This window comes from Apteryx mantelli, chromosome 22 (genome assembly GCF_036417845.1).
Source record: "Apteryx mantelli isolate bAptMan1 chromosome 22, bAptMan1.hap1, whole genome shotgun sequence".
Lineage (NCBI taxonomy): Eukaryota > Metazoa > Chordata > Aves > Apterygiformes > Apterygidae > Apteryx > Apteryx mantelli.
In genome coordinates this window covers 9064249-9607518 of record NC_089999.1, presented here as the reverse complement: position 1 = coordinate 9607518, position 543270 = coordinate 9064249, and the positions used below count along the sequence as shown (strand labels likewise).

The following is a 543270-nucleotide window of genomic DNA, read 5'->3' as shown; positions in this document are numbered from 1 at the left end:
TATATGTAGGATGCCATGGTTGTTTAGCAGATAGTTCAAACGTAACAAACGTGCCAATAATATAAGCATTTAAGAAGAAACCTGTTCTAACTCTTCTAGCCATCTCTCAAGACTTGCTGTGGTATTAATTGTTTCACTGTAAATTGTGTAACATTAAGGTAACAGTTAAAACAAATAACCCCAGGCATCTGACAGTGCCTGGATCTCTGTCACACTGAGCATGCAGTGGAATGGGGCAGGCGTGTTTCCAGGAGTTCAGACATGTTTGTCCGTAGCTTCAGAAGGCTAAAATCCACTACAAACAAATCTGTGGTTTCTTGTCCTTGGGGTGTTGGGAGCAGGGAATGGGCCGGATAAATCCATACTGACGGTAATTACAGATCTAAGAACTTTATTTCTAGCAGGAGTAAAGCCTGAGCTATTGCAGGATCTGTCTTAGGGTTGAAAATGGATATATAGTGCAGCAAGCACTCTAGGATCATTTGTTGCTCTTCTCCCTCACCCCCCAGATCTATTAGCAAAAGATTAGATTGGCATAGGGGGGAGTTATTGCTTAAGCCAAACATTGGAGACTTCATGTAAACTGTCAGTAGTTGAGGCTTTGGTAATGTCATCTGGAGCCCAATCTCTTGTTCATCCAAGACCTCCAGGAAATGAGAAACATAAGGTGCAGGTATGTTTTTGAGCATAGGCAGAGCAGTGTGTTTCTGAGTGCCTGGAAGACTGAGGCCTCTGAAATCCTGCACTCTTTCTCAAAATGGCTGCCAGATGTGTTGGCTCTACTGAATTCCCCGGAGCCTGACACCAGCAATGCTGAGGTTATTATCATTTTGGTTCTTGCTGTGCTCTTCCCTCAGTCTTCCAGGCAAGGTGTTCTAAGATTGAATATGACCCTCGATAGCTGCAGTACCTGTGGAGGCTTTCTGTCGGACGCCTGCAGGCGCAGGGTAAGGCTCACCAGGACTCTGCTTAAACAAAGGAAGTGTGTTTGTTTTTATAGGTCAAGCTTGGAAGCCTGGGCTGGGACCCTGTGCAATTTCCCTGTGCTTAGGAGTAGGATTCTCTAGGAAGAAAGCCTCTCCTTTTGCTGCAGAGCACACATCGCTGGCCAATAAATACAAATCTTAGCATCTCTAGTTTGACAGTTTTGGAGACTTCTTATAGCTTAACCTGGATTTAGTTTGATGTTAGTCTGTAGATGCAACAACTGTATAGAGACTTCTGAAGTGAACAACTTCATTAGCTGCTGAAGTTTTAAATACCTTGTTTCAATTTTGTGTGTCTGACATATGCTGACATTTAAAGATTAATACCATTCACGTTTTGTAGTACTTCCCCCCCCCCCCCCAACCCCCATTCACATGGCTTCTCAGCAGGTTTAGTAAGCTACTTGCTGGTGTGGCCATGCTACCATTTGGTCATCTTGTAACCTAGTCAGTCCCACTGTAGCCAAGGCAGGGCTGGTGAGCTAGAAAATTGAACTTCCAGGTCCTGCGGTAGTGTATCAGTTGAGTTTTCAGCACAAGAGAGAAGACTTAGCTGCATGAAAAGTCCACTACATATCTCTACCATCTGTAAGCAGAACTCTTTAAAGTATACCTTAACACTGCTATATGGTGACTAGCTGTTTCTCTGACAGCATGTATGCTTTTCCTGCAACAGTCAGCAGTTTGCTAAAATGGCAAATCTTAAAGAAGTGTTGGAAAGTACATGAGCTAGTAGGATTTGTAAGGAAAGTGTATCATCTAACATATGCTGCTCTGCCTTTAACCGAGGAAAATCATTTCTCAAAATAGCCTTCCTTACTCCTTCATCTAATTTGCTTTGGTTTATTTCTAGCATCTAAATGAGAATGTCATTTCGATGTGGTACAGCTCTTATAGTAAGTGCAGATCCATGTGAGTAGGATGTATCTTGCGCTTCATAGCCAAGACAAGCTGTAGATATGAAGGCATTTTTAAGAATATTTTGGTTGTCTTAAGATAGAAAGTGGTTTCCACCATTAAGTTAGTGTGCTCAAGGATGGAGTACATTAGAAGCAGTGTGTAGACTTCATGGCAGCTGGTTCAGTTGGACTCGCAATGCAAGTCCTAGTGACAGAAATGCCTAGGTATATGACTGTGCTTGCTGCACAGGAATGTATAGTGTTACATTGAATAGTCAAGTTATTTAAGGAAGGGTTGGTATTGGGGGAAGGTATGTGTGTGGTGCACAAATGAATCGTACATTTATCTTTGCTATTCAATTCTAAGATTGTCCTTCACTTCTCTGAAACCAGGGAGTGTCATGTAGATGAGATGGGTTTCGTGGAAGACTGTGACTTCACTGGTGACAAGGTGTCTTGCTAAGTGGGGCACGGGGAAGCAAAACTGGGCATTATCACCGTATGGAAAGGAAGAAGTGCCTGGGACTGGAACCTGCAAAGCTACCTGGCTTAGACTACTTGAAAACGAGAAAAGGCCTTTCAGAAATAACAGTAAAACATTGCTTTGCTTTTCTCTTGTAGCAACCCTCCGCTCAGTGAGGAGATGCTGCCTCCAGGGGAGTGGATGTGTCACCGCTGCACTGTACGCAGGAAGGTAAAGCCTCTTGTAATAAACTTGCTGTCTGTCCTTCTGACTGTCCATCTAGAATGTGAACCCTTTATTTTATAACTTCCTCTCCCCTTAATGTGTACATATATACCACCAGAGTTGCTCCTTGTGCTCACAGTTGATAAGGGCTTTGCTAGGAACAGGCTTAAAGAAAACTAAGGTCTCTTGATGGTACCCTCTTGGTGGTGGTAACTTTGCTACCAGGAACCACAATACTGAAGTGTCTGATATGTCTGTGTCAAGCTGCGCCTCTTAAACTGAGTTTTTCTTTCCCCCTTCTGGAAAGGAGGGAAAAGGCACAGAGGACGTGGCTCCTATGCTCAAGGAGGTGAGCTGTGTGCAGGTGAAATAGGAATCCTGGTAACGCAGCTTTGGCATCAGGGTTGTAATTCTGGTTAATGTGTGCTTTTTTAAAGTGTGACTTCACAGCAGTTGCACTTCAGCAGAGGGTGAAATCACAGTGAGTTATGACTTCCTGGGCTGCTGAACAGGATGGGGAGGAGGTGATTGGGCAAGATTGTGGCCTGCCTCTCTCTCTCTTTTTTTGTTTTTCTTTTCTTTCTCCTTGATGCTCTTTCTCCAGGAAGCTGTCTTGCACAATGTAAACATCTTCTTACTGTGGCTATGTAAGACTGCGTAGCAGAGGGTTTAGAAGCTGCACCAAACTATCTAGCAACTGTTCAGTTGAAGCAACACCAAAACAGATTGGAAGAAAACAAGAAAACTGTGTACTCAGCCTTTTGTTGCTGAACCTACTGCCCTGTTATGTTTCCAGGGTTCTGTTCAGGCATCTGCCAACAGCGAAAATGAAGGTCACAAATTACAAAAACAAAACAATTTTTCTGTATGAAAAATTGCCTGATAACACTTTTCCTCCTTTACAGACCTTTTCTGTATTTTGGTTCATCCATATTGGTGACTCTGTCGGGCAATGGAGCAGTACACAGTTGTCCTTACTAGGCAATGCAGTGTCCCCTCCTGTTGCAAAATGGGTCTCTTGGTGATTGTCAGGGTATTGTTTTTCTCTGCTGCGGTTCCCGCTGCTGCCTTGCTCAAGAGAGTCCTGTCATCAGAGATAGCCGAGTGTTGTTTGCATATTGCGCTTGTATATTCTCAAGCTGACCTTTTTGTTCCGTAATGGATTTGGATGCACTGCAAGGGTTAATAAACTACATTGACACTGAATGATCTAGCGTGGAGTTTCTCAGTGTTGGTTAGCAAAGTAAACTGAGTTGTCCAATTTATCAAGTATTTAGGGTTAGTTGCTGTGAAACATTGTTCTGATCTGAGCTCATATACAGATGTCCTGAAAGGGGAGAGACATGTTAATTTTATTCCCTGTGCTTGGTTCCCTTCAGCTGTTTTGTAGTCTGTACCTTAGCTACAACCAAATTTGTTTTTACTGGGTCAAATCTTTAATGATTTCATGGGGGAAGTTGTAGTAAGTGGCTCTAGCTTTTTCAGATGCTGTTTGTCTTCGACTGCATATTTGTCAAGGTTGATGTGCTTTGTTTGTGGCCTCCATGATAAGCCTGCCTATTCATGTCGTGCAGAAGCGAGAACAGAAGAAAGAGCTGGGGCAGGTAAATGGATTGGTGGACAAATCTGGGAAAAGGACCACCTCCCCCACCAGTGACGCAGACCTGTTGGACAGGTCTAGCAGCAGCATCAGGGCTAATGCGCATGCCAGGATCTTGGAAAGGAGAGCAAGCCGGCCTGGCACTCCCACATCCAATGCCAGCACCGAGACCCCCAACTCAGAGCAGAATGATGTCGATGAGGACATAATTGACGTGGATGATGACTCTGCCATTGCAGAAATGGACTGTGGGCAGCCCCAGCTGAAGCGACCCTTTGAGCTTCTTATTGCTGCTGCCATGGAAAGGAACCCAACGCAGTTCCAGTTGCCGAATGAACTGACCTGCACCACAGCACTTCCAGGTAAGCAAAGGGTTACTTAGTGTTGGTAAAGGTCTCCACAGGTGCATCCTGCTGCCCTTTTGGCTTTTTCCCCTCTTGACCCTTTGGTAGTTCTGGTTCCAGTGACACTTACCGGTGAAAGCAGAGGGTGCAGGAGTACCCTTGGTCTTCATCCAGCCGTCCAACAGTAGGCAGCCTCTCACTTTCCCCAGGATGTGAGCTGTGGGAGCTCTGCTATGGCCAGTGACTCCACCGCCATCAGGACTTGTAACAGACCAGCACATGTGCTTTCTGTTGTCAGCTTAGCCTAGATCATCAATCTGAAGAAAATTCTTCCAATTGTCCGAATACCTGATTTTGACTTAGGGTATGATAATCTAGTCAAGTAATGGCTTAACGCGTAGGATGTCACTTGAATGATTAAGTATAAAGTATGCTGGCCTTTAAAGCCATTAGTCTGTCACTTAAGGTCAGATTTAGTGGTTGATAAGGGTTCCCTAAGGAGCTCTTTTTGCCTCTTCTGTTTGCCTCTGCCTCAGATGATTATGTGTATCTATCAGGAAGCAAACCTCTGCTATGTGGGTAACCCAGAGCCCTTTTAAATTTAATTTTAGGTACTAGTAAGAGGAGGAGAAAGGAAGAAACCACAGGAAAGAATGTCAAGAAAGCACAACACGAATTAGACCACAATGGTTTGGTTCCTTTGCCGGTGAAAGTCTGCTTCACATGCAACAGGTACTTGACTCTTCCAGGGAAGTTATTTGGTGTGGCTGCACCCTTCACAAGAACAAAGTTCTCGCTGAATAAAGTACATAACCTGTTTCCTTTCCCATTCCCCTTCAGTACTTGCTTACAATCCTCTAAACAAATGGGGGAATAATCATCTTTGCTAAATAACAGATGTTTAACCATGGTAAGTGTAGGTGTGCCTTTTGTGGTCCTGTGCTGCTGTAAAAGGTTTTGAAATGTAACATGAAGAGACTAAGCCATTTTGTCTTCAGTATTTGTCTAGTAAGAAAAATCCTAAAGTGATGGTGGTTTAGAAAACGGAGACGTTTGTTTATGGTTCATAAAGGAAGTATGCAAGGAGGTGACCTTTAGGAAACAGAAATCTACTGAGAGATATATAAGCCCAAGGCAAATAGAAGTATTGTGCTGAAAGAGTAAATCAAAAAACAGTGTAAAGTGTTGTTGTTGTAAGCGCAGAAAAAATATGCGGATAAATCCCAACCCAAAATTTTAGTGAAAACGAAAAATTTTATTTCAGGAACCCAGTCAGTTTGAGTGAAGTGAGCTGGAGATTCAGGTGGGCTTTTGTGGGGAGCAACTGGTGACTTTGTCATAGAGCGAGGACTTCTTTAAAGCCTGGGGAATTGGATATAGTAGCTTTTTGGAGTTTGAGACTTGTTATGAGAACATATCAATCTTGTTGAAGTAAACTTCCCAACTTCATACAAGATGCTTCTGAGGAAAATTGTAATAACCTAAATCTGAGATTTCCTTTTGATCTCTGAATTTTGCTCTAAATGAAGTCACTCAGAACAAATGCACAAGGTCAGCTTGAAAAGTTGCTCGTGTGAATCTGACAGGTGCTTGCAGCTTTCCAGCAAAGGGATCTCTTCCTGCCAAAGGACCTCTTTTGGACTGAGAAGGCCTCATGTGCATGGGCAAGTCCTTCTGCCTCAAGTGGGCCTTGCAGAAGGCCCATTTAGATCAAATTACAAATCTGAAGCCTAATTTTAGATGCAAGTAACATAGTTCAGGGGAATTGATGGGGAAGGATAAGCTAAAGTGGTTAGCCACGCTTGCCTGTGTGTTCAGTAAATACTTGCATACTGAATATTGCGTATGGGAAATAAGATACGGCTCTCTCTTTGCAGGAGTTGCAGAGTGGCACCTCTAATCCAGTGCGATTACTGCCCACTCCTGTTCCACATGGACTGTCTGGAGCCACCTCTTACTGCCATGCCTCTGGGTAGATGGATGTGCCCAAATCACATTGAACATGTGGTGGTAAGCAGGACTATGATTGCAGTATGGTAACTGGATGCTGGATTGGAACCTGGCAGGTCCATTAAAGGGCAAAGTACAACAAATGTAAAACAGCTCCTGAGCTCTTACTGCTCCTGTAACGCTTGTAAAGCTCCTGCTGCAAGCAACGCACTCTCCAGAGGAATGTGATGCTGCTATCTGCAATAAAATATAAAGATGAGGGAACTCCTTCCTGTAACTGAAGCTAACAGCTTAAATTGTGGCTCACTGACAGCTTGTCTAGTTTTCGGACAGAACTCCTTAAAACCTAGATAAGCATCCAGAACTGTAACACAAAGCAGCACAGAGCTACAAATAGGGGAAATAATTCTTTGCATGGTTAACTCAAAAAAAACTTTCATTCCAAGAGGGTGTTTACATTTATGGAAGAGCAGTGTACCTGAGACTAAATACTTGGGAAACGGGGCTGAAACAAGGGGCTTGTGTCCAGAGAAACTGCTTCTAAGAGCATTGATGCCTCATATTAGGCCTCTAAATGCTTTCTTATTCACCTCCAGCAATATACCTTTTACCAGAAATGGTTAGTGCTGCAGGAAACAAAATAGTTTAAAGCTGAGTTGATGCTGTAGTGCCAGTGCTACAAGGCCTTATGAAAGTCATAGGATGCATTAGGATGATCCACAGATCCTTAACTACTGTGGCATTATCTGATCACCCAGCTGAACCAGAAGAACTTGACCCTGAGTAATCGGTGCCGAGTATTTGACCGGTTCCAGGATACTATATCTCAGCATGTTGTCAAAGTGGATTTCTTAAACCGAATCCATAAGAAACATCCTCCGAATCGCAGAGTTCTTCAATCAGTGAAGAGAAAAGGTTTGAAGGTGAGTGTAAATAAGTAGATGTTGGTGATATTATCCATGTATGAATTCTGGTTTGGAAGAGAAACCAACAGGCCCCATAGGGATAGCTTGGGACAGGAGGAAGAAGGTGGCATCTGAACAAATGAATTGGCAAGAGTTCTGAAAGTCAGCAGTCCAGAGCGGTTACTCTTCACTGCGTGTAGGAATTAAGAAGCTCTTTACTCTGCCGAGTATAAGGCTCAGCTATTAAGTTTTGACTTTGTTTTTTGCATGACTTCTTTTGTGCTGTAGCCACCACACTGTACTGAAGTCATGCCTGACCTAAGCAAATGAAACCTATTAATTTCAGCACAGTTGCATCAATTAAAGTATAGTCCCTGAAACTTTTAATGTATTTTCTGCGGTGTTCTTTTGGGTCAGAAAGCCGCAAACCCTAAGTGTAGGGCTGGTTAGGCACTTTGTTAACTAGTTATTCTTGAGTAATTGTTCTCATGTGTGATCTTCTTTCTCTACAATGTAGGTTCCTGATGCTATAAAATCCCAATATCGGCTTCCACCCCCGTTACTTGCGCCTGCAGCTATTAGAGATGGTGAGCTGATCTGTAACGGGATCCCTGAGGAACCCTTGCAGAAGCACCTTTTGAACACTGAGCACTTAGCCAGCCAGTCAGAACAACAGGAGGTAAATGAAGTCAAATGCTCGGACTCTGTCTGTAGTTGCTTTAGTACAAAGATCCTTTTCCATTTCGGTCATGATCAGAGCAGTTGTCTAGGAAACCAATCTCAAAATCATATGCCTGGAGGTGCTAACTTGTCTTGTCTCTGACACCCTTGCCCATTAAAACTTCATTTTGCCTTTCTAGGTAAAATGTAAAACTCCTCATTTGACACTTTAGGAAAGTGGTGAAATAGTCTTTTGGTTGAGTGTGGAGCTGAGGGCTCTCTGTCTAGTTGCCTTTTTTTTTTTTTCCCTGGCTAAGGGGAAATTCTTTCCACTTTGATTATGAAAGACTGCTCCTGACATGTTTACTTGTATGTTAACATCACATTTCTGGGCTGCTTTTTATTGCTGGTACACTCAGGCTTTTAAACAAAGGTCAAATGAGTGTTTAAATCTCCTACAAAATTTCCTGCTGGATTCCATGGTGCAAAGTCATGTTGCTCTGCAATCAGTGGTGTAGTCTGAGAGTCCTTCTGTTAACCTCAGACAGGGTTCTTCTATGTGGTATGTGCACATTCACATATGCAAACTTCTTGGGAAGAACCGAAAACCTTGTGTCTGTGGGGAGTTACTTTTTAAGGAAGTAGAAGGTATAATGATTCATCTTTGCTTGGATTTATTCAAGAAGCACCACAGAGTTTAAAACTTTGAACAAATACGTTGGTCTTCCTCTACTTTTTGTAAAAGAAAGGTGCTTTCCACCCCTGCTTTGGCAGGTGTCTCCCTATGATATGAGGTAGTTCTTCTCTAGCATGCTACAGAGTAAGCTAGTGGATTATGTTTGGAGAGAAGCCCGTGTTAGTGGAAGATGTGTATGTGGCTGACTGAAGAGTTGTAACACTTACTGTGGGAAGAGAGGGGAAAGTTTGGGGGTAAGGAAGTGCATCTGTCGCCTTTTCCCCCTTGTAATCTTGGCTCCTATGTGCACTGTTCCCAGCACAGAGATAAACTGTACTTAATTTTGGTTGCGCTCATGTTACAACATTCAGACAACGTTTTCTCCCAAGTCTAGATTAGCATCAGAACAGATAGTGTACTTCCACGCTGTATCTGAGTGATTACCATCGTAGTAAGGCAGCTGAATTTCTTCAGGCTGGGGGAAGGATGGAGGAACTTTTGAGGCTTGGAGCACTGTCTGCCTGTGACGCTAACAATGCACTTTTTTCCCTCCTCCCAGTGGCTCTGTAGTGTTGTTGCGCTCCAGTGCAGCATATTGAAACATTTATCTGCTAAGCAGATGACTTCGCTTTGGGACTCTGAACAAACAGAGAAGGCTGATATTAAGCCTGTTATTGTGGCAGATGGCTCACTCGTCAACCCTTACCAGGCAGCTGACAAGGCACCCACACCTTCCCTCTATTCCATGTCATCCTGCACCTCAGGGATTACCACCCAGAATTCCTTGAGTTCCTCGCAATCCCAGCAGACTTTGTCACAGGAAGATGTCAACTGCAGCTCTTGTATAGATAAATCCAAGAAGGTATCTTCTTGCGGGACTTCTAATGGGCCGACAGCCTCTGACGTTAAAGTAAATGGTCCTCATTTCTATGGCGTTTCCTCTGAACCTTCAGCACAGTTGACTGACTCCCAGAGGCTAATTGGATCTGGTAATACAATACCTGTTTTGTCTCATCGGCAAACGTGGCCTAGGCCCCTCACGCCCCCTGCAACTTGTGGACTTCTGAATCACACGATTGGAACCATTGTCAAAACAGAGAACGTAGCAGGACCTGTTTCTTGTGCACAACGGGGTTCTGTGCCAGTCACAAGTATGCCTACTTCCATATCGAGCTCCTGTGCCAGCCTGGAGACCACCAGCACTTTGCAAAGAAAGAATGTCCAGACACAGATAGGACCGCCGCTGACAGCAGACCTGCGATCTATGGGCTCCCCTCTGACTGCCACTAGGGCTCTCACCCCTCCGCAAGCCACAGGAGATGGGATCTCTGCTGTTGGATCCACAAACAGATTCTGTTCACCAGCACCACCTTCAGGTAAGTGTTGAACAGCTGATCTTGGCCCCAGGGCTGAGAAAGTGTTCAAGCTAGGTGTTACTTCTGAACCTCTAGACTCTTGCATTATGCCCTGATTTAACTGGGGAATTAGACTTACTGTGGAGAGCAGCAAGAAGTTTGTCAAGTCTCTTCTGTCTTCAGCCCTTTCGTGGGAACCGTGGGATGTATTTTGCTGAGTGCACGTAGCTGATAGGGGAACTCTGCCTTGAGAAGCAGGATAGCAGATCAGTTTAGTCTGGAAATTAACAGTAGTTTTAAATCTGGCTGCTGTCTTGCTGTTTTGACAACTGGCCACTCCAGTGCTGCCTTAAAACTGCTGATTTGTTTTAAAGTATTAGCTTGGTTGCAAGATGGTCCTTTTCACGAGAGCAGCTGTTTTGTATCTCTGATCCTATGATCTCTTTACAAGGTGACTGTCCTGGTGATGGTTCTGTTCCCTTGTACAGATGATTTAAGTCTTGAGCTGCACAGCCTTGATGTTTGAGAAACAATTTCCCCCCAAACCGTAGCCTGTTTAGTATCTGCTAGTCTATTAATATAGGGTAGGTATGGACTGGATATGCCATCTCTGCCTTGAGTTGTACCCAGAAACCTTGCTGTTAAAGTGCACATGCCCGTTCTTCAATATAAAAACATCAAGTCAAAGATTTTGGTGAATGAATGTGAGAGTGACTCCCCATGACTCCTAAATTTTGCTTGAATAAGCTTTCACTTAAAGCATTCTCCTTCTCCCATCCTCCAAATCAGCTTAAAACTTACTGTTAAATCCTTTGTGGAGGTTCACTGGAAAGCATGCAACAGAGCTGTCTGTTACTTCTCTTCTTGCCGTTCCTAATTGCTTCGTGTCAGGCTTGTGTGAAGTGGTGTGGATCTGGTGATTGCAAGTAACAGAGGCAACATCTTTATATTGTTCTTTTAGAAATTCCTTTTTGGAGCATCTTCTGAGCTTTACCTCTTGTTTGAAGTCTGTTCCCAGGGTGGCTGGGTTCCTTGCTCATTGCTGAGCCAGCTTGAGTTACTCTAAGGCTGCTAGCTTGACTGTGCCCTTCTTAGAAATGCAAGGCTGGGAGAACTTCTGGTGGAGGAAAATGGGACCATATTGCAAAAAACTTCTTGGTTGTGGTTTGAAGAGCACTGCAAGCCCTGCATAGTTCTGCAGCTATTTAAGATGTTAAATCATTGCTTTAAGTGCGAAGTTTGGGTTCTACACAATGCATATTAAAACACTGTGCTATGGTTACAACGCTTGTGAAAGACTTAAATGTTTAGGCAGACTTTCTATCTAACATGATGCATGTGTATGTATATATATTCATAGCAAATCTTAAACAATGGTCTGAGAAGAGGGTGCGCATTTTGTTGCTGGGTATGAAAAATGAATCATTCGCCGCCTTTTGTTATAAGTTTCAGACTTACAGTAGTTCTAAGCGGACCAACTCAAGATAAGAACTGGATATTTTATAGGCATTAAAGGGATTTTGTTTCCTGGCATTTGCCATAGTCTTTCAGCTGTATAATCACAGCCAAAGCAATAGCATCTTATTTTGTAAGTAATCAACTCTGCCTGTGACTGTCACGGTCTTAGCAGCCAGTGCAGTGCACCCAAGACTTGGTAATTACACAGAAAACAAAATGCAGCAAATGTACTTTTTATACATGTTCAGATTTAGGCAAGCTACCTAGAAAACTTCTCTAGGTTTAGCAAGCTCTTAAGCTCCTGGGGACTTGGTGCTCATGTCATCAATCTCTGTAGCATGGCATTGCTTGCGATCTCTCATGGCTTCTTCAAACAGGGAACAGGAGCTTGAATGTATAGGTCCAGAATTCCTCTGACAACTGAAGTTGATAGAAAAGTATTTGAGGCAGACTCATCCTTCTGTGAAGGGAAGAAAGCTAATGGTCTCTAATTCAGGCCTTTTTCAAAACATGGCTACAAGCAAATTTAGTCATTCTGAGCAGCTTGTAAACTAAGTGTACTCTGAGGGCTGGCGCATGTCTCACGAACGTCACAGTGACATATCTTCTCTGCACCATCTTTCTCTGTAGATGGTAAGGTCAGTCCCAGCACCTTATCCATAGGAAGCGCTTTAACTCTACCCTCATCACTCACTTCAAACTCTGCAGCTATGTTGGACCTCACCAATTCCCTGAAAGCATTTATGGATGGCGGTGAGTATTTAGTTCATTGTCGGTCTCTGCTAGCCCTATGCATTCTGTGTGTTTGCTTGCCTAGAGCATTCGGTCTGTGCTTAAGGAAAAGTCTGGGTGATAAAGAGAGGTTGCAGTCAGGTGAGGGAGGGGCTGGGTGTACATTACCTTAAATATGTCACATGCTTCCCTACTTGTGGTGTTGTCAAGGCAGCAAAGCCAATGAAGTGTTTCTGCCTGAAGCTTTTCTGGGGAATGATCAAAATGCTATTGCACGGGCTGCTTGCCAGGTGGAATTCACATGCAGAAACCTGCAGCCCTCCCATGTTATGGTGCTAGCTGCAATCCAGACGTGTTCCTGATGTGTATAAAGTCCAATGATTCTAGATCTTGTCAAACAGTCACCTGAGTGGTGATACTTTAATGGATCAGTTAATTTTCTGAATTATTTCTGCTTCTGTCAGTCTTCTCCTAGACTGGCACATTTATATTTTCCTTTTGTTGCACTTGGCAAGAAATGCCAAATCTTAGTGGAGTGACTTCAGGAGGAGAAGACTGCTAAACAGCAATCATCGGTAGCGTAGCGAGGCTGCTGCCAGTGACTGCTTCTACATCTGAAGAACAGTCTTTCTTGCATTGCCAGTTTGACCCTCTTTTCTTGGGTGAACCCCAACTGCTCAGCTTAGCCCAGACTACCTCTCTGCTATCAGGAAGGGCCGTTATATCTCTGCTTCCTCTGCTTGCTGTTTTAACTGTCATTCATGTGGAGACAGCTCTTGAAAAAGAGGTTAGTCAACCTGCTTGCTACCAGAAAGCAGATCTCCATAGGGCTTTACAAATAGAAATACTTAAGCTATCAGCAACAGATCTGCTTTAAAGCTCGTTAATAATATTGTCTTAATTACCCTGTTTTGTTTAACTGACTCTGCTATGAAACCATGCGACTCAAGAATGAGCCTGAGCTGCTCCAAAGGCGGTTGGTTGCTCCTTTCCTCTGTAATGTAAAATTAGACTTTTTGACTAGATAACGAAGCTTCACAAGAAGTACCCAACCTGCTGCCCAAAGGGGCAATGTCCGTCTCTACAGACCTGTAGATTCTGAACTGTAACTGCAGGTTTTCAACTTACCAGTCCCTGTTCCCTGAACTTCACTTGCTGGCTGAACTGTAGCTTTCCAGCCATAGCTCACGTTCTCCCCACACACTGCTAAAATGAAATTATATCAAGTAATAGATCGCCTAGGTGTAAATTCTTTGGTATTGCAAAATTTGTCAGTCTGTGCTGTTGAAGCAAATGACAAGTTTGAAAGTGGGACAGTTAAATCCAGTGCAGCTCAGATGGCACCCTTTCCATGAATAACTTACTAATTGCTTTTTGTTTATTGACAGAGATTGAGATAAATATGTTGGATGAGCAGCTGATCAAGTTTCTGGCCTTGCAGAGAATACATCAGCTCTTTCCTTCCAAAGCTCAGTCTATAGCGAGCAGTGTCACTTCCCATCAGCAATCTCCTATGGGGAACCACATTGAAGGTAAGAGCAGCCCTAGAATAGTTGATTTATGTTGAGCCATAGCTTTTTGGCACTACCTTGCCTCCTCACTCAAGGAGATCTTCCCTCTTCTTTTGGTATCTGGCAGATGCCACCTTTCATGTTTCTTTCCTCTCATTCCTCTCCTGGATATCCATTGGCCTGAAATTCCTTCAGGTCCCTCTACTTAATTTAGTACAAACTATGGCAATGAAAACACCTTCAATAAAGTTTCAGTGGACCTTCTGACTTTTCTGCTGGAAATCTTTAGTGAAGTTGTATATTATTCATCTTAGAATTAGCAAGAAAGGGGAAGGTTCAGCTGCCTTTTTTACACCTTTGAGATGGGCAAGAAATGTATAAAATCCTGCTCTCTTTCTGGAGAAGCTGCTTATGGGACAAATACGTGAACAGGAGAAACACGGGCACGGAATATACGCTTCAGTATGAAGTTGTCTTTGCCCACTCAGAATAATGTCACTGTGAAGCTGAAACACTAAATGCAACTAAAATAATGGAAAACAACTTGCACTTCTGTTGGAAATCTCCAGGGGCCTCAGTTCAGCATGGGTTTTGTTTGTTATGGTCACTGGTATTGGCATCACTAACACCTTAAGCTGCGCTGGGAATGTGGCTTCTTGTTCCTCCTAAATACAGTAAGTTTAATCTGCTTTCAGGTGCTAACTGGAAAGCCTTGTTGTGGGAGCAGTAGTTTGTTCCCCATCTGCTAGGCCTGGGGGTAAATATTCAAGATAACATCTTTGGAAGTCTGCTAGTGTCAGTAACCTTCTTCTGAAACTCTGTGCTTGTCTGTTCGCCTGCTCGCTTGCTGCTGTAGTATTGCAGCATTCCCTGAATACTTTGTCAGTCTTCTGGTAAGCACTGCTGTAGGTCACAGCAGCAGGCTGTGATATGAGCTGCTTTCCTGTGCTGCTCCCAGCCAGCCGACTTCTGGAAATTCTTCAGCCGTCTGCTTCCCAAAAGGCAGGTTGATGCTCTCTTAACCCATCACCCCGTTTGGATGGGAATGGATGCATCCAGCTGACTGTTTAGCATTGCTGACAAAATCCTACATCTAAAACTTCTAGGAAGCCCCATTGAGTCAACAAAAACACAGCTGAAAGGACTTGTGCAGGGCAGCTATGTTGAAATGGGAACCTGCACTTTTCAGCTGTATTGAGTGCCGCATGTCTAGTAATGCTACTTAATCTGGCCAATGTTCTTGACATCAGTGGTTCTGCAAACAAACTCTTATAATCCTTGTGTTCTGTTCTTTGATTTCACACTCTTGGCATAAAACTGTCATGCGGATGTGGCATCAGGAGAGGCCTAAACTGTGTGGATGAAAGGAGCTTATCTCCAAAAGACAGCTGCTCAAATCGTGACCAGGCCTATATGGTCCAGAATTTGATGATCTGTTCCATGCAAGCTGATTTTCTGCCCAGTTAACACAGGCGTGTGAGAATGTGTGACTTGAACTCAGCTGGCAGAGAGCTGCTTTAGAGACTCGGTCCTGGACCAGCCACTGTTGAATGTGCTGCAAAGACTAACCTGAGAGAAAAGTCCGCTCAGTAAATCATCCTCTCCTGGGAATTAGGTTAATCCCTGCAAAAGGCATGTTCAGCCTGTGCATTTTTCCTGCAGTTTACCTAGAAGTTAAATTACAGCTGTGAAATTTGTGACATTGACCAGCACCAAACTTTTTTTAAGTGGCACTTTGACAGCAAGATTCAACTCTCTGATTCCCAAAAGTGGAAGAGATTAAAAAGAAGCTTGCAGTAGGAAGCTTATGTTCTCCTCAGTTTGGCTCTGTTGTTCACGCTCAGTGTTGAGGTTCCCCCAGTTGCCTGGTTTGTGTGGGTTACTGGTAAGAACACTTTTCCCTGATGCCTGGTTAAAAATAATAATAATAATAAAAAATCCACAAACATTCCTAGAGGGCTGCGAACTGGAGTTAAGGCCAAAGCTGACTGCATCCTCCTTAGGAGCTGTGCTTTCTGGAGAGTCTAGTGCTGGAACGTTTGAGTCAAGCAGCTTCGTAGCTGATAACATTGTTCAAGTGCTTTCTCTTTATCTTGCAGTGCAAAGAAAGGAAGTGCAAGCCCGGGCAGTGTTCTATCCTCTGATGGGCTTAGGGGGTGCAGTTAATATGTGCTATCGAACCCTCTACATTGGGACAGGTGAGTAGCTTTTTCCAGCCCTGATCTTTCAGAATCGGGGTGGTTCTCACTGCCCCTCCCTATGTATTTGTCGAGTGAGTGTTGAAGAAAACAGACCCATTCTGGCTGCTTGTACTGGGATTGTTCACTACCAAGAAATGTGGAAATTCCCTGTCTGCTGTGATGTTCCTCAAGCCTTTGATGTAGGGCTGCGCCTTTGTAACCTGGCTGGTATCAAAGGTAGCAACACAGCTTTCCTTGAGGTTGTCTGACTGACTGGTGGAGAGAAGAGTTAAGGTTTGCTTGCGGCTTTCATTTCTTTCTGCTCAGATTCCTCTAACACTCTAGAAAGCCCAGTAATTCTGAAATACTCTTCAGCCTTCCTGCTTAATGTAGCAGCTACCTTCCCTTCCCCCACTGCAACTTTGTTCAGTGGCTTATCGCAGCATTATTCATGCAGTCCTGGGAGTACGGACAAAGGCGGTTGCTCCCCTGTTGTTCTGCTAATTGAAGTTTAATTCTGTCTGTTGCTTTCTGCTGCCTGACAGTTTTTTTGTGTGATTTATTTATTTTTATTTTTTTTTAACACACTGAGCCTGTTTTGTATTTTCCACTGACAGGAGCTGATATGGATGTGTGCCTTACAAGCTATGGTCACTGTAACTATGTGTCCGGCAAACATGCCTGCATATTCTATGATGAGGTGAGTGCCTGAGTCTTTATTTGGCATGCATGGCAGTGGGAGCTAGAGATGCAGGCAGCAGGTTGTCTTTGTGTGGTGCTCCTTTGTGGGCTACAAAGTAAGAGCCAGGATTGTGAATGGTTTCACTCAAATGAAGGCTGTGTCAGCATTTTCTGTCAAACCCTTTTCTGAAGCACAGAGCTCTGCCAGCATGATTTCTCTGAGCTAACTGCTAGTGGACAAAGGCTGACCACAAGTAAGCACTGTCACTGCTGGCATCTGGGGAAAGAAGAAGGCATAGAAATGGTTCGATACTTTTTGATCCAGCTGCATTGTTAATAGAAGGTGAACTTTTACATGCCTGTGTAGAATCTCAGCTGGAACAAAATAAGGAGTTGCTCCAAGTCTCTTGCTTTCAGGTGTGATAGTGGTGCAAATTGTTTCTGCCCATCTGCAAGGCTCTGTATAAATTACATAACTAAAAATTTGTTAAGTTCTAGGCATAGGCAGAGGCCTACAATTGCCTCCTAATTACAGTCCACAAATAGATTTGTTCTTGAAGTAAGACAAGCAGGTCTACCAAAAAAAGTGCCCTTAGAGAGCTGTCTCTTAGCAGTCTTGAAGCAAGATACAGCTTTTGGTATCGCTGTTTGTCAGCTACTGAGCAGGGTTCAGATTAAGCCACAGACCCTCATGCTTTAGCCATTGCTGCTCTGCCCTCAGTAATGCTCTCGTGGGATCCAGATCTTGCATCTGAGCTGAAGCATCTCCTTGACCTGGTCGATCCTAAGGCAGGCTCTAGACATTGAACTTCTTCCATACGCAGGAAAGTTTCCTATGGCTGTGCCTGCCCTCAAGAGAGGGAGAATTCCCTCTATGTAGCGCTCTCCGTGGTCTCTACTTTTGCCCGTTGGCTCTTGTTTGGCCTTGGTCTCTGCAATCAAGTAGGCTGCTTAAGAAAAATTTACTCCCCTGTGCATGGCTACTTTCTGTAACTAGATTACACTTGTGTAGTCTCTTGAGGACAAGTTCTTCAGCCCTCAGATGATTCCTGTGAGCTAACCCAAAATCTCCTCCATTCAGGCAACGTCCTCTGCAAAGATCAGTTGAGCATTACACTGCTTGTGTAATGCTGTACGTCATGGTAATGTCTCCTGGCATTCCAGGGCCCGCAGAAGGCCCATGAATCCAAGACTGTCTCTCTCCTGTGGTTGCTGCAGCATACTGGCATCCCTCTTGCCATCTTGTGTCTGCTTTCCAAAGCACACCTTTTTCCTTTTAGGCACAGTACTAAGGCTAAGTGTGTATCTAGTTTGGTCTGTTAACATGGCGTACTTGCTTTGTGAAAATCGACTTGAACCCCTGTTTCCAAAAGATCTGTTGGTCCAAGTGCAGTAGGTAAAGTCCACTTCTCTCAAAAGCTGCTTTGGCCCTTCCTCCATGCCTGGAAGCGTTCTGGAGAGCAGCTCTTGCTGGAAAGCCAGTCATTTTGTGAGCATGAGCCACGTATGAGGTTCGGTTGCTGGTCTCTGGAGCTGGAGGGATATTTTAACTGCCCTCATTTAAACATAAGTGTTTAGTAAGTGAGCAGCAGTGGTAGTGGGGGAGAGGGGTTCTGTTCCAGTGCTCCGAAGGGGAATATGGGCAGATGCCTTTCTGACCTGATGCCTTGATTCTCTCCCCTTCCCTTTTTTCAGAATACAAAACATTATGAGCTGTTAAACTACAGTGAGCATGGGACGACTGTGGACAACGTTCTGTATTCGTGTGACTTCTCGGAGAAGATGACGCCCACTCCTCCCAGCAGTATTGTTGCCAAAGTGCAGAGCGTGATAAGTGAGTGTTGAGACGGTGCCAGCCCCACATAACACCAGAGGAAGCTCTTAGAGGGGGACAGGAGCGGGTGTAAATTGACTCCTAGTTGGCGCTGCGTGTTTCGCAATGGTTGGTGTACCTCTTGCAGAAGGGGGAGAGTCTCTCCCCAGGCCTCAGCCAGACCGCGGGTTACACAAGACCTTCCTCTGCTGGCCTGGCAAGTGCCTCCGCCTGCAGAGTGTCCAGCTGTTAACCCCGCTCTTGCCCTGGTGCTCAAGTTAGCCACGTTCCGGGTCCCTTCCTGACATCAGCTCCGGCAAGCAGCAGGGCTTTGAATTGGACTGCAGGGTTTTCTGTGGCTTGCTGCGTGCGTGGCACGTCCTCCCGGACGTCGAGTAAGTGATCTGGGCTGTGCTACGAGCACCCCGTGACCCACATGACTTACTCCAGTCCTCCACCTGATCATCTTCCTCTTTTCTGGCTGCCAAAATAGGTGTGTAAATGTTTCTTCTCTACCTCTGCAGCTGTGGGGTGGCTCCTGTTTCTCTTGTATCAGCTGCTAGCTGCAGATGACTGAAGTGCCTCATGGCTAGAGGATGTTATTCTTGGGCCACCTCAACAGTAGCCCCTGTCGATTAAAACAAGCTGCCACCCTCTGGTCTGACTCTGGCCCGCCTGATTCTGACGTGGTTTTTTCTTTTCTAGAACGACACAAAAGCAGAAAACAGGAAGAGGAGCCGCATGAAGAAGCAGCTGTGATGAATTCCCAGGCACAAGGGCAGCATCGGAAACCCTGCAACTGCAAAGCCAGCAGCTCTAGCTTGATAGGGGGCAGTGGGGCTGGCTGGGAGGGGACAGCCCTGCTCCACCACGGCAGTTATATCAAATTGGGCTGCCTGCAGTTTGTTTTCAGCATTACTGAATTTGCGACCAAACAGCCCAAGGGGGACACTGCCTTAGTACAAGACATGGACTTGGAGGAGAAGCTTTCTCTGAAACCCCACCAGGTGCCCGTGCTGCGGTCCAACTCTGTTCCCTAGGAATTTTAGGAAGAGAGCTTTGGAGTAAGGAAACGCCCTCAGACTCTTGCAATGCAAAAATGTACAAACCAAGGTGGGATTTTCTATGTCGGCCCAGAGACTGTTCACACGCCGTTTGCATGAAATGAAGAACGTTTAACTTTTTTTAATTTTCTTTTTTGCTCAAGTTTTAGGGGCATTTGCACATATATTTGTACTATACATTTCATTTTAAAAGGAAAACTGCAGTGAGAGCAGGACGCGTCAGAGCGAGGGGTGACCGCTGTCTGACTCAAGGACTCTCTCTGACAGATAGTTCCCATGCAGTTGTAAAATAATCAGAAACTTGTTCTATTTTGTGCCAGTGACAATAGTTTTATATTAAAAGAGAAATACAGTTTTCATACAGCAAATCTATACAATATCATTGTTTTATTTAATGTAAAGAAGCGCTCTTCTTCCCACAGTTATTTTTTCCCATCCCTCCCTGCTATGGTTGCACTACAAGTAGCTACTGTGTATTATGGGCAGTGAGAAATGAGTTCTTTTCCTGGTGTCCATCCTATTTTTATTTCAAATAAGGAAAAGTGTTGGATTCTGTGTAAATACATCAGTGATGGCATTTTCAATGTTTTAAAGCTGTGTACAGTGCTACATGTGGTATGACGTTCCTCAAATTGTCTATTGTAGCAGATCGTTTGTCGTAACCTGTCTGTCTCTTTTGTTTATATGCCACCTCCCCGCAGCAGAACAGCTAGTTCCACTGTACATAGTAATTGTAACGTTTTAGACTTTACAGAAACTTTCCTGTATTCTGTATATAAAAAAAAAAATACTTCACATTCTGTTTTCTGATTGTCTGTCTTAACTCTGTGACCACAACCACGGATCTGCTAGAGAGCATCTGACCCCGAAGGAGGATCCCGGCAGCTGTGGAAAGGGGCTTTTCGCCTGTGCCTGGAGGCAGCTCTGGGCTGGGGCTCCGGCCGCCGGAGGATGCAGCACGGTGGGAGGGAGAAAGGAGCTTTTTGGCATGCAAGGGGGCGAAGGCAGGGCTCGCCCTTCGGGGTGAGGGCGTGGGGCTGTGCACGGGCTGCCTGCACCCCTTGCCCTGCGCGTGGGGGGACTGGCGCAAGGCCCGCAGCTGGTGCGAGGCAGGAGGCTGCGCCTCTCCCTCCGCGCCCGGCTCGCCCTGCCCTCGGGCCGGAGCTCTGCTGTGCTTTACCGCTTCCTCCTCCGCGCACGGAGGCGGAGGCTTTGCTCGCTCTCCCGGCGCCTTCACGCCTGCGCTCACGGACGCTCCCGCTGCTCTCGCGGCCGCGGCGGGGCGGGCTCGACGGGGCGGCTCCGCGTCGGGGCGGACCTTGCCCCGCGGCGGCGGCGGCGGTGCAGCGGGTCGGATCGGGCCGGGCCGGGCCGGGCCGGGCCGGGGAGGGCGGCGGGATGTGCTCGGCGCTGCTGGGCGCCGCGCTGCTGCTGGCGCTCTACACGCTGCTCTACCACGCGCTGCGCCGCCCCGCGCCGCCCCGCGCCCGCCCGTCGCTGCGCGGCCGCACCGCCATCGTCACCGGTGAGCGCGGGGCCCGGTTCGGCCCGGCTCGGTTCGGCTCGGCCCGGCTCGGCTCGGCCCGGCCTCACCCGCTCTGGGCTCCGCTCCGCAGGGGGAAGCGGCGGCATCGGCGCGGCCACGGCGCGGGAGCTGGCCCGGCGCGGCGCCCGTGTCGTCCTGGCGGCCCGCAGCGCCGCGCGGGGGGAGGCCGCCGCCAGCCGCATCCGCACGGTGAGCGCCGCCCCCCCGGCAGCCCCGCACCCCGCTTCCCGGGGGAGGCAGCCCCGCGCGGCCGCCCCTGCACGGGGCACCCCTAGCATGGCAAACCCCAGCATATTGCACCCCCGGCACGGCGCACCCCCAGCATGGCTCACCCCTCGTGGTGCACCCCTAGCATGGTGCACCCCCAGCACAGTGCAGCGCCAGCACGGTGCACCCCCAGCATGGCACACCCCAGCACGGTGCACCCCCTGCATGGCGCATTCCTAGCATGGGGCACCTAACTCTAACCCCCAGCACAGTGCACCCCTTAGCATGGTGCACCCCCAGCACAGTGCAGCCCCAGCACCCCCAGCATGGCACATGCCTAGCATGGGGCACCTAACCCTAACCCCCACCGTGGTGCACCCCCAGCACGGTGCACCCCTTAGCATGGTGCACCCCCATATGCACCCCTGCCCCAGGTGGATCAGTCCCCCCCAGCTCAGGCACGGTGCATCCCCCCACCCCGGGCTGGATGAGCCCCCCAGCCCTGCCCCAGGCGCCGTGCTGTATCTGCAGGAGACAGGGAATGCGGAGGTGCGGTTCATGCACCTGGACCTGGCCAGCCTGCGCTCGGTGCGGGCCTTCGCCAGCGCCTTCCTGCGTGAGGAGCCTCATCTCCACCTGCTCATCAACAACGCGGGTGAGCACCCCACGGCACCGCGGGGGCAGCTCGCAGCCTGGCTGCGCCCGCCTGAGCATGCGCGGCCTGGCTGGGCCCATCCTGCAGGCCCCGGGGCTGCAGAGCCCCCGGGCGAGGTGCTGCTTTGTGCCCGCAGGGGTGAGCGCCGGGGGCCAGACGGAGGACGGCTACGGCCTGACCTTCCAGGTGAACCACCTGGGCCACTTCCTCCTGACGCAGCTGCTGCTGGAGCGGCTGCAGCGCAGCGCGCCCAGCCGCGTGGTCATCGTGGCGTCCAGCGCCCACTGCTCGGGGCGCCTCGACCCCGCCGCCCTGGGCAGGCCGGTGCGCGGGGCGCTGCAGACCTTCCAGGCCTATTGCGACAGCAAGCTGGCCAACGTGCTGCACGCCCGGGAGCTGGCCACGCGCCTGCAGGGCACTGAGGTGACGTGCTACGCCGTGCACCCAGGTATGGCCCCGCACTGCCCGTCCCAGCTCCAGCCCCCAGCCCAGAGCTGGGCACGTCGGGAGGGGACGGGTGGGCCGGGCATCCCTTTGCATGGAGTGTCCCTTTGTGCAGTGCATCCCTTTGCATGGAGCATCCCTTTGCACGGTGCATCCCTTTGCATGGAGCATCCCTTTGCACAGTGCATCCCTTTGCATGGAGCATCCCTTTGCACAGTGCATCTCTTTGCATGGGGTGTCCCTTTGAACAGCACACCCTTTGCACACTGCATCCCTTTGCGCAGTGCAGCATGCACAGCAAAGCCGAGTGGTGCCAGCACTGCTGCAAGGCCAGCGCAGGCGCCCAGCCCCAGGCGGTGCTGGAAGACACTAGCAATGCTGGATGTGCAAAGGCTGGGCGCGCACCGTGTCCCCACAGCAATGTCCCATGCCGCCCTTCTGCCACGATGCAGCGCAGGGACATGGCACACGGCCCCGGCCATGCTCCAGCCGCCCCGCGGAAGCGGCTTTCGTTTCGGAGCGAGCGTCTCCGGCGCGGGCCCTTGGCCGCGGGGAGCGGGCTGCGACCGGCGCTGCCCCCGCCCCAGGCTTCGTCAACACGGAAATCTTCCGCCACGCGCCGCTCTGGCTGAAGCCGCTGCTGGTGCCGCTCGCCTGGCTCTTCTTCCGCGACGCCGCCGAGGGCGCCGAGACGCCGCTGTACTGCGCCACGCAGGAGGGCCTGGAGCGCTTCAGCGGGCGCTACTTCGCCGACTGCCGCCCGCAGGAGCCGTGGCCGCGGGGCCGCGACGACGGCCTGGCGCGGGCGCTCTGGGAGGGCAGCGAGCGGCTGGTGGGGCTGGGCCCGCGCCGCCCGCCCGCCCCCGCCGCCCGCGGGCAATAAACGCCGCTCGCCTGAGAGACGGAGGGAGGCTCGTTTGGGAAGCCGGGCGGGAAGGGGCCGGGCCAGGTCGTGCTTGCGGCTGCAGTGCCCGCAGCGGGGTGAAGGGCACCCAGGTCCCTGCTGGCCTGGAGCCAGTAGTGGTGCTGCCTCCTGCGGCCCCCACCGCTGGCGGGAGCCGTGCGTCACCGTGGTGGGACTGAGCAGGGACACAGAGCGGGGAAATGTGACAGGAAGCCCCTGTGCAGCCCTGCCTCAGCCCTTGGGGACCACATGCCGCAGTGCAGCACACCCTGCGGTGCGCGTGCAGGCTCTTGCCACAATGCAGTGCTGTGGCACTGCACACTCATGCATGCACTGCAGTGCAATGCTCTGAGCGTTGCACATGCACACACAACCTGCAGTGCAGGGCATCATGTGCTGCACGCAGATGTGTATGTGCTGCATTGCAGGACATCATGCCTTGCACACATATGCACACCCTGCAGCCCCCATGCCTTGCACAGGCGTGCATGTGCCATGATGCAGCTTGCTGTGCCTTGCATGTGCATGCACACAGGGCAGTGCAGCATGCCATGCATGCACGTGCTGCAATACAGCTGGCTGTGCCTTGCAGCTGCATGCACATGGGGCAATGCAGTGCGCCATGCCATGCACACATATGCACATGGGGCAGTGCAGCATGCTGTGCCTTGCACACACATGCGCACACTGCAGTGCAGCAGGCCACAACATGTACACACATGCACGTGGGGCAGTGCAGCACGCTGTGCCTTGCATGTGCATGCACACGCTGCAATGCAGCAGACCATACCATGCACACATATGCACGCAGGGCAGTGCAGCACACTGTGCCTTGCATGCGCATGCATGCACTGCAGCAGGCTGCACCATACACACATATGCACGTGGGGCAGAGTAGCATGCTGTCCCTTGCACGTGCATGTACGCACTGCGGTGCAGCAGGCCACACCATGCACACATATGCACACGGGGCAGTGCAGCACGCTGTGCCATGCACACGCTGCAGTGCAGCAGGCCGCACCATGCACACATATGCACGTGGGGCAGTGCAGCATGCTGTGCCTTGCACGCGCATGTATGCGCTGCGGTGCAGCGGCCGCGCCGTGCACGCGCGCGCACCATGTTCTCGTGCGCGCGCGCGCGCGCTCGGAGGCACGCGACACTCAACATGGCGGCGGTGCGGAGGTCCCCTGGGCTCCGCCCCCGGGGCGTGGCGCGGCGAGGCGCTGACCTTCCCAACATGGCTGCGCCCGCGTGACGCGCCCGTCGACGCGCCGTGGCGGGTGGCGGGTGGCGGGGGGCGGGGGGCGGGGGGGGGGGGGCGCGGCGCAGGGCGGGAGGCGCCCCCCGCCCCGTGGGCAACTGCCGCGCGGTGGGGCCCGGCGAGGGGCTGGTGCGGCAGGTACGGCCGGGGGGGTGCTGCCACGGGGGGCCCTGAGGGAGCTGGGGGGGGGGTCCCTGTCATGGGGGGGGCTGCCTTGAGGGTACTGGGGGTTTCCTGCCATGGCAGGGGGGACCCTGGGAGCTGGGGGGGGGGTAGAGCTGTCCCTTCCGTGGGGGGGCCCTGGGGCGCTGGGGGGGTCCCTGCGGAGGGGGGACCCCGGGGGACCCGAGGGGGGGTCTCCGTCATGGGGGGACCTTGGGACGTTGCCGTTGGGGGGGATCCGGCTGTGGCGGACCGCGGGGTGCTGGCCGGTGTCCTCGCCGAGGGACCGTGGGGGGCGCTGGGGCGGCGGAGGGGTCCCTGCCGCGCGGCCCCTGGGCACTGCGGTGGCTCCCTGCGCCCGGAGCCTTCCCGGCAGCTCGCGGGGAGGGGGGGCCTCGTGTGAGCGCCCTGCCGGGGGCGGAGAGCAGCGCGCGGCGGGTGCGCGGCCGGGCTGCGCCGCACCGCTCTGCTCTCCAGCGAGGCCGCGGAGGAGGCGGTATTCTAGTTGCCTGGGCAGGGGGGCCGTGGTCTTCCCCCATGGTGCCTTGAAATCCCTCTCTTTGCCCTTTTACGTGCAGCTGTTGTTACTCCTCAGCCGCGACTCCTGGTCCACTCGTGTCCTACTGCTGCTCCTTTACTAGGACGTCACCTGCTCTTTCAGTGGTGCTGATACTGGAAGCAGTTAACGCTCACGAGACGCGTGCGTTTTTATCAGATCAGCTGGCTGCTTAGGTTAGAGTTAGCCAGCAGTGAAATCCCATGCCTGTAGCAGCTCCGATATTCTGCCAAAGCTCAAGACTGTGCTTCGGGATAGACCAGGCTGAGCACAGGCTTGCCTTAATTGCCATTACGTGATGTTGCAGCTTGCAGCGGGGGCTGGGTACTCCACTGTTATGTGACAGACTGGGACCATGTGCAAAATGATAACCAGGCTACATGCAGGTGCCCTCAGTCATGTTACATCCTTTCTGTCAACGCTGCTTTTGTGGCAGGGGCTGTGATGCTCGAACCTAAACTTGCCTGGGAAAAAATGTGTGTGAATGTCAAAGATGTGTTACGGTTACAGCTCTACTGTGCACATGAAACTATGTTGTCCCATTTTGGAAGCAATTAGACCGCCCTGGGCTTGAAATCTTCAGCAGGCAGGGGCACTTGCTTCTAGCTGGTCTTTTATTGGTTCGTCTCTCTTGGATGACAGATCTGTTATGGGAATTACTGAGGAGATGTCAGAAGCAGGCTGCAGTTTTGGAAACAAATACGCCTGTTGTGGTGGCTGCTTCTGAGGAGTTACAAACCACACGCACCAGCTGTCTGGAGCAGCAATATTTCTTGCAGCTTTTCTGGTCTTCTCTGAGCAGCTGTTGCACATCACTGGTTCCCAGCTGTGAAGGCAGCGTGTGCAGCCTGGCCAGCCAGCAGATCTAGGGCTGGTACTACACTTCCATATGAGAAACCCCCCTTCATAATCAGTGGACCTTCATAAAAATGCCACGTACAGCAGGAGGAATTGAGAAGCCTGGCTCCAGGTGTCCCAGGGTGGCCATTCATTTTTTAAAGTTTGGTTTAACCTCTGTTCAGTTCTGAAGTTTATAAGACATGGCTTGCAGGTGAGCCAACTGCAATTTGTGGCATCTGTCTGTAGTTCCAACATTACATTTTCTCGCAACTGGGAAGCAGCGAGCCTGGGACACTCCCTAACATGCAGCTGGGTGCTGGGAAGGGAGCGCAAATCGCGCCAGGCTCTGCAAGTTGGAATTGCGTTCAGTGCTGCCACCAGGCATGGCCTTCCTCTGCTGCTACCAACATGGTCTGCAAACACTTGCAGAGAGCCCCAGCTCTGGCTTTGGGGCAGCTAGAGAGGTCCTGGGAGCTCCGCTGCCCTCCAGCAACCCTGTAACTCCTCGGTGTTCACATGCTGAGTGAACGCCAGGGCATTAGTAAGATGGGTGTAACCCCAAGCAATTGTAGCTGTAGGAACTTGAGCAGTCAGGGAAAAGCAGAGATGATCTTGAGGGCCAGCATTTATGTGCAAGGTATTGAGTCAGTTGTGTGTGCATTGGGGGGGTGGGAGGGGAGAATAAACCAACATCATATAATATTAAAAGCACATGTTTGACCACCACGTTGAATTGTCATACAATTGTTACTTGAAAGACTTCACTTTGCAGGAAGGTACCTCCAAATCATTAAACTAACTGAAAAGGTTTTTTTTATTAAAAATTTAGCCTTTGGCTATTGAAGGAAGTTTAGTCATGCATCTCCCTTGGCATGTGGTTTCCTCTGAAGAGTGGTGTTCTTTCTTTTCATTTTCTTGTGAGACATTTTGGTTCCTCTAGTACTCGAGGAGCAGTTGACTTGCACCTTGGGAACTTCTGTATATGCAGAAGCTGGGCAGATGTGTGATGTTGATATTGGGTTACACTCTGGTTGAATGCAGCTTCCGCGGCTCAGGGTCAGCCTGCCAGTTTTGAAATACAATGCTGTAATGTTTCTGCATAGTCTAATGACAAAGAGATCCCATTTGTAATGGCCATTTCCATCTTGCCGTTCTCATAAACAGTGTTGCCTGACGCTCCGTAGTTAGGAGACTTGCAGATGAGGGCTGTGTGGTGGCACTACGCAGCAAAGACCCAGCTGCCAGATGAACCTCGAGGTGATTCAGAACTGAGGACTGAAACATTTGGAGGTCAGTTCATGGTATGAAAGAAGAAAAAAGAACTAAGAGCTAGTAGTAACTCCTAGTTTTTTGCGTAAACATTTCTTGCTGTGCCCCAGCAGTTAAAGGTAGTTAGCTCTTCCAGAGCTACTATAAGCACTCTCATCCTGTTTTTGCATCCATCTCTTACTCCTGCAAGAGGAACAGATCATGACTTTGAGCCTGAGCATGACTTTGTTCTGTTTTATGGTACTTTTTTTCTTACAAGTTTTGAAAACCTGACATAAAAGCTTCTTGAAGCTCTGCTAACCATTTGAGTTGCACAGGAGGCCTACAGTCCACAGCGTGAGGAGGACCTGGTTTCTCAGGTACCATAAAATGGGTACGAAACTGACTGGAAAACCATTGCCAGGGAACTTAACAGTGGTTCCCTGTTCACCTGAAAGGATTTATCAAGTAAGTTCTTTGTTTTGGCTTGGATAATGGAACCAAGAACGTGCTTATTAAATTTGCAGACGATACTGAGCTGGGAATGGATTCGAGAGCTTTGAAGAGCAGGATTAGAACCAAAATGAACTTGAAAAATTGACCAAATGGTTTGAAAAAAATACGATGCAGTTCAATAAGGAGAGACAACTACACTTAGGTAAGATCAACCGATTGCATGAAACCAGAGTGGGAGGAGATGGTTTGAGCCATATCCTGCAGAAAGGGGGTTAGGTAGCAGCTGACACACTGGCCTAGAGTTGGCAATGGTACGCTGTTGTGGTAACAGCAGACATCAGGCTGAGCTGTGCTCACAGGAAAGTGGTGAGTTGGGTTTGTGCTCTGCAGAGCTGGGCTAAGGCTTTCCGTAGAGCCCTGGCTCCCTGAGGAGGGTCTGCTGAGCAGCAAGAGTCATCAGAGACCTAACACTCAAGACCATGGTGGAAGGCCGATGGCATCTGGGTCATCTAGTTCAGCAGTTCACTTCCAGCTACAGGTTTGCGCAACACTGCCTAGCTGCAATGCAGTTCTTTGGCTTTGTAAGCAATACGAGTTTGGGGGAAGGTGGAGCCGGCAGCTTCAGCTGGGTTTCATGTGAGGTTTTGTCCTCGTCTGCATTCGTGCCTTTGGAGCCAGAATTCAGTACTGGTCTCCAGTACTGAGATTGAGGTATTCCACCCCTCGCACGGGGCAAACCAGGCAGAAGAGTTCTGACGTCAGCGATTGATCGTTGTCTGCCAGGTTTAACTGAATGCTCTGGGAGAGTAAGACTCTTTACTTGTGGCTAGCCAAAAATCTTTAACTGCGATTGATGTTATACTGCTTATAGCTGTGTTGCTTAGTGATTGCTGTCCAGAGTGCAGCATCACAACTTGGCTCTAGACAGTAGCATGAGATAGCCTGTTCTAAATAGAGCTATTCGCCTATTACACAAAAGGCAACTCGCAGCTCTTCTATCAAGCCTCCTTCTCAGGAGGCAATTCTTCAGCTTTTTGCACCTGATGGAACTCAAGGTTTTCCTTGTCAGATGCTTGTTAAATCTCCAAGAATTATGAGTTACTCATCAGAGAGCAGAGCAGGAGAAAGAGGTGGACAGAATAGCCTGGGGGTTTTCCTTTAAGTTTCCAGGAGGAATTTCAAGGTAGCATCTCCATGATTTTGTCATGCAACTTTCCTGTGATTTCAGTCTCCTCTGGGTTTCTTTTTACAAGATAAGTTAAACTAAATGTGTGTTTTTAAACTCACTCTGACACATTGATACACGCAGTGTAAAATGAGTCATCTTTGGTTTAGCTCATCCAAAATGAGCTAACCAGCATAACCTCCTTTCACCTGCCGTAGAGTCTGCGCGAGGATTTTACAGATTCAGCTCAGAATCCTGCATCTGTTTAATTTTTGTCAACCTGATCTCATTTCTGCTTGTGGACAGAGTCTAATTTATATTCATATTGGTGCCTAAGAACCAGACACAGATTTTAGTCTAGACCCTGGCTTTATTAGGTGAGTTTCTTTATGTATTCCTTTGCCTTTTTTCTCTCCTTCCTGTTATGTCTCTTTCACTAATTGCTTTCAGTTATCAATTTGTTCCTTGTCTTTCTGCGCTCGATTGTTAGCATTACATGACATTTCCCAGCACAGGGCCATTTCTGTAACAAACCCAGTCTGTTTATTTTCAGCTTCAGCGGTGAGTGCTCCTGGAGGAGGAGATTCCAGCACCAGCTTGCCCTGAACTGAGATGTGAAGATGGGAGCTCTGTCTGTGCAAGTGAAGGGAGCGGTGTCTGCTCTGTTCTTGCGTTCAGCCTGCAACAGTCTCTGGGATATTGTAGCAGCCTGTTTATTGATGACCTGCTTTTCTGAATGGTCGGCCACTGTTTTCGGGCAGAATACAAGGTCACTGCCTCAAGTTACCTTGGTAGAGCAAACAACATGCAGTTTGTTCACAAGCTTAAATTGTCCTGCAGGTCTGGTCTTTGATGCTTTGAGCGCTGTGTCCCCACAAGACTGTTGGGGCTTGCGTTTTTCCATATATGCTGTCCACAAGGGCAGCAGTTTCCTGAATCTGCTGGAAAACTCCCTTTATCTAGAAACTCTCAAATGGTTAATCTAATTTCATGAGAAACAGACAAAGTGTTTTCTCCTGGTTCTGGGAATTCTTGCTTTAACATGGGACCCCTTCATTTGGGAGGATGCCAAGGTGGATGGCAGCTTCCTGGCTATGAATCCTCCATTTGTAGTGTGTCTGGCTGTATTACACTGCACCGGAAGAGGCGCGGTGAATGTTTGTGGAAGTGATAGCCAAGTAGCTGTGAGACCCAGACTTTTAGAACAGTGGGCGTATTATAGCTTAAAAAGGCAATTTCTCTGCCAGATCTCATTGTGCAAGAGGGTTTATTCTTTAGCCTTGCAAAGATTTCACTTTGTTGGTTCCTTTTTCACTGGATCTCTAAGACTTGGGAAGGAGACTGCAAAACTGCAATGGAAAATTAGTGTTTAGCTCATCCGACTTGCGTTACCACGACAGAGCTCTGCTGTGCTCAGGCGTCCAGCTTGCGTGAAAACAACCAGCTGGCATTCCCTTCCTGTTTAATGCTTCCAGGCTGACCTGTGGAAGACATGTATTAGAGCTTTCCCTGTTTGTTTGTTTGCTTGTTTTTTAATGTTTTGAGCACTTTACTAAGCTACATGATATGTCGCAAGCCGCACAGTGTAGAAATGCGATGCAGTGCTGGGGAGCAAGCGCAGGCTCACTTTGGGTGTGATACTAAGTAAGGTATTTCCTTGCATTGCCTGCAGAAGAAAAAAATTGTGTGAAGAGGCACATTCTTTTCTTGTAACAGAGGTGGTTTTAGGGCACCGAGTCTTCTCAGAACATTATTATGAAACGATCACCAGGGTACAGCTGAGAAGTTAAAGACTGCATATATCCTGTGAAACATAATACCTTTCCGTTTGAAGCTGCTTTTTCCTGCCTGCCAGGGAACAACCCCCTTCCTGTTCTTGGAAAACAAGGGCCTGGCTAAAAGGCTGAGCTGATTGGACTCATGTCCACTAAGAAATGTTAAGTGACATTACAGATAATACATTGCCAGATATTGTATCAGTGGCTTCTGTAACTCTTTGCCTGTCTAACTGCAATAGTCTTCCAGCTGCAGGAAGAAGTTAGCAAGAAGCTGTCTTGGAGATGACGGGAGAATACTCCTCTATGCTGTGGAGCACGAGAGATCTGAAAAGCGTGTAACTCAGTTTCCCATTTGTGTTTGCTTCCTGCTGAAATAGGAGGATTAATAATTGTAGATGGAGCTGATCTCCCAGTGTAAGAACGGCATTGCTTGGAAGCCAGCAAAGCGGACAGGAACTTTAGCTGAAGACGGCCAAATGCGTGAGTATGGTGGGGAGGTGGGGAAGGACAGATTCCCCTCCAGTGCCCAGCCTGGATCTGTGCTGCCTTCGCTTCTTCATTTTGACCTGTTGCAGGTGACTTAATAAATGTTGTCTCTCTCGTAAGGGCTGTCTTGTGTGGCTGCTCTCTGCTAATGTTATAGTTCTGCCTTCTCCGCACCCACTGGCTGCCCTCTCTGCCATCCCGCAACTGTGAAGCTCCCACACCATTGCTGTCACGTTGTTTTACTTGCACGTGTGTTCTTCCTCTACTCTGGCTCCATCTTGCCTCCTTAGATTAGAAGTCCCGCGGGGCCAAAGCTGACTGTCTGCTCTGTTGGTGTGGCGCTTGGCTTGCTGAGGCCCTCGGGCACTGTGGTAATAAATGTGATGGTGCATAGCAGGGTGGGGAGGGCCTGCTGCCGTAATCTGGCTGAGACACTGGAGCTCAGAGCCCTGGTCAGAGCTGGGGAGCTGCAGAGCTCCCTCCCTGCCAGGAGTGGAAACCTAGGACTGGTCGCTGGTAGGGTGCCCTCTTGAGACCGCCTAAAGGTAGCAGCTGTGTTCGTTCACTGAATCAAAAACGTGGAAAATCCAGACAGTGTCTTTCAGTTTTGCTGGGGTCAGATCTTAGTCTTAAATGTGTCAGAGGATTTCTGGAGACTACCTAAGCTCTACATGCAGTCAAATCCAATGGACCATTAAAGCCTCAGGTATAGTATTTATGGGGCAGAAATAGGTATTTTCACAGGAGCTCAAATGTTCTCTCCTCCAGCACTGATTTGCTGGCTTTTTGGTGGGCTTAAGGGTGGTTGGTTTACAATATGGCCCCTCCAGTGAGTGACTGGTGAGGCAAAGGAGATGGATTTCCTATATGGCTTCCCAGGGCAGAGCTGGTGTATCACGGCCTAAGATGCTGAAGCATGTACTTAGAACAAATCTGGTTGCTAAAAAGTGCTTAAACTGCTTAAAAAAACTAAAATAAAACCCTGATTTGAAAGACAGTAGCATTCTGTGTGTTGTCATTTGCCATATTGGATTATAACAAAGTTTCCTGACTTTATAAGGTACTTGGGAAGAAAAAGTAGCCTTTGGAAAATTGCCATGTGAAGAGAGGCCTATGGAAGCGAGGAGGGCGTTGAGGGATGCGTGTAAGAGCAGCGCTGGGGCTGACTTCCCTGGCGACTGGCTTGGCGCTCTGTCTGCTGGAAGGGAGTCCCAGGGCTACGGCCAGAAGTGCTCCGGGGCCGCCTAGCCTGGGCCGCGGCGAGACGATCCCATCTCTCGGGTGTGGATCTTGAAAAGAGTTTTCAGTGTTTGTTATTTATGCGGTGCTGCAGCTTTTGTAGCGCAGCTTTTCCGGTGTGCTAGTGCCACTCGTGAAGATGCGGTGCTGGGGTTAGCGCTGACTGTGGAGAGCAGCGGGGGGCTGCCGGCAGTATCGTTGGGGACACGGGACCGACCAGTACCTACAAAACCACGGATGAGCATCAGCCCAGTGCGGTGCCTTTGGCTGTGTCCAGCTCCTGGTCCTTCAAAGGGAGGCACCGCAAGTAGCGGGAAGGAGCAATGTAAGCCCCGTGTCGTGCCCTGAAGTGTGGTGGGTGCTGGATCACTCACGACTGCACAGCTGCTGGCTCTTCTCTGCTGCGAGTGGCAGCACAGAGGATGTCCAGGACGCTGCAGGAGATACTCCTGCCATTTCAGACTTGCCAGACAGTAAATGTGATGGTCAAAATAAGACCCAGAGGACTTTCAGGTCCTGGGGTAGACGCAGACTGTGGTGGTGATCTGTGCTGTCTAGTTGCACGGGGGACCCCTGGATAACGGGGCATAATTTAAAAGACAAAAAAGAAAAGAGAAAAGAAATCCTGTGCTTTCAGCTGAAGCACTTTTCAAATGGCCTTTTTGTCCACACCTCATCAAACCCAAGGCAGTCAGATTGGTTTTGATTTTAGTTTGCTTTTGAGTTGCCTTAAAATCAACCAAGCTGAAAGAGGCAAAGTCTGGCTTGTCGGCATGTTTCTTCCTGCGCTGACGCAGTGGGTGCTGGGGAACGTGCAAGTCTTGCTGTCTGAAACAGCAGCTTAGGGACTCTCGGAGAGGTGCTGTGTGGCAGGACCCACGGGGCTTGTTCATCCACGAGTTCAGAGGAGGAGCTGTGTTCTGCCCGGTATTGCCCAAACCCTCCCCCAAATAGCAGCAAGGAAGGAAAGGCCCAGCTTTCTCTCCCCGTGCAGGAGAACCTGCATTTGAACTAGACAAGCTTCATTCTCGGGTTTTTGTGAGGCATCTCGCAGAGCGTTGGGAGACGCACTGAGCTGGAACAGATGGTCTCTGCTCCTCCTCCTCCTCTTGGTGCATGCAGGACCTTGTCCTGCCATTTGCAGAAGATGCAGATGTATTCAGGAAGCCGACTTATTAAGTTAAGCAAAGGGTGAGTCTGGGGCAAAGCACTGCCTGCCAGGAATGAGCTGTCCTGGGATGGATGGCTGTGCATTGTCCAGCAAATGGGGCCTTGACGGAGCTGCTAGCGCCCAAACAAATCTTTAACATCTGTCCCCCTGCGGTTCATGCCATGGGATATGAGGCTTAATTCCCCTTTTGAGAATGGAGGTTTCCCAAATACCATAAGCAGTGCAACAAATGGTGCCTCTGAATTAACATGAAGAGTGAGACAGACTTCCTCCTCCGAAATTAGGACTTCTCTTCTGGAACCGCCGGGGCTCAAAGCAAGAGAGACGGCAGCAATTGCGTCGCTGTCAGCGGCATCCCGCCAGGTAGCACTAACCTGGGGACAAAAGGGACAGTCAGAGCTGGCAGGGTGCTGGGCTCTTATCCCACCGCGACCTTGAGGATTGGGGGGGGAAAAAATCCTGTCCCTATTCAAGGGACAGAAATAAAAGCAATGAGAGGCGCAGCGCATCGGGACGTGCCTCTGGGGGAGCCCAATGGCATTAGGCAGCTTCTCGGGACAGCGCTCGGAAGCACCGTCCCTCCGCGGTGCCGTAGCCCGTGGGTGTGTAGCCAGGCCTCTGGTGTTCTGATTTTTTTGGCCATACTTAAAGGTTGTCACAGAAGCATCTAAATTATTACAGAAAGGATTTTCCCGTGTGAAAACTATTCCATCAGAAAATTCCAGCTGACGTCGGGATGGCAGTCCAGGTGGAATACGTGGTTCGCAGGTTTGTGGGCGGTGATTTACGGGGTTCGGCGTGGAGAGGAGACCCTAGCCTCTTCGGCCTTATTAAAAGCAGCAGCGAGATGCCGTAAACCCCCCGCGGTGACGAGGGAGGCTGGCGTGGCCCCGCTCTGGGGAGTCCCGGGAGCGGGCAGGGGCAGACGTGCAGCCTGAGCAGGGAAACACCGAAACCTGGAAGTCCTGCCTGTCCTTTGGGGCGAGCGTCTTACCGCCCGCTAACTGCTCTGGGTATCTGCTGTCCTCACCTTGCTCCTCCCTGCTCAGAGCGTCTCTGGAGGTTGTGACCATCCCTTGTCACTGCGAGGATGTTGAGACATCGGGGGGGGGGTCTGGCTGTACGCAACAGGTAATAACCCACCAGTTTTCTAACCCTGTCTCACCCTCTCTCCCTTCTGTTTCCAGCAGCAGCAGGATAACATAAAAACTAACGGTTTCCTAATGGGACAGCTAAAATCTCAACGCGCTGCTCTCCTCGGCCTCCTCCGGCGCTCGCCCCGGGGCGCGCTCAGCAGCTTAGAGGTAATGCACTGATGCACGCTCGTCCGATTCGGCATCGTCATGCGGCTCCTTCCGAGAGCGCTGCCCATGTTTGCTCCGGCCGTAACCCTTTCCTCCACGGCGCTGTTGCATTGCACGCCGGGCAGAGAGCAGGAGGGACGTGGTCACGTGTGGAGCCAGAAACAGGCCAGGCTGGTTCTGTGTGGGCTTTGGGGAAGGTGGAAAGGCAGGTTTTGGGCCATTTCAAAAGGAAATCTGTACATGTGTAGGGAAACTGCGGCTGTACCTGGCTCTCCAGTTCTGGATGCGGGTTTCCCCCGAGCCCTTCTTCCGCATGGAGGCAATGCCCTCGTTGGGTGTTTTCACGTTTGGAAGTACAGCACAGAGATCTTGGATGAATTGCAACACATTGGACCAGTGTTTGCCCGGCACTGTGGGTCTGTTTTATCTTCTCTCTTTTTTTTGTTGTCCAGGCAGGATTGCAATAAAATGTGGTGCTGTCATCTGGATCAATAATTCATTTTAAAGACTTTAGAAGGTTTAGAACTGTGAGATTTGAGGAATTGCCGTGTTGAAAGCAGACTTGGGGCGGTTGGGTTGGGGACTTGCATGGCAGAGTTTTCCTAATTTTGCAGAATCCCAGAGGAGGTGCTTGTGAGGCAAATGTTTGTGCAGAAACGCAAACAACCTTTTATTAGGGAAACACGTTTTTAAAAGTTTGCTGTAGTATAAATGCTTCATATGCACAAAGATGCTCTTTTTTCAAAGGAAGATTTAACGAGCGCTCTCCCGTACCCTCCTCCTTGTGCCGGCCGGATGCCTGGGTGTGCCGGGGTGCTGCCTCGGGCCGCGCGGGGCTTTGTGTCCTTCCGCACCGTTTTTCTAAGCCTCAGAGCTGGCTGGGTTGTGCCTCCGCTCACCCCTTGCTGTGCGTGCAGCTGGGTGCAGCAGTGTCGATCCTCCAAACGGGACTGTTTTGTTAGATTTCGTGCCAGTTAAACTCTCCCGCGCTCTGATTTGAGTGACGTTTGAAGAAGCGCCAACCGTTGCAGTGCCCCATCTCAAATACGGGGAATAAACCGAGCACGGATTGCTCAGCTGCGTGCTGCTCCATGCAACCTTTGCTTTGCACGGCGACGTCCGGATTGAACCGGTGGCCAGGCTGATCCGGGCTGAGCGGGGCGCAGGCCGTCTGCCGGCTGCGTTTGGGCACAGAGGCCGAGCTGTTCCTCGCTCCTGTGAAGCGCCGCAGGGGCTCTCTTAACCCACGTCCCGCTCTGTGCCCTGACTGTCCTCTGCGGAGCTCGGGGGGGGGGGGGATTGTTTGGAGAGGGGGAATTACTGGCAGATGCACACCATAATTGTTGCTGCTGAGTCTATTTGATTTTGGTATTTGGAGGAAAAAAGAAAAAACCTCCTGCGTGCGCAGCAGGCGAAGCTGGCGGAGGGATCAGCCCTGCGCGCGCCCCGGCGCAAGAGCGTTAGCGGCTCTTCCAACTCCCCCTTGTGTAGAAGGCGCAAACTGCTGCCCGGGGGCGCAGGGTGCCCGTGAGGGGCCCGGGGGTCTGGGGGCACAGCAGGAGGGAACCGCCGCGCTTGCGTGAGGCTCGGCTTGGTACTTTGCCTGGGGGACCTGGCCTGAGGAGCAAAGGTGGGGAAAGGTTGGGTTTTCTTCCCGTTGGCAGGGGTAGCGTCGTGGCAGCTGAGTCCTGGTCAGCTCGCTGCATCTAACGCAGTCGCCCACGCACCCCTGCCGATCGGCTCTGGTCCCTTCGGGGGGGCTGATTGCTCTCGTCTCGCTGTGGCGGTGCCGAGGGCCGGGCTGGCTGCCCTGCTCCGGAGGCCAGGCAGCGGGATCGTTCCGGAGTCGCCGGCTCTCAGGCTTCGTCGAGGGCCGGCTGCGGTGCCGGGGCAGCTGCCGCAGCCCGAGCCTCGGCCCTGGCGGTGGCCAGATGAGGTCTGCGGGCGACGGACCCGTGAAGAGTGCGCTGGGGCCCTCGGCGGGTCCGCTGCAGGGCTCCAAACTTCGGCGGCCCCCAGCCAGCATCGTGCCGGGATGCGGGGGGCGCCGGGCTGAGCTCGGCCAGCGAGCGGCCCCTCGGCTTGGTCCCCATCCCGCCTCCCCGCCTGCCTCCGCGGGCCCCTCCGAAGCGGCTGCTCCCCTCTCCCAAGCGGACCGGGTCGAGATGCCCAGCTGGGTGCGTGCCGCCACCGGCACGGAGCTCGACAGCTGAGCCGGGCCGCCGCGGGCAGCACCTCCCCTGGCTCGCAGCAATTCCCCGGCGGCGTCCAGCCCTGCCGGAGGCGCAGGGGAGGCCGGGGCAGCTGCCACCAGCGCCATCGTAGCGTCAGGAGCTCGTGCTTGGGCGCAGGGGCGCCCTGCAGAGCCGAGCACCTCGTGCCCCGTGGGGAGCGAGAGGGAGCCGGCAGGGGAGAGGTGCCCGGGAAACCCGCCCGCCCTGGCAGCTTCCCTCTCCCCCCCCACGGATCCCCCTCCGCCAGAAAGCCACCGGGGCCAGGCGTGAGCCCGGCCGACCCAAAGCCGGTGCAGATCGCTGCATTAGGCTGCTGACAGCAGCCGCCTTCAACGCTCGGCAGCTCCTTCCGCGCTAAAGGCAGCGGCAGTTTAATTTCCAAGCCCTGCTGCCCTGTTTTGTGGGGCCGGGGAGCTGCACCTTCGGCGCGTTGCTGGTCCTATTGCAAGGGGGGGGGGGGGGAAGGGGGGTGTTTTGCAACCAGCTGCACGTTGCACCGGTCCCGGTTTGCATCCCACCCTCGCTGCGCCCGGCAGCTCGTCCGGTTCTGCAGTCCTGCTGCCTTGCCCTTCTCCGTCCTCCGGTGTCCGCACGGAGCCGGGTGCCGGGGCTCGGAGGGGGGGCCGGGCCGGCGGGGCGCGGAGCACCGGCCTTATCGGCCCCCGGCCGGGGCGCAGATGTGGGGCGGGGGGGCCGGGCGCGGTGCCGTATCTGCGTGCGCGTGGGGGGCTGGTGGCGCCTCGGCCCCCGCGATAACGCCACCTCGTCCCCCCCCCCCCCACCCCGCGCCCTGGCCCCCGTCTCCCGCCTCTGCCCACCGGCCGCCCCGGGGCAGCACCGGGGGCTTTGCCCCCCCTCCCCCCGGCCCACCTGCCCCCGGGCAGCGGCGGCCAGCGAGGGGGCTCACGCCGGGGGCTTTGCTGCGCCCGCCGCGGCTCCCTGCGGCCCCTCCGCGTCCCCAGGGCCGGGGCCACACGGGGGGGGGGGGGGGCGCGGGCAGGGCGAAGGGCCCCCGGCCCCGCGGGCGCGTGGCTCTGCCGATAGCCCGGGTGGGGGCGGCTCGGCGGCCCCGCGAGCCCTTATCTGCGGCCAGGCACGCTGCCCCGGAGCGGCACGGCCCCGCGGGAGGGCTGTGGCACCCGCGGTCCCCGCGCCAGCACTGCCGTCCCCTCCCGGGGGTCGCTCGGGCCCCGTGAGTGCCGTCCAGCCCAGCTGGAGCGGGGATGGTCCCGTGGGGCTCGCCCTGGGGCGGCACTGATGACCCCATGGGGCTTGCCCCGGGGTGGCACCAATGGCCTCAGGGTGGCACCAATGGTCCCATGGAACTCCCCCCAGGGTGGCATCAGTGGCCCCGGGGTGGCATTGATGGCCCCATGGGGTCACCCCAGGGTGGCACTGATTGCCCCGGGGTGGCACTGATGACCCCCTGGGGCTTGCCCCGGGGTGGCACCGATGGCCCCATGGGGTCGCCCCAGGGTGGCACTGGTGGCTCTGGGGTAGCACCAATGGCCCCATGGGGTTGCCCCAGGGTGGCACTGATGGCCCCAGGGTGGCACCAATGGCCCCATGGGGTCGCCCCAGGGTGGCACCAATGGCCCTAGGGTGGCAGGACTTGGGGACGCTTTGCCTGTCTCCCTGCTCTGGGTGTTGGGCTGACGGTGCCACAGCTCGGGGAGGGCCACCGTCCCCCCAGGGCACTTTGGGGACACGGCAAGGGGCTAAAGACCAGCAGGGCTGGTGCCTTGCAGACCCAAAGTCCCGGTGTCCCCATGGCCAGGGACAGGCTGGCACCAGGGCACCCTGCGCTGCCTCCTGCCAGGGCCTGGCCAGGCTGGGGGCAGCGGGGGCGACGCTGTCCCTGTCACCCAGGGGTGACAGCAGGTCCGGGGGTGCCCCGTGTGCCGGGCTGGGGACCCGATAGCCAGGCGCTGCTGCTTATCAGGGCCCCGCAGGGACGGTGCTGCCGGGGACTTATCGTGTCCCCACAGACGGCTTCCAGGAACATGAGCACGTCCCTGCCCGGCCGGCGCAAACAGCCCGGCGCCAGGACACCGCGCTCGGAGCGGGGCATGGCCCATGGGGACACGCGGGGCTGGGGGTGCGCAGGGCCAGGGACACACAAGGCCGGGGGACACATATGGCCAGGGTCGTGCACAGCCAGGTGACATGGCCCTCTGGGGACATGCATGGCCTAGGGACACATATGGCCTGGGTCATGCACAGCCAGGTGACATGGCCCTTTGGGGACACGTATGGCCAGGGGACACATATGGCCAGGGTCATGCAGAGCCAGGTGACATGGCCCTTTGGGGACATGTGTGGCCAAGGGACACATATGGCCAGGGTCATGCAGAGCCAGGTGACATGGCCCTTTGGGGACATGTGTGGCCAAGGGACACATATGGCCAGGGTCATGCACAGCCAGGTGACATGGCCCTTTGGGGACACGTGTGGCCAAGGGACACATATGGCCAGGGTCATGCAGAGCCAGGTGACATGGCCCTTTGGGGACATGCATGGCCAAGGGACACATATGGCCAGGGTCATGCACAGCCAGGTGACATGGCCCTTTGGGGACATGTGTGGCCAAGGGAACATGTCCTTTGGGGACACAGAGCTGGGGGATGTGTCCCTCCAGGGAGTGCATCTCTCCGGGGTGGCACATGCAGGCAGGGGACACTTGCTCCCAGGGGACACATCCCTCCCAGCTCACGCATGGCCAGGAGACACGACCCCCCCAGGGGGCACCCCACCAGGGGACACGTCCCTCGGGGGCCAGGGGACCTGGCACTTTGGGGGACACGCACTCGGGGAGGCACTGCCAGGGGACGAGCTCTCCACGCGCGCATGTGCCTCGTCTCGGGTCGCCCACATAGGGGGACGCAGCCCCCCGGTGCACCCTGCTGGGCCCCCCTGCACCCGTGTGTCCCCACCGCTGCCCCTCACCCCGTCCCCGTGGGGCTGCCACCGTGCCGTGTCCAGGGTCTGGCTTGTGCCCTGCAAATGGGCACCAGTTTGCAACGGGTGGCTCCCAGTTTGGGGACCCCCAGCCCAGTGGAGGTGGCCGCGGGGGCCGGGGCAGAGCTGCACGTCCTGCCCCGGTGGGGTGGCAGCCAGCAACATCCCCCACACCGGTGACAGGGCCGGTGCCACGTCCCGCAGGCAGGGACACCGGAGAGGGGGCACAGGCCTGGCTGGGACCCTGGGGCACCCGCTGGGCCCCCCCCACGACACCGTCCCCGGGGCCGGAGGGCTCTGCCAGGCCGGTGGGGTCCAGCCCCGTCCCCGTCCCCATCCCGGGCAGGGCAGCGGGGACCCGCGGGGGTTGCAGCCCCCAGGGCGCGTGGGGCAGGCGCTCGCCCTCGGGGCGCAGCCACCCCCCCCCCCCGGGCACGAAGGGGTTACGGGGCCGCTCCAGCTGTGCCGTGCAGATGTGCGATATGCAGATGAGGCAGGGCAGGTTTTATAAGGCTGGCGCGGGGTCCGCCGAGGTAGCCGGCGGGCTTGGCCCCGCGCCGCCCTGCCAGGTAGGTGCCCCCGCCTGCCCCGGGGCGCCGGGACCCCGCTGCCCCCCCGGGGCCGGGGCTGGGCACCATGCCTGGCACCGGCCCCGCTCCCTAAGGGTGCTCTGCTCTCTGCGCAGGCGCTGCTCCCCGTGCCGCGGGCCCCGGGCGGGATATCATCATATACTGTAAGTTCACTATGAGATACTACAGTATAGATGATGTACTCCCCTGGGCTGCGCCCCCCCGGCCGGCGCCGAGACCTGCCTGCGGCCGGGCCGCAGCGGCGAGGGACACCGCGGCGCTGCGATACGGGGCGCGGAGGGGCTGGGACGTGGGGCACTGCGAGGTTGGGATGTGGGGCACCAAGGGCTGGGACATGGGGCACCGAGCGACTGGGACGCGGGACACAAAGGGGCTGGGATGTGGGGCAAAAAGGGCCTGGGACGTGGGGCACCGAGGAGGTGGGACATGGGGCACCGAGGAGCTGGGATTTGGGGCACCGAGGAGCTGGGATTTGGGGCACCAGGGGCTGGGACGTGGGACACAAAGGGCCTGGGACGTGGGGCACCAAGGAGGTGGGACATGGGACACCGAGGAGCTGGGATTTGGGGTGCCAGGGGTTGGGACGTGGGCCCCAAGGGGCTAGGATGTGGGGCAGCAAGGGTTGGGACATCGGGTACTGAAGGGCTGGGATGTGGGGCAGAGGGATTGGGCTGAGGAGCCCCAAAGGGCTGGGCTGTGGGGCAGGGATGGAGAGGCCGGTGGGACACAGGTCGGGGGGCCGGGAGGGACGTGGGCTCCGTGGGGCGGCCCTGGCCAGGGCACCCTGGGGCCGGGCGCGGAGCAGCTCTGGGCGCAGACGGGACCGCGGCCAGCGGGGAAACCGTTACCATTACTGAGTTTAGTAATGGTGACGGTTCTGCCGCCGGCCGGCGCGCGGCGAGGGACCCCGCGGCGAGGGACCACAGCAGCGGCACGGCTAGGCGCTGGCACCCTTGGGTGTGGAGCACCAGCACCAGCACCAGCGATAACCAGCAATAAAGGCGGTTACGGCATGGCGGCTCTGGCTCTCCTTCTGCGACGGGGGCACCCGGGTGCGCCGGAGGTGCAGGGTGGGACGGGGAAGCCTGGCATACTTCCGGGCACGGTGGGGCACCCCGGGGCGCACAGGGTGCCGGGGCCCTGGGGAGCATCGGGTGCATTGCTGGGGGGCAGCCAGGGTGTACTGCGGGGGGACACTGGGGTGCATTGGGGTGTGAAGCAGGGGGACACTGGGGTGCCCCACAGGGGACACTGGCTTGCACTGGGCTGTATTGCAGGGGGCACTGGGGGCGCTGGGCACACCAGGGTGAATTGCACGCGTGCACTGGTGTCACTGGTGTGTATTGCAGGGAGCACTGGCGTGTTTTACAGGGGGGCTCTGGGGTCACTGGAGTGGTTTGCAGAGCAGGCTGAGCATACTGGGCACACTGCAGTGTATTGCAGGGGCCACTGGGCTGTATAGCGGGGGCCACTGGGCTGTATAGCGGGGCTCTGGTTGCATGGCACTGTATAGCGGGGCACTCGTTGCACAGCGCTGTTTAGTGGGCCCTGGGTGCACGAGGCAGTATAACGGGGGTGCACGGGGTGGTACAGGAGGGGGTGCATGAGGCAGTACAGTAGGGGCACAGAGCAGTATAGCAGGGTGCACAGGGCGGTACAGCGGGGTGGACAGGGCAGTATAGCGGGGTGCACAGGGCGGTATAGCGAGGTGCACACGGCGGTATAGCGGGGGCCGCCTGCGGCGCGCGGCGGGGCCGGCAGGGGGCGCTCGCTCCCCCCTCCCGCCCCGCCCTGGCGGCAAGGGGCCGCCCGGCTTCCGCTTCCTCCCCACAGCCCCGTGCAGCAAGGAGCGGCGCGCTGCCCCGCCCACCACCTCTCTATGCTTCCCCCCGTTTGCACCAATCAGGGCGGTTGTGGCTTGCGCTCCCGCCGTGCCCCGCGGCGGGGCAACATGGCGGCGCCCGTCGTCATGGCGGCGGCGGCGCGGGCCTTGCGCGGGGCCGTGAGGGCGGCGGCGGCGGGGCCCCTTCCGATGGGCGCAGGTGGGGCCGCCGGGAACCGCGGCCGGGGGCGAGGCCTTGCTGCGGGGGGGGCCGGGCCCGGTGGCGGGGCCGCCCCGGGGAGGGCGCTGGAGGCCGGAGCAGGCTGGCCCGGGGGAGCGGGAAGCGCTGCCCGCGGCGCTGGGGGAGGGAAGGCGGGAGCGGCCCGTTTTGGGGGCGGTTTCGGTGCAAACAGCGGGATTTGCGGTTGTGGTCGCTGCTGTTTTCCAGCCCGGCGGCCCCGGCTCCTGGGCAGCGGCTCCCCGAGCGCCGCCGCGCTCCCCGCCCGCCGGAGCAGCTCCGCGCTCGGCCGCATCCTGGGCATCTCCGCGCAGAAGCCGGCCGGTGCCCTGGGCCAGCACCCGCCGCCCGTGGCTACCAGCAAAGGTGAGCAGTGCCCGGTGCCACCTGGACACCACCGCCGCGATAGGCGGCAGGAACCTGGGACGGGTTTGTCTCTCACGTGTCTGACAGCTGCCCCAGTGGTCATGTGCAGCTGGAAGTGCCAAGCTGCTGCAGATAACTGCAGTTTCTGTATGCACCCGTACGATGTCGGGCAGTGTGATGATATGGAGAACTTCTTAGCCCACTGAGTCATGTTTGGAGTGATGCTGTCTGTAGGAACTTATCCATGTTTAAACCTCTGCTTTGCCCTGGCAGAGGAGCAAGACCACCTGTTACAGCACCAACCTGACCAGCCCGAGAACCCCAAGGTTTTAAAAGTTGCCATCATTGGCGCACCGAATGCTGGGAAGTCCACGCTCTCTAATCAGCTCCTAGGCAGAAAGGTAAAGCTGTGGTATAGCAAGAAATTCAGGCTGCTAATTGATTTTCTTGGCATATTCTGAGTTGAAAACGTTTAATTTTTTCTAGGTTTTCCCAGTCTCTAAGAAAGTGCACACAACCCGATGCAAAGCCCGGGGTGTTGTCACACATGAAGACACGCAGCTGGTGAGCTTCCAGATGGGCCAATGTGAGACTGCACTCAGGGCAGCAGGGAGCGTTAGCCAGATAGTGCTGGGTTTTGTCATTTGTATCCCGTGGTCATTTTTAGTTCCACATACATAAATTTTAGCTTTGCCACCAACCACAGACAAACTTATAAGATCTGTCTTTCCTCTTTCTAGATCATTCTGGACACACCTGGTCTCACTAGTCCCTTGAAAGCCAAAAGGTATTACTATTGTGGGGGCAATGAGGGTCCTATCAGTGAAGGTTTTATAAGACCAGAATGATTTCTACTGCAGGAGTTTTTAAAATAGGAGTAACAGGAATGTATATTTTTAGTGTCACTATTGCATATACATTTTTTTTATCATTGCTATTTCAGTAGCACATAGAGTCCCTTGGGCGCTGTTCTGTTTCATACTGCATATGTGCATGTAATCAGGGATGTCGTAGGCTGCAGGCAGCTTTGCATGAGCTGGGATGATAGAAAATATGTTTTCCCTCCTTTGAAGGGGAAGGAAGACAGCTGTGATCCAGCATGGGTCTAGCTTACTAATTTGCAATTCTCTTTCAGACATAAGCTAAATGAATCCATGCTGAAAGACCCATGGGAGAGCATGAAACATGCAGATATAGGTGGGCGCTTAACTTTCCTAGTATTAAGCGAAATATTAATCTGCTCTAGAAACTTACAGTCCTGTACATGTGGCATCCGGATGCCTACTGGGCACTAAGGGCAGACCTGGGAGTGTGAACCAGGACAGAGGAGGGAAGGGCATAGAAAAGATTTCCAAATGTTTAGCTGGGGAAGAGAACAAGAATTGTCTGATGCTAAGGAGAGGCAGATTGGGCTAATAGCTTGGGCTAGGATGGTGCGTATTAGCACGTGTGATGTCTTTAAGACAATAAGAAGTATAAACTGCATTTTATTGTCTTGCCAATTAAAACACTCCCTTTCCATTCATATGCTTCTGCTGTAGAAGAGAGAAAGGTAAAATCAGAAGGGAGGAATTTGGCTGTAGATTTTGAGGAAACTGAAAGCTAAGATTTTGAAAAATGAAGGTTCATTATATTTTCCTCGCTATTTTCTGGCAGTTCTGGTTTTGGTGGACGTATCGGATCACTGGACACGAAACTGTCTGAGCCAAGAGGTGCTGAAGTGTCTTTTTCAGTTTCCCCAGATTCCTAGTGTCCTGGTTCTGAACAAGGTAAATAAGGTTGCTGTATCCAGGTTCAGCAGTGATGAATTTTCAGGTCACTGAGAGCAGGTGTGTTAAACAAAGCTGATTGTTCCCCCTCTGCTCCAGTATACTGAAGTGTTTGTGTGTGTGTGTACATGCATGCAAACCCCTGAAGCTGCACGTTGCAAACTAGAGTTTAAATCAACCTGGAAACAGTAGCTGCACCACAGTGGAGCTGGTCAGTCAGAAGCTCAGCAGTCAGTGTTTGGACAAACCATTCTTGAACCGCTGACGCACTGTCATTTGGTAGGAAAACTGCCTCGTTCCACCGCAGAAACCTTGCCCTGCAGCAGCCAGCTCAGGTGGATTCTTCTAGCTCCTTAAAATTCAGAGCCCAGCTGCTAACTTCTTTTAGGACAAATTCCTGACACCGCTCTTTCTCACATTAGGTGGATCTGGTAAAGAAGAAGTTCATCCTGCTGGAACTAATAACTGAGTTAACAGAGGGAGTCGTAAATGGAAAGAAACTGAAAGTAGGATCTGATATGAAACATGATTCCTGTTCTTCAGCAAAAACTCCTCCTCAGATTGCTCAAGCTTCTCCACCAGAGAATAGGGCCCATGAGACTCACCGTTTGCAGGAAACAGATAAAGTCCAGGAAGGCTGTAGCTTGGATAGCAGCAGTGATATGGAGTCCAGTCTTGTCACAGAAGAAGTGCAAGGCCCAAAGCCCCGTGAATATAGAGATCTCAAAAATATGAAAGGCTGGCCGTGCTTCCAGGAGATCTTCATGCTGGCAGCTCTCAGTGGAGAGGAGGTGGATACACTAAAGGTAACTGCAGTTTTGAACTGTTTCTGCTTTGAAGCTGGTGTTCTTTTACCCTCGTGGTACCCCACATACTTCATACTGAGCTTCATGTCCTGTGAGGAAATAGCAGAGCTGCTGTTTTTGTCCTGGGGTGGGCCCACACCAAGGGTGAGGTGTTCTCTGGCAAGGAGAGCTACTCTGGCTGCAGAGTTTCCTATACAGAACACTCTTATTTGGGGCTCTCCAAACAGCAGCTTGTTCTTAATGATGAAGCCACCCAACGCATTATCTTTCAGCTGCCAGTAATGCTGTGGGTTTTTTTTTGTCGCTTGTATAAACTACTTTAGGGAGGTGTGATCCTGTGGCAAGTTTGAGTTTCAGAAGCTTCCCTTTCTCCATTCCCCACCAAAGTTATTAAACTACTGCCCTGATGTCTAACTAGCAGCAGTGCCCTCATAGTGACTCACTGCAAGATGAGCATAGAGGTTTGTGGTACCGTACAAGAATGGTACGTGACAGCTAATGGGTGTGATGTGCATTTTGTGCTGACAGCGGTACCTTCTGATGCAAGCCAAGCCAGGCCCTTGGGAGTTTCACAGTGGAGTCTTGACCAGCCAGTCACCTCAAGAGATCTGTGACAACATCATCAGGGAGAAGATACTGGAGTACCTGCCATTGGAAGTGCCCTATAGCGTGCATCAGGTGGGAAGCATCTGCAAGCAGACTTTCCTTCAAACTGTTGTATTGGAAACATCAGACTACAATCTGAATCCTTTTCTTTGAGTTTGTGAAATCTGCTGGCCTCTTTACAAGGCGTGTGGGGTGGCTTCAGACCTACGTGCCAGGTGGCATGAGACTCTTTGTGTGTTTTGAGGAAGACTGCACCCATGGCCTCGATTCAGGGAGCTGACTTGAGTCCTTGTCTGTGAGGAGTGGCATTTGCTATTCCTGAGGTGCTTTGCTGAATTGCTGAGTCTGTGCTTGCTGTTGCAGGTGACAGAGGTGTGGGAGGAAGGGCCAAGCGGAGAGCTCCTCATTATGCAGAACCTCGTGGTCCCAAGGAAGTCTCATATGGTGAGTAACATCAGAAGAGAGAGGGGGTGCTGGGGAGCGTGACAGGAGGTTCCTGGATCCAGTGCACGTGCATCCTTGCTGTGTTAGACACGCTGTCCCTCAGCTGTGGAGTCTTGGTGTTGGGAAGAGCCAGGTGCCCAACACAGTCACAGGCTCAGCAGTCCCAGGACTGTACGCTGTGAGGTTCAGGAGACGCTGGGGTGTGTTGTAGCCTTAGATGCAGAAGATGAAGCCAGACATCCTCATATGTACTGCATAATAGAAAACCAACAGGCTGCTCTGTGCCGCTTCACTATATGAGCGTGAGGACACCCATAAGGTGAGCAGCCATTTCTCCTAGCCCTGATAGAAGTCATTCCCAATGCCTAGCTGTCCATGCCTGAGACAGACACATGGTCTCCACACACTGTGCATCTGACTTGAGTTTCTCTACAAACAATCAAGAGTTTCAGTAAAACTCTTGCACCTTTCTGAAGTGATCAGTTGCCTGTGGTTTGGTCTCAGGACATCTCTGATTGCTATATTCCCTTTAATTGCTTCTGTAGCTACTTTTTTTTTTTCTCAGGTGATTCCTCCCCACAGTTAAGTGGTGTAAGGATAAGTATGATGATGTTCTCTCTGGGTTTTAATACAGATGATGTTGATTGGAAGAAGAGGTACGGTTATCAGCAGGATTGCTCAGGAGGCTGGCCAGGACCTGATGAACGTTTTCCTGTGTGATATCCGCTTGAAGCTCAGGGTGGAGGTGAAGAGTTGAGCTCTTTGCATAGGTTTCAACAGTCCCTGAGCTCTCTGGTCATGTGGAGAAACCAGTGCTGTTTTCCCTGTGGGTATTTTAGCACCTTTGTTCAATTCAGAAACAGAGGATGATGGAATCAACGTAATGGGCTGAAGTAGACTATATTGTTCTTTTGAGAGAATGGCACAAACTGAAATAAAATTTTCAGACCTTCTACAGCACCTTATCTTATGGAAGCTGGGGACAGACATCAGAGACCCAGCTTTACGTATGATTCTAGTGCTGCATTTATAGAGCTGTCATCCACTTCTTTTGGGCTATATCCTACATCCTTAGTGTCAAGTGTTTGTGGCTGGATGTTCAGAAGAACCTGACCAACTGTGGAATGAAGATAGGAGGGAGGCAAGAGTAGGGGAAACCTGACTAAGGCCTGGGTCTCCTCCAGAAGTGCAGACTTGGAGTGCTGTTGGGATGTGCGGTTCTGTGCCCCATGCATCATACACCACTGCCAAATGTTTCCAGTGCTATTAATGTCTGTTATGGAATTGCAGCTGTGCGTTGTCTTTTAGGCAAGAGCTTTAAATGCTGCTGTTAGAAAGAATGACAGAGTCAGGTCTGAGCAGACAGAGTAGTCTCTGTGCAGTAAATGCTGTGCAGTGCTTTGAGGTCCTCTGTCCCAAAAAGGGATGGGTGAATATTACGATCCTTTAAACTGGGGGGGAAAGGAGAGAGGGAAGGTTGGCATCTCCTGACTTTAGCAAAGGGTTACAGTGAGGGCACATTTATTATCTCTTCTGAAGGCTGAGGAACTTCACCAGTGGGAATGGAAACGGAAGAGGCTACCCCAGCCCACGTGATGTTCTCTCTTCTGCTTTGCTCTCTGCCCTGCAGTCTGTTGAGTTCAAGGGTGTGAGAGTATGACAGTGCAGGAAGTCAGTATTGCCCAGGTTTGCTTGAGTGGAGGATTTTGCTGGCTAGCAGAATCTCTCTGTAATAGCTGGGTGTGACAGAGGGAGCTCTTAAATTCTCAGTATGCGATGCTAAGCCAGTGGTTTCCACTTCTTGTGTTGGAGCCCTTCCCGTGGGTATGCACGCACCATCCTCTTAAATGACTGCCAGCTATTTCTTTCATTTTGACCTCTTCTGTGTTGTAGTTTGTAAGAATTTTTGTTCCCTCTTTTTCCCCGTCATCCTTTCCTCCAATTTCCCAAGCAGCTCACAGCCTCTGGCACGTAGCACTCACCCCAGAGCAATGGGTTTGGTGACATACTCTTTTGACCGAGTGGAGTATTGAAGAAGCAGAGAAATGGAGCTTGGAACCATGATCTGTTCTTGGTGTTTGTATGAGCTGCTTTCCTGGCCACCTGTGAGAGCAGCCAGGAGGTCAGAGAATGGCTTGCTGGACTTACAAGCATTAACTGGAGTATATTCGTCAGAAAGGGAAAGGGAGCAGGGAATAAGTGTCTTTCTGTCCCATACACCTTGTTTTCAATGCCCACTGGGGGTCCTGCCTGTACACAAGTCTGAATGAATATTCAGGGTTTGGTCTGAAGATGCCTGCAGCAGTGTCTCCAGATGCTCACTTCTTCGAAGGGCTTGTTGGTCTTGCAAAAATTGGTCGGAACCTTTTTTTTTTTTTAGTGACCATCTTGCATTTGAATAGTTTATTGCACCACTGTCACTGCAAAGTCATTACTGTTTGTACCAGGGTTGCAGATACAAACGGAGAAGCTGTCACACCTAAAGAGCCTGAAGGTGGAATAGCAGTGGGTGCTGCAGCTCGAGGTCATTAGGGTGTTGGGGATGGATAGGGAATGGCAGAGGTCAGGGCTTGAATTGAGGCCAGGAGGCTGAAAATGCCGGGCTGCAAGGAGGTCTGTGGCGCTGTGTGCTGTGATGCAGGAGCTGTTGGCATGGGGTGCTGTGGCGCTGAGCGACGGAGGAGAGGCAGGTGTGCTTCCCGCCACACGTGCCCACCTGGCCCCTGCCCCTCTGTGCCGGGCCGTACGTGGTCCTGGCGTTTGGGGGCTTGAGTTCGGTGTCCGCACACTGCTGTGCTTAGGCTCGCTTGTGCACTGGGCAGCTGTGTAGCCTCCTGCCAGAAATGCAGGTGAATCCCCACGTGCTGTTATAAATAAGCATCCCTGAGTGCGGAGGCCTTGGGCTGCTGCCCAGACAGTTAAATAAGACATCTGGTAGGGTCTTCTGGGAACTCTTTGCTCCTGCCTGGAACCCAAACTTTTTTAGGAAATACTGTGCCCATACTGTGCCTCTCCAGTGCGAAGACAAGGAGATGCTCTGCCAGCACTGGCAAAAGCCTGCTTTGAGCCATTAAAAAGATACTACCACCAAGAATATAAGATCATCTGAAAGCTACGCTAAGAAGCCTTCAGAGAGGTCCATGATAGCCTGGCTTGTTTTCTCCAAGCAGGGGACATGGTGGTTCCTTGAATGTTTCTATCTGACTCTTGTATTTTGCTTGCAATAAAATGAGGTCCCAGCATAAGCAATTGTTTTCATCTCCTTTCTTCCTCTCCGTCAATCAGACCTCACAGCTGCCACCTTCTATCTGTTTTATTCTGACTAAAACCAGGACGCTTTTATGTGTTTTCTCCTTTCTTCCCAGTTGAGCTTAGATCACATTTCCCTAGCAGTGGCTTGTTCACAGGTGCTTCTGAAGGTTACACCTTGCAGGGAAGAAAGACAGGTAAGCGTGCTTTGAGGATTCAAAGATGTTTCATCTGGTGTGGATACAATGGGGAAACCATTTCCTTTGTGGAGCTTTGACACGCAGAGGTCAGCATCAAGCCGCCGCAAAGCATTTTCCAGGGATTTTGCCAGGCAGAAGAACAAACGGAGACAAGTGCCCGGAGCAGCAGCTGGTCCTGAGGAGTGAGGGTGACGGGTTTGCTTGAAATGGAAATGCTCTACGTGTGGGGATGTGTAAAGTCTCTCAACTTCCCAGCTGACTTGGTGAGGCAACGCGCTTACAACCTGCTCAGTCCTAAATGTGGGGAAGCAGCTCATTAATGAGGCTTGATAATTAGGTTAATTAGCACATCACAAGCCAATCACATTTAATATGAAAGGCGCCACTGGCGTTCGTCTGAACTCAGACTGTGGAAACTACTGTTTTCCAGGAGCATAGATGTGCTTTAATTAACTTCAGGGAGACAATGGGAGCAGGTAGGACGTTAGCTAAGACTTTCCCGTTGCGTTGCAGCGAGCAGAGCCGGCCCCGCGAAGGGATGGTGTGGCGAGGAGGAGAGGGAGGCTAGGTGCCAGGGAGGGACGCTCGGCGGGAAGTGCTGCTGGCGGTGGGAGGAGGCATGGTGCCAGTGCCTGCGGGCCTGGCTTTGGGGGGGAAAAAGGGGTTCCTGTTTCACTGTGACCTGGACACGTCTTGCACGTGTGAGTTGGGTGTCTTTGCTGCAGCACTGAGGCGGCTCTGTGCGCCGGAGGGGAGAGATGTTTCCCATGGGGATTAAAACGCCTGGGTTAAGTGCCACGGGGCGCAGCCTGCGGAGGAGGGCGGCTGTGCCACCCCCCGGCCGTGGGGCGGCCGCGCCAGCTTTCCTCGTGTGCCAGGGTGCCGCCACCGGGGAGCGCTGCGCCGTGGGCGCTGTGTTTGCCGTGCAGCTGCGCCTGCCGGTTCCTGTCGCGGACTCCGTGGGTGAGCTCACCCGGCGGTGCTCGGCGCTGCACAAGCGCGCCCGGCGCGGCGCCGCCCGCGGCCGCCAGGGGGCGCCGTGACCCCCCCCGCCCCGCTCCGCCCCGCCCCTCCCCGCCCGGCGGCGCGCCGCGCCCCCGCCCCTCCCCCTCCCGCCGCCGCCGCGGGCTGCGCGTGCGCGCGGGGCGGCGCGGCGCGGCGGCCGGCGGGGCCGTTGGCGGGCAGCGCGCGTGCGCGGGAGCGGCTGGCGCAGCCACCACGGCGAGAGCGGGCGGCGGCGGCGGCGAGCGGCGGGGCCGGCACGGGCACAGCGGCGGCGGCGCCATGAGGCCCGGGCAAGGGCACCGAGAGTAAGTGCGGGCGGGCGGCGGCGCGGGGCGGCGGCGGCGGCGCGGCCCGGCGCCCCCCATTGTCCTTCCCGGCCCGCCGGGGTCCCCTCCCCCCACCCCCAACGGCCGCGGCGCGAGGCCGCCCGCCAGCCGCTGTCGCGACAGCGCGCCGGCCTGTCGCGAGAGCGGCGGCTGCTGTCGCGACCCTCCCCCTGTCGCGACAGCGCCGAGGCGCCTGACGGACTCCGCGGGTGGCCGGCGCTCCGGAGCGCCTCCCCGGCGGCCGCCTCGCCTCGCCTCGCCTCGCCTCGCCGCGGGCGGGCGGGCGCCCCCGGGGGCTCCCGAGGGACAAAAGGTGGCGGCGCCGCCGCGCCCGGCCCGGCTCGGCCTCGGCTGCCGTGGCCCCGCCACGAGCGAGCGGGGCGCCGGGCTGCGCAGCCGTCGCCGTCCCCGGGGGCGCCGGTAGCCGCGGGAGGTAGCGCCCGGGGAGCAGCGGGACCCCGGTGCTCGTCTCTGGGGTACCGGTGCCCGGCGCGTTCATCCTGCGGTGCCGGGACCCGGGGGCTCGTCCCGGGGTGCCGGTGCCCGGGTGCTTATCCCCGGGGCGCCGAGCCCCCCGCGTTCAGACCCAGGCGCGGCTTGCGGCGCTCCGTTTCAGGGTTGGGGCGCGCCCGGCCGCTCCCCCGTTTTGCAGCATCCCGCCGCGGCCTGACCCCGCCGGGAGCACCTGCCTTCTGGGCTCTGACAGCGGCGGTCGGCGTGGGTTGCGGCGTGGGTCCCGCTGGGGCGCAGGTGTCTCTCCGTGAAAGACTCTCGGCGGCGAAATCTGCCGGTTGTAGAGATTTGAAGGAAAGATATTTCGTCCCCTTAGAGTTGGATGCCGAACATTTATTCTGGCTTTACGTGATTCGAGTTTTCCCAGCGTAATCTCCTGGATGGGATCTGTCAGAAGGGGGAACAGAACATCTTCTATCCTCCTCTTCGAGGAATAGTATTTCTGAGTTATTTGGTGATGCTTTTGGAGTGTGTTTATCAGGACTCTCAAGTTAATTCCAGCTTTAATTCAGTGTCCTGCCTATTATTTGTGGAAGGGGCCATCTCAGCATGTCCTTTTAAAGCGACAGCTGAAGAAAGGCCAAGGAAGCTGTTAACAGAGAGCAAATATCTTGACTAGGCCCAAGTTACGTACATCATTTGTGAACTGAAGACTGAGCTAGTAACTACTGCAGGTCATTTTACTGTAGAAACGGCAGTTGTTGAATTTGATGTCTGAGAATATTTTTATTAGGGTATACCTTTGGGAAATTAATTCCAGATCTTTTCAGGAAGAGAGACGTTAGCTATTTTTAGAAAGGTCAAGAAATAGCATAAGCAGCATGGACACTTTTGTGAGGTTTGTTCATGCACACACAATAGCTAATTCCTTTTGCGTACCTATATATAAGCACGGCAAAAAATCCCTCTGGAATCCTAACACTTTCAATGCTTACTTTTGTGAGAATGTTTAGAATACCTTTCTTTATTCTCAGAAATGTCTGATGAGGATGTTGGAATTGCTGTAATATGTCAGCACTGTGATGGTAAATTCCTTCTCTCGAATGTGGAACAGGAAAGGGAATTATTAACTAACATTACTCTGCAGCAATCTTAACATAGTTTATGCCTGGATAGAAACGTGCAAATCCTTCATGTAATCTTTTCCAAGGGTTGCTTAAAGAAAAGTGTCTTTTTCTTATCACAAATGTGATTTGCAAGAGCTTTTGTTAATCAGTTTCTTGTAATTCTTGTTTCCTGCCAACAAAATTTGAAGCATCTTAGCAGGAAAAACATGAACATTAAATACAAAAGTGTGAAGAAAAACATTCCTATTGCAGAGATTTATTTGTCTGTTTTCAGTCCATTCAGCAAGCTAACTACTTTACATACTTTTGGTTATGCAGCATATGATCTTCCAGAGCAGCACCTGTGTGGGCTTATAATGTATGTTTTATCCTCCTATTGATATTGCCTCTAACTACTAGGTACAAGTTTTAAGATGAATTGCAGATACAGGCTTGTTTACAGTTATTGCATCAACAAGTTCAGTAATAATTTATTGCACTCACTTTTTGTGATGGTACTAATTTTTTTTTTTTTATCACAACTGAAGTCTCAAGAAAACATAAGTTTATTTGGAAAACTTTCTACAACAATACTTTTGCCTCTTTATTATAAAACCAAGTTCTCTGTTTTCTTAATAGCTACAAGAGAGCACACTCTTTCAGTAAATGAAGTTGGGTTCCTGAGTGGTGTCATTTCTGCTACAGCAACTGTGATGATTGAATAAATCTTACTAGACCTACTGGGCTTCATGATTTTTGTATATGGTCTATAGAAATTCTGTCTGATTTGGTTACTGATTGACAAAACTCTGTGGTCTGTGCTACGTAGGCAATTGGGGAATATGGTCATAATAGTTCCTTCTTCCTTTCAGTGCATATGGTTTTGATCAGGCCTTTTCTCCCTGAAGAATTTGCACTTGCTAGAGTCCAGCGCTTGTCATTTCAGGTGTGCAGGAAGCAGCAGAAGAGTGCTTCATAAATCTTATGAAAAATAAATTTATGGAGAAGCCTCTGGAAAAAAACCATCATGGACTAAATTCAGTGAAGGTTAATTCTTTTCTGTCTTGAAAAACAAGTGAAAATCATACTTGAGAGTCCAGATTACGGGATCATGCTGTCACAGTGGACTGATCCTCACGTGATGCTCCTTGAATTGATGAAAGTAGGAAGGGCTCGTACTGAATGAGGTATAAAAATGTGAAGAGAAGTGGAGCTGCCTCCTTGACTAGAAAGTGAATACATTAAGTAAATATATAAAACAGTGGGGAAGACATTGTTGAAACATACTACACATATTAAAGATGAAGAGAACGAGCTCTCACAGCCAACAATCTGGAGAGCAAAGGCTGCAGGAATAGCATACAGTTGGGTCTGGTGCTGTGTAAAGCAAGCCTAGAGAGTCTGAAAACTGGGGGGAAAAAAAAAGGCAGCCACAACAGAAAGCAGGCAGTGGAGAATTAACTGTTCTCCTGTAATTTTGAGTAGGTGAAGGTTTGGATCAAAAGCAATGAAGAGTCAAGACAGAGAGTAAGGCTTGCAATAAATACAGGATCTACAGTTTTCAGGGGAAAAAAGTCTCCATAAAAGAAAGGCTATTTACATTTTAACTGTTACACTGTGCAGTTCTATGTAGTTTCTGAGGTAAAGAAATCAGAGAATTAACCCTTTGGGGGGGATTAGTAGGTGGAGAGACCTAGAGTTAGAATATCAGTTGATGAATAGGTTTCTAATATATGAGCATTACTTCAAATATTTTCAATATTCTCAACTATTTTAAGAAGCCTTACTGAGCTCAAGTCCAACCAGCCTGAGAGTCTAGAGAGAAAGGATGTGTATTATTGGAATGAGAATTAAGCAAAAATAGATAAATCCGACATAGTTGATGACATGGGAAAGATGATTGCTGAAAGATGCTGGCTTGTTCTCTGTGCCTTCATGTTTGGCATATATTTTATTTGTTATGTTACTTGGCTTTTGAAGTATAAAAAAAAAATCTCATTTTCTGCTGAGATAAAAGAAAAGGCAGGTGCATAAATTCTCATAAGAATCTGTTCTGCTTTATTATTGACATTAAATAGTGACCTTACTTATGATACAACCTCCATCATTTTGTGAATTTCTTGATTGAATAAATAATGTACTTACCACAAAATAAATACCATTTAATAAGATGGTATTTTTGATTCCCCTTTCACTTTGTATTGCAAACAGATTCACAGTTTTTCTGCTTTAGCCCAGCCTGGGTTGCTGGTTTTATTAACAACATTTAAAAATGCTGGAGACTGTCCACCTAGTATTGCTTTTCTCCACCTGTAAAATTAAGGAACCTTTACATTTTCTGTAATTTGGATTCTTGCCTTAATTTAAGTTTTATTTTTGTTTTAATTTGTCCTCTGACAGATACACCTTTTTTTTTTTTAACCTACATTTGCTTCTGAGAACTGTCACCAGAGATCAAGTTCAAGAAGTGAAGTAAGGATTTTGTCAAGGGCTGAAGCATCTGTATTTCCCAGAAATGCAGACTACTGTGAAATGTGTGTAAGCCTTAGCTTGTGTTCTCAACTGCCCATACTGAAATGCCTGGACGTGTGATAGAAACTCTTCTATTTGTTTCCTGCCGAGTGCTACGCTTTTCTCTTTCACCTTATTTTTTCCATTCTTATTTATGCTTCTCCATTTTTGACCTTCACTCGTTACCGGCCAGCACGTGGAGGTGGGGAGAGGAAGAGGTGCAGATTGTTGCGCCGGCTGCCTCCCTCCCAAAGCCACCTGTTAGTCCACAGCTGGGACATTTTGCGTCCTGTGGAGCTTGCTTTCGCATCTTTAGAAACCTAACTTTAACAGTGAAGATGGGAGATGAAACAATGTCCGTTTTGTATTTTCTCTAAAACTAGGTAATTTTGAGGTTTCTGGGACTTACAGAATTGCCATAAACACTACCGAGAACTTAGCCAAAGTCTGATCTTGCTTCATTTACTTAACAGAGAAACGGTACTTGAAAATAATTGTGTTCAGAGCATATTTCTCTAACAAGGCAGTAGTTCACTTCAATACTGCACCCAACAGTTTAGTAACGGATTTCCAGTCACTGAATAGCGTTGGAAACTGTAACCGAGACCTGTTGACTCCTCTGAGATCGTTTGTGGGGTAAGGGAGCACTGAAGATGAGCAAAGGTTTCACAGTTTTGTGCATCAATAATGGACTGCATCACTCCACTGTTTTCGGTTTTCATCATTTTAAATTTTCTTCAAAGTGGAAAGTTAAGTGAGTAATTTAAATTTGTATTCCTAGTGTGGTGTACCATATACCTATTCTCCTATTGTGTTTTGAAACTTTTCTATGTTAAAGTCTTAGTCATAACATCCTTTATGTGAGCAGTTTCTTTTTTTTTTTTTTATGGCAGGCCATTAGCTTGAATATGAATGCTAAAATGAGTTTGTCATACTATTCATTTTTTTCATTCAAAAAAATTTGTTTTCCAAATGCTGATTTAGCTACTGAGGAGTAGAGTTACTAAAACCGCGTTCTGCTGATTGGGATCAAGGAAAGTTGCTTTTAACTTTGTCCAAAGATATTTTTCCAGCGGACATATTATTCTTCAAATACTAAACTTATTATCTGAAATAGGTATAGCTTGGCCTCATTTTTGCCTTCACCTAATTGAGTTTGGATTTGACAGAGACTGGTGTATTCTTCAACCACCTCTTTTCATGTTTTTAGTCATTTCATTTAAATGAACACTTAAAAAAATTGACTGTGGCCCATGGTTGATTGAGTTTTATAGGCTCTATAGACCGATTTCTGTAGCTCAGTACATTGTATCTGTTTGTTTCTTCATGCCTCAATTCTCATTTTGTATTTGTTATATTGTTGCTAAAATTATTCTCCTGTTGTTGTGCTCAGGAATTATGAATAGTTTACGTATTCCCAATACTTAGCTTGTTTATACTGTGTTTGAAAATTAGTCCAAGTTTCCAGGGTTTGTGAAGAAAATGGTGATATTTTGTTATTGGAGTAATTTTTCAATAACATAATTTGATCAGATAAAATCTGATTTTGGTACAGAATAAAACTAATGTGGATTACTTGATTTGAGGTGTATTGGGATGAAAATTGGGAAAGCTTTTTATTATAATTTTTCAAATCGCATACAGCAGTTCACCCAAGTTAAGACATAAACTTTTCAAAATGTGAAAGACAATGTGGTGCTTTGGAATATATAGAACAGTTGATTTGAATTTCTGATTTTGAATTTATTTGTTTATTTATAGATAACTAAACTGCTCCAAGCTCTTAAACAGATGCATAGATCTGTTAGAAAACTTTTTCTGTAAATGTAACACATCTGAGACAAACCTTAAAGCAAAATTTTATTGAATAGAATTAATCACAGATCCTGCCTTCCTCCAGTGAGAGAAGTCTAAGTCTTTAGGCACGTTCAGTTTGCATTCTACGTGAAATGAGTGAAAATGTTTTTAAATTTATTATGATGTCTCTAGTAACATGATGAAGAAAAGGTGAACCATGAAAGTGAAGCTATTTTTAGGGTTTTTTTTAAAAAGTAAGTCAAATAAATGATCTACCAAGTGATGTGCTGCTGACGTATGTGGTACAGACAGCCCAATTAAGATGCTGTATATTGTTTCCAGTAGGATTCTGATTGTTTCTAATTTGGGAACCATGTGAGAGCAAGTGGAAATAGGTGAAGTGACGTACTTTGCTATTCATAGTGGATCTCGTATTGAGTTGTTTTCTGTAATTTTGCTTCTCACGTATCTCAGTGTTTTATCCTGAGACAGGTAAAACACTTCGGCATTCTCTCTTTCCTTTGCTTCACAGCTGGGATGGTAACCTAGTTCAGCCTTGTCCAGGTAATTCCTTATGTGGTGGATGTGGGGTTCCTGGCAGAGAAAAATGATTTACCACTATAGATAGGGTACAGGGCAGTGAATAAATTAAAAAAAAAAAAAAAAAAAAAAAGGTATTTTTACTTACTCTCGTTTGTACGCGTATTACATAATTCAGTATTCAGTACTGTGGATTGTTTTTCATTTCCTACTCCTAGGATATTAAAGCATCCTTTGCTGTGGCTTGTTATCCATGTTCTTGCTTTCATTCTGTTAAATTTTGAGCATGAATTTTAAATGACTTACATATCACAGCCCTGCCCTTTCCTGTGGCTGTTGTGTATTGCCACTTTTTTGTTCCTCTCTGTAACCAGTTTCTGCATACCAAATGCTTTGAAAAGTGTTGTACAGTTACTGTCTCAAGCTGATACCATAAACATATTTTGAAATTCTGTTGGATGGAAAGCATCTTATCAGCCATTTTCAAAAACCGACACAGATGCTTCCACTCTCCAAAATAAACTTCCTCCTCTGCTAATCTTTTTAAAATATGGAATAGAAAAAAACATACGTATTTGACATCTGGAAAGGAGAGTCCTTCATGCTTAGTTTGTTATTCCTCTATCCAGCAAAGTCATTGGTCTTAATCCATCCTTTCATCTGTCACTGGTTTTCTTAGTTTCTGGTCTTCTAAGATAGAACAATCTTTGGTCTTCCAAGTTAGAACAATCCTGAAGAGCCTTTCTTTTTTTCTGCCTGTAATTACTGAAGGTACATTGAACACATTCTCCACTTCCTGATTACAAATGAAGCCTAAAACTGGGACTCTGATAGAGCTGACTTGTATCAGTTGTAATTAGCCTGCTCCTTTTTGTGTTTGCTTTTTATTTCTTGAGTTTCAAGAAGTAAATGAGGAGTATGAAGGCAAAGCCTGGTGCTTTTGTGAGAACGGAGACAGTTAGGGCTAAGCATAGAACACTTTGGCTGCATTGTGGACAGGGACCCTTGGTTATTTGCTTACTTACCAGTATCTTCCAGTTCACCAGTCTATTGTGATTTGTTTGTTTGTTTGTTTTAATTTCAAGAGCTTCTGGAAAGCCTTCGCCTTTTACCTATATTGTAGAATGGGTAACATGTTCCTAGAGCTTCTAATTCATGCATCCTTTGACTTTAAATTGTTCACAGCTATGCTGAGCATTTGTGAATGAATATAGAGGAAAATCAATACGTGAAAAAGCCACAGCAGGCAAGGGAAAACGGCTCTTCCCAATTCCTTTTTTTCCTGGTCACACCATTACTTGATTTTAGTTTTTCTCTCTGTGAACTCTTCAGTGTTTAAATTTAGAAATGGCTCGTTTTGGAACAAGTCAATTTTAAGATACTTTCCAGAAGATTTGTGTGTAATTTAATCCCATTCAGTTTTGATGGTCTGCTGCTCTGATCTGTGTTTAGATCGTTTTGCAAGACTTCAGGTTGTTGTTTCACCATATATTTCTCCCAATATTTTCTAGATTTTTTTTTTCCAGTCAAAACTGCAGCAGCATTTGTGGAGCCTTTTATACCTTTTCTAATCCCTGTTTCTATTCATTGGCAAGGTAGTTGTTCTAGAATTGTTATTTTGTTAAGATAACCTAACTGTTTCTAAAATGTAACTTGAATTTCTGTGATAGAGCTCAGTAGTGCTTGTTAAATGCTCTTGAAATGGAATACATTTAGTTGAAAAATTAGTATGAACAATATATTTACATTTTTGGTGTATTTTCTCTCATATTTGGTATTCATTTTCACCACAATTTTATAGTTCAGGGCATCTTTTCACATACAGATTATCAATGAGTAAAGTTGCAGATGAAAGACAGAAAAAAGGTTTCTCAAAATGTGATGTGTGATATATATTTCAGCCACTTAAATTTAAAACAGGACAGGAAAGAATTAAGATTTTACATACTTCCATCTAGTGTGCATGAGAGAAATTGCATCTACTGTTAAAATCCCAGCCATTCTTCCAGCAGTTCCAGTTTATCATCTGTTAGGCTTTGTTAATCAGTTATTTTTGAGGACTTGTGTAGCATCTGGGGGCTGATAGGTCTTAACTCTAAGTATTTATGTCTTGGTAGCTATAAAATGGTGATGCACTAGGATTAAGAAAAATCACCTTTCATTGTGTAGGGTTTATATTCTACTTGAGTATGTTCTACTCTATTTTCTTGTCATTCTGTGCTAGAATTTGAGCCAGTTGATTTATGAATTATTGCTGTTGAAGTAAAATTAAAGTGACTGTTCAGTTATTTAAGAACCAATTAAATTTGATTTTATTCTGATGGAACATTTTCAGTGAAAGTGCATAAAGCCCAGTCTGTGGATGAAAGTTAGATCTAACAATGTTTTGTGTTTAATTTTTTCATAATCCATGCTTTACACTGCTTGACTTGCCAAATAAAAATCCATTACAGCCTCACAGCAGTGAGGTTAGATGTTAAAATTTACAGTGACTGAAAATAAAACATTATAATGTTTTCAGTGATCTTATATGAACCCTTAGACAAGACGGCTTGTTGGAGAATGTATTAGACTTGGATAAAGGAATTTCTCTCATTTGCAGCTCTTTTTGAGCATGTAATTTATTTACTAACCTTGTTAACTTTCAAAGATAGAAACAGCAATTCTTCTGGGAATAATGTTTTCCAAATTGTGGGCCGTCTTGTCTTAAAGGATCAACATTTTTAGTAGTTGAGTTTCCAGTTGCAGAATGTGCTAATTACTGTGAGGTCCCCCACTTACCAGGGACTTTCAGGCTGAGATACTTTGAGAAATGCTGCCCTAGAACCTTGAGCAGTTCGCACAAGAAAACGATCTGGTATATTTACTGTATAGCGTTAGAGAGCCAAGTTCATCTTAATGATCTGATGGGGCATGGACACACTGAAATACTAACGATATCGGAAAATTACGCTCTGGAGCCCTACGATCCTCTATTGTGTTAGTGCTAAATACACCAAATGAAGACTGAATAGGTACTTTTCATCATGTGTGACAATTAAAATGCATCTCTTGGCTGTGACATTTCTTATTAAGGGAAATTACAATGCCAATCTCAGTTTTATTTTGACAATTTAACAGTACATATATTGTCTTCTGGGGGTTGGGGGGCTTTGGTGGTTGAGACTATTTCAATATTAAAGGTCTGTTTTACCTTATTTTTTTATTAAAAATAAATCAGGTATTGATGCAGATATATTTTTATTTCTGCTAACTAGACAAGCTCTCCCTAGTCAGCTCTCACATTTGCAGTGTCTGTTTCTGTCAAGATCACATAATGTGGAGAAAATGACTTATTTTAGTTTCAAAGGCTTAGATAAAAGTCTAACTGCTTTTTGTGTAGATGGTATAGAAAAGATAATATATAGAGCAGATATTTGTATAAAGCACCATATATTTGTATCAGAGTCCAAATCTTCAATATAGCAGTAATACTGAGATTTATGCTACTATTATACAAGCCTGTTTTTTCAACAGATAGAATTAATTGCAAAGTGTAGAGCAAACTTGTCCTTCAACCATCCAAATGTGTCAAAATGAACATTAATCAGGTGAAGCTTCCTATTGTTTCTCATTTATGATGCCATGATGAATACCCAGGACTGGCATTTGATGGTCAGAGTTCTTTTACTGTCTCGGTTGCTGACTAAACATGTTAGACAAGTGACTTTGGGTGTGATGAAGGCCCCTGTTCTTCTCAGCAAGAGAGAATCACAGGAGGAAATGGAACCTGATTTCCATTCTTCCAAGCCTGTGCTTTGAGGTGTGCGAGATCAGGTGTACTCTGCTCTGCACGTGACTCTTCCATGCATCTTTTTGTGGCGTTCTGCAGCCGTCCGGTGTGGTAGCTCAGAGATCTATTATCTGATTAATATTGGAGAATGCTTTGAGATTTTGGATGAAAAATGTTACAGAGTGGTGCAGCGCACGAGTGTGAGAATCCTCGGCTTTTTGAAGGGGATTAGAGATGGTACAAGCATTTGCGGCTACTTACTCCTTTATCGAATGTTTTTATAAAATGCTTTAATGGTGTGTGTTAGAGGAAATTCTGATAGTTGCATTAATTCTAAACAAATATTTACTAAACATTAATAGATTTAAAATGTTTTTAAAAATACTTATTAGTCCTTCAGAGTCGTTTGGTGAAGGGAGTCTGTCTCAATGGGGGGCTGCCATTTTAATGCTTCCCAGCAGGAGGCCTATTTTGATAATGCAAATTAGGTTGGAAAAAGTAGGCTAAGCCATTAAAAAGTATGAGAGAGCATGAAATTTTAAAATTTTAAGGTGACTGTTTTTCTAATTATTAACATTTTTGTTATCATAGTTTAAGTATGTCACTTTATTTTCCTTAATTCTGACAGCCTCAATGTCATTTGCCCTTGCATCCACTGCTCAAGATGGAAGCCTGTAGTCCATTTGTTATTTTATCACTGGTAAGGTGCTTGGAAGTATTTCAATGTGTTGTTGTGTAATTAGAAATGCAGATCCAGACTTTTTTATTACACTGTGGTTAATTTTTTCTATTCTGTTAGCTTTAATAGTGACTGAAGGTCAAACTTCTCTTATGTAAACTCAGAGTATTTGCAGGATGCTTATTGGCAAGGTGATTAATTCTGGCAGTCAGAAAGGGACGTACATTCAAATGAACGAAGATCAGGGCCAGTACTCTGAAGACTGGATCTCGAGTGGGAAGATGCTGGGATTTTCACCAGGATGCGCCGTTTGCGGACTCCACCTTTTCTATCAGTTTCTGTCTAGTAGCAGCACTTCCCAAAGCTGCTGGCGAGGGGATTCTGCTGTTTTGGATTTTCTCCCAGAATCTTTTGAAACGCGGCAGGAGGAGGCTTCTCCACCCATCACTGAGCGTGGGAGGGAAAGCCTTCTCCTGCCCTGTCCTCTCGCAGCCTTTGGCTTTCAGAGCAAGGACAAGGAGCGGGAACAGCTCTCCGGGACTGGAGCCTTCCTGGAGTACGCTTTCATTCAGATCTAGTTATAGTCTCAGGAGCTTTCTACCTGCGCGCTCGACGGTCAGAGCCCGGCGGCGCCGTGCTTGCCTCCAGTTGCCATGGTGTCTGTGGAAGGGCTCGGCATGCCGCTGTGGCACGCACCAGCGCTGGCCGCCCCGCTTCGTGGGTGGGGGTGGCAGCTTGCCACCGGAGCTGGGGTGAGGCTGGGCTTACACCCGAGGGATGCTTCTCTCTCCAGCAGTGACTAGCGCGTGCAAAGCCGAGGGGAGCCAATAAATTCACCGCGCTGCTAAAAAAAACCCCAGCAGCTCGGGAGCGCGGTGGCCATCCCCCTGTCGCCTTGCAATAACGAGGCCTTTCTCTATCCGTCGGGGATCCCGAAGCCTGTTGCAGGGCGGGCAGGTGCCGGGCAGCGCTAACGCAAAGAGCTGGGGGCAGGCCTGCGGGACACGGCCGCCCCCCGGCGCTCGAGGACGAGCCGCTTGCCGGCGGGGTGACCCAGCACTGCCGGAGCCCTGTCCGCAGCGAGGATATGGAGCGCTGGGCCCCGCCGGGGCTGCGTGCACCGCGGGGCCCTGCCTGCACCCGGTAAGGGCCCCGTGCTGCTCTCCCCAGCCGGCGCGCGCCCCCCGCCACCGCGGCTCGGCTGCTGGCAGAAATACTGCAGCCTGTCATTTTCTCTCTCGCATCCTGCTCCTCCGGGCAACGAGAACGTCGGCAATATAACTGTCTCGGTGCCTGCCAGCTCGCGAATTTCATTTAATCCTATTAATTTTTAATGGAAAATTAACATTAAACTAGCGTACTTCTAACATGACTTTTCCTATGTGTAGAAAGACTCCTGATTTGTGTTTGCTTTGGAGGAAAAGGGTAGACATTGTGTCCTACAGGACCTAGCCGCTCTTGTCTGAACCTGGGTTGACAGCTGAAAGAGAGCGGGATTTGGAGCTAGGGAGAAGTGTCTTTTTAACTGTAGGACTGTCACCTTCAGCAAATACAGTAGTAATGCCCGATCTGCTTTAATGATGGCAAATTCTGGTTGGATTTGAAATGTATATCTCTAAAAGTAGTGCTTCGCAATCGGTTGTTGTGTGTGCGCCACGCTGGTTGTATAAGCTTATGGGAACTGGATTTCCAGCTAAATACAGGAAACGAGTATATTGTATGTTGATTAGCACAGAGCTGACCTGACTCATGTCTAGTGGAAAATGTCAAGAGGCGAACATCAGTTTTATAAGGACTTTAGTAAATATTAAAGTGATTCAGAGTTTATATTAGTGAAAAAGCATATTTTAAATTATCGTTTTAATTAGAAGCTGATATTGCAGGGTTGTGCTAAAGATCGGGAGTTTACTGCAGGCTCAGCTTTGGTGCAGTTTATGTTCTGTAGCCTCTAAAATGGTGAACTTGAAACAGGAAGATCTGTTCTGGGAGCTGATGATATCTTTCTCTTTAAGATAGGTTCTGGGAAAGAAGCTGCATTCCTTAGCTCTTGCAAACATTTTTAATTGTTTTTTCTCACAGCCTTAGTCTGATATTATCTTGTAAGTAATCGTTGCGTCATATTTGCTTTATTCTCTCTACTGGGAAGTCAGCTAATTGCTTTTACTTTTTAATGGGTAGTGTTTGGGAAGCCTGCTAACTCTGAAATGTAGATGAGCAGCGCAGCAACTATTCCTCACTGTTGTATTTGTTTAAGTTTTTCTGAAGTTTTGGGAGGCAGTAAGTAGGAGAAGGGAGGCACAGATGGTTGGCACTTACTCTTGGATTGGGTAGTAGCCATAAAGTTACTCAGTATTTTAGACTTTCTCATAACAGAAAAGCTACCCATTCTGGTGTGCCTTGTATAAAGGTATATCTATGGGAATATTCAGCCAGACTTTCCTTATGAAGTAGTATTATATGATATTAATTATTCATGGTCAGTTTAATTCTTCTTTCTTGCATATTTAATTGTAATAGCATGCTGTTTGTCACAGTGATTTCCCAGAAGAACCGTGCACCAAAGGAAGATCACTCAGGTATATAGTCTTAAATGTGTCCATGCTAATCTTTGTTGTTTAACTTGGGAGCAGAATAAGATATTATCATATGTGTCCTGTGGGGAAACAATTATGCAAAATCATGATTTCACCTAATCTTTTCGGCTAAATTCTTCGAGCTGAAATAGCTAGTCTGATTTTAGCTGATGACGTTTACATTCTACCTTGATTATTTTATGAGCAAAAATGCTTAATAGGAGGGAGGACGTGACATTTGTTTTCTTCTCTGAGCAGCAAAACCTTTATCAAAGACTTCAGAAGTACAAATCAATTTCTTTCGGAAGTTGAAAGAAGGGAATAAGATTTTTATTGATTTTTTTTTTTTCCAGTGATCAGAATAGCAATGCTAAATGTTTGTGTAATTAAGGTTTTTTTTTTCTTTTTTTGAAGACGAGGATAGGCTGCTAGTGCTCCATGTGAGAAAATATTGGAGGCACAGGAACTGCAAATGCATTCACAATTTGATTTGTATTATCATAGTTCTAGAGCTGTTTCAAGCTTGTAAGGCACTTGATGAAACCGAATCCCTCGTGTTTAGAGAGCAGGATTGTTCTCTGAGATTTACTGTAGGAGTCTAAACTTCTGAAAAATCTGTTTACAATGTGTCTGAAACAGAGGATAGAGGACACAGTAGAGACTGTTATCTGTTTACTGCGCAGATAAGGAGGAGGAATAGATTGCTGGCCTGTTTCTGAACTCTGCTTAATGAATGGTTGCTAGGCAAATTGCATCTCAATCAGTTTAATCCTCAAGATGTCATTTACAGGTCTGCTCTTTGTGAGGGCCAGAACTATGCGCTTTCAAACTGTACAGGCCAGAAATTGCTAGCAAAGCAGCTTAGAATAGCTGTTCAAAAATTCAGTGTACATGTGTTGCTGAGTGGCCCCGTTTAAAGCTCCTGTTGCCATAGGGCCATCATTTCACGGGCATGTACTGGATTAGATATTCAATGATAGATAGGAGACAGCAGCATCATTAGCACCTTTTCTGGATCAGCATGGCATATATCATAACTTTTTGGCATTGGATTAACATGAAAGAAAACATTTCTAAATGGGGACTGCACTGCTGTCTTGTTGAAAGGTATTTATTTTTGACTGAGCTGGCTCAGAGTCCAGTGTGATTTTTTGGGGGTGTATGTGTGGGGGTGTATGTATGATTAACTTCGACAAATAGTTGAAGCTGAGAAATGGTATTACTTGATGCAGGACAGAAAACTAGGACTGACCTCAGTGACATATCCCTAAGCTAAAAAACAAATGGTTGGGAGAGAGCAAAGGATTGTTATATAAAGTCTTCAGTCTGCTTCTAAACTTCAGTCTAGTAGACTTTCTCCTTCAGAACCAACAGAGAACCAATTAATTGCACATGTGGGTATGTGTTACCTAAATATATTGGGCTCATGATTTAGTGCAAAGGAAGAAGTTTCCTAACATGGTTAAGTTTTAATGGTCTTTGTAAAGAAAGATAACAACATACTTGTTTTTATTGGTTTCTCGTGGCAGGGATTAATCTTACTGCAATAAGAACATAGTTCTTTGCATGACTACACCTTCCTTTAGTTTGAAATGCACCATCTTTAAGCCGTCTGTAGCATGACACTAAACACCGTAAATGCAGACTGGAAAAGGCTGGACTTGTTGAATTTCTAAAGACATTTTAGAGCTGTTTATGGTTACCATGTATGGATATGAAATGTGATTTGTGTGGCGCAGTTATTAACAGTGCATAGGAAAGTGTAGTATGTGAACTTTTCAGAGCTTGCGTAATTTGGATGTGTGCTGCTTTTGTATTATTCAAAAATACCATTACAATTTTAGTAAAAGATTGTATTAAAATGTGGCCTCTTTTAATAAAGCATATGCAGAATATTCCACCTTAGTCACCAGCAAAATGACAGTGGTGCTTACATCTTTACACTGCAGATAGGAAGAGGACTGTTGAACAGAAGAAGACTTTGTGATCAGAGAGTGCTTTTCATGCAAATTAAGATTTTATTACATGCTGCTGAATCAGGGGCTTGTGTAGAGAGTACAGCACAGAAGTGATACGATCACTTTGTCATAGCTTGAAATTTTGCCCAGAATGTCTTTCAGATCACTGAAACAGGCAAGAAACATTTTTGTTAAGGGCATTGCAGTAACTGATATAATATTTTGGGGCAGGGTTTTTTCCTTTGTGATACTGTCTGTCTTCAGGATCTGCCGCATGTCAACAGCCTTTATTTCAAAGCAATGAGGAACTCATTGTAAGCGACCTTGTGGGGCAACAAAGTCCTTAAAAGCCCCTGTTCCTGATGGGATCCTGGTTCTGCTCCTGCCTGAATGGATACAGAATCTCATCTTTCTTGCAAGCTGGGAGCCATTAGCAGTGGTTGTCTGTCCTTTCGGCTGGGATGGTCTGTGTGGCCTGTTACTGAGTCATCCAGGGGCTCTGTACACTCTCTTCCTGTCACATGGCTGTGTTTTCCTGCAGAGAGAACCCATCCAGGATTGGCTCCATCAGTTTTCCTTTTGTCTTTATTAGTTAATATTGTCTTCCCTACTTCCTTCTTTCATGCTGAGAAGCAGTTTGGTTTAATGAGGACTGTTGCCAGCAAGTGAACGTACACATTTGTTATACAGGTACCTAAGTCTTCCCCTACAGATGGGTAGTATTCAGCATCCTGATGTGACCTTGGTAAAAGTTCTCTGTTATATTACTTTACCTCCTTACTTATCTCACTTGCAATATAGCAGCTTTCCTTACAGAGAAGAATCTTAGCTATAGGAAATCTGTCCTCTCTTCTCTTCCTCTTTCCAGAGGCATTGTCAGTGTAAGTCCCAAGATACTTAGATTGAGGTCTGAATATTCTGCTTTTGCACAATCAAGAGGCATTCAATAAAAAAGCAAGATGAAAAGAAGTTTAAGATTTAGGACTGAGATTTTTAGACACTTCTTCAGTGCACGGTTTTGAGTAATCTTAGTGAGGAAGGTCCAAGGCTTCCTTCATATGTGATGACCCAGTACGTGTGTGTTGGGCATCCATCAAAGTGGATAGTGCAGGAGCAAGAAATATACTTAGCACCCATCAAGTTTCACAGTGGGGCTGTTTATATTTAGAATTGTGATCTGGAGATTCTAGAAGCAAAAGCTGGTTTTCAGTTTTATGGTCATAGGTTCTCATCCTTGCACCTCTCATCAGGATATCTTTTTTAATCATGCACATTCCTGAAGAGTTTCAGAATGGTAGGATGGAACCTTTTTACTATTTTTCTCATGAAAAGTATCATAAGGATTATTAAGTGTTAAAATCTGGTTTATGCTGGTTTCTGAATTTCATTTAAAATAAACATCTGGAGAGCTTTTTGATCTCCTGTGTAAGACTGTTGTCAGCCCCGCTTGTTAAAATGACTGCTGCCTAATTTTTTTCATAAGAAAACATTTTAAAAATCTTTGGGATGCTGTGTGATATATTAGTGAAAGGCAAAGAGCTAGATTATTTTAGCCCAGAGGTGATCTAAATGGTTCACTCCCTACAGTTAGAAGTTTCCACAAGCATACAGCCTGGCAGATATTAAAAATCCTTTATATTATGAAGCATGGTGACTACGGGTATCTATTTCCTCTATGCTGCTATTCGAGATCTACCAGGCTGCTACCTGTAGTTGGATTTGTACTTTTGCAAAGCCTCGTTCTGCCGGTACAGAGCACGTATCAGAGCGGATGCTCCATTCTGGGGAATTGCGTTCTTGTCGTTTTTCAACTAACAGTACAGAGCCCTCCTCCAGAAGACTGTCAGTTTGCTGAGATCTCGCAGTTGGATCTGGGGAGCAGTATCACAGGGGGTTATTTATTCAAATAGCCATTACATTTTGAATATGCTTTCTCTCATTTGGCAGGAGCTTACTCCTCTGCTCTTCACTGGAGACTTAAAATATGTGCCCTTGGCTAGAATGCTGGGTACGTGCTTCCTGTGTCTTTCTTCCTTCGAAATGGGTTCCTGTTGCTCTTTGGCAGACCCTGAAGCAGCGATCTGTGGAGACAGTGTATTCAGAGCTAAAGTGACTTCACCTCTCTATTTTCTCTCCTTATTTATGTTTGTATGGGATCAGCTGGTCCCACATTATATGTGAAGTAGTTAGACTTTAGACTGCAACTGCAGGATGCAATTTCTTTTTTTTTTTTCCTTCCCTAATTGCTTTGATCAGATCAAATAAAAAAAAATGCTTTTCAATTTCTAGTTTTGTAATTTCAAAGACAATCTCTTGACATGCTCTAGCAGTCTGGACCTGAGTACTTTCTTCTTAGTCCACAAAAGCAGCGTATTTTGCACCTTTCTCTGTATCAGCAGTTACAATCTGCATTGGCTTTTATCTTCATCAAAAGACAAACGGAAGAGAGCGAGACACTGCAGAAATGGGAAACAGACTTACATGTGCAATGGAAATCTGTAATCCTTAAATTCAAGCTAACACATGGAATACAGAACAGTTGCTGTATTGGATATTTGTAGCCCATAATTCCAGGAATGTGACTTTAGATTTTAGGCTTTGAATTATCCACTAAAGGTTGGCTAATCCCCCAGCAGTTAATGCCACCATAAAATTTTCTGTGGTGTCAAGCCTTTCCTCCCAAATGCTATTTTTTTGCATATGTCAACTACCAAAGCAACACTCAATTTGAAAAATTAGCATTCATACGCTCCATAAGCACTTTATTTTTGTCTGCTTGGACACATGTCCAGACTGAAATACACTGAGATGCTGCTTCCCGGTGTGCTCGTGAGTGCTGCTGGGTAGCAAGCAGAGGTGCGAAGGTTCCCAGCAGTGCAGGCTTTGTAGAGTTTAGAACTTGTCCAGTGTCCTAAAAATGCAGTCCTGACTTCAGTTCGGTAAAAGCACGTCTGCAGATCTGCTGGACTGCATCACAGGGTAGAGAATCCCAGCTAAGCCATAGACCAGATGCTGTTTCTCAGCTAGATGAGAGTTCTGGTTGGTGTCATCCGTATCAAAATCAGAATCGTGTCTGATGGCATTTTGAATTTTATGGTATGCTTTACCTTTTCAGAGTAGTGCTTTAAGCGAAGTGTGTGTTTCTCTCTGCATTAAGAAGTCAGATTCAGCTATTCAGAGCAAGTTGATAAATTACTTTTCATTAAATGTCTGAGTGCCAAGGGGTTCAGTATGTGTTCCAAGAAAAAACACATTAATTACAGCTTCTGTAGAGCATTTATCAATCAAATAGTTAAAAACAGTACTAACGCAGTTAATTGAAGGTAGAAAAATGTACTTTTTTAATATATTGACTTTAGCTGCTAGCTTGGTTACTTCATGGTTGGAAAGATAAATTGTCTGAAATTAAAATCAAGCAATAGTTTGGGGGTTGCCTAAGTGACTTTCTTCTTTTTGAGTGTGCGCTTGACCAGAGACTTGCATAGTATTTAGAGGTTTGTGCTGCCTTTTACTCTAAAATATATAGCGGATGTCAGAACTGCTCGTGGCTGTTACAGTCCAGGTTATTGGGAGCTCAGAATTAGTGCGAGTTTGTTTGTGCTGTACTTGCAGTTGAGGTACCGTTGTATACGCTGCCGTAGCAGCATTTGTTCTTTTTTTTTCGCCCACACAGCCAAGTTGTGTTTACCATACAAAGGGATGTCTCATTGACTGTAGTACAGTTACAACTGCATCTGTGTTCTGTCCATACAATTTATTTATTGCCATGTTTAAAAAAGGAAGGCAAGGAGGGAGGGGGAAGGACACACAAAGGCAAACAACAAACTCCTGCTCACCTCTAGTCAATAAATTTTATTGTGAAATAGGAAAGCTTTTGTGAATGTAAACTTTTGCGAACATGTTTTGTGGCTGCTAAAAGAGTTAGGTGAGATTGCTCGGAAATTTGTTTTACTAGGCCTGCAGACAGAAATCTCTGGCTCTTGTGGTGTGCAGAGCTTTTGAAAATGTCTTGCATGCTCATGTTGGTTTCCCTGTGGCTATTTTGAACTGTCAGCAGTGAAATGGGCTTGTTTTTAGGCTTCTTGGAAAAGCACCGAGAATAGCAGAGACTTTTTACAGTAGCTCACAAATAATGTATTTCTTGTCCTTTTTTTTGCTGTTGAGAGGTTATGAAATGGCCTTTGAGTTTCTTGGAAGATTGATATGGAAGGCAGGTTCGTGTCAGTACAAGTCAACAGGACACCAGCACCTCGTTCTAAAGGTTGATGGGAAGATGCTATCCCTGAGCATAGCAGGTTCTGGTCCATCTCTTTTGTGTTCACCTGATGTTTTGCATTTTTTGCTAGTGAGTGTTTTGTACTTGTGTTGCAGCTCCTAGTTGAGGTTCTTAGAGTGCTTTTCCTCTTTACAGTAGGCCTCACAGTGTCTCCAACTAAAGAATCTGGGGCTTTTAAATAATGATATATGGATCTAAGAGTTGATGTGTTCAGGGTCTGGCAGGAAGCTGTGGCACTGCGAGGAATTGGACATAGATCTCTAATTTTGTGTCTTAAATAAAAATCTGCTTTGTAAACAGGTTGTTAAATTTCACCCGAGGTGGGACCTTAATTCAGTATCGAAATAGCTAAATACTAAAACAGTCCACTAGCAGCGTAATTATACAGGTCAGAATGGTACACATACATAACCAACAAAAACTGAAATTCATACCCTGAGTATGGTTGGCTTTCTGTATTCAAAAAGCACAGTAACACCTGTTCTGATAAGACTGAGTCACTTTTTCTCTTAATACATGAATTCAGTGTTTTGTTTTGTATGAACTATAATGCATTCTGCCTAATCTTAATTTGCAAATATTTCTCATTTTCTGTTGAATCTATTTTTAAAACAGGACTTGAAGCATATTTTTCAGTGTCTAACAAATGCCTGGTTTGTTGTTTGTGTCTCGCATATAGATAAAATTTGTTCCAAGTTAGCTCTGAAAAAATACTTTTTTTGAAAAAATCAGCTTGCAAGAAACAAAGGAAGATAGCTTCTTTCCTCCTTGGGGAACGATCATATTCTATAACTTCTAATGAGATTTTAAAGGCAAAACCTGTCATTCTTCTGTCAGATTCAGCCACAAGGATTTCTGTAAGTCATGATCCAAACTTCAGTTCTGGTCTTTTACAGAAAGTGTGGAATGAATGATGATGATAATGGTGATCTGCGTGAAGCAGCCACTAGAGAGGGAAGTATTGTGCGTTTCCTTTGCCAATCACAGTCGCCTGTTTGCTACACGACATGAAGAGCTTCATTTTCAGATCTGGGAAGGCGTGTGTGGTCCAGTGCTGGTGCAGGAGAAATTGAGAAGGGAGTTCTGGATTCTGGCTGAGAGCGGCGTAAGGAAGCACACAGCTCATGCGTGTCCTCTGCGGTAATACGAAGTCCTGATTTACAACCTCATGCTTCTCCCATACAGCTAACATGCAGGAGAGTTGCACTTAACACTGACATAGTGCACATGCTTGCTAATGTTCTTGTGGTTATATTTGAGTCCTCTCTGCTGTGGGGAGAGGGTCAATGTGTATTTTGTTTGCTTATCACTTAAAGGCAGAAGGAAGTACTGTGTGAGGATGGAGAATGTCTTTGTTGGTGGAAATGTGTGGTTCCTCCATTATGGTCTGTGTTAGCAGCATCCTGTAATTTGATAATCGCTTGGCTGTTGCGGGTTTGCTTTGGATGGAAGTCATCTTTGCCAACCTTAATACCTTCATGTTCACATAAAAACACACACACTCTTATTTGTAAATAACCATTTCTTATTTTATCATAGCTGCTGTGACATTATAGATGCTGCTCAAGTATGTAGGAAGAAAGTGATTTTAGTTTATGCTGAAAATAAAGGATATTTTTGAGGAAGGAATGTTTGTTTGCTCTTTTCAATATCTTGTTGAAGAAAGTGTTATCTTTGTGAATATTACAGTAACTGTTAGAGTCCGTGTTGCATTTTGAGAATCTGAATATCCTGGACAAGTTATGACTTTGATGACTATGCTATATTTACCTGTCCTGTGATCTTAACTGCTGCAGGTTGTTAACTATAGCATCCTTTGCTTCCTCTCCTAAATGACTGTGCAGATTTATGCGCTGTGAAACATAACTAAGATAATATCCCAGACTGTCTCTTCATCTCCGTTACCCATCAATATAGTATTAAAAACCTTGGAATTAGAAGGTACTATATGAAAGGAGAAAGAAAATTAATGAAAGGTCAGAGTGCTTTCGTATAGTGAAAATTCAGAGGAGGCAGGTAAAAAGTTATTCAGGTCACTTTTGAATACACACAGGCTGATTTTTCCTATTTCTTCCTGAAGTGCCCATGGTCAAAGCAGTATCTCATCTCTCTCATAACTGACCACTAGCACATGGGTTTCAAGCACAGCCAGAAATACTCCTTTGAAGCTTTGGCCAGCCCTGCCACTCATCCAGATTTGTCTTTTCTACATCTTGCCTTAGCCTTAGAAGAGGTCTAGAACACCTGGCAAGACCTACTTAGGTCTGTGTTGTCTATCAGCTCCTGCCACATTTCAAAATACAGAGTTAAATCTAAAAATAGGCTTAATAAGAGGTGATGGCTTTGAATAAAGTAAAATAAGCCACTGATTTGGGTCATGACAGGGAATTTATATCACTAGTTCTCTCTTCCAGCTTTCTTAAACTAAGGAATTCTGCTCTGTTATGAAAAAAAAAGAAAATTAAAAGAAATGGTGATAAATAAATGGAATTTATTTGATATAAATTGTGGTCTGTTTCCAGTGCTCCCCTTAGCTGCTTCCAGGATTTTGACCTTGTGTGTGTTATGCGATCAGTCAAGGTGGTATTGAATGCTCTGCAGTTTTTAATTTATCTTCACAGTATTCTTCAACGGTAGAAACCTGTCATCCAGTATTATCCTTTAAAGAAGGAGCAACTGTGGCCTCGAGTGATTAAATGTTTTACCCAAGATTATGTCAGGAATTTGTGGTGAGCCAGATATTTCACTTGATCTCCTCTATCATAGGCTAGCTCCTTAATCATGAGACCAGTTTTCTATTGTAAATTTGGTCAGAAAAAGCTAAACTTCTGTAAAATGAGCGGTGTGCAATTTTTGTCTGGTGTCGGAGTGGTTATGTGGCTTCAGTAATGTTTGTAAAGTGCTTTGATATGCTTTGGTGAAGGGCAGAGTGTTAATAATTAAAATTGGAAGGAAGTTCTAAAGTCGTATGGGGGATGACGACCATTTTCTGGTCTGTTAGTTAACAAAAATGCAAAACATAAATGGACGAATCAGCAGGAATTTAGTTTAACGCTCCCTTCCCCCAACCACCTGCATGAGCCGAGTACAAAAAGCAGCTAATTGTCTGCTTTGCAGTCGAGATGAAAGAAGCTAGTCCTAGAACAGGAAAGGCTATTGAACTTTATGAAGGTGGTAAATTATCAACATTGAAAACCTTTTGAGTTAGTATCTCTGCATACTCAAAAAGTACATTATTTGTTCTGATATTCACGGTGTTTGGGGGTTCATGAAATAGCATTCTGTGACATGAATATTATGTTTCCGCCTGTGTAATTATGAGGTCAGTAAAACTGAAACTTGTTTTTGAAACTCTACACCTTCATGGTGTTTGGTTATTGTTAAAGGGTATATTTAGTGAGGACAGGCACTGTTAATGGCTTTATCTTGGCCCAGCTAACTAGCTGTTTGCAGAATTGCACAGTGATTTGCAGTGGGCCGACTGTAAGAGCAGCTTCATGTTTGTCCATTTTACTGCTAACAGTTTCATTTGCAAAGTGCAAGCAGGAGCAGGCTGCTTGCCAGCAACAGCTTCATTCAGATTAGGGCTTTAGTTCAATTATGTCCAATTAACTTTTATTGCAGATAGCAGTGATAATTACTTGCAAGTCAATTTTTTGGCTGTGGTTATCCCAAGGCTAAAGGCTGCGCTTGATGGATTTTAATAACTGAAGTGACGTATAGCTTTTCTTCTTTTTTTTTTTTCCCCCCCTTCTTTAGGCCTCAATTAGATGAAAGGTCAGAAGCTATGTAAAAATCCATCTTACAATTAAAGCCAACTGTTCTGCTCTTCAGCAGATGTGTAGTATTATGTTTTAAAAGAATCTATTGGGACCAACCTAAAAAAGACTTTTTAAACTCTAAGATCATAACCTTGAGCTTGCTGCTCCTTTATCCAGAGAGTGGGTTTGATGGACCTGATGTCGTATGTGGTAGTACCTGCCTGCTTTGAGCTGAGCGCTGCTTTTTTTTTTTCTTTTCTTTCTTTCTTTTTTTTTTTTACTGCATTGCATTCTGTTCAAAATTGCTAACTGAGGGCCTTTAGTGGTAGCCTTTGGGCATAAGGAGTGTGATATGAACAATATTCTATTTAAGTACTGTTACCCCAAAGCTTCTTCATTTTCGTCCATGTTGAGCATTGCCGTCCTGGCTTGGGGAGAAGAACAGAGCTGTACTTCAGCAGGTGCTCTCCCTCTCTGAAAGCAGACCGTAAATTTAAATTTTCTTTGCCTTCCAGTCCAAACTGTTTAATTTTGTCTCCTGAGTAACATTATAAATGGAGGTCAGACTAAAAGGTGAAATGGTTTACAAGCAAAATCATAGTTAATTAAACTGCAAGAAACAAAAATTGATTTTGATTGAAACTGTTGCAGGGGTCTGCAAAGGGTCCATCTGAATTCACAATGCCAAAAGGTTCTGTGTTGCTAGATGCTGACAGTGCACTTCACTTGATACAAAAGGCGAATTTCTATTGTTCAGGGCTCCTATTTATTTACCCCCAAATACACTTGACGCTATTGTGATTTATTGCCATTTCAGAAGACTACCTCTCTGCACGTTATTTTGCGGTTTTCCATTTATAAAGCATTAAAAGGGTATGATACCAGCTGGTGATGAACACAGGGCTGGTTTGGTAATTTTTTATAGGAAACAGTAAGGTTTCTCTCTGGCTTTGCAGCAGTCCTGCGCAAGTGGACATTCGGGTAAACGCCCAAGAGCAGAGGGTGTTAAAAGGCTAGAGAAAGGCAGGAAGCCTGCAAGATCAGTCAGCGCTGCCAGCCCAGACACTATCAAGGGAGGCATGGCTGACTGAAGAAATTATATTGAACACTAAGGTTGGCAGGGGGTTCAGCATGTGCGGCTGACATGAACAAATTCAAAAAAACCCCTAGATTTTAGGTTACTTTGGGAGAGGGAAAAGGAATGAGTCTCATTTGGTCTTGAGCAGCCTACCGGGGGGTAAATGAGAGACTGAGTTTCCCTTGGAGCATGAAAATTGGCCCGGATTCAATTATGTTTCCTGGCAAGCTCCTATAAACATTTGTACCAAAGAAACTTTACAACCCTCGTTAGTTTTTGTTTTTGTTTGGAGCATTTATATATGCTGAACTTGGAATGTGCAGTGTGTGTTTGGGGTTTGCTATAAATACTGTCAGTGCTTATGGAATTTCACGTGGCTACCTCGTGAATAATAAGGAGAAGTGAAGCATATCAGTCAGCCATAAGTACTTAACAACCCTCGCACGGCTTACGGGACCCCAGGGTGCTGGAAACTTGGAATAGTTTGGAGCTTTTCTTTTGTGTGGGTAGATGCTCCCGCTTCCTCTAGTCCCCAAGCTTTGTGAACAAGTCTGCAGTTAATCTTGGAATTTGAAACATGCATGTTTACTTCCATGAATCTAACTTTAGACTTCACCAGCTTGCTTTCGTCTAAACCAGCTCAGTTTCCCATATTTCACTGGCCAGGGATGGTTTGTGGGGAGTGTTTCCTCGTGTGTGCTTACCCCATAAGGCCTCCTGAGAGTTTCAGACACTGCTGTATTTAAGAACTTGGCAATAACTCTGAATATATGGTCTGTTTATATAATGATAAAACTTGTGTTAGAGTATTAAAAGTTTCCTAGCTGTACTGAGTTGCTTTACATCTAGGATTTACTCTGGGTTGCAGAAGTCTCCCCTGGTCTGGGGAGCATTTGGTCTGGCAGAGACAATATTAAATCTTGAGTATCAGCCAGAAAATAATATACATTTTTTTAGAAATTTATTCAATACAGACAGAGTCATGATCAGTTTTGCTGAAACTGATTCTTAGCTGTGTAGGGAGGATTTCTGTATGCCATGGGAAAAGCTGAGTTTTTCAGTCTTCCCCCTTGACCTGATAACTTCAGTAATGAGAGATCTCCCCCTGAAAATCAGTGCAGGATGCACAGTGCTGCCAAGACCAAAGAAATACACGGAGATGAAGGTAAGGCAGAACGTAACAAATGTAGGGATGTTGTAATTATCCCCAAACCAAGCACTGTAAATCCCTGTTATGTCTAACATGTTTTGATTTAATATTAATAAATCTTAGGAGAAAAAATCTGTTTCGGTGCCTAAACAAACTAACTATTTTGTAGCAAGTCCTGCAGTACCTGTGCTGTTAGATTATATCCTACAGCTAGATAAGATTAAAATTGCTTCAAAGGGGGGCATTTATTTATTTATTCTAATGATTGCTTTTCTCTAGAAATGTACTTTTTTATATATTTTTTCAAACTTCTTGTACTCCAGACAGAGCTCATTACACTGCGTTTGGTGGCATGCAGAACCATTTAAAAAAACAATAAAACTTAATTTGCCAGTCTAGTAGAACAGCAAATTAACCAAGCTTTTACAGCTGCCCTCCATCGCTGGGTGCCCAAGCTTACTGGTCAACTTAGTCTCTGGTTTGCAGCTAATGGGTTTAGATGATGGTGTTGGTGGGTCTGGCAGGGTTCTTGCCTCGCCGTGCCAGTTCCCATTCCCCAGGAGCGCTCCTTCCGTAGCCCGAGGGGCCGGGGCCGCGGCCCTGCGGGGAGCTGTGCAGGTGCTGGTGCCCACACAAGTTGCAGCCACGGAGCCAAGTCTCTTAGTGAGAATTCTTGACATGCCGTGTTCAGTTTGTCTCCTGCTCTGGACTAATTAGGAGCAATAAAACTGAGCGCAAGCGAGGATGATGGGCCGCGCTGCCTTTGTGCCAGGACCCTGAGCTGCTGACCCGAGACAGGGTGTAGAACAACAATCTGAGACAGCCATTAATGCTTACCTTAATCCCAAATACAGTTTATGCAGAGGGTTTCAGTTCATTTTAACTGTATGGCTTGTCTGAATTGGCTGCACTAGTTCATGCTGAAGATCATTCAGGACAGAAAAAAGAAGAAATCAGGTGCTGAATATCTTAAAGGGAATAATTGCTAATTAATTTCTAACCAGAACTAATGGACTTACTTGTAAAGATATTTAAAATGCATTTGTTTTCAAAGACTGAGATGTAGGTTTGGAAAAGCTATACTAATTTCATAGAGAACAAAAATTGGAAAGGATTTTAATTATAATAAGGAATTCAGTGATAGCATTATGGTCATCATTTCTATGTAAGTCTGAATTTCTTTTTTTAATGCTCAGCAGTGACCTAGATGACATCAATTTGATTATTGCAAATCAGGCTAAGAGAATGATTTTATGCTTCCACTTAAAATGATTTTTGTAAGTCACATCCTTCCTTTAAAATTATTATTGTCACCCCAATCTTTTATGAACCTTTGGCATTGCCTAAAATGATTATCCGCCTGCGGGAACAACTCACCTTTATGGCGCGCTCTAAAATATTACCCTCCATATTGGAGATAAAGCAAAATTCTGACTTCTGTGAATATATGTTTCGACCTTCAAGGAAATACTGCTATCTTATCGCAGAAGCCTGGCTATTCTGAGTCGAATGCTTTGACCACTCTTAATCACTTGTTCCCTCTCTTAATGTGCCATTATCCTGTTTATTGCTGTGTGTGTGGCACTGAGTCTCTCTGTGGCACTTCAGCAAGAGGCTTACTCATAAGAGTCGCAATGTTCAGACTATAATGAATGCTAATGAGTGAGCAGGTGAGCAAACCCTCTGCATATCTTGCTGTAGGAAATGCTACTTGTTCAGTCAGAGTGCTTTTATTGCTGTGCTGTACTGCAGAGCTGCTTTTCTCTCTTTCAGGGCTGTGCACGAAACAGTCATCAGTTAAGTAATATTTTAGACACACTCAGCTCTTTTTGGCCATGAAGTGATGTAAAGTAATGCTGGACTGGCATCAGGCATCAGTGGAGTAAAGGTTGGATGCTCAAGTGAATATGATAATGATGTGATCTGATGATTTTTTGACTACAGTGGAGGCTCTTAATTTTGTTTGTCTGCTTTTCACTGAGAAGTAGGTCTTGGTTTTGCCAGTCTTCTGAAGTTGATGAAATGAGGAAAAAAGGAAAATGCATTTTTTTTCCTGCTGACTCTGGGCGTTTCTGTTGCTTACTCAGGTAAAGCTCTGGCAACTTAAAGTGTTTATTGTCTTCTCCTGATGAAAAGGAGTTGGATTCTTGTTTTGTCTTTTGGGTCTTGCTGGGCATCATTGGGGGTAAGAAACTGCTGCCCGCAGGATGTTTGCAAAGTTTTCACTGAATACTGCATCCTTTAAGCTGTGAATGCGTCAGGACATCAGTGTTCGTTTCTTAAGAGGCTTTGAGAACTCCACCTCTTACAGGCTGTGAAAAGAAAACCCACGTTTAGACTTGGAGAGTTTACAGCTATGAATCTGGAACTTCTGGCAATGCAAATGGTTACTATCTCTTAGTGATTAAATGAAGAATGAATGTAAAGTAATCCTGTTGGTGGTGTGCCTTGTCCGAACTCTGCACTGCTTGGTGAGTTCAGCCGCTTTGATTCTCACTGAACTCTCTGACGAGCTGTTAATTGCAACGGATAGCGTGAATGAGGCTGGGCTTCCGTAATGAGCAAGAGCAGGGAGTTATCAAGCTAGCTTTCAGTGTCCAGAATTATTTTTAATTGTTAGTCACACTGGCACCCAACTTGCTTGGTCAACGGTGCTTGGTCAACTTTTGAGAGCATTTATTCCATGAAGATGCAGACATTTTCATAAATTAATATTTGCACAAGATTTCTTGGTAGTTGGTTTTGATCAGCCTTTGTGTATGGACCGAGGAGATGCATGTAAACATGGAAGCTAATGAATTGTATATGAGGAGTAATTGCTGCTATACGGGTAAGCTTTAAGTCCATGCTATTTGCTGTATTTGGTGTACTTATTCCTTGAACATTCTGACTTGTGACAATGATCTGAGGTTAGGCTTCAAGTTAAAGGCTTTAAAACTTCTCTGCAGAGAAATCAGCTTTTGGAGCATTCTGGAATTTGCTGCAGAAATACGATGGCAGTTGTGCTTTCCAGAACAGAGTCTTAACTTCCCTACCCTGTGTGTAATTGGCTCTTAAATGTGAAGGGCTTCACATCATTTTATGCAATGCTAACCAGTCTGGTTCTTTTGAAAGTTGCCTCTGCAGGGTTTCTTCAACTCTGGCTTCTTGTGTCGGTCTCAAGCTTTCTGCTTCACCTGTTATGATCTTTGAAAGCCTCTCCAGTTGTTTTAATTAGGGTTTGCGAAACAATGACTAAAATTAAACCAATCTGTAGTTTTTGAAGTCTTCAATCCTTTCTCAGTTTCAGGGACCATATAAAATCCCGAGCTGTTTCTAGCTGTTCCTTAGGCATCTTGGCAAAAGCACTCTTTGTATAATTGGCATCGATGCTTGCGGAGATCTGGGCAAGGAGGAGAAGTCTACTGATTTCTCCAGCTTGGTTAAGCCACCTTGTTTTCCAGAGCTTTCTAAAGTACTCATGGTTGGCTGTGTCTTGTGCGTGTCCCAGGAGCTACAGTAAAGGGGATTTGAGTAGGGGGTTGGACCACATGACCTCTAGAGGTCTTGTTCCAACTAAAATTTCTCTGTGATTGTAATCCCAGTAATGTTGGGAGACTCTGAGCCAGAGGTAGCTTTTGTTGCTGGAAACATATTCCCCCCTTGTATTCATAAGCCGATGATGGGATTTGAGGGTAGCTGTGCAGTGTTTATGTATAAAGATGCTTTAGTGCTTCATGCATTCATTCTGAGGTTTAATTTCATAAATTCTGAAACTCTGGAATGCAGGATGGTAGATGCTCTGAAATTTCTTTGTGTAGAAGCCCTGTCTTACAGTTTATCTGAGGGCTGCACAGATAACTAAAGGCTTGTATAAAATAAGGGAAGTTGTAGCCATTCATCTTTCACACTAATGGACCACAGAAATTACAAGCTGGAGCGTGCAGCTTAATCTTGCCACAAGGCAAAGTGCTGCATGCTTTGCCTTCAATTTATGCATGCTATGCCTTTTTATTAAATGTAAAAGAGCAGTTGACAGGATTTTTCCAGTGAACCTGCTTTGGCTATACCTGGTAGATAGCCAGTACATTTCAATATATAGTAAAATGAATGTTAGTGGTTTCTTTACCATTCATAATAACTATCTTTGAAATTTGAGGAGAGTTATGGATTATCCTCTGCGTCTCAAACAGCAGAGGAGTGAGAAAGGCGTTAGTTACGTTTTAGTTTTTAAGTGTGTTAATCGCACAGCCGACCCGCTTTGCGAAGTATTTCCATTGTTGTTAGGAGACTGAGTGAGGACAGTATGTAAAGGGCCCGAGCAGTGGTTGTGCATCTTCGCTTGGTCAGGCCTTAACGCCCCGATGGCTCTTTGCCTCTTTCTTTTCTGTGTTCCTCCTTGTATTATAACTTTGAATTGTCTCTCTGTTGTTGCAGTGTGCAGAGGAGTGAATGCCCCATGTTGTGTTAGTGCCTGTCTGCCATGCTGGCCTGTCTGCCAGGACCAGGTGACCTCTCCTTTCAGCTTCTTTCTTACACGCAGATGAACACTGGACTTCAGAAATGTGAGTGACGTTTTGTCTGCAGGATGTGGTTAACTGTTAAATCTGGCACTGGTACAGCTGTGAAATAACCATTTAGGATACAGTGGAAAAACTATTTAATGTTAGAGTCTTTGTTTTGTTACGCCTTCAAGGCATCCATCCTTAATGGCTATGAGAAATAGCTATGAAGGTTCAAGTGTGTGCTGCAAGCTCTCTCCCTCCCCCCAGTCCCCCCCGGCTTTGTAAAGGTCAATTTTAACCATAGCAAGACAAAATGCAAGCAAAGTTTCTGTGAGATTCTTGCCTCCTTGCTAAAAACATTTTGTACCAATAGTGTGCCAGTTGACTTGCTTCTTAATACAACTTTTTCCTGCCTCTTTCATTTCCGTGAAATGGAAACCAATAAAAGTCAGCTCAGGCTAATGCAAACCTGTTGAGGTCAGTTCTGTTGTTCTACCTAGCTGGGGCATATACTGCAAATATTAGTGATCTAGCCCAAATTACTAATGTGCAAAGTTTCTGTCTTCTTTCTGCTGTCTCTTTGGTGCCTCTGAAAATGTCTGCAGAGTACTATAATAATTCATTTTTGATAACTTCAGTAATTTTTTTTGACGGTTGTACTGGTATTTTAAGAAGAACTTGTGCTTGGGAACACGTGCCTATTTGCTAGAGATTTTTTTTAAATGTTACTCTGTCTTTGCTCTTTTATCACTGAAGTTGCACCTTGATTGTTTAGCTGAAATTTCAGATATTCCAAGGTTTGTGCATAAGATCTGTGTACTTGGTTCTTAGGGCTGTAACTTGTCTCTTGCCTTTGTAGTGGGCATTTGGGAAATTTCTGTACCTTCAGTGTGTTGATGGAATCATTGATGCTCTTTAAAATCAAGTAATTTACACTCCAGTTACAGCTAAATTGTTAATATGTTGAGATTTGTGTCACACTACTGAAAATAACTAAGATAATATTGCAGTTAAGGGTAACGTTCTCAAAGTCCTGGACCTACCAGAAGTGACTGATGTTCTTCAGGTACAAATGTGTGCTCCCCCACAGTACTTGAGCAGAATTTAGGACAACTCCATGGGCTTGTAATTGTAATGACACTTGTAGTATTTGTAAAAGTCTTTGCTCACAAAAAGACTTCATTAGATGGCATGAAGGTAGGCATTCGCCCCTTTTCCTTTTCCATTTCCAATATGAGTTTTGCTGACCAGAACATGCTTAAATATTCAGAAGATGGGCTGTTGTTGTGAGAACATGCCTAGGTTCTTGCATTACATGGTTTCTTCAGTGGATTGGAAAGGATTCTGACAGTGAAAACTGATACGATCCTTTAGGTTTGTAGGAGGGTCATTGTGCATAATTCAGGTATTTGTTAGTCATGCATCTTACAAGGCAATGGGCTAGTACCTGGGCAGTTTTTTAACCTGATGGTCCCTGACGTTCTTTCCAAGAACTGCTCATCTCCATGCTGAAAGCATTGCTGTATCTTGCTTAGTGAAGAGTTTAAGGTGCTGCATTTAAAAGAATTTAGGACATAAAGTAGCTGGCAGGCACTTGCTGGTGGTGGTAATGCTTAGCTGTTCCAGTTTGTTCTGATTTATATGGGAAATGAAACTGCTCTTACAGACCTTGCCCACCCCTACTGCAGATGTGTGTAAGATTAATTGGTGCATTTCTCTACATACTGTATATGCACAAGTAGTCTAGCCCCTGGCCAAAGGAAAGCTGCGTTAATGAGAATTTTTAATGAACAGTGACTTGTGACTTTTGATTGAGGGCTGGAAGAGGACCTTAACAGTGCCGTTCCTGTTACAGAAGCCACAGAATGCCACCTGATAGTGTTTATTCAGTCTCTTGGTGTTTGTTTTAATAATTTTTAAGTGTAGTTTTCAGGATCAGACTTTTTTCTCGTGCTTAAAAATCCACATTACTTCAATTACTTTTTTTTTTTTTTTTTTTTCTTATCCACTTTCAAATAAGAGGCTTTTTTTCTTAAAGACAGCCTATGGAGTAGGAGTTCTGTAGACAAATATACGAATATTTTTCCTTCTGAAACTGACCGCTAAGGGACTGACTCCGTATTGATATTCTTTCCTGTCTTCCAGTGACCCAAATGTAAATCTGTGAAGTCAATCAAAATGCTTGAGGCAAGACCGTACGCGCAATTTTCACAGCTATGGTTGGATATAGTGGTGGTACCTCAGGGCCTTGGAAGAAAAAGGTTGTTTTATTTGGATAGTGGTACAAAGTCAAGGCGAAAGGTTTTTCTTGGGGAGCTTTTGTAGTGGGGGAAGTAAAGAGAGAAGAGCAGGTTGAGACTGAAGATGGATTCATCGACTAAAATTAACTCCTTTCTAAGGGTTGAGGGCTCTTTCAGTAAAGCTTGTAGAGAAACTGCCGCAGTTGAGATTTTTATGCAGGAGATGGGCACAGCTGTTCTTTGCTCGTCCCAATGCAGATGCTCTGTTTAGGGTAAGAATCCTGAAGGCCTGTTTGTATTTTATTTAATTTAATGAAAATTTAACCATAAGCAATTTTAAAAGCTGTGGGTTTTAAAGCCTTAATGTAAAATGCACTTAAGAGAAGATGTTACATCAGTGCTGAGGTGAGGCAGAAAAATACATCTCATCTGACAACAAAAATAGCTCCGGTGTGGTGCAACACATACAAGAATGTGAACAGATGAATTGATAGCCACAGTATTAGCTGGAGTGTGAACTTGGAGCTCACCGGTTTATTGGGGTAATTGCTCATGTGCGTAGCTTTACCCTATGGTCAACATGAAATAATTTGAGGCAGACTGCTTTTCAGCAAAAGTATTCTGCCTCGCATGTACCTAAAGATAGCTTTATGGAGCTCATCCCATAGCTTTTTTAATGTAATTTGTTCCTCTGCCATCCTCCTAATCATTTTATGGCCTGATGCAGAATTCTTGGCCATAAATGATGTCCGTATACGCAATTTTATTTGAATCTATTGTAGCTATTTTTCCATTCACTTAGTTACCTGACCTAATTGTTATTTATTGGTTTGTAGGATATTCTTGATCACCCCTTAATGCCTTTCTGCCTTCTGATGATTTTTTTGTTAACTATTTCAGTCATTGAGCCTTGCATATGGAAATACTAGTGAAGCACAAAATTTTAAACAGTGCTGGGAGAAATACAACATCTCGATCAGGCCTAAGTAGAATGGCTGAGTTAGTTCATAAGAGAAGCATAATCTTAGATGTACACTAAAAGAGGTCAGTTTGAAATGGTGGCTGGTTTCAGAAAATCGTGTCCAAGGGATTTTAAAAATGGTTTGGCATTTGATAGGATACTGAATTTGATGTTGGTGTATTTTTCAAGTTGGATTGAGGAGTTATTTTCACTCTTCAAAGGAAGGAATTATTTCAGATTCAGGATTACAGATGTGCTTTAATTGATAGATGCAGTCTGTTCAATCATTAATATTTCAGCTTTTTTCTAAAAGGTTCCACTACAGTTCCTGTATAGTAGAAAAATAAATGCTTGAGTAAAAGAATATTTAGTATCTCTTCACTGTTAATGTTTACCACCTAATTTGTTGCTGTGCCTATAGAAGCCTAAAACAGGCTAGGAAATTTTGATGGGAAACGTGTTTTAAAATATCTACCTTATTTTTCATCTGAAAATAGAAGCTTTTTGTGAAAATGGTCACCTCTCACATAAACCGTAATATAGAAGGATATGGGTTCCTTTGTCTGGCGTTGGTGGCTCTTCTCCAATAGTGTGTTGCACGCGGTCATCTATTGGGGAAGAAACAGAACATAATGAGTCTGGGACAGTGCTAAAAATAAAGCTGGGGGGGGCCGTGATGGCCTTGGTTGTTACGGCAAGGCAGTACTGATCGACTTAATTCAGAGAGTCCTCTCTGTTAGGAACAAAGCAGGTCTCTCAAAAAGAAATAGAAACTACCAGCCTGCGATGGAAGATACGGGAGATTGGAGCAGAAGGGATGTTTAGGTTAATATCAAATGAGTGTTTCCTCTGACTAAGAGAGAGGTTGGTATATGCCAGTGTTTAGACAGCACAGAGAGAGTACGAGTATAAATGGCACCGTGGTATGTGCTTTGCTAGAGATGCAAGACAGCCTGCTTGCAAAGCTTCCCATTTCACAAAAGAGATTTTTAATATTTCTATAATTATCCTTTCTTTTTATATCTATCCTGTTTTGTACTTTCTGGTCCTTACTTTCCGAAAGTGAGCTCTCTTAGAGAAGTGGTGATCTCCCTCGCTTGTGAAGATAAGAAGCTACCAGATGCAAAGACAGTGATTGAAAGATGGCTGGTACTTAGGCTTTAGCTGTAGGCTAAAGGAGCTCCAAAAGGAGCCTTTTGGAGGCAGTTTGCTTTAAAAGAATCAGAAGTGCATTTTCAAAAGGACCGTTTGCCTAGCAGCATCAAGCTCTCTACTGGAGCACTTAGATTTTTGCAGGTCGAAGCGCCACGTGCAAGGCAAGGGTGCTCTCGGGCTCTAGAGGAGTTGGCCGCAGCGTCCCTGTTCTTTCAGCCCAGCAGTAGATGGCATGGGAGGCTGAATATTTTAGCAAAGGTGATAGGCGCTTCTTTCAGTGAACTGTTTGCAAAGTGAAAAAAATCAAGCAAAAGCAAAACCACGTTGTCAAAGCTGCAAGCCTATATTTGAAGATTATAAAATTGCTGCTAAAGTAGTAGTCTTATAGGAGTTAAGCAGCATAGCTGTGGTGAGGAAACGGCCCAACTCTCTGCTTGGAATAAGATTATAGCTAGAGAGACACAAGCATTTCCCTTGATTTCTGAAGTTCTTCCCAAAAATATACGTGACCCACTGCTGTTCAAGCTTGTAGGCCAGGTGGATATCTGCTAAATGTGAATAAGTGAAACCACACCTCTGTCTCCAGAAAGGCTTTTGACTGTGTCTGGGGAGTAGTACGTTTTTAATCCTGTGAGATAATTGCATAATTTTGCCGTTTGATACTAGGATACTGTCCCTAACAAGGTGCCACACTGAAAATTCAGCTGAAGAAATAATTGCAAGCCATAAAATAATGCATATGTAGCCTCCTTCCATTTGCTAAACTTGGACTAACAAGGACTTCCTAATGGACAAAAAGACACTTGGTGCTTTCAGATGTCAGCAGCTAGAATAGGACTGAAATTTAAATGGAGGCTTTAGTTGAAGAGCTTTGTATGGTTCCCACCTCAGCATTACATGAGTTTAATGTTTAATTCATAACTTTCTGGTTCCTGAATTAGATGCTAAAGGTTTTGAGAACGGCTTGAAGAGTTATGGGGAGGCAGCCTTAAATTAAGAGAATATAAAGCAGCCCACCACCGCAAGCGATAATAAGTATTGCAAGCCGGAGACGATTCGATGTTTATAGCATGTTACCTGTTTTTGTCCAACTGTAAACATACTCTGATCAAAACCTTGGTTTCATTTTGCCCCCTTAGGCAGGTCTCTCCTTAAGCTGAATTGAGGGTTGGATTGGTAGCCAGGTAATAAAAGGAATGAGGAACCTGGTGTATGATCTGCTGGTCTGGGAAGATGAAGTTCTTGCTTCTTGATTCCCCGGAGGTTTTCTACCCATGTTGTGTAACTTTCTCATCCTGAGGTTGATCCCTTTTTTACCAGAGTCAGTATTGATGAATTTCCTTTCTCCGCAGGGGACACTACACAGAAAATGAGATCTGCACAGTATCCTACCCCAGCAGAATTGGATGCTTATGCTAAGAAGGTCGCCAACAATCCACTGACTATAAAAATTTTTCCAAACAGTGTCAAGGTTCCCCAGAGGAAACACATACGCCGTACTGTGAACGGACTTGATACTTCGGGTCAGAGGTACAGTCCTTACCCGTCTCAGGCCACCACGAAGACAGGCCTCCTGGCGATAGTCAAATCTCCAGCAAAAGGAATTATCAAAGACTTTGACGGAACACGCACACGTCTGTTGCCGGAAGCGATGATGAATCCCCCTTCCACACCATACGTTGCACCTAGCACTTTAACCCACCCCCAGGCGCTTGCTCGCCAGCAGGCTCTCCAGCATGCACAGACTTTGCCGCACCCCCAGAGTATACCACAGCCACAGACTTTGCAGCACCCTCAGGGGATACCACAGCCACAAAGCTTACCGCACCCTCAGGGGATACCGCAGCCGCAGGCGCTGCCGCACCCTCAGAATATGCAGCAGCCGCAGGGCTTGCAGCATCCTCAGACCATGGCACACCAGACTCTGCAGCACCCCCCGAATCCTTTGCTGCAGCCAGGTTTACATGGAAGCAGAAAGATGCCGGATGCAGATGCGCCGCCGAATGTGACCGTGTCTACCTCAACCATTCCCCTCTCTATGGCTGCCACCCTGCAGCAGAACCAGCCACCGGACCTGAGCAGCATTGTGCACCAGATTAACCAGTTCTGCCAGGCCAGAGCTGGCATTAGCACTACCTCAGTATGTGAGGGACAGATTGCAAACCCCAGTCCTATAAGTCGCAACCTGCTTATCAATGCAAGTACCAGGGTATCTACTCACAATGTCCCTACACCCATGCCTTCCTGTGTAGTAAACCCTGTAGATCATGCTGCTGCTGCTATTCCTTCTGCCTCTGTTAATGTGCCCATGGTGAATATTAACAGGGTGCCGTCTGCATACCAGAATGAAATCAAATCGGTTGCATGGAACCAGCATCAGCTTGCACATCTGCAGCAAATGTGTGGGGATGCTGCTGGGCCTGCTGGACTTGCAGGGAAGCACCCTCAGAGAGAGATTGCAGGGCAGAGTTTTCCTGGCAAAACAAACTACCCTCAAGAACTGTGCATGGGCCAGTCGTTCAACTTGAAGCCCCCCATTGAGAAGCCTACACCTTCTCCACCTGTGAATGGATTGCAGGGACCCTTGCCATATACTAACGGGCACTATTTCCAGCCCATATGGAATAACATTCTGCCCACACCGAACAGTGACAGCTCTGGGTCCCAGGACCTTGCCATGCCTTTCCACGGCGGACAGCCAACAGGAGCGCCACTAGATTGTGCAGGAGGAACTCATTACAGAGCTGGAGCTGGTCCATCCAGCCAGAATAATGTGATGCAGACCATGGATTACCTAAGTGGGGACTTCCAGCAGTCTTGCTTCAGAGATCAGAGCATGGCCGTGCTGGGAAAAGTCCATCGGCCTCCCATGAACCGAGCACCTGAACCAACTGATAGTCGAAATCTTCATATTCAACACCCAGGGTATAGATAGGCTGCAGTCACTTTCACAGACAAAATTATAGGTTTAGTCTTAATTTTAATTAATAAGCAAGGCATTTTTAACTTGCAAACTTGTGTGATCATTATAGTAACCATTGGAAGAAGACATACTGTATATTTAAGAGCTTTGCTTACATGTTATCTATCTCCTTTATGCATCAAATATTTAACATGCCTTTTGTTTCAAAGAATTTCATTACACTACTTCACGCCACAGCTGTTTCCTCACCGCAGAATCCCCTTTGTGCAGCTTCTGCCTTCTGCTTAGTAACTACTTGCTGGACTGATGTTAAGTTGCTGCAGGGTTTCACAGTTGCATCTGTTCGCCAGCTCCTTAAAGAGCTGGTAGGTAGCATAGCTGCTTAAATTTCCATCTCAATTTCCTCTGAAGATTAAGAGCAACAGAATTTGTCAGGAAGCAGGGCTTATTTTCAACTCAAAAGCCCATTTCATTAATGCATTAAACATTGACCATTTGCACTGTCTAGAGGCCTATTTAATTGAAGAAAAAAGCCTACATTTGAAAAGAGCTAAGTAGGGGTATATATTTAGGCATTAATATAGGAAGAAGCTTTTCTGCTATTTCTTGCAGAGACGTCTGCATTTATCGTTTAGACTTTGTCCAAAGTCAAAAGTCTCTGGCAGATTTTTCTGACACTTTTTTGCGGACAGGGTATAGGCGGGAGGGGGGAATGGCAGTTTTAGGATGTAGGCAGCATAGCTGCCGTAGGTAGCTGCCTCCTTCTGCATCGTACTTCCCTTCCCCACTCCCCTTGCGCCGGTGTAAAAGCTAACGTTGTCTGAACCCCTTGCTGCTAGGAGTCTGGCCTTCCTGGTGTGAAGTGCTGTTCTGCGGTTTTACTGTGGGAATCCAGACCCACTGACAACTCCAAAAAGGGTTCAGCTGCTTCTCCAGTAGCTAGAATTAATTTCAGGGTGAGGAGACATAACTAGAAGCTTGTCTCCGGTGCAATGAAAGGACACGCGGAGTGACGTGGCATTATCACATTCCAGTAGCAGCTCTGATGGAATGGGCGGTGTTTGATCTGAAGTGAAGCTCCAGCCGTGAGACACTGTGGGACTTACAGTCCCATATTCTTCTACATTAAAACGCCACAGTAGATTTAATGGAACAATTCTCTTCTCTGGGAATTAGTGAAGCTATTTATAACATACCTTTTCCCAGAGTCTTGGTGCCTAACTACTTCTGTTCCTTTCCCACGTCATTTCCAGCAGCTCGTTGAGTCGGTGACCACTAGGACACTAACTGTTGGATAACCTCAGCGTCTTGTTTTCTTCAGCGTATTGAAACATACCTTTCCTTTTCAATAGCCGAATTTGTTGTAAGTAGAAAATTTCTCATCTCTGTTAATGAGACTAATACTTGAACATAATGATCACAATCAAGTTTGGAAATTAAAAAAATAAATGCATTGATTCTTTATATGTACACTGGCTAAAAATATTGCTCTACACTGTAACTTTTAAGTGTAATATTTCTGTATGAATGTCGCCTGGTAGTGTGGGTTTGAGTAGCATTGTGTATGGGTGAACCCACTGGCCTCTGCCATTCACTGGCCTCCCTCACAGCCCTTTGAAAAACAAAGCCTTAAGTATTTGCTCCTTGAACTTTCCTTAATGAGCATGGTTTAAAATCTTAAGACATCATACAAAATTAAAAAAAAAGAACTTATACAAGTTTTGAAGTGACGTCATAGTTGGCTAGAGATTCTTAAAGTTTTTCGTAAATGGAAAAATTAGAAAACATTTATTTGTATTTTTTTAATTTAGACGTGTAGTTCTGGGCTGTAACAAATATTTAGGTTTCAAAGCTTAGCAGAGTACGTTTTCTGACTCCTTGCGTAAGTTAGTACACTTAATCATGTCATTATTTAAATTCTTTTAAGTGTACTATAAACCGTTCTTTAGTGATAACTCTTTAGCAAAGTTAAGCAATTTGACTAAAGACGGATTAAATTATGTGTTGGCTTGTGTTGCCTTATATTTAAAAAGGAAAAAATGCCTGATTGTGTTATGCCAAATGATAGCAACATGAAGTCCTAATTTATTGTTTATAATCGTATTCCTGCAGTCTTTGTGAAAACTGGTAAATATACATCTATGAAAGAACTAAAATCCTGAGGCTTTTCATGCAATATTTTTCTGAATACATTATATTGGAAGCCAAGGTTCGAGTCTGAAGCTGCTTCCCGTACAGTCTCCCTATTGTCTTCCCTACCCTACTCCCCAAATTGATCTAGGGCTGTGCTATGACTTTAACATTTCCTGCTAAGTTAGTTACTGTAAGGTGTTCTGCTACCTGAATACATACCTTTTTACTAAATAAAATATTGGCATCTCCTCTGTTCGTTAGCCTGCTACAAATATGAACCCAGACTGTTATTTAAAACTAATTCTCCTGCTCTTCTCCTAAGAGGGAGACTGAATAAAACCCCGTGTTGTGGTTATTTGACAAAGTGATTTCAATGCCTAAGTTATAGTAATGTTACTGTTAGCGATGGAAGTACGCTGTGAATTGTTATGAATTGTTCTGCACTGGCAATTGCAGATAGAATCACGACCTCTGAGATTTTGCCCTGGTACAGCAGGACTGGGAAGCAAAAATATTCCTAAGACTCATCCAGGTAGGACTTTGCCATTAGCCTGCTTGAAAAATAGGAATCATTCTACTATTAAAATATACTAAAATATATCCTTTTTTGTTCTAGGAGTGAGATTTTTCTTTAAACGCAACCCTTTTCATTTCTTCTGTGGCCTATTGCTAATAGCTTCTCCTTCCTTCTCCTACCCGATTAGATCTTCTACAAAGAGAAATATTAATACTTACCTGCCTGATTTCTAGATACAACTTTTGAATGCAAACAGTCAATCCGCTACTCGCAGTAGAAGCCCAGCGTGAGGCTCTTCTGCGGATCCGCAGCCAAACCTGCACCATTGCTTGGCATGGTGTCAAAGGGAAGAGCGCATGAGGCTTAAGCCAGAGGCCAGTAGTACCTTTCCATCTGATGTTGCTGTAGGATGGTGCACGTGTGTGTTAGGAGGTGTGCTCTTCTAGAAATGTTTGTCCATGTTCCTTCAGTTTATTTCACGCTCTGGTCCGTGCTGGAGTATTCCTTGTAGAAAGACAAAGTAACTTGTTCTAAGGCAAATAATACACTCGGCCCATGCAATACCGAAGGCGGCGACAGCTTCCCTGGTCAGCAGAGCATGGACTAGCGCGCGTTCGCTGGTGGGCCAGTTTGTGAACTTCCTGGGCTTTCCCCCAGGACACTGATGCAGATGGTCGCCTTCCTCTGGAGCTTACACCACTGTTCCCATTGCAGCTGTCAGCTTTCCTTTTTTTGTTGTTTTTTTTTGTTTGGTTGTGAGGGTTTTTTTAACTCCACTGAAGGGTCAGTTGTTTCACGACTTCCTATTCGAGCGCAGTGTTTCTGTTTCCCTGATTGTATGTGGATCCTGGATATTTGCAGGTGACAATTCTGCTCTTGGAGGAAAGAGTAAGGTATTTTCAGATGTTTTTCTCAACCAGTTCTGAACTATTTATGCTGTGTCATCAGCACTGTAATCTGTTCCTTTTATAGTACCATGCTGGTACAACAGAATATCATTATTTCTGATGGTTTCGAGCAACTCCATTGCCAGCTGGAGGTTGACGTTAAGTAGATCCTAAAGGGATAAACGTGAAAGTGGTGTAAACCTTTCCAAAGGAAGCTTCCATCTCTAACATGTCTTTTCTTTTAAGCAGAGGCTTTGAAGCTGTTAAATCACAAGCCCAGTTTGTTACAGCCCAAAGTTAACATTTTATAAAGACACTTGTGAATTTTCTTTCTTTAAGCTTATGATGTGAAAGATGTCTCCGTGGGACTCGGCCACTCCCGTAGAAACCAAACAGAAATGTTTGCTGGGGCTCACTGTGGAGAGAACTGGGAATTGCTGCTGTATTTCATTAAACCACATACTGATTATATACGCTGCTTCTTATGTGCTACGGGTATGAACTAGAATTTTTTTTTTGTCCGCAGGAAAAATAAAAAGTAAAGCAAAAAAAAAAAGAGAGAGAGAAGACTTGGTCCCTCTGCCCCTTCTGCTGTTTTTATGCAGTGTGGATGAATGAGGCTTGCTTGGCCTGTAGTAATCGATACCTGAAGCCAAAGGCTGTAGAGAATGGGTGTTGCTGGCTGGAAGTTGGGCACTTGCCATAAAGGGAATTTGGGGAAGGGTCTCTAAGGGTTTCTGGGGTGCAAAATGTGTAGGGCACAGCCAGGATGCCCTTGTCCTGTAAGAGCACCAAGAAGCTCTGGAAAAACATAGTATCATACAAAAACTTGGAGCCAAAAAAAGTGCTGAAATAATTATTCAAGAAGTCAGTAGGAAGAGGATTCAAGGAGATGATTTGAAGTCCTGTCAAGGTGAACTTTGAGACGTCTTGACAAGATAGAAATAAACCTCTCTGAGGAGACAAAGTTTGCGATGGTTGGGTCTGTGCCGTTGCCTCCCGTTGCGTGGTACGGGGTGGGGGCAGGAGAAAGAGCAGCCGGGTCCCTCCGCCTGGCCCCCTCTCACAGTCTGCTTTTCGTGTTCGGGAGAAAACCGTCTCTGGGACATGTAGGGCTGCTCTGAAAGGTATATCTGGAAGGTTCCTGATGCTGTCATTTAAAATGTTGGCATTAATAACTTGTGTGTAGCAAACTGAATGTTTTGGTTATTAGTATAATATTAAATAAAAAATTTTAAAAGGGACTCATGTAACATTTGTAGAAACCTTCCAGAAGATAAGAGCCAAGAGGTTTTTCTTCGCTTCATTGTGATCGGGTGTCTTATTTACGTGATTGGTGGCATGTTTTCATCTCTGTGAGAAAAAAGAATGACAGAACAACTGCTGATGGTTTCAAAATCCATCTCCTCTGGATGTGCTGGAAACACGTGAGTGTCTAAATCCCTCTGATGACAAACTAATATCTTTCATGTGGTTTCCAGCGTTCCCCTGACACTAAGACACATACTTGGTTCCCACATGCTTTTCCAGGAACTTGGGCTAAAATGGGCAACTTCGAGTGGGGAGAGTTCATTTCCACCATAGATACTGCCGCATCCCTCTTCCCAAATACAGAAATACTGACTGTATGGGAAGCAACTGCTCTGTCTGCTTTGGGAAGACGCAGTTTTAGGACCTTCATCCCCTTTGAATTTGTACTGTTGGAACTATTTCAGTATCTGCTTTCCTAATATGTCCCAAATAGGAGGATCCTTTCCACCAATCCTTTTCAAGAAACTTTTACATCATCTTTGTAGCTAGTTAGACCTGTTTATCAGGGTAAGATCTGGTGTGATAATTAGCCAGCGGGGACTTCACTGTGAATGGTTGCTATCACCACCGAGAAGTTAACTACAAATAACTAACTAAACTAAAGCCTTCTACTGGCCTGGCACATGGCAGAATAAGATTCAGCCTTTTCAAATTTCTCCTTTAGCTCCAAAAATGCTTTTCTTGCAATGATTTAATTGCTAGATTTGGTATTTCCTTTTTACTCTACACTTTGTTCACCTTACCCTGGTAGATGGTGGGAGGATGTTAACATTGATTTTGATCCAAGATAGGCAATGCATTAATTAAGATGTTCTGAATAGAAAAATAGTGACATATTGTCTCTTGATTGAGGCAGTTTATAAAGGAACAGCTGCTAAAGGAGTAGCTCTCGCGGTCTCCTAGGATCATGGGCTACGACGGGCTTTGCATCGTGCGCTCTGCATCATTAAAGCAGCACTTTGTTATGGGTCAGCTGAAAGCGCCCTCTGCCAAGGCAGGGTTTCTCAGCTGGGTGTGTAACCTCTGGGGGCTCAAAGGATGTTATGAAACCCAGAAAAGCTTAAGGAATACTTAGGCTTAAAAAATTCTGCTTGATGCGTGGGTCCTAAAGGGCCACGCGGAGGCAGATGAAGCAAAAGGAAGTTGCATTTTCAAAGGTTACATTCTCGCATTGAAATCTTAGCTCTGAGATCTCTTGACAAACCTCCTGGACCAGGAAGCACAGCGTCACCAGGCTGGAAACAGGGCAGCAGCATTGCTCCAGAGCTACTAGAATTCATGTATCGCCCACCACTCTTAAACTCGGCGATTGCCTGCGTTTCTGTGAAGGGCTTCCCTTAAGTGCCTGATGCCGTGAGCCGCGTTGCAAACTCTTCCCCGGGCTGAAGGGAGGGGAGAGCTCTGGGAGCAGCGCAGAGGCAGGAGGTGGCAGTGGGACAAGGTCGGTCTTACTTATTGCTCTCTGCCACGGCCACTGATGTGGCACCCGGAGGCTCCCCTGCGTGCTGGAGCCCGGCCTGGGAGTCATGCGAGAGCAGCTGGGCCCCGTGCGCCCCTTGCTCGCTCCCACACCGCCGGACGCGGCGGGACCCGGCTGCGCCCAGCAACCCAGCCTGGGGCGGGAGGCTCCGGCGGCGCTCGAGGAGCTCGCGACAGAGAGCCTCCAGCCACGGCCGTATTTCAGATGCTCTTCCAATGCTAGACAAGGCCGAATTGTAATAAAATTACTGGAGTATTTTATCTAATTAGTTTAAGTTAATTTCAAGGCAATTGGGTACAAACCGTTAATTCAGCTGGGATGCCTGCTGTCCTAAGAGAAGCACTAAAATTGAAGTGGTGAAATCACACCAAGATTTAATCGGTCCCACCGTAAAATCCTCTCCTTCACTGCCCTCTTACTCGAATCCCACATTCCTTGAAAGGAAAAAGCACTGGGGGGAGAGAGGGCACCCTTCCAGGTTTTTAATAAAGCAGTGTTGTCTTGCATTTTTATCCTTTATAAAATATTGATGTCCGTTTTAGACATCTTGACTGAGAGGCACCGATAATCAGTGCAAATACTGGCGGTGGGAACTCCAGCTCTGTGACAGTACCGGGGACAGGAATTCAAACTAACCCTCCCAGGGCTGCCCGCCTTTTAATCATAGTCTTTGCCTTCAACAGTTTGGAAGCTGAGAGCCTTTTTCCAAAATTTTCCCTGTCTAGATCCCGAAGGTTTTGTAGGATTTGAAGAGGGCTAGCTATTTATTTGCGATAAGCACATCTCCAACGCGATGACAGTCTTAAACAAGCCAACTAGCACTTGCCAGGGCCGAGCCCAGCCTCTTGCAGCGGGGCTAGGGACTTGCTCACTTTATAGGTTACTAAATAAGAGTGCTTTACTCTGCAGCTAGAGCATCTTGTGAAATACCTGGCCGGTGTCAAAGCCATGGGGGGAGGGGGGGGGGTCGGTGGGGCTGAGAGAAAGCTGGTCCAACATGATACGGCACATTCCAGGCCTTTTATAATAAATCTTCGCACCAACAAGTTTCCAGGAAGTTTATTTTTAAACTTGATATTTGAGTCTAAATTTAGTATCAAATCGATTTTTTTTTCTCCCTCTCCCCCATGAATATTAAGAGCATCTCCACCTCCTGCCTCTCCACACACTTTTCCTTGCAGGGACTTTGCTACCCGATTTTTGAAACAATTTATGCAAACACGGTAAGGTTAAGAGGTGCTTGAAGATCCGTTTGACATTTAAAGCAGCGCGTTGCAGCCGAAGCGCGCACAGTTTCTCCGATTGCAAAGTACCGAGGTAAATTGAGACGTCTCGCGGCGCTAATCGGTGCCGATTTTGTGGCTGGGTGGTGCTGAAGTGCTCGCGCTGGGCGCTGCTTGCGAGCGGCGCCTCATGGCAAATCGCGCATTTAAGCTCGGCGAGAGGAAAAGTGCAACGTGGCCGCGTGCGCAGAGCTGTGCAAACAGGGCCTTTGGCAGGGGCCGGAGCGGTTCAGGTTCGCAGCCGAGGCCATGCCTTGCACTGGGAGGGTGGTTTTTTTGTTTTTTTGTTTTTTTTTCCCCCCTCACTGCTGCTCCCTGGCAGCATGGCTTCCCAGCTTTGATTTTTTTTTAAATGCCCGACGTGACCTCATGCTCTTTTACTAGCATCCCTTTACCGCAATAGCCAAAGCTTTTAGTGCACTCCATAAATAAGCTATGGCTTTTTTTTTTTTTTTTTTAATTAATGTAACCAGAGCGCAAGAGCAGCTTTCGCTGCGCCGCTGTAATTCCTTGCTCACCAGCATCCCTGTGCATAGTGCAGGCGTCGCTAATGCAGTCACCTTTAACGAGCTCAGGCCACGTCAGTCTTAACCATGCAAAACGCAGGCGGAGTTGCGGGGGGGGGGGGGGGGTGGAAATCACCTACACAAAAGGTGCTTGGCAATAGCTGTGCAGGCAAAGGGCCGCGGCGCTCGGGTGAGGCTGGGCTGCCTGGGAAACTCGCCTCGCACAGCTATTGCTCCCTGCAGACGGGGCCGTGCTGCTCCGAGGCCGTCCAGCTGCTGGGCAGGCCAGAAGCCCACCTGCGCGTGAGTGCTCACGAGCAACAGACTCCCAAAAATTGGGGAGGGGAAGAAAAAGAAAATAGGAAAAAAAAAAAAAAAAAAAAAAAAAGGCTTTGCAAACAACCTCGTGTGCAATTCTGGCCTTGCTCCCCCTGTCAGCAGTGTCAGCCCAGCCCTGGCCCCGTGCTGAGGAGGGTTTCAAGCCCTAGGAAATATTCCTCTGCCGGTGTAGCTATCCGTGCGGCGCTCGGCTCAGCGCTGAGCTTTACCCACATGCTGGAGCTTGCAGGCATGTCACCCCCGCAATTTGTGTATAAATTTGTTTGGGTAAAGCTCACTTTCGTAGAACGTTATTTATTTGTAGGCATATTGCTGCGAATAAATAGGAGCAGCCAAATTGCCTCTTGTAGGAGCTGGGGGGGTCTTTCGGAGCACAGGGCCCTTCTCCGCCTCCCGGCCCTCGTGCCCACGGTGGGGACCTGGCCCCTGAGATCCTGGGGCCCCCCGAAGCCCCTGGAGCCCCCCAGGAGCCCCCCGAGCCCCCGGGCCGCGGCGCCCTGCAGTCCCGCCCGCGGCCGCGCGGCGGCGCCCTGGTTCCACGGCGGGGCGGGCGCGGCAGCACCGCGGGGGGGGGGGGGGGCGCCGGGCACCAGTGCGGGGCTGCCGCTGGCACCAGTATGGGGATGGCACGGGACGAGTATGGAGATGGCACGGGCACCAGTACAAGGCTGGCACGGGCATCAGTACGGGGATGGCATGGGCACCAGTATGGGGGATGGCATGGGCACCAGTATAGGACTGGCACGGGCACCAGTATGGGGATGGCACAGGCATCAATATAGGCCTGGCATGGGCACCAGTACAGGGGATGGCACAGGCACCAGTATGGGACTGGCATGGGCACCACTATGGGGTTGGCATGGGCCCCAGTACAGGTCTGACATGGGCACCAGTACGGGGCTGGCACGGGCACCAGTACAGGGCTGAACTGGGCACCAGCATGGAGCTGACATAGGCACCGACACAGGACTGGTACGGGCACCAGCATGGGGCTGGCATGGACCCCAGTACAGGGCTGGCACTGGCACCAATATTAGACTGACATGGGCACCAGCATGGCACTGGCTCTGGCACCAGTATGGGGGCTGGCACTGGGAAGTGGCACCAGCACGCAGGTGGCACCAGGCACCAGTAGGGACCTGACACCAGCCGCCCGCGCAGGGCTGCCTGGAGGCGCCAGTTTGGAGCTGGTACTGGCTGCAGCGAAGGGGGGGGCACTAATGCAATTGGGGGGGGGGGGGAGGAGTGCAGGAAGTCCAGGCGGCGGTAATAAATACAAGAAGAGTTTATTGAAAAAGAGGCAGGAAAGGGGGGGGCCGCAGCGGCCCCCGCGCCCGGGACAATAAATAACAAACGTGCTCCCGGGAGGCACCAGGTTACAAAATATGGCTCTGGGCGGCGGGTCCCGGCGGGGTCCGGCCGGGGCCGCCAGGCACCGCGGCGAGGGGCTCGGGGGGGGCCCAGCCCCACCGGCGCCCCCGGCACCTGAGAAGGGGCTGCCTCCGCGGGGTCTCGCCCGGCAGGGCGGGGGGCAGCGGGGGGGCCCAGCCCCCGGGGAGGGGACGGGGGGGGCTGGGTGCACCCCCGCCTACCTGAGAGCCGCCGGCCGCGGCGGCATCCCCGGCCCCCGGGAGCCCACGGGCACCGCTCCGGGCAGGGACTCAGCACCATGTGGCTTCTCCCCAGCGCCCAGGCGGGAGCCCCGCTCACGTCCTCTCCGGCGCCGGCTCAGGCGAGGATCTTCTGGGGGATCTCCACGGAGGCTTTGATGAAGATGGCGTTGTCCCGCACGTAGTTGCGCTTCTTGATGTCCTCGTGGGAGATGAACTTGGGGTAGCCGAAGCCCAGGGTGCTCTCGTCCAGGGAGCTGCGCGAGGCTCCCGGCTTCTGGAAGTTTTTCCAGTTGGGGTCGGGGTGGAAGGTCTCGGTGATGTGCTGGGGCTTGGAGAGCGACGGGTCGCTCTGGTCCAGCAGCGAGAAGGTGACGCGGTAGGAGAAGGGCCACTCCAGCAGGTTGTCGTACTCGCCCGGCAGCACGCGGATGTAGACGGAGAGGTGGCTGCTCTCGCCGCTGCCGTTGCCGTTGAGGAAGGCCGAGACCTGGAGCTTGTAGCCGTACTTGTGGGTGTAGAAAGGGGGGCTGAAGAACTCGTAGTTGCTGCGGGCTTTGGCCTCCTGCAGCTTGCGGGCGTAGTCGGCGATCTTCCAGATGAGCGTCCCGTCGCTGCTCACCGACAGCTCCTCCACGTCACGCCGCAGCTCCAGGATCTCCTGCCGCTGCCGGCTCACCAGGGCGCACACCATGCCCAGGTGCGCCTTGGTGCTCTCCTCCAGGTGCCGGCCCATGGCCAGCTTGGGGCACTGCGGGAGGCAGCGGCAGCGTGAGCCCGCGGGCCACGGCGACACCGGCGTGGGACGGCAGGGGGATGCCGTGGGGACGGCGAGGCAGGATGGCATGGGGACACCAGGGTGGGACAGGACAGGATGGGGATGTCATGGGCACAGCAGGGTGGGATGACGTGGGGATACCGTGGGGACACCAGGGTGGGATGACATGGGGATGTCATGGGGACCCTATGGGGGTTTGGGGGAGCCAAGGTGGGATGGCATGGGAACACTGTAGGGACACCGGGGTGGGACAGGACAGGAAGGGAACACTATGGGGACCCTATGGAAGCACACGGATGCCATGGGGACATGGGGATTTGAATAAGGACACAGGGGGGGTGGCAGGGGGACGCTGTGGGGATGCAGGGATGCAGGAGCGGGGTGGGAGAGGATGGGGACACCACGGGGCCATGGGCACACGGTGGTGGCATGGCACAGGGACACCTGGTTGGGATGGCCGGGGGATGCCAGGGCAGCAAAGTGACGCAGGGGTGAGACAGGACAGGACGAGGACCCCATGGACCACGGGGTTGGGACACAACAGCACAGCAGCGCCCTGGGGTTGGGCCAGGAGAGGCACGGGGACGCCTGGGCACGCCACGGGGGGGGGGGTGGCACAAGGATGCCGGGGAGGGGGCCGCGGCGGGGGCCGGCGCAGCGCTGGGGACGCTCACCCGGTGCTTGCAGCCGGCTTCCTTGAAGGGGCACAGCAGCATGGCAGTGTTGCAGCTCTCCTTGAGGTGGGTGGGCACGTCCTCGCGGGCGATGCTGGGCGTCCCGCACTGGTTGGGGCAGGGCACCGGGTACCGGGGACACTGGTACTGGTGGTTCTGGGGGCAGAGGGCGGCCGTCAGCGGGGCGGCGGCGGCGGCGGGGGGCCACGAGCCCCCGCGGCGGCCCCGGGCCGCGTCTCACCTGGATGGTGTCGAAGACGAACTCCTTGGCGCAGTAGGTGCAGGGCTGGGTGCGCTTGGGGCACTCGGCCAGGCCGTGCTGGGGCAGCAGGCGCCGCATCATGCGCGCCCCGCACTTGTTCTCGCAGTACACGCTCTCCTGGGGGCACGTGCCCTGGTGGCCCTGGGGACCCCGGCAGCGGCGTCACCCTCCGGCCAGCCGCCCGCCCCCGGGGGCAGCGCCTGCTGGGGACAGGGCCCCGCGGTGCCCCCCATGGCCATGCTGTGTTCCCCGCGGTGACCCCCTGCCAGGCTGGGTCCCCAATGGACAGCCTGTGCCCCTGGTGTCCCCCAGCCAGGCTGTGTCCCCCATGGCCATGCTGTGCCACCATGGTGTCCTCAGTCTGGCTGTGTCCCCCGTGGTGTCCCCTGCCAGGCTGTGTCCCCTATGGCCACGCTGTGTCCCCCATGGTGTCCTCAGTCTGGCTGTGTCCCCCATGGCCATGCTGTGTCCCCCATGGTGTCCTCAGTCTGGCTGTGTCTCCCATGGCCATGCTGTGTCCCCCATGGTGTGTCCCCCATGGTGTCCCCAGCCAGGCTGTGTCCCCCATGGTCATGCTGTGCCACCATGGTGTCCCCACCAGGCTGTGCCCCCATGGCCACGCTGTGTCCCCCATGGTGTCCCCAGCCAGGCTGTGCCCCCATGGCCACGCTGTGTCCCCCAAGGTGTCCCCACCAGGCTGTGCCCCCCACAGCCATGCTGTGTCGCCCATGGTGCCCCCAGGCAGGCAGTGCCCCGTGGCGGTGTCCCCCCACGGCGACGTCCCCCCGCGGCGCCCACCTCGAAGGCCTCGCCGGTGAAGTCGCTGGCGCAGAACTCGCACTTGACCCTGCGCTTGGGGCAGCCGTGCTGCAGGTGCTCGGGCAGGTCGCGGCGGCTCAGCTTGGCGCTGCAGCGGTTGGGGCAGGGGACGACGTTGAAGCCGCAGGTGCCGAGGTGGGCCTGGGGGCGCGGGGCCGGGTGAGCGGGGCCAGGGCGCCCCGGCGCGCGCCCTGGGCCCCCCCGGCCCCCGGCAGTACCTGCAGGTGCTTGATGAGGCCGCTCCAGCGGCAGCCCTCCTCGCTGTGGATGCAGCGGATGGCCAGGCTCAGCACCTGCGCCTCCAGCTCCGGGTCCGGGTAGATCTGCGGGGGCAGGAGTGGGGCGTCAGCGGCTCCCCCCCACCGAGGGGCGCGGGGACCCCAGCCGGGAGCCGCGGGCACGGTGCCGGCGCCGGATCCTCCCCCCCGCTCCGCGGGCAGGCGAACAAGCGCCCTTTGTGGGCAGAGGGTTTCCGCTTCCCAGCGCCGCGGCACAAAGGGCTCTCGCTTCGGCGCGGGCGCCCGTGCCAGCCCGCGGGGCCGTGCCAGGCCCGGGCAGCGGGGCAGCCCCCCTCGGCGGGCACTGGCGGGGTCCCGGGACGCCGGGCTCTGCTCACCTTGGCGTAGTCCAGGGGCAGCTGGTCCTCGGGGCACTTGAAGACGCCTTCGCTGCAAGAGAGCAGAGCGGGGATCAAAGCAGGACCGGCGCGGAGCCGCCCCGCAGCCATGTCCAGCGGGGAGAAGCATCCCTAATCCCGGCCGTGGCCTCTCCATCTGTCTGAGCTGGGAAATGCCCCCGCCAGACGACCCCCCCCCCCCCGCCCCCGCGCCACGGTCCCCAGGGACTCGCCGCTCCCCAGGGACTCGCCGGCCGCCGCCAGCGCGGCACCATCTGGAGCCCAGCAGCCCCCCGGCGTGCCCCAGCCCCCCCCGGATTAACGCGGCGCGCCAGCGGGCAGCCGGGCACGGGCCGGGCAAGCTGCCGGCGGGGGCGGCCGGCGCTCGGCAGCCAGGTGCCGAGGGGGGACCGGGAGAGCGGCGAAAGCAGCAGAGGCTGCGAGCCACCGGATGCCGCAGCTGCGAGCCAGATGTGCGGCCCGGATGCGCGGCCCGGGGGTTCCCGCTCTCCGGAAAACGGCCCCAGCAGACCTCGCGGTGAGCCCGCGGGGAGCAGGGGCAGCCCTGTGCCCACTGTGGCACCGTGCCAGGGTACACGGAGAGCCCGGGCTCCAGCGTCCCCAGGGACGGCTCCGGCTGGGGATGCAAGGTCGCCCTGCCCGTGCTCAGCGCAGCCTGCATGGAGCCCCCCCCCCCCCGCGCCTAATCGCTCCTCGCGCCCTTGGCCGACGCCGGCACGGCCTCGCTCGGCCCTGAGCGGGGCTGCGAGGCGGCAGCGCGGAGCCAGCCGTGCCCCGTGCTGGCCCCGGCCGTCCGGCAATGGCTGGTGACGTCCCCCGTGGCCACCGCATCCCTGCCCGAGTGCCGGGCGGCCCAAGGAAGCCCCCGGGGCGAGCAGGGCCGGGAAACCCAGCGCAGGAGACCCCGCTGCCCCTGCCCCTGCTGCCGGGCACGGCCGGACCCAGCCCTGCCACCTTGCCGCATCCGTCCCCCGACACCACCGTGCACCCCAGCCTCCCCTGCGGTGCCGCGTGTTTGCACGCGGGGGTTTCTGCAGGGACTGTCCCCAGGCACCCGGGCAGATAAGCGGCTCCCGGCCGGGGACTCAGCCCTTTCCGGGGGGACGCCCGCCGCGAAGCCACAGGGGCTGCAGCCGGCGATGCCACGGCGGCACGGGGCGAGGGGGGACCCGCCAGCCCCACGGAGGCCGCGTTCAGAGGCCTTGCCCGCGCCATACCGCGCAGCCAGACGCAGAGGAGTGAGGGGTCTGGCGCCCGCCGGGGAGCGGGCTGCCGATTCGGAGCAGGGCGGGGGTCCGGCGCCTAATCCCCGACAAAGCCTGCCCCATTCCTCACGCTCGGCCGGGCAGGGAATGTGCTGAGGCAGCGCTCGGAGGGGTCCCGCGGATCGTCCTTGCCGCTGACCTTCGCGGCGCGCCGGGGCGCAGCCAGGTTACGGGGCAGGGGGGCTCCGGCCGCCCCCCCCAGACGGAGCGGCACCGCGGGGCTGGGCAGCTCTGCCCGCGGGACCCCCAAACGGGGTTTTGCACAAACCCAGCCATACCGCAAGAGCAGGGGGGACCCAGGCATCCGGCCGCCCCAGGGCAGCGCCGAGCTGCCCGGAGAGCAGATGCGGGAGCAGGCGGCAGCGGCGCTACCTGGCACCGGCCCCGGGAACGCCCGGTTTCGCAGAAACCAGGCTCCGGCGGCGGTGCCCAAGGTCCCCCCAGCCCGTGCAAAGGTCGCTGCGCCGGGCGAGGCCGAGCCCCGCGCCAGCAGCGGAAACCGGAGCCCGGGGCGCCGCTTTGCACCGCCGCGTGCCCAGCCCGTGGGGCAGCGAGGCCCCCGGCCGAGATGAGCCTTGCGCGGCCCACGGCCACGGACCACACGGGGACCCGCCGTGGGGAAAGGCCACCCCGGTTGCCGCCACGGGGCAGGACGGCCGAAAAGACCAGGTCGTGCTGGCGTGAGCACGTGCCCCACGCCAGGCCACGGCCAGCGCGTCCCCAGCCCTGCGAGGGGACACCGGGACGAGGGCAGAGCGAAGCCCAGGGCCGCGCCGGCTGCCAGGACTCCCGGGCTCTCCTGCCGCGCCGGCTGCCGGGCGCCGGGGCCCCGCGGGGACGGGCAAGGGGCCCCTTTCCCTGGCTCCGAGCAGCCCGGCGGAGCTCGGCCGCGGCGGAGAGGCCCCGCTCGGGCGCAGCATCCCGGCGCAGCCCCGGCCGCTTCCGTCCCGCCGGGCTTGGACGGGGAGGGGTTAAGCTCAAATCTTTGCAAGTGCCTGAAACTCAGCGACCTGCGCTTCATCTGTCCCCTCCTCTTCCTCCTCCTCCTCGCCGCGGCCAGGGGCCACGGGCCGCTGCACCCCGCGGAGCGGCTGTCGCGGCTCCGCCGGCCCCGGCTCGGCGGAGGGGGGATTCGGGGGGGGGGGGGGCGGCAGGGCTGCGCCGCCGGCAGCGCCGCGGGGATGCGCGGGGGCGGCGAGCACCACCGCGGCCGCTGGCGAGGCCTCGCTCCCCCCCCCCCAAAAACAAACAAAAAAAAAGAATTCCTCCCCTCCGCGGCGCCTCGGGGTGCGGGAGGTGGGGGGCGCCGCGTGACGTCACGGCGGGCCGCGGTGACGCCAGCGCTCACCTGAGGAACTCCTGGAGGCAGGTGTCGCAGAAGCGGTGGCCGCAGGTGGAGACGCGCACGGGCTCCCGCATGGGCTTCCCGCACAGCGGGCACAGCACCCGCCGCCGCGGCCGCTCCAGCAGCTTGTAGTCGTAGCCCGGCATGGTGCGGCCGCCCGGCCCCGCTCCGCTCCGCGCCCGGCTCCTCCGCGCCCGGCTCCTCCGGCTCCTCCGGCTCCGCGCCCGCTCCGCGCCCGGCTCCGCCCGGGGGCTGGACGGGGCGGGCGGCACCGGCGGGGCGGTGGCACCGTCCTGGCGCCGCCCCGCTCCGGGGACCGCGCTCCGCCTCCGGGCCCGCCGCATCGGGCACGGCCACCGCGGGGGTCCGGGCACGGCTGCATGGGGCACGGCCACCCCCGGGGTGCTGGCACCCAGCCCGGCCGCGACCCGCGGGCCCCCTCCGCCTCGCAGCACCCTGCTCCCGGCAGCCCGGGGGCTTGCGGGGAGGCCGAGCAGCTCCCAGACTCAGCCCTTGCTCGGGGGCAAGGGCATGCGCTGCCCTCGCTGCGTCCCCTTCACGGGGGGCACCCGTGCCCCCCCACGCAGCCCCGAGCCCTGGCTGTGCCCCCGAGCGAGCAGCCACGGGTGCCGTTTGGGGGGAACGGTTTACGCAGCGGGGCCAGGACACCCCAGGGCTTGGCCCAGGCCCCACGGCGCTGCATGCCCCATCCTCACTGGGGCTGCACCCCCCTGCACCCATACACACTCCTGCCGCAGAGCGCGACCCGTGTCCTGGGCACAGCCCATGGCAGGGCCTGGGCTGGGCGACGGATGAGCGGCTTCGTCTTGCTGTACGATCTCCTCTGCGCGACAAACAGCAGCCCTCTGGCCCGTGGTTTCTCACCCCCAAGCAAAGGCTTGGAGGGAGAATAAAAGAAAACCTGTCTGGCTCCAGCCCCCACTTTAGTCTTTCAAAAATCAGAGCAGCATATGGGAGTATTTGCCCCTTTCCCTGGAGATGGAGAGGACCAGATGACAGGCTGCAAGCATGTGTTAGTGCCACCAACGCATGCTCCAGCCAGCTTCCCATTAAGGGAGGCAGTTGCCACAGACCCAAATGTTAGCAGTTTTCAATTAGCAAATGGCAGAGGAGAGAGATTCCTGGGGGACACACTGAGCAGGTCAGGCTCTATCACTTGTCACTCAAGGAGCTCACGTTACTCTTCTCCCCGAGAGGCTCTGCTTAAAATAAAATCCTCCAGCAGCCTGCTGGGGGAAGGAAGGCAGCTTGCCCGTTCTCGCCACGATAGCAGCCAGGAAACGGATGGGGTGACTGATTTTGGGGGTTACCCTGCGGGCTGGCGCTGGGCACACCATCGAACCTGCCCCATCCACGGCCAGGTCCTATGAGCTGCAACAGAGCTTTAACTCCTGCACACCCAAGTAGTGGCAAACCTTGCAGCAGCATGTCAAGCGTGAACAGGCGCTGCGGCTCGCGCTGACACGACAGCCACCAAGGGGGCTTTTCCAAGGGATGGGACTAGCTGGCAGCCTGCTCTGGCGGCAGAGAGCCACGAGTTAAACTTTAACTAGCTCCCAGAGAGCCTGGAAATGCAACAAGCCAAAAATGACAGTGGGTGACTGCACAGCACGCAGCAGGGAATGGCTCGGCACACCGGGCATTTCCCGGCTCGGCAACGGGGGGGGGGGGGGGTTGCAGCCTGGGGGTGCAGTTCTCCTGGGCCCCATTTGCACATAGCCATCAAACCCCCAGGATGGGATCCAAAGGAAGCCCTAGGGTCTGTCTGGTTCTGCCACTAAGTCACAGCAGGCTCTGGAGCCAGGCATATGTGGTGTGAGCAAGCGAACGGAAGAAACGCAGCCAGCCACTATCCCGGACACTCGTCCAAACACGCTAGGACCTGGCCCAGTCTAAAAACCAGCCCTGGACACAGCTACAGGACTGGGCGAAGGCCGACGGGACAGGCCCTTGGCCCCTCTGTCAGCATCCCACAGGGCGATGGGACTTGCCGTCCCGCCCCGCAAAAGGCACGGCACACCGCTCCTGCAAGCTTTTTAGCCTCTGGGTCTCTGACGACAGGCATTAAACAGAGCAGAGTTTTATCACTATTTACTGCACCTCTTTGATGTTTACGATTTCTCCGTTTCTAACCCCACTGAAGAGCACCTCTGCTAATTAGCTAGGAGCTGACAAAGCCATCAGAAGGTGCTGGCTGCCCCGGCAGGACGGCTCCGAGGTGTCAGACCCTTCCACAGAGCCTGCAAACAAAGATCCCCTCATTTTCCCATCTCCCTAATGAATGCCCTCCCCACACTCAGCTTTACAGCAAGGCGTTTGTCTCGCACAAAGGCAACACTCAACCCCCAGGCAGGGCAATTGCCTCTGCAAAGGCGATACGTCCTCTGCCCGCGGTGACAGGTCGGGCCTTGAATCCATCTGGGCTCTGGGAGGCTTTCTGCCCTATTCCCCTTGTCTGCAGCTTCCTTGCATCGCTGCTTCATCCCTCCGCCTTGCATTTTACCTTAAACTGGAGGGACAGAAAACTGACACTGGCGTCTGGAGATGTTAACCCAGACAGAGCATTTCGCCCCAGGGAAAGGAGTGGGGAGAGTCCTCTCCCGATTCCTGGCGACCTGTCCCCGCAGAAAGGCAGGGTGTGAAGGGGAGCGGGGTGGGTGGACAGATGGACGGTAGCTGCACCTTCTGCGAAGCCTCGTGGGAACAGGGATATGACCGAGAAAGAAGTGTCAGAATCAGGTCAAATCAGCTCAGGGCTCGGCAGGCATTTTGGGCTATTTCCTGCTGACAGCAAGGGCCTGAGGTCAGCGGGATGCGTAATCTCATCAACCACGGGAACAAGCATGCGTTAGACCCTGCCTGAACACGGCTCCTTTTGTAAGTCCATCTCTCCGTGGGCTCCTCCGGGCCCCGATGCCAGGAGACAGGCTTTCCCTACGTGAAAATTAACAAGCCTCATTACCCCCAAATGAGATCTGCACCTCATATTGCCTGTGGGGAAGAACAGCACAGGCACAGGCAGCCTCATCCCTTGCCACGTCACCTCCCCTACCCGCCTTGTTCTGGCCGTGCCTTGGTTAGCAGGAAGGGCTGGGGGACACGGACAGTCCCCGGAAGGCTGAGCCCATCTCTTCCAGCCCTTTCCACCACCAGCTCTGCGGCGCACAGGACTCAGGAAGAAAACAAGGATAAAGGGAGAAACCCGGAGACCTGCGGTTTGCACCGGGAGCTTCAGTGGGGAAACAAAGCGGCAGACACGAGGAATGCAAGCGGCCTATTTGCCCAGGCTGCGCTCTGCCTCCGGCAGCACGGACATGCCTCGGCTTGTCATTTCAAGAGCTATTGTTGCTCGGGGCTGGGGGCCTCTTTGTTTCCTTTACCCTTTCGCCAGGCTTGGTCACAGCCCGGTATTAAATTATTCAAATGATCTCACTGGGCTTCACAGCTGAACTCCTGCACCGAGTACGCACAGGCCGCGAATCCCCGAGGGCTGCAGCCCTTGCCGGCGAACCCGGGACCGGCATAAAACACACAAGGAGGAGAGAAGAGTCAGCGCAGGTCCCCCTCCTCGGAAACCCAGGGCCTGGAGCAAAGGCTCCCGATAAAAAGCCAATATTAAAGCCGGCAACACCTCAGTGCTTCTGTGCAAAGGCCTCATTAAGCCATAAAACAAGCTACCTAAAGCCAGCACATCAGCGGGAGCCAGGGGCTGCGGGGAGGCTGCGGCTGGAGCGGGGAGCTGGCTGGCTCTCGGGACTGCCCGCTTCCCCGGAGCGGCGGCATTTCAGCAGCACCACTGCCAAGGCGAAGCTGTAGCAGAAACGCACCCCCTTTCTTCCGGGGTGTGTTTGCACATAGCGTGGGGTGAGGGGAGCCCCAAGAGTGGGGCCATGTGGGTGCAGGCTGGGCACACACAGCCAAGAGAAGTCTGCTCCCGCAGGAGCCGGTGCTGCCCTACAGCCAAGCGAGAGACAACGGCCCAGGGGGGCTTCGAGGTAATTTAACCCAGCCCTGCAATTACGCTGGTGCCCAGGTTGGTCTGGGAGCAGAGAACACCTTTCCCTCCACCACCAAAGGCTGCTGGCGCCGTCCTTGTAACCTGCAGCACAAGGCAAACGCCAAGGGACCAGCAGTGCCTTTGAATACAAGGCAGTTTCCCGGGGTAGCAGGGTGTAACCGCCTGAAAAGGCAGCTCCACAAGAAATAAAACGGTAGGGAAAAACCCATTTACCCACCCTGCCAGGAGCCAAACAGGGAGGCCGCGTCTGCAGTCAGGGCTGCACACGCCTCTCCCGGCTGGACGGGACCTGCTCCCTTCCCCAGCTGGAGCCCGGGAGGAAAGAGGAGGAAACCTGCAGAAATTCATTACCTTTCACATGACAGAGGGATCAGTCGGCTCCTACCAGAGCCCAGCAAGATTTCCCTCATTGAAAACAGAAAAGAATCACAAAAATAATTAGAGAGATTCCATCTCAGCCAGCTTATGAAAGTACTGACTTTATACACAACAGATTGGCAACAGCACAAAGATGGATGTGAAAGGGAAAAGCATTTGCAATGTCAGACAGATCAGAGACAGAAGCTCATAAAAAAATGGCCCAGGGCAGATGTAAGTTAAAAAAAAAGAAAGAAAAAAAAAAAGAAAAAGAAAAAGGAAACGACCCTTCTGGAGATAAAAACATAACTCCTGTCTGTGACATTGTGATATGCCCCCTCCTGCCTGCAGAAAGGATCCCTGAAAACTCATCATCTCCCTGGAGAGATCTGGGTTAAAAAACTTCAATTACTGACAATCACTTTCTGTGTTTTGCTGCCTTCCACTAGCTCGGCTGGGAGCCAGAGAGTTGGTCAGCAGTAGGATTTAGGGGCCTGAGGACAAACATCAGCTAGAAGATCCTCAGCTGGGCTCCTGGGGCTATGGGAGGCTGTAATTGGAGAGCTGCAGGCAGCACTTTGGGAGAGTGGGTCGGGCTGCGCCGCACAAACAAGACACGGCTCGTGCCGGGTTTGGCCAGCCGTGCAGGCCAGGACCCTCAAAAGCACGATGAACAGCTCAACAAATGGATGAAACGTTTTAAAGGGGGGGATGGGAACGGACAGACTTCTCTAATTAGAAAAGAGGTTTGCACTTAGTCACCCAGTGCAGTGCCTGGGGCCCTAACTCCAGACACTGCTGTGAGAAGGCTGACAGCTCGCTCAGACACTGAGCTGTCAGCCTGGGCTTTGTAACCAGAGACAGTTTCCACGGGGAAAACAACCTCTGTGCTCGTCACCGGCAGCGGAGGAGAGCCCCTCTACACTCATACACAGGCACTTCCAACAGGAAGGGATGGAGCCCCAGTGTGACCCGCTGAACACAGCGGCGGAGCTGCAGGGACGCCTGCCCCGCAGCGTGTCCAGGGCAGCACCTCTCCGGCACTTCAGGTTCGCCTGGGCAACGATCCTCAGTGATTCGATAAGCGAGATCAACTCTGGTTCTGTGGGAACCGTCGTTACAAACTCCCTGTTGTTGCCAGGTCGCTGCCTTCTGAGCGCAGCTGAGAAGCTCCCAGTCCTGGGGTGCGGGTCTGAGGCAGGCCTTGGTGAGCAGCAGTGAGAGGACAGGCAGGCCGGGAGGTCAGGGGAACCCCCGCATCCATACTGCAAGGCTGGACGCAGCCCCTCTCAAATCAAACTCACTGGGAAGGGGACTCTTCCATGGCAGCTGAAACACAAAAAGCAAGGACTGAGAATGAGCCCAAAGCCACCATCTCGACAAAACTAAGGTTAGCAGTGCCCTGACCCATGCAGGCCGGTTATCCAACGGATGGGCTCTGCAGTCCCTGTCCTGCTACCCCAGGAAGGCACCACAAGGCCCTCAGCAGGACCAAAGCAGCAATGTGGCTGTCTTCTCCCAGTTATTCCAGAGCGGGGTTTGCAGAGGCGTTGAAAGAAGGGCGCAGCAGTGGCCTCTCAGTAAAATGGGCAGAAGCCCAGGCCAGTCAAAAACAGCAGTGGCCACACGGGAGGAAACCGCAGAGCAGTGCAAAACTGCCGCACGAAGGGTGGAGCACTGCTCACCAGCACCAACACACCAGCACCCTCTCCAGCTCCCGGGCCGGGTCAAGGTCAGAGCTGAAAGCTGCAGTGACATCAAACGTTTTGCCAGCTCTTGTGTTCATTCCAGAGAGGTTTCCAGGCAGATTAAGCTGAGTAAAAGCCCAGTCAAAATGTAGCCTTTTACAGAGCTCTGAATGTTTGTTTTACACTCTGGTTATTGAGGGACACTGGGGGCGAGCGAGGCTGCTGCTGCCGCGTTTGCCGCGCAGCGTTTCCCACGCTGGGACAGGGGGGTCGAGGTTATGGACGGGGCAGTGCAGAGGGACGGCAGTGGGGCTACTGCAGGGGCTCTGCACCGGGTCCCTGCTCTCACAGCGCTGCAGGAGGCAGCCCACAACCCAGCTGCCACAGAGCACAGGGCGACTCCCAGCAGCGGAAGGGGAGAGCAGCCTGCCGTCTTCCTGCGGGAACAAAACCCTTTTACTCCCTGACAAACACCCTGCTTGTTCCTGAGCCTTGAGACTCAGCCATTCCCTGTTCCCTTCACATGGCGCTGTACATCACATGAGAGAGGTCAGCACTTGCAGGGGAGAAGAAACGGGAGCCACGGCTGATTTTGCCGTGCTTGGGGCGGCCGGTCAGGCCTCCTCCCCTCTAGGGTGCAATTAGCCTGCTTGAAGTGGGCTGGAACTGGAATCCCTCAGCCCAGCAGAGGCGGAAGAAAGGTCCTTCCAGCAGTCTGGGCCAGGCTCCCACCACACATCCAGGCAACGGAAGGGCAGGTCACGCCATGGGCACATTTTAACCACGCAACGATGCTGCCTTTGGCCCGAGCAGAGAGGAACCACAAAACCATCGCTATCTTTTCCAAACCACAATGGAGATCCGGCAGCCAAAATGATGCCTCAAATCTCAGCTTCTATTTCGGCAGCACCAATTAGAGAACTGCTCTTTTTGGAAACTCTGTGGACCGCCAGCACACCAGCTTCCCACCAGCTGCAGCCTGGCCAGCCCACCTGTCTGGGAGTGTGCAAGAACTCCTTCGCTTTCTCTCTGCTCCCCTCTCCGGTGGAAATGGCACTGTCAGAGTGCTGTGTAGCAAAAGGGGAACCTTTATATGCCTCAAGTCATTTCTACTCATCTACATCTCTAGATAGACTAGAATAATACAGAGCTAAATAAGTGCAGGGGGACTCAGTACAGCTCCTGTCACAAGGTATCTTGTCCAGCTAGGTCCTAATGGCAGGAATCACAGTAAAGAAGCCTCTACTCACGCTTTACTGCCAGCAGTGTATTCCCATGGCAGCAGGCTACAGAGGTCACCACGTATGGATGTGTCTCCTCCAGTTGCACAGGCCGCGGGGTGCCGGTTTCTTCATCCTTCCTGCCCAAGCGTCCCCTGGCTCCTTTCCCCCATGTGCACACCTCGCCATCTGCAGAGGGATAAACCTGGCTAGACACAGAGCTCCTCACTGCGTTCACCAGGAAACGGGCCTCCCATTTCTACTTGCTAAGCAGCAAGGGCTGTCCGAGCAGTACCAGCCCTGCACCCCACAGGACTAGGACAAGCCATCCACCTCAGTAGCGCCCTGAGCTATCTCCAAGGTCCATCTTGGCCAGCAGCATGGACTCCAGGCAGAAGAAAGCCAGAGCCTGCTGCAGCCCAGGACACAGGCTTCAGTCTCACCTGCTCCAATGGCTACGGTGAAGGCATCCCCACAAGCCACCACAGTGACCTTCATAGCCTGGAGCCCCACAACCAGATGGGGCACGCGGCTGTTCCGGCAGGAGTTGGTGCCCAGCTGCCCGTGCTGGTTGCTCCCGAAGGTGTAACACTGGCCAGAAGCTGACAACAGAGGTGAGAGAAACATGAAGTTCCCATCTGGGTGTCACCTGAGGATGCCGCAAAGCCCCTGAACCCCTTTGTGCTTGGTCATGGTGAGCACCCTGCTCCACAGAGCTCCACCATTGGGAGCAGGGTGCCTCTTGAGCCTCTCTTAGGCCTCTAGGCATGGGGAACAGAGGCAGGAGGAAGACAGAGAAAATGCAGACCTGTGCCCCCCCTCAAGGATTTGGGCACGGCACCCCTCACCTGTGACTGCAGCTGAGTGCGCTGTACCGATGTCAGCACATACGATCGGCTGTTGGTTCAAGGGAGCTGACTGGGCGCACAGGAACACGGTGGCTTCTTCCACCTGGTTCTCTGGGGAAGGCTCCTCTGCTGAGCTGATCCGATCCAGGCCCAGCTTGTTACATCTGCAGGGGGAAGAGCACAGTCCAGGGCTGGCTGAACGTGGCCTGGCACAGACACCCCTGCATTCAAATCCTGCCCTAGCATAACTGCTCCATCAGCAGCGAGATGCTGGGGAGCAGGGTCACACAGCGATGACTCCGAGACCCTTCTCACGGTTTCTTGTTCTCTTCCCTGGCCAGACACAGACTGAATGGACCCCAGAGAGCCCTGCTGTGGCAGGCTCTGGAGCACAGACGCTCACTTCTCCTACCTGTTGCTCCCACAAGCAAGAATCTGGTTCTTCACTGTGAGGATCATGGAGGAATCGATGCCACAGACGACCCTCTGAGCTTCGTGCTCTGGGGGGACTGCTACCTGCTGGGGGGAGTTATGGCACTCAAGGGTACCCAGCCCCAGCCGACCTGGCAGGAAGAACAGAGCAGGGCATGGCTGATGTAGACACACAAACCAAATGCACTGCCGTGAGTGACAGCATCTACAGAGCTGCCTGCAAGAGCTCTGCCTGGGACCCACCACCATGAAGGGGAGCAAAGCCGAAAGCAAAGGGGCCCTGGTAGGTGGTGAAGCAGCTGTAACTTTTCCACACCCACCCAGACTGGCACATCTGGAGAGGACTGCAGGAAAGCAGGGCCAGTGAGGGGAGTGGGAAGGGGGGATGGAAAGCACAAGCCCTGTTTTGTTAAGCAGACATGTCTTACCATTATCCCCCCTGCCCCAGGCAAACACTTCCCGTTCGTTGGAAACTGCCAGGACGTGAGATGCGCCACAGGCCACCTGCACCATCTCGTAGCCCAGCAGGGCCTCCACGATCTTGGGCTGGCAGGGGAAGAGCAGCAGCCGTCAGCCGAGACCTCCCAGCCTGCCCGGCTGCTCCCATCCCTCCCACCCAACCCCCCAGCCTCAGCAGAGTGCTGGCAGCATCCCAGTTTTCATCCAACACAAACACCAGAGCATTTTTTGTTCTAAATAGTCTTCAAAGAATTTTAGAGACTACATGCACACGGCACAGAAGATAATGCAAACATCTCTGGGGCGGAAGAAAGCAGCCAGCACAACGGTTTGGAGAGGGAATAGGTTCAGCCCAAGGGTTGGGATTCGCCCCCCTGCCCATGTGGGGAGTGCCAGCGGCTGTTAACACATGCTCTGAGCAGGCAGGGGCTTGGTGCAGGATGCGTTGGCTGAAACGGCTCTTGTGCAGAGGAGCTGAGAGCCATCAGCTACGTATTCGTTAGGGTGTGGAGAGACCAAGATCTCCGCACTTCTCCCAGCCCCTGCTGCGACCTGCTGCTAGATCTGACACCTCACCATAGCAAGTCTCATTCTCATTATCTTCTTCATGTGAAAAGCACCATTTGCTGGGATCTGGCTGCTGCTACCAATTGGTCTCTCCCCAGCAATAAACACCGAGCAGCTTGGCTCAAGACAACATCCCCGGATGGAGCAGGAACAAATGAGCCAGCTGACCACAGAGACAAACGGCACCAGTCCCTGGGCTCGGCTGGAAGCCATCGGCTGCTGCCGCATCTGAGAGAGGGCAAGGAAGAAGAGGCTGGAAGGGAACGAAGGGCCCTCAGCCCTAACGCTCTGGGCCAATCGGAAACACATAGCTCTTCTTTAAATACTGGCTCTTTTGAAAAATAACTTTTCTCAGTGAACCCTGGCAGCTGCAGGCCAAGAGTGAAGCAGGCAGGTGTGTGATTGGAGGCAGCCTCCAAGCTGGGTGCCTGCCAACAGCAACCACAAGGCAGCTCTTGACTTCCCCCACACTCAAAGGGATCATTGTGTAGGGCGGGGGGAGAGAAAGAGGCAGGTTGGGCCTTTTAAAACCCCGCAGTGACAGGGAGAGGAGGGGGAGGGGGTTGGATGCCAGAGCATGCCTGGGATGCACGTCCCTAGAGCTCGGGTGAGCTGTCTCACGGGGCGCAAACGGCGTGATCCATCCTCTGCCCTGGGGGAGCAGCACACCCAGCACCCACACGACAAACCTGGCTTACGTCCGTGAAGTTTCCGTGCCCCAAACAGCCATTGCTGCCGCTGCCAAAAGTCATGATTATCCCCCTGTCTGCAAAGGCAGAAAGAAGTTGTGTTACTGGCACACGACACCCCACAAGGCACACGGGGCCCATGGGGCTGACTGGAGCTCCGAGGACAGCAGCTCTGCTTGGACCTACTCTGACTCATAAGTTGCTGGGGGCAGGGGGGCCCAGAGGCCTTCAATGAGCTTCTAGAGAGCAGCAGCCTCTATGCACTGTGACAACTCACCAAAGACAAACAGCAGATGATAGGGGAGCACTGAGATAACATTATTGCAGCTGTGTACGCAGGAGCTGCTAACTCCACAGTCTGTCAAGGTGTTAAATACACAGAGCCACTCACTGAGCAGCCAGGCCAGCCCCCAGCAGAGGGGCAGCAGGAAACGCCATGGAGAGGTAGGACAAACACAGGCCTATGAAGTTTGCTACTTGCATATCTGTTATTTATTGCCCTGATCCCCAGCAGAAGTGCAAACAGGGCTCCCAAAGGACCATCAGGAGGGTTTTGCTCTACAAACATGGCCTTGGGCTGGTGTGCACACTCCCCTCCCCGGCAGAATGTCTCCTGACCCGCTCTAAGAGGGCTTCAGAGGCTGCCTTTCCATGGCCGAGGACAACTGGCTGGAGCTGCAGGAACTCACAGGCACCCTTCACGTTGACTTCTCATTGCAACATGTCACCATCAGTAAGCGCTTGTGCCTGGGGAGGTGGCCCCCTGCTACCTGCACTCACAGAGTATGTGACACAGCGAGGCCAGCTGCGCTGAGCTTCCTGGCCACTCCTCACACTGCAGTCCCCACTGTACAGACCAATTCTGGCACCAAGTGACACCAGTGCACCCAGGACAACAAACAGAGGAGATCCGAGGCCCTCCCCGCACCAGACCGATGTTTGGGACCAAGCTGACCAGTGGGGCATCATGGGAGGACCATGCACTCCTGCCATTCTTGATCCCTACCTGCTGTTACATGACAGGCCACAGTTGCACTTCGTTGCATTCCAGCCCAGTGCACCTCTCAGGTTCCTCTCTGAGCAGGCACCCCCCAAGCAGTCACGCTGCATTTGTAAGCCAGCCACCAAACCAGGCGCTTTTGGGACCCAGACGGCTGAAGACACGAGGCAGCAGCTTACCTGTGAGGCAGGCTGTGAATAGGTCACCACAGGACACATGTTTGATGGTCACGCCAGACTGGCCCTCCAGAAAACGGGACACAAACTGAGGCTGAAGCTGTTCGGTGGCTCCTGGGAGAGAAGGGCCTCCTGCAGCACCCATCGGGGGAGCCTGGTAGAGAGAAGCCATCTGGGCTACTGCACCTCCGTGTAGCAAGATCAGAGTGGGAGAGCTAAGGAGCCCCTTCCCACAGGCTCAGCAGCATCAGCTGCACCCTGGCCCGGACTGCGGTCCTGGGGAATGTGGCATCATGGCCTGTGCAGTGAGCGGAAGCGTCCCCTTCTCAGAAATCACACCCACAAGCCTTCCTCTCCCACCGCCCTGCTCAAGTTCCCATCGCTCACCTCCCACATGATGAGCCGCCCCGATTTGGTGACCCCAGCCTTTTGCGTCCTGCCAGCAGACACCTGCACCACTTCGGTGTTAAGCATGGGCAGGCGGAGGGGGGTGGTGATCCCGCTCCCCCAGGTGTAGATGGAAGACAGAGGAGGAGGAATTCCAGTCCTGGCCGAGCCGCCACGAACACCTGCTGGTCAAACAGAAATCATGACCCCAGATTCCTGACTCTCCTCCCACAGGAAGAGAAACAACACCCGCCATCCAGTCTGGGCACCAGCACAGCTGTCTGCCAGCAAGCAGGGCCAGACCAGCTCAGAGCCCCAGTCCAAGGCTGGCAAGGGGCTGCTGGGGAGTTCCCAGGCGGAGCTGAGAGAAACACACGGGAACAGGTCTTTGTATTTTATCTCAGAATTGGGGGAAGGAGTACCGTGACAGTCCAAGCTAACTGCTACCTGTGCCAGCTGCATAGCCCTGCACTGGGACACCCCCCAGCACCCCTCTGGCCTGTTCCCAGCCTGTACAGATGGAGCAGAAGGAATTTCATTTAAATAGTTTAAACTTAGAAGGGGCAGGTGGGAAAAGACTGCTGCTTGGTCCCCAGAGCTGAGGTGCCTGTGAGCTCCTCCAGGGCTCAGGGAAGGTGACATTTCCGTAACTTCCTCCTCCAGGAGCTTGAGTGCCTCCAAGACCCCCTGACATCCAAGGGAAAGGGCTCTTCCAAGCAGAGCTGTGCTGAATGTGCTGCGCCACGACTCACCCCTTGGCCTGGCACTGCTCACTCGTCCCCCTGTGCGGCTGTGGGTCACTGTCGGCACTGGAGCCAAGGGCTTCTCAGGCCTGCCAAACCAAAACGCAGCCCTTACCGTCAGCTCAGCCCCAGAGGTCGTGCGGAGCCCCGGATCACAGAGGGTGTGGGCAGAGCTACAGCACGAGCCACAGCTGAATATCCCACAGAACTGCTTTGGTGAGCACTTTAAGCCACCTGAGAGAGGGCAGTCAGCGCCAGTTCACTTCCCCCTGAGCTCACAACTCCCTGTTCGCTCTTACAGCGATGGCAAACCCACACCTGCCGCAGCCCTGAGCCGCAGGGCCAGGCTCAGCCTGCAGCAGCTGCGTGTTGGGGGAACACGGGAGAGCTGGGTGGGGACAACTCTCTCTTCGGAACTCAAAACAGAGACGGTGAACTGGTCAGACACGTTGTGAGCTGCGGCAGCCCCTCCCAAAGCACACAAACATGGCAGCACCACTTGCCTTCTCATTTTGACACTGCCCACGTCAGTGTAGAGGTTCAGAAGGGGACGAATACAGATGGCCTGGGCCATGATCTCATTCAGCGGCGGTCGCTTGGAAGGATCCAGGTTCAGCATGCTAAGGATGAGCTGGCGCAGGTCAGGGCTGTATCTATCTGATATTGGGGCAAATGTTCCACTCATGATCTTCAATACTAAGGCAGGAAGATTCTGGAGAGAAAACAAGACAGACATACAGTGAGTAGCCAGAGGCGAGACCACAGAGCAAAACGTTCTCAGCACTGCCCTCTGCCTTCACACCTTTGGGCTCAGTGAGCAGCATGATCCAAGCACACGTTTTCACATCTGCAAGAGACCACAGTCCCCTGTGTCACAGGGAAACCATATCCCTCTTACCGCGGCTTCAAAAGCCCTCTTGAGGCTGGCAAGTTCATACAGCACACAGCCTAAAGCCCAGATATCACTCTTCTGGTTGTATGGCTTCCCTTCACAGAGCTCTGGGGAGATGTAGCATGGAGTTCCCACAACCTAGAAGAGACAGAGAAAGATCTGCCACAACTGCGTAACTGGAACAGGGAGGTGGAAAGAGAAGGACTCAGTCTAGAGCCCAGTGCACAGGCTGGCTAGAGCACCACTAACCAGAGCTTAGGTGAGCTGGGAATGCGTTCCCTGGTATCAATGCCTGGCTCACAATCTCATCTCAGTAAAAATCCCATGGATTTGTCTTTTTGGACACATCCCTCTCACCTACAGTGATTATATCTGATCTTGCTCCTATCCACTTGAGAGAATCAGCACCCGCAGCGATGAACATGGTATAAATTACGTCTAGCCAGATTAGTCTTGATGGTGAATGATACTGAAGTCTCAGGCAAAGAGAAGAGATTAAGGCAAGGCAGGACGGCAGGACACTAGCAGGAATTCGGCCATCAAGTATGTGTCAGACCAGTCTGCAAACACCACTCCTCCCACTGGGACGCTGGAGAAATCCTGTCGGTCCTCTCCAGTGGGCTCAGACACCCCACCCTCTCCCGGGCTTGGGCTGGCAGGTCTTTTTCACCTTCTTGCAGCCTCCAGTGCTGCAGCAAATTTCAGCATGAAGACATCAGCCTACATAAACGCCAAGGAGCAAAACGGCACCGCATCACACTGATGTGGCCTACTGCATGTATGCTACGTCCAACCTTGCTGCATACAGCAGCTTCCCAGAGACTACAGGGAGCCAAGCCCAGAGTTTCAAGCCTTGCTGCCATGGTGGGAAGTAGCTCCCCTCCCCCAAAGCCAGGACACCTACCGTGTAGGCTTTGCTCTTGCTGCTCAAGATTTTGGAGATGCCGAAGTCTCCAATCTTGACAATCATGCGATGCTTGTCCAAGAGGATGTTCTGAGTCTTCAGGTCGCGGTGCAGAATCTGCTTGGTGTGCACGTGGTGAAGAGCCAGGAGGATCTGCACGAAGAAGTGCAGGATGGTATCCTCATCCAGCAAGGAGTTACAGCGTTTATGAATAAACTCCGCTAACGTGCCCCCTGCAAAAACAGCAGAGGGCTATTGGCAAGAGTGGCTGCACAGGGCACCATGAACCCAACCTAAAAGCAGAGGATTTAGTCAGAGCCTCTTAAGAAGTCAAGCACATGGGAAGTAGCACATCCTGGTGGGACAACCAACATGTTCTCCAGTGCTCCCAAGACTGTGAGGAGAACAATGGCAACACAGTTGGTGGGATGAAGAAACAGCGAGAAAGAAGTTGCTGTTGACATATTGTCAAAGACAGCAGGAAAAATAAATGCTAAAATTACAGCTTCTGGAGCCCTGTCAGGACACAAACCTCGATGGCAGAACAAGATAAGCCTGTTCTGCAGAAGAACATTCTTGCAGTCCAAAAGGCCACGTGGCACTAAGAGGCCCCATTCAGGAGGGGAGGTCCAGACTCAGGTCTCATGTAAAACTTTCAGCAATCTCTCATGCAAATGCTGTTTTTGTATTAAACTCCACAGCAAACGTTGTTAGAAATCATACCTTCCCACATGGAGCTGTAAGATCAACACTATGGCCAAGAGCTGACACAAGGAAACCTAAGTGAAACCTAAACCAAGGGCAGATGGTAACACACACATCAGTGACAGAGATGTTAGAAATCTTTGTTTCTGATATGATCAGCAGATGTAGGGCATACAATGGCCATATCTGTGCAACAGAGCCACGTCTGGACTTCTTGGCGGCCTCAGCAGCCTTTTGCACAGGAGCTTTACAAGGAGCATGACTGGGGGACAGCCCTGGCAGGGATAAGCAGCAAGTTGGGACGTCAGCCGAACCCTTGTGGCCACAGCAGCCCAACCCCAAAAAAGCTGACTGCCCCGCCTCTCCGGGGTGCCCTGGACCCCCTGGGGAACCCCCCAGCGAGAGGGGTGGGCAGGGCCCACCTGGGGCGTACTCCATGGCGATCATGAGCGCCTTGTCCTCCAGGAAGTTCTCGTAGTACTCAATGATGTTGGGGTGGCTGAGCAGCTTGAGGACCTGGCACTCGTTCTGCGCCGCCAGCCGCTCGTCCTTGCTCATCTGCTCCACGGGGATCTGCTTGAGGATGACGAGCTTCTGGTCAGCCTTGCGCAGGCACAGGTGCACGATCCTGCAAGGACAGGGCGTCAGCAGGGCCAGGCAGCGCTCCCCACCCACTCACCCCCCTTACACGTTGCCGTGGTAACAGGGCCTGGGACCCCCACACACACACCGTGGGGTGCCACAGGCCTAGTGGTCCCCCCCCACATGTTGCCATGGTAACAGGGCCTGGGCCCCCCACCACCCCGGGGTGTCACACCCCTGGTGACCGCCACGTTGCCATGGTAACAAGGCCTGGAAAAGGGGGGGGCATCCCGGGGTGCCCCCCGCCACGGAGGCGCTGCCCGGGGGTGCCCTCACCCGAAAGCCCCTCTTCCCACCACCCGGATCCGCTCGTATTTCTCCATCGCGCCCCGAGCCGGGCCGAGGCTCCTCCCGTCTCCATGGAGACACTTCCGGGGCCCGCTACGGCGGCCGCGGGCCGACAAACTAGCTCGTCCCGCGAACGCCGCCCTCCCCCCCCACCCCCTCCCCACCGCCCCCGCGCCATGTTTGGGGGCTGAAGGGGGAACCGGAGGCGCCCCCAGGCCACGGGGCCCCCCCGCCTGGCTCCCGCGGGATCCCCAGCCCCGATTCCTTTGTCCCCACTTCAAAGGGAAGGGGAGTTAATGTGTAACCGGCCGGGCCCTGGGGCCTTGGCAAGCAGCGAGGAGCGCGGAGGCTGCCGGGGCCTGCCCGGCTCCCGCTCCGCCGCCTCGCCCCGGCCTCGCCAGAGCGCTGCCCCGGCTCCCGGCGTCCTCCGCGGGCCACCTCCCGCCCCGCCGAGAGGGCCCGTGCCGCCCCAGAACCACCCGCGGGCCCCCCGCTGCCCGCCGGGGACACCGGAGGGGACCCCGCCGTGCGCCGGGCCGGGCCCCAGCCACGGCCGCGTGCCCGCCTCGTCCCCGGGCCAGGCCGCGGCCTCCCCGGCGCCTCCGGGCCTTCGCCCAGGGCCGGCCGCCCCTGCCCCCTCGCCCCTGGGGACGGGGACGGCGGTGGCACTGCCACCCCCACGCCACGTGGCCGTGCTGCCATCTAGCGACACCCGGCCCGGCCGGCCGCGGGGGCCGCGCGGCGCCAGGCCATCCCCGCCACCCCGCCACTCTGCTGCGCCCACCGGGCGGGGGCTGCGCAGATGTGCACTGGGCGCAGCACACCCGCCGTGCGCCGGGCAGCTGTGCAGGGCCTGGGACAGATGTGTGGCACATCTGGGAGGGGTCTGTCCAAGGCAGATGCATGGGGCGCAGGGTGGGTGTGCAATGCACAGCACACACGAGCAGCACCCAGCAGGAACGAGCGCAACACCCAGCACACGTGTGCAGTGTCCAGCATGGACATGCAGCGCCCAGCACACCCCCATGCGCAATGTCCAGCACAAACACGCGCGTGCCTGGCACATACGTACTTTTGCAATGCCCAGCACGCACACATGATGTGCCTGACACACACACACACACACGATGTCCAGCACGCACACATGCTCTCTGTACACACCCTGTGCACACACACACGTAACACCGCTGTACACACACACAATGCCCAGCACACAACGTGCAATGTTCTGTGCAAACACCTGCGATGCCCAGCACACAACATTAAATGCTCTGTACACACTCTTGCAATGCCCAGCACATAATGCGCAATGCTCTATTCGCACATGTGCAATGCTCTGTACACACACCTGCAATGCTCTGTATGTGCACATGCTTGTGCAATGCTTTGTGCACACCCATGCAATGCTGTGCATATGCATAGTGCAACGCTGCACACACACTCACTTATGCAATGCTCTGTTCACACACGTGCAATGCTCTGTGCACAGACTAGTGCAATGCTCTATGCACACGCATGCTTGTGCAATGCTTTATGCATACACATGCAATGCTGTATGTACACACTAGCACAACGCTCCGCACACACTCGCGCAATGCTCTATGCACACACACTTGTGCAATGCTTTATGCATACACATGCAATGCTGTATGTACACACTAGCACAACGCTCCGCACACACTCACGCAATGCTCTATACACACACGCTTGTGCAATGCTTCATGCACACACGTGCAATGCTGAGCATATGCACACTAGTGCAATGCTCTGTTCACAAACGTGCAGTGCTCTATGCACACACAGACTAGTGCAATGCTCTGTTCACAAACGTGCAATGCTCTGTATGCGTACACACTCGTGCAATGCTCTATGCAAACACAGACTAGTGCAATGCTCCGTGCACACACGTGCAGCGCCGTACACACACACACACACACACACGCGCAGCCACTCTCGTGCAACGCCCGGCACAGACGCAGAGCGGCGGGGCGGTGCGCAGCGGCCGCCCCCGCCCGCCCGCCCGCCCGCTCCGCGCCGCGGAAGCGCCGCCGCGCCGCGCCCCGCCCCGTGGGGCCGGCGGGAGCCGCGCGGGCCGCGCCGCGCCGCCCCGCTCCGTTGCGCGCCGCGCCGCTCCGCACCGCGCTGCGGGATGGGCCCGGGCTGGCGGGCGCCGTCGGCGGCGCTGGTGGGCGGCAGCGTGGCGCTGTTCGGGGCGCTGCGGCGGGCGGCGCGGGGGCTGCCCCGACCCGCCGCCGTGCGGAGCCGCCCCGGGCGCGCCTGGCGCTGGGGCAACCTGCTCGTCTCCTTCGCGCACTCCGTGCTCGCCGGCCTCTGGGCCCTGCTCAGGTACCGCGGGGGGGGCCCGACGGGGTGCGGGGGGGTGGGGGGTGCGGGCTGCCCGGGCCCCCCGCGCTGACCCCTTCTCTGCCCCCAGCCTCTGGCAGTCCTCGGAGCTGCTCGCCGACATCCAGGACGGCTACTGCGTCTCGGGGCACCTGCTCGTCTGCTTCTCCTCAGGTAAGGGGGCCCGGGGCGCCCGCTCGCTCCGGAGCATCGCCTGCCCGCACTCTGGCTGCCCCTCGCCTTGGTCACCACCACGCCAAGCTGGGTACGGGCTGTCTCGCCACGCTCGGCCGGGGCGGAGCGGCCTTTCCGGAGCACGGTCACGCCACCCGCCCCGGCACCTGTCCCCAGCACCCCGTGCCGCGGCACCCGAGCCGGCCCCCTCACGCTCTCCCTCACCCTGCAGGCTACTTCATCCACGACAGCCTGGACATCATCTTAAGCCACCAGTCGCGCTCGTCCTGGGAGTACCTGGTGCACCATGCCATGGCAAGTACAGCCCCCGCCTCACCGTGCGCCACCGCGGCCCCGGGGGGGCAGCCAGCGTGGGGGCCCTGCCCCTGCGGGCGCGCGCGGGGCCAGCCGGAGCCCTTCCCTCCTTCCCTGCGGCTGCCAGGCAGGCTGCGCATCGACGAGGCAAGGGCGCCCGCCGGGGCAGGACGCCTGCCAGCGCCGGCTCCGAGCGCCGGGAGCCAGACAGGCGCGGGGAGCCAGGCTGCCGCGCCGGGCAGACGCGAGCGGTCCCACTGAGGCTGGCTGTCGAGACGCTGGTTTTCCCTCAGTCCCAGTGCCCGGAGAGCCGCAAGGATCTCTGGGTGGGGGGAGATGGCAGCCAAAGGGGACCAGCACTGCATGCTCCCCCTTAGGGTCTGCTCAGCCCCCGGGGAGGTGCTGGTGAACGAGACCTGGAGGGCTCACACCCCCCCGGGGCTGCGCTCGGGCCAGGGAGCAGGGCGAGGGGGGCTGACCTTGCCGTGCTGCCCGCCAGGCCATCTCTGCCTTCATCTCACTCATCATCACGGGCCGCTTCCTGGTGGCGGCGATGCTGCTGCTGCTGGTGGAGGTGAGCAACATCTTCCTCACCACGCGCATGCTGCTGAAGATGAGCAACGTGCCTTCCCCGGTGCTCTACGAGGTGAACAAGTACGTCAACCTGGTGATGTACTTCGCCTTCCGCCTGGCGCCCCAAGCCTACCTCACCTGGTACTTCCTACGCTACGTGGAGGTGCAGGGCCAGGGTGCCTTCCTCATGGCCAACCTCTTGCTGCTCGACGCCATGATCCTCATGTACTTCTCCCGCCTCCTGCGCTCCGACTTCTTCCCCTCCTTGCACAAGGCCTCTGCGGGGAGAGACGTGGACGGGGAGAAGTTTCTAATAGACTGAGAGACGTGTGTGCCGGGGCGGGAGCCGGTCTCCGGCTCCTGGAGGCCTCGGGTCTTCCTTACCTGCTCTGATGTGCCTTAGGGCTCGCTCCCTGGCCACGGGCCCTGCCTTCACCCGCTCTGCCGCCTAGAAGCACTACCCTGCTGCACCAGCCCCGCAGCCTCGCAAAGCCGCGGGGATGCCGCCGAAGCCAGGGGCCGAACCGATGGGAAAGGAGCCAACGCCGGCTTCCACGCAGGGCGCTTGAGGGCCAGGGGTGGCTGCCTTTCGCAGCCGATGGCCCGAGAGAGTTGCGAGGGAAGGGACGAGTCCCTCCTGTGTTGTTGTTGGCTGTTACATGCATTAAATCGGTCTGTTCACTGCTGCCGCAGCATGCCTGGGCTGGCCTTTCCGTGGGGCAGCGCGCGCAGCCGCCTTCCCCGTGCGGAGCGGAGGCAGCGTTGAGGGAGGATGGGGAGGGTGGAAGGTTACTGGGCCATGGGAAAGGATGTGCCCCCATTCCCAGAGGAGGGCTGACAGCCCGCAGGGAAGGAGACGGCACGTTTCTGCTCCTCGCATCATTCAAGAGACCCATCAGGGAAGTACCCAGCCCATCTGCTCCCGCTCGCCCTGTCCCGCTGTGCTGAGCCTTGGAGAGTCCGGAGCAAGACTCCAGCCCTCCTGCGGGATGGGTCCCTCCATTCTTCCTCGCTCTTCCAGAGATCCCTGTGTGCCCTGAGCTCCCTTGGACCTGGGGCTGAGCAGGGAGCAGGGGAAGGGAGCCAGGCGAGGTACCAAGCCCTGCTGCAGTCCCCTGACCTGCCTGCCCGCCCCGGCTGGGCTGCGTGACTCACCCAGCAGCCACGTGAAGTGGAGCTGGCATGGGAAGGCCGTGTGAGGCCGCAGGCTCTTCCTGGAAGACGGCTGCATGCTCACATCCCCCCAGAGCCGCCTTCCCTGGCACGGCACAGCTCCAGCCCCACGGGAGCGCGCTGGGCCCTCTCCCGCAGGGGCAGGAGCCGGCTGCCTCCAGCAGCCCCTCAAGGGCAGCGGGGGGAGAGGAGGGACTCAGCTCCCCCGCAGCAGTGGGGCCGAGCCCGCCCAGCTGGTCCCATGGAGCACCAGAGCGCTGGGAAGATGAATCCTGCTGACGTGACAGCTCTGGGATCCCACCGGACTAGCATAAGCAGCCAGGCTTAGAGGGACTCCTGCCCGGCCCGTGCTGCGGGGCAGGATCAGCCTCGCTGACACCACTGCCAACACCGCTCAGGCGGAGACTGAGCTGCTCGTTTGAAGTGAACTGGTGATTGTGGCGTGTCTGAGGGTGGAGGCGGAGGGGGTGCGCTCTCCCATCCGCAGAGAACCGGGAAACACCGCCGGGGCCGGCGATCCTGCCCAGCGCTCCCCAGAGTGTGCTGGGGCTCCTAGGCTGATGCAGGGACTGGGGACAGCACTGGGGACAGCCTGGCAGCTGGAGTGGGGACATGATACTCGGGACACTGCGTGGGCAGGAATCTACTAAAGCTTCAAACCATCCACCTCACCCCTCCGAGCTCAGTGCCAAAACACAGTTAAGCAAACCCACTGCTGGCATCTCCAGGCAGCCCCGGAGCTGAGCTGCAGGGATCCCCTCCTGCCCTGGCAGGTTGCAGCCTTACCGTTAGAAGCATGTCCCAACAGCCACCCCGCGTCTTCGCAGCTGCAGTTTAAGCCTCCTTACACCAACTCCATCTGCAAATACCCCACAGTCAAGCCCAGTTCCTAGTTTTCCCTCGCCCCAGTCTCTGCTCCCTTCCCCTTCTCTTTCTTAGCATGCAGCGGACACGGAGCTGCCCTGAAAGCCTGGCGCTGCTGGGGGGACCAGCCGAGGAGCCCGCCCGCGCTTCCAGCACCCTTCCAGCACCGCAGCACGGGGAAGAAGGGTCAGGCATGACAAAGCTTCCCAGAGCAGGGAGCCCGGCTCCCCTCCTGGCTTCCAGCCAGAGCATCTCCCAGCACAGTGCAGTGCTGGCCAGGCTGGGGCAGCTATGGGTCGGGCTGGCTGCCAGCCCCAGAGGCAAGCGCTGGGAAGCTGCGAGCTAGCTGCCAGACGGCAGCAGCCACTGGGCTAAGTTGAGGCAGGGTCAGGGCAGACTGCAAGTCATGCTGATGTGAAAACCCTTCCCGGCCCAGCCTCCACGCTGCCCAGGGAGGGCTGCAGCGCACACCTGCTCCTCACAGCGTGGGGTAGAGCCCCCCCAGCATCAGCTCCCCTCCCCAAGCAATACAGGTGAGGGGCACTTCTCTCTCCACATCTTCCCGGGGGCAACCACAGCTCTGCTGAGCAGAAGACATGGGGCAGACCCAGGAAGACCTCGCAGAGCCTCTGCTGCTGCTTCTCCCCTTCCTGGGTGCTCAGTTCACCCAGGCAGCCGAGGCCTGGGTAGGTGCCCTCACCCCAGCTGCAAGGCAGGGAGCTCAGGCCAGCATGAACACCAGACACAACCCGGGGAGAGAGCAGGGTCTGTCCCAGGGCCACACACCGCTGCGCTCCCAGCAGTAGAGCCGTATCACAGGCAGGGAAGGCTACAGCTCTTATCTCCCTTTTCAGCCTTATCTGCCTCTGAACAGCTTGTCAGCAGCCTCTGCTCTCAAGGAGCTTCAAGCCTCTGGCCCAGGCTTGAGGAGGTTGAGGGCTCAGAACCTTCTCATGGGTTTTTGGCCTGCACCCAGGGTGAGAGAACAGCTCTGCACAGCACCCACGGATCAGAGAAGGACTGGCTGCCTGGGACACAGCTCTCTTCCCTCCAGGTGGTTTCTCTCCCATACCTGTTGCTCTTAGTACAAACAGGGAGCGTTTCCTGCTTTGCTTCTTGCACAGCCCAGCCCAGCACCCCGGGGGGGCCAGGGAGCACTGGGGCCCCCCTCCATCTCCCTGCACCCAGTGAGAGCTTCAGGCTGGCTTCAAGCAGCAGCCCGAGGGCAGCCAAGATCTGCCTGCACAACGGTGAGCGCAAAGGCTGTTACATGCCCAGGGCTGCCCTCCAGACGGGGACAGGGCGCGATGCCAGCGGACCTCTGCCGCAGCACTGGCAGACCCCATGTACGATGGCTCCACAGAACATCCCCACACCTCTGCGGCTACCGCAGAAATCGCCCTTCGATCGAAGGTGGTTTGCAGCTTACCTTGCAGATCTCAGTACCTGGAGCTGTTCCACAGCAGAGGACCCTGGTGAGATCCAAGGCCTAGCACAACTTGAAGAGCACTCGCACATGACCCAGAACAAATCTTTACCCCAAGGTCCTGAAAGCAGTGCCAATTCCGGTAACTCCCCTTTTTCACTTCACTGCCACCCTTCTCATGTGCAAACCACTATTCCATGGTGCCCATGCTCAGGACTCCACCACCCTCTGCAAGAAGCTAGGACAGGAACACAATATCCCACTAGCTAAGAGCTCAATTACCCTGATCAATATTTGGTCACAGCTTTCACCATCTTAGTAGAGCATAACTACATACTTAAGACTAAGTAACCCTAAATGCTTATCTGTACTTTATTTCTACTTCCTGCTTCTCAAGTGCTCCACATTCTTATGACTCTCAACACTCTGAAAAGCTGGTTTCATCTAAAAATCTGAGGATGCAAAAGACTGCAAAGGCAGCAACAGTAGCTATAGCTTGGAAACAGCTCTGATTAGGACCATGAACCCAGCGAGGTCACGGGCAACAGGAACCATGTCAAGGAAATCAGGCTGCAATTCACATGCTGCAGTAAGGGGAGTAGGAAGCATGCCAGAAAAGAAAAAAACAGAAGCACCTGCTATTAAACAGCCACCAGTTTGAAGGCTTTGTGAAGTGAAGTCTACAGTCTATGCAAAGTTGATAAAACCAGGAAAATGGTGCAATACCCAGCTGGTGCCAGATCTGAGCCATAAGCACATTTTTGTTATGGTTAATACCTACCTCTTGGACACCTGAACACTTGCAGAATGTTCCAGAGTGATACAATAAGGAAGCTATGTAGGACACTTAGAACAATGATTGCAAGAATACGCCAATTACACAGCGCAACAAGACGCATTAGGATACCACACGTCTCTGGCAAACAGTATATTTGAGATTCAGGGGAGTGTCACCTCATTTAAGTTTATCTACGGCACAAAAAACAGGTCAGTGATCCAAGAGCCCCCTAGTGATGAGAAACCAGACATGGGACAGCACCACACCTTGTGTATGAACCTTTCACCGAGCACAGTTAACGCCATATTCCTGCCAGCCTAGTGCCAGGCTGCAGCACAAGCGAAGGAGGAGCTCAGTTTACTGCAACGCAGCCCCGAGTCTCCTGGGTGTTCTCTTTGGCATGGGCTGTGCAGTCACAAAACACAAGAGCCCCTCAGTAGTTTTACAGGGTTTATTATCCCATCTGTACAGTCCTTGGTAGATGCAGTTTAGATGATTCCAATCTGGAAAGAAGCAAAACATGTTAAAACAGCTGCTACAGCAGCAGAAAGGCAGAGCCCTGCACCCCACACACCGCTGCCGCCGCTGCATCTCCCAGGAGTCCTGTCCTCTGAGGACAGCCTTGCTCCTCCCAGACCTGCCCAAGCGTCTTACTTCCAACACAGCTGCATTCTACACTTACTCCACTGTGACCCCTTGTGTTGATCCACACAACTGTGCTCCCCTACTCCAATATCTAGCACACTGCCTCTTGCCTACCCTCAACCATATGAAAGACTGAACTGTTCACCACTTCCAGCAATACAGCCAGCCGCACAACAGAAAATCCTCCTCCACCCAGGCCAGCAGGGCAGAAGCACAAGGGCCTCAGAGATCATTTCCCCTTCTTGTAATAGCCACCAACATTGCTTAGATGGACTGCACTGGCCAAGAACACTTTTAGGACAAACACCGTTTTGACTGAGAAGCTGCAGCTAAAATCTTGCATCATTCCTCCCGCAATACTTTAGAGCTCTTAAGTCTCACGGAGTACAGCCCTCCTGGGAGGAGTTACAGAACAACAGTCATGCTTTGTCAGTAACTTTAAAACTTTACAGTATGGCCTTGCTTATGAATACTGCTAGATCCAGCTGAACAGCAAGGACACTCCATAGCAGTGCTTGCTTTAAGCACAGCACAAATATCTCGCATGAACACCAGCAAGAACAGCCTGGTGCTGAAAATATAAGACAGCAAACGGGAGCCGACAGTTTCAAAGATTTCTCACCTTGTTGGCTACATCCAGTGCATCGTAATCTGGAGCCAGTCGGACATAAGCCTTCTTCTCCCCATCAGGCCTGGTGTGGAACAAGAGGCATCAGCACAGAGGCACGCAGCTCCCCCTACCCACTCCACATGTCTGCTATAGCAGCGTGCATCAGTGGTTCCTTTGGAAACATCAGTTTACTCAGTGGAAAAAAAAGTTCACATCATGTGCACAGCTCCCTTGGTGTTAGAGGTCCCTGAGGACGCCAACCTTCTGGGCTACCACCATTTTACACTCCCACTAAGATGCACTCAGACATGAGCTGCATTTATCAAAACTGTAACACTACAGCGCTTAATCCCACCTTTCCCCAGAGTACCCACAACATTGCTAGAACTCACAGGTGTTCAAGTTTTCTGCTAAAAGCCACTCTGGACACTTAAAGCATCCATACCCACACATCACCTATTTTTCCCCTCTTACCTAATCAATGTGTTGACCTTGGCCACATCGATATCATACAACTTCTTGACAGCCTGTTTGATCTGATGCTTGTTGGCCTTGACATCAACGATGAAAACTAGAGTGTTGTTGTCCTCTATCTTCTTCATTGCTGATTCTGTGGTCAAAGGGAACTTGATAATGGCATAATGGTCAAGCCTGCCAAAAAGAGACCCTTTGGTTACAAAAGGCTAGCAGAAGCTGCTGACGCACTTTGAGAGCTTGCAAATGCTACAGATATCATCTAAAGAAAGCTGGGGGTGCATCAGTTGCCAAAAAAGTTCTAATCACAAGCTCTCAGGCTTTGGTCGCATGTAATCATCACCTGCACCCCCAACAACTGAGTCCAGCGCTCTGCCACCAAGACGCAGCTCGTCCCCCAGGGCAGCATGCTGGCAAGGTCTCATCCTGGGATCTCCCGAGGATCACAAACCCCCATACTGTCTTGTGCATGGGGCTGCCCTTATTCCACAAACCCTGCAGCAGGGCGCAACGCCCCACACATACTTATTCCTCCGTGGGGCGCTCTTCCGGGGGTACTTGGGCTGTCGTCGCAGGCGCAAGGTCTTGGGTCTCCGGAAGGTGGGTGACGTGCGGATCTTCTTCTTCTTGTGGCTGTGGACCCCCTTCAGGACGGCTTTCTTGGCCTTGAGCGCCTTGGCCTTCGCCTCTGTCTTCAGGGGCACAGCTACAGCAGGAGCTCAGTCAGCACAAGCAGGAGATGCAGGACCGGGACACCCCCCCAACTGACCACTGCCTCCCCCCGCCATGCACCACCGCAGACGGGGCCTCTCCTAGGGGACTGGGACACCCCTTCCCTTCCCTACCCCCTCCCCCAACCGACTAGGGCCTCCACCCCAAAGCCTCCACGCACCTGGGTCTCTCCTCTGCCCCACACAGCGCTCCCCGGCTCCCCCATCCCCCGAGTCCAGACAGACCGGGACCTCCAGGGCCCCCAGGCCTAGACCGGGCCCGGCCCCGCCGGTGTAGGCCTCACCCCCCCACCACCACGTGCCCGCGCTCCAGCACCAGCCCCCAGCCCTCCCCCGCGCCGTCCGCCCCTCAGCCCGGCCCGCCACGGAGTCCCCGCACCCCCGGGAGCCGCAGCACCCCCCTCCCGGGCCCGCCGCCCCTGCGGGCCGCCCGCTCTCACCCTCCTTCTTCGCCTTGGGCGCCATCTTGGCCAGGCGGAAGCCGAAAGGGGCCGCCGGCGCCGCGCCGCACGGGCTTATAGCGCCAAGTCGCGCGAGATGCCCCCAAGTCTCGCGGCGCCGCGGCGCCTGCCGGGAAGCGTAGTTCCGCCGCGCGGCCCGCCCCCGCCAGCCTGCCTCGCGCAGGCGCTGTGGCGCTCTCCCCGCCGCGGGGCATCATGGGGGTTGTAGTCCAGCACCGCCCCGCGGCGGCCCGGGGGGGCGGGGGCGGGAGCCGGGAGGGCCGGTCCGGGGGTACCGGGGTCCCCTCCCGTGGGCAGCACCGCCAGGGCCCAGCGCCGGAGGAACCGGCGGGCTGACCCCTCCCCTGCCGCCCTCCGGGGGCGGGACCTGCACGCCCGTTCCTCCGGGGCTGGGTGTGCAGCGCCGAGCACCGCTGCCGGAGCCGGGAGGCGCCCGGTAACGGCCCCCCCGCCAGGGAGGGGCCCGCGGGCAGCGCCGCCGTCGCGGGGGGGATCGGGGCGGGGGGACGGGGGCGGCCGCGACCCGCGGGGCGGAGGGAGCCGTGCCGGGGCGCGGGGACGGCGGGGACGGGGCGCGGGGACCCGGGGACAGACGGATCCGGGGCGCGGGGACGCGGGGACGTGGCAGCAGCTGTACCCGGGGCGCGGGGACAGCCACGCTTGGGGACGTGGGGACGGGTGGGACACGGGACAGCCGTGCGCGGGGACGTGGGGACGGGTGGGACACGGGGACAGCCATACCCCGGGTGCAGGGGACAGCCACATGCAGGGATGGTTGGGACACGGGGACAGACATACCCTGGGACATGGGGACAGCCACGCGTGGGGATGTGGGGACAGGTGGGACGTGGGGACAACCACACGTGGGGATGTGGGAATGGGTGGGACATGGGGACAGCCATGCACAGGGATGTGTGAACGGGTGGGACATGGGGACAGCCACACATGGGGATGGGTGGGATGTGGGGACAGCCGTGTGCGGGGATGTGGGGACGAGTAGGTTGCAGGGACAGCCATACCCCAGGTGCAGGGGACAGCCACACTCGGGGACGTGGGGATGAGCGGGACACAGGGACGGCCACGCTGGGGGACACGGGGACGGGTGCGACACGGGGCCCGCCGTGCGCAGGGACGTGGGGCCAAGGCTTGCTCCCGCTCCGGCCCCCCAGGACCCGCCACGGCCCCCGGCCCGGCCCCGCTCCCCCCGGCCCCGCGGCGGCCCCGCGCGCAGCATGAACGTGCTGGCTCCCGTGCGCAGGGACAGGGTCGTCGCCGACCTGCCCCAGGTGAGCGTGGGGACGCCAGCGTGGGGGGGGGACGCTGCCGGCCCCACGCCCCCCCCCCCCACCTCACCGCTGCTCCCCTTCCAGTGCTTTCGGAAGGAGGCCGCCCTGCACGCCCGCCCCGCTTTCCACCCCAAAGTGGCCAGCGCCTGCCAGGAGCAGCGGACGGGCACCGTGGGGTGAGTGCTGGCGCCGCCGGCCGCGCTGGCAGCCCCCCGCTGCCCCCCGCCTCCCCGGCCCGGGGGGGGGGTCCCGGCGGCCGTGGGGCTCGTGGCCCTGCGTGGCTCCCGGCGCCGCCGGAGCTGAGTCACGGCGCAGGAATGCGGCGGGGAGGGGAGAAGACGGAGGGTCCGGATGGGGTTGCGGCGCCCGGCTCGGCGGGAAAGCACGGCCTCCGTGTCGGGTTGCCTGGGCCCGTTCCCGGGGAAAAACATGGGATGGAGACGGCCCGCGGCATGTGCCGAGCGCGCGCCGCCGCCGGGATCTGCGTTGCTGCTGCACAGCTCGCTCCGGAGCGGTGCCCTACGGGTGCTCCCCGGTGGTGGGTCCCCGGGACGCAACTGGGACCCAGAGGTGCCCCTGGCCCCCCCTATCCCCCGCTCCGGGAGCCTCCCAAATCCGCCACCCGCTGCAGCGAGGAAGGGGGGACCCCCGCGGGTGCCGGCGGTGTCGCTGAGCGGCCGCGCTCCCCTCTGCCCTGCAGGTTCAAGATCTCCAAGATCATCGTGGTGGGAGACCTCTCGGTGGGGAAGACCTGCCTGATCAACCGGTAACGGGGGGGGGCGCGGGGGGAAGAGCCCCCCCTGCCCGGCCCCGGCCGCGGGGGTCCAGTCGGACGCCGGTTGCCCCCTTTGCGGCGCGGCCGAGCCTCCCCCGGGCCGGGGGGGCACCCAATGCCCCGGCGGGGGGGTTGACACCTGCCCCCCCCCCCCCGCAGCTTTTGCAAGGACACCTTCGACAAGAACTACAAGGCCACCATCGGGGTGGATTTCGAGATGGAGCGGTTCGAGGTGCTGGGCGTCCCCTTCAGCCTGCAGCTGTGAGTAGCCCCCCGCGGCCCCCCCCCCCCGCTGTGTCCCCCCCCCCCCCGCCGCGGCCCCCCGCTGACCGCCCGCCCTCCACCCCCAGGTGGGACACGGCCGGCCAGGAGCGCTTCAAGTGCATCGCCTCCACCTACTACCGGGGCGCGCAAGGTGAGGCGCCCGCCGCGGCCCCGCCGCCTCCCCGCCGGCCGCCCCCCCCCGGCCCCGTCTCACCTCTCCTCCTCCCCCAGCCATCGTCATCGTGTTCGACGTCAACGACGTGGCCTCCCTGGACCACACGCGGTAGGTGCCGCGGGGCGGCGGGGACGGGCAGGGCGTGCGGTGGGGCTGGCGACCGGGTTTGAGCGAGGCGGTAGCGCGGGGCCGCCAGCCGCCCGCCGTGACGGTGGCTCCCGCAGGCAGTGGCTCGCTGACGCCCTCAAGGAAAACGACCCGTCCAACGTCATCCTCTTCTTGGTGGGCTCCAAGAAGGACCTGAGCGTGAGTGTGTCCTCCCCGCCGGGCGCCGTGGGGCCGTGCCGGTGCCCTCCCTGCGGCCCCGGGCGGCCTCACACCCCACACCCCTGCCCCTGCGCAGACGCCGGCGCAGTACAGCCTCATGGAGAAGGACGCCCTCAAGGTGGCCCAGGAGATGCAGGCGGAGTATTGGGCCGTCTCCTCCCTCACCGGTGGGTCCCCGGGGCCGAGCGGGGCGGGGGTGGGTGGGGGGGGGAAACCGGGATGGGGCTGGCGGCGGGGGGGACGTTCACGCGTCTCGTCCCGCGGGGCAGGGGAGAACGTGCGGGACTTCTTCTTCCGGGTGGCGGCGCTGACCTTCGAGAGCAGCGTGCTGGCCGAGCTGGAGCGCAGTGGCGCCCGCAAGATCGGCGACACCGTGCGTGAGTACCGCCGCGACCCCCCCCCCGCCCCGGCGGCACCCCGCTGGCCCGGCCGCCCCCGCCGACCCGGCCCTGCCTCTGCCAGGCATCAGCGGCCCCGAGAGCGACCTGTACCTGACGGCGCCGCGCAAGAAGCCCAAGTGCTGCCAGTGAGGAGCCGCCCCGCGGCCCCGCGGCCCCCGAATCTCTCTAACCAAAGAGCCGCGGCGCCTCCTGCCCCGCAGAGACGTCCCGCCCGCGCTCCTGCCTCCGCTGCCCCGGCAAAGCGGCTCTCTCCCGGCTCCGGGCAAGCCGGGAGGGCGCTGGCGGATGCCTCCCGAGATGCCTCCTCGCCCCGGCGTGGCCCTCCCCGGCCGTGCCGCTGGGTCGCTCCGTGGCCGGCTGGTGCCCGGGGCTGGCGCGGATGCTGCTCCGGCGGGGGCCCGGGACCGGCCAGGCCCCGCAGCGAGGGCAGGGGCGCCCGGCGGTGCCGCGCGGCTTCCTTAGCTATGCAACTCCGCGTGTCGTTAGCAGGGGCTCCGATTTTTCATAATAAAACGGTTTTTACACTTTTTAAAAAAAACCACCAAAGACGAGGGGCGCTGGGGCTCCCCGCTGCTTCGCGGGCTGCCTCTGCCGGCGCCGGCGGGGGGGGGGGAGAGGCACCGCCGCCCCCGAGGGGTTGCTACGGCCTCGCTCTGCTCCGCGTCGCAGCAGACGCCCCGAGCGGCCCCCCGGCACCGGCGGCACCCGGCGGCGCAGCGGGCTCAGGGCCAGGCGAGCTGGTGGCGGTCGAAGCGGGGCTGCAGGTGCGGGGGGACGCAGTGCGCGCACTTGTAGCGCTGCCGGATCCACCGCCCGCCCTCGCTGTCCTCGATGCAGACGGCGGCGACGCCTGCGGGACGGGACGCGCGGCGAAGGGGGCTCAGCACCGGCGTGGGCGGGGGGGGGCCGCGGCCGCTCGCCCGGCACCCGCCGTCCTACCTGCCACGACTCCCCCCAGCCGCTCCACCAGCTCGATGGCAGCTCGCATGGTGCCGCCGGTTTCCACCCACTGGTCCACGAGGAGCACGCGGAGGCCTGGCGCGGGGTTCGTGAGCGCGGCCGAGGCGCTGGCGCCCCGCCGGCCCCCGCGCCGGCCCCCGCGCCGCGGCCTCACCTGGGGCCACCGCGTCCGTGCGGATCTCCATCAGCTTCTGGCGCCCGGAGTAGTCGGTGTAGGGCTGCGCCAGCGTCTCCACGCAGAGGTGCCCGGCTTTGCGGATGGCCAGGAAGCCCTTCTGCAGCACGGCCGCCGCCGCGGCGCCTGCCCCCGGGGACAGCACCATCAGGGACGTCCCTGGGGTGGGGGGGACCCCGGGGCGCGGGAGCAAAGCCCCGCCGAGACGTGGGCTAGCGGAGCTCCCCCCCGCGCCGCCGCTCACCGAGGATGAAGCCCATGGCGTCGATGCCGGCCACCAGGTCGATGGGGTCCCCGCGGAAGGGCTGCAGCAGGTCGGCCACGCAGTCCTGCAAGCCCTGGGGGGAGAGCGGAGGTGCTGGGGGCCCCGGGCCGGCGCGGGCACGGCCGGGCGCCCCGCGGCGCCGCAGCCCCCCCCGCCCCCACGACCCTCCCGCCTGCCCCGGGCGCTGGGTACTTGCGGGTGGCAGTAGAGCCGGGACGGGTCGAGCCAGGCGTAGTGGGGCCCCTTGACGTTGGGCGCCATCAGCGCCAGGTACCAGCCCTTCTCCCGGGCGTCGGGGAGGCGGCGCAGGTCCATGCGCGGGGAGCAGAGGCGCTGCGAGCGCGGCGGTGAGCACGTGCGAACCCCCGGGCTGCCGCCGCGCCGTGCTGCGCCGCGCCGTGCCCGCCGCCCTCTCCCAGCCCGGGCCCCCCGCGCGGGCGCCCCCAGGCCCCGGCCGGCTCCGTACCTGGGTGCCGGCGGCGAGGCAGAGCCGTGCGGGGCCGTCGCAGGGAGCGTCACGGACAGCGACAGCTGAGCGGGGGCAGCCGCCGCGGCGCTGGGCCCCCGCCAGCCCCCTGGGCAGGCGCCCAGCGGCACGGGGCCGGCGGGCAGGAGCGGTGGGCTGCGCCGGGGCCGTGCTCTCTGCTGCAGCGCCGGGGCTGGGGCGTTTGCACCCCGGTGCACTGGGTTAGGGGGCTGGTGTGGGGGGCACGGCGCCCGCGGGGCTGGGGAGCCCCCAGCCACGCTGCCGTGGGGCCCGCGTGGCTGGAGCTCGGGCAGCGTGGGGACGCTTCGAGGCTGCCTCCGGCCCCGCCGGGGCGTTTGGTGGCTGGGCGTCGTGGCGCCATCGCCGCCTCCCGCCGTGCCGGGCGCTGCTCCGAATTGCAAATGGGTAAATGGGAGCGCACGGAGCCAGCAAACAGGGACGCGAGCCCTGGGAAGCCGGGGGAGCTGCCAGCCCGGGCCAATGTGTGAAAGGGACCGTGTCACCCCGGGGGGGACATCGGCCGCCAGTTCCCACGCTGGCCTCTGCCGCCCCTGGGGCCGTGGGAGCACCCATGGGGGAGGGATGCAGCACCAGACCCCCGGTCACTGAACGCAGCCCCGGAGGCCTCGTGGCCAGGGCAGTGTGCCAAGGGGCCGGGGGCTGGCGCGGCAGCAGGGCTGGCACGCTACAGGCCCCCACGCGTCACCCCACCGCCGGTGCCACAGCAACGGGGCTCTGTCCCCGGCCGCCCACCAAGGAGGGGGCCGGGTAACTGGCGGTCGCGCGGGGCTGGGAGGGAGGCGAACCCTTTCCCTGCCGCGTGGCCAGCCCAGCCGGGGCTGTGCCAGGGGCTGCACCCGTGTCACGGGCCTGCGATAGCACCCGTGGGGCCATCCCGTGTCCCCACCATTGTCCCATGTCCCTGCCAGTGTCCTGTGACCCTGCTACCATACCATGCCCCTGCTGCTGTCCCATGTCCCCACCACTGACCTGTGTCCCAGTCACCACCCCGTGTCCCTGATGTTGCCTCATGTCCCTGCCACCATCCTGTGCCCCTGCCATTGCCCCATTTCCCTGCCACCGCCCCATGTCCCTGCCACCTGGCTATGCCGAACTGGGCCTGTTAAGGGCAGGCTGGGCCACGCTGCGGCAGCCCAGTCGCAGATGCGCCGTGCCGTGCCGTGCCGTGCCACACCACGCTGTCCGAGCCGGGCCATGCCATGCCGTGCCACACCACGCTGTCCGAGCCGGGCCATGCCATGCCATGCCACACCACGCTGTCCGAGCCGGGCCATGCCATGCCGTGCCACACCACGCTGTCCGAGCCGGGCCATGCCATGCCGTGCCACACCACGCTGTCCGAGCCGGGCCATGCCATGCCATGCCACACCACGCTGTCCGAGCCGGGCCGTGCCGTGGGCGGTCAGCGCCGTGCCGAGCCGGTCAGCGCCGTGCCGGGCCGTGCCGGGCCGGGCCGCCCCGTCGTGGGCGGGCCGGCGGGCGGCGATAAAGCGGCGGCGGCGCGGGGCCGGCGCGGTGCCATGTGCCCCCCGCGGCTGCTCTGGCTGCTGCTGGCGGCGGCCGCGGCCCCCGGGGCGGCGCCGGGCCCCGCAGCGGCCCCGCCGGGGCGGCCCCGCGCCCGCCGCGGCCTCACCTACCCCGGGACGCTGTGGTGCGGCGCGGGCAGCAACGCGGACGCCTACGAGCAGCTCGGTAAGAGCGGCGGGACCCGCGCCCGGCCCCGGCCCCCGCCCTGCCCCCGGCCCGGCCCCGGCCTCGGCCCCAGCACGGTGCCGCTCCGCTCCCTGGCCGCCCCCATCCGCTCCCCGGCGCGCTGCTGCTCCAGTCCCGGTCCCCATCCTGCTCCCAGCCTCATCCCCGGCACGGTGCCGGTCCAGTCCCCCTTCACCCTGCTCCTGTCCCTAGCACGGTGCCGGTCCGCTCCCTGTGCATCCCCATCCGGTCCCTAGCACGGTGCTGCTCCGGTCTCAGTTCCCATCCTGGTCCCAGCCTCATCCCCATCACGGTGCTGGTCTGTTCCCCATCGTGGTGCTGGTCCAGTCCTGGTCCCCATCCTGCTCCCAGCCTCGTCCCCATCATGGTGCTGTTCCAGTCCTGGTCCCCATCCTGCTCCCAGCCTCATCCCCATCACAGTGCTGGTCTGTTCCCCATTGTGGTGCTGGTCCAGCCCAGGTCCTCATCCCAGTCCCAGCCTCATCCCCAAAACAGTGCCAGTCTGCTCCCTGTCCACCCCGCTCCAGTCCCCATTGTGCTGTTGGTCCAGTCCCAGTCCCCATCCTGCTCCCAGCCTCATCCCCAACACAGTGCCTGTCCAGTCCCTGTCCTCCCTGGTCCTTTCCCCATCATGGTGCTGGTCTGGTCCCCATCCTGCTCCCAGCCTCACCCCCATCGCGGTGCTGCTCCAGTCCCAGCCTGTCTCAGTCCAATCCCCAGCCAAACACGAGCCCACTCGCAGCCCCCACCTGTCTCCGTCCGATCCCAGTCCTGTCTCAGCCTGGTCTAATTCTGACCCCAGTCCAGTCCCAGTCTGGCCCTGATCCCACCCCCATCTAGTCCCAGGGCAGCGCAGCCCAGCTGGGTGCAGGGTCCCCCTTGGTGCTGCCCGCAGCCCCGGCTGCACCCGGTGCCTTTGCTGCAGGGGAGCACCGGGACACGGACCGGTGCTGCCGGGACCATGACCACTGCCAGCACGTCATCCACCCCTTCACGGCCCGCTACGGCTACCGCAACCTGCGCTGGCACACCATCAGCCACTGCGACTGCGACCGCAGGTGAGCCGCCTCGCGCCCCGGCCGCGTCCTGGCTCCCTCCCGCCGCCGCGGGCGCCCCAGCCCGCCAGGCGCCCCGTGCCTCTCCCTCACCCCGGCTCCGCTCGGCCGCCCAGGTTGAGGGACTGCCTGCGGCGGGTCAACGACACGGCCTCGCGGGTGGTGGGCCAGGCCTTCTTCAACGTGCTCCGCGTGCCCTGCTTCGAGTTCGCCTACAAGGAGGAGTGCGTGGAGCCCTACCTCTACGTCTGGTAAGCGCGACCCGGCCACGGGGCCGGCGCTCGGCTCGGCTCCGCTCGGCCGAGGCAGGGCCGGGCTCACCCGGCGCCCCTCCGCTCTCTCTCGAGGTGCAAGGCGTACAACACGGTGGCCGTCGCGGTGCCGAGGGAGCCGGTGCTCTACGAGTTCGGCGGGGAGCTCATCGACAGGGCGGCAGGGCCCGGGGATGCTGGGGGGGGCCCTCGGAGCAGCACGGGCGCTGGACCGGCGCCTGCCGAGCATCACACGACCGCCCGCGCTGTCACCGCGACCACGGTGGACGATCGCCTGCTGCCCACCCCCCAGGTGACCCTGAACGAGAGGAAGGGGAAAGAGAAGAAGAAAAAGAAGGGGAAAGGCCTGAAAAAGAAAGGCCCTTCCGAAAATGGGAGGCTGAGCCATCCCGCCCCGGTTGCCCGCGCTCATCCCCCCGAGCGGCCGGGCGCAGCGGAGCTGGGGGAGGCGGCGAGGCAGGACCTGCGGGCCGAGCTGCTGGCGCGGAGCCTGGACTTGGGGGGCGAGGAGGAAGCGTCCAACGCCGTGCTGAGCGATGCCCCAGCAGGAGAGGGCTTGGGGAAGGAGCCGGCATCGGCCTTGCCTTCCACAGCCCCGGCAGCTGGAAGGAAGAGAAGGAGGAAGGAGAGAAACAGAAAGAAGAGACTGAAAAACAAAGCAGAGCCAGAGCCCGCCTGAGATTTGCTGCTGCGGACGCGACTCTCCCCTTACCCCCGTGCAAGTCTAGCTGTGTAATAAACTAGGTCGCTCGAGCAGATGGTGTGATGCCCTGTCTCCGCAAGCCCTGCGCAAACTTCGGCACACGCCAAAGGCTGCTCTGGGGCGGCCTCGGGAGGAACAGCGATACGTGGGAGCAGCGCGAGAGCCGGGCTGGGGCTAACGGCCCTCGCGGGGCAGCGGGAGGGAGCGAGCCGGGTGCCCGTGCACCCAGCCATGCCACCCCACCCTCACGTGCTCCCGCTTGCCTGGTCCTGGTGCACAGCTCCACAGAGCTGCAAAGCCAAACCGCGCAGGGGAGGCAGGGGGGGAAACCTGAGGGTTTAATGGGGTTGAGCTGTGCAAAAAAGCAAAAGGCATTGAACTGCTCTGAGCTGCCCCTCACCCCTAACACGGGCTCTTTTCATGTTCCTGGGCAATGAAGACAGCAAGTCACCTCCCGGGCCAGGGATGCCACCTCCCATCCGCGCTCCAGGCTGCAGCAGAGCCCCGATTTTATGGGGCTGTGATTTAGCCGACACCGATTGCGCAGCGCCAGCTCCCAGGGCTGTACTTCCCTGGAGGGCTGGTGAATGAATTGCATCATTCCAGCTCTCCTCTTTACAACCCTCGGCCTTTTTGCAGGCTGGGAGAAGTGAGATGCTCACACACCAGCTCAAACTCCCTTTCCAGCCCCCAAGAGCAAGCAGCAGGGCGCCCTGCACCGTCGCCAGCTCCTTGGCTGCTACCAGGAGCCTGGTCAGATGGGCCCCCACCTCATCCGTTATGCTGGTCACATACATTTGAGTCAAAGGCAGCTGCACGTGTCTGGCCCCAGCAAGCAGAGCGTCCTCCCGCTCCCCCCCTGCCCGGGGACGTGACACGGGCATCACGACCACACGGGCTCAGCGCAGGCGATGCATTTTCAGCACGGCTACGCCAGACGGGCAAAGCAGCGCCCAGGGCGCAGCAGGGCTCTGCGCTGAGCTGTGCTGAAGGAGCAGGAGCGGCAGCGGCAGCTCAGTTCTCATTTCCGAGCCAGGGCGGGCTGAGCGGCGGGGGGCAGCTTTGCCCGGGGCTTTGTCCCTCCCCGGAGGCTCTTCCAACGCTGCCAGAGCTCTTTGAGCGGGACAATAGAGGCTTTCCCAGGCCCCGGGACAAAGGCAGAGGCACAGCAAGCCGACCGAGCTGGTGAGGCCACTACAATCAATCTTCCTACACGAGCAGCAAATCTGAGAGCGGGGAGAGCCAGGAGGGCAGGAGCTGAGCGCTGGCTCCTGTTTGCCCCCGCCAAGGCCAAGTAGGGCAGAGCTGCCCCGCTGCGGTCCCACCGCTTCCGGAGAGATGCCCGAGGAGGGCACCGCGCCATCTGAACTCCCTGACGTGAGCTGATCCAAGAGCCCAGAGCGGAAGCACATACACTAAGATAGCACATGTTGTACTGAGGCATTGGACCCTCTTGAGCAACACCACAAGTGAGCACCAAGTCCCACTGCCGAGAACAGACTGGCAGAAACAACATGGGCAGTGGAGGCAGGCTGGGAAACACCTGGCTGCAACCAAAGCATCAGTGCAGGAAGCAGAGACACGCGGCCTACGGGCAGCTTCCCAAAAGTAGAATTTTTATTGACGGTAAGGGAAAACTAAAAACAAAAGACAGCCGAAGGAGCCGACAATGCACAACTAGCTCCTCTGTAAGGGTCCAACACATCCCTGTAAGGAGCTGCTCCCAGTCAGATTCCCGTCATACAGAATTTAATAAAATAAAAAAATAGCATAAGGTTAGTATGCTTGTAACCTACGGCAGCCGTGTGCCCCGGAGCTCGGTCCTCCATCCCGGCCCGCGTGGTAGCAGGAGAGGAACACGGCTGTGTCAGCCCCTGGTATTGCAGAGGAGATGGCGCAGAAGCCAGGACCTGCATTTCTCTGTGGAAACAGCTTTGCTTTGTCTCCCAAGTCTCTGCCATTCCTCAGGAGCATTTGCATGCAAAAAAGACCTTTGTTTCTCTTGATCTGCTGTTCCTGCTCATTTCCTAGCGGAGCCTGGGCTAACCAGGAGCAGTTGGAGGAACAAAGACCCTGCTTCCATAGAAAATCCCCACTAACAAAGCAGGAGGGAGGAAAGTGTGTGCAGCAGAAACCTTCCAGTTCAGAAATGGCTCTCAGCGCCAACAGTTGCTCTGTAACACTGCAGTGGGCTGTTTCTGACCTACAACAAAAGTTATCTGCATTACCTTCCCCCTCCTAGTCCCCCCAGTACTTCTCCCAGCCAGTGAGAGATATGGGCCTCCGGAAGGTGCCCACCATGGCGGTGTGACGTCTCTACACATTGCATTCAAAACAAAACATAATTCTGTATCAGCTCAACAGAAATCAGCTTCTCTGTGAAAGTTTCAGCACACAGAAGGCAACTCCAAGCAACAAAGGAAGAAGGAGCATTGACTTTCAGCACTGAACTCTGCTTCTATGGCCAATCCATTGCTAGGAGGAGAAGGCAGGCAGGCAGCACAGGATGCAGAGAGAAAGCCTCCCAACTAGTGTTCAGTAGAAACACTATTTATTCCCCCCTCTCAGTTACAAGTGGGCAGGGTTAAGCAGACATGGAAGAGGATGCCATGCACTCTTGGCTGCTTTGCGTTCTCTTCACCATAGGAGTGGCTGCTCTTGCAGCGTTTTAGCCCATGTGTCTGTCTCGTGCTCGGGAACGCTGCCATTGCCTGGGGCTTTGCTATGCAGTCTGATTAAAAAAAAAAATTACCCAACACCTAAATAAATATTGTTCCAAAAGAAGCCAGAGGAGAGATCAGGCCTTTGGTACAACAGCTGCATTTCTCTCTGGCAAGACCCCAGAGCTGCTGTGCTAGACCCCTACAAACATGGCTGGGGGTTAGCACAGAATTTGCAGAGCCTGTTACAGGTGAAACCACAGAGCAAACAAGAACAGAAACTTTTAGAGAACTCCAGTTTGCTTGTCAGAACCCAGGTGACTTTGCTTTGCGCTCTCAGAGCAAGGAGAGGTGACAGTCAGGGTTTGGGATGATCCAAATAAAACAGGCTCACTCTAGGCCGATGGTCTGCACTTTCAGTTGTTTGCTTCCTAGTCTTTGCTTTGAAAGCAGACTGCTGTGCATGTAAAAGGACAGACTTGTTTGACCTTGTAACTACTCTGACGAGCTTCCAAAGTGGTGAACCAGGGACTGGAACGCAGAGGCCGCTGCAGTGTCCCTTCCTATGATATATTTTTATATATATATATATATATATATGTCTATATATTTAAACCAGCCCTGCCAAGTCTATTCGTTTGCTCAGGTGTGCATCACCAAGAGTCATCTCCCACCATCTCATGATGTATAAAACAGGAGTTATGTGGCTAAGGGAAGGGAACTTGTTTTCAACTGTTCTCTCTCCCCTCCCCTTCCTAGAGAAGGGAACGGAGGTTATGGGTCAGGTCCAGCAAGGCCTATCGATCCATCTCGTCCAGCAGTGGTGTGGCATCCCCAGCGATGGACATGGGCGTGCTCTCGATCATGGGGCTGGGAGATGGGCGAGGAGTCAACCGCTGCTTCTGTTTCCTCCGTTCAGCCTCCTTCTCCTGGAGCCACTGCTCGGCCATCTTCCCCCAGTCGATTGCAGCATGACTGTTGGTCCTACAACACCACATGCAGGAGGTGAGACACACCAGCTGGGGAGCCCAGGGCAGCTTCCCTGCCCTCCCTCCCCACGGGTCCCAACAGGAAGGTGCAAGGCAGCCCACCGCGCTGGCTCTACAAAAATCCAGCAAAGAAACGAACATGACAGACAGGTACGTGCACCCGGCACTGGAGCTACTCACTTTGGCTGCTGCCTCTGTCTGGAGCTGGATGACGGCTGTGACTGTGTCTGGGACTGGGAGGACTGGGGCGTGGTGTTGGCCTGGAGCTGGTACTGGGGCGTTGTAATCGGCTGGCTGGGGGTAGTGTAGGAGTAACTGGGGGTCATCAGAGGGGTGGCCACTGGCTGCTGTGCTGGAGTCGTGAAGACCTGCAGAGAACAGGTACCGTTAGGCACAGAGGGCAAGTCTGGCTGGTCTGCTGGGGCAGACATCTGGCACGCTCCATGTGTCCAGCTCGCAAGGAGGCTTGCGCAAGCCCTTGTTGCACCCTCCCAGGCCTGCTGGAGCGCCTTGGCTGAGCGAGGAGAGGTTTGCCGAGCGTGGCATAGCTCAGGGTCCCACTTGTTCCCCCTGAGAGCAACTGACACCCACTCAACCTGGGCCAGCAGGGCCATCGCAGCCTACCTTCCTTGCTCATCCACACAGGGTACAAGGGGAGACGCTAAACCAGGCAAAGGTAAGGAGCACAAGAGACGGATACAAGAGACACTTGGGGAAACCTAGCAGAAACCACATCCTGCAATGGGCATGAAGAACAGATGAATTCACCCCAATTTCCTGCCCCAATAGGCTGCAGAGAAGGCCCAGCAGCTCCTGAGACAGCTTCCTCCCAGATCCCACACTGCCTGGCTCACTGTTCGCCCAGGGGAACGCTTAGTCTTTTTGCCTTCCAGTGTTCACCTCCCTTTTCCCTCAAACTGTCTCTGTGATTAATACCATTAGCTTATCCCCAGTCCCTGCCTATCCTCAGCTCAGTGTTTACTGTGCCAAACTCCATGAAAGCCTCCCAACGTGGTCTAATAAAGGATCATTCTTCTCTACAAGCCTTGTCTTGTAGCAGCTCTTTAGCAGATCTCTTTAAGGGCAGGGTGAGTTTCTTGCACCCAGGCACTTCATTCCTTCTGCAGCTGGATTTAGCCTTGGGGTCAGCTGGGGAACTGGCAGCACGTGCTGGGAGGAGGTAGGCACCAGCACATATGAGGAAAGGCTCCGGCATGAGCTGAACCTGTCCAATTCCATCTTACTCTCTGCAAAGCCTCTGGGTGTTCAGTCAGGCTGAGGTGTTCGCCTGCCGGTGCAGCTTGGAGATTAACACGCTGAGCTGAAAAGCCCTGCAAACTCAGCGCATATTTTCACAGCTAATCTCTTCCACTGGCAGCTCACGTTGCCGATTCAGGGGCACAATCAGAAGGCTGTGTCCCCTCACTGCTGGATTCCTCCTCTCTGCCCTGCCACATTCCTTGGGGGCCAGACCAATTTGCTACTTGTTTCAACTCTCCTCAGAGCAGGACTATATTACAATGCCTCATTTCCTCAGCCACAGGAGGCAAGAAACCTGGTCCAAGCATCCAGCCAGGCTCCTGTGTGCAGCCGTGCGGGTATGGCTAGGGATGGCTGATCCCTGGCAATGAGCAACCCCTTACACTACCAGTGGAGCCCATGGGGCGGTTTCTAGCAGTGGGAAGAGGCCACTCAACACCTCCATCCACAGGCTTGTGACACCTACGTGATACGCGCTGCTGCCACCTCCGCTGCCTCCATAGCCATACTGACTGGATGCCCACTGTGCAGGGGTGGCATTTGGGTTCTGTCCCTGGCCTGTCACAGCAGCGATGGCACTGAACATCTGGGAGGTCATGTTCTGTGGTAGAGCGTTCACTGCACGAGTCAGGTCTGCAAGAAAGACCACTGTGTTAGGCAGAGCAGAGCCTGAGAAAGGAACTCGCATCCCGATTCCAACCGAGAAAGGTCTGCACTGACCTGCCAGGTTAATGTTAGCTGGAGTAGCATTAATGGAGGCTGGAGTCCTGGTCCGACTGCTACTGCTGGGGGTAATACCTGTATAAAACGTAAGCCAAGAGGGATAGGTTGGTTCTTCCAGCAGAGCAGCTATTACCCTGAAACTCAGCATTTGAAAAAAAAATCCAGAAAACATTTGTCCTGGTAAAATAGCATCTTGCCAGTAAATGGTGCACATGGGACTGAATGATGGGGGAAGCCAAGGGAGAGAAAAGGGACAAGCTCAGCCTTTGCTGCATGGGCTTCTTGGCTGAAAGATTAGTTCTTGGGAGAGCTCTCAATGGGTTCATGGAAGCCAAACACTCGAGTGTCACTCTGAAACTTCCCAAATATAGAAAATCCTAGAGGACACATTTCAGGGACAAAGAACACGGAATTGTCCTTTACTAACTGCCCTACTGCATGACACTGATGAAACAAACAGCCAAGGCACTCAGGTTTTGGGGTCCTCACCTGGAACAGGGTCCTGATAATGATCCTTAAACCATCGGAAGAGTCCGTTCACAGTAGGGAAGATCTGGCCCCGGTAGCGGAATCCTTCTGGCGTCACCGTCACATATTCTATCCTGTGAGGAGAGCACAAGAGATCACATGCTGCTTTGCAGCTGTACCTGCTGCCATACAGTGCCCTCACACTAACAGGTCTCAGTCAGAACAGACATGACAGGCAAGACCTGACAAACTCAGGTGATGGCTGTACTGCAATTGAATAGATAGAGCTACCCAAGACAGTTTCATTTTGTTTTCAAACAAGTGCCCTAAAATACCATGCCTTTTCCTGGAAAGTCTATCAATCACTGCCTGTACTCCAGTGACACCACTTGCACAGGGTGTTACGGCTTGTGGCGGCCAGCTGGTTAGAAACACAGGAGTCTCCTTGGAGGGATTTACTACTAGACATGGATCCTCTACTGTCAGCAGGCCAAGCCCTGGATAAGGAGAGGCCCGACTTACTGGGATACAGACAGAGCTGGAAGAGAAACTGGCAGCAATAAGCTGAGGTGTGGTACTGGCAGCAGCCAGCTTCAGCGGCTAGGCTTGCATCTCACTTACCTTGGTTTGCCTCGAGGCTGATATCCCAAGAGGAATTTGCCAGGTAGATCTTTACAGGCACTGATAAAGTAGGGAATAAAAGTTGGCTTCTCTTTCTTCGTCTTTATCAGCAGCTCTTCCAGCTTCTAATCAGAGAGAAAGAGGAGAAATGCTCAGGGAAAGCCTACATTTTTTGCAACACACAAGGCCTACAGATACCTCCCTCTGGTGCTGTGCTTAGCCCTCTTTCCCCCCACCCTGTTGTTAGCAACCAGACAAGGGCAGCCTCTAGATAATATTCCAACACCATCTGCACTGCTACAGCAGAGGGTTCTGTGAGTACACAGGCCACAGCACGCACGCCTGGAAGGTACAGCCCAGACAATACATGCTACTGGTTCAGATCACAAAGCTGCAGCAAGAAGTCTCCAAGCAACCATAGTGAGAAGAATTCTTCTGCCACAGCTCTGACGCCATCAGCAGGTTCCTCTCTGAGAGGGTTGTAATGGAAAACTTGGAGACAGACAGAGCTCATCTCCTTCTGTCTTTTTGGGAAGATACACAAATGTCACCAGGTCAGAGAAAGCCAATACCTCTCCTTTCACTGGTATTTGCTGTCAGGGCAACCCTTTGCTGCTCTGGCACACCACCATAGCTCTCCTGCACTCCCACTCCAGGAACCTGTCCTGGCTACACTGCTCCCAGACAGAATCTCCTTGAGACCTACAGCAGTAAGTCAACCCCCAACTGACAAGAGGTTGATCAGAGAGTGCAGTCCAGCAGCAGCTCATGACAGACTCCAAGATCTGTCTTGAGACAGAGAAACTTATAGTACGCTCCCATATCTCCCACACAAGCTTCCACAGCCTGGGATGGGCTCACCTTCTTGTCTCCACCATTGCAGTCCTGATAGTATTTGTGATTCAACAGGTCTCTGGCAAAAGAAGCCATTGGCTGGACATAGCGAGCAACAATTTCATCCAGGTCTTCAAATTCCTTTGAATGAACATATTTAAAGAGGTATTTAGGGTGTGTAATGAGGAACTTTCTCATTCTAGTATAGAGCTATCAGTCATATATTCTGCATAGCAAGGTTGCATGCTTTGAGGAAAAAACAGCTAAGTATTGTCTAAGCCAGAGAACTGCAATAGAAGTTATTCTCCAACAGCCTGAGAGCAGTTGCAAGGAGGGAAAGGCTTTGCATAATTTCACATCTCCTCTCAGAGGCTGCATATAGAAATCTACCAAACTGATATATTTCTGCACCAGCTGAGAGAACAAGAGAAAACACCTCTTCCAAAAAACATGCAATAGAAGTGTGTGCTACTGAACAGACAGAGCATCACAGCTGTGCCCAACACTCAGGAACTGCACCACAGGCCATTAATCAGAATTCAAATATTGTAACGGATCCTGCAAGGCGACTGTGCCAGCCTGTCCCTGCCAAATAGGTGGTTCTCCTTCCCCACAAACTCCTTCCCAGACAAGCTCTGCGGGGCTCTTACCTCCGTGTTAATCCAAAGTGTGGAGCCCAGACTGAAGGCATTCTCCTTGCCCTCTTCTCGGACATCCACGTGCTGGTAAATCCCATCGTTCACCTTCCAGGTGACAGTCAGGTGGTTCTCCCCTTTGCTGCTTGGCCGAATGATCACATCCCCTTGGTCCATAGTCTCCATCATCTTCTCAGCTTGCTTGAAGCTGATGTTGTGGAATGACGGGTGAGCAATTACTCTCTTGATGTACGCTAGAGGACAAAGAGGGGTGATTACGTTTCAAGTTACTGACTGTTTTATTGCAAGCATATGTCCTGTTGTGTTTACTTTCCTGAAGCACCCTGGGAAGGCTGGTGTTCCTGGGGAGAGAAGAACAAGAGACTCACTTGTCCGCTGCTGCTTTCTTTTCAGGTCTTCTTCCTGCTTGTGATCTGCTGCCTCAGCATCAAAATCATAGTATGTGTCTTTAGGCAACTTCCACTCATTGTTCTTATCCATCAGGTCTGACGTCCTGCAGGTTAGGTCAGCGCTGAACTTCTCAATGTCAATCTTCATAATCCTGCAGTGAACAGTCATTCCCACCTACAGGAGAGGGGCAGGTGAGGTTTATCAGCAGGTTTGGCTGGTATACCAGGCACCCTGCACTACAGAGCTCTCTGCGCAGGGTCATGCTGCCAGCGAGGAGGTAAAAGTTACCTCACATACTTCAGATTGATACAACCTTTAAAAGTGATTCTTCCATTTGAACCGAAAATCAACTGATCCCCAAGATGACTAGAATCAAAAGAGATTAAAAGAAAAATGGGCATTTCTCCAGTATGTCTACTATGTATGTCCCACAGCACACAGAAACTGTGTGTGTATGTAGGCTGTGGACAACTAACTTTGCTGTTTTTGTTGTCCAAGAATGGGAACTGCAAAACTGGACTTGATGACGAGCAGGAAAGCAGTTAAGTCTGTGCAGAAACAACAGAGTGGAAGACATCCAAAGGACTTCTCTACTTAAACAGGAAACAGAAAATCCCACTACAAAAACTGCAATGTCTTAGTCCAGTTAACCGTGCTGAAGTTGACAATAGCTTTTTAAGGAACTGCTAGGAGACCTCTGAGCTTACAGGATTATCCATCACCTGCATGGACTGTCAGGAGTTTCCCAAAAGACTGCAAAGATGCTAAACCTCTATTTTATCATGCGACAAAAATATGTGACGCTGTTTCTCCTAGAACCCAAATCCCTGTTCTGAGAGAGACCAGCAACTCTGATGACCTCTGCAGATGAATTCAGACAGAATAAAAAGCTACAAGAAAGGGAAAGGGACTCTCCACATATCTAACAGCAGTTCTGCAAGCTCTTTAAAAAGCTGGAAACAAAGGGCAGCTCTGCATTAGAATGCCTTCTGGCCTCCCAAGCCCGGACTTTAGCCAGACTATAATAAATCCTCCTGCAGTGTAACATGCTAACTGATTAACATGGTTTGAACCAGCTGCCAAGAGAGATTTGCAGTGTGAGAGAAGGACACTAACCAGGACCTGAACTTCTTGCTGATTTAAAGTCCTTAAGTGAAAATAAGGTTTGAAAAATCATTTAGGGAACAGCAGAATTAACCAGTTAACCTCTGAGTCTTTGGTATTGGCTTCATGCTCTTCCAGCTCTTGCTGGATATGTGAAAATCCATTGCTTTCGTACCTTCACCCTTTCTTCTGGCCGCTTGACCACCTTATCACTAAGGAATTTTGTTGGGATGAAGCCAGCGACTCCATTGTCCAGCCGTGTCTTCACTCCAATGGCCTGACCTGGGCAGGAACCGCTGTCAAAGTGATTCCAAACCTTCAAGGCAAAAGTAAAAGTCATTCAGCATGGAAACAAAATAACCCAGATAGCTCACACTCAAACAAGAGTCTAAAAGCTCTGTCAGCAAACTGGTGCAAGAGGCACAGACATACAAAATGGCAAAGGACAGAGGAGTTCAATGAATGCTGCCCAGTAATGCAGTCATCCTACTTCAGTTCTGTTCAGCTTATAGAGATTTGCAACCAGGAAGACCAGAATATTTTAGATTCTGGACACAAGTATGCAGCTAGGGTTGGTTTCTAATGAACACTTCAGGGCTTTAAAATCACTAATTACCGAGGTTGGAATTTGACAGTGTTTAGAAGAGACCTGAAGTACAGCTGCATTTAGTAACAGGGAGCCCAGATTAGTTTTTAAAATTGAGAAGGTGGCAGAAAGAACTTTGATTCTCAGCGTCACAGGTGACTTCTCTGCATAAGACAGAATCCGAGACCACAAACAAGCCTGCTTTATACATTTACAGAGAAGAACTGGTCAGCTTGGCCTCAAGTCCATTTCACTCCTAGTCTGCTTCACCAAAGTCCTTAATGCAGCCATAAAGGACCTGTCAAACCTACACAGAAGCAATTAGTCACAACTGGAAGAGATTATGTTTGCAGCCAAAGGCCACATTCAGGTTGGGGTCCTGCAGCACTGCAGACACAATCTTTGCTCTGATGCCTTATGCTTCCCAAGAGCCCTTGGCTACTGCATCCCTCAAAAGCGTTCAAGTCTGCTGATATCAGACTTCAGGCAAAGACAGGCCCAGCATGAGAAGCAGCCCCACCTCGCTGAGCTCTGGAAAGTTATCCTGCTGACAGAAAGGACACTGCCAAAGGCCGGTTTCGTCGTTCCGTATTGCCTGGTCATAGCTTTCTCCTTGAGGCCGCCTGTGGGCTATCCCAGTCACATTACAGATGATCATTTTACCTGTGGTGTGGGGGGAGAGGAGAAGGGGAGAATGAAGAACTGCAGGGCTGGGCAGGTCCCTCAACCTAAGGCAGAATTGCATGAAGGCATTAGGAGACTACGCAGCTACTTGAAGGGGCTTCACCTACACGCTGCCTTAGATAAAACCCATCAGCACACCACCAGCCAGTGCTGCCCAAATCGCCTAGGTATGCAGCACGAGATCCTCATGTCAGTGTACAGAGGGAGCTGCAGACCTGGCACTGTCCGAATGTCACCCTCACCAAGATCCCTTTGCCTACCTCTACACATCCTAATTCAACCTGTGATGACAGCAACCGTCAGAGCCCTCTTAGTGAACAGCGATGTACCTATATAAAAAGTCTCTGGAGTTTCTTTGGTCAGCATATTGAAGACCTCTTCTGTGTTTGGAGAGCGGTACGGGGTTCTCAGGTCCTTGTACCTGCAGCTTAACTCAGCTCGGATGTCATATAAAGTGATATGCTTGTCACCATAGCCCTGTGTGGTGTCAAAAGTTATAAAGCCATGAGAGGTAGGGCGGAGCTAAATAGGAGAATTCAGTATAACACAATAACCCAAGGAAGTTATCATACAGCATATTTAAAACAAAGGAACGCACAATGTGTCATTAAACTGTGGAACACTGCCACAGGATGCTGTGGAAGTGCAAAAGTATCAATGTGTTCCCCCCCAAAATTAGATAAATTCAGGAAGGACAGATTAAACAGTCTAACTGCTGACTCCTGCCTCCTTCCCCCCCCTCCCAGTATACTTTCTGTAAGCATTTACTACACTTCATTGTCAGACACTAAATACTTGTCATGGGTGTTTATACGTTTTACAATGGCAACAGCTAAATACTTGGCTCCCAGAAAGCATAAAGGTCACCAGCTTCAAAAGCTAAGGAACTGCGCTGGACAGCACAGCTTCACCTCTTTTTCTCAGCACCAGGGATACCCAACACACCTGTCTTTCCAGTTCCTCTGCAAAGGCATCAAGATCCAGGTCTTTCAGACGCTCAGGGTTTTCTAAGATCTCCTCTAGGGCTCCTGCGGGATTAGCATCCTCTGCCGATTCATCGTATTCTAAGGCATCTACGGCCATTTTTCTTGCCCATTCATAGGTTTCAGGATGGACCCTGGATCCATCTAGGACTTCGATGTAGGAATCAGTACTGAAATAGAAGCAAAACACTGTTTAGATAAGGACCCTGCAGGGCTCCCGAGGCATCTCCTTCAGGTCAACAACAAATCATTCTGTTGACCATCACTGTTGGCTGTGGGGCTGCTTTGCCACCTCTGCCCCCCCCCCAACAAGCTACTCAAAAGGACATACAAATTCTTCATAGCTAAATCAACAGCGCTCAAGGCAAGAAAAGGCAAATTTCAGTCTGCAGCTCCTGCACTGCAAGGATGTAGCCAGGTATTTTTTGATGCTATGTAGATGAGCACTATGGCTGCACTCTGAGCACACAACTCTTTACAGTTTCTTTCCTCCTATGAATTAAGTGATGCCAACTGGCAGTGCAGACCTCTGTATCCAGCTGTTTGAAGGAGTCTAAACTTTTCTCTTGCATCTCTAGGACTTGCATCCTGCAAGAGCCAAGCACCTAGTGGGGTTGGAACACTAAGCAAAAGGATTCAGCCAGGTGTCCTTTCTCAGACCACTTTTCAAAGGCAAAAAGGAAATTGTGATAGCCTTAGAAAAAGCACATTCCCAACAAGCGACCTTTCTGAGCAAAGCATTCAGCCAGATATTTAAAAAGTGGGTTATCACTGCCCTCCAACCGCATCTCTGCTTTTCAGTTACAGACAACCTAATGCTCTAAACTTCCCAGTATTGCTACCGGTTTAAGAGGAAGCTTAATTGCTGTTATATGCCTCAAGTTTGAAACTTAAAACAAAACACGGTTGGTAGGACTCAGCAACAACTAAGCAGAAGTGCTTATGAGTTACTGACAGACAGGCACGACAACTATGGAAAGCGAGAACAACTGCTTTTAGTTTAGTTTCTCTTCACCACAAAGGGTCTTTCAAACCATTGAGTGCTATATAATTAATGTTCTGCAGCTCACACTGCTGTGAAGGTTCAGCTGCCCTTAAGAATCAGATTAATAACCAGCAACACCTGAACTTGGCCAGAGATCAGAGGGGCTGCACAGAAATTCCTGGGAAGATGAACTCCACAGAACAAGATTGCTTTAGTCACTCATTCCAACTCCACACCCTGCATGGCATTTAACACAACCCAATACCAACCTATCGCCCAGCGACGCTGTGTCAATTTTGATGAAGCCAGCACAGTTGATGAACACCTTGGGTCCCATGTGACACATCGTAACCAGCTGGGTCCGATTCTCCAGACGTGTGTTGTTTTGTTTTAAGATCTGGAGAAAGAGGTTACAGCATAATCCTTGCTGCTCAAACACAAGGGTTCCCCAGGAAAAGCAGAGAACTCACATTGGGCACTGCAGTGTTCAAAGCATCTGACATAACCAAACCCATCACAACTAGTTAATCATTTCTCACTGTCTCGTGTCTCAACACTGTATGAAAAAAGATGACTCTGCATGGAACAGCTCCAGCTCTCCAAGAAGGAAGTGTTGGCTTTTTGCCTTGTGTTTTCTACAGTATGGAGGCGTCCTGATACTGTAACAGTGAATCCATTCCTGTGAGTCCAGAAACTAGCTACGATTGACAGATCTGCTGAGTAGCTTGGGTCTAACAAGGACATTAGTCCACGCACAGCTTTGGGGTTATATGCAGAGATAACGCATACTGAAGCACATGGTGACAGAGCTGTCAGCTGCATCTGACACACAGGGCCCTGACTCAGCTCTTGACAGGACTGCCATCAGGCCAACTTGCACGCTGTTGATGATGCACTGTTTTTGTAGGCAGTGACAGTGACAGAAACAGAAGCTTCCTTACCTTTAGGAGATGAGTGCCTTTGCGTGGTCCCAGGCCACACACGTACTGCAGCAAAGCCTGGCTGTGTGGGTGAGCAATCGCCCGATTGACATCCACACCCACCTCATTCACGCGGTTTATGAATTCGCAGTAGAGGGCATTCAGCAGTTCCTCCTTCACCACGTGTTCCTGACAGAAGGGAGAAGTGTTAGTCTCACAAAGGAGACGTGTGCGACACTCCGCCACGGCAAGCTGAGCCAGACATGGCAGACTTTATTCTCAAGGGTAACCCTGAGGTGCACTACAGCACCTGAGAACAGTCTAAAGGAAGAAAGCAGATGAGCTAAAGAAGGCAGAAAAAAGGTGGCCTGAATATGTCACAGAACAAGAAGAACTCGCAGTTCAACTTGGAATACTCTTCCTTGACAGTGAACAGTCCCAGGTCATTCTTTCTTGCATAAGTTTCTCACCCCCCATGAGGATCCCAGAATGAAAAGTTACCTGCAGAGGGTGGAGTTTCAAACAGAGGATATCATCATCAGAGCTGCAGACCTGGGCAAACTCTATAAGAGGATCTTGAATGCGGCGAGCAAGGGAGACGGCTTGACGCAGCAAAGGTGGGTAATCCCGGAACTCATTCTACAAGAGGCCAGAGAATCAGGGAAAATCTTGACAGTGTTTTCACACTCTGTAGCACTACTAGCAAAGAGACACCAGAACATGGAACATACTGGAACAAGGAAAGTGTTTGGTGCTTAGGGCAAAGAGAATCGAGATCAAAGCCTGCCAGGAACTCTGCTGTGATTGGGAACAAAAAACTCCAGGACAGAGAAGAGAAGGACTGTTGTTAGTTCCCTGACTGCCCCATTCTTCTTCTGTATAGGGAAAGGTGCAGCAACACAACTTCAATCCACTCAGCTGAGCAAGACTCATTCCAGACTGCATCAATATCTACTTTGTACATCTGCTGACACAGATTTCTTCAGGGAAGCCTGAACAAGATGTTTTGCCATAACACAAAGATCAGCATGTCACTGTCAAAATGGATCACATGAGGCAGCAGATAACGCAAGGCAGGGCCAGCACAACAAATAGCGAGGCTGAGGTAGTCTGAACTAGCCACAGACTAAGGGATGGCTGGTATAGTAGGTTTACCTCAGACTTTTTGCTGTTCATGTAGAGGATGGCCAGTTCGTTGTCTACCAGCTCCACTCCAATAGACGACAGCTGCTGCCCCTGATCCAGCTCATGAACAATTCTCTTTACATCTTCCATCAACATCTGAGCATCCCTAAGGAGAGACAAACAAGAAGACTGAGGGGAGAGTGCAAAGCTGGGTCCTCAGATCACTTAGGGAGATAACAGGCATTCACCAATGTAAGTCAGCTACCCCAACAGGTTAACCCAGATCAGTGACAGAAAGAGGCTTCTTTAAGCAAAAGTACAAAAACCAGAGGTCAGCTAGAAACGGAACAGCAGAGAGCAGCTCTCGCAGCACGTTAAAGATCAGTTTGGAGGAACCATTAGCCCTTCCCTCCTCCCAGTGACCCCACCAGCAGTGAAATATCGAGGGGCATGAGAGAAGGACAGCAAATAGGCCTGCAAGTGGAAGGAGCACAAAGACTTGCTCTGACCTGTTCTCGCCTGCAATTGTCACCACGTGGGGCTTCTTGTTCAGGAGGAATTTTTTCAAGGTTTCAATATCCTGGGCCTGGGAAAAAAGCAAAGGAAATGAGACAGGGCACAGTAAAATAGCTAAAGGGCTTCTGTACTGAGCTAACTATGGGTCTTTGGTTCCTATTTCAGAGGGGAAATCCTCTGCCCACTGCTTGTGCGGCACTGCCACCCTGCTCTGCCACCATGCCACCTAGAGCTGGCTAAATGCCTTCACCATAGGCCTCAACTCCTGACCACTGACAGGCAGTGTCAACTTCCTGTTTGACAGACTAAGAGGAAGGCTGTGTAGAGAGAAGACTGACAGCACCTTGCTCCTGTGCTACAGGAAATCAGGCAATGGAAGTCTAAAGTCTGTCCCAAGTGCTGCTAGGTCACACAGCCTCTTGCTACTATGGTGCAATCAGGGAAGGGGGAGAAAATTGCTGTAACTGTGGCCATAGCAGCTTACAAAACTCCAACAAACAGTATTTAGGAATGCTAAGGCTCTGCCATCCTCTAAGAGGAGGAAAGATGAATCAGAATCTAACTGGAAGCAGCTTTTCTCTCAGAATAATTAGAGGGTGGAAAAATGGGCAACCACAGTAGCTCTGTCACAGCCCACCTTCTTTTCCCTCTCTTCCTCACGCCAGGCATTCCTTCTCTTTGTGAAGTGTGGCAATCGGAGGAAGTCTGTAACCTCGCCCTCCCCATTAACAAGGGCACAAAACACGGGATGGTCCCTGCAAAACAAATGGATATCACTTGAGCATGGAGGAACACTAATGTTGAACATGGACCCAGGGCCGATTTCTCTCCTCCTACCTAGCTGAGGAAAATGCAATGCCTAGCACCCGAATCCCCTTCCCTTGGTTTTCATCCATGAAATCATCGTCTTCCTCCACTTGCTGATCAGGACGATACGAAGCTACTTTTAGCCAGTTGTACAGCTTCCGGCTGCAAGCCTGACAGAATAGAGAAGAAAGACAGCGGAATGAGAAAATTCACTGCAGGCCCTTTGGTATAGCTCTTCTCTGGGGGGAGGATACACATGATTCTGCCTCAACTGCTCAAGGCAGCAACACAGTACAATTTTGCTAGAATTGGGATCAGTTCTCCAGAACCAAGGAGTCCATCTTCCCTCCCACTGAAGTATCCTCTTTCCTCTCCCTCCTTGGAAAAGAACCTGACTCGGACTCCTGCCAATCCCCTCATCCTTCCTAAGTGCTTGTGTACCAGCCTGTCAGCAGCTCTCTCCAACACACTGTGGGACTGCTGGCATTTGTAACCCCAGCTCTGACCCAGATCCACCTGTCCCCCATCTCACCTTGAGGACATAATCCTTGGCCTCCACCAACAGCTTGTTTTTTAACTCTTTAGCCATCTGCACATAGAGGAACTGGTTGAGGGACCGCTCGATGGCCATTGTACGCTGCCGGTTCCACTCCTGCACCTGGTGGCTGAACTCGTCCCGATAATAGAACTGCTTGATTTCCTCAAAGTACGTCTGGTCACTACCATAACTAAAAGAAATGAGAGAGGGAGATACAGAAGGGCTCCAAACTCCTGCACTGATACCACCACTGGTAGATTCCTGCACAGGAATGTGATAGCAGCTCCTCAGATTTGGGGAGAGGCCTGGAAAATTCAGAGAAGAGGCAGTTCTCACATCAAACACCCCGTTAGCTGCAACAGCTAGGCTGCTAGACATAGCTGATTGCTGTGCTGGCAGCATGGAAAGCCCCGATCAGTGCAACACGGGGCAGCCCAGAGCTGCTTCAGCACACCCATATTGCACAGTGTGGCTACTCAGACGTGCAGGGAAGGAACCAAGGAGCCACACAGTGAGGGTGGCTGGGCAACAAGCATTTTCTTTCACAGAAACTCTTAAGGGTTCAGAATTTGCCTTCAAATGAATAAACCAGATGTTTTCCAAAGTTCTCACTATGATGAGGAGAAAAGCAAGGCCCTGAGAGGCTCCTTGGCTTTAAGGTGCAGGTGACTGCCAGACCAAGGCCTCCAGGAGCAGTCTGGGTTATGGAAGAGCTCTAACAGCATGGCAGCACTGGATGAAAGAGCTCTGCCAAGGCTCGTCATGGACAGTGAGGACTCACCCCTCCACTCCTTTCATGTCAATACTGATGTCTATGGTCAGCAGTGCCTCATCCTCCGCTAGGCTCATTTTCAGGAACTGGTCATCTCGCAGCTCCTTCACAGGCTTGTTCTTCAAGTATTTAAAGGAATAGGCATAATGGGCTTCATCGATATCCTGTGAGAGAGAAGACACAGTCAGCATGCATCCAGGGCGTTCATGAAGCAAGACCCTTCTGAATATTGTAAGAGACAATGTGTTTTATTCAATAGCCCCCTCACCCGTATGCCTCCCAGTCTGCATTTCCTTCCCTAGCAGGGCACAGAACAATTAATTCCCAAACCCATAGAAAGGGAAAGCATTCCAGTAAGCGAAGGCAACATCTCAACAGCAAGAATCAGTTCTGATGAAATGCTGAGACTAAAAATGCAGCATGTTGCTGTGCTGGCCTCTTCAGCAGCCCAACTTATGTACTGCTAAAAGATTTATTCAGAATTCTCACTGATATGGGAGATGTCTTCAGATGCAAAATGAACATTTGTGTGTTATTTAGATCCTTCCCTGCATTGACCAACACAGTCAGAGCTCCCTTCCTCACCTTCTTGCCCTTTTTGGTTGGTGAAATGTTGATCTTAGCTCTTTCTTGGAAGGTCTGTCTCAGGACCTGCCTGACCAATGGTTCTCTGGCTATTTGCAAAGCCACCATGTACCGGGCTCCTTCCAGCACAGCTTCCGGGCTTGGGAATTGACTAAAAGCAGAAAAGCAACATGAAAACTTAGAACTTGAGAAAGCCCCCAGATCCCCTGTCCTGCCACAGTCACAGGATCTCCACAAAGATCCCCAACACACTAACCTACACACATAGTCCTTGGCCAGCTCCAGGGGCTCTGCAGGGAACTGCTCTGTCTCGTGACGCTGGTAACTGTCCCGGAGATTCTCTCCAAACTGCTCAGGTGTCAGACCAAACTTCTTAGCCAGGCCATCTGGGAAAATGAATACAAAAATGAGGAGGAGAGGGGCATTGTAGCTCACACTGAGCAAAACCACCAGTCCTCTTTCCACAGGCAAGACACACAGCCCAGAGGAGCTTGCAGGCTAGGCCACAACACGCTGCAAGTTCAGCATGACAGAGCACAGCCCTTACCCAGCCCAGCAGTTTGACAGATAGTGTACATATCCCGACGGGATGCCTGCTTCAGCTCAGGCCCTTTCTGCTCATCATCTTCTGCATCCTCCCCTTCACCTAATGGGAAGAATATGTTTAATAGGGCATATTTACAGAGGCATCCAGACAGCTGCAGAATGTCAGTGGCACAGTGAAGGGGACAAACACAATCTACACTATAGAACAGAGTCCTTGGATTCCACAAACACATCTGAAAGATCACAGTAGCCTTAAAATTATTCAGGGTTAGAAAAATTCCCTGAAAACCCTATCTTTTCATCAGTTTCACTCTTTCACAATTTTAATAGCAGTATCTCTGTGATGTACATTCAAATACAGATCACGGGAGCTGATACTTGCTTTGGTCCCTGCGATGAGGGGTGGTATTTAGTCCCTTGAAAAGTAACCTCCTGTGTGGAAAAACTTTAAGCATTTTTAGAGATGTCTGGAAGACCTGGGATTAGCTTCAAATGGAAAGAAGCAGCAGAGAGGGTCTGTGCACACACATACTTTTCAAGGAACTTTCTTACAACTCTTTGGAACCAGGAGTTCCAACCAGCCTAGGATTAGAAGACTTATCAAGTTCAGGGACAAACCTTCCTCCTCTTCACCATCCTCTCGGATACGCTTTTGCTTCTTTCGAGCAGCCTTGGCAGCATTCTGCATCTTGGGGATGTCTCGCCCATAGTACAGCAGGAAGTGATTATACACGTCTTTCAGCTCATCCATGGACTGCACATCCTTCAGCCTAGAACATGTAAAGCCAACATGTTAATTCCCACCCAGAGCTGAGCTGGGATCAGAGCACTCAAGGAGCCTGCTCTGCTATGGGTCAGGCACAGGGAGTGCTCAGGCTCATCTTCCAAGAGAGTTTTAAACACTTCTCATCACTGGCTTTGTGGGGAGACTAAAGTCAAGATACTGCAGTGGCCAGAGAGCCTGTGCTACGTGGGCAGGTTAACGTACATTTTAAGTCACTGTGGAATGAACACAAGAAAGTCACGGTACCATACCTCTCCATGTCAGTGGTATCAAGGGCCCTTATTCCATCAGCCAAAGGTTTGTCTGGGTCAGCAGAGATTTGCTCATACTGATAGGCCTGCATCTTCTCAAAAAGACGTGTCAGGTTCTGCTTGCGGATCTTCAGCTGGGTCCACTAACACAAAAACAGAGATTTCCAGTGAAACGCACTGTAGCTGTGCATCATATCTGTCTCCTCCCTTCCCAAAGAGGGGCTCCTACAGAGAGCTCCCAGGCTCTTAGGATATTTGTCATATAAAAATATTCATCTTCATCCATAACCAAGCCAAGTCCCATCTCGGAGAGTGATCAGATTAACAGAAAAAATAATAATCAAGGTTTAGGTCTACCTGACAATGTGAAAGGAACTTGTGCCTTTGCAGGAAATATCACTACACAAAAGGAACTTGGTGAAGAGAAAGGACTGTCTTGTATCCTCTTTTGTGAGATAACCCTTTACAATCACATGATGGCAGAGATGTAAAATGAGTAAAAAAGCACAAAAGGTCTGCAGTGCCAAAAAAAAAAAATCTTTTGTAAAGTACCAAGCTAGGTGGAAAGACATGGTAAATGTTGATAGGATAACAAGCAATGAAAATACTTCTCACCTTCTCATCCCACTGCCAGACCCTCCACAGGTCGTTGATGTGCAGCTCTGGCTCTACATATTCCTTTCTGTAGAAGGCGATGAATGGGACCTGGGTCAGAAACAAGACTCATCATCACCATGCAAAAGGAGACTGGGCTGCTCCCAGCAGCCAAGAGTTCAGAGAATGCTCTTGTCCCATGTGAGAGAACAAGCTGATGAGGCAGCAGTGGGGAGATGCACCGAGCTGCGCCTTGGCTCTTAGAAACGTTCCACAGAAACAATTCCCCTAGCCCTCCCTGCTGCACACAGGGCTCTGGGACCCCAGGAGTCTGGCAGCACGGATGCCTCCTCCCAACCTGTTCACCTAAACATATACAAAAGGGCTTCTGCGACATCCTCTGAGGTGTTGCCTGATAAGTTGAATGGACCAGTTAAGGTTCAAGAAACTCAGGTATTCTTCTACCTTATTTAGCATCAATTTGTCCAGAAACAGGGAAATATGGCAATAGCAGCACCATCAAACAGTCATTAAAACCCGTGCTGTCCCAGCTGCTGCAAGATGAGCTGTGCATTCCAGTGAGGCACAGGAGAGGGAAGCAGGAACCCCATGGTATCTCTGCCCCTCCTGGTTTGCTACTCCCAGTACCTCTGCTACTCCTCCCAGGATAAGGAGGAAGCAACTCTGACCTAATCATCTTGGCCATGAAGTTAAATTGTCAGGTACCTCAAAATGTTGATTTCTCATGAAATTCAGAGCTTCTTTAATCTTCTGGATGGTGCTAGGTCCCTTACGGCTGAAGCTGCTGCTGGCTTGCCCACGGTCAAGATAGTCAGAACTTTCCTATAAGGAGAAACACATTGTGGTGATCATGTCCCTGAGCTATCTTCCCTAGATGACCAGCCCAGGCTAAAACCAGAAAATGATGATCCTTCTGTTAACTGGAAATGCAGGCTTGGCTACATGCTCTGCTTTTAGACCATAGAAAAGCATCCTAGTCCTGACTGGCTTAAAGAAAAACTGAGAAGCAGCATCTGTCCAAGGTAATTCATGGTTAAGAGAAGATCACAGCTAATATTAGTCCACCCTTAAGTGCACAGCAACTCTGAGATCTTTCAAAGTAATTATCCTTGCAATCTCTCTATGCTGCATTCTGCTCTTTTATACATGGGAAAATGAAGACAGGTGCATGTTAAACAAGCTGCTCGAAACCAGAAAGACATCAATATATTTGTCACCACATTCCTCTGAAGAGGATCCTGGATCTCCAGGCTGGAAATCTGCAGCACATTCAAGTTACCAGACCCCTCAGGACAGAAGTCTCAGTCGCAGCTGTTACCTGCAGGGAGATGGTGGGTGTTGCAAATGCGTTCCTGTAAATCCAGTCGGCTTCTTCTTCCAGCTCATCATCTTCAGCACTCTTCACTGGGATGGAGCGCAACTGTGAGAAGATGACAGGATGAACAGAGTCATTTGCAGCACTGGTGCTTGAGCTACCTTGTTTTCAAGAAGTCTAGAATTGTTTGTTCTGAGCTGCAGGGTGCATACGGGGTCTTGGTGCCTCCTACACCCAAAGGGCTCTGCTGAGGATAGCACTTCAATGTATACATCTTCTGAGCACACAGGAAACCTGCATCAGTTCTACACTAGGTAACAGCAGCTAACAAATCTTTTGAAGGCTTGTGGGAAGGCCTGCAATGATGTATAAACTTCCATGACGATCAAGTCAGGGTCTCCCTGCTTCCTACAGGGCTCCCAAACCCATGCTTTCCCTTCGCAGTTACATCCTCTTACTCTATTCTGATCTACCCATGCCTTGTCATCACTTTCTTGCTGCAGTCATAAAATAACAGAACATAAAACAACTCTAAACCTTCCCCGCGTGTTTAATCCTGCCCACTTCTCTTTTGTGGGCCTGCTTGACTCATCACTGACATCTGTGCAGAAGACAAAATGTCTGAACAGGCCAGGAGACACAGCATTCCCCCGTGCTGCACACACTGGCATGGAAGAAAGGTCATTTTGAAAAGCTGGCAGCTTCAGACATCCCATTTCACAAAGGTGAGTACAAGCCTCTGCACAGAATTACATTTACATAGGCCAGAGGGAGAATGAAGAATGTGAACTGCTCAGGGAAAACCTGAATACAGGGTGAAATTAAGAGGAAAATATGGGATATCAGAATGATTCCCAGCAGCACAAAAGAGACTCCACGCTGAGAGCCATAAGTCCCAATTGCTTGGGTTAGTTACAAGTGGGTTAGAGAAACACCTTGCACAGAACAGTTACATGTTGGCTGGTGTAGGACTAGGCTGGAAAACCCTTGCAAGCATTCTCTCGCACTGCAAGCTTCTCTCTTGCTATACAGAAGTACAACTCATAGTATTACTAATAGCATCAATCATGAAGGACAGCTCAGCAGAACACAAGCCCTGCACCACTCCCACAAACGCAACACTGGCATCCAGTGGCCAAAGAGAAAGTTACCACGAGCACTCTAAAACCTCTGGGTTATGCAGCTAGAACAGTTCACAGTTTTACAGTTGTGTTTGAAAGCTGAGTTTCAGCTTATACACTTGAGAGGTGGGGTCTGCAAAGAGGCAAAAGAGATGCCCAAATCCAGCCAGCAGCTAGGCAAGAAAGTTAGCCTACAGGTCTCAAGCCTGCTGCTCTTGGTGGGAACTAAAATGCCCTCTGCCTGCACACTGGCACTCTCTTCCCTCACCTGGAACCTCTCAGGCATGTCCGTCACGCGGATCTCGTTGTCCTGGTCTGTTAGGTGACTGCTTTCCAGCTCGCTGGGCTCATACATCTCAAAGATGCTACGCCGACTGACACGCTTCTTGGTGGTCTTTTTGGGTCGGACACGGGTCTCCCCTTCAGCTTCTTCATCCTCATACTCATATTCTTCCTCCAGCTCCTCATCATACTCATTGTACTTCTCAAACTCATCATAGTCAAAGTCCACACCAAAGATTTCCTGGGCTTCTTGCAAAGCACTGGAAGAGAAAAACAGTCATTCAGCCCCACAGTGCAGTTCACAGAACATCCTGGACACATACAGGTTTCACAGCATCCAAGTCTAAGCTTTAGTCTTGCACCTTGGCTAGAAACTGGTGGATAGGTACACAACTCGCTGAGCTTTCCATGACACGGGCTGCTTTGTCCAGAAGGAAAAAGTACTTTGTCTCTTTTCAGTTAATTTGACCCCCAGATAAGCAGAAGTAGTTGCTATTGTTAGAGCAAGGATTCTGCAGGTCCATAGCGCTTAACATCCCATTGCAGAAATCTGTTTACCTGCAAAGTTCCTTGCCTGTATTTGTCCCGTAAACAGAGAAGGTACAGTGAGCAGAACTGGAACTTATTTATACTACAGAGGTAGCTATGTGCACCTGGCTAATATTTACTCTAGATTAGCTAAAAGATCAGCAGTTCAGCAACACTGTTGGTGTAACATTAGCAGTCAGGTCCCAAACCTTAGTTACATGCTCACACAGAAGCCAAATTCAAGAAAAGATGCAAATATTTCTCTTAAGGGACTGGTTTTGGTGTCCCTCCAAAAAAATCTAGGGGAGAAAGGGAGGGAGTCAGATGTTCAAGAAATCACAAACTAAAGCCCCAGGTTTAAATTTACCAGGGTTTCTTTGAGAAAAGATATGAGTGTTATCCAACCACAAGCTGAACCGCACCACAGCTGCAACAGTCAAGGAGCCTGAGCAATGTTTTTGAGGCTGCAGGCCAATTTCCAATTGGTACTTACGCATCTGTGTATCCAGGGAGCTTCTTCCGCCATTTTGGCTTCTTCAGAGGTTGTCCATCATCATCCACAATGAAGTCATCAATGTCTGGACACAGAGAAGCAGTTCAGTGGTCAGGACACTCACGTATTCAACTGGTACCTCTGACAAAGCTCAGCTCAGCCAGTGAAACTATGAGTCTCCATTACAGACTTTGGCTGTTGCTGGCTGTCAGTCTGCCCAGCTACCCACAGCACCTCATACAGCAACCTCGGAAATTCCAGAAGTCTGAACCACAATAACAAGCTAGAACTAACTTCCAAACACAGGCAAAGACATCTGGCAACTATCTGCAGCTTAGTGCACAGAAAATATAGTTAGAAAAAGCTTTGCTTCTTTGGACAGTAGAGAAAGAACTCTTGCAACTCTTTCAGTATGGTACTAGTAGTGATGATCGGTTGATGCCCAAGAGGAGAATTAGGGCAGACATGCGCTGTGCTACTAAGTGCTAAAGAATGCCTAAAATTTCTTGACTTCCTTCTTTTGAAAGATCTCCATTTTGGGGGCAGCTTATAGGACACAATTCAGAACCTCAGTGTATGCAACATGCTTCTGGACAAAGAGGTTTAGATGCAAATTAAACCTGCTACTCGGGAACATTTAATTCTAAAGACTGAACTAACCAGACCAGTAATAGCTTGCCCAGAACAGGGCTGCATTTTTGGTTAATTATAGCCCAAAGAAAGCTTTAACTTGGTTCCTCTGCCAAACTTTGGATGCTTACCAGATTCATCTTCCTCTTCCTCCTCTTCCTCTTCTGGTGGAGCAACAGGAGCTTCAACAGCTTCACCCCCCTCCTCGCCTTCACCATCCTGAAAGATTTCTTCAGCAATGGCTTCCTTCTCATGTTCTTCCTTCCCATAATCTTCTTCTTCGTCATCCTCATCATCAGACATTTTTCGCACACGTCTGAATTTTTGCTGCAAGCAAGAAGTCTTATTAGTGTACAGAATCCCTGGCACAGACACTCAAGTTCAAGTACGGTCTCTGCCAGGCCAGTGCTGCACTTCCTCTGCCCCCCAGGTGCCACCTGGAGCAAGAACAGGAGCCCAGCTCAGCACAGGCATACAGGGGCAGAAAACCATTCCCTGGCTCCGAGTGAGTTGCAAGCACTTATATGGCACAGCATGAAACACAGCACAACCGCCTGTTGAGGACTATGCTGGGTCCAGGCCTGTGTCACTTGTATGCTGTCACTACAAGGGTCAGCCTGGCTTAATACATCTCTGGGGGTTGCATGGAAGGAGCTTTAGAGCCTGTAATATGCTGCACCGTCTTTGGGGTTAGTACTATGCAGGAGGAAGTTGTTGGAAGCTGGACTCCTCTGTGCCTGCGCTGCAGACATGGGAAGGGGGGAGTAGAGCCAACATTAGGGACATGCAGGAAGTAGCCTGCAAACTCTAGGAGCCAGCGCCCAGCTGTCTGGCCAGGGAGAGACCTGCCTCCTCCAAGCACTCAGCTCTCCACCCTTTTACAAGGGGGCAGGAGCAAACTGGAGGCACAACTCATTCACTTCAAGCAGGAGCCCACTCTCTCCTCTGTGCTAAGAGGCACCACACATTAATAACTACACGGGAACATAACTCACTCTTTTGACTTTAACACCCAAGTTCTCTTCAATGAGGTCAAAATCATCATCCTCCAGGCGGTCATCAAAAGCTGACAGGAGAAAGCAGAGATGAGTTACTCTCCCTTTACTACTCTGGGAATGCACAAATCACTGAGAAGGGCAGAGCTTACCTAGCCCACGCAGACAGGCAGGGCAGAGGGAGAGCTATGCTCTCCAGAAGGGCAGTGTGGAAGTGTTATGCAGTCACAAAACTTACTGCGCTTTCTCTTTTTGTGGCCAACATCGTCCTCAGAGTCTCCGGAGTCACTGGCTTCTTCCTCCTCTTCCTCTTCTTCATCGTCATCATCATTAATGAATCCTTTCAGGTTTCCCTGCTCATCTTGATCATCAAGATTCTCCTCCTCCTCTTCCTCATCTGGGATGAAGAGCAATGAGTGTTAACCTGCCAAGACTCCTTCTCAGCTCTGTGCAAACAGCATCTTCCTTCACACTATCCACACAGAGAGTCTTAACTGAACGCTTTTACTGACACAGAACCCAGATAGCTGCTCACGTCAGAACCCCAACGATTCTTGTCTTGTCGTCTCATGTTCTCTCTACACAGGGAACAGGCGGAATGGTCACACTGGGAGCATTCCTTTGCTTTTACTGGTTACTATCAAATTACATGACTGCAACTCCCACTGGGGTGAAGCAGTGTATCTTCTATTGCCAAATATAAAAATCACCTAAGTACTTTAAGGAAAGGAAGCACTTAAACAGCTGAGAACATTGACTGCAGACAGTCACGCTATTATTGCACAGTTATTTCTTCATCTGCAGAGACATGGCATGTAGAATACAGCAGTGAGGCACACAGACAATTCAGCAAATTCAGAACAGAAAAGCACACTCACCATCCTCATCTTCCTCCACAAATTTCTTGTTTACTCTGGGAACAACCTCCCCATCCTGGTTGTACTCCTCCTCCGACTCCTCAGCTTCACTTTCTACAAAGTCAGACATGGCTGCAGCGTCTCACACTGCTTCACAGAAACTGGTGGAAGAAGACACATCCATTCTATCAGCAGAGGGAGTAAAACACAAGCATCTCCCCCTACTGGGTTTTGGAGAGAGGACAGCTAAAGCAAAAGGGTTTCAAATAACCTTCAAGGCCCTGAATTACCCATAGTCCACCTTGCCTGAACATACCTGTCACCAGAGATTAGGCAAGTGGAGCCAGTAGCCAAGTGCTGCTAGCTCCTGTCAACCTGCATCTCGGAGAGCAGCACACGGCACGAGAACACTCATCACGCAGCTGAGCTCCCGGACGCGGCTGAACCACCACACACAGCCAAAGCCTTTCACCCCGTCCATACCCTCACACTCAGCCGGGAAAGCAACCCCATGCTGTCACCGATGCTGCACTGCGTTAGGCACAAAGTCCAACCAGTTAAGATCTTAATACGATTAATCCTCACTCAGTTAATGAAGCCAGGGTGATTCTGAAAGAGGACGTGACTGAGTCACGCTGGCAGCCTGTTCTCCAAGCTCTCGCCGGAGATCCGGGGAGTCTCGCAGAGCAAACAGGAGAGGCGTGGAGGGAGCTGCGGGAGACAGGGCAGGGCCTGCGGGTACCCGGCTCCAGCGCCCTGCGGCCGGGGTCGCCAGAGCCAGAATGTTCCAGGCCCGGGGCCTCCGAGCAGCAGTTATGAAGTAACAAGGCACCGCAGAAACGGGACGTTTCCACGACCAGACCCTTTTGTTTGATGTTTTTCCCCAAAAGGGTTTCTGGAAGTGGTGTAACTCAGGGCTGGCACACCGGAAAGTCAATGTTCGCAATGGTGCCGCTCGAGTTCTGTCTTTGACTTCCTGTGGTTATAAAATTTGCTGTAGTTTTCAAAGGAAAAAAATTTTTTTCCTTTGTTTGTTTGTTTTTAAATACACCAGAACAACAGAAAATTTCAAAGGTCAGATGTGAGACAAAACAAATCAATTCCTCAAATGACTGTGAAGATGCAAAAGTCAACCCAGGAAGAAGTACCAGCCTCTGGGAAGGTATGAAAAGCAGCTCAGAGGAGGTGTCAGATCTAAAGCAAAAAATCTGCATGTTAAATAACATCTGATGCAAGACACACATTAAAAAAAAAAAAAGAGAGAGAGAGAAAAGAATTCCATAATACAGGGAACAATACCTACACACACACACTTCAAAATGTGCCCATAATCATCTTCCCACTGCAAACAAATAGCTGAAGGATATCAGCCACACACAAGACAACCTGACTGAGCTCCATGGGGCTTTGCCACCACACAAAGGCTGGCTTCTTGTTCAGCCCAGAGATCCCCCCATCTGGTGCACAAACACAACTACTTATAGAAAATCAGGGACTTTTTCCTCTAAAAAAGAAAAAAAAAACCTAAAAAGCTAGGCTGATCTTGGAGAATCTTTTAAGCCTTAAAATATTAATAGTTCCAAAGGAAAGTGTTGGGCATATCTCATTAGAGAAAACCCACAACAAAGAGAAAGGAAAGACCTCTGCAAGATTTCAGACGTGAGCAGATAGTAGCTCGTATTCCTTGGCTGAGGATTACGTGGCTCTGGCCAACATCTATTTACAATGTTCTAGACAGGGACAAATAGCGGCAGATCAAGGCTACTGCTCTGCACCCAGCCAGGACATCACTGTTCTTGGCTCGCTGTGGGTACAGGGTGATCCCCATCCTCAAAAGGGCACTGTAAAAGTTGCGTGTATTTGCTGGAGCATCCCTCAGAAATAACACTTCCGAGGGCTGCACAGATGCTACAGTTAAATATGCGTTCCTGCATTTTGCAGCAAATGCCACTGATGAATTGTATAACTAGATGCAGTAGAGAAACAGGGAATTGCCAAGTTCACCAGTCTCTGTACAAACAGTACAACAGCTTAACACTTTCTCACTAATTCTTCTATACGCATCTCCATAAGGACCTACTAACGTACTTGTAACTGCACGCTAGAGTGGTTTTTTTCTAGAGCGTTTCCATTTCTAAACCTAATAACGTCACTTCTTCTCCTGTCCATGATCAACACACAAAACATCCAGTAAGAAAGAGAACCCCTCGTCATAGCGCTACACTAGCATTTTACTATTTTCTGCCAGTAAAGCGTTTCATTCGCAATTCAAACTTTCTTCCTCCTCACTTGTTCTACCATTTCCTGGCAATTTCAGTTCATGTCAAATCAAATTTGTCTAGACACAAGAATCAGCTATGGTTTAGGAAACCCATCTCATTTAATGATGCAGCCTAGCAGGTTCCGGACAAGCCAACCACAGAGCAATACTGGGTGTTTTCAGCTCCAGTGAAATCCACCCAAGGACAGCGGAGATGCCACTTAACACGGCAAATAGAACCACCGGTAGCTATTACCATGGAGATGCTGAATCAAATACGTACTAATAGCGCCTCTTCCACCCTTCACTTGAGATAGGCATTCATTTGAAATAAAACAGGGAAGGAAGACAGCCAGAGACTTCTGCTAGCATGGGGGGAGGTGAACCTCAGATCAGCACTGCTGCACGGGCAGGAGCCCCAGCGTTATGCTGTTGCACAGGGAAAACCCTGCTCAAAGGGTACGGCTTGTTTGGCTCTTGAGAGGGTTTAACGGTAACCTCGGGTGTTGTGCCAGCCTAGCTGTATCGCGCCATGGGCATTTTCTCAGTATAGCGCATCAGCATCCCTGCTGTACCATACTCCCAGGATAGGGTCAAAGATTGCTGGAGCGTGGGAGCAAGGACTAAAATGCTTCAGCACTAGAGCGACAAAAAGGCAGGGAAGAAGTGCCAACCCCTGCACGCTTATCTGTCTGTGTGCAGGCCCGCTCCTACGGGTGATTAGCGCTACAGCAAAGACAGCGCACAGCCACCAGAGACTGACCGAGATGGACCAAAGACAACAGCAATACAGCAAGTAGCGCTGCGATGGCACAGCGACAGCAGGTGAGGAAAACGCGGGTACCTCCGCGCTGGGCCAGGCACCTCCAGCACTGCCTCTCCCATCCAGCAGTGATGCCAGAGAAACCCAGGGCTAAGCAATTCCACCAGCTCTGCTTCAGACCAGGAGTGTCTGCACTTTGCTCAGCTCAAGGGCACAGTGGCAATTTTCCAGAGTCCACAAGCTCCTGTTGAACAGGGCAACACAGAGCAGATAGCTGCCTTCACTGCCAGTACAGAGACCACAGATCTCTGATCAGATCAGCAGGACCGGGCTGGACATTGATTGCGCCGGGTGGCTGCAGGCACTGCGGGCTACCTCCTGCATAGGTGAGGGAATGAGGAAATGCCTTTGGAACAAGTGCTTCTTTGTGATGGACCTGAATATGCTGGAAACCAGATGTTCAGATATCAGTAAGGGCTTGGCTGCACATCCAGGTATCTGCTGCTTGCTCAGTACTACAAAACATTGCAGTGCTGGAGGCAGATGCAGCTTTGTATATTATACACAAACAGAAGTTCACTTGCTAGGTTTGGAAATGAAATACAATGAGTGCCTGCAAAATATCGCAATTTGTTACAGGAAAACTTGTGCATAGTGCCGGTTGTGGTGGCACACTGCCGAAGCAGGGAAACGACTCTGCGCAGGACCAGTCCTGGGAATAGCAGTGCCCCACAGAAGCGTCACGGCCCAGCAGCACCCATGGCTGGATGGAGAAAGGATGCAGGATGAGGGAAACCAGCAGCGTCTTGTGCTCTCCAGGCACAGGGATGACAGCTAAGGCGTGGGACGGCAGTGGTGCACGCAGGGGCACAGAATAAACAAGAAGCATCCTTACAGCGAGACATGATTATTATTCAGCAATCAGTCCAGTGGGATCCTGTTCCCTACGAGCAGCCCAAGGATTCGAGTATCCCCATTACCAAAAAAACAAATCACCAAACCCATTAACTGGGCAGTTTTGTCCAGTTCTCAGGTCCACACTTCAAAGAGAAAACAATCCAATTGCAGAGGGTTCAGAAAGCACAATGAGAATAAGAAGGCTGGAAGACTTGACTCAGCTAAAGTGTAGAGCCTACAGAAGCCCACTCTATTCATTTTTATCAATGAGATGCTCATGAAATGAATTTCATCACAGCTTGAGTACACTCACAACGGTAAAAGACTTGTGACAATAAACAGCTTATTGGGAAAACCCATACCAATTGCAAAGGTTCCACCGCTGTTCCACCACCTGAAGTTCTTGCAACAAAATCAGTTTCATTTTTCTCTAAAAACTCCTTGATGAAAGTATGCAAAGAACATGAGCAAAACAATGAATTATGCCCTGATGTTCAGTTCCACTGAAAATTAGAGACAAACATCACTGTGATAGAGAGAGGTCAGCAAAGACAGCTGCTGCAGCGTAGGAAGTCCAAAAGCTGGTGGACATACCTGCTTTGTTAGTTTTAATGCTCCCCGATGGTCCCACCTGCCCCAATACTATCAGAGCGCAGAACATCCTGGGGCAATGAGTGCCACAGTTTAATTACACACTGTGAGAAAAACACTTCCGCTTATTTCAGACCTGCTGCATGATAATTTCCTGTAAAAATAGAAAACTGATGTTCCCTGTTCACTTTCTCTGACCTGTTCTTGACTTCACGCACCTGTGTCATACCTCCCTTCAGTAAGCTGTTCCCTAAACATAGGCTTCACCTGCCAAGAAACCTGGTCATCCTTGCCACTCCTCCTAGTACCTTTTCCAGCGTTCCCCTTTTGGGGGACTAACCAAAAGTACAAACAATATCCAAGACACAAGCTGCCAACAATTTACTCATTGGTATAATTATGTTTTCTGCTTTGTTCTCTGCTCCTTTTAAGTAATTCCAAAATTTCCTTTTTTGACTACAGCTGGGTGTTGAACTCCTGTTTTAAGTGGAACAATCACTGAGACACCAACAGCTCTTTCCTGAATAGTAAAAGCTAACATAGAGTCAAATGCAGGAAGGTCTGCTACCTTCATTACATCTACAGCCATCGTGTCTCACGTACCATATTAGCACTTAGTCACTCAGTAGCACCTGGTCTCTATGCAACTTCTCACAGTTAGTTTTGGCTATCCTAAATAATTTAGTATCGAAATTCATTACTTCCCTTTCTTTCTCCATATCATTATACCCAGAAAAGAAAACAAACACAGAAGTCACTGTGAAACTCCACTATACCCGCTGTGAACACCAACCATTTATTCCTACTCTATTTGTCATTTTTAATATGTTATTAGTTCCAAAGAGGTCCTCCCCAGAGTGCAGCCCTTGAGAGCTACCTTGCTGAAAGTTTACAAATTGAAATGCCAACTCTGCAGGAATTACGCCTATGAACAAGGGTGATGAAGAACTGTAGCATATGCGGGAAACAAAGATTAGATTTTTTTCCCCCCTCTTAAAAAGCACATAAATGCTCTCTATTTCCATTATATCAGATACACCAACGCATCCACCATCTATTTTTACTACAATTTTAGCTACTTTCCCCCATAGTAGTCCCCAGGTCCTTGCAGCTCTCCAAAGCCTGCAACGAGGCAGCCATGTCGCTCCGGCGGGGCGGGTGAACCATGGCATATTCCAGGTCCCAGGAGAGCAGCCCCAAGGAGTGTGTCCCGCACCACATCCGCCTGCTGCTCGCACGGGGCGAGCTCTCCTTCTCCCTCCCGCAAGTCACGGGGTGCCGCTGCGGGGTCTGCTCCGATGGTCGCGCCAGGCTTGGTCACCCCGCTGCGGCACAGCCTCAAGCCGGGGCCCCTGCCCCACAGGGTGCAGCCTACCGCGGCGCATGGCGTTGGGGTGCCCACAGGGCCGCCCGGCACCGGGTCCCGCAGCCGGGACCCCACAGCTAGGAAGTGGGGAGAGGCCACTGCCGCCTTCACCCACAGCTGGGCACCGGCAGGGGAGCCACCATCGCCCCCCCCGAGTGGGAACCGCAGCGTGTGGGTGGGAGAGACTCCACAAACGAGGACAAGGGTGGGGGTTCACCATCCCCCATCCACAACCAAGGAGGCTCCAGCTGCCTTCACTCCTCAAATGGGGATTTGGGGGGGGGGGGAGGAAATCCACTGCTTCCACCCCACAACTAGAAGGGGGTGTCCCCGCCGCCTTCACCCCACAAGCAGGCTGGGGGGAGGCCCCCTCCCCGCCCCACAAGCAGGGACGAAGGGGGGGGGTCCCAGGGCCCAAGCACCGGAGAATCCCTACTGTCTTCGCCCCGCAACCGGGGACGGGGATTGGGATCCAGCGGCCCCACCCTACAGCCGGGCACCAAAGGGCTACCGGTTGCCTTCTCCCCGCACCGGGGACCGGAGGGAGGGGGGGGGGAAGGGGGTCTCGGTTGTCTTCGCCCCGCAACCGGGGACCGAGGAAGCTCCCCGCCGCCCCCGCCCCCGTAGCGGCCGGCGGAGGCCTCGGAGCTGGATGCGGCCCCGGCGGGGCCGCGCCGTCCCCCGGCAACCGGCCCGTACCGGAGCGGCGGGGACGGCACAGGCCGGCCAGGCCTCCCCCACCGCCGCCGGCCGCCCCCGCCCCCGCCCGGGTCCCCGCCGCCTTACCCGCCGCCGCCGCCGCCCGCGCTGGCGCCGAGGGAAAATGGAGGCCTCCGCTGCGGCCGAGAGGCAGCCAGAGGGGGGCGGAGCAGACGAGCGCGACCTCCGGCCGGCCGGAGCGGCGTCACGTCCGCTTCCGGCGGCGGCGGCGGCGGGGCGGCGAGGATGCGGGCGGCGCGGCGGCTGCTGGCGCTGGGGCTGCTGCTGGCGCTGGGCGCGGCGGCGGCGGCGGAGCGCGGTGGCCCCGCGCCCGTCACCTGCGGCTCCGTGGTGAAGCTGCTCAACGTGCGCCACAACGTCCGCCTCCACTCGCACGACGTGCGCTACGGATCCGGTAACGGCACCCCCCCCTCTGCCGCCGGGAGGGCCCGGCCCTTCCCGGCAGCCCCCGCGGCGGGGCCCGGTTCCGGTTCCGGTCGGCGCTGACCCGCCGTTCCCCCTCTGCAGGCAGCGGGCAGCAGTCGGTGACCGGCGTGTCGGCGGCGGACGACGGCAACAGCTACTGGCGGGTGCGGGGCCGCACGGCGGCGGTGTGCGAGCGCGGCGCGCCGGTGCGCTGCGGCCAGGCCATCCGCCTCACGCACGTCGGCACCGGCCGCAACCTCCACAGCCACCACTTCACCTCACCGCTCTCCGGCAACCAGGTGCGGCGCGGCCGCGGCCCGGCCCGGCCCCCTTCCCCACCGGGGGGCAGGTCCCTACCGTGACACCGGGCGGCCCCGGGAGCCCTGGGGCCGGGCCCCTGCCCCAACCGGCCCTCTCACCTCCGGGCCCGGGCGACCCCCTTCCCCGCTGCGGGGAGATCCCTGCGGTGACACCGGGCGGCCCTGGGGCGGCCCGGCTCTGTGGTCGCAGAGGGACATGGCAGCAGAAGCGACAGCAGCCCGGGTGTCCCTAACAGCCGTCCCTGCCGTGACCACACTGCGGGTCCCTGCGCTGGCCTGGGGGTCCCCCAAAACGTGGGGACGGGGGCCACGGTGAGACTCCGAGTCCCCAGTGCCACCACACTCCACTGTGAGCTGCGTGAGCTGCGGCAGGGAGGCGCAAGCCTCCACTCTGCACCTCTCCAGAGATCCCCGCTGAGGTCCCCGCTCGGCACTACACGGGGTGCTGCTTATTTTTAGGCAAACGCACAATCAGTGCCGCTAGCGGGGGTTTTTCCACCACCCCCGTGGGGGTGGCGCGGGCCGGGGCCGCCCGCCTGACGGCCGCCCTCATTGCAGGAGGTGAGCGCCTTCGGGGAGGACGGCGAGGGCGACTACCTGGACGACTGGACGGTGGTGTGCAGCGGGACCTACTGGGCGCGGGACAGCGAGGTGCGCTTCAAGCACGCCTCCACCGACGTCTTCCTCTCCGTGACAGGGGAGCAGTACGGGCGGCCCATCCACGGCCAGAAGGAGGTGCACGGCATGGCCTCCCCCAGCCAGAACAACTACTGGAAGGTCATGGAGGGCATCTTCATGCAACCCAGCGAGCTGCTGAAGGCAGAGCAGTATCACGCTGAGCTGTGATGGACTGGGGTGGAGCCTCCGAGCTCTGCCGTGCTGTGTCGGGGTTGCGGAGGGACTGCGGAACCCCCGGATGTCCTTGGGGACAGGCCTTGTCCCCAACCTGGCCGAGCACAGGCCAAAGAGCAGCGCTCGGGGTCTCTCGGTTATTTGGTCCGTGTAACGCGGGACCGTCCGTGTTGCCGGGTTCTGCCCCTTGCCGCGGGGCTCGGCAGTGGCTGGTCCCCGGGCGGAGGTGCCGAGACGAAGAGGAACACGAGAGAAGAGGAGCTGCCGAACGCTGTGTGTTCCCGCAGCCTGGCGCGAGCCCGTTGTCACCGCGCCACCCCTCTGTACCTCCCCGCTCTCGGTGTCGGGGGCTCTGTGCAGGTTTGGGACTATAAAGGAATTGAACTCTCCAGCGGCGTGTGGTCGGTTGTGTGCGTGCCCTGGCTGTGCCGGGGGCCGGGGAGCGGCCGCGGGGACTCCCCCCCCCCCCCCGCCCCGGGGCTCCCCCGCCCGCCCCGGGCTGCCGGCGGCGGTGCGCAGCGCCGAGCACCGCGTGGGGCGCTGCCGCTCACTCCGCGAAAGCGCCGCTCGGCCGCGCCGCCTGGCCCCGCCCCCGCGCGGCCCCGCCCCTCCCAGCGGCCACTCCGGGTGCGCGGGCGGTCGGCCCCGCCAGGCGGCTCGGCGCCCGGTTACCGGACGGCGGGGAGCGGCGGGGCCGGGCCGGGCCGGGGGCCGCCATGCCGCCGCTGCCCGCCGCGCTGCTCGGCCTCGCCGTCGTGGCGCTGCTCGCCGGGCTGCTGGCGCGGTCAGGGCCGCGGGGGCCGCGGGGCTGGGCCGGGGCCCGGGGCTGAGGGGGGGTGTCAGTGCGGGGGGGGGGCCTAGGGCTGGGTATGGGGGTGTCAGGATGCGGGGGGGCTCACGGGGTCTTGGGGGGGCTCTAGGGCTGGGTATGGGTGTGCCAGGATGTGGGGGGGCTCACAGGGGTTTGGGGCGGTCCTAGGGCTGGGTATGGGTGTGTCAGGATGTGGGGGGGCTCACGGGGTCTTGGGGGGACCCTAGGGCTGGGTATGGGTGTGTCAGGATGTGTGGGGGCGCTCACAGGATCTTGGGGGGACCCTAGGGCTGGGTATGGGTGTGTCAGGATGTGTGGGGGGCTCACGGGGTCTTGGGGGGGCCCTAGGGCTGGGTATGGGTGTGTCAGGATGTGGGGGGGCTCACGGGGTCTTGGGGGGCTCTAGGGCTGGGTATGGGTGTGTCAAGGTGTGGGGGGGACTCAATGGGGCTTGGGGGGGCCCTAGGGCTGGGTATGGGGGTGTCAGGGTGTGTGGGGGCACTCACGGGGCCTTGGGGGGCTCTAGGGCTGGGTATGGATGTGTCAAGGTGTGTGTGGGACTCAAGGGGGTTTGGGGGGGCTAGGGCTGGGTAGGGGGTCTTAGAAGTCTTGTGGGGAGTGGCAGGGTTGGGGAGGCCCTGAGGGCTCAATTAGGGGGTGTCAGGCATTTGCGGGGGGCCCCACAGGATTGGGTTGGGGGGGTGGGAGTGTGGGGGAGCCCTGCTAGGGCTGGATGTGGCCTATTGGGCATTTGGGGTGACCCCAGGGATGGGGTGGGGACCCGTAGGAGCTTGGGAGGGTGTCACAGGACTGGGTGGGGGGTGTCAGGGCGTGGAAGGGTTCATGGCAGTTTGAGGGGGGCCCTAGGGCTGAGTAAGGAGTATCAGTGGTTTGGGGGAGCCCAGGGGGGTCAAGGAGGGCCCTCAGGCCTGCATGTGGGGGTGCACACGGGGATTTGGGGGGCCACCATGGCTCAGTGTGAGGTATCCAGCATATGGGGGGATGCACAGGGGTCAAGGAGAGTCCCCAGGGCTGGGTGTGAGGTGTCAGGGGTGTGGGGGTGCCCCTAGAGGTGGGTGGGGGGGTATCAGGAGTGTGGGGGGGTCAACGAGAAGCTCAGGGCTGGACGGGGGGTATCAGGGGCTTGGAGAACCCACGGGAGTCAAGGTGGGGGGCTGTAGGGCATGGTGGGAGGCCTCAGGGGTAAGGGATATCGGGGGCCCCTGAGCTGGTGTTCAGAGGGCAAACGAGGCCCGTCGCACCCGGCCCCAAGCAGGGCTCCACGCAGGGAGCTGGACCGCAGCCCTCCCGGTGTCCCCGCAGGTGGCTGGCATGTCGCCTGGCTGTCACCTGGTGCCGCCAGAAGCTGCAGGCGGAGCTGAAGATCGGCTCCTTCGGCTTCTTCTGGGCCCAGAACATCAGCCTCAAGTTCCAGCAGGAGCAGCAGACCGTGGTGGGTACCGGGGCGACGGCGATCAGCTCGCCCCAGTGCGAGTTGCGGGAGGACAGGACAGAGGCAGGCAGGGTGGCTGCTGCCACTTCCAGACCCGCGAGCGAATCCCTCCAGCCCAGCTCCTGTCGCGGAGCCCCGTAGCTGGTGCCAGGCCCTTCCTCCCCCAGCTGAGCTCTGGGGTCTTTGGCTGCTCCTCAGCGCATCCCGAGCAATGCCGGGTGTTGGGGGCAAAGCAGGAGCGTCGGAGCGAGCGTTGCAGCACAGAGCCGGGCTGTCGCTCCCCTGACCTGCCTTTGTGTCCTTGCAGGAGATCGACAGCATCTGGATTTCCAGTAAATTGAGTCGGGAGCTGCCGTATGTACCCCAGCCCCCACCCTGCTCTCTTGGCTTTGCTTGGGGGTCTGCCTCATCCCTGGCCCTGCTGACTGCGGTCAGGCCTTAGTGCCTTCCTGCAAAGCCCCTTTCCTTGGGGTCTGCGCCGTGCAGGAGCCATTCGCTGTCTTCTGGCATGGCAGCGTCGTGTGGACACTCTTGTGCTGGTCCTACGCGTCCTGGGGCAGGGGGCACCCAGGCGATGGGGCCCGGAGTGCAGCATGCAAGCTCTTGTGACGGTTCTTGCTATTCTTCGGCAGGCGCTATTTTGAACTGTGTTTTGGTGAGGTGCGAATCCGCACAGATCTCCAGAAGGGCCCTGCCTTCCAGCCTTCCTTCCCGGAGGCTCCCAAAGAGGCTGATGGAGAGGAAAGCAGGGGGGACCTGACTCTTAAGCCCTCCCTGCTGAGAGTCCTTAGCCAGGTGAGGCCCTGGCTCCCTGAGAGGGTGTTGGAGGCTGCTCTGCTCTCTGACAGCCCTCACAGTACCACCTTTCTCCCAGCTCTTCTCCATCCACGTGGACTCCATCAACATCATGGTTCTGCATGTGGCCACCTCTGAGTCTCTCTGGCACATTCGGGCCAGCAAGACGCGTCTCCTCCTGGACGGTGATGGGAAGAGGTAACGCTGTGCTCGCGCCCTGCTCTGCTCCCCCAGCACAGCCCTGTTTCCCTGCCGGGCTGGGAGGCAGGGTTCCCTCTGACCCCAACCAGCCAGGCTCCACTCTTCTCCTTGCTGCGTCCTACTCAGCAGCTTCCCACAGCCACCCATGGCATGACAGACCAGCCTCTTCCTCAGAGGCTGGCGTGGTCCTTCTTCCCTTCATGATGCTAGGCCAAGCTAGAGTCATTTGTCCTCCAAATTATGAGTTGTTCTGCTGTGGATGGAGTTAGGGTCTACTCTGCTTTTGGGAGGACTTGGAGCAGGGACATGGGATCTCTGTGCCCCACGAAATGGGAAGGGAAGGTGCTTGGTTTGGAGGCAGCAGAGCCTCAACCTTAATGTGTTTTGTGGTCTCCCCAGCCTGAACTGTGAGGTGAGCTTGACAAAGGTGAACAGCAAAGTGCTACGGAGCAGCCAGCTGGTGAGTACTGTGGAGGGGAGAAATGCAATACTTCGGGCCCAAGCACAGGCTCACTGGGACACCAGGAGGACCTGTTCCAGTGCAGCCCGTCCCTGAGGCCAGGCAACACTAAACGTGAGCTTCCCGGTGCCCTGCAGAGCCTCTGGTTGCGAAGCACTTGGCTTCATGCTGTGCCCAGGGCTTCGCCTGCAGCATCCACCAGCAGGGAGGATGGGAGACTCCCCATGCACTCCTTGCCCTTGTCCCCATACAGGATGACACGTGCCTGGTGGAGGTGGCCCTGGCGCTCTCCCTCTCGCTGGAGATCAGCGTCAAGCGGCGGCTGGTGGGTGTCAGGCTGTGCGTCCAGACCCTGCAGACAGAGCTGCACGAAGGGCTCTTCTACAGCCAGCTGCTGCAGCGGGTGACTGCCGGGACCTGGCATGGCAGTGTGGGGGACCAGCCCAGCACAGGTCAGGGACAGGGACAGGCTCTGGGCAGGGCGAGGGCTGGCAGTCCCCACGCTTCTCATGCAGTCAGAGGGATCTGGCTGTGCTATCACTGCCTCCCGCTGCAGGGAGTGGGGTCTGGACAAGAGCCTTGCTGTGACCCTGCATGTCCCCCCCCCAGGCCTGGGGCAGACCCCGAAGCTCCTGTCTGTGCTGAGCAGGGAGACGTTGCAGCTCATCCCCAGGAAGGTGGAGGTGAAGCTGGAGAACACCAGCGTGGTGCTGTCTGTGAACAGCCAGAAGAGGTGAGGGGGCAGGTGAGGGGGGAGGCTGTCCTAGCTCTGATCAGTGCTGGGGACATGGACTTGGGGACAGCCATGCCATTCCCTGCTTGTGCCCTGCCCCGCCAGACTGCCAAGAGTGAGTCCTCAGTGGGAAGGACTGAGTGAGGCCTGGTATCAGGCTGTTTGGGAAGAGGGAAGGCAGTGAGCTAGCTCTCCAGTGGGACAGTCTGATGGGATCATCTCCTGATGGCATGGGAGTGCTGGGCTGGGCTGCAGCTGGGCACTGGCCACTGTCGTTGTCTGTGCCAGACAGCCAGGGACAGGGAGACACAGGACGTCACAGTTCCCTACTGGCAGTGACTCCCTCCTTCTCACACAGGTACCTCACCTGGAGCCTGAAGTTGCTGCAGTTTCTATATCAGCGTGAAGAGGAACAGATTCCGCTGCGCAACTTTACACCCACCTCAGACCTGGACCAAATGAGTGTAGACCTCCAGCTGGAGGGCAAGTAGCCAGGAGGGCACCTGCAGAGCAGGGCTGCGGTCGCTGCCCTCCACCACCCCTCACCTCTGCTCCTCTCTCCCCAGATGGCCTTCTTCTGTCCCAGAGCCGCCAGCGCATCGTGTGCCTCAACTCCCTGAAGACCAGCGTGCAAGTGAGTGAGCACTGGGCACGCTCCTGTCCGCCGGAGGGGGTGGCTCGGCTCCTGGTATGAGTTTGCTGCCACCCTGCCCTCTCCTTTCTCTAGGTCACAGCCATTGATCTCTCGGCTGCTGTGCTGCTCAACACCTGCATCATCCACTACCGCCACCAAGAGTTTTCGCACTGGCTGGGCCTGTTGGCACAGGAATACGGGAGCTGGGGAGTGCCTGTCCCCAGCCAAGGTCACAAGGGCAGGTAAACTCAGCCTCAGCGCAGCTGCCGGGGTTGCAGCTTGTTTCCTCTGGCCTGCTGCTCTCTGGCAGGGTGCCCGGACGCACAGCGCTTTCTCTGCCTTGTGCGCGGCCCGCGGGAGGGGGAGGCTGCGTGGAGGCCAGCAGGTGGTCAGAGAGCCGCCAAAAAGGTGTTCCTGTGGGCCTGCGCCCTGGCAGGCTCTCCGGGACGCAGTGCTCCAGTAACGACCAATGTTCGTCCTGCGTAGGAGCTGTCCCCAAATCATAGCACCCATCATCCTGTGTGCCTCGCTGTCCAACGTCAACGTGTCGGTGCAGCTGGGGGACACGCCTCCCTTCGCCTTGGGCTTCAACTCCATCTCTGCAGGTACAGGCTGGCGGCCGGCCCTGGGTGCCTGCCGGGCCCTCCTCGGGGAGGGGCTTCGCAGAGGCAGCGGGACTGTCCATGTCCTGGGCTTGTGGCACGGGAATGGGGAAGTCTCTGTGCTTGCTCGTGTGTCCATGCCTGGCTGAGGGCTGCTGGACCACTGCCTGGTTGTGTCCGAGTTGCTCCTTTCCTGGGCTGGTCCCGCTGGCGCGTTCGTCGGGCAACCATGAGCCTGCCTGCACTGGCCTCCTGCTCTGTGCCCGCAGACTACCAGCACCTGCGGCCCCAGAGCGTGCACCAGCGGGCAGTGCTGGCCGTGGACCACCTCTGCTGGCGCGTGGGCAACGACTCGCACATCCAGCGTGCCCCGCACCCCCCCAACATGCACGTGTGGGGAGAGGCCCTCATCCTCGACTCGTTCAACCTGCAGGTGAGTGGCAAGCCGAGGGGTGGCTCTGGGGGGGCTGCCTGTCTGCAACCCTGGGCTAGTGGCATGAGAACATGTGGTGGCAGGGGGATATCCCAGAGCCCAAGAGTGACTGGCCTGTTTGTCCTGCAGGGCAGCTACAACCAGCCCCTGGGCATGTCCAGCACTCAGTCGGACACGCTGTTCCTGGACTGCACCATCCGCGGGCTGCAAGTGGAGTCGTCGGACACCTGCACCGAGTGCCTGGCCCGAGTCCTGCCCCTGTTCTGCCCGCGGCCCAGCGGAGCTGAGCTTGCAGAGGAGCCACCCTCTTCCCCAGGGGAGCCCTGGGGGCTGCTGTGGAAGGTGGATCTGAAAGTGGAGGACGTGAACCTTTTTACACTCTCTGCCCTGGTTGGTAAGTGCAGCTGTAGCATCCAGACTGTCTCCAGATGGCTGTCCCAAAACAACGCGGTGGTCAAAGGAATGTGGCCTGTTCCTCCTCCGGGCCTGCAGTGCTGATGTGCCATCTGTCCAGGTGCCCTGGAGCTGCGGCTGGACACGCTGACTGTCCTGGGGAGTGCCGAGAGCTGCACGGTCAGTGTCCAGGGCATGGTGCTGGCCTTGGTGAAGAGCATCACAGAGAAGATGCAGCTGTGCTGCAAAGCCCCTGCCATCCCCAACCCAGTGGCCAGCCTCTCCATGCTCTCTGTCACCTACCACAGCAGCATCCGCTCCCTGGAGGTTGGTGTAGGCCCTGGGTCTCTGCTCTATCCCACACCAGAGGGGCCGGGATGGACGGGGCGGGGGGAGGATGGGCTGGCATCAAAAGGGGATGGAGAAGGGAAGGGGGCTGTGCTGGGCCTGGATCTGGCAGTAATTTGGTGCTGCTCGCTCCCGCCACTATAGGTGCAGTGCGGCGAGGGGCTGGTGGTGCTGTGGAGCCCGCCTGACCACATGCACTTGTACCATCACACCCTGGCCACCCTGCAGTGCCACGAAGCCCTGCGGAGCGCCGTCGGCCACAGGACACCTCCTTCCCTGCCCGTGGAGGGCCCAGTGTCGGAGGCAGCCGCCCCTACTGAGACGCTAGGGCCCCTCCAAGCAGACGGGACTCCCCCCAAAAGACTCCTGTCCCTATTGCTAGAGCTGAGCTCTGCCAAGGTCACAGCCTTTGTCTCTGAGGTCAACTACATCAGCCTGGCTGCTGAACGGGCATCCGTGAATTGGCACGGTGGTGCCCTGCATGGTTACTGCCCCGAGCTGGCTGCCGGCTTTGACGGACACAGTATCTTCAGCTTCAAGGAGGTGGAGGTGAGGCTGCTGCCAGAGCTGGAGGAGGTCATCTTGCACCGTTGCGCCTTCCCCACCCTCCACACCCTCCGCAACCGTGGCTGGGCCTTCTCCTTTGCTAGTGTGACCATTGAGTTCCCCTACCAGTATGACTTTTCCCACACACTGGACGCTGCTGTGGGTGTGCAGAAGTGGCTGAAAGGCCTGCACCGGCGCGGGCGCCCTGCCAGCACGGCCTTGCCCCCTGACCTCCTGCTCAAGGTGGAGCACTTTTCCTGGGTCTTCCTGGACGACGTCTTCGAGGTCAAGCTGCGAGACAACTATGAGTTGATGAAAGATGAGAGCAAGGAGAGTGCCAAGCGATTGCAGCTGCTGGATGCCAAGGTGGCCGCGCTGCGCAAGCAGCATGGCGAACTGCTGCCCGCCCGCAAGATAGAGGAGCTCTATGCCTCACTGGAGAAGAAGAACATCGAGATCTACATCCAGCGCTCGCGGCGCTTGTATGCCAACACACCCATGCGGAGGGCCCTGCTCACCTGGACCCTGACCCACCTTCAGCTGGTGGCCCTGGCCGACGAGTCTTTCCATGGCACGGAGCATGTGTTGGAGCAGATGAGGGACCTGGACAGTGTCAGCCCGTTCCCCTCCGAAGGGCTGGAGATGGTCACCCAGTGGTGCCGCATGATGAAGGGCAGCGTTGGCAGCTTCTTTGGTGAGTGGCCCCACACAGGGTGCCCTCCGAGTACGGCATGGTGGCTGCATGGTCTGGGCTCCCAGGACGGAGGCCTACTGGTACCATGCGATTTGTGGCCAAGCTGGAGAAATGGTTTTCAGAGGTTTAAGGGAGTGGGAAGGGATCAGAGACAGGAGAGTGATGGGGCTCTGGCTCCTGCTGTGGCCCAGAATAGGGGACCAGAGCAGCGTCCCTTTGCTGCCCTGTCCTCTAGCCTTACTTCTGACCCGCAGTGCGGATCCGCGATTATCCTCGCTACCTCTTTGAGATTCGGAACTGGCAGCTCTCGGGCCGGCTGATCGGAGCGGAGCAGTGCGGCCAGACCTGTTCCCGGCGCCGCCAGGTCCTGAAGTTGGGGTTGCCCTGGGGGGACGTGACGGTGGAGAGGAACATGCCACCCTTGAAGTTCTACCATGACTTCCATTGTAAGAGCTGGAGAGACAGGGGGGACGGGGCTCTGTGTGAGGGCAGAGATGGGGTTGTGTGGGGCACACTGAGAGCTGAGCCGACCCCTGTGTCCCCAGCGGAGATCTCCCAGTTCACCATCGTTTGGGGGCCCTGCTGGGACCCAGCCTGGACCCTGATTGGCCAGTGCGTGGATCTCCTCACCAAGCCCTCGGAGGACCCCAGTGCCCCGTTGCCCTGGTGGGACAAGAGCCGCCTTCTCTTCCATGGGGACTGGCATATGGATATCGAACAAGCCAACCTGCACCAGCTGGCCACCGAGGTGAGTGCCACTGGGATGGGGAGCAGAGCATGGCATGGGGCTGGCTTACACCTGCCTCACCCCATTCTTGTCCTTGCAGGATCCCTACAACACCACGGAGAACATGCACTGGGAGTGGAGCCACCTCTCCTTCCAGTGGAAACCTGGGCAGTTTGTCTTCAAGGGCAACCTAGACATCAACGTCCGAACAGCCTCCAAGTGAGTGTGTGCCGAGGAGCACGAGGGCTGCTGCACAGTGCTGGGGGAGTAACCGGAGGCCTCCCTCCCCATGCAGATACGACGACTGCTGCTTCCTGCACCTGCCTGACCTGTGCATGACGCTGGACCTGCAGTGGCTGTGCCATGGGAACCCCCACGACCACCATGGCGTGGTGCTGCGCTCCCCCGACTTCCTGCCTGAGGTGCCAGTGGGGCAGCAGTACGACTCGTACCGTGCCTTCCGCTCTGAGAACCTCAACCTCTCCATCCGGATGGACCTGACACGGCCCAGTGAGGGTGGGTGATGGCACCCTAGGGACCCCCTCGCCAGGCGAGGGAGCTGGGGCGGGGCATGCTGGTTTTAGCAATCTTTGTCCGTTCTGCGCTGTGACTGCTCTGCAGTCCAGGGTTGGGGTGCAGCCGTGTCCCTGCCCTGCAGTGCTGATGACGGGTGTATTCTCAGAGCACTCCCAGCCCCGGATCCTGCTCTACAGCAGCACCCTCCGCTGGATGCAGAACTTCTGGGCCACATGGACCAGCGTGACGCGCCCCATCTGCCGTGGGAAGCTCTTCAACAACATGAAACCCAGTAAGAAGAAGCTGGGGCAGCATTACAAGCAGCTATCTTACACTGCGCTCTTCCCCCGGCTGCAGGCAAGTCCTGGGGATGGGACCCCACGTTATCTCCCTGCTCGGCCTGGGCTGGGCTCTCAGCCCTTGCTCTCTGCCCCCTTGCAGGTGCATTACTGGGCCTCCTTTGCCCAGCAGCGGGGGATCCAGGTGGAGTGTTGTCAGGGGCACATCTTCACTCGCGGCACCCAGCGGCTCATCCCGCAAGGTGAGGCCAGGCCCTGCTGGCAGTGACTCTGGGCAGGGCAGGGCACGGCTGATGCCTCTCCCTGTCCCCAGCTGGTACGGTGATGCGACGCCTCATTTCGGAGTGGAGCATCACGCAGATGGTGAGTGACCTGAGCCAGGTCACCGTGCACCTCATGGCCTCTACCTGTGACGAGAACGCCGACCACCGGCTTGACACCCTGGTCAAGAAAACCCACCTGCTGAGCCTGTCCTCCCTCACCTACCAACGGCACAGCAACCGCATGGCTGAGGAGGTACCACTGCAGGGCAGGGCATGACAGGCATAACCCAGCCTGCACTGGCTTGATGGCATCCCCCTAGGACAGGGAATCTTGATCTTTGGATGCAATGGGGAAGGGATGTGGCTGGAGAAGGGACAGACCTGCAGGTCTGAGCGCTTGACCAAAGGGGTGCCACGTGCCCTGTTCCAGCCACTACACCCCTGGTATGGGGCCCTGCTGTAGGGCTTGGGGATGGTCCCCCAGGCTGATCCCTATGCTCTGCCTGCTGGGGGCTGGCAGGTCTCCCAGCCTCCATGTACAAGGCCCATACATGTCCAGGTACGTGGGCTGGCAGTGGCCTTGCTGTGATGGGGCTCTGACCCTCTGTCCTCAGGAGCTGCCCCTGCGGGATGGGGACGACGGGTTCCACACGCACCAGCTGCACCTGGTGGACCTGCGTGCGTCCTGGACCACCACGAACCGGGACATCGCCTTTGGCCTCTACGATGGCTACAAGAAAGCGGCTGTGCTCAAGCGCAACCTATCCACCGAGGCCCTGAAAGGACTGAAGATTGACACGCAGCTGCAAGCCAAGAAGCTGAAGAGGGGCCCACTCTCTGCTCACTCCGTCCCTGCCAGAGTGACTGTGCCCATCACCAGTGGCCGTCCTGAGAGAGCCTCCTCGGGGGGTGAGCATGGCAGGGAGGGGAGCAGGCAGGCCCTGAGCTCAGGGCTTTCAGCCCCCCTTAGGGAATCCTGCTTTCCGCACCCTGTTCCTGGCTCCCAGCCCTGCATGGCAGACCGTGCTTGTCTCCCTCCCAGACCTGCAGAGATGGAGGGCACTGGGAGCGGGTGGAAAGTCCCACACAGCAATGGCCTTGCTGCATGTAGCATCCTAGCCCAGGGCTATGCCTGCCTTCACCCCGTCCCCCCAGGCCAGTCCATCTCCGTCCTGTACTGACCCTTTCACCTTCCCCAGGGGCCTACATGCTGCAGAAGCTCATTGAGGAGACGGACAAGTTTGTGGTCTTCACGGAGGAGGAGTCAGGGGCAAGTGAGCAACTGTGTGGCATTGCTGCCTGCCAAACCGATGACATCTTCAACCGCAACTGCCTCATTGAGCTAGTCAACTGCCAGGTACCTGCCTTCGGCCAGCCTGCCTGCACCCACATTCTCTGCTGCCTGTGGCCTCGCTGTGAAGGTGGGCCATGTCCGGCCTTGGAGGGCTCCTCTCATCCCCAGGGTCTCTCCCCCCACAGATGGTGCTGCGCGGTGCGGAGACGGAGGGCTGTGTCATTGTGTCTGCTGCCAAGGCCCAGCTGCTGCAGTGCCAGCACCACCCCGCCTGGTATGGGGACACACTGAAGCAGAAGACATCTTGGACCTGTTTGCTTGATGGCATGCAGTACTTCGCCACGACGGAGAGCGGCCCCACCGAGAGGGAACACGGGCAGCTCTGGCTGGAGGTAAGCGCCTGGGGCAGCCGGGATGGGCTCAGTAGTGAGTGAGCTGCGTGGAGGGCAGGTAGTGCTGCCAGTGCCCTGGCCAGGGCAGGGAGAGCGGGGACAGCCACCAGTGCCTCCTGCGTCCCCAGGTGAAGAATATCGAAGAGCATCGGCAGCGGAGCCTGGACTCGGTGCAGGAGCTGATGGAGAGCGGGCAGGCGGTGGGCGGCATGGTCAGCACCACCACAGGTACTGCCTGTGGGGCATGTGACCACAAAGTTGAGAGCACACAGCCTGTTCCCAGGCTGGCTCCGGGAGCTGGCTGGCTGCTCTGAGCCCCGTGCTCGGGGTCTCCAGCCCACAGGGGCACAGTGCTCTGACCACGGTCCCCCTGCCCATCCCTAGACTGGAACCAACCCTCAGAAGCACAGCAGACCCAGCAGGTGCAGAGGATTATCTCTCGCTGCAGCTGCCGCATGTACTATATCAGCTACAGCCATGACATTGACCCTGAGCTGGCCACACAGATAAAGCCCCCCGAGACTCCTGCCAACCAGGAGAAGGAGGATCTGCTGAAGAAGCAGGAAGGTGAGTACATCTAGGCAGTGTGTCTCAGTGGGTAGAGCTCTGGGCTGACCCACAGGTGCCTGCTGAGTCCAGGGATGGTCTGTCTTGTCCCTGCTGTGATCAGAGGGGTGCCTACAAGAGTGATCCCTAGCCACATGGCCATGCACCAGATGATGCTGGACATGCTGTGCCTGCTGGAGCCAGTGTAGCCACCTCAGCTTGTTCACTGTCCTTCTCCATCACTGGCTGGTCCATTAATGCTGGTCCCAAGGTGCATCCTGAGAGATGCTATCTCTGGCCGTGCTCAGGCCCCACATGTCCTTTGTGTGTCCCTGCAGGAGCTGTGGACACATTCACGCTGATCCACCATGACCTGGAGATCTCCACCAATCCTGCACAGTATGCCATGATCCTTGACATAGTCAACAACCTGCTGCTGCATGTGGAGCCCAAACGCAAGGTACCTGTGAGGCCCTGGTCGCTACGTGACTTGCGTGCACCCAGGGCACTCCTCACCTTCCCCTGTCCCTGTGTATAGGAGCACAGTGAGAAGAAACAGCGGGTGCGCTTTCAGCTGGAAATCTCTAGCAACCCCGAGGAGCAGCGCAGCAGTATCCTACACCTGCAGGAGGCCGTGAGGCAGCATGTTGCCCAGATCCGCCAGCTGGAGAAGCAGATGTACTCCAACGTGAAGGTGAGCCCACATCCCTGGCAGGGCTGGCTTCCCTGGGTCCCTGCTCTGGAGCGGAGGATGCTGAGGGCTGCCTGTCCTTTAGTCCCTGCAGGACGACAGCAAAAACGAGAGCCTGCTCGACCTCAACCACAGGCTGCAGCAGCAACTGAGTCAGGAGAAAGCTGACCTGCAGCTGGAAAGCGAGGAGTTGAACATACTGATCAGGTAGGAGTCATCTTTGGCTTCCCCAGAGTTGTACCCTCCTTCCTCCAGAGCTCCTGTGTCCCAGCACTACCTCTTCTGCTGCAGGTGCTTCAAGGACTTCCAGCTGCAGCGAGCCAACAAGATGGAGCTGCGAAAGCAGCCGGAGGACGTGAGTGTGGCACGGCGGACCGAGTTCTACTTTGCCCAGGCACGCTGGCGCCTCACCGAGGAGGACGGACAGCTGGGCATAGCTGAGCTGGAGCTCCAGCGCTTCCTCTACAGCAAGGTATGGAGCCGGCTGGCGGCACGGGCAGCCCCTGGGCCAGGGCCCAGGGTGCGTGGGGCTGACAGAAGTGTGTGTGCAGGTGAACAAGTCTGATGACACTGCAGAGCATCTGCTGGAACTGGGCTGGGTCACGATGAACAACCTCCTGCCCAACGCTGTGTACAAGGCAAGTGGCAGCCTGAGGGAGCAGCCCTGCACCCTGGCGTCCCTGGCCAGGAAGGGAGAGGAGGACTTGCTGCAGCTGGGGGCGGGCCAGGCATGGTTGAGTCTGTCCTCACCCCTCTGCTCTCTGTCCTTTGTTGGGTGGTCCCTGGGTGCCCTGGCATGGCCAGCTGCCCTATCCTCACCTCAGGCCACCCGCCCTGTACCTGGGGTTCCTTGAGTGCTGTGGGACCCCTTGGTTGCGCTGGCCAGGGAGGGAGGGTGGGCACAGCTGGTTGACCATCCGCCCTGTGTCCTGGGGACCCATGGGTCCCTTGGATGCCCTGGGACTGGGCCTGGCAGGCTGGCATGTCCTCACCCCAGCCACCCACCCTCTTCCCTGCAGGTGGTGCTGCGTCCCCAGAGCTCCTGCCAGTCTGGCCGTCAGCTGGCACTGAGGATCTTCAGTAAGGTCCGGCCGCCTGTGGGAGGCATCTCCATCAAGGAGCACTTCGAGGTGCTGAGACTGGGCTTGGGAGGTGACATGGCCCCGTGGGACATGGGTGGCGTCTGCCTAGCTCTGACGCACTGCTCTCCCTCCAGGTGAACGTGGTACCCCTCACCATCCAGCTCACCCACCAGTTCTTCCACAGGATGATGGGTTTCTTCTTCCCTGGCCGCAACGTGGAGGAGGAGGAGGTGGGGGATGAGGAAGACAAGTCCAAGCTGGTGACAACAGGTGAGGGGAGTGGGAGGCACATGGCACAGCTTGGTCCTCCTCCTCCCTGACACCAGTGATGTCCCTGAGCTGCTTTAGTTGTGTCTAGCATTTGTTTGTGGCCAGCTGCTGGTGGGCCACACATCAAGGAACAAGGACTTCTGGGCTCCCCTGCAGGCAGGGACTCGTTAGGGAGAGCAGCAAAGCCGTGAGGGATCTGGGTTGTGGCTGATCCCAGATGGACACCAGCCATCATGTCCTGCCCGCCCATGTCCTGGGGATTTGGATGCATAGGGACAGGCCAGGCCTAGCCTGGTGTAGGAACAGTGTGGCCTGCTCTGGGGTCTCCAGTTGAGGCAGTGCAGGCAAACTGGGAAGGGGCTGGAGACCTCCCTGTGGGGAGAGCCAAGGGAAGCGTGGATGAGCAAACGAAGGCAGAGCAAGCAGATGGGAAAGCCAGAAGAGCGTGGACAGGTTGCTGCGGGCTCTGTGCAGCAGCTGCGTGAGGCGCCCTTGGGGCTGGGGTTCCCCGCGACCTGGAGCCCCTCGCAGCTCTGTGTTTGTCCCAGGGATACCCGTGGTGAAGCCGCGGCAGCTGATCGTGGCCGACGACTCACTGGGCCCAGGGAAGGGGGTCGCTCAGGGACTGAATCGGACGTCAGGGGTCAGAAGATCTTTCCGAAAAGCACCCGAGGTAATTGCTGCTTGTGGGGGGAGTTTGGGAGATCCGTGCTGTGGAGCCCCCATGTTCCTGCCCCCACACCAGGGCAGCTTCCACAGCTCCCTGGTGAAACAGTGCCATGGCCTGGTGCCTGGCTGTGTCCCCTCTCCTCATGGCTCTCGGCTCTGTCCCCAGCATCCCGTGGATGACATCGACAAGATGAAAGAGCGTGCGGCCATGAACAACTCTTTCATCTACATCAAGATCCCACAGGTGCCACTCTGCGTCAGCTACAAGGTGAGGGACCTGCTGACCGTGGGAGGGGGGTGCTGGGGGGCCATGGCTCCTCTGGCCAGGGATGGCCTGGGGGACTGGCCCACCCTGGGTGACACCCCTGTCCTCTGCCCAGGGCGAGAAGAACAGTGTGGACTGGGGAGACCTAAACCTAGTGCTGCCGTGTCTGGAGTACCACAACAACACGTGGACATGGCTGGACTTCGCCATGGCGGTGAAGAGGGACAGCCGCAAGGCCTTGGTGGCACAGGTACGGGGGGACAGTGCTGCCTTGGCCTTCTCCCCTTGGGCGGCACCAGGGGCCCTGAGCTCGCAGCCTCCTTCCCGCTTGTAGGGAGGGTGCGGGAGCCGCTCTGCGCAGGACAGAGGCAGCAACCCCATCCTGGGCGGCTCGATCTCCGGAGTGGGAAGCGGCCAGGCTGGCTCGGCAACGTGGGCCCTCACCCACACGAAGGGGCCTGGGCTGGGTGCGGCCGCTTGGCGCTGAGGCCACCTCTCCCGGCACAGGTGATCAAAGAGAAGCTACGCCTGAAGCCGGCAGCTGGCGCGGAGGCCCGGGGCAAGCTGGAGAACAAATCGGACGGGACCATCCAGCAGCAGGAAGAGGACGAGAAGGCGCGCCTGCTTATCGGGCTGAGCGTGGGCGAGAAGAACCCCAGCAAGAAGTCGATTTTCGGCAGGCGCAAATGAGGGCAGCACCCGGCAGGCCGGGAAGGGACTGGGGCAGCCCGTGCTCCCCCCGCCGGGGGGACCGCCCCGTGGCAGGGAGGGCCGCGTGCCGCTCAGCGTGGCGAGGCCCAAGGTGGGGGTTAGCCCTGCGCAAGCCCTCGGTGGCCCGATGGCCGCGGTGCGGGGCAGGGGTGCGGCAGCACGGGGCCGAGGGGTGCAGCACTGCTCCGGGGCCGCTCCGGGGGGCGCAGCCCCCAGTGCCAAGGGCTCCCGCGAGCTTCCCGCCTCCCTGCTGTGCGGATGCTGGGCCAGGCCCCTGGGCCCAGTGAAGCAGCAGGATCGCCCAGGCTGGTTACCGCCTGGGAGAAAGGGGAACGGGAGAGAGTTTAAATAAAGAGTTTTTAATTTGGAATCGCCTCTGTCCTCTGGGTTGGCACTCACCTCACTGCTTGTGCCGCAGCGTGGGGGACAGCGCTGGTCCTGCTCTTGGCTCCCGCAGTGGGCAGCACCCACGTTTGCACGGCTTTACCGCTGCCTTTTCCCCGTCGGCTGCTCGGGGCGGCTCCCGGCAGCACCAAGCTCAGGGGCTCGTGGCTCCCTCGCAGCAGCTGCCATCGCCCTGGGCTCAGCGTTTGCCAGGCCTTGCGCAGCTCCAGCCCTGCGTCTGCACCCAGAGCCGCACTGGGGCTTGGGGGGGTGGAGGGGGCTGCCCTCACCGGTCCCCGAGGTGGAGCAGGGCTGGTCGGGGGAGGCACCAGCTGCCCCAGGGCCGGGGGGGCTGCAGCAAGCAGGGCGCAAGGTGGGGAGCAGCGGTATGGGTGGTCGAACAGGGAATGCTGGAGGGTGCCTGGTCGGGGGGGGGGGTCCAGCCGCGGGAAGGGGGCCTGGGACCCACAGGGTGCTGCATTGCTGGGGGGGGAGGTCCGAGGGGGGAGGTCCAGGGGTGCAAGCCCAGTGCAAAGTGGGGTCCCAGGGCACGTTCCCAGTGCGGGTGGGAGTCCCGGGATGTGTGCCGGGGCAAGGTAGGGGAATTGCCCGTGCGGGGGGGGGGGGTCCCGGGACACGTGCCGGGTGCGGGGGGGGGCCGGTGCGCGGGGGCCGGGGGAGGGCTCGGGCGCGCCCCCGGGGCGGGGCGGCGCGGGGTTATGTAAGGCGGCGGATTAACGGGGCCCGGCCCGGTGCCGGCCGGCCGGCGGCGCGATGGGAGCAGCGAGCAGCGGCCCCGGCGCGGCCCCGGCGCGGCCCCCCCAGGTGCGTGCGGCGGCGGCGGCGGCCCCGGGGATCCCCACCGGCCACGGGGGTCCCGGCCGCCCCCGGGGTCCCTCCCGGCCCGGGGGTCCCCGGGGCCCCCGCGCTGACGCTGCCCCGTCCCGTCCCGTCCCGCAGGGCCGCGCCGTGGCGCCGTGGGTGCGGGCGCTGCTGGGCCGCCCGGGGCCGGTGGCGGGGCCGGGGCGCGCCGTGGCCGCGCGGGGCCCCGCCGAGGAGCCGCCGGTGCCCGGGGGGCCGCAGCTCGTCTCGCTCTTCCTGCCGGAGTTCCCCGTGCGCCCCTCCGCCCGCCAGCAGCAGCTCAAGGTGCCGCCCCGGGGCCCCGGGCATCTCCCCGGGCGTCCCGTGCCGGCGTCCTACCCGCGCTCCCCGACCGTCCTACCGGGTCCTTGTGCAGCCTACCGGGACCACTCGCCGTCCCACCGGGTCCCCTTGCATCCCGCGGCGGGTCCCTCTGCATCCTACCGGGATCCCCCTGCACCTTGTGTCGGGTCGCCGACCATCCTACCGGGTCCCCGTGCCTCGTACCGGGATCCCCGACCTTCTTACCGGGTCCCTTTGCAACCCGCGTCGGGTCCTTGTGCCACCTACCAGGGTCCCCGAGTGTCCTGTTGGGGTCCCGTGCGTCCTGCGCCGGGGTCCCCGTGCACCCTGCCGGGTCCCCGTGCCTCCCCCCAGGCCCCCTGCGCCCCGCGCCGAGGCTCCCCATGTGCCTGGGGAGCACCATGCCCCCACCTCACCCCGTGCCCCCACCTCACCCCGTGCCGGGCACCCTGTGCACCGCTCCTCGCCCCCTGGCAGGGTGCCCCAGCCATGCACGGGTGCCCCTGCTGCAGAGCACCCGCACCCCTGCACAGCCCTGCACTGGGGGGCCCCCGCGCTGGGGGGACGCCGGGGGCTCTGTGGGGCGCTCAGGCCCTGCTGCCCGCCTAGATCCTGGGCTTCGTGGCCAAAGGCTCCTTTGGGACCATCCTCAAAGTGCTGGACTGCAGGCGGGAGAAGATCTGCGCTGTGAAGGTGGGTGCTGCTGGCGGGACCGAGGGCGGCCCCCCATGCCGGGCACCCCCTTGACGGCCCCTCGCCCCCAGGTGGTGCCCAAGGTGGAGGTGCTGCGCCGCGACACCCTCAAGCAGTGCAAGGAGGAAGTGAGCATCCAGGTAGTGGGGGGACAGGGGGACAGCTGGGGACAGGGGACAGGGCCAGAGGGCTCGGGGGCACCGAGGGAGGGTGGCAGGAGCAGGGCCCCCTACCCTGGGGGCCGCTTACCCCCTCTGTTTTGTGTCCCCAGAGACAGGTCAGGCACCCGTTTATTCACTGCCTCGGGGACAGCTGGCAGGGCCAGCGCCACCTCTTCATTAGTGAGTGACCATCTGCCCCGCGGGCTCGCCGGAGCGGCCCCCCCGCGCCCCCCGCCCGGCCCTGCGTGTGTGCGCACATGTCCGGAGCTGCCCGCACACGTGTCGCCCTGCACACGCGCACGCTTCCCCCACCGCCTGCCTGCCAGGCAGGGGACGCTCGGCTGCCTCTCCCCCCGCTGTCCCCCTCCAGCAGGCACCGTGGCCACAGCTCCGGCGAGGGGGGGGGGGGGACATGGACAGGCAAGGGCTGGTGGCAGGGCTGAGCGAACTGCTCCAGCCCCAGTGCCCACCTGGCCCTGATGCTCATGTGTCCCCGGTGCTTGAGCAACCTCAGTCCCCGTGTGGCCCCGGTGCCTGCATGGCCCTGGTGCTTGCGCCACCTTGATGCTTCCATGACCCCAGTGCTTGCATGTTCCCGGTGCCCGTGTGGCCCTGGTGCCCACGTCACCTTGGTGCCTGGCCCAGGTGGCCCTGGTGTTTTTGCCACCGTAGTGCGTGGCCCTAGTGCCCACATGACCTTGGTGCATGGCCCCGGTGCCCAGGTGGCCCTGGTGCTTTTGCCACCTTGGTGTCCACGTGGTCCAGGTTCTTGCACGTTCCCGGTACCTGTGTGGCCTGACGCCACAGGGCATCCCGGCAGTAAGGCCTGTCCGCCCCGTCCCCGCAGTGTGCACCTACTGCAGCACCGGAGACCTGCACGCGCGGTGGCTGGCCGCCGGGTGCTTTGCCGAGGCCACCGTCCGCCTCTTCGCCGCCGAGCTGGTGCTGGTGCTGGGTGAGTGGCTCGTGGCCGGGGGCCTCCCGCCTCCCGGGTGAGCCGTGTCCAGAGAGTGTGTGCAGGGTGGCCCCACGCCGGTGGTGGGGACGGTGCAGGGAGGGGACCTGCTGCTCTGACAGCTCCGTCTTCTCCCCCAGTTTATCTCCACGACCTGGGCATCGTGCACAGAGACGTGAAGGTGGGTGAGCGCTGCCAGCGGCACTGGGGCTGCTCCAGGGGGGTGTGGGGTGGCGGGGGTTCACCCCGGCCTCCGTCTCCTTACAGATGGAGAACATCCTCCTGGACGAGCGAGGTGGGAGCCCGGTGGTGCCAGGTATGGGGACCGCCCCCACCGCGGGGGCCCCCACCGCAACGCTGCCCCTGTCGCCCCGCAGGGCACCTCAAGCTCGCCGACTTCGGGCTCTCGCGGCACCTGGCGCGGGGCGAGCGGGCGCGCACCATCTGCGGCACCCTGCACTACATGGGTAAGGGGGCGGCGGGGGGCGGCGGGGGGCACGGCCGCCCCCGGCGCTGACCTGCTGCCCTCGGCCCCGCAGCCCCCGAGGTGCTGAGCGGGGGTCCCTACGGCCACGCCGCTGACTGGTGGTCCCTGGGAGTCCTGCTCTTCGCCCTGGCCAGCGGGAAGGTGAGCGCCGCGGGGGGGTGGTGGTGGATTGGGCCCCCCCCTCCTGCAGGGAGCCCCTCAAACCGCCTCGTGCCCCCCCAGTTCCCGGTGGCACCGGCACCGGACCATGTGGCCATGCTGGAGTGCGTCAACCGCAGCAGCTATGAGAGTCCAGGCGCCCTCAGCCCGGAGCTGGCCCGGCTGCTCGCAGAGGTACCCCTGCCCGCCCGGACGCCGGGGCCCCCGCTGGCCCCCCGGCCTGGACGCCAGGGCCCCCACGGCTCAGTGTCCTCCGTCCCCAGCTGCTGTGCCGAAACCCGCTGCGGCGCCTGCACTATCTCCACCACTTCCAGGGCCACCCCTTCTTCCGGGGGGTGGCCTTCGACGCCGAGCTGCTGCAGAAGGACCCTGTGGACGTGGACGTGGCCCCGCGGCTGGCGGAGGAGCCCCTGCCTGAGGCCGCTGTCACCTTCGACGACTTCGACTGTGACCTCGCCGTCCCCCTGGACCGGCCCTGGCCCGGCTGAGCCTGTGCCCGGGCCCGGCCAGCTGGAGGCCGTGCACAGTGCCCGGGCCCCCTTCGACATCACTCAGGGAGAACCCCCCTCCGGCACCAGGTCGGAGCCCGCCGTGCCGGTGCCCCCTTCCCCACCAACGCTGTACCTCTCCGCGCGCTCGGCGGGAGCAATAAACCAGAGACCCCCGGGCATCACTGCTGCCCCTGCGCCGGCGGGGAGGCAAGAGCAGGATGCTCCAGAGCAGGATGCTCCAGAGCTGGTGTCTCCCTCCGGCCACGGGCACGGGAGGGCGAAGGCGCGTCCCGCTGTTGGGCATGGGCGGGGGGCCGTGCCCGGGCCGAGCTGCTCCGCCCGCGGGGCCCGGCCGCGCCGTTGGGCGCCCGGTGCTCGGCGCTGTACAGCGCCTCCGCTCGGCTTCCCCAAGCCGCGGGGCGGGGCTTATCCCTAGGCCACGCCCACTGTCCCATCCCCCTGGCCACGCCCCCGTCGCGGTGACGCGCTGGCGGCGCAGCCAATAGGAGCCGCGCGTGGTTTTCAAACGGGGACCGGCGGCGGCGCGCGGGGAAGCGGCGGCGGCGGGACCGGACCGGACCGGAGTGGGCTGGGCCGGGACCATGCGAGCTGCGCAGCCGCCCTCCGTGAGTGCCCCGGCGTCCCGGGGCGGGGTGGGCCCCGGCTCTGGCTCCGGCTCCGGGGGTGCCCGCGGGCGGGGGATCCCGGTGTGGCGGTGGGGGGAAAGCCGCAGCGTCGGTAGAGCCGCTCTGGGGGTTGTGGGGGGTCCCGGCATGGAGGTGCCGGTGCTCGGGGGTGGCGAGTCCCGGTGCGGCGGCGGCGGGGGAGGGTGCCGGTGCCCGAGGTGGGGGGTCCCGGTATGGAGGTGCCGGTGAAGCCTAGGGGTGGAGAGACCCGGTGGAGCCGGTCCCGGTGCGGCGGCGGGATAAGGCGTCGGTGGCGGGGGATGCCCGGGGGTGGAGGGGTCCCGTTCCCGGGGAGCCCGGGATTGGAGGGGTCCCGGTGGTGGTGGTGGGGGGTGTCCGGGGGTCCCGGTGGGGGGGGCGCGGGGGTCCCAGGGGTGGTGGGACGGGAAGAGGGTTCCGGGGGTGCCGGGATGCCCGGGCCCGGCGGGGGCCGGGCCGGGTCGCGGTGCCCCCGGTGACGGCGGTGCCGCAGGCGCGGAGGCCCGGGCGCACCCCGCTGCGGGAGCTGCGGCTGCAGCCGGGCACCGAGCGGACCTGCCTGACGCCGCTGCTGCGCCGCCTGCGGCTCAAGGTGGGCGGCGCCGGGGGGCGAGCGGGGCCGGGGGGGGGGGGAACTGGGGGGGGTGTCTGCTGGGGGGGGGACTGGGGATACTGGCGGGGAGATGAGGGTGGCGGCTGGGGCGGCGGGGGGGGGCAGCGGGGGATACTAGAGGGGTTTGAGGGTAACAGCTGGGGGCAGCAGGGTGTACTGGGGGAACTGGGGCGGGGGACAGTGGGGGTAGTGGGGGGTCAGCTGGAGGTACCGGGGTGGGGAGCTGGGGAGGGCGGGGGAGCAGCTGGAGGGGGCAACTGTGGGGGGGGGGGGGTTGGGGCAGTCCTGACGTCCTCCCCCACCGTGTCCTGCAGGACCATGATGGCACCAGCCCAGGGCCGTGCACCCCGGGGCCCCCCGGCAGCACCACCCCGGGGCCCCCCAGCAGTTTCACCCCAGGGCCGTGCACCCCGGGGCCCCCCGGCAGCACCACCTGGGGGCCGTGCACCCCAGAGCCCCCTGGCAGTACCAGGGCCCTAGAGCCCCCCCCTGGCAGTGCCACCCCAGGGCCCTGCAGCCCAGAGCCCCCCAGCAGTGCCACCCTGGAGCCTGCTGGCAGCACCACCCCAGAGCACCCTGGCAGTGCCACCCCAGGGCCCTGCACCCCGGAGCCCCTAGGCAGCACCAGGGTCCTGGAGGCCCCTGAGAGCACCCCCCTGGGGCCCTGCACCCCAGACCCCCCTGGCAGTGCCACCCTGGAGCCCCCCGGCAGCACCAACCCAGGTCCCTGCAGCCTGGAGCCCCCTGAGAGCTCCCCCCTGGGGCCCTGCACCCCGGATCCCCCTGGCAGTGCCACCTTGGAGCCCCCTGGCAGCACCCCCCTGGGGCCCTGCAACCTGGAGCCCCCTGGCAGCACCCCCTTGGGGCCCTGCACCCCGGATCCCCCTGGCAGTGCCACCCTGGAGCCCCCTGGCAGCACCCCCCTGGGGCCCTGCAACCTGGAGCCCCCTGGCAGCACCCCCTTGGGGCCCTGCACCCCGGATCCCCCTGGCAGTGCCACCCTGGAGCCCCCTGGCAGCACCCCCCTGGGGCCCTGCAACCTGGAGCCCCCTGGCAGCACCCCCTCGGGGCCCTGCACCCCGGATCCCCCTGGCAGTGCCACCCTGGAGCCCCCTGGCAGCACCCCCCTGGGGCCCTGCAACCTGAAGCCCCCCGGCAGCACCCCCTTGGGGCCCTGCACCCTAAGGCCCCGCAGCAGCACCCCGCTGGGCTCCTCTGGCAGCGCCACCCCAGCGTCCTGCACCCCGGGGCCCCCCGGCACCAGCTCCACCCCGCAGGAAGCCCCCTTCCACGGGTGGCGAGCGGCACCTGCCGACCTCTCCTGCAGCCCCACGGCACCCACCAACCTCTCCTGCAGCCCGGTGGCACCCGAGCCCCCAGGCAGTGACGGGGATGCTGGTCCCCCACCCTGTGAAGGCACCCCCGGGGGAGCAACATCCCTGACCCCCTCCCCACCAGGACAGGACCCCCCTGGGCCCTCTCCCACCAAGGCAGGCAGGTTGGAGCCTCCAGGGCCAGAGTCAGCGGCCACCCCTGTCCCCTCGCCCAAGCTGGCACCGGGTGCCGTGTCCTGGGTGATGCCACTGGTGTGGCTGGAGAAGAGCCTCAATGCCTCATCCCTGCTGGAGTCCCTGCGGCACAGCCTGCCCCTGCCCGTGCTGCAGCAGGACGCTGGCACCAGCGTCACCCCCGTGCCCACCATGGCCACTGGGACCTTCATGACCCCGCGGGACCTGCTGGAGAGGAGCACGAACACATCTGCAGAAGCGCCTGCTCGCGCCAAGGACAGCGCTGCCGAAACGGACTCTCTGCTCTGGCAGTAAGTCCCCGTGCAGCGATGGGTCCAGGGATGTGCCGTCCCGGAGTCACCCTCATGGTGGGCCACCCGCCCGTGGGGTGCCCCTGCTTGGGGCCCTCAGGAGTCTCTCCTTCCCTAGCTGTCCCCGGGAGCAGCTGAAGTCCCTGCCGCGAGCGGAGCTGGAGGGGCGGCTGGAGAGCACCCTCATCATCATCGAGGCGCTCTTGCTGCAGCTGCGCGACTGGCAGGAGAACCAGCGGCTGCTGCCCGGCGTGGGGCCGGCGGAGCAGAGGGACGCGCTCACGCAGACGGCCGTCACCCACCCCAAAGGGGTAAGGGGCTGCGCCGCGGTGACGCCCCGAGCGGGGAGCGAGCCTCGGCGCCGTGACGGCACCCGCGCGGCTGCAGCCGAGCGCGGCGGGCGGTCGTGCTGGGCGCAAGTGGAGCGGAAGTAAAGCGGGGCGAGCGAGGACGTGCGTGCCGGGCTGCTGCGGCATCATGCGCCCGGCTGGGAGGGCCGCGGTGGCCGGTGCCGCTCCAGCCGCCTCTCCTAGTTATCGCGCCTGGCTGCGCGCAGGCTGCGCTGCTCGACCCGATGAGTTTGCTGAACACGAACCCGTTTTGGGGGAGAAACGCGGCAGCAGGCACGCGGGCGGGAGGGCAGAAACTAGTTACCCCGTCGGAGCGGGCAGCGTTGACGCAGCCCCGGCGCATGCGGGGGAAGGATGGGAGGTGTTGCGGCTGGGTAGCGCTCGCCGAAGCTCAGGGCAGAGCGGGGCTGGTGCGAAGCCTGCTCTGCTCTGCCCCGCTGCCGGGCGCCCGGCAGGAGGAGGAGATCTACCACGACCTCTACGTGGAGCTGCGGAGGAAAACCGAGGCGCTGCAGCGGCAGCAGGCAGTCGAGCAGGACCTGAAGCGGGAGCTGGAGCGGGCCGCCGAGGGCATGGTGTGTCTCAGCGGCCGGCGCGCGGGGCCTCGGCTGGGCGGGCGCGCGCACGACGCTGCCCGTGCCGGCGCCGGGAGCGCGATCTGAGCGCCGGCGCCCTCGTCTCCTCCCCAGAGCGCCTGGGCTGAGCAGTGCCTCCTGTTTCGGGGCCTCGTGGATGCTGCTTTCGGGAGCCTGCAGGACGATCGGGGAGCCCTGGCGCGGGAGGTGAGCCCCGTCGGCAGCCTGGCCCGCGCGGCAGCCTGCCTTCGCCCCGGCCTTTCGCTCCCCTCGGCGTCAGCGAGGACGCAGGCTGGCCGAGTCGCTGCTAGGAGCTACCCGGCAGGCGTGAGCCGAAACCACCCGCGCAGGCTTTGCGCAGGGCTTTTGGAGCCGGGGCTGTTGGCAGCGCCTGGAGGCTGCTGAAGCGGCCCGTTCCCTGCGCCCAGGCTCGCGCCACGGAAGTGGCCTGGCTTGGTGGCCTGGGGGCAGGGGCAAGGGAGGCCCTGGCTCTGCTGGCACATGCGGCCGCAGGCTGCCATGTGCGTCTTGGAGCTGTGCTCGGCTCTTCTTAGGGCTCTCTCTCCTCCCTCAGCGTGAGCAGCTGAGGTCCCTGGTGTCCCGGTGCGGGGCCGTGCTGCAGAGCGTGCCCGGCAAGCTGCAGAGCTGCCTGGAGGAGCGGGACGCCATGAGGCAGCGAGCGGACGAAGCCCGGCGAGCCAAGGAGGAGGTAGCGGCGTGGCATTCGCGTGTGGGCTCTGCTGTGCCGGGGCCCCATCCCTCGGACGGGGCGTCCTGCATCTGCCAACCCTGGGGAGGGAAAGTCCCTTCAGGTGCCGCTGGTGCCCAAGGTGGCCCTAGCAGGCTGGATGGGCTCATGGCTTTTCGGCTCAGGGCTTGACTGTGCCACGGCAGGAGCGAGAGCCACGGGATGGCTCCCGGCAGCTCGGCCAAGGGTGCTGGGAGCTGCCCTTCGCGTGAAGCCGGGTTGCGGGTCCGTGTTCAGCACTGCATCTATCTATCCATCCCTCTGCAGGGAGATCGCTTTCTGGAAGCCTTCCGCTCCCACGCCAGCACCCAGATCAGCATGCGGGAGCAGAGCCTGGCCTCCCAGAGAGAGCTGGGCGCGCTGCTGGCAGAGACCATCGACCAGCAGGTACCGAACGGGCAGCGCGTCCAGCTGCCTCCCCCTTGGTCCTGGGGGTGGCTGGAGGGCCCTCGGCCTGGGCCGGGTCCCGGCTCTGCGGGTAGATCTGCCGCGTGCTGGACTCGCGCACTGGTTGCTGCTATAAGCGATGGCCTGCGACAGGCTTGGGTCTGTCGGAGAGGTTTCTCGGTGCTGCTGCTGCAGCAGATCTGACCTCAGGGCCGGCGTTTGCCTCCCGCTGCAGTTACTTGACGCAAGGTGGCTGATCCATCCTGGCAGCACTGACCCTTCTCTCCTGCCCCACAGGCGTCTCTGGCTGCCGAGTCTCAGCCGTTCCGGGAATTCATAGACATTACCTTTGAAAACCTGCGAGAGGAAAGGAGGGCCCTGGACGAGGAGGTGAGACGTGTCCCGGTGGTGGGGTCCGAGTGCAGCCCCTTGCTTCTCCGGCAGCGAGCAGTTCAGGCTGGCACCGCTTTGGTCCATCTCGGAGCACGTTGTACTCTGGGTGCTGAGATCAGTCTGGCTGGCCGGACCCATCCCCGAGCTGTGACCCATCCCTGGTCACGCAGTGGGGCAACGTGGCCTCCGGCAGGCCTGCATGGCTGTGACATCCAGGCTCCGAGGCTGTCAGAGCTGCGCTCATCCTCAGGGCACCCTCTTCTCTCGCAGCGAGACCAAGTGAGGTCCCTGGTGTCCCGGTGCAAGGCCATGCTGCAGAGCGTGCCCGGCAAGCTGCAGAGCTGCTTGGAGGAGCGGGACACCATGAGGCAGCGAGCAGACGAAGCCCTTCAAGCCAAGGAGGAGGTAGTGGGGTTATCTACCGCCAAGCAGTGTCTGCAGGTGTCTAGGACGCTGCTCTGCAGCCTAGCTGTCCCCATAGGGGATGGAGGGACGTGGGACATCCTCGGGGTGGGAAGGCCCTACAGGGTGGAGAGCATTTGAACTGCTCATAGCACAGCCGGAGGGTTGAAGCAGGCTTTGGCGCAGCCAGTGTGCGGGCAGTGGAGATGTGCACGGTGTCTCTGCAGGCCTCCCGCCAGCTGGAGGAGACGTTGGTGGCACTGCAGGACTCGGTGGCTCAGGTGGAGCAGCTGATGGTGGCCAACTCGCGCCTCAGTGCAGGTACGGGCACCTGGAGCTGGCGTGGGAAGCTGGAGCTGCCCCTGGGCTCCCCTGCCTGCCCTTGTCCCTGCGGACACAGCTCTGCCGGGCTGAACTGAGCAGCACAGTCGTCTTTGCGCAGCTCCAGCAGCTGCAGAAAACGGCCTTCTCCTGGGTCCCATATCTGGGTCCCTCTCGGATGCATCCTGGGGCTGGAGGAACGGGAATTCCTCCTTCTCCCCTTGCTTCGCTCTCAGCGCTCGTGCTATGCCTCGTTGCAGACCTGAGCAGCCGGATGAAGGAGCTGGCCGGCCTGCAGCAGGAGCGGGACGCGCTCCAGCAGGAGAACGAGGACTACAGGGAGGAGACGGCCTGGTGAGTCTGAGCGCGAACCCGGCATCCGGGGCAGAGCGGGGGACCAGCCCCGGGGACAGTCCCTGTCCCGGCACCGCTCTGCCCCAAGCTGTCGTACCTGCTTCGGGCCTCGTTGTCACTGTGTCCTTTTGCTGCCAGGCTGGCAAGGGAGAGGGACACCCTGCAGCAGGAGCGCAACGGGCTGTGCCAGGAGCTGCGGGAGATGACAGAGTGCCGGGAGGTAGGAGTGCCGGAGGCTGACTGCGGCTATCACATGCTCCTCGCTGAGTAATGCTATCGTGGCCTCGCGGAAGCCGTGGCAGCCGGCCAGGAGCCGGATTAGCCCTCCCGCGGGGCGAGTGCGGTTGACATCCTGCACGTAGAGCTGCTCTTCCTCGTGCCCGGCAATGGCTCCCAGGGGGATGGCGCTCCGCTGTCCAGGCAAACTGCTGCCCCCTTGGTCTCGGACCGGGTGCTCAGGGCCGTGCCCCCCCCCCCTTTGCAGTTCATCGACCAGGAGAACCGCATGTCCCACACGCAGCTGATGGAGGCGGAGGCCAAGCTGAAGTCCGCGCTGGCCGTCCTGCGGGAGCGCAGCCTGCAGCACGAGGAGCTGAAGGACTCGCACCAGTGCCTGCAGTATGGCCCGCACTTACCACCTCTGCTTAAACACCTCAATTTTGGGAAATCAAGCCCCTTCTGGGGGAAGGGAGGGAGGGCATGGCGGGGTGGTCACTGCTGCTGCAGCTGAGCACAGTTACCTAGTGGGGAAGAGGCCATGGGCAAGTCCAGCTGCCTTTATCTCCTTCCACTGACTTGGGAAGCGTGAGGGACCTGTTGCCATCTGCAGCTGCGGGGTTTGAGTCTCCCCCCCGGGTTGCAATGGGAGGCAGGCCTGGAAAATGTCCCCATCCCATCCCAAGCAGGGGAAACACTGCTCCCGCTGACCTTGCTGCCCTCCCGCAGGGAAGAGCAGGCTGCCCTCTGCAAGGAGCTGGAGAGCACCAAGGCCGAGCTCCTGGACCTGCAGCTCAAGAGGGCCAAAGTCTCCCAGTGCTCTGCGGACATCGCCGAGAGCAAGATGAGGCTGCAGGACCTCGCCGACTGTCTCAGAGCTGCCCTGCAAGAGGAGGTAGGAGCCCTGCCCTGGGGAGGACGAGGGGGGCAATCCGCACACCTGCGGCTCTGTCACGTGGCTTCCCTGAGGCCCCTGCTCACTGGGGCAGCACGGAGCTGTCACGAGCTGCGCTCCAGGGCCGTGCTCTGCCTCCCCTCCAAAGGATGACTGTGCCCCGTCGAGAAGCAGAGCCTGGACCCCGGCTCCGCGGACGCCGGGCTGGCGGACGCCGGGCTGGCAGACGCCCCGCGGCCCCTGGACCCCCGCCTGCCGCACACCAGCCTGCCGCACGCCATACCGCGCCGGGGACTCCTTCGTGGGCAGCGTCTTAAAAGCAGTGTCGGGGAAAGGTGAGCTGGCACCTGCTGTTCGGGTGCCAGGAGGGGTCCCTGTGTGGGGACGGGTGTTGCTCTGGGGCCCGGTGGCAGCTTCTGCCCTGTGCTGGGGACGTGTCTTGCCCTGGCGCTGGGCGAGGAGGGGATCCTGGTGCTCCCCCTACGTCCTTCGCTGCTGTGGGTCTCGCAGTTCTTCCCTCGGGGCAGCCGGTCTCGGCCCGCTTTGGGTCGCGGCTGTGTCTGGAGGGTGAAATCTGGTGCTTGCCCTGGGCTCGCAGCTCTCACAAAGTCGGCCACAAACTGCAGGGGTTGAAACCGCTCCCGGGGCGAGGGTCCCAGGGTGCTGTTGCTGCCCGGGCTGGAAGGGTCCCCTGAGCAACCCAGGTCCTTGGGAGCTGGTCTCGGCGCCGGCTGCGCGTGAGCAAGGTCTGGCTGTGCTCCGTGCAGCGCGCGGGGCTGCGCACAGCGCCTCTGCCCTCTCCTCTCGCAGATGCTGATGAAGCCACCGGAGGCAGGAGCGCGTTTACCAGGGTCGAACCTGCCTCTACGCCAAAGCGAATAGGTACCGGTGCCCATCGCCCTCCCCTGTCCCCGCGGGCATCCGCTCCTCGGCCACAGGCCTGCCCCGCGCTGGCTTGTCCCTGCACTGGGGGACAGCGCAGCGTGCTCCCCGCTGGCCTCCGTGTCCCCCTCGAGCCGACTGTCCCCTCCGTGCCGCTCACGAGCCTCTGCTGTGCCCACAGAGCCCGAGGACGGCCTGCTGGAGAGCGTGAGGGAGCTGAGGGCCGCCGTCTCCGACCTTGCCGCACTGAGCTCCCGCGTCCAGGAGCTGGAGCAGAGCGAGTTCGAGGCGCTGCAGACGGAGATGTGAGTTTAGCGGGGGGCTCGCGTCGAGGGCCGGCAGCCGCCTGGGCACCGCTGCCCCACGCACAGCCTGCCCTTGGGGCAGCGCCGTGTGGCATCTGCCCTGGCTTCGGAGGAGAACCCATCGTCCGAGGCTCTCTCCAGCCTTTAGCTGGCTGGGATGGCGGGTTATCCTCTCCCAGGCCCTGCGTGGGGCTGGCGAGGTATTCAGGAACGCCAGGCGCCCGGTGCTTGGCTGGGGTCCTCGTCCGCTCAGCCTCGCTGTCCTCTCACAGCTCCAACCTGCAGCTGAGGCTGGAGATGGTGACTGCCGAGAGCCAGGAGAAGACGGACGCCCAGGCTGCCACCATCGCCAAGCTGAACAAGGCCTTGAGGGGCAAGCTACAGGTGAGCCGGTGCCAGAAGTGGGCCAGCACTCACTCCAGGGCAGAGCCAAACTGGGACGGGCTCTGATCTAGGACACGGAGAATCTGGGTAACTGGCTCTTTCCGTGCCCCGCGGGTACTCGGGGCTGATCTAACCTTCTCGAACGCAGGAAACCCGCTCCCGTGCGCTCCGGGGGCGGCCGTGCTGCCGAGCCAGGCCCCACAGCGGGATGGCCGTGCCCCCACTGCAGGGGCTGTGCGTGGCCCACGGTCCGCGTGGGGCTCGCCTGCCACAGGCTGGGCATTGCCAGCCGGGGGGAGCCCCGGCCTGACGCCGCCGCCTCTCTCTGCAGAACGAGAAGGAGCTGCAGGATGTCGTGAAACAGCAGGAAGAGAAGATGCTGCAACTCATCGACAAGAGCGGGGAGGTCACGGTGCGTGTGGGGCCCCCGGAGGGCAGGGGGCCGGGTCGAGCCCCCCACGCGGGTAGTTGCCGGCCGTGGGGCCAGTCTCAGTGTCTCCTCTCCCCCCCCAGAGGCTGAAGGGAGAGGTCTCCCAGCTGAAGCGCTCGCTCCAGCGTGCCGAGACGGAGGCCAAGGTGCTGTGGGAGGAACTGCGAGGGCAGGAGCCCAAGGTGGACGCCGCCTGCGTCCAGGAGCGAGTGCTGCTGCGGCAGGAGGTGAGGCCGGGGGGCTGCCGGCGCGAGGGCTCCCTGCCTCGCCGATGCTCTGAGCGAGCGTGGGATGGGGCCTGCCCTGCGCCGCGCTCCTCGAGCGGGTGCAAGGACGGGGCAGGATGGGCGAGCAGCTCCTGGGCCGGCACAGCGGGAAGCCTCCCCGCAGGGCTCGTTCTCAGCTGCGCTTGCTTTGTTGGTAGGTGGACAAATTGCGGCTGCTGCTTCTGGAGAAAGAGGATGAAAGCTCGCTGCTCTCGAACAAGTACCTGGAGCAGGTACGGGGGGGCCGGGGTGCTGCTAGTCTCCCACCTGGGCTGGTCCCTGCCCTCCCCGGGCAGCATCCCAACGGGCATCTCCCACCACAGATTCGCGCCCTGGAGCTGAGGCTCCGCCACGCGCAGAAGGGGCTGAGGAGCCACGAGGAGATGCAGGAGAAGATGAGGGAGGTGAGGTGGCAGCCGGCAGGGACGGAGGTCTCGGCTTGCGGGGGCAGCCGGGCCCCTCTCTGCGCTAGCTGTGCCTGCAGCCAGCACCAGCCTGTCTCCAAGCCCGTCCGTCCCTAACACCGCTGTCCTCCCCAGGTCCTGTCGTCCCTTCCCGACACGGCAGCAGGCTGCCAGGAGCTCCACAGCCTGCTCCGGTACCTGGGCCTGAAGCCGGCCAGCGGCAGCGGGGACTCCGTGGACCCGCTATAGCCCGTAGCGTGAAACGCTCCCGTTCTTAATGATGTAATTATTTATTGAGTAAAGTTTGTTAGTCTTTGCCCTGCCTGGTTGCTGGACGCATGGAGGAAGTGCTGGGCGCCCCGTGGGTGGGGACAGCCGTGGGACGGGCACAGCGGGCGGGCCGGCGGCAACTCGTTCTCAGCCGCCCGCACCGGCCCGTCCTGCTCCGCACCCGTCACGGGGTTGTGGGCACGGCTCCAAGGCGCCGCTGACTCAGCCCTGGTGCACTGGCCGGCTCCCTTCCGCCCCCGCGGCCTTTTCCCCGCGGCTGGGGCTGCAACCCCCCCCCCCCCCCCCCCCGAAGGCCCGTGCCGCCTTCGCCTGACCCAGGCCTGCTCTCGATCAGGCACCGCGTTCCCAGGGCTCCTGCCGGCAGCCCCGCGCGCCCAGGCTGACCCAGCTTCCCTGCCCCGGGGCCCCGCTCCTCCTCCTGTCCTAGATTCCCTCTGCGTCCCCCTCCCGCCCTGCTTTGGTGCAGGGGCACGTGCGGAGGGGAGCAGAGGCCTCATCCTGCGGCCAAGGGGAGGGCTGGGGCCTCGTGCGTGTTGCGGGGGGCCACTTCGCCTCGGTGCCTGTGCACGGCTCCGGCGTCGTGCAGAGTCCCCCGGGTCACGGCAAGCGCTGCCTGCCAGGAGCCGGGAGCTCTGCCAGCGCCTGCTCCCTGCCTCCCCTGGGCACCGGCGCCCGCCTGGGGCTCCCCACGGGGCTCCTGGTGCGGCTCCCCCAGCCTCGCCTCCCTCCTGCCTCCTCGTCCCCCGGGGCCCCTCCCGCGGGATCCCTCTCCCGCCCTTCCCAGCCCCAAGGATGCTCCCTGGGGCCGTGCTCCCGTCTGGCGCGGGGGCTGCGCGGCACCTCCCTCTGCTGCCGCCGCCGCTGCCGCGACTGCCCAAAATAGCTGCCTTCCAACAAGTGCTCTGGTTTTTAATGGCCTGTTTCTCCTGCGGGCTGTGCAGGGCAGAGGGATCACCTTCCCCTGCCCTCCGCCGCACCCCTGGCGCTGGCGCGTGCCCCGGCTCGCACCCCCGCGCCTGGCAAACAACCGGCACCTCTGTTCAGCCGGGCACCTCTGTTTGCCTGCTGCGCCGGGTGCCCGGGAGGGATGCGGCTCTGCTCCCTGGCATCGGGTTCGGTACAGACCCTCACTGTCCCCCCCCACCCCGAGGTGTGGGGCTGGTTGCGGGCACCCCCATGCTGCACCCTGGCTCCGGGATTAGGCGGGGGGGACGCGCTGCCGGGCCTTGGATTAGGGCCATGCGCCGCGGGGCCGTGCTGAGCCCTCCTTTTACGGCACGGGGACTCAGCGGGACAACGGGCGGCTCAGAGGAGCTCAGCCTTGGCAGCCGCCTGTGCCAGCCCCGTGGGGCGAGCAGGGACACCGCTATTGTCCCCGCGCCGGCTCCGGGCGGCTCTCGCGGCGGGGCAGGTTTCCCTCGGGTGCTCCTGCGCTGCCCCGCTCCCGGGGCTGGGGCTCTTTGCAGCTGGGCTCAGCCCCTGGCCCTCAGCAGCAGAGGGGATGTGGTGGATGTCCCTGGTGTAGCAGCTAGGGGGTGGCAAGGGGGGTCCTCAGCCCGGGAGTGTCACAGCTGGGGTCCCCAGCAGCAGGGGCTGGTGGTGGGGTGGCACAGGGGACCCCTACTCATGGCGTTGGGGTCCCTGCTGGGGTCCCTAGCAGCAGCCGGGGGGCTGGCAAGGGGGTGCTACAGCCAGGACCCCAACAGCAGTGGGAGATGGCAATGGGGTGGTGCAGTGGGGTGCCCAGCTAAGGGGTGTCACAGTAGGATCCCCAGCAGCGGGTGGCAATGGGGTCCCTGCCCGGGGTTGGGGTGTCAGGGGGGGTCCCTGCCCGGACCTGGGGTGCCAGTGGGGTGTGAGGGGGGTCCCTGATGGGGGCTGGGGGTGTCGGGGGGGTGCGGTGGGGCTCCCTGCCCGGGGCGGGGGGTGCCGGGAGAGTCCCTGCCCGGGGCTGGGGGCGCCGGGGGGGTGCCAGGGGCTCCTTACCCGGGGCCGGGGGGGCCGAGGCGGGCGGGGGGGCCGAGCAGCGCGGGTACCGCCCCGCGGCCCGCCCCGTCCCGCCCCGCCGGTCACGTAGCTCTGCGGCACCGCAGCGCATTTACCGCGGGGCCGGAGCGCGCAGCCCGCAGTCCGCGCCCGCCGCCGCCGCCGCCGCCGCTGCCCTGCACGGTAAGGGGGAGGCGCGCGGCGGCGGGGGCGGCCGGGGGGAGCGGGGCGCGCGGGCGGCGGCAGCCGGCGGCCCCGACGGGGGGGCTCCCTGCGCCGCCGGGGCGGCCGCGCTGGGGGGCGGCGGGGCAGGCGCAGCCCCGGGGACCGGGAGGGAGCTGGGGACGCGCTGCTGCGCCCCGTGCCCGGGCAGGGTCCCGTCCGCGCCCCCCGCCACCGGCGGCATCGCCACCCCCGGGGGCATCGCCACTCCCGGGGCACGGCTGTCTGCAGGGCATCCCGTCCCCGGGGCATCCCGTCTGCGGAGCGTCCCGTTCCTGGGGCACCACCTCCAGGGGGTCACCTTCCCCGGGGCATCGCCGTTCCCGGGGCGTCACCATCCCCCACGTATCTCCGTCCCCCCATGTATCACCGTCCCCGGGGTGTCACCTCGCCCAGGGCATCCCCATCCTCCGCCTATCCCCATCCCCGGGTATCGCCATCCGCCGGGTATCGCGTCCCCCCCGTCCCACTCTCCGCGGGGCATCGCCGTCCCCGGGGCGGCCCGTTTCCCTCCGGAGCGGGGCCGTCTCAAGATGGCTGGGCTGGGGGCGGGCGAGCAGGCAGCAAAATGGCTGGGAGCTCCCCGGCCTCCTCCACGAGGCCCTGCCCGTGCCCGAGCGGCGGTGGCGGTGGCGGTGGCGGTGGCGGTGGCGGCGGGGCGCACGGACGGGCGCCGCTTACATAACGCAGCCCTGCCCGGGGCCGGCCAGGCCGCACGCCGGAGCCTGGGCCGCGGCGAGGGTGCCCGGTCCCCACGGCCTGCCGGGACGCGGGCGCGTGGCGGGGAGCGGGGCTCGCTCGCCGCCACCACCGCCGCCACCAACCGCGCGTGACTCAACACCGTCTCGGCGCAGGCCCCACCATGACGCACCAGTACCCCGCGCTGACGGCCGAGCAGAAGAAGGAGCTGTCGGACATCGCCCTGCGCATCGTGGCCCCGGGCAAGGGCATCCTGGCCGCCGATGAGTCCGTAGGTCAGTTTGCGGTGCTCCAGCCGGTGCTATTCCCCCCACCCCCCTTCTTTTCCCTCCAATCGCCCCCCACGTGCCTGCCCGGCCGGGGGGCTCACGGGGGTGCCGCTGCCGCAGGGAGCATGGCCAAGCGCCTCAACCAGATCGGGGTGGAGAACACGGAGGAGAACCGCCGGCTGTACCGCCAGGTCCTCTTCAGCGCTGACAGCCGGGTGAAGAAGTGCATCGGCGGCGTCATCTTCTTCCACGAGACCATGTACCAGAAGGCCGACGACGGGACCCCCTTCGTCCAGATGATCAAGGACAAGGGCATCGTCGTGGGCATTAAGGTGGGTGGAGGGACCGCGGTGTGCTGGCTGTTTGTGGCTGGCTGCGGGGTGGTGGGGACGCTGCGGCGGGGGGCTCGGTGGGGGCTCAGCACCACCTTCCCCTTCCCTTTGCAGGTGGACAAGGGTGTCGTGCCCCTGGCCGGGACAGACGGTGAAACCACGACTCAGGGTATGCAGCACAGGAGGGTTGGGGTGCCAGGTCTGGGGGTGCCGAGTTTGGAGGTGCCGGGTCTGGGGGTGCTGGGTCTGGGGGTGCCGAGTTTGGAGATGCCGGGTCTGGGGGTGCTGGGTCTGGTGGTGCTGGGTTTGGAGGTGCTGGGTTTGGGGGTGCCAGGTTTGGGGGTGGCAGGTCTGGGAGTGCCGAGTTTGGAGGTGCCAGGTCTGGAGGTGCAGGGTCAGGGGGTGCTGGGTTTCTGGGTTTGGGGGTGCCGGGTTTGGGGTTCCCCACTGACGGGCCACCTCACAGGTCTGGACGGGCTGTCCGAGCGCTGTGCCCAGTACAAGAAGGATGGCGCTGACTTTGCCAAGTGGCGCTGCGTGCTGAAAATCAGCGACAACACCCCCTCCGCCCTCGCCATCATGGAGAACGCCAACGTGCTGGCCCGCTATGCCAGCATCTGCCAGCAGGTACGCGCCCAGGCTGGTGTCCGTCTGTCCAGGGGGCCGGGCCGGGACCCACAAGGATGGGTATCGCCGCATGGGGATAGGCATCACCTCGTGAAGATGGGCTTCACCCCATGAGGACAGGCATTGCCCTGCGAGGCTGGGTATCTACCCATGGGATTGGGCATCACCCGTGGGGTTGGGCATTGCCCCATGGGACTGGGCATTGCCCCCCGGGGCTGGGCATCACCCCGCTGGGCCCTGCGACCAGGGCGATGCCCAGGACCCTCCCCATGATGGTGTTGCCTGGTGCCTTGCAGAATGGCATCGTGCCCATCGTGGAGCCGGAGATCCTGCCGGACGGTGACCACGACCTCAAGCGGTGCCAGTATGTGACGGAGAAGGTGAGCGGAGCGGCGCGGCGTGGCAGGCTCCGGGGTGGGCGCCGGACCGTGCCGCACCACGCCAGGGGCCTCCCCGCCGCCCGTGTCCCCCCAGGTGCTGGCGGCCGTGTACAAGGCGCTGAGTGACCACCACGTCTACCTGGAGGGGACCCTGCTGAAGCCCAACATGGTGACCCCCGGGCACTCCTGCCCCACCAAGTACTGCCCCGAGGAGATTGCCATGGCCACTGTCACCGCCCTGCGCCGCACTGTCCCCCCTGCTGTCCCAGGTACCGGGATGTGGCAGGGACGGGGGGCGATGGACTGCAGCCCTGTTTTGGGAGGCTCCAGCACGGCCCCCCACTGCTGAAACCCCGCTCTCCGCAGGCGTCACCTTCCTCTCCGGAGGCCAGAGCGAGGAGGAGGCCTCCATCAACCTCAACGCCATCAACACGTGCCCGCTGCCCCGGCCCTGGGCCCTCACCTTCTCCTACGGGCGGGCGCTGCAGGCCTCGGCGCTCAGCGCCTGGCGCGGGCAGCGGGACAACGCCAGCGCCGCCACCGAGGAGTTCGTCAAGCGCGCGGAGGTAACGGGGTGGCCCTGCAGCCGCCGGCTCGGGGACGGGTCCCCGTGAGAGGGGGGACGCTCAGGGCTGTGTCCCCATGGGGTGATGGGGAACACCGAGGTCCACGTCCTGTGGGGTGATGGGGGGCACCAAAGGCTGTGTCCCCATGGGGTGATGGGGGACACTGAGGGCCATGTCCTGTGGGGTGATGGAGGACAGAAAGGGTTGTGTCCCCATGGGATGGAGGACCCTGATGGCCATGTCCCACAGGGTGATGGGGACACTGAGGGCTGTGTCCCCATGGGATGGAGGACACTGAGGGCCACGTCCCATGGGGTGCTGGGGGACACCGAAGGCCATGTCCAGCGGGGTGATGGGGGACACTGAGGGCTGTGCCCCATGGGATGGGGGACACCAAGGCCTGGGTCCCTGCAGAACAGGGTATTCCGAGGGCCGTGTCCCCATGGGCTGGGGGATGCTGAGGCCGTGTCCCCCAGAGCGATGGGGGACAGCGGGGGGGCTGCGTCCCCATGGGATGGGGACCCCAAGGGCCGTGCCCTGCAGCGGACCGGGGGCCACTGACGGGTTTCTCTCCCGCAGGTGAACGGGCTGGCGGCGCTGGGCAAGTACGAGGGCAGCGGGGACGAGTCGGGCGCCGCCGGACAGTCCCTCTATGTGGCCAACCACGCGTACTGAGCGTCGGCTCGGGGCCCCCGGCCCGCCCCAGCCCCCGCCCTGGCCCCCCGTCCTCGCCACCGCTCACACCCCGCTTCCACCCCTAGCCGCTACCGGGAGCCGCCACGCGGGGAGGGGAAGGGGAGCGCGCCCCGCGGGCCGGCCCCACGCCGCCGTGTCCGCGGATGACAGAGGGTGCCGCCCGGACGCCCCTTTGGTGGGGGGCTCCAGCGAGGCGGGGGGGCGGGAGGCCCGGCCGCGTGGGGGGCAGGAGGGGAGGCCTGGGGGTGCCCCTGCCCTGCCGTAGCTTCGCAGTCCCGGTGGATGCCGCTCCCCCCTCCGGGGTCGCCGCGGCCCGGGGAGCCCCCACCGCCTGTGTCGTGTTCTGCGTGTGCACCCCGTGTACCAAATAGCCTAACAACGAATAAACGGTAGAGACAGCGCTGCGTGTCCGCTTCCTCCGTCGCCGTGGGGGACCCCAGGAATGCGCGCTCCCCTCCCCGGGCTGCTCCAGTCCTCAGGGGACCACCATGCTGCCTGCAGCTCAGCCCCACCACGTGTCATGCTCACCCGTGCAATGAGTTGTGCCTGGCCTCAGCCCACCCACACCCATTACAGGGGTCTAGGGCTGGCCGAGTTCCTCCTAAAGGCCATGGGGTGGGCAAGGAGCCTCCCAGGCCAGTCCCTGTCCCTCCTCTCGTTCCCTCTCCCCCTCGCACCGCGGTGCTCGGTGCTCGGTGCTCGGCGCTGCACAGGCGCCCCCTGCGCCCCCTGCCGCCCGCGCGGGCGCGCCTCCGTCATGCCTGTCCCTCCGAGGCACCCGTAGGGGCGGCGCGGCCAAAGCCCGCCCCCTCGAGACAGGTAGAGAGCGCTGACTGGCGCTACTGGCCGCCCATCTACGCAGCCGCGCACCAGCCTCTGCGCCCATTGGCTGCTCTGGAGACAGGGCGCTCTGAAAGGCTGAGCTATGTGTAAGCCCCGCCCCTCACGAGCCCGGCCAGGAAGTGAGAATGGCGGCGGCGGCGGGAGCAGCGGCTGCGGATGAAGCAGGTACCGAGGGGGGCCCGGGCGTCCGGCCGCTGTCCGGCTGCGGCCGTTCCCCCTTCCCCCCGGGAACCGTCCGTCCGCGGCCGTTGCCGTTGCCCGGTGCTGAAGCGTGTCCCCGCAGAGAAGGCGCGGGGCCGGCGGGCCGCCCTGTCCTTCGCGGCCATCGCCGTGGTGCTGGGGCTGCCGCTGTGGTGGAGGACGACGGAGACGTACCGCGCCGCGCTGCCCTACGCCGACATCGCCGCGCTGGGCGAGCTGTCGGTGAGCGCCGGGGGCCTAGGGGGAGGGGGGAGCGGGGCGCCGCGGGCGGCGGCCGGTCCCGTTAACGCGCTGTGCTCAGTTCCAGCTGGCTGCGCCCGTCGCCGTGGTCTTCGCCCCCGGGTCGCTGCCCGGAGACCTGCCGAGGCCGCTGCCCTTCAGGGAGACGCAGGAGGAGGAGACGCTCTTGAACCGTAAGAGCTTCCTCTGCCCGCCCCCGCTCTGCTGGCTCCCTCCTGGGCGGCCTCGTCCCCCCCGCGGTGCCCCGCGGCTCCTGCTCTTCCCCCGGGAGGCCGGAGCCTGCTTGTCCAGCCCAGGGCTCCCTGGACCTGTCCTGCCTGCCAGCCCGGACCAGCACCTTGCTGGTTGCAGCCGTCTGAGGCTTAGAGCTGGCGCCTAAGGAGCCTTGCGGCACGTGTCCCTCAGAGGCTGTGCCTCGTCCCTTCTAGCACCCCGCTTTCGCGAATGGCCTGGTGGCTGGGAGCCAGGCGCTGGGACTAGCAGCGTCACTCAGGCTTTCTCCCCTGGCAGCGAGAACCAGCATCATGTCCCGCTATGAGATGGTCTATCGGAGCACCACGGCTCAGGAGGAGGCAGCCCTGGATGCAGTTACTGTGCAAGGTATCAGGACGAGGTGTCTGCTGCTCCCGTTGCCTAAACCCAGCTGGGTGGGTGCAGGCTCTTCTTTCTGAGCCTGGCTGAGCAGGGGACTTGCCTTTGCTGCCCCTTGAGGTGGGGTGAGGGTTGGAGCAAGATTCCCAGCCCTGCTAATGCCTCCATCTTCCCCAGAGGCTGATGCTACTCTGCACCCGCTGCAGGATGCCTCACTGGGCTCTCTGACCGTATATGTGATCCCTGAAACCTCCTCGCTCCTCCCTCAGGTAAAGCATTGGCCATAGGGTGACAGGGCACCTTTCAGTGCCAGCCTCTGTGCTCTAGCTGCCCCCGTGAGATACGGTGGTTCATGCTGCAGCTCTGGAGCAAGTGGATGAATCCCAGATGGGTTGGCATGGATGGCTGCCCAGGAGAAAGTCCCAGGTCCTTCATGGTTGGTGTGATACTGGGGTGTGGCCTGGGGCTCTGAGATGTAGAAGGTTTTGCTAGAAACCCTCAGAGGTTGCAAGGAGAAAGAGGGACTGTTGGGTCTGCGTCCCGTGGTTGGGGAGGGATGTGGCACTTCATCTCTTGCAGGCACCCTGGCCTGGCTGGCTGAGGGGAGAGATCTGTCCCTGGCTTGTTGCAGGTGGCCCCGGGCTGTTCTCCGGTGTGCTGGCAGGGCAAGGAGCCAGGCCTCCTCCCGGCCCTCACCGCTGCCCTTTCCCCAGGGCATCAGCGTGTACGTGGGGAAGCACCGCAGCGCCCTGGTGAGGGCCGGGGAGGGCCTGGCTGCCCTCCGCGCCCGCCTCCAGCAGGTCACGCAGGTCATGTCCTTCACAACCAGCTCCATCACCGCTGCCCTCTCGGACCGCGTGCCCGCCAGCCAGCTCGGCCCTGACGCCCGTCGGCACTTCAAGTCTAGCCTTGGTACGGGCGCGCAGCACGTGCACCCAAGCCCCATTCCCTGTCCCGGGGTAAGGCCAGCTGGCTTGGGGAGGGGGACACCATCCCTGCCCTGCTGGTAGCATCTGAGCGTCTTCTGCGCTAGCAGACCTGTGGGGTCCTCCCTTTGCCCTTGCCTGTGGCTCTGGGCCAGGATCTGTGCTGTGATCAGGGCATGTTGGGGCACCAGAGTGTGGCCCTGTGTCAGGGAGGGCCAAGGAGAAGGGGGCTGAGCCCTGTCGGCTCTCAGGAGCTCTGCGGTGGTGGCGTGCCTGGCCTTAGAGTCACCAGGTGGGTCTCTGTGTCAGTGTCTCACAGGCTCTCGGTGCTTGGCAGGGTACGAGATCACCTTCAGCCTGCTGAACCCTGACCCCAAGTCCCACGCTGTGCACTGGGACATCGAGGGTGCCGTGAGCCACTATGTGCAGCCCTTCCTGGACAAACTGAGCTTCATGGCCAACTTCTCTGTTGACTCTCAGGTGAGGGCTGGGAGATGCAACGGGGAGGGCCCAGCCTTGGTCGCGTCGGATGTCCTGAGCTGCACCACCAGTAACATCTCTGTTGCATCCCTGCAGATCCTGTACTACGCTGTCCTCGGGGTGACGCCACGCTTTGACAAGGAGTCCTCCAGCTTCCTCCTGAGCGCACACAGCCTCCCGCACGTCATCAACCCTGTGGAGGCCAGGCTGGGTGAGCGCTGCACTCCCGACCTGGCTCTCACGGGGTCAGGGTCTGCTGAGGAAGGGACAGCTTTGCTTACGGCCTGTGCCCTTCCCTCCCAGCAGCCCCCTGCCCCGTCAGCCCCAGACAGGAGCAAAGGTGTCTGAGACTGCCGGGCTGGGAGCTCCGCTTGGGGCTTGCTGTTTAAGGTGCTGCTGTGAGGAGCAGCACTGGGCTCTGCCCTGGTACTGAGCATGGGTGGTCTGCTCTCCCCCTCCCCACGGGCCAGGGGAAGGCTTTGACTGTGACTCTCACTGCAGGCTCCAGCGCTGCTTCCCTCTACCCCGTGCTGAACTTCCTGCTGTACGTGCCAGAGCGCTCCCACTCCCCCCTCTACATCCAGGACAAGGATGGAGCCCTGGTGGGCACCAACGCCTTCCACAGCCCCCGCTGGGGCGGCATCATGGTACGGTGTAGTGGGGTGCTGGCAGCCCTCTGACGAGGTGGCTGCTGCCCCTCCGTGCCTGTGGCAAGTGCTGGTAGCGCTGCCAGCCCCGTGGCTCTGGTTGTGCCTGGCTGATGCGCTCTCTTGCAGGTGTACAACGTGGAAGGCCCTGCTCCTCCCCAGGCCTCGCTCCCGCTGCGCGTGGATGTGGACATGGTGCGAGTGATGGAGGTTTTCCTGGCCCAGCTCCGGTGAGGACATGCTGTTGCCTCCCCAGGCCTATCTGTGCTCTCCTCCCAGAGCATGTGTGAATCGGTGCAGATTGGAGCAGGCTGTGCCTGTGCTGGAGCCCAGCAGCTCACTTGGCCCTCTGGGGGCTGAGGGTGGCTTTTCCTGGCTTCTGAGGTGCTGACCATCAGCCAGCACCACTCCTTGGGCAGGGATGCCAGCACATCTGCTGTCTCCTGGTGTGGGAAGCTCATCTTGTCCTGCCCCATGTGTAGGAGGCCATCAGTTCTAGGCTGAGTCCTGCCAGGACTGAGTGCACTGGAGAAGGGGAAGAGTGGGGGAGCATGTGCAGGACCGTGGGCCTGTGACACAGGCTGGGACCTTCCCCTCTGCTCCCAGGTTACTGTTTGGGGTATCTCGGGAGGTGCTGCCCCCAGAGTTTCTGCTGGAGAGCCCAGGGAATGAGGGACTGGCTGACTGGGAGCTGGACCGCCTGCTCTGGGCTCGCACTGTAGAGAATGTTGCCACAGTGTCCACCACCTTGACCTCGCTGGCCCAGCTGCTGGACAAAATTGGGAACATTGTCATCAAAGATGATGTTGCCTCTGAGGTAAGTTTTTGGGCAGCCTGAGCCAGGGCATGGATGGGGGGCAGGAGTTGCTGTCCTCATGCTGAGCACCAGCTGCTGTTGCTGGGATGCTGCCCAGGCCTGTCCGCAAGCGAGGACCTCCAGGCTTGTTTCTCTGGGGCCTAGCGGCTCCCCGGTGGCCCTGACCTGGGAGGACCAGCTGTGCTGTTCCCATACAGGTGTACCGAGCGGTGGCCGCAGTGCAAAGCGCCATGGCAGAGCTGGCCACGGGCCGCCTCCACTCAGCCTTCCAGGCCAGCAAGGAAGCTGTCACCTCCTCAGAGCGGGCTTTCTTCGACCCGTCCCTCCTCCATCTCCTCTACTTCCCCGATGATCAGAAATTTGCCATCTACATCCCACTCTTCCTGCCTATGGCTGTACCCATCCTCCTGTCCCTGGCCAAGATCTTCCGGGAGGCCAAGCAGCGCAAGAAGGAGCCCACCAAGACAGACTGAGCCCCATCCCCACAGTGCCCTACTTTGGGGCTGGGACTGCCCCAGCCATGTGGAGCATGTTGTCATGGGCCCATGGTGCAGCCGTGTGTGGCAGAACTGTGTCAGAGTCAGGTGCTGGCCTGGCAGCTCAGCTCAGCTGTGCTGTGGCTGAGACACAGGAGGAGAGGCTGCTTTGAGGGGTGGGAGATGCTTTTGGGGTCCTGCACCCTCCAACAGGGCCTGCTGCTTGCAGCCCAGGCTGAGATGGAAGGGGAGGGGAAGGGGCTCCCTGCATGCGCCCCCAGCCCTGTGCTGCCTTTGCAGCAAGCTGCTGCCCAATAAAGAGGAACCGGGGCTGGGCTGGGCCTGGTGTGGGGCTGTACAAACCTCCTCTCCTGCCTCCAGGCAGCTCAGTGCCCTTGTGTGACCATTGCACTGATGTTCTTCCCCCCCCCCCCCCCCCCGACTCTGGGGGGAGAGGTCCTTAGTTATGGGTATTTAGCCCAAGACATGGGGTGATGGTTATGGGGTTTGGCTCCTGCATTATGGGTATTTAGCCCAAAGCTCTTGGGGGATGGTTCTTGCTGGGTGGGCTCTGGCTCCTGTGTTGTGGGTATTTGGCCTCAGCCTTGGGGGGAGTGGGGGGGTTAGTTATGGGGTCTGCCTCCTGTGTTTGGAGTATTTGGCCCAAAGCACCTGGGGGGGGTGGTTATGGGGTTCCTTCCCCTGCCCCTATACTCTCGGGGGCTCCGTGTGCTCAGCTTGAGCCTCTTGGGGGCTGTTAGGGGATCCGGTTATGGGAGTTTGGCCAGAAGCTCCCGGGCGCAGCGATCCCTCTACGGGGCCGGGTGCTGTGCTGGGGCCGTTTTGCCCGGCGGGGGGGGGGGGGAGGGGTTGTGGGGGCAGTTTCGGGGCCGGACCTCCCCGGTCGGGGTGTTTCCCTGGAGCCTCCCGGGGGCGCTTAGGGGGGGGCCCGGGCCGCGTTGCGGGTGGGGGTCCGCGGCGGCCCCCCGCGCCGGGCGCTGCTGCCGGAGCCGGGCGGCGGGGGCGGGCCGGGGCGGGGCGGCGCGGCGAGGCCCCTCCCGGTGCGGCGGGCGCCGGGCGCCGGCGGCGATGCGCAGCCGGGCCGCGCCGCTCACACCGGCGGCGGCGGCGGCGGCGGGGCCATGAAGGTGAAGAAGAGCGGCGGGGCGGCGGCGGCCCGCGCCGAGGAGGAGCTGGGCCGCAAGACGCTCATCGGGCCCGACGACGTGCTGGCGCTGCAGCGGGTCACCAGCGGTGCGTGCCCGGGCCGGGCCTGCTCCCGGGGGGGGAAGGGGGGGCGGGATGCCCGGGCCGGGGCCGCGTCTCCGCCGCCCCGAGGAGATCCCGGTCCCCCCCCCCGGGGGCGCAGGGGCTGGGGACCGTCCCCCCGGGGATGCACGAGCCGGGGATGTGGCACCCCGGCGGCTTGGGGCGCTCTCCCCGAGATGCAGCGCTAGGGACCCCCCGCGGGTGCATGAGCCGCGGTGTCGGGACTGCAGGCGCAGCCCCCCCCCCGGGATGCTCGGGCTGCGGGCCAGGCCCCCCCCCCCGGGGTCCCGGGTCGGACGGGAGATGCTCCCCGGTGCCCTTCTCGGCGCCCCGTCCTGCACCGCTTTGTGCTGGGCCGAGCCGACCCCCGGCCTGTGCCCGCCGCGGGGGCCTGGCTGGCTCCGTGGCCCCAGCACAGGGGGCTTCGCCGCAGACCCCTCCCGGAGCCCCCCCAAATCCCCCGCAGTGCCACGGGCCGCGGGAGCACCCTGGGGCCGGCGGGGGCTCGCGGGGCCGGGGGGTCTGTTGTGCTTGACCGCCAGCTCGGCCGGGACCAGGCGGGCGCTGGCACGGCCGTGTCCGCGCTCCGGGCGTCGAAACTGCAGCGTGCCGGGCTGCGGGCGCCGTCCGGCTCGGGAGAAGGTGCGTGCGCGGGGCCGGCCCGGCCCGGCCGCAGCGGTGCCCAGAAGCGGCCTGCTCCCCGCCGGGCAGCCGCTGCCCCCCGAAAGGCCCTTCCGCACGTCCCGGGGCCTCCGTGCCGCCAGCGGGTCGGGCGGGAGGGGAAGGGGCTGTCCGGCCGGAGCGCCGTGCAGCGTGGCGGCGGAGCAGGTTTCGGCTCGCCGGCCCGGCCGCGCTCGGGGAGGAAGGATGCGGGAAGCCGCGCTGGCTGCAAGCAGCCGCCCGCGTTGGCGAGCGGCGCGGAGGGACGGGGGGCAGGAAAGCCCCGCGGGGCCTCGGTGCTGCCCCTTGGGAGCCGGTTGTGGAGGCTCCTCCGGAGAGGGGCGGCCAATGCCGACTGGGCCGGGCAGGGTCCTTGGGCCCCTGTTCCCGGCTGCAGCGCTGCTGGGCCGCGGGGGGTGACTCGCTGCCCAGGACCGTGAATCCTGCTCTTCCCTGCCTGGAGCGGGAACAGCTGGGCAGCAGACGCCGGAGCGCACTGCCCGCATCCTTGGAGGCGCTAGATGCTGAATCCAAGCGATGGCCACGTGAAACGCTTCACGTGCTCGCTTCCCGGTGGCCTGCGTGTCCCTGCCTTTGGCAGCGCTGCCTGGCGAGGCTGCGGGTGCACGTCCCCCCCTTGCGCTCGGGCTAGCACGGGTGGTGCGAGGCAGCCGCCGGCCCCGCTGTTGCTCGTGCGGTGCGCGGCGTTCGCAGGGCGCGGGGAAGGCTGCGCTGCTCACCCCGGCTCTGGGACCAAGCTGGCGGTTACCTGCCCCACCTCACCGCGGGGCAGCACGGGACGAAGCACAGGGAAGGTAGAAAGGGAACATTTTCAGATGTTTTGCCCCCTTCCTCCGCGAGACTCGCTGGTGCGAGCGTAACGCAGGGGGTACTGCTGGGTGCTGCCGGGCGAGGACCAGCCACCGCGAAGTGAGCCCTGGCTAAACTCTTCCCAGGGAAAGAGCTTGTCGCTCCTGCAGGGCACGTGGGAGCCATCGGAAGCTCTCCATGCCTGAAATCCTCCGTGTGCCTTCGGACCAGTCTGTGGATGAGCCAACCCGCTCACACTGGGCCTAGTGTCTTTCATTGCCCAGCGATGCTTTGCAGCACCCCTTCTCAAGCCCGGTTTCCCACTTGGTGGCTTAAACGCAGAGAGCAAGGCACAAGAATGTTTTTCTGTTCCTTACCACATAACGTTTATTCGGGGCATTCTGCGGCCTTTAATTATTTGCACGGGCTGCAGCAAGCTTGTAAAAATAGATTGCCAAAAATATCGATGTGAAATCATCACAGTCTTCTGCTCCGGACGGAGGGAGCTGTGGGGAGGGGAAGGATCTCAGGCTGTGGGAGAGAAGCTTGTGGCTACCCCAGCCCTGTCTTCTCCCTGGGACATGCTGGGGGGGGAGGGGGGGCAGCAGACACGTCACTTTGGTGCCATCTCATAGTCCAAAAGCGCGAGCATGAGCAGGAGAGTGGCCAAGTTTGTACTCTTTCCTCTAGCCTGTTGTTAAGGGTCTCTTGAAATCCTCCTGCCTGCTCCTTTAGCTCTTTATCCCTGTCTGGCTCTGCTGGGCAAACTCTCCCTGTTTTATCTAGGGATAGTGGCTACCCAAAAACATGTGGGACCGGTCTGGGGGAGCTGCCTGCCCTCTCCAGGCATCCAGCCTGGTGCAACTCCAAGGGAGAGGAGGGATCGTGCAGCAGGCAGTGGTGAGACTCTTTGCCTTCGAGGAGAGCCTCATCCCAGCCCTTCGCGCTCCCCTCCCTCTCGTCCGCTTTAGCTTTTGGCTTAAGCCTGATGTAACCCCAGCTTTTATCCCCTTCCCGTCCCTGGTGTGGTGGCTCAGACTTGGTGCCAGCAACTGGGATGATATCCAGGGTGTGGGTCGTACCTGGCTGGGCCTGGGAAGGAGGCTATGGGCTAGGGGATGTGGGAAGTTCTTCCCAGGCCGGGGGAGAGCTCAGCACATGGTCTCTCCAGTCTGTCTTTCAACATCAAGAGAATAAGCAAAGGTAGCAAGGAGTGTGCGGCATCCTGGCCTTGGTTATTTATGGCTTTTAAAGGGTGTTAACAGTGGTGACTAGTTTTGAGACGTGTTAAGAAGACCGTAAGAGGATGGAGAGGTGAAGGGTTAGGATTTCTCTTTCTCTCTTTTTTTTTCTCTCCCTTCTTAAAACTAGTTGTATTCCGTTTCTTAGTAAACCTCAGTGCCTGTGCCACCAAATCATTCAGACTGATGGCCTTGGTCACTCAAATTTTGTTCACCCTGGTTTCAATGCCCAACAGATGACCCAAAGGTGTGGTGCTGCAGCCGGTTCGAAGTCGGAGCGGGAGTTGGCCGTGGAGCGAGAGCCACGGTGGAAATGTCCCAGCGCCCTGGACACCCCTCCCAGCTCCAGACAGGGCCTAATCCATGGTTATCCATGCTGGGCTGGCACAGTGAGGACTACAGGATGCGTCTCCAGGAAGTGTTTTGCTGAGCATGAGTTAGTGGGTGCATTTCGGGAAGGGCACGTGCAGCCCCTAGGAGGGTCGAGGTGCTTCTCGAGGGTGAAATTTGCTCTGTGCCCTCGGAGATCACAGGTAGGAGCCACCGGTGCACGCTTGGCTCTGCCGTCGTACCCCTCGGCCCCGGTTCGCCATTTGGGGCGCCAGGCACCCTGCTGGTGCTCCCATGCCGACCCCGTGCAGGGTGAGGGTGCCGGTAGCGCTCTGCAGTTTGGTCTCGCATCACTTCTCCGAGACGGTGAAGATTTCCCGAGTGCCTGGAGCAGCCAGGTCAGGTAACCCCAAATCGCAAGCAATGGCAGATGGCACAGGCGCCCTCCTTTGAGGCTCTAACACTGCTTTTTGAGATAAATCCCTTGAAGCAGGTAGGTCCCAGCTTGGATGTGGCCGCAGGGTGCTGCGCTGGCACCCGGGAAGCCCCTTCCAGACCTGCACGTGCTTGGCGCCGGTCTCGCTGCCGGGGGCCTGCGCCTGCCCTGCCTCGCGCGGGGCTCCCCAGCGCTGGGGCGTCTGCCCGCCCGCGGCCCCCGAAGGCTGCGTCTCCGGGCACCGCGCTGCTGCTGTCGCGATGCCGCCTGCGGCTGGGAGAGCGCAGACGGACTTGGTCAGCCGTTCCCTGGCATTCGGATCTCGGGAGAGCCCTTGCTGGAAACGCAGCTGGGGGATCACGCTATGCTCACCGTGCTGGGGATCCTGCCGCATGACCAAGTGTTAAATATCTCGGGCTGGCCAGCTGGAAAAGCGGGAGGTGCTTGGTGGCCACAGCCCTCACTGCTAGCCCGGAGAAACCGCTTCTGTAACCTGAGCGTGCAGGAAGCCAGAAAAACCAGCTGGGCTCTGCTCTTAATGTGTTCCTAATAAGCTTAAAGGGGGAGTTGTGCAAACTGTCCTGCATATGGTGTGTCCTTTCAATGTTAAATTCTCCCCCAGCTCCGTGGCTGCTACCGTTTCCAGGGTGCAGCCGGGTGGATCTGGGTGCTGCCCCGGAATAGCTGGGCCCTTCGGCTGGGCTGGCTCCGGTGCTACTGCAGCGGGATTAGGCGCAAGGCAAATGCAACGTTTTCTTTGCAATTAGCAGGATTTGTTACTTGCTCACACAACCGTGGTTACCAAAAGAGAAAAACCTTACAACGTGATTAACTTGGGATTAGCAAAGGAGCAGGGCAGAACTCAGTTCAAATTGCAATTAATTACTGAGGCAGCCAGAGCATCAGGGAGCCCATCTGCAATTACTGGGACCTTGGTGGCTGCGGATGCCCTGTCCTGCCTCGTGGAGCTAGCCAAGGAGCCGCACTGTCCCCCGTGTCTTTTGCCACGCTTAATCTTGCAGCTTTGCTGGGTGACGCTGTGCTAATAGGTGCCCCATTGGCTGCAGGACAAGGTTAATTCAAAGAGAGCTTTTATTTCTTCCCCCCATCTTTGGGGTTAGGGCTGCTGGTGGTCAGTAGGAAGACGGTATTGCAGCCCCTGGGGGGACTGTCCCCATTTACCGGTGCGGGATGGCACCAGCCTTCGAGCAGCTACGTAACAGGAGACAAGCTTCAGCCTCAGCGATTGCCCTGCTTAGCACAGCTCCAGGCCCCTGCACCGCTGGTCTGTAATACTGCTTTCCTTAGAGTAGAGCTTATTTTATTTTAGGAAACCAAAGGGTTAAATAATTGATTGCATACATGACAACAATTACCAAATGCAACCTGAAGATAAGAGATGCGCACTTAATCATTTCTGAAGCTAACCTCTTGCCCGAGCTGTCGTTTCGGATTTCTCAGACTTCTCGGCAGCGTTAGCTAAGGGCTAACCTGGCCAGGTCTGCCGCAGCGGGCTGCTCGGGGCAGACCCTTCGTGGGTGACTTTCTACCAATTTTGCTGCAGTGCTAACAGGAAGCTCATGTGTGCAAATCAATCTTCAAAGCCGCTTGTGGACCTTGGCTTTTCCTTCTTTCCCCAATTAACTTGGTGAAATGTATTGTATTAGGAGCCCTGATTAGCTGTGGGTGTTTGTGAGACGGTTAATGAGTCACTGTTCTGAGCTGGCTGGGGCTGTGATGTGTGAAATATATTGAAGTGCTGATTTCTAATAGCAGAGCGGCATCCGAGAGCTGCGTCGAGCTGCTAGCACCGGCCCTCCTTTCCTAGGCAACACAACATATGTTACGAACCTTTTCAAGGCTCTGGGATAACTCGCAACGTAAGTGTTGTGTAGATGGAGGCTTTTTTAGTAGTGTCGCGCTTAAATAGGGACTGTTAGTTTTCCAAGGAGAGCACACACGGCATATGTGCAATACGGGGTACGGAGCTGGCAGCCGAGCGGGTTTCTCCTCCTGCTGGTTTTAAAGGTTTGGGCCGTCCCGGGTGGAAATGGGAAAGGTAATGGGAAAGCCGGGGCGTGAGCTGGAGGCGTCGGGGGGCTTTGGGCAGGGATGCTTGCTTTGCGTTAGCCCCGTGCACGAGGCTGAAGCCAGCTGATTTCGTTAATATTCCCCTGTGGTTTCAGACTTGGGGGGCCGCGTGGCCGGGCAGCGCGGGGGCCCCCAGCCACGTGCTCCCCAAGGATCCTGCCCTGCTCCTCTGCCATCCCGGGGCTTGAGCTGCCCAGGCAGAGGGCAGGGCAGACGGTCCGGCTTTTTCTTTAATTGGGCACCGGTTGCATCGGCGCCGCTTGGCGCTGGCCCTGCCGTGCCCGCGAGGTCCTGTGCTCTGCCCTGCGTCACCGCGCTGCCTCTCCGCGGCGTTGGTGCTATTTTTGCTCGCTTCCTCCTGAGACTCTTCAATCTGATAATCTCCTAATCTCCGGCTTCTAGGAATTCATCTTCAGTTGGCTTTGCTTTATACCTGGCTTACGTCTTGGGAGCAGCTTTCAAAATAGCTGCTGACCTTGTTGGCTAATGCATGTTAAGAGATAGGCCTGCGTGGCAAGAGGAGCCTTCTCTTTCCCTAAATTTCTGTTGCTGCCAGTGCTGGGGAGGGACGTTCCTATCACAAGTAGCTGCTGTTGCATCTGCTTCTTGCGCAGCATCCTCCTGGTTTAGAGCCATTTTCACCATCGGATTCTGAGTTCTTCCTCATCCAGGCTCTGCTTTCTTCTCTGGGCCATTAAAGGCTTAAAATAGGAGCTGCCCAATCCGAGCTTGGAAGCTTTAATGAGCACCCCAGAAATAGCTGATGTTGTGAGAGAGAGGGCACGTGCTTTCCCCGGGTTGCAGAGAAGGAGAGGAAATCTTGGCAGGAGCACGACGAGGAGGGCTAACCTCCGTCCCCCAGGAACGCCTCCTCTTATCAAACGTGCCCGGTGGCGTTGATGCAAAGGGAATCTGCAAATGCAGTATTGACATTTAGCTTTCCTTGACTGGGCTCAGACACCTAATCTCATCCGTTGGATAACCGAAGTAATGGGGAGAGGGCAGGAGGAGAAAGTGCCTTCGTTAGCTTTCCGCTGCGGGGATGCGCGTCGGCTGATCCCTCGCCTTTTGTGCCCCTTTGCAACGCCAGCTTGCTGGAGCGTGTGGCTCGAAACACGTGCTACAGTTTAGTGTTTGCTTGTTTGCTTGTTTTTTTAAGCACTTTTTCATACAAAGGGAGAATTCATGACAAAATCTGTTATTTCTGACTCAGGAAGTCCATCGCCTCTGCTGCTTCTCGAGACCACTGCAGCAGCTAGTGGTGCTTCCAGGCTCTTCACAAGCATGGTGGCTCTTAAGAGAGGAAAATCTTAGTCTCGTAGTGGGGACTTGCTAGCGATGACGTGCCCATCCCTTGGCAGATGGGTTGTCTCCGTCAGCCGTGAATCAGGTGAGTACTGAGGGCTCGCCCAGGGACATACGAGGATTGTTCGGTTCCTGAGTGGGAAATAACACAACCTGCTTTGGGGAGGTGGAAGAAATCAGAAGATGTTCTGTCCTGGGAGACCAAACCTGCCTTCGCTGTGATGATCCACTTCACTCGGTGGGGGCTGGCGCAGTCTCACGGAAGGAGAGCTGGATGCTGCCTCCACTCCCCAAATTGCGGCGATGCTGAATTAGTATAATGAAAGCGGATGATGCAGTTAAGTGCGTCACGGAAGTGTGGGCAACAGCGGCCTGCAGTAATTTAAAAATAAGTATGTGTGAGATGAAACTAGCCAATCTGAGAGCGCTCAGCTCGGCAGAAGCCTGTGCCGATTCCAAGCGGGATGATGCTCCCCGGCAGCGACGGTCGCCCTGGGACCGGTGTGCCATTGCCGAAAAGACCTTCCGGTGTAGCCACAGGCTCCTCTTGTGTGCAGGAAACAACCGCACGTGGTTACTTTAGTTGATTTTTTTGTTCTTTTGAACAGGAATTGCAGCAGGCAAATTTTTAATACCGACTGAGAGGGGTACGCGCCTCTCATTTTCCTGCTGGGAGACCGGGCACTGCCGCAGAAGGACAAACTTGATTGCAGTATTTTCCCTCTGGCTGTGAACTTTCCCCGAAGCCATCCAGTAGGATACTGTCATGGCGATAAAAATATAGGTTTCGAATACTGTCAGTGCAGAAAAAGCTGGAAAAAATAACATGAGGGGCCCCAATGTTGGTGAGCGGGAGCCTGGTGGGGATTCTGCCTCGGGTTCGCTCCTCTTCCGGCGGCTCGGCTTCGCTCTCCTCTCCTCCGGATGAGTCACGGACACCGTTACTGCAGCAACGCTGCTGCCAAGGAGGGGATAAAACTGTTGCCATGGAGCCGGAGGGGAAGGAATTCTGCAGGAGGAAAACACTTAATAATTAACTGGCGGACAAACGCGGCTGGCAGGCTCGCCCGCGTGCTCCGGGGAAGGCGCCCCAGCTCCGAGCGACCGGGCGCCCGCCGCGCTCCGGCCCGGTGCCCTCGCGGAGCAGCGGCGCCGCCGGCCGCCCGGGGCGATGCGCGCCGATACCCGTGCTGTGCCGTGCGCGGCGGCTCGGCGCGGGGCAGCGCGTGGGCTGGCGGACGTGTCGGTGCCTAACGCTCCCGCGACGTCGCCTGCTGCCGGCTCGGAAACACCGGGGCCCGGGGCGAAGCGACGATTTAGATATCCATCCTGTCTCCTTGGGTAGCGTGCTTTAAAACCGAAAAAGAGGGGTTCGCGTTCGGCAGCAGCCGGGAGACAGCGCGCGCGGTGCTGACGGCAGCTTCCCTCCCCGCGCTCCGGCGCCGGGGCCGCTTTCCGTCGTTGCAGATCCCAGCGAGGGCGGCCGCCCGTCTCACGGAGGCCCCGCGCGGCACAGGGGACGCGCTCTCACTGCCTCGGCGTCATCTTTTATTGAGGGTGATAACAACTTCTCTGCCGTTGTGCTAGCCAGTGCCCGCGAAGCATAATCCCAAACCGTAACGCCGGCACCCGGGTTGTTATACTAGTGCTAAAGTACGGCTTGTAATGGGTAGGGATGATCTCCAGCTACGCCCTAACTTATTTTCGTATATTCAATAAATAAGCCTTAGGTGGATGGATACACCTGAATTTTCGAAATAGGAGAGCAGACTGCAATAAATGAATAACTCGGGCTAACAGCAGGAATTAGAAGCCAAGAAAGGCTTAGAATCACAGTTTTGACGTTTTACTTCTACCTTTCTTAAAACTGCTAACCCAAGTCTCTTAAAAAATGCAGCTGCATAGTCATTCAAAAGCTAACCTAGCTTTTATGCATACACATTTAGTTGGATTTGTCCGGATAAAGAAAGTTTTCGGAGCTCTTTCGATCCGCGCCCGTCTGTGGGGCGGAGGGTACGCCGCCGCAGGCACCCCGCTCCCTCCTTCCCGCGGGGGAGTCCCGTATCGCGGCCAGGAAGCTGGCTCACGGGGCAGGGAAGGGCTCCGTTCCCAGGCAGTTTCCTAGCACAGGGAAAGGTTTCAACACCATTTTTGGCGCTGAGGAGCAAGTCCTTGCCCGGGACAAGCGTCGCTGGAGAGCGGAGGCCGTGGAGGAGGGGAGGTGGCGTGGGCAGGAGGACGCTCCTGGCCGAGTGACGCGCGGGCGGCTTAGTGCCCGCAAAGCTGCTTAGCGCTTGCGTTCTGCCCGAGGGCAGTTTTCAACATGGGCAAAGCCTCTTACCCTGCAAAGGTTAGGGTCTGGTGGAGGTCCTGCCTATTCTCAATACCTGGAGGGAAAATGGGTCCGGACGATGCTGGCCTGGGGTTGGGAAAAGGCGATGAGCTCAGGGTGCCCGGGCAGGGAGCGTTTTCCCCTTTCACCTGCCCTTGCAGAGCAGTGTGCAGCACTCAGCAGTGCGACTGTCTTCGTAGACATTCGCTTTGGGTTAAAAACAGGGTACTGGGGGCAATGGGCTCTTCCTGCATCTGGTTGTGACCACCGGAGAGTGGCCAGAAATACCTGGTGTTTCTGAGCAGCCTGCATTTGAATTTGCTTTCCTCTGCAGATTATTTGTGCACTCCAGAGGAAAACGTTTACAAGATAGACTTCACCAGGTTCAAAATCCGGGACATGGAGTCTGGCACGGTGCTGTTTGAAATCACCAAGCCACCGGCTTCAGGTGAGTGCACACACAAAGTACTGCTGTCCTTAACAAATGAATGCTAGTGTGTGCTTCCTTTTTGCCTTTTTCCACTCCTTTTCCTCAACATGTCTCCCCAAAATAGGAGATGCTATCAACTGCAAGAGGGCTAGAGCCCCGGCTGCAGCAGAAATACTGTTCACGTATCCCGTTGTACCAACGCAAGCAGTTAACATTGCTGCTGTGTTCCTACGACTGCCATCTGCGATTGGAAAGGACAGATGGATATTGTAAATAGAAGAAGAAAGGGAGGAGGAAATCGGAGTGTGTTGGTTTCTTGGCTGTTCATCAGCGAGAGTCCCCCCGTACATAGTTTAGCTGTCAAGCTAACATCTTTCTCTCAGGAGTCATGAAAACACGCGTCTCCGAAAGACAGAAACCGTATGTCAGTTGTGCAACGGGGACCAAAGGAGACAAACTAAAAACATGCTTGTTTTTTCGTAATTTGTTGGGCGTTACTTGTAACCATCAAGGTGCTACCTGTTACCAGTGGGTAATAAAAACTCAGTGCAACTGTTCTTTTCTTGATCAAACGCTCTTCCAAATCTTCCCCATCTCCTGGCCTGTGAAAGGAAGTTTTCCGTAGCTTCGAGATAGCAAACAAGAGGTGCTAAGGTGCAACAGCTTGGTCAGAGGCATCCCGCAATCCTGCAGTAGAGGCGGGAACAGTAAGTCACTCTTGAGCACAGGAAGCGGCTCAAAGCAAAGGGCCATCCTGCAAATGCTCAGTCTTTGAGTGACCGGCAGTGGACGCCTGAGCGAGCCCTCATCCTTGCTCAGAATAGTTTCCTGGCCTTCAGTATTTTATAGTTCCAGGAGCTCCTTTGCTGCATGCGATGTCTTCGTGTTTAATAGCCCACAATGGATTTTTATTTCTTGAACCAACGTACCTTTTTAGCACCACAATGGCCTATAGCGAGGAATTTCCCAGCTTACCTGCATGTTGTGGTTGACCCTGCCTGCTTTCGCTTTGGCTCTATCGCCTGCTAGTTTCATTAAGTGTTCCCTAGTTCTCGCGCTAGAAGAGACAGTAAGGAATAAAGGTAAAGCTCCCAATTCTTACTCTCTCTTTCAAAAACCAGATTTCTATCCTCTCTTTTAAAGTCTGGGAGCAAAACCTGAAGGGAACTTTGTAAGGCAGATAACAGGTTGGTTGGTTTGCTCCCTTTTCTTTAAAGGAAGCATGTTTTGAGTAAATTGTCTTGCTGGGAATTTTAAAAGTTTGTTCTCTACCAAGTATTTTTTGCCTTTTTTCCCCTTATACCCTAGTGACTGCGAAATGCTTGTGTGAATCACATTGCGACCAAATGCTATTTTTGTGAATTCAGTTAATAAAGCCATGAAAGAACTGAGCGTAATGAGATCACTGTGCATGGTCCTCCTTAACAGTGAGGAAAATCAGAAATAGAATCTCTAATGGAGAATTCGTAGTATTTTGTGTCTATCTATCTCCTTCATTTTGGTGAGAAACCCTCAAACTTTGATCTCTGAATTTTTTTGCTTATAACATACCTTTTCCTAGTTAAAAATACACAACCGTTTGCTGCTCGCCCAGTTTCTTTACAGAGAGCTCTTTGTTTATTCCGCCGTCTGCCAGAAAGGAGGCCTAGTGCTTTTTTTCCTGGGGAGGCGATTTCCAGCATTGCCAAATCAATAGAAATGTGAGGGTCGGAGTACTTAAAAAGACAGCAAAACTTTGCTGCTGAAGCTGAGCTCAACACTTACTTCTGAGGGACAAACCACTTATTTTCGCAGCTGGATTATTAGAAAATGTTTTCTCCTGCTGCAGTCTGTTTGCAGGGATTTAAGGATGAATTAGCTAACCTTGCCAGTGAGCCGAGGAAGGTGGGAAAGGCCCTTCTGGTGCCGAACGTGCTACGGGTTGTTCACTGTGCCTCGTCCTCGAGCCTCCGAGCGCCGGCTCCACGCAGGGCACGAGGCTGAGGAGGAGACTACCGTTACTCTAGTATTTTCACTGGCTTTCTGTTTCTCAGACGACAGTGACGGAGCTTTCCTTTGCGCTTTTCCAGAACGCGAACACAACGACAAGAAGGACATTGACCCCAATGCCGGACGGTTTGTACGCTACCAGTTTACCCCAGCTTTTCTTAGACTTCGGCAAGTGGGAGCCACGTAAGTAATCGCTCCCATGCTACTTCTTCTCGTACGGAAAACTCCTGAAGTCTTATAAAGCGAAAGTGGCTCTTACTGTTCCTATCAGTTTTGCATCTTTAGTTGGTCTGATAGAGATCTCTTTTTATTATGAGGAGCTCCAAATGTTTTGGCTGGTTGCCTCACGTTCCCCATTCCTTTAGCTTCTTTCTTTACCCTAAGAACAGGCATGGGGTCGAAGAGATTAATGCTAAAAGGAGCAGTATAAGGTGGACAGACTACCCAGATACTCCAGCTCTTTTCTGCAAACGATGGTTTGTTTGACAGAGGCTCTGCCCGTTTTGGAAGATGTTTCTGCAGCCTTCCACATCGCTGTCCCTAAAAGACACTAAGCCAAAGATGAAAGTGAAATAGTGAAGTTGTGTTTGACATTTTATGTATCAGAATGATCTTTGAGGTAGTACCTCATGCAGCCATCAATAAACCACACCAAAATGTGGCACCTGAAGTATTTTTCTGTAAAGCTTTGGACCAAAGACCTTGCTACTGTAATATAAGTGACAGGGTATATTTTTTCTTTAGTATAAGTTAGTAGTCATTTTTTTTCCACAGTTAAATAGTGTGCATGGAAAGATGCAAGTTTTAGCTGGTGTTTTCTCTTCTGCCCTCTTGAAGAGTTGGCTGGTGGGCCCTTCTGCCTTTACTGAAGATTTTAGAAGGATATTGGATCACAGTATGGCAGAGCCTTTGTTATCTTTGTTTTTCTTTGACATTCACTTAAGTTTAAATTAGTAGATCTAATTAAGAGCTTTATGTCCATTGCTATTAGGGCATTAAGACCATAATACTCTAACTGAGCATTGGTTACTGTTCCAGTGCAATTTTTTTTTTCCCCCAGGTATACAGAAATCATTAGTTTGGATTCATGTTAGTCTGCATTTTGATAGCTCCCTTCAGCAGCAAATATTTAGAGCAAAGTTGCACATTACGGCTTCCTGCTAATCTTAAAACAGAATTGCACCATTTAGACTTCATTTTGGAAGAAAGATTAAAGTCATGTATCAGCACCACTTTGGCCACTATTTTATTGAAATGGTAAATACCCAACTTTTGTTTTGTGCCAGACATGGAACAGTCTGGCTTCCTCATAGTGCAGAGCATCATGTGTAGCTAATACCTCTCTCTCTCCAAGAGGTCGTGCCTCTTGGTAAGAGAAACTTGAGTACATCTTGGTTGAACTTGCCCTCTTTTACCATCTACAAAGCAGGAAGAGAAGAGAGGGAGTTTTTCTGTAGATCTGTCTTTTTAATACCAGTCGGAAGAATTAAAATAACTTGAATAACAATGCAGCACAGTTCTAGTGAATGATCTAGTGAAGTGCTTCTCCAGTAAAGTTGGAGGGATTGTTTTTCTTCGCTGAAGATGATTTTAAGCTTGTACAATTGTCTTGCATATCATTTTTATGGAGGAAAAGGTATAAAAAAATAGTATAATGATATGATATGGTATGATATATGATTTATAATGCTATGTTGTGTCCCTGCAGCATACTTTTTAAAAAAGAGAATTTGATTAGTACCATTGATTTAAATATTTTGCCTTTTTTTTTTTAAGAAGAGTTCTTTTCTACCTGACAGCAGTGTCTGAAAATCTTGCTTAATGAGGAAAGCTCATTTCAATCTCATCCTTCCTCTTCAGGGTGGAATTCACAGTAGGGGACAAACCCATTAATAACTTCCGCATGATTGAGAGGCATTACTTCAGGGATCAATTGCTGAAGAGTTTTGATTTTGAATTCGGGTTCTGCATCCCCAGCAGTAAAAATACGTGTGAGCACATCTACGAATTCCCACAGCTCTCGGAGGATCTCAGTAAGCTCTTTTCAGTTATTGGGTTACCAAATAGTGTTGTTAGTCTAAGTTGTTTGGGAGAAGCCCTTTCCAATGAGCTGTCTATAGAAAATGGGTATGGAAAAATACATCCAAGTAGTTTTGCATCTGTGTTTAGTACAGCTTTTGTTTTCTGGTACCATGTATCCTGTCACCACCAGATGGTTGCTTTTTTTATTCATCAAAGAGAAGCTTCAGTGTCATGTAAAAAAAAAAAAAGTGTTATAAAATAACTAAAAAAGCAGGACTGGAAAGATGTTCAATCAAATGGGTAACTTATTATGTTCTGCTTTCATGTTTGATGTGCTACATGGATAGCTTGAGAGGTTTCAGTTTTAGTATGAACATAACTTTTATTTTCTCTCCCCTCTTCCAAGACGTAATGGCATCAGTGCTGCACCTGTGTGCCCTAATATTCTGTATAGCCCTTAATCATGTATGTCAGTACTAATATTACCGTCTGTGTAAAATACAGTGATGCGCTTTGCTTACTTGTTTTGAGCTGGCTATCTTATTACCTTAAAACTAATGCAATATTGCTTTGAGGATAGCTAGAACACTTACAGTTTGTGTGATGCCTTAACATATTTGGATTCTGTTTGAGTTCTTTAAGTGCTACTGAAAAACAAATGGTTTGGGTAGGCTTCTGTTTTGTTTTTGTTTGGTTGTTTTTTTTCACTTTGAGTTTGTTGCTATCTGAGCAATGCTATTAAACATAGCTGAGACCCGGTCTCCAAGAACAGTCAGCACTGAGTGCTGCTAAAATAGGGCTAGTGCTTAACATGACTAATTCGTTTTTTTTTGTCTGCAGTTCGAGAGATGATCCTTCATCCGTATGAGACACAGTCGGACAGTTTCTACTTTGTAGACAACAAGCTGGTGATGCACAACAAGGCAGATTATTCCTACAGTGGAGGACCTTGAGCACAGGATGAACAGCCAGCCTGCGCTGGCCTTCCCTTTCCTATAGAAGTTGTCAGGGATAACAACACCTTCAGTTCAGTTGCCTGCAATGTCAACTGAACAAGGATCCACAAACCAAGGACTCTTTGCCACAGTAGGAGTTTCATGACTAAATTGGCCAGTCTCATCTTTGCTGAGCTTTGAAGCAGACCCAGTTCTTCAGAACTTTAAACAGTTCTACAATGCTAAACGACCTTTGGATAGCATTGCCCTAAGTTCTTTAAGTGTCTGCTTTGGAAATGGCCCTGTGGGACCTGGGGAATTTTGCCCTAACTCTGTGGATTTGTGTTCTTGCCCTCAAGCATCTTTTAGGACATGATGGCTTTCTCAAAGAATGTAATCTGAGAAATCGTGTGAGTGGATGGATGCAGATGCAGAGTTGTGTCTATTTGTTTCTATCTGTGGATGCTTCAAGGGCACGGTCAGTTTAACTTTTACATTCAGTTAAAAATGTTCAGTGTAACACCTTACAAAAGCATAAGTTTCATCCTTAGATTATTTCTCTAAATAGGTATCTCATACTTTTCTCTTTTTTTTTTAATTCCTTCTACATAACATTCTGTTTAATCTTGGAAACAACAGAACTTGCAGTGAAGATGAGTAGTTCAATGACAGACCTGTTTATAGTCGGGTGCTGTCCTTCTGCATTTCAGATGGAGGCAAAATAGCATTGAGGGTCTACAAACCGTCATAAGCATTCTCAATTTGTTCAGGTTTTTGCAAATAGAATGCAGAATAATCAGGAAAAAATGAAGGGTTTTGGGTTAGGCTGACATTATTACATAGTTAACATTCAGCCTATCCATGGTATGGTTTTTTCATGTCTATCTGTTTTTTTTTTTCTCTGCTCAATGTAGGATAAGGGCTTCAGCATTACTTGTTAGAGCAACACTCTCATTTGTGTAAGGCAATCAGTGTGTGGAATTTCCAGTTTCGTGTTTGTATCTAAATTTGAAGAACGTTTTGACAGTGTTTTCCCCTTTGTTAAAAAATATTTTGCATTAGATATTAATACTCCTGAAACAGTGAGTATGATAATGTAAGGCTTGGTTTAAGGCGCAACACAGCTTTATCAAAAGCTCTCTTGTCTCTGTAAGAAGTTTAAGAACCACTTTGCACAAGTTTCTCAGAGTGTGCTTCTTCTTAGAAAGACAGAAGTGCAAAGAAGTAGCAACATCAAAAGAATAAATTAGTGTAGGCAAAACAAAATAAAACAAAAAACTGAGAAGGTTGTGTGCAGTAAAAACTTTCATCTTTTATTTTGCCTAAGTAGCCTGTTGTCATGAAACCCTTACTCTAGAGATCAGTTCGCTGATACTCTGATAATTGGCAGTTGCAGTTTGTAGATATTTCTATAAATACTTGATGTCTCCATGTCTAATTCTGTGAGTTTCAGTGGAACATTATGTGTTAGCCTCAGATAGGTGTGACTGTAGTAATTTTTATAAAATACCATTTCCAGTTGTGATTAACATCTTCCAGTAACAGCCAAAGTCCAACAGGAAAACTACAAATGGTTCCACATGTAGCCTGTCTAAGAATCTATCCAAGAGAGGGAGGTTTTGTGCTATTATTGGGGTTGTGATTACTATTCAATGTGTTACCATTTGTATTTGGCTTGACTTGCTTTACTTCTGAAAGTTGATTCAGTTTTCTAAAGAAAATCCAGTGAGTTTAGGTTACAGCACAGAATTTTTTATTAAGAGTGATAGCTAAGACAGTATGTGGAGTTCACTGATTTTACACAACTGGTATCTCGCAGTAATTATTACCATGATGAGACTTATATTTATCACTGTTTTTTGTCTGTAGTGTATTAAACCTTAAATTTAGCCAATGGTTGACTTACCTGTTTGAGGGTTACAAAGAATTTCCTCGTTATTTTTATAATGCTTTGAGCTACTGATCACAAAGTTTTGTAGCACAATAATTCCTAAAGGTGAAAATAGTCTACAAAAAGTTTACCGCCCCCCCCCCCCATTTTTTACATCAGGGTTATTAAACTATCTTTATATTTTAAGAAATTTTGCAAACTCAAGTATTTGTGAATTTTGTCCAACTCTTGAAGGAGAAAATGTATTGATTGGAAGACAGAAGAGGGTGTGTATATTTATAACTAGCACCCTATACACTTTTCCGTTAGTATCTTTCAAATCTTATCTGTTGTTCATATTAATCACGTCTGTGCATAAGAGTTTTAAGGGACTTCCAGCAATGGTGCTTGCCCAGAATTGCCAGTCATACATTTCAAACAGCTGTATCATCTCAGTATATTTCTGGGAGAGTGGTAATTGAACTTCTATGCAGACTCTTGTCAGTCTTGGGTTATCATATTGAGTATCCTCTCTGTATGTGAATATTGTTTGCTGAACTGAGATAATCATGGTCTGCTCCTTTTTTTATGCTACCTCCTTTTAAGACTTTAGATTTAAAAAAAAAAAAAAAAAAAAGGGTAATGCCATAAGAAATATTACTGTAATCAACCAAAACTTGAAAGGGAGATGTGCCCCTACAAAAACTTAGGAAGAAGAACCTGGAGAAAGTTATCCTGTTCCCAGAAGTGTGATATGTTGCTGAATGGACTTTCTAACACTCTGCATTTTATGGTAGGTTTGAGGTTAAGCATAAAAGAGGATAAACTATCAACTACTGATCTCCATCATGAATTCTGCTAACTGTTCTGATCATTCAGATTCTATGGGTTACAATTTCAGGCTAATAGAAAATTTAGTAAAATATATGAGATATTTTACTGAGTGAATTTGTCTTCTATAATTAGGATTACTTTAAAACAAGAAAATAAAGCTGGGCATTTTTAATAAAATAAACTTCAACATATTTTAGGTTTTCTGGGTGAGGAATTTTGCTTTTTTAAAGACCATACATTGTAAGGCACTGAACAACTTCAACTTTCATTCATCTGCAAGGGAGCAGAAAGCTCTCAGGTCAGTTGTAAAATTAGACCCACAGTTTCTCCTTAAATTGGCAGTTGATTCTTATTATAAACTAGTTGAAAGTCAAATCTAAAGCAAACATCTAGTCTTCCTGGCTAGTTATTATTTCTTGTTTTTAATATTAATCTCTATTGGGCTTACTTTGCAAGTTTACCTACAAAATCACAAAATTTTGTCTCTAAAAATGTATTTTTTATATTTTTCTTTGCTCTCTTTTAGAAATTATTTTAATTATCACTATACCAATAAATCTGTTTTAATGAGTCCATCTGAAATTTGGGATCTGGCTTTCTAAAAGCAAAAGAAAACATCAAAAAGCTAAGCAAGATTATCTGCTAATAATGACTAGTTGTTTCCCATCATAAGACATAATTATATGTGTACTTTACATACTGAATTAATTTTGGAAAAGGAAGCCAAGTCTCCGCACATACTGATATTGCCATAATTGTAACTCAACATAACAAATTATTTTACTTTCTCAGTCTTAAGTTCCTTTAAACTTCAGGTTTTGTTAAAAAAGATAACAGGAAAATATTTGGGGTTAACTACCATGCTGTGTGGTCTAATAATTCACAAAATTTAGGAGCAGAAATAGAATTTATTTTCAAGATTAACACACCTAATATAAGTATGGTTTAAATTTAGGAAACTTTGATCTCAGATCAGTGACCAAAACCAAAAATGTTTCTGTGAATGTGTCCGTTATGTGGTGACACGTAATTACGGAATAATCCACTCGCCCTGACTCAGGAGGATTTCTCTCTCTTTTTTTTTTTTTTTTTTTTTTTAATGTAGAAAGCATTTTGAAAACCAGGTGCTGGGGTTTAGTTCTTGCTCACGATCTCTCTCTACATCTTGTTTTATGAGCAGGTCAGTAAGCTCTGTTTGCCACCTCTGTCCTTCATGTGAGTCACATCTCAAATACTTGTGTGGGAGTGTCAGAAGTGCAGCTAGTGGCTGTGTATGAAACAGGTTGCAGGCTGCCGAGTCCCTTCCTCTTGATGCAAACAGACTATTAAAGCGTATTGAGAAATGGTGATGCATGTTCACCCATAAAACCTAGAATTCAATCTTTGTGACAAAAATTAAAGGGAACGCTTATTCAAGGAAAGATTATTTGGGGACTATTTAAGGTAATAAAATGCTAAAATCCAAATTTCATACTTAATATGTATTATAAAACTGATCTGGTAAATATTCATAACCTCTGGAAAAAAATACCGTTGACAGCTCAATTTTAATTAGATCTGATTAGGAACCAAATTGTAGAGATTACTTCTATCCCTTACAAAAAAGAAAAGCAGCTAGAACTACACCCGTATTGCACAAATGATAATGAGACAAGCTTATGTGCACAAAGATATATTTGCGGGGTCCAAAGCTGATGGTCTACATTGACTCTAGGGGTAGAAGTTACCTTTGGGAAAAAGCAAAGGAGAAGGAGAGAGAGAGACAGTGAGAGTTAATTTCAGCTAGCTGGAACCAGGAGTTTTAATGCCACGATTAAATGTTTTTTCTGCTGAGTTTTGAAATAGCCTGTAGCTTCTGTGAGCAGTTCTTTTCTATATCCCCAGCACAAGCACTAGCTAAGTTTACACAAATGTTTAATATTAATCAGATATTAAATCTTATTGACAGTTCGTATCATTTTCTAAACATGGAAATATATTTCAAGAGTGTGATATTCCAGGCCTCAAGTGCAGCTCGGTTATTTTCTACATCAGAGGATAGTCTGATTAAGTGGCTGAAAGTGTCTGTATATCTGTTCACAAGACATTGTAAACCGCCTCCCAAGAATCGCTGTGTTGATGCCTACTGTGATGTCTGCTTTTATCTTAATGCTACACTGAGAATACCTGTTTGAATGTGACATTGACTTTTTTGCATAGAATCAGAATTGTCTGTATTAAAATGTATTTATAAAAATATATATTTTTTGTGGAAGGAAAGTAGGATTCTAGTTAGTATACCATTGAGAAAATGTTAGAAACATTTTTACCAAATTCATTTATAATTATTTGTATCTTGTTAGTTACCTGACTTGTTTCCTGTAAGAACATCCACTGTGGCCAGTTTAGTGGCAATGCAATGCACTGTCATGCAGAGAATCTAGCTTTGGGAAAGCTAGGAGGTCATTTTGTTTCCTTTTGGGCCAGTAGGAAACCCAGTAGGTTGCCAGGAGAAAACAGAACCTTGGCACTGATTCCACTTGTGTGGCTTTGGCTTCAGTAACTAGTCTGTTTGACTTGTTTCCAGATAGATAAGTAGGGAGATCCAAGATTGAGAATTTAGAATAAAGAAAATTAGATATTAGTCTTCCTGTAGGAGAAGGAGAGTACTAAAACTAATTTACACAAGGAATAAATAGGGAGAACACTTGCTTAAAATGATTTAATATTGGCAGTTCAATCCTAAATTTGCAGAGTAGGGAATATGCTGAGGTATTTTCATTACTTTGGGAAACGGTTAAAAAATGTGTCACTTTCATTAGCAAGTGTTTCTTCTCTTGTAACAGATTGCAAAATGTAAAAAAATAAAAAAAATAAATTATTGATACTAGAAATGGAGGTGATTGTCTATTTTATTTAGCACTAAATGTTTATATTAGCATATGGAAAACATTTAAATAATTTTTCATTTCAGATGTCTTCCATCAATATTTGAGCTCCAATTTTGTGCAAATTTGTATAATGAGCTTCACTTTCTGGTGGTTATGAGCTAAACAACGCATGTGTAGAAACTCTTCAGTGGTGGTTGCATAGTAACATGAGTAAAACAATTTTCTTAAAAATGTTAGAAATGGGATTCAGACTTCTGACTGGTGAGAATATCTTGGGGCACAATTAGAATAAATTATTCTCAAAGTACATTAATAGAACCTAGGAGTTCTACAGATCACAGTTCTATATCAGGTAATGCTTTTGTTAAAATCAGCAGCTGTACTATGGAGAATCAGTTTTTGAAACTCATGACACCTGCAATTGTGGTCTATGCTATATTGACTAAAACTGAAACATCTGCTCAAACTGAAATGAGTAGCACAGGGGTAATTCCCTCTTGATTTTTGACATTTCAGTCATGTTATTCTCTGCATTCCTGGGAATATCTGTATTCCTCTGTGAAGCAGAAAGGCTTAGCTACTCTCAGAGGAAAAAAAAAGGATAATTTGTTTTTCTTTGAAAATCTGCTGTAATTCATTTTGATTTATCAGAGTAACTGAAGATGCCTTAACACCACAGTATACAACAGAATAAACATTGTGTACTGGAACTCACAGAAGAAATTAATTAATACAAGGCTTTAATTTTTAGACCATCAGTTGGAGCTGCATGAAATGCCTGCATGGAATTGTGCAGTAAGGTGATGATGACCTGAGCACAGGTTTGTAATATGACTATCACCCAGCTATCACTCATCTCAAATCTGCAATGAAGATATATGCAAAGTTTGGCATCAGTTCTCTTACTGACTCTTCTAAATCATAGGGTAGTTTCTGGTTTTGCCTGTACAGGTCTTCTGTGTTTAGATACTCTCTCCTGATTAAGCTTAATCTGGGAATTACCCAAACAACTGGGAGCATGTGGCCTTTTCTTGAAATGAGCAGAGACTGATTTCACTGAATAGCTAAACAGCAGAGCTAGCAAAATCAGTAATAAGAACTCCAATGAGACAAGTTAAACAGTCCCTCTAATTTTGATGCTCAAATCTTGCTGCCTAGACTGGTTGAAAAACTTCTGAGGTTGAAAAGAAGCTGGGAGAAAATAGCACTTCCAATTTCATTCAAGAATAAATTTCCCAGTGTTAAATGTCTGCAGAAAAAGGATAAATGACTTAGGGTTCCTTATACAGCACTACCAATGTGTCTTGATCTTTTTTCTTAGCTAGTATGTCAGTGTTCTCTTTATTAATAAATATACCTAATCATCCTGGAGATGTTCTGTACCTCTCCTCAGATTCGTATTCTTACGTTATTTGTCAGCTGCTTACATATTATGGCACATCTTATGTGTTCACACCATGCTTCTAATTCTTTTGCTATTATTCAAGGGTATCCATCTTTCTGTGACATGCATTCACTTAAAATTTCTTAACTGTAATAAGAATACCCCAATTGATATACTATTCCAAACTTCCCAAGGCATACCTTTAAGAAAATGTGTTTTATTTTTGAAGAAAATTTTAGAGATTATGCAAGTCTATCATTTCATGTTAAGATAAAATAAAGGTATTTATTCTACCTATTTATTCTAAGTCCACAAAAAAGGAGTAGTTGTGCTACAGATACCTTTCTTTTCTTAACCAGTGCTATACAATAACTTAAAATAGGAGGTCAAATCATGTCTGGATAATGTATTTTAATTAAAACTACAAAGACAATTTAGGTAGGTAGAGTGTAATTGTAGTTGGATGTTTCCCAGCCATTATTTTGAAAACTGACATGGGATCTTAAATAACAAAGGCCTGTTTTATTTAATAATAACTTAATTATTCTAGTAGAGGGAGTAAACAATGTTAAAGAAGCTTGCATGTGAAAGTAATTTGTAGCAAAACATAAAAACGGGCAGGGAAGTTACAAACAGCAACAGACAAAATGCAGAATTAAATTTACTTTATGAAAGGCAAGTTAACACATACGGAAGAAAATAGTTCTAAATGCTTGCTTTCAGTTTGTCCCCTCCTACTGAATGACAGAACGATTCAGAAGAGGGGAACAGCAAAATGGATATTTTATAATCCTGATAGTTTAGCTATAAAGAACCAAATATGTTTCCAGGTCAAAAATTATTGGAAAATGCCAATTTTACTGTAATCACTGGAACAGTTACATATGCAGTTGTATTGCTTGTACTTGTTTGGCTATAGGAAGTGTATCTAATTTCTGTTTTTTCAAAAAGCGGGATAGAAACTAGGGTAGGAAAGCCTGGGGAAAAGGAAATCTTGGACAATTGTATGAAAGCTTATAATAAATTGTCAAAACTCTTACACTGATGTATCAGTTCACTTGCTAGTCCTCTGCTTTTAAAGTGTATTTCCTCAAGCAAAGAGATGTGTGTACAAAGCATCCTTTGAGCAGGTATGCTCAGACCCTGTTTCAACTACAAAAGATGCACTTCAATGTTACATGTATCAGACATGAAAGCTAGAAGCATCTAGAGATTATTTTAATACAAAAAAACCCCCTTAATTTTTGTCATGAGTGATGTTGTGCAAGGTACAGCATGCCACACTCGTATGAATGTTACTCTGTGCACTGGCATTCAACTAGTTTTGAAAATTGTGTTTTTATTTCCCAAATGCATACTTTACCACCCTTATATATAATTAACTGTCTAATTAAACCTACTGGCTGCTTTGATGTCTGTAAAAAAAATTTCATAAGCCAGGAGAGCAGAGGATACAGTATGTCCCCTAAAATTAAAGTGTGCACAGAGGCCCGATTATAAGCATGCCATTCAGAGGAAATATGAAAGCTCTCTGTCCCAGACTGGCTAATGCCAAGTCTCTTTGGCACTGAGATGTCATGTACCTTGTAAAGACAGTCTCTCACTGGAGTTTATCAACTAGCATCTGTCATAAACCAAATTTGCAGTAACAGGAAGTGTTTTTTGCAGCTAACATATGCATGTACTTCCCGTGTCTATGTGGCAATAGATACTGCAGGAAATGCGAGCACAAGTGTCACCACTTTGATAACTTTTAAGACTATTATTTCAGCTAACAATTGCTTTTCTTCAAGATAAGTTAAAATAAGAAAGGTTATTTCTACCTGAAGCAAAGCCTTGCACTAAAGCATTTGTTTGTCTCCTTAGATCAACTAGCTATTCAATATGAAATATTTTTCCATAGTATTTTTTTTTAATGTTCTAAAGTAATGGAGTTAAAGGTGAACTATAAGAAATTCCTTAAGTAATCATTTAAGCCCAGTGCCTCAGACAGGCACAAACAAGCTGGGCCTATTCATGTGGTTGAAATTAAACTCTTTAGTAGCTGGTTGATGAGCGAGACCTTAAATTCTTTGTTCATCCAAATAGTGCAAAATCCCTTCTCTAATGTTGTTTGGTTTTAAATTGCTTCTTCGCAAGAGCCTGCACGTTACATTCTCTTTCATTCTGCAAGGCCCTTTCGAGCCCCCGTGCCCATCTTTGCCTCTCTCGTGTGTGGCCCATTGCAGCCGCTTATGCTAATAACACACGGCTCCTGGGCAACCACCTCCGCCGTGGTTTCTGGAGAGGAAAACAGAGTCTGTAGGAAACGCTAGGAGAGCCACACCTGCCTCCTTTTTAGCTTATTACTCATCTCTGCCCGCTCACAGGACTTTCACGTTTACTTTAAGGGTAAGAAATGCATCCTTCCTCGCCTTGCTAGGGGCAGGACGCAGCCCTCCCTGCCCGGGGCTGTGGCAGCGGTGCGAGGCGACAGCGGCAGCCCCGCGGGCGGCCAACGGCCCTTCCCGCGCTTCCCTTCAAATCCCAACGGCCGCGGCGGGCGGCGCGGCCAATTAGCGGGCGCCGCGCGGCGTCCCCCGCCAACGGTCACCGCTGGCGAGGTGAGGCACGGGCCGGCGGCCTCGCCCTGTGGTGGAGAGCCGCTCGCGGGCGTCTGGTCGCCGGGCCGGCCGCCGCCGCCGCCGGAAGGTAGGCGGGCACCCGGGAGATGGTCCGGAGAGAGGGGCGGCCGCGCAGCGCGGCTCCGCGGACCCAGCGCCCGGCGGGGCGGCAGCTGGGGCGCTCCCTGCCGGGCACCGGCGCAGCGACGGGCGGATGCCGCTGAGGTGGAGCCTGGCGGCTGCGGGGTGTCGCTAAGTCACCTCAGCTCAAGTTTGAGAGACTGTCATCCATGCCGCTTGTGCGTGCTGGTCTTTCCTTGGCGTAACTTATTGTCCGGTGACCATAGTGTTAATACGACTTTTGGGTAGCGCTGCAAATTACGGTCTTCGTTTTGCAGCTGGGCCTAATTACTTTTGTTGGGAATAAAAGTTTAATGGTTTTACTCTCTTCTGTGCGCAGGTCAAAGATCGATTAGGCTCAAAATAGGAAGTCTTAAATTCATCTGAGTTGCAGTAACTTTCAACACTTTAATTCTTGTTCAAATGGCTGAACTGCTGAGGTTTAAAGGCTAGCATCTGTAACAGATCTGCTTATCAGTATATTGACCTTGAGACGTGTGGCACACTTTCTGCATCTAAAAATGTTTTGCCACAAAGTTAATGTGAACTTGCACGTTCTTGGAAATTAATCCCAGCAGTTGTTGACACCTCCTGGCCCTTGTTGATTCAGAGAGATTAACCCTAGAAAAGACTGCTAGGTTGTCCAGCTTCTTAATCATCCCTGTGCCCTTCACTGTACTGAGCTCAAACTTACTTAGATGTGCTCAACTAAAGGAAACTCCAGGAAGGTATCCAGTCTTAACATGGAGATAACAAAAGACAAAAAGTTATTATTACAATAAAATGCTGAATAGCACTGAGCTGCCTGCCACCGGGGAAGGCTCTTACTTGGTGATGATTTCACGCAGACAGCTACTCACTGAGATCTGTCGGTTGGTAATTATTCAACATTTGTTATATTGATATCATATAGTATCACCCTATTTTTTTTCATCAGTGTTCTAGCTGGCTGAGAAAGAGCTAGAGGAAATAAATCCAGTCTGCATTAACAATGTACTTACTGCTGTTAATTTTCAGTAATGTGCAAACAAGTATTGTTTGAGTGTGTTTGTTTCTTTGGACAAAAAATATGACTTCTATGCTGCTGGGAAGGATTGGATTTAAATTTTATTTTATGAACTAACTTGATTATTCGTTAGTTCAGTGAAGAGCAAATCAGTTGTTCTCAAGTACATGGAAATTGCTAGTCTCAAGCTTCCAATTACGTTCCTGTAGTGAGGATTGCAGGGAAAGAGACAAACTGTGTAGTTCTTCAGCTAGTGAATGTTTTCCTGTCTTAGACCAGAAATGGATTAAGAAGTCAGCAAAAGCTGATTTATGTGAAAGCTTTTACCATTTTTGATATTTGGTCATCTACGCACAGTATTTACACAGAGACATCAGCATTGAGTAACCAAGTCCTGGAATCCAAGTGTTTGTTTCAGTCAGTAGTTTAATGTTATTTGAAAGTGCCAACGAATCAGTTGCACTTTTGTTGACAAACTCTATGTACAAAGGAAATGTTAAAAAAGACATAAAATAACATTGACATGCTATTTAATACTTTATCTGTTCCATAATACTTATTAATTAGTGTCGTTTTAAAGTAGCTCAGTGCTGTACCAGGTTTTTGAAAGATTGTGATCATATCTGAAAAGAACAGTAACAACATACACAAATGAATCTTCAGAGAAGATGATGGGTTTACAGAAGAACAGGAAAATATATGGGAGACAGCCTACTTTAGCCAGAAGTCTTGTAACGGTAAATTTGAGCTCATGTCCAGAAAAAGAACTTGAAAAACCTAGTTCTGATATAAATTGCTATTATTAGAATTTTCTGAAGTTTAAATGAAACATACAATGAAAAAAAATACTAATAAATTCTGAACTTTTGAATGCGAAGTTTTCCTAATTGTATGTTGGAGAGGGCAACAGTGAGCACTTTCTTCTGTCTGGTAATGACATATTTGTATGGTAATGTACTTAAGAAATTATTTTCTTCTTTTTTTTCTTGACAGAAATAGCTGTTTGCATAATGTAATTGGTTTAGACTGACTAAGTAAGCATCATTAGCCTTGGACTGGGAAAACTTCATTTTATTCTTTTTTTCCCCTGCTTTAGAGTAGTACTTGAAACAGTCTTTAATGCAAATTTATTTTAAATGGATTTGCAATGTGTGTCATGTTAGGTACAATATAGGCTGTCACTAGCTGCAGAAGTCTTGAAGGAAATGTATGCTGAAATATCTTAGGGACTGTGTCAAAAATAATTTAAAAAGTAGTTACACAAGATGAGGATTATTATTCTGAACAGTAATACACTTAAATAAAAGGAGTTAAATAAAAATATTTTTTCACTTTTTAAAAATAATTGTTCCGGAATAGTAATTAGCAGTATGGTTTCTCATAAGCTGGATAATCAAACGTCTTGTTCACATTTTTATTAATTTAATTTAGGCAAGTATTGCTCTTTTACCCCCTCGTCTCCCTTTGTAGAAGGCTTTTTAAGAGTGATGTTGGCGCATTTCAAGGAATAGTAGTAGCATGAGGTAAGACTAATATGTCAAAAGGATTTTTCTTGCGTACCAGCCTCACTAATGCTAAACTGAGGAAAAACAGTAAAATTTTAGATGTAAGAGCCTAAAGGAAGGGGAACCCAGACAATTTATATTGTTTAATAACTTGCAATCTTTTTTTAAACATTATTCTTTTATAATATAAGAAAAATCATGAAATCACTTTTAACTTCTTTTAAATGTCCAACTTTTTAAAATATGGAATACATTAGATAAAATATTTAAGGTGCTCAGAATAAATAACTTCACAGTGAGGATAAGCCTCTTTTGTGTAGATACAGTATGTCAAAAAAGTCAAGCAAAAACACCAGAAAAACATGTTGGAGTGTTCTTTTCCTTTTGTTTTTGTCTGGTCATTTTTCAAATGCTATTACCAAGAAAAATATAGAATACAGTATGAGTCTTAGATCTCTCTCTGTGTCTCTCCCTCTCTCGTGGTCATGCGTATGATCCCATGCATACCATATATCATATATTGGTCTCAAGGATTTGCTTTTATCACAAATATTTTATTACAATTTTGCTGTGTTTTTAGACAGCAATGGACCTTCCTGGTACCCTTTTTTAGTGACTCTCATATGTTTTATTGAAATCATCTTCCTCTGCCAAATATAAAATATTGGGATGATTGTTATTTATGTAGCATAATGTCTTGTGAAGTCCTGTATCATTCTTTGTATTGGCCATAATACAGTTTACTGTATGCTACCTGTATGCATCATTATAAGGATTTTAAAATGGTTAACAAGAATTTGATGCAATTGGTCTTTGAAAATCATTGTGAACCGAATGTATCACTCCTGTAGGCCTCTCTGGAAAATTTTGAACTGTGTAACAACTCATCGGTGTTTGCAGTGAAGGACCTATAAATGGATAGAGTCCTATCCTGAAAAGTTTTTAAGAATATAGGTAGCTGTTTTCAGAAGTCCCAGTGAGGTCAGTGTGACTATTCACTGAAGTTAAAGAAGTGTGGTTGAGTGGTTTGACGAGGCCAGGAGAGACGGTCCTATTCCGGGGGGGGGGTGTGCTGGCACCGATGTGTTGTGTTCTGTTGAAGTCAGAGAGATGGCATACAAGCGTAGGCATTTGTTGGAACCAGTCCTTTAGTATAAGACAGGTCTGTGGTAAACAATTCAATACTTAAAGGTAACATTATTTACCAAATAAAGTTCTTTTTTTAATCCTGCAAACCCTTTCCTTTTACTGAATTATGGTCTTTGTTTTCAGAATGTGTTTGTACCTCTCTCTGCTATGTCCATTTATGTAATAGGTGTATTTAATGTTTTGTTAATTAGTGCTATGCTAAGTTTCCAGTCCTAAGTTGCCAGAAGGAAAGACCCATGGAGTTGAACGGACATTTAAAAACTGCATTCAAGATTTCATTGAAGCTTACAAACTTTGATAGGATTTGTCACATTTTCCATGGTTTCTCGTAAGCTGGATGATCAAACGTCTTTGTTCACATTTTTATTAATTTAATTTAGGCAAGTACTGCTCTTTTACCCCCTCGTCTCCCTTTGTAGAAGGCTTTTTAAGAGTGATGTTGGTGCATTTCAAGGAATAGTAGTAGCCAGATGTTGCAGAGCCAGCAGGGGGAGTACGAAGCATGCCAGCTGCGTGGAGTGCAGGGGGGTGGCGTTGTTTTGGTTTTCCTCAGTGCATGGGTATATTAGGAAGCATGTTTTCTTCAAAAAGATGTCTAGGATAATATTATTGCTCTTAAAGTTTATACTTGGTAGGTATTTATTCACATCCTGGCAACTTTTAAATTATACTGAACAGAAGGTTCAGCAAGCTTTATACTCAATATATGCTTTAATGCTTATCATTTTGCATGCACGTTTCTAGTGATATGATTAATTCTCTCCCCCTTTTTTTTAATCTAAATATTTGGATGGTCAAGAATTGATTTTCCTAACCCTAGCATATTTGCATAACTCTTCCTGCTGTTTTTTTTTTTTTTTTTTTTAAACCTAGGACAGCTTGACAAGCTTGACTGCATTTCTTGCTCTGCATATTCTGTTTGCTGGAATACCAAGCCCTTTGCTCAAGTTGTCTGTGCACTTCTTGATAACTGCATAAAGGATTACAAAATTATGTCACATGAATTCTTGCTAATTCTTCTATCTGTGTGCCCCTAATCTGATCTTGAAGGTTTTTTAAGTCTGGGCTAGTAGGAGTGGTTGAGAGTGTAGGTTTGAGCTCAGGTTTGGCTTTAGTCCTGACTGGCAGTACTCCCACCTTACTGTGAGAAAGCAGGCTAATCAAACCTGTATGTATCTGTTCTAACAATACAATCTCATAATTCTACCTGGTCTGTACTTTTTTTTTTTTTTTACATCTCCTTCCTGCCTTTTTGCAGTGTAAGTCATCCGGTCTGACTCAGTTTTTAACCTACTTAAATTCTTCTGAGTTTTCATAGTATATGAATAGAGATGTCATCTAAGGAAGTTTATTTTCATCATTTTTTGGTTTGTAGACTATATTCCTTAGTGTTGTTAAAGGCTCCTGCTTCAAATTGCTTTGTATTTAAATAGCTTCACTTGGAATAAAACACTGATCTTCTGTCATGTCACAAACAGCAGCTTTATGGTAAGTCAGAGACAGAGATGGGAGTGTTCCTGAGAAAGTGTTTACTGAAATGCCTCAGTTTAGTTTGCGTTAGGAACCATATAGCATCCTAGTGCAAGGGCTAGTTCTACATCATTATAAATACTTTTGGTTTCATCAAATATCATCTGGACATTAAAATAGAGATGATCTCTGGATTTGGCTATCTGCAAAAATGACTGCTCACTCTCCCTCTCTTTTTTTTTTTCAATGACTGTTTTTCAAAATCTTGATTTAATGCTTGGATAATTCATCTTCCTGCTCAGCTCATCTGGATAAAAATAGAGGAATTAATAATTTTCAGCCAAGTAAGAATTATACTAATTTTTTTATTAAAAAAGCAGAGTTTTAAATTTCTTTTTAAACACAGTAAAACTTTCCACTAAAGTATATTTGTTGCTTTGCTTTAGTCTGCCAAGCAGCTAGTCCTCTATCTTCTAATACTTGCACAATTTTCAGTGTATGTTCTTGTTCCTCAAAACCCAGAACTTGGTTCAAGGGGACTATAAATGTTTTTGATATGTGGATATTTTGTAGTGGTCTGTAGCAGATGTTGTTGACATCATTGGCATCAGGAAATAAGTTAGAGAGATTTTTGTTTGCCTTGACATCTATGTTTGTTTGCAAGCAGCTTTCATAAAAAATATCTGTCAATCATTTGTTTTCTTCTTTTAGTCTTTTGTTTCAGGAAGATGCAGAAGATGGATGGCTTGATTAAAATGGTGTTGACCAATATAGCCATTAACAAATTTTATCCTTAAGTAGTGTTTCCAAATTTTTTAGTATCTGTTAGTAGAAAGTTATTATGGTAAAGCTACATATCCTGCAGACGAGTTCTGGAAAAAGATCATTCTTATTCAGATGCACACAGTTTCAGCATTTGTAGCTGATGTAGATCAGAATAGGTAAATGTGTGTGATTGTTAAGGCTGTATTTGGACAAAATAACTACAATTAAGTTGGTATGTGGTTCACATTAGTGCTATAGGTTTGGATCCAGAATTACTTAAGTAGGCAGGAGACACTGTATCCAGTTCCATAAAGGCAGAGTAAAGAGTAGTGAGCTGTACATCGGGTAAGTTGCTGTGTGGAGTTCCATTTTGGATGCTGACATTATTGCTACTGTTATTATCCATCTGGCAATGAGAAGGGAAACACTGAGAAGACGTTGGGGATGATGAAATGAGAACTAAGGGATCCACAGCTAGGCTGTCATCTTTCAGCTCCTCCCAAAGATTTCCTATAACAAAACAAAATGGATTGATTAAACTTTCTTTCTATAAGCTTTTTGAAATGTTGTTTTATAGGAGAAATCAATAATTATACAGTTGTAAGTGCTGTCTATGTAGGTACTACTAATCATTTATGAATAAGAAAGAAGAAAGATTGTTTTACATAATTATTATTTGTCTGTCTCCATGACGAATTTAAGTTTAGGGAGAAAGCGTTAATTTAAGAAAATTGTTTCACTTGTTAATTGCGAAGGTTTTTTTGCAAATGTAACCTAATGTAGCATAACTTCTAGTTGAAAGAAGCACTAATTTTGAAAGGGAGAATTGCCTCTTTTCTTTTTAAGATATTAAAGAGCTAATGGCAATTTGTGGGACAAATCTGCAAATAATATTACTGCACAACTGGGTTTCTGTTATTCCTACGGTGTAACTTTATCTGAATTGCAAATTAAATTGCTAGACGTGATTAACCCAGCAAAAGATCTGAAATGTGAATTTTTCTAAAGTGTTCTAAAAGTTTTCCATATTTTCATTGAATATGCATATCACAGTGGAAGCGCTAAATAGATGTTACTACAGGAGGGCTGTATTTTTTGTATACATCAATGAAGATTTTCTTGTAGGTGTGGTGGTGGGGAGACTGTTACTCCAAAATTATACATGTTATCTATCTATCTATCTATAGACTGTCAAATGGGATAAAGGTTAGCACTTTTGCTTGAGTAAGTTTGATTTATTTTTTGTGCAGTCATTTTGCTCCAGCTACGTAAAGTATATTTTGACAGTGTAAGAGGCCTTTTCTTAAGTTCTAGAAACTCAAATTTGAGATTAGATAATTTTAGAAAGAAAGTAAGTAAAAAACCTAGCTAAAAGAAAATAATTTAAGATAAAAGGCAAGGACGGAGGCAAGATGGAATCATACCATATTGGTCAAGCACACAGAATACTTGCAATACAAATGAGCATGCTTAAGAGCAATTATTTAAAATGGGAAGAGGTTAAGAGATAGGAATGGAATATCTGATCCTGCTGCTGGAAAGATGAAGTCTAAGTTTCAAAAAATACATTGTTAATTTAAGTAAAGCAGCCTGGGCATGGCAGTCACCTGAACATAGTCTCACAATGTTCTACATTGCCTTAGATTGTGTAATATTTGTGACAATATAATGTCAAGGCAATTGCATTTGCTCAGTCCCTGTAGATCATTAAGGCTGCGTTTTTGCTCTGTCTCCTAGATGCTTTGTATACCACTTGTTTTCTGTGCAGGAAGGCAAATCTTATGTGTTATTTGATGCAGCAAGAGCTTTATCATTCCCCCTCCCTTTTTTTTTTTTAATATAAACTTGCTGTGTTTTGATTATTTTTGCAGTGCAAAGCTATGTTCTTAGTGTTCAAATCCTATTAATTCAAGAATATTTAATTAATATCAAACTTCAGTGTCAGCACTACATGGCTAAGTGTTTAAGAACAGCTCTTAAAATATTACTGTTTAGTGCATGGATCATATGAATTCCTGTGAAACTTGTGAAGGAGTAAATAGCATTCTCTTGAGCAAAGATAAGAAAGGGATTTGAATAAATATGTTAAATTCAATCGAAAGTATTTCTCTTTCTGCTCCTCACACAATAATTCTTTTGATATGCATCAAATAATTGTGCCTGCGTAGTTTCCAATGGAAAATACATCTGAATAAATAAATAAAAACATTTGAAATACTGCACAGCAGTATTTAATACTAGTATTTTTAGTAGAGAGTAAGGTTATTTATTTATTTATTAAACACACACACACACATACACACCCCCCCCCCTGGATCTTAATCTATATCTTTCTAGGGAAACTTTTTGAAGATATAATGTCAAATTTCATGTTGTGCAAAATAATGTAACCTAGTATGCTGGCCTCTATAGCAGTGACAAGGACAAATAGTTCAAAAAAGGACATGAATCATATGTTCATTCTGCTAGTGTTTATTAATGCAGGATACCTTGGAAAGGGGGGGAGGAATGGCGGAATTGGGATGTGATGTAATAAGGCTGAATCTACCAAATAGAAATACCTTGGATACCTACCTTGGAGATCAAAATCAGTCAGGGATGGATTAAGAGCATCAATATCATTGCTGAGATCGCCTTCTTGCATGAGTGTGTCCTGCATTGTCCTGGCTGTAGAGTGCTCTGTCAGCATCTTCACACCACAGATGGGGGGAGTCTGAGCAGGCAGTGGAGAATCCTGGGTGATGCTGGGTTGAGTTCTGAGTTCATTTTGAGTTTCCCCAGAAGGGAACAGGGTCTGAGGGTCAGGTGACTGTTGCATTAATGTACTTGAGATTTGAGGAAAACCCTGTGGCGATGTATAGCATGCAGTTTGCTGCCCTCCGAGCAAATTTGGTAAGGGGTTCTTGACGTGTAGAGCTCCTGATGTATGGATAGTGTGTAATGGCTGTGGTATACCAGAGGAAAGAGAGGGCTCGCATAAAGAATGGGACTGGACTGCCATCTGCCTGGAAAGGGATGCACTTGCAACACCAGTTGGACTGCAGGACATGATTGAAGATCTCAGCTTTTCACTTTTATCGCCTATCAGTGTGTCAAGTTCTTCTACAAAAGAAGAAAGAATCCATAACTTTACTTATTCCTAACAGAGCCTTTATATTCATAGGTTGCAGCTAGAATTTTAGTGTTCTTCAGAAAATACATTTTTATTTCCCATTGCACTCATTCTAACCCCTAGGATAAGTACTCCAAAAGCCTGAAGTGTTTTTTGATTATTAGTGCCAAGTGAGTATTTAATAAATCACATGGTCCTGTTTAAAGATTGGGTAGTTATCTCATTAGTTAATTTCAAATTTTATTCCCTAGTACTTATTTCAGTGTTGTTTTTTGTTTTAGTGAGATATCAAGCGAAAATGTTTTCTTGATGAAGTGATAAAGTAGTGCCTCTTTAAGCTTCAGAACGTACTATAGCATTGTGGCTATTTGAAAGCACTCCAGCAAAACCAGGTCTTATTTAATTCTGCTTTTTCATTTTGCCAATCATGTCATACCCAGGAAAATTTCTCAATCATTACCCTAAAGGATTTATAAATTCTCTTATACTGCTTCGTGCATACTGCAAAGAAATGTTCTCGGGACTGCTGTTTGAGAACTAATACACTAATGTGTTACTGACCTGGCTTTGCCATACTCTTCCTTACAGCAACTGGGTCTTTCCTCTTCCATTTCTGAAGCTCCTCCTGCATCTTATCAATTTTGGCTGGATTCAGAGCCCACAGACAGCCTTTCCGAGAAGAATTGCCTGACTTGTTTTCAACTTTCTCAAAGCATTTGTTCAAAGATAAGTTGTGGCGTACAGAATTCTTCCAGCCATCTGGAGCTGTCTGGAAAAACAAATCCAATCTAAGAATGGAACTTGAAGGAAAGAAATGTCCAAATATATATCTCCGTTTTGACTGGTGAGACTATAAGAAGTGTTGTTTAGGTAAAACTTTCTACAATATGAAACTTGTATGTTATAATGAGGCTGCAAAAATGTTGCAGTCATGTTGTGTAGGAAGGGAGGAATCAGATAAAATAGTAACTGATCTAAGTAAGAAGGTTGGCCTTGTCAGAGAAGGGCTACTGGATTTTTAAAAGTGAATTTGCAATCACAAGAATTAGGTGTATAAAGAACTATATTCAGGGACTGTGAACTAAAAGGAAATCTATCTTCTTAAACTGCTTTGGAACATGTAGAAAAATTTCAAACACATAATTGAAGGACTGCATGCTCCTTGGGCTCAAGTTAAGTGTCCAGGTAGACTTCAAAAGAATTTTAGCTTGATACTGTAGGTGTAACTTTGAATGTGAGCCAATTATATAACCAAATAGTTTAATCACAAGTCCCTCAGATGAGATACTGATTTCTAGATCTGATCACCGCATCTTTTTGTTTTGCATTTATTTTTAACTCAGTAGTAGAAGCTGGATGATTCTTTAGACTGAGCAAGACATATAACCTTCATTAAAATGATTCCTCCATTTTTATTTAGGCAGTCTCTGATTAATGAGGTAAACAAAATTCCCTCCTTGCCTTGAGGACGGTTTTGCATTCAAGTACAAGAGTGGAAAGAGAAGAAAACCTAGTGCCAAAAAATCTCACTGCCGTATAAGTGTAGCAATATGTTTCTGCAAAATAGGAAATAACTTTGTCTGTCATCGTTGTCTATTCATATATTTTCAAATGCTTATATTTTCATTATTTTCTGTTAGGATAAAGTTTGAAAAGAAAAGTGGAGGCATTTCTTCTGACTTTAATGTTTGAGACTGTTGGTCATTTTTGTCAGTTGACTTACAAACTGATATTTTTATTTTTAATTTTTTTGATTGCTTGTAAAAGAATTGTAAAAATGAATATTGCTGAAAGGATGCAGAAAGAAGTACCCAGCAAGATTGTCATTCTCAGATATTGATGGGAAATGTCTGTTTGTGCGTTGGTCTAAATTACTGATTTTGAAAAAGTGGCTCTGTATCGTTTTATTCCATATAGGCTTTGTTGCTATTTGTTTTATCTCACTCATTTCTGCGTACTTAGTCATGCAGCCAGAAAACACTGCCCTTCACATTAAGGATTTGTAAATTAGTATTGTCACTGGTATCAAAAGATTCCTACAGTAAATTGTCCGTGTCGCTTCTTTGTTCTTCTTTTGGTAGGCACTGTACAATGCCATTTGTTGCATTTCTGAGTAGAAGCTACCTGAGCTCATTCCCACTTGAATATAATCTTAAAGAAAAGGGAGAGGGGAAGATGAGTTGCTATATTATGCAGTCATGGGGTTCTCAGGTTGACTTCTACCAGCTTCAGTGAGATAGATGCAACTGTTAGTACAGCTATTCTTCTTCCCCTGCCATTATAAGATCAATTAAAAAAAATAAATTGTAGCTTTACCTGTGTCAGTCAAATGATATTCTTTCCAAAAGGTCTGCATTTGCAGAGATGAAAGAAGAAATCTCAAGTGAGAAAGACTTTAAAGCTCATCGGATTACAAAGAATGATCTTCAGTACTAGTGTATGTAAGGCCTTTTTTTCTTTTCTTTTTTTTTTTTAATCAATTTTGGATGCTTTTTCCTTTCTTGTTTCCAAAAAATCCTCATCTGTGTGTCATAAGAATTAAAAAAAATTAAACAACTCTCTGAAAGGTGGGTAGAGTTGCATATGTGCCACTGATGATTCATATTCATGAATGTAAAATATTTTTCATAATAATTGTTTATACCAACCACAGAGTATTATTGAACAAAGAGCACAAGAAATAAATATGATTTTCATAATCTTTAAGAAGTTAAAAATTAAAATTTCCCTTTTATGTGCATTAAGGTTCCTTTCCATTCTTATGTTTTAGTAGTATGAATCTTTTTTCATATAGCATGCCTACCTTTAGATAGTTTTTCTGATTGCTGGTTAGTGCGAAAAAAGATCTTAGAGGAAGTCTTAGACTTGTGTCCATTTTTGCTTTCATATGATACACCATAAATTCTTGAAAATACTTTGAAAGAAATTCTACTTTTACCAGCATTCTGAAATCTATTCTTTCCCAGCTTGTTCTGAGAGACTACTGTGGGATAAGGAGTTTACATCCCAGCTGAAGAATCTAAGTGTCAGATTTAATGCATGCGTTCTTCATTTAAAGTGTTAATTAGTTGTGGAGTTTAAATACATATTAGTTATTAAAAAAGTAAAGGATTTTTCCCTTCTTAACAGCACCGTTCTACCCTTTTGGCCCACCTCATGTCAGCATTTCACTATTTTTTTTTTTTTTTTCAGCCAGTCCTATAGGTGAGGCAACCTGCACTTCTATTATTATTAAAAAAAAAAAAAAGCCTTTAAAACCTTTTCTGCCAGAGATTAATACTAAAGGTGGTGAATCAGTTTTTCTCCTTTGTAGATCAAATTGCTTTCAGTCACTTCCAAAAATAAATAAAACGGTTTTTCCTAGGTAAAATATATACTTTGCTACTGAATGTGCTATCCTGAAAGAATATTCATATTTCTCACCCTGTGCATGAGATTACATATACCTCTGTCTCCATCTAGACAGGTTAATTAGTGTTTCTGCTAAGCACCGGAGAAGATGGGAGTGGCATGTGTTTCTCAGAGGTTTTCAGAATGTGTGGGGGTGTAAACTATGAGACAGTTTTAGGAACGTAAAAGCAAAAAGTACACGGACTTATTCTGGAGACCTAGTGCCAAGAGCTGAACAGGTTCTTACATCAAACTTTATTGCTGAGCCGAGAAAAATAGTTGTTTACCTAGCTGGGCCCTGTCAGAATACTCCAGCAATGTGTTCATGTTGCAAGTACGTCACCAGTTAACTAAAATAACATTTGATTCTCTGTTAAGGAACAGAGCTCTGACCGCTCAGGTTGTTCTTGTACAGTTGGAATCTTGTTGCTGTGGCTCTTTATTGCTATTGTTGCATTCAGTAGTATGAAAAAAGTGTGGAATTTGACAGTGCGAGAGAGTACTTGCTGCTCTAGGTTCTGTCAGACCACAGACCTTTCTAACCTCTTGGACCACTGGCAATAACTCCAATTAACAAGATTAAAGCTTTCTGTTAGAGACACTAATCACTACAAAGAGAAAAAGGATGACAGGCAAAAATATTATTGTACAGACTCATTGATCCTAACCGCCTCTTGAAGTTTAAAGAGTTCAGTGATCTTGCAAAATCCTTTCTCTTTAAATCTAGCTCTCAAGAGAAGGGAGAGGTACATCAAAGAGTAATTCAACTTTAGCTGCGTAGATGTTTTTTTAGGACGTAGGAGTTGGATTGCTCTGTTTCAACTAGAAATGAGATTGTTGCATCATAGAAACTAAATTTGCTGTGGCAGCGAATGCAAGTTAATTTGACTAGGCTTGTATCATCTAATGTCTCCCAGCAAGATTCTATGTACACTTGCACTGTGTTTCTCTCCAACTTAAATTGCTTTCCCTCCTCCTGTTATATCCTGCTATTTAGTGAGTTCTAGTAGCAGCAACAAAATAGTCTTTGCTGATTTTATATTATTTTATCTTGCTGAAGATTCTCCAAAGAAAGAGAGGATAGATGAAACTAGTTTTGGCCATATATTGATGAATCTGTGGGCTGTTTTAAAGACCAGAGGTAGATAGGGCTTAGTCCTCATAAGCATAATATTTGGTTGCTTGTTTGCTTGTGCTTATGTTAAGGAAGTTCAGAATGTAACCATTCAATTGTTTGTGTATATAAGTAAGCAAAATGCAAAAATAAAACTCACAAAATGTGTAATGTTCCACTAAGTACCCTCTGCATTGTTCTTTGCCTTTAATACATATGAAGGCAATAACCTCATTCTCATTGGTTTTGTTTTTTTTAATGCTTTGAGAAAGATATGAGGATCTGCAGAAAACTCTCTGTGGAACAGGCATGTTTTGATAAGTAAGAAGGAGAGGTTTAGATTGGGTATATTTTTACTACAGCTTTGAGTAATTCTTTTATACCTAATGTGCATATGTGTACACACACAGAGGCATAAGAAGATGCACCTATCTACACATCTATGTACGCAGAGGTGAGGAAAGGATGCATGTTTCCCGAGCGTTTCTACTGTGCCAGAATACCTTTAACTTCAAGACCAGGAAGGCGAGACCTGGTAGAGCTACAGTCTTGTATCTTAAGAATTCTGTGAATGTTGGCAGTAGCAGCGTTTGGTCTGTAAGCTACTAATTTTATTAATCAGCTGTGTTGTAAGACAAAGGAGAATGGAATTTTGGAATAGTCTGATGGATAAATGTGGGCATAGTGTTATGCCTGTAAAATTTATTTTTAATACTCCTACCTCTCTGCTTGAAATTTACTTGCACCATTTTTCTAGAAAACAGTGATCAGTTAGGATTGTATTACTTTGTAGATTACATAATCTGTGCACTATGCAAAGAGTAGTTCTGCAAAATATCAATTTCAAGATGTTGTGGCTGAGATTTTTTTCATAATTCTCAAACTATTTTCCTTTGCTTTATTAAAATATTTTATGCAACTAGTGGAAAATGCATGGAAAGTACAGTTAATGTTTCATTAGGGATGAAATACAAGTCTTAAAACTTATTCTTGCTTTGAAAATGAAAAAAGTGTATAGCTATTATACTCTTGTCATGTACCATTTTGCCCTTCTTCTCTCCCCCATTTAGATTACATTGCTTGCTTAATTTTATGTGTTTTTTAGCTTAAAAATAGGTTGTGTCCCTGTGACTTAGCTGCACAAATTAAGAGTGCCTCAGATTTGTTTCTATGGATTATGAGTAGTGATGTTGTGATGGGATACTTTTTGAACTATCATGGTAGATCTCTTATTTTTTCTCCCTTCTCTTGCTCTGAACAAATAATAGAGTAGTGATTCCTTTTGGAGGAAATCTGGAATTCTGGGAAAATGGAATTATAATGGATCCTCACTGTTCTTCCACTGTGATATTCTTTATTCCTTTTCTCTGACTATTGACGTGTTCAATCTTACTTGTTTTGCAGGCATCCTCAGTTAGTATCCAAACCACTTGCAAAATTGTATCAGAACATTTATTCTTAGACTATTTAATACAAACGTTTGAATTCCCTTTCTATAGTTGCTTTAAGTCTATTTGAATTGCTGCATGTTTGCTTGCAGTAGGAAACAGGACAGACTCATGTTGCTTTATTTTCATTTTTGGGGTTTGTTGACAATTGTAGGTCGCTTGATCTTAGTGAGGTTTTTGAGGAATCAGCAAGAATAAAGCTTTATGTTGAGCAGCAGCCTGGGATTCAATTATAGCTCTTTCTAAAATCAAACTGTAATCCCTCTACTCTTGGATCGTGTGCTGACTAATCTCTCTCCACTTGCACTCCAAATGCAAGAAACCATTCTCTCTTATAGCATGTATTTAAATGTCAATAAGATCTGCTGCAAACCATACACCCTTACCTTCACCAACATTACTGTGTAATTATGAGCTTAGTACCATTTATCACAGAGTGTGCTTTTCTTTGTACAGTGCATACAAGTGATGAAGTTGCTTAAGACCGATATCCCAGCTTCAGAACAGAGCAGGGATAACCTTGAACCTCTGCTTCCACGTGAGTCTGGAAGTGCTATTGATGGCAGAGGAACCCATGAGACCAGTTCTGCCTGGATCTGAGGTCTGAGAACAAGGAATGAATGTGTTTAAAAATATATATATATATCCTTTTTGTGACTTGATAGTGAGGAACTGGCTGCTTGTTGTCTACACAAACTCAAAGTTGGAGCCATTCTTAATATCTTTTTGTGTTAAATATTACCACACACTATGTTCATATATTCTGCTTAGACCTGGGATAAAATCCTGACCAGTCTGTGAACATGGAGGTGTATGGTGTATAATTGATTTGATATTAGTCTGGTAAAAAAATATACCTTTTCATAGATTGAATCCCCTCCCTTATCCCCACTCATGCAGGGAAGAATAGAGAGAATTTTTTTTTCCTCCCCTGTAAATGCAGAACTCACCTTAAAGTAAGGAAAGTGTTCTGTCATGAAATTGTAAATCTCACTGACTGGCAAACTTCCTGTCTTGCTGTTTTTAAGTGCCATGAAGATCAGGATGCTTCAGGGAGAGAAAGAAAAATATTTTAGCTTGTTCTGCTTGACTCCTCAGAAGCAGAAAAAAAACAAGATTTTTACAGTACATGCAATTATTCTGGGTTTCACTGTTGTAGCGTGAATACTGATGATGCTTAAAATTTTCATTCAGCTGTTTATAAGCAATCTCCTTATACTTCATGACTTTTAGAGGTAATTGTTAAAGTGAATATAGAGAGTCTGTCTTGAGTTTAAAATAAATTAATAGAAAGTGGAATCAGGACCACAGGCTTCAAATCCTGCTATTGTGTGTATTTTTCTAAGGTTGTATTTAAATGCTTAAATTGATAAAGGCCACCAAGAGAATATCAGACTGACAGTGACTGAAGATATAAGTAAAATTTAATTGTCTGATTTACTTTGCTAAACTTCCATTTAGGGGGCTAAACCTGTGTGGCGACTAGCATATCTGATATTTTCTACACCTCCTCTGGCACTATTAACTGGAAAGAGAATCAGTTTTAATTCAGGTCTTGGAAAATGCTACTAAATGTGATTAGTCTTGTGCTGATGAAATGCGCAACACCTAAGATTTTGTGTTAGAAAAAAGTCTAGTTTTTGTGGGAGTGATTGGAGATTGTTCACATGCTTTACAGCATTTCATTTCCCTTTGCCTTGGCCCCAGAGTCTGGAACATCTTGTGATTCATACAAACAGGACAGAGCACACTGGGAACAAGACAAATAAGAGTAAGCATGTTATTGCAAATTATGCTGGAAATATGCCATGGGTAAACTGTATTTCCTGTAATGTTAGGACTTGAAAAAATACTTAATTACCTGTAGGAGTAGATGGGTTTTGGAAATAGAGGCTGCTGGGATTCTTGACTGCTTTGAGGAGCAATTCTTTGGTAAGGGTAGTGTGAAGAAGCAATATAAGTCACAGGATAGCTGCCTCCTGAGGGATACTGGTGATGCAATAAAGGAGGCATTACTTGGCTTACCAACAAGCTCGCAAAAATATTTCCTTATTAATAACAGTATTAAACTTTCTAATTTAAGGATATTGTCTTCCACCTACATTTAATAGCTATTATGCCAAGTCACAAAAAGATGGTCCCCCTCCCCCCCTTTTTTTAAGGCTAGAGAGGGGAGCACCATGATAAAAATCCAAGGTGTGTAAAATCTGTTCCCGAGAGAATAGCATTCCAAAGCATCCGGTTTTTTTGCTGATATCAGGCAAGACAGTAAAAAACAAACAACAGTAACAAAAGCATTAGCAGATGAATGGCATTAGGGTATATATTAAAATGAATGTATTGTAGAATAAGTTAGTAATTTCATTTCATGAGGCAGGAGAGTGACATATGAGACATTTCTTCCTCTGGCAGCCTAAATGGATTTTCATATTGTCTGACCTTGTTTTGAATATGTGAGGCTAATCTGTGTGGGTTCCCTTCACAGTCAGTGGCAAGAAACAGGCTTATCCAAGAGGCAGGTCAAAGCAGGAGTTAAATTTAAGTGCTGTTTAATACCACCACAAACAATTTGTTTTTCTCCATTTTCTATATCGTAAACCTAAAGAGAATAGCCAAGGTACCTAAAATAAGATAGTATATGCTATCCTCACCCCACCTCTATGGACAAGCAGCAGAATGCTACCTGAGACTGAAACACTAAGCTATCTCTTCAGTATCTCTAAACCTGTCCAGCAAACAAGACATACTAAAGCAATGGCTAGCTTATCATGGTATCTTCATGATAGAAATATGCCAATGGAAAAATCAGGTGCAAGAGGGAGAAAATACATACAGATACCCTTGACTGTGTCACAGTTTCTGCAAGAATGTTCTCAATTATGTATTTTTTAACATGATAGTTGGTCATATATTTTTCTTTTCCAAATTACAGTTTAAACCCTACTGGTGAGCAACTTTCAAGAGCAAAGACATGCTGCCCCACTAAGGAAAGGTACCATCAGTTGGCTCTCTGTGAGGCAAAAGATCCCTCTGAACTTGGAACTCGGTGTGAGAGGGATTTCTGCCTCTTACAGATGAATCTTTCAAGATGCCAGGATTAGGGCATGGCCAAAATTAGGAGTCACGTGGTATGCTATTAAAAATCTGCCTGCATGCCTTCCCTAGTACTCAAAGGTTGCTGAGCCCTGTTCTAGTGCTTTGCAGCTTAGCTCTAAAAGTCCTGTGTCATGAGGTTTTTATGGTTCCTTTGAAAGATTATAATGTAGCTTTCCAGAGTTGTCAGGAAAAGTTTCTTGGTAATTACTTTGTATTTCTCCTTTCTTAGCTTCTTACTATCATTCTTATTTTTGGACCAATAACTTCTGTTTCTTTTGGTATTTATCCCCTTAAAATGCCTGTGAGTGGTTACCATGTACTTGCAATATTTTGATAGTTTATTCCTTTGTGGAGAATTCTGAATAATTTATTTCAGTTTCTCAGAAATGTTGTTGTTGTTGTTGCTTGAATTTTTGCCTGTTTGCTGTGATCTTTCTAATATGGAATGTCCTGAAATAGAATGTAGAAAACCATACCAGATATACTAACTTCTCTACTACAGTGAGCAGGGTGAAAGAAATGAGACATACAGAACTGATCATGTCCTGCCCTGTTAAACTAAATACTGGGCGAAACAGCAGTCTCCAGAACAGCTAAAAATTAATTTCCACACACAGGTCCATGCTGCCTGCTTTGTTGCTATGTGTTCGGATTTGTTACCAGAGTACAAAATTGGGCACTTCGTATAATAATTTTGAATTTATTGGTTTCAATGCCTCTTTGGAAGAAAGGATGCTAAGATGTGACTGGCTGTGATGTCGTCACCAGAGGCAAGAACTAGGTGCTTTAAGAATTATTTCTCTTTTATTTGTTTCATTACTCCTATTTGAGGGAACAGAGGCTGGGGAATGGTCTGGTATGACAGGCTTGAGCTGGTTTTACTGTCGCACAACTGGAATAAAAGATGTCAGTCTTTCATGGTTGGTGGGTAAGTAATTTAAGTAAATGTCTGCTGTTTCTTTCAGATCAGTAAGAAGTTATTCTTCTTATGACTCATCATTTGTGTTGTGTCCAGCAAAGGGGTAGGTAAGGCCATTTTATCATTTGGATAAAATTAATGAAGGAACTGATCTCTCTCATCCTGCTAACGAAAAGTGAGGCATGGGTTGAACAACCTTCACTTCAGGCTAGAGGGCCCGTTCTCTTCTACTTAACTTTTCAGTGATTCAAATTGCTCTGCTCCATTCAAATTTGAAATGTAAAATTTTAATACTGGAGCTGCTTCATGCAAAAGATCTTATTCCATTTCTTCTCAGTCTTGTATTACATGCTCTGTTCACTTCTTAGTATCTGACTATAGCAGGTGGTTAGTATTTCTACCTATTATGACTTTGGTTGCTTGTACCTAGCATTTTTCTTCCTGAGCAGTAGAACATGTTGCCGTACTTTTACTACAGTAACATAAATAAGCACAAATATTGAAAAGTCTAACAGAAACCTGCTGCAATGCAAGAGATCTGTCACAGTGCCAGCCTGCAGGTGGATGGAAGACTTTCCTCTGGTGTAGTGCTTGTTGTATCTTGCCTAGCAACTCCCAGAAGGTGCATTTCAGCTGTAACATTGTAGGTTTTTGAATGTGGTTAATACCAATGTGTAGTAATAGTACTAGTATCAAAACAGCAGCGATGGGGAAGGGTGCCTGCTTCAGAATGAATAAAAAAATTTAAAAGTATTCAAATGAATTAACAAGATAATTGGAGTTTCTGCAAAAGCAACACACAAACCTGACATCTATACTATGCATGAGATATATGGTGCTGTAGCACATTCATAATGTCTGTGCTGCAATCCCAGTGGGGACCTAGTTTATAATTGTAGCAGAGCATTTGTGGTAACTTTAATCTTTAATTTGGGACCAATTTCCTCTAAAATTAAAAAACAAAAACAAAAGCAGTATTTGTAGATTATGACTATGGTTGTAATATCATCTTTCTTTTTATTATTTTTTAATTTTAATACTACCCTTTATCACTTATTGAATTTAAGGGTAACAAGAAAAACAGGTAAATTAATTATGATGGTATTGATAAGAATTTAAAAAAATCATTACTTTTTTGCCACATTATAGCAAAAAAATAAGGTTCAGGATATTTTGGCTAGCGGAAAGTTTGAATGATAGGTAAAAGAAAAAGCTAAGAGTGAGATCATTCTCTAGCATATATCTTGACTCCATGTATGAGAATTGCTTCCTCTGTTACCTATGCCTTCCCAAATCTAATAGCTTCTGTACACTTCCTAAACTTCACAGGCTTGTCTTTTAAAGAGGCTGTGGATATGAAAAGCCCTTCATACTGCAACTGTTTGAACTTCTGTAGTACCTAGCCACCCTAAGCAAATTGGCCTGTCATTGTGCAAAGGGTTGCAAAAAGACAGAGTTGAAGAGAACCTCTGTGCCCCCAGGTTCTTCAGCTAATTTAAATAAAATGTCCAGTTAGTGGACAGGTGCAGGCCACAGCTGAGGGAGTAGGAAGAGAAAGATGACAGTAAAAGGAACCTGATTTTAGAAGTTTGCTATATGCAAGTTTCAGTATTTCAGGCTGTTTATTGAGCTGCCTTGCCACCTCATCCTCTTGGTTATTTTAACTCTCCCAGACAGTAGAAGTTCAGAAAGGCCTTAAAAGACCCCTGAGGCTCTCCAAGTGATTGATAGTTACTCAGTCCTTATTCTGTTCCTCTCTGCATATGAGGGAGGGTTATATACTGTAATAATGAGGCGCTTGAAGTTTCAGTAGATAGATGAGGGATTTAAAAGTACAAGACTTATACCCTTAAAAAAGTGGAAATTCACTGTTTAGATATGGAATACTTTCATTCTTCCTTAGTAATGTTTTGTAAAACTCTAGAAGACAAAATTCCTAAAAATTCATCTGTGACAGAAAATTTAATTTTATCAATACTCATGAAATTCCTACATATGGCCATTCTTGTACTTTATGGTCATTCAACATCTGTAGGCAAAAGTTACTTGATTTTTCTCTTAAACCAAAATTATGCCAAAAATCTTTTTTCTCATTAGAGACTGAATTTATGATGAATGTTATGATTACTATTTCAATGACTTAGCCAGTAACACCATACAAACTGAAAGTCCCGATGAAGTATCACACAGTAACCTGTTTTTGTTTTCTTTACACAGTTATAAATCACTATTCTGTTGGTCACATTTTTTATGCTTCTTGAGCAAGTTGAATGAGATGGTACTGTTGATTATGCAATATCAGTCTTCAGCCACTGGGATGCAAGGAGTCCTAACTCAACTATGAGCTTTTATATTCAAATATCTGATATAACAATTCTCTGTAAATTTGATTTAATTCAATTCTGATGGTTGGGATTTTTGATAGCTATGCTCTTTTTGTATATGGATTTCTGCCTCATTTTCTTAATTTCACCTTAAATAAATGTTTTGGGTTTTTTAATAGTAAATGTGTTTTGTCAAGCATATTTCTATCTTGGTGAAGGTGAGCATTATCTTGCTGTTGAAGTTTTGCTTTAAAAGTGTTTTCTGTGTTTGATCTGAATTTTGAATATACAGTTACATGCATTTAAATTTTTTTTTTCTGAAGTTAAAGCACAGTTAACTCCCTCTGGTCTTGAAATGCCAACAGTTAAAACAATTCATCTGGTTTTGAAGCTAATTTTCTTGAGCATGATGGTGAAAATATAAATAAGCAGTATCAAGATTCTGTTTTTACAAGTTATTTTCTGGCTGAGCATTTTTAAATGCATTTAGATTTGATTCTCTTAAGGTATTCTTGTCATAAACAAAATGTACATATACAAACATGAACTTCCCAGCAAATACAAAATTAATAGGTATAGTTTCACCTGCCCCTTTGTATTATTAGCATAATTAATATACCAATATAGAGTAAGAAATACATTTTTTTTTCCATCTACATATTGCACTGACCTGATGGAAAGGATGTGAGGGGCAATACATCTGCTGCACTTGAGGTTGATAACAGTACAGACCGGGTTGTCCTTCCAGTGGGGATGTCCTAAGCTTGATGTCTGAATCCTGCTAGAAAATATTCATGGAAGGTGTTATTAGAGAAAACACCTGAATTTTAAATAAAATAATAGTGTCAGTTACTGTCCTGATATGTCTTTAGTTTTACTTCTTACTTATGTGGACTTGATTCTGTTACACACAGCAAGTGTTACATAGAATGGGTTTTATATTCTAGAGGTACAAGAAGAAACATTGTTTCCTGCCTTTATGTAATTACTACTCTAAAAAAGAAATCACGGTTAAAATTCCATAAAAGGAACAATTCAGAAAATGCCAGTTTCTATTTATCTTTTTTTCCCCACTTACACAAGTTGGATATGCCAGCTTTCATTCCTGAGTGTGCACATGTGTGTCTCTCTCTCTCTCTCTCTCTCTCTCTCTCTCTCTCTCTTTTTCATACTCTTTGAATTTATCTTGCAGACTGTGAGTACCTCAAGCTGACAACACTGGAGTTTAATCATTAGGTAGAGGGTAAGTGAGGACTATAATACATGAGAAGGGAGTGGCAGAGAAGAATCACACTAGGCTGAATACTGAATTTGATTAAGATACAGAAAATATAGTAAGAACATGTTTTTTTCTGCAGCCATACAAATAAACACAGAGAAGTGGATTAGGTCTTATTTACTTACATATCCTCCCAGGTCTCTGTCCTGGATTGCACAGAGGGCTTGATTTAGTAAAGGGCTCAGGCTTCTGAATGTTAAATATTGCTGTCTTTTAGGCAGAGTGTAGAGTGGTGCATCATATAAAGTGTGTGTTGAAACCTATCTGCTTTAGAAGAGCATTTCAAACAACCTGCATCTTAAGCAGAAGGCTAGATGGAGCTAGCTGGTAATAACACTGCCAGGAATGATGTATCTTAAGTAGTGTCCTTCTCCAGAATTCAGGTGATTGACTTGAGGTTCCTTCCTCCACTTAACATCCAGGGCCAGGAATTCTCTTCTGAGAGCTGGTGCTGTGGGCATGCTTTATTTCAAGGAGCTGAATAGTGTTTATCCTTAAAGTAAGTCTGTAGTGACCACCTTTTATAGTATAGATGAGTGCATATTAGGCTTGTTCCAATATCCTGGCACCACGCAAATGCGATATTCAGTATTAATAAATGCCTGTACTGATTTGGTGACCATAAGGTAAAGTTTTCCAGAAATGTTAACTTGCCTTTGTGGACTGTAGTGAAGGCACTACAGTCCCAGCAGTGTGTAACCCATTTAAGAGCATTGAAGTTGCATGCTGACTGAACCAGTAGACACATTAACAAGTAGCCAGTTTCTTCCTGAGTAGTCAGAGGTAATACTTGGTAAAGCATACCTGCAGTGTTAGCTTTGTTCTCTGCATCTTGCAGCCCAGGGATTTGGGAAGAAAACGTGAAATTTTTCATCAAATGCTCATTAAACTCATCTGATCTGGAGGATGGGTTATTTATGCAGGAAATGAGAGATTTTGATCAATTTTCTCCTCAGCCTGAATGGCTTCAGTCCCCATCTCCTCCCCAGGTATGTACGCTGGCATCCTCCCACCGTCCCTGGTGAGCTGTCTTGATCCATTTAAGATTCCCCCCCGCCCCCTTTCTTTCAGTGACCCTTGCATTTTTTGTCTCACAATGGTTTAGAGCCAGTGGTTAGGGCCCTCTCCTGGCAGATGTAGTCATTGTTTTTGCCTACACTAGATTCTGAAGATAGGCTTTACACAGCAGAGATGCCTTGTGGAGATACAGAAAGGTCATTTACCTTGCTTTTCAGGGATCTCTGTGCTGCTCTAGATAGACTGCTTCGAATATCTGGAGGCAGTCTTTTATTTAATCTTTTATTTAATTGTAAGCAGTACTGATGTTTTTTGCAGCCAGAAAAATGCAGATCAGCTAAGGCAGTTGTAATAAAACTGTGTATTCTCAGATACACATTTTGTTGTGCTCTAAAAATATTGTTTTGTGAAATTTTGTCCCTTGAAAACACTAGTTGATGACAACTAGTGAGATAAAACCTTGTTGTCAGGAAGAATTTGGATATTTAAGGTCCATTTATTGTGTTTACCAGAAAAACATTCATCTTTGTACGCCTTTCTGATGACTGGTTTTCAGTAGGAAAAGGCAATAGACTAGAGAACTCCGACAAATAAACGTGTCTATCCTGAGCTCTAGCCTGTAACTTGGCAAAAGACTTAGTTTCCATGTAGTCATGTTAAGAGATAAGAAAACTATTCCAAAAGTATGTTTTTTTCACTTAAAAACAGGAAAAAAAAAGAAAAAAATACTGACCATGACTTGTGAACTGTGATCTTGACTTGTGCTGTATTGGAGGTTGTTACACCATGTTTGTTCTGAGGAGATGTTTGGAATGTGAGTAGGAAATGACTCTGACTCATCAGCGCCTGTAGATCCCGGTAGATCCTCAAAACCATCAATGCTTCTTGCATTTTTGAAAGGTGCACCTTCTGGTTGGAGGGCTTGATGTGCTTCCTGGAAGACATCTTCGCTGATCTGCCTCTTGTAAGGGTGAAAGGGGTTTCTACTGCTCTTGAGAAACCTGTCGTAATTTCCTACAGTACTTTCCTCATAACTGTATCTTCTGAATTTCTCAGTAGTGAAAGTGGCCTTAAATTTGTTCTTGCCACAGTGAATTCCTTGGCTTGTAGGGTATCTCCCATGAATGTGATCCTGGACTGGAGAAGCAGGGCTGGGGCTGTGAGAAGACTCTGAACTCTTCCTTTCTGTCCTGCCGTCTGAATCATATGATTGGCAATTATAACTGGGATTATCCTGCAATGAATTATTGGCATTTATTTAGGATTAGGATGAACAAATATTTTTCCAGTCAATTAAAAATATATATTATTGATAAATATTATACAATTACTAATCCTGGCCACCTTTGCATAGACAAGTCCTAAAAGATCTCAAGAGTGCTCTGATGACCTGGTATGCAAAGCCTATCAAAAGTAAATGACTAAAAGAATTTGGAAGACTGAAATAGTCCTAATTTGTCTAACTATCCAGGAAAAAAAGGATGTCTTAAGCAACTATTGACTAGTTGGTCTGACATTTTTGGGAAAGAGCTGATGTATGATCAAGTGGTGAAAGCTTAAACGACAGGAATATGATAAGTTCAAGCCTTGTCAAATACAAGTTCAAATCAAATAGGCTTGATCTCATTCTCTGATGGTGTTACAAGTTGCCACATATATTGCCAGTTACATCACTTCCTTTCATTAACAATGCCACACTCATTCAGTGAGACATGTAGGCTCTAGGCAGGCATTTTAACCATCTTCCTGTCTCATCTCCTCCTTTCCCTTGTCCACTTTAGAAAAAACAAAAACAGCCGACCCCCCCCCCCTCAAACAAACAAACAAAACCACCCAGCTACTAAAGGGCTCTTTAGTTAGTGGAGAAAGGTTTAACGAGAGCTAGTGTCTGGATCCTGAAGCTGAATACATTCAGCTTGGAAATTATGCATATTTTCCCTAACATCAAGGATGAATAACAGCTTGGATGCTTTTTGAGAAGACATGCATAAGTCAAAAGCAGGTTACTGTGTTCAGTACAAGGGAAATGTAATGTTCTGTGATATACGAAAAGTCAGACTAGATTATCAAATGGTCCCTTTTTCACCCACCCTCTCTAAATTCACACTGGGTCTTACAATATTATAAGAGAACAGGTAAAGGAATGTATCCCTTCATGAAGGACCAGATTTCAAGAAGTCCCAAAGGGAAGTTAAAATAAAAAACAATGCTTTCTCCAGAGTGGAACATGGCAGGACTTTTTCATTCATCTACACCAAGGTCTGTGTGTAAATAAGCAATCATTTTTTTTCCTGATTTCTAAACACATATCTAATTTCCTGTAGGTCAAAGGTATTAATTTAGGAACTTTGTTCTATCATGGATACCTGCAAAAAGCAAATCTGACCTCATTGCATTTTTGGCTTCACAGATGAAAACAAAATGCTTGGTTCGTAACTTCTTAATTCCTGTCTCCTTGTTCTCCTCTATAGTCCTAATATGTGTGTCTATGATATCTTTTGTTAAATAATAATTTTAAAAAATCCTCTGCTTACTTGTGTAAAGCTGTATGAATGGCAGTGCTGTCAGTTCTCCACCTGAAATTTTCATAATAAAGTACAACATTGGTTATTTTGCTGTTGTTTGACCAAAAAATACCAAATCAGGTGGTTTACGTAAACATATCACACTAGGGCAGCAAAAGAACCACATTCTCAGTTGTACTTTTTCTGTGAAAGGTAAACAGGGTGAATATATAGGCACCAAAACAGAGATCATTTTATTCCAAAAACAAAACAAAAAAAAAATGCAAGGGATTCTGAAGTGCTTGAAGGTATCCCCCACTGGTAGGGAGCAGACAACAATGTTCTGATTTCTCTCTATTTTTATTTTTATTTAGAAATGGATGAGAATTACTTTAAATGTAGCATTTGTACTTGATTAGTAGCTAGTTAGGTTGCCTGTTTTGTTTTTAATCACCAGGAATTAAAAAAAATGGTTTTTGTTTTATCTGTCTATTTTTAATTAGTAGGAATCACCTGGGAAGTTTACCATGGAGCTTAACGTTATCCCAGAACAATAAATAGAGTTTCTACACTTCAAAAACAACACTTCAAATGTTTACTTTGTTGCCAGGTAAGCATGCTGAGATTTAGTATAGCAGTTGCTGAATGTTCTATCTGAGCTTGTGCCTCTGAGGAAAAAGAACAGAACTGACCCATCTTACTCACAGTTTGCTGAACTGGGGATACCGAATTCCCCTGCGTCTTCATGAGGTTGTTTTGTTGGTCCCTTTCCAGAGTGTCCGCAGAGGAAAACTTAATATTAGATTGATCTTGGAGTAGTGAAACCATTATCAAATCCACGTCAGATTGAAATCCTGTTATAAGGAAATTGTATCACAATAAATATCTTCTAAAATCAAAATTGTGAAAGAAACTATCTTGTTATCTGCAGATAATTAGACAGTGCTAGATATCCAGCTCAACAATAACCCATCCTGCAGAATTTCTAATACATATGAATTTTGTATTCTTCTCTCAGAGAAGTGTCATGCAGGTGTAATTACAATGGAGATGTGATATGGAGTTATATGTAGGTATTACTAAATTTTATAAAAGAGTCATTACTTTTCTTCCATAGTTTCATAAGTAAATGAAAATCTATTGCTTTGGGGTTATACAAATTTAACGATATTGCTTTGTTGAGAAATTGTTATATTTATGCATCCACATTGTTTTCTTCAGGACTATATAAAGTAAAGGACATTTTTACTATCATTACTTAGAATGATGGGTGCTACAGGCTTAAATTTTTGCTTTAGCTTTTTTTTATTAGTTACAATCCCTTGAACTTTCTGCTTCTATGTTGCATGATTAAATGTATCTGAGATATGTAAATAACTTGCATCATTCCATACTTTTTTTTTTTTTTTTTTTTTTTTTTTAAGTTCTCTCCTCTCAAGTTCCCAATCTTTGCTCTTTGGACATAGGAGACATATCTGATGGTGTTCTTCAATGTTAAGAGAAACAAATTGTACCTGTTAGTGTTTTGTTTTTCTACCTTGTTTTTTCCAGTCCTCGTTCACTGTGACCTCACAGTAAAACTGCAAAGGAACAAGTCATGTCCCCCTCCTATATCATGTACATAAAGCTGCACCAAGTGTGTACCTACATGAAGATGTCTTGTATGCGTAGTTTAGACTTCAGCTGTACAAATTAGAGAGGAAAAAAACCCCTTTACTTGAAGAGTTAATTTGCAAAGTCTTTGCCATGTGTTTAAATGGCTGTTAGGTAAATAACTAAGGGGTTTATTAGGGTTGGTTAACAAAGATATATCACTTAAAAATGTGGAAAACTTTTTTTGCCTTTATAGTTCAAAGAGAAATCTATATTTATGATGAGTAAGACTGCACTGCCTAAGGGGATAAAGCACAATGGAGCTTGGAAATTGAGTACGAGACCTCTAGTATATCAGGAAAAAAATGATGTTAGCTAAAGTTCACAAATGTCTTAGGCACAGGCTCATCTCCCAGTAGCTTAAATGGAGCCAGATGAGGAGATATACTTCTAACTGATGCTCATCTTGAAGGGAGCAGGTGGGAAAAACTGACAACCTGGAAATATACATGTATGTATCTTTGTAAATATTCCATACTGGCTGCCCATTTCTTGGTGTAATTTTCCCGCTTAAGGTTAGAGAAAGCTGTATCTGACCTTTATTTTATACTGCATTTTTTCAACCCAGCTACCTAATTTGTGGTCTCAAGCATTAGAATTTCATTAAAAGCTTTGGTACACTTACAGTTCTTGCCTAAAGACACTTGCATTGCAAGACACATTTGACAAATGGTCCCAGATAAAGGAAAAGAAGGAGTTTTCATTTCAAGAAAATCAATTTCATGAGAATAAAAAAATGAGCAAGTCAAGCTCAGAGGACTGTAACAATATCTGAAGCTATTCTGTTCTCATTATGGATCTGTGAAAGAACCAGATGAAAAGAAGCATTATCTAAAGAGCTAATTCAATAGGTCAGAAAGGTTTGGCTCTTCTTACTGAAGGCAATCAGACTCCCTTTCTGAAAACAAAGTGAATGTGTCTAGGTTTTTTGGAGAGTTAATACAATGTGGACCAGGAAAGCCAAATGATTATTGTCCCTCCTCTCTAAGACTTTTGCCAGGTTTTGTTTATGGATTTTTTTCTGCTGTCTCATGGAGGCTGGTATGAAAGGAGGAGTCTTACTGCCATTTTAATTTTATAATTATTCTTCCCTGTACAGTGAGAGTGTTTTACTAAATATTAAATGAGAAGCAGCCCTGTACTAAAACAGTATCAGGTTGATGACCTATGTTCAGTGGTGATTATTTAAAGCCATTGTTGAGAATCCATTTCAGAGGGATATTCCATTTGAGAAAAAAAAAAAAAAAAACTATGATTCCAGTGCCGTTTTTAGTTTTCGCCTTAAAATCAGCAACAACTTCTCACTCTGAAAGCTATTTGTGACTTTACTTTCACTGATATGTGTCACAGCAGGCCATGGATGCAGGTAAGTAGAAGATGCCTAATTAATGTACTGCAAAAATCTTTCCTTTTATCTTTCTTTCTTTAAATTTTATTGTTTTTTTTTTCCTTTTTAAAATGCGCATTAAGGAGCCTAACTTTATTTTTTTGAAATAACGTATAACAAAACCCAAAACTCTGCAGTGTTAATTTAGCTTTTAGAAAAGAAAAATCCAACCACTTACTGACAAGTCTCCTTTAAGAGGGGGGACGTGGGACTCAGTGGAGGTTGTCGATAATCAGGATTACAATAAATCATTTACGATAAAGTCATACAACTGTTCTTGGGAGTGAGAGGGCTTAAGGAAATTGTAGGTTACCTAGATGTAGGACTTGTTAAAGAAAACAATGATGCTTTGATTTGGAAAAAGGTATCTGATTATCCTAGATGTAGCTGGAACCATTTCTCCACAGCCCATGTCATTTTTACTCTTGTAAATGTTGCATGACAATCCTAGGCTCCTATGATAAGATAAATACCTTTTAAAAAAAGAAAACAGTGAGAAACTGTAACCTCAGCTGAGTGTTTGGACAAGCAAGGTAGCAGCAGCTGATCTATTAGCTCTGCATGACTGGAGTCTTGTGGCACCAATCCATAGTTTAAACAATCCTTGTTTTTGTGTTTCTTCTGGACATTGGCAGGCATTTTGCTGGTGATACACTTCACCAGAGCTCGGCACTGCGCCGTCTAAGCAATCAGAGCTGCTCTGAACGCTGTATGTTACTGTAAATGCCCTCTCCATCCCTTGGGGCTGAGATCAGTTTTCATGAGAGGAAGGTGTGTTTGGATGTTCCCCAATTCATAATTCATTCTGCATGCATGCCTTCGGGAGTTTACTGATTCTTGCTTGACATACTGGCTTTTGTGATCATCTTCTCTCATCTCTGCCCCCTCCCCAAAGCAGTAAATCATCTTTTACCTCTCCAAATCACAGTGATGTTTTCCAGTGCAGGAAAGAAGTAACTATTTGGGAATCCCCCCCCCCCCCCCATTCTGTTATGTGAAAGGAATCAGAGAAACCATGAGTTTTTAGAATTCTACTTTTTGGTTTGTTGTTAAAAATCTTACTCCCAGTAACATCAAATTAACAATATTTCAGGAGTGACCAAAATGTTGTGACTAAAACTTGCCTTGTAAAAAGGAATCTTTGTAATTATTTATATGGGAAGCCTTCAGGGGGAAAAAAAAGATACTATTAATGAGATTTAAAACTTTTTGTAGCTTATAATAAATGCAAGGCCTTCTTCCTGAGTTTATTCCTGACAAATTGACTCTGAAGGCTGTGTTGGATTACGGTCGGTGATAGTGTTTTGCTATGATTGCTTTGTTGATCTGTAACATTCTTGTCACTAAGGTTTGCTCTATTTTTAGAAAACATTTCAGGAGTAGGCTTTCAAACTACTCAGCACTAAACTGTGGTTTGCACAATTTCTTATTGCTTTCTTGCTTCCTTTTTATAACATGTGCTGGAACTTGATTGTTGGATACTTGAATAACTTTTATAAAGCTTCTAAGGATTTTATTTTCTTGTCTTCTGACTTTATATCCTTTTGTGAGTCTTTGTTTAATTTAACTGTGCTATTTTTTGCTTTCTTGTTCAAGGTTCTAGGTGTAATTCTGTCATGGTTGGCTAGTGGTTATAGCCACATTTAGCTATCTCTTGAAATAATTTTTGCATCTTTAGTGGAAGTATGTGGAAAACAACCTTAATTCATCAGGACTGGAACACCCATAGTCTCAGATACAGGAAGTCTGCAGTTATGAGATCCATTCTGCATTATACTGGATGAGATGTGTTTGCTAGCCTTGCAATAGTAACTAGTGGGGAGGGAGCAGGGTTTGACTACAGCTGCATTACAGCTTATCTGATGTTACATTTCTCCACATGACTTAAGTCCTATGGGATAGTCATTCCTAGAGGTGATGTAGATGATCTGAATGTTATGACATTGGATGAGTTTACATGTAGGTAGTTTGTTTTCTGAGCTCCATACAAGTGTAGAGTCTACTCAAGTAGATCTGGTTGTGGAATGTTTTCATAAAAACTTGGGTTTGAGTCTTGTTGTGCGAACTGATAAATTTAATTTGATAAATGTAAACAGAGTAAGTTGTCCAGTGGGGTGCTTCAGAATTTAAGATTAACGTAATGTCATTTATTATTTTCATTAGATGTTTGAGAGTAAGTAAATAATCTATTGATGATATCTACATGTAGTAGTAAACTAGGATTGTGTGGGAACACTAAAGATGACTATTATGGGAGGGAATCAAGTGCTGGAAACATGGTGACATTATGTCTTTTGCTATTTTATAATGACAAAGGGGAAAAAATGACAAATGAGAAGAAGTCTGGATCTAGCAATTCTCTGAGAGATTTAAGAGTGATAAACAGCACAGGCCATTAAGAAGTCCACTATTATTTTGGGTCATCTACACCAAGGTACTGAGTTCATATAACAGAAGGGTGCCATTTTTGATGAGATCATGCCTGAATTATCATTTTTTTCCCATTAAGAGCTGCCTGTGGGTAAGGCTGAACAACAAGCGATTGGTCTGTACTATGTAGAGATGTAGTGTCATCCCCACCACATCCACGTATGCTCTCAACCATAAGAGTGGTTAGGAGGTCTAAAACATCTAGATGCTTCCCTGTAGATGGACAGAAAAATGGAGTGTTTGTAGCAGGTGTCTAATTTGCTGTAGGAATGCTTTTCTAAAATATTACAACTATCTTATATAACAAACTCTGTCCAGAAAAATGCCTTTGTCCTAAATCTATTGTACAGAAAAAACATTTTAAGAGGCAAAGAGACATTCCCTTGCATGGCTGATCACAGTAAATTAAAATATACAGGCACTGTTACTATCGCTGTGGTCCTCAGTCCTGGTTCTCACGCTTGCATCAGAATTTCAGCTTTGCTTTTTTGCGTATATTTTATCCTGCCCGTGTTACTTTTGACACCAGCTGTGGGTAAGGAGGGGCTTGCCTGTCCCTGCAGTGGACTTCATTTTTGTGATTTACTAGATCTGTCATGTTTCCCTCCCTACCATTGCCTCTTTCCCAGGCTGAAGCTTACTTAGTCATTTCTCATACTGACACTGTTCCAGACCTTTGATTTTACTTGCAGCCCTTCCTTGAACAGTTTCTGGTACTGCTATCTCCTTTCTGAGATGGGGAGGACCAAAACTGTGCATAGTGTTCAAGATGTAGTACTTACACGGCAGGTATTCTCCAAATGCACATCAATTCACCCAAAATCAAGAAAAGCAGATCATAGGGTTTCTCGTCAGCTGCGTTGCCTATCCTATATATTTTGGGAATGTATTTATGTCTTATGTTAAACTATTAATTTACTCAGAAATGGAAAGCATGCCAGAAATGCGTGCAGTATGGCTGAGATAATACTATCAGAAATTCCACATTTCTTGTAAGCTGGCCAATGCCATCATTTGCGAAACTCTTGATACAAGAAAATCCCTCACGGGTGTTGAACCGGTGTAATTAGTTCTCATTGCATCCCTCCTGTTACTCCCAGAGTATGGGAAAAATGGAGGGAAAATAAAAGAAGGAGGGTGACTCTGACATGAATGTGCTCATCAGGTGCATGGTCCTTTGGCAGCGATTGCCAATTGGCACCTGTTAGACCAACCCTGAGGCTGCTCAACTCTGAGCAGCCAGCCAGGCAATTGGGAAGCCTTTTAGGGATCAAAACCAGTATTTTATAGTTAGCTGTTATTACTACTTTAATAACTTCCTAATGCTGTAACTTCTATTCTTCATCAATTATAACCTTGGCAAAGGTTGAAAAAGGTCTGTTTTCCTGACTTGTTATCATTTTAACAGAGTAGCTTTAAATCTCATTGACACAGATTTAAAAGCAATTATTCCACGTGGGTTTTTATGAAAAAAAATGAGGCTTCAGACAAAGGAACTGTGAAATATATTTTCCAGTTTGTTTTATACAAGAGTTTGCTACTTTTGTCAAAAGAACCTGTGAGTGTCCTGAACCTGCCGTATGCTGGTTAACTGATTTTGCTTGCATGTCATGTTTCCTGTGTAACGTTATTTGAAAAATACTTGTTTTTAAAAAGAGTGCATGAAATCTATTACATTTTCTTTTCTAAAGAAAAAATGGGAAGTATTCTGGTGAGTAGGAGAGGAATTCATCATAGAGCAGAAATCAAGCCTAGAAAATTTTAGCAAGGAAGGTGAATGATCATGTGCTTTGGACTCAGTTCCCCTCACACCTTTCTTCTCTTCATATGAACACTAATACATCTTTCCAACTAAACCAATTAACCTAATAAAAAATGTTAGCTTTCCAAACTAGCTTTGCAGCTCTGGTATTTTCAAACCCTATCCTTTGCATACTTTCTCCTGTTTTCTGGATGAATGATTGTGCTGTTTCCTGAATGAGTAGTATGAAATTTCATTGCTTTATACTAGACATGTTAGCATAAAGTTGGACTCAATTTCCAAGAGGTAAAGTAGTTAATATGATACAGAAACTGCAATTTTTTTCATGAATAGCCAACTTGGTTGGCAGGTCAAACCAGCACAAGAGATAACGGCATAGCATGTTCACAGGCTGATCATAAAAAGACTGCAACTGAATTCTTTTCTCTGCAAGATTTTACTCTGCAGTTGGTCTGGGAGCGGCAACGTATAGATGCAAGAAGTACTATAGAGTCCTCAGTACAATCTTGTGATTTATAAAAGTTTATAGACAGGAGCAAAGATAAAGCAGCTATGGCCACAAAATTAGACTGAAGATAGAGATACCTTCTTTGCCTCAAAAATCCTTGAACTGCAGATTGCTGGAAGTTAGGAGAATATAGTGGGGAAATATCACTGTGCTCTTTCTTCTCCAGGTATGCCTCATAGTCTCTCCATCTGTGCTTCCCTCTTACCTCTAGCCCTGTTTCATATCATCTTTTTTCCCTTTATAGTCCCTTTCTCCTATCATTTTGTATATTTTTGTCTCCTTCTAAATATTTATTGATCCATTCCCTTCCCCTTTCTCTTTCTGCAATGAAAGACCAGGCCACTTTGCTTCTATCACCTTATTAGTTCTTTTGATCTATTACAATGTATCCCTTTCCCCTCTACCTTGTCTAGTCTAGTTCCTGGTTTGCAAAGTGATCCATGGGCTATCCTACAATATATTCTCTAAGACATCTTTTCTAGTGTTCGCCATTAAATTTTAATTGAAAGGCAAATGTTGGTTTAAAAAAAATTCTGAAAGTTGAGATTGGTTAATGGTTTGAAAATTTGAGAACTGCTGAATTGTATCATAAGTAATGTGGGTCAGAAATTGTTGACTACTCTATACATAACATAGAGCACATTGTGACCTTTGTAGTTCCTTGCCTCTTATATGCTAGTGTAATAAACATGATTAATAATAAGATGTTCCCATGAATTACCTCTTGATAGCTTAAGGGCTGTATGTGATGTGGGGTACCCTATTAATCCCCTTTGGGAACACCATGCAGGGTGAATGTGAGGGACACACGGCATTGATCCTTCAGTAGTCTCCTAATTTTCTTTATGTTCCTTTTCTTTCAGTGAGTCATGCTCATCTCCCTGTGACTTGAGAGTTCATCTTGGGATCTCATGCCATCTTTCTGTCTTTATGAGAAGGTGTGTATGATGATCCACCCTAATGGTTTCTGTTGCTGGCTGTGGCAGCATGTTTTATGATGGGTGTGGTACATTCCCATTTTCTCTGTTGTGCATGTACAGTATTCACCTTGCAGCCCCACCCGTGGCCACTCCCACCCTCCCACTGGGAATCGCCCACAGTAAGCTCTGTAATTACCTTTATTTGATCTGAGGAATGGATTTGGGAATCTTATTTGCACAGTCGTAAGCTGAGTGTGTTAAAACAAAAAAAACCAAAAAAGTTTGAGTGACTGATTCACTGAGCAGTGATGTGTTAAGTAGGGAAGAGCAGAGAATAGAGATAATCAAGTTCAGGGGCTGTTAAACTGTGAAGTATTTTTGCAGTTTTTGCTCTGGAAAAGCCTGGTTCCAATACATGTATACAAGGAGGGATTTCACCTGTTACCACCTGTTTTAAGTTCTTAACATCGATAGGCAAAGCTGACGCAGTTTTCATTGAAGCAGCTATGTTAGTTTTAAACTGAACCAGTGCAAACTACACCTTGTGCTTGTTTTACATGTCTAGTCTGGCTATGCAGTCTAGTTTACACTCGCCTCTCAAACTCTCAATGCAGAAAAGAAATTTTATACAGTCAGAGGTAATGCAGCACTAGCTCAAGCATTTAGTTTCTGGGGAAACTTTTGAAAAGAAAAAACAAAAAACCCCCAAGACTCAAGTTCCTATTTTGGCTTCTTAAGATCAAAGGTCTTTCAGCATCCACGTAGCAACTAGTAACTAATTCAGCTAGCTCATAGAAGCACAGCTGATTTGGAGTGATGTATTCTGCTGACACCTATTCCTAGGCATGCATGAAAAATGTTGCATATAAAGTAGTAAAGATGGAGGAAGAGGTATTGGAGAATAGTATTTATTTCTTTGAAGGGAACCCCCCTCTCCTGTCATAGCAATAATCTATCTGTCCACAAAGCTTAAGTTTTGTTTTTATATATGCGGTAGTCAATATTGGCTAGCAAGTTCGAGTACAGGTATATTGGTCCTTTCTCTGGAAAGGAATCATTGTAGAAAGAAGACATACGAGTTACCACTTTTGCCAGTAGAAACAGAGTTTAAATGTTAGAAGCAATATCAGTGGTGCTTTCATTATGTTAATGAGAACAAAAAAGAGTGGAAAAAGCCTCTCTCCCTCTTCTCTCAATATGGCAAAAAAAAGAAGTTTAGAACTGATGTCTTTGATAGAGACAATAAATATATATTTGCAGTCTCTCGCATACCCCTCCCTCTAAAGAATAAAAATAGTGGGCACACGAATAAATATGGCACATCCTCTAACAGTCAATATGGCTTTTGTTAGAGGAAATCATGCCTGAAAAATGCACTTTTAAGAAGTCACAAAATGTGGTTAAGGAGATTGGACTGCTAGTTTGCTTAGACTACCAGAAGATGCTTTTCACCAGATGCTTCATCAGAGGGTTTTAAGGGAACTAAATATCCACTGAAATCCTGAATATCCACCAGCAGATAAGGTCTTTGCATGGATAAATAACTGGTTAAAAGATAGAAAATGGACGGTAAATTTGAGTGATCTGCTTTCACAGGGAAGGAAGTCACCGATAGTGGGTGATCTGTGCTGAGACTTTGTGTTGTTTAATGTATTCACAAACAACCTGTAAAAAGAAGTGAGCAGCACCATAACAAAAGTTGCTAATGAAAGATGAAGATTAAGTAAGAGAAACAGTAGAAAGACCTTATGAAATTCAGCGATGGAATATTTAACATTATCTATAAATCTAAAGAGATGCACAAAAACATTGTTTCCAAGATCAATCCTAACTTCATATTTTAAAAGAAGGGGCATTTAGCTGATCATTAAAACTTGGGAATGAGATGAGTAATGATAGTTCCATGAAAACATCAACTAATTGCAAGTAACAGTCACAAAAGCAAGTCACATGCTGAGAATTATTAGGGAAAAACAGAAAAAACAAAAACATTTTGCCACAGTATAAAGCCATGGCACACTGCCATCTTGAACTTTATGTGCAGTTCTGGTCCTCCTCATATCAAAAAGCAGATAGTTGAACGGGAAAGGTTGAGGAAAGGGCTATAAGTCTGATCAAAAGTCTGGAATAGCTTCCTTATGAGGAATGACTAAGTAGGCTTTGGCCTGGAAGAAAGATGACTGGTGGTGGTGAAAAAATGAGAGATCTATTAAATCACAGATGGTATGGAGAAGGTGAACAGGGGTTGAAGGCAGTCTTCTTTCAATTCAACAGCTGCAGCCTATCAAATGAGCCTAGTAGAAAGGAGACTCAAAACTAGTTAGTTTTTCTCAAAGTGTGTAGTTAAACTGTTAAGTTGTCACTACAGGTTGGTGTAGATAGAAAAATCTGTATGGATTCAAGGGGTGGCTGGACAAGTTCATGGAAAAGAAACCCATTGTGGGTTATCAAATACATGGTTACCAGCTCTGACTTAGGAGGTCTGTGAGGTGCAAACCGTTTGCCCCGTTTCTCTGTTTAGTTTTGTCCACTGCTGGAAACAGTATACTGGGCTAGATGGACCTTTGGTCTCGCCCAAGATGGATGTTTTTCAGTATCGTGCACGCTGCATTGCACACTATTTTAAACAAATAAAAATGGAGAAGGTATTCTAAATTTCAATACCATGAACTCTGCAGTGTGATAGGTGATGTATTTCCAAAGAGATACAGCTACTTACCTGCAGAAGCAAACAATGTAGTTTAATATCTTCTGCAAAGTTTGGGAAAAGGGGATGAGAATAAATTTGAGGATGAAGAAATAAGAAGCCAGATGCCTGATATTTCCCCCTTTCCCCCCCCCCCCCCCAAGTTACAGAGTTTGTCCATTCACTCCCTAGCTTCAAGTTGAAAACTGAATTTTGTAATTTAAAGCATCCCCTTTGGAGTTTCAGAAGGAGCAAGGAACAGACAGATAAACTGAAGAATAAATGAGGGACAGTTTGGAGATTAAAGAGCCTTAGGGAAAATATGGCCTGACATTTGTTTCTCAAAATAAATAAGGTACAAATATGCTAACCCTTTAGGAGGGAATATCTGCTGAGAACATGAGATACAAGTGTTTTGAAAGTAGGGGAGGGAGTGACAAAAGAAAACACAAGCCTAATACGGTGAATGAAACATGAAATCATGCATACAGGCATTAAACTTACTGGGAAGGATCATGTATATTTTTTTGTAAGCCTTGCAAAATCTCATGTCTTCTGTTAATATAAGTACAAAGGAAGCTCCCGGGGGTGTGTGTGTGTGGATTTGAAAATGAGAAAAAATTATGAGAGAACAGGCACAGCTTAAAACATCCCCATTTACAGTTGGGAGATATTATACCAGCCTTAAGAGTCCCCAAAAACCTATGAATGTGGCCATATCCTGATAGACTAAATTGTACCAAAGTTCATACACCCAATTAACCTCCTCTCTGCTTTTCTGCAAAGTGACCAATAGTTGTTCTTTCCCTTTACCCTCACCACTTTCCTAGTACTCACTCCTCTGCTACACCCACCTGTTTTCCCAATCCCTAATTTATTCCTAGAGTCTATTTCTGTTTCATACACACTGCTTCCTTATTGTTAAAAGCAAAAGTAGCAAAACCAGCAATTTGATTTTAAGTTAATATTTGTTAATTCTTTGTCTTATGTTATTTAAAGTTTTCAGCAAAATTCTTCAGGCTTTGTAAAAACTCTTTTCTTTAAATGAAGAGCAAAATAAATCTACGATTCTTTCTCCAGTTCTGTTCATTCCTGGCTGTTTAAAAATACATCGTTCAAGTCAGCACGACTTGCATGCTTGATGTAGAATTTTAGCAAAATAATATAATTTGTTCATCTAGGATGAACTTTCAGCCTGGTCCATCTCCCTTCTGAAAGGCGGAGTGCTTTTATATTCATTTTTTTTGTTTGGCCATTATCTGACTAAACAGAACAGCAGTACTAAGCAACTAATGGTCCCTATACTCAGCAAAAAACACTCTGAGAATGAAATGCGCAAATCTGTGACATGCATATCCCTCCATAACATACATTCCTCAGGGCTTAATTCTCAAAATATTCTATCAATAATGTTTCTAAGAAATGGAGCCCATTATAGTAGCCTTTTCCATGCTTAAATATTTCAACCTTCTTATGAATATCTAAAACCATAGAGGAGCTCCTTCAAGAGTTCTGTGTGTATTCAAAATGGCATATCTACTTTCCAGTATTTCCTGTAAATTCCAAATTCAATCAGTCTGGGTTCTGTCCATCTACTGAGTTGTTACCTTCAGGGTAAACCTGTCTACTTTATCGATAACTGAGATGACAAATATATATATATATATATTTTTTTTTCTGTCCCAAATTATGGTTAATTAAAATCTCTTATAGAATATTTTTTCTTTTAAATAAATAAATTAAAACTAGATGAAATGAAACATGAAAGCTGGAAAGCTTGAAGTTCATAGCTTTTTAAAGGAGAAACTCATATATATTCCACAGTGAGTATTCTTTTTTACCTCTCACTTACAGGAAGGCCCAAGGGACTTTAGAAAATAGTTTTCTTTCACCACAAAGCATAGGGTTATAACACCCTTGAAATAAAAGAAAGTGACTGCACAGAAGCAGCAAGCACCAAAAAGCTGTATGTACAGAAGCAATCTTGGAAAAGCGTAGGGAGTTAAAAAGTCTCTGAATAAACAGTCTCTGTTTCATTGACTAAGGATCATTTAGGTAAGTATATTGAATCATATATGCACACAGTACTGTTATCAAATTATTAAAAGGGATGACAGTCAGAAACAAGAAAGGCTAAAATTAAACAGGAATCTTCCAGAAAATGGCATAGTCTAAAGTCTGAATTTTTCTACTTGGTGTGATTCTGTCCGATGAATAGTCCTCAGTTCAGTAGAGCACTTACACTTTTATTTCAACAAGAGTGTGTTCTGTGTTAAAGTTATACATGTGTCTAAAAGTTATGCTCCTTGCAAGATCAAGTCCTGTATTTTCCCCTGAGCTCCTGTTGTATTTGGCATGCATATGTCATTATGCGGCTTATGAAGGATAGAGATTCTTCCTGAAGGACTCATTTCCCTTTTAACAGAGATTTTGTCCATTCTCTCCTTACTGTGAAAAAATAACTCCTTTATTGAAATGGAATCTTATGTTTTTGGGAGCAGCTAGATATGAAGAGATTGAAACTATGTTTGTTTATTCTCTTAAAATATTAAATTTCCATGGTACATAAAACATCCTTAACTAATCTAAAGGGATTCCACATTAGAGAGAGATGGAAAACTAAACATATTATAAAAAATATTATGTTTTCTTCTGCATAAAAATAATGCAAATTAAACTTTTTATAGGTGTTTGTTCCCGATGCTTAAAGCACAGCTGATAAAGAATATTCATTAGGAGACTAGAAATACAGTTTTATATTGTTGCTGACTCTGTCCTCAGAATAATAATTTCAGGAGGAAAAAAGAACTGACATATGAAAATATATTTATATTTTATAACAAAATCACAAATACGTATCAACATAATAACAGCAACAGTTCAACATTTTCCTTTCTCTTAAGGACCTCTATGTGTAATATAATTTTTCACTCATTATAGGGTTTTAGCTTTTTCAGACTGACTAAACAACTATAGGACTGCATTTATGATATTACAGTATTTTCTGTGACTATAGACTGTGCTGCAAGAGCAGAACATAGAGTTACAGATTCGGAGGACCAAAAAATATCAGGAGTAAAAGGGAAAACAGAGTCCTGAACAAAGGACACGCTGCTTGGAGACTTTTTAGGTATTTATTCACGAAATTATGTCTTAAAATTAAATAGCAAATGGTTTTATCTTAGACTTTTTTGTTTGCATTCACATATAAATACCCCTGATTTAATATGTCTTCCAGTTGTACTCAGAATTTTTTATTATGGTAGTTACCAGTTATGAAGTGTGGAATGTGTTTTATAGTCAGGGAAAAGATTTGTGTTTGGGATTAAAGTCTTATCTCCGGCTGTATGAAGTGAATGTGTATACAAGAACCCTTGTCAACTTTAGCTGTATTTTGCTGGTGAAGGGGCCTGTCAGGTACTGGAAGCAACATCATACTTAGCTTTCCATGTCGACTTGTTCTGTAGTGACAGTAGCTTCCTATGGCAGGTCTCATGCTATGGTCAAAGACCAAATTTTGTCATGACTGAGAGCCTCTGGAGCAGAGATATAAAGTACTTGGTTTTCAGAGCTATTGTTTCCAATTGGTAGCAAGATTTATTTAGCAAAAATACCATTAGAGAGATTAAAGTGGAGAGAAGAATATCAGCGGGAGAAAAAAATAAAAAGAACATGCATAATTTCTTTTGCCAGGGAAATCTAGGGCCTACATCTGTTACAAAAATTGTATATTTGTTTGAACATTAAATGTCACTAATGAACTCATTGTTCCACTTACAGAAATCAAATCTGGCTTGCTAAACTAGGCCAAAGGAATTCCTCATATGGTTTCTCTTTATTCGTTTTTCCATAAAGTACTCCTTTCTTTCTCTCCTCTCAAGTAAAATATTGCGAATTATCACTGCCCTTATTGGGATTCTTGGTATATCATGCATTTTTTGAGAAATTCAGTTCTGCTGAAATCATGAATGTATGAGAATCTCAATTTTTATTTTGTAAATAACTCTTATTTTTGCATTGACAGTTATGAAATAAAGGTGAAAACTTGATTCTTATAGTCTCTAAAGCATGCACCTATTTTTCAGAATCCCATGAATAGAGAGGTTTGATTATACAATACTGTTAATTTCAAGGAGTTCACTCAAGGTACACTCTATCTTTGTTTCAATATATGCTAATTTTCAGTTTCCACATTTTCATTCTGTGTTAAATATTTCTTTGTTATTCTTCTCAAACCTCTTAGCTTAGTACTGTCTTTATATGTGGGGAAAGTCTTGTATCCACGTATATCTGATCTTTTCCTATCTTTGTACTAGTATCTTTTTAAAAATCGTTCTTTTGTGGAGACTTTCCACCATAAGAAACACCATCACTTTGAGCCAGGTTTTGTCCCCTTTGTTGTCCTGTTGGGCCATTCTGACTGCACATACGCATAGAAAAGTCTGGCTTATTTTCTCTGTTGAAGACACTCCCCTGCTGTATTTTCATAGGGTCAGAGAGGAAAAAAAGAACAGCTGTGACTGAATTATGCTGTGCCCCATTTGTCTTTTGCTGTTAAGTTTGTCTGCTGAAAACCATTGGTAGCGAATGCATATGCAATTAGACTGCAGGGTGTTCTAGCCTAGGCAAGGATGGACAGAAATTTAGGAAGCCATTACGAGATTTCTAGTGACCTTTAGCCATTGCATGAAAATTTTGTGAGGGCAAAAAAGTTTTCCTCTGGAGGACATTTGTTTTAAGCTGTCTACCGAACTGATATATACCTATGGACAGTAAATTCCCATAGACTTAAATAAGTGGTATTTTTGCTCAACACCTCAAAAAATTAGGCATGGATTGTCTAAAGCAGAATACCTTATGTTAATGGCTAATCTTGAAAACGCTGATCTTAGTATATAATTTTGCAGTGCTTTGGAAGGTTCTTATAGCGGCTTTATGCAATAGTATTTCTTGCATGCTACCAAAACAAAATTTAGATATTGCAATTAGCTGACCCGAAACCCACATGGTAGATCAGGTGCTCTCTAGACATTCTGCATTTCAAAAAGAAAAACCCAGCCCAGATCTACTCCGGAGTGGAAAAGTAGGGCTTACATTAATTAGTGACCTTAAAGCACAATGGAAATCTAACGGGGCAATGCCAAGTCAGAGTATGAGAAATTCTGGAATAATAATGATGTTTGCCTCTGATCTCATGCACTGAAGAATAAATCTGTTCTCTCCTTCCAAAGGACAAGGCTTAGACTATTTGGCATCTTCAAGTTCAATATACCCAAATAATTTCATTCTAGTGAATTTAGAGAATCAGCTGAAGTAACTACAGAGCTGCAGGTTTTTGTCTTAGAGAATTCACTGAGTGAGGTATCAGAAGACTGAAAGAGGGCAAATATAGTACCTATCTTGAAAATAGAAGGTATGAGGGAATTACAGTTAGCTGGTTTAATTCCCCCAAAATTACAAGAATTAAAAAAAAAAAAAAAAAACCCTAATGAAAAAAAGGCAAAAGTAAGATCTATTATGGATTTGCTAAGAAGAAATTGTCTTACCAGCATAGTTTCCCTGTATACTAGCCTTGCAGGAAGAGGAGAGAGAGTACATACAATATAACCTGACATTAGTAAGGCTTTAACACTGTCTGCCCTGACATTTTCATAATTAGACTAAGGAAGTGTATTTTAGCTGAAACTCTGGTGAAGAGGATGTAAAGCTGGGTGGAAAACAGCATTCAGAGCAGTTATTGACTGTTGTCAGAATGAAAGTGTATTTTGAGTGGATTTCTAAAAGAATCTGATACTACTTAGTGTTTTCACAAACAGCTTGGATGATTTGACTAGAGGGGAACACTACTCAAATTCAGAGAAAGCACAATGCTGGAAGGGTTTGCAAATACATTAGAGGATGGGATTAATATTCTAAAGGAGACAGGAAGAATGATCTGAAGAAAGTAAGATGCAGGTCAATAATAACTTAAGCTCAACAGCTAGGCAGGAATAATAAACCCTGCAGATAGAGAATGAAAACAACTGTCTAGGTAGCAGTTTTGCATTAAAAGATCTCAAGGTTTTAATGGGTTATGAGCTGAACCTAAATCAGCCACATCATGCTATAATGAAAAAGGCAGGCAGGCTAGCCAGTATAAGATGCTTACAGAGGTATATACTGTGAGACTTGTGAAGTTAACTCTTCTTGGTGTTGGTAAAGCATCGACTGAAGATTTGTGTCCAGTTTTGGTCACTGTATTTCAGAAGAATGGACACCATTTGGAGTCCATAGGAGACAGGTGAGAATGGTCAGAAGTCTAGAAAACATGGCCTACGAGGAAAGATCGACAGAATTAAGGTTTAGTCTGGAAGAGAAAAATTATATTGAAGGACATTCCAGCTCTTTCTCCTTTCTGGTTTGCTATTTTTTTCTGGAACTTGGGAGGACAGTGCCTAGCTGTTTAATTATTCCAGCTGGGAAAATAGTAAATTATTTCCTTCTATGAATTACTTACATTCCTGGGAGAACAGGTTCCTGTCTAATATTTCTGGCATCCTACCATTTGCCCACAGAGGGGAATGTTGCAGGGACCTGTCCTGGCAGGTCTGTTGAACCAGCAGTTAAGAGTTTGCAGGGCAGGGATACCTACCCATTCCAGGAGTAAAGTACGGGCTAGGTGTGGAAGTTGTAAGCTGACACTAGATGAGCTCCTTTGAGAGGTTCTAACAAACTGGTGAGGCAGCAGTACAGAGGGAAACAAATTGGGTTAAAATGACAGCATGTTTAGCTTCATTATATGACTGATGGAACCTCACCCTAGTATGCTTCATTCATTTCTGAGCACTTCACCAACAGAAAGATAATAATGCTTTGGATTGCAGTAGCCCTGTCTCATCCAAACATCTTAAAGTGGTTTTACATATATTAACTAAGCCTCATAAGACACTGTTGAGATTTGTAAAAGCTACACAGGGTTCACTTTACCAACCAGATGTTTAACAGCTCCCTTCAATACTGGACAACATTTAACAGGGCACAAAGAATGCAGTTTTTATTTGAAAATGTTAGGGAATTCAGGTAAACTACATATATTAATGTTATGCATTATTACTTTTTTTTTATAATGTAAAAGATAACATGGTTGTTCTGTGGCCAAGTCTAGAGGTCTTGCATCTCAAAATAAATATGAATATATTCTACCCCATTTGTTTGGAATATTTGGTTCTTTTGATTTGGTTACTATTGATTTAAAGGAAGAGTTGTGGCATATAGGCCCCTTGGGAAGAGGGTGTTTTCAAGAAGCTAACAGGCATAGTATACTGGATTGTAGTGAAGGGTCTGGGCTTTCAGAGCATTGTGGAAAAAAAACACTGGTAATATCAGAGATATGGCCAGAAGACTTAGTTGCACAAGAGAGGAGCAAAAAATGGGCTATGTTGCACAGGACTTAATTTAAAAATAGGGCATTTGTTTACAGAGTGAGGAGCTGTTTAGGGAAGCAGGAGAACAGCTCTTCACAATTATGAAGGAATGACTTGAATTTATATTTGAAATATGGCAGAAAAGTTACCTATTCTCCTAATCTTATTAAAAGTGGCAGTGTCTGTGATAAATAGAATTGGCCAAGACTTTTAGTCCTTAATGTGAGCAGCATCCTATCCTTAGCACCATGTCAGGGCATTGATTCATTGGTGACTCAGAAGAAAGAATAGCACCTCACAGCCTTGCTTCCTAGGGCAGACAATGTCATGGTGATTTAGTGGGCTCCTATTCAGGGTTTTCCGACCTCTTTCAACCTTGCTTCGCTTTTGAGAACTGCCATCTTACTTGCAAATCTTAACTAAATAGAGAATTGTCTTGGAAAGATGGGCATGGGTCATACTCACAGACAGATGTATGACAGGAGGATTTTGTTTGTACCTCTCACTTAATCTGTATTATCTCCATAATTAATCTCTCTCTATTTCAAGCTAATGATTTTTGAGGTGCAGGAGAACAGAGAGGTGTGTTTGACCCAAATCATAAAGCTCAGGCTTTCCGATTAACAATAGAGGACAGGGCCACAAATAATGAATCCCATCTGCTCCAAAGTTACCTCCATTTACTATTTGTGGCGTTTAGGCACTAACCTACCAAATACTGTCTCACTTATGCCACATCCAGAACAACGCTTTTCCTTGCTTTCCAATAGACCCAGTCAGAAAGAACCAGCTTCCAAAGTTTCTGCAGGAATGAGGAGTAAACTGGTAGAATATTTTGCATCTGTAATCGTTTGGTTTAGAAGCATGACAGAGAAGTACATGTAAGAATTATACACATTCCTCAGCACTTTAAGTCCCTACCTTTTAAAGGCTAAATACATGGATTTTTTTTTTCCCAACTTTATGCCTTTTTAATCTTATTGCAAGGATTACCACAGAACTTCTGGCTTCAGATCTAGCTGTAGTCACTCTGCGCTGTAATCAGAGGCTTTTTTCTAGTGTGATTCAGCTATCAATATTCTTTTATAGGACATAAAAAATTCTGTTTCAGAGTGTTTTGGAGGCCCCATCACTGTGTCCCTGTCCTTGATCTCTTAACAGCCTATGAAACTAGGTTATGGGAGTCATGACTGAAAGTTGTTCTACATGACACCACTTTTCCAGTAAAATTTCTGAAGTTTGCAGCAAAAAGTTTAGATAGTTGCTATTGTTGTTGCTGTTAATCTTTAGTTTCCAGGAATCCTAAACAATTATATTTTCTTTTTCTTTCTGTTTTCACAGTATGAGTATTCTAAAAGAACATAGTGCATTCTTTGTTTTTTTTATGCGTCTTTCTCATTATCCCCTTCAAAAACTGTATTTGAGCAGCAAACTATTCTCCTAAAAACCAGCCTGTTACTATAAGGAATGGATCAGAAAGACATCGCTTCATGTAGATGTGTCTTCTGTGATTTCCTCTTTCAGCTCTGTGTTTTGCAGTAATGCAAGTGTCTTAATGTATTCCTACATTACATCTATCACAGTGGTATACAGATATTTTCATTAACTCCCCCGAGTACTCAACTGACTGCTGTCTCAGTGACTATCATGTGACTCCAGTTATACCTAGCAATATGGCAATATTATACAAACATCTGTGCTCATGTACAAGTTAGTGCTTTCTCACACTATAATTCAACATTTGGAGCAGACTATAGATGCTCAAATTACTAGGATGTAGTCCCTTATTTCACTTACATTAATACTACTTCTACCCATGTTCATCTCCTCTCACCTGGATGTAGGATAAACAATGTGCTTTAGTTGTATGTTTTCTTGGCTGCATATGTAATATGGGGCATCACCTGGTTGAGAGCAAAGTACACAATCCTTCACTTCTGAAGAAATATGCACTCCAGATATTTAAATATATTTTTTATGTTCATAATTAATTATAAACAAAATATATACATTTTCAGCCTAAAACTCATCCAATTTAACCTAGCTTGTACCAGTATTCAAGTTAGAAACATATCATTAGGATAAATCAAACTGAAACATTTGCAGAATAAAGTCTAATTCCCCAAGATTTAATCTGATGTCTGATAAATTTGCAGGAGGGCCAGAAGTGAACGATGGCTAGTTGTTATTTATAGGTTTGATAATTAGTGTGTTTGTAACACAAACAGTTCCCTTCTTGTTGGAAATCTAACAGTCTGATACTAAGAAGTGCAATGAGAGCCATATATTTCCTATTTGCATAAAGAAATAAGGAACAATTTTCCATTTGCAGTACTCAGATTTAGTCATTTTTGCAGTTAAGATGCACATCCTAACTTCTGCCTGGATTTCACTTTAGTTACCTTTACACGTAAGAGTAAGCCTAAAAAAAAGTTTTTATCTACTACTATGAAATACATGAGGCAAAAACAGTAGATTTAAAGCAGAGGCCATAGTAAAGGAGAGCTTGATTTCAAAACACATAACTTCCCAAACTCTTGCTTCACCACTGGAAAGGTTTAGAGTAAATCTATCGTGAACCTGTGAGGCATGAGACTTCCCACTTTTTTCACAGATACTTTTCTTGTTTTGTCTTTTAGTTATTTCTTTCATTTCGTTTCAAGTAATGGTAAACACTTCCAGCTTTTTTTGTAACTATGGAACAGAGAGTAGCTTAGATTAAGCTGGTATACACCCAAGACAAGGAGAACTATTTTTTTTTCCTTTGGGAAATCGCCTACTGTCCTCGTTTCTCCCAGAAAAAGACCAATGGACCTATGAACTTACCTGGTGTTTTCTTGACTCCTTCTCTTGATACTCTTCACTCACAGCTGATAAATACCTATAGGAGTTGCTGAGGAATGGGATGTAGGTGCTGACCTTCCCCTTCCCTCAGCCTGAAGTTCTTCAAAGTCAGCCTCAGGGACTTCAGATTAAATAGATGAGCCAAGGCAAAAGAGTTCTGCTCCCCCTTCCGTTTGGCTTTCACGGCTGAATTCTAAAAAGCTGTATGAAGTTGTCAGAGGTTTCCTCTTACCTTTTACTGAAGCAAAACGGCGTGCTGCTGCTCCAGGACAGGATTAGGTCATTCAAACAGCCCTGCAGAGAGAGTGGAGGCTCAGCGGTATAGAGTCTCCAAAGGCTGGAAAGATCTGATCTTACATCAGGTGAGAGAAGGCAGCTGGCTAGGCAAGCCAATAATTATGATATCAGCTCTTGTTCGCCTCAGGCAATCCTGCATTTAATAAGAATACAAATATGACTAAGCTGCAGGTTTTTTTCCTTGTTCTCTTGGTAATTCTTCAGAGAAGTTGGGCAGGTATAGGGCTCTAACTGTCTGGAAAGAGAATGTTCCCTTTCAACCTTTCTGTTTTTCTTTTGATTTAAAATACCCATCTGTTATTATGTTTTGCAAACCTATTATCCACCTGTGGTTATTAAAAACACTTTCCTGGCATGGATTTCACCATACTATCATAAAGCATTCAGCTGTCAGAAATAGGGGTCTTTCCTACATTTGTTCAGTCTGAACCCTCATCATGGAAAGGAACTGTGGCTCTACAGTAGAATGTCAAAACATGTTGTACCATTTAAATATAAGAGGAACACTACAAAATGAGTATACTCAGGTTAATAGTCCTTCCAAAACCAGAGTCCTTTAGCACAGTTATAAAAATAGGACCAGGTTGCAGGAGTGTAGGCATTTGTGTGGGCATGTATGTATATATGTTTATGTGGAGAGGTTTGTTTTTTGTGTGCAGTTATGTAGAGAGGAATATGAGTGTAAATGTGCAATTGCAGGAATATGTATTTCTTCTGCCCTTACTTGGCTTGTGCATACTCTACAGTCCCCTACACAAACCTGATCACACCTACTGTAATAATACTTACCTACCTCATAGGGTGTTGTGAGGATTAATTAATGTTTGTAAAGTGCTTTGAAGATGAAAAGCCTTGAATGAGTGCTAAATATAATTATCATCATTCCACAAAACAGCAGAAACATCTTTGCGGCCCCCAGGTTATTGTATAGGTACACCCATGTTTATCTTCTACGATTATGGTAAGATACTGAATAAGGTCTTGAAACTTTGATAAAAACACACCCCCTGCTTTGGAGGGAATCATTATGTTCATGTTAGGTTCATGCTATTCATGAAATGTTTTTGTGATTCCTGTTGCAGAATACATCGCACAAATTTGAGATAGAAAAGATCTACCCTGGCATCCACATGTCACAGCAAGAGGACCTGTGGAAGAGAAGCCATGGTTTTACCTGTGATGGATTATTTCTTAGCAAGAGTTTGCCGATCTGATTTTATTAGATCTATCAGGAACTTTTGACATTAGAAATTAAGACTCTGTCATTTTATCTGCAGGATCTTCTAGAAATTGTGGGTATGGATTGTGGTGGATATGCTCTTTCCTGTCTGGAAGATTTCAAAGATAACGCTGGATAATTATTTGTCCTTTCCAAGGGCTTTCACATTTGATGTCCCTCAGGATTATATCTCTAAAGCTGCTAAGGAAGGTTCTGAGATGGTTTGGGCTACCCTCTACTCCTTTACTTAGTTGTTCCCAAATTCTGCATTATCCTTAATTCCAATTCTTACTCTGATGGCTGCGATAGACAAATCTGAGATGGTTTTAGCTTAGTAACTTAGGTGCTAACTGCAACAGCACAGAACTGAAGTAGGCTAATGGTCTGATTATTAACCCAGTTTCTTGAGTGAGTTTTGGGGCCTGCCTTGAAATCCAGACTGCTGCAGCTGTTTAGTTATTGGTACCTAAGTTAGCTAGTTTAACATTAACTTGCTGGGTGTGTTTACTTGCACTGGCATCACAAGTCAACTGCAGTGCACAGATAAGATCCTGAATGAAAGTGAACTACTGATAGGTAAGCATTCTCTCTTCTTTCCTGGGATAACTACCAGGAGGAATTACTTAGAGGAATGGGGGGGAGTCAATATTTGCTGAAGACTTTTCCTGTTTCTTACCAATGTATACCACAGTCTTACATTAATATCCACCTTTGTTCCTGGACTGGAGATAAAGAGTGCAGCCCATCTAGCAGTACTGCTTTATAGTGTTTTTCCTTTTGACTGGCAAAATAGTTTTGTAAAATTTAAAGCCTTTAGGTCTTGTAGACTTATCCCTGTAAGGCCAGTAAGTTTTTTCACACAGCTGTCTTAGAGTGAACTTGAAGAGTTTTGTTAAACTAGATACAGTTTGGTCTTCAGGAGATGAAGCCATATGCCACAAGCAAAGAACAGAAGAGATCAAGAGGCTTACATGACAACAAACATAGCTTTGTCAGATCCAGACTAGACTATTATAATGAGTTGACTTTAGATCTGTTCTTGGTCCGAGCTTTTATTGGAAGACTAAAGTGCTTATTCAGTGTGCTGGCAGCTATTTTAAACTCTTAAATTTGCCCCCAAATCTGATCTTTCATTTGCAGGGGGAGAAGTAAAATCGCAGCCATCAGAGTTGCAAAGTAGATATTCAAAATGCAAGTCAGTGTAACCAATTTAGTGACATCTGACTGAGTCTGTAGTTGAAGGTATAATGTTGGTAAGTGGAAATGGCTCCTGTTTATCTCCATGAGGGCTTAACTCAGCTGCTCTTTGACAACTACTAAAATGTCAGTGTTATTTGGTACTTCTATGCAGGCAATACTGCATAGTGAACAGAAATGACAGTCTGCATAATTGACTTGGAATTATGTCTTTGTAAGATGTCCAGAATAGCTCAAGAGGCTGCTACTGTATTTGTTTCCCTCGCTTAGCGAGCCAGCATCCTGCATAATGTTTCCTATAATGCCATGTTTTGATATCTCAGGCATGAGAAGTTTATTTTGTGATGGAACTCGGAAGAATATGTTTATCTTCTTACTTTACACGGTTAGATTCTTGTCTCAGATGTTTCTCCTGAACTAGCTAATGCTTTTCAAAGCAGAGCACTGGAAATGGAAGCCTGGGCTTGAAGGACTGCATGACACTTTGTGTCCAATTCAGAATGTTTGATCAGCTTTAACCTTAAATGTTCTTGGGTTCCATTATATGAAAAACCACTACTGACTTCAATGTAAACCCCTCCTGCTATTTAAAATTGTCAAGAATAGTCTTGTTGATCTGGAGATTTGTCAGTGAGGAGTTCTACCTATGAATTTGCTGCATTTTGTGCCCAACCAGAGCTAAATTCATTCCTTTGATAAAATATTCTTATTTAATTTAGTAGTGGGATAATTGCTTATTTTTAATACATTGTTTATATTTTATTATGCAGCCATGGCAGCAGTATTTGTTATCATGAATAGCTTTGTAGGCTTACAATTTTTGTATCCTAACATTCGGATGATAAGGTTACAAAATGGCTTAAGACGTAATCTAACCAGCTATTCTGCCACCATTAAATAGGAAAAGTGGCCCAGCATCTCTCCCTTGGGATCACCTGAGGGAAGACACACCTGGGTGTAACTTAACCGTCTGCTGTGCTGCCTTTAAATAGTAGTCAGGGCTTGCTTTTTATCTTCTGAGATATCCTTAGGGAATACACACCTTGGTTTAACCTACATACACTTCAGCCCATTTTCGTCCCTAAGAAATAATTCCAAGTGCATTTATCTGGTAGTTTGAAGTCTCTAAAAAAGCAAACCAGTAAACTGAAGTTATCAATTTTAGCATTCAATCTATTTAAGAGTGTAGCATTCTCATTCCCTTCTGAGTCTCCTCTTTTACAAAATATATCTTTCTTTTGCCCTCTAGTTATTACAGCTTCAAGAAGCTGTGAGTTGCAATATTCAGTTGGAAGACTGAAAGATAAAATTCACTGGGGAGGTAGATCTGAATTATAGCCTCCAAATTTGGCACACCATAAGATGCTCTTCTGTTGGCATTTCCAGAACTTTCTTTTGGTTAATTGTTTATCTTAAATTGAAAAATAAGAACCATTATTATATATGAAATATTATTTCCTGACCAGTGATTTAGTGTTGCCTACAAAGCATAGCATCCCTAGCAATCCGACAGCCACCGTAAGCTATTATTGTTTTGTTATTTTAGAAATGAGGATGAGCTCAAGACGTGGCATTAGATTTGATTCTGTGCCTTTCTACTCTAGGTGAAATTCAGGTAGGTGATCTAGACATGTGTTAAAGTCATTGTGTCATCTACCAATATGTTTTGCTTTTTTGACAAGACTGCTACTAGTGTGCAACTTTCAATACAGGAGTGAGATAACTAAGATAGAGACAATGGGCTAATGTAGTAATCTCTGATTCTCCTCATAGGTTTATTTTTCCTGTTGCTTAGCCATTGGATGTGTTTGTTCCTTATAACAATTCAGTATCATATGCCAAGTTCGGGACCCTGTATGGTTCCAGGGTGGGTGGACCTTTCTCCTGTACTGAGGGATGAACATTCATTCCTCCTTGGAGCTGATCATTGTAAACATGTAAAACTGGAGATTTCAGAATCATTTTGAAAAGTCCCGTAACATATCATATACTTTCTTCTTTTCTCACAGCACGTAATTTGTGATGAGTTGGCAGCATTCTGTCAACTTTCCCTTTTTTGTTGACACTGCACTTTAAAAAGAACCTTTTGTGATTTTCTTCCCTTTTTTATTACAAGGTTAACAGAAAGAAAGAAAGCCTTCCTAGCCTGAAGCTGCTGGATAAATGGCAGGTTGGCACACTGTCTTTGTTTGTTTGGTCTTATGGTTTCTTCATTTTTGGCTGCCAGCTTTTTTCTAACATCATAGTTGAGCAGAGCAGGAAGGGTATTGGGCGAGTTGTGATGACATGAGAATGAAAAGGAGAAAGTCTATCTTACGTGAGTTTTCAGAGCACAGTAATTTAATGAATACATTTTCTGCTAAAGTCATGAATGTAAGAGAGTGTGGCCAATGTCAGGAGGCAAATGATTGAATCCTAGAAGAGTTTCATTAAGGCATCTGACAATGGGACTGGAGACTTTGCTACTGATACTGGAGAGAAAAGAACAGCTGGGTGATCCTCTGTCTATTCGCCTCTACTCCTCTATCTAAACAGAACTTTCTAAAAGTCAGACACATGAAATTCAAAGGAGAATGCTCTTGCATCCTGGTTTTAAGGCCCTGAGGGACTGTGGGAGTTTCAAGAACATATGGAGCTACAAGTGAGGCCTTTGAACTGTATGAGTCTCACAAACCCAATCCTGTCACATTCATGATTTTGAATATGTTATGCAGGTTTGGCCACTTAGTGCTAGGACATAAGCAATGAAATGATCACTCATACATTACTTCATATTATTGCTTCTAAGGCTTGCTGCCTGCTCGTTTTATTTTCCATTTATTTTAAGCTGCAAGATAGTTTCTCAGGGTGTTGAATAACCCACACCTATTCCGAATAGTGTGCATCTTTTAGTTCTCAGGCTATTTTCTTGTCTGCTCCTCCTTGCCGACATTCTATCATGAGCATGCAGCATGCTTTCTGGAGTTGTGACAGTTTGTAAATGACATGCAATGTTGCTTTGTGGTACAGATAAAGTATATAAGTAATTTACTGTATTTATGCACTCTGCAGCCCAAGGTGAAACATATTGTATTCTTGCACCAGTATTTTTCAACGGTTGAAGATAATCTGTTTTGAATTATTTTGAAATCTCTCATGCAGCACTCAAAACACTGGATTGTATTCGGAACCTGTTGTACTTTTCCGCTTGCAGAGCCTCCTATATCCCTTTCCAAAAACTTATGAACTTACCAATAATTGGAACATTGCTTTTGTATTCGCCTTGCTCAACATATTTTCTGTAGAAGTCTAGGAACACTGCAGCTAGAGATAAAATAATATTTCTTGTCTATACCACAACCTTTAACCAAGTTTGTAACAAGTTAGTGACATGATTGGTTCTAAACAGGATGATTAATATTTAGCTAACGAAAAGACAGCTAACAGTGTTTTACTCCTGCCAGAGGCTTAGGCTAGCACATGATTATCTTCTTATAACTGGCTTGGCAGAAGTCTTTTTTTTTTTTTTTTTTTTTTTTTTTAAGCCCCTTAACCATGTCTGATAACCAGTACAACTGGTCTGTCTTCTTCCTTTCTTGGAGTGTGCTTGGATGCTCCTAACTACAGTGCTCCATAAGCGGCTAGTGCCAATACATGCACGCCTTTTTAGTCTTCTCCATTTCCATAAACTTTGGGGGATATCTGTCCTAAGTTTACCAGAATGCACTGACACTATTAGTGTGAGAAATATGGATGCATAAACAGGATTAGTAGAGTTGTATTGCAGAAAAACCATTTTAGGAATACAACTCAAATTTAGTTCTTGCAACATGAGTTTCTTATGAGTACATTATGAAAACATAGTTGTACTGCAGTATTTATAGGTAAAGCTGGCAGATGCTTAACATGACCACTCAAAATTTTTATCTCAAAATTCAACGGGCTGTTATTGTATTGCCTTTGAAATGGAAAGAAAGAGTGTGAAGAGTTCACCTGGGACGTTCATAAGAAATAGCGTGATTGGATTTTCCGAACCAATTATAATGCAAACACAGCCTGGGATGAATTCTTTGCCCCACTCTAGGACATTGTGTTTGCAGCTGACTTGGATTTGGGGAAGCAGGTAGCACATTCAGCAGGGAGGTTATGAAAATACGCCTGGCTGTCCGTCAGCGTTCTGAGCTGACCTGCCAGGGTCCTCTATGCAAGACTTCAGAGCAGTTAGGTGTGAGAGAGGTTTCCACTATCCCATCCAAAACCTTTTCACATGTTGCTTGGGCAATCCTTCCTTCATCTTTATCTTCTCACACAATAGTGGAAAACACAAAACCTTATGCTTCCGCAAACAGTAGTTGAAATCGTCCCAGAGGTATTATCTTAGAAACTAGAAAATGATTCAATGAAACAAGGAATGAATCATATAAATACTCAAAGTGTTGTACCTCAGCAATGTCCCTCCCTTCTTAGTACAAAGCAAAGAACAAAAGCAGGCTGCTGCCTGGCATGGGCCCCTCCTAGATGACTTACTGGGGCTGTGAAATCATCAAAAGCCTCAGAAAGAAGTGCTTGTGCAGCATTTATGACTTGATTTTCTTCTCTTCAGTTGTCTATGAACATGGAACCTGTAGCACTGTTCTTCTTGAATGCCTGCATATATTCCAGAAGAGGGATGAAGAAGGACATGGATGGAAGCAACTATTTCATGTTCACAGATTTCTGGGTGGCTTTTATTTTTCAGAACCTGAAAATGAATTTTGAGAGATAAAACACAGTGCATGAAAGAGGGAGCATAAATGTTATAAGGTCATGAAAATGTGAAACAACATTTTCATTGCTGATGATGGTCTTAAACACTCTTTGAAAAAAACAAGCAATGTGAAGTTGTGTATCCTGTTCAAATAGAAAGTTATAATGGGAGGTAAAAATATGTACCAAGATTGCATTGGTACATAGAGGAACTTCAGTGAGAAAGAAATATTGATCTCATATTCTCAGAATTTTAAATTAGATGTGTGAGATACAAGATAGTCAGGGAAAACCTATATGGAAGGTATTTGGTACAAATTATTGTTTGGAAGAGTGTTGTACAACAGATGAAAAGAATTAAGAAGCATAAGAAGAAGTAACTGCAACTGAAGGTTTCACTCTAAATAAATTCAGCAAAAATTGTTTCTTAAGCAAGTATTATGAGCCAATATGGTTCTCCAAATGCTCCAAACTGTAAGGTTTCACAGTAACCAATAGGACTGGTTCATGCGCACTCTCAACTCTTTGCCAGTCCTTAGTTTTAGTGTTTTTGATCAGTAAAATGAAAATCCACTGCAGGTACTCAAGATTGCTTTAACATCTCTTTGGCATTTTTTTTTCTTTGCTTTTTGCACAGTATGCTCTTCATTCAGGATCTTGTGACATCAGTGGCGAATGTCTGTGAGGAATTGCCTTAGGCCAGTGTGACTTTCAAAGGATAAGACAATTTGTTACCTTGCCAATGAACAGTTTATTACATTTCTAATTATTGTTATTAGTCTGGCAGGTGGTGCCATGCATGATATTTTTACAACTGCCAAAGATGCAGATAGTTCTTTCATGACAAAAATTAATCTGAGTAAGATTTAAAGAAAACCAGGCATTCTGCTGTAGTACGTGTTTGATAATTCCTTGCCATAACATGGAGTATAAGGCAGCTGGCCATTTATGAATCTTAAGCTGAAATGGATTGACTCTTGGAAGGTTTTACTTTGAGACCAATTGTAATTAGAGTGTGTTAGCAGTCTGTGTTAGATATGAAGGTATCTCTCTCTTCTTCTCAAGCTCTTTCTTCTAATGTTTATTACCCTACTTGTTGTATAAATTAAAGACTTGTCATATTTATAAACTCTAACTCAGAGTTCATGTTAATCGCCACCTAAGAATACTAAATATTCCTCTCCCAGTGAAGATCTGCACTCCTAAACATAGAGACTTTGCATTCTATAGTTTGTAGAGTTACCTGCACAGTCAGATTCAAGAAATAAAAAGTCAGAAATATGACATGTGTTTCAGTATGGGCTACTGCAATAACATACTATCCCTTTTGAGCAGCACAGTCCAGTTCCACCTGTCACTACAATGTGTACCTGTACAGAGCAGATGATAAGGCATGTCCTGTCTTTGCTTTGTCATATAATGTGTGGCAAAACATATTTACTTAAACAGTTTCATGTGGCTTATTCTACTCCAGTAAATACTGAATAACTTGATGTGACACTATTACCAGAAAGAAGAAATTAATTCAAAAGGAATAGAGCTAGGAAATAAATTTGCTGTTTCCACAGCCAGCAGTATGTTTGGTCTCATGCAATCAGTATTGCAAAAGCAACTACTTTGTTCTTATTTATATAGCTACTGTCTTAACAAACATAAAGAATATTTTTCTGTTATTCTTATGGTACAGAGAAATAAATTGAAAATTGTTCTTGTAAACAAAATCCATTTGTTCAGCTTACATATATATCCTTTGCTTCTTCACTGTTTGCCCAGGTATGTAAGAGAATCACATTCAGGAGAACCAGCCACTTAGATTTTTTTTACAGACAATCAATTTGGCTGGATTTAAAATTTTTACAGTTTAGTTCAAGAAACTAAGGAGTCAGGACAGTCGTCTTGTCCATTTCTGTCTCTGTCCACTACCTTGATGTTTTATGATATGGCTGTGACAAGGTGACAAATTTCCTTAATGCCACATTTTATGTCCTGCAAAGATGGAACATAAATTGGCAGCAACAGGAAATTAATTGGTGCCTCCTGTAAGGAAAATAAATTGATACAGTTTTTTAGTACAAGATTTAGTGGTTTTGTCTTTCTGTGACTTGAAGGAACTGCAGCTGTGCTAGAATGGTTTCAGGATTTGGCTGACTTATGTATGCACCCGCCAGGGCTCCAGGTAAGAACTGATCTTGCCGGAGCAGGGAGCATGGGCATGTTTTGGAGTCATTCCCTGCAGGGGCTGTTCAGCAGGTACAGTAGGCCAAAAGTGGCACTGATTCAAAACAGTGGCTAGAAAGATATTACATACTTGACTGCACCTGGTGCAGAGGAAACTAAAGATGTCAGTCCCCTCCCCTTTCCCCATCCATTGTCTCATATTTCTGAGATACAGGTGTGTGGTTACAGTGTAAACAGACTGAAGATTTTTCTTCTAGGCTAGTAAGCTACATGTTTTTCTTATAGTATCTCTGCCAAAATATAGAAACATATGGTATGAACTCCTGCACTTCCGCACATCCCATGTACACTGAGGAGAAAGACTTTTATTTCTAGAGCTGGGATGGGATACAGAATTTGCCCTTCTGGCAGCTATATTTCTCATTCTTTTGTGAATGTATTTCAGAAACTGATCTTTGTCTTGTCTATATGTCATGCTTTCTATCAACTGTCATTGCGTCTCAAATTAGGACATAATGGGTGAGCACGAGAGAGGCATTTGTTTTTTCTGGGCCATTCACTGCTTGATCTTTCCTTTGTGACTGTCCAGAAGGCCTGTAGTACTGGCTGTGGCCATTAGCTTTCACCACTAATTAGAGGAAAAAGTGTTCTGTCTTCATCCCTAAGCTTGCAAGTTGCCTTGAACAGTCCAGCCTCTAAAAGTCATCTGAACAAATTCTAGTGATGTTACTATTTTCTATGTGGCCTGGATAATAAAGATGTAACACTAAAGGAATTAGAAAGACCATTTCAAATTGGATAGGTCATATCTTCTGAGGCTGTACTGTTTCTTCAGTATCAGTTATAGCTCTTGATACCACAACACTGCTTGGTTAGGTCTAAGGAGAAAAGAAAAAGCGCAGGTGTGAGGAAGCTTGCATTGTACAACTGTGTTATCTGCAATGCAGACAAATGATTTATGATTGCATGTTTCATGTAGCAGGAATGATATTGCCAGAGGTAAGAATAGAGAGGAAAATTCAAACTTGCTTCAGGTGACAGGCATCTTGCAAATAAAGAAGATCCTTTTGAATTTTCTGGCAAGTCTCATCAGGATAGTTCTACAGCAAAAAGGGAAATGTGACTTTTCCTTTACAGTAACAACAACAGGTCCAGAATAACCACTACTCGCTGTCTAAGATCCTCTTGGTAGGCAACCAGGAAAACTAGTGCCATCACAGCTAACTGTATTGAGACTGTATTTCCCTTCTGCTTTTGAATAATTTGCTGTTCTGACATTTTGCAATTCCGTATTAATATGGACATTAGTTACGCTGACAATTCTAATCACTTTTCCTTTTGCTTTATTGAAAGAAACAAGAAGCTCTGTAATCAGCAGAATTAATGAAATTTGGTGTCATAAGGCTTTCCATTCACTTCCAAAGGATGGAAGGGTCACATGACTGATTTTTGGAATAGCTATTAGTGGTGACAGCCAGTTAGCAGGTATTGGGAAAATTTAAAATTGCTCTGCTTCTCCTAGGCTGGACAGGGATCAAGGGAAATGAGGAAATTCCTGTAATGCTGCTAAGTAAGCAGGAGGACTTAAATACTAATCTGAAGTTGGCAGAAAGGTATCAAGTTGAAGCACAATAAAGTTTTGATGTTTTAGTTAATCATAATTAATGCTTAAAGTACAGCACCATCTGAAAGTAGTGACTACTAATGCTTTATCAAGATAGATACTGTACATAGACATGCAACATCTGAGCCTTAAAGCATTTGCATCTGGTATGATCTAAATTATGCATAACAACATAGGTTGAACTCTTGAATGAATTTTTCTGTTCCTTCTTTATTTTCAAGTTTGTCTATGTGTTTTTTCTTCTGATACTTTGAATAAATTTGTATTTAATTGAATTTATTAATATACTTTTAATTTTGCAGATATGCTGTGGTGCACTGCCTCTGAAAAAATGTTACTTTTGTTCCATTACTTTCCCCTTAGCTATTTAAGGATGCTTTCAGACGAAGATCAACACAAGACCAGGTGCTTGGCCCAGTATGAGGAACTTTGGGCATGCCCTGGTAGACTCTTTGCAGCCACTAGATGGCACATTGCAGAAGAATCTCTCTGTATATCCTAAATAGCAACTTGACATTTTCGGTCTGTTAGTATGATTAAAGGATAAATAATAGTAAATGTATCTTTAAAAGGAGAAAATGCACAACATTGACAGTAGTGATTAAGTTTTATTGAACAGGTATTATTTTGGACACCAGATGATTAAGCAAATTCAAACCACTTCGTTTCCAGGCTTTGGCACCTTGGTCATTACTAACTCAAATCATAAAGTTCAGTGAATAGCATTGTAAATTGTTTTATTGGTTCCATGTTGGACAAGATTTGAGGTTTGTGAAATTCCTTGAAGATTTAAAGTTACATATTTCCTAAGTCCTTGTATTTCTGTTTTCTATTCTTCATTTCTATTCTTTCTATTCTTCTGCATTTCATTGCAGAAATTTTAAGCTCATTTTCTGCCTTTGCAAATGCTAAAAACAGCATGTTACCTGTTGAGAGCAAAGAGTTTTATTCCTGGAACAAGTATGCTGAATGTAGAGAGTGGGAGTTTTGCACAGAGATGCACGCTTCTACCAACATACCAGAGTTATCTGCGGGAGGAATTACCTCTAGGGACAGAAGTGGAACCACTCATGCAGCTTCTGGAGAAAGTTCCATAGCTACATACATGCTTATGACTATTTGATAAAACAGAGGACCTTCATTTGTCTTTACTGTCTACAGGGTCTTGGGCAGCAGTTTTCACTTTTTTCCCTTCTATTTTGTTTTTATAATTCTTAATTACATCTTTGTTGTAAATCTCCACAAATTCACTGAGAGTTTTAGTCTTGACTTGGCTTTTATTGTTCAGGTCTGTCTTCCTTATATCCTCCAGCCATCTCTGTAACCATTATGCTGTTTTCTTGTCTTATTGGCTTGTATTTCATTTTCTGAAAAAATCATTTTTCATTTTTTTGAGTTTTTTTATGTCCATTGTATGTTAAGGATTTCCTTCAAGCAGTTTTTTTATGAAGACTTAGGATTTGAATTGTTAGATCTTGAAATATCTCAGGGTTTTCAGTGCTATACAGTAAGGCTTCCTTTAAATTGATTTTAACAGCTTCCGAGTTGATTTAAAGACTGGGAGCAAGTTTCTGATTTGCTCAAGCCAGCTTCAGGATTAAAAAGACATACTGACTTTTTCCTGTCTTGGCTTTAAAATTGTCATCTATTCTGTTAAGTCTGTTTGTGTTTTCAGTGCTTGATGAAGTGACTCATCACTTGCATGCCACTTTACAAATTCCTTGTAGAGATGTTTATGATGAGTACCTTTCTCAAATATAAGCTATTTTTATTCTTGTATTAGTCTGCTTAATGTTCATCTGACTTTCTGGTGTGGTTATGTGTAGTGGAAATGTATATGTGTATCAGGATAAATCCTTCATATTCTTTTATGTGTACATGTATGTGCCTGTAGTACTCTGTGTGTGTGTGTGTGTGTGTGTGTGTGTGTGTGTGTGTGTGTGTGTGTCTGGGCAAGGCAAGGCAGCATCATAACTCCAGGGAAAATGGAGGAGGTGACTGCGAGTCACCCATTTACTCACTGGCATATGCTCTGGGAAACCTGCATTTTGTGGTTTTGTAGTGCACTTGCTTTTTAGACAAGGCAGGCAAGAAGGCAGGCATCCCCTTCTCATTAACAAATTTATCACTTACAACCCTTATGTAAAACAAACCTAGTGTCAGCTCCAAAATGAAGAGCTGCATTGGAAATCACACCTAACTACAACAGGTGCTGAGTTGGCAGTTTCACAGAAGATTGTGAAATTTGATCGCACAATGGGAAATAGAGCCACTCCTTGAGGGCAATATCTGGAAACATAATGGGGAACCACCCTTCAAAGGTGATCTGTGTAATAATGGGGCTTAGAAACACTTTCTACCTGCTTTGCTTAGAAAATTATGAACATTTTTAATAGTGTTGCTGGTTTTTTGCACAAGCACACTATATTTAGCTATACTTCAACTAGTCCTGCCCTCAGACATACCCAAGGCCATAAACTGCCCCGTGTCTACTTGCCACTAATATCATTTCAAGTTGGAATCTATTAATGAGTTTTCCGTTCTCTTTATGTCCTGGTATCATTGTTAGCTTCTCTTCTCTGTCTGTAGATTACTGCCCTGCCTTTCACCTGTCTCCTTCTGGAAGCTGGGGATTTGAATACCCTTCAAGTATCTTTTGCTGCAGCCATTTTATGGTAAGTCTCTAACCTTTATATACTCATATATGCTAATGAACATGGAACACCCAGCATTACTGCATTGGCCCCATGACACTCCGTGCTACTTGATGTCTTTCTTCTTGAGATTGCCATAAAGATTGCACCTGTGCTCCTGCATGTACTTATGCACACCACAGCCTCTGAATAATGTAGAGTAATAGAAAAGACTTCAAAGAATCATAACACAGTTTTAAAGGGCTGGAAGGAGAGGATGATGGGAAATGTTATAAGAATTCAGCATTTCCTGCTTAGCTAAGCAGTAATTTAGAAGGACATGTAAACTATGTGCAAGTATTTCAAAGAAAACAAAAAGCAAACAAAAGCTATGCACACTGCCTTGATGCTGGAGACAAAGAGCAAGGATGGGAGAGGTTTGCAGCAAATATTCTGCTTGGGTCTGTCATTTTGTTAGGCTTTCAGACACAAGATGAGCAGGGTAATGAAAATATTTAGACAGACTTGGATATTGTTTGATAGAGGTAAATGCAAAGGGAAAGCAGGTGAGTGGGTTAGCAGTTATCTGAGTAAGTCCTTACATGAATGAGGTCAATTGCTCAGGAATTCTGATATTTTTTAGATCAAATGTACAATACACTTTGTCCTAGGCTACCATTAATTAGGAGAGAAAAAGGAAGGAGAAGGATTTTGAAGAGTTTGCATGCTGTTTTAGAGTGAAATTGACTCATAACATCACTTACGTTAAACCAGTGATGGTTAAGTATGATTTTAGTAATGCAATAGACTCTGTGCAAAAACTTAGGCAGGCAACAACAAAACAAGTGATTTAACTTGAAGTTCAATGATACATATTGTCTAACTGTTCTGTTAGAACCCAACCTTATCTATTGGAATTATGTGCTTGATTTCCAAAGTGTCTTTGGAAATTCAGATGCTGATAGACATCCAAAAATTCCTGTGTCTTTGTCAGTTTGGTCATTAGGAATTTATGTGCTACTGAAAATCAGTTCCTGCAGAATAGGGATTAAACACTTAACTGTGTTAGGGGCTTTTGAAAAGATAAGTCTTGGTATTGAAAATCCAAGTAATTGAGAGTCCAAGAAAATAACGCTCTCGATAATAAAGTAATTATTATTTTAATGTTAACAGAAATATTGACTTTGCTAACTTATCTGATTACTGTGAGTTATTTAAAGAAGGACATGGACAAGCAGTTGAAACATGGAAGACAGAAGTACAAGTAGTGATATTTTAAAAGAAAAAAATCTCCATAACACAGGGATTACATAAAAATCTTTAATTCAATTATACATACTTTAGGACACAAGAATTCCCCCATTCCCAAGAGAGTATTACTATTCCTATCATGACCTTGCAGGCTGTAATCTTACATAAATAACAATAGGACATACGTTCTAGGAAGAAAATGTCTTTTACATTCAAAACATAGCGAACTGTAAATAAATATATTGCAAAGTAATAGAATGGCCTGACACTATTTGATTTGTCTATAATCATATAATACATGCCTTAGTATGAATGCCCATATAATATACAACAATCTTATATACATTTTGAACATATACACAGAAGCCTGTATATTCACAGAGAGGTAAATATTAGTATTAGTTTTGATGATACAAGCATGAAAACAGGCACGTAGAGTCTCTCTTCTCCCTTTTACTTACACACCTCTTTCTTCTTTCTCACTCATTGCAGATTTTGGGTTTTAGAAGCAGAGCTTGAAAGACGATGGCTGTAGGTAGAACTTGGGGAAAATTTACCACTGCTACATGAGAGACAAAATCTAAAGGTATCTGTAACAGCTGAAAAGCAAAAGGCTGCCTCAGCTTTCTGCTGGGGTAACAAAATTGCTTACTAAAACAGAACCATTAGGCAATTTTATTGCTGTTATCAACAGAGTGATTTTGCTTGTAGGTGGCATGCCCTTTTCCACAGAATGGCCCGTCTCAACCAGTGCTTGTATAGATGATAGTCTTGCTCACATTGCAGTTCTATCAAACAGAATTGTTGGTTCCTTTGTCTTTCCATATTACTGGCATGAACTTGTCCCATTTGCCCAAGCTGGGAAGGTTTGCAATTGGAACAAGGATGCAGCCCAGGTGTTGATGCTTAGAGTTATTGTCAGAACTCCTAGGATGTTCAGTACAAATCCAGCTCTGGCCTAGAATTATAAAGAAGAAGGGTCATTAGTTGAACTGATTATTTCCTTCCTTCCCTGCTGATTAGCGTTGATTGTATGGATAGCTTTTCTGTCTTGCCTCTTTGGCCTTTATGCACAACTCCAACAGAAAATCTGCTATATCGAGTCCTATGAGGTGCCTTGAAAAGGCAGTATATTTCTGTGTTCCCCTGTTTGTGCAAGAGTGGAATTTTCCTCCATTTGAATTTAGGAATTTCAGAGCCTATTTATTCTTCTCAGACACTTTCATTTGGCATGACCTAGAATCAGATGTTTAGTGTTAGCATCCTATTTTTTTTTTTTACCTTCAGAAAGTCTAAGTAATTTTAATCAAATTACATTTCACCTGGTTTTCTTCTCAAAATATAATTTGTATTAGGGGAAACTGAGTTTTCCTTGGATAGAACTCTTATGTTAGAAGTCCTGAATTTCTTTTCATCTACGTATGGAGGACTTTCTCTTCTGATCTGGCATTTATCTCTAATGTTACTTTGGTTTTCTTCTGGATCAATGATAAATTAGGAAAACTATCAAGAGACATGGCATTCTTCTTTCTTTTCCATATTGAGAGAGGGTGTCAGGGCAGCCTAGAGAGCTGTACAAGATTTTGCCCTAATCCCTGCAGAAGAATTGTACAGAATGGCAGGATGATAGGACTCTTTTGGCCATCCCTATGATCTGCATTTGGGCTTTTGGAACAGTTACACGTTGCCATTTCTCATTGACAGCAAGGTCCTATTGGAACATCTTCAAGAGGCCTTTCTTGGATGTTTTCTAAAAGCTCAGTAGCATATTCATAAGGCTCTGAGTACATGTTAGAGTCAGAGTGACCCTTTATTAATTCACACATGTATGTTCTTCTTTTCTATTGACTTTAGCAGAGTACAGTCAGTTTTCTAACATTCTTTCAAGAAGAACCAATATTAAAAAAGGGAAGGTCAAAAACTAGTGATGAAAACTCTGAAAAGAAACATGCTTTTGCTCACCATATCTATAACCTTGAGTTGTCCATATGAGAAGACAATAGCATTAGGAGGAGTGGCCACTGGGAGCATGAACGCCAATGATGCAGAAAGTGTACAGGGCAGCATGACATAGAGTGGATTGAGGCAGATCGCTTGAGCCTGTGCAGGAAGGAGAGCAAAGATGATGTTGGTTGATATACAAAAATGCGTAGAGATCTCCCAAGGGAAGACTGTCTTTGTCCATGTTGGAAACTCCATTCTTTCACAAATATGAGTGGCTGTAGCCACTCATATTTTGGTTCTGCTTTAAAAACTTCTGCTCAATGTCTTTATGCAGCAAAAGCAAGAACTGCTTTTGTGGTCAGTGCTTTGTGTTCCTGATTGTGGAACCTGATCACTGCTGCAGTAGAGATTAATAATAATGGTTGTATTCAACTCTAAAACCAGGAAAGCAAATGTAAAATGACTTCAGACTAGTTAAGAACAAAATTAAATTATCGGTGGAACTAGGATAGCCCAAAATTTGAAGATGAGTGGATAAGTTTACAAGTTAGTTGGAGTCAGTGGCCTATGCAAAAAGATTTTGTTGTAGCTTATTCAGATTCTATCTGGAACCAGGATTTCACACTGCAGAAATATGTCTACCCCAGCAACAGCAGTCTTCTGTGGAAATGCAAAAGTCTGAATTAGGTCATAGAGACTGATCTTTACAGAGACTTCTGGAAGGTTAGTGGTTGGAGTGAAGTACAGTAATGCAATGTGGCAGGGAAGCAAATGCTGCTGCTGCCTCTATCCAGAATAAATAGAAAAAAGCAAGTACAGCTGGCAGTGACCTCATGAGGTTGTTTAGGCCAGAAGGCAAAGTCTAATAGGCCGGTGAATTTAATCCCTTTACTTTTTACCAACATTGATTTTAGAAAGGTTGAACTAAACATATAGTGTATGCAAATATATATGCATATACATATATATATATTTGTATATTTTAAATCTTGTCTCCTAATCAAATACATGAACCAGTGCTTGGCCTTGTCAGCTAGTTAGTTTGTACAATTGGAGCAGAGTTGAAAGCTGATCTTATGAAATATTTTGAAACACTGGAACTTACCATTGAAGCCAGAATAGGGAGAAAGAGGGTAGTAGTGGCTACATTGCTGGTGCACTCAGTGAAAGTGGCAATGAGGAGACACAACAGGAAAGCAATAGCTGGATGAGGGATGTTCTGCAGAGGAGTCAATTTGTCACCTAGCCATGCAGACAGACCAGATTCCTGTTAGGGAAGAAGAGGAAGAGGTCTGTCAAGATAGTAGGCTGGAGAACAAATTCCCACATCACTGTCCAGTTACATTTCCCTTACCAGTTCCACCCTCTGTTCTTTTACAAGTTCTTATACAAACTGCTTTCTACAGAAAAACACGTAGAGGCTTTGTTTACAGACACAATAATTCAGTAGGTCAAATAAAAATCAACATACGTTCCATTCCAGAGCCTTTGAAAGAAAAAGATACCGTGTTTACAATACTTTATTGATAATGAATAGTTATTTCTTCAGGCCATTAGTTGTTCATGGACTTTTTTAAAATCTAAACTAAGATCTTTGAACTCACTTTCTAAAATACCTACATATATCCTAGGATATATTCTAGCTATTAATGTAGTTTCATCACAGCTGAGTCTGAGATCTTCATCAATTATCTGAAGCTCTTCTTTACTTTCATCTTTTTCAGAGGCTGGAAAATACCAGTATCTTCCCTATTATTCAGGGCTGTAATTTGGGCATCATTTTTATTCAGGTCTTTCTCTCAAGAGGATATATCTTTACTGTGTCCGTCTTGCTTCTTCATGCACTATGGCTTAACTTTTCTTACTGTTTTTGCAAACACCATTCCTCTCCATGTCCTCCTTATTTAATGTCTCGACTACTGCAGCCTGTCTTTTCTAACACTGAAAAGTGCTGTCTCATAGGAGTGTTGGAATCTATCTTCAAAGGACTAGTCTAATTCTATGTCCTACTGCAGGGTTGGCTCTACCTAAATTATTCCTGACAGATGTTTTTCTAACCTGTAGTTAAAAATCTCCAAAGATTTCAAAATTTCCCCAAATTATTTATTCAAGTGCTTAACTATTTTTGCAGTTGAAATATTTTCCTAATGCTTAACCTAAATCTCCTTTACTGCAGTGTAAACCCTTTAGCGCTTGTCCTAGCCACAATGAGAATAGAAAAAAGTATACTGTCTTCCGTTTTGACACAGCCTTTTATGCATTTGATGACTTTTTAGAATGAATTAATGTAATTTCTTGAATCTTTCATTTTCCCAACATTTTCTTCCAGACCCATGATCATTCTTGTTCCTCTCCTCGAAAGTTTATTCATATAGTCCACATATCGTTGAAGAATGATATCCAGAACTTAATATATTAAAGTACCTGAGGACTTACTAGTCCTGAGTGAAAGGATTTAATTTTACATGTCTTATATATGATGCTCCTACCTATAGTTTCCAGATGCTTGCTTTTTTCCTCCGTAGTGGTATAAAAATATTGGCCTGAGTTAATTTTATGAGCAGCTTTATAACCTATCTGCTCATTTCCACATCTTGTATTTGTGGTACTTGATTATTCCTACCTGTTTCCTATATTGAGTTGCATCCTTGTTTTCTGTTTTATAGTAACACTTTTACAGGTCCTAGTGATCTTTGAATTCTAAACTAGTATTCCCAGGTGCTTGAAGCCTCTTCCAATTTGATTATTGTTTGCAGATTTAATAAATATATTGTCTGTTCCATCATCTAAGTCATTACTGAAAAATAATTTGTAGCACTGGACTCCTCGCAGATGCCTGCAGAAGTATATCGGTACATCCTTCAGTCTGACAGCCTGGCATTCTTATCTACTCCTTAAGATTTTCTAGCTAGCTGTGCATCTGTCTTATAGTAGTTTAATTTAAATCATATTTCCATAAACAGTGTATGTTTGAAATAGTTTGGAAATCCATCCTGGGCACATTAACACCTCATGTTTGCCATATCGATTAAGTTTTGTTGAATAGAATCTGTAATGCATTGGGGTATTTTCTTAATCATCCACTTTTTTAGAAACATAGTTAATTATGCTGCCTTGACTGGTTGGTAGGCAACAATGATTTGTTCTTCTAACCGCAGCACTCCTCCTAAGAGTGGCGAAGTCTGTCTTACTGCCACTGGCTGCCGAAATGCTCATTTGGTGCTACCAGTGTGCCCTCTTCTGTTCTAGAAGAGCGCACACAAAAAGTAAGATGGAAAGTGTGCAGTAATCAGCTTATCAGGTAAACGGAAGAATGTTACCTCACTGCCTTTGGCTAAGGCAAAGCCACCTCCCAGCAGAAAAACAATGTTCCATGGCATTTTCTGATGAACTGTTTTCCAGTCCAGGAGAGCTGAAGGTACTGGAATCTTTGGTTTGCTGTCTAAAATCCAAAAAGATTTTGTAAGCCCTATTACATTCTTCACAGAAAAGAGAACTTGTGAGTGGGAAGTGATTTTAGTCTGAACATTGGGAAAAACTTTCTGTCAGCAAGATCAACTAGATTACGAAATTATCTCCTAAAGGAAATGATGGGAGCCTCAGCAACAAAGATTTTAAAACTTGACTTGCAAAAATTCTAATGAATAATATGTTGTTGCTCCAAGAGGCATAGCAAAGTGAACTAAATGTATGAGTGGATTAATATGGAAACATATCCTCAGAACTGTATGTGTTTCTGTTAAGTCACCTATTCTTTCCTGAAGAATCCAGCTTCAGAACCTTTAGTGTACTAATCTCTGGAGCACTGCTTGGATAAGAGTTCTTCACTTAGTGCAGTTACAAGAAACAGAGATGTGATATATGTCTTGCCTAGCCTAAAGCATGTAGCCATAACTATGCAGGAAGTGCAGTTTGAAATCTTGTTTAATGTTTGAAATTTCCTTTGTAAATCTAAAATGTAAGGAAACTTCCTGTGTTCCTGTTCTGACACTTGAGTTTTGATGCCTTCAGTAAACTTACTTGTTTGTTGTTTGTGTCTACCACTGGTATGGGAGAAAGATGTAGGAATCTCAGCAGGGATGATGAACAGCAAAATTGAAATGAAGACGACAACTGTAGCATCCGTGACAAAGCTGTAATAGGTCAGTCAGAAAATTAGTCTAATAGTGTTTTAGATGCATAGGGAACTGAAAGAACAGGGTAGCACAATAATAAGTGAAAGTTTTGCATGTAAACTTGGTATGATGGTAGAGAAAAGCTTGTTCACAGACTAGGTAGTAGTAAGGCCATCTGGGAATACAGATGAAATATGATTTGGGAAGTCAGGCTACACTTTATATTTCTAGGATTTCCTGCTTTATTTTTGCTCGAAATTAGGAGGAAAAGTGGTAATACCTTGTACCATTTTTGTTGAAGAGAGTAGTTGCCCAGCCTGGCATGAAACCAGGGTCTCTAGTAAACCACAGCAGTACCAGTAGTATGAAGAGGACCAAAACTATTATCTCTGCAAATTTCATTGAGCCCAACTTCTTGTACTCATCCTTGATAATGCCATAAGCCCGTCGCTCCTTAGCCTTTTCAGAGGCATTCGCAGAACAACCAAAATTCTTCTGAAAACTAGAAAGAAAATGGACAAGAGATATCAGAGAAATTTGCCAGATATCTTCAGATTCAAGAATCCAAATTCTGTAACTCAGCCATATTGCCATATATATATGTGTGTGTGTGTGTGTGTGTATATATATATATATATATATATATATATAAAAATTATCATAGCATCAACAGCCATAGGTGTGGATAGTAACTGCATTGTACTACATGCTATCAAGATGAATGAAAAGAAGCTTCCTGCCCCCAAAAGCTCATGATCTAAATGTAAAAAGTTGCACTATCTGGACACAGATGGGAAATGATGATGCTAGTGTGACTGACAGGGCAATATGATCACCAGTGAGTAAACAGTTGCCAAGTCTTTTTAATTACAGAAAATGAGAATTTTTAAAGAGGAATTTGAAGAATAAGAAGGTGCTTTTGCAGATGTTTATAGAGCTCTTTCCAGTTAGAGAAAAAGAGGTTGGCGATAACATAAAACTGATAGTCTAAGTATTAAACAGGTAGGTAATGCAAACTGGTCATACGGGCTGATTAGAGTTGGGAACTGGCACAATATTAATCCTGTGGGTCTGTAGCAACTCTCCTCATAACGGTATTTACTGGCTATATGTAGAAATCAATTAATGGAGTGTTGTCATTCCTGGTTTGAAGCACAACAAATTTTTTTGGACGTGAAAGAAATGCTGCAGAATAGGTTATATTTAGTTAAAGCTTCTATTTCCGCTTAGCACAAAAGAGGTAGCCTGGAATATATTTATCTGGGATTTGATCAGGTTCCCTGGAGAAAAAGTTGCAGCATTTTAACAGGTACTTAGTATGCAGTTCTGCTACTGTCTGTTGTAGATGAGTGCTTTTTTTTACTTGCTGTCTGACTTTTAAGCACAAGTTCAATAATAAAAGTATCAATTATGTTATAATATGTAATGAATACTTAATAACAGAAGAATCAGCTGTGTTACAGTTTGTAAAGGGTACTTACTTAAAGCCCAAGAACAATATCTGCAGCCAAATCCAGGACAAAAACAGCAACAGGACCATGGTGGGAAAAGCAAAGGAGAACCAAGAGGCAAAGGTGATCACATTGCCGTTATTAGGAAAGAGCCTGTAAAATGCAGATGGCTGTCAGCATCCAAAATTCTGCAGTTTCTTCTGTATTTAATTGATGATTCAGAAAAGGGGAGGTACTATGCAGCCCACTAAGGAAGAGAAGATAACTTCCCTGCAGAGTTACCAAATTGATATTTTCCTCCTCTGTGTTGGCTAGAAGTCAGCTGTAGCACAAAGATGCAGCTAGTGAGTATGAAATCCCAAATTCAACCAGACTTACTCATCAACCTGCCCTTTCAGTACTAGATTCGGTGTCGTCCCAGTCAGAGTTGCAATCCCACCAATACTGGCTGAGTAACAAATACAAAGGGACATTCCCTTGCAGAATTTCTTGTGATTCTCCTCCAGAAGTTTTTCATTTTTCTGTTTCTTATCTTCCTCAACTGTCATAACATGACTATCACCTAGGTCCAAAGATATGAAAAAAAGGTTACAGAAGCTAGATTGGATAGGAAGAGATCTTGTGCCTGTGTAATGCAGGACAACAAGACTAGGACACAATAGACTCAAAGGTGATGGTTCTAAATTTACTTATTTTAGGGCTGACACTGTTAATTCTTTGATGTTAAGTCCATTTTCTTTGGTTGTCCTGTCCTGAGGTTTTTTCAGAAAAACATATTTCTAAAAATAGAAGCACACAAGGCTGAAATGTGTGATAATGTACAAATATCCTGCTGACACTCCTCAGTGAATTAGGGCAATATCTGAACTGCACACGGGAAGAGAGAGAGAAAAGAATTCAGGAAGGTGCAACAGAGTCGTAGGAGTTGGAATCAAGGTAACTCATTGTGTACCAGCATCTGACTAAGGGCACTGTGGTTTACAGTCAGAAATACCTGAGCAAGCTCAAAGATGGGAAGAGGGAAAGACAACAGATAAAGAGATACTTTTGCATGGTTGTATATCTTTGGGTTAGAGTTGTCATTATAATCTTTATCTAACCTTCCAGCATAAAACAGGCCAGGAAATTTCCCTCAGGAATTCCTGATTATCTGATAATTTACACAGTAGATTACAGTTGAGCTAACATAAGTATATAGGGAAATATGAAGCCTAATGTAAGGACTTCAACTAACAGAGAATTTATACATTCTGTTGTTTTATTGATTACTTATTCATATTTGCAATCTATTTCTAACTTCAGCCAGGTCAGTAGATTTTGCTATGCTTTTGTCTGATTCATGGAAGAGCATCATAAATGCTGTGTTACATAGTCAGAATGCCTTAGGTACATTCCTCTTTTAGAATTTAGAAGCAATTTTAATGACAGTGAAGAAGGCATGAGGTCACCCTCCATTATCCCAATGAGAAAAACACCCATAACCCATTCACCTTTTTGCTTGGTCACTTTGGAGCTATCTGGTTTAGTTGATTCTTCCTGCAGTTCAAAGCCTTTATTGATGTTTTCAGACACTTGCTCAGCTGGACTAGACTCTAGTTCTGACTTGTGCAACTGATCCAACACTGCTTGTGCTATTGGCACCATCATGGCAGTGGTGGCAGTGTTGCTGATCCACATCGAAAGGAAGGCAGTCACAATCATGAAACCCATGAGAAGTCTGAAATAAAGAGGTTTGAAAAGCCAGTTCAGAACTCAGAAGTGCAATGCCTTTTTTTATTACAAAGTTTTGGTTACAAATGTTAGGCTTGGAAAATGCTTAACAATTAAGATCCAGGACCTCCTTTTACCCTAGTCTGCTTTAAATAACTCAAGCAATGGAAATTTCTTAATGTGAAAGACACAGCCAGATTTAAGCTACATTTTTCTTTTTGTAATTTCAACCAATTGTGTTTTCACATTCTTATGACTAGGAAAGTAGGAGCTGGTATCCTAGAGCAAACAGTTTATTTAGCCAGTATCCTGTTTATTCTACAAGCTTCAGAAGAAGACATACCATCTCAATAATACATATTAATATATTTTGAAGAGGAATTGCAAACTGAGTTTGATCCCAAGTGGCAATCAGTTTAAACCATAAGGAAGATGGTCATTTTTAGATGATTTTATCTAACCTCTATCATTTAAGATTGTCTTCTGAGTCATATAAAAATCTAATCCTTGTTTCAGTATTGCTGTTATTTGTCTCAAAATTATTCTCTAGATGTGATGTAGATTATACATTATATCCAAAGAGCTTTATCTTGTATGCATTTTTATTCTTTTGCTTTGTAATTTCCTTTGTTATTCTCTCTTCTCATGATCTGAGACAAGTTAAATAACCTCTGCATAGCTTAAGCTTCTCATTTGGTAAATATTTGTTGCTTCCAAAACAAGCATCCCCATATTTTCTCTTCTCTTTGCAATCAGTATAACACTTAGAAAGTTTATGTTTTCTAAGGTTGAGATAAAGCCTTTCCTGATTGTTTAAAGCTGTGCTGCTGGCCAGGCTTAATGCCCTTGTCTCTTCAGAATCAACTGTCTTGGTTCCTATTTCTTAACCTAAAGCAATTTGAAACTCAAAAAAGAGGCACCAGGTCTGCAACACATCAAAGGATCCCAATTCCTTAGGTTTGCAGGCACTATCTAACTCACTTGGACTTTAGAAAAGCAGTTTTAGGATATGATTTGTAGATTCACATAGGAGACTGCAGGCAGCCCATGTCCTTTACCCCACAGCATTTTCATGGCTGTTACTCACAGGGCTGGTCTGACACCAATGATTAGCAAGACCTGCAAAGCAATGCGCTTATGTAGATTCCAGTTCTCAACAGCAATGGCCACCAGCAGTCCCCCAATGAAAAGCATATTGGTATCCTTCAAATATTCCCTGCAGACCTGTAATATGGAACAAGGGAAAGAAAACAATGCTAAGAAGAAGCCAAGGTTTAGAGAGAAGGCATTTTCTGAAGGAGGATCTTGTCCCAAAGGCATTTGCACGAGTAACTATGGATTGCATCTGAACAATGAACTTGCTTTGATTTCAGATTAGCAGCTCCACCCAGAGGTCATCCTAGACACGTGCAAGTTTTCTGTACCATGGAGAGTACAGACAATTCCCTGTGTAACAATAGTGCAATTTTCTCCTCTTTGCACCACACTCTGGAAGACACCCTGGCCAGTAAGTACATAGGCAGACAAGGAATGGATGTCTTACTGTTGTGGAATCCATGATACTCATTAGTGGGAACAGCACGACAGGAAAGAAAGCCGTGACAGCCAATGGCAAAGCTTCTGTGCACCAAAACAGTGCCATCAATATGATAACGTAAGCACATCGGGCTTCCTGAAAGAAAGAGAGTACAGGCTTTCAGAACAGACCGTACGTCTCACTTAGGCTTTGAGAAGGCAACAGCCCATGATTAAATCCCCTCATCGCCTGATGAAGGATTTTGGTAAAAGGCTGTTTGCTACCCTCTTTCTCTCCCTTCTGTCCCTACACGTGCAGATCCTGATCAAACGACAAAGTATTCAATAATCTTGTCAGAATTGCGAGGAAAAGATAGGGGTTGCACTGCTTTCAAGTGATTTATTTTGTGATAGAGCCTTCAATGAGGAAAGACAAGAAACTCAGAAACAAATGGATGACTTTGAACCCTTTGTGATAAGGAATTGGCAGTTCTTGCATAGACTTCTTGATTTTGCTGATGGAGGTATTTTCTTTTTGATTTATTTCTGTCTGTAATGATCAAGTTGTAGAAAAAGTCATTGACCCAGTCAAGGTTTCTCCACCTTTTTCTTTGCAATTTTCATGACATTGCCCAGATGAACCCCAGCTGTTTTCAACAGCCTAGATTCCTTGTACTGTAAATACTTTTACCTATTTTTCATCAGATTTTTAGACTCGCTGACAAACTAACTGGTCACAGGTCGGTTTCAGCTTCCATTCACTTTGAGTTGCTTCTTTAAGCAAAGTATGATTCCATATTTCATGTACTCTTTTTTTTTAGAAAACATTGATTTACTTCTGCTTTGGAGAGCAGCTCCAATTTTTGTATATAAATATTTAACTCAGTACCAGAACTAGAAGGATTCTTTCACATGGCTGGGCTGATAAAGAAAGCAAGAAAAAGTAATATTGCAGAGTACAGTGTCTCCTTCGTTCTGAGACTAGCACAATGATGGGAGCCAGCACTGGCCAGGGCAAGGGATTTACAGGAAAAAAGTGATTGTGTGGTCTTGGATCAAGGATGCCCCCTGAAATATACTGGACAATACAAATGAAAGTGTACTGATTCTTCTTGAGAAAGCAATGAAGAAAAAGAGAGAGAAAGTGTAATGGCTAGATTACAGAGGATTAAGCCAAGGAGCCAAAATAGAAGCCAGCAGGATCAAACTTGTGATGCTTTAGAACATACTCAGAACTTCTGAGTATGGCACGGAAGTTACAGAGCTGGTGAAGGGAAAGGATGAGCAGGGGAGCTGAGTAGTCTGGAGGAAAGAAGATATAGGTGGTAAATTACCAGAGCAGCACTATTGGAGAAGTAAAGCTAAAAGAGATTTCTGAAGAGAGAAAAAGATGCATTTTTGAGCCTGATTTTTAATGGAAGCAATAGAAACCTTAATTAAATATCCCATCAAGGACTGAATGTAATTTCCCTTTTTGGTGATCCTTTTTTTCTCATTCTTTGTTATCAAGAGAAGCCAATGGGTTCTTCCTGAGAGACCCTGCCAGGGCTTTGGGACACATATTGTATGCCCAGGGCTATTCTTTTCCAGCCTACTGTGAGCAGACTCACAGCAAAAGCTGGGATAGGACTTTTCACCAGGTCAGTGGTCCTGTCAGTCAGTTTCTCATTCCTCTGCCTTTAGATGAAATCTTTAGTGTTGTCTGCTCTTGTTTATTCTAGTCTCCAGTGTTATGTCATTATAGGACAGGTTAATTGCTCAACAGAACAGATGTGTAAAATTTCTACCTGTAAGTTGTCTGCTTATAACCCTGCATGCTGAAGCTTTCCCTGCCCAGCAATACCACTGTGTACAATTCTAACACCAGAAGGCTTCTTACAGACTCCAAGGGAAAAACAGTACCCAGGACCTTTTAAATCTTTCTGCTGTAGCTGACTGCATAGAAAGCGGAGAGTCATTTTCAAGCAGGAACTGAAACAAGACTGCCAAATTATTCCACAGGCAATACCAAAGACCTGTTGCGTGGTAATAATGACTTGAGCAAGTAGATTTGAACTTAGTGGCCTCAGGAAAAAAAAATCTTGCTCTGTTTCTTGCTACTTTAGAACTCTTCTGATTCAGCTCTCTTTTAACTTCAGTAAGTTAACTTCTTTTGCCTATGAGAAGTTAACTAGCAAAAAATTACTTTTTTGTTTTTCTTTTCAGTAAGCTTTTAAGTGATAGTTTAAGCTGTTTTATTTGCATAGCGATGGAATAGGAGGACATGCCTCATCAGTTACCACATTTCACCTCAAGGCAGTGCTGCTCTGTCTTTCTTGCTTGCAGTCCTCTGGTCATAGCTCAAAAGACTCTGAAAATACTCAGATAAAGAGCTGTGGGTAAGAAGGGGCTTTGGGACAGGCTGCACAAAAAGACAAGAAACAAGAGCTAGTGGATTCAAGAATGAACCTTGGGGAAGGAGACAAGAAACTGGGAGTTAGTAGGGATCAGGGGGCAGGCAGGCAGGCAAAGAAACCAGAGGAAAGACCTAGGACTTGATATCCAAAGAGCAGTGACAAGAGAAGGAGACTGGGACTAGCTATTTAATGGTACTGGGGCTGGAATAAGAGACCCGAAGAGCAGAGACTAGAGCTGTCTGCATGAAGAGATTGGGCGTGGGAGAAAATGAGCCAGGGTGAAGGATAATCAGAATGTTGGCACTCTGCCTGCTCTCGGTCCTGTATTTCAATGATCAGTGTCTTAGTAGTTCCTGCTCTCGTACCCCAAGTTTTTATAGTTTACTTTTTCTCCGAAGGAATTATAAGCAAGGCATCTTCAAAAACTTGACATTTTAAATTTTAAATCATTGTTTAGAAAGATTATAACAGAAATATGCTAAAGAAAAGAGTGAAATACATCCTATTTTTTCCTTATTTTTTAGGATGACTTGTCTATTTGACCTAGAAAAATGTCTCTTCTATCTGGCAACAACAATGACAAAAAATTAGAAGAGGGTGTGGGTTGGATATTTTTAGAAAATCAGAAGGGGGGTTAAAATTGAGCCTAACACTGCAACTTAGATGCACAGGTATGAGCTTCAGCATATCAAGTATTTTGCTAAATCAGTTAGATGTGAAGCAAAAGGTACAAAATCACATATGTCATTGTGCATGCTTCTAAAATATGCAGTCACAGATATATCTGTTTATCCTTCTAGGTCCTTTTGCTTTTAGGCCTCCCTACTATCAGTAGTCAAAGAGGGTCTACTCAGAGAAAAGGCTGTTCAAGCAACAAATGATGGAACTGCCTCTGAGAAGGAACTGATGTGTTCTCTTCAGTTCTGCCACTTAAAAGGAGCAATTCTAAGGAGAGATATGGCTCTCAAATCCAATTTTAGAAGTTCTTACCTGGGTAGGAACAGCCAGAGGCAGAGGAAGAAGCAAAAGAGGTGTTAGGACAGCAACCAGATAATTCCTGTAGGCTACAATCACTCGCCACACACCAGCCATGGTGCTGGAGCTAGCCCAGTGCTGAAAGGCCCTGAGGTCTGTTTTTAGAGACTATATAAATACTCTGAAATATTAAACATTGACCTCTAGAAGTTGGGTGTTGTTTTTGGAACTGTAATCAGAGAAAGAAGGAAGAGAACAAAGAAGGGAGGGGACAGCAAAAGAGTGGCAAACCAGGAACTTTCTTAAGACAGTCTTCTGATGCTTGGTAAATCCAGGAGAGAATTAACTCCTTGTTGTCCGTGCTGTCTGTTTTATTAAACACAGACAGGCAACCGTAACCATCCTGAAATATCCTGCATCAAAACCTGTGTTCAAACTTTTATTCTTAGGAATCTTATCTAATGAATATTAAAGTTTTGGTATTTAATAGTGCTTTCTTTGAATAGATATAGTTATTCCTCCCATAGAAAGAGAAACTGCTCCCTCTATGATCAGTTCAAGTTTGTTTTAAAAATGCATAGAATTAAAAAAGAAACACATCCACATATATAGCACTCAAATACGAAGATGAGGAACATCTACACACAGCTTTCGTAGTATCCACTGACAAATTCTTTTGGCAGCAAAATCCACTAGGGCAGAGCTCTGTCACCAGATGCCCCATCACATCCCCATTCAGAAATGGACTTACAGTCCTAACCATCCGAGAGCAGGGGCACCCATGTCCTTGCAGGCCAAAGACCACCCTTATAATAGTTCTGTTTTCTTCTACTCTATTTTGAGAGAAATAGGGGAAATGTTAAGGTCTGATCAGAAATCAGTTCCTCCCACATGATAGTTGTTTATGTTATAAGAAAGATTTAGGGCCAAAGAGAGAAACCAATAACTCTTTCTACCTTATATCTGATTATATCTGGGTTGGCTGGGAAAGACTTAGCTACATTGCAGCACTCTGCAGTCATTGTTGGTTTTTTTCACCTTTCTGATCTTACAGGTTTTTGAGCACAGCCTTGGTGGGTTTCAGGGTCTTAAAATAAAAATAAAAAGTGAGGTTTTTGGGAAATTACCAGTAATTGCTGTCCCAGTTCCAACAGGCTTTCAAGATGCAAGCAGTGAATTACCTGAATCTGCAGACACGCAGGAGAGGAACTGAAGTTCTGCTTTGCTGAACTGCATTGCTGCATTTCACATGTGGTCTACAAAATGAGTGAACTGTGCTTGAGCAGACATCAGTAAGTAACCTGTTAGAGCTACGAGACTATTTCTGAGAACTTGCTGATAGTAATCTGTAACAGATTCTTTTTCCAGAGTTTTAATTACTCAAAATTGCTGTTTGCAATGTAAAAACAATCATTTCATTTATACTAAGGTAATTTCATTTCTTAACCTGAGTGAGAGATGCTGAAAATGTGAGTGCACTGGATATGGGAAGGGAGGTTTGAGAACAACAGAAATTTAAGTTAAATTCTGCACAGGAATTAAGTTGGTAAAAGCCCTAAATCAGGGCATAATTTGAGGAATACAGAGGGACATTAATACCAAATTAACAGTAGCAATTTTTTTTAACCATTTCGTAGATGTATTGTCTCAACATCAGTTAGGATCAATGACAGTGCTCCTGACCTGGAACACAGACCGGTCTGCAACTGGACTGGGATTTTGCTCAGGCTCGCCTGTGCTCAATGATGTCGGTGGTGGGTGGGTGGGCAACAGAGGTGCTTTAATCAGGTTTTATTCTCTCTCAGTCCTACAACTGGTCCTGTTCCTGGTTTAATTCAGACAAGTAGGCCACAATTCCTTATGGTTTTGAAAAGAGAGCCAGAGCAGCCAATGTACAAAGTAGGTGCATGGGAATGATTGTGGGATCTCCTCCATCAGGAATCTTCAAATACAAAAAGTGCTGCCAGGTTCAATTAAAGTGGGGTTTCAGTTGCCAGAGCTGCAACTCACAGCTGTGTTGCATGCTTCATTCAGACATATTGCTCATGAGAAACAGCATTGTGTTAAATAACTGCTAATCCTAAACTTTAGCATTTCACCCTTGGTACAAAAAGAATAAGAAGGAGTTTTCAGATGAATTATATTCCCCACATTTTTGCATTCACTTAATGTTGAATTAGTGTCTGAAAAGGTGCAGTGACAAAATCAGCCAACGGCAAAGTCATTTTTCTACTTTATACTCTTGTGTCCTAAGGTTGCAATCAAAATCTAAAAGGAAACCTCTTCATCTTCACATCACTATAGCATTAAGGTTGGCCTCTAGCTGCACTCGTCTATGCAATAGAAGTAACTATGCAAAGGTCCTCAGCTAACAAATTACTGCTGTTCTTTGGAAGCAACACATCCACAGTGATTTTGTTTCCACTGCCATTTGGGTCCTGTTACTCTCAGAGCTGCTATAAATGAGTCCTGTAGGTCTGCTACTGCAAAATGAATGGTTTATGTCTTCAGCGGGATTTGTTTAGAGCTTCACCTGTATCCCATTAACATTCCCTCAGTGGTGTCAATGGAGTGATGCCAATTTACATTAATTTGGAACTGCTCCATTTTATACAAACTGGTTAATCTAATACTCCGAAGTGTGCTCTTTGAATTTAAAGAACAACTTGGTTTTTGTCTACGGAACTGCTGTTTGAGGCAGACCAAACCTTAATAACGCAGCCAAACCCTCTTGTATGTTAAAGTTTGTAAGTTATTTTGTCTTTAAAAAAGAAATATTTTCTAATGTGCTGCAGATTAATAGAAGTGATTACTACAATAACATTTTTCAGCTTCTAGTGCTTTTAAAATGTTGATTATAATTGTTCCTTTGTTTGGTGATAAAAAAAATCAGGTTTTAAGTTTAAATTACTTTTATTATCCATAGGTAACACAAACAGGGTTGCAAGTTACATACTTGGCAGTGATACAGCAGCAAGCCCCGAGCCCCGTACAGTGAAACTGAAGCATGAACCTTCCCCTCGTTCCGCAGCAGAAGAAGCTACACGGAGGTACAGAAGATGCAGCGGCTCTGTCTAGGCTATTGCGGATGTTATCTGCGGTGCAGCAGCTCCTACGTTTTGTTTTTGTGTGGGGGCTCCTGGGGGGTTCCCCGCTCCGGGAGGGGGCCACGGCCTGGCGGAGGCCGGGTGGGCCGGCGGCGGCGGGGCGGAGCGGGGCGCTGGGGCTGGGGTTGGCCCGGGCCCGGGCGGAGCCTGCGCTCCTCCGCCTGCCCGCCGCCATGGCCGCCCCGCCGCAGCCCCCCCCGCCGCCGCCGCCGCCGCCCCCGGCCGCCGCCGCCCCCCCGCCGCCGGCCGCCCCCCCGCCCGCCGGCCGCTGCCGCCGGCTGCCCGCCGTCGAGCCGCTCCTCTTCCTGGCCACCGTGGCCCTCAGCCTCCAGGGCCCGCTCGCCACCCAGTACCTCTGGGACCGGCTGGGCGCCGACCTCGGCTACAGCGGCCTCAACGCCAGCGGCGCCGCCGGCTGCGGGAACGGCAGCGGGAACGGCAGCAGCGGCGCCGACGCCCCGCGGCAGGTGGGAGCCGGGTGGCAAACCGGGCGCGGGGAGCGGGGGGCCCCGGCGCTCCGGGGAGGGGAGCGTGCTGCTGCCTTCCCCAGCGGTTCTTCGGGCTGCCCGAGGAGCTCTGCTGAGGGCAGGACCCCCTGGGGAAGCAGATCAGCCTGCCTTAGCAGCACCCCATGCAGGGCCTCATGCGTGCGTGTTTTTCTTTTAGGAAGTGGAGGCCTTAGTCTCCCACTGGAACCTTTATATCAATCTGGGAGGCTTCTTCGTTGGTCTCTTCTCCGTGACTCTCTTTGGGCCATGGAGCGACAGCATAGGTCGCCGTCCAGTGCTTGTCCTGCCTGCAGTAGGTATGGCCTTGCAAGCGGCCATCTATCTTCTCGTCATGTACCTGCGGTTGCACGTTGGCTATTTTCTCCTTGGACGCATTTTGTGTGGCCTCATGGGAGACTACAACCTGATCCTGGCTAGCTGCTTCGCCTATGTGGCCGACACCAGCGACAAACGCGCACGTACGTTTCGCGTAGCCATTCTCGAGGCCTGCCTTGGCATAGCAGGCATGTTAGCCAGCATTGGTGGTGGCCAGTGGCGCAAAGCGCAGGGGTACATCAACCCCTTTTGGCTAGTGTTTGCTGCCAGTCTTGCTGCTGCTCTCTATGCTGTTTTCTGTCTTCAGGAATCAGTGAAGCAGCGGAAACCAGCCAAGCTGTTCACTCTCAGTCATTATATGGCTGTGTACAGGCTATACACAACTCCAGAACACCAGAGCTCCAGGCAGAAGCTTGCACTCTACTCCGTGGCTTTCTTTCTTATTGTCACTGTACACTTTGGAACCAGGGACCTCTATGTTTTGTATGAACTTGGCTCCCCTCTCTGCTGGGCCTCTGATCTCATCGGGTATGGTTCAGCAGCTAGTTACCTGGCTTACCTGAGCAGCCTGGCAGGGCTGCGGGCGCTGCAACTGTGCCTTGAAGACACCTGGGTGGCAGAGATAGGACTGATCTCCAATATTTCCGGACTGGTTGTGATTTCTCTTGCTGCTACAACACCACTGATGTTTACAGGTGATGCTGAATTCTTAGATCCCTATACCTCAGGGTCTTAGCTTAGAGATACCATAATATGCAAGAGAGCAGTGTGCTCTTGGGAGAACAATCAGGTGGAAGAAGTTCTGCCTCTGTTTCAGCCCATGTACCCACAAAACTATGACTTGCCAACAGCAAAGTTGGCCAAACACTGAATTTGAAACTGCAACCATATAGTTCCTCCAATGTTAGTTTTTCAAAAAGCCATACAGATAAGGCATAACTCTGCATGCAGAGGCTAAAGAACCATTGTGAAAAGCAGGAGGGTGAATTGGGACTAAAAGGTAGCCGAGAGAAGCAGTCTGGAGCTATAAATTTATGGAATTGACTTTGGAGGCTTTGTTTAAGTCAATACAGCTTCAGCTGAGCTTTCCCTAATGTGTCATATCTTGCTCACAGGTTATGGGATTCTGTTCCTTTCCATGGCAGCCACCCCAGTCATCAGAGCCAAACTCTCCAAGCTGGTGAATGAGACAGAACAGGGTAAGGAATTAGCCAGTATGTTTAAGCCAGGTCCTGAAACACTGTCCTCTTGGAACATTGAAACCAAACTGCTTTGAGAGGTCAAGACTTCTCTAGCTCCTTTGGACTCCTTTTATGCCCATGCCTGCACTCTCAGGCCCTGGGTGACACTTTAATTTGTCAGAATAATTGTCAGTTTTCACTACTGTAGATTTGCTGCATTTTCAAGATGAGGGCAAGAAAAAGCGAGATGAAAAGTATTGCATTCAAGCTCGGGAATGGATCATCCCCTGGCCTGTTGGTTTCCAAAACTTTCACGAGGAGCAAGAGTTAAAATGGATTATATAACATGCAGAAAATAGTGATTTCCCTCAGCATGACTCTTCTCTGTAGATCAGTAACAGTGGGTAGAAACTCAGTGTTGTTAGAGAGTTATATCATTGACCATGGTGAAAGATCATGGATAACCCCCAGTAATTTGTTTGAAGAGCTTGCACTTGCTGTTAAAGTCTGCCTCGGAATACCTCTGCAGGGAGAGAGAGGGAAGGAGGGATTTGAGAGGGGAAGTGACTTTGCAGAACTGTTTCTTGTATTAGAATGAAGGTGGCATACACCTGATACCTTGTTTATGATGCTAATCCTGTAAAAGGTAGTCTTCTGCTGTACTTAATGTTTAACAAGCGATAAGATGTGCTTGGCAATAAACAGATATAGATAGCCTCTTCTAAGGCATTTACAATCCAGTTGATACATAATGTCCCTGGTCAGTGCTGGTGGTACAAATTCTGGAGGTCAGTGAGGTAGTCTGGCCTACAGAGAAGCTGAGCATGGCATTTTTGGCCTGCTTGGCCAGGTGCAGTATGCCTGACCTCTGCTCACAGCTCTTGCCTCCCCACACTTGACAGTGAAGACACCAGTTTTATGATCAGAAATGCAAGCACTTCAGAAAGATTCAGGGAATCCCATTGAAGGAGATAAGGTGGTAAGGACATTTCAGCTGATGATTCCCAGGCGGGGCTGTCTTATCATTAACCTCTTTTATGTCTTTTCCAGGTGCGCTCTTTGCTTCTGTTGCCTGTGTGGAAGGGCTGTGTTCACTTGTGGCTGCAGGAGTGTTCAACTCACTCTATCCTGCCAGCCTGCACTTCATGAGGGGATTCCCCTTTCTCTTTGGGGCTCTGATTCTTCTTATTCCAGCAGCTATTATTGGGTAATTTGCTTCCTATTTCTAAACTCTGCTAGAGGACCTCTGAACTGTAATATAAAAACTGTTATTTATTCTTCATAGGACAGGAGTTCACAATAGATTTTTAGGGTGTGTTTTCAGTTGGGCTTATGGGAGGGAGTTTAGTGCCCTGGTAAGTGAAGGTGCAAGTCCATTTCTTCTAGCATCTGAGTCATAGGGATAAACCTACAGCCAAGTAATGTAACTGCCTACATTGAGAGTGTTTCAAAGTCTCATTCCACCCCTAGAATTGAATTCAGACTCTGGAGTTGAATGTGTGTACTGCCCGTAAAACTCTGCATGGAAAGCAGCATCTCAAAGGGGTGATGCGAAAAAGTTGCATGCTGAGAGTAGTGTGAATCTGAGGCTGCTGTCACCATAGTGCCCTGGGAGTGACACAAATGTACTTTTGGTTTGGAAGAGATGGAATTATCTTAGCATAAATCTCTCTTCCTGTAGTTACCTTACTAAAAAGCAAAAGTAGTGTCATGATAGAAAATGAATTCCCTGGTTAGTTCTGGGAGAGAGGATGTGTGGAGACTGTGGTAGAAGTGCAACTCCTGGCAGGGTCATTTCTTTTCTGTTACTGTGAAACTAAAACTCGCTTTGTGCAGAGAAGTTCCAGTGTGCCTTTTTAGGTTCTAACTCTGTTCTTTCTTTCTTAGGTGGATAGAAGTCTGGGACTCAAAGCTTGAATACAGTCACTTCTCACGTTCTTCCCTGTCACTTGCAGACAGCTGAACAGTGACATAGCAACAACAGATTGGCTGGCTCAGCAGCATCCATCTCAGGACTGTTATGTGTTCTTCCCTTGGAGAACAGATCAGTGTGTGAGGGACACCTTGGTTGTCCTTGCTAATTTTTAAATGCCAAGTAGTTGGAAATCATGGCACTCCAGTAGGAACTTGATTTGCAGGTGCGAATGCCTCCTCACTGTTCTGTTGATTCATCTGTCAGAGAAAACCCAAGAGACTCAGACTCAAATCTAATCAAGAATAAAAACTATTGTTGGCTATTTGCAAGGCCAGTTAGTGATTTCTTTCTTATTTTTTTTTCTTTTTGGGAGGTTTTTGCGCCATGCTTTTAGTGATGGGAGAGAATGCAATTCTCACTTAACTGCCAAGCATGTTCCCCTCTGAGTACTGCAGCGTGCAGCAGATCAGCTGTTGGTGTGGGTGAGACTTGTAGAGCAGAACTGAAGCAGACAGATAGCCCAGTGGTGTGCTGCCAAGGAAAGAGATCTGTGTTCCAAATCAGTGTGTTGTGAATAAAAGAATCTCATGAATGTCGTAGGCCATGCTAGGCTCCTGCAAAAATCCTTATGATAAGCAGTAGTTTTTCACAGGAGTGCTATTGTTGCCACTGTTTAGTAAACCGGTTTTAGTTTCACGAGTAAGAGGGGTCCTCCATGGCATCTAATGCATGAAAGTGCTTGTAATTGCAAGTGCTAGTGGCACGTCCTGTTTGTTCATGTGCAACTCCACCCAGGATTTCAAAGGTTCTTATGAGAAGTAAGAGCTCAGGTGAGAATACTAAGGGACAAGCTGGTACCTTAACTGACAGTGGCCAAAACTGACGAAGTTAAGGATAAAATTGACAAAATTGGGCCCCTTACTTAAGGGACCACCTTTGAGAAGTGTGCACTAGAAGGCCTGTGAAACCGCTGCTGTGTTTGTGGTAGAGGCAGAAGCAGTCCTTTCTTATTGGTAGACTGTGTTGTTGGGATGAGCTGGTGTGGGGTATCTTTAGAGGTGAAATTTTACATTTTAGGGGGCATGATTTTGGGTCTGGGACCTCTCTTGGGCTGACCTCAGGATAGGTTGATGCCAGCAAGCCACTTATGTAGCTGTTTGCCCAAACCCCAATGTTCCTATTATTCCTAATTGTTCTTTTAAAAGCATTAAGCATTGCCTCAATCATGTTTTCTTCAAACTATAATAAACCAACAGTTCTGATGATAAACATTGTACACAGTGTTCAGAGATGTAGACAATAATGTCCTTATTGTGAAATTGCTTAGCAGACATGTTACTTCCAGAATTAATAAAATCTCCATTTTCTTTTATGGCTCATAAAAAGGATAGCTTTTGTGGTACAGCTATTTGTGATTTGTCCTTGCCTCATTCAGTGCTTATCTCTCCATTATTTTCATGCTTCACTCTTTAATTAAGACTTTGCAGTAAAGAAGCAACAGCAGGAAGTTATCTGCTGTGTGGGGAATTAATATGTCAGAGCCCCAAGTCAGGAGGAATGCAGTTTTGGGACTTGCAAGCAGCTATAACCTGCTTTTCCTGAATACCAGAGTAAAGCTTGCTGCAGTGCTTCATCTGTAACCCATCCTTAAATACACAGTAAATGTGAAATGCTGATATACAGCTTTGTTCCCTGTTCGTTAGGAGTTTGTTGATAAGAGCAGGAGAGTTTGGGAGTGAGGAGACGGAAGATGGAGAAGTAGGGAGGTTTTAAGAACTTGGTGTTATGCCACTTGATCCTTGTAGCTATGCCAGTGGACATAACTCAAGCAGAACTTACTTGTGTGATTCAAAGGCTAAGCCCAGAATTAGCCTGCAGCCAGAACAGGGCATGCTGTGAGTGTTGCGTTAGATGTTTGTGGCTGAACCGGTTGTCAAGTAAATCTCTTCACCAGCAGAGTCCATGGTTTTCAATGCTACCAGCTGCTAAACACTGTGCAGTGGAGTGAAACTGTTGTGTACCGGCTCTACTTTCCTGTTTATTTGTCACTGTGCTTGCAAAGGAGAAGTTCAATAGGAACTATTGTACTCTATACAAAAAAAAAAAAAAAAGAAGTTATTTTTAGGCTCCCCTCCAAGAACTACAACCCTGAAGCAAATACACGATCCTTGTAGTGTGACTGGGCAGCAGGTAGAATACAGTGAGCTCACCAGGCCATGCAGAGATGAGCATGAAGTGTGGATCCCCACAGAGAATGGTGTCTGGAGAACTTGAATTCTGCTGTTAGTGTGTCCTGCCCCTTCAGAGGGTGAGAAAGCATGATGGCAAGAGAGAACAGATGGGAGAAGGCTGCGGGGAGAGAAGCACGTGACACAAACAGGAAAGAGGTGAGGATTTAGAGTATAAACCAAATTTATTAATAATGGCTGATAGAACAACTTTAAAGTCTTTCTGATATGACATGACAAAGGAATAAGAAAGGATGAGAACGGAGAAGCATTTATCTCTTCAGGATCTTCTGCTCTGACTGGAAGGGGTTGGGTATGGGATGCTTTGCCAAGAGTAAAGCAAGTTCATCGGGGTGAAGGTAGTAGAATGATAGGAAAACAGGAAGAGTTACAGTCTGGGCAGCTGGAGCAAGAGGTGGGATCTCATTGCGGGCGAAACCACCTAAGCTGTAGAAGACAACTAAATCTTCTCTATATTGAATGGTGGGTGAAGAGGTTAAATGATAGAGAGCTCCTGGGAAACCAGAAGCCCTTTTTACACAAGATTCTTGCTTCTGGTATCTTTCTGTTTTTTTTGTGTAGTGTTGTAGGCAGCAAAATCTTTAGGACTCTTTGTGTGGGACTCCATCCGTGGGCATGGAGACCTCGACCTTCAATCAGTGACTCAAAACTTTTCCCTGAAGCAGCTCACATAAAAGCCCTGTGGCTTTTATCCTTCAGCAGGTTCACCTTTGGGCTCATCTGCTGGCTTCCTCATATCTAATCTGAAGATTAGATAGATTCTGTTTCTGATTAATGCTGAGAGGATATGGCCATTAACCTTCTTTCCCCAGAAAGCAGAGATGCCATTAAGTATGAGCTGGTAAGAACTATCCATAAAGATGTTATTAAGCACCAGAATTTAACTTTTTTTTCCCCTTAGATATTCATGAATCTAAGCCAAAGCAAATGCTTGTGTTCCTGAAAGTTAAGGCAGGAAGAAAGGCTTCAGGGAGAGCCAGGAGAAGGACAAGGTGACTCGGTGACTCCTGGACTGGAACACAGCTGAGCCTCCTCATTACCTCCTGGAAAGGTAAGGGTTATCCTGAGCAGGGACAGGCTGAGGAGCTTTCTGCCAGTGTGAGAAGTAGAACAAGGCCGGGAGGACAGAATTCAGAGGAGGCATGTTGAGGTGCCTGTGGTTCCTCAACTGCAGTGTTGACAGCAGATGCTGGCCAGTCCTGCTCTCAGTCTATGCTCACACCTAGCAGCCTCCGCCTGCCCTTTTCATTGATTTCAGCCCTTTCCTGACATTTCAAGGTGAGTAGCTGGAAAAGGATCTGGTGGATGTTGAAAAGGGGTCAGAAGAAGAGACATGGAAACAATTGCTACCTGGCACTGCATCCAGCAGAGAGTAGGGACAGCCCTGAGCTTGAGGCGTGTAGCCAGGGCTATTGGGTAAGTGCCAGTCAGCAAAGAAATGAGCCAGCTCCTGTTCAAAGAACAAGCCATAGGAAATCTGTAGTGGAGAACCAACAACAGAATAAAAGCATATAATAGCCAGCATATAACAACTCCACAGGTACAGCACAGCAACTACCGTCTTCCATATCTGCATGGTAATATATTTTCAAGAGTCCCAAACCAGCCTCCTGTGCCCTGTATATAAGGACCTGATAAAGTGGCAAAGCTGAGGTGTCAGGTGTAGGATAAAGAGTTGTTTTAAAATCACGTTTTGCAAAGACCCTTTGGAAACTTCACTTGGTCTAAAACTAAACTTCTGTGGCCAGAGCTAAGAGCACAAAGTGGTTATGCAGCATTAGGAAGGGAAAGGCTTCAAGAAGGGAGAGAGCTCAGGCGTTGAAGGGGCAATAATGCAGAAGAGGAAGTGTCTGCCCAAGCAATTAAGAAGGACCTGACACTCCCTGCCTGAATGCATTATCTTCCCCAAACGTGGGGATTTCCTTAGGCCTTAGCTTCTGTTTGCCCTTTCCTCCCTGAAGCTACTGACCTTATTGATATTCCCTGGGGACCCAGCAGAGGCTATAAGACACTCACGGGCTCTTTCCTCTTGACCTCTCTTCTCTCTCCTGTGTCCTCTTGCGACCCCTCATTACCCCTCCAGCTTACAGTACTTAGAGGATCCCTCCTCTTGGGACCCATTTTTTGGGTGATGCTGCAGGTATTTGAGTGGGGGTCAGACCATGCTCGTCTCCTGTGCACCTGCTGCACTATGGGAGGCATAACCTGAATGTCCTGCCTAGGCCAGCAGCCACCTGAAGGAAGGATGTAAAAGACAACCAGTCCCTTCTCAAGCAGGTCCACCCTGGCTCGGCTCCAGGCACCAGATAAGTGAGTACTGGCCTTCTAGTGCTAAGGGCTTGCATTTGGGGATAAAGAAGGACTAAAGCCTTTGACTGCCCAAGCCACAGGCCTTGTCTCAAGCCAAGAGGTGGGCCAGGTCCTGAGGGAGGGAGGCTGTTGGGTAGCCCTAAGATGGGGAAAAGTCTAGAGGGAGAGATTTGGCCCCACCAGAAGAAGGGTTGCCTGGAAGATCTCTGGAGGGAATGAGGCAGCTCTGTTGTTTCTAGGTCTGCCCAAGAGAGGGCAAGCAGTCCAGGCCATTCTCTGACCCAGCCGAAGAGTCCCGGGAGGAACGGCCCTGGAGAAAGCGGATGATTTTGTCAATTGTGGCCTCCTGGTACTCATGGGACCATCTGTGTTGGGGGGAAAATCATAGTTAAATTTTCTGTTGTACAAGACACTGCAACATAGCTCAGCATGCTTGGGCCATGGGCCAGAGACCCCCTTCCTTCACATCCAGTCCAGCTCTCCAGTAACACCCCTTTTCCCTGTGGAAAATGGAGGAACACTAGATGCTACAGGAAAGCCCCCTTCCCTGGACCCTGTTGGAGGGCTACAAGCAGTTTGGAAAGCCAGCCTGGAGCACTGCTACCCCACTGGGACGCAGGAGGTGAAAGGCACCCAGTCTGGCAGGAGGACAGCAAGCTGGGAACCTGCCAGCATTGCTCCTACCTGGGACACAAGGGTGGTGAGGATGTGTATTCTCCCAGAGAAACTGTTTATCCAGATGAGTCCCAAGCACAAAAGCAGCAGCAGAATTACAGTGGGGACCTTTGCTCTCTTCATGCTCTGGAGTACCTCAAGTGACTTACCTCTCCTTTGGCCTTTTCTGCCTCCCTCATCTGTTTCCCCCAATTTCCTTGTGCTCTTTGCTACTGCTTATGCAAGCTGCTCTTTCCTGGTGCCCAGGCACCCCATAGCACAGGCTTCTCTTACTTACTTGATGCCATTAAATTTCAGGACAGCTCTCATGTCCTCGGGAAGTGTCTGTGGATCGGGCCACTCAAAATGGTCTGTAACCGGCACAATGTTCTTTCCAGAGTTCAGGGCTGTCACAATCTCCTGTGGGAACGTGCAGTGCTCAGACTGTGGCCTGCATCAGTCCATCACCAGCCCGCTCCTATTCCTGCTCCAGCTCACACCATGCTCCCATTTTCTGGCATCTCTTACCTTGTGCACCCAGTCCTTGCATTCAGGGTCTCCCATGCATTTATCCAGTGCATTTGGCGAGAGGACCAGCACAAAATTGCGGGCACTCATGACGCTCTGGATCAGCTTGTCCTCAAACTTCCCTGCCTCCAGCTTCTCCACATCGATGAACACACTGAAGCCGTGCAACTGCAGGTGGACCTTCAGCAGGCTGGTAGTGAGAGAGACAGCATCGTGAGGAGCACTGCTGCCAGTGCCTGGGTTTCATGCACTCTCCCACCACATCAGCCAGGACTTTGTGAGACAGAGGAGCAGTGAACAGACTCCTGCAGAGCATGGCATGGTCCTTGAGATGTCAGCTGCCAGTCCTGCCTGCTTACAGGTTTCTGGGCTCTTGCGGGAAGAACAAGGAGCAGGACATTAACTCCCTGCTGTGATCCTCTACAGCCCTATGAGTACAGTGTAAGAAAAGGTAAGTCAATGTCAAAGAGGGACAGAATGGCAGTTATGGGACTGCAAATTAGCCTGTTTGCCATGCAGCTTTTGGCATTTGTTGTCCCTGTTTGCATTTCTACTTTTGGCACCCCTCCATCCTCCCTGCCTTCCTCCCAGCTGCAGCCTGCAGTGCTCCTTTTCTCACGTGTGCAGCCAGCTCCAGGCTCTTCCCATAAACTGTTCACCAACCTTCGCTCTGAGCTTTAGCCCAGCATGATAATGTTGCCCACAGGACTCACCTGGCTAGCTGGGACCCGGTGCTCCTCCGGTAGCTGATAAATACATCAGTCCCATTGGATGAAGTTTGCAGTGTTATAGGGGAGTGAAGCATTTCTAGACAAAGCAAATGGCAACAAAAAGTTAAAAGTGCCCAGCAATTCGTCCCAACCCAACCCGGCCTCACTACTTGCCCCCATTGCCCCCACCCGCCTGCTCCGGGGCCAAGCGCAGCAGCAGAGCCCGCACCCCTAGCAGCAGAGAGAATTCGGACGCGGTGGAAACCCATGTCAATGTGGCAGTCCTCCTGCAGCTGCTGCTCCGTCACACGGTGCAAGAAATTGCGATTGATGCCACACGTGAGTAGGTTGTATGTGTACTGGCGAAACTTGGGGTCGATGCTGCCCAGCCAGTCAGCCAGGTTGCTGCGGTCGCAGGTGGAATAGTTTGCGAATGTCTTAAGTTCTGTCAGCTCCCGAAAAAACCTGGCAGAACAACAGATGAAAGTGTCAAGCGGGGAGGGGGAATTGCTGAACCAGACAGGGCTTAGAGATGCTTGATAACAGATGGCTTTTATCTGCACAGGACAGAGTGCACTTACATGCTGTGATAAAGAATGAACAAAAGAAATGGAGAAAGAGACAAACCAGCTGCATGACTGTGGGAACGTTGGCCCTCAGGACACACAGGCCTGAGGAGCTCAGCCAAGGGAGGAAAAGCCCAGGTAAGTTCCCATTTTTCTGGATAATGTGCAGAATCCTGCCTCAGTTTCTATGCAATAGATAGTCACTCCCCATGCCACATCTCTCTGGGGCATTGGCCCTGTTGCAGGAATCCCTCTGGGCCTGCGTACTGCACTGTAAAAGCTGTGGTAGTCCAGGTCTCCCTTTTTGAGGATCTCTGTTCTTGCCTTTGCAGGAAGGGAAGGGCACAGATCTTTCCCCTGGCTCTGCCACAGTGATGGCTGCTAGGGAGAGGTCAGCATGTGCTAGAAGTGCTGCTGGGGTAGAGTTCCTACCTCTTCCGAGTGATGCTGGAGTCCATCCCCAAATCTTCCTGCAGCTCCTTCTCCGTCAGTCGCAGGAGTATGTCCCCGTCCACCTGGTGGTCCTGCCAAGAGAACCCCAGGCAGGGGTTTCAGAACCTCAAGCAGGGGCTGCAGAAAGCTGCCCCTTGCTGGAGACAGCTCAGGGGCATGAAGCCATCCTCCCACCACTGGGAGACAGGGCTGCTTTGCACAGCTTGCGTAGTACCCCTGTGACTCTGCTGGCTCGCACAGCATTAGCATGCGCAGGTCAGGACTGAAGGAGACCTGGCACACACAAGCCTCAGCACCCAAGCGATTGGGCCAGAATTTTTCTCTGGGATGGTACCCAGACTTGACACCTACAGAGGTTATGTGAGAAGAGGAAGGAAAGAAGACTCTTGTAGAGGAGAAGGGACTGGTGGCAGGAGACACTGTTCTTCTCCAGTAGCCTCCCTCAATCCTGGAGCCCCAGAAGGGCAAGCAGCTGTTCTGTCCAACGATTTCTCCACCACCAAGTGCTGATGTGTGTGTGGAGACACTGGGACAGGGTGATACAGGAGAAGCTTCTTGGGTGAGATGCTTCCACCTCTGCTGCAAGATGGAGCAAAAGGGCCCACCCAGCTTCCCTCCCCCCAGCATGTGCCCTACCAGGAATCTCTGGCAGTATTTGTTGAATCCGATCTGCTGCAGCCACGTCTGCACCTCAAAGGTTTTCCAGTTGGGAACAGTGGGCAGGATGCGCCGAGGCACCTCCTCCCCTATCATGCGCAGCACCTTTTTGGCCAGGGAAGAGGTGGTGCTGCTGGTGGAGTAGCACACTATCCTCTTCAGGCTCTGTGTAGCCCCAATCTCACTGAAAATCTGGGGACACAAAGGGAAGACACATGACTTCGCTTCCCCTTCCTTGCCCCCACAACCTGTGCTGGGCCATCCTCGGGCTGAGGTACTCAGTGAGTTCAAAGGGGAGCAAAGGACACCAAGATGTGATCGTGGAACCCCTTCCCTTTTGCATCTTCTTCCTGCTGGCCAGCCTACCCTTTACCTTTGTTTTCTTCTGCCTGGTTTTGATGGCAGCCTCTGTGCAGAGGTAGAAGGCAGCGATACACTGTGCCTCCAGCCGCGAGCTGTCCAGCAAGGGTACCAGGCGCTGCAGGTCATCAGCTGTCCTTCCCTGGCTGTTGTCACTGCTGTCCAACATGTCACACGCAAACTGCCCAGGATCCAGAGAGGCGATGAAGGGCTCCACTAGAGCTAAGGTCCCTGACCGCTCCACCTCCTTCTCAATTTCTTTGTTGGTGGCCAGCACCGTGATGGCCAGGCACGCGTGCAGGCGGATCAGCTCATCATCCCTTGAGAACACCAATGGGAAAAGCCACTCTGCCGTCTTTTTCTCAATCATGAGGCGCTGGTTGGCCTGCCCTCCGTACATGGCACAGTTGGCCAAGGCCATGGCACAGTGACGCAGCACGATAGGGTCTGTCCAGCGGCACCAGTAGAGGATAGCATCCAGGCCTCCATCAGAGATAAGCTGGAAACAGGTCTCCTCGGTGTGTTTGAACATGTGCTCCAGGATGCCAGAGATGCTCTGCGCCAGCTGGGGAATGTCTCGCTCCTTGGCTAAATTCAGGATCACTCCCAGACCAATCCGAGCAATCCGGTCCCTAGAGAAAGGAGAAGCACAGGCAGGTGAGGGGCAGATGGCCATGCAAGTAGTGAGAATAGTGCCTGGTGTGTGAACTCCAGATTTCAGTGGTGGTTGCCCCATGACAGACAGACGTTTCCCTGCAGGCCCTGCTGCCAGGCTACAGTGCAGCGAGGTACAGCAGGCTGGTTTTGACAGAGCCCATCTGGGTCTGATGGAGGAGCTTGTGGTGTGACAGCACGTGGGACGCACAGCCCAGGACCACTGTGCCAGGGGCTCCCTTTTGCTCCACATAAGAGTTGCAGAGCAAGCAACAGTGCAGGTAAGTTAATACTGGGCAAGAAATAGATCTGTTTACTCAGCCTTCCTGAAGTGTGTGAACGGCTCTGTGTTTAGGGGGCAAAATTTGTTTGCCCTTAACCAGTGTTGTCACCTGGCTGCCTTCCAGTTTGGTACCAAGGACAAGGTGCTTCACATGGGGCTGAACGACTGTTCCCGAAGTCGTCATGCAGCAATCCAGGCCGTGATTGAACCTCAGGTCCTGACTCTGTGCCATGAACAGCAGAGTCTAGCATCTCTGCAGCCTTCTTATGAGGTAAAGGCAACAGATCACGGCCCTGCCCTGTCATGCGCTCAGTGCATAGCCGCTGCATGTCTGGGACATGGCCATTCTGCCATCTGCTTGGACAGGCGCAACGCCTGCTCTCTGATGAAGACAGGGAAACAGCTTCCATGTGAACAAAGATATCCTGGTTACATGACTGAAATGACACATACCCTCTGGCCCTGTGGCTGACGTGTGTGTGCACCCTCTTGGGACTGTGACAACTGTGTTTCGGTCATATCACTGTACTGACAAGGTCAGCGTGACAGGGAGAGGCTGCAGGGTCTTTGTGAAAGGAGGGCACAGGTTTGCAGACTGCCAGGACCAGTGCACGGGTTGCAGTGATCTTCCTGCCCAGTGCTGGTGGGCGCAGGACTGGCTGTGGGGATACGCGAGAAGAAAGTGGCGAGAGATGAAAACCTGACTGTCCTGCTGAGGACCACCAGCTACTGCTCACTCACAGCTGGGCTTGAGAGCCCTGTGCTGTGACAATGGTCTTGGAAAGACGCCTGGAAGGGGGCTGTTCCCTAATGTCCTAGAACAAGGAAGGAGGAAACGTCAGGGCCAGGATCTCAGCTGCGTTGCCCCTGGGCTGCCCGGGGGGAGGGGTCTGGTGGCTGGGGGGGATGGCAAATGGCAGCTCCATCTCTGGCCTTAGAAACAACTGCTCTGGTGCCGTGGTGGATCTGCTCCATCTTCATGGCACAAGTGTTGGCACAGATCTCCCTTGCTGTGTTGCTTGTAAGACCCAGGACCATAAGGCAGTGCTATATTTCAGCCCCTGGCAGTAGTGGGGTTGAAGGCACTCCAGCATCTCCATGTTGGCAGGCAGGAAGGGCGTTTCTGGGAAGCCTGTGGCCTGCACAGCTCACGCTGACCTTGGGGTAAATTTGGCAGCAAACACTGCGGAGAGCTCTGGAAAAAAAGCCCTCACCCTGGGGCTGGCTTCAAGCCCAGGCTCTGCCATGGCGTCAGATGACAAATGCAGATCCATCTGGTCTCCAGAGCCATAGGATGGAGCCGGAGCTGAGACCACTCCAGCTCCTGCCTGAGCCCTGCTGCTGTGGCACTCAGGCACCGGGAGAGCTCTGTAAGTCAGAGGCTCGGACCCAGGGGCTGCCCCTGTGCCACCCTGCCCTCACTCGGAGGTTAGTGGCAGGTCGGGGCAGAAAGCACCAGTGCCGCGGGGAGCAAGAAAAGGCTGGGGATCAGCTAGCTGTGCTGAGACCCTGGCCCACAACAGCTCTTGCAGCAGAGATGGTGACTCCTGCGGCCACTTTCTCTTGCCAGGGATCGATGTGCTTAATTCAAATCATGCCCATGACGTTTCCTTGGATTAATTCCACCCTAATGGACTTTCCTGGTTTAGCTCTTTGCTTCTCTGGGCCTCACTGAATGCAGTGGCAGGCAAAGGCTGTGTGTCCATGACTCCACTGCAAGCCCAGCACGATGCCCATCAGTCCATGGGCTAACCAATGTCTAGAGATAACCCAACCCTCTTAACAACTCCTCTGCCCTAAAGCTCAGCATACCCAGCTCTGCCTCAGAGTGCAGCTCTGGGAATGGGACTTTGGTAAATGTTTCCTAACTCTGTTGATACCTGCAGACTTGCAGGTGTTTCTCTTCTTTACCAGGCAGCTCTGCATACCTGCACTAGTGCCATCTGGCAGAGCCCACCCCTGCTGTGAGATCCCCGTGGGCCTCTCACGGCTGCCACAGCAGGAGGGTCGAGGGCAATGTCCCTTCCAGCTAATGTGCTCCTTCTTGAAGAGCCTGAAGCCCTGGTGAAGGACAGAGTAGGGAGATGCAGATGCCTTTGGGTAGAGCATGGCAGCAGTAGCTGCGCACTGAATGGCACAGGGAACCCGTCCTGGAAAACAAGGTGAAGCAGCCAGTGAGTTGAAAGCCTGCAGAGAGGATGGGGATGGAAACTCCCCAACACAGAGGCCCTCGTGGTAAGATGCACTGTGCATGAAACTGGAGCAAGATTGTGAGCTTTGGCCAGGCTTCCTCAACACGCTGCTGAATGTCTGGCTTGGAGCAGTCTGGGCATGGACACACTGCCACGGCCACTGTCTCACCCCAAGAACTGGAGCTGCAGGAGCTGTCAGTCAGCAGGGTATTAGGAAAAAGAAGAAGCAGTGACCACTCGACAGGGAGAAAACACTGGCAGTGATGCAGGAGGGCACCTGTGAGTGAAGCCAAGGGCTGGGCCCATACAAAGCTATTTTGGGGCTGTTGTCTGCGTGGCAGATCGCAGTGCCAGAGTGACTGCTGGGCTGCCTAAGTCCAGGGCCCAGAGTGAACTGCAGCCCGAGCCGGTGACCCAAGGCCTCTCTGCGGTTACTAGTAGGAATGGTGTCACGGGGACAGCACAGAGAGCCCAGACGTAAAGCCTGCAGCAAACAGGGACAAGTGATGGAGCTCCTCCTGAGGACATACCTGGCCACGGGCATCCCCATCCGAGCCCTGCTCAGCTTGATCAGGCTTGGCAGGGTGCTCCCCGCTCGCTCGCAGCGTGCAGGAGCAGAGGGGCACTGGCTGAGCGGCCGTGAGCGGGGAGCAGCAGAGCAGTGTCAGCACAGCCTCGCGTGCCCATGCCCACACCCGTGCCCAGCCGAGGGCCAGCTCCTTCAGCTAGTGCTGCCCTGCCCCTGCTCCGGCTGCCAGCCGGCAGCACCGCGTGGAGCAGTCCCCGCACATGGTGTGAAGCTGTACAGAGGCCGCTGTGCTCTAGACCCACTTGGAGTAAATTAGATCTCGTCTCTAAGCAGGAAAGTCGGGCATGTTTGCCTGCACAGCCCCAGTGTAGAAAGGCCTGAGGCTGGTGCAGCTCATGTCAGGTGGACGGCTTCTCCCCAGGCTCTAGCCATGTTGGGAGCCTCTGTGCGAGTGCTGGGGGGGGGGGGCTGCAGCGTGGGGTGGAGGGTGTTTGATGCCCTGGGAGCACCTAGAGGAGGGGAATGCAGGGGGTGCTGGTGGGATGGGTGGAGGAAATCACTGCTGTGCATGGGCAGGGGGTGTACCTGCAGACGGAGGGTCTGCACGCGTGGAGGGATGTGGAGGGGAAGGTCGCTGCTGGAGGGTGGGGGTCTGTCTAGGGTGGGAGCTGCATCCAGGGCATGCGCTGCACTGGAGCCAGCCCCGGGGAGGGGATGCTGTGCGCCTGGGCCAGGCTCTTTGGAGACTCACCTATTTTCTGCCACCAGGATCTGCTCGAGGAGTTTTCCTGCCTGGCATTTGGTCTCCAGCTCCGCCGTGTGCAGCAGGTTCAGCAGCAGGTCCAGGCCGCCCTCCAGGCGGATCGCATCGCACAGCACTTTGGCCACATCCCTCCCCAGCGTGGGCATCCCCCAGGCTTCCTCCACCAGCTGGAAGACCTCCGCGATGGCCCTCCTCAGCTCCGCGGGACCAGCCGCCTGCTTGGCAGAGGAGATGGCCAGGTGCAGGGCGGGCAGGATCCGGTCTAGGGCCGCCTGCACGTCCGTGTTCACCCCGGGGGAAACCTCGCGGCGCTCCCTGGAGCTCCCCCCGCCTGCCCACCAGCCTGGCTGGCTCACGCAGTCCGGCACCGCCAGCCTCTCCGCCCCCGACATGGCGAAGAACAGGCACAGTTTATAGACGGAGACGAGCAGGGTGAGCACCATCGGCAGCCCCTAGCGCAGCATCCTTGGTCCCCTTCGCGCCGGGAGCGCCCGGGCAGGGCCGCCGCACCCCTTGGGGGACCCGAGCTGGTCGGAGGGGATGGCGGGGAGGTGGAGGAGGGAGGACGGGTGTCCAGGTGCTGGGCTGGGACACCGGCTCTCTCTCCCCTCCCTGCCCTGCCGGGGTGTGGAGCTGGAAGCGGTGGCAGGAACCGCCTGCCTAGAGCCAGGCTCAGCATCTTCAGTCCCCGGGGGGCTGATGTCACCCCGTTCAGGCACCGCCTCTCCAAGGAGGGGCTCGGCAGCAGCATCCCCCTCCTCGCTGCAGATGCTCTGGCATCCCTCCAGATCCCTCCTTCCGCCACAGCTCCCGTCACAGCCCTCGGCCTGCCCAGTCTTGGCTTGGGGCCTGCCTGGCCGTCCTCGCCACCCCCGTCCCCCTTCACCCGAGCTGCCGCGCAGCCGGTGATCAGCTCCCCGGCAGGCAGGGGCTGCCATGCTGCCCGCGTGGCCGGTCTCTCCAGGACCCTCTCCGAGGCGAGGGGCCACGGGATGAAAACAAAGGGCCGGACCATGGCGGGTTGTGGTTGCACATGGGCAGTCCTGGCCCTGCATTTCAAACACCTTTTGAATCAGTGCGGTGAGCTGAATAGCTCCCCTTGCTGTGGCCTGAATCCAGAGCAGCTTTGCTGGGTGGGCTCAGGATTTGCATTATAAAAGAAAGAGCAGAGGCAGCCTGGGCTGCTTTATTTTTTTTTCCAGGCCAGACGTGCTCAGGGCAGAAATGTTTTGGACACTTCTTGCCTGTGTTGGGAGGAGCAGCTCAAATCCTTGGTTCCAAAGCCAGCCTGCTGCCAGCTCAGACTGAGACTTAAATTCAAGTTGATGTTTTGATGCCACAGAGTCTCTTTTAATCCTCTCTGAAGCCACACACAAGGGACAGTCACAGGAAAGGAACATTAGCTCACGGTGAAGGACGGTAAACAAGGAGATCCGAGTGGCACGGTACTGCAGGAGACGCTGAGCACAGAATCAGTAAGGATTTTCCTGATAAATTATTATTAACCAGGGGTAACTACGATGCAGGTTGTTGCGATGCAGTGCAGCAGAGGGTTTTGCTACCTTGGAGAAGGGAGCTGCTCAGAGAGGGAGAACTCAAATCATTCCTTTTAGCTTCTCCTCACAAACTCGGAGTGCTTGTCTTTTCTTTTTGGGGGGGATTTTTAGCAACACCAGGCTGGGCTCTGTGTCTGGTCTGTGTTCCCAGCCTTGCTCTGGGGAAACTGGCCAATTGCCTGAGCTCTCCTGGCTGGCTCAGCTCCCCTCAGCAGCAAGGGACTCCCCGGGGCCTGGTTACCCCAACCAGCCCCTCTCCCAGGGGTCTCGTCCCGCAACGGCTTTGAGCACAGGGAAGAGCTTGCCCAGCGCCCAGGTCTGTGGTTGCTGGTGGCCAGGAGGCTGGAGCTGCGGGAGGGCAGCTCTGAGGCTTTGTCTCTGCCGATCAGCAAAAGCAGCACAACCACTGCTGAGCCCTTCTCATCCCCGCCTCCTCCACCTGCGCGGGCTCAGGGGGGACCTGAGCCCCCTCTGGCCCCGCTCATCCTCCAGGCTTACTTTGATGAGGACGGGACGCTGGGCTGGTGCTTGTACAGGGGGACGATGCCAGCCCTGACGTGGTGAACAGGGGGGTAACGGGGCTGCAGGAGAAGTCCTGCCCATGCAGCCTGCTTCTGGCAGCTGTCCTCAGCTCCCCAAAGCTTTCCTGGCAGGCAAACATGCCTTTCTCAACACCAAATCCAAGGTCTTCCCAGCAAGATTGGGATCAGCCAATGCCAGGAACTGCCTGTGTCTGACCTGGCAGAGGCAGGGCTCCCGGAAAGGCAGGCAGCAGCACCCGCCAGCCTGCTCCAGTTTCTTCTCTCTGCAAATCTCTTGTCACTTATTAAAGCTCAGAGCTGTGACACTCCTGCCCCAGGGTTGGGGAAGACCCCTGTGGTGCTCCTGCCCCGGCAGGGCCATGGCAGTGCAAGCAGCCAGAGCCAGTATCTCCGTAGCCTTGTGTGCGTTTGCTCCTTGCCCCTGATTACATAACCATCCTGGAGTTATCAGAAACTGCAGAAAGAAGCTGAGTTGACATTAATTAGTAACCGAAAAGATTGTCTGGAAAGGGGATGATGGGAGCAAAATACACAGGCTTTTGTTTGTCTACTGCAGTGAAAGTGCACAGGACTTGCCTCCCCCCCCCCCCCCCCGCTCCCTTCCTCCAAGCCACTCACCTCTGGCCCCTGGTGCCCATGCACAGAGGTGACATATGTCCCATCCTAAGTCGCCACCTCTTGGCGCTCCCCAGTTCTGGTTCCAGCATTGCTGACATTGAGAAAGCCAAAACCTCTACAAAATGGTGATGTTTCAGGCAAGTGTAAGCCAAGGACCTTTTCTTTTGCCCTCTGAGCCCAGCAGGGTCCTTGTCCCTCCTCATTAGGCTTTTCATCCTGCCGAGACCAGGATTGGGAAATAGCCTCCCTTTGAGACAGAGGCTGGGAGTTTTGATACCACGAGATTTGCTAAGAAAAAAATTGTGGCAAGACCTGAAAACTGGTTCCTATTTCTGACCTCCTGTCACCCCTGGCTCTCTGAATTCACGGCCACCTGCATGCTGGCTGGGAAGTGGCAGATGGCAAAAGCGTGGACCCTGGGCTAGACTGCCCTGTGCACCCAGGACTCTGCACGCCAGGAGCCTCATCACCATCAAACACAGCCGCCTCGGCTCGGTGCCGCAGAGGAAGGCCGGGAGGGAGTGCATCTCTGCCCCTTTCCCTCTGCTTTGACCTTGGCCTGTTTGTTTTCTCCCACTGGGGCAGGCTGAGCAAACAGCGGAGGCCGGAGCCCCGGCATCCGCCGCGCCGCAGCCCGCGCACTTGCAGGAGGGCTGCGCTCCCGGCCACCCAGGATGAGGCTGCTCTTCCCTGCCCTCCTGCTGGGCCTGCTCGCCGTGGCCCGTGCTGCTGAAGGTGAGCCTGAGCTCTCAGCCGGACGGCCCTGCTCCGGGTGGTCGTTGGCGGTGGGTTACAGCAAGGTTGGGAATGGAGCGGACGCGGCTATTGGGCACTCGGAGCGGCTGGGGGAGCCTGGGCAGGGTGAGGAGGGAGACAGGCAGCAGCTGGGGCCCCTGGCCACCTTGCGGCATGGGGCAAAGCCAAAAGCGGGCGGCACAGCACACGGGTGTTAGCAGTGCCTATGGCGTCTGGGCAAATCCCCGGCCAGGCTGCAGCTGGATCGCATGGAGCCAGCATGCAACTCGGATCGTGGCACGGCCCCATCCACGACTCCTATCCCGCCCCAGTGAGCCAGGGGCTGGGTGGGATCAGGGAGGTGCTGGGGGAGGCTGTGGGGGGGTGGGGTGCCCCTCGAGCTGGACGTGACAGTGTTGCCTTTCGCCCCCGGGGCTGGGGAGGGCTGGGGAGGAGGAGAGGTGCTGGCCAGGCTGCCCGACCCGTGTTACTCCTTCCTTGCTGGCTGGTGGCTCTTCCAGACTCCTGCGTGGGCCGCTGCGAGGAAGGCTTCGATGCGCAGCGGAAGTGCCAGTGCGATGCCCTCTGCGTGTACTACCAGAGCTGCTGCAGCGACTACTCCACTGCCTGCAGAACCAAAGGTACCAGCCCCGCCGGAGCCCTCCGTCCCCGGCTGCCAGCAGCAAGGAGGGGCTGCCTGGGCAGAGCAGGGACTTGGGGGGGGCGCAGCCCTGGGCCGTCGGTGTGGGGCCAGCTTTGTGTGCACCCATGCCCATGGGGTGAAGTCAGGGCTGGGATTTGGTGCGTGGGTGCTGCAATGCCAGGCGTTTCGGGCGGTTGGATCTGCTGCAGCGCGGGGCCCCGGGCTTTGTGTGCACCTGGGTTGCCTGGGAGCAGCTGCAGCAGCAGGCAGGAGAGCGCATTGCTCTGCACGGGGCTGGCTCTCGCCTTCCAAAACAAGCAGGGTCCTGCCCGGCTGTGCCAGCACCCAGACCCCTGTGTGGAGACACCCAGGGCTCCCTGGGACCGACCTGCTCCCTCCCGCAGTGACCCGGGGAGACGTGTTCGCCTTGCCGGAAGATGATTACATCGACTACTACCCCACCACCGAGACCAGGACAGGAGAGGGCACCGAGGCAGCACCCACAGAATGGCCCACGTTCCTGCCGCCTCTGCTGACAACGCAGGGGAGTGAGACGGGCCCTGAGCAGACGCTGCAGGAGGAGGAGGAGGAGCCCATGCAGGTGCTGCCCACCGCCACGCTAGATGGGCTCGGGGAGCTGGACCCCGAGGAGGACGCCGAGCAGCTGTGCAGCAGGAAGCCTTTCGATGCCTTCACCGACCTGAAGAACGGCTCCCTTTACGCTTTCCGAGGTACCTCAGGGCCCTTTTCCAGGCGTGTGGCTGCCCTGTCGGTGCCCCACTCTCGCGGCTGCGCTGCGGGGAAGGTCCCTCCTTCCCCTCCTGCCACTCCGACCTCCCCTCTCTCCACAGGGAAGTACTTCTACGAGCTGGATGAGAAGAGCGTGCGGCCCGGCTACCCCAAGCTCATCAGTGACGTTTGGGGTATAGAGGGCCCCATCGACGCAGCCTTCACACGCATCAACTGTCAGGGCAAGACTTATCTCTTCAAGGTGGGCAGAAGCGCAGCGGGCAGGGCTGGGGGATGCTCCCTGGGTGGCTGATGCTGGGAGCGAGGACACAGCCCTCAGACTCGCTCTGTTCTGACCCTGATAGCCTCCATGCACACGCACTGCGGCTGCCAGATATCCCCAGATCCCTCCCCCGTCTCTATAAGGAGGCCACACTCCAGCCTGGTCAGAGATAAGCCACGGCTTGGTGGCTATTGCCGCTGGTTGTAGCAGGAGGGCAATCCCACGGCAAAGAGGGACGGTCACAGCCGTGGGCTCTGAGCCAGTGCTGCTGACCAGCGGGCCAGCGCGGTGCCCCCAAGCAACCGCAGCCTCATCACTGGCCTCCCCAGCGCCTGCTCTGCCCCTAGGCAGAGCCTGGGGGACGCTGCTCCCGGCTCCCTGCCCAGCTTCCTGACCCCGTCTCTGCCCCGCACCCCCAGGGCAGCCAGTATTGGCGCTTCGATGATGGAGTCCTGGATTCCGGCTACCCACGTGACATCTCCGAGGGCTTTGAAGGCATCCCAAACGACATCGACGCAGCCTTCGCCCTCCCCGCGCACAGCTACCACGGCAATGAGAGAGTCTATTTCTTCAAGGGTAAAGGGCTCAGCCCCTCCGCACCCATACAGAGCATGGTGCTGCGCAGAGCACCCTCGAGCCAGCAGCTGTGGGGCAGGACACACGTGTCCCTCTCTGACAGTGCTGTGCTGCTAGCTGCTGTGCCCCCGCGAGCGCGTCTCCCCTAATCTCTGCCCTGCTAACGCGCTGCCTGTCCTGGTGCTAGATAAGTATTACTGGTCCTACGACTTCGCCCACCAGCCCACGCAGGCCGAGTGCGAGAAGTCCTCGCCCTCCACTGTCTTCAGGCACTACGCCTTCCTGAACCGCGACAGCTGGGAGGATGTCTTCCAAATCCTCTTTGGAGGCCGGATGGGTAAGGGACAGGGCAGCCCCGGAGCTGGCAGGGGAATGGGCTGGCATGTGCCAGCATACGCTGTGCTGATGGGGCAAGAGGGGTGCAGGCATCCAGGGGGAGGGGGATGTGATGCCTGGGAGCACAGGCAGGTGGGATGAGCCACTGCGCTGAGCTGTGCAGGACCCCCCCAGCCCTGGCTGCATCACCCGCAGCATCCCATGTGCACCAGCCCAAATCCAACCCTTGCTACACCCTCGTCAACCCTCGTGTCCCATGCTGCAGAGCCTGTCGCCAGTCACCACCACACCGTCACTGCTGGGGACTGTTTATTCCCACTGGAGCCAGAGTTGCCATAGGAGAACCCCAAGGCTGGGCAAGAGAAACGAAAGGTGGAGAGGAGGAGATGGGAGCCAGCACTGGCAGGGCTGTTCCCAGCCAAGGCGGGTGGCGAGATCAGGGCTCTTGGCTCTGCCCAGCCCATGGCTCCATCACGCCTCTCCTTCGGGCTGGGGACCTTTGGAGCAGCTCTGCGCTGTGGGTCTCCAGAGCAGCTGAGGGCTGTGTGTGGGGCTGCTCTCAGCCCAGCTCAGGTGGATGCCGGACCCTGTGCATTACTGCCCCTGACGCTCGGCCTCTGCCTCTTTGCCAGCCGGCGCGAGCGCCCCGCGGTTCATCAGCAGAGACTGGCGGGGGGTGCCCAGCCGGCTGGACGCTGCCATGGCCGGCAGGATCTACGTGGCATCCCAGCAGCCCCGGAGGAGGAAGTCTCGCCGCCAGCGTAAGAGGTACAAGAGCCACCGGTCGCTGAATTTGGGTTTCTGGAGCTGGCTGCAAAATGACTCCGAGTCTGCGGGCATCGAAACCGACTGGCCATCGGGCTCCCAGTGTGAGGCCCTCCAGAGCGTCTACTTCTTTGTAGGAGGTAAGTCTGGGGCTGCAGGATCCGGGCAGCAGGGGAGAGCTGCGGGATGGGGAGCCCTCGCCACCCCGGAGCTGCCTGGGCACAGGGAGGCCTCACCTCGCTCTGCGACATCCAGGAGCCCAGCCCAGCTCCGGGATCCTGCGGGAGGGCAACCTGGGCCGGCAGCTCCCCTGCGGCTCTGCCTCCGGGCAGTCCTGACGGCCGCCTGCCCTCTCCCCCAGACAAGTACTACCGCGTCAACCTGCGCACCAAGCGCGTGGACCTGGTGCAGCCCCGCTACCCGCGCTCCATCGCCCAGTACTGGCTGGACTGCCCGCAGCCCGGGGAGGAGAGCGCCTGAGACGGGCCCAGCCGGAGCCGCCCTGCAGCACAGCCCCTAGCTAGACCCCAATAAACTGAGTGTGGTGCAGGCCAGGGAGCCGTGTCCGTCTGTCTGTGTGGCACCAGGCAGCTGTGGTTTGTGCAGTCCTCGCAGTCAGAGGTCCCAGTGCCCCCACGGACCCTGGTTGTCCCCGCAGGTACAACCATGCGTGGGCAGTGCTGGAGCCCAGCTGCTGGACCCAGTTCACGCCGCAGCTGGGGCTGATGCTCCAGTTGGGCTGGGGCTGTTCAGATCTGCTCCGCCAGCCAGTCCGGGGCCTCTTCCCACTGCAGGACAGGGACAGCTCCGGCGGCTGCCCGCCGGGAGCAGGCCAGGTTAGCGCCCCTGAGGGTCAGCCCCTTTCGGGGAGGCACAGCCCCGTGCCTGCACACCTGGGCCTGCCTGGCGCAAGGGGGTGGGTGCCTGGCTCCGAGGGACCGCATCCGAGGCGCTGCCTGGCTGCCCCAGGGGAAGGGCAGGGGCTGTATCCCGGCCTCCCCCCACCACCCTGCTCACCTCTCGGCTCTGGCAGCCCTGGCCATGGCGGGGCTGAAGGGACAACCTTTCCCTCGGGGCTGGTCCTGCGCTCCGGACCCCGCTGGTCCCGGCTTTCCCTTGGGAGCAGGTGTCGCTGAGACGAGCTCCTGCTTCTGCCCTGGCTCCTGCTGTGAGCACACATGAAACCCCAAACCCTGACCCACCACCCAGCTGCCTCCCGGCTGCTCCAGCAATGCCCAGGGGGTTTCCAGAGCCCACAGTTGGTGCCCCGGGGGGGCCCTCAGGCCCCGGCTCTCACCGCTTTGCCTGGTGTGGCTGGGGGGGCCCAGGGAGCTGATGGGAGCAGGGCAGAGCCGCATCCTCCTGGCCGGGCGGCGGGATGCTGGCACTTCCCTCGGCAGGGACTGGCTGCAGTGTGGGGGGCCCCGGCAGCACCTGGGGGGCCAAGCAGAGCTGTCAGCGTGCCATGCCATGCCATGCTGTGCCGTGCCCCTCCAAAGAGATCCCCGGGGCCATACCTGGGACATGATGGCACCGGCTGGCTCAGGGCAGCACTGGGGGCACCCTGGGCAGCAGGGGCAGCCGGAGGCGGGAGCCAGTTTCTGCAAGAAGGAGAGGGCAGCGGGCAGTCTGCACAGCCCTTGCCCACTGCAGACGCTGCCGTGCCACGGTGCGGCCCGCGGAGCGTGCGGCCCGTTCTCCCCGTGCTCACCAGCAGTGGGGCCCAGCAGCTGGAGGCGGGGGTCCCGTTGGGCTGGAGGAGCCTCGCGGGGTGGCCCAGCAAGGCGCGGGGGCCACGGGCGCTCCAGGAGCTGCGGGTGGCTCTGTGGGATGGGCTGGCTGGGACGTCACCGATGAGGTCTGGAGCTGGCCGGGGTTGCCTGGAGAGCAGCAAGGGCGCGGGGCAGGACGCAGGCAGCCTCCAGCAGGCCTCCAAGCCCTGCCCGGCCCACGGGATCAGGGTGCCGGGGTTCCCTGTGGGATTGCCGCTCTGGGAGCAGGCAGCACATGGCACAGGGCCAGGCATACCCAGGCATGAGCCCTCCTGCCCCCTGCACATGCTGCCAAAGCCTCCCTGGCACAGGCATCCCCATCCCTGGGAGAGGTCGTCTGACACGGGGTCCTGTGCAGCCGGGGGGCTCCAGCTGCCCCCCAGAGCTGCCCCGCCGGATCCTTGAGCATCGGCTCTGAGCTCGTGGCTCCTGCGTGTGCCGGGGAGGGCTGGGGACCCGCCGTGCCTGAGCCGTTCGTTCTCCACCACGAAGTCCCGCAGGACGCTGTAGAGACTGGGCCAGGCTGGGGCTCTCCGCGAGGCCCTGGCCACGCTGCCCTCACCCACCGCAGCAGGGTGCTGCCCTTCAGGAGAGGACTGTCGCAGCCCTCCCCAGCCCAGCCCGGCCCCTGCCCTCGCGGGGGTCCCCGGGGCGGCCTCCGTGCTCCTCGCCGGCAGCCTGGGCAGACACAGCTGCCGGCGCAGGGAGAGGTTTTCCAGCTGTAGGGCCTGGATTTCTTCCTCCAAGGTCTGCAGCAGCTTCTCCCGGGACACCTGGGAGCATGAGGGGGCAGCTCAGGGGGGAGCCCCAGCAGCGGGGCAGAGCATCCTGCCCCTGCCCACAGCCACCACCTGCTGCCGTACCCTGTTAGCCACAGGCCTGGTGGTGACCCTCCGGGCCCGGCTGGCGTAGTGCAGCGTGCTCATCGTCTCCGAGAGGCAACGCGAGGACGGCGAGATGCAGGCAACCTGCCGACAAGGAAGAGCCGCAGGTGAGCTGCCAGCGGGGGGATCCCCCTGTCCCCTTCCAGCTTCCAGCCTCCCCCCCCCCCCCCGGATTTGTACACCCCACCCAGCCCCTCGCCCTTGCCCAGACTCCTCCATCCACGTACCATCAGCGTGATGCCCGAGCCGCCCAGGGAGCGGGCCAGCAGCCGGGTGAGCTTGCTGTCCCGGTAGGGGATGTGCGTCCGCTTCCCTCGGGGTTTGGCCAACGAAGAGATGCAGTGTCCTGGGAGAGAACGAGCCCCATTGCACCCTCTGTGGCTCCGCCGGGGTCCCGGGACCGGCTGCCGCAGAGGAGGGCTCCCCGGGGCCTCACCTAGGGCCAGCAGGCTGCGGTTGATGTTGTTGGCTTCCACGGAGAGCTCCCCGGTGGAGCCTGTGTCCTTCACCCGCTCGCTGCCGGCCAGGTCCACGAAGCACAGCGTGCCCTGCTTGCTGGGGCAGGCGCTGGGCTGGGGGCCCCGCGTTGCTGGGGATGATGCTCCGGCCCTGCAGCCCTCCCCGCTCACCCGCTGCGGCCGTGGCACGACCAGCCTGAGCCAGCGACCCCCCCCCCCCTCCCCCAGCAACCTCCCAGCCCCCCTGGGTTTGGGGTCTGTCTCCCAGCTGCTCGTTCCAGTCCCACCAAATCGTCCTCAGGGATGAGGACATGATGCCCCAGTCTGGGGCTGTTGGCAGCCCCCCGCGAAGAGCCCCGGCCCCCCCATGCCCTTCCCCATGTGCCCGGAGCAGGACGCGTGCTCACAGCCCGGCTGTGGACGTGGACGGTCAGAAGAGCGTGGCTGCGGCTCGAGTGCCTGTTGAGGGCATGCGCAGAGCTCCGGCGCCTCCGGGAACCTGCCCGGGGGGGACGGAGAGTTGCAGGGGTGCACGACACCCGGCACTGCACCCACTGCCCACCCCGGCACCTGCCCAGCCACTGCAGTGGCAGAGGGACAGTGCCCCACTCAGCTGCTGCCTGGGGCCCTCTGCCAGCCCTAGGGATGGCGCTGGATGCTGGGAAGCCACAGCTTCAACCCCACTGCATGGGGCTGAGGACTCCGCACTGGGTCCGGCACCTCCCTGACGTGGGACCATGCTCCCTGCGTGGCCCGGCCCAGCGCCCCTGGCTCAGCACCTTCCAGGAGCAGGTCGGCGATGGCCTCCAGGCTCTCGAACTCCACGCTGAGCTGGTTCTCTACGTAGAAGCCCCTGGATTTGCTCCACCGCAGGGGTAGAGCACAAGGCGGCCCCGGGCTCAGCAGGTCCCTGACCTGGGGGCAGACGGGGCTGGCAGAGGGGAGGCACGGGGGACAGCCCGGCAGGGCTGGGGCCGGGGCTGCCGGCGGTGCTGGCGCTGGGCAGCGGGGCAGGCGCTTACCTGCTCGTTGTAGATCTCCACGTAGGAGGCACTGAGAGCCAGGCCGGCGCCCCGGCTCCGGCTCTGCTCCAGGAGACACGCAAAGGACCTCTGCATCAGCCCCAGGAGACACGGAGCCGCCGGCTGGGCCTCGCTCTGCGCAGACACAGGAGGGAGAGCGGCCCAGAGGCCGGGGTCACGGCAGCTTTGGGTCCCCATCGGTGCCTCCTGCCCACTCCCACCAGCCCAGTGCCCGCAGTCCGGGCGAGAAGAGTCTGTCCCACGACCAGGATCAGGTACTGGAGGGGGACAGCCCCATACCTGCACCAGAGGCCCCATTAGGGTGTAGGTCTTTCCCGAGCCGGTCTGTCCGAAGGCAAAGACGGTGCAGGCGAAGCTGGGGGCAGATGCCGAGCATCAGGCATGGCTCCAGGCCGTGGCGTAGGGATGCCATCTCCCGGCACAGCCCGGGCAATGCAGACATGCCTGCGAGGCCTGGACGGGGTTCCTGGCCAGCCGGGAGCGTGGTGGGACAGCGGGGCTGGGACACCCGGGGGGGCTTGCAGGGACTCACCCGTCTATCGCCAGCTCCACGAGTTGTCTCATCCCGCTGCCTTCGAACACAGCTTCCTGGGAGGTGCCCGAGTCAAACACGGCGCTGAAGCCGAAGGTGGCATCGTGCCTGGCCGCGCTCACCTGCAGACGGGCGCAGGAGGGGCTCAGGGGGTGCCGGCGGCCCCGGCCCCCCGCAGCGCAGCGGCACTCACGTGGACGGTGCTGTCACCGAGGCTGTGCACAACCTGCCGGTCCCCTCGGCGCGTCTCCGTGCAGGTCAGTGGCCGGACCCTAGCCGGGGGGGACGGGACAGAAGTGTCGCTGCATGGGGATGCCCGGGGGGGTCCCGTTCTTCCTTCCCACAGGTCAGGCGCTGCCCCTGCCTCCCCGCACCAGTGTGTCTCCCGGGCAGGACGAGGCCACTGCTTCATCCTGCGCCACTTCCCCGCGCCCCCTGCCCTTCCTGCCCCCCCCTTACCTCACCACCACTCTCAGGCGCGTGTCTCTCCCCGCCACGGGGCCTTCTTGCTCCTCTCCTGGGCTCCTGCAGGAAAGCAAAGAGCAGCTGGGGGGGCGGAGGTGCCTCTCTTGCCCCCAGGGCTTGCCGGGAGCCCCCTGTGCTCCCCAGCCTTTCTGGGGGTCCCAGCCCCAGACCGTGCGGCCCAGGGGGGTGCACCGGTACCTGCTGCTCGGCCGGGGAGGGCTGCCAGGCGCTCGCTGCTCAGGCCCCGGCTCTGCTCCGGGACACGGTGCCTTCCCACCCTGCCGCGTCCCCAGGCCTCCCTCCGTGTCCCCGCTGACTTACGGTTTCTGCAGGCCCCGGGGCAGCGTTTTGGTCCTCGCACCCAGCTGGGGCTCCCGTCCCCGCTCCCCCTCCGGCTCCATTGGCCCCCAGCGCCCCTCGGCCACACGTTCAGGCGCTACTGGTGGCTGGCCAGCCCCGGCAGGAACCACCGCCAGCCAGCCTGGGGCTGCCCAGCAGAACAGGTACCACCGCTCCGGTTAAACATTGACCGGTGCCAGCCCCGCGGGAGAGCAGCCCGGGGGGGAGGGCAAGGCTGGGGGACAGGCAGCAAGCGCTGCCCCGTGTCACCTCGTCCCTGGCACCCAGCGAGGAGGGACAGACGGCCTCGGGGCTTGCAGGGCCCCGGCGCTGCCCGCGCTCCCTGCCCCGCTGGTGCCAGGCTTTGCCCTGACCCCTTGCTCCTCCCGGCCACTGGGGCCCCACCAGTGCCGGTGCTGCAGGGGCATCTCGGGGCCTCGACGGGGCTCCGTGGTGCTGAGACCTGGGGACGGCTACGGGTGGGGACCAGCCCGGAGCTGTTGGGGGACCAGTGGGAGGGGACCGGGCCCGGGAACCATCGGGGCGACCGGTGCTGGGAGCCGGTGGCGTTGCTGGTTCCAGGAGCCGTCGGGGAGACCGGCCCCAGGAGGGGCCGTGCGGGGAGCGCTGACCCTGGGGGCCGCCGCGGGGGGGGGGGGGGGGTCGGATCCCGCCGCCGCCGCCGCGGGTGCGGGGGGGCCCCGGCAACGCCGCCCGCTCGGGGCGGTCCCAGCCCGTCGGGGGGAGGCGCCGGGGGGGGGGGGGATAAAAGCCGGGGCGGCGGCGGGGCCGCGGGAGCAGGGCAGGATGAGCGCGGCCCCGGGCGCCTCCCGCGCCCCCCGGCCGCTGCTCCGCTTCCCCGACGGGCCGGGCGGCGGCGGGCGGGTGGCGGCGGGGAGCGGCGGCCCGGGGCCCGGCCCCTGCCCCTGCCCCTGCCCCTGCCCGGGGGGGCCGCGGAAGCGGCGGCGGACCACGTTCAGCCGGGGGCAGCTGTCGGAGCTGGAGCGGGCCTTCGCCGCCGTGCCCTACCCGGACATCGCCACCCGGGAGCGCCTGGCCGAGCTCACCCAGCTGCCCGAGGCCAAGATCCAGGTGAGCGGGGCCGGGGCACCCTCCCCACCTCCGGCCCGAGGCGTCGGGACCCCCCTTCCCCTCCCCCGGTGCCGGGCCGTCCCGTCGGGCCGGTGCCGGGCTTTCACGGCCGCCCCCGCCCAGCCCAGGTCTGGTTCCAGAACCGCCGCGCCCGCCGGATCCGCAGCGCCAAACCGGAGCCGCCGTCGCCGCCCGGGGAGCGGGACCCGCCCGCGCCGCCCCCCACCGCCGCCCCGGCCCCGGCCCCGGTCCCCGCGCTGCCGGAGCCGGGGGCCCAGGGCCCCGCCCGGGGCCTCCCCACCTCGCTGGGCTCCATCTCCGACCTCATCTACAGCGCGGCCATCACCAACCTGGGCGAGCCGTAGCCCCAGCAGGGCCCCCCGGGCCCCCCCGGCCCGGCTTAGCGCCGTGATTTTCAGTAGCGCGTGGAATTACTGCCGGCTCCTTCAGGTCCCTGCGATGCCATCCAATATCCTAAATGCCGGTGAGGCTCTGGCGGGGCCAGCTCCCGATCAGCCCCCTAATACCGACTAATCTTTCGGAAAAATACCTTAATCTGAGACAGTATCCGCAGATGATTGCGGCGCGGCCGCCCCTAATCCACGGGCATGTTCGCAGGTGCCGGCCGATCTCCCTGTATTGGATATTAAAGCGTGTTTGCAGAGGGGCTTAGCTGCCATCAGAGCATTAATCATCGTGTCCGGTCCTGGCACGTTGCCTGCTCGGCAGGTGTCCTGGCCCACAGCGCCCAGTGCCAGCCGCTGGGCCCCCTCCCCACTGCAGGGCCACCGGTGCCCCGAGCTGGCTCAGCTCTCTGCTCCAAGGCACCCGAGAAGCCCCTGAGCCACTCTTCCTCCTGGGTTTAAGTGACTGCTGGCGGCGGGAGCAGCCTTGGGACGGAGCTGCACCTTGCAGTCACATCTGGGCCCCTCGCTTCGACCCAGCTGGGACCCCCCGATGCTCTGGCAAAGCCCTTGGGGTCCCTCAGCCTCTGAGCGGAGGGACAAACCCAGCTTCTGCTGGCTGGCAGGGAGAGACCAGCTGGGGCCTGCAGGGATGAGGAGGGTTTTCCCGAGCCGGCTCAGCACAGAGCAGGCACTCGGCCTCGCATAGGTGGTGACCACCAGCGCCAGCTGGCAACGGCGAAGGGCGAGTGCTTCTCTGTGGCAGCCCAAGTTTCTGCCCCGGTCCCGCGGCCGAGGGGAGGCAGCTTGCCCGCAGAGGGGAAGGCAGCTGCCGGCTCTGCCTGCGGGTGCCCTGCCGCACTCCACAGCGTGGTACAGTGCTGCTCTGGCAGGCAGCTACGGCCTGTGCCCCTCCTCGGGGCCCCACGTTTCCTTTTGGCACTGACAGTCACAGGATCACGGATCAGGAGAAATGGCAACCCCCAGCGCAACTTCTCCCCACGTGAGAACGGGGTACAAGCTACGCCGAGGGAGCATCTGTCTGCTGAGCCGCTGGAGACAAGGCCGAAACCCCAACGTGGCTGCAGTGCTGCTGCATTAGATGCTGTCGTTCTGAACAGGTCTGCGCGGAGGGGAATGTACTTGCCACCAAACACGAGATGGGTCAGGTAACTGCCGTGCCGGTCACCAGTGAGTAACGCTCTCCCTAAAGCGGGTGAGGGACCAGGTAGGAGCAGTAAGAACCGGCCACGTGAGAGCACCGATTTCTGCAGGAGATGGAGCAGGATAAAGAGGGAGAAGGAAGATTCACAGCTCTCTATGGTGTCTTTTGGATGCCAGGCCAGCGTGCTGCATAGCGACAGAGGTCTCCCGTCAGGCAAGAAGAAGGTTGCAAATATAAACACAACACATTTATTTCCAACCCCCCCAGCAACTTCACAAAAGAACTGTAACAGCAGCAGCTGACACCCCTCTCTATACTGGGATAGTATGAGTCCACTGCTGTTGGCTCTTCTGTTCTGCAGCTGCAAGATCTTTAACCCATGATTTATTTCAGGAACGTAAGGAGTGGGCAAGCAAAGGACGAGGCCTGAGGAATGCAGCAGTTTTCCTGGTAACAGCAGCAGGTACAAACAGTTGATAGCCCAAGGCTAAACCTGCCCCAAATAAATGACTCCTGGGGAGGGCAAAAGCCTCCAGCACGAGGGTCACAGTTCGCAGGGAAACGCACAATCACAGTTTCCCGAGGTCTCCTTCGAGGGTCCGCACCATTACGTACAACTCGGCCAAGCCAACCACTGAGGCCACAATTACCGCTGACAGGATGCGCTGGGGACACAGAAACAGCGAGAGATAAGTGACCCCCGCGGGTGCGCTCAGGCTGCTGCCTGGTGCCAGGCAGCGCATCTGCCGCTCCGGTCTGGCCTGCACGACGCGCCCCACGCGGGATCCGGGTGCCGCGGGCCTCCGCGCTCACTCACCGCAGCCATCTCCGCAAAGATGTACTGGCTGCCCAGGTACGTGCAGGCAAACGCAGCCGCCACGGTGACAATGAAGTTGAATATGGTGATGACCACAGCTTTAACGGATCGAACTGGAGAGAAGGGAGAAAGGCGGTGATTTTTAGGAAAGGCTAGAAGCTGCTTGTTATGTAGCCTTGGAGAGAAGGGTTTGGGACAAGCTATCATCCTGCTAACTGAATCTGCCAGTGACTGCCTCCGTTTGGCTACAAGAATATTCCCGAATTTCCATGCTTTATGCCTCCAGAAATATCTGTAGGAACTATAAGTGGGCTGCTCCTTTACTCGAGGAACACTTCTGTGCATCCAAACCATCCAGCGAGATACTGCAGCTTGGAGCAGGGAGGGCTGTCGGATGTCAACAACTAGTGATGCGACAGTTCCCAAGACTGATTTTTCTGCCTGTAGCTACACACTGCCTGGTGTCAGCAGGAGAGGCAGCCACTCACCTTGCCTCCCAAAGTCGGCCAATGTCCCGTACCGGTTCAGCTCCTAAAAGAAAGGATTAAAACAACTTGTGTTGTATTGTATTTTAATAACAGAAGCAATACCAATATAATATCCTGTCTGAACGACTCATTCAGAAATACATCTGGCTTCTGTGGGGCTCTAGCAGTGGTCAGACACGCTGTAGGTGAGAAGCGGTTCTGTAAAGCCTGTGTTTCTCTCGATTTGTGCTTGCGGTCAGTCTACGACACTGAGAAGGGGTGATTTCTAAACCCGGCTCACATCCCCCCTCCATTACATTCATTCTACTGGGGAAATTTCCTTTGCTATCTGTCACATTGCTACCTGTCATGCTTTTGAGGAAGGATTTCTGAATGGATAGCAAATACCCCCCCACACATGGCATAACTCCAGGAGCCTCGGGTAATTAGAATACTAGAACTTAAAATACAGATCAAAAGGTCATCCGGCCTCTCCTGTCCTTCAAGTCAGCTTCAGCTTAGCTGGTTTGGGGATAACGCCAATTTGGCAGCCTGGGTGGACTCATTTAGTTTTTTAAAGAGACGGGCTTTTGGCAGCCTGCCTTCAGGGGGTGGCAGACAGCTGGGGAGTGCGTCCCGGGCGCCAGTCCGCGGCGCTCACCTGGCCGGTGACGTTGCGGGTCATCCGCCGGTACTCCTCGTTGGCGAGCCGGGCCTTGATCCGCTCCAGCCGCGCCACCAGCTCGGGGTTCTGCGGGAGCAGAGAGCCGCCGTGAGGGCCGGGGCCGGGGCTGCTGCCGGGCCCGTTCCCGGCCCTCACCTACCCGCGGCGGCACCGGCACCTCGGGCAGGGCGATCTCGCTGCCTTCCAGGAGCTCGTGGAGATACAGCGGGGACCCTGCGGGAGGCGGCGGTTAACGGCGGCCGGGGCCGGGCGCGGCCTAGCCCGGTCCCCCGGCCCTACCTGCCTCCCGCAGCGCCCCGTGCAGCCGCCGCAGCAGGCTGAAGGGCACCAGGGCGCCGCCGGAGCCCAGCGCCGCCTCCAGCTCGGCCCGCAGGCCGGCGGGGAGCCGCGCCAGCTCGCCGCTCGCCACCGCCCGCCTCAGCCGCGGCCCGGCCCGCACCGACGACGCCATCTTGGCCGGCCGGCCGCCGCCGTGCTAGAGCGGCGCGGCGCGCCTCGCGAGGGCCGCCGGGAAGCAGGCGGCGCGGGGGGGGTGGGAAGGAGGCGGACGCGCGGTGCATTGTGGGCTGGCGGCGGGGTCGGCCCGGCCGGCGCGATGTCGGGCTGCGCGGCGCGGCGGTACGTGGCGGCGGCGCTGAGCCGGTGCCGGGCCCGCGGGCTGCCGCTCTGGGAGCCCCCCCCGGCCCGCGGGCCCCGGGCCCTGGGCGCGGGGGGCGCCGCGGCCATCCAGCTCCTGCCGCGGCGGCACCTCTCGTCGCGGTGAGGCCTGTGGGGGCGGCGGCGGCGGCGGCGGCGGGGGAGGGTGGGGGGAAGGGACGTGGGGGGGTGTCAGGGGGCGCTTGGGCCTGGGGGGGCAGGGGGTGGGGGGCGCCTAGGGGTGGGGGGAAGGGAGGAGTGTGAGGCTGTCAGGGGTGTTTGGGTCTGGCTGGGGGGGGTTAGGGGTGGGGGGCGCTTCAGGAAGGGAGGGGTGTTTGGGGCTGGGAGTACAGGTAGGGGGTGTGGGGGGCTGTCAGGGGTGTCTGGGGGTAGGGGGTATGGGGGGCGCTTAGGGGGTGACGGGGGAAGAGGGATGTGGGGGCTGTCTGAGAGCCTTTGGGGATGGGTGTGGGGGTGGGGGGCTGTCAGGGGCAATTGGGCATAGGCAGATTGTGGGAGGGATGGAGGGGCTGTCGGGGGGACAGGGTTGTGGGAGAGGGGCAACTGGGGGGTTGGGGTAACTGGACAGGGAGTGTGGGGGGTGCCGAGGGCAATTGGGGAAGGGGAGACTGGTGAAGAGGTCACTGGGGATGTGTGGAGAGCAGGGAAGGGGGTGGGTGCAGGTGGGGGGTGTCGCACCCTGAGGGAGGTACAGGGTGGGGGTTTTACCCGGCCAGCAGCGGGGGCTCAGGGTGCTTTGCGCCGCACGCGGCTCTCCCGGCCCGCGGGGGCAGGTTCGGCACCAGCTGGGCAGCTCCGTGCGCGCCCAGCAAACCCGCTCTCTCCTCCTAGAAACCGGCCGGAGGGCAAAGTGCTGGAGACGGTGGGGGTGTTTGAAGCACCAAAGCAACACGGCAAATATGAGACAGGCCAGGTAAGCAGTCTTGGGGAGCGGAGCTGAGCCTGCAGGCTTCTGCCACAGAGGTAGAGTAGCTGCGTGATTTACCTGCAAGAAGGCTCCTGCCTAGTAGCAGAAGGCCAGAAATTTCACAGTTCAGCGCTCCTTGTCCCTGCTGTGTCTGCAGTTTGTCAGTCATCTGACAGTAGGAAATTGATAAGAATGTGCAACATGCCACAACTGTTCATGCAATGGTATTTGCTCTGCTGATTTTATTTAGGCATAGTTTCCCTTTGGCAGCAAAAAAGTCAATTGCCAAATTTGAGAAATAAAGCTAAATTTGTCATTTCTATGCTTATGACTCAGATATCTGTTTCTCCATCTTTGAGTGGTCTCTTTCATTCTGGTCTCCTTTTCTGCACTTCTGATGTCCAGTATGTTATAACTGATTTAGTCATTCATTTTAATGGGATGGAGATGACGTGAATTTGTTCTTTCATCCCAAGCCGCTTATGTTCCCTCTTTGTCTCTGCTCCAGGTCTACACAATGGTGATTCTCCCTTTATCTCTGTCCTACACGTGTAGGCTCCATGTAAACATTGCTAGTTCTACCTCTATAAAATTTTTTAAGATATTATCAGAAAAGGGCTTTTGGCTCTATGTTTTCTGTTGTACCTAAGTTGACAGAAGCTTGCTATGTATTAAAATGTAATTATTTGTTCTTTTCAGCTATTTCTTCACAGTGTGTTTGGCTATCGAGGAATAGTTCTGTTTCCCTGGCAAGCCAGGCTTTATGATCGAGATGTTGCTTCTCCTGTCACAGAAAAGTGAGGATTTGTTCTTGTTTGCATGCTGTTATATTACTGTATTTACATTTCTTTGAGTTTCTTGGTCAGGGTAAACAAGCCTTTTTAAGGGAGACAATGGTACAAGTCTGTTTTGCATGAACATCAGTTGAAAGAGAGGTGCTCAAACAAGAGAGATTGCATGAGTATTAATTTTGTTTTAATTAAGAGACAGGATGGAATTATGAGGGAAGAGTGTGTCTGTCTAGAAAATAAAAATCAAGCCTCTCCACTTTTTTTTTTTTTTTTTAGTAAAACAAAACTTTGTGCTGCTTTTTGAGTTAGGACTAGGCTCCTGTGTTAAAATTGCAGGCTGCTTCCTGTATAGATTGCCAGTGAGTTGCATTTGTCACCTGCTTCCCCAGTTTCAACCTGGTGGGCTAAGTTTATCCATCTGATAGACTGAGTCCCTTTTTATTTACTTCCCTCACCGCTCCCTTCCATTTCTCTCCCTGGCTCTTGTTGGAGGTATGCCAGGTGAGTGGGTGTTTGGACTTGGAAAAGACTGAGGAGCGAGCAGATAGCGAATGAGCGAGCAGTGAAAACAGCTACCCCAGACGGGATACTGGACTGACCGGAAGAGCTTCCGAGTCATCTGAAAACAGAGCTGTTGTGCCAGCGACAGGCACCGTTGACTGTCATCCCAGCTCATTTATCGTTGTGTGGGTGGATGACATGAATATAATTTGGATGGAAATTGAATGATTGCAGACTCTGAAATGTACTTTAAAAATTACTGTTTATGAGTGGGCTTGCTCCTGGTAAGAACAGTTTGCTGCCGTGTGGAAATGAACTCTCTCCCGTCCTGCGTACTAGCTCAGGCGAGGGGGGTGGGCTTGTGCTTGTGCACGGGTTAGCGGGGCTGCTCTAAGCTCAGCGCTCTGCTTTTCCGTTTAGGAGCGAGAATGCGGCAGGACATGGTTCCAAAGAAGTCAAAGGCAAAACGCATACTTACTATCAGGTGTTAATAGATGCCCGGGATTGTCCGCATATAGTAAGTAACCAGTAATCTTTTTACTGAAACTCAGAGGTCTTCTCCTATATGAATTCTCTAAATGTACAGCTACTGGAATAAAAAGGCTGACAGAGTGCTGCTAAGATGACTAACCTGAGTTCTTATCCTGGGAATGTTTGGAACTTTTAGGCCAAAGTCATTCTTGAAGTCATAATTTCCCTGAGAAAGGTAGTCTGGAGTGTCATATCACTGTTTTCTGAGCCATATTTCCCCTCTCCAGCCTCAGTTCCTCTTCCTGTTGGTATTCGTATTCTGTTGCATATAGCTCATTATGAATGTGGGTGACAACACCAAAAACCCTCTTCGCTTGATGTTTGAATGGAGAGTTAGTCTAGAGAAATTAAAAAAAGAAATGTTCTGATGTGAATTGGTTAAGTAAAATAAAAGTTACACACTTAGGAGAGAACTGTATATTAAAACCTGGCTGGAGACTGGCCTGCAACATTCTGTACTGAAAAATATAAATCTCCCTTTTTCTCAGTCCCAGAGATCGCAGACAGAAGCGGTTACGTTCCTGGCAAATCACGACGACAGCAGAGCCCTCTATGCCATACCAGGTGAGTGATGTGCGCCTGGGGGTGCGTTTGGAGCTTTGTGGAGATGTGGACTGTTGGGATGCGAGGTTGGAAGAGTCGTAAATCTCTTCTGAGCTACCCTTTACTGGAGAAGTTCAATGGCTTGTGGGGTTTCTTTTTCAGGTTTAGACTATGTAAGCCATGAAGACATCCTTCCCTACAGCTCCACTGATCAAGTGCCCATCCAGCATGAGCTCTTCGAGAGGTTTCTCTTGTACGACCAAACAAAAGGTAACTTCTGGCTCAGAGGGAAATCTTTGAAGCCAGCTGCTTAACGTCTTCTAAGACAAGTATCCAGAACTCATCATCTTAGATACAGTGTAAAATTGTGGTCTGCTTTGGGTTTTGTTACAGTAAAGCCTCCTTTAAATAATTTTTGTAACTATGCGAAAGCTCTAAGGGGAGGACACTTGGTTACAGCGTGCCTCTCCTGCTAAGCAGTCATCTTTCCCCTCCCTGCAGTTCCACCTTTTGTAGCAAGGGATACACTGTGTGCGTGGCAGGAAAAGAACCATCCCTGGTTAGAGCTCTCTGATGTGCACCGAGAAACCACAGAGAACATCCGAGTCACAGTCATCCCTTTCTATATGGGCATGAGGGTAGGTCTGCGTTGCACGTTGCTATGTTAGTTTTGCGATCTGTTTATCTTGCATGTTTTTCTAAGGCCAGTATACTGACTGAAGTTACCTTCTGCTCTTACTGGAGAAATGACTTTTTATCATAGTTGTGATTTCATTGTCATTATTTCCAGCAGAGGTATGAACTTGAAACCCTTTTCTCATACGTTTTTGGAGAATGGCTCCTGCAACTTGGCTTTTGCTTGTTACTTGTAGGATGTGAAATACCCTGGACTGTTCTGCAGAACAGTGTTAGCAAGATATTCATGAAGATTTAGGAAAGCCTGTACATTGATCCTTGACTGCCTGAGTCACAGATGGGCATGTATGTAAGGTGACACTGAGGCCGTCTGCCCTATAATGAAAGACATGCTGTTAACCTGTCCAGCAGTGAGGTGGTGGGTGCCGAGGTCCGTTTTCTGGTTCTAATGCAGATCAGAAGGTTTGGCTAAAGCCTTCTGGGTTTAGCTGGTACTATGTGCTCTCTAAAGCTTAATAATTTGATGTTCAGCATCCAAAATAATAAGACCTGATGTTGGCCAACAGTTTTCTGAGCGGGAGGGCTGGGAATTACATCGGCAGTTTGATTTCTGAATCTAGTCAAGTACGGCTGCCTGGGAACCTGGGCTGTTACGGGTGAAAGTTCTGATGTGGAATTGCAGCTTCCATGGAGCCCAAATGATATTTTTCCTAACATGGTCAGACAAAGAGATGCCTGAAGGCAAGGATTCAAGTGTTTCTAGACCTGTATAAAGTGCGTAATTAACATGGGGATCCATTTTTGGTCAACCCTCCATAGTCACAAGATCCTTGAAATTCTCCCACCTCATGATTACATGTCTAGAGCAGAGCCAGTGCCAGGCGGTAACTGATGGACTGCTTTGGAGAGCAGCTGTCTTTGTGCTCACGGGAGTTGTCTGCGTCAGTCTGGCATGGAGCGTGAGCCCCTGTGCTTGTGCTGTGCTGACAGCTGAAGAGGTTTTGGCACTGAGCTTTGAGGGACAGCTGCTAAAGTCTTTTGTTTCTCTTGACAGGAAGCCCAGAATTCCCATGTCTACTGGGTAAGTGCCTTCTGTTTCACAAAGCAGCTAAAGGGAAGGAATTTATTTGCTGTGGCATCACTGCTGTGTGATAAGCTCTGAGGAAGAGTAGCCCTTGCCTGGCAACTGTTTCCCAATATTGACTGTGGGTTATTGGCAATTTGCAGTTGATTCCAGTTCTTGATCACGGTCTTTCTTCTGTCTAGTGGCGCTACTGTATTCGCTTGGAGAACCTTGACAGCGAAGTCGTACAACTACGAGAACGGCACTGGAGGATATTTAGCTTGTCCGGCACCTTGGAAACTGTCAGAGGTCGTGGGGTTGTAGGAAGGGTAGGTATTGTGTAATATCATGTATTTCTTTTGGGAAATGTAGCCTTTTGCTTGGGCTGAGTTAGCAGTCAGTTTCTTAATGGACATTTTTAGATGGAATACAAAATGAGCTATGAAAAATATCACGTGAGGAGCTTTTCATCTGTTGTTAATACTTGTGAGCTGAAACCTCACACTGAGTGTTAGAGAATGGTCCTAAATGACTGATAATGGGAAAACTGCAATTCTCCTGCTACTCACTGGGTGAGTTGTTTGTCATCTAGTTGATAGTGATTCTCAGGGTGTTAAGCAGAGAAGAGGAACTGGTGCTAAGTACCATTTTGAAGCCCATGGATCTCTGTTTTTCTTGTTGCTGTGTAAATTTCCTGTTGATGGGTGGCTGTGGAGAAATCTTAAGATCTGCTGCTGATGTAGAGTGGTCTCTTCTTGTCTTCTCAGGAGCCAGTTTTATCCAAAGAACAGCCAGCATTTCAGTACAGCAGTCACGTCTCCCTGCAGGCATCCAGTGGTCACATGTGGTAAGGAGCATTTATTACTGCAGTAGTATTTAGATGTAGGACCCCACAGCGCTGATCTGGGACGCACAGAGTTTGCAGTCTGGAATTAAGACTCAAAGGTGGGTAGAAGTGGGCTGCACAGGACATACTTGATAGTTAAAACGGGTGTTTTTATGAGCTACTCTATAGTAATAGTCCCAGTTAGAGATAAGAACATCTGCTGATTCCCTGCACTGAGAGAGGCTCCAGACTAATTTATCCTCTTTCTCTGGTCTGTGCCAGACTGGATTTGAAAAGAGCTGGAGCAGTTCTCCATCATCAGCTGATGTACTTGGTTTCTATCCCTCTCAGTCCTCAGTGTGAGAGGCATGTCTTCATGCATGCACAAGTATTCCCTGCACTTTCACCGGGCTTTGACTCTCCCTGAGTGAAGCTGTGCAGTTCTGTGTCCAAGGAGTTGGCGTGCGGGATTATTCCCAATTTAGGTCAGATAAGGCCTTCAGTCTGACATTAAAGTCTCCTCTTCTGTAGGTGTGGGCAAGAAAGTGTTCAGGTTGAGCTGTTCTTTTCCTGTGCCTTGGGGCTGAAACAGATTCCCTTCCCTTCGAGTGCGTTGGCACACTTAGTGTCATCTCTGTGGGGCCAGGAAATGCACTGCCAGCTCTTGCCTTTTGTATGACAGGTCCTTCTGGCTTGTGTTTTTTGAGTAAATCTGTTTTAGAAGTTAAGCTGCCTTGGAATTGCCTGAGTTGGAAAATGCATGAGAGCAGCTCTTTGCCTATGAGATACACCTTTGTTAGCGCTGTTTGCCATGCTATGTATTTGCAGTTGCCTGAATGCATGCCCTGGGGAATTAAAACAGCTTGTTTAGTGTTTTTTTCCTCTCTACATGCATCCTGAAGAGAAGGAGACAAAGGTTCTGAAGTTCAGAAGCTGTGCTCGGCTTGGCTTCTTTTGTCCTTATTTGTGTCCTCTGCCTAATGAGAACCTACTACTGTATCTCCACAGTCCTCTTGCCTGTGCCATATTCTGCAGTACACAGTGGTCTGTATTTCAGGGCAGTGAGAGTTCTTCTGGAGACGTGGCAAATGCTTCTTCTGTATAAGAACGAATAGATTTGGTTCTTCAATGCCCTTTCTGAAATTCAGAGCAGAAGCTGCTCCGAGTTATGTCTGTGACGGGATTTCGTAGTTGTTCCAGACTTCTTAACCAGTGGAGCTTCTGCCAAGAAATAAGAATCTGAATTTACTGGTAATCAGTTTGTAAAAATAGCTCAGATGGTTCTGTCCCCTTTGTGGTGGGTTTGAGGTAAACAGTGCTGCAGATGCTTGGGGTGCAATATAGCTCCTGGGGGCTCCAGTCATGACATCTCTCTTCAGGAAGTGTACATCAGAGATGTGTTGTAAACTGCCCAGGAGTATTGTAATAACTGAGTCACCTTGGCAGAGAGGTGTGCTTGCTGCCAAACCGGCCTTGCAAACGCAGCCCCAGAGTCCCTCTGCAGGATATGGAAAAGTTCATTTCTTGCCTTTTAGCTGATGATTCCTAGCTGTGTTTGCCCCCGGCCTCGGTGTGATCGCTGCCTTTATCTTGCAGGGGTACTTTTCGATTTGAGAGGCCTGACGGCTCCCACTTTGATGTCCGAATCCCACCCTTTTCTCTGGAAAGCAACAAAGACGAGAAGACCCCCCCCTCCGGCCTTCACTGGTAGAGCAGACTGAGTGCCAAGACCCACAGACAACTGTGTGTGTTGTAGACCTTTGCCTCCCCATCACACTGCAGCCAGGAACACGGAGCTTTTAAACATTTTAAACCATTTTTGTTTTAACCGTTGTCTAACGGGGAGGTTTTTTTGAACTTTAATACTGGCTCTCTCAGGCTGCTTGTAAACATAAGCTCTGTTACAGTTAACCCTTCCGTCTGTGGCACCTGCTGGGGTTGGAGCTGGGGAGTTAGATCTGTGCTGCTGCAGAAGATTGGCCCACTCAGCAGGCCTGGACCCCTTCCGATGTGTTGTGACTTCTCTGCAATATGAGGTTTCTCTAATAAACTGGCCCTTCCAGTTGCAACCCGTCTTCCTTTGTAAACCAAGGCCTGGGTTTTGCATCAAGCCTGCCCCAGCCTGTTTCTCCCCCCTCACCCATGTGCAAAGTGGAATAAGCCCAAACTTCTTACTGCTTCAGCAGAGAAGATTTTTAGGGAGCAGAAGAGTGAGCCGTTCCGCTTCCTAGTGAGGCGCAGCCTTCCTGCAATGCAGCTGCTTTCTGGGATTTAGCCAAGGTGTGGCAGAGCAGCCTGAAAGCCGCACTCCCTCTGCACAGCTCTGAATGGCACTGCTCGTCTGGACTGTGCTGGAGGGATGCCGAGCCCATTTGGTTGGAGAAGGGAGTGCAGAAGTGCAAAGGCCGTTTGGCAGGTGGTGCTGAGCAGGCTGCTGCGTGTGGAGCACAGGCCAGCTTGTGGTGGTAGTGCAGGACAGGTGGACAGGAGCCCTCCCCTGCTGCAAGGTCTTGCCTAGCGTGAGAAATGTGCTGCTTAACTGCTAGAGGTTACTCCTGTGCCCGTGACGTGGTGGCAACCATATCTCTTTGGTTGGTAGTTTCTGCTTCACCAGGAAGGGCTTGTTTTAACCTGGAGTACTGAAGCCGCAATGAGCTGGTGCTTGGCTTCCTACTCCTGCTTTCTGAGGTCAACAGGTCTTAACTTTTGTACACTGGGCAGAGGGCCCTGCAGAGCCGAGCAGGTGCAGGTCAGTGAAATTCCCATATGCTTATGATGTATAGGTTTGTGGGATTTTTGCTTTTACATACGAAGGGCCTAGTCTACAGTGCAAATCAGGCATTAGCTATTTTGCAAGCCAGAACTGTGCTTGCAGGTGCTCTGAGGATTGCCGAGATCCCCGAAGGCTAGCAGAGAGACGTGGGCCTCTGCGGTGGGACCCTTTTGGCTGCCTGTGGGCTTTCAAGGCCAGACTGGGCAACTCACAGGAGCGGAGGTAGATGGCTTTGTGATGTGAAGGCTGGGCAAAAAAAGTTTCAAACAAATATTGCTTCTCTCCTTGGTCTTGCTTAAATGACAAGGGATAAATAACTAATGTGACTTTTTTTCCTTTCTGATTTGAACATATTCCAGTTGTCCCCTCTTCCCGAGTCCTCCCCTCTGAACTGCCTTTTTGCCTTTGGATCTGCTGCGGGCATCCCAGCTGACAGACAAACGGCCTTCAGAGATGGCACTGGGAGAGACTCACACGCTGTCTTGCAGCCAACTGACACGTACATAGGAATAACTACTGCTGCTTAGACAGTGTTTAGTTGTCACCAGTCCCTTAATTTCCTGACTTCCCTCCTCTCAGGTAGGATGTGCTTTCTTCACTGTTCTTCAAGCTAAAAGGTTAATAGTCAGCTTGCCTTTAGGGACAGGAGAGGATCGGTGTAAAGAACAGCCGGCAGCTGCCGGTGCTGAGCTGATTCCCTAGCAGGAGGGATAAGGGAGGATGATCCCGCGCGCTGCTTTTCCCTTCCGTGTCACTGCTGAGTAGCAGCTGCGCTGCCTTTCCCCGGGTTTACTGGCTTCGGTTTTGCTGGCCATGGCGACGCTGCTGTAAATGTTTAACCGCGCTGCTCGCCTGCCTGCGCTCCCGGGGGGGGAGGCGCTGCCCGGGGGAAGGCCGCCTCGTCGCCGCGGGCCGCCTCTCCCCTGCGGGCGCGCAGCTGTACGAGCGCCGAGCAATAAAGCACTGAGGAACGGCCGCGGGCTCTGCCTCTGATTTCCCCAGCGCGGCGACATGCACACCGCTGCCACGGCGCGGGAGGGCGCCCGGGCCCGGGGCACCCGCCGCCGCCGCCATGTTGGCGCTGTGCTCGGCGCTGCGCGCTCCCGGCATGCCCCGCACCGGCGCCGCCCCCTCCCTCCGCCGGGCGCGGGCGGAAGTGACGCGAGCGGAAGTCGCGTGGCGGCGAGGAGGCGGCATGGCGGCGGCGGGCGCGCACCGGCCCGGGCCGCTGAAGCAGCAGAACAAGGCGCACAAGGGGGGGAAGCGCCGCGGGGCCGCGCAGCGCCGCGCCGCAGGTGAGACGGGTCCCGCCAGGCCCCCCGCCGGCCCGCGCCCCGGCCTCCCCTCACCGCTCTCTCCCCGCAGGCCGAGTCGCCGTCAAGGCCCTGCCCCGCCGGCGGCGCCGCGACCTCGGCAGGGTGGACCGGCGGCACCAGGCCCTGCAGCTCCGCCGGCAGCGCAAGGAGGCGGTGAGGGGCCGGGGGGGCTTGGAGTGGGGCGGAGGGACCCCGGCCGGTTCGGGTGTTGGGGGGGGGGGAAGGGATCCGGGCTGGTTCGGGTGTTTGGGGTGAGAGGGTGGATGGAGAACAGGAACCGGGTGTGTTTGGGGCACGGAGAAGGGGGGGAATGGAAAACGGGAGCTGGGATGGTTTGGGCCGGGGCGGGGAAATGGGAATTAGGCTGATTCAGAGCAGGATTGTGGGTGGAATGGGGCGTGGGCTGGCTGAGGTCTGTCTAGGGGGTGGGAACTGCGGCTGGGAGGGGTCTGGGTACCTGGGTTGGTTCAGTTTGGGGTGGGGGGGCATTACCAGGCCAAACCAGTTCAGGCTGAGGTGGGGGGATGGAGACACGATCTGGGGAGGAGGGTGGGAGCTGGGTTTCACAGTCTCGCTGTGCCCACAGGTGTTGGCGGAGAAGCGGAACTTGGGCAGCAAGGACGGGCCCCCACACCTCGTGGTCGTGGTGCCGCTGCACAGCGGGGCCGCAGCGCACAACACCCTCCGCTTGCTGCAGAGCCAGGATGCGGCTGTTGTGCGTGTTGATGAGGGGAGACCCGGTGGCTTCACGCTCCTCTGTCCCCGGCTCAAGCAGCGCTGGCGCTTCGTGGCAGCACAGGCGGGTGAGGAGACGCTGCTGGTGGAGTGGGTTGTGACTCCCTAGGCCCAGCAGCCGCAGTAACGGAGATGTTCTGTGCACAGGGGATCTTCACGCTGTCCTCGACCTCGCGAAGGTCGCAGATTCCCTCCTGTTCCTCTTGGATCCTGCGGATGGCTGGGACAGTGCAGGGGAGCACTGCCTCTCCTGCCTCTTTGCACAGGGGCTCCCCAGTTATGGTGAGCGAGAGAGAAACATAAAGGCTTCTAGTGGGGTATGGGTTAAGGGGGGGCTTGATGGGGACTTGCTGTTGCAGTAATTAAAAACTCCACGTGTTGGCAGGTGACCACAGGTCTTTCACCACTCTGTTTCTAAGCATATGTCAATTAGACAAGCGCTGTTGTCCTGCTGCCGTATTATGTATTCTAACGATGGGTTTTCTGTGATGATTGTGTGCTCCTTTGAATGGGTGCTTGAGTAACTTGTGAATGTGTTGTTTGGCTCATTTGAGTCGCAGAAATCTGAGTTTGTCCTGTTAGTGCTTGGTAAAAGGGGTATGAGAAGGTTTATGTTCTGATCACGAGCTCTGTTCTATGTGCTGTTTGGTAGCTCTCGCTGTCCCAGGGGGCACCGACTTGCCACCAAAGAAACGGATAGATGCTAAGAAGAAACTTGCCAAAGCCATTGAGAAACGCTTTCCAGAGGCCAAGCTTTTCCCCCTGAACACAGATCAGGAATCCTCGCTGCTGCTGAGGCACCTCGCTGCCCAGAAGCAGCGGCATCTTGCTTTTCGGGACAGACGGGCTCACCTGCTGGCCTACGCTGCCGAGTTTGTGCCCAGTCAGGAGAGCAACCTGGTTGGGACCTTGAAGGTATCCGGCTTTGTGCGGGGACAGACCCTCAGTGTGAACAGCCTGGTGCATATTGTGGGACATGGAGACTTCCAGATGAGCCAGGTGGATGCCCCCCCAGACCCCCTCTCTCTGAACCCCCGAGTGGTTAAAGGACAGAAGAGGAGTCAGGACGTGGATATACAGGTGTGCTGGTGGTCAGGGGTTTGTCTTGCCCTTTAAAACACAACATTTTTAAACTTTCATCAAGAAAGTAAGATAGGGTGTGTGGGGTCAAGGGTGGGGGGAAAAATGAGTTACATCAAGGGGGGCGATAAACTTGTGCTCTGCCAGTGAGCCAAGACTTCCTTGGGTACAGCCTGTAATGAACACTGTGATGATACAACGTAATGAATATTATGCTGAGGGGAGTTTGTGCTGTTATTTGTCAGGACGGGGATAATTCTGGTAGTGAGGGTTGTGGGAGGAGCTCATCCTTCCCTTCCGACTGATCCCTAGCTTGAATTAGGTGTGTTCACAACCGGGGACTCTGTTCTCTTGGCCTTCAGGATGACTCTGTAAATGGTGCTGATGAGATGGAGGAGGATGTTAAGGTCCTGATGAAGGCAGATGCTAGCAAGCAGGAGTCTTTGCAGTCAGAGGTGGTCCCTGATCCTATGGAAGGGGAGCAGACATGGCCTACTGAAGAGGAACTGCAAGAAGCAGAGGGTGAGCAGCAGCAGCGTTTCTGTACCTTTTCCGTGTCCCTGTTAAGAGTGTTGTGAGAATCCCTGTGTCACTGGGGTGGCTGAGGGGGCTGTGAAGAAGTGCGCTGTCCGGGAGCCCTAGCCTTCCTCGTGACTTCCCTTCCTACTCCCATCGCCTGACCACTAGGCCGCGTGGTTTCCCTGGTGGTTAGTAGGGTTACGTGTCGCTGCCTTTCCTGGGCCCTGACCATTTCTGTCCTGGGAAAAAGTGACTGTCGTGTAGAGCTGCTCTTGGCTCTTCTCGTGTAGGTGCTGCTGAGGGGGAGGAGGGTTGTTCCTGTATTAATCGTTGGGAATCCCACAGCTTCTCTGAAGGCGAGCAGGAAGGTGGTGAAGGTCCCCAAAGGCACATCCCAGTACCAGGCTGCCTGGATTGTGGATGATGGAGAAGAGGACAGTGAGGAAGATGAGGAGGAGGAGGAAGATGATGACATCGATGATATGATGGAAGAGGCAGCTTCCCAGGTACTTTCAAGAGCTCATACTTCAGGTGATCTCCAGGCCACTGTTGTGTGTCCTAGGACAGTCCTTTTGCCACACAAGAGCACAAAACAGAGTCAGGACCTGCCTGCGTTTCAGAGTTAAATCTCTCAATCACGTGTATCGTGTTGCTGCTTTGGCCTGTTAGCTAGCAAGTGAGTGACTGTATTGTGGCTTGAGCCACGTTTTGCACTGTGTAAGTACACACAGGGTTTGCAGTGCTGCGTGGACATCCGCAGAGCGTGTGTGCTTACGGGCTCTGTGCTGTCCTGTGTGTCAGGAGGGGGAAGGCAGCGAGGAGGAAGAGGAGCTTGCGGAGGAGGAATGTGAGACCATGACTGTGTCCGAGTGTGTGCGGGACGACCACTATGATGAGAAAGTGGAGGAGGACGAGGAAGAGATGCTGGAGAGATACAAACAGGAGCGAATGGATGAAATGTTTCCAGATGAGGTGGACACGCCACGTGACGTGCCTGCCAGAGTCAGGTAGGAAACTGTCTCCTTTGCTGGGAGTGGAGCTGGAAGGTCCCTTCTGTCTAGATTGGTGAAATAGGGCAGGAAGCCTGTGATGTCTTAGCCATGATGTCTGAACCTGGCTGAAGGACTCTTCTGAAGACGCACCCTTAGGCTCTGAGGCTTCCAGGGGAGGCACTGGCGGGAGAAGTGGGTGGCCTGGGCAGCTCGCTGGGGAAGGGGGAGCTTGGTTCTGGCCTGAGAGAGGGCTAAAACTTGCTTTGCTCCCTTTGCCTTCTCTGAGGGTGTGAGATCTTGAGGAGTGTGGAAGGGACTGGCAGGACACCTAGATTTGTTAAGCAGTTTGTCTTTCCTGTTGTCTGTCCTTTAGATTCCAGAAATATAGAGGGCTCAAGAGCTTCAGGACTTCTCCATGGGACCCCAAAGAGAATCTCCCAAGGGACTATGCCAGGATTTTCCAGTTCCAGGACTTCTCCCGAACCAGAAAGCACATCTTCCGGCAGATAGAGGAGACTGAAGGGGCTTCGGTAATTCCCTTTTCTCTTGCTGGCCAGTCACCTTTCCATCTCTTCCCCTACTGTGTTCCCTTGCTCCCAGAAGGAAAGACTTGGCAGGGAAGTGGCTGCATAGTTGATCATTCAGCCAGCTGCTTCTTAACCTGAAGTCACAAGCCCAGATAATGTTTTTCTCCTGTATTCCCTCTCTAACCCAGACATGTTCCTCCTGATACCTTTTCTACTGAGAGAGAGATTCATAACTGATCCTCTCTTGGCAGGTTGGCTGGTACGTTACGCTTCATGTCTGCAATGTGCCTGTCTCAGTGATGGAGAGCTTCAAAGACGGGAGGCCACTAGTCCTGTTTTCACTGCTTCCTCATGAACAGAAGGTGAGTAGGTGCGGCCATGCTGGTGTCTTGTAGGTGTGGAGCTCACAGGACCTGGCGGGCAATGGGGAGCCATTGTCAAGGGCGTTTGTCGCTGCTGCGATGTTGGTTGCTTTATGCTCTGCCCACCGTCGTTTGCCAGCCCTGCTGTTGACCCCTCACAGTGCTGCATCTCTTGCAGATGTCGGTGTTGAATTTCCTGGTGCGGCGGCATCCAAGCAACAGCGAGCCAGTAAAGGCGAAGGAGGAGCTGATCTTTCACTGCGGGTTCAGACGCTTCCGAGCTTCTCCCCTGTTTTCTCAGCACACGTCAGGTTTGTGAGGGGCCTGTGGGGAGGGAACAGGTCCGCTGGGAAGCGGGGCTGGGGTTTCTAGGGCAGGAAGCCTGTGATGTCTTAGCCATGATGTCTGAACCTGGCTGAAGGACCCTTCTGAAGATGCACCCTTAGGCTCTGAGGCTTCCAGGAGAGGCACTAGGCAGTGGGGGAGTAGGAGCCACATGGCTCTGTGGTCCAGGCAGGGCGGTAGCAGGCTCCACACAAATGAGCTGGCAGTTCGGAGGATCGCCACGATCCCCAGACACTCTGCCCCCGTTGAGGAGGGTTGCGTGTGACTGAGTGGAGCCTGCCTGCCAGCGTGAGCAGGAGCCAGGGAAGGACGGGGTTGATGGGGGTTTTCCAGAGCTCTGGTGACTGCTTTTGGACTGAACTTGATCGCTGCTGTTCTGTCCTAGCTGATAAGCACAAGCTGGAGCGTTTCCTGCGCCCGGATGCTGCTCTAGTGGTGACCGTTTATGCTCCTATCACTTTCCCTCCTGCCTCAGTACTTCTTTTTAAACAGAGAAGTAATGGTAAGTTGGTAAATGCTGGGGAGGTGGTGGCTGGGAAACGAATGTTAGCAGGGCTTTCTCATACCTGGCTTACGAGTACACATATCCAGAAAGTGTGGCTTGAAGGAGCTGTGTGTCCTTCATACTTCACGCTGTTTGAGAAGATAAACTCATTTATCACTGACCTGCTGGGGGGGGGGGGTTGCCCTGGCCTACGAACATCCGAGGAAGGGCATTGTGGTGAGGGAGGTGATGGAGGCACGTTCTGTGGCGCTGCCCGGGTGCGTTAATGACTCTGCCTTGCAGGAATGCACGATCTCATTGCCACGGGTTCTCTGCTTGCTGTGGACCCAGACAGAATCGTCATCAAGCGGCTGGTGCTCAGCGGCCATCCTTTCAAGATCTTTACCAAGACAGCTGTAGTGCGATACATGTTTTTTAACAGAGGTACAGCCCTTCTCCGTGTGGTGGGAAGAGGGGATATGGAGGCAGAACTCTTGCTGCCTGTGGGAGGGGTTGAGCTTGCATAGGAAAGTCTGTTTCTTACTTGCTTTCATGTTTTGGTCTCCAGAGGATGTGATGTGGTTTAAGCCAGTGGAGTTGAGAACGAAGTGGGGTCGTAGGGGACATATCAAGGAGCCATTAGGTAGGTCTGGTTTTTGTCTCTGATGCTGGGCTGGAAGTGGTCCCTCTCTGTGCATACGCAGCCTGCCCTTCCTAGGCAGGAGAGACAGTTGATGGCCTCTTCTGCCCTGTGTCTAGGGACCCATGGTCACATGAAGTGTCACTTCGATGGACAGCTAAAATCCCAGGACACGGTGCTGCTGAACCTCTACAAGCGTGTTTTTCCTAAATGGACTTATGACCCCTACGTTCCGGAGCCTGTGCCGTGGGTGAGGGATGAGACTATGCCCCCGGCACAGGAGGTGGAAATGGAATAAGTCTCAAGGCCCAGCATGGCTAACGCAGTTCGTGCCTTTGCTCCCTGGTTGCTGCTCTCAGCCTGTACGCGGTGAGGACAGCGCTGATGTGTCTTGGACGTGCTAGTGCTGGGGTCCGTACGAGGGTGGCTGTCCCACCAGCTGCTGCTCAGGTACCAGCTACAGCTATTTATTTTGATGGAAAATATTTTCAAAAACATGGAAGTCCCTGTGTCTTGGTGGTATCTGGCTGTGGAGGCCACATGGGAGGCTGTGTTCACCCTACTGTCCTGTGAACCCCGACGCACGAGGGCTGCTGCCTCCCCTCTTGCCCTGCCCTAGCAGTGGACTGAGCTTGTTGGCAAGGGGATTTTGCTGTATCGAGGTCCTGCACTGGCCTTTGCTGGAGGTTATCACTGAGACTGAGAAAGAAAAGTGAAGTAGCAGCTGGGGAGACTGCACGCAGCTCACTCGAGGCCTGTCCCAGAGCGGGTGGCTGTGGAGGGAAGAACAGGCAGCACTTTGCTTCCAGGTCCCCTCCCCTGCAGTGATTCTGGCTTCGCTTTGGAACAAAGCGACACTGTGTTGTGGAGACCAACACCGGCTTCCCTTCTCCCTCCCTAAAATCACAAACATTTGGGGTTGTTCATCTGTTTTATTAGTGCACAAACCAGGCTGTACAAATGCAGTGTTGGGTTCCTGCCACTTGAGACACTGCTCTGTCCTCACTCCGCTTTCCCATGGAGGTCTGTGAGCCAGGTCAGGGAGCTCAGGTCCACGTTTCCCCCGCACAGCACGACGCAAACATTCTGCACATCCCGGGAGACTGCCTGGAACTGCTCCGAGAGCACGGCCGCAACTCCCACACCCGCTGTTGGCTCAATGAGCAGTTTCATCCTTTCCCACACCAGCCGAGTCGCTTGCTGTCGGGACAGAGCAGCAGAGTGGTCATTCCTGCAGCATGTACATACTGCTCTAGGGCTGGGGAGGGCACTGCGTGTGCAGCGTCTCTGCAGCACTTTGGGGAGGGAGAGGAGAGCTTCTGCCAGTGCTTCCCAGCTGGAGACTGGGTTGTTGCATGGTTGCTGTGGTGTGTAGGGGCTTGTGCTGCCCTGGGGGAGCGTAGGGGCGAGAATGTAGGGACAGAGCATGGATGGAGGCAGCTGCCTACTGGCAGCTACAATGAAAGGGTAGCCAGGGAGTACTTGCCTTGATTTCTTGCTCTGAGACTGTCAGGACATCATCAACCAAATCCCTGATGATGGGCCATGTGTTTGCTCCAATGCTGGTTTTAACCGCGTCTGCGATGGTATCCGGGGGGTGCAGGTTGGGGGTCAGCTCCCCTCTCAGCTTGGACTGATAACAGTCATCGGCATTGCAAGGTTCAGCAGCAAACACTTTCACATCTGGTCTCAAAGCCTGCAGGGAGTGCAAGGAGCCGCTTGGTTTAAACTAGCGTGTGCCCGTCGGCATTTGCTGTGCTTGGAGTGGGGTGAGTGTGCGTGTAGTGCAGCCTTAACGGGGGCCAGCGCAGGCTGCCAGCTCTGCCATGCCGCTGCTGGGCAGGCCATGGACGGCCCAGATGCTTCCATAGACTGGGATTTTCTGTTTCCAAAGAGACAGGTTGCTGCCTGCCTTGGGAACCCACTCCTTCCCCCAGGGAGATGCAGCTGCCGCTTCCCAGGTGTGCTGCTCTTGCCTACCTTGACAGCAACTGCTATTCCAGCAATCATTCCTCCGCCCCCAACAGGAACCACCAGGGCATTTACCTCGGGCACCTGTAGAGAAAGCGTGAGCGTGTTTGGCACCACAGGTACGCCCTTACGCTGCTGCCCCGGGCCAGCTCCTCACCTGCTCCAGCACCTCCAGGGCGATGGTGCCTTGTCCCGCGATCACTGCTGGCTCCTGGTTGGGATGCACCATGATTCCGCCTGTCTCCTCGACCACACGAGCTGCTGTCTCGGCTCTAGACTAAGGGAAAGCGTGTCACTTGTAACAGCCGGGCTGTGACATGTCCCAGCTGGTCTCCTCCGGGCCTTACCTCGTCGCTGGGCTCGCATGGCACCAGCGTGGCGCTGTAAGCCTGGATGGCAGCTTTCTTACAGCGTGGTGCTGTCCGGGGCACCACGATGTAGGCAGGAATCCCTGTGCGATGAAAGAGCCAGGCTGTGAGAGCGGACAGCACGCAACGCTCAAACTGCCCCAGGCAGCCAGTTGGAGCCACAGAAGCGGTTTATGTGCAGCCGGGGCCAGGTCTTGCCTATGCTAGCTCCTGCTGGGGGGCAGGAGAGGGGGAGCCCTGCAGCGCTGCCCCTAACCCATCCTGTGGAAGAGGCTCAGCTTGAGGCTGGGCAGAGCTGGGGTCCTGGAGCTGCCTGGGGTCTGCGTTCACACCTTGTCCCTTGCTTGCTTCCCTGCTTGCCCTGTCGGGGATGGGACGAAGCGCCCGGGGCTGATGCCCCCTTGGTGTTACCTTCCGGGCAGCGCAGGCGAGTGCCTGGCCGTGGTTCCCGCTGCTGTGCGTCACCACGGCCCGTGGCAGCTCTGCTCCGGCGCGCTGGGCTTCTTCAACCAGGCTCCTGATGGCGTTGAGGGCGCCGCGGATCTGGAAGGAGAGCGCGGCCCCCCCTCAGGGGCGAGGGCCTGGCTGCTCCCTTGCGGGGCTGAGCTGCCCCGGTGCAGGGGGCCTCTCCTCTCCTGCAGCCCCAGCCGTACCCCCTCGCCGAGGGGCTCGGGGAAGCAGCGCAGCACCCAGCCGGGGGCGCATTTTTCCCGCAGCAAGGAGGGGCCCTTGCGCTGAGCCCGGCTGCAGCGTACCTTGAAGGAGCCGGTCTTCTGGAAGAGCTCGCACTTGAAGAGGAGCCTGCGGCCAGCCAGGCGGCCCAGGCCGCCGCTGCCCACCACCGGCGTGCGGCGCACCCGGCCGCGCAGCCTGGCCGCGGCGGCCTGCACGTCGGGCAGCGCCGCGCAGTGCGTGGAGCTCATGGCCCCGGGGGCGCCCCGGGCAGCGCGGCCGGTGCTTGGCGCTGCGCGCTCCGGGCGGGGCGGGCGCGCATGCGCGCGGCGGCGTTTGGCCCTGCGCGGCCGCCGTCGGCCCCGCCCCCCCGCCGCCTGCCTCCGCGGAGGGGCGGGAGCGCAGGGAAGATGGCGGAGGGGCTGGAGCGCGTCCGCGTCTCGGCCGCCGAGCTGCGGGACATGGTGGCGGCGCAGGCCCGCGCCGCGGCGGGCGGCGGCCGAGGTGAGCCGGCGGCGGAGCCCGGCGGCGGCGGGAGCCGGGAGCAGTCGCTCGGGCCTTCCCCCCTGCTCTCCCCTCCCCTCCCCGCCCCTCGGCGGCGCCTGCCCGGGGGCCGGGCCCGGGGCCGCCCCGCCGCCGCCCCCGCGCGGGGCTCGCGTTGCCCCGGCCACGGTTGTCGCCGTGTTCGGAGCGCACAAACGCGAACGCGGCGCTCGGGGCGCGCTGGGGCTGCGGGCAGCTCGTCCCGCCTCTACCCCGCGGTCGGGTGGCCCCCGGCCCCGGTGCCGCGCTCTCCGCCTCGTCCAGGGCCCTGTCCGTCGTCGCGGTGGCTTTCGGTTGGCTCCGAGCAGCAGTTCGGTGGTATAAGCTAGAGCGCGTCGCTGACGGAAGGGAAAAGTTTAGCCGAGGCAGTATGTAACAGCCTGGCTCCCTCTAGTACAGTGTTTTGTCACTCGAGTTGCGTTCCTTAAAGTGTTTTTGTGTTAAAACCCTTATGGAGGTGCATAGAAGAAGAGGAAAAACGTATTTTTTCCCTCGTAGCTCAGTAATACGTCCTTGGTGTGAAACGATCTGTTTGTGAAGCAGGGAGGCTATTGGTGAAGATAGTATCTGCAGGCAGAAAGGCTCCTGCATGAACAACAGGCTGACAGGGAGCTGCCGCTGAAACCAGGAAACCAGCAGTGTTAAAACTTCTAATTCGGTCCTCATACCCGAGTGTTCAGCTCTTGTGTTGTGCTTTATCAGTTCCTTTCTTGGCCTGCACGTTCTCTGAGGCAAAACCTGTTGCTTGATGTAACTTGTAAGTGAGTCAGGCTAAGGATTTGGTCAGCTTTGTCACACTTTCTCATTTCTTGCTCTTTGTCTGTGATTTCCTGTAGTACTCTGACAAAGAATTTCAGTTTTGTCCTCTTGGACTTGTCATAAGGGTGTTAAGCTCTTTGCCTTTACTTAATGCTTTTCTTTGTCTATTTGTCTCCGTCTTTTTCCTCCTTGGCTGGTCTGTGCTGGGAATAACCCTCATCTCTCTATCTTTTCTCAGACAACATGAAAGAAGTGAAGGAGCCAAGACATCGCAAAGACAACAGGCGCCCAGACCTGGAGATTTACAAGCCTGGCCTCTCCCGACTGAGGAGCAAACTCGCGCTGCCAAAGTACGAGGCCTCGGAGAGGGAGAGGAGCAGAGCTGAGGAAGGCAAGGAGGAGAGTTCCAGTGACAAAGATCCTTCGGCGGGAGGGGCTTCAGTCACAGAGGATTTCAGCAAAGGCGACAGCCACAAGCAGAATGGCCCTTTGCGGGGAAACGAAGAGACAGAGACTAAAGGTGGTCTTCCAAGTCAGGAGAACCTGTCCAAGCAGCCCGCTCCGGCTGAGTGGTGTCCCAAGATCACCCGGAGAACCAAGAAGCCAGACCAGCAGATATATCAGCCTGGGAAACGCCTGCATTCAGTTGCCAAAGAATCAGCCCTCCGGTCAACTAACGAGGAAGTTATCACTAAAATGGAGCAGCTGAAAGTTGAGGGAGATGAAGAGACCGAGAAAGGTACTGGAAAAGACAACAATAGGAAAAACAAATCAAGCAGAGGAGATAGAGAGGGAAGCCTGACAGGGGAAGGAGTGAAAACTATAAAGGGAGAGAAAGGAGGACGGACAGACCGAAGCGACAGGATCAGGAAGACAAGGGACGAGCTGCTGCAGGGGAAGCTGAGCTCTACGAAACGGTACTCCCGCTCTGACAAGCGGCGGAGCCGATACCGCACCTGCAGCACGAGCTCAGCTGGAAGCAACAACAGCGTGGATGGAGCCCCACTTGTGGATGGGGTAGAAAGGCGGCAGGAGCGTGCCAGAGAAAGAATACGTCCTAGGAAGCAGCTCTCTGCGTCCTCCACTGACTCCTTGGATGATGACAGAATTGATGAGGCAGAAGCATATGTCTCCAGCAGGAATTCAGAAAAGAAAAAGCGTTCAGAGCAGAATCGAGCTTCTAGGAGCGAGAGCGAGTGGAGCAGCAATGGCAGGGAAGTCAAGGGACCCTTTCGAGTCACTTTTGACAACAAGACTTTAAACAGAGATATCAGCCTGTCAGAAACAGATAAAAAAAACCCCTTGAAGGCATTTGTTAGTTCTAACGACTCAGAGACTTTGGAAGTGAGGGGCCAGAGCAGAGAGCCTCAAGGCAGGGGCCGTGGGATTCTGTTCCTGCCTGCCAACACGGACCTCTCGGTCAGCACTGCCGGCTCCCCTGAACCCAGTCACCCGGGGCCCAGGCTCCTGCTTGGCGGTGCTGGGAGTAAAGGGCCCCGAAGCAGGGGCCGAGGCGGCACTGCTCGCAGGTTGTGGGACCCCAACAACCCGGACCAAAAGCCCGCCTTGAAGAGCCAGACTGCTCAGCTTCACTTCCTAGACACAGATGATGAAGTGAGCCCCACCTCCTGGGGGGAAGCCCGCCAGGCCCAGGCGTCCTACTATAAGTTCCAAAACTCCGACAACCCCTACTATTACCCTCGGGCCACCGGCCAAGGTCCGCAGTATCCTTATGGCGGGTACCCCCTGCAGTATCCTATGGGCCCAAGTAACGGCGTGTACCCGGGAGCCTATTACCCTGGCTATCCCGGCCAGGCAGGGCAATATATCTGCAGTCCGCTCCCTCCGACTCCTCTGAGTCCTGAGATGGAGCAGCAGATGCGGAACATGCAGCAGCAGGAGCTCAGCAAACTCCTCCGCGAGGCTGGGAACCAGGAGCAGCAGCTCAGCAATCTGCTTTCCAGAGATCGCATCAGCCCAGAGGGGCTGGAGAAGATGGCCCAGCTGAGGTTTGTGGCTGAGGGGTGTGTGTGACTGAGTCGTTTCCAGGATGAACTTCTGTAGGAGTGTTATCCAGAGTATGAGGTCTCCTTGGAGGTCTGACAGACTAGGGGTGTTGCGTCTCCGAGACTGATGGGGCGGTGGCTGCCTAGCTTTTGACATGCTGAGGCTGTGCTTGTCATGTGTCAAAGGTGGGCGGGTATCGGAAGAAAACTCTGGGTGAAGATGTCATTCGCTGGGCTGGGAGCTGAATCGTGGCCACTTGTGGTTGTGGGATCCCTTGCCTGTGGATCAGGGACACTGGGGAGCAGGATGTGTGCCCACTGCGGTTCTTGGGTTCTTCTTGCTCTTGCTGGGGCTGGTCTCTCTAGCTCCATCGCTCTCGTGTGCTTTCAGTATGTGCTGGCAGACTTCTGCTTCCTTCCCTGTCCTTGGTTATCTGCTCTCTCATTTGCATTGTGGGCTTCAGGGGCTGGAACTGCCGGCTTGCTCTTGCGAAGCATTGTGTGGGTTCTCGATGCTCTGTGGCGGCGTAACAGTGACGGCATGTTTTAAGCACCGGCTAGTTTTGCTCTTGATGCTGTTCAGCTCTGACATGTGGTGGTCCAGTGGGAGTAGCCTGGTGATGCCAGTTAGCAAGAAGGAAGTGACACTGGTGCTCTGGAGGGTTCTTAGCTGTAGCAACAGTTTCTACTTGGCATCTTCTGTATTTACTTGTGACCTCTGTGTCTCCAGGGTTTCCCTGGAGATGTATTTTGAGAGCTGACTGGCAACAAATCTAGCAGATGAACTGATTTCAGGGCTTGTTTCCTGTTTGGTGGACTTGCAGCGTAGGTCACAGGATAGGATGTGACTGGACTTGAAGCGGCACTGGAGGTTTCAGGTCATCCTCACGTTGTCAGGTGCATCCACCGCCGTGGCCTGGTGGAGAGGAAAGACTGCGCGGTGCTGCTGTACCTGGCGTGAGGCCCCCTTTCGCTGGGAGCGTAGGCACAGTCAGCCCCTACGCTGGCTGCAGCGTCCCTGTTTCAGTGTGTCTCCTGCCTGTACCTGACTAATTGGGACTGATGGGCAGCAGCTTTGGCCTTACTAGCCTTCTCCATGGTCCGGTCCCTCTTCAAGACTCTCATCCTAGGGGCTGCCCAGGTTTGGTGGACTTTCACCTCTCGCATCCCCTTCAGCAGGCTGTCTGCCTGCCTGTGGAGCTGTGTTATGGATCTTGGGCGCAGCTGCTGCTCATCAGGTGTCCATCTGCAGAAAAGTCTGTAAATCCCTTGCTCAGTGTTTGTGTTGTGCAGTGCTTGGGGGACTGCGGGTGGCAGGGCAGCAGAACAGGCTCTGCCAGGTTCCTTCTCTCTTATTCTGTCGGGCTCCTCTAGGCACTGCGATCTGACTTAGCTCAAGTCTTTACCATCTACGTTGTGCTACTGTTACTGCCTTTCTCTAGTGTTCAAAGCGTTATAAGGGATTGGCTGCCAAAGCAGTAACAGCTGAGGATTCCCCTTGCCACGAACTGTCCCAAGTGTTGGGCAGCTGTTTCTAGCCTGCCTGGCTCGGAGCAGGAATTTTGCTCCGTTGTCTGGGCAAGGCTGTAGGTTGCTGGTGAAGAGAATGTGATTTCTTCTACTTTGAGACTTTATTTTCTTCAGGTGTAGTGTTCTCAGCCCTTGTTCATCTTTGGAAAGTAGAAGAGTTGTCCTGTTTTTCCAGAGGAAGCAGGTTCTCTGTTTTGGTTGTGTATTTTAGTTGGATAGAAGGGAGATGGGGATCAGTTTAGCGGCAGGACCTCTCCTGCCCTCTGCTTCTCTGTGTGCTCGTTCCTGGCCCTTAGCAGCTAGACTTTGGGCTCAGGAGGAGCAGAGTCTGGGACTAAAGCAGAAGCGGAAGAGGGCTGTTTTGGCAGTGTGCTTTCCCTGTGTTAGCATCGAGAGACACCTGTGCCCTGATGTTCCCAGTGGCAGAGCGGGATCTCCTTGCTCTTTGACAGGCCCTGGTCCTTTCTGATGTGTACAGAAAAGGGAGATGCTCCTTTCAGGTTTGCTTTCCTGGAGCGGGAGGGGTGTTTGGTTGCAAGAGCCTACATCTCTCTCTCTAGGACCTGCGTAGAAGTATCGATTTGCTTTAAGAGTGCAAGCTGGCTGAACCGCCGACATCTCGTGCTTGCTGGATGGAAAACAGCAGGTGGCTCAGCACGTGTTCCCTGGCAGCTCGGGTCAGAGCCGGGCAGTTGCTGTTGTGCTGACTGTGTTTCGCTCTAGGGTGGAGATGCTGCAGCTGTATGAACGGTGCATCCTGATGGACATTGAGTTCTCCGATACCCAGAACGTGGACCAGCTGCTGTGGAAGAACGCGTTCTACCAGGTGATCGAGAAATTCCGGCAGCTCCTCAAGGACCCTTTGGGGGAAAATGGTCAAGAAATTCGTAACAAACTGCTCCAGCTTCTGGACGAGGTACGAAGAGAAACACATCTCCAAACCCCACCTAAATCTTTGGGTGGGTTTGTCTAATGTTTAGAATGGGATGGCAGAGCTGGGTGACCAGCCCTCTGTGATCCTACGCTTATCTCTGTGCCTTACGCCTTGCTTGTATGAGGAGGATGCTCAGACGTGTTGAATATGATTAGTGTGCCAAGTGTAGGTCCAGGTGGGCATTTGTTATAATTTAAACCATGCTTGTTTTGGTGTGTTCTATGTTAATTAGAAATTGGTTTAAGCTAAAATGAAATTAACCTTCTTAAGTGGAAATAAATATGGAGGTGTTTGTGCCATCCTTATCGAATTTACTTAAAAATTGTTCCGTTGGGCTGTGCAGCTCAGCTTACTCTTTGTAGTATGTAGGTCAACAGATCTGAAAGGAAATGTTTTATAGAGTTATGCTGTTGGGAGAGGACTGCTGGAGGGCTTTAGTCCAACCTCCTGCTTCAAATAGAACTGTGGCCAACACTATATCAGGTCTGTCTTGACTTTATCTAGCTAGGTCTTGGAAACCTCCAAGGATGGAGATCCCCTGATCTCTTTGTCTTTTTCTGAAGGGAAACCGCCCAAAGCTCAGGGAGAAGTACCTTTTTTCTTTCATGTGGCAGGGATGGTGTGGTGATTTTGTGCTTGTCGTCAGAAATATTGTAACATGCAAATGTGTGGGTGTTTTGCAGGGCACGTCTTTTTTTGATGGCCTACTCCAGAAGCTGCAGGTGTCATACCAGTTCAAACTGGAGGACTATATGGATGGCATGGCCATCCGTAGTAAGCCTCTGCGAAAAATGGTAGGTTGGCTCCCTCCTGAAGACTTCTCATCCTGTTAATTGTATGCGACACGCTAAACTCACAAATAGTGTACTGTCCTAGCTGAGAGGTGGGCAGCTGTACTCCAAACAGATACGGGTCTGTTTGCAGGGGAACTTTCTCAGCTGTTAGAGAAGTTGTTGAACTGTGCCAGTGTGTTAACATTTCTTGGCCTCCTTTGCAAGGAGTCTTTTCATATACCAGTTCTGTGACCTGGGCTCATGTTCCTGGTTCTGTGACCAGGGCTAGCAAAGGGAAGGAAATGTCTAAAGGTACCCTGTTTTTTGCCTTAGATATTGAACATCTCCTATTTCTGTCCTTGGAATCCAGAATAATAAACAAGGAAAGTAAACAGTTGTGCTGGCTCCACGATGCTTGACAATGTACTGCACTGAGCTGCTATTGCAGTGTGCGGGACAGCTGGGAAAGGGTATTTTAGTCCAGCTCCATTCCCAGATAGATGTGTCCCTGCTACAGCTGCCATCCTCAAAGAGCTCATGGTCTGAATGAGCCCTGAAGTCACTGTTTCCCCAGCTCCTCCTGGAGAGAGATGGGACGCTGGAGGGAGCGAGGAAGTGTTTGGAGGGATTGGGTTGCCCCTACAAATGCTGAACCAGTGCCATGAGATGAGAAGGCTCCATTCTGCTACCTTCTTGTGAGACCTTCAGTTGGCAGTGACCTCCTCTTTGCTTGCTACAGAGTCCGTGTGTGCTTACAGGGTTTGCAGGTGAGCCAGGGCTGCAAAGCTCCCCTGTGATGTACTGAATGTTTCTTTTCCAGGTGAAGTACGCACTGATCAGTGCTCAGAGGTGCATGATTTGTCAGGGGGACATTTGCCGATACAGAGAACAAGCAAATGACACAGCAAACTACGGAAAAGCGCGCAGGTATTGTATTCTTCGCTGTGGCACCGAGCACAGCTATTCCTCTATCTAGTTACAAGGGATGCATCTCATTTCAGGTTTAAACTTGCTTCTTGCTAAAGGAGTCTTTTCATGCCTCTTTATTTTGTTCCAGTCCTGTGAGGCTGTAAGGTGTAGATGTGTAGTCGTCTGTCCCAGAAAGCAAGCCAGCAGGTCCAGTCTTCCTCCAGCCCCCTAATGTGGAAGCGGTCCTGTGCTGATCCTGCGGCAGGGAGGGTGTCTGCTGTTGGGGCTGGCAGACTAGCGATTGTAGTTTCTGGTAGCTTTTCAGTTAGGAGAGGTTTCCACGTCTGTCTGTATGTTCTGACTGCATTAGGAGTTTTTAGCTCTTGTTGTTTCCCGTCACTCTTGTTTTGTCTAGTCCTTTTTGTGATTCAAGGCAGAGCATTGGTTTCTGTAGCAGGTGGAGCAAAGAGTGGGGGGGAAGGTGAGCCTAGCGTGGGGCATGGGGCCCCGAAGTCTGCGGAGGTTTGGAGAGCAGGGCAGGTAAAGCTGCTGGATTTTGGGCTTGTGGGCGTTGTGGAGCATGCTAATGTCTTCAGGTGCTGGGGAGAACATACTAGGCTCACTGGCCTGTCTGAACAGTGTTGACAGACGTGTGTGGCATAATATAAGCTGAAAAGCAGATAATACAACTGAGGGAAAAGAGAGGGAGGGAGAGAAGAAAACAGAGGGATGAATGGACTGCCACTGAACTGACATCCCTTCTCTTAGGGTGACTTAGTATCCTGGAAATATTGGAAATGAGATAAGCAGCCAAGAAGGTTTGGTCCCAGTTGCCATGGAGTTAAAAAGTGGATGGGGAGACAAATGTTCCCTGAATAGTCTGTACTGTGTGCCCTAGGCTGCTCTGGGGACAGTGATTGCTGGGTCTGGCGAAATGCTTGTCTTCAGGCTGAGCCAAGACAAGTTCTTTCTCCAGATGTATCTGCCAGTTTCCCTTGTCCTGTGCCCTGACAGCGCGTCTCGGGGGCCTGCTGCAGGCTCGCTGCCTGTGCGCGCTCTCGCAGGCAGAGGGCACTTGTGCAAAGGGCCTGGTCCCTGCGCGGCTGCCAGTGTTGGCAGTGCTTAACAGTGAGCAAGGGGTCCGATGTCCTTTCAGTAACTCCTTCTGTCTGATTCTTCCCTTCCTCAGCTGGTACCTGAAGGCTCAGCAAATTGCTCCCAAAAACGGCCGACCCTACAATCAGCTGGCGCTGCTGGCCATCTACACGGTAAGATGCTTGTGATGCAAGGATGTAGCAAGTGTAGGGAGAGCCCCTAAGGCGGTTCGGGGAGTCTGGCTGGTGGAGAAGGGCGCTGCTTATGGCAATGCTTGTAGATGATTTAATTACAGGGAAAAAAAAGCTGTTGGCAGGGTGTGCTCTGTGGATTCCAGCTCTTGCGGCTGCTGGCAGCTTTGTTACCTGGTGGAGTACTGTGTATCTATTAGTATTTTGGGGACTGTTCTGTGGGCTGTTGGGACTGCAGATATTTTAAAAGTGGGTTGCGTTTAAGGTCTTGCGTGAGATTTTGTGCACAAGAACATACTGTTATGAGGATGCTGTCCTCACTGAACCTGAGGGTCCTGGTCTAAGTGACATCAACATGCGACTTTCTTAGGTTTCAATTTTGCTGGCTACTCCAGCCGTGCGGGAAAGCTTGTTTCAAGAAAGATTTGGCAGCAGATGATGGAAGTGTCAGGCTGGGACATAGGAGCTGGAAGGAATCTGCTCATCTGCAACACTGAAGGATGCTAGACTAGTTCAAACCTGGTTCTTATATATGTACAGCAGGGTTCAGAAGTGCATTTCCCTGGTGGTGGGGGATGGCCTTTCTGACTCCTGGCATGGTGCTTGGAGCAGCTAATCATCCTGCCCTGCTGCGGCGGTCCGTAGGGCCAGCAGCTTGCAAGCAAAAGGAGGTGCCTTGTCGCGATGTTCTCTGCCGGCAGCCTGTGGGAGAGAAGATGCTGAGAGGTTGCTCCAGTGCGAGGGGATTAAGCCCAGTGACAGGGTGAGATGAGGACAGCATCCTGCACTGCCAGTGGCCGGAGTTTGGCAAATCCTTCAGTCTTCCTGGACCTCTGCCTTTTGTAAAAATTGGATGGAGTCGTTTACTTATTCATAGTGATGTTGAAAAGAGTTAGCCCCAAAGTGTCATGAGTTCAGTATTTATACTATTGCCCCTTAACATGATGTCTGCTGATGGACTGGTTTGTAGTTAGCGTGAGGCCAGAGCAAGCAAGCGTGCAGGCTGCTGGGTCACCTGCACTCCCTAACCCTGGCAAAACGCTTGTGCTTTGGCCCAGTTGTGTAGGTAGCTGTGAATCTGGGTGGAGAGTCCGAGGCCCTGCTTGTCCATAGAGTTGCTCTTACTCTTTGTCTGAATGTCTTTCTGTCCCAGGCAGATGTACTGAGGGAGAGGGAAGGTGAAGTATGTGGGGACTTGGCCTGAATGCCCCAGAATAAGTGCCAGCTCTGAGTCTAGTTGTATTTTTGCAGAGGAGAAAGCTGGATGCTGTCTATTACTACATGCGCAGTCTGGCTGCTAGCAACCCCATCCTCACAGCCAAGGAGAGCCTCATGAGTCTGTTTGAAGAGACGAAACGCAAGGTAAGTCTTGGAGCTGAGCTGCTGGATGCTGCAGCTGCCTGTGCTGACTCTTCTGTGCTGGAGAGCTGTGATCTAGAGAAAAGGCTTTTGGCAGGAGCTTTTGGACTTGGAGTCACTACTTATCTAGTTCTAAGAAATCCACTTTGGGAGTCAGAGGAGAGGCACAGCCTTCGAAATGATGATTCTTCTCTGCATCTCCTCAGAATTGTTTAGGGGGTCGTTTGGGCAGTGGAACCTCTTGTTTCTGGGTCACTGTAACACAGCCAAACTCAGCAAGGGCTGAAGGTTGTTGTGGTTTGCAGTGTGACTTTCGTGTGGTCATTGCCTCATCCCACAGGTGCCTCACATGAGTGAGCAAGAGAGGCTGGAGTCCCTTTGTGCCTTAGCGGGTCACCCTAAATAAAAGATTCAGCATGTTAGCTCACACTGCTAGGACTGGACACTGCCTCCTTGTTCCAGGGCAGTCAGAGTCAAAAACCTCTCACCTGCACTGTCCTATAGTGTCAGAAGCCAAATTACAGACCTGGCAGTGAGTTACTGTAGTTTGTAAGCTGGGGAAAGGCTCTGTGTAAATGAAATGATGACACATTTTTCCTGAATTTTGATCCCTGTTGGGGGGGCTCTGAATCTGTCCTATCTGCACAGGCTGAGCAGATGGAGCAGAAGAAGCATCAGGTGCTAGAGCTGAGCCCCAGCTGCCGGGGAAAGGGCAAGAAGTCCACGTTCCGACAAGTCGGAGATGATGCCACACGGCTGGAGATCTGGATCCATCCCTCCCACCCCCGCTCCTCCCAGGGCCATGAGTCCGGCAGGGATTCTGAGCAGGACAACGGTCTTGGGAACCTCAGCCCCAGCGACGTGAGTACTGCAAGACGCGGCAGTTGGCTTTGGTGTCATGTGTTTGGAATGCAGTTGAATGACACTGGATCTGTTTTGCTTTCCTGTTGCTAAATTTTCCAGTGTTTTGGCTTCCCCTATGGGAGCTGTGCCTGGGTCAGGCTGAGGAGCTGGTGACCTCGTGCCTCTCATGTTTAAAGCATGTTATTACCATCCATTTCTTGGCAGCACGTGCTGGTGTGGCTGATATGGAATAGGAAAGGCACAAACAGAAGATGCAGTGAAATGTCTTTGCTGAAGGCTCTAACTTGGGTGAGGCTGCTGGTGGGAAATGAGGTCAGATGCTGAAGAGCAGGGTTCACAGTGATTCTGTAAGCTTTGAGGCTTGTTCTGGAAGTGGGTCACTTGTCCTAATGCCAGATGATCGGAGGTTTGTACTGGGAATGTGAAAACCATGGTTTTAATTTCCACTGTAGGTGTAATAATTGCATTGTTGTATTTCCTTTTTGACTGCAAGGAAAAAAAAACTTTCCAAACTATTTCCTTTTGTCTGCAAGGGAAAAAAAAAAAAAAAGACTAATGGCATCTCTCATCAGTCCGTTCAAGCTGTGTACCTCGCAAGAGGAGCCCAAGTGAACTCTGTTTGTCAGGCACAGGAATGCAGGCGAAGGCAGCCCATGGTTGGGAGCTCATCCTCTAGGAATCCTTGCACTGTTTTGGCACATGCGGCCTGCGAGAGAACTTGCCAGGGAGCTCTGGGCTGCCTGTCCTAAAATGGCTGTTAAGGATGTAAGCTCAGCAGAGCTGGGAAGACCTTCTCCGCATACTGCGGGGCCCAGAGCTTCTCAGAGATTATTGCACTTTTGTAACTAGTTTGTGACTTCAGCTGGGTGGAACTGGGCTGAAGTCTTAAGGCTTTGAAAGTTAAACTCTGGCACATCATTGCTGTAGCATTTTTGAGATGTTACTGCCCTCAATTGTTTTCCCTCTCCTCAGCTTCTCTTCTGGAGACTTTTGCTTCCTCAGCAGCGCTGAAAGGAACGTGTGCCAAGCTTTAGCCTCTCTCTTAATCATTGATGAAGATGGTTTGACATAAGATGTTGTGGTTTTGAGGCACTTTTGCAGCCCTCCAGTGTGAGGTAGTGTAGCTCCTAGCAAAGCTGGAGGCAGTAATATCATATTGTTTACAGTGCAATGATGTTTGCTCGAGCTTGCCCTTGGTCTGCTCGTTGATGGGCTGTACGCTCTGAAGTGCAGGTTGCTGGCACCACCTGCGCATGCTGTCTGTCTGACTTCTACCCTTAGTCTGGAATTTTTCATCTGTTTGAAAAACTGGCTTGTGGAAAGCTTTCTCCTCTCAGACTGAAAGGCCACACGCTCAGAAATACAGCAGTGAAAGAGGTGGAGGACTGAGGGTGCAGGTTTGGGCATTGCTGATTTTGTCAGCCAAGATATTTCTACTTGAATTGCTTGTATCCACTGCTGTGCTGCAACACACTGCTCTTGCTTGCGTTAGCCCAACTGCTTATGGGGCCGCACTGTGACCATGTCATTGAGCTGCTCTGGATTAAAAATAACCATGCAAAAAAGAAACGTGAAGTCTGTGTCACTGTCACAGTTTCCATGCTGTGGAGCCGTGGCCTGAGATGACAACAGCGGGTCTTTGGGAAGCTCTGGATTTTTTGCTTCTTCAGCCTACATCCTCTTCCTCACCTCATCTCAGTGCTTCCCAGGGACTGGAGGAGCGGAGCAGTCGGTGTCTTGCCACTGTGTGGCACTGTTTGCCCTCCGAAGGGCTCTGCCTGGGCCGAGGCGGGCTGCAGCCCTCGTCCTGGCAGCGCCGCCGCCCCAGGTCCCGGCAGGCGCGCACCCCGCGCGGGCTGGGACGGAAGGGAACAGCTCTTCTCCCAGGGGGATGTGTGCCAGCGGTTACGTGTCGTTTTAAGGAACTGAGTCTAAGCTGTTTCATTGCCTTCCTGGTTCCTTCCTTGTCAGCTTTAGCTCTTGAAAAAGACTGAGGCGAGCCATGTTCTTCCATTTACACTGACAGTTGTGCTCTGCAGGTAGCTTCGTGGACATCAGTCTTTATGGCAGCTGTTTGCTGTTTCAGGGCCAGAGAAGGGAATTTCACAGGGTGGAATGGGAAAGCGTCCTGCTTTCAGAAGCAGATATAACACCAGCGTAGAGCCAAACAGCTCGGGACGTTAACAGGGCAGAGGTGTAGGGGAGAGACCCCTTGAACTGTTCATACTGAGGCTGCTGCTTCAAACCCAGCCCAAGCCAAAGGTGATTGATGTTTTTTTACTGTGGAGGTGCTGGCTGTTTGGTAGACGACATGAAATTGGTTCGGGATGATTTCTGTTCTCAGTGGTGGGTTCCTTCATTGCGAAGGCGATTAGTTGCCGGTCCCGTGTTGGGGCCTGCTCGGCAGGGAGATGCTGGCTGAATGGATTACCCTCCGGGGGCCTGCCGATCTGCACCCGCTCCCTGCCAGCAAGCGGTGAGCCTGCTCAGCACACGTTTGTGCTTCCTTTCTCTGTGCTGACTTTTCTTTCTTCTGTAGCCCTAGATAAAGACACAAACCTCATTACTTTCTTTCCGGTGCAGAAGGTAGCTGAATGGAGTTAGCATGATGGAGAGGCTGCGGAAGGCCAGTGCGTGCAGTAAGTGTCGCTGTGACAAGGAGAGGTGGCATGCAGTGCTGGAAATTTGCCTTGGCACTGTATGTTTAGGTAGAGCTTTGGCATAGCTGCTTCTTCCACTGTTTGCCACATCATGTTTTCTAGGAAGATACAGAATTCAAGGAATGTACCATCTGTCCACACCGAGGAGCGTGCATCTCCATTTGGCCTCTTTCTCAGTAACTGGATTTGGCACTGCTGGCATGGAGGGCATCCTCTTTCTTTGGGACTGTTTCAAAACACGCTGAAGTAGTATTTGGGTTGCAGCCTTCCCTTTTAGGACTGTGTCGGTTATGCTTGTAACCTTTTGGGGTTTCATTCTGTGAATCTTTTTTAGCTGTACTCTGTGGTCTCTTGTCCGTTGCCTGTTTCCAGGCGTGCAATGACATGCAAGTCTAGGCTGACCCGGTGCCCTGGTTACCTGACAACATTAGGTTGCTTTGTGTGGGATTCCAACAAGAAAACCAAAAATAAAAAAAGCTGAATCAATGAGCAGCTCTATTCCACTTTTTTAAAAAAACAAAAACAAAAAAAACACTGAATATGGCAAAGTGAGCTAAAGAGCTGGGTCCTATTTTTTTCTCTGCCAGTGGTTTCATTTGCCTTGGGTCTATATTGATCTTAAATCTGATAGTACTGTATGCAGCTTACTGCACAGACTGTGAATTGGTAAAGTAAACAGGGCAAATGTGCTGTCAATCTCTTGAGAAAGTGTTAATATTACACTGAGTTTGAGATTTTAATCACCCCTGTCAGGAAATGCTGAGTTACGGTTCCCACAGTCGCTATTGCCTGCTGGCTGCGCTCTGCAGTAGATGCTTCCTTATGTTATCACGCAGCATGCATTCACTAATAAAGATTACTCCATAGCTGCAGCTAAGATTAGGGAAGAGAGGCTCTCCCTTGGCGCTACAGTAATTAAATAATACTTCTCTCCAGATGTCTGAATACTTTATAATCATTAAAGAATTAAGCCTCCTAGCCTCTTTGTGAGAGGTCAGTCTAGCAGAGCTATCAGAAGTTTGGTATGGCCACCCAAAAAGCTCTTCAGAAAGCTAAGACCAGAATCAAGATCTGCTCTAGCCCTGTGTGTTGGCTGCAGGAACCTTCCCATTTCCACTCAGCCTGTTGGTTAGGGACAGAGTTACTGCGTTTGCCTGGTTCTCCATGGGTGCCCATGGAGCAACACCCCTTTGCAATAGCGGAGAAATTACGGTGGGATCATTAGCTCTGAAGTTCAGAGCAAGTTTGAACCTCCATTTCTTTACGCAATCTATCTTCTCAGCAGTGGGGAGTATGGACAGTGCATCACTCTTTCCACAGATGAGCAGTAAATACCACCAGGAGGTCTACCAGTAAAACAGGAGAACAAGGTCCCCTCTATAGACTGAATATCGAGGGTTTCTTAGCTTTATGTTCCTGCTTTGCTGCCTACCGTACTCTTCCATGGAAGCCTATTGTACAAACAAGCGTTATTCTCTACTGGTAACAGGTGCAGTTTTGAGCATGTGGGGACAAGCCTGTGCCCAAGCAGGCTGAGGGGAGAGAGGATGGCACTGTGTCGGAGCTGTAAGCAGTGTGCATCTTTGGATGCTTGCTTGTATTCTTTCAATCTCTTTTGGACCCAGTGGTCTCCTTGCCTCTCCCAAGTCTTAGAAAATCAGGTCAGCATTAAGGACACAGGGAGATGGTCCTTTATGGTAGCATGGGGGCACTCTCTTCTCAAAGCAGGACAACTCTCACAACGTCCCTTCTTTCTTTTTTTCCCCCTTGGTCTGGATACAGCTAACTTGGAGGTTGTTCAGCAATGCTTGACTGGGACTATCTTCACCATTAGCTATGGCTTTTTTCTTTCTAAGATGAGATGTTTCCAAGCATTCTCACCTTCTATCTTTGTCAGTCCTTCCCCGCTGCTTAGTTTTATTTCTAACTTTGCCTGTCTGGCCCTTGCATCACGATGCTGCATGGACACCACTTGCACCTCCACCACCAAATTGCAGTCCAGAGCAGGAAGAGGCGCTTTTGCAAATGCCCGTGCAGCCAGGAGCGGCCAGGAGTCCTGGGGGCTGCCCAGGCCGCCGCCTTAGTGGCAGGCATGTGTCCTTAGTGGGAAAAGGGTCACTGTCCTAGTCAGCTCCTGTATGTTTCACATCCGTTTTTCCTTGGCTGTGTTTGTTGTTTCTGCTCTGTGTGCTTGTTCCTCTTGGGCAGCAGCCGCTTGGGTGACTCTGTGCCGGCTCTTTCTTCTAGCTGGCTTCAGTCGGTGTGATTTTTCCTCTGGGGGAGCTGTCTCTGGGGTTGTGCATCTGGAGAGGGCTGCTTGTGGGGGAACAGTGGGATAAAACCTCACAGTAGTCTGTTAGTATTGTTTTCTGTGCCGTTTTGCTCCATCAGCCTGCCCTCCGCTTTGGGCCGGTCACACGGGATAACAGCAGGGATCTGTGCTCCGAACTGGGGCTGCTCTGCCATCGCTGCCTGCAGGCCCTACGAGCATCCGGTTTGTCCAAAGGCTGTTATGGTGTGAGCTGAGCATCTGGGAGAGGGACCCGATAGGGCACGTGCAAATGCACCGCGGAGGCACCCCTGTTTATCGAGGATGGCTCCCTTCGCGCTCAGCTCTGTCCTCATCCTGTAGCTCTTTTCCATTACGCAGGACTCGAAATAAGTGACAGGCGCGAGTGGAAATGCTGTATGGCTACAGTGATGGCCCACTTTCCCAGGCAGGTGTGTGGACAAGAGGCCGCTTGGGAAGCTCGTTGTTTCGGAGGCGTTCGCCCCTGAGCCTGCTGCCGGGAGCTCCTGGAGCGGCTGGGTAGTGCTTCATGGGACGGTGAAGGATGAGGCCTGATCCTTTCTCTTCCTTGCAGGCTCTTATGAATGATCCCTGCTGGCAAAAGTACAAGGTTCCCTCATTTACTGCCTCATGGGGTCAGGTGGGCAAAGTGCTCCAAATGATCCTGTTGGGGAGCCTCTGATGCGGGAAGCACGCTGGGGCAGGCAGGGCTGCGTGCCTGGTGTCGAGGGGCAGTGCGACGGCGCAGGCGCTGCCCATGCTGCCCTCCGCCTGCCTCCCCCCCGCCGCTGGGACGCGGCTGCCTGGCAGGGCAGACCTGCAGCTTGCACGTGATGCCCCAGGAGCCCCCCAGGCCTGTGCTAACTCTTGGCTACTTGCAGTGTCTTTACTCCCAACATTATATTCCTGTGCAGAGAGTGGAGGAACTGGAAACCCAATAGACCAGCAGTGCCTGAAGATGCCCCCGGGCTGTCTGCTGAGGCCATCGCTGGCATCTGTTTTATGCCTGAGCTGCACCAGAGTGGTGGCAGAGGTGTCCCCAAAGGGAGGGGACATATGAAGGAGTGTCCCCACTTTTTTTCTTAGTGCACAAGCTGGTGGCAGGACATATGCAAGGTCTTACAGCAGGGCCTTGGGTCAGGCTGCTCTCAGGGCCGTGTCGCAGGAAGGTGGTTTCTGTTGGGTCAGGAAGTTTTGTCTCCCCTACGGTTAGGTGCTCTCTAGTATTCGTCTTGCGTGATCTCGTCTGTGGTCTGTTGAATTACGGCCTGCCCTTGCTGTCAAGGGAAGGTAGTGCTTCCACATCGGCCTGGTTCTTGTTGCTGTATGGCCTTGTATTTGATGTGCACCTTCATAGTGCTGGGATCTGCTGCTGGGCTCCCCCCGTGGAGCGGAAACAGGCACAGGAGCTCTGCGTGGTGGGAATGCAGCGCCAGCAGTCAGCTAAAGGCAGCCATCTTTCCCTCCTTCACCCACTACCCGCGTGAAAAAGCAGCGAGAGACATTGAATCCTTAACTCGTGCGCCCAAAGCGGGACTCGAGAGGGAGCAACCTGGAGTTCCCTCTCTCCTGCCCTGGCAGCCTCCTTTCCTCACCCCTGCAAGCCTGCAGGGAGCAGTCGGGTTTGGTTACTCATTCGTGGAGGTCAGGACTAGGTCTGGGTTTTTTTCCTTTGTGTTTAGGAAACGGTTTTACAAAACTGTGTGTTGAGCACGGGGGAGCAGGTGGCGTGCAAAAGACTTCTCAGCCTCTTTACTGCTGGGCTCGCGTTAACTCTCTGCCCTGCCTCCTTTTCTGTAATCTCTCTTTTGGTTGGCAGCATGAGCATTTCTGAGTGCATTGCAAACCCTCCCCGCCTCCTAGCATGACCTCGGTCACCAAACCACCTTGGGGCTTTATTTTTACTCTAGCCGTTTTGTTTCGCGTGGTAAGGTTGGTTTCTTTCCCCTAACAGAGAGAAGCCTCCTCTGGGGAGGAAGTAAAGAGTGCCAGGCTGCAGTTGAAGCTGGTTAAACGCTAAAACCACACTCCTAGCCTCTCTGGGCTTGAGACGTGACATTCAGCCATGCAGCTAGCCCTGGCTTTTTTGCCCAACAGTTGTTCACCCTCCCATGTCTGCACCTAATTTCTTTTTTAACTGTACTTTCTTTTTTTTCCCTTTTTTTCCCTTCAAAATACGGGTGAAATCCTTCTCTGCTGCAGTTTCTGCACTAGAAATCCCACCAGAGATGCTCTGTCTCCTTGTTTGGGCCCTTGATGTCCATTCAATACCGCTCTGCTATACCTCCCGCAGCTCCCTCGAGCTCGAGGAGCCTGGTGACTGATACGGCATGTGCGTGCATGTCACCTAGAACCGGCATGTTGCTTTCCAGCACAACTTGACCTTTTGTTGCTACCCAGAAAGTGAAGGCTAAGCTCTCGGTAAGAGTTTCCAGAAGTTGGTGTTAATTTTTTTTTTTCTTTTTAGACCATGTTGGTGGTTTTATTTAACTGTGAAGAACAAGGCAGGGACTAATGTGACTTGAAGGGGAGAGACACCGACATGTTCTCCTTCCGGTAACAGGCATCTGGTGCTAATGTGTGTTGAAGTATCGCGGTGGATCAGAGGTGGGAGTGCTACAAGGACGTCGATGACTTATGCCTGTGTGAGAGGCTCTGCTATATCCCAGGGCTCAGAGAGGCTGTGGTGAGGGGGGCAAAACTTCAATTCGAACAAGCTTTTCATACTCTAAAACCAAGTACAATCATCCAGAAACCGCCTTTCCCTGTCATTCACTCTTTCCTCATTTCCTCTCCTGCTGGTGCTGATCAGCCCGGGATTTGTGTGTAACCAAATCCCCTCCTGCTGCTGCACGTTAGTCCTTTCCCGTGGCAGCGAGTTTGATGATCCAGGCGCTGCAGTGTGGTGTTGGGAGGAGAGTTTGCAGCTCAGACAGCAGTACTGCAGGAATTGGCAGTGCTGGTAAAGGAAGTAAAATGTCTAATAGCAGGGTTGGGAAATTTCCCAGAGCAGGGTGAAGGCTGTTTGACTGATTTCTCTTGAGCTTTCTTTGTTAGTCTAACCTTGATCTCTGTCTGAACTTGGCCCAGTCCAACTTTTTCTCCTGTCTGCTATATGCTTTTTGGGATGGCACCTCTTATTCCACAGCCAAAATGGTTATTTCTGCCCTGGGGAATGGGCAGTGTTTATTTCTTTGTCAGCATTGAATGAGCTGTTTCCAGACAGGGTTCATATCCACCGTAGAGGTGGGTACTAGGAAAGAAATTTCCTTCCGGAGGATCAGGGAGTGGAACCTGCTTGAATCTGTGTCATTTCCTCTGTCCTTGGCTCTACTCTTCCTCCCCAGCAGCTTTCGTTGCTGCGCGATTGAAAGTGGAAAGGGAGATGCCTTCATGCCCCGGGTAAACTGTCTGGATAGAAGTGAAGGCTCTGGAAGTACCCTGCAGACGCAGCGGGGTAGCAGTGCTCAGCCCTCTTATGCCACTCGTGCCTGGACTTCTCCTGGTTGTGGAGAGCTGTGCTGAGCGCAGGCTGGCTGCAAGTGGCTGCTGTTATCCCTGCTGGTGAGCATGGCTGGGAGAGCAGGAGTGTGAAGAGCTGCGATAACACTCACGTCCTTCTGGAAGGCTCTGTCTCTGCTCAGCTTATTGTCCAAATGTCTTCTCTGTTGGCCTCTCTAATGCCTTCCTATGCCGTGTAGGGTTAGATCTCTTCAGTTTTCTCCTTTCTTAATTTCTTTGTTACTCTTTGGAGTTCCAATTACAGGCAAGTAAGTAAAACCAGGTCAACTTGGAAAGAGCTCTTTTTGTAACCCAGACATGAAAAGCATTTTGGAGCCGAAACCTTTCCTGATACTATTTGTTCACTGACTAGAGGCCTCATATCTCCCTCCTGCATGCTTGACCCCACAAATAATCCACTCTGCGGTAGTGAAGAAGGCTGACAACATGCTGGGCTATGTTAACAGGAGATCTTTTATGACCAGAACTCATCACACATTTCTCGGTGTCAGTTTTCTAGCTTAGGAAGGGGATGTTCTTCACTCTCAGCAAACTGTGTGTGTTTGGGTATTAGCTGCTTTTTGCTAGTTGGAGCTGCGTCAGTGCAAAGCACGCAGCTGTACCTGTTGGACAAAGAGTGGCTCTGTCCGGTCATCCTTCTTTCAGTGCTTAACCAGATGCAGTCTCAAAGAATTGAGCATATGTCCTAAACGACCTGCAGCACCAAAGCCAATTTATGAAAAGTTGTATGTTGGAAGTTAATTTGATATCTCAGTTGAGGACTCTCTCTGGCATGTTTGCATAGATTCATAGCATTTATGGCCAGCAGGGACCATTAGATCATCTATTCTGATCTCCTGTATATCACAGATACTTAAATTTCACCCTGCTACTCCTGTATGAAGCCAAATAACTTGTGTTTGGCTAAAGCAAAACTTCCAGAAAGACGTCCAGTCTTGAGAATCCACCCTTTTCCTGGGAAGTTTGTTCCAGGGATAATTGCACTGGTTCTGAAATGTTTGTGCCTTATTTCCACAGTGAATGTTTCTCTCTTGTTCTTTGCTATTCTGCTAGTGTAAAGAGCCCTTAAGTACCATGGAGGCACTTTGCACTTGCAATCAAATCACCTCCCAGTCTTTTTGATACACTAAACAGATTGAGCTGTTTAAGTTTTTCACAGCAAGCCATCATTTCTAGCCTTTGAATCACTTTTATGGTCGTTTTCTGGACCCTTTCCAAATTTTCAGCATCCTTTTAAAAATACGGGCACTAGAACTGAATGCAGTATTTCAGTGTCAGTCTCGCCAGTGCCGTATATAGAGGTAAGAGTGCTGTCCGGTGCCTGCTCTCTGCTTGGACCTTCAAGGGATGCATTAACCCTTTTCACCAGGCTGCATAGCCACTGTAGTCCCTGGAACCTTTGTGGAGTAACTGCTTGGGGTAAAGCCCTGGAGACTTATTCTACATGATCCCAGATACATAACAGCACTTTTGATGTTGGAAAAATCCAGATTTTGAACTGATCATTATTACATCATTACTTATTGCTCCATCCATCTTCATGCCACAGGCAGTTTGTTGACAGAATTTGTTTTCAGTTCATTGCTAAAAATGTTGCTAGTCAGCCTGTACCAACCACTTTCCATTCAGTTCAATGAGAGTTTTCTAAAGACCGTTGCTTTTTAAGATGCTGCTCAATTAGTTTTTAATCTATTTTTAATATACTGTATTTAGTCTAATTTGTTTTTCAAGAATGTTGCATGTTACTAATTTAAATGCTTTACAAGTGTATTGGAATATTTATATGCATATGATTTCTTTTTCAACCAAACTTGTAATTTTTCTGACCTATTTTTCATAAATGGAAAGTTTTTATTAAATAAGCATAGTTCTAGGTCAGACATTTGTTTCAGAGCCAGTGTAGTCTCCGCTGCCTGATTTTAGTTTACTAAAGTGCACAATTGTCTTGCCCTTGTTTCTCATCTCACCTGTCCGCTGCAGTGATGAAGGTGATGAAGGAAAAATCAGAAGCTCCATGTTTTACTGAGGGACTTCCTGAATGCCTTTTTCTCTTGCTGAAATGCTGGCTTGTAACTTCTTATAGCCATGAGATGTGTCCAGGAGTCATAGCTGCTGCAGTCCAGAAGACTGGGAAGGTGCGTGAGTGCCTGAAGTTCTCCTTAGCTGTAGATGAAATTCGTATGTCTCGAGCCCACAATACTTCAGCATTCCCTCTTTCTTCCGCAATATAGCCAATTGTATTTCACGTCTGTGTAGTGCCTCATGTTAAGTATCAGGATTCCCACTGGAATTGCTTCTATACTATGGAAATTAATCCAGTTTTGGGCATGACATTGAAACTGCTAAACAGAAATCTGCACTAGAATATTTAGCAAGAAGAAGCAAGGCGAGCTCTGTGTCCATTCATGGTTGCAGGTGGTATATGGAGAGAAATGATTAGGGTAATTAGCCCAGTTGGAATTTGCCTGCAACGCTATGGGTGTTTTGTAAATGTTGCAAAAGGTGCATACGATCTTAATGACCTCTTTGTCTCATCTCCCTTATGCAGATAGCCATTTGCGCAAAACACTTTCACCAGCACTGCCTCTAACAGCAAAGATCTCCTCCTAATATCTTGCCAGTTAAGCCCACTGCAGCATCACAGGCTTTCCCAGAAGCTCTTTATCGCTGCTAGGTCTTATTTGAATGAGAGACTGCCATGGAAAACGCCAGCCAGAACTGTGCCTTGCACGTTTGGGATAGCATGGGATAAAGGCTCAGGCTTGTAAGACATCTCCGGGAGAGGTAGTGGACTGCCTGCTGCTGTTGAACCAAGTCTGTGCAGCTCTGAAAAGCTGCCTGCGAAAGACGGGAATAATCTTAACAGTTAACATGGTGTATCTGGCCTCTGAGCTGGAAGTGAGAATATGGCATGGTTTGGGTGTCTGGATGTTTTTTCACCCAATCCCCAGCAAGGAAGCCATGCCTGGAAAAGCCTGGCTGGCCGAGAAAACCTGAAGATGATTTGGGATGAGTGTGGTACGTGTTTTGGAGCTGAGCCGTGTGGCTCTGTGGTCTGTATCCCAACCCCTTGTCACTGAGGATACTCCTAGACTTTGGAGAATGTCCTGCTGCGCTACAGTCCCTTCCACTCTGGTGGAGACAGCACATTTGTTACAGGCAGTCTTGCATCTGGTCTCTTGATTAATGGACTTGTCTTTTGCAGCCTATTTTGACTCTGACACTGCTTTCTGCTCCACAGATGCTTTGCTGATGTTGAAGAAAGTTTGCCTCGCTTGATAAAGACCAGATCCTGAAATTTACTTCCAAACCTGAAGTAACAATTTTTAACTTGAAATGGTTTTTCCCCAGGAGTCACTGCTCCAGAATCCTTCCCTTATTTGGTGCCTCCTTCACAGCTGGGACTGATGCTCAGGTGCCAAAGCTCTGTGCGCTCGTCGCCCCGAGCCAAATGGATCTGTGATGGGTGTGAGCACGGGAGCTCTGCTTCTTGGCCTGGTTCGTGCCACTCCTTTTCCTGCGCACCCTGATGGTGTTTCCTGTGTTTTCGCGCTGGGCGGGGAGACGTGTTTTGAGCCCTTTTTGGTCAGCGTGCGGTCCCTTGAGATTGGGTCTCGCTTTCTTCTTTTCTGGCTCAAGACACGACAAACCTTTCTTTATCCTGTCTGACTGCCTCTGTTCTGCGTGTTGTCAGGACGTACTCCCTGTGGCCTCCCTCTGATTTGAGCTGGCTGTTCTAGTACTGTTGCTATCTCTGCCTTCGCCTCTCCGCGAGCAGTTGTTAGTCACTGTTGATTTCTTCCATGGTAACGAATCCAGTTTGGTTGGCGGTGCAGTGTGCGAGCACTCCCCGAGCAGCGGTGGGTTGCTTCCTCTGGTGAGGTTGCCTCTTCCCAGGTGGATTTAGTCTGTCTGCACATGCTGACTCATGACAGCCGAAACAGCTGTTTTCAGCTTCAGGCACTACTGTGTGCAGGGACCCCTTCTTCTTCCTGACAGCTGGTTTGTTTTTATAACTAATGCCTTCACTATATGCTCATAACTTCCATATCTGTGATGCCCGCCTTTCAGCTGTAAGGGCCGAAGTCCATTTCTTGACATAGTTGCGTTGCTGTGTCAGCCCGACTTCGTGGGCTCTTCCCCAGCACCCACTGGGACTAGCCAGCCCTGCTGCCGCTGGCCGCAGAGCAGCGAGCAGTGCTGCGCGTGCAAGGGGAGCCCGGTCTTCCCCGGCGTCCTGACCTCAGCACGTGGATGTGCCTTCAGGGTACTGTTTTCAGGAAGCCTTTGGAGGGACCAACACTTGGGGCCGATGGACCATGCAGTGAGTGAAGCGAAGCTGAGGAGAAGTTACAGGTCTCACGCTAACGCCGTCAGGGTAACGAGCGCGTCAGGGTAACGAGCAGGTTAGCAGGCCTTTGGGGAAGTGCTCCCTTCCCCCGTGTGAATGCAGAACAGCAGGTGATGGGACTTCCTCCTTGCTGCCCCAAAGCCAGGCCGCGCAGTGGAAGTTGCCGTTTCCCTCTCGCTGTGAGAAGCAGCCTTTGACGGGAGGAGCAGGGAGGGCTCCCGGCGGGTGACGGGCGGGTGAGTCACTACAGAAGGAGTCATTCAGAGAAAAGCCCAGTCAAAGCGACCCGTGGCCTTAGCGTGAACTCAAAGATGAAAGGTCCAAAGTTAAGTGATGAGCTCATCAAAACCTTGAGGCTGTGAGAGAAAAAGTGGTGAAAAAAGCATGAGAGGTGCCTGCTTGAGATGCCCCTGCACTGGGGCACATGGGCCTCTGCTTGGGTTTGCTGGGCTCGTGCTTAAGTTGGCAAGAGGTATGAAACATGCTTCTTCCCTAGAGGCAGGTATCCTACGTTCATCCCTGCTTCCTTAAAAAAAAAAGTGTGTGTGTGTGTATGTCCCAGTTCAGCACTGGTTTCTGTGCTGTGTGCCTGGGTAGTCCTCGGGGTCTGCAGGTGGAAAGGCAGAGCGCAAAACCCCCCTCGCCAAGATGGGGGCGAGGCCGAGGCCCTGCCGAGCCCTTCCCTGCCTCCCTGGAGCCGGGCATCTCTGTGGGAACGCTCTGCCTCGTGCTTCCCCGCGGGGCGCGGGTGTCACTTTCCATTCAAGGTGGGGAGTTTTGGTACTCCCCAGCTGCCAGGAAAGCGGTGCAGCGTTTGCACGCTGAGAGCGGCTGAGGCTGTGAGCTGAACGTGGGCCTCGGAGGAAAGCGTTTCTGCCCTGTCCTATTTGTTCCTTGCCTCGCGTGCGGCCTGCCGAGCAGCGTCGCCGCAGGCTTGCCAGCAGAGGTAGGTCGAGCTGCAGGCTCCTCTCTGCTGAAGGGGAACGTCTCTTTTAAATACGCCCCCGTCAAAGGGCAGAGCTGAGGGACCCTCTTTTAGCAGCCCTTGCAGCCAGCTGAAGCACGTGGCCTGGCTGTGGGAGAAAGCCCTGCCTGCCACCCACCCTGCGAGGGCTCTGGTGCTTGAGCTGCAAGCTCAGAGCTGCCGGGCTTTGCCGTGCTGCGGTACTGGCCACGTCGCTGTCAGGGTATGTGGTAAGCGCTGGAGCCACCAAGCTGGTCACCAACTAGTTTTTTCCCCCCACAAGCTGTTGCCTGGAAAAAAAAAAAAAGTGTTAACAGTTTCAAGCTCTGAGCTTTCTTGATGTCCTAAGGAGGACGGTGGAGAAGCAGCTGTCCATGCTTCGCTAGACATGTGAATAAGGGCCCTCGCTTTGCCCCGCTGTCCCAGTGTTCCCCGGTCTCTTCTGGGTTTCATCTGCAGAGTTAATAAAATGGTGGCAAATAAAGTTGAGTTCCAGTGCAAAGGGCTCTTTAGGGCAGCAGTAAAAGAGTGAGTAAGCAAGAACCCCTTGCTGCGGGGGCCAGTTTAATTGGTCTGGCTTGTTTTATGAGACAGGTTTTATGTTTAAACTCACACATGGCCCAGGAGCGACTCTGCAGCAGGGCATCATTCTCCTGCATGGGTCCTGGGGGAATTCAGCCCAGATTAATTACACCAAACCGAGCAATCACACCTTGCCCAGCCACTTGCATCAGGAATGGCGTGATCCGAGGAGTGCAGCAAACGAGGGGGGAGCTAGTGCCAGAGCCGGAACTGCCCGTGATAACTGTCCTCCGCGGCCTGGAGGTACCTGCTGGTGGCCGTCCTGCACCCCGTCAGATGGGCCTGGTGCTGCCCCAGTCCTTCCTGGTGACCTCGGTCTCTTCCTCTGTCTGTGCCTCTGTTTCCCCCCGTAAATAGAAGTGCTGCTGCTGACCTTTATGGAGTGGTTAAAAATCTTGTGCAAGTGGGAGCGGAGCTGCGGTGTCCAGGCTGGGTCACTCCTGGTCAGCGTCTCCCTGCACGGTTCCCGGGGCCCCGCTGTTCTGATCGCGCTGAGGCTGCCCAGGTTGGTGGGTGCTAGGTGGACGCCTCGTGTCCTCGTGGAAGAGGGAAGAGAGGGCAGTCCCCTTCTGCTGTAACGCAGCCACCTCCATGGCCAAGCAAAGTGGCTGCTTACCCACCCACAGCCATTTTCAAAACAGTTTAGAGAAGAAGTGGGAAAGCCCGGAGCTCTGCTGAACTAGCAAAGGTGGTTTGGAGAGGTAGAGAGAAATTATTCAAGTGAGATTTTGGTGTTATCGAATCGAAGCGGGGCAGGAAGCTGCCTGTGCACCGTATGCCATGGACAGCTTCCTCTGTATCCCCTTAGCTCCACATTGCAGTAGCAATGCGCTAGGGAAATGCCAAGTCCTGCCCCGGTCTCGGTGGTATAGTGCTGCAGGCTTTCAGGGGAAGAAATAAATAAAATCAAAGATTCTGATAAAAGGGAACACAAGTTTCCTCTCCGTAGTTGCTTAAGGCTAGAGTTAGATGAAAAGGTACGGCACCGTCCCAATCCTTCCTTGCTTCTGAAAGCCGATTCTGGCACGGCACAAATGAGCGTTCCCAGCTTTGCTGCTGAACGCGGTGTTTGGTTTTCTGCAGAAAAGTGTTAACGAGGCTATTCCCCTCCCGCTCTGCACTGAGCAGAGGCTGCTTTCAGCCTCCGCTGGAATCGCTGAGCGCCGGAGAAGTTGCTTCTGTTTTTTTTCCGTTGGCGGGAAACAGTCGTGGGAGACGATGCATTTTGGGACTCCTTTCGAACAAGCCGTCGGGATGCCCTGAGCAGCGAGCGCCTCTGGGCTGTGCAGCCCTTCGCGCTTACAGGGCGCAAGAGGGATTTTTGGCGCTGAGCTGAGCCCGGCAGAAATCTGCCCCGCGGGCAGCGGAATCTGCGCCCGGGGTCTGGGCGCCTCGGGCGGGTGCCAGCGAGGCCGGGTCCCGCCACTGCGAGGGAGCTGAGGTCCCGGCAGAGGGTGCTGTGTCTCCACCGCCCTCTCCCTGCTCGCGCTCCAGCTGTTTGGCACTTGCCCTTGCCTGAGTGCATGATGTTTGTAAGAGTTTGGGCATGTCCATTTGGTTCCCATCTCCAGTGCCACCCCCAGCATCCAGGCCAGGTTCCTCTGTCACTGGGGACGTTCTTAATTCACAGGAAATCGGAGAGAGTTTAATTGTTTTCTCCTCTCTCTCTCTTTTTTTTTTTTTTTTTCCCATGCAGCTGAACAAAAGGTTCATCCTCAGTTTTCTCCATGCCCATGGGAAGCTGTTTACCAGGATTGGGTAAGTGTGCAGGATGTTTATTTTATTTTCCTACATTACAAGTCTTTTTGGAATTTAATATTGTTAGCAACTAAGCTGTGTTTGGAGCTGAGGGCACAGGGTGTGAATTCTTGCAGGCCTAGCCTCCTGGTTCCTATTCTCCTTACCCGCCCTCCAGTCCACGCTGGAGATTGTTTGGGCTTTTTCTTCCCCCACCTCAAGGCCTGGTCCTGCTCGTGCACTGGGACCCTCTGGCAGAGGCTGAGCTTGGCCGCCGATGTTGCGTGCAGGAGGGACTAGAGGCTGTTTCCTCTCTCTCCCATGCCCTAGCCATGCTCCTTCCTCCTGAAGTTTCCATTTTTCCTCCTCTCCGGTTGCCCCACTTGTAGCCAGCGGGTAGGTGGCTCCGGGGGAGTCTCAGTGGCTGCTGCCCGCAAGGAGTGCAAAGCTGTTGGGACAGAATGATCCAGGGGCCGAGAGCCACTGTCCAGAGCGTGTCCCGACAAGCCGTGCCCTTGGTCTCCTCGCTGCCATCTTGGTGAAAGCCTCGAAGCCGAGAGCTGTCCTGGCTGTGGGAACTGGTTTGTACAAAGCACCCTTGGCAATGCCTGCCGTAAATTGGTTTCAAATAATTGAAAAGCTATCCTTGAAGCAAAGCAAGTCCGATTCAGGCCTGGGCTGAGAGCCCAGCCCGGGGGATGTGCTTATGACCCAGGAGCAGAGTTCAGCCCAGCCGCCGGCAGGCTTCCCGTGGAGCTCTCCCCACCCCGCGCGCTGTCAGGTGCCAGTGGCGCTGAGCAGCGGGGGCGGTTGTACGGGGGTGGCTGTTGTGGCGAGACCTCACACGGGTCCAAACACAGTCTCTGCTCTCCCTGCAGCAACGGTGGTCTCTGCTTGAGCCTGCTGTTGTCTCATAAGCAGATGTAGTAGCATCAGCTCTGCTGGCTCCTTCGGTCCCTTGTGGGACTCTTGACTACAAATGAAGGGGTTGAGAGACCTTTTCCAGGCCACTTAGGCAAAAGCGGTGCAGATGCTAAGTGGCATCTTGTCCCAGTAACTGCTGGGCTTTTCTGCCTCAGGTGTGCAGTTCCCTGCCTGGGTCTGGGCCTGTCCTCCTCACTCCTTGGAGAGAAGGAGCATCGTGGTGCAGGAGATAGAGGAGCAGTGCAGGATGCCAGCAGTGACGCTGTGGTGTAGCCGAAAGCCTTGGCCCTTGCTTTGTACAGGGCACTATCTGAGGTGGCTAGTCAGGAGCGGCATATGCTTGACTTTGGACCCTTCTTATAGCAGTGGAAAGTAGGAGATGTGCCGGCCAATTTGCTGACGATCTGGGCCTCCGAGGGAGAGGGGGAGCAAGCCGCTCGCTGCCAGTGCTGCTGATCTCTGCCTGAGTCACAAGGCACCGATTATCTGATTGTGGGCAGCAGGCTGGCCTGCAGCGAGGAGGCAGAACTGGATGTCCTCCTGCCTGCGGGGAAAAAAGGAGCAAAGCTGTGAGAGCCCGTGAAAGGTTCGGTAACTGCACAGCGTGTCTACGCTGGAGGGCAGAGCATCCAGGGAGCTGCTGGTCCTCAGCTCGGCTGGGGCTGCGCTCACGGCCGAGCTCCGGGTTGAACGTGTGCCAGCAGGGGGATTAATGGGGATGTTGCAGTGATTGCTTGCACATTTGGCTCCTGAGACTTTTGTGAAATTAAGATGCAGCTTTTGAGGCCGTTGCTTCCCAGGACAGTCGTTTAGAAAACCCAAATATGTTTAATGGCAGAATATCCCCTGAAGTACTTAGAAAGGAACTAGAAAGTAATACCATGACACAGGAAGAGAAATCATCCAGCCCTGCTAAAATAACTTCCGTGCTTGAAATAGGTAAAAGGTGAGGAATAGTTTACTCCTCTTTGGGTAAGATCTTCAGTCATTTATCTTTTTTTTTATTATTATTTAAAAAAAAAGGGAAAAAAGGGCATGGAAAAGATGATGTTGCACTAATTAGACTCTTTCGCTCCTAAAACCACGGTAAGCAATTTATTAAAAGCTTCCGCTCTGTTCCTGACCTGCTGATTCTGAGCTCAGTGGGGTTACTGCGTGCAGTACCAGATGTGCTGCAGTATCAAAGCACAGCTGGCAGGGCTGAGGAAGCCCTTGCTCCTCACTGTTATTCCATGGCAATAATGTTCATCTCCTTGCTAACAATGCATCCAGCAAAGGGCTCCTCTGTCCCTAGCGTCCTGTCTGCCCTAGGAGGATGTTGCTGGATATGTTGGATGTGGTCTGAGATTTCTCAAAATTAGGAAGTCTTTAGAAACGTTCAGTTTGCTCTAATTCCCTGGCTATGCCCCAAATCCAGGAAAGTTGCCCCTTCAAGGGGGAGCAGTGGTTTTGCGCTGACAGAGTGGCTCCGTTCTGCACAGCTGCAAAGTCCGAGGGGTCTGTTCGTTACAGCCCGCGTTTGTGAGACTGCTCCAGCAAGCAGCGCCCGGGCAGAGGGTAGCCCTGCTGCTGGGCAGGACCAGTTGTTGAAAGGCATCCATGAAATATGGTTAGCAGAAAGCCATTTCTGTCTTTAAAAATAGAGCCTATTACTGCCCTGAAAGTCTGTTGGGGAAGCCCAGCAGAATTGCCCATGTGGGTTACCAGAAGTGGCTTGCTAATCCAGCCTGTAGCATGCTGATATCACAAGATCTGAATCTCTCGGGGGAAGATAGAGGAAATTGCTATGGAGGCCCCTGAGGTTGCCTGCCCCGGCTCTGCATGCCTTACCCGCTGCAGATTTTGCCTCTCCCTTGCTCCCAGTGTGGGCGCACTAGTACAGTGTCACTGATAACTGGAGCTGGCAGTAGCTGTGAGACCGGTGTTCATTCTTGCTGGGTCTAGCTGTGGCTTTTTGGAGCTTGGGAGTAAGGAGGAACAAAGTGAGCTCAGCAGAAGAGGCAATGGGACAGGAGAACCTTTCTGTCACTAGTTTGCAGGTTTTTAGCAGCTTCTTGGTTATAAAGTTGCCTTCATGGGATACAGGGTGAGGAATCTCTTGGGAGAGCTGTTGTGGGCAATCATGTCACAGTTGTTTTCATGATTTAACCATGTTCTTCCTTACAACTGGTTCAGTTTTTGATCCCTCTTCTCTTGGAAGATTGCTAAGGATCTGACAGCACTCTGATAAGTAACCTCAGCTAATTCCCATAGTGATGCCAAATGAAGAGCAGGATAAACGTGTCAGATTTCCTTGGGTGCTTGGGAGTGCTGAGGCCTTTGGCATTGACGGGGCACCCCATCCCCAGCCGTGGCACTGCAGCCATCGGCTGCTCCGTGCTGACGAGCAATAGTAGCACTATGTGCTGCAGGAACCAGCTGCAGCGTTGACATTACCAGCAGCTAGATGAGGCCAGTTGCTAGTCTGCGGGGGACTGCATGCCCCTTTCCCATGGGCAATGTGGGGCTGTAAGTGATGAGATCTGGGAGCTCGACCACAGTGCTGGGGAATGTGTAGCCTGCGGGGACGGGGCTCAGTGCTTTGAGGTCCTATTCTGCTGGGAGAGCAGCACCAGCGTAGGAGCCCAGGGCCCAGGCACTGTTCCTTTGGAGGAAGCATGCTCTGGCCAGCGTTCAATGCACTGGAATTGCCACATCCGCAATGTGGCACCAGTGTGTGCAGTTTGCTACAGCCTGGGTTTCTTGGGAGTCCCATGGGCTGCGCCTGGTCCAAGTGAGCTGCTGGCCTCCTGGCACCCTTCCCAGATTGGTAGAAGTCAGTAGAAAAAAATGGTTGGTCAGAAATGACTCATAAAGGCCGTGTTTTCCTGCCAAAGGAATGCTGCCTGTCAGTTATAGAGCAATCCCTCACTACCCTCTCTAAGGAAGGCTTCAGCTGTCTCCCTCACACCGCCTGCACCTTCACTCCAAAGGCAGTGATTTTCTGCAGCTCTTGGATGGGCGACAGCAACCCCAGGAGCTGAGGGGGGTCCCTGTTCCCCAGGACCACGGGACACTGAGTGAGCTGAGCTGACTGACCGCTCCGCACCCCGGGGCATAGCCTGCGCTCTACAGACTCTCTCTCTGTCTGCAGGATGGAGACTTTCCCTGCGGTGGCCGAGGAGGTCCTGAGGGAGTTCCAGGTCCTGCTGCAGCACAGCCCCCCTCCCATCGGAAGCACCCGCATGCTCCAGCTTGTGGCAATCAACATGTTTGCAGTGCACAACTCCCAGTCCAAAGGTACCACGTGCTGCTTTAGGGGAACTGGGCTGGGGATCAGCCGTTCTTTGTATGGTCATGTTGCTTGTGGAGAAGGGTGGGGGGACTTACGCAGCCGAAGACTGGGGAAACAGAACCGTGGTTGGAGGGTATCTGAGGGTATCTGTGTGCACAGGGACAGCAAAAGGGTTCTGGCCTGTGAGAGGGACATTGGCTGGGCCTCGGTGGCGTTGGGTGAAGTGTGCGATACTGAGGAGTGAGGAGGCATCGCACCTCCCTGGAGCCTGAGTCATCACGTGCAGAACGAAGGCAGTGGTTTATGGCTCTGCCTTCCTGGTGTTTAGCTCAGGCCCTGTTCAGTGCCCAGGCTGGGAGCATCCTGGAGGCCTTGTCTGTTGGGAGAGTGGTGTTGTCTGGGGCTGCCTGTGTCCATGCTGAGCCTTTGCAGGCAGCTGAGTGATGCGATGGGAGATGCTGCTCTCTGAAAAGCCGGGCTGGAGGCTGTGCCTCGCATTGAGGCACCTAGAAAGCAAAGCAGATATAGTATGTTGGTCAGCAGAGATGCCACCAAAACAGAATCTCTGCCGCTGAGCTTGAAATTGTGCTTCCAGGGCACTTCTTTGCCCCTGCATCCCCCTTTGGAGAAGCACAGGGCAGGTGCCCAGGTCTTCCTGGGCTGCTCCTTTGGTAGGGGATGTGCAGTTTGGGAGCAGGGATGGGGCTGCACTCCCTGGTTGGGAGGAAGCAGCATTTAGCATGCCAGTTGCTTGGGATTTAGATCCCAAAGATGGAGGCCTCTGCCTGGCTGAGGGATTTCAGTCAAAGCCACCATGTGGGCAATTGGACTGTGCCCTAAAGAGCTGCTGCTGGAAGATTTCTCCCTTGTGAGCCAGTTGGCTACTTGTCAGAGCAGCGGTTAGCAGCCGAGGTCAGCTGACGGAGCACACTGGCGTCAGCCGGAGGGGCTGGGAGCGCAGCTCCCCGTGCTCTGGTGCCTGCTGCCCAGCCTGCCTCGCAGGCACCTTCCTCTCGCCCGCAGGATCCTCTGTGCGAGCTGTGAGTCCCATTAGCGAGGCAGCCTTGCCCTCCTTCCTGCGAGGTGCCAACCAGCGACAGTGTGTTTATCTTTGAGCTGAAAAGTGCTTTACGGTTATGAGCAAATGCTTCTGCGCAGCCCCCTGGTACATATATTAATAGCTGTGTCTGTGCTGCAGACGGGAGGGGGTGGTAAAGAGAGGAAGAGATTTGTCTGGGCCATACAGCAAGCCCCAGTGGCAGAGCTGGAAGCAATCCCAGCGCTCAGACCACTGGACTCTGCTTTTCCATCCGTAACCGAGTTGTTGGATGCGTGTGAGAGTGACAGAAAGGGAGCACTTTTTATCTCATGTGAAAAATAAGTATTCCTGGAGTTTCCTGTCTCCTGTGTGAATAGCTGCCAGCTGCTCCCAGCTCTCAGATCTCTGGGGAAAGCAAAACCGTTCCTGCTGGGGACCTGCTGACCGCGCGCAGAGCAGGTGGCGGCGATCGTGAAATGCCTCCAGGTTGGATGGCACTGTGCTTGCCAGCTGATGCCTAGTGCCCTTAAAGGATTTCTCTGGGGGCTTCTTGCTCTGGTCACCCCACAATGTCACTTAGGGTATTGTTGGAAAAGCAAGTCCTGTTGTCAGCCAAATGCCCGGTTGGTCTCGAAGCGGTGAGTGCTGGCAAAGCCCGGGCTGGGCTCGGTGCAGACAGTGCGATCTCAAGAGGTGCTGGGAGCTGGGTGCAGAGGAGAAAAGCAAAGGGCCTGGAGTTAAAACAGCAAGCAAGATGTTTGCTAAATTATTACCAAGTGCCCAGCACAGAGCCAGGGTGTTGGCTCCTTCCCCGGTGTGTGGGCTGCTGTGGGCAGAGGACTGACTGGAGCATGCTGCAGAAGCGGCTGTCGGGAAGGTGCATGTTTCCATTTCCCAGCATATGAGTCACCTTTCTGGGTCGCAGTCGCATGGGCAGCGGCAGCAGTGGGCGTGCGGGGGCCGAGCAGCGCCTGCGGGTGCGGGGGAGGCTCGGGGGCACGGGGCAAGCACGCGGGGAGCAGTTCCACCCTGCCGGCGTCTGAACTGCCCAGCAGGCTTAACGGGAAGCTGCGGGCAGGGGCTGGTGTAGCTGGAGCTTGGCTGCGTGAGCTCTGCGCAGCTGGCTCTGACTTTTGAGCTGGTCCTGTGGGCGTGAACCAAATGCCCTCCCGAGATCCCCTCCTACTGAAATCCTTCTGCAATTCTGGGATCAGAGCGCGCCTGTGCCCTTCCTGTTGCGTGCGTCTGTCTGACCTTGGGCTGCAGGCTCCCAGCAGCAGGAGGAGATCCGTGGGTTTGGGGGCAGAGAGGGCGGCTGGGCTGAGAGCCTCTTTTCCCTGCTGTCCGGGGGAAGTTGATCTCTGGGGGTTGCTCCCTCCCTTTTCTCCCAGGTGTCTGGAGACCCGGCTGCTCCTGGGAAGCTTTCACACTTGCTTACTTGCCCCATGTCTGCTGGCTAATGACTTTCACGTGCTAGGATCCAGCGGTGTGAGCAGTTGTGGGGTGGTGTCGCAAGCAGAGCAGTCTTGAATCGGGGAATTTTTACATAATTTATTGCCAGTTAACACAACCTTCTAATCACTGAGCTGGGTATTGAGAAAAAGAGAACATAAATAATCAAACGCTTAAGTAAACACCCTTCTTCCCCTTCCCCAGGCTCCACTTAAGCCAAACACCTATCCTACCCCTTTCATAGTCTCATCTTCCCTTGTTTTCACTGCGGATTGCGCTCGGTGTGTCCCAATTCCTTTGGTGAGGCAACGGGCAGTGCAGGAGGTTGGGGTCACGCGCGTTAATGGTTTCTGTCTGCCACTCCTTGTTTCTTGCACGTTTTCCTCTGCTCCAGCATGGGTTGCCCCCAGGCCACGGTCCCTCAGAGGTGCCCCTGCTCTGCCGTGGGTTGCCTCTTCCTAAGCGGGAGTCCAGCTGCAGCCCCCGGCTACCTAAACCAGCGTGTGCCCAGCACAGCGCTCGTGTGTGTACTAAGTGGACGTTCCTGCGTGAGCGCGGTGCGCCCTGCGGCTTACGCCCCAGACAGGCAGCCGAGCTGTGCTTGTCGCGCAGGGACGGAGCCAGGCGCGTGGGAGCTGGTCCCGGCTGCCTATGCAGCCAGACAGCGCTGGGAAGACCGCGGGAGATGGATCGGTTCTGTTGTTTTCTCCGACAGTGAAAGCCAAAGAATCCCACATAAAGTGTTTCCCCCGCTGTTCAGCATCAAATGGCGTATTCCTCCGCGTGAGCCCACCCTCTCCCTTGTCCGTGGGGATGTGGAGCCAGAAAGGGCCCGTTTGGCCCCTTGGTTGCCTCGTGTCAGCAGCGTTCAAGAAGGTGTGAAAGGGAAAAGCTTGTTGTAGACCTTGGACCCGCGGGGCAAGGAGAGCCCACCCGCGGGAGGGAGGCGGAGATGGGCGCTCCACGTGGCTGAGGCGTACGGCTGCTGGAGCTTCCATCAGGGCATGGCTGTGACGACCGGTGCTCTGGGCCATCCGGAGCTCTGGCTGGGGCGGGACCTTCGTGGGGTGGCCCTTTTAACAGTTTGGTAGCCATCTGCACAATCAACTTGCAGAGGAGTATGGATCCCTTTATCCCAACCACAAACACTCCAAGAATTTTAATTTTTTTTTAATTCTGTAATTTGGGGAAATAAAACTCTGGTTTCTGAAAAGACTAATTGAAGCCGTACTTGCGGCAGGGGCATCTCGGTGAGGGGAGAGAGAGAAACCCCCTCCCAGCCCATCTGTGCCCAATTTACTCCGATCTGGCCTCTCTGAGGCTTTTTTCTTTCTCTCTCTCTTTAATAATTTGTTTTATAATTCCTGGAATCAAACCCATCTCAGACACACTGTTTTATTTTACTGTATTATTGGATTATACTTCCTATAAATCACTGGATGTTATTCATAGGCCACCACCAGAATAACTTCCCCTCTCCCCCCGACGGGCCTGCATTCCTAACAAGCGCGCCCCAAAGTGGGGGTGCAGCACAGGGCACCCTAGAGACGCTTCCCGGAAATCCCAGCAAATTTGCCTGGCTGTGGGTGTGAAGCATCAGGCTGCAGCACCTGGATGCCTTCTGGCACTCGGGGTCCTGTCGCGCTGGGCTGCGTGGAGTTTGTTAGGAGGTCGGGCTTAGGTGGAAGCGGAGAGGGGAGGGGGGCTGCCATATGTGCATCCTCAGCACATGGAGAGGATGAAGTGCATCCCCCGGGGCTGAGCAGCGTCGGGGCACGGAGGCACGGGGAAGTTCTGGCCGAGCAAGCGGCTTGAGCTGAGGAATGAGCAAGCGGCCTGTGCTTCAACCAGAAGGATATTTCAGCAGGGCAGGGTGACCAGCCCATATGATTTCCCCTCTGGCAAACACTGATGAATGAGAAGAGAAACATGCTACTCGAGCGTCGGTGCCGCTGCCGAAGCACACGTGGGGTGTGCGAAGGGTTCATCAAGGCAGCCAGGCAGGCAGGGTCAGGCCGGGCATTGGTTTGCGGCTCTCCTGGGTCTGTCTGCACAAGTGGAACAAACTCTGGTTTTCTGTGCTGGAAAAGGCTGGCTGGGAAACCTTAAAGGCTGGTGAAGCAAGGGATGGTTCAGCCTCACTCCCTGCTGTAATTACAGAGCAGTGTCTGCCCCCTTTGGTGCATGTGCCGCTTGGCACGGAGATCCTCTGCCAGGCTCACAGAGATCTGCTGCTAGGTGACAAGTGTCCTCTGACTGTAGCTTCGGCCAGGGTTTGCTAACATGAGCAGTCCTGCTTGTTCTTGGAAGACCTGCACCAGCTTCTGAGAGGTTGATCTTGCCCAAGTCTCCTTGATAGACATGACAAGGGTTCCCCAGGTTAGTGCAAGTCAACTGCAGCTCCTAAACAAGTATAGGCTTTTCTTTCTCCTCTTGCCATATATGATCAGCATCCCTGCCTGGCTGGAAGGAAGCATTGAACCCAAAGATCCCCCCTGAATGCAGTCTGCGCTCGTGAAGCAAATGGCCTGCTCCACGGCCGGCCTGCCGCTGTGCACAGCTCCACTCTGAACGGAGCGCGTTTCGCTTTGCTGACCGCAGCTGCTCTGACTTGCGAGCTAAAGCACGAACCCTTAAAATATCCCCAGAGACGTTGCAAAGACTGGTGGTGTCTGCCCTTGATGGCAGAACTAGGCCTCCTCTCTGACCATCTCTGCATTGCTTGTTTGGTTTCCCACACGGGACCTGGCTTTGCTCAAAGAGCTAACCGCAGTATCAGAAAAAGACTCGGCTGGAAGTATTTTCTACTTTTCTGATGCGGCCGCATCTCAATGGCTTCTCATGAGGCTCTTAACCACATCTTGCGTACCGGAGCAGACAAAAGGTGCTGGGAGCTGAACCCAAGAGAGTCCAGTGCATTTGAGTGAGTTTAAAAATAAAGCAGTGTTGTGGATTGCTGCCTTGGTTTGGTGGAGTTTTAAAATTAGGTTCAAAATGAAGCTTAATAAACCTCAGGCTCTAGATAGCAGAAGCAGCAACTTGATCTTCCCCTGTCTGCGGAGCAGAGCTGAGTCCTTTTCTCCGAATTTGCCTCCTCGCGTGGTAAAGTATGTGCTTCTCCTGAGTCCAGCTGGCTCCTTGGAGCAGGCAGCTCCACGGTTTGCGGCAGCTCTGGGCACAGCAACTGGGAAATGGATGAAGACGTCCTATCAAAGGGCTGTGTCTTGGGGACGCTGAGCTCCTGAAATCCTGTGCCCCACCAAGAGCAGCTAGCATGAGGTCCCTCAGCCCAGCTGGAGGGCTGGGTTTTGTAATGCAAACACAGCCCTGGTGGTGCAATGGGGCTGGAGCTGAGTGGTTTTGTGACTGGCTGAGCGGTGCTGCAGCTCCGGTTGTAGCGTAGCAAATGTGGACTGAGTTGTCTATATTGAGATCGCCGGTGTGCACCTGGCAGTCAGCATGTGCCATTTCCCTGCAAGACTCTGCAGTGCTGTCTTTAACAGGGCGTTGTTAAGACACATAACTCTTCCCAAGGCCTTATGTTTGGAGAAACTAGTCATTACGTTCATCCTTCCCCTCGCTTCCCATTGCTACTCTTCTCAGCTGCTTCAGGGTAGAGTTTTTTTAGGCAGGATGAAGCCTGGAGGGAGACTGCCTGGGGCTGGTGACCTGCTCTACGACAAGTGGGTCTGTTGTCCATCCTTCTCTCTGCGGTGTGGCTTGCATGGGTTGTATGGTTGTCACTCTGTAGAGTGAGCAGCTACTGATGTGTCATTGCCTGTGCGAAGCGTCTACTTTTATACTTAGACCATCCCTGGCCTCAACAATAAGTTGTGACCGCCGTGCCCAGGCACAGCTCAAACCCGTGCTGTGGGGGCTGGACAAAAGGGTAGAAACAGTGCACAACTGTGTGACACTTGCATTGCTCATCCTGGGAATCGCACAGCACGCCCTGCTGCTTCCGGTGCTGAGCCGCGCCGGGCTCTTCCTAACACTGAGCCTGCCGAGGGACACGCACATGGCCGGAGGTGGCAGCTGACCCTCCGGATTTTCTCTGCTGAGTGGTTGGGAGTGCTGGAGGTTGGCACAGATGCTGGGAACTGTAGGCGCCTTTCCTTTCAGGGAAGGAAGCTGTCTCGGACTTAAGACACATCAGCAAAGTTGAGGTAAAATGCTTTGGCCCAGACGTGTCTTCAGAATCTCTCTCTTGGGCTCTTGAGGCTGGTGGCAGCAATGTTTAGACCAAAGTCTTCCTTTGCTTATTCCCCTCTGTTTCCTGTTTAAAAGGCAGATTGTCACATATTTGGGGATTTATTTACCGTAATTGGAGTTATTTTCCTGGCTGCTGGCTTCTGCCCTCTGATGCAAGACCTTAGCGAAACGTGTGTCCAGAAAGCCATGTGACTTTTTTCCCCTTGCCACAAGTGCCAGCAGGAGATGCAATAATCAACGCGCTGCAGGGAATTTCCACTTGCAGTTCAGGTTTCTGAAATCTAGACGTTGGCTTCAGAGGCAAGAGATCGAGCAGGGCTTTGTGGCAGGGAAGGGAAAGGTTTCCAGTGAAACTGAGTGCTTGCTGGTGTGTCAGACTCTCCGGTCCTCCCCTCCAGCTGAAGTGCAGCAAAGGTCCCCGTTGAGCAGTGTTAGATGAACTCACTGGGGGCTTCTGCCCAGCCTGCCTGTCACATGAGCACATCCTGACGTCTGCCCTTGAAGCCGTTCCACCACATACGGGGCGATACTGAGATCTCATTTCAGGGCAACAAATAGAGGGAAATGATTTGTAATCACCAAGCTAGAGTCTGCTTTGCAGCCAAGCTTCTGCAGCCCGAGCAGCAAGTCAGGACAGAGCCTGACACTCGAGGCCTGTTGAGGAGGGGTTTCACGCTGCAGTGCCACCAAGGCACGGGCCAGCTCTGCGTATGCTGAAACAAAACCACTATTTCAGCAAGTACGAAGAAACAGCGTCGCAGTATAAAATGAAAGGCAGGAAATGGAGTGCTGGCACGCAGTGTCCGTCAGTCCTCCCGCTGCAAAACGCGAGAGGAGGCGCCTGCCGCAGCTCTCCTCGGGCTCTGCCTCACCCCTCCTTTGGTGCGTGGAGCGAGAAGGGTGCCAGGTAGCGAGAGCAAGGTTGCACCAGGTGCAGCGGCTGTGGTGGAGCTTTAGATGTTTGTACCGTGACAGGAAATCCTCTCACTTTTAAAGAAATGTTTCTCACTCTCTTTCTCTTTAATGTGCATTGCACCTTTGATTTCCTTGTGTTTCTAAGCCCCACTGAGTCAATTACTGTATTTCTATTTAATTCTCTGAGAGAACATTGCATAATTAGGCTAATTACGGTGCTTTGTGAAGTTGTAAAACTCTTGATTGAGCTTGCGGGGCTGTTTTGCAGCCTGCCAGGTAGAGGCAAGGGGGGCCGCGTGCCCTGTGCCCGTGCCCGGCGCAGCTTCGGGGGCAGCCTGCCAGCTCGGTGAGCTTTCGCTTCCCCGCCGCAGCCGCCGAGCGAGCGCCGCAGGCTTGCGCCCGCCTTCGCTGCTCGGAGTCAATGCCAGCTTCCTTCTGCTTCGCATCTGCTCGCAGGCAGCAGCCCCCCCGGTGTGTGGGGTGCCTGGCTCCGGGGGGCTTTGGCTGGGAGAGAGCACCCTTAGGGGCTTGCTGGGATCTCTAAGGTCTCTTCTTGTCTTAATGCCGGGATCAGTAACGTGAGCGTAACCAAAGGCGTTTCCACTCACGTGCGTGTCTGAGGCTCAGAGGTGACCCCTGCGCAGGTCTGGGCACGGAGACCTTATCTTCTCCCCTGCCTCCATCCCACCTGCCCTCGACTGCGTGTGCCCGCGTAGCAGGTTCTCGGCAGCGCGATGCTGGGGCTGCCCGTGCTAACTGGCTGGGCTTTTCTCATCCTCAGGAAAACGAGGCTTCGTTAAACTTGGCCCTCAGGAGCCACCCTGGCTGACGTGACGTTCGGTGCAGCTTTGCAGCCGGGATGGACAAGGGCAGCTTAGCTCTAGCCGAGCGACAGCACCGACTACATGGGGCCCTTCTCCAATTGCAGGCTCGTGCTTAACACTGTCTGATGTGGCTTGTCACGGCTGTGGTTAAGGTGACCGTAGGGCTGGCTCGCGGGTGACGTGGAAAGTGCGCAAGTGACTGCCTGTCCTTTGGGGCTTGTCCCCGCGGTTGGCTCCAGCCTCTGGGGCGTGCAGTCAGGTCCCCCAGCCCGCGAGGCGCGCGGGGCGGCGAGGGGGTCGCCCGGCTTGCAACGCGCCCCGCCGAGCCCCTGCCCCTGGCCGGCGGCCCGCCGCAGCCGGCAGCGGGGCAGGGGAGGCTTGCGTAAGCAGCGCCGGCTCTCCGGGTAATGGCACGGCCGCGGGGAGGAGGCGCCGGCTGCCAAAGGCGCGTTGGGAACAGCATAAACCCTTCAGAGCGAGGCGCGGGGAGCCAAGGGCTGACAGGAGCTCGCGCTGGGCGCTGGGAGCGCGGCTCGGCGCCGCCGCATGCGCTTGTGTCTTTAAAAGCAGGCGAAGCGGAAGTGATGCTCTCGGGCCCATCTGCGCTCGCTCGGGGCCGCGCGCGGAGCGCGAGACGCGCCGCAGCTGGTGCGAGGCCCTGGCAGCGCGAGGAGCTGCTGTCTGTTGGGGTTTACTGCTGTCTACGTTGAAACATGGCTCGGGAGGGGGTTGGTGGCACCGTGCCAGTCCCAGTTAGCCTGGCCTGCTCGTTCCTCTCTCCTCCTCCCGCTCCCTCCATGCTTTAAAGTCACATTTCCAGGCCAGACATAGAATTAATCTCTGGGCACTTCACATTGCTGGCAGCGCAAAGCAGGATGTGGGATCTTTTTTTCTCTCTCTCTGCGTCTTGGCTGACTTTTTTACCTCTCGAAGAATTTGGAAGGGCCGTGAGATTCCCCCCGCCCCCCCTCGCCTCAGTGCCGTGCAGTTTTTCAGCACGCTGATCACCCTGCTGTGGCTTCACCCTAATAGATTTCATATGCTGACACAGTTGACATCAGTACCAAACTATTTTACATGTGATCTGGTGTATTTCCTGAGGAAATCTGCAAGATATTTATTAAGAACTAATAAAATAAACCTCTCCATGAGCTTTTAGGTAGTTTTCAATTTTTCATGTCTCTCTCGTTTCCTCTTATCAATGAGTTTCTATTTTCTCCCTCCTCTCCGACCATTGCAAAAAGGAAACAAAAATAAATGTTTTAAACCGTTCCTGAATGGACACTGGGAATATTTCTGTAGTGATGTATTAGCAAAGTCGTATTTTTAGTGCTGTATTGTCAAGACTAAAAATATCCTGCAGCAGTGCATCCTTTTTATAGGTCTTTGTGTGTGTGTGTTGAGTGTTGTACAAGTTTGCACCAGTGTGCAAAGGTCTGTCTTTGTACCGCTGCAGCCTTGCCTCCCGTCGCAGCTGGACTCCATTAGGCCTTGAAAATTAAAGTAATCCTGGTTAAGAAAGAGAAATTAATCAATCTAGCAGAGCCGCATTTCCCCAGCTGAGCCTGGATACCTGCGTGGCAGCCCGGCTTTGAGAGACTCCAGCAGCCCCGGGAGCGCGCTGTGGGCCGGCGGCTCCGCGGCCGCACTCTCGCCGCGCAGGGTGTTCCCTGCCGTCGGGCCTGGCCGCGGGCTGCAGTCACCTCTGGGGTTCCTGCTCGTTTTTCGTGCTCGGGAAGCCCTTGGGGGCCACGCTGCACTGGCTCGCGGGAACGCGCGCGTAGCTGGGAGCAGGCACTCGGAGCCTGGATACTTCACGTTCGCAGAGGAATTTTCTGCGTTTCTGCTGTTTTGGCCTATGGTTCCGTCTCCTTCAGTTAACCGGGTTTGTAAGGGGGAGAAGCAAAGGTCAGGGCTGGGCTGAGACGTTGCCTTCCCTCCTCCTCCGGCGACAAGCATGGGGGACCCCTGCTCCAAGGGTCTGTCCCCCGTCAGCGATCTCCCGGGGGATACGGCTCGCGGCCACCGTGACCGATGCAGCCAGTTCCAGATATAATTTGGGCGCCGGTTCCCGTCCCCAGGTCCTCAGCAGAGCGCTGTGGCCGTCGCCCCGGCCCCGAGGACTGCCGTGCGTCATGGGTAGCGGGTGCCGCGCCGGCCGGGGGAGCTCGCGCCGGGGCGCCGGGCGCGCTGCACGCGGTGTTTTGCGGGCTGGTGCGTCTCACGCCGGGCGCGGGCGCTCCCCCCGCGCACAGCCCTCCAGCGGCTCGTCTCCTCTGAGTCACTCGCCGGCTTTGCTCGCGGCTGCCGAGCTTTGCTGTCTGCTGCCGTCTGGAGAGCCGCAGCTTGCAGCTTCCTGTAGAGCAGTTCAGCGAAAGCAGTAATTAGGGCCCGTAAAAATTTATTTTATTAGCAAGAAGTGTTGGTGGGTAATTGGCCATAATTTGAACCCAGCCAGATTGGAGATTAATAAAAAATCGCAGAGATCTTTTTACCAGAAACTCCAGGGCTGTTAGCTGCAAACCCTTCCAGCGGCGGGTGGGACGGGATGGCTGCTGCCGCGGAGAGTGCGGCTGTCTGCGAGCGCCTCTGCTGTACCCGTCCTTGAGGGTGTTTGACACTGGCATTGGAAGAAAGGAAACCTTGTTTTCCAAGAACTCTGCTCTTTCTCAGCTTGATAAGCATTTAAAATAAAAGCTGCACAATTGGAATTGGCAGAGCATCCTCATTCTTTTGTCTCTCTGTTTATTTTTTTCCCCTCATCCCTCGACATGTGTGCTACAGCCCACGGTTACTACACCCCGAAGAACCACAGGCCCGGAGCTGTGCGGGCTCGCGCCAGGCTCTGCCCACCCCCAGCCTGGCTCTTTGAAGCCTGGCAAAGCCGCAAAGATCCGGCTCCGCTCCCGGCTGGGCTCCGACCCCGGCCTCCCCCCGGTGTCACGGGGCACTTAGGTATTTTACAGAATGTACTTTTGCAGCCCCTTTCAGTTCCCCCCTTAGCTCGGAGGGCAGCGAAAATAAGGCTTCGCCTGGATCTCAGAGCAGCGGTTTTGGACCCAGGCTGCGACTGCGTTACATGGACCCAATCATTTTGGTATTTATAGACTTTGTTAGAATAGTCTGAATGCAGCCAGCAGCTTAGTGTGGCGCGGGAACCGTTTGATGGTGGTGTGTCTCGGATGATGTCTGCATCCTGTGCGTTCATCGCGATGGCTGGTGTCAGCGATTGGTGAATTAACCGATCCACTCAGTGAGTAAGGAAGAGCCGAGCCCCTGCACACATGTCACGCTAGGTTAACGCTGGTTGAATCAGACCGGGGAGCTACTTCAGGTTACTAGTCCTGGTTGTTGCTTGGTGTAAGGGAGCGGGGTGTTACTTCAGGTTAGTAGTGCTTGTTTTTGCTTGGCAGCCTGGGCTGGAACCTGGTGTAACTGTTTCCCAAAGAATATTTTTGGTTTTAAAACTGAAGGTCAGCAGTTCGCAAGTGCTGTGCTTGCAGCCAACTCTGTGGTTCGCCTTGTGCCACTGGGCCAGCAGCACTTGAAATCCTGATCAATTGATCTGCAACAATATGAAACCACGAACGGTGACTGCCAGATAAAACTCCCCGTCTCGCCCCATTTTCCCCACCCAAAATGTCTTTCTGCCCATATCCCCTTTCTTGCTGCCTGTCTCCCTCCCTCCCTTTCGGCTGTGTATTGGACTTTTTGTCTATCTTTTTCCATCTCTCTGTCTCTTTTCATAACAGTTTTTAATAATGTTTTAGTTAGTTCCAGCCTTTTCCCTCAATGGATCCCATTGGAAAATGCATTTGAAAGGAAACAGTTATACACTTCCCTTCCTTTGAAACTCTGTTGGCACCTTTTCCAGTGCAGTAAACCATACAACATGGATTTTCAAAGTTTCCAAACACAGACATGCTGGCGTTAAATTTATGAAAAAATATTTTATTCGGCTGTATAGTAACTATGAGTCTCTGAGCTGCTGGTCACAGTGAAATCGAAGCTCGCTTTGGAACTACAACAGGTTTTCAAATCTCTGCAGGAAATGTAGCAGCGCTGGCTGTAGGGGAGCGTGCAGCTCCCTCGCACCCCGGGCTTTCCCGGCAGGAGGCGTAGCGGGAAAGAAAAGGGGAACTGGGGCTCCCGGGGCAGTTCCCAGCGTGCTCAGGTGCCGCTTTTCCCTGCAGACGGCGGTGTTGGGAACGGTGCAGCAACAGTAGCTGTGGGGAACTTCACGGTCATGCCAATCCCATCTCAAATCACAGGAGAAAAGAGGAATTTGGCATAAAACCATCAAGTCTTATGCCTGTTAGTGAATGCAGAAGGTTAATGCTTTTTAGTTGCTCCAGGCTGAGTCCCATGGCGGAGGGGCTCAAGTAATCCGTGCAAGTGTGCGCTTGCTGCAGGCTATGCAGCGTTTTGGGACCTGAGGCTCCAGCTAGATGTAAGTTGTTGGAGCACTGAGATCATATTTTCTAATATTGGGGCTCGGATGTTAAACTTCCTGGAATAGTTTTGCTGTGCGCTGTGGGTTTGTGCCTGTGGTTTCAGCCCTTCCAGTGGGGAATTGCTCACTTGACACCTGAGAACCTTCCTTTGCATGGCACTGCTCGGAGCAGATTTTTTCCAAATTTCCAGAGGAGCAGAACACGGCCCCCATTCATCACCAGAGCTTGGATGGGTGAATCTGGCCGTATCCTTGTGTACCCTTGGGAGGGGTCGTTTCCAAGTAGAGGTGGCCTCAAAGCCTGTACGCAGCAAAATTTCCACACATTTGAGGTGTGCTGTAATACAGATAAGGAGGCCTCCTGTGATAGACAAGATGATGACATGGCAAGAAGATCCTGGGCTCGTTTTTCTTGTTGTCCTTTTGCTTGTAAAATTCCTTTCCCTTCACATAGGAGTTTTCCCAAGAAGTCCCTGGTTAAGTGTTATCATCATGCTCAGTGCTGTATGAAATGAAGAGCTAGGAGCTTAAGGTCCCAATAATTGGATAGCATAAACTCACTGGCTTCTGTCTTAAAGCATGTCAGCTTTGGATACCTTTCTGCATAGGTATTTCTAATGCATGCAGATGGGGAACTGAGCCTGAAAATTACAGGTTTTCTGTTTTTTTGAGTGCTCACCTTGAGATGGTGGAGCTGGAGTCCTAAAATCATAGTCCTTCATGAGTTGCATTTGTTTGTATTCAAAGCAGAGCTCCTGTTAGCTGCAGTTGTGGTTGCCCAGCGTCTGTAAATCTAATTTTGTCGGTGTTCCTGTGGCCAGCAGCGAGTGAGGGACTCGCAGATACCGACCATGCGAGTTAAATGTGGTTGAAGTGACTTCCGGATCCCCCTGAAAGCTCGTGACCAAGGCAAAGACAGAATCGCCGAGCCACCCTTTAATCCGCAAAACACTTGCTTTCTGCAATCCTCAACCTCGTTGAGTATGTGCATGTTTCAGCATATCAGAACGAGGTCCTGGAGGAGGTCCTCTAGCTAGCAACACCATGAGACCGTTCGCTTTCCATGCCAACAGAAAATGACATCTTGTGGGGTGAAAAAGGTCGTATATTGTTAAGAACTGCTTTATAATGTGCAAGCAGGATGGAGTTAACTTGAATTTGCATAGGCAGCTCTAAATCTGGTATTTCTAACCTTTGAATGCTTGACTTTGCGTTCTTTTAGCATAATTTGTGTATGTGTAATTCCCATTGTTTTTGGAAAAGCGAGCTGCCCTGTCAAAGTAGGCTGACCTCATCTGGGATCCTCAGCCTGCTGGCGCTTAGATCTCGATCCACCACCCAGACCTCTGCCACTTGAGATGACATGTAAACGCTGGGCCTGTGGGGCTGTTATTCTCCGTGCGCACTGAATGCCGGGAGAGCATCTGCGGACTGTGCCAGCTAGTTTCATAGCTCCTTGCTGACAGCCCAGAGACCGGGCTGCAGTCTGGCTGCTATGATATCATCTCGCTTGTGCTGTTTTGGCCCCCTTTTCTATCTGTTTTTCCCTCCGCGCTGTCTCGCCTGGTTTGGTTTCCTCTGCTCTCGTCCATCGAAGCCGATTAACTGGCTGCTGCTTCGGCTGGAGTGGCATGGAGGAGCTGTCTGATAGTGAACGCTCATGTTTTCATGGGCCTTGCCCTTGGCCAAGTAGGGGTGGATTGAGATGGCAAAAAGGCACGCCCAGACCCTGCAGAGATCTCCTGCCAAATTTCTGGTTTCTGCTCCAAAGTGTGAAGGTGCTAGGGATTTCACTGAAATGGTCGAAGAATTTTTAACTTGAGAAGAACAATATATTTTCCCTAACCTCATTCTGGCAAATGGCTGAACCCTTCTAGATGAAATTTTCCCAATAAATTTAGCTCGAAGAAAGCTTTTGGCATGAAGGACTGCAGCCTAAATGGTTAAAGTTTGGCAAAGTTGTTAGGAACTAAAAACAGGGGCTTATAATGGAAAGTGTTAGGTAAGCTGCTCTGTAGGCACGCTGTCTGCGCTGTGCCCCTCTCGCAGCAGTGTCTCCGCGTCGGGGGTGATGGCCCGTTGCTGTCACCGGCTGTGGGGCCCGAGCAGGCTCCGGAGGTGGCTGGCGGGGGTCTGGCACAGGGGCTGGGGAAGGAGCTCAGGGCTGGAGGTGCAGGATGAGGGCCATGGGATTTACTGCCTCCCTGGAGGGAGAAGAGCTGGGTGGGGGGGGCACAGGTTTCACTTTACTTTTTGGCATTTGCTTTGCAAACTTGACGCACTGATGTTCTGGTCCCTCAGGAAGCCGTAAAAAGAAGAGCAGCAAATGAGTGAATGTGCTGAAACGGAAGCTCCTCACTTTGCTGTTCCTGCACCATCAAAGGCCGCTTTCTCTGAATGCGCCTGTCTGCAGGCACTTTCTCTCGTTAGCTTTTCCTCCAGGCTTGAAGCCCTCGCGAAGGTTCGCACCGGAGAAGGCATGTTCCAAGCTCTCTGCTCGTGTTTGCTGCCAGAGACATGCCCACCGCCAGCGCGGGGAGGAAAAGCTGCCTTTTATTTGCTGCGATTGTCCCGGTGCAACTTCACTCCGGGCTGGAGCAACTCACTCGGGAAGGCTTGTTCACACCTCCTCCCCCGTTGTAAATCACATCCGACACAATTATGGTTGGGCGCACGCAGCTCCTGGGTGGAAGGCAAGTAGCAGCCTGCTGTGCCCGCTGCAGAGCGCCGTGCGGGGCTCCCAGGCAGCGTGCTCCCCCCGGCGCGGGCCCCGAGGAGCCTGGTTCCTCGCTGGCCCTTTTGGGGGGAGAATTTGGACTCTGGCTCCGCAGCTGCCTTATTCAGGGAAGGATGAGATCTGCGCAGCCGGAGGATAGGCCGTCGAGGGCTTTCTTGCAGCAATATCGGGCTGCGCCGTCCTGCCTTACCTCAGTGCACCTGATTTCTCCCTGTGTTTCCATCATCCCTGGTTGTTCCCCTTTTGGCGTGCCCCTACAGTTTCTTCTGGACGCCCTCTGCACGTGCTGAGCCCTGCTTGCCTTGGGGCCGTTTCCCCCTCGCAGCCGCTTCGCTCTCATCCTCCCCGTGCATCCTATAGCAATGTTCTCTCCTCGGCAAGAGACAGCTGGTGCCAGGCTGCTCCGGAGCTGTGTGCATGCTGATGAGCTGGCCTGCCAGCTTGGAGGGACATGCTTTCATACTAGCTAGCCAGCAGTTATGTACATTTGGATCTGCCAGCCTTTTGGCTGCCAGACAGGTCAAGTATGTGTTGCTGTCAGTTGTGTCAGTCGTTGGCAGGCAGAACCAGCAGCTCCAGGGACAGAGCCTTGAGGCTAGCAAAGATTTTGCTGTGCCTGTGTCGTAAGTCCTAGTGTCGGCTTCCCCGCTTAAAGCAGCTCTGATGAATATGCTGTTGAAAAATACCAGCTTCTTTGGCGGTTCTCCAGGCTTTGCCAGTGCGGATGAGAACGTAGATGTGTTTGGCCCCAGCTGCGCTGGTTTGTCTGCCTGGAGCTGGCGTGCGTTGGTGTGAACCTAGGTAGTGAAAGCTGTGACGCGCGTGGTCCCCCGGGCAGGAGGAATGTTTCTGACGCTGCATGAGATGATACGTGTCCAAAACTGACTCCAGCAACCTTGCTGGGGCCACGGGGTGCAGCCCAGGAACCTGGCTCTGCCAGCCGGGTCGGGGACCCCAAGCGCGGAGAGCTCTGAAGTGCTGCTCAGTGCAGGTGGAAATGGCTTCAATCTGTGTTTTGACTGATGGGTCTTTTCAGGAAATTTCTGAGAATAACATTTCTAAAAATGGCTGCTTCTTTCCACTGATATTTCCTGGAAAAAGCTGCAGTTAATTTTAAACCACTATCCTTTTCCCTTTTCATAGTGGAAATGGCTCTGTGCTTGTCCTCAAGGCTAATGTCAGTTCTTTCTGGGCCAGCCTGAGCTGCGCAGGGGAGAGAGGCAGCGTGCTGCTGCCCCGGCCTCCCCTCGCAGGGCTGGCTGCTCTTCCAGGCCGGCAGAAATGGGACTGTCGGGTTCCCTGGGCACTCTCCAGGCATGTGTCTGTGTTCCTCATGGAAATGAATAACCAGCTCCGCCTGAGTCATTTCAAAATCAGGTTCTTTGTCAGCGACTCCTGACCAGTCCCGAGGATGCAAGAAAGCCAGCTTTGAAATCATTCCCTTGCCCACACTAGAGCTCTGCTCATCAGGGATCACAAAGCATCTGGTGAGCTGGTCATCACCCTCCAGGCACAAGGATGCGGTCCTGTGTGTGGATCCCAGGCTGGGGGACGGTCGGAGCTGGAGGCGAGCTCCGAAAGGGAGCCGGAGCGAGCTGGCGCGGGCAGGCAGCCCCTCGGTGCCGGGGAGAGCGCAGCTTCCTCTGTGGCTCTTGGGCAGCCTTGCTGCTTCGGGTGGGAATATGTCATTAATTTTTATACCTTCCCCTGTAAACCATCGACCCTTTTTATGATGTCATGAGGGATTCCTTAATTTTGCAGCTGCTTCCTGGTTACGTCAGAGAAGAGCCTCCCGTCCTCGAGCCCAGCGCTGCAGTCCAGAATGGCTGGAAACAAATGAAGTGTTGAATATCTAATGGCTTCCACAGGGAGAGCTGCTCCATCCTCCCCAGGCCCCCAGCATTCCTCACCTCCCCGGCCTCCCTCCCTCCTCCCGCGGACAAGATGGGGTTTCGGCACGGAGCAGAGGGAGCCACGGGCTCCCGGGCGGCTCCGGCAGCCCCGGGAACACGTGCACCGAGTTCCCGGCGGCTGACGCGTGCCAGCTGCCCGGCTGGGCGCTGTAGCCACGACCTCCCCGGGGCTGCCCGCCTTGCTGTGGGGAGAGGCTGGTCCGGGGAGACGGAGCGGGGGCATCCGAATTCATGCCGCAGGCCGAACGCGGCTTCGGGAGGGATTCAGCCCTCTCCGCGGTGGGGTTCAGCGGAGCCGCAGGGCTGCGTCTGCTGCGCCAGGGCCGGCTGTCATGTTTGCTACCTGCAAATTCGCAGTCGGGGAGCATCTTGCCGGGAAAGCCGCTCCGATGCTCCGCGCGGCTCGGACCGGGGACGGCAGATGCTCGCCGTTCCCAGGAGCTTTGCGGGGTGTCGGCGGGGGTTGAGCACGTGCCCACGCTTCCCAGGCCCTTTCGGGGGCAGACGAGCGCGCGTGTGACTCGCCGGCTCCCGGCGGCAGAGCTGGGAGTGCCGGTGACTCACGGGTCCTCCGTGATGGGCTTGTCAGGGAAATGCCCCGCGGCTGTGAGCGCCCCCCCACCCCCTTTGCCGGTTCGTGTTCCCGGTGGTTACGCGCGGCCTCCCGCTTCGGCAGCCAGCTGCGGCGGCGGCGGGGAGCCGGGTGCCGGCGGGCAGCGGCGCTCTCCTTGCCCGCTTCCTGCAGCCGGGCGCGTTGCGGTGGGCTGCCGGGGAGCCCTGCCAGCGCTTTGTCTGGCCGCGGGTGACTCATGAGGAAAACGCTCTCGTGTCTGAGCGATAAGAGCAAACAAATCGCCTCCAGGTGGTGTCAGCTTGGAGGTGACCGGCCTCTGTCTTCTTCCCCGCCGGGCAGCGGCTGAATCAGTTGTCTTGTCTGTGCCGCCGAGCTGCTGACACATCAGCCGGGGCGCCTTAGGCACGGCTCGCCGGGCTCCTCCACCTCCTCCGGCCCCTGGCCAGCCCCTTAGGTCATCTCCTCCGGGCTGTAGCTGGAGACCCGCTCGTTGGCTTGATCGCCTTCGCTCCTGGTCCTTCGCGGGGTCACCAGGGAAGGAGGGTTCAGCTGTTGCTCCCCGGGAGCAAACAGGTCCCCGCTGCCGTCTGCGTGCGCCTGGGCCACCTGCTCCAGGCGCCGCTCCAGCAGCTCAGGTTAGGCGGGACAGGGAGGCCGGCGTGGAAACTGTCTCGCTGGAGTCCCCCTGACCCCTGGCTGGAGCAGTCCGCCCGCCTGAATCAAAGGAGTCTGGTCTCCTGCGAGACTCTGCTAACGCCTGTTGGCTGGTTTTATTTTAACCACTAAAGATTCAGGGCTCCTCGTGTTCTGCGTTAACCGGGCTGGACGCACGAGCGTGTTTGCTGCTCGCTTGCAAGCTCTGGGGCTGCTGCGGCTTGCTTCCACCGGCTGCGAGCGGAGCAGCTGGGAGCGCTCGCATCCAGCCCTCCCGCCCCGGCCCCGCGAGCGCCCCCCTGGCCGAGGCTGCGCGCCAGCGCTGCCCGGCCGGGGCTCCGGCCCTGCTGAGCCCTCCCAGGATTTCCTGCTGCACGTGGCACTTGCGCCGTGGGGAGAAGCTTCCTCCAGCAAATGCCTGCGCTAGTGAGCGGCTGGCCCTCGCATCGCCTGCTCTTTTCCCATTCCCATTTCCTGCGGCTGGTTGCGTTGCCCTAATAGAGGTTTGGCATTGCTGTTTTGCACACCCTAGTGGGAGAGGGGATGTGTTTATCACTTTTCCTGGAGATTATCTGTTTAAGCACTCTCTGACAGTTACAATAACAAGGGCAGCGCGTTGTGTTTCCCAGCAAAAGGACACTCGCTGCTGAAAGATGTATAGCACTAATTAGAAATACATAACATCCGGCCACATGGCAGCCTTCTCCCGGCCGCTCCATTTCCTGAGCTCAGACGACTTTGACGACAGTTGGTTTATGTTTTCCATGAATATAATGTTCTCAGAGAAATACAAATTTCTCCCAGTTACAGAAGTCCCCGTTCGCTCCGTCTCTGTCTTCCCCCTCCCCGCGCACCCTCCTCCCCTCGAGCCAGGTAGATTTATGAGTGCCGAAAGCTTGGGTTGGAACCTGCTGCCGGGTGAGTCGGTCCGTGCGTGGGGCGCAGCCAGGAGCCCGGATGGATGTTCGCAGGGGGCACTGCGGCCGCCCCGCTTGCTACCCCGCTCTGCTCCGCAAGCCCCCTGCAAAGGAAACTGCCTCCCGGTGCAAAAACCCGGCTCCTCAGGCAGACTGATACCCAGCTAGAGCATTCCCCCTCTTTCCTGCACGCGGAGGGATGGGAGGACTCTTCTGCAGCTCAGAGCGTTTTTGCAATCTTCAGAAAAACCAGCCTAGTTCCTAGTTGCTTTGTCTCTGTGCTCGCAGCCCGACGCCCATGAGCTCCCGTTTTTTCCATCCCGTCCCCTCTCCCTGCTCTCGGGCTCTCTGCTGTGGAGCAGATAGGCTGGGCGCCAGTTGGAGGACGCTGGGTCCGGTCAGCAGCTCGCAGCAAGCAGCAGTGACCGGTACGAGGACGTTTTTGCTGAGCTCCCTTTGCGCTGGCCTGGAGCAGGGTAGTTGCGCAGCTGGGCACCGCGTAGGCGAGGTGCGAGGGTGGTTAGGTGTGCGAGAGGGTCGTTAGGAAGCTGGAGCATGCTCAGGGAGGTGCAAGCTTAGGAGATTTTAGCTGCTAAAATGAATTGCTATTGAATATGGAAAAACTGCTGTATTTCAGATGTTTATAACTTGGCCAAGCGTGCACAGATTTCTAGTAGGACAGGAAAACTCTCTGTTAAAGAGGTTATTCTGCAGCAAAATCTCAGGTCCCATTTCCAGTATTTGAAGTTACTAGATTAGCTCAAGGAAAAGGTTGTAAGTTTTTTTGTTTTTTTTTTCTCACAGGGGTAAGCCACTATCTTGTTTCCTAGCCTCGTTCTCGCAAAGAGTCGAACTGTTTTGGCTAAAGATTCCCGGAAGAATTCAGGCTGAGACAGGCACCCAGCCTGGAAAGTTCAGCTCTGATAGCTGAAGTTTGAGCCAACTGGAAAAAGGGTCTTAGAGTGGCTAGTGTCGGGCTTAATAACGTGGTGCTAGAAACCCTGCCTGCAAAGTCATCCCGCTGGCCAGTCCAGCAGCTGGAGCCCTAACATCCGTGATGGGTTTGTTGTGGGCTGCAGGGCTCTCGCTGATGATTCTGGTGTGGAAAGATGGATCTTCTAGACAAATCCAGCCCATTAAGTGTGGGGAAATGCAAATGCAGGCTGTTGTCTCAGTCTGCAAAGCGTTTGAGGACGTTCCTGGTTTGAAATACTCTGCCTGCTCCTTGCTAGCCCTGTGCTGTGTTGCACACACCCCGTAGTTTTGCTGGTGTAGCTGGTGTAGGGCTACAGGCGACCAAGAAACAGATCCAGCTTGAGCAAGCTCCCAGCCTAGGTGGCAGGGGTTTTCAGGCCAGCTCAGCCCCGTGGTCTGACTGCAGCACGGCGCTGTGGGCAGCGTGTCGGTACGGCTGGGCATTGCGCAGCACGCAGCGAGGGTGCGGGGTTGCTCTGAGTCAGCGCTGGCTGCAAACGCTGCGGGTCCCGAAGCCCTGACCTCAGGCAGCGGTTTAACACGCAGTTATTTAGGTAACGGTGCCAGCTGCACCGTCCTGCTCTGCCGCAGCCCGGCAGCCTGGCTGGCGACGGCGGGGCCGACCGGGCCCCGAGTTCCCTCTAACCCTGATGAGCTGGTGATTGAGTTCGCGGGGCGACTGCACAGGTGAGAGCTGTGAGGTGACGTGGTGACAGGGGCTGTTTAACTGATGCCGTCATTCCTGGGAATGGGGAGGAGGTGGAGGGAGAACTGGCTACGGCTGAGCCTCGCGCTCAGCACTGCCCCAGCAGCACCTTGCGCGATGTGCTCGGTGCTCTCCTACGGAGGGCCACCGCTGTGGCACAGAGGAGCCGCGTTTCTGACCACGACCTAGGGGCAACCTCTTTGCATCTGATTTCAATGTTGTTATCTCGCGCTGCCTGATCACCTCCCCACTGCCGCTCGGCTGCGTGGCGTGGCTGGTGTCAGTCCTGGTGAACACACGAGTGTTATCTGATCACAGCCTAATTCGGATTTTAGAAAAGGAAGTGGAGTGCTGGTTTGTGGCAGCCTCAGCTGATGGCGTGCCATCGCTCCCCCCCGAAAGCTGTCTTTGGCACCGTGCTTTTGAGCGATACCTTTGGTGCTAGGATGCGGGGTTCCCTGACCTGACGGTGTAGTTCTGCTCCTCCTGAGCCCGCTGCATGTCTGGGGAAATGGACCTGGGATTTCTAGAGTTAGTGCTGACCTGAGCAGTCAGGATCTCTCTGTGGGTTCTTGTTTGTCCGTGCCAGCTGGTCCCTAGGTTATACAAGTGCTGTTCAACCGCGGGGACAGCCAGGTACGGGAATCGCCTTATTTTCATTTCTGCCACCAAGAACATCTTTCTCCATGGACGTCGTGTCTTAGTGCATTACCAGCAGCACAGACCGGTGCTCAGCTCCGAGGTAACAGATGCCTCGTGGGCTCCAAAGCAGAGCAGATTGATTGCTCCAACATCCATTTCAGCGTATTTTTTACAAAGTTGTTTTCTCTTAGCCAGGGTAGACTAAACCACATTGTGCTGGGAGCAAGGGACCTTGCTGTGGATGCGGAGAGGTGATTTTCTTAATGCCCAGGATTCAAAACACTCCACAAGTTTCTGCCTAAGTACCCTTGGTTTCCTGAGTGCTGGTACCCTCACCGGGACCATTTTCTGTCACATGGTCAGCCAGGGGCTGGCTTGGGGTCTGCCGCCCCCCAGGCCTCTGTGCAATGCAGTTGTGAGCACTAGCTATGAGCTCCCAGCTCAGTTAGAACTGTAGCTTCCTGCCTCCCAAGGAAAGTGATGAAAACGCACAAAGAGAAAGTTTCGCCTGATTTATGGGGCTTCCTCTTTTGTTCTAGAATAAGCTCTTAATCGCCTCTGCTGGCAAGGCTGGGAGCTGGAGTGCTGGTGTATGCTCAGGGTCTCGAATAAACGCGCCCCGCGCTCTCACCTGGACACCTGCCCTTCCCGGCAAGGAAGGCCAGCGGGGCTGTTGGCCCGGAGGAGCGTGGCGAGCCTCCTTGAAGGGACGCTCGCAAGCCTGGCCAGCGAGTGAACTTTCAGAGCCGTGGGAGTTTTGCTTAATGTAATGATAAGGTGACAAGGCCCACGGTAGCTGAGCTGGAACCAAGGGGAAATGACCCTTGAATTCGTGTGTCCTGTTCCTCTCGCCTGCCCTGGGGGCAGCTGTGTAGACCATGCCGGGGCTGAGCGTCGGCCGGGTGCTTGAAGCAGCGTGGCTCTGCGTAGATCAGGCCCAGGGTGGTGGGCACGCAGGTCACTGCTGTAGCGATGTGAGATGGTCCTGATGGAGCTGTGGCCATAGTGCGGAGCACAAGTGAGTGGTTCGCTGACAGCTCTGTTTTGGCATCTCACGCTCAAGGGACCTTATTATTCTCCTTTGGCTGTTTACTGTCTTACGGGAAACGGGGAGCCTCTGAGAGCTGCCGATGGCAGTGGGGAGGGCTGAGGCTCTGGTACCAAGCGTGGCCACGGCCACCGCAGAGCACTGCTCCAGAGTTTGGAGCTGATCTCTGAAATACATCTGGGCCATGCAGCATTCATGGCCTTCAGCATCACAAAAACATAGCTCTGAGCTTTGACTTTTTGTGCGGGGAGAACTTACGCTTTTGTACCAGCGTAGTTTGGGGGTGACTACGAGCCTGGCATGAACACAGGACCTAGCACCTGAGGGTGCTGCCCACCCAAAATGTCCCTCCGAGGCTGCTTGCTGAGATGCCCAGAGCTGTCCATGCAGTGCTGCGGCCGCGCGGTGCCTGGGGACTCGCCAGTGCCCAGGTGTGGCAGCACGATGGTCATGGTGACACCGTGCGTCTGTTTAGGACAGGAAGTGAAGAAAGTCAGGTCCATAAGTGGAGTGAGGGAAGGAGGGAGTTCAGAAAAGACAACTGTAATTTCTTGGACTGGACTATGGCCAGAGCACTGGGACTAACACTCCTAATTGTGGGAAAGGCTTCATGAAAGAGATTTACCGTCCCAGAGTGGTCACATCTTTAGTTTTATGTTTCCTCCAAAAGTTGACAACCCCTGTAGCACAGCACTTCCTACCATTGCTCTGCAGCATCGGCTCAGCCCCAGCTCCAAGAGCAGAGCACCCTTGTTCGGCAACCGGACACTTCTGGTGTCACCCTGGGTCACCCTTGGTGGTCTCCCCACTGGGTTCTGAACTTGTTGACTGCAGTAAGGGCAGGTCATTTTGTCCTGTATTTTCTAGGTGCGTGTTAGTTGTCTTCAGGTTGTTTTTAACCCCCTACCCCATTGCTCTGAAATAATTTATTTTAAAAATCCCGCGTTTGCTCTCTGCACTGCAAGCATGTTGCTAACCCCTGCTGGAACGGGGTCTCTCTGTCTTGCTTAAATCCTCCTGCCCTTTGCTCGAAATCAAATCTCTGTCCTGCCAGGTCAGGAGAGCTCAGTGTACACCACCGTCTTGTTGCCTGTGTACGGTGCCAGCTCCTCTCCACAGCGGAGATGCCCAGGAGCCATGGACCTGAAGAGGGCTTTCCCTCCCCTGCCTGGCTCCTGTGCTGCAGGGTTTTACCTGCCCGGGCAGCGCTTTGGAGTCGGTATCTTCACGTTTGCATTCGCTGTAAGAAAAGCTTTGCCTGGCTTGTGCCAGCTTTTCTCACAGTAGCTGCGGGGCGAGAGGTGGAAGCGCTGGCGCTGCAGCGGGTGATGTATGAGCCTGCAAGGTGCTAATGCAGAGCGGCCACCGCAGAGCAGACGTCATGGGCTTGCAGGAAACCCTCCCGTCCCCCTGGCCGGCAACTCCGCTCCTCCCAGCGGTGCTTCCCTGCCTCCCTCTGGGCAAGTGCGTGGCCAGCAACTCCCCCCCACGTCTCAGGGGAGGCTGCAAAGTGGGGGCAGAGACGCTCCGGAGGGCAGAGGCTGCCTGGAAGGCTTCAGATCTCTCTTCTGCCATCGGGCGCTGCAGTGCCTGAGGGAGCGCGGGCAGCCTGGCGTGCCCCGTGGTGCTCCAGGCCTTGCTAAATGTAACCCACGCCCAGCTCCAGGCAGTTCCCTCGAGCCAGCTCCCCGCTGCTCTCGGCAGCCTCAGAAGTGGTTTCTGGCTGGGTGTAGATGTGCTGAGGGGATTTGCTCTCACTCCGAGCCGGCTCTGTTTGGAAGAGCTGTGGTTGTGTGGCATCTACTTGAGTAACAGCTTCAATTAAGCTCTCTTGACAAGCTGTTGTGTGACTGGTGAACTAATGGGAGGAGCCCCCTCCTCAGCTGCTGAGGTTAAAACTCCAGCAGGGACAGAGATCAAACATGCAGCTAATTACCCTTTTAACACTTAGACATATCCCCCTCCTTCAGGGGAAGGCATCAGCTCCAACAGCAGCTTCTGTGCTGGGAGCCCTGAGAGCTGGCTTGGGCCAAGCCGGCTCAGCACATGAGGCGCTTTGGGGCATGACATGGGCAGTGAGACCGGAGCCCTTTCCTTTTCCAGAGCTACTCTAACCGCCTTTTTTCCTGGGTCAAAGAAAGGTGTGGGCTAGGGGAGCCCCTTTCCCGGCAGAGATCCCTGCCCCATGCAGGATGCGGGAAAGGAGGTTGCAAGGTGAAGCCAGGAGGGAGCATCTGCCCTGCTCCCTGCTGAACTCTCTCTTTGTCTCCTAGAGTGTGTCTCTGAAGACTGTCGCTCTGTCATCCAGGAACAGGCCACGGCCCTGGGGCTCTCGATGTTCTCCCTGTTGGTGAAGAGGTGCACCAGCCTGCTGAGAGAATGTGTGCAAGGTAAGGGAGTTACCAGCAGGACTCGAAGCAGCTGTCTGTAGGGCAGCCTGATCGGGTCCAGGCCCTCATTCCCTGCTTCGTTGTACACCTCTTCCTCTCTGGTGGGGCCTTTCGTTTCTCCCTCGGCATCCAAAGCTCTGCCCAGGTTTTGGCTGGATCACCCAGCAGGAAAGCCCATGATGTGTGCAGGCAGAAACGCTTGGAAAAAAGGGATGGACATAAGGCACGCTTTCTGGCATGTATTGGAAACACCCTGAAACTGGGGCCCTAGGACCCTACTTCTGTGACTGACGCGCTGGCACCCTACTGCCCTCAATAAAAGGGATGATAGGCATCCCAGCTTGCCATCCAGGCCAGTCAGCGTAGGGGGAATAGCTCTGACTTTTCACTTGCTCTGGGCTGTAGCTGTTCTCTTGCACCTGCAAGGCTGGGATGTTGGGGTCCGTTGTGCATTCACTGTCCCTACCCGAGATGGGGGGACTGCCTGAGACTGGCTCTCAAGGGTTGGCTGCAGCAAACTGCGTCAGCTCTTGTGTCTCATATTTGCAGCTCAGCCACAAGAGGTGGAGCAGGAGGATGAGGAAGATGACATCAAAGTCTCTGCCTTGCCTCAGGACCTGAAGGAGCTGCTCCCCAGCGTGAAGGTTTGGTCGGACTGGATGCTTGGCCACCCGGACACCTGGAATCCTCCTCCTACGTCTCTTGAGCTTCCCAGACAGTACGTGCATCTTCTAATCTGTCTTCTGGTGTCCACTCCCTCCCCGGGGCTCCTTGTGCCACCTTTCCCTGTCATTTGTGCTTGGTCCGGGATGTAGCACTCTCTGATCTGAGCACTGCTCTCTCATCTGGGAGAGCCTCATTATGCAGGGATGTTTGGTGGGGACTTGTCACCCTTGGTGACAGATGTCCAAATCAGGAGAAGACCTCTGCGCTGAGGGTGCTGGGGGTGAAGTGGCTCTGAGGGACCAGGTGCTCTTTGCTTCTGTGTCTTAGAGGATGACCCATGAGCCGGATTTTACCTTGTGCTCAGGATGTGTGTCTGCTTTTCATAGGATGCATCTCCCTTAAGCCTTCTGCTAGCCCAGCCAGCTGAACAGACAGGGTCTTCCTCTCCAGAAAGAGGAAAGACAGTTTGCAGCATGAGTGTTTTACAGCCTTTTTTGACTAAAACCGGTAAACCTAGGTCAGGCTGGGCTGGGCGGGAGCAGCTTGCCTGTTCCTGGAGCTCCAAAGTCGCCTCCCTTTTGCTTCAAAACCAGCTTGTCTCTACCCCTGCAACACGAAAAAAGGGTTAATTTTCTAAACTGGCCGATTCCAGCCCATTAGTCCATAATGCGGACTAGGCAATTTGCATATTTTTGGACAGAAAATCAAGTGAAGGGGCCAAGTATGGAGTATGCGAAGCAGTGTCTGAGCATGCTCCGTAGCTGCTTTCCCGCAGGATTTTCCATCTGCCTCCGGTACTCCGGATCCAGAGCTTGAAATCACGTCTTATTGTTAATCCAAAGGAGCCAGAACCCAGGGTGATGGGAAGGCGCATTAAGAGTAATCCAGCAAAGTGGCTTAACCATTAATGGGTCCCCGCTCCGTGCGTCAGGTCCAGTCCTGCTCTCCTAGTTTATTGCCTCTACTCCAGTTCTTTTTCATTTGGCTGAGGAAATGGAAATCTCACACAGGAAGTTCTGGGCCTCATTTTGTGGAGATGGAGTCTGTTTTCTGTTTGTCGGCTGCTCGGTGTGGGACCGTTGCCTGCTCATGTGAACTGCTGCCCATCTTTGGGCAGGAACTCAAACTGGGATCTGTCACGTGAGCGCGTTTGCACCAATCCCCCTGCCGCCTTGCGCTGCCTGTGCAGGGAGCCGCTGAGCCGTTGGCGACGGGCAGGCCTCGAGATGGAATTTCTGATTGGGTTCGCGCAGCCAGCGCTCGGCGCGTTCCAGGGAAGAGCGGCCTCCCCCCTCCTTCGGGGTGTGGACGAGGGCCGCTCTGGCGATGCCGCGGGGCCTGGGGCTCTGTGCCCCCGGGCTGCCAGAGCAGGTGTAGACTGCGGCTTTCCTGGCGAGGCAGGAGAAGGCGATGGTTGCAGCCTGGCCCCCTGAGAGACTGGTACGTGGACATGGGGCAGAGCACGTGGTCAATGGGGAGCAGTGGGTATGGTCTGGGGGCTCTACTGAGCAAGCTCCTGGCCTGTGCAGCCGAGGAAGGTCGTCATCATGTAGCGAAGGCTCAACTGCTTCCCCATCTTGCTTTCTCCCTGGAGGGTGGCTGAGCTGCTGTTCTTGTCCTCTCCATGCCCTTTCTCTACAGCGGGCAGCCTTCTTCGCTTTGGCTGCCAGCTCCCTCAGGCCTCGTGCTCCTTGCCTCACCGGGAACATCTCTTGTCTATGGCGAGGAGACTAGCTGGTCTTTCAGCCCAGACCTTTTGTGTTGACCAAGTGTCATGTACCCAGGTGTTGGTGATCCAGGACTGAGGGACAACAGTAGCTGAGCTTCCCTGGAGATAGTCATAGTGGTGAATGGCAGGGAACCAGTTCTGCTCTGGGGAATGACCTGGGACTTGCATTTTGCCTGGAGGTAGGAAAGGAAAAGGGAGCACTCACTGGGTTAGTGTTTCTGCTCTCTATTGGCACAAGCCTGCTGTCTAGCCTGGGACTGCTTGGCAATCAGGTATAGTCACCAAGTTCAGGGGTTTAGATAGGAACAGCTTCAAAGAAGTTTAGAAGTAGAACATGGGTCAGAGCAGCAGGCATGTTGGAATAAGCCAAGGTTTGTGGGCAGGATGAGCTCAGAGGTGGGGAGAGCACGTGAGGAGCGAGCGCCGAGGCCAAGTCACAGAACCAGGTGAGGGGCCTGTGCCATTCCATGTGCGCTCTGCACCTGGTGGCAGTGGGATGTGTTGCGAGGTCACTTCACCAGATGCTTTCCTGCCCCCATGCCAGCAGAGAAGTTAGTGAGACAGGCTGAGACCACCTCCCGGTACTCTGCGCCATTGCTTTCAGTGCCCTTCCTGGTGAAGTGGGCACAGAAAAGAGACAGCAAAACCTGAAATACACAAACACCCTGCAAAGATGCCATGAATGTGCTAAAGCCTCTGGAGAAAGAACAGGCCCAGTACCCACCTGGCAGCCCACGAGGAGCAAAGGCCTGGCCCAGAGCTTGCATCAAAGTGTAGCTTGTCCGGGGCCAGCCCTGCAGCCAGAATGACGGCCTGGGCCCTGGGCCAGCAGGGCAGCTTGTCAAGGCTCCACCAGCGCCCGGGGCCTGGGATGATGGGGCTATGCGTCCTGAGGCCTCTGCTCACGCTGCGTTCGCCATGTTCGTGATCACTAGTTCTTAGTAAGTGAGGGAGCTGGGGGACTTTGAGAACGTCTAAACTCAGCCCAGCTGTGGCAGTTGGTTTATTGCTTTCAGCTGGTACTTGAACCCGGGTCCTGGTCTTGGAGTCTTTCCCAGGTTTAATCCCCGGAGCTTTCTCTGCAGCTGTATGACACTGCGCTGACCCCGAATGAGGATAGGAAAATAGAAACGGTGCCAAGCCAGAGTCTCTTTTTCATTTGGAGTCTGGCTGTCTGCCCATGACCAGGGTTACATAATGGGAAACATAGCTGGGGCTCTGGAGAGCCCGCGTTTCACCACGCTGCCCAGACCTTCGCATTCTGATGCTATATATCTTCCTAATTGTAGCTCGGATGCATTTATCACACTGCTGGATTTGAGTCCTTACAATAAAAAAACACCAAATTCCTCGGCTTGCTGCTTTCCCTGTTGGACAGAGACGGAGGGAAAGGTGTGAGGGGTGAGCGCTGCTCAAACCCGGCACGCAGCACCGAGTGACATAGGAGTGGGCTCTGGAGAGCAGGAAGGGAGGCTCAGGAGGTTGTGTCTTTGGGGTCATTTTCTTGGCAGTGACTTGGGAATGAACCCCACCTCTTGGCAGGTATCTGCTCCCTAGCCGGGAGACTCAGCAGTCCTGTGCAACCTGGATGAGAAGCTACATCTTTCCCCAAACCGACTTTCCTTGGTCTAGCATATCCATCCAACAAATGATCGCTGTGGCTCAAAGGATGCTTTGGGAAATGTTTTTAGGACAGGAGGCTGTAGAGAGGCTGCAGGCTGCCTGGATCCCTCTCTTGGGGCTAGTGAGTGTATTTGAGGAGCGGGTGGTGTTCCTCCCGCTGTACCTGTTTGGGAGAGGAACTCAGCAAGCTTTCCTTGGCTCCAAGGAAAGCTTTTTTTGTCATGTGGTTCCAGGATAGTAGCTAAACCTGATAGTGGACATCTTTGCCTCAGAGCAGCAAAGTGTCCTGTATCTTGGGAATTGCTTGTCTAGATCAGACTGCTTGAATGCAGGTGCTCCCAAGTGCTCTTCTAGCTGCAGGCAGCAGTCACTTCCATAGCTTAACATTCAGTCACCTCTCTGCGTGGTTCATGCGTGGTTCACAAACGCATTGAGGACTGAACACTCAGCTGTTTCAGGTGATAGCGCCGCCATACACCTGGATCGGAGTAGCATCTTTCAGACAAACTGTCCCCATAGTGATTTGCAGAGATTGGCAAGACAGAAGCGGTGAGTCCCGAGGAGAGGAGAGCAGAGTGAATTTCCTAAGGCAGAGATACTAGCAATGTGTACAGAGGAGACAGAAGGCAGATCTCCAAGGCGGAGAGTGAAATGATGGTGCGGCCCATCATTAGCTTGAGGTCTAAGCCGGGGAGACTCTGGGGAGCTGGGGTGGGGTGCGGTAGGCTGCTTTCGTTCAAGTGAAGTCCATCTCCTTTGGGACATATGGCTGAGGAGCTGAGATGGGGAGAGGAGGCTGTGCATGGAAGAGCAAAACTTCTGCTCGCTCTACGTTATTGCCGCAATTAATCCGTTGCTAAATGAAACGCAAGAATCAATGAGGAAGCCACTGGCTAGACAATCTGCCACAGGGCTGACCCTGGAGAATCTGTGCTCCTCCACAGTGGAGTAGAGGGCCTCTCAGTTTGTGGAGACTGTCTGCAAGCGTTTAAAAATGGTTAATTTAAACCAAGTATTAAATTAAATCCAAAAGCTCTGAACAAATTCTAGAGCTTACCTTTCCAGAAAGATCTGCCAGATCTCTCTCATCACATCAGTCCTGTGGAGAAGTGTCACTGAGATGGCAGCTCCCAGGGGGAGAGATGGACACAGCCTTGAACAAAGTGCCAAGACCTTGTTGGAGTTACTGGAGACTAAATGGAAAATCCCTTTCCCAGATTGCAGCCCTGTTAGTAATGCTGGCCACCAAAGTTTCCCTATCAAGACATCAAAGCAAGGATTCAGAGGTGTCTCAGTAGAGTAAACCTGGCTGAGAATGAAGGTAAAGTCGAGCGAAGTAGGAGCCAAAAGACGCTTTAGAGAAGGGGTCTGTTTTAAAGCAGAGGCTGGTTGGGAGAGGCTGCAGGTCTTTGGGAGAGGAACGTCTCCCTGTAACTCTGCCAGCAGGTCCGTGAGAGTGGAATGGTTTTATGGAGCACCCGACTGACCAAAGGGACCACGTGTAGGGAGGGCAGCAGTGAGCGAAAATGGTTGGTGCCATGGGACCGAGCGGCTGTAGCCATGTCCCCTCCCTGATGGCGAGGGCTGTCCCCCGCTCTGGGCAGCTCTGCCCCCCCGTCCAGGGCAAGGCTGGCGAAAGCTCCCACCTCAGACACCTTTTGCTCCTTCTAGAGGAGCCGCTTTTCGTTCAGCTTCCCCCGGGCTGGCCTGGGCGGTGGGTGTGGGAACGAGGAAAGCCAGGAAGGGGATGCGGAGCGCTCGAAACGTTGGGGCGGCGAGCGCCGGTGCCTCCTCGCCCCAGGAGTGCAGCCCTGCCGGCGGCTCGTGCTGGGCTGCTGCCTCGGCCCCCGCTCGCCCCGCTCGCCCCAGGGGCGCGCGAGCCCAAGTCGTTTGCCATCTGCGCGGCAGCGCTGATCTTCGCGGCTCGGCAACACAATGCAGGGCTTCTTTTGCTCCGCTCTTTCCGGGTTTGTTCTGCAGCTGTGGAGTTTGAATGTTAGTGTTTAAACAAGCTGGTATTACACAGGAAACGGCCACCTCCACAGGCCCCCGCAGGCTTGTAACATGGGGTCATTGTACTCGATATTAATCACCAGGCGGCCCGCTCCCCCAGCGAAGATGGTGGCTTAGGCGAGAGCGCTGCGCGGCTTCGGCCCCCGGCCAGCGGGGATTCGGCGAGCGGCAGGCTCCGTCCCTCGCCCGGCTGCGCCGCTCCCCCGGTGCTCTCCGCACATCCCGCGCTTGCCCGCCCGCCTCTTGCCGGGGGTCCGTGCCCAGCCACCTGCGGCGTGCTGGGGACGTCCGTCCTCGGCGCTCGCTGTCCCCACGTAGGCCGGCGTGGCCTCGCCGCAGCCGTGCTCTGCCCCGGGCCGCGCTCCAGCCCTTGCACTTGGCCGTGCACTTGTGCGGCGCTCTCACCGTCGCCGGCACGGGCTGCGTCCTGTCGGCCTGCAGCTGGGCTGCGCTCGCACTGACAGCTACATTAAACCTGGAATCCTGAGGCAATAAAAAAGAAATTAACTCTTATTTTTTTTTCCTGTCCTAGTGGAATAAGCAAATGTAAGTGCGCCTGTGGGGAAGTGAATGAACCCCCGTTCGGAGGAAAGACCTCGCGCTAACCCCCTTCTCGCTTCCTCGGCTAGAAGCTCTGGGAGCCTCGGCCGCGTACCTGGGAGCTGCGTGCTGGGGCTCAGCGTCGCCTCCACAGAGGGATGCCGAGGCCGTGGCACTTCCAGGCAGCTGGGCCTGCGCCGACTTTGTGCAGAGGCTCCAGCGCGGTTGGGTGACCTAAGCCAGAAACACCTGGACGTAGCCGTGGCGTCCTGGGAAGGGGCGGAGGGAGAGAGCACCTGATCGGGCTCCCAGGGGTTGTGTGAGCTTCCAGAGGGAGTGCAGAGCAGAGCAGAGCGGGAGAGCCCTGGGGCTGCACAGTGTCCACGTGGTGCATTAGCCGTCTCTGCATCTCATGGTGGGTAGCAGTCGTAGACTAGCTTGGTGGTGCAAGTGCTGGAGCTGCGCTGCAGAGGAGGAGCTACACTAAAGGGAAAGGTAGAAAGTTGTCAGCCCCTCTGTCTGCTGTTACCTCTGTGTCGCAGGAGGAAACCAGGGTAAAAATGGCAAAGCCGCCTTTGTTGCTGTTTTGAAGGCTCTGCAGGGTGCTGCACATGTGAGGGTGCTGCCCGGCCCCTGACCACTGGTGCAGAGCTGCTCAGGGTTGCACGGCGGCGAGCGCTCGCTGTACAGTGAGCCAGCACAGCCTGTGGTTTGAGTGAAGGAAGCCCGGAGTGGAAACCTAACACGTCCAGTGCAAATGACAGATGTGGCAAGGCGCTGCGAAACTGTGGGGAGCTGAGGATGAAGAGGATAAAGTGACAGTGACTGCTCTCACGCTCGGGGCAGGGGTCTGCCCTGCCAGGCGATGCTGCGCGGGGGCAAACCTGGGGCTGCGGGCTGGGAGCAGGCAGCTGCAGGGGGCAGAGGAGAGGGGACGGTGCACTGGGTTAGCTGCAAGGCACGTTAATGTTAGCAGCGTCAATTCGGCGACTGTCCACGTGGCTTTTTCCTGACAGCGGGTGTGAAACCCTTTGCAGGGAGGTGGCTCCGTATGTATGGTCTGGGCTTCATCACACTGCCGTCCCTGCCCCGTCTTGCCCAGCATCCTGCCACTGCTCTCTGCCTCCCTCCCTCCCTGGTTACCTCTGTCCCCTGCTTGCAGCCCTGTTTCTTGAGGAATACAGGCAGGGTCTCTGCGTGGTTTTTCTTCCGTTTTCTCCCTCCCAGCCCCATGCACCTGGCTATCTTGGCCCTCCGGGAATGTCCTCCGCATGGCTACCTGTCCCCAACAGTGCATTGCACTCGCGTTTTCCCCCACGGGTACGGGCGCTCTCCCTGTTCATCTGCCCGCCGATGCCCGGAGCCTTTGCAGCTCCTTCGGCCGAGCCCGGCTGGCGGGGCCGCGGGCGCTGTGTGCCCGGCCTCACGCAGCAGGGCCTGGCTGCCAGCAGGGCCCTGGGGGGAGCTGAGCCTCCCAGCCCCTGCGCATCTCCCATGGGCAGAGCTCGCCTTGGAGGTGGCCCAGAGCAGCCCTATCACATCCGGTGCTTGTCTCTGCAGCCTGGGCCGGAGGATAAACTATCAGGGCTGTGGGGCAGTGGATCATTCCTCTTATTATTTTCTTCTTTTGCAGATAGGGGTCGTGGAAAGTTCAGTTCCTTTTAACCCTCGCAGCTCTGTTTATTTTCCAGCTGGTAGCACAAACGCAGCGTTTCCCATTACATCACAAAGGGCCTCGGACAGATCCCTCCGAAAAACGTGTTGCAACTGTTTATTTTTTTCCATATTTAAACATTTCTGACAGCCAGACCTGGCTGAGCCAAGCGATGGAGCTTTGTGAATGAACCCAGCTCCTGGTGTCTGTGCGCAGAGGGCTTTGAAGGACCTCTTCTCCTCTGCAGCGCGCTGGCTGGGGCTGGCTTAGGGACGTGGGCGACTCTGCGTTACATGTGTGCTGATTACGTGCCGGGCCGTGATTAATGGCTGCTCGTTCTGCCTGGCTCCCAGGACGCTCTTGAAAACAAGATGTTTCATTTCAGTGTGCTTTCCTGGTACACTGATTCCCGTAAATAACTGAGTGCAGACTCTGTCCACCTGGAGCGGTTCAAAGAGCAGGGGGCCTCCCTGCAGCCGCGCGGCTGCCTCGGGCTGGCCGTGGTCACCGCTGCACCCCCAGGTGACTGGGCCGCCCAGCGCCTTTCAGGGCAGCGCTGGCGGCGCGGAGGGGCAGCCCTTTGCACTGGCACCAGCGGCAGAGCGGCTCCGCTTTCCCGTTCCCGGCATTCTTCCCGGTTTGCATACGCACACGCACAAAATCCTGTTTAAGTGCTTTTAAAAATAAGAGCAAGCCATCCTGTGCAAGGCAGCCCGGCGGGCCGGCAGCTAGCTCGGCACGCCGAGCTGCAGGGCCTGCTGCCTGCTTCCCGCGCTCCGGCCCTCTCCGGGGTGCCGGCCCATCCCCGGGACGTGCTCGGCGGCTGCTGGAGGGATGGCGATGTGCAGGGAGCGCTCAAAGGCTGCCCCAGGCCTTGCGTTCGCGCCTGGGGCCTGGCACGTCACTGCCGCTCGAGGAGGGTGCGACACCGCAGAGGCAGTTTTGCAGGAACCTCGCAAGTGTCGAAGCTGCGGCCAGAAGCAAAGCAAAAGTTAGCACCCCGTGGCTGGGTTTGATCTCAAAAGCCTCGGAGCTTTAGAGCGTGGCCGTGGCGTGCGATGGCGGATGCCAGGGGGGTGAAGGAGTGGGGGCCTCGCGCTGGGCCAGGGCAGTCGGCTGCAGCACTCGCCCCGCTGGCGGCACGGGAGCGCAGCCCTGCTCCCGGCAGGCTTTGAGATTGAGTAAGGCGACTTTCCTGCCATCTGGAACAGGCCGGGCTGCTGTCAGCCCCGCGCGGGGCTGCGGGGGGGGGGGAGCGGCTTCCCATGCGTGCGCCGGCTCTGTCCCGGGCAGAGGTGGGCAGAGCCGCGGGGAAGGCGAGATCCTGGGAAACGCCTGCTCCGAGCGCGGCGGCGCGGGCCCCCGCGAGCCGTTCCTACCGGCAGAGGAGGGGCGGCCGGTGTCAGCGCCGGCCGCCTCGCGGGCGGGGGTCCGAAGCCCTCCCGGGATGGGTGCCGGCGCAGCTGCGGCCGCGGCCCTCCCGGCGGGCGGGCGGGCGGGCGCTGCCAGGGGCGCGCGGGGCGGCGCGCGTTGCCTCGTCTCACCTCTCTGGTATTCGCTGCAGCGTTGCAGGCAACTCCCAGCGCATTCCAGCCCCGCGTTGCTCACGTCTCTCCTCGTTCTCCCAGGGTCTCAGTAGATGTGTGGGCGACGCTGGCTGACTTCTGTAACATACTGACCACAGTGAATCAGTCGGAGGTGCCCTTGTACAAGGACCCAGATGACGACCTTGCCCTGCTTAGCCTGGAAGAGGATCGGCTGCTCTCGGGCTTCGTCCCCCTGCTGGTCGCCCCTCAGGAGCCCTGCTACGTGGAGAGGACCTCGGACAAGGTCAGCAGTAGGCCAAACATCCCCCCTCGATTCCTCCAGACTTTTATTCTTGGGAAGTTTTCTGTGCAAACGGAACACGATTAAGTCATTGAGAAGGGTGTTAAGGGAAAATATCGACCTTTCAGCCGCTGACATCCAGCTCTGTGTCATGAAAACCCCTCTCGACTTCCTCTGGTGTGTGTGTGCTCGCTGGCATGTTGTATATACGATCATTTCCTCACTTGTTTAAATAGTGCAGCTTGTGTTGGCAGTGCTCTCGGTGCACTCCAAATGGTTTGCATCATGCTTAAAGCACCCTCCCCCTCCCCCCGGCCACAAAACTCGGCGTTAGGAAAGCAGCCAGGACTTTTTTCCTTCTCTAAAGAGGAGAGTGATAAATAGGTGACTAGAGAGAAGCAGACACCATGTGTTAACGTACAAAAGGCTTTTAGGAATATGAAGCGTTCCCCACCGCCCGCTCTCTATTTTCCTTTCTTTGCTCTAGGAGCCCATTCTAGCCTGAACTTTCCTTCGGCTGTTTGTTTTTAGAATAATGAAATCAGTTCCCTTGTTGATGTGGGGTTTTGGGTCTGCTCTCTGCCACCACCTGGCCAGAAGGGACCTGGGGGCTGCGTTTGGATAACGTGCCTGGGCCTGGTGGGGGATGGAAGAGGCGCGATGGCATTTGGTTTGCAGGCCCTCGGCAGCCCGGCGGGATGAGAGTGGCTCTCAGCAGCTTCCTGCTCGGAGGCAGAGTTGCAGCACCAGAAACCGTGCTCTCCTGGGAGCTGCCGCGCTGCTTCCCTGCGAGTTCGGTGCTGTATGCAGACAAGTGGGGAGGCAGGGGCTGCTTTCCGTGTGTGACAGTGTGCGTTCCCGTGTGCTGCTGCTGCTTGACATTTTCCTGAACTGACTGTGAGAAATTTGGGACCTCTGTCAAGAGGGACCCGAGAGCTGCGACTTTCTGTTTCACTTCTCTGTCTGCCCTGGTCGTGCTCACAGCAGTGCCCACGGCAGCAGAGTGCAGGGTCCCAGTAAAACCGAAAGCTCTCCCAGTTTGGGGAAGCACCTTATTCCAGGTGAGAAAACTCCACTGTGAGAAAAGCATTTTGAAGGTTCTATTCAAAGGGGTTAAAATTTCAAGTAGGTAGTTGCCATTTCTGCCCCAAGGAAGTGTGTTTGTCCAGGCTATGTTGCTGGCCTTACTGGTGGTCCTGTGACCCTTGCACCCGCAACCATAATCCAGGGCACCCAGGGAGCAGGTGAGGTGGCCGAGCAGGTCCGGTCAGAGAGTGCCCGGGGACTTGTGGGATGGGGTCAGTATTCCCTGAGATCCGCCTCTTCTAACCACACACTGGTTTATTTGGAGTGCCATCTACCTGCCCTGCCAAGCACTTGCGCTCACGTGTGTAAAGGAAGAGAAATATCTTTGTCCCAGAGACTCACCTGAGACTCAGAGCTGAAGTTTCTCACTGTCTTGGTTCCATTAGATTCTAGCACTTTATAAAGAAACCGTACAACAAACCCGGGGGGAGGTGGTGCCTTTCTAGCACAGCGGCGGCCACACAAACCTCAAGGACTTTGAGGCCTGATGGTACCAGCTGAACCCTGCTAGGAGGCTGAAGAGGCAACGCAGATCCCAGACAGAAGGAGCCAGGCCTGGCTGCCCCATTTCTTTTGTCTCCTCAGTGGGTTTTGTTTGTTTTGAAAGCAGCTGACTTTGGAACCGGGATCCCACCCAGCACGCTGGGGTGTTACCTTGCGCTTGCACTAGTCTCTGAGCCCCTGTGTGTGCAAGTTGTGTTGTGCTGCCTTCTGGGCAAATCAGCTTCTCCTGGTGTCTCTGCCTGAAGCACCGAACGCATCCCGCGCGGGTAGGCAGAGGAGCCCGCTGGTGCTGCTGTTACCCATGACGTGCTGAGCAGAAGCAGCAGGTCCTGCAGGGTCTGTTCTCAATCCAGCTCTGGTCAGTGTTTTTATTAATGTTCTGACTGGTGAAACTGCGAGTGTGCGTATTCACCAAATGACGCCAAAGAGGATCAAGGGGAGACCAGTGAGACTGATCAGACATCTCAAAAGCCTGATTTCCAAGGAGGGACTGAAAGAGCTCTGGGGCTCTTTAGTCTAGAGAAGATTCAGGGAAAATGATGTAAGCTTTCAATTACAGAAAAAGCAGTTGCAGAGAAGAGGAGAACAAGCTCCCCTTCAGCTCCACACTGCATGGCACAAGAAGGAATGGGCATAAATAGCAGCCGAGTAGATTAAGGTTAGACTTTAGGAAAGGCTTCATAGCTTAGGGTAGTTAAGCACTTGAAAGTAGACTCCTTGGAGAGGCTGTGGAATCTGTTCAGCTTTAGAGACTCATAAAAGCAGGCTGGGTGGCACTCTTAGGTATGGTGTGGGTAGAGCTGAGCTGCCCTGGAAAAGGAGGCAAAGTGACCTCTTTGGACCCTCCCAATCCATTTTATGAGATTCAGTAACACTGTAGAAAGGAGTTGGAGCGGCAGCTATGTGACTGCAGTCAAATGGTTACCTTGTTCCACAGACCTTCTCCTTCTCCAGTATTAATGAAGTGAATTGTTTGACTGTCCGGCATTGGGGTGATGTTGAACGCAATGCAGACCAAACCATGCAGATATGACCGAGGCATGAACCAATATGCCTTTCATGAGTGACAGTGAGCAAGACACAGAAAGGCAGCACCCACTGCAGTGGAGCAGCTCTGTCTGCAAGGGCTGCATCCAGTCATACTGCAGGAACTTTTCCCTTTTGTGCGCTCCTTGCTGGTTGCTGACTGAGCTGCAAGCAGGTGAGAAATGCTATTTCCGTTCAGCAATAACTATTTTCAGTACTGATTTTTCATTCCTGTATAGCAAGTGGTATTTTTCTGCACCCAATTTACTTCTCTCAGATTTTTAGTCTTGGCCTCATTTTCTGACTAAGTTCATGATAGTTCTTTGCTGGAGAGGCAAAGAAAAAGTGCTGCTGTTTGCATGACACCCTGTGAGTATTGTGTGAGCAGGGAGGAGGATGTTATGCCCAAGTGGCTCTGAGAAGCTGCTCTGTGATACCTTTCCTATGAGTTGCATGACTGTTAAAATACCTTTGACTCTTTGCAGAAAGGGTGATGTCTCACCTTGCTTGCTGATGCTCCATATCCTTACCCCATGGTTTTGCACCATTGTTTCTTAATGAATTTAGAAAAATTCAGAGGAAAGAAATCTGTCTGAAGGCAAGACTGGAGAGTATTGAACTTAAAATGATTATTGGCTCTACCCAGAGGATGGTTGTTTTGTAAGTTGTGTAGGGCAAACACTGTGCTTGCTACTTCTTTTTGTTCTCTAAGTCCCGTTCAGCAGATAGAGTGCTGTATTCAGCCAGCGTTTCTCAACAAGTTGTTGAGCATTTGGCCTGGCTCTTATTTTGAGTGAAAATGTTCTGACTTCTTTCATTGCCATGAAGCTGTGCGTTAAGATTCCTGCTGGAGCCAGTGTGATACTGAGAGCTTCTCAGCGTCTCTTGCACTGCCGTTGAAGCTGTAACCAACAAAAGCTGGCTCCAGGGTGAGCATAACTTGGTGATGTTTTCCTGGGCGTATGTTGGGCAGATATCCATTGCAGCTTGTGTGATGGAACACCATCGAACGTACCAGTCAACAGCAAACTATGCAGCCTGGTGCCTGAGCTGTCAGACCGTGTCTGCAGCGTTCGCAACCAAAAGAGACGTTGCCAGGAATGGGAGCCATTGGTGCTCAACACTGTGCCCCAGGCGAGAGCAGGGAATACTGACGTGGCTGAGTTAGGTGCAAGAAGAAGGGAAGGTAACGAATGTGGATTCGTCGGAGGTATATGGTGCTGCTGATGGGGACTTTCAATGGAAAACATTTGGGCTGTGTTGAGGTTAAAACAAGTCTTAGTGATGGTACATCTGAGCTGTGCACGAGTCTTTTCCTGTGCAGCACCAGTTGGCATGTTCTGGGGAACCCGGGACATGTCCTGGTTTCCTCAGCTGAGGAAATAGCTGAATATTGTGTTTCAGGAGCACCCTGCTCCAGCAGTGGACCATGGAGCTGGTGGCAAGGCTGGAACAGGACTGTAGATTGCCCACCAGGGAGCAGAGCAGGAAGGTCCTTGTTCTCCATATGGCCACACGCCATCGCTTGTCCCTGCAAACTCTGCGTAGGCTCGGTGTGTGCATCTGAAACCTGCCCAGCCTATACGCAGCCATGCGCCGAGCCTGCGCCTGCAGTGCGCGCTCTGCCACATGCCCCGCCAGGGAGATGTGGAGGAGAAAGTGTTAATGTCCCTTCCCACAATAAAACTCTCTGCATGGGGGGTCCTGAAACCTGAGCCTCTCTCTCCTCCCCCAGCCCTGACACACGTTAATAAAAGGTTTTTAAACGCCAATAAAAAGGCAGCAGCCCCAGCTCACCAGGTCCGGGGCCCAGGGTCCTGGGGAAGGCACTTCACAAATGTGTTTTTTGCATTTTCAGGCTTTTGGCTGGTGAATAAGATTGAAGAGAAATACTCCTTCCCCTGATAACAATACAGTGAGACGCAGGATCAGCAGTGTGTGGATTAAAACCAGACGGTGCATGATTAATACATATGCTTATAGGGCTAGTCACTGTGGTTCCCTCCTCTGAAACAGAAAAGCAGCACTTTTTTTTTTTTTTTTTGCATGTGCATGCTCATGTGTGGAGTGGACTGTCTCAGATACTCATCACTCAGCTAGTCTCAACCCTGCCTCATCTCACAACGCAAACTAAGAGTCTTAAAATGTGAGGCTCTGAAAGCTAGCTAGCAATGCTGTGCTGTCCAAAACCTAGAAACAGGGTCATGCGTGGCTCCTCCAGTCCCAGGGTGGACCACTTAGATTTTCACACTTGCTGAGGTTCCTATTTCACAAGTACTTTCTTCCTGCTATTTTACCTACTCACCTATCAGTGCAGATAACCTAAAATCCTAGCTTTGTTCTCTTTGAAAAACATGAATCTTTTTCCTCTCGACTCTCCAGTCCAGATGGATGTTCCAGCTTTTGTCCTCTCTCTAGTTCCCCCACCATACTCTAGATCTGCAGAGCTAACAGCCTTTGAATGAGCTATTTAGGAGCCTTTTATAGTAGGTTTGGGCTAAAATTAGTCCTGTCTTGTTATTCAGTTCACTTTTTTACAGTATTTCAGTCTTAAGGCTTTCAGATATCTCTTGGCAATGTGTAGTAATGTCTGATGCTTCTCAGAAAGAGAGTCCCAAGTTTAGAAGTCCAGGAGGAATGGCTGTCAGAGTGATGGGGCTCTGCCGTGCCTCTGAAACCCAGAATTTTTGTCCTTTCTGAGAACTAATGCCTCCTGGGCTGCCAGGGATGAAATCCATGTTAGAGTGGCTACATTACAGCGATTCAGGGAGGACTTCTTGCAGGGCAGGAGGAAGGGTAGCGAGACCAGGACTCTGAGAGGACAAACTCATTGTAAGCAGAGAGAAAACCCCAGTGAGTAGATGTAACTGTTTTCTCAGCATCCTTTCCATATTCCCATTCCATAGCCTTTGAACATCTCCCCTCCAGCTGGCAGGGAAACGCACTCAGCCCATGAGAGCGAGAGCTTCCAGCTTGGAGTTCGGTCCAGAGAGGAAAAGGGAAACTGTGAGCAGTGATCCGAGCCCCAAGTAGGAGAGTCCAAGGAGGAGTCATCCTTGAAAAACTCCTTCCATCCCTGCCTGCCTCGGTTTCCAAACAAGCAGTGAAAGGCCCCTGCCACACACAGCCCTGCTCTAAGCTGGGACTTGGCAGGAGCTGGCAGCCCCAAGGCAGCAGCTAGAAACGTTTACGTTTTCTGACCAGTATCTGAACTCCATCCCAGCCTTGACCTTCCCTTTCATGTGGTGTCTTTGGATTGTAAAAGGTGATCAGGCTAAATTATGGGTCATGTTGGAAGATGATGTCATTAGGTGATAGAAAAGAGGCTGAGTTTTGTGCCATCGAGGAGGTAGCACGCAGATGTCACCATCCTTTGCATTTCCCTGAACTCCGGGTGCCAAGGCCTGCCCAGACACTGCCAGAGCATCTCTGTGTCCTGCCTTTGCCAGGTGTCATTGACACAGTTCGCAGTGCGAGGTGTCAAGCTGTGTCTGTGTCCCCTGGGTCAGGGTGGCAAGGGAGGGTGCACTGGCGTCTGTTGTGCTTCCAGTTGATTTTTTCGAACGTGCCTTTGTAGAAGCAGGCATGAGTGCTATCCTAGTGATTGGTGCTGCATGTCATAGGACTTTGCAGGGCGTGTTCCAGAGGGATATTCTGATCACTTATCATTTGATCTGGGTTGTTAATCACTGTTTAAGCAGAAAAACTCTTGAGCATATTTTTAAAAGTGCCTTTCTCCAGCTGAAGGTAAAGGAAACTTGTTGCAAACAAGCACTAGTATTGCACGAGGACACAGAATACAGCCCTGGAGAAATCTGCAATGTGGAATAATAGTTCAGGCTCTTAAAAGGGGGGGTGGGTTTAAAAAAAAAAAAATCCTGCAATAAATCTAGCGAGTGGAATCTGAGGGAAATGATCCCATCTGGAAAACTCCAGCGCTGGTGCTGCTGAAGGCTTAAGGAGCGATGCAGATCGCAAAAAGAAAACCCTGCAGTCTGAGGATGACAGGCTTCTTAATTGATGTCCATTGCAACTGGTACTCTGCCAGTTTATGTTGGCCACGTTCCAGCGTGCTGTAATTTTGGGGCCAGGTGTGAAGCATTTCTGTTCCGTCTTGTTCCCAAGCACCTACAGAAGCCTCACACATCTCACTTGAGGCTGCAGCCCTGTAGGAAACAGCTGTACAGGTATAGGTGAAAGGAAATGTCACAGCTGGGCTCGGGATACTCCCCCGTGCCTTGCCTAGGGCTCCGCTCAGGAGGCTGTGCTCCCCCTCTGCGCCGCGTTTGAGGAGGTGGCCACTGTCACAGGCACACCTGCCTGTCTGTCAGCAAGGTGCTTTGAACATCAGCGAGCTTCTGGGAAGCATGCACAGGTCAGAAAGCTGGTGTTCAACGGGAAGCCCACGGTGGTGCGCCTCGGTCACGGAAGTGGGGAGCCAGCCCGGCAGAGCCATGGGTTCTGGCTAGCAGGAGGTGTGTGACCACCTTGTCTGATCTCCTGTCCCTTGAGCAACCTCGGGAAAATTCCCAAGGGAACAGGAGCAGACCCTGTGGAAAGCAACCAAGCCTTGATTTGGAATTGCCAGGGCTCAGAACCCATCAGGATCTTTATTGCAGGAGTTAATTTCAATCACTGTTAAATATGTGTGTTATTTCCCATCTTGTTCATTCATTGTGTTTCAGTTTCCACTAACTGAATTTTGCTGTAGATTGAGAAGTCCTCCACTGCTCTGTCCCCTATATATAGAACTGTCCCAGGCCCCCCCCATCCCCACCTTCCCTTTGATAAGCTGAACAGATGGAATGAGAGACTTGAAGGTCTCTCAGGCCTGTCATAGATCCCATGATCCGTTCTCATGGCTCTCCTGAGCTGTGGCTGTCCGAACTCATGTGCTGTTCTGCGAGCGGCTACACTAGCACGAAAGGAGGACTCTTTTTGGACCTGGGTGCCGCACTGCTAGCCACCACAGCCACCGGCCGTGCCGTGGCCCAGCGCAGCCCAAGGCGCTGTGGGTTCCCTCCTGCGTCACACGGCCAGTTGCTGCAGCGCTCCCGCTGGCTATCGGCGACCCGCAGTCTTTGCTTCTGGAGGCATAACGCTACGTATGTATTAAATACGTGCTGTATTAAACAGCACGTTGTTTGCTCGCGACCAGGTTACTTGGCAATTTGAATTTTCTGTCTGTCGGTGAATTGCTCTCTTCAAAGATTAGGAGAGGAGGAGACAATGCCTGATCTATAGGCTTTATTAGTAAAGGTTTCCTTTGTCCAGGTCACTGAACCTATTTAATCAGCATAAGCCCAAGCATCCTTCCCTGTGGGCCCTGCTGGAACTGCCCTCCTGTTCACAGTAACATTTTGAAACCTCTGTTGACCAGATTTTAATCCACTCCATATTCATGCACTGCAGTCGCTATGGCACGTTAGCTTTTCACCTCCTCTCATCCCGCCATGCAGAGATCTCAGACAACTGTCTGCCTCGTGAAACACAGCTGTGGCATCAAGCTGGTGAGACGGTGTAGAAGACAGAGTGGTAGTTCAAAGCTGCAGGAGGGCTCTGCCACGGTCGAGCATTAACGGATCTCATAGCAATTGCTAGGCAGGCATGAGTGCAAGGTCTGCTTGGGAACATGAAATGTTACCTCTAATCCAGCACCTTTGTGCAGACCTGGAGTCCTCCTGCTGTTTTGCCTCCCTCCCTCCATCCCAGAGGTGATGGCTGGTGTGTGAGAACTGCAGTCTCCCTCCAAGGTGAGGAACCACCTGCCAACGTGTTAAGATCCAGTTACACATGTTCTCTTAATGCATCTGTTAGTGAGCTTGAGAGTTGCTTTGTGGTCTGGACAGGGCTTACAGGGAGGTACGAGTTTCTGCCTCCCAGGCAGCCCTATCTCTTGTGGGGGGAAGCAGGAGGGAAGAGTCAGCAGTTGATGGACTCAATCTCTCTTACCTTTGAGATGCCTCCTTCCTGGTACGTGTGGGGAGTGAGCGATACCCTGGTGCATGGGGAAGCCTCTTTTGGACCTGTAAGTCTTTGTTTCCCCAGCTACAACCTGAAATCCAAGTTGTAGCTGCCACACAGATCTCACTGTTTAGCACCCAGAAAGACCCCGGCTTTGCCTTTGGCTCCAAGGAGAATGAAGTGCTCAGAGCTGCAGAGGTGAAGGCAGGGATGTGTGATCTGGAGAGTATCTCTGCTGCCTTTGCCTCAGCTCTGTGTTTCATGAGAACTCACTCGAGTAGCACATGACGTTTCCATCCCTTCCTCCCCTGCCTTCCCTCAGCCTTGGATCCACCTCTGCCTCTCCACCAGGCTCATCTTGGACAGGACGTTTTAGCCACCGTGTCAGCTCCAAGCAAATCAGGCAGTCTGGATGCGAGCTGTTGCATGTGTACCAACATGTGTGCTGTTCTTCTGCCAGTGCTGCACAGTTTGAATCTGGTGTCAGCAAAAGGCTTTTTTAAAGTGTTTTCTGGAAGCGTGATGTGATCATCAGTTCAAAGCACAGACTGACAGAATAAATCAGTCTTGTCCCATGCCTGGTTTTGGTCAGTACTGGATCTTTTTGTGCAGATCAGATGATGCTCGTTGTTGAATATCCTCACTTCTGTCATCATCAGGCCAGGTTTATGTAACAAGATGGAAAACTTATTTGTGTTCAGTCCTTTTGTCCTAAGAGCTGCCTCCAGAGGTTCTGTGTAGTCTCAGCACAGACTCTTGGGAAACGGGAAATGTTTTATTCAGGAAACTTGCTGACCACGTGGTCCTGGGGTCAGCGTCAGACTGCATTAGTGGAGTGACCTAGGGAAAGAGAGACAAAACATGAAGTCTTCTGTGCAGCACCTTGTTAGCAGGGTTGGCTGTTGAGATGTGGCTGTATTCTGTGCGCAGCATTCGTTTCCTTTGGGGTTTTTAAGCTGGTAGTGGCCTAGCTTCTGCCACATTGGCACTTTTTCACCTGGCACCTAGTGGCACAAAGCCTACTGCACGCTGGCAGAACATCAGTTCCAGATAGTGCAGAGCTCTAGCTATAAAAGAGGTATTCACCATGCCTTTAGTGTATCCAGAATGACATATTAGATTTGAGACCTCTTGGAATTTGCTGATTAGTCTGTAAGTGTATTGAAAGGCCTCATTAAAATACCATTAATGCTGGATCCCCTCCCAATGAGCCATCTCTTATTGCTACCCAGAGAAACTTTGAGGAAATGGAAAGGCTGCTGCTGGCTGGCCAAGCCGTTCCCTGGGCATGAAGCATGGCCTAACCTCAGAGAGTCTTTGTGGTGCTGCAAGACTTAACGTGGCGCTTCTGATCATGAGAGACGGCCTGTGGACAGGTTGCCTCTTTGCCTCATGTTTTGCCCGCTGGGATACACGCTGACTGCTCAGACTCTGCACTTGGTTACTAGACTCCATCCTTAGCCTCGCTGCTCGCCTCTGCCCATGCCTGAGCTTTGGGTGTGAGCCCCATTTCATGGCACTTCTTACGTTTTATCTTGGATCGAGTGGCATGCTTAAAACTTCCCCACGGTACGACTGTGGTATCCACCAGCGCAGCTATTGGAAGGACCTCAGGAAACCTGAAAAAAGGCCCAATTAATAACTCCACATTGTTATCTTGAATAAGAAAGATCCACGTCCTGGGAAGCTTGCCAGAGAAGTAGACTTGAAGGAATGCAGGGAGTGGTCGGCCCAAATAACAGATGTGTATCTGCTCCGTCTCTACGGGAGACGGAAGGTGACCTCTGTCATTGAGCTCTTAGCCGACTCGCCACGTTTCTGTACGTGGCCGGACCTCGCTTTGTTTATGCGGATGCCGAATCCGTGTTCAGGGCGTTGGGCTGAGTCTGTGCGAGGACAGAGAGCCGAACTCCCCCGTCAGACCGCAGTAGTAACCCTGCGGTGTCGTCATGCTTTCACATCCCAAGTCCGAAAAAGAAGGCTCCTCCATGGTCTTACTTACTGTTTCTTTTTTTCGTCGTCATTGAAGTCAAAGCACTTCCCAGGCATTAATGAACATATCTCCACAACACGTTATGACATAAGGAAAAGCAATTTCCTTGTTAGAGATTGGCAACAGAGGTACGCGAGGCTGAGGGACTGAGCCGGGTCCCACAGGAAGCCTTAGCTTCAGGATGAGAACAAATCCCCGATACCCAGAATTTCAGCCCAGTGCCTCAACCCCAGGCCACCCTTGTCCCTTAGGAAAACGGGGGTACTAGGTGAAGGTTCACTTGGAAATGTTTAAATTCTTCCCAAACGTAAGTGTTATATGAGCAAAGTTACTGCTCCTGGTCTAACTATATCTGCAGTGGGACATTAAAAAGGCTGAAAATATGACCATATAACTTAATCAGATTTTTCCCCTGTAACACATTTGCAAGTATTGACTTAGAAATAAGGTAACGTCCATAATTTATTTAAATTAACAGAATTTGCTGTAAGATATTGCATACCAGCATTTTACATAAAACATTTTCTCCACCGTGTAAGAAGCATTTGTCTCTAGGTTTACATATTATAATTTTCCTGTAAATGGGATAGGTAGAGGCATATATAAACACAAGTTCTTAGTATGGAGACAAAGGTATTTTCTGAGGAATTATTGTATGCCTGGTTTGTTCAGCTTCTGAAATTTTGCTTCAGTATTTATCTTAAGAAGAAATAGTGTAATGCTTATTATAGCATTTACTATTATTATTGAAGAGATTTATGTCTATAAACAGAAGAAGATAAGAGTTTGCTACATCTTTCTAATACTGTGTCAGTTTGTCTAATATCTGTCCCACATGTGACGTTTCATTTAGAAAAGTGGCCACTATGTAGTGCTTTCCAGAACGCATCAGTGACATGGATACTGATGTTCATTTTTGGAGTTGATACAGTGACCTACCCGCTGCCAGTGACATACCACATTTTTGATGCTGAAGTCACTTTTGCAAATCATGTTTGCACTCTCAAGTCATCTAGATGCTTCTTGAACTTGTACCCGTTGCCAGTTTATATTGTTAGCTCTCTCTAGTACTAGCAAGTTTTTTTTAGTTCAGCGTCTGTCCTAATGAGCACAGATTTGATTGACACCGATCTGAGCTTTGCAGAAACCTCATGGGCCAAATGCTCTAATCAGGCCAGTCTGTGGGAGCTGAATTTGCTCAGAAGTTGCCTGTTTCTCTAACTGTAGCTGCAACCTCCTTTCAGACACAGGCATCCTCACTGGCTGCCCTGTGACTTGAGAGTTGCTCCCCAGTGACTGCCATCACGTGAGAAAGACTAAAAGATCCTGCAGGTATCAGCATCTTGTGTGGATGGACACTTGGTGTTTTGGTTAGCTTGGTGAAGTATATAGTACCTGCTATGCATGCGGGAGGCTAGTCGTGTGGGAAATGCTGTTATAAGAGAGAAATCCACTTAGGATGGAGGGCTAGAAGGTAGGAGTGGTAGCTGATCTCTGTACGGATGTGTTGGACTGTTGTATCATTGCAAGTGCTGCAAGTGTGTAGACAGAGCAGTTGCTGAACAGAAATATGGGCAAAGAGGCACAAACTTTGGCTGTGGACAGCAAGAGCTTGCAGCTTCAGTGGTACCAGCAAGTCCTGATGTGCTGCTGATCTCTGTAACTAGGAACGGTCTCCCATGGCCATACCTGGCCATTGCTGTGAGGGAGTTAGAGCCTGATTTCCAAGCCATTACGTGCCTAATCCTGTGTCAGTGGAAGTCTTGGGTAGCTCTCGGGTATTTTAGAGACTGTGAATACCCAGGGCAGCATTTCTGAAGATCTCAGGAACAGATGGAGAAAGCCGAACATACTTGGAGTGAGCAGCCACTGCTCACCAGCTTCCCTGCCCTTGATGTGCTGTGCAGTGTCGCGTGCGCTGGCTTTTTGTGCTGCATTAGTGGGACTGGTTTGGTAGCAGGAATACACAAGAGGACCTGACAATCCATTCATACTCATTCTTTCTGATGTCCTTTCTGCTCCTACTAGTTAGGTGAAAGTTGGTCATCTGGCAGGGTGGCCCCTGTAGGTTGCTAAAAGAAAAGACTTGGTGTGACTGATGCACATGTTCTGTTTGGTTTTGGAGAATGCCTTCCTCCCATGGTGGGATCTAAACATCTTCAGCACTAAATCTATGGAGACAGCAAAGCCCCTATAGTGGACGACACTCTTTGCTCCACAGCACCTCTGGCCGTCCTCCCTTTTTCAGGGTGAAAGCCACTGCTTTGGACAACAGTTTATTTAAAGAGGGTTTTTTTTTATGTTTTGCATGTCTTTTTTTGTCTAAAATGAAACAGCTTGGGATAGTGAAATGTGAGGACAGGAGCGAAGTTGCTGGAACTTCTGAGAGACCTAAAGCATATATGCTAACGGGATAATCTCTGTCATGCCGCTCCATGAACAACTTCTCATACGAACTGCACTGCATGGACTGTTCCTCATCTTGATGAAATCCTCGAAGCCTGGTTTAGATAACTTCAGGGTATTCTGACAATGCAGAGGAAGCCTGGTAGATTGACTGTCCCATCCTTGCTGGGGCAGTGCTGTCCCCTTCACGCAGGCACCTCACTCCTTCTGTAGCTAGTGGGTCTCATGTTCCCTTGGGCAAGATTCCCGCTTTTCAGCTCTTCCCAGATTTCACCTCGGTTTCCCCCTTTTTAATAGGAATGCTTGGCCTCTTGCACTCAGACTCGGGGAGGAGCAGCTTGTTTCTGTAGCTGGCCTGGTGCCAGATGTCATCACTTCAGGCAGTGCCACGCTGCACATCTTCAGCAGTTTGAAATGGAGAGACAGAGAGAGACAGATAAGATCAGCAGCTTTAGGTGATGGCATTGTTTCAAATAAACCATGCATGACCCAAAGCTTCCACTTCAAATGGGGAATGAAATTGCTTCATCCTTTGACAGCTTGCTCCATGAAAGAAATTTATCTTCACTTAATTGCTTTAGATCCCAAGAGGCTGTGTACAGTAATTTCTAGGAGATAATTATATCAAATTAAAAAAATATGTGACTATCCGACTGCTGAGCATGAACGCAGTGGCCAGAGAGCAGGAAGGAAAGAGGCACCAAATCTGAGTCATGCTCACAGGTTATCGCTTCCTGCTCGTCTCGTGGTCCACAGGCATGGCACCGCGAGACCACAGGGGAGAGGCTGCCGCGAGGATGGACTGGGCGTAGAAGTGCTAAGCACGGTGCTTGGAGCCGGAGACCTGCTCTCCTGGGAGTTTCATCGGGGGCCTGCTCCCTCCTCTAACGTGGCAGCGGCTCCCATTGCACGTACCTTGTGACTTGGGGACAGCAAACCTCGCGAGGCAGAGCTTGGCAATGCCTTTATCCGGTTATTTCTCCTGTGTAGTTGTACAGTAGAGCTGAGGAACAAGAAAGCTTGTTGATTTAAAAACATGTATATTTAGAAGCAGAGTGTAAACTTCCTGCCAAGGCTGGGATTGGATTCTTGACTATGTTTGAGTTTCCAGTTTTCATTTCCTTTGCCCTCATACTTAACATTGTGTATCTCCCAGAGTGTGCCCCAGACTAATCTCTCCTTAACCCTCCCTCTCCCCACATTTTTCTCTCATTATTTGCACATCAGTTCCAGTTATTCCAGGAAGCAGCGTAACTCCTGAATTGTCACTTGGGACACAGGCAGTGCCATGGTGGAGCGTGGGCTGGTGCAAGCCTCCTCTGTCCCTCTGGAAGTAGGACTCCTACTGGAAGGGTGACCTCGAACCCCAAGCAGTGGCAGACCCACACGGGGATTACGGCAGGGTTGGAATTGTCGGCAGTTGCTGATCCGTGGAAGAAGACAGGCTCTTTTGTTGCTGGTTGAGATCCTGAAGGGATATCCCTCTAGTTGTGACTCATGGGAAACAGAATCGCTGACCAGGTCCAGGAGGGGTAAATTGCTACATCATCTAAATCTTCCTCTCTCTCTCTCCTTTGATTTAAATCAGGCTCTGTGCCCACCCCGACTGCTTCGTGTGACAGCTCCTCATTGCTTGTGCAGCACATCTCCTGGGAACATAAATGATTTTGTTCCCCTAGGGCTGTGACAATTTTTTTGTGTGATCCTGCGCAGGCTTTGAAAAGGTTGTCAACAGGCGTGGGCCAGAACGGAGCTCCTCCCCACCTCTGTGATGTGCAGGCTGGTTTTTGAAGTGCGGGGCTGCTTCAGCTGTTCCCAGGAAGTCTGCAGGGGAACTGTGTTTGTACTAAGGAGGTAAAGTCCCTGTGTGTTTCTGGAGGGGATCCACTCAATGGGCTCTTTGATGTCATCTCCATTTTTGGACTTACATCAAGCAAGTCTAAAAAAGAAAAAGAAATGCTTTGGCTTAGCCTAGAACATTTGCACCTGAGCAAGATGACCTGTGGCTGTCCTGGTGTCTAAGGCAGAAATCCACGGCCATAGCTAGAGCAGTGTGGGAGGCGGACGGCCTGGTCCCGGCCGCGGCATTCAGCTGCGCTCCCTGGGCGCGCTGGCTCCCAGGTTGTCTTGAATGGTGAGGCAGAAGAGTTGTCACTTTAAAAATGTCTCCTCAAGGCAGTCCTCAAGTGTAGCACTGTCCTTGTGTGCTGGTCACGATGCTGCTGACGGCTGTTCTCGTACTGTCCTGGGTGTGGACAAAACCAGTCTCGGAGATGTTATCTGGGGTAGCGTGTAGTTCGGTTCATGTGTGCCAAGCTGAACAGCATCTACCTCTCCTTGCATCTCTCGAGCCTGAGAAATCTTACATTGTTGGGATGGCTGTCCCCAAATGTCCCTGTATTTCATGCAATTTCTCCTAGTCCAGATCTCATGGTACTGGCACAGGGCTTAGGTTTAATCATATTCTGGCCTAGGTGCCCAATGTCAGCACTTTCAAATAGGTCGCGCATCCTGATTTGGACTGCCCTGCAGATTGTCGTTATGTTTTCTTGGCACATCGCAGTGGTTAGAGAGGCATCCGCTGCTGTCCTCGGTGACCTCTGCAGCCCAGATAGCCTCTGCCCTTTTGTGTTCTCCTGCTGGGAGCAATCTGTGACAGGCTTGAGGCTCCAGTCCCCGAGTCCCAAGCTCAGAGAGCAGAAGACAGGAGAGGAAAGGAGGTTCGTGGCAGCGATCTTCAGTAGTCTGTAACAGGGAGACTCCTTTCCTCTAGCACAGTGTCGTTGTGTGGGCACATAGCTGTGTAGCTCAGTGACTACCCTGATGCCCCAGCCTTGTGATACCTAGCAAATGAGCAACTGGGAAGGGATGCATTGTAGAAGACAGGGTGAAGCAGGACTTGGTTGGAGGTGAGGACCACCTTTGGGAGGCATTGCATGGCCACAGCCTTACCAGCCAGTTTAATAAGGCCAAGCCCAGGCCTTTTGGCCCCTGGGGGTAAGAGGGGAACCTTTGCTGCTGTGGGGCTTTTCTTTGGCTTCCCGTAAAAGTTATGTTAGCAGCAGTCACTCCGTCCCCATCCTCTTGCCCTTCTTTTCTCTGCTCTCTTGACATACTTCTTTACTTACTCTCTTTTTATTGCTGCCAGTGAAGAATATATCACCTAAAGCCATTTCAAATACAGTTCCTGCTCTTAATGATTTTAAAGACTAGCTGCCCTCACAGCCAAAGCAAGGAGCCTTGGGGGACAGGCTGCAAGGAGCTGGGTACCCCAGTGCAGGAAGTGGCAGAAGAGCATTTAAGAACCTGAAAATACAAGGAGCTCTCATCTGGCTCGAAGCTGCTGCTCACAGCGCAGTCGGCTTTTTGTTTCAGAGGCCACGAGTGAATGAGTTAATGATGATCCCAGATGGCTTCAGAGTTTGCCTCTTGCCACCCCTTCCTGTTCCCCCAGGATCTCAGATGGTGGCGGGAGATGAAGTAAAATTCTAGAGTTTATTGTAAAGTTCATCTCTCTCCCTAAATCGTGCTGGAACTTGTGCATGCTGTGTTGGCAGCTTCAAGGGGATGCTACCTGGTAATTAATTAGTTGTCAAGAGACAGCCCAGAGGTTCCAAGTCTTTATATTCTTGCTAATAGAAATTGCTCTGATTACATTTTCCCCCTTGACTGGAGGGCTGAAGAGCTTGGAGCAGGAGCTTTGGTCCATGGGCAGCTGGAGCAAGGCTTCCTGTCCTTTGTTTGGACTCCTCTGAACACGCTAGCACATGCTTTCAGTGAGCGTGAACCCAGAGGGAGCCTGGTCCTGAGCCCTGTCTTTGCCAGCCAATTTTGCTCGTGTTTCTTGTCAAACACCTCCCCTGCATTTGCAGATGAACCCTGCCACGCTTCTCCTTCAGCTCCTCCTCGGGGTCTGCTCTTGGCATCATCGTTCCCACTGGCCTTTCTCCCTGGAGCCCCCTCCCCAGCCTGTGTAGCAGGGGGGCTTTGCATGATTTCTTCTCAGGGTCCCTTTTTCTGGACTTAGAGAAACATTCAGTGTCCACGGTGATTCCTAGAGAGTTTCTCTCAGCCTCACTTATATCATCTTCTCTTTATCTTTGGTTTGTCTCTGTGCTCCTGGAGTTAGTCATGAACAGATTTAGCCTTCTTCTTATGGAGAGAGAAGTGTGGTTATGAGTTATGTGAGAGGTGTCTGGATTTTGGGGTCTTGTCTCAGTCAGGAAAGCCTTGTGGGCTCCTTTGTGTGCAGCACTGAATGGAAATGGATTATCCAATGGTTTGTTAAATGATCGTTTGCATTTTCGCCTGCTATTCTATGGGTATTTTTTCCATTTTGCAGAGATTGTTTTCTCTCCTAACAACTCTCAATTCTCCATCTCCCCTTTGCTGACCAGTTCCCTTCTCTCTTCCCCTCCAGCAGCCTGGTTGTCTCTGACGTCTTGAACAGCTTTCTGCCCACCCAAATTTAGCATCATTGTAGATGAATCCTGTCATCCATCCAAACTCTCTCCCTTATCGTGCTTCTCTGGTCAGCACCATCGTTCTGGACTGAACAATGTTCAGTTCCCATCTGTGTGGGACACATAGCCCTCCTCCTTCCTGGCAGCAGTACACAGTCATCTTCTGTTGCCTCTCTCTCAGCAATACACTGAAATCAATCCTTCCTTTGGCTCCTGGAAGTACTTGTCTGGGTACCAGCTACCAGGGTTGCTGAGTGACACAGGAGGGGGGCCTACAGGAGGTGACGGTGGCCTACCAGCCATCGAGTTAATGACCAGGCATACGAGCTTGTGCAGACCTCTCCGGTGATGCAAAGTGCCGGCAGTCTCCTGTCCCATCCCAGAGAGGAGCCCAGGACGGAGCTTGCTTTGTCCCCTCGTGTCTGGGAGAGCCTCCGGTTTTCGGCCCCTGCGGAGCAGCCGGAGTGGGTGGGCACGGGAGTGGGGGCTGTTCTCACGCCAGGCAAGGCGCAGCGGGCAGCGCATGAGGCTCCGGGTGCGCGAGAGCAAAAGAAGCGCAGCCCTTCTCCTGGCCAGCGTGTGCACGACGGGGGGAGCCTGGGACTGGCTCCTCGGGGGCCTGCATCTGCTACCTTAGCGAGCAGCTCTGCCCCGGCTGATCCCAGGAAGCGTCCCATCCGGCGTCCCTTTGGGTGCTGTAAATAAGCCCCAGCGAGCGGTGCTGTCCTGCCGGATGCTCTCACGCCTGCCGGTGCCGTGCTTTCCCTTCCCACCCCCAGGGAGCCCGGGAGCCAGGGTCGGGCCCACCTGATGTGGCGCGTTCGCAGACATATGGTCCCTTCTCTTTGTGTTTAGTTAAGTGTGGGAGGACTCGCTGCTATAACTCCTGTAGCTTTTAAGCTATTGTTATTGCTGATATGGCCCTGCAAGCAGACGTGGCAATTTTACAAGCGGGCCCTGTCCCTAACAAAGGCAATTAGGATGTTATTCTATAGTAGCTGGGGGGAGAGAGATTTGCAGTGTCTGGAAGGAGCAGTCTGGAAAGGGCATAATCTAATGCAGCAGATGAAGACAAAGGCATTTTTAAGGCAGGAAGTGGTGAAAACGAGGGCATGAGCTGAAGCGCTCACGGGGCAGATGCGCAGGCGGGAGCGGGCTGTGGGAGCCCAGCAGTTAACCAGGGCGCGAGGCAGGAATAACCAGGAGAGCAGACGAGACTCCCTGGTCTCGGTGGTGTGGAGAAGTGTGGCAGGCGAAGGCCGAGAAGAGCAGGGTGCTCTGTGCTTGGATGGGAGATGATTGTGCTGGGTGGCAAGGGCGAAGGTTGCCGCATGCCAGAACCCCACGGTTTGGTAACCACTGGATCCTGCAAAGGAGTGAGCAAAGGAGGAGACGGAGGTGACAAATGGGGCAGGAGTGGCACAGGCCTGTGGACTGTGAAGTGATCTTGAAGCTGTGGAGCTGGTGCAGGAGAGACCGGGGGACGGAGGAGAGGGTGGGCAGGGACATCACTGCCCTGCGGTGCCGTGTGCTTTACCAAGGGCCAGTCAGGAGGCTGTTTCTAGCCACAGGGCTTGAACTGCATTTTGGGCTGCTCGCTCCTTCCTTGCTTGGCTTTTCCAGCCTCTGAGCTGCCTCTCTGTTTGTTTGCTTGCGATGATTTCAGTTGTTCTCTATTTTAGCTTGTGACCCCGAGTGCCTGGGCTGGGGCAGGCAGGCACCGTTTTAAAGCCGCCACTTGGCGGCAACAACTGTTCAAGTCGCAGAGCAGCACCCATCTAACCCCTCTTTTCACACACTCGGAGCTTCCCAAACATTAACCTTTGGATTAAAATTTTCCATGCTTGGTCTCTCCCCAGATGTGATGTCTGAGCTTTGGTTTGGGTTCATGTTTTTCGTGTTTGCTGGGTTTGTGTTATGGGAGAATGAAAGAAATACTTTTCCCATTAAAAAAAAAAATCACAGCCTCCCTTTTTTTTTTTTTTTTTAATTCGGGGATGCACCAAAAATGGCTGAAATTTGAAACTTGAAGCTGAAAATAATTAGTTTGGCTGCAACGCACTCCTGTGCCTATGCCAGCCCCATAGCGCAGGCTTGCAGGGAAGCATCCCCTCTCCAGGTGTGCTGTGCCGTGGGCAGCACTGGTGCAGCGCACGCAGCCGCTTCCAGGTACGCGCAGGCTCTGCCGGCAGAGCCAGGAGAGCCTTCATGTGACTCAGACTGAGTAACTCCAGATTTGGAGGAGGGTGGCTGTTTTTTGGTTTTTAGGAAAAAAAAAAAAAGTTGTTTTTCAGGCTCCACATGTAGGATCATGAAGCGCCGGGGAAGCACGGGCTCCCGAGCTGCAGTGAGTCAGGCGCAGCACTCAGTGCCCTGTTTTCAATCCTCTGCTCTGTGCATAATGTCATTGTCAGGAGATTGCGCACCGTAGGCCTGGGTGTACAGCGACCCCGTGGTGGGAGCACCGCGGCCCAGTCCTGACTGACGGGCCTCCGTGCGGTGCGGTTGTTGCTCCCGTATTTTCTTCTGCAGGAAGAACAGAGGCGTTGCCTTGTTTCATGTGTCAGTGGCTGGTGGCTGCACCTTTTATTGTCCCGGAGCCAAACGCTCTGGTCCTGCTGTTCACACCTTCTTGTGAACTTAAGGGCCACCTCGAACACACTCAGATGCTTTGCATTTCCCTAGGTTGGTTTTTTTTTTTTCTTGTCTGGCTGCAGCACCCCTTCTCTCCGCTCCAAGTCTGTGCACTGCTCATCGGGTGGGGACCTGCTCTGTTCACACCAGTGCTCGTAATGTCTGGCCTGCAGCTCTGCCAAAGGCCGAAATTGGCTCTCCGTACATGGCTGGATTGCAAGGACAGTGCTGGATGGAGGGTGGAGTGAGCGAATACCCCTCTCTTCCTACTGTGCTTTCAGGAAATGTCTCTAATGCAGCTGTAAGTGTGAATGAAGTCAAAAGAATGGATCGGTGCCCCCGCTCCAGCCCACCCCGCTCGTCCAGGCCCATCCAGAGTCCCCACCCTATTGTTCTGGTTCAGCTCCTCCGTTTCGGGGCAGGGGCCCTGCTCGGCGCTCGGCGTCCCGGTCCCGGGAGGAGGAGCTCTGCAGAAAACAAAGACGCAGCAAATAGTTTTTCTCTCGCAGACGAGCTGCCGGTTCCAATTCCTCGTTCCCTTTCCTAGGTGTGTTTGCAGCTCTCAGCCCGGCTGGAAGCGAGCGACTCTGAGATACGGGCCATTAATCATGTGCCAAAAGAGCTGAGTATTCGGTATAAGTAGCAGAGCAGTGTTTGCTGCTTCCTTAGAGGCAGAGCAGAATCCACACGGGCTCGACTGCTGATCTGGTTCATAAAGTTACCTCGCTGGTAAGCTAGTGAAGTGTGTCTTGCTTGGAGCAGCCCCTCCTCAAAGACGACATGGGCTTTCAGGCACACGACTCCTTCTAACGTCATTGGGAGTCCCCTAAGTGGCAGCATTTCGCTGTAAAGCAAAATACAGCGTTTGTCCCTCCCCGAAGTGGCTGCTGGAAGTGGTGTGAGAGCTGCTTCCCGCCCTGCCCCGAGCCGCTGGGAACGCGCTGCCCGTGCGGTTCCTGCGGTGGGTGGAAATGCCAGTATTGCTAATATCTCTGGGGCTGTGGTGTCGCAGCCGACCAAGCTGTGGTGGCATTTTTCTGATGTTATTACATTGCCTTCCGTATCCCCACCCTCTTTTCAAGGGAATTCAGTCGCAGCCCAGCTGACGGTCGGAGGAGTTCCTCCCCGCACGCGGCAGTGTGCCCAGCAGCGCCAGCCCACCAGCACGGGCACTGCCCAGCCCTGCTAGCCGGCCCTCCGCGTGGTCTTTGCCTGCTTGTCATTTCGAAGAAAAAGCTTCAGTTGCTTCCGCTGCTTCTCCTTTAGGGCGGTCCAAGTGCCCCAGACCTCCCCAGCAGTGTCTGGGCGCCAGCGAAGCGTGCGGAGCGGTGGTGGGCAGCTTGGAGTTGACGTTGTTCAGTCTGGTTGGGGGAGCGGAGGTTTCACATCTCATTGCTCTGACTCAGGTATCTGCCTCCTCTGATGTGGGCAGCCGTCGGCGAAGCTTTTGCCCTGTTTCTGCTGTTGCTGCGTCGCTCCCTCGGGATGGTGGGATTTGCAACCAGCCTGGGAGAGCTCCCCGAGTGCTGCCGTGCTGTAGTGACAGGGCAGGGGCTCGAGTCCCCTCGCTAAAAGCAGCATTACAGGAGCGCTATCTACCACACCGCTACGCGTTCAGCAGTTCCACTAAAATCAGTGGGGCAAGCGTCCAATTTGTGTCCTAGACTAAAAAGTCTGAAGGAAATGAAACACACGCAACCTGATAGAATAACACGGGGCCCGACTCAAGTTGGCATGTACATGTTAACTCCGGTTCCAGGCTGCCCCTCCCCATAACTCACCCCATGCCTGGGGGTCAGCTCAGAGACCCTCAGATCTGCATTTCCTCTCCCTGCGCTCCGAAATGGCACGGCCAAATTCCCTTGGCATGGGGGGCTTAGGAGAGACCTTTTACGGTATTTATTTGATTGTGTTTTTCTGACTGAACGACCTTCTCTGAATTCAGTACCATTCAGCCACTGAGACTAACCACTATAACCAGTTTCCCTAGAGCCGGATCCCAGTTCAGCAGGTCTGGATTGTGACCCTCTGAGAATTGCTTGCGTTTGAGGAAGTGAAAACACAGGCAGGGTGGCTGCAAACAGCAGCCAGGTGGGAACTGTGCTGCTTTAGGGGGTTTTAGCGGTTTTCATTGAACAGTCTCCTGTAGACTCAGAAATCCCAAGTTTCCTAAAAGAAAAGGCGAAAATTCCAAAGACTTTCATCCCAGTTCAAATATCAACCAGGGCAAGGAACTGGGGAAGTTACAGTGGGATCTCAGATGACATTCTCTGAAAAGCAAACTTAATAGAGTGCAAGTATGAAATGGCTCAGACAAGCAGTGGCTGTGCCCTCTGCGTGGGCTTGGCCAGCGTCTGCACCTCTTCCTCGTCTGCGCAGATTAACGAAGGCCAGCGAGAGTGAATCACAGGGTCTGCCCCAGGAGCCCCTCCACTTTCGAAGCCTTTGGCACCTCTGCGAGATATTTAAATGACAGACAGACATATAGGGATCTGTAAATACTCATTTGGTGCCAACTAAACCACAGAGAAGATACAGCATTTGTGGTCCAAGGAAGTTTAAATATTTGTGGTCAAACTTAAAATTCGACATAAAACTCTCATCTGTGATGGAAGGCGTCCAGGAACTGCATGGAGAACGTATAAGCTGTGTAAACTCACAGAAACGGCTTCCAGATCGGCTCTGCCAGGACGAGGCAGAATGTTCTAGCTCTTACCTCTTCTCTCCCTGCCGCTGCTGAGGTCGGAAGTCACATTTGCAAGAGGATGCAGTGGCCTGTGTCCGTCTCCACGGGTAGAAGTCCACCATGTTCTCGATGTAGTGGGCTAACGTGGTGGTTTCTGTGCCGCCTGTAGCAGAAGGCCTCCACATATGTCATGCTGGAGAGGCGAAAGGTGGGCAGTGCAGATGGGTAGGTGGATGCTCTAAGGGTGAGGTCTGTTTTGCACTTATTTTTACCATTCTTACATGAGAGACCCTCAGTCCTGCTCCCTGTTGCTGAGCTCTGTGTTTGGGCTTTCCTTGCATCTCCCAGCTCCCCCTCTTCTTGGCCCTCTGCTACCTCAGACGTTGGGTCTTGTCCAGTGGGACATGAATCTTTGAGTTACTCTGTGGGTCAAATCACGGAGCAGTTGTCTACATGGGGAAATCCTTGTGAAAGAACTAGTGTTATCAGCTGAGAGTGAAATGTCTGTTCTGCCCGGGGCCATTGCATGATGCCGTTATCTGCTCAAGGAGCACCTGGGTCAAGCGTAGATGTAGGATCCGGAGGGGCTGAGCTGAGCCTCCCCGCAGCGCTGCAACGTGTTGGCACGGCGTGCTGGGGACAGATGAGCTGCTCAGCAGGAACTGGTCGCGTTCGCTGTTCAGGGCTTCCTCCCTCGTAAACTCCCCGCGAGGCCAGCTCCCTCCAGCCACTGCTCAGGAAGTGCTTTCTGAACCTGGGCGATGTCCACAGCTCCCCTCACGCAGCCCGTGCAGGACCTGGGCAGCGGGGGGCTGCAGCACCCCTTCCCAGCGCAGAGATCAGCCTCTCTTACCACCCCACAAATGCCTTTACTCAAGTATTTGACTGGACAGATAAAAGTACTGTTTACCCCACAGCGCAAGCAGCTTGGAGTTGGCTCTTGCCTTTTTTCATGTACCCTGGAAAAGGGCTCTTACTGTTGCAAGAGCACATAGAGATTTGCAATCTGGAGGTTGGTTTGAACATTCGTCTGCTGCATTTCCCAAATTCCAAGAGAGCCAGATTCTAGTTCTGGCAAGAGAGCAGCTTTTCTGGTCACCAGCAGAGCGTGGCCCCCCGAGCAGTTGTGATCCTGAGACGCTGTGGGGATGGACTGGCCTTGTCACCAACGCCGGCGTCTCCTGGAGCTGTGGCCTCAGAGGAAGGGCAGCGTGTGTCTGTTGGGAGCGGAGCAGTCCCCTTTCCCTTACTAAGCAGTCCTCCCTTCCTCCACCGAAGAGCCTGCTAACCGCTTTCTTATCTTTCTTAACTCTGCAAAACAATCTCTGGCAAGGCAGGCATCCTCCGAAATGGCAGAGGAAATAAATTCCCCCAGTCCCTGAAAAGGAAAAGATTGGAGACTCCTGCAGCAGGGAGAGCAGTCCATGCCCTGGGAAAGCTGAAGCTAGTGCCATACTGACTTCAGTGAGGATACAGACCTTGCCTTCCTCCTTCCCTAGCCTGGGACGCTGGGTTGGGGGCAAATTTTCAGGGACTTGTCTTCCCTGGTTAGCATTGCCAGTGGGATCTGCAAGGGAGGAACAGAACGGGCTCCCTCTGCCTTGTCTTGGCATTATCCTATTGCTTGGATTTTTCTCTCTTTTCCCCTGGGAAGTTCAGGGATGTGCTGGGAGCTGGGGAGGAGCCGGGGGGGGGGGACACTGAGATGACTATAATAGGGAGTCCCTGGCTGTGACTTGCAGTTTCTCCCAGAGTTGTGTGCCTCTGTCACAGGCCTGGTGGAAAGCCACAATTTTTTAGCCCCTTGTTCTCCTAACTAGCAATTGAAACGCATGGTCCTGTGCTCAAGACTTCACCTTAGAGAGCAGAAAAGCCCCAGATATTTCACAATTGTGGGAATCAGTTTTCCCAGCACCGAGTGGCCTCTGCGGTGGAATGCAGTGGAAGCTCTGTACTGGGGCACTTGGCCGCGGGTTGCAGGGAGTGGAAGTGAGTGCTTTCTCCGATGGAAATTCCTGCAGGGTTTTATTGGAGGCAACATTTTGCAATGTGGGGAAGCCTGTAGCTCTCGCTGTGCTGCTAGAGCCGTTGGCAGTGTTGCATGAAGACACAATGAGAACTCAGCCAGGAGCCGTGCACACAAATCAGATGAAACATCTCCATCACTCTGTGGAGATCTCCTGTACTCCGTCATCTTCCCTGGGACTTTTCACCTAGGCCAAAGTCATGCTTTCTTCTCACCTTGCTGTTGCCCAGTAGGAATGGGCTGCCAGGGGTAAAATTAAATAAAGCTACCACCTGCCTCCCAGCTACCAGCTGTCAGATGCAGCCTGGAGCCAATCGCTCCCTGTTGTGAATGCTGCTGCTCACTGGAAAGGAGTTGGAGAGAGGAACTGACAAAAAGATTCTTCAGCACACTTAACAGGTGAATAAAACATCAGGACAAGTCTTTCCAAATGTCAGTGAAAGCCAAAAGCTTGGTTTGGAAACCATTGGAAACTTTCCTCTCTGGAGCTGTGTAGCTCCTCACACTTCAGAAGAACAGTCCTGAGCTGGCAAGTGCACCCAGATCTCTGGGTCGTCCTGGGCACAGAAGCATGAGAGGAACCTGGAGGACTGCTTTCAATCCAGAGTCACTGTTTCTGATGACTTCAGCACTGACTTTTCCAGCAGGAATTGCTGTAGTCACGCAGGTTCCTGCAGTACTCTTGAATGCATAGAATGGGTAGACAAGCAGCTTTCCTGTCCCCTGGTAAGCTGTGACCAAGGAAGGGAGGATTTGAGAGGAGCTGGCCATGTTGAGGATCTGGAGGAGCTGTGAGATGTTCTGTAGGGCAGTGCCAGGCTGTGCTATGACACAAAGTATTTGCGGGATGTAGACTGGGACCAGTGGCAGTGTAGGTTTTCCATGCGGAATTTAAGTTTCTTCTGGCCTAGATCAGTAAAAATTCAATCTGTATTCCTGCCCCACAGCCACTAGGTGCCAGTCAGGGCGAGAGAACTGGCCCCTGGCAGGCAGGCAGCTCTGGGGAGGGTTGTTAGCTTGGCACATCTGTGCAGAGATGCCCACTTCTGGGGAGGGGTTGTCGAGAGCAGACCCTAATCCCCAGAAGTGCTAGCGGCTTCCTCCGCGTCACTGATGTGTCTCACCTTTGTGTCCTACGGCTGTCAACAGCAACAAGTACCAGTGCCTTGAGTGCAGTTTGATGACCTGCAAGGTAAGAGTATGTGTAGGCCACCCGGGGCTTCCACAGAATGTATCTGACCTCTGATACTAAAAACTGGATACCTTGACTAGGATCTGCCATATCCCCAGCTTTGCACCTTTACCTCATCTGTGCTTCTCCTCTGCATCAGTGTGTGGGACAAGCAAGGCTGATTTTATCCTGGCAGACCGTGGTGGTGGTAGACAGTTGGACCCCGTTCCATCCTGTCTTCCAGTTTTAAAGGCCAGTCAAAGCCGTATCTGAGCTACGTATCTGGGGTTGGAAAGATGGAAGCATTTGGCAGGCTGTGAGCACATCTGCTCCGTTGACTCGGCTGAATCCATGGAGAGTGCAGCTGCTGGAGCCATGCCTCTCTGCAAGGCTCAGTACACCAGGAGAGATGTTTGGCCAAGACATTGCCTATGCTTTCTTTTTGAGGAGCTCCTATTTTTCAAAGAAATTGCTTCTCCAGCAATGGTAACAGGGAAGAGCAATTGGAACGGTGCTTCTGAGCTTCTCTGTCGTCCCTGGACGTTTTCTTGCGCACCTCACTCTGCTATGATGGAGCATCGGATATGGATGTGGTGCAGCCTTTCCCAATTTGTGTAGCCAGCTCCGGTCTCTGGTTCCTGCCTGGGCCTTCCCGTGCTGGCTCTGTGTCCCGCACAGTTCAGCACTGAGCTTTGTCAGAACCAGAGGTGCCCTGTGTGGGGCCTTGTGGCAGCTGCAGTTGCTGTCTCGGGTCGTGCCCAGAGGTGCACACATGGGAGAGCCTCTTCCACCGGGGCTGCTTGTGGGGTTAGTTGAGATGAGAAGTTTGCTAGTGTCAGCGCCCAGCTGCAGAAACCAGTGTTGAAATCCAGGTGTGAGTGTGTTGCTGCCCAGCCGTGACAGAGGCTTTAGCTGTGCCCGGGTGGCCAAACCACTCCAAACTGAATTTGGGGCCAGGGCAATGGACTCCCCTGGCCTCATCCTGGCCAGGGACCAAGCCCAGAGAAGCTGGGCCATTTTAGGTCCAGGGTTAAACCCAAATGCACTTTTGCGTGAGTTTGTGGGATTGAAACCCTGAAGGGATGACACCAAACCAGGCTCTTTCCTTTGCTCTCCTCCTACAGCTTGCTCTGCTCCCCTCTGCTCCTCCGAGCCGGCTCCCTAGGGACGGAGAAGGGGGTGCAGGGCATTTGGAGGCATTTAGCCGTGGCCTCAGTAAATCTTTTAATAGGATCAGTGCAAATGTTACAGCTGGGCCATGTAGACAGTTCGTGGTTTAAATCGTTTGGGGCTAACTTGGTTTAAGCATAAATCAGCTACTTCACTCCAACCAAGCCCTGTTTAAACTGATGTGGCAAAAACAGTGTTATCTCCATGCTGGATCAGGCTTTAGCTTGGCTCTGACTCCAGGTCCTGTCCCTTTCCCATCTCCGACTCTGGGATGGGATCTCTCCGTGCTATGACTCAAGCTTCTCCTGTCCTTTTCCCCTTCTGAATCCAGCTGTCGGGATGTGCTCGTGTCTCCCCCTCGCACACAGGAATGCTGCGCCGAGAGTGGCAGCCCGTCCTCCGAGTAAACCCTTCTGCAAAGCCGCCTGCCTGCTATTTGCTGGGGGGGGAGGCTAAGGCTTCGCGGGGAGAAGCTGCTGGGATCCCTCCCCGCGCCGCCGAAGGCAGCGGGCCTTGCCGGAGGTTGCTGCATTGCTGGCAGCGGGCGCTGGGTGGGGGCCGCCCGCTCCGGACCGAGTCCCTCGAGGTGGCCGGTCCCCGCCGCCGAGCGCGGTGCCGTGGCCAGCTGGCTGGGCCGCCGGAGGCTCTTTGAAGCGTGTGGCCTAGCTGAAGGAGCCTGCATTCCTGCCTCCCAGTTATTTGCTCTTTAGGGCGCTGCGTAAAATTAGCAAGTTGTAAAAGTTGATTGAAGGCGGCGGTGGGTGTGACAGCGATTTGCTTTGCTGCGGGAAAGCCGTGCGCCGAGCAGCGCAGCCGGCAGTGCCAAGGGGGCAGGCTGCCCCGTTGCCAGCACGGCCGGCCAGAGGGGCTGCCCCGTGGCTCTGCGTGCACGGCCCCGAGCGAGGCCACGGCTGCTTGCCGGCGGTCGCTCCATGAGTGCCAGCTGCAGGTGCCCCCAGACCCAGAGCAAGTCCCTTCCCTCCCCTTAAATCTCCTGGAAGACACATGCCGTCTTCAGGGCTGCGGCTGCTTGCGACCAGGGCTGGCCGGCCCCTGCGTAGGGCTTCAGCACCGGCTCATCTTGTTAAATAGCAGCACGCAGCATTCGTGGAAGCTTTTGCCTTTGCTTTATCTCAAAAGGTCTGTGGGGAAAAACAAGGCAAAGGCCATGGAGGGCACCAGCCCCAGAGCTGGGGTTAGACCTCAGGACCCTCCCGGGGACTCTGATCTCGGCCTTTCCGAGGTTTGTAGCGGGCAACACGAGGAGGGGTGTCCTGATAGCGTTCAAGCTGCAAAGTGGCTTTGAAACTACAACAGCTGGTACAGTTAATGCGCAGCCCACTGGGTCTTTACAGGCAGTTAGTGTGTGTTAATGTGTGTCCTGCTGTGTCGTAGTCAATGATTAGTATGTTAATGTATGACCTATGAATTAGCAGCCGGCGTGCTAATGCGCCTCTTCAGCGTGCCCTCGCCTGCCGCCAGCCCGGCTGTGGGTGGCTGGCGCGCGGGGTTGGTGGTTAGCGTGTCTGATCTAGCGTGAGATTAGAAACCTCTCTTCTCCGGGCCCAGCCGAAGCCGCCGCCGTTGCCGCCCCGCGCGCGGTCCCAGGGCGCGTGCCGCCGGGAGGCACCGCGGCGGCGAGGGCCTCCGCGATGCCTCGCTCGCTCCCAGCCCTGGGGAACTGAGCCCGGGTCACGTACGAGGGCACCAGACCACTTCAGCAATTCTCAGTTTCAGTTTTCCTTTGCGAGCGGCTGTGTGCGTGTCAGGCCTATTTTCACACCGAGCGGCTGCTCGAAGCCTGGCTTTCGGTTCCTGCTGTCTGACGGCGCGGCCGGGGGGAGGGCATGCGGGGCGGCGCGCTCCCCCCCTCGCCCGGGCCTCCGCTGCCCCGTCGCCCAACGCATCGCCGCCGTTTCCTTTGGTACGCGGCCTTTCTTTCCGGAGGATCGGATGCGGCTCCCAGAGCCCCGGCGGCGCTGCCGCGTTGCTGCCTGCTGCGGCATCCACGGGCCGGGAGAGCGGTGCGAGGCCGAGGGCGGCCCCGCGGCCCCGGGCATCCCGGCGCTGCTGCGGGCACTCGCGTTTCCATTCCGAAACAGGAAGTTTCTGACAAAGCAGGTTGCTGTGTGTCACGCGAGGCCCTGCTCCGCCGTTCTAGTGACCTGGGTGCCAGTCACAGGTCACTTGTTTCCCAGCGTCTCGGCGGCGGGGCTCCCCCGGGCCAGGGCCGGGCTGACTCCAGGAGCCGCCGGCTGGCGAGAGCCCGCCGCTCTGGCACGTCCTCCGGGAGCCGGGCTCCGTCCTGGGGCTGCACGTGACAGGGATGCACAGAGCATTTGCTCTTTCCCTGTTTTTCATTCATGTGGCCTGGAAAAATGTGTTCATGAGAAGTTACTGTGGCATTATGTCATGGGCCTTCGGCTGGGCTCTTTTCTTCCCAGCAGATGAGCTGAAGGCAGCACTGGGCTGCGCTGGCTTGGCAGGAACTCTGTTGTTTCCTAACTGTTTCTTTTTCAGGGGAGAAAGGAGTGAACCTTCCTGTCCTTATCCCCGGCCCAGCTGGGGGAAAGGAGCTCTTCTGCAATACGCCTGATCAGTCCCAATCCAGGAGTCTCTGACAGTCGAGATTTAAGCCTTTGCTGTGCAGACATCGCTGCACCGCAGCTGTGTCAGCACGCAGCCCTTCATGCGTAGATGCTACAGGAAAACACCGTGGATCCTAAACTAGATGCGGTTGCACTGAATGCTAGAGGTGCCCTGAGAAATCCCTCAGGAATGGTGTCAGGAAGGAGTGCCGATCTCTTCCCGCCTAGCCGGCCAGCACACAGGTCCCTGTCCCCTTCCCCTGCTGCTGTTTGCTGTGTGCTCGCGTCCCACTGCACGTGATTTCTCGCCTAGCTGCTCTCCCTCCTACAGCCCGGGTTCGAGCCCCTGTGCTGACCCACGCACATCCCTGCAGCTGCGCTCGCGGTGGAACGGGGCCTGCCCGGGCGCCTCGCTCCCCCAGCAGCCTGGGCACGAGGGAGCGGCAGATATTCGGGTGGAAAATCCCTGTGCTGAAGTCACACCGCCCGAGGCAGGCAGGGTTCCCGCAAGCCGGGCTCCGCGGCGTTAGCCAGCCTGGCTTTAAGTGAACCAGGCGGCGAGGTTTCCACCGCTTCCCCCGAGGCCTCTGCAGCCTGACCGCTCGCATGCGGGATGTTCCCTGCGGCAGTCATTCCCGCTCCACTCTCCTGCTTCCTCCTGGCTTTCCCCTTCACCACATCGTTCCTAGAGGAGAGCCAGGAGGATGGAAACGTTCCCTCTGTGACACTGGCTGGGGCTGCTCCTGCCTGGACGGCCCACGCAGCCGCGGGCCCTCCCGGGAAAGAGGGTTCCCGGCAGCCCGACCCGCTCCCCGGGCTTTGCTGGCTGCCGAGCCCTCGTCGCCCTTGCCTTTGCTCTTTTCCCAGCTCCTTCCCATACGGCGCCTTTCTGGGAGCACGACTGGAGGTCGGGGGTCCCTCGCTCCCTGCAACACTGGCTTATCGGAATTGCCCGGCTCGCGCCGCCTCTCGCCAGCAGCGCCGGCCTCCCAGGGGGAGGAAGGGGCTGGTTTTTCCTTCCCCTCGGTGTGGCGGCGCAGTCGCCGGGCTCCGAGAGGGACTGCCGCGAGCGGAGGCGAATCCGGCTCCTCTTATGTAAGGGTGCCTCGTGCAGGCAGTAGCTGGGGTGGGAGGTTGGAGGTCACGGGGGGGTCAGGTTTTCGACACGCACTGCAGAGACACGGCGGTTAAAATTAGCCCGCGGAGAGGAAACTGGCAGCGCTGTGGAAGAGCAGAAGTTTCCTCTCACGGCAGCCTGGTGCAGCGGAGCCGCGCCGCGGGCCGCTGCCAGCCCTGTGCGCACCCCGGCCCGGCCTGCCGTGCTGCTCGGGGCGCGCGCCGCGAGGGCGACGGGCCGCTCTCGGCCCAGCCGGGGCCGGGCCCGCGGCGGCAGCGGAGCACGGCGGGAGAAGAGGCGGCATCTCCTGCCTGGCATCCCGGCTGTCGAGGCTCTTGGTTGAGTCTCGGTGCAAGGTCTGGCCGCGACCCTGCCGACGTTCCCCTTTTCGGGCAGGGAGGCTCCGAGGCTGCTCCCCTCTGCGTGAGCGCAGCGAAACCGGAGCGGTTGGAGGAACTCGGGCAGCGGTGCGAACATGAACTTTGTCCCCATACTTTTTAGCACGTTTAGCCCCCGTTTGCTGACTTTCTCCCGATAAAAGCTCCTCCTTTTCGTGGGTGACACCCATCAACAGGAGGCATCAGAGGAGGAAGGTACAGGGGACCGGCAGGGAGGCCCAGGTGGAGGCCGGCACAGCGCAGGACGTGGCTGCCTGGACACCAGGCTCCCATGCTCTGGAAACTTCATCTGAGAGCCTCATAAATTGGATAATTACCCGAGTTATTGCGTTGCCTTCTGGCCGGATCAGTCCCAGCCTTCTTGGCTCCCCAGTTGGTTCGTGAGACCGGCCCGCAGGACGGGATGGGCTGGAGGTGGTGCTTGGCTTTTGCAAAATGCCCCCAGCTGCCGGCTCTGCGCTGCCGTATCCCTCCCCAGCAGCCGTCCGCCCGACCCCTCCTGCTTTCCCAAGGGGATTCTGATGATTTAGCTGAAACGAAACACTAAGACCGGCCGCATCATTTGCCTCATGCTTTAGCAGAACTTCCCCCGTCTCAGTGGGGCTGGGAAGGGGGCTGGCTGACCCCAGCAGCTGTGTGGCTCTGGGGACATGGTGAGGGCAGGCCAGGACCTGCTCCGTGAAAGCTGCAGCGATCGGCGCTGGGTATGGCTGGCCCTGCGCTCGCCTGCCTCCTTTTCCCTAGGGACGCCGGGCTACGAGGCACGGGCCGATCCCTCCCATCCCTGTTTAAAAGCAGAGGGGAACCCCCAGCCCGCACATCCCTGCAGTGTGCTGGGTGCTGGGCCGGGCTGTCTGCGCGCTGCTGGGCCCTACAGCCCCGCACTTTTCCCTCTGGCCATTGCCTGTCCGCCTCCCCTTTGCACTGACTTTGTTTTCCTTTCCCTCTCCTCAACCCCCTCGTCCTCACCCTGTAGGTTATTGCAGCCGACTGCAAGAGGGTCACAGTTCTGAAGTATTTCCTGGAAGCCCTTTGTGGACAAGAAGAGCCTTTGCTGGCATTCAAGGGTGGAAAATATGTGTCAGTGGCACCCGTCCCAGACGCCATGGGAAAGGAAATGGGAAGCCAAGAGGGAAAACAACTGGAAGATCAGGTACCGTGCGGGAAGAGCGCGCCTCGGTGAAGGAAGAATCACCCCTGTGGGGCCCAGCCTCTGCCTGCCCTGCAGCTCCCGCTATTTATAGCCGGTGTAGCTGCGTGTGCATTTTATGGGGGGGAGGAGGGGGGTAAATGGTGTACAGCCCTTGTCTCCTGAGTGTACTTTGCTCGTGCCCTTTCCTGCCAGTCCAACCCATGCGCCTCTATCTTGCGCGCTGCTATGAGTTCCAGATGCTGCTTTTTAATACTCGAAGGGGGGAGCGAGCTTTAATAACGTGCAGCGTTGCAGCCCTGGGAGAGGAGGTGGGCGAGGGGGTGTCAGGGTTCAGCCTCAGGATCAAGTTTATAGCCGTGGAGCTAGCTGCGGCAGAGGCCTGAGCTCCAGCCTCCAGCACACGTACAGGAAGAGCTGACATTGGCGCCCCGTCCCTCCCCTGCCTCTCACATCCTGATGTGATTAAGGAATTCAACTCTTGTTTTTCTGCCCTTGCTTGTTCCTGTAGGCCTTGCTTCACTCCAGGCTCCGTGTGTGTGTTTAAGGGCCCTGCCAACCGCTCTGCAGGTTGACTCTTTTCTTGTGTTTAATCTTGCAGTTTGAAAGGCCAGGGAAACAGTAGAGAAGGGCAGAGGCATTTGGAGCAGGGAGCTGGGTGGCCCGGCTCTGCCCAGGCTTGCTCCAGGCACCCCCCTCCCGGATGCGCGGAGGCGGGCGAGGGGATCATCCCATGCTGGCCACAGCACCTCGCCTCTCCCGGTGCTGGGTGGCCCGCGGTGTGTGTCCCCATGTGCCCCAAAACTGCTGACACTGGAAGAGTCCAGTAGCAAGAAGGTGCTTGGCACCCTCCTCACCACTCAGAGCCCTGGCAGATGGCTCCAGGGACAAATTTTAGGTGTTTTTTGTGTAGGGGCTCAAAGCAAAACTCCAAGCAGCGAGAGACATCTCTGTAAGGTAGGAAGACCTGGATCCCCTGTCCTCTTTTGGAGGCTGTGCAGAAAGTTTTCAGGCTGACCCCGCTGAAAGTGTGTGGTGTCTCGGGATCTTTGGGTTCCACCAGTGTCACAGACACGGACAGTCCTTCTCTCGAGCACTTGTTGGGTTGGGCCCTCCTGTTCGTGTTGTGAATGAACGCGAGGTGGAGGCCAGCTCCCCCCTGCCCAGTCCCTGCAGCCGCTGCTTAGCTGTGGGAACCTCTCTGTGAGCTCATTGCGTAACCCTGGAGCTTCCTCATTGGGGTCCGAGCACAAGAGAGCTTCCGACTTGCCAGCGTGACCACCCTGGAGCCTTGGCAAGCGTTTCTCAACTCAAAACACCGCAGCAGATCTGCATCTGACGTGCACTCCTCGCTGAGGCCCATGTGCATCTCTGTCCCCCTCACAGCATCCCCCCTGCTGTCCTGGGAGAAGGAAGTGAGCTTGAGGGCTCCGTCTTCCTCCTTCCCATGGCTAGCAAGTCACAAGGAGAGAAGAGTTGTTGGGTTCTGCGGCCAGGCGTGTGTGTGGGTCTGAGGGAAATGATTGAGTATACAGCCGTGGAGTGCTGGGATTGTTTAAATTAAGCCTGCAGTCTCCCTGCCCAAGTCCCTCGGGCGCTGCTGGTCCAGCTAACGTACTGCTGCAGCCTGAGCTGGGTCGGGAGTGCAGGAGTGCTCTCCTGTTCCTTCCCAGGGCTGGCCTTGTGCAGCATCCTTCCGCTGCAGCCCTCTTTGGGCTCAAAGCAGATCTTTCTGGGGGGGTCCTCCTGGGAACTCTTTCCAGCTCCATGCTTTTTTGCGGGGAAGGGAAATTGTTAATGGCAGGGGTTGGGAAGGCCCATGATCGCTTGCAATGGGAAACAGGGGGTTTGGTTGGGCCAAGGGGACTGTCTGGGTCAGCAGAAGATCTGGGTTCATGGGCAGCACATGTTTGTGGCCAGCTGCTGTCAGGCCACACATCAAGGAACAGGGACTTCTGGAATCCCAGGCAGGCTGGGACCCCTTAGGGAGAACAGTGAAGCTGGGAGGGATCTGGGTTGTGGTAGATCCCCAGCTGGACACCGGCCATCACCTCCCGCCCGCCCATGTCCTGGGGATTTGGACACTTAGGGACAGGCCAGCGCTGAATTCACCTGGTGCAGGAGCAGCATGGTCTGTTCTGGGGTCTCCAGCTGAGGCAGTGCAGGCAAAATGCGAAGGGACTGGAGACCTCCCAGTGGGGAGAGCCAAGGGAAGGTCACTGCATGCAGTTTATCTAGGAGGGGGTGAAGATGTAACATGGTCCAGAAGCACCTGTGCAGTTAGGAGGTTGGAGAAACAGGACCCTTAAGTTTAGCAAATACAAGGTTCCTGACCAGAAGCAGCACGACAAAGGCAAGCTAGAAGTAGGATGCAAATATTAACAGAGGAAGTAATTAACTGTTGAAATGACTGACCTCGAGACGTAGCGGATTCTCCATCATGTGGGATTTTTAAATCAAGATTGAGTGTCTCTTTCTAAAACATCTGTTCCAGCTCAGCTTGAAGTTTTGGGGTGTGTGCAGGAATCTCTCTGGCCTATTCTGAGATCAAAACGGAGAACTGGAATTGGCTCTTTGCTCTCCTGAGTTCATGGATCTGAGCTTCCTGTCAAGATGATCAGCTTGCATGTCTAGCCTCTAATGAGGCAGCGGTATCGCAGCAGCATTGTAAAACCCTGGGTGCAGACAAGTGAAGAGAAACAGCCTTTGCTCCTGGGGATGTACAGTCTAAACAGACAGGCAAAGCAGAGAAACAGGGAAACACCGTGCTCCCCATTTTACAGAAGTGAAGCCTATAAAGCATCAGTGACTTGCCCAAGGCTGTGGAAAGAGTTTTCCACAGCTAGGAAGAGTTTGGTTTCAGAACAGGGCTCTGAGCAGGGCTGTCCCTCCCCTGCCTGGTCGCTGGCCTCCCTAGCCCATTACCTTGTGTCTCACCTTGTCACTACCTGAATGTTGACTATTTATTTATTTTGCTTGCTTCTTTTGGATGTTTAGAAATAGTCACCCATCAGCAAGTGGGAATGGGCAGCCATGCACAGCAGGGATTTGTCTGCTGGAAGGGGAAGAAGAGCATGAGCATAGTCCCTGCCATCGGCATCCTTTACAGTTACTTCTCTCTTGTTTTTGTCTTTATGTATTTCCTGGAAGAAGGAAGATGATGTGCTGATTGAGGCATTTGAAGATGATTCTGAGGCTGAAGGCAGCGGTGGAGAGTTTGACATCAAGGAACTCAGAGCCAAGAAGCAAGCACTGGCCAGGAAAGTAGCTGAGCAGCAGCGTCGTCAAGACAAGATTCAGGTAGGATGGGATGTGCAGCTGCAGCGAGCGAGTCCATCAGGCTGTCTGGCTGAGGAGCTCCTATACTTTTGTACATGGCCTTATTGTGTCTCACTCTGTTGGTGGTGCTCAGGTGTTTCCTTGCCGTGCTTCAGGAATGGTGGCCTCTGGGAATGTCACATAGCACCTTTCGCTTCCCAGGGGTAGGTGCCCCAAGCTGCCTCTGTGAAACCCAGCAGCAGACTTAGCTTTAGCTTCAGTGTACAGGGTCAAATGAGTGTTGCTCTACCACCCCCAGAGTGGTACCCTTACCCTGGGGTAAGACCTGTCCTTGCAGGCCCTGAGCTGAATGTGTCGGGGACTCCCAGGGGCCCTCTTGAAGGTGGGCATCCCTTCTCCATGGAGCTGTCAGCACGCCAGGGAGCCCTCAGAGGCGAGTGCCTTTGCTGACAGCTCTAACATGGCATCGACCCGGCAGCAAACTGTCCCTCTGGCTGCGGCGCAGGCACTGTGGCAGTGAGGCCGGGTGAGAAATCAGCTTTCCTGTGCAGCAGGGCACAGGCAGACAGGGAGAGGGTGGGACGTGAACAGCAGAGTTCACGTGGGAGCCAGAGGCAGGAAAAATAGTCTGTGAACTGCTCTTGCAGTCGTAGCGCTGCCTGCGGAGTGTGTTCTACTGTTGCCATCACTATGGGGGGAAAAAAAGGGATACAGGTGATCCTGCCCTGGCCCCGGCCCGATCTTAGGATGTTTCCTGGTGGGAACTGGTGCAATAAACTGGTCGTGCTGGGAGCGGATGCCTGGCGGTGCACACTGTTGCTTTAAGAGCAGACTCATGCATGGCTGTTGGCTGCCTTGCTTGCTCTCAACCCCTCTTCCTCCAGCCTCGCAGCCCAGATGAGGATTTCTCAGCAGAGGAAAATTCTCCCTGGCTCCCCTCCCCCTCACCTCCGCCCTCTCTAATGCCCAGGGCCCTTCACTTCCATAATTCTTCATTTTCCAGCCTTGAACGTAAGCCAGACACATCTGTCTGGCCATATGCGTGAACTCTACAGTGTGTGCCGAGGTGGTTGTAAAACAGGGCTGCTGAAGGCCCTACTGGGAGAGCGCGCACATGTGTACCCTCCGGCTATTGGCGCTGGGCCCAGAACCACTGCGCTTCACTTTTCCAAACCCACCCCAACCTTTCAGATTTCGCCTTTTCTTTCTTCATTTGAATTTTGAGAAATTCATATCAAGGCAAAGGTATAAATTGTGCCGGGAGGGAGGGGCCGCCCCCGCAAGCAAGTCCATTATTGTTGGCAGGTACCTGGGTCACATTAATACAATAAGGAAGAAAGCAGCAGTGAACGAGTGAGAGATTGGAGAGATGGGCTGTAAATTAAAGCGGCCTGAAGCCTTCCAGCCTCCCAGGGTTGTTAAGCGGGAGGTGTAAGTAAATTCCCCACTTCCCACTGCCTTGTACAGACACAGCAAACAGGAACTGCACATGTTCAGGGAGGGCAGTGTGTGCAGATCCCAGCGCCGGCGACTAGCCCAGCTGCAGCAGGGCCCCCGGGATCGCCGCTGCCCATTCTGCGGGGAGAGTGGGGGCTGCCTGATGTGTCAGGGGCTTTCTCCCTGGCGTGCTCCTCCCTTCCTCCTGAGCTGTGCTGGGGCCGGGGCTCGCAGGCGGATAGAGGTCAAAATGAGGGTGTGGGCAGCTTCAGGGGCTGCACAGCTGAGAGCTGAGGTGCAGTTGGAGCCTGAACGTACGGGGTGGAGGAGAAGTCCTTGGGGCTTCGGTAAAGTCATCCAGTCCGAAGCTAGCTGGGAACAGCCTGGAGCAGAACATGTGTGCAGGCCCCGCTCCTCTCCCTGCCCTGGTACTGACCACGCAGCCGGAGCCAGAGAAGCGGAAGGGCTCAGAGAGAAAGCGCTGCTAGGTCCTGGGGCGGCTGTGTCGGAGCCAGCTCAGCACTGCATCTCCTTGAACTTCCCTATCTTGACCTGTGGCTTTCTGATCTTAAGAGATTTTGTGCTTGGGCACTGTTTCCTGGGACCCGGGGTCATTCTGCCTTCTCTGTTTCATCCCATTTCTCTAGTTCAGTGCTAATCTGTGGAGTTCAAACATCAGTTGCTTTCTGAGTTCCCCCTTCATTACTCTGGGAACAAGCTGCAGCTCCACAAAGTCATCTGTGTCCAGCAGATATGGCTTCTGTCTTACCACAGCTTAGAGCCTCGGCTCTCCCTGTGCGGCCACATGGTTGTGCCTGTGTTGTGATGGGTACTCGGGCCCAGAGAGCCCAGGTGCCTTGGCTGCCTCCCATGGAGACTGTGGTAAAGTGGGCAGTGACCCAGGGTTCAGGGTGTGCCTTCATCTCTTGGCCTTTCATTTTCTTTTTCTGTGTTTTAAGGCTCTCAGCCAAGTTTTCCCTGCTCCCTCTGTTGGCAGGGTTAGACGTGCCCCAGGGGAGCATGATGTGGCCTCACCTGGGCCTTGTGGAGTTGTGCTCCCTCTGCCTGCTTGGGACAGGAGTCCCCGACCTCACTGTGTTCCCGTCTCTTTGCTATTGCAAGCCCCAGCCTGGTGTTTGGCTGGCTCCTGCCCCTTCGACTATCCTGCCATTCCTGCCTCCAGGTCTTCCCCTGCTCAGAGACTGGTGTTGGGTTGGCTTCCCCCAGCTAAATTCATTTTCTTCTTCCCAGCAGGTTTCCTTGCACTATCTTCCTTTCTTTGCCATGCTCCCTGCCTCTTGCTGCCCAGCTCTTGCTGCTGATGGAGATCATCCACTTGATGCTTGTCCCAATTCGCTGCTGCTCTTCCATCACTTGCCTTTGCTCTGCGTTTGGGACTGGCACCCCAGCCAGGCCCAGAGGGTGGGAACGTGGCTTCTGCTCTGTCTCCTGGCTGCTGTCCCTGTCCCGTCGGCCTCTGCTGCAAGCAAACGGGTCCTGGTCTTCCTTCTGGTAGGCAGAGACTCCCCAGATTCACACAGGGGCTGGCGTTTCGCAGCCTGGGCTCATCTCCCTGCTTGCCTACCTTGTGTCCCCTGGCAGGGGAAGCCCTGCTTGTCCACCGTGTCACAGCTCCCAGCCACAGCAAACGCTGTGGTCACACTTAGGGCAGCCTCGAAGGGGGGTTGTCCTTCATTGCACTCCTTGGGTCACTGCCCTGGCTTGGGTGCACGTAGGGCTGTTGCTCAAACTGATGGGGAAGTTCAGGTCTGGGCAGAGTAAATGGGGGTGGCAGACGGTTTGTTCCTTTCCCCGCAGTCAGCACCGACTGCAAAGAGAGCGGGAGAGCTCAGCTCAATTCCTCTGCAGGAGCTTCGACCCCAAAGCCACCACGCCAAGTGGGGGCAGATAGGCTGGAGTGGATTCAGATCTCAGCCGCTTGCTTCCTTCAGCAGCCCTTTGCTGCCTGGCCCCGGCTTTAGGGTTTGCCGCTCTCCCTGGCGGTCCTGCACCGTCTCCTCTGCTGCGTGCACCGCTGCCAACCTGTCCGTGCCCTTATCGCCTACCCAGGCTGACACAGAGCCACATTTCACCCCCTGCCGCAGGCTGGGGACGGCAGCACTGCGTCCGGGTGAGCTGAAAGGCCAGGCATGGGCACGGGTGCTGCCCAAATGTTTGGAAGGGCGAGAGGCAGGTGGACAAGAGGGGGAGGCGGCTCTGGAGCTGCCAGGCTGGCGCAGGGCTGTGTCCCCCGCCAGCGCCCGGTGCTGCCCCTGCCCGCGGCTCCCCCGCCGCTTGGCCAGGCCCTTGGTCCATGCTGTTCAGAGTCCCCTGTCCTTTGTGCCGCTGCTGTGCGCTGGGAGCGGTCGAGTTTCCTGAGCGGTTGAAAACATCCCACCTGAAACATAACAGGCTCTTCCTCTGGATGCTGCTATTGTTTTGCTCAGCATTACAGAAGCAGCTTAACCGGGCGGCCAATGATGACATGTCTTCCCAAAATAGCCGCGCTCCTGTCCCTTCTGAGCCCACGGAACGGCCGCCCCCTTAAGATGCAGCCGCTCCTTTGTGGCGGGAGTGTGAGTAACTCGCTAAATATAGCCGTATCCCATTCACGCTCTCCTCTGCGCGGAGGAACAATGCCGCGGGCGCACACGCGCTGACACGCACCTGCCTGGGAGCGGGTGCCTGCTGGCTGCGGAAGACGCACACCCACCCACGGCGGCTCCGCCACGGCGGCGGCCCCGGCTTGCTACCAGGCACGGGGCACGTTTACTCCTGAGGAAGACGCTGCAGACGAACCTTGGAAGGAGGAAACCCTCGAGCAGAGGCTAGAAAGGCATTGTTCTCGGCCCTGGAAAATCCGCCTCCGATCCCCGCGGAGCATGCGGAGCTGGGACGGGCAGCGGCGCCGGGTTTCCCCGCTGCTGGAGAGCAGATCGGTGGCCCAGAGCTGCTCGGGGCAGAAGAGGTGGTGGCAGATGGTGACACCTCGCAGGGTGGCCTGACCCCATAAGACCTGTCCCAAAGGTGGCAGGGCGCTGGTCTCCGCGGGGTTCGGCTCGAGGCCCCTCTGCCAGCCCGGCACCGTGGCACTTGGCCTCGGGCTGATTTGTTGCCCACGGCTGTCCTGCTAGCACCCGCGCTGCTCGTGGCGGCGACCCTCAGGTCTCTGCCGTGGCGGTCTGCAGAAAATAGAGCCTCGTGGCCTGGCTCTGGTGGGGGCCAGTCCCCTTCCCAAACTGGAAGTCCTTGGCCGGGCAGCAGCTTCCGGGGAATCCCCCAGGTGATTCCAGCTGATGGATGAGCTGGGAATTTGGGACTGTGCGCGCAGGAGTGTCTGATCTCAGTGCTGCCACCAGCTGGGGCAGCGGAGGGAGCCACCTCCGGCTCCTGCCGAGCTCCTGGGAGAAGCCCCTGGCGCCCGGCATGCCGGGCAGGGGCCGGGGGCTGCCGGCGGCAGCAGCTTTCGCTGCTGCAGCTCGCAGGTGCCTCGGGCCTGGAGAAGTGGAGCCGGCCAGCCCCAAGGGGAGCAGGAGCTGCCTGCCTTAGAGGTCCCCTGCCACGTGCCAGCGCTGCTGGGTCGCTCTGCCATGGAGCTGCGGAGCAGGTTTAACCCCCATCAGGGCTAAAATCTGGCCATCTTGCAGGGTTTGAACCCTGGGGCGAGGCCGTACGTCTGCTGTTTGATCCCCGCCGCTCTTGCGGGGGTTTCCTCCAAACCCCACCTGTGCGCAGGCCACCATCCCCATCCTAGCAATGGGGAAACTGAGGCACGGAAGGGGGGCGTGCTGGCGGGTCGACCCCGGAGTCATGCCGTGGCTCCGGAGCGGAGGCCTCCCCGGAGGCAGGCGGCCCGAGTCTTGGCCCCGCGTGCCCCCCCCACCCCCCTTCAGCGCCGCGGGGCCACTCGCGGGCCCCGAGGACCGGCTGAAGGGTTAACGCGGCGCTCGCCTCCCCGGCCTGCACATGGGCTCCCTTTCATCTCTGGCGCGGGGCCAGCGCGAGTCCGTATGAATCACAGGCCACTCCCCTCCCCCCCGAACCCCTTGGCCAGAGGCTTCTGCAGCCTTTTACTCACACAAACAAAAATAAATCTCGCTGCCGGCCTCTGAACTCTGCAAAGGCGAGTTTCCCTCTGGCTCCCCGAGCGGCCCGGAGCTGTGCGAGGGGACTTGGCACGCTCCCCGCCGACCTCGCTCTTTCACTCCCGGCGCATCCTGTGTCCTTCTCTCACCGGGCGGCCCGGGGAGCGGAATGGGACGTGACGACCGGCACAGGCGTCGCTCACAGCTGCCAGGAATCGGCCGGGTACGGCCCGCGAACGCCGCCGGGGCAAATGCCGCGCACGAGGGACCTGCCCCGGGGTCGCGCCCGGATCGCGGCCCCCGCCGTCACCTGCGGCTCCCCGCGGCCCGCGGGCGTGCGGGTAGGTGATCTCCCCGCTCGCGAGGCCGCCGGTATGGGCTGGTGTCAAGGATCCGCGCTGGGGCGTAGACGGGGTCTCCTTGCTCACATAGGACCGTCTTTGCCCATCAGAGGCTGCTCTCCGCTGGGACCCGTCGTTTTGCTCACCCTTCCTGCGAGGTCCGAGCCGTTCAGCTTGGTGGCTGCGTGGGGGACGACGTGCTGCCTCGCTTCGGCTCTCTGCTTTGGCCGCGGGGCCCTTCTCCGCGGCAGGTCGATGTTAGCAGGGCCCCAGCGCTGGCAGGAACATCTCACCCTGCACCCACTGGGGTGAAACCCTGCCTGAAGCTGTCCTTACTGCCCGCGGACGCTGCAAGGAGGCAGGGCAGCTCCATGCCTCCAAACCGTCTCCTGGCCGAACTTCCAGTGCCACCGGGGCGAGCAGAGCCCTCCCTGGCCCTCGAGTCACCGTGAGCCCAGGCTGGAAGGTGGCAGAGTGCCTGCAGAGACGGTACCAGCGCGTGCAGGAGCAGAGATGCTGTGCCAGCATCGCCAGCCCTGCGATGGTAGATAGAGCGGTGTCCGTGAGTCTGGCTAGCACCACGTGGCTCAGGCCGGCCCGTCACCAGCATGGAGCAGATGGGACACGGTGTACTTTCCCCACTGCACATCTGCCTTTCTGGGTCCGTGGGAACTGCGTCCCCAGGACCGGCACTGCCAGGAAGAGGGTGTGAGGCACACGGTGAAGGCTATGGTTGCTGACTTGTCTGGAGACACTTGTGGGAGGTGGCATCATCAGGACGTCTTGATTTAAAGCCAGATGACAACACTTGGGTTAAAAACCACTTATTTCCGTGACCGCTGCTGGCCGGTGCAGCTCATCGTTCTAGGGCGCCTTTGAGGCTTTGGCATGATGGCAGGAGGGTTTGGACCCTTACTGGGGTGGGGGGGGGAACTTCGTGTTGCATTGGGCAGAGTGGGGTTGGCAGAAAGGGCTGAGCTGGGCTTCCCTCCTGTCCCTGGGGCGCTTCTTGCGGGCCCAAGCCCGGTGTCGCAAGGGTTTGCATGGTGGACATGCTCCATAGCAGTGCTGCTGTGCTCCATGGGTGACCAGTTCCTATTAGAGGCAACAAACATCAGCAAGTCCAGGGAAGCTATTTTTAAGTAGAGGAAGCACTAGAATAGCATCCTGAGTTTTTTAAGCCTCTGGCTTACTAAAGAGCCCAAGTCCTTCGATAGCATCTAAAGTAATATGTGAGCTCCTGGGTCTCTTTTTGGCAACAAGCATTATCTGAAGGTCTGGGTACAACCCTGGAGGGTTGCTAGTAAAGCCCAGCAGACCCTCCCCATGTGTGTGAAGCCCTCTGGCCTCCTGTGGGTGCGTAGGGCTCAGTCAAGGACAGTGCTTTGGGTTTCCAGGACTGGAATCCACCTGGCTTCCCAGCTGGATGTAGTCGGAAAAGGCACGGCATGTGCAAGACCTGGTGCAGCAGCGAACGAGATGCTTGCAGCCGAGCATCCCCTCCCCATAGACCTCTCCTCCTGCTGCCTGCTCAGGGGTCTGTCTTAGGATGCTTTTGGCATGACTTATGTGTCCCAAACTGGTTTGTTTTCACGGGGGAGCTTGTCACCTTGAGCCGTTACCCTCTGGAGTCCCAGAATCTCCCTCCTCCACCCCCGCTTTCTCCCCTCTGTTTTGTGTTAGGGTAGGGCCAGTGGCACCGGTGCAGATCGGTCCTGGCAACCACCAGTCCCACAAATGGGACAATTCCTGAAACACCTCCATTTGCAAGGCTGGTGTCAGCCAGTTTTCCCCGGGGCCTGGGCAGGGCTGCGTTTTCCTGGGAGAGCGCTCCTTGGAGGCCATCGCCATGCCGCTCGCGCAGTCAGTGCTCAGGGTGCGCAGGTGGGTTGGGCACAGCCTCCTGCCGGCCCCTGGGCACCATGTCCTCACTGTGGGGAACAGGCGCAGCAGCCAGGCTTGTCCTCTGCTCTCGGGGTCCACAGTTCATAGGGCCGATGTCCTGCTTGCTCACCCTCTGTCCTTCTCCTTCAGGCCGTGCTGAAAGACCAGAGTCAAGTGAGGCAGATGGAGCTGGAGATCAGACCCGTCTTCCTGGTCCCGGACACCAATGGCTTCATCGACCACCTCAGCAGCTTGGCAACGCTGCTGGAGTGCAGGAAGTTCATCCTGGTGGTGCCCCTGATCGGTGAGTGGGGCCAGCGCAAGGCGTGGGTTCCCCTCTCCCCCCCGGCGCGGGCCGTCCCGCCGTGCTGGAGCCCTCTCTCCCTGGCCCCGCGAGCCCCCAGCGCTTGTGTGGTCCGGAGCCGGCCGGCTGGCTGGCAGCAGAGGTGGGGTGGCGTCTGCCGTGCCGAGCCGGCAGATGAGCTGGGCCTGGGCATGAGCCGCTTGCTTTTGCTCGATGGAGCTGTGGGTTTTCTCCAGCAGCGGCAGCGTTCCTCCGGCCCGTGTCATGCTTCTCCTTCCCTGCCAGCTTTCTGCCCGTGGCGCGAAACGGGCTCCTCTCCTGTGCTGCATTTGGGGGTGCCAGGGGCTGTGAGAGGCAGACGGGTGTTAAATGGGATTTGGAGGGAATTTTGGAGGGAGCAAGGAGGAGGAATTGTTAAACAATCAAAGCAGATAGCTTATCCCAGCTGAGCTGGGGCTTAGGCAGCCCGAGCAAATGGCCGGCCTGTGTCCCAGCGTCTCCAAGCTGCTCAAGCCCAGCCCTTCTTTTTATCCTTATAAAGCTCGCAGTAAAACAGCAAGCTGGTTCCCGTTATTGGTAAACACTCACCCTGGCAGATAACGGCTGTGCTGCTGGGTGGTCTCCCAGGGTGGCGGGAGGATTTGGTTAGATGCCTTTGCTCTGATTGTTTGATTGCTCTCTGGGCTCGAGGTAACGTTCCTCTGGCCAGTGTCGCCCGGGGGCCGGGGCAGCCCCGGTGCCAACCTGCCCTGCGGAGGATCCCGGAGGGCAGAAGGAGAGGCAAGGGCAGGAGCGCGGCCAAGCGCTGCGGAGCCCGCGCGCTGCCCTCCCTGTCCCAACTGCAGCCCCGGGAGGCCGGGGGCTGGCTCTGCCCCGTGGGCATCTCCAGCGTCCAGGCAGCGAGGTGTACGCTCGTGCTGATCTCCTGGCCTGCGGCACGTGGGGCTGCCTGCCCTCCAAGCCGTTGTGGGGCTTCCTTCGCGACTGCCAGCGTTCAGCAGAAAGCTGTGCCTGCCCGAGAGCAAACATCACGCTGCTGCCTTTCCCCGCGGCGGAGCAGGCTGGCGCAGGAGGGGTCGCTGGGCTTGCGGACGGGCTCCGTCGGTGGGGCAACGGGGCTGCTTGCCTGCCCGGCTCAGCACAGGAGCCGTCGAGCGCTCCGTGGCTTGGCACCGCAGTGCCCGGGCTTTGTGCGAAGCAAAGGGAAGGAAGCCGTGAGCCCCAGCAGAGCTCGCAGAGCCCGGGGGGGCTGCGGGAAGCGTGTTAACACCTGCGAGTGCTGGCATCTTCCCTGGAGCCGTGACGCTGCCTCCCTGGAGCTCTCACGTGGTTTGCGTGAGCCTTGCTAAGCCAAACCCCAGCCAGGGAGCGGTTGTTGCGGGAGAGCTGAAAACCCTGTTACCATCCCTGAACCTGCAAAATGAGGACGGGCCTGTCCTGCCCTGGCTCGGGCAGGTTGCACAGGAGGAGCCGCAGTGGTGGCACTGAGAGGTGCAGTGTCCTCCTGCCCTGCCACCTCCCTGCCTAGCCCCGTCCCCTGCGCTGCGGGACAGTGTGCCTCACCTCCCGCAGCCTGCCAAGAGCCTCCCCTGCTTTTGCCCTGAAGCTAAAGACTCTCTGTCTGGGCAGGCTGTTAGTTGAATTCCCCCCTCGTGCCCCAGGGAGGCCATCAAAGATGAGAACCGAGCGTGGGTAGGAGGAACTTGTCCGCTGGCGTAAGCCAGGGGCCGGTGACCACTGGGGGCAGAGGCCTCGGTGCCATGCCCCATCGCTAGACCCCGGACAGCCACAGCTGTGCCCGTCCCCCAGCACGGGGCACTCGTCGCGCTCTTCCCGGGGATGCAGCAAGGGGTTAAGCGTGCAGCTTCGCATTGGGTTTGTTTCTCTTGCTCTTTAACCTGCTCCGTGCTCCTTGAGGCTGACCCCGCCATGGAGAAGCCAGGCCTGGTGCAGAAGCACAAACAAGCCTCCCCTTTGAAGCCTGTTTAGCTTGGAAGCAGGAAGGCGGATTTCGGGAGGGAATACCAGCTTTTCCTGTTTGATGTTCCGTTCTTGCACGGCTCCCCCCACCCCTAACCCAGCCGTGCATTGTGTGGAAATGGCAGCATCAGGTCGCTAAAAGCAGTAGCAAGAAGAGTCGTCTGAGAGCGAAGAGCAAAGCAGCTCCATGCAGCTTTAATTTGAATACCCAGACAGTGAGTGCCAGTCTCACCATGGAACAGAGCGATCACGCAGGCTCCCCGGGCAGTGATTCACAGCACTGGGGAGAGGCCTCAGACCCCGAGCTCTCTCCCCGAACCCCCAAGGAATGCATAGTTCCCACTTGAACTCAGGACTTGGCTCCAAGCTCGGAAACAATCTTCAGAAATGAAGCCATGGCTAAAACACACACTGTGCACACAGAGGCTCCCTCGCACACACGTGCACACCAGCTCTCGCGCGCTCAGCCTGGTGCGCGCACATCCCTGTGCATGAACGCAGGCGAGGATGCGTGCGCGCGGATCCGGGGACACGATCGTGCGCGCAGCCGCGTGGCTACCCACCTCAGCAGCATCTTGCTCGCACACGAGCGCGCGCTGTGCAACAGAGCATCTCTTGCAGCAGATCCAGCGCAGTAGAGCGGGTTCCTCCTGGAGCTCTGCTGGTGTCTCTCAGGCCTCTGCACAGCTTGGAGGGGGGGCAGAGAGGCTGGTGTCCCTGCTGCTTGGCAGCGGTACAGGAGGCGCTAAGATTTGACAGTCTCCAGCTAAGCCGAATGGGCTGGGAATCCACCTGATCCCAGGCTCAAGTTCGTCTTGAGCAGCATGTGTCAGGACAGATGTGCGAATCCTGTAGCAGCCCCAGATGGGTGAGGTGTTGAAGAGTGTCTCCCCTGCTCCGGTCATCCCAGCAGGGAGCTTGGGACAGCAGCTTCAGGTGCGAAAATAGGGCTAGGATTCACGCGGGAAGCAAAGCAAAAGTGAGAGCTGCCTGCTCCCAAGTATGGCCTTATTCACATATGCAGCCCTGTTGCAGGAGGGCAGCAGCTTTCTGCACTGGAAGTAAGTCCAGAGAGTCGAGAGGAGGAAACGGAGCCCGGCAGCACAGCGCAGGCCAGGAGATGCAATGCCGCCGGCCATTGCTCTGGTCAGGCACCCAGGGGAGCAGGAGGCCGTGGTTTTCTTCCGCCTTCGGTCATGCGTGGAGGTGCCATCGGTCGTGATGCGGGAGGAGCCGGTGGGGAGCGTGGGGTGGGGACGTGGCGTTTGGAAGAGCGAGGTGCCCTTAGCGAGAGTGCCCGGCACACCACGGGAGCGAGGCGCCCTGCGCTCCGCGGGGCCGAGCCAGGTGACACACAGAGGTGGAAAGGCAGCAAAGCTTTTCCAGACCAGCAGCCAAGTCCAGGAGCACGGGGACACTGCGGCAGCTGAACCCAGATTTCCTGAGCCAGCTCCCAGTGCCCCGGCCCCGAGGCCTTGGCAACTTGTGCACTCCAGCAGCAGGTCACGAGAGCACCTTGTCGCATAGTAACTGTACCTCCTCTTCCTGTTTGAAGTGATAAATGAGCTGGACGGCCTGGCCAAGGGCCCAGAGATGGAGCACCGGGCCGCAGGCTATGCCCGCCAAGTGCAGGAGAGAGCCAGGAAGTCCATCGAGTTCCTGGAGGAGCGATTCGAGAGCCGTGACAACTGCCTGAGGGCTCTGACCAGCCGAGGCAACGAGCTAGAGTCCATCTCCTTCCGCAGCGAAGACACCACGGGCCAGCAGGTAAGGGGGGGGGGGGGGGTCCCAGCCCCAGCAGGACCCTGCGGGGAGCGAGCTGGATGGGGGACGCAGAGGCAGAGCTGCCAGCATGTGCTCTGAGGCCGCCGGTCTTCTCCACTGCCTCCTGGAGGGTAACCGGGCCCCCCATCCCGGGGGTCTGCATGGCCTGATCGGAGGGTAGCTCTGCCCTTTTGCAGGCAGCTGAGCAGGCTCTGCTGCCCATGTTAATGGCTTGGAGCAGCCTTGCGCTCTGCTGAGCTGCGACTGAGTTTTTAGAGAGCAATGTAGAAATTAAGGGGTGTGGGGAGGGGGTGCACAGGTTTTTTCCTGCCAGGCTTAATGTTGCCCTTTTCTTCCAGGGAAACAACGACGACCTGATTCTGTCCTGCTGTCTCCACTATTGCAATGACAAGGCCAAGGATTTCATGCCCTCTAACAAAGGTATATAGCATCCTCGCGTCCCCTTTGTCCCTGCTCTGTTGCATCCCACAGACGGCTTGTTTCCTCTTTCATGGCCCTTTGAGCCAATCCCTCCCGCATTTTGCCTCTTCCAACACCAGGGTGTCACCTCCTGCCTCCGATCAGCCCCAGGCTGTTGCCCTCGTATTACATTTACAAATGCGCACCTCACTGCGCTTCCTGTGATGCCCCAGCCTCTGGGAAGCCCCCTATAAATGTCTGCAGAGCCATTTCTTCCTCTCAAATCCTTCCTTAAAATGCTCTTTTGCTACAACCAAACCTGATGGGTGGCTAGGCTGCCGAGGCCTCTGCTTGCTTCTAACTTTATCAGCCACGCTGTTACCCTGCGTGCGTGTCCACCACCTCATCTTTTGTTGGGGTGGTGAGCAGGACAGGGCCTCTCTGCCCTGCACGCTGCTCTCCTGAGCGCAGCAGGACGTGGCAACCATGGGCTAAGGCCTAGAGAAAGGAGGTGGTGATGGCAGAGGTCACAGAGGGCCAGGACAACCATTAAGAGAAGTTGATGCCCAAAGTGTGCGCCGAGCCTGGAAAACCAGTTGTCTGGGCCACCTCGGTTTCCTCACTTCCTCTGAGAGTGCGAATAGCAGATACAACCCCAACGCCTGCCTGTGCACAGCCCATCTCCTGCCGCCGTGGCCAGGCGTTGCCGGTGCTGTGCCCAGGGGAGGTCGCATGTGGGACGTGGCCCAAGGCTGGCTGCAGGCGGTAGGAAAGGGCCGGTCCCCCGCGAACTGCGGTGCCTCCCGGGCTGGTGCCTTTTGCCTCCTGATGTCCCATTGGCATCTGGCAGGACGTGCTGGGACCAGACAGCCACGGAGCCGTTGCCAGGGCGGTGGGGATGGGAATTATATCAGCAGCTGCCCAAGAAATCAACCCACATTTGTCAGTGCGAATTCTTAGCAGCTTAACTTGTCAGATTCACAGAGAAACCGTCACCAAATGTTTATGTGTAAATGATGCTGAATTTTGAAATCATGTGGATTATGGCGAATGGGGCCTGACAAGCTGACAGCCTCTGGTTTGTAACAAGGAGGCGCGTCACCAGCTCCGAGCAGAGGATGTTTATTGTTACACATTTCTTAAAGTGTCCGCACAAAACTTCCCAATCCTGCTTTCAGCAGCCCTCAGCCCCAGGCCTGCCCTCCCGCGCGGCCGCCCCAACACCCTGCTCCCCGCGCACCCCTTCCTCCTGGCGCAGGCGGGCCGGAGCGCTCTCCCCTCCGTCCTCGGCTCCGACGCCGCGATCCTAGCCCGTGTTCCTCGTGAACCTCCCTTTCCCCTCAGCCTGCTGCTCCCAGCGCAGCCAATCTGGGCCCATGTTGGGCTCCCATAAACTCTGTTTTTTCCATTCCAGTCCTGGCTCGGAGGCACTGTGTTTCCTGTGCTCATAGGAACAGTACTCTGGTCACAGGACCCAGCTGCTTACACATACCCCATATGCTTCCCCTGCTTCACACACACGTAAGCGTGGCTCCCACATCCCCAGCCCGGCGTGTTGCGTGCAGGGCAGCTCATCCATCTGGGGGCAAGATCCTTTCAGTTATTTCTCAGGCTTCAGCTCTTTCTGTCTGTCTGAGCGTAAGCCAGAAACGCCTCAGTGTCAGTGGCTACTCCAAAAGCTTCTCAAACTAAGGGTTAGTTTTAGATCTTATAATGAGATCACCAGAATAATAGCACCCGCTTCCTGCTGGAGCCAGGGTCGCAGGCCGTCTTCCTGGCCTGGATCAGGCAAAGGCACCTCCTGTTCCCTGGCTGCCGCTTTGCGCACCACCCCGGCATGGGCAGTGGGTAACGCTGAGACCTGGCTCTGCTTCCTGGCCTTCCTGATGCTGGGAAGGTGCAAGGAGCAGGCTGCAGGCAGGGCTTACGGATTAGCTCTCCAAGCCAGAGCAAGGGGCTAGGAGAAGGCCTTTGAGGTGCAGGGTCTTCTCTGAGCTGGGGCGGGAAGCCTTGGCAGGCAACAGGGCTGACCCTTGGAGCGAGGAGCACCGCCGGGGCGCAGGGAGACTGTGCTACTGCTGGGGAGCAGCGCCAGAGGATGGTGCTGCACCTGGCCTGGCCCACACAGGCCACGGCGTGGGAACGGCATGGTGTGAGAGAGATGGCCCGGCTGCTACGGGTGCAAGAGCTGGGGGCAGAGCAGGTCCAGGCTTCACTCTGGTCTCTCTCTCGTTCCAGATGATCCGATCCGGTTGCTCAGGGAAGTGGTTTTGCTCACGGACGACCGGAACCTGCGAGTCAAAGCGCTGACCCGCAACGTGCCCGTGCGGGACATCCCCACCTTCCTCAAGTGGGCCCAGGAGGGCTGAGGGGGCCGAGCAGGGAGGAGAGCCCCTCTGTGAGTAACGCAGCGTGTTGCGGTGGGAGAACGGCTTCGGAGGCAGCCCTCGCCACGCGCCGCCACCGCCTTCCAGCCCACTATGAACAATAAACGCCACGTCTTCAACCCACCCCAGAATGGCCGTGCTGCGGAGGGCCCCCCCGGGGGGCAGGCAAGCTGGGAAGGTCATTGCTGTGGATGGTTCATGCGGAGGCTGGGACATTGAGGGTCCCGCCATCCTTCGGGCGGTGCTGGAGCAGAGCTGGAGAGCCCTGCTGTCTAGGGAAGCTTTGGGTGAGCCCACGCCAGATCACCAGCCTTTTGCTTGGTTTGCTTGGTTGCAGAGAGCGCGAGTCACGAGTCAGTGTCTCTTTGGGTTTGCAGTCTGTTAGGGCAGAGACTGGGGACGTGACAGTGCGGACTTTGGGATTACTTATTCTAGCTCAGCCCCGAGAGCGAAGCCCTGCTGGCACAGCCCTGGGGCCCCGGGAGGACTGGCTGTGCCCCTCGGAGATGCTGTGGACTTCAAGGTCGGGCTCGCTCCTGCCCGGCTGTGCGCTCTGCTCTCTCTGGTCATCCCTCCTCCCCCAGCCTGTTCGTCTCACCTGTCTCCGGCAGCACCCAAGTCTCCTCTCCCCTTCCCCACCCCACTCCCATCCCACCGGAGCGGGGCTGCAACTGGCCACCGACCTGGCCCCTCACATCCCACCGAGGGAGATGTTGCCACCTGCTTGCGGGGGCTCTTTCCCTCTCCCTGGTGCAGAGTTTGCTTGTTGAGTTTCAGTTCAGGCTTCGGTAGCTGTTAGTTTTCAGGTGTGTGCACAGCCTGCATTGGGAGGGAGGCTTCCAACACCTCCACTACCCCAGAACTGCTTTTGCCCTTCTGCTCTGCCCCGCTGCCCACCCCAGGCATTAGCTGCCCCCTCCCTCTACCCCCCCCAGGCCCTTGGTCCCACGCTGCTACCTTCAGGCACATTTTCAACCTACTAAGCCCTTGGCGTGAGGCTAACAAGCTCCACAGACTCCCTGGGGGTGCCAGGACAGGCTGTCTCGCAGGTCCCGAGGCTCCTCTTGTGGGTGGGAACCAGCTTGTGCCCCCGATGTGGGGCCGGGCAGGGCTGGAGAGAGACCAGGCGCTGCCGCAGCCACCTGCCTGGCTGTGAGTGTCCCAGCCGCCCCCTCGCTGGGGAGGGAGCCTTGAGCGGATGCTGCTGCCACGTCACCGGTCGTGCAGCGTCACCCAGCACCAGGAGCAGTGCAGGGGCTGTGCATTGCTGAGCATCCACCCCCCCCCCCCCAAATTGCCACATTGCTTCCACCACCAAGTTTTTGCAAACCCCCCCCCCCCCCCCCAAAAAAAAAATCCCCATCACACTCCAGCAACAGGAGCTAAGAGGGAGCATTAGCCAGTGACCGAGAGCCCCTGGTGCTCCAGTAAGTACCAGTCCCAGAGGCAGGGAGTGGGGTTGCCCTTTCTGGGAGCCTTGCAGCACCCCGAGGCCGTCCCGGCATCCGCTGGGGAGCAGCAGCCATGGGAGGGAAGCGGGAAGGTGGCAGAGGAAGCAGCAGGGCTGAAACCAGCATTTTTCCTTTCCCGAGTCGGTGGCTTGGGGCTGGGGTCTGCGCTAGAGCGAGTTCGAGCAGGAAGCCCAGTGTTAGCCCTGCCTAAGCCTTCGCTGGCCACCTGGCCTCACGGTGCGAGCCAAAGCTGTCAGAGCCCGCGATGCTCCGCAGGGCCGCTTGGCACCTGCTTTGACAGGCAACGGGCTGGTGGGTCACAGCCGGCAGCCTTTGCCCAGGTGCCGGCCACAGCAGTGGGGTCTGCACGGCACCGTGCTGAAGATGAGCAAGGGTTTGTGCTTGTTCGCCTGCACCGTACGAACGCCCTGGACCATACGAATGGCTGCGGGGGCGGCTGCCGGCAAAGGAGGGTCTGTGCTCAGGAGCAGAGCCTGTTCGCCAGAGACTTCGGGAGCCCTGAGCAGCGCAGGGCCAACGGCGCCGGCTGAGCACGTCCTGGGGCCTGCAGGAAGCAGCGAATTCAAGCAGCCGAGCCTGGTTTTTGTGCGCGCGGACGAAGACTCTGCCGCAGAGCCCGGGCCGGCCCACACCTGTGTACAGAGCTGTGCTGAGTTCAAGCAACACGTAGACTTTTCTTTTTCCTCAAAGCTGATCGCGTTTGAAATGTTTGTTTTCTAATGAAGCTGCACAGAGCTGCCCCAGGCCGCGCGGCAAACGGGAGGACGATTCGCAAGGCCGGGCCAGTTGCTGGGGTACGTGCAGCTTGGAGGGCCGTGCGGCCCCGCCGGACTCGGCCCCCTCGCGCCGCGCTGCAGGCTCTGCGGAGCGATCATGCCCGCAGCGCGTTCCCATGCAGCGGAGCAGGGAGCTGCAGGGCTCGGCCACCGACAGCCCCCTCCGGAGAGAGCTGGGGCTTGCGGGGCGCAGCGCCCTTGTGCCTGGGGGCAATGCCAGGCCGCTGCCCTCGCCTCCCCCGAGAAGCCCTTTTTTTGGGGAGATGGCCGTGTTCGGGCTATTCTGTTACAATGGTTTTAATAATTTTTAGTATTAAACACTTGTCTGTGCTGCCGTGTTGTTTCATTTGCTGGTGGAGGGCAAGCTGCAGAGACTGGCATGGGGGAGGCCGCGGGGCTGCCAGCAGCAGGGACACGGCCGCGCTCCCATCGTGCGGCAAAGACAGCGGTCGTGTGTCCTGCCTTGCGCGGGCAGAGCATCCCCGTGGCCACTGCTGTCCCCGCGAGCCTCCAACGACGGAGGCTCTGCACAAACCAGGCTTGGCGTAAAGCGAAGCCCCTCGACTTCCCTCCCCACACTGCCGCCAAGGCCCCGCTGCCCCACGCGTGCTGCTCCCCCAGTCCAGCCGGCCCGGCCCTGCCGTGGGGCCCCGCGCAGCGCCGAGCCTGCACCCAGCTGGGGCAGGCCCCATCCTCATCGTCACAGCGCCGGGCCCCAGAGAAGGACGCGAGGCCACGTATGTTAATGTCACTTTATTGCTCGTTCGGTTTCGACTATAGAAAAAAGGGCGAGGAGCCCGTGTACAAATCGGACGTGATACAGACCGGGCCGGGCGGCCCCGCTGGGCGCTTCCAGCTGTGCTTTGGGTGCAGCCGCTGCCGGCGCTGCGTCCTCCCCGCCCGAGCGGGGCTGGGGGGCCCCGCGGCAGCTCTGCCCAGGAGCGGCCGGCCCCAGGGCAACCCGGCAGCGCCCCGATCCGGGCGGCCCCTAGCCATTCCCGGCTAGGAGGCTCGGCCCGCGGGGTGGCCCCGGGGCGGGAGCAGCCAGCTGGGGCTAAGGCACAGTGGCCGCAAGGCCGGGGACAGTCACTGCCCCGGGGCCTCGTGTGCAAAGGAGAGGACACGGGGAGGGGAGAAGCTTCACAGTAGCCCCAGGCAGAAGGGTCACGGCGCAGGCCGGGATGGGACGGGATTTGGGGGGGGGGGGCTTTGCCCACCCAGAGCAGAAGGCACGAGAGGGGAGGCTGGGGCAACGGGGGGCTCCGCGTGCCGGCAGCCCGGCCGGGGGCCGCCCCGCGCCTCTCCCTCCAGCGGCTCCCGGCTGCCCCTTCCCGCGGCCCCGGCGCCGCTCCTGCCCACGTCCGCGTAGCTGACAAACCAGACCGCTTTGTCTTTGTCATACGCTCCTGGCCCGCAGCCCCCCGGCAGGGCCGGTGCCGCTGCAGCCCGGCCCGCTCCGGGGAGCGGCGTCTTTGGCGAAAGAGGTGAGGGGCAGCGGGAGCTGCTCCGCGCCCCGGCTGCGAGCGCAGCTCCCCGGCCGCCGCGGGGCTGGTGGCTCCCTCGGCCCCGCGGGGCCCCGGGCATCCCTGATTTCGAGGCGCCTGCTGGGGCAGGTCCCAGGGGCTCAGTCTGTGACGGGCCCTGCCCCACCTCCCGCAACCGCGGCGGGGACCGGGGGGCCCGGCGGCGCGGGAGGCCGAGCGTTGCCTCCGCGAGCGGCGAGGCTCAGGCCGGGAGCGGCGGCGCAAGGAGGCCCGCGGCGCTTCCCCTTCCCCCTGCGCCCCGGCGGGCCCAGCCGCCAGCCCCCTCCCCTCCGCTCCCCATGCTGGCTGCTCGGCGCCCGCCCGCGCCTCCGTCAGTCCGTCCCGAGACCCCGCGCGCCCGCCTGGCCCCCGGGGTGCCCGCGGCGGGGAAGGAGGGCGTCGGGGGCTTGCGTGCCGCGGCTTTCCCGGTGGGGAGAGGGCTGCGGGCAGCTCGGCGGCGGCGTGCTCGCCCCGACGGACAAACTACTCACAGGCCCGCGGTGCTGGAGGCGGCCGAGTCCACGTCGCAGGCACCCCGGGCCGAGCCGAGCCCCGTGCACGGCGGGGAGCGAGGCGGGTTGCCGCCGCGGGCCTCCCCGCCGGCCGGGAGCCGGCCCTGAGGTAAGGAGCGGGCTCATGTCCTCCGAAGCCTCGGGGCCGAGCCCGGGCCCGGCGTCACAGCTTGCGTCTTCGCCTCCCGCCGCAGTCCCGGGAGCCGCCGCGGGGCCGAGCCAAGCAGCCAGTCCCTGAATTATCGGCTTCTTCCAGGCGAGCCCGGCGCACCCCGGGGCTCTTCGCAGGGCTCGCCGCTCCGGGGCGGCTCTCGCGGGACCCTCCGCCACGAGCCAGTTCTCCGGGGCCAGCTCCGGGCCGGGAGCTTCCCACTGCCGCCGCCAGCCCCCACGCGGGGAGGCCCCGGCTCGGGGAGCCCCGCGGCGCGGCCGGAGCGCGGCCCCGGCGGGCGCTAGGGCGGCGAGTAGCGCTCAATGGTCCGGGCGGCCTCGGCGTGCAGGTGCGGGGCCTGTGCCAGCACCTCGGCCGCCTTGTCCTGGCTCAGCCCCAGGTGCTCGGCCGTGAACTTGGCCAGCGGGTAGAGGCTCTCCATGGCCTTGGGGTCGCTGAGGAAGTGCGAGGTGTGGGAGAGCAGCTCGGCCGCTTTCTCCTGCTTGAGCCCCAGCTGGTCGGCGGTGAGGCGGGCCATGGCGTAGACGCTGTCGGGGAAGTCCAGCTTGGCCTTGCCGTCGGGGCCGGCGGCGTGCATCTTCATGTGGCTGATGAGGTTGCGCTGCTGGGCGAACTTGCCGCCGCACACCTGGCACTCGTAGGGCTTCTCGCCCGAGTGGATGCGCATGTGCTCGGTGAGGCGGTACTGGCGCGTGAAGCGCATGCCGCAGGCGTCGCAGGCGAAGGGCTTGAGGCCCAGGTGGCTGCGCATGTGGCGCGTCATGGTGCCGCGCTGCGTGAACTTCTTGCCGCAGATGGTGCAAGGGTAAGGCCGCGTGAGCCAGTGCGTCTTCTCGTGCTGCCGCAGCGTGGCCGGGTCCTTGTAGGACTTGTCGCAGGACGAGCAGCGGTAGGGCCGCAGGATGTCGCCCAGCCCCGGGCCGCCCTTGTCCAGGAAGGGCACGGCCTGCTCTGCGGCCGCCTTGTGATACAGCTCCTCTTCGTTGTGGGCCTCCACGTGGGCGTTGAGCTGCTCGGAGCTGGGGAAGCCCTTGCCGCAGGGGATGCACACGTAGAGGTTGTCGCCCAGGCTCTCGGGCTCGTAGCCCAGGTGGTTGCAGTAGCGGTCCAGCGCGTCGCCGGGCGAGGGGCCCTCGCTGCTGCCCGTGTCCTCGCTGGTGCTGTTGTCGGGCTCCAGGTCGTTGCTCTCCACGCTGGGGTAGCGGGGCTGCGGCGCCGTGGGCGGCGATTCGGCTTTTTCCTCCCGCTCCAGCTCCTTCTCGGCCTCGCCCTCGTCCAGGTAGGGCCCCAGGGGCTCGTGCTTCATCCAGCGGTACATGAGCTCGCGCCCGTCGGCGCGGGGCAGCGGGGGCTCGGCGCAGGGCGGCGTGCTGCGGAAGGGGTCGGCGGCGTGCGGGTGGCCCCCCGGCTCACCGCCCGGCGGCGAGTCCTTGTAGGCAGCGGCGTGGCCGGCCAGGAGGCCGGCGCTCACCGGGGGGCTGTCGTGCCGCGGGGGCAGCGAGGGCTCGCGGGGCTCGCCGGGCAGCAGGCGGTCGGTGGGCAGGAGCTGGGCGGAGGGGCCGGTGGGGCTCTTCTTGGAGAGGTCGAGGCCGCAGGGCGGCGAGCAGTGGCGCTCCGGGGGGCACAGCCCGTGCGGGTGCAGCGGGGTGCCCTGCGAGGCCGAGGCGTAGAGCTCGCCGCACTGCGTGTTGAGCGGCGCCGCCGGCTCCACGGGCGGCAGGTCCACGGGCCGCGGCGTGCCCGAGTAGCAGGCCTGGATGACCGGCGTGGTGGCGCGCAGCCCCCGGCCCAGCTTGTAGGGCGCGTAGCCCCCGCGCAGGTGGCAGTACTTGCCGCTGCGCTTCAGCTTCTTCTTGCAAAGTGCCACCAAGCCGGGGATCTGGAGGTAGCTGGCGGCGGCCAGCACGGCGCCCAGGCTCTGCTCGCCGCCCGGCTCGCAGTCGGCCAGGCGCCCGGTGTAGATGAAGTCCAGGATGAGGCGGAAGATGCCGGGGCTCACCATCTCATGGTCCAAGTTGAGCAGGTTGTCGTGCACCACCAGCGACTTGAGGTAGGCGCTGCTGGCCGCCAGGATGTTCTTGTGCGCGCGGAAGAGCGCGTTCTGCACCACGATGATCACGTCGCACAGGAAGCCCTTGGTGCGCTGCGTGTTCAGCTGCAGCAGCAGCTGCCGCGAGTGGCTCGGCACCTCCATGGCGTCCAGCATCGCGCTCCTCGCCCGCCGCCCTGCAACACACGGCCGGTGAGCGCCGCGTCCGGCCCCGCGCGCCGTGGGGGGCTCAACCCGCGCGGCGCGGGGGGCCCCGTCCCGGGCAGCGAAGCGGGCGAGGGGCTGGCGGGGACGGGAGCGCACGCCGCCACGTCCCGGCCGCTCTGCGCGCCGGCTCGCCTGTGCCACCGCTTATATCGGGGCTCGCTTCTCGCCGGCCGGGGGGGCGGGGAGGGGGGTTAAAACCCCCGGAGGCATTTGGAGAAAGTGACATCACTCGCCGCCGCTTCCAGCGCCGCGCCGCGCCGCGCCCGGGCCCCGCCGCACCGGGGCCGCGCCGGGGGCCCCGCTCCCACCTGCCGGCCCGCAGCACCGGCGCCGCCGAGGGCCCGGCCGCCCGCCCCGCGCGGGGCCGCGGAAAGCGGCCGCCGCCGCCGCCTGCCCCGCTCGCTCGCTCGCTCGCTCGCCGTTACCTGCGCCGCGCCCGCCGCTCCGGCTCCCCGCGGCGCTTCGCCGCCTCTTATGCGCCCCGGTCCCGGGAGGCGGCCGGCCGTGCCCCCGGCGCCCCCCGCCCCCGTTTCCTCTCCCCTCTGCGAGGTGAGCGCCGCCGGCCGCGGGGGGACGGAACGGGACGGGACGGGACGAACGGGGCGGGGGGGACGGGACGGAACGGGACGGGACGGGACGGGACCTCCCCTCCCCGCCTCCGCTCCGGTCCCGGGCCCCCCGCCCAGGTGCGCGGCCAGGGGAAAAGGAAGGGAGGAGGAAAAGGCGCGGGGGGGGGGGGGGTGCGCGGAGCCGGGGTTTACCTGGGCGCCCGGTGGCCTCCGCCAGCCAACCGAGGTCTCGGTGGACTCTCATGGCCCCGCGCAGCGGGCTCAGCCCCGGGGGCGCCGCCGGCCGCTGCCCGCCGCCGGCCGCCGCCGTCGCTGCTCCATGCCCCGCCGCTGCCGCGGTCCCGGCCGGCCGTGCGCCCCTCGGAGCGAGCGGCAGCGGCGGCGGCGGCTCCGGCTCCTCCTCGGGGCTCCCGGCGCCGCCAGCGCGGAGGTGAAACCCGGGCTGCGAACTCCCCCTGACCCCGGCCTGAACTCCGCGCAGCGCCGCTGGCTGTTAAAGGGACGGCGGGAGGTTTCCTCCTCCCCTCCCCGGGCGGGGCACCGCCGGGCCGGGCCCCCCCCTTCCCCTCCGCCCCGGCGACCGCGGGAGGAACGGGGGCGCCTCCTCCCGCCCGGCCCCGCCGCGCCCTCGGGGGTCCCGGGGCAGCGGGCGCCTGGGGGGGGGGGGCCCTCGCCCGGACCCAGCGAGAGGCGCCGGGAGCCCCGAAGGGGCTCCCGACGCCTCTCGCTGGGTCCGGGCCAAGGCGCCCCCCACCCCGAGCCCAGCCCCGAAGGGTCCCCCCGATTCCCGGGGAGCCCCGCGGGTCGCCCCGGTGGGGATGGAAAGCGCCGGCGCTGCCCGGTGCTGCCCGGCGGCACCTACCTCGGAGCGCCCCGTCGCCTCCGCTGCCGCCCTCGGCGGGCCCCGCCGCGAGCCGGTGCCGGTGTCGGTGCCGCTCGCGGGGCGCCATCTAGCGGCGCCCGGTGCGCGCTGCCTCCCGTCGGGGCCCGCGGCTCCTCCCCCGCGCAGGTGCGCGGCGGCTCCGACGGGACGCGCAGCTCCGGGCTTCACCGCGGCTCTGTCCTCGCCGCCGCTTCGGGAGGAGCCGCGGCGCACGTCGGGGCGCCCCCGTCGCGGGTGCCAGCGGCTCGGGGAGCTGCCGCTCCGCGGGGCTCCGGGACCCCCTCTCCCCCCCCCCCGTCGGGGCTGCTCCTGCGGCGAGGGGAGAGGGGGGGATCACGGGTTTGGGGTCGCTGCCCACCGCGGGCTGTGCCCCCCATCTATCCTCGGTGCCCCCCACGCGCGGCAGGCCACCCACGGAGGGGCCCATCGGGGCTGGATGCTGGGGAGGGACCAAACGGGTGCCCACAGGTGCAGGTGCCGGGGGGGGGGTGCAGGGGCAGCCGTCCCTAATTTGCTCCCCTTGGGGGAGCACAGAAAAGGGGGTGCGCAGCCCTGCGCCCATGGGCGACAGCAGAGCGCGGCCTGGGGCGGGCTGGGGTCAGCACGGGCTCACAGGGGGCAGTGGAGGCAGCGCCCCGCTTTCCCCCCCACCCCCTTCCTCCATCCGTCCCCCCCTTCTCCGAAACGGCCGCGGGGCCGGGGCCTGCGGGGGACCCTGGAGCCCGGGGTGCCTCCAGCCGCGGGGCCTTGGTGGAGCCGCCTCTCGGTTCGCGCTTTCACTTCTCCTTTCTCACGGCTGCGGCCTCTTGCACAACCCCGGCCCCCCGCGCCGCCGGACCCGCTGCTCCAGCCGGGGCTGCACATCTGCACGCAGCGAGGGCCGTGCCGCCGGCCACGGGCCGTACCGGGCACCCGCAGGCCTGCCGGGGCGGCCGCCTGCCTGCGGCCCGGGGAAGGCTCTCCGAGCCCGTCTGCCGGGGCTGGGGTGCAAACCGCCTGCGGATTTGGGGATTTTACTTTGCCTTACTATGCGCTGCCGGGCCCTTGGGGCTCGCTGGCAAGCGGGATCTCGGTGCCGGCTGGGGTGCCGTCCCCGGCCCCCGGAGCAGGGCTTGGCCACCGGCAGCATTCCCTTTGCTGGACACCCTCCCCACGGACACCTGCACCCCTTGCTCCCGGGTTCGGGCACCAGGGCAGGCCCTGCAGAGCCCTTCCCCAGCCAAACTCGGGACACGTGTGTATGTAAATCTGCCCCATCCTTGTTTCCTGCACGGTGAGCAGAGCCGGCTGGGTCCAACCCACAACGTCCCCCGACTCAATGCTGCTTGGCTGGATCCCATCCGCAGGTCGGATCCGGCACCCCCCGGCTCACTGCGTGGACGGGCCGCACCGCCCCGGGGGCCCGGACGTGGGTGGCCGTGTGTCGGCGAGCACAGCAGCCGCCCCGCAGCAGCACATCCCGGGCACCCCACGGCGCAGCCGGGCTCGGACACCCCCCGGCTGCTGGAGGGCCCCGGGGCCCTGCGGGGCCATCCCGGGCCATCCCGCAGCTCGTGCCCGCTGGATCCTGAGAGTGGGGCAAGCGTGACCCTCGTTACAGAGACGTGGTTTAATCGCAGCTCCCCGGGCACTAATTTCCCCCTTTTTTCCTGTTCAATTAATGGCTGGAAACGTTTCAGGTTCTGGCAGCGAGCTCTGGACGTTGCTGTGAGCGATGGCTCCCGCGGGCTCCGTCCGGGTAATTTATGGGGCTGCGCTGCATAAATCAAGGCAGTGAGCGGCTCCGAGACAGCTGCCTCCCCGGGGCCGAGGAGGGACCCCGGGCTGCCCCCGCTACCTGGTGAGTGACGCCGCAGCCCGCGGGGGCAGAGGCAGGGAGCTGGTGGGCCAGAGCGGGAGGGAAGGGGAAAACTTTCAACTTTTCCACCTTCTTTTGCAGCTTTTCCCGCCTCTCCTGGGAGCAGAGGGACGGGTCGGTGTCTGCAGGGAGAGCGGGGCGCTGAGGCTGGGGCAGGTGGAGGTGGGCTCAGACCCATACCTCAGCTTGTAATACCCCTCCTCCTCCTCCTTGGCACCCTTCTGGAGACGCCCAGACTCCAGGGTGATGGGCAGCCCTGTGCTCCAGGTGCCCAGGGGCGATTCCTGCAGCTGCTTGGAAAGAGCAATTCCCATCCTGCTGGGGAAGGCTAGACCCAGCTGCAGCCACATCCTGCACTAGGAGCCAGGGGAAAGCCCAGGCTCCCTGAACACCCTCCAAGGGCCCAAAACCTGCTGCGATGCCCCAGGGACCCTTGGCCACGTGCTCAGCCCCTGCTGCTCCGTCACTGCCTGGCCACGGTCCCGCGGGGCTGCGGTGCGGGGAGCAGCTGGGAATTGCGGCCGCCGCCACGCCGCCAGCAAAGCCAGTGCCGGTGAACAGGAGTATGTAGGAAAGGGGCATTTTCGCCTCAATGTGCTGAGCAGATTGGAAACAGCTCTGGTTAAGTCATTGGCTCTTTTGGGAGGTCTGAGCTGGAGCGTCTCCCGTCTGTGCCCCCTCCCCACGATCAATCACAGAGCAGCAAATTAGCCCAGATGCTGGGAGATTCGGTTCAAATCCAGCTGTGGTTTGGATCGCGCTCGCATGCCTGGCTTCATGTGGGACCTGGGCTTTTGGACAGGATACAGCCCCCTGGTCTCCGCAGGGCCCTGCTTCCCAGCTCGGCCTCTCCCCGAAGCCCACACACATGTGTTCGATTACGGCGCGCGCTGGCCAGCCGAGCCGCATCAGCCGCTGCGCGCGGAGCCTGGAGCCCCTGGTGGCAGCTCGCACTTCATTTTGCTGGCGGTGCTGTGGCATGCCAGCTCGCTGCGCCGCGGCCCCTGCGTGGCCTTGCCCCGCTGATGCCGTCGGCCCCAGCCCTCCTGGGGGGACTTCCCGGCCCCACGGCCAGCGTGCCGGGGAGCTGGCACAGGCGGCCTGTGCTGCGCAGAGCCCGCTCACCCCGGCAGGACCTGCGGGAAGGCGGTGGGGGTGTCAGCAGCTCCTTTTCCCTGAAATGCCGCCGGCTGGGGCTGGCCACCCTCGCAGGGATCCTCGTCCATGCACAGCAGCTCCCGGCCCTGCAGCGTGCCAGCTTTGCCAGCCTGAGACCGTAAAACTCATGACACGAGTGAGCTGCTGTGGGGAGCCTGGCTTTGTGTGATCGCCTCAGGGATGGGGGGATGGGAGAGGCAGCAGGGATGCCCGCGGCAGGTCCTGGTCGGCCAGGCAGCTGGAAGCGGAGCACGGCGGGTGCTGGCAGGGAGCAGCCACGGAGCGACGTCCTGCCCCGGCCCTGGGCCGGCTCCTCTGTGCTGCGGGCGGTGAGGGTGCCAGGGCCGGCGCGCATGTGCCCTGCGGGTGCTGCGGGGTGCCTGGCGCGTCCCGTGCAGCGGCCCTCCGCCCCCCCCCCCCCCCCGGCCAGGCCCCAGCAGCCGCAGGCAGGGAGGATGGAGCCCAAGCGAGGAGGGAGGTTGTGTCCTGGTGCCGACGTCCTGTCCAGGCTGCGGCGGAGCTGCTGGAGGGAAGCGGAGAAGGCAGAGCTGCTTCAGCGCTTTCTACGCCCGGTGCCAGCCTGGGCGGCCGGGCTGGAGATGGCTGCGCCTGGCAGTGTGGCCTGTGTCTCCTGCGGCACCTGCAGGGTGATGCTCGGGGGAGCCAAAGGCACCTTCCCCATGGGGCGATGCTCAGGGGACCAAGGGGACCTTCCCCATGGGGCAATGCTTGGCCAGGCAAGGGGACTGTCCCCACAGGGTGATGCTCGGCTGGGTGAGGGGACCTTCCCTGCTCAGTGGTGCTCGCAGGGGGCAAGGGGACCTTCCCTGTGGGGCGATGCTCAGCGGACCAGAGGGACTTTCCCTGTGGGGTGATGGTCAGCTGAGCAAGGGGACCTTCCCTGACAGATGATGCGCCAACAGGCGAGGAGACCTTCCCTGCAGGGTGATGCTCAGGGGACCAAAGGGACCTTCCCTGCAGGGTGATGCTCAGATGGGCAAGGAGATCTTCCCTGTGGGATGATGCTTGGGGGACCAAGGGGACCTTCCCTGTGGGGTGATGCTCAGATGGGCGAGGAGACCTTCCCTGTGGGATGATGCTTGGGAGGACCAAGGGACCTGCCCTGCAGGGTGATGCTTGGATGGGCAAGGAGTCTTTCCCTGTGGGATGATGCTCGGGGGGGGGGGGGGACCAAAGGGACCTTCCCTGTGGGGTGATGCTTGGATTAGCAAGGAGACCTTCCCTGCGGGATGGTGCTTGGAGGACCAAAGGGACCTTCCCTGCGGGGTGATGCTCAGACAGGTGAGGAGACCTTCCCTCTGGGGCCTCATTCCTCATGCTGTGGTTTTTGGGTAGGGTCTTCCCAGCCTCCATCCTTGCAGGACCCATGGGTGACCCAGGAGCACCCTGCTTCCACCAAGGACCCCGGCACACCGGAGCATCTCCACAGTCCAAGTCCAGAATTGCCCTGGAAATTCCCACCCCATGAAAGCCCCCATCCCACCCCGCCGCCGTGGGGGGGGGGGGCGAGCAGCTCCCTCCCCGCGGTGGGTGCTCCTGGGCAGGGACTGGTGGTGGTTGGGGGCGGGGGTCCCGTCCCTACCGGGGCTGCCCGTGCCGGTGCCCCGCCGGCGGCGGGGGCGGTGCGGGCCGGCGGGCCGCGCCGTCTCTCGGTGCTCAGCCCGCGAGGTGGCAGCAGCGGGCCGCGCTCCGGGCCGCTGCCCCGCCGCCGCCGCCGCCGCCGCCCCCTCGGGGACCGGGGGCCGCTGCCCCGGCCGGTGCGCGTCGGGGCGGGGGGGCGGGGAGGCGGGAGGGCAGCGGCCCCCGGTCCCCGAGGGGGCGGCGGCGGCGGCGGCGGGTCCGGGGGAGGCGCTGCGCAGCCGGTGCCGGTGGGCCGGCCCCGGTGCTGACTAATGCCGGGGCTGAGTCACGGCTGCGGCGGGGAGCGCTGCGGCAGCGGCCCCTCCGCGCCGGAGCCCCGACGGGGCGGGCGCTGCCGCCGCCGCCGCCGCTGCTGCTGCTGCTGCTGCCCGGCGGCGGGCCGGGGGGCGGCGCGGCGGGCACCCCGCTGCCCCACACCGCCGGGGGCGGGCTCGGGGTGCCCGGGGGGGGGGCGGTGTGGCCTCCGGGAGGGCGGCGTGGCTGTGGGAGCACCCGGTGCCGAGGCGCTCCCGTGGAGCGTGGGGGGCTCCCTGGGGGGCGGGTAGGGGGGTGCTGCCCATCGCCCCGTGCTGGGGGGGCAGCGGGGCCGGGGGGGGCCGGCGGCGGGGTCGCGGCCCGGTCCCGCAGCCCGCGCGTGGCCTTGCCGGGCGCGCGGCCTTGCGCGGCGGCGGCGGCGGCTGCTGGCAGCGCTGCCGCTGCTGCTGCTGTCAATGACAACGCCGCTGTTGCCGTGGCGACCGCTATGATGCTTCGGCAGAGCACGCCGTGAGGTCAGAAGCCTCCGGCAGGAACCGGGGGGAGGCGGCGGCCCCCCTTCCCCGGCCACGCGGCAGGGCCGAGCCGGGGGTCGGCATCGGGGGGGCCGGAGGAGTCCGATTTGGGCTGTGACCCGGCGGCGCTCCCGGCCCGCTCTGGCTCCCGGTCTGATCCGGCTCCTCTTCTGCGCCGGCTCCCGGCCTGCCCCAGCCGTCACTTTTGGGGCAGCCAGGCCCCCTGGCAGCACCCGCGGGTGTCTTGGCACAGCACCCGTGGGTGAGCCCACGGGGCGGCAGGCTGCACCCCCGAGCGGTGGGGACGGACACTGGAGCGTGGCCGCTCCAAAGTCCCCCTCACTTTTGTGTTTCCCCCATTCTCCCATTTGTGTTAGTCTGGGGGACACAGGGCTGGCACCCATGGGTGCTCGCAGCCCCTCGTGGGGCCAGGAAGGGAGGGGGGTGATCACCCCCCAGCTGGGGCTGGAGGCAGGATGGGCAGGATGAGGAGGACGAGAGATGCTGCCCAGGCCATGGCTGCGGTGGGCAGGAGCAGCGGCCAGGCTTGGCATGGGTGCAGGCACGGTGCAAGCACGGCCGGTGGGTGCTGGCACCCGGCTGTGGCACCCCTCCAATCTCGCACGCCCCCTTTTCCCCCTGGCTACGCCAAGGCAGGCCCCACGCCGCCAGCCCCATGGCGCTGCCGGGAGGCCTGGATGGGGCGTACGGCGTGAGCCTGGCAGGGCGGCCGGGCTGGTGCGATGGGTGGCCGGGATACCTCTGGGTGCTTGTGGGGGGGCACCTCGGGGTGGGGGGCCCCGCGTGCTGCAGCCTGCCCCCCACGGGTGCACAGCCCGGTGGGTGCTGCAGCGGGGGGTCGGGGCGGCGCAGGAGGGTGCGGGGACCGGGGCCGCCCCGGGACGCGCCCCCCACGAGCCGCGGGCCCCGGGGGGGCCGGTGCCGGTGGAGCCCGGACCCCCTGCCACAGCTCCCGGCCGCTGCCCTCCCCCCCGCGCCGTTATAAATAGTAGCGTCTTCCCGTTCCCTAAATTTCCTCGCTGACGTAGGGCTCACGTCATTGTGTAGGTTGATGCTTTTCTATGAATGAGCCGAGATCCCCGTTACTACGAGCCCGATCCTATAAAAGCCCCGCGCTGCGGACAGCGCAGCCACCGCCACCGGCGCCGTCCCCCGCCGGGAGCCGCGCGGCACCGGCACCGGCACCGGCACCGGCACCGGCACCGGCAGCGGCGGCGGCAGCGGCGGCGGCAGCGACGGCCGAGCCCGGCCGGGACGCACCGGGGCGCCGAGGAGGTAAGGCACCGGCGGGGCTCGCCCCAGGTAAGGAGGGCCGGAGCCCGCGGCGGGGGCGGCAGCGGGGAGCGCAGCCCCCCGGCACCGGGCACCGGGCACCTGCTCCTGCCGGCCCCGGGCACGGAGGGCCCCGCCGCCCCCCTCGGCGGGGCGGGCTGCGGCGGGAGCGGCGGGGGGGGAGGCTCTGCGGCGGGCGGGGGCGGCTGGCGCAGCCCCACGTGCGGGCCCGGTGCGCGGGGGCGGCGGGGCCGGTGCGCGGCGCCGGCGGGGGCGGTGCGCGGGGGCGGGCGCTGCGCACGGAGCCGCCCCGGGGGGGCGCACGGCGGGGCCGCCCGCTCCCGGCCGCCGGCACCTTGCGGGGGGGGACGGGACACCGCAGCCCCCCTCCCGCCGGTCCTCGGCGGCCCCCGCCGCTGTGGGCTGCGGTTGTTATTAAAGCCCCGGTGTTGCCAACACGCCTCCTTCTCTGAGTGTCGCCGGATCCGGCCCCGACGGGGCCGCCCCAACCCGCACCCGGCCCCTCCCCCGGACCACAGTCATCCCTGCCCAGGGTGTAGGGCCCGCTTGGGTGCAGGACGCCACGGTGAGGGGCACCGAGGGCCGCCGTGCCCAGTATCCCCACGGGGCGCCCCGTCCGGGGCTGCAGTGCACCCCGCGGCTCCCCATGCCCGAGCGAGGCCGCAGCGCTGCCCCGGGTGCTGCTCACCCCCCCTTCCCCCCCCCTCCCCCCGTCCCGGGGTTGATCGCCTTCACCCCGGGCTGCCACCCCCCGCCCAGGGCGTCGGAAGAGCGTGGAGACCCCGTCGAGGAGAGCCCGAGTCAGCGCGTCGGCACCTTGGCTCTAGACTGCTTACTGCTGCGTAGGCGACAGGACAGTAACAGTCTACAGTCATGGCTACTGAAGCATGACCAACCGCCGGCACCGGCACCGGCCCCGCCGCACCGCAGCGCCGGGCCCGCACCGGGAGCGGGAGCGGGAGCGGCGCGGGGGGGGATCCGCGGCGGCGGGGGGCAGCGGCCCGGCGGGGCCCTGCAGGCGCGGGGGCGGCGGCGGCGGCGGCGGCGGCGGGAGCTGTCCCTAGTGCTGAGCCGTCGGGGAGCGGCTCCCCCCCCCCCCCCGCGCCGAGGGGGCGGTCCCGGGGCCCGCCTGACCCCGCTCTCTCTTTCCCCTCCCGCAGACGCGGAGCCCCCCAACGGCGGACGCCCCCGCGGCAGGCCAGGTAGGGGGGAGCCCCCGCGGCGGGGCGGACACGCGTGGGCCCGCGGGAGGGCCGGGCAGCGGGGCGGGCTCGTGGTGCCAGGGACAGACTCCCCCCCCTCCGCCCCGACACCGCTCGGCGGGGCGGGCGCGCTCGCCGCCGCGGCGGGGCCGCCTCCTCGCCGTCGCCAAGGCACCGGCTGCCCCCCGGTTCCCCGACGTCGCCCGGGCGACCGTGGCTTTAGATTGTTACTGTGCTGCTGGCGGGGGTAACAGTCTACAGCCATGGTCGCCGGGCCCGGCGCACTCGCATCGCGGGCAGCACCGCCCCTTCGGCGGGCACCGGCCCGACGCCGCGCAGGAGGCCCCGGCCCGGTCCCTGTCCCGGTCCCTGTCCCGGTCCCGGCCCCGGCCCCAGCTCGCCGCGGCGGGGCAGCGGGGCGCCGGGGGGCCCGGGCGTGCGGCGCGGCGCTCCCGTCGGGGCACGGCCCGCCTCCCGGGGCAGTAGGAGCTCACATGCAGGGTGCAGCTCGCCGCACATCAACTCTTACTGTTCGGGGAGGGCGGGCGCGGCGGCGGCTTCTCCTCGGGCACCGGGCAGAGCGGCGGGCCGCGCCACCGGGCCCCCCCTTCCCCGCGCCCCGGCGAGCAGCCCCCCTCACCTGCCCTCCTCGCCGCCGCGGCGCTTCGCTGGCCGCTGCCCCTCCGCCGCTGCCCCCGGTCCGTCCTCGCCGGGCTCCTCCCGCCGCATCTGGAAGCGGTTCCCGGCGCCGGAAAGCGCCTTGGCAGCGCCGGCCCCGCTCGCCGTTCGGGGCCCGGCCCCGCGGAGCGCCGGTTCCCCCCCCGCCGGGCGCGCTGTGGCGGGGGGGACCGGGGCGCGCCTCCGCCGGGCCCGGTAGCGCGGCGCGGCGCGGGGCCGGCGCGGCCGGGACTGAGCCCGGCCCGACGGGACGGGCTGCGGCAGGCGGGGGCCGGGGGCGGTCGCAGGTTGCACAACCCGCCCGGCGCGGCCAGGAGATTCCTGAGCGGCGAAGTCAGAGCGGCCCTGCCTGCCCCGGCACCGGGCACCGGGCCCTCGGCAGCCGGCGGTGACCGGAGCCGGCCGGGCAGGTCCGAGGGGGGGACCCGTCTCTGCCACCCTGGGGGCAGAGTCACCCATAGGCGACAGAGGGAGCTGGAAGGGGGGGGCAGAGACCCTGGGGGGGCCCTAGATGTGCCTAACCCCTTGCAGGAGGGCGCCGGGAGCTCCGTGCATGCTTGTCCCCACTCGAGGCCGGCGCAGCCTGCGGCTGGGAGCACAGCTGGTGCCAGGTCCCAAAGTTGCTGGCACCCTGCCCTGGCACCAGGTTTTTGCCATGCGCTGCCCTGTCTCCTGCCCAGTCCCTTTGCCTCTGCCTCAGGTGCTGGCCCACGTTCCCCCCTGCATCGCACCAGCTTTTTCGGCAGTTGCTGCTGGTAACGAGCTGGTGGCTGCACACGTCCAGGAATGTGATTTTGGCGCAGCCCAGCTGGTGCCCAGGCAAACCCAACCAACCCGTTGCTGCATTAGCGAGGCCGCAGCGTGGCCCAGCCGGTGACCAACGGTGCTTTGCAGAGAGTGGCGAGCGCCCGGCAGGAGGGCACCCGTGCCACCCGCATGGCCCTGCTGCAGCCAGCGCCGGGTGCTGCAGAGGTGTAGCTTGTCGCCCAAACACCCTCTTCCCCCCGGAAAAAACCTCATTGCTAGTGTCCGTGGGGCCCAGCAGCGGCAGGTTCGCAGCAGCTCCACGCCACGGCGGCGTCAGCACGGCTCTGGGTCTTTCGCAGCTGAAGGGCAATCCCGAAAGTCCATCCTAGCACATCCCAACAGGAAGGCCCAGCACTGCCATGCCCTGTGGGCAGCCAGCGCCGGGCCTGGCTTGGTCCCACGCGCACCAGCCCACCGGAGGAGGTGCCCCCGTGCTACGGCCCCAGGAAGGCGCAGCTAAGCGGGGCTGCGGTGTTGTTGTTTTGAAAGCCAAGTCTCTCTCGCCGACACACTGGAACTAATTTTTCTTCCAAACGAGTCCTTAAAAATATCCTGGATTCGCTGACACTGGAACTCGGCTTCCGACACATTTCCAAGCAGCCGGGCCCTCGGCCAGATGTCAATGCCGGGGGATAAAAAGGCCGGCCAGCTCCTGTGCTCCTCTTCAACACAGAGCGCTTCTGATTGTGGCTGTGCTAGGGAGGAACGCGAAGCTTTTCTCTGCCGTGGCTGAGGCTGAGCTACTATTTGCTATTTATACGCGGGGAAAGCACTCGCGCTGGTCTATACTGGGGCGCTGCCGCCCGGCCCCGCTCAGCAGAGACACGAGCGGTTGCGTAAATCTTGCCTTACCTTGGCCTTGCGCTCGAGGATGAGCACTTGCTCCCCAGCAGCTCGCAGCACTTCTGCAGCGAGTTTCCACAGCTCCCGGCATATGGCCGGGAGGGGTGGGGTGGGAAAGCTCTTCCTCAGGGACTTCCAGGCACGGCTCTAACCCCTGCAAAGCCCCGCAGCTGAGGATTGGGCTCTTCCCGCTTTGTGAGGGGCCCCAGCCCTGCCCTCCCCAGCCAGGATTGCTCCTTGGGGCCCCGAGGAAAGCACGTGGCCTCTGGAGGTGGCTGCTGGCCGAAGCCGGAGCCGTCCCTGCCGTAACCCGCTCCCAGCCCTTCACCAGGGGCACGGCGGGGCGAGCGGGAGAGCCGGCACACGCCACAGCCAGCTCACGGGACCACGGCACCAGCTGGGGCCAAACGTGGCAGGAGCATCGCGGGGACTTTGGGGCGGCCGAGCTGTCTGGGGCAGCAAATGCCTGCGCGGGTGGCGAGGGAGAATTCCCACCCCGTCCCCAAAAGGCAGCGCAGGGGCCGGTGCCCCTCGCCACGGCGCTGGCGCGGGCCTGGCTCGCCGGGCTCTGTATGCAGCACACGCTATTGTTACCATCTGACAGCTCTTGGCGAAACGGCCTTTGTGATTCAGCCATGTGTTTATCCCAGCCAGTGGCCCAGCCCAGCGTGGGTTTCCATGGAAAACTTCCATCAAAAACAAGGAGAAAAGGAGCTACAGCAGGAGTGACTCAGCCACAACTGGAAGCTTCTGCGGGTGAGCCAGGGAGGGGGGGGACTGATCCCACCGGCCCGGCCCCGCTCGGACCACAGGGCCCAGGGACGGCCCCGAGATCTCGCTGCCGACCCAACGCCGCCCGGCTTGCCTGAGCCTGGCACCGCGGTCCCTGCCCCGGCCCTCCGCTGCCTGCGCCGCAGCCCAGCTGAGCACGCCGCTTCCCAACTCGTCGCAGGCTCGGAGCCGCGCGTGGACTCGGGGGAGCCACGTTGCATAACCGTCTGCGAAACACGTCACCTTCCAGTAGCGCCCCCTCCCCAGCCATCTGCGTCAGGCTCGGCACAGCCCAGCACTCGTGGTTGTAGCGGAGGAAAAGAGCGAGATGAGTAAGGCTCCAACCACGGCGAGATCCGCTCCCGGCGGCAGGCTCGGCGGGATGTCACCTTCTCCGGCGCAGCCCACGGAAGCGCTGCCCGTGCCCGGCGAGCCCCCGTGCGGGCGGCGAGCTCGCGCGCTGGGCCCGGTGCTGGCAGCGCCCGGCAGGGCAAGCGCGTGCGGTGCCGGCGCGGAGGAGGGCCTGAGTCAGCACCGGCGCAGGGGGAAGGGATCTGCACGGAACGGGAGGCGCGGGAGAAGGCGGTGGGTGTTTGCTCAGAGGCAGCAGCGCTCGCAGCGGTCCGTGCTTTAAGCAGCCGTTACCGTCTTTCTCCTGCCTTCCCTGGAAAGCTCTGGGCTGGGGAGAGGGCTGGAGCCCTCTGCACGCGCTGCGAGGGACCGAGAGCGAAGCTGTCCCCACGGCAAAGGGGCGAGTCAGCCAGCACCTTTGGCTCGAAGCCCTGGACTCGGTCCACCCCACACAGGGGACGGTGCGGAGCCCCCAGGAACAAGGCCCGGGCGAAGACGCGGCACTGCCCGGGACCCCGGGCTCTCGGCGAGCCCTAAGCGGGGACACGCGCTGCCGTGGCAAGGCCAGGGCTGCAAGCAGTGAGCGGAGGTGGTCCAGCGCCAGCGCCACGCAAAGGGCTCTGAAGGCTGCTGCAGGAGACGGAAACAGCCCTGGCCAGGGAGCAGAGGGGTGAGGCTCAACCCCTGCCAAAACACTTGGGGTCCCCCTGCCCCCCCAGCCCGAGCCCAGGCGCTCGGCATCACACCTGCCCCCCAGGTGCCAGGCCCCCGCGTCCCCCTCTCAGCAGTGCCCTCTGCTCAGGGAGAGCGACTCCACACACCGTTTCGGGGGAAGAAACAATTTTCCGGGACTACACCGGGCGGTGGGAGAGCGAGCAGGGACAGCGGAGGGGAAGCAAATCCCAGGGACAACAGTCTGACCAAGGCGGGGGGGAACTTTGTCAATCTTTTCTCCAGTCTCCCAGCCCAGGGCTATTCCCTCCCATTTGTTTTCTTCCAGGCGAAGCTCACAAACGGAGGCTGCGTATTAAAAAAGTGAGCACAGGAAAGCAACCTGGCTCTGCGGAGGGGTGGGGGCGGGGGGAAGCGTTTGGGCTGTTTCTGCGGCTGTCGGAAGCTGAACAAATAGAAAAGCAGCACCTGCCTGGCGTGGGGCAGACACGAACGTGTCTCGCCGTTCAGAAAGGACGCAGGAGCCAGGATTCCCGGGGCACCCTCCTCTTCATCCGTCAGGGACTCACGGTGACGTCCGCAGGAGCCACTTTCCTCCTCCAGGCAGAGCAGGTGCTAAACGCTTCCTTCCTTTGCTACTCACAACATGCACCTCATGCGGGTAAGGGTGAGGTTTATTGATTTTTATTATTTTGTGTAAACTGATGCTTCAGACACCTGGCAGGACTCAGCTTTTTAAACTCCCTGGGAACAGGGCATAGAAGCTGCAGTACCCAAGCATCCTGAAAAGCCCCCCACATTTAGATTATCCACCCATCAAAGCACCTACACCATCTGCCTGCAGCAGCTTTGAGACAGGACCACCAAGATAAGGCCCGTCCCGATCACTTACCACACGCGTTCGGGTCCTTTCCTGTTCAAAACCCGAGCGAGCTGCTGCGGAGCCTCTCTCTGGCCAGTCCCACTTACGGACACGGGGGAGGGAGCGGGGCGCTGCCAGCTCCGTGGCTGCGGGACTGCAGTGCAGGCTGGCGGATGCCACCTGGGCAGCGCGTGCTCTGCGGCAGGAGGCCAGCACCTCGTCTCCGGAGCGGCCTCGGAGGGCACGGCGCAGCGAGCAGACGTCTCCGTGCTGCAGTGCCTCCTCCGCGCCATCCTGCAGAGCTCCTCCGGCAGGGGGCTGAGCCGCTCCGCCGGGAAACAGCCGCAGACGATCGCGGCCGCGGTGCCGAGAGCTGTAGCTCTGAAATAATTAAATAGCTAATGGCGGGGTCTGCAAAGTGCTTTCTGCTGCCATCCTTTCATATCTGCTAAGAGCTCAAGTGGGGGGAGCAGCGCCGAGAAAAAGGCCCCGATGCTTTGTCATCGGCATCCGCTGGGTTAAATCTCACTCCGCAGAGCTGGCTGCCAAGCCTGAGCACGCAGCCCGCAAGCTGCTGCTTCTCCTGGGTCTGTCGGCCCTTCGCCTCCCCCTTCACCAGCCTTTTGGGAACAGGGGCTGAGCTGAGCTGCCGGGAGGGCACCCGGCCACGCAGATGCCACCCGGAGAGCAGAACAGCACCTCTGCCTTTCCCAGTGTCACCCCAGCAGGCACTTGTCTGACCATCGCCTCCCCTGCAAGCCAAAAGCTGCATCGCTCTCCCCAAAATTGGCTTCTTGTCTCCCTGTCACGGTGACTGACAGGTGACAGCCACCCCATGCCTTCACGTCACCTAAGCAGGCACAAGGCAACGTGGAAAGCCAGCCCTGCCACCTGTGCGGCTCTGACGCAGCCTGCCCTCCACTCCATGAGTCAGCCCCAGTTTCGCTCCCCATGTGCCCTTCCGAGCACTGCAAGGATCGCGGGTGCCACGAGATGGCAATGCTGGCAGCAGGCAGGAGCCTGCCGGAGCCCGAGGGACCCCTGCAGCCTCCAGCCCCCGGGAACGCGCCAGCCCGGGTCCGGGCCGCAGACGGAACCAGCCACATCCTCCTTCCACCTCTGTTGTGCTCACACTTAACCAGCAACAAACCAGAGGGCAAAACCGACACAAATTGAAACTGCTTTCTTTTGCTTGGTTAGTTCTAACCTGCGGCAGTTCTCAGGCCTGTTCACAGCTGAATAAACACTCAAAGCGCTTCCACCTACTGATCCCACTCCCCCGTGGCTGCACAACTGCTAGCTCCAGCCTAGGAAGGCGTAAGGAGCACGTGAAGGAGCACATGGCCACAAGCGGGACCCTCCCTCCCCCGCCAGCGTGAGCCAACGCACTGACGCTGCCTCGCAGAGGCGCCGTCTCATCCCTACGCTCGTCACCTCGGCTGCAGGATGCTCCCGGCCACCCCGTGCTCTCCCCCCCGCAGCACCGAGCGTGCAGTGCCCCGAAGGCGCACAGTACTGTTCTCCAAGCTGGAAGTGCTGCGCAGCGAGGGTACAAGCCGTACCTGGCAACATGGGAGGGGTGAATTAACCTATGATGTTTTGTGAAATTTCTCTCTTTTATCAACTACCTTGCACTGTACCACTACGGAAAAGGGTCATTAGAGAAAATCCCCTATGAGCAAGGCCCTTAGCACGATACCATTAAAACACCTCTGGGCTACAGTCTCAAGAGACCGGACTAGACTAGTCTTGAAGCAGTACAGTTATCAAGCAAAACCTCTACCATTATAGCAACAACAATAACCAAGATTTCTGTGTGCTTCTGGAAAAATATCAAAAACAGAGAGGAGCAGGAGCTGATTTTTTTTTCCCCATGTCTTCTTGTTCATGAAGGAACTTCACATAGAGGAAGATACAAGAGAAGAAATCTCTCAATTTGTGTGAGCTGAACCAGCACAAAGACTTTATTCCTGAGAAGGAAACAAAAAGCAGCCCTGACACTGCCAGAGGAAAAAAAAGTTCTAAACCCAGCCCAGCTGCAAGGTTGGCTTAATAGTTTTCACAGTAGATATAAAAAAACCCTTTGTGATATAAAAGCTGCAAGAGCCATGTGCTCCGTAGCCATTTCCTTTGGCTGAGTTGCAGTGCCCTACCTTTAAACAGCTACACAAGTTTCCGAAAGCCCACAGCACACTACAGGCAGACCTGTGTCACCTTTTTGTCCTCAAACTCCTCATACTCATACTTGTGTACTTATCTAGACAACAAAGTTGAAAAAAAATAAATAAAAAGGAAATAAAAAGGAAGAGTTATGCCTGGCACTACGTTATCACTGCAAAGGAGCAGAGTGAGATGACGAGGCTCTTTCTTCGGCCCCTCTGGATGGCAGAGGAGTAGAGTGAGCTTTCGACCCAGATGACAGGCTGCACGTGGCTCACCGGAGCCCCCTTTATTACAGATGCTGTTATCAAACGGCACCAGCCCCTGGCAGCTCGGCCTGTCCCTGTGCGGGGCGGAAGCGGTCCAGGAAGTCCAGGTAGGCCTTCTTCTGCGGCGCCGCCGCCGGGACAAAGTGCCCGCCAGGGTGCGCGACGACGACGGGCTCCACGAAGCGCTGGGCCAGCTCCTGGCTGAGGCGGGGGGCGATGACGGCGTCGGCGTCGCCCACGATGTGCAGCGTGGGCAGGGCGATGGGCTGCCGGTAGAAGTGGCCGTGGGCCGGGGCGCGGCTGGCGAAGCCGGCCACCAGGATGGCGAAGGCGACGGGGAAGCGGGGGTCGCCGCGGGCCCGCAGCGCGCACACCATGGCAGCCAGCGCCGCGCCCTGGCTGAAGCCCAGCAGCCCGTCGAAGGGCCCACGCTCCGCCAGCGCCGCCGCCACGGCCGACAGCGACTCCTCCAGCCCCGCCGGCGCCGCCGCCTCCTCCTGCGCCTCGAAGGTGCCGGGCCCGGAGAACCACCAGCCGCGGGGGTCGTCGTCGCTGTCGCCGTCGCCGTCGGGCACGGGGTGCGGCGCGCTCAGCGCCACCAGCTCGGCGCGGCCGCGCAGCGCCTTGCGCAGCGCCCCGGTGCGCTCCCGGAAGCGGCGCTCGTTCTGCCGGTAGCCATGGAGGCCCAGCAGCCGCAGCGGCCGCCCCTCCGACATGGCGCTCGCCACCACCGGAAACCGGCGCCCGCCGCTTCCGCCGGCGCCCGCCCTTCCCGCCGAAACGCCGCGCGCTCATTGGGCGGCGCCGCCGGCGGGGCGGGGCCTGGCGCGCGCCTCTCTCCGCCGGCGTCGCGCGCCCCCTGGCGGCGGGCGGGCGGGCGGCAGCGGGGCGGCGGCCGCGCTCCCCGGGGCCGCTACGCTCGCGGGCTCTCGGCGGCGGCGGCGGGGGCCCGAGGCCCGGCCTGGGAGACGGGGGAAGCGTCCGTCAGCCCTGCCCCGGCTGCGATGCTGCCCGCAGGGGCCCCAAAGGCCTGCGCTGGCGGGCGACGCCCTCCTCCCCGGGGTGCAGCGCCTGGCAGGGGCTCGCGGAGCGCACGGGACCCCGCCAGGCTCTGCTCTGCCCAGATGTGCGCCCAGATGTGCACCCAGACAGGGATGTTGCCCACAGGGGCCTCAGCAGCCTGTGCGGGCAGGTGACCCCCCCCCCTCCTCCCCAGGGTGCAGCACCCGTCAGGGGCTCGCGGAGTGCACAGGACCCTGCCAGGCTCTGCTCCGGCCAGCTGTGCACCCAGCTGTGCACCCAGCTGTGCATCCCAGACAGCAATGCTGCCCGCAGGGGCTCTCAAGGGCCTGCGCGGGTGGGCAATGCCCCATCCTGGGGTGCAGCGCCCACCAGGGGCTTGTGGAGCAGGCGGCTCAGCACCGAGCTCGCCAGGCTGTGCTCTGCCCAGATGTGCGCCCAGATGTGTGCCCAGCTGCGTGCCCCAGCTAGGGATGCTGCCCACCAGAGCCCCGGCTGGTTCTGGTGCCCGTCAGCACTGGGCCGGGGCAGAAGCCACAGGGTGGCGCTTTCGGCACGCAGCACCGGGCACCCAGAGTCCGCGCTGCGCCGAGGGGTCCGCGCTGCCCGCACCCCTCCACCCCGCCGGCGGCCAAGAGCGAAGGGGCAAAGCGGGCACCCGCCACCTCGCTCCGCACCTCCCCCGAGGCCGGGTCAGGCCCTGGCGATCCCCCGCCGCGACGGGACGCGCTGCCCACCTGGGCTGGCCGGCCGGGGCGCTGGGGCTGGCGGCTGGCATGGTTCACGGTCCAGGGCCCCAGGGACTGGCTGGCGTAGAAATCCATGGGGTACGTGCGCTGCCACTCGATGTCCTGGAGCGCCACGGCTGCCTGCGGAGCGGGGCGAGGAGGTGAGGCCCCCCGCGGGCTGCCGGCAGCCTGGGGCATCCCCCGGCGCCGAGGTTCTGCCCGCAGCCCTGCCGCGCTCCCCCACCGGCCCCGGGGGCTCCTCACCTCGTAGGGCGTCAGCAGCGGCTTGCTGAAGGCTTCGCCCCAGTCGATGGAGAGCCGGGGACAGGCTACCTGCACCCACCTGGAAGGGAAGCACAGGGCGACGCTCACCCCTGCCGACGGCCGGCGCGCGGGGCACCCACCGCGGAGACGGAGCCGTTTGCACGCAGACTCGAGGGATGGGGGTGAGCAGCCTTTTTGGAAGGAGCTGAACGATGAGCTGAGATAAAGCCCCTCCGGGGCCCCCGGGGCTCAGTGCCGGGGGCAAGGGAGCAGAGCAGGCAGCAAGCGAGTTGCCCCACTGCGATCGAGAGCCTGGACTTGGTGTGTGCCCGGCTGGCAGGCGCCGTGCCGGCCCAGCGTGGTGCTGAGCACCCAGCTCAGGACAGCCTGGCACAGGCCGTGCTCGACGTCTTTAGCGCCGCCTGGTCCCAGCCACATCCCCATTGCGAGGAATCTGTTCCTCTCTCCATCAGGCTTAGCCATGTCCAGCGGAGCGAGAGCACCGCACGAACCGGCCCAGGCTGCCATGAATATTTCAGAGGCTGGGAACGAACCCCCACAGCGGCGGGGAGCTGCCCTCCCAAGGACGGCCGCGTCCCCGGAGCCTGACCATCAGCCATGGGCGGGCTGTTGGGACCCCGCTTGAGCTGTGCCAGGGTCCGTCCAGGTGGCAGCAGGACGGATGTGACACAGACGGCATCTGGACAGCCTCAAGGACGCCGCTTTGATGTCTGCAGCCAGGACACGGAGCGAGGGCACCGCCCCAGTGAAGCGGCTGCAGTTCGTTCCCACCACGCGGCGGCACAGTCCTGGGGGGATCCCAGCAGCACGAGGGCCGGGAGCCGAGAGATGCCACGTGGCGGGGAGGCAGACAGAGAAACCCTCTGCGACAGTAAATCAGAGACGGGGATCTAAATTCAGCCCATTCCCAAATCCCCAAAGGCCTTGCAGCGAGCGAGGAGGCAGGAGGCTGCGGCAGCTGCCTCGGGGCTTCCATAGGGAAACGGGAACCAGACGCTGGAGGCCTGGATGCTGCTGGGGCTGTGCGCACAGCGGGGCTAGGGGCACCCTGGGGACACCGGCACGGAGGGGCGGGCGCGGGGTGGCAACACTCACGCGTCCACGTCAGGGAAGAGCTGCAGCTTGCTGGGGAAGATCTCGGAGAGCAGCACCCGCACGTAGGGCCGTCCCAGGGCGCGGAGACGCGACTCCAGGTGCTGGGGGAAGGCAAGACACCGATGGGCGGTGAGAGGTGCCCGGGCAGGCTTCGGCGATGAGCCGATGCCCCCGGCACGGCGTTTTCCAGCCCTGGAAGCAGCAAGGAAGCCGGACCAGCCCCAAGCCCTGCCTGTGGCACAGTCACATCCCTGCACCTCCAGACCCCGACTGCATCCACCGAGCCCCCGGGGCCGTTTCAGCTCCGTGGCCGCAGGGCAGGATGGGCGCAGCGATGGAGCCGGGCCCCCGGCCAGCCGCCCCGTGCTCCAGCCGCGGCTCCCCCTCGCGCACAGCTCTCCCCGGTGCCCGCCTCAGCCTAATGAAGTAATTACCACTCAATGACAACAATCTGTTCTCGTTAGCGGCTCCCTTCTCTGGGAGGCGAAAGGCTGCAGGGAGGAAGCGACTGGCCCAGGAGCTGCCTGCTCCTTCCTTGCCCTTCAAAGCCGCCACTAATTGCCCTGTGCTCGGCCAGCCCCAGCGACACCTCCGGCCTGCCCTTGGCTCCACGGAGCAGGAGCCATCGCCGGGAACTCGCTGCCCCTCCGCTGACCACCCCCAGCATCGCCCTGCAAGCGCGCGACGTTCCCGCGCTGCCCCAAACGCCACCCGCAGCCCCCCAGAAAGTCCTGCCCGTCCTCCGCAGCGCCGGGCCGGCCCTCGCCCTCTGGCAGCGGGGCGAAGGTGCCATCGCTCACCCCGGGGCCAACGGCCAGCCCGTCCTCCCCGCCCGGGACCCGCGGCATCCCGAGCGCAGGCTGAGCCCCCGGGGGCAGGCGAGAGGCGGTGGGTACCTGCAGGATGCCGGGGGAGCCCTGGCGCCCCAGCGTCCCCAGGATGAGCCCCCAGGTGCGGGCGCCGGCAGCGGTGCGGATGGCCTCCTGCCGAGCGCGGTGCATGTGCTCGTGGCCGTAGTGCTCCTGCGAGAAGACCTTGCTGTAGGGATCGTACCTGCGAGGGAGACCCGGGCTCAGCCGACCCCGTCCCCGGTGGCGCCCGGAGCCCTGCTGCCCCCACACCGCCCCGCCGGCCCCCAGCTCCGGCAGTGGCCCCGTGCCTGCTCAGCCCCGCAGCCTCTGCCACTAGCGGGGACGGCGGTGCCTCTGGGGACTGTGTCCAGGCCCGGCTGCGAGGGGCTGGCCCTGGGGCCGCGCTCGAGGCCCCGAGGGACACGGTTAGTTGGTCTCCTGGGCTGGGGGGACGCTGCCCCGCGTCGCCATCCCTGAGTGCGTCGCTGCACCCCTCCACGCCAGCCCCGCTCCCGGGGGAGCCCAGCTCGCCCAGCCGGTGGGACCAGACCCCGCCCTGCCTCGCCGCCCTCCTTCGTTAGCACTAATTGGCTCCGAGAGCATCCCTGCGCGGGGATGCAGGGGCCCAGCAGGCTCAACACGGCTCCAGGACCTGTCGGGGGGATGCAGCGGAGACGGGTGCCGGGGTCGCGTTCCCGTCCCAGCCCCCGGACGCCCAGCATAGCCCGGGCCACTCGCTCCGCTCCGCGCTCGGCTCCCCCCTGCCGGCTCATCAATTATGAAGAAATCTTTGATTTGTTGCTTTGTTTGACGAGGGGAATTTTAATCAAATCCCACTCGGGTTTCGGCAGCTTCCCCAGCGCCATAAACCTGACGCGCGTCTCCCGTTAGTAACAAACGACCTACTAAGAAATTCAGATTTCGCCAAATGGGCCCAGCCTTTCGCTCTTGATATTTCATCTGCTTTCAGCAGCCTCATCATCGCGCTTTATGGCCTCTGCCTGCAGCAGCCGGGAGTTTAATGGCTGCACCTCAAAGAGCTTTCACAGGTACTTGTCAAAATGTTTATATTCAGCCGGAGTAAATGGCTGGTGTTCATCTCGCCGAGCGCGGCGCCCCTTGGCACCTCTCCACCAGCCCGCCGCGCCGCGGCCGCGCACCCGGCTCCGCGGGGCCGCCTGAGTGCGCGAAGCCCTCGAGGAGGCCAGCGCCAGCGCTGCGCCGGCCCCGGCTCGGCCCACGGGTGGGGACGGCCCTCCCCCTTCTCCGGTGACCCGTGTCTCCTGGCGTCCCCGGCGCGCTGCAGGGAGCCGGGGGGCTCCCGGGGCTCCGCAGCTCCCGGGGGAGCAGTGCCGCCGCTGCGGGGCTCTTGGGGAAAGGAGAAGGTGCGGGAGGGTTTGGGCTTCCCACCGCGGCCCCGTACCTGTAGGCAGGGATTCCCGGGTTGGCGATCATGACGGACTCCAGGTGGAAGCGCCCGTCGCCCAGGTACCTGCAGGGAGGAGAGGAGGCGCTGCGGGACACGGGACACCGCAGTGCATGGACCAGCAGTCCCCCAGGTCCCAGCGCGTGGAGGTGCCAGTGCCGCTCTCGCACGTGACGCCGCATGGCAGCGGCAGGGCTGTCCCCGAGCGGAGATGGGTGCCCTGAACCTGCCGCGGGCGGCGTGACGCGACGCAGCCCAAAGGGCCGTGCCGGGCAGCCTGGCTGCGCCAAGCCATTTCCCGGGCAGCGGGGAGCACGTCGGCTGCAGGGTGCCCGAGCCTGGCACGTCCCCCGACACGCCAGCGTTGGCACCGGCGCAGGGGGAGACGTCCGCTCTGGGGGCTAAAGCGGGCGCCCACCTCGGCGCGGTGCAGCGGGGGCAGCGCCCGGGAGCTGCTCCATCGCTTCGGCTTGCTCTAGACATTGCTGCTTCCATTTCTAATCGGATTTCAAGTCAGCAATTACATTTCAAAGCCTTTCATTCAGCTGCCCTAATGGAGTGAGGGCTTGGAAAATGAATTCAGACGTAAAACTTGACTAGATTTTGCCCTTAATTGGAGAATGACATTTTGGAAGATCAAAGCTAATTTGTCTGCAAAAGTTAGCCCCAGAGACGGGCTAAATAAGAAAATAATAACGAAAGAAGGAGCACCAGGAGGCTGCAGGTACGACGGCACCTGCCCGAGTGGCAGGGAGGAGGCTGCAGCCAGCTCCGACTGCTCCGCCAGCGCGGGGACGGCAAGGCCGGGAAGGATCCGCTCGCGCCCACGTAAACCCAGCCCGGCCGCCTCTCCCCTGCTCTCCACGACCTTGGGGACGGATGAAAGGAAACGCTTCTTTCCCTGCTCTCCGCGCGGCTAATGGGAACCTCGGGAGATGCGAGGCAGAACAAGGCCCCGCGCGAAGCCGGAGACCCCTCGGATCCCGGCCTCCCGCGCACGGACGTGCCGGAGGGGCTCTGCGCCCCCAAGTTTTCTCTCCGAGGCCTGGGGAGTTTCACATCCGACTTCTGGCTCGAAGGCAGCCCACGCGGCAGCTCCGGCTGCGGAGGTGCCGGTCCCGGCCGGCAGAGGAGGCTGAGCGGAGCCACGGCAGCCCCAGGAACGGTCCCCGAACGCGACGCCCCGCGCAAACCCGCGCGGAGGAGACGTCGCACAGCGCAACACCCCCCGGCACGTTAGCAATCATTAGCCAGGCTCCCCGACCGGCAGCGTTTGGAAACACCTCTGCGCTGACAAGCTGGCTCCCGTTTCGGAGACCAAACCTCTTCTCGCTGGAGCAGAGGGATTTTCTCCCACGATCCCGGGCTGCCGGTGGCCGGGGCCTCGGGCACTTGCGGGGCGTCAAGGCTCGGAGCAAAGCAGGCGGCACGGGAGAAGGGAGCGCTCGGGAACTCCGCTCGCCGCAGACCCGCCAGGCCGCGGCAGCGGGGCAGGCGTCCCGGGGAAACCCTGCGAGCCGAGGCCCCGCTCTGGCTCTCTCCCTAGGGAAGGGCCACCCTGCCCCGGGGCTCCCTGGCTCCCCCCAAGGGTGGGGTCCTTGTATTTATTTATTCTGCAGCGCACTGTATTCACAGTACATTAAGCATTTCCATTACCTAAAATAATTAGGTGATAGGAAGCGAAGTGCTCCCTCTAATTTGCTGTCCTTAAATAAAATTAATGTTGCTGTGATGTTGGGCCCCGGCCATTTGTCTTTTCCAATTATCCACCCGCCCTTCCATCTATTATCTATTCTGATATACGACTCAATTATTTCCTCCGTGCTACAAGCACAAGCCACTCCAAGGAGCGCCGGGAGCCGCGGGGAGCCCGTCCCACCCCGCTCCTGCCCCTCGGGCCACCCGCCCCGCACGCAGCGCCCGGGGAGCCCCAGCAAGGCCCCCGGGGCAGCGGCGACAGGCATGAACAGGGCGAGCATCCTCCACCAGGCCATTTCCCAAAGCGCGGCGGGCGCTGAGCCCGCGCCAATGTGCCCCGCGGGTTTGATAGCCCAGGGGACGGGGCAGGGCTGGGGGCTGTGTCCCCCCTGGGTGCAGAGCCCTGTCCCTGCTCGCACATGCACAAGGTGCCCCACCACCCCAGGACAGAGACACCCGCCATGCAGCTCAGCCCCTGCCCCCAGAGCTGCGGGGCAGCTCCAGCGCCGAGGACGGGCACAGCTCAGCGCTGCGGGAGCACAACCCGCCCGGGCCATGCTGGGCCCCCCCGGCAGCCCCGCGGACCTGCCGCGAGCCGGAGCGAGGGAGGGGAGAGGGCGGGAAAGGGGACAGAGATGGAGGGGAGCGGGCGCATCCCCGAGCGGGGCGCGCAGCGGGCAGAGCAGCCTCCAGCCCCGGGTACTCACACGATAGCGTCCGTGTCCTGCGCGAGCCGGGGAGACGTGCAGCCCAGGATCTCGCCGGGAGAGAGGGGCTTGCACTGGGGCACGCACACCTTGTACTGGGAGCGCAGCTCCTGCGAGGCCGCCTGCGGAAGGCACTGGGGTCAGGGCACGGCTGGGCAAGCTCGGCCGCGGCCGCACGGGAGCAGGATGCACCCCAAAATCAGCTCTTGGCACCGAGCAGCGAAGGCCTGGGACCCTCCAGCAACCCTCGTGGCATTGCTGGGTCCCTCGGCCCGTCCCATGTCCGAGGGACGCTGGCAGCGATGCACCGATGGCCCGGGCACCGGCTGCGGGGCCTGGAGGTGAGCTGGTCACTTGGGCATCGAGGAGGGAACTGGCCCTGCACAGGAGAGGTGCTCCGAGGCAACGTATCAATTAAAATACAAGGGAAAACGCTAAACGCTTCAACAGCCCCGTTTAGACAGACACGGCTCAAGAGGCTCATTCATCTCCTCCCATCCCACCCAGCCGGCCGTTCGGGAGGAGACAGACGGACCCGCCGGAGCTTCCCCTGCCGCTGCCGGCACTGCATCAAAATGCCAAGTGCTCCCGCGCCTGCCCTGACATTTACGGAGCAGCCCCCGGGGGAGCCAGGGAGGGGTGCCGCCATGAAACATTGATCAGAGTTATTATAAAGTACTTGATCAACATTACGGCGGCAGCATATTATCGCCGCTATTCATTAGAGGGGAACCGCCACCAGCAGCAACACGGGCAGCTGGGAGCAGAGAGCCCCCGCGCCGCTGCGCTGCAAGGGGCTCCGCTGCGCGCCGAGGGCTGCCGCTCGTCCGCGCCTGCGGGGACACGGAGCGGGGCTGAAAGAGGGCATGGCGCCGGGCAGAGGCATCGCGCCGGGCGCCCGGCCTGGGTGATGCGCAAGCCCCGTCCCGCGCCCCTCGGAGCCGGAGCCGCGGGGCTCCCGCCTCACCTGCAGCGCCGACACGAACTGCACGGTGCTGACGAGGGCCAGCGAGGCGCCCGCGGGGAAGTTGAAGCGCAGGGTCTCGAGGAAGTGGGACGTGTCGATCTTTATGTCCACGAAGACGTAGAGCATCTTCACCCCTTGCGTGGCGTCGATGGGAACTGGCGACCGGGAGAGACAGGCGCTCAGTCTCTCAGCGCTCGCCGGGCCGGGAAGGGCCGCGCCGCCCCCGCGCCCGCGCTGTCACCCAGGGCACATGCAGCCGGCGGCGGGAGCGGCGGGGAGCACCCGGTCATTTCTCGCTGGATAATGGCAGCCCAGGGAATCAATGAACACAAATCTAATTACCCCCGGTGCTAAGAAGCCTGTGTCACCACGATTAAGTGAATAATTAAAGTACACGGAGTCTGCATCGATCCACAGCTCCACATTCACTTCCCATTTTGGTGCTCTTCACCCGATCACAATTAAGTGCAAATTACTCCCTGCTGCGAGGCAGAGCAGCCCGGGGAAGGAGAGGAGAAGAGCCTCTGTCCTCTACGGGGACGGAGCCCCGCGGCGGGGCAGGAGCCGAGCGGTCCCCAGCTCCCGGCAGGCAGGACGCGAGGCCAGGCCAGGCAGCTGCAGGCAGCGAACAGGGACGCGAACAGCAGCGGGGCTGGTCCCTGCTCGGCTCGCTGCCGCGCAGCTGGACAGGAGGACATGCAGCCCTGCCTTCCCCTGCGGCACGGCAGCTCCAGCAGATGCGGTTCCCGTCCCCCAAGAGCAGCCGCTGGTGGCTAGCTCTCCGCACGGCGCCCGTGCCCAGGCACCGCTGGCTAGAGGCCCCCTTCCTTCCCTTCTTGCTGTTAATTAATCTAATAGCAGGCTACAAAGCAGGAGTTTTTATGTTCCCTGTTTCAGCGGTGCCTGTAACCCTCACTTCCGTAACAAAGCACCTAGCGCGGATATTTATCACTGCGAATGCTCACGCTGACACGGCTTTCGGGACACAGTTCTCAACGGGTAACTCAGTATTTTATATGGAGCATGATGCAATCCTTAAAACCCATTTAAAGAGCCCCGTAAATGTCCAAGGGCTTCTCTAGTCCCTGCTGGGACCTGCTAGGCGGGCTGAGAGCTGGCACCCGCCGTGGGCAGGTGCCCCAAGGGCAGGGACGCAGGGTGCCAGCAGAGCCATAGGCAGAGCCCGGAGAGCGCCGTGCCGCGGTGGCTACTGCGGGGACACGCCGTCGGGAGCCCTGCGGCCGCCGAGCCCCAGCCCGCGGCACGGGCAGCGGCCGGCCCGTCGGCCTGCCCGCGGCAGCGCCCGCGCGGCACCGCAATTCTGCCGGTCCACCTTAAAACCCAGAGTGTCTTATTGTTATTTTTGGGCTGATTCCATCCTGGGTGGACTTCAAAGTTAGCAGCATCTGGGACAGCAGTGCAGTTTCCATGGCAACTGAATCCAGAGTACCGTTCCGCCTAGGGAGCGCACAGCCTCCTCCTCGCTCTGCCTTCAAACAGCCATCGCACCGGCAAAACACACTTCCCGAGCCCGGGCCGGCATGGGAGATGGCCACCAACCCCCTTGGCACAGGGACAGGGGCCTGGCTGGGCCCCCAGGCGAGCCGGCGCCCCGCAAGAGCCCCCACGGCCATTGCTCCCCTCCTCGGTCGCTCCTGACCTTGCTTCCAACATCCCGAGCTGCGGGAGCAATGGTGACAGCAGCCCTATTCCCTCTCGGCTGCTCCCCGGCGAGTGGCAGGCTCCGATCCCGCACACTCGCGCTGGGCTCTCGCCCCGTTTCGCTGCTCTCGGCGCCCAGGGCTGGGGTTTGGGCACCGTCCCGGCACGTGGCAGGGCAGCATGAAGCCCCGTTACCTGGCGCAGCGGGAGGGGAGCTGCTCCGCGCGCCCTGCCATCCCCAAACCCTGCCCGCAGGCAGGGAACCGGGCAGCCTGGCCCCAGCCGAACAAAGCAGTCAAGGCTGGAGAACAGAAATCCCTTCTTAAGGGGATTAGCGCTCAGCGCCGAGCCCTCGAGCTGGCCTCAAGCACGGCTCGGAGCAGCCGCGGGGCCAGCGGGACCAAGCGGTCTTTCATCCAGACGGCTTGTCGGAGGCAAGAGCCTCCGCAACCCAAGCGGCCGCCGCCGGGCGCTGCGGGGACGTCGTGCCAGCAACGGTAACGGAAGCATCGCGCCGGCCCGGAAAGTGCCGCGCTGCCAGGGCTGGGGAGGCAGCACCATGCTGGGAGGCCCCGGGCGGCCTCCGCCACCTCGCGCGCGGCTGCCCTGGGTCACGCAGCGGCCGGGGGCCGCCGGCGGGCTGGTGCGTCACCTACTCAGGCAGCTGTGGCCGTAGTGCACGAGGAAGTCGGCGCCCAGGGCCTTGGCCGTGTAGTCGTCCACGCAGCAGGCACCGTAGGTCACGTCGCCCATCACCACCGCCTCCGCTCCCGTGAACCTGCGGGGAGGCACGACAGTGAGGCACGGCCGCCGCCGGGCCGCCCCGCGCCCCATCCTCCCGCCCGCGCCACGAACGGGGGCCCCCACGCCTGCCGTGCCGGAGGGCCCCTCCGCAGGCACGGAAGAGGATGAGCACCGGCTACTCCCGGAGATGTCAACATGATTAAACTGGAGAGAGGTAATCCGCCTCTTCAATTGGGTAAAGCTGTTTGCAATTCAGCGGATTATCCGCTCATCAAATAATATGCTGCCAGCTTCCTAATGCACCAGGAGGGAGAGGAGGCAGAGGGAGCCGCGGCACCTTCACCCTCATCGGCCGGCCCCAGGCACTGGAGCCACCGGCACGTGCCCTGCCGCAGCTCCCGGAGAAGAGCCGGGCACGGCAAACGGCCGCCTTGGTCCTCCACGTGGATCCGGGCAGCGCGCGAGCCGGGGTGCCCCGGGCCGCCGTGCCCGCCGCGGGTGCCAGCTCGGCCAAGCCGGGGTGCCGGGCGCGCAGGGAGGAGCAGCCGGTGCTGAGGTGGTGCTTGGAGAGGAAAAGCGCCGAGCGAAGGCTGCCACCGGCCCCCTTGCCCGCTCCGGCACCCGCGCGGCGACGGAGGGGCACGCGGCGGGCATGGGAGATAAGGCCGGGGCTCCCGCCTGATTTAGAGGCGCCACCTTTGTAGGTATTTTATTGCACCATTTCAGGGGATTATTAGCTTGGCCGCTTTCCCAGGGAGCTGCGGTGGTATTTTAATTACGGAAGCAGGTATTGTAACAGCAAAGCCCCGCGCCTGGAGGGGCTGCTCGCACCAGCTGCTAATTCCTTATTTACACAGAGGTTGTGCCGAGCGCGGGCAGGGCGCGCGCTCCCCTCCCGGCGCCCGGCCACGTCTCGCCCCGCCGCACGGCGCTGCATCGCGGCACGCCGCACGCGAGGGCCGCGGCGAGCCCGGCGTGTCGGCCCGTGTGCCAGCCCCGCCGCCCCCGCCGGGCTCTTCGGCTCCTGCCCGGCGGCTTCTCGCGAGAGGAGGGAGCGCGAGACGATGCCCGCAGGGTCTTTCGCGGGACGCGCCGGGTTTGACGCGGCCCCCGCCGGACGAAGCGGCGCGGGCGAGCGCGGGGCGCCGTGGCGCGCAGCGTGCGTCCCGCCGGCGCCCGGGGCTGGCGGCGAGCCAGGGTCCTGCGCGCTCCTCCCCGCGAGCCAGGCAGGCAGCGTTACGTCGGCGGCAAGAATAGAAATGGTGGGCAGATCTGGCCAGATGGCAGAAGGTGGAGAAATCGCAGAGCGTGCTGAATATTAACAGCTCCGGCCCATCCGTCAGCGCCAGGGGAGGGGGACAGGGGAGCAGCTCGGCGTGATCGGCCCCGGCGAAGGGGCCAACCCTTCCCCGCGCCTGCGCGACGCTGGCCAGCCCGGGCCGGGGCGCCTCCGGCTCCCTCCCGCAGGCAGGCGCTTTGGGGATGGCGCGGAGCCTCCTGGCCCCCGGGAGCCGCGGGAAGCCCTCGCCGCCGGCACAGCCTGGCAGGCCGGCAGCTCCTTCGCAGCCTGCACGGCAAGGCGCCGCTGCCAGCGGCGGCTTCAACGGGGCTGGGGGCTGCCGCAAAGCTTCGAGAAGGCTCTTCCGCACCTCGCGGAGCCGCCGAGCCCCCAGCCCCCTCCTCTAATGAGAGGTGATGAGATGAACGTGAATCAGACTCCACACATCTCGGCAAAAGTGGAAAATTATTCAGCTCCTTAAGATTCAGGACGGGGAGGTCTGACTCAGAGCGGCAGCCAGCGCCGCTTAATTTTTTATAGATTAAAATGTATGCAAATTGGCCCAAACCCCAGAGAAAGTCCCTGGGGGTGAAAAGCAAGAAAGTGAAATAGCAACAGCCGCGGGAGGGGGGCAGCAGGCTGGCGGAGGTGCCCCGCGGTCCCTGCCTGCCGCGCCTGGGCCACGGGCAGGCTGCAGGCAGCCTCCCGGCATAGGCAAGTCCGCCGAGCCCTCCCCAGCCTCCGCGTGCCGCGACGGCCCCATCGGAGAAACCCTCCTGCTCCCAGGGAGCGGAGCAGCCCCGCGGGCTGGGCGAGGATGGCAGATGCCGTGCTTGGACCCCACGGCATGAGAAGATGCAGGGGGACACCTGGAGCGGAGAAAGCCCCGCGGAGCTGCTCCGTACGGTCCGGCCAGGCAGGAAAGGCCCCGCATGATCCCGCAGCGCCGAGGGGGCGAGAGGAGAGCGGCAGCTCCAGGCTGGCACGCACCAGGGTCAGCCACACGGGCTGGGCTGGACGGTCGAGCAGAGCAGGAATAATCTCCCGAGACAAATCAAAGGCGAGCGTGGGGGCCTCCCCTTGATGTTTTAATCAGTTTGGTGTCGCTGGAGCCTTTCATCAAACTACAGAGGAAGGAAATGTCAATTAGCATCTACCTGCCTCTTGCGGGGGCCCGGGAGCTGCTCTCCCACCGGCCTGGCTCGGGACGCAGCCGTGGGAGCCAGGAGCATCCTCGCGGGCGCTTTGCATCCCCGCGCACGGCTCCTGCCGCTCGGCTCGGCTGCGTGGCGGCCCAAGGTCCCAGCAGCTGCGCTGCCTGGTGTTGGCAGGGAGGACGCGGTGACACGGCTGTCCCCACCCAGCGCCGAGCCGCTCGCTACAGCTGGGAGCTCATGAATATTGAACACGCGGGGAGGTTATTCATCTTTTACGTCCTGTAAACCCTGGCTCATTCTAAAAAACAGCCTGGCCTTAGCATTTTTCTCATCTTCCCCTAATTCATTATCTCCTCCTTTAAACAGATGGCTCCCGAAACTCCATTTATAAAGTGCCACGCTCAGCACTGGCAGGACGCGCACCCGAGCGGACCGGGTCCCGTCCTGGAGGCAGGGATGGGAGCGTGTCCCACCTCCGATCCCTGCCTGCCGGGGCACCCTGGACCACCCAGCCCCGCCAGCACGGGATGGAGGAGAGGGTGACCCAGGGGACAAGTTTGGGGGGCCCTGATCCCCCCCCCCCCAGCCTGAAGTAGCTAGCACTTGGCTTTGTGCCTGCTTGAGTTTTATTAGCAAAACCTTTCCGGCTCCTGTGTTTCCTAGGCTGATTTGCGGGGCAGCTCCTAAACACCACGGCTAGGGCAGCGGCAGGGAGCACGGAGTGGCCGGTTCCCGCCATCCCCTGCCGCTGGCTTTGCAGCCGGCTGCCGAGCGAAGGCACCGGGCTGGAGCAGCCCTGATTTATCCCGGCCCCCCGACAAATAAATGAGAGTGTTTGCTGCCGGCGGGAGCGCGGAGCCCCTTGACACCGCGGCGGCGTGTGAGTGATACCGCGGCGGCCCTCACCCCATAAAGCAGCACGCCGCTCTCCCTGGCGGAGGTGACTTCTCAGCCCCGGCACATCCGTCTCTCCCGGCTCCCTGCCACGCTCCATCAGTCCTTGCCCGAGAAGGGGACCGGAGGGGCCAGGCTGAGAGCTGCCGGCCCCAGGGCCGCCTGCGCCACAGGGTTGGCAGAGGACGGAGCCAGCACCGAGATGCTGGGGTGCCCACCGGCGAGCACGTCCTGCTGGGCACGGGGACAGGTTTGCTCCTTGCTTCGTGGTCACCTGCCTCCCCTGAGCATCACACCTCACACATGGTCTCGGCTCCGTGTTGTGTCACCTCCCTGCCGGGAAATGCCTAGACATAAGCATGTGGGTTAGCCTGCAAAAACCCCACACCGCATCCCGCTGGGCAGCACGAGAGCCCTACAACCACTCCGCGAACCATGCGCCCTCTCCGAGAAACTCCCGGGCACCCTGTGTGTCTCCTGCTGCCTTCCCTGCAGCTCCCAGGGTCCGGTCCCAGCCCTGCACCGGCTCCTGCCGCGGCACGGGGGCCGGAGGGTCCCCGCCGCATCCTGCCGTCCCGGGGCGTCCGGCCGAGCGCGGCCCCAGCAGAGAACGATGCATTTAATTAGCGGAGAAGCCAGTCACCAAGCCACATTACCCGGCTCCCAACTTCATTAGCACAGGAAGGCTGCACATAATTAAAATAATGAGTTTGCAATTTTACTGCAAACGGCTTTGGAAGAGCACCGCTGCAGCTGGGCAATTACCGCTCGCGTGCGGCGCGGGGCCCCGCGGAGCATCTGCAAGTGGGTCAGGACTGCAAGACGCGCGTGTCTCCGGAGCCCACCCCGAAAGCGGCTGTCCCCGGCCGGGTCCCCTCCTCTGCGTGGCCAGGCGGGAGGCCCCGTCCTCGCACTCGCGCACGCTCGCACCGCGGCCAGCCCCTGCCTACGCGTGCCCCGGGGAGCCCGCATCCCAGGCGGAGCACGTCTCTCCTGCCGAGGCAGCCAGGCGTATCCCAGCTCCGCACTTTGCTGGCCTTGGAGCCACAGCAGACAAACCGAGTGCCCGGAGCACACTGGCGGCAAAGCTGCCACGGCCGGCCCGCACCCGGTGCCGGGCCGCTGCCCGCTCCTCCGCAGCAGCTTCCCGGAGGCAGGGGTAGGGGGCTGCCCTTCGCGCCAGCTCCCCCGGGCTCTGCAGGGACGCAGGAGCACGACCAGCCGGCGAGGGGCACGCGGTGGCCGGCACTGCATCTTGCAGCCCACAGCAGGACGGCACTGGCACGTCCCGGCCCTGGGAGATGGCAGCCCTATAGGTCCCATACGCTTTCCCCCATGCCTCGTCCTCCCCACGCCATCGCCACCCGGGCTGAGGTTTTAAACATCTCCAGTGAAGTGAGAACTTCATTCTCCCTAATGATGCTGTTGTGTGGTTAATGACGGTGATTAAATTCCCCTGCACAGCATGCTGCACCGTGCTGCAAACGCGCTGCAAACGCTTAAAGGACAACGGGAGAAGGGAACGCGGCGCCGGCCGGCAGAGATCGGGCATCGTGAGGCCGCCCGCGCGCCTGAGGCCGGGTCCCGCATCGCTTTAGCGCCCCAGAATGATTTCAACAGCACTCAGTGCTGTCTCAGACCCACCATGCCCGGGCAGACAGGGGAGCGAGCTGGGCCCAGCGTCCCGGTCCTGGTGCCCAGGAGGTGCCTGTCCAGGAGGGGACGGGCTGGCAGGCACCAGGTGGCTGCTTCAGCAGCCAGGCAGCAAGGGAGCAGCAGGCACAAGCCAGTCCTTGGAAGTTTTTCTGCTCTCGCTATCTCCGCTGCCTGGTGTAACGGGGTCTTTCAAGCTCTGCCAGGGCTGCCAGCTGCTCCGTGCGCCCCAGCCAGGACGTGGCCCCAAAAGCCCGGGCTCTGCACGCGATGCTTAACTCCTCACTGCTCAGCCGGAGATGACTCCGGTTCCTCCATCGCTCCAAGTTTGCCCTGGCAAGCTCCTGGCCTGCAGCGAGGAAAGATGGGGCAGCTGAAGCTGCCCTCCCCCAGCATCACCAGAGCTGCAGGGGCGAAAGGAGCCAGCGACAGGGCGTCCGGGGCCATTCCCAACCCGCCAGAGCTGCGGGGTCCCCGCGTCACGGCTGAGGCGCTGGGGCAGCAGGGCCGGACGGGGCTGGCGGAGGGGGCAGAGCTGGGACACCAGCCCCACGCCGCCGAGACTCCCCTGATTAGCAGGAGCTGCTCGCACCGTCGCTGGGTGAGGAGACAGAGGGATTAGCAGCTGCAAAGCCTGACAGTCGACTTTATTAACAAGGAATCAAAAGCCCAGCTGAGAGCCCAGCTGATCCGTCTGCTCCAGCCGGCAGCGGGGGGGAGAGGAGGGGATGCGCTCCCAGCCCGCCAAGCCCTTGGCCCGCGCGGCGCCCGCTGCCACCCCCCGGCACGGCGGCTGCCGGGGTGGGAGCCTGGTCCCCCTCCTTCCGGAGGGCTGCGGTCCGAGCTCTCCCCCACGCGCCTCTCCACGCTGCCTCGCTCGCGCTCCCCCTCCTGCCGCCCTCCAGCACGAGTTACCCTCAGCCGGATTACATCAGCCGTGCTAAACGGAGCCAATTTGGAAGTCTCCGCGAGAGCATCGTGATGCGGTTGCGCCAGCCCGCGGCCCCGCCAGCTCAGCTGGCACGGCTTCCCCGCGGGCGGCAGCGCGCACGGCCGCCCCGGGACCCCGCGGAGATCCCCCCGCGCCGGGCTCGGATCTGGGCTCGCGCCCGGGCCGCAGCACCCTGCGCGCTCTCCGCCGGAGCCAGCTGCTCCAGAGAGCGCGCAGTTTTTTTAGGAAGTAGATAACGACAAACCTATTAACACTAATTAACTAGGCCTCACACCGGTCAATGCTGTAAGTGTGCTTTAAATTTCAAAGGCTCCACGCTAAGTACCTGCTCAGCGTTTCAGGAGGCAGCTGCCGTGACACTCCGGCTACATCTTCATCCGCCGGCAGCCCCGTGGGGCTCCGCGCAGCGGCGAGCGCGGCCGGAGAGCCCGGCCGGGCGAGGACGGCACGCGAGGGTCCCCAGCCCGGCCTGCCTCCCCCCAGGGCTCCCACCCCCGCTACAAACCCACCCTGCCAGCCGGCGCCTCGCTCCCGCGTTGCAACGGGGAGGGGGGCTGGAGAGGCACAGACACCCGCCAGCCCTCTGCAAGGGGACAGACGGACTCACGGACAGCGCCAGCGCGCCCGTCGCTGCTCCCCCTCTACTGGAAGAGCAAGGCCACATCCCTTCTCCAGTGCCTCCCCGGCGCTGCCGGGCCATAGCGTGACTTATCTTATTAAAAGGCAGCTCCAGCAGAAGGGATAAATATCCAGACAGAGGTGGCAGGCGCAGGGCGCCCGGCTGATCCGCAGCACATCAGAGAGCCGTAACCACCGCCCCGGGGGCACCGGGGGCACCAGCCCGCCCGCGCCGGCCCCGGGCACGGCTCCGCAGACATTAACTGCTTGCAGCCGTGCATGAGCATGGAGCGGGGCAGGATGCTCCTGGGATGGGCTGGCGAGAGGGTCTAGCCGCGGAGCGACAGCCCCTGCGCTTGCAGGGCGTCCCTGGGCGACGCAGGTCACCGCAGCACACGCCGCCCTCGCGCTCAGCGCACGGGTCCCTTCTGCACCCAGCAGGGAGGGGAAAATAGGGGCAGAGGCAGCCCGTGGGCCCACAGCCCCACGATGGCTGGGGACCACCAGCCCCTCCTCCAGCACAGGCCACCCCGGGGACGATGACACTCGGAGCCCCAGGCCCCGTCGCCAGCCTCGCCAAAGCAGCCGGCAGCGGGAACACGCAGCTGCAGCGATTCGCGTCACGTCGGAGCCGCGCGGGCTCCTCCAGCTCCGGCGCCCGGGTGAGAAGGGCCATCGGGAGCAGCGGCCGAGCTGCGATTTCACATTAACGCCGGCTATGAATACTAATGGCAGGACGTGCCAGGTGCTAACGAGGCCAGGAACGGCCACCTGCCAATTCACACCTCACCTACGGCGACTTAATCGGGTCCCCAGCACAGCCGGAGAAAGCAGGGACAGGGCTGGGCTCGCTCCAGACTGCGGCCGCGCGGTGAGGCCCCTCCAGCCGCTGTCCTGCGTTCGCCCTCGTGCCGCTGCGGTCCCGCGCAGGGCTCCGGCAGCCGGTGTCCAGGTGCCGCGCGTTGCAGGCCTGGCAGCGAAGGAAGGATACGACCCTCCCGCTCCTCCCCGGCACCGCGGCCTCGAAGCCACCCCGGCTAAGCGATAAATGGCCAGTGCTGCTGCATCCCCGCGACAGCACCGCTCTCATCCGGGCAGCTTCCCTGCCCTGGGCACCAGGAGCGGCATCCCGGCCGGCGGCATCTCCCCGCCAGCGCCCCGTCTCCCGTCGGCACCCCCAGCCCTGCAGAGCGCCCCTCGCAGGGAGGGCGAGTCCGGTGGGGATCCCATCGCCCCGGCAGCGCCGGTGGATGACGGGAAGTGGGGCTTAAGGTTTCATTCAGATAAAAGAGCCCCTTAATCCGCTGCCTTTGAAGTCGGAGACATGAAAGCGGCTCTGTGCCAAAGCCGGAGAAGAGGCAGCTTCACTTAAAGGGACAGGCCCACGCGGAGCCGCCTGCGCCCCACACTCGTCCCCCCGCCAGCTCCCACCTTCCCACCGCTCCTGAACCCAGCCCCACGGGCGGGATGCAGCCGTGCGCGGCCCCACGGGAGACGATGGCAGAGCCGGGGGGGGGGGGGGAACAAAGCCCCCAGCCCCGCCGCTGCGCTGCAGCCGACAGGCACCGCCACGTCCCCACCCGGCACGGCCGCGGCGGCTGATCGGCTAACGGCGGTGGGGAAGCTGAGCCTGCTCGCACCGGGAAGACAGTATACTAATGAGTGCCGCGACCCTGATCACAGGCGAGGTATACGGTGCTATTAGCACTAATTCACTGTGCGAAAACAGAGAGGGGCTGGGGAGGGGGCAGCCGCAGCGGGGAGGCGGATTACAGGCGCGGAGCGAGGCGTGCACGACGGTAAAGAGATTATGGCCAATTTCTGCAAGGTGCCCGAATGCGCTGCCACTGCAAAGCCGCGAGCTCCTCTCCAGCGCCTCGAACCGCCTCCCTGCTTCATCCTCACCTCCCGCTTCTGCCAAGCGGCAGAGGAAAATCAGGGAAGGAGCCGCAAGGAAAGGGCAGCTGGGATGGGGGGGGTCCCTGGCAAGAGACGCTGGCGGTCACCTCCTTTGGGTGCATGGACCTCAGTGCCAGCAGGGCCCCTGCGCTGCGAGGTGAGCCATCACCATGGCCTCGGGCCTCCTCAGCTGGAGGAGAAGGGCTGCCGCGAGGACCTCCACGCAGAGCGGCGCAGCCATGAGCAGGTCCCGCAGGGCGCGGGCAGCCGCGGGGGCCAGAGGAGGAGGTGGAGGAGGAGGGCAGGGGACCTCCGCGGCGGCCGGCGGCCCCGCTGCCACCCCCCCTCGCAGGCTGAGCTCCTGCGGCAAGCGCACAGGCACCGAGCTCGCGTCAGGCGGTTGTTAACACGGTTGCTCTCTGGCTCCATTACCCAGGCGAGGGCCTGGACATGCCGAGCTTGTCGGCAGCTCCACACAAAGCACCGAGGGGAGCAGAGACGTGCGGTGAGAGCCGGGCCGGCGCGGTGCTGGCCGGCACCTCCCAGGACAGGCGGCAGTGTCCTGCCTCCCCCGAGCCCTCTGCGACCTGCGGCAGGATGGACGCGTCGCCTTCCCCAGCCACGCTCCGAGCGGGGGCCACCCGCACCCCCCGCGAGCGCTGCTCTCGCGGGCGCTCAGATGCCAGGCCATGCTCACGCTGCAAAAGTCACCGTCGCCCTAAGGCTCTGCGGCCAGACAGCAGGGCTGGCCGCGCTCGCCGGGGACGCGCGAACCCAGCGCGGGCGACGTCAGAGCCAGCGGAAAGTGCCGGTGCTTCCCTGGTCCCGGGGAGCACAGCGGGGCCGTGCCCTCGCCCTCCCCGCCTGCCCCACGTCCCCGCGGGCACGGCCGGGAGCCGGGTCGCTGCTGCCGAGATCACAGCCTGTGCCAGGGCCCCATGCACGCCGCCGCGTGCGGGAAGGGCGCAGCGCCGCAGCACAGCTGGGGCAAGGCAGTGCTGGCTGCCGGCCTCAGCTCACCATGGGCGCCAGGCAGGGACAGCACGAGGACGAGGCACGAGCCGGAAGGACCAACGCTCCCCGGCTGGTACGTTTGGGAGGCTGCGACACGCAGCGAGGCTCCTTTGAGCGCTCGCCAGCCTCCAGGACAGCCGTCCCGTCCCCCCATGCTGCCCTGGGAACCACCTGCCGGAGCAGAGCAGGCCGTAAGCCCAGGCTGCTCCTTCCCAAGCAGAGCCTTGGGCCAAATCGCCTCGCCCAGGCCCGGGCAGTCCTGCGACGGCGCTCTCGTCCCTGGCAGCAAAGGAGCCCGGCAGCCAGCAACGGCCCCAATGCCCTCCGCAGCCCATGGAGAGGAGCCCAGAAACGCAGCGAGGCAGCCAGCCTTTCCCTTACCGTTCAATGATGTCCGCGATGGTGCACGCAAACATGAGGAGGCCTTCGGGCATCTGCAGGGCCACTGCAAAGAGAAACATCCCTGCAGTTAGGGTGGGCTGGATGGGATGCTTACGCTCCGAAGCCAGGACCTTGGCACCAGCCCCCATCGCGCACCGGGAGACAACGCGCCACACTACAAACAGCAGCCGCAGGAATGACCCAACCGACTCACCCCTCGCAAAACAGCCTCAGGCAGCAAAGGACATAAGGACGTAAGGAAGAGGCAGTACAGCGTGACCCTCGGAGGCCCAGGCAGTCTGTGAATGCGCAGTCAAACCTTGGGCTGGATCTATTCTGCGTCTTTGAGCCCATCCTGTGTGAACACGTCTAATCCCTTTTTGAACCCACTGACACTTTTGGTCTCCGCTGCTTCCTGCAGTAATGAGTTCCAGATTTTAATTATGTGCTGCACAGGAAAAGGTACTTTCTTCTGTTTATTTTAAACCTGCTCCTAATAATGTAAACGTGTGCCCCTAGTTCTCCTGTTACAAGAAAGAGTGAATAATCATCGCCTATTCAACCTCTCTGCATCATTCATAATTCTATATCCCTCTATCATATCCCCCTTCATTCGTCTCTTTTCCAGCTAAAGGATCTAAATCTATTTAATCTCTCATTGTACAGAAGCTGTTCCAGCCTTTGATCGTTCCTTGTTGCCCTTCTCTGCACCTCCCCTTGCTTCTTCTCTACCAGTTTTGAGAGGGTGGCCAGCAATGCACACAGCTTTGTGCGTAGCATGAATTTATTCATAGCAGAATGATGTTTCCCATTTTGTTCTCTCCAAACGATTCTGAACAATCCCTTTGCCTCTGCACCGCTCGCCCGGGGCTGGGAGGTGCAGCCCATGGCACCGGGCTCCCCGCACACCCGCTCCAGGGGATGCGGCTGGGAGCTACCCGTGGGTTCTCCCGTGTCCGGCGACCCCGGCGCCGTCCCCCAGCCCCGGGGCAGCAGGTGGGCTGGAGGCAGTGAGATGGACGAGCAGCGACCCGGCACCCGCCGTGCCCAGGGGAAAACACAGCCTTTCGCTTTGGCAGCGGGTCCCATTAATCCCGCTGTCATTTCACCTCCAGATGTTACTAACACATCCCAGCACCAGCGATATTTACCCAAACGTCCCTCTCCAAATCCCTTTCCAACCGAAATCCCCATGCTGCCAAGCCAGCCCCCGTGGCAAACATGAAGCTATTTAAAGACCCAGTCCAAATTGGGCTAAGCTCGCCCTGCTCCAACCTGCAAAGCACTCTGAAAGCTAAACACGGCTCATGAGCCTCAGCTCGACCCGGCAGGACCAGCTGGGGCAGGCAGCAGCTTGGGGGACCCGCCGCCCCCAGGCATCGCCAGCCCCGTGGCTGTTCGGGACCATTCGGGGCTGCGTTCGCGCTCCTGCCGCCGGCTTGCGGAGAGAAGAGCCCCAAGAGCGCTACCGAAAAGCGCTGGAGGCCTGAAGGCAGCAGAAATCGGGGAAGACGCCCTGACGCTGCCGGGGGGGGCCATGCCCGGGGGCGAGGACCGCGGGGGGCACGGCCCGGCTCCCTCGAGGGGGTCAGGGCCCTCCAGGCCCCGCGGGGGAACCCCTCCGCCCTGCTCCTCGCGCCCGGGCCGCCCGCCAGCAAACAGATCTGCAAACAGATTTGCCTTCCCCGGCGAGGCGGCGGGGGCGGCCGGGGGAGCACGAGGCAGCTGGGGCGCTTTCCGCTGGCACGGCGCTCGCCCCGCGCCCCTCGGAGAGCGGCCGTGGGGGGACGCCCCGCATCCCGGCCCGACTGCCCCAAATCCCGCGGCGGGCAGGAAGCGGGCAGGGCCGGGCCGGGCTGGCAGCGAGCCCCCGGCTCCCCTCGCTCCAGCCGTGCAGGCGCCACGCGGGAGGCTGCGTTCCCCAGCAACGAGCCACTGGCTGGGCTCGGCACATGCAGATTTTAAATCCCAGCATGGCTGACTGGCTGATGGGCTCAGCTCCCAGCTCTAAAGCCTAAATCCCAACTGCATATTTACATTTAATTAGGAGGTGCCAAGCAGCGAAACACGGTAACGAAAGCCGGAGCAGCGCGGGCTGGACAGCCTCTCTGTGTATCCCCCGGACAGCCCGGCGCCTCGCGCCGCATCTAGGCGATGCCGGCTCGGATCTAGCGGCCCCACAGCCTCCGGCGTCCCAGCCCAACCTGCCCGGCTTCCCTGCCAGCGCTAACAGGGGCTGCCGGAGCCAGCGACCTGCCCGCGGTCACACAGGCGGGCTGCGACACGCGGCGAGAGACCCGGGTCACGGGAGCATCTCCCGGTGCTCCCCCCCGTGACACCTGCCAGCCTCTGACAAGGTGCCAAAGGCTCGGTGGCAGCTGGCGGAGACATTCCCAGGCGGATGCAGCGTTTTGAAGCTGGCTCTGCCCAGAGCCCCCAGCGACGCGCGACCCGGCGAGCTGCAGCACATCAGCCCTGCCCGTGGGCACGGCGAGGACCAGGGACGCTGACAGCACCTGGGGATGGAGGGGAGGCACCGTGCGCCGCTGTCCCCCCAGGCCGGGAGGCAGCCCGTGGCCGGAGGAGCGCCCCAGTGCGCGGATGGCCTTGGATCCTGCATCCCCCAGCGCCCTGCCTGCCCCGCAGCACCTCAGCATCTGCTCCGGAGGTTTCTCACCCACCTGGGGCCAGAGCAGCCCCCCGAGGACCCACAAGCTCAGTTAAGGCTGGAGTGTGATGTAGCTCGGCTGATCCCTCTCCCCCCCCAAACAACCCTGGAGGCAGGCGAGGGCCTCCGGCCCCTCCAAGCCCCCCCCCAGGCACTGCGGGCTTCCCCCCGTGCACAGCCCAGCTCCGGCAGCATGGCAGAAAGCACAGGAAGAGGCGAGAGCAGCAGCTGAGACCTGGCCGGCGTCCCAGACCCATCTCCGCAGGATGACAGGTCCGTGCAACTCAACCTGCCCTGTCCAATGCGATTATAATCCTGAGATACAGATATATTAACTCATCTCAAGAGGAGGGAGAGCTCCCCGAGACAGATCCTAAACACCAGCGTGCAGCAGCCGCCCGGGCCTGACTGACAGCTTGGCGCCAGCAGCATCTTCCCCCGGGAGCGCAGCTCCGAACGCACCAGCCTGACCGTGCCCCAGCGTCACGCACGGCCTGAGCGGCTTCCCACCGGCAGCCGGGGAGCTCAGCGCTGCTCCGAAGCCCCTCAGCCCCCGGCGCGCTGCAGGCACAACCCTGCTTTGATCCTGGAGAGCGTCGTTCCGGGCACACGGCACAGCTGGCACTCACCCTTCCTGGCCTGAGCCTGCCGAATCCTCCACACGGTCTTGGGGATCTCGAAGTTGTAGTTGCTGGGCAGGACCTTGACGGCCTCCTGGAGCTCCTGGTTGTTGAGGATCTCCTCGGGGACCTGCTTCGCCACCCGCCGCACGGGGCCTCGGGCTGCAGGAAAACCAAGGCGTCTTACCCAGAGGAACGAGGAGGCAACCCATCCCGTAGACCACAGCCCGCTGGGTGCCCTGGCTGCCAAGGGACACCGGGCAGCCCTGACACCACCCGAGGACAGGGGACAACAAGGCAGGAGAAGGGCACGGGGTTTCTGCTCCCTGCCACCGGCACCTGGAATAGGCAGGGCAGCAGCAGGCCGGCTTTGGGGGCTCAATTTGCAGGGAAAAACGTCATTTGCACCAAGAAAGCACTACTGTAACTTCGTAAAACCCTCAGTGCTGCTCCCCACAGCTGGTGCCCATGCGCCGAGCCCCAAGTCAAGCACGACTAGCTGCAACTCTCAACCGCGAGCGTCCCAAGGCCGGTGGGAGCCTGCACCCCGCAGCCTGCTACGGACCCCGGGCGCCGAGCGTGCAGCCTCGCGGCAACCCGCTCCCCGCAGAGGGCAACCTTCCCGGCAGGGCAGCGAGCCACAGCTGGGCCCGGCGCCCGCTGCAGCGCGAGCCCCCCGCAGCCCCACGCCGGCACCTCGGCGTCCCCCTACGCCGCAGGGCTCCGGCAGCGGGAGAGCCGGGCCCGTCCCCGTGCCGGGAAGGCCCCTGCACCCCACCATCGTGGCCCGCGTCCCCCGCCAGCGCGGCGCCAGCAGGATCCACCCCCTCGCTCCGCGGAGTCACCGCGCGGCGGGGGAGTGACAGCAGCGGGATTATTCACTATTTCCAGCCCGCGAAGCGTCAGCCCCAGGCTGCACGGCACCAGCGCACATGAGCCACCAAACCCTCCGCACGGCCCACAGCGGGAGCCGCAAAAGGGCCAGCTGGGCCCGGCCCCGACGGGGGCCGCTCCCCCGGCACCAGCCGGGCCGCCCACGCCCGGGGCACCCGGCCAAGCCGAGGCAGCACCCAAAATACCAGGCGCGGCAGGTGCCCACGTCACCCACCGGGGAAGGGGCGCAGGGCAGCGGCGCGGGGAGGCCTGAAAGAGCAGCTTGCTATTCCTGGCCGCGCGCAGCTGCCGGGCCCCCGTGGGCTCCGGTGCGTCACGGCCCCGCGGCGCCGGGCGAGCGGCTGCCGGCACGGGGCTCGCCCGGCCCCGGCCCCGGCCCCGGCTCGGCCCTCCGCAGCGCTGCTCCGGCCCGCGGGACCGGCCCGCTTGCCCGGCACCGGGGCCCGCAGAGGTGGCTGGCCCCAAGACCGGGCCAACTGCCGGTACCAGGCCGGTTCCCCGGTACCAGCCTGGCTTCGCAGCGCAGAACAAGCCTCCTGGTCGGACCAACTCCCGGTGCCGGCCCGGTTCTCCGGTACCGGCACCAGGACCCCCAGCGAGATCCGGCCCCCAGGTCGGGCCAACGCCGGTACCGGCTCGGGCCTCCGGTACCGGCCCGGCCCGCCGGTACCGGCCCAAATGACCTCTGGGGGCTACACTGCGCCCCGGTCCCGGCGGTCCCGGCGGCCTCGGAGGCGCGGGCCCGACGACCGACCGACCCCACCGGCCCGGCCCGGCCCGGCCCGGCCCGGCCCAGCCCACCTGCGGCGGCGGCGGCGGCGGGGGCCGCGCTCCCGGCCGGCTGCTCCGGGGCCGCCATGGCGACAGACCCACGTGGAGGCCGGAAAGGCAGCGCTAGCCGAGCCCCGCGCGGGCGGCCGGGGCCTAGGCCAGAGCAGCCGCCGACCGAGACATCGAGCCCGGGCGCGCACGGCCGGGCCCCGACGGGACGGGCGGCGCAGCGGGGACCGGTGCGATGCCCCGTAGCCCCGGCCGCAGCCCCGGCCCCGCGCTCTGCAGCCGGTGGCTCTAGGCCTAGGCGGCGCAGCGCCGTGCACCGGGCTGTGCCAGAACCGCGCTGTCGGGGCTGCCGCGGTGGGCCGGACTGGTGCCCCACCGCCCCCCCGATGTTCGCCGCGGCACCCCCGGGGCCGGAGCTGCAGGGCGCCGACTGCCCCGCCGTCGCAGCACTGGGGCGGTTGCCATGGTGACGGCCGCCCCGTCGCGGGTCCCGGCCGTGGACCGGGGGGATAAATCCCCTTCGTAGGGCAGAAACCCTGTCCCCGGGCCCCGCGGGGTGGGAGGGGCCCCAGGGCAGCGGGCACCCCAGGGGGTCAGTACGGACATCAGGGTCCGCGGGAGGCATCGGCACCCCCGGTGGGGCGGAGGGGATGGGGAGGAGCGACCCCCGAGGGGCAGCGGGGACCCTCCTGGGGCAGCGGGGACCACGGGAGTGCGGGAGGGAGGGGACGGGGACAGCGGGAACCGCGGGGGGCAGCGGGGACCCGGGGAGCAGCGGGACACCGGTGGGGCGGCGGCGACTGAAAGGATCGGGGCGGGGGGAGGCAGCGAAGAGCAGGGGAAGGACCGCGGGGGCGGCCGGGCGGAGGGGACGGCAAAGGGCAGCGGGGACCCCGGCGGGGCGGTGGGGACAGCAGGATCCCCGGGCCGCCGGCAGGACATCGCGGCCCCCGGTGAGGCGGAGGGCAGCGGAGGGCACCGGGGGGGGGAGGTGGCTTGGAGGGACCCCGCGGGGGCGACCGGGACGTCGCTGGCCCGGCGGGACCAAGCGGGGGCAGCAGAGACCCCGA

At 53.6% G+C, this 543270-nt stretch overlaps 34 protein-coding genes, 3 long non-coding RNA genes and 4 other non-coding genes across 59 annotated transcripts in view; 24 read left to right on the top strand and 17 right to left on the bottom strand.

The window, feature by feature from the left end:
- The window catches only part of PHF12 (PHD finger protein 12), a 33323-nt gene extending 13016 nt beyond the window's left edge, over positions 1 to 20307 (top strand). The window contains exons 3-15 of one of the 4 annotated variants that reach the window (XM_067309760.1): positions 2507 to 2579; positions 4148 to 4535; positions 5129 to 5249; positions 6395 to 6527; positions 7226 to 7390; positions 7890 to 8051; positions 9268 to 10084; positions 12152 to 12274; positions 13642 to 13785; positions 15864 to 15962; positions 16562 to 16644; positions 18321 to 18459; positions 19144 to 20307. In XM_067309760.1, the coding sequence (XP_067165861.1) occupies positions 2507 to 2579; positions 4148 to 4535; positions 5129 to 5249; positions 6395 to 6527; positions 7226 to 7390; positions 7890 to 8051; positions 9268 to 10084; positions 12152 to 12274; positions 13642 to 13785; positions 15864 to 15962; positions 16562 to 16644; positions 18321 to 18459; positions 19144 to 19478 (2782 nt within the window). In that variant the 3' untranslated portion in view covers positions 19479 to 20307. The remainder of the gene's footprint in view (positions 1 to 2506; positions 2580 to 4147; positions 4536 to 5128; positions 5250 to 6394; positions 6528 to 7225; positions 7391 to 7889; positions 8052 to 9267; positions 10085 to 12151; positions 12275 to 13641; positions 13786 to 15863; positions 15963 to 16561; positions 16645 to 18320; positions 18460 to 19143) is intronic. The other 3 variants (XM_067309761.1, XM_067309762.1, XM_067309763.1) reach the window with 3 other exon arrangements.
- A 558-nt stretch (positions 20308 to 20865) lies between these two features.
- DHRS13 (dehydrogenase/reductase 13) lies at positions 20866 to 23242 on the top strand. Of its 2 annotated transcripts, none has more exons than XM_067309517.1 (5): positions 20866 to 21027; positions 21119 to 21237; positions 21787 to 21910; positions 22047 to 22358; positions 22942 to 23242. In XM_067309517.1, exons 1-5 carry the CDS (start codon positions 20901 to 20903, stop codon positions 23235 to 23237), a joined length of 978 nt encoding a protein of 325 aa, XP_067165618.1. In that variant the 5' UTR covers positions 20866 to 20900; the 3' UTR covers positions 23238 to 23242. The 2 variants fall into 2 exon arrangements, with proteins under 2 accessions (XP_067165618.1, XP_067165616.1); XM_067309515.1 differs by having other exon boundaries at positions 21709 to 21910.
- Positions 23243 to 42660: 19418 nt separating this feature from the next.
- ERAL1 (Era like 12S mitochondrial rRNA chaperone 1) lies at positions 42661 to 50005 on the top strand. The gene is made up of 11 exons (XM_067309573.1): positions 42661 to 42751; positions 42980 to 43135; positions 43409 to 43536; positions 43622 to 43699; positions 43876 to 43922; positions 44271 to 44332; positions 44792 to 44904; positions 45327 to 45710; positions 46239 to 46388; positions 46680 to 46760; positions 47395 to 50005. Exons 1-11 carry the CDS (start codon positions 42661 to 42663, stop codon positions 47515 to 47517), a joined length of 1413 nt encoding a protein of 470 aa, XP_067165674.1. The 3' UTR covers positions 47518 to 50005.
- Positions 50006 to 51465: 1460 nt separating this feature from the next.
- On the top strand, positions 51466 to 91695 carry FAM222B (family with sequence similarity 222 member B). Of its 2 annotated transcripts, XM_067309579.1 has the most exons (3): positions 51466 to 51519; positions 81611 to 81738; positions 87387 to 91695. In XM_067309579.1, exons 2-3 carry the CDS (start codon positions 81657 to 81659, stop codon positions 88967 to 88969), a joined length of 1665 nt encoding a protein of 554 aa, XP_067165680.1. In that variant the 5' UTR covers positions 51466 to 51519; positions 81611 to 81656; the 3' UTR covers positions 88970 to 91695. The 2 variants fall into 2 exon arrangements, with proteins under 2 accessions (XP_067165680.1, XP_013802047.2); XM_013946593.2 differs by lacking the exon at positions 51466 to 51519 and having other exon boundaries at positions 81527 to 81738.
- Positions 91696 to 99038: 7343 nt separating this feature from the next.
- Positions 99039 to 105020, bottom strand: TRAF4 (TNF receptor associated factor 4). Of its 3 annotated transcripts, XM_067309502.1 has the most exons (7): positions 104807 to 105020; positions 102173 to 102224; positions 101775 to 101879; positions 101536 to 101697; positions 100717 to 100878; positions 100476 to 100631; positions 99039 to 99774 (listed from the first exon to the last, which is right to left on the bottom strand). In XM_067309502.1, the coding sequence occupies exons 1-7, from the start codon at positions 104947 to 104949 to the stop codon at positions 99142 to 99144; spliced, it is 1413 nt and encodes a 470-aa protein (XP_067165603.1). In that variant the 5' UTR covers positions 104950 to 105020; the 3' UTR covers positions 99039 to 99141. The 3 variants fall into 3 exon arrangements, with proteins under 3 accessions (XP_067165603.1, XP_067165602.1, XP_067165604.1); XM_067309501.1 differs by having other exon boundaries at positions 101536 to 101879; positions 102173 to 102219; XM_067309503.1 differs by lacking the exon at positions 100717 to 100878 and having other exon boundaries at positions 101536 to 101879; positions 102173 to 102219.
- A 4274-nt stretch (positions 105021 to 109294) lies between these two features.
- NEK8 (NIMA related kinase 8) lies at positions 109295 to 120876 on the bottom strand. The gene is made up of 15 exons (XM_013946604.2): positions 120828 to 120876; positions 120332 to 120537; positions 119205 to 119437; positions 118307 to 118438; positions 117912 to 118120; positions 117418 to 117497; positions 116666 to 116847; positions 116282 to 116432; positions 115103 to 115179; positions 113816 to 113933; positions 113368 to 113518; positions 112956 to 113119; positions 112551 to 112709; positions 112138 to 112296; positions 109295 to 110528 (listed from the first exon to the last, which is right to left on the bottom strand). Exons 1-15 carry the CDS (start codon positions 120872 to 120874, stop codon positions 110500 to 110502), a joined length of 2097 nt encoding a protein of 698 aa, XP_013802058.2. The 5' UTR covers positions 120875 to 120876; the 3' UTR covers positions 109295 to 110499.
- A 2112-nt stretch (positions 120877 to 122988) lies between these two features.
- TLCD1 (TLC domain containing 1) lies at positions 122989 to 124939 on the top strand. The gene is made up of 4 exons (XM_067309542.1): positions 122989 to 123185; positions 123274 to 123356; positions 123589 to 123671; positions 124171 to 124939. The coding sequence occupies exons 1-4, from the start codon at positions 122989 to 122991 to the stop codon at positions 124564 to 124566; spliced, it is 759 nt and encodes a 252-aa protein (XP_067165643.1). The 3' UTR covers positions 124567 to 124939.
- Positions 124940 to 128922: 3983 nt separating this feature from the next.
- RPL23A (ribosomal protein L23a) lies at positions 128923 to 131483 on the bottom strand. The gene is made up of 5 exons (XM_067309491.1): positions 131386 to 131483; positions 130740 to 130920; positions 130215 to 130391; positions 129753 to 129822; positions 128923 to 128988 (listed from the first exon to the last, which is right to left on the bottom strand). Exons 1-5 carry the CDS (start codon positions 131408 to 131410, stop codon positions 128974 to 128976), a joined length of 468 nt encoding a protein of 155 aa, XP_067165592.1. The 5' UTR covers positions 131411 to 131483; the 3' UTR covers positions 128923 to 128973.
- Positions 129898 to 129964, bottom strand: LOC136993974 (small nucleolar RNA SNORD42). The gene has a single exon (XR_010886252.1). It is a non-coding gene; the product is annotated as a small nucleolar RNA SNORD42 (small nucleolar RNA).
- On the bottom strand, positions 130492 to 130564 carry LOC136993975 (small nucleolar RNA Z17). The gene has a single exon (XR_010886253.1). It is a non-coding gene; the product is annotated as a small nucleolar RNA Z17 (small nucleolar RNA).
- Positions 131484 to 131761: 278 nt separating the features above from the next.
- On the top strand, positions 131762 to 135166 carry RAB34 (RAB34, member RAS oncogene family). Its single transcript, XM_067309488.1, has 11 exons — positions 131762 to 131842; positions 132576 to 132692; positions 132777 to 132868; positions 133393 to 133458; positions 133627 to 133728; positions 133818 to 133882; positions 133963 to 134014; positions 134131 to 134212; positions 134310 to 134400; positions 134503 to 134610; positions 134696 to 135166. Exons 2-11 carry the CDS (start codon positions 132639 to 132641, stop codon positions 134761 to 134763), a joined length of 780 nt encoding a protein of 259 aa, XP_067165589.1. The 5' UTR covers positions 131762 to 131842; positions 132576 to 132638; the 3' UTR covers positions 134764 to 135166.
- Positions 135167 to 135245: 79 nt separating this feature from the next.
- LOC136993915 (adenine phosphoribosyltransferase-like) lies at positions 135246 to 136624 on the bottom strand. Of its 2 annotated transcripts, XM_067309489.1 has the most exons (6): positions 136501 to 136624; positions 136227 to 136367; positions 136014 to 136107; positions 135749 to 135895; positions 135574 to 135669; positions 135246 to 135484 (listed from the first exon to the last, which is right to left on the bottom strand). In XM_067309489.1, the coding sequence occupies exons 2-6, from the start codon at positions 136347 to 136349 to the stop codon at positions 135357 to 135359; spliced, it is 588 nt and encodes a 195-aa protein (XP_067165590.1). In that variant the 5' UTR covers positions 136350 to 136367; positions 136501 to 136624; the 3' UTR covers positions 135246 to 135356. The 2 variants fall into 2 exon arrangements, with proteins under 2 accessions (XP_067165590.1, XP_067165591.1); XM_067309490.1 differs by lacking the exon at positions 136501 to 136624 and having other exon boundaries at positions 136227 to 136417.
- A 1234-nt stretch (positions 136625 to 137858) lies between these two features.
- PROCA1 (protein interacting with cyclin A1) lies at positions 137859 to 140331 on the top strand. Its single transcript, XM_067309937.1, has 4 exons — positions 137859 to 138234; positions 139181 to 139313; positions 139427 to 139561; positions 139658 to 140331. Exons 1-4 carry the CDS (start codon positions 137859 to 137861, stop codon positions 140259 to 140261), a joined length of 1248 nt encoding a protein of 415 aa, XP_067166038.1. The 3' UTR covers positions 140262 to 140331.
- A 1553-nt stretch (positions 140332 to 141884) lies between these two features.
- On the bottom strand, positions 141885 to 173651 carry SUPT6H (SPT6 homolog, histone chaperone and transcription elongation factor). Its single transcript, XM_067309417.1, has 37 exons — positions 173572 to 173651; positions 166930 to 167069; positions 166290 to 166448; positions 166052 to 166122; positions 165188 to 165383; positions 164427 to 164511; positions 163392 to 163665; positions 162006 to 162107; positions 161393 to 161509; positions 160688 to 160777; positions 160073 to 160215; positions 159656 to 159807; positions 159039 to 159137; positions 158748 to 158877; positions 158492 to 158642; positions 157916 to 158070; positions 157129 to 157324; positions 156627 to 156766; positions 156427 to 156544; positions 155783 to 155859; positions 155304 to 155439; positions 154650 to 154787; positions 154170 to 154337; positions 153498 to 153625; positions 152206 to 152413; positions 151590 to 151737; positions 151097 to 151239; positions 150166 to 150306; positions 148865 to 149060; positions 148491 to 148729; positions 147868 to 147981; positions 147007 to 147131; positions 146407 to 146519; positions 145915 to 145992; positions 145661 to 145827; positions 144115 to 144302; positions 141885 to 143929 (listed from the first exon to the last, which is right to left on the bottom strand). The coding sequence occupies exons 2-37, from the start codon at positions 167036 to 167038 to the stop codon at positions 143743 to 143745; spliced, it is 5181 nt and encodes a 1726-aa protein (XP_067165518.1). The 5' UTR covers positions 167039 to 167069; positions 173572 to 173651; the 3' UTR covers positions 141885 to 143742.
- A 71-nt stretch (positions 173652 to 173722) lies between these two features.
- Positions 173723 to 175471, top strand: SDF2 (stromal cell derived factor 2). Its single transcript, XM_067309553.1, has 3 exons — positions 173723 to 173899; positions 174013 to 174209; positions 174789 to 175471. Exons 1-3 carry the CDS (start codon positions 173731 to 173733, stop codon positions 175074 to 175076), a joined length of 654 nt encoding a protein of 217 aa, XP_067165654.1. The 5' UTR covers positions 173723 to 173730; the 3' UTR covers positions 175077 to 175471.
- Positions 175472 to 175798: 327 nt separating this feature from the next.
- BLTP2 (bridge-like lipid transfer protein family member 2) lies at positions 175799 to 191280 on the top strand. Its single transcript, XM_067309429.1, has 39 exons — positions 175799 to 175866; positions 177217 to 177346; positions 177654 to 177700; positions 177979 to 178141; positions 178221 to 178339; positions 178742 to 178802; positions 179056 to 179254; positions 179412 to 179535; positions 179894 to 180018; positions 180102 to 180169; positions 180263 to 180411; positions 180656 to 180774; positions 181041 to 181204; positions 181334 to 181598; positions 181719 to 181924; positions 182090 to 183185; positions 183440 to 183631; positions 183731 to 183933; positions 184013 to 184131; positions 184208 to 184428; positions 184595 to 184785; positions 184870 to 184969; positions 185041 to 185243; positions 185605 to 185899; positions 186190 to 186347; positions 186470 to 186676; positions 186805 to 186904; positions 187061 to 187243; positions 187561 to 187682; positions 187761 to 187916; positions 187999 to 188120; positions 188205 to 188385; positions 188465 to 188551; positions 188933 to 189043; positions 189130 to 189265; positions 189814 to 189938; positions 190101 to 190202; positions 190315 to 190449; positions 190707 to 191280. The coding sequence occupies exons 1-39, from the start codon at positions 175799 to 175801 to the stop codon at positions 190887 to 190889; spliced, it is 6735 nt and encodes a 2244-aa protein (XP_067165530.1). The 3' UTR covers positions 190890 to 191280.
- A 788-nt stretch (positions 191281 to 192068) lies between these two features.
- RSKR (ribosomal protein S6 kinase related) lies at positions 192069 to 195605 on the top strand. Its single transcript, XM_067309667.1, has 12 exons — positions 192069 to 192119; positions 192255 to 192440; positions 193068 to 193151; positions 193223 to 193291; positions 193423 to 193492; positions 194160 to 194267; positions 194408 to 194448; positions 194535 to 194562; positions 194645 to 194734; positions 194807 to 194895; positions 194977 to 195087; positions 195177 to 195605. The coding sequence occupies exons 1-12, from the start codon at positions 192069 to 192071 to the stop codon at positions 195399 to 195401; spliced, it is 1152 nt and encodes a 383-aa protein (XP_067165768.1). The 3' UTR covers positions 195402 to 195605.
- Positions 195606 to 195821: 216 nt separating this feature from the next.
- Positions 195822 to 206129, top strand: SPAG5 (sperm associated antigen 5). Its single transcript, XM_067309936.1, has 24 exons — positions 195822 to 196030; positions 196563 to 196661; positions 196997 to 198501; positions 198620 to 198812; positions 199307 to 199426; positions 199541 to 199633; positions 200001 to 200135; positions 200442 to 200561; positions 200859 to 200951; positions 201225 to 201359; positions 201584 to 201677; positions 201938 to 202031; positions 202170 to 202251; positions 202516 to 202649; positions 202977 to 203142; positions 203291 to 203477; positions 203953 to 204024; positions 204206 to 204329; positions 204602 to 204713; positions 205045 to 205125; positions 205227 to 205370; positions 205568 to 205642; positions 205733 to 205813; positions 205949 to 206129. The coding sequence occupies exons 1-24, from the start codon at positions 196007 to 196009 to the stop codon at positions 206060 to 206062; spliced, it is 4077 nt and encodes a 1358-aa protein (XP_067166037.1). The 5' UTR covers positions 195822 to 196006; the 3' UTR covers positions 206063 to 206129.
- Positions 206130 to 208170: 2041 nt separating this feature from the next.
- ALDOC (aldolase, fructose-bisphosphate C) lies at positions 208171 to 212280 on the top strand. The gene is made up of 9 exons (XM_067309445.1): positions 208171 to 208273; positions 209167 to 209286; positions 209401 to 209612; positions 209727 to 209781; positions 210079 to 210239; positions 210536 to 210619; positions 210714 to 210888; positions 210986 to 211185; positions 211765 to 212280. Exons 2-9 carry the CDS (start codon positions 209175 to 209177, stop codon positions 211858 to 211860), a joined length of 1095 nt encoding a protein of 364 aa, XP_067165546.1. The 5' UTR covers positions 208171 to 208273; positions 209167 to 209174; the 3' UTR covers positions 211861 to 212280.
- Positions 212281 to 212808: 528 nt separating this feature from the next.
- PIGS (phosphatidylinositol glycan anchor biosynthesis class S) lies at positions 212809 to 217505 on the top strand. 2 transcript variants are annotated; one of them, XM_067309710.1, is made up of 12 exons: positions 212809 to 212889; positions 213008 to 213147; positions 213227 to 213338; positions 213676 to 213765; positions 213934 to 214025; positions 214470 to 214668; positions 215020 to 215162; positions 215259 to 215373; positions 215664 to 215809; positions 215939 to 216039; positions 216416 to 216626; positions 216824 to 217505. In XM_067309710.1, the coding sequence occupies exons 1-12, from the start codon at positions 212850 to 212852 to the stop codon at positions 217097 to 217099; spliced, it is 1665 nt and encodes a 554-aa protein (XP_067165811.1). In that variant the 5' UTR covers positions 212809 to 212849; the 3' UTR covers positions 217100 to 217505. The 2 variants fall into 2 exon arrangements, with proteins under 2 accessions (XP_067165811.1, XP_067165812.1); XM_067309711.1 differs by lacking the exon at positions 214470 to 214668 and having other exon boundaries at positions 214992 to 215162.
- A 739-nt stretch (positions 217506 to 218244) lies between these two features.
- Positions 218245 to 232980, top strand: UNC119 (unc-119 lipid binding chaperone). Its single transcript, XM_067309559.1, has 5 exons — positions 218245 to 218356; positions 227911 to 228024; positions 230076 to 230178; positions 231856 to 232028; positions 232858 to 232980. The coding sequence occupies exons 1-5, from the start codon at positions 218245 to 218247 to the stop codon at positions 232968 to 232970; spliced, it is 615 nt and encodes a 204-aa protein (XP_067165660.1). The 3' UTR covers positions 232971 to 232980.
- A 15347-nt stretch (positions 232981 to 248327) lies between these two features.
- FOXN1 (forkhead box N1) lies at positions 248328 to 269565 on the bottom strand. The gene is made up of 8 exons (XM_067309639.1): positions 269437 to 269565; positions 266961 to 267461; positions 264602 to 264712; positions 259454 to 259581; positions 258543 to 258639; positions 252202 to 252409; positions 251103 to 251630; positions 248328 to 249038 (listed from the first exon to the last, which is right to left on the bottom strand). Exons 1-8 carry the CDS (start codon positions 269557 to 269559, stop codon positions 248770 to 248772), a joined length of 1965 nt encoding a protein of 654 aa, XP_067165740.1. The 5' UTR covers positions 269560 to 269565; the 3' UTR covers positions 248328 to 248769.
- Positions 269566 to 304154: 34589 nt separating this feature from the next.
- On the top strand, positions 304155 to 322816 carry LOC106484320 (uncharacterized). The gene is made up of 3 exons (XR_001292548.2): positions 304155 to 304239; positions 320700 to 320846; positions 322481 to 322816. It is a non-coding gene; the product is annotated as an uncharacterized lncRNA (long non-coding RNA).
- On the bottom strand, positions 306044 to 319671 carry SLC13A2 (solute carrier family 13 member 2). The gene is made up of 12 exons (XM_067309498.1): positions 319570 to 319671; positions 316212 to 316340; positions 315756 to 315892; positions 314449 to 314675; positions 313337 to 313520; positions 312989 to 313111; positions 311788 to 312009; positions 311413 to 311525; positions 310713 to 310834; positions 308498 to 308659; positions 307411 to 307548; positions 306044 to 306406 (listed from the first exon to the last, which is right to left on the bottom strand). The coding sequence occupies exons 1-12, from the start codon at positions 319669 to 319671 to the stop codon at positions 306275 to 306277; spliced, it is 1791 nt and encodes a 596-aa protein (XP_067165599.1). The 3' UTR covers positions 306044 to 306274.
- An 18-nt stretch (positions 322817 to 322834) lies between the features above and the next one.
- Positions 322835 to 327946, top strand: SLC46A1 (solute carrier family 46 member 1). Its single transcript, XM_067309935.1, has 5 exons — positions 322835 to 323128; positions 323328 to 324180; positions 324601 to 324684; positions 325717 to 325873; positions 326554 to 327946. The coding sequence occupies exons 1-5, from the start codon at positions 322835 to 322837 to the stop codon at positions 326627 to 326629; spliced, it is 1464 nt and encodes a 487-aa protein (XP_067166036.1). The 3' UTR covers positions 326630 to 327946.
- A 3372-nt stretch (positions 327947 to 331318) lies between these two features.
- Positions 331319 to 339932, bottom strand: SARM1 (sterile alpha and TIR motif containing 1). The gene is made up of 9 exons (XM_013942481.2): positions 339478 to 339932; positions 335082 to 335700; positions 334688 to 334900; positions 334031 to 334122; positions 333262 to 333497; positions 333036 to 333129; positions 332323 to 332512; positions 332093 to 332214; positions 331319 to 331505 (listed from the first exon to the last, which is right to left on the bottom strand). The coding sequence occupies exons 1-9, from the start codon at positions 339930 to 339932 to the stop codon at positions 331376 to 331378; spliced, it is 2151 nt and encodes a 716-aa protein (XP_013797935.2). The 3' UTR covers positions 331319 to 331375.
- Positions 339933 to 340737: 805 nt separating this feature from the next.
- VTN (vitronectin) lies at positions 340738 to 346792 on the top strand. Of its 2 annotated transcripts, XM_067309469.1 has the most exons (9): positions 340738 to 340964; positions 342791 to 342940; positions 343462 to 343581; positions 343988 to 344314; positions 344435 to 344574; positions 345015 to 345171; positions 345359 to 345508; positions 346140 to 346412; positions 346634 to 346789. In XM_067309469.1, the coding sequence occupies exons 2-9, from the start codon at positions 342880 to 342882 to the stop codon at positions 346750 to 346752; spliced, it is 1347 nt and encodes a 448-aa protein (XP_067165570.1). In that variant the 5' UTR covers positions 340738 to 340964; positions 342791 to 342879; the 3' UTR covers positions 346753 to 346789. The 2 variants fall into 2 exon arrangements, with proteins under 2 accessions (XP_067165570.1, XP_067165569.1); XM_067309468.1 differs by having other exon boundaries at positions 340739 to 340964; positions 346140 to 346792.
- A 183-nt stretch (positions 346793 to 346975) lies between these two features.
- KIF12 (kinesin family member 12) lies at positions 346976 to 352347 on the bottom strand. Of its 2 annotated transcripts, none has more exons than XM_067309467.1 (16): positions 351748 to 352347; positions 351421 to 351486; positions 351155 to 351233; positions 350962 to 351083; positions 350709 to 350784; positions 350409 to 350543; positions 350166 to 350301; positions 349794 to 349885; positions 349365 to 349500; positions 349156 to 349274; positions 348908 to 349012; positions 347984 to 348817; positions 347790 to 347873; positions 347570 to 347706; positions 347290 to 347435; positions 346976 to 347086 (listed from the first exon to the last, which is right to left on the bottom strand). In XM_067309467.1, the coding sequence occupies exons 1-16, from the start codon at positions 351825 to 351827 to the stop codon at positions 347022 to 347024; spliced, it is 2412 nt and encodes an 803-aa protein (XP_067165568.1). In that variant the 5' UTR covers positions 351828 to 352347; the 3' UTR covers positions 346976 to 347021. The 2 variants fall into 2 exon arrangements, with proteins under 2 accessions (XP_067165568.1, XP_067165567.1); XM_067309466.1 differs by having other exon boundaries at positions 347290 to 347438; positions 351748 to 352346.
- A 225-nt stretch (positions 352348 to 352572) lies between these two features.
- On the top strand, positions 352573 to 353316 carry SEBOX (SEBOX homeobox). The gene is made up of 2 exons (XM_067309472.1): positions 352573 to 352857; positions 352986 to 353316. Exons 1-2 carry the CDS (start codon positions 352573 to 352575, stop codon positions 353220 to 353222), a joined length of 522 nt encoding a protein of 173 aa, XP_067165573.1. The 3' UTR covers positions 353223 to 353316.
- A 1342-nt stretch (positions 353317 to 354658) lies between these two features.
- On the bottom strand, positions 354659 to 356878 carry TMEM199 (transmembrane protein 199). Of its 2 annotated transcripts, none has more exons than XM_067309470.1 (6): positions 356675 to 356878; positions 356535 to 356608; positions 356372 to 356461; positions 355732 to 355774; positions 355244 to 355356; positions 354659 to 355091 (listed from the first exon to the last, which is right to left on the bottom strand). In XM_067309470.1, exons 1-6 carry the CDS (start codon positions 356844 to 356846, stop codon positions 354996 to 354998), a joined length of 588 nt encoding a protein of 195 aa, XP_067165571.1. In that variant the 5' UTR covers positions 356847 to 356878; the 3' UTR covers positions 354659 to 354995. The 2 variants fall into 2 exon arrangements, with proteins under 2 accessions (XP_067165571.1, XP_067165572.1); XM_067309471.1 differs by having other exon boundaries at positions 356553 to 356608.
- Positions 356879 to 356971: 93 nt separating this feature from the next.
- Positions 356972 to 364919, top strand: POLDIP2 (DNA polymerase delta interacting protein 2). 2 transcript variants are annotated; one of them, XM_067309848.1, is made up of 11 exons: positions 356972 to 357154; positions 357884 to 357965; positions 358659 to 358756; positions 359672 to 359768; positions 360271 to 360346; positions 360488 to 360595; positions 360827 to 360963; positions 362016 to 362042; positions 362228 to 362353; positions 362792 to 362871; positions 364447 to 364919. In XM_067309848.1, exons 1-11 carry the CDS (start codon positions 356991 to 356993, stop codon positions 364559 to 364561), a joined length of 1110 nt encoding a protein of 369 aa, XP_067165949.1. In that variant the 5' UTR covers positions 356972 to 356990; the 3' UTR covers positions 364562 to 364919. The 2 variants fall into 2 exon arrangements, with proteins under 2 accessions (XP_067165949.1, XP_067165950.1); XM_067309849.1 differs by lacking the exon at positions 362016 to 362042.
- Positions 364920 to 366809: 1890 nt separating this feature from the next.
- On the top strand, positions 366810 to 373443 carry TSR1 (TSR1 ribosome maturation factor). Of its 2 annotated transcripts, XM_067309845.1 has the most exons (15): positions 366810 to 366918; positions 366989 to 367092; positions 367526 to 367742; positions 367822 to 367956; positions 368327 to 368754; positions 369117 to 369276; positions 369619 to 369779; positions 370075 to 370280; positions 370639 to 370795; positions 371044 to 371154; positions 371333 to 371465; positions 371885 to 372001; positions 372287 to 372427; positions 372552 to 372626; positions 372743 to 373443. In XM_067309845.1, the coding sequence occupies exons 1-15, from the start codon at positions 366819 to 366821 to the stop codon at positions 372919 to 372921; spliced, it is 2424 nt and encodes an 807-aa protein (XP_067165946.1). In that variant the 5' UTR covers positions 366810 to 366818; the 3' UTR covers positions 372922 to 373443. The 2 variants fall into 2 exon arrangements, with proteins under 2 accessions (XP_067165946.1, XP_067165948.1); XM_067309847.1 differs by lacking the exon at positions 371885 to 372001.
- On the top strand, positions 370349 to 370441 carry LOC136993970 (small nucleolar RNA SNORD91 family). The gene has a single exon (XR_010886248.1). It is a non-coding gene; the product is annotated as a small nucleolar RNA SNORD91 family (small nucleolar RNA).
- Positions 371528 to 371620, top strand: LOC136993969 (small nucleolar RNA SNORD91 family). The gene has a single exon (XR_010886247.1). It is a non-coding gene; the product is annotated as a small nucleolar RNA SNORD91 family (small nucleolar RNA).
- Positions 373444 to 373541: 98 nt separating the features above from the next.
- On the bottom strand, positions 373542 to 375918 carry SRR (serine racemase). 2 transcript variants are annotated; one of them, XM_067309851.1, is made up of 7 exons: positions 375718 to 375918; positions 375374 to 375505; positions 374942 to 375091; positions 374752 to 374871; positions 374604 to 374678; positions 374106 to 374319; positions 373542 to 373819 (listed from the first exon to the last, which is right to left on the bottom strand). In XM_067309851.1, exons 1-7 carry the CDS (start codon positions 375883 to 375885, stop codon positions 373626 to 373628), a joined length of 1053 nt encoding a protein of 350 aa, XP_067165952.1. In that variant the 5' UTR covers positions 375886 to 375918; the 3' UTR covers positions 373542 to 373625. The 2 variants fall into 2 exon arrangements, with proteins under 2 accessions (XP_067165952.1, XP_067165951.1); XM_067309850.1 differs by lacking the exon at positions 373542 to 373819 and having other exon boundaries at positions 373988 to 374319; positions 374752 to 374866; positions 374942 to 375045.
- Positions 375919 to 376041: 123 nt separating this feature from the next.
- SMG6 (SMG6 nonsense mediated mRNA decay factor) lies at positions 376042 to 493940 on the top strand. Of its 2 annotated transcripts, none has more exons than XM_067309919.1 (19): positions 376042 to 376138; positions 377175 to 378945; positions 381196 to 381388; positions 382090 to 382200; positions 383000 to 383106; positions 384278 to 384356; positions 385626 to 385736; positions 386382 to 386594; positions 402663 to 402724; positions 406761 to 406906; positions 432236 to 432352; positions 432902 to 433070; positions 442206 to 442407; positions 474613 to 474789; positions 477940 to 478086; positions 485963 to 486116; positions 489652 to 489863; positions 490220 to 490301; positions 492519 to 493940. In XM_067309919.1, exons 1-19 carry the CDS (start codon positions 376045 to 376047, stop codon positions 492647 to 492649), a joined length of 4278 nt encoding a protein of 1425 aa, XP_067166020.1. In that variant the 5' UTR covers positions 376042 to 376044; the 3' UTR covers positions 492650 to 493940. The 2 variants fall into 2 exon arrangements, with proteins under 2 accessions (XP_067166020.1, XP_067166019.1); XM_067309918.1 differs by having other exon boundaries at positions 376045 to 376138; positions 477937 to 478086.
- On the bottom strand, positions 440672 to 442212 carry LOC136993952 (uncharacterized). Its single transcript, XR_010886236.1, has 2 exons — positions 442122 to 442212; positions 440672 to 440936 (listed from the first exon to the last, which is right to left on the bottom strand). It is a non-coding gene; the product is annotated as an uncharacterized lncRNA (long non-coding RNA).
- Positions 493941 to 495653: 1713 nt separating the features above from the next.
- HIC1 (HIC ZBTB transcriptional repressor 1) lies at positions 495654 to 500434 on the bottom strand. The gene is made up of 2 exons (XM_067309704.1): positions 500141 to 500434; positions 495654 to 499348 (listed from the first exon to the last, which is right to left on the bottom strand). Exons 1-2 carry the CDS (start codon positions 500190 to 500192, stop codon positions 497403 to 497405), a joined length of 1998 nt encoding a protein of 665 aa, XP_067165805.1. The 5' UTR covers positions 500193 to 500434; the 3' UTR covers positions 495654 to 497402.
- Positions 500435 to 507520: 7086 nt separating this feature from the next.
- Positions 507521 to 511956, top strand: LOC136993919 (uncharacterized). Its single transcript, XR_010886187.1, has 3 exons — positions 507521 to 507575; positions 508754 to 508795; positions 511774 to 511956. It is a non-coding gene; the product is annotated as an uncharacterized lncRNA (long non-coding RNA).
- Positions 511957 to 513561: 1605 nt separating this feature from the next.
- Positions 513562 to 540615, bottom strand: DPH1 (diphthamide biosynthesis 1). Of its 3 annotated transcripts, none has more exons than XM_067309679.1 (11): positions 540536 to 540615; positions 537239 to 537302; positions 527304 to 527425; positions 524986 to 525140; positions 524019 to 524140; positions 521611 to 521679; positions 520233 to 520389; positions 519337 to 519437; positions 518221 to 518299; positions 517966 to 518097; positions 513564 to 514160 (listed from the first exon to the last, which is right to left on the bottom strand). In XM_067309679.1, the coding sequence occupies exons 2-11, from the start codon at positions 537289 to 537291 to the stop codon at positions 513723 to 513725; spliced, it is 1428 nt and encodes a 475-aa protein (XP_067165780.1). In that variant the 5' UTR covers positions 537292 to 537302; positions 540536 to 540615; the 3' UTR covers positions 513564 to 513722. The 3 variants fall into 3 exon arrangements, with proteins under 3 accessions (XP_067165781.1, XP_067165780.1, XP_067165782.1); XM_067309681.1 differs by lacking the exon at positions 513564 to 514160 and adding an exon at positions 517112 to 517169; XM_067309680.1 differs by lacking the exon at positions 537239 to 537302 and having other exon boundaries at positions 513562 to 514160; positions 540536 to 540614.
- OVCA2 (OVCA2 serine hydrolase domain containing) lies at positions 515715 to 517003 on the bottom strand. The gene has a single exon (XM_067309682.1). The coding sequence runs from the start codon at positions 516922 to 516924 to the stop codon at positions 516247 to 516249; it is 678 nt and encodes a 225-aa protein (XP_067165783.1). The 5' UTR covers positions 516925 to 517003; the 3' UTR covers positions 515715 to 516246.
- Positions 540616 to 543270: the final 2655 nt, after the last annotated feature.

Coding starts and splice junctions, on each gene's coding strand:
- SUPT6H (XM_067309417.1), bottom strand. CDS start 167,038: ATGTCTGACTTTGTAGAAAGTGAAGCTGAGGAGTCGGAGGAGGAGTAC. Junction 164,512..165,187: donor GGAAGAGGAAGATGAATCTG/GTAAGCATCCAA, acceptor CTCTGTGTCCAG/ACATTGATGACTTCATTGTG. Junction 145,828..145,914: donor AGCTAACATTAACCTGGCAG/GTCAGTGCAGAC, acceptor TCTTTCTTGCAG/ACCTGACTCGTGCAGTGAAC.
- BLTP2 (XM_067309429.1), top strand. CDS start 175,799: ATGCCGCCGCTGCCCGCCGCGCTGCTCGGCCTCGCCGTCGTGGCGCTG. Junction 180,019..180,101: donor TGTAGACCTCCAGCTGGAGG/GCAAGTAGCCAG, acceptor CTCTCTCCCCAG/ATGGCCTTCTTCTGTCCCAG. Junction 183,632..183,730: donor GTTCTACCATGACTTCCATT/GTAAGAGCTGGA, acceptor CTGTGTCCCCAG/CGGAGATCTCCCAGTTCACC.
- UNC119 (XM_067309559.1), top strand. CDS start 218,245: ATGAAGGTGAAGAAGAGCGGCGGGGCGGCGGCGGCCCGCGCCGAGGAG. Junction 218,357..227,910: donor GCTGCAGCGGGTCACCAGCG/GTGCGTGCCCGG, acceptor TTTCCTCTGCAG/ATTATTTGTGCACTCCAGAG. Junction 228,025..230,075: donor CACCAAGCCACCGGCTTCAG/GTGAGTGCACAC, acceptor GCGCTTTTCCAG/AACGCGAACACAACGACAAG.
- FAM222B (XM_067309579.1), top strand. CDS start 81,657: ATGCTGGCCTGTCTGCCAGGACCAGGTGACCTCTCCTTTCAGCTTCTT. Junction 81,739..87,386: donor GAACACTGGACTTCAGAAAT/GTGAGTGACGTT, acceptor CTTTCTCCGCAG/GGGACACTACACAGAAAATG.
- VTN (XM_067309468.1), top strand. CDS start 342,880: ATGAGGCTGCTCTTCCCTGCCCTCCTGCTGGGCCTGCTCGCCGTGGCC. Junction 342,941..343,461: donor CGTGGCCCGTGCTGCTGAAG/GTGAGCCTGAGC, acceptor TGGCTCTTCCAG/ACTCCTGCGTGGGCCGCTGC. Junction 344,315..344,434: donor CTCCCTTTACGCTTTCCGAG/GTACCTCAGGGC, acceptor CTCTCTCCACAG/GGAAGTACTTCTACGAGCTG.
- SDF2 (XM_067309553.1), top strand. CDS start 173,731: ATGCGGGCGGCGCGGCGGCTGCTGGCGCTGGGGCTGCTGCTGGCGCTG. Junction 173,900..174,012: donor CGACGTGCGCTACGGATCCG/GTAACGGCACCC, acceptor CCCCCTCTGCAG/GCAGCGGGCAGCAGTCGGTG. Junction 174,210..174,788: donor CACCGCTCTCCGGCAACCAG/GTGCGGCGCGGC, acceptor CCCTCATTGCAG/GAGGTGAGCGCCTTCGGGGA.
- ERAL1 (XM_067309573.1), top strand. CDS start 42,661: ATGGCGGCGCCCGTCGTCATGGCGGCGGCGGCGCGGGCCTTGCGCGGG. Junction 43,136..43,408: donor GCCCGTGGCTACCAGCAAAG/GTGAGCAGTGCC, acceptor TTGCCCTGGCAG/AGGAGCAAGACCACCTGTTA. Junction 44,905..45,326: donor GTGTCCTGGTTCTGAACAAG/GTAAATAAGGTT, acceptor TTCTCACATTAG/GTGGATCTGGTAAAGAAGAA.
- TMEM199 (XM_067309470.1), bottom strand. CDS start 356,846: ATGGCGTCGTCGGTGCGGGCCGGGCCGCGGCTGAGGCGGGCGGTGGCG. Junction 355,775..356,371: donor CCCGCAACGTCACCGGCCAG/GTGAGCGCCGCG, acceptor CCTTTCTTTTAG/GAGCTGAACCGGTACGGGAC. Junction 355,357..355,731: donor GGCCGACTTTGGGAGGCAAG/GTGAGTGGCTGC, acceptor CCTTCTCTCCAG/TTCGATCCGTTAAAGCTGTG.
- TRAF4 (XM_067309501.1), bottom strand. CDS start 104,949: ATGCCGGGCTACGACTACAAGCTGCTGGAGCGGCCGCGGCGGCGGGTG. Junction 101,880..102,172: donor TGCCCCTGGACTACGCCAAG/GTGAGCAGAGCC, acceptor CTGCCCCCGCAG/ATCTACCCGGACCCGGAGCT. Junction 100,632..100,716: donor TCGTCTTCGACACCATCCAG/GTGAGACGCGGC, acceptor CTCTGCCCCCAG/AACCACCAGTACCAGTGTCC.
- KIF12 (XM_067309466.1), bottom strand. CDS start 351,827: ATGGAGCCGGAGGGGGAGCGGGGACGGGAGCCCCAGCTGGGTGCGAGG. Junction 350,302..350,408: donor TGGAGATCTACAACGAGCAG/GTAAGCGCCTGC, acceptor GTCTGCCCCCAG/GTCAGGGACCTGCTGAGCCC. Junction 349,886..350,165: donor CGCCGACCTGCTCCTGGAAG/GTGCTGAGCCAG, acceptor CCCCCCGGGCAG/GTTCCCGGAGGCGCCGGAGC.
- LOC136993915 (XM_067309489.1), bottom strand. CDS start 136,349: ATGGACCTGCGCCGCCTCCCCGACGCCCGGGAGAAGGGCTGGTACCTG. Junction 135,670..135,748: donor CACGGACGCGGTGGCCCCAG/GTGAGGCCGCGG, acceptor ACCCCGCGCCAG/GCCTCCGCGTGCTCCTCGTG. Junction 135,485..135,573: donor GCTGGGGGGAGTCGTGGCAG/GTAGGACGGCGG, acceptor CCCGTCCCGCAG/GCGTCGCCGCCGTCTGCATC.
- SLC13A2 (XM_067309498.1), bottom strand. CDS start 319,671: ATGGCTGGTGTGTGGCGAGTGATTGTAGCCTACAGGAATTATCTGGTT. Junction 312,010..312,988: donor ATATTGTTCTTGGGCTTTAA/GTAAGTACCCTT, acceptor TTTTCTTTCTAG/TTTTCAGAAGAATTTTGGTT. Junction 308,660..310,712: donor CCTTAGCCAAAGGCAGTGAG/GTAACATTCTTC, acceptor CTTCCCTAACAG/GAATCTGGTCTGTCTGCATG.
- RPL23A (XM_067309491.1), bottom strand. CDS start 131,410: ATGGCGCCCAAGGCGAAGAAGGAGG. Junction 130,921..131,385: donor GCCCAAGGCGAAGAAGGAGG/GTGAGAGCGGGC, acceptor CTCCTGCTGTAG/CTGTGCCCCTGAAGACAGAG. Junction 129,823..130,214: donor AAGGTCAACACATTGATTAG/GTAAGAGGGGAA, acceptor GTTCCACACCAG/GCCTGATGGGGAGAAGAAGG.
- PROCA1 (XM_067309937.1), top strand. CDS start 137,859: ATGCCGTGCCACACCACGCTGTCCGAGCCGGGCCATGCCATGCCATGC. Junction 138,235..139,180: donor GGACGCCTACGAGCAGCTCG/GTAAGAGCGGCG, acceptor CCTTTGCTGCAG/GGGAGCACCGGGACACGGAC. Junction 139,314..139,426: donor CACTGCGACTGCGACCGCAG/GTGAGCCGCCTC, acceptor TCGGCCGCCCAG/GTTGAGGGACTGCCTGCGGC.
- RAB34 (XM_067309488.1), top strand. CDS start 132,639: ATGAACGTGCTGGCTCCCGTGCGCAGGGACAGGGTCGTCGCCGACCTG. Junction 132,693..132,776: donor TCGTCGCCGACCTGCCCCAG/GTGAGCGTGGGG, acceptor CTCCCCTTCCAG/TGCTTTCGGAAGGAGGCCGC. Junction 134,015..134,130: donor GCCTCCCTGGACCACACGCG/GTAGGTGCCGCG, acceptor TGGCTCCCGCAG/GCAGTGGCTCGCTGACGCCC.
- SEBOX (XM_067309472.1), top strand. CDS start 352,573: ATGAGCGCGGCCCCGGGCGCCTCCCGCGCCCCCCGGCCGCTGCTCCGC. Junction 352,858..352,985: donor TGCCCGAGGCCAAGATCCAG/GTGAGCGGGGCC, acceptor CGCCCAGCCCAG/GTCTGGTTCCAGAACCGCCG.
- POLDIP2 (XM_067309848.1), top strand. CDS start 356,991: ATGTCGGGCTGCGCGGCGCGGCGGTACGTGGCGGCGGCGCTGAGCCGG. Junction 360,347..360,487: donor AGCCCTCTATGCCATACCAG/GTGAGTGATGTG, acceptor TTTCTTTTTCAG/GTTTAGACTATGTAAGCCAT. Junction 360,964..362,015: donor CTTTCTATATGGGCATGAGG/GTAGGTCTGCGT, acceptor TTCTCTTGACAG/GAAGCCCAGAATTCCCATGT.
- DPH1 (XM_067309679.1), bottom strand. CDS start 537,291: ATGCCCGAAGGCCTCCTCATGTTTGCGTGCACCATCGCGGACATCATT. Junction 518,300..519,336: donor CTCTTCCCTGACGTGGACGC/GTGAGTGTTGCC, acceptor CTTCCCTTCCAG/GTGGGTGCAGGTAGCCTGTC. Junction 514,161..517,965: donor GCCCCGGCCGGCCAGCCCAG/GTGGGCAGCGCG, acceptor TAATTATTTCAG/AGCTACAGCTCTCGGCACCG.
- NEK8 (XM_013946604.2), bottom strand. CDS start 120,874: ATGGAGAAATACGAGCGGATCCGGGTGGTGGGAAGAGGGGCTTTCGG. Junction 119,438..120,331: donor CGCCATGGAGTACGCCCCAG/GTGGGCCCTGCC, acceptor CTGTTTTTGCAG/GGGGCACGTTAGCGGAGTTT. Junction 112,710..112,955: donor GCACTCAGCTGCAGTCACAG/GTGAGGGGTGCC, acceptor CTCTGTTGTCAG/CTTCTGGCCAGTGTTACACC.
- PIGS (XM_067309710.1), top strand. CDS start 212,850: ATGGCGGCGGCGGCGGGAGCAGCGGCTGCGGATGAAGCAG. Junction 213,339..213,675: donor GGAGGAGACGCTCTTGAACC/GTAAGAGCTTCC, acceptor CTCCCCTGGCAG/CGAGAACCAGCATCATGTCC. Junction 214,669..215,019: donor GCACTTCAAGTCTAGCCTTG/GTACGGGCGCGC, acceptor GGTGCTTGGCAG/GGTACGAGATCACCTTCAGC.
- SMG6 (XM_067309918.1), top strand. CDS start 376,045: ATGGCGGAGGGGCTGGAGCGCGTCCGCGTCTCGGCCGCCGAGCTGCGG. Junction 384,357..385,625: donor CGCTGCTGGCCATCTACACG/GTAAGATGCTTG, acceptor GTATTTTTGCAG/AGGAGAAAGCTGGATGCTGT. Junction 432,353..432,901: donor GCTGAGAGAATGTGTGCAAG/GTAAGGGAGTTA, acceptor TCATATTTGCAG/CTCAGCCACAAGAGGTGGAG.
- SPAG5 (XM_067309936.1), top strand. CDS start 196,007: ATGCGAGCTGCGCAGCCGCCCTCC. Junction 202,032..202,169: donor TACAGGGAGGAGACGGCCTG/GTGAGTCTGAGC, acceptor TTTTGCTGCCAG/GCTGGCAAGGGAGAGGGACA. Junction 204,714..205,044: donor CCTTGAGGGGCAAGCTACAG/GTGAGCCGGTGC, acceptor CTCTCTCTGCAG/AACGAGAAGGAGCTGCAGGA.
- OVCA2 (XM_067309682.1), bottom strand. CDS start 516,924: ATGTCGGAGGGGCGGCCGCTGCGGCTGCTGGGCCTCCATGGCTACCGG.
- SARM1 (XM_013942481.2), bottom strand. CDS start 339,932: ATGGTGCTCACCCTGCTCGTCTCCGTCTATAAACTGTGCCTGTTCTTC. Junction 334,901..335,081: donor CCAGGCAGAAGAAAACAAAG/GTAAAGGGTAGG, acceptor TTGTGTCCCCAG/ATTTTCAGTGAGATTGGGGC. Junction 333,130..333,261: donor AATTCTCTCTGCTGCTAGGG/GTGCGGGCTCTG, acceptor TGCTTTGTCTAG/AAATGCTTCACTCCCCTATA.
- SRR (XM_067309851.1), bottom strand. CDS start 375,885: ATGAGCTCCACGCACTGCGCGGCGCTGCCCGACGTGCAGGCCGCCGCG. Junction 375,506..375,717: donor AGAAGACCGGCTCCTTCAAG/GTACGCTGCAGC, acceptor CTCTCCTTCCAG/ATCCGCGGCGCCCTCAACGC. Junction 375,092..375,373: donor TCGCCTGCGCTGCCCGGAAG/GTAACACCAAGG, acceptor GGGCAGTTTGAG/CGTTGCGTGCTGTCCGCTCT.
- HIC1 (XM_067309704.1), bottom strand. CDS start 500,192: ATGAGAGTCCACCGAGACCTCGGTTGGCTGGCGGAGGCCACCGGGCGC. Junction 499,349..500,140: donor GGAGGCCACCGGGCGCCCAG/GTAAACCCCGGC, acceptor CGTGTGTTGCAG/GGCGGCGGGCGAGGAGCGCG.
- TLCD1 (XM_067309542.1), top strand. CDS start 122,989: ATGGGCCCGGGCTGGCGGGCGCCGTCGGCGGCGCTGGTGGGCGGCAGC. Junction 123,357..123,588: donor GCTCGTCTGCTTCTCCTCAG/GTAAGGGGGCCC, acceptor CTCACCCTGCAG/GCTACTTCATCCACGACAGC. Junction 123,672..124,170: donor ACCTGGTGCACCATGCCATG/GCAAGTACAGCC, acceptor GCTGCCCGCCAG/GCCATCTCTGCCTTCATCTC.
- FOXN1 (XM_067309639.1), bottom strand. CDS start 269,559: ATGGTTTCACTACTCCAAGATCAATCTAATATTAAGTTTTCCTCTGCG. Junction 258,640..259,453: donor AAACCCATCTACTCCTACAG/GTAATTAAGTAT, acceptor CTCTCCCTGAAG/CATCCTGATCTTCATGGCAC. Junction 251,631..252,201: donor GAAGAGTATGGCAAAGCCAG/GTCAGTAACACA, acceptor CTTCTTTTGTAG/AAGAACTTGACACACTGATA.
- TSR1 (XM_067309845.1), top strand. CDS start 366,819: ATGGCGGCGGCGGGCGCGCACCGGCCCGGGCCGCTGAAGCAGCAGAAC. Junction 366,919..366,988: donor CGCGCAGCGCCGCGCCGCAG/GTGAGACGGGTC, acceptor CTCTCCCCGCAG/GCCGAGTCGCCGTCAAGGCC. Junction 372,428..372,551: donor ATACATGTTTTTTAACAGAG/GTACAGCCCTTC, acceptor TTTGGTCTCCAG/AGGATGTGATGTGGTTTAAG.
- DHRS13 (XM_067309515.1), top strand. CDS start 20,901: ATGTGCTCGGCGCTGCTGGGCGCCGCGCTGCTGCTGGCGCTCTACACG. Junction 21,028..21,118: donor CCGCACCGCCATCGTCACCG/GTGAGCGCGGGG, acceptor TCCGCTCCGCAG/GGGGAAGCGGCGGCATCGGC. Junction 22,359..22,941: donor GTGCTACGCCGTGCACCCAG/GTATGGCCCCGC, acceptor CCCCCGCCCCAG/GCTTCGTCAACACGGAAATC.
- SLC46A1 (XM_067309935.1), top strand. CDS start 322,835: ATGGCCGCCCCGCCGCAGCCCCCCCCGCCGCCGCCGCCGCCGCCCCCG. Junction 324,181..324,600: donor AACACCACTGATGTTTACAG/GTGATGCTGAAT, acceptor TCTTGCTCACAG/GTTATGGGATTCTGTTCCTT. Junction 324,685..325,716: donor GGTGAATGAGACAGAACAGG/GTAAGGAATTAG, acceptor TGTCTTTTCCAG/GTGCGCTCTTTGCTTCTGTT.
- ALDOC (XM_067309445.1), top strand. CDS start 209,175: ATGACGCACCAGTACCCCGCGCTGACGGCCGAGCAGAAGAAGGAGCTG. Junction 209,782..210,078: donor CGGTGAAACCACGACTCAGG/GTATGCAGCACA, acceptor GCCACCTCACAG/GTCTGGACGGGCTGTCCGAG. Junction 210,620..210,713: donor GCCAGTATGTGACGGAGAAG/GTGAGCGGAGCG, acceptor GTGTCCCCCCAG/GTGCTGGCGGCCGTGTACAA.
- RSKR (XM_067309667.1), top strand. CDS start 192,069: ATGGGAGCAGCGAGCAGCGGCCCCGGCGCGGCCCCGGCGCGGCCCCCC. Junction 194,735..194,806: donor CGGCACCCTGCACTACATGG/GTAAGGGGGCGG, acceptor TCGGCCCCGCAG/CCCCCGAGGTGCTGAGCGGG. Junction 194,896..194,976: donor TCGCCCTGGCCAGCGGGAAG/GTGAGCGCCGCG, acceptor GTGCCCCCCCAG/TTCCCGGTGGCACCGGCACC.